This window comes from Puma concolor, chromosome D1, assembly GCF_028749965.1.
Source record: "Puma concolor isolate L17-30 chromosome D1, mPumCon1.1.hap2, whole genome shotgun sequence".
Classification (NCBI taxonomy): domain Eukaryota; kingdom Metazoa; phylum Chordata; class Mammalia; order Carnivora; family Felidae; genus Puma; species Puma concolor.
In genome coordinates this window covers 25,619,045-26,193,634 of record NC_141676.1, presented here as the reverse complement: position 1 = coordinate 26,193,634, position 574,590 = coordinate 25,619,045, and the positions used below count along the sequence as shown (strand labels likewise).

The 574,590-nt window shown below is 47.1% G+C and overlaps 4 protein-coding genes, 3 long non-coding RNA genes and 1 other non-coding gene across 23 annotated transcripts; 4 read left to right on the top strand and 4 right to left on the bottom strand.

Annotated features, from left to right (window-relative positions):
- Positions 1 to 2,174: 2,174 nt before the first annotated feature.
- On the bottom strand, positions 2,175 to 11,339 carry LOC147576551 (uncharacterized). 3 transcript variants are annotated; one of them, XR_015240894.1, is made up of 5 exons: positions 11,194 to 11,339; positions 10,725 to 10,827; positions 9,213 to 9,285; positions 4,365 to 4,649; positions 2,175 to 2,440 (listed from the first exon to the last, which is right to left on the bottom strand). It is a non-coding gene; the product is annotated as an uncharacterized LOC147576551 (long non-coding RNA). The 3 variants fall into 3 exon arrangements; XR_015240895.1 differs by having other exon boundaries at positions 4,365 to 4,600; XR_015240896.1 differs by lacking the exon at positions 4,365 to 4,649 and having other exon boundaries at positions 11,194 to 11,338.
- Positions 11,340 to 60,632: 49,293 nt separating this feature from the next.
- LOC147576550 (uncharacterized) lies at positions 60,633 to 66,627 on the bottom strand. The gene is made up of 4 exons (XR_015240893.1): positions 66,374 to 66,627; positions 65,879 to 66,039; positions 64,606 to 64,706; positions 60,633 to 62,822 (listed from the first exon to the last, which is right to left on the bottom strand). It is a non-coding gene; the product is annotated as an uncharacterized LOC147576550 (long non-coding RNA).
- Positions 66,628 to 89,652: 23,025 nt separating this feature from the next.
- LDLRAD3 (low density lipoprotein receptor class A domain containing 3) lies at positions 89,653 to 331,690 on the top strand. 4 transcript variants are annotated; one of them, XM_086677672.1, is made up of 6 exons: positions 89,653 to 89,768; positions 161,304 to 161,450; positions 201,348 to 201,473; positions 217,264 to 217,398; positions 326,607 to 326,952; positions 328,623 to 331,690. In XM_086677672.1, the coding sequence occupies exons 1-6, from the start codon at positions 89,723 to 89,725 to the stop codon at positions 328,858 to 328,860; spliced, it is 1,038 nt and encodes a 345-aa protein (XP_086533798.1). In that variant the 5' UTR covers positions 89,653 to 89,722; the 3' UTR covers positions 328,861 to 331,690. The 4 variants fall into 4 exon arrangements, with proteins under 4 accessions (XP_086533798.1, XP_086533801.1, XP_086533799.1 ...); XM_086677673.1 differs by lacking the exon at positions 89,653 to 89,768 and adding an exon at positions 136,541 to 136,649; XM_086677675.1 differs by lacking the exon at positions 161,304 to 161,450 and having other exon boundaries at positions 89,708 to 89,768.
- TRNAR-CCG (transfer RNA arginine (anticodon CCG)) lies at positions 124,797 to 124,882 on the top strand. Its single transcript has one exon. It is a non-coding gene; the product is annotated as a tRNA-Arg (tRNA).
- A 33,111-nt stretch (positions 331,691 to 364,801) lies between the features above and the next one.
- COMMD9 (COMM domain containing 9) lies at positions 364,802 to 378,443 on the bottom strand. The gene is made up of 6 exons (XM_025928319.2): positions 378,358 to 378,443; positions 370,886 to 371,011; positions 369,029 to 369,168; positions 367,632 to 367,666; positions 366,664 to 366,767; positions 364,802 to 365,601 (listed from the first exon to the last, which is right to left on the bottom strand). Exons 1-6 carry the CDS (start codon positions 378,406 to 378,408, stop codon positions 365,461 to 365,463), a joined length of 597 nt encoding a protein of 198 aa, XP_025784104.1. The 5' UTR covers positions 378,409 to 378,443; the 3' UTR covers positions 364,802 to 365,460.
- A 4,265-nt stretch (positions 378,444 to 382,708) lies between these two features.
- On the top strand, positions 382,709 to 442,462 carry LOC147576548 (uncharacterized). Of its 5 annotated transcripts, none has more exons than XR_015240890.1 (4): positions 382,709 to 382,814; positions 383,305 to 383,460; positions 435,324 to 435,553; positions 438,985 to 441,627. It is a non-coding gene; the product is annotated as an uncharacterized LOC147576548 (long non-coding RNA). The 5 variants fall into 5 exon arrangements; XR_015240891.1 differs by lacking the exon at positions 382,709 to 382,814 and adding an exon at positions 442,290 to 442,462 and having other exon boundaries at positions 383,190 to 383,460; positions 438,985 to 439,154; XR_015240892.1 differs by lacking the exon at positions 382,709 to 382,814 and having other exon boundaries at positions 383,190 to 383,460; positions 438,985 to 439,154; positions 440,601 to 441,627.
- Positions 442,463 to 461,655: 19,193 nt separating this feature from the next.
- PRR5L (proline rich 5 like) lies at positions 461,656 to 536,416 on the top strand. 7 transcript variants are annotated; one of them, XM_086677667.1, is made up of 10 exons: positions 461,656 to 461,875; positions 477,373 to 477,477; positions 482,179 to 482,471; positions 483,873 to 483,953; positions 498,975 to 499,023; positions 511,802 to 511,859; positions 516,731 to 516,822; positions 520,025 to 520,162; positions 525,026 to 525,152; positions 533,623 to 536,416. In XM_086677667.1, exons 3-10 carry the CDS (start codon positions 482,308 to 482,310, stop codon positions 534,015 to 534,017), a joined length of 1,104 nt encoding a protein of 367 aa, XP_086533793.1. In that variant the 5' UTR covers positions 461,656 to 461,875; positions 477,373 to 477,477; positions 482,179 to 482,307; the 3' UTR covers positions 534,018 to 536,416. The 7 variants fall into 7 exon arrangements, with proteins under 7 accessions (XP_086533793.1, XP_086533791.1, XP_086533790.1 ...); XM_086677665.1 differs by having other exon boundaries at positions 477,373 to 477,500; XM_086677668.1 differs by lacking the exon at positions 461,656 to 461,875 and adding an exon at positions 467,459 to 470,474 and having other exon boundaries at positions 477,373 to 477,500.
- A 13,544-nt stretch (positions 536,417 to 549,960) lies between these two features.
- Positions 549,961 to 573,851, bottom strand: TRAF6 (TNF receptor associated factor 6). Its single transcript, XM_025928534.2, has 7 exons — positions 573,647 to 573,851; positions 569,814 to 570,131; positions 565,594 to 565,744; positions 562,107 to 562,265; positions 560,612 to 560,683; positions 558,536 to 558,613; positions 549,961 to 557,046 (listed from the first exon to the last, which is right to left on the bottom strand). Exons 2-7 carry the CDS (start codon positions 570,107 to 570,109, stop codon positions 556,177 to 556,179), a joined length of 1,626 nt encoding a protein of 541 aa, XP_025784319.1. The 5' UTR covers positions 570,110 to 570,131; positions 573,647 to 573,851; the 3' UTR covers positions 549,961 to 556,176.
- Between the last annotated feature and the right edge of the window lie 739 nt (positions 573,852 to 574,590).

The window sequence follows — 574,590 nt, the reverse complement described above, 5'->3', positions numbered from 1 at the left end:
TTGACCAGGACACTAAGGTCCACAGATATGAAGTATTGACTGAAGTAAAAGGGGGCAGGATTTGAACCTAGGTCAGGTTGATTCTAAACCCTGCGATCTTCCCAATAGGGACCAAAGAGGATAAACCTTGCACGTTCAACCCATTTCACCCCACATTGATTTTCCCAAGCCTCTGGACTTTGAACTTCCCTGCCAGTTAGAGTCTCATTAATCCAACCATCTTTATTGATTGTCTCCTAGGTGCCAGGAGCTGTGCTTTGCCCAGTGGCTTCCAGCGAATGATGAGTGAACAATGATCATGATATAATTTAAGTGGAGAGAAAGCAACTCCTACGGGGTGTCAGAGCTCTTTCTCAAATTGAGTTACTTTTTTTGCTATTGAATAAATTGTAATTTGAAAAGCTGGTAAAGTGCCTTCTTTTGGTGAGCCAAGCCAATCAATATGTGCCATTTAAAATTCTCCTTTCTGTGTCTCTCCTTTTCAGACGGACTGGAGAAAATGGAAGCATTTGAGACCTGAGATGACTGGGCTGAATTTCTTAATGGCGTGATTTTTTCTTTTTTTTTTTTTTTTGGAAGTGATTTGTGTCTGAAGAATAGGCTGTCCAGGGCAAGCTAAGTGGATGGCTTTCCTGGAGAGAGGGGGAGACAGGACTTGCTCGTGCCTGAGCGCTGCTTATGGGGGGGAGGGGGCACAGCCCCTGCAAGAATCTGCTTGGAGACCCATCCCATACAGCCATCATAGGTATTGATCAACCACAAAAGCAGATTTCTAGAATAGTAGGTACATATATAGGACATACATATCCACATGCAAAACTTGGACTCTCTCTCTGGCTCCAAAATCTTAAAGGGTGTTATTTCTAACCTGGTGGGAATATGAGTGACTTTTTTTCCCCCTTCCTGCTCCTCTGGAATGCCACATTTTCCCTCGGTAGACTTGTGTCACTTACAGTCAGTAGGTGTCATTCACTCTGTCTCCACATTCCCTCCACCTTCTCTGTCCCCTGTCGTTCCCTTCTCAAGGTGACAACGTAAAATAAAAACAAAAATAAAAAAGTCTCTCTCTCGCATCTCCTTTCCCCCTAACAGGGGTGAGAAAGCCTCTCTCTGTGGCCTATCCCCTTCCTTCCCGCACTTCGGCCCCCTTCACAGCCTTCCTAAGAATGCTGGGGGGTCCGGAGCATGAAAGGAATGTCCCCTATCTTCACCCTGTGCCTGCCAATCAGATTCCCCTAAGATGTTTCCCTTGGGAAGGAACTGCCCGCGGGCCCAAGGAGGACACAATGGCAGGAACCCGATGGCACCTGATAATAAGGCCCAAATTCCTGTTCCTGAACTCCAGAGGAACAGGGGGCCTGAGTCAGGCAGCCAGGACCAGGGACCCAGAGGCTGACCTTTGAAGCACAGAGATGCGGGGACTCGCCAGTTTCTTCATTTGTCAAATGGAGAGAATCATGCCTTCCTTCTTCCCCACAGGTGCGTCATGAGGCTCACGTGACATAAGGGCCGCGGAGGTGTTCCAAAAGGTCGCAAGTGCTACAGGGTAATTCACCGTCCCCATTTCTCTCCGGTCTGTCTTCCGCCGCGCCTGCCCTAACCTGGGCCTTCACCGTCCGGCCCTGTGACTGCGCTCTGGTCTCCAGTCTGCACGCCGTCCACGCCTCAGTCCCAGCTGTGCCCTGACATCCTTCCAAAACCCACCCCAGCTAAGTGCATCCCGCTACGACACCTCCCACCAGGGAAGCCGGTCAGGAGGATGGGCTGCCTTCCCGAAATCACAAAACAGCAAAAGGGAGATTATGCAGCTGGGCCTCATTTAGACGCGCGCCTTGGGGCAGAGCGTTTTCTCCAGCCGCTGGCAGAAGAGAAGGAGGCCACAGGCAGCGAGGAGGCAGAACCTCGGCCCACAGCCACAGGAACCGCATGCAGCCAGCAATCTGACGGAGCTTGGACGCTGATTTGTCCCCAGAGCCTCCGGAGGAGAGCCCTGCCTGGCCCAAACCGTGAGTTGGGCCTTGCGAGGCCCTGAACAGAAACCCCAGTTGACCCTACTTGAATCCCCGACCCACGGCGCTGTAATAAATGGGTATCATTTCAATCTGCTAAATGTTTAGTAATTCGGTATGCAAGGTCTCGGGTGAGGCTGCTTTAACAAAATACCACAGCATGGGTGGCTTAAACAACAGGAATTTATTTCCCATGGTTTTGGAAGGTGGGGAGTCCAAGATCAGGGTGCCAGCATGGTCACGTCCTGGTGATGACCGCCCCCCCCTCCTGGTTTACAGATGGCCACCTTCTTGCTGTGACCTCACGTGGTGGAGAGAGAGATCGTCTCTCTGGCATCTCTTTTTATGGGGCGCTGGTCCCATTAGTGAGGGCTCCCAAAGGCCTCATCACCAAATGCCATCACACACGGGACTGGGTTTCAACCTACGAGCTGTGGATACACAGATACAAACATTCAGTCTGTTACGTGCAGCAATAGAAAATTAATACATTTGCTCTGTCAAGGCCTTAAGGGTTCTTCTCCAATCTCCATGTCACACATGAGCTCTGAGTGATTGTGGGGTTTGAATCTGGACCCAATCAACTTGCTGCCGAGTTACGTGGCATTCAGTTCCTCCTCCATTTCCTCGTCTGTGTACTTAGGATAATTACAGAACTTCCTCATGAGGTTTTTGGGAAGATTAAGTGAGTTAACCCAGCAGAGTACTTATTACAATATCCAACAAAAAGGAAATGCTGCATACGTTATTTTTTTCCTTTGTACTGTGATTACATTCTTTGCAGACATTCCCTTTAAGTCAAATGGGTTTATTTATTAACCTGGGGAAAATACACTTTTCTTGGCTTTCACCATATCTCCTTCTCTTACTCTACCCCTCAATACCCATCCTTCCAGGTCTTTCTCTGATTCCTCCCTCCTCCATGAAGCCTACCCTGACCGTTCCAGCTCATGGTAGTCCGTCCTCTATACTAACTTCTAGAGTACCAGAGGCTAGTGCAAATCCTTAGACTGTCTCTTACCTAATCACTTTAAATGATTTTTTTACTATAATAGAAAAATGTCTGTCTGTTGGAGATAAGAGGGGAAATCTACAAAAGTTCAAGGCAAGAAGTAAGTCACCTGCTGCCATGGTTAATAATATTTCCTTCCCGTCTTCCTGTTTTTGTTGATTGTGTATATATAAACACATATGTATACAGTTACCTTTGTGAGAATAAATCTCTGCCCCAGCCCACCCAGGGCATCCATCTGCCGGGGGAGAGATTAGGATTTGTTCACAGAAGGAATTCAGAGAGGAAAAATACAATATGGCATTCAACTTTAATCATGCAAAATAGGATCATGCTGGAAACCAGGGCATTTAAGAGCTGTTTTAGCCAAGGTTCCTGCATTAGTCTCATATGGCTGATATAACAAATTACCACACATTGAGGGGCTTAAAACAACACAGATTTATTCTCCGACAGTTCCAGATGTCAGAAGTGTGAAATGAGTCTTATGGGGCACAAAGTGGTGTTAGGGTCCCTTCTGGAGACTCCAGGGGAGGCCGATCCTTTCTTCTACTAGCTTCTAGACTAGCCCGCATTCCTTGGCTCATGGCTACATCTCTCTAATCTCTGCTTCCAACCTGACATCACCTTCTCCTGACTTTGACCCTCCTGCCTCCCTCTCTTAGGGATCCCTGTGATCACATTGGGCTCACCTGGATAATCCAGGATGATTTCCCCATCTTAACACGTTTAACTTAATCGTATTTGCAAATCCATTTTACTATATAAGGTAACACAGTCATAGGTTCCGGGGATTAGAACATAGACCTCTTTTGGGGCCACTATTTCTGTTTACCACTTTATCCTAGAGAATGGAGCCTGCAGCAGGGATTAGATGCTGCCAGTCTTATTGTGCTGCATAAACCTAGGGCAGTAAGAGTGAGGAAAAAGGGGAGGAAAGGAGAAGATTGCAAAGCAATGCAAGGCGGTGATTACTGAGCCGACCGTGTCTCAGGATGAGCTGAGAAAAGCAGGTTGTCAACAAGAGAATTGTTCAGCCACGTGGAAGTCTCCAGGCACGTTATATGGAGAAACTGTCTCTGGGAGCAGTCCGTTCAGAAGAGGGATGAGGCAGAATGTATCTGCCAGTTTCCTTCCCTTCCCTTATTTCCCATCGATCAAAGTCTGCCCCATGTGGCGTTAATCTCAGCACATTTCTGAGTGGCATCATTTGGGTCCCTTTGAGAATTATTTGGAAAGCCAGATCCTATACCCTTTGCTGTGATGCTGTATCTGAGTCTGGAAGTGATGGGAGGAACCAGAGACACCAGTTATGCGTTTTATCACTCTCAGGAGGAACTTACAGGGAGGCATGATGACCAAGAGAGAGCAATCAGCTTGGGGCCCAAGTTGCAGGTGAAGCCAGCAGACTCTGATAAAGCAGGTGAAGTCAGGAGGGTCTGAGGAAGTACCGAAGGCGTATCCAGCACATTCCAGCCCTGAAATCCCCTCAGGTCCGTCATCCGTTCCCGTTACATACTCTTCCATAATATATGAGGCGTGGAGTTGTTTTCTGAGAACCAGATGCCCTCATTCCTCCCTGAGAGGGCAGGTAAAAATGTAGCCACAGAATGCCTTTATGGTCAAGCCTAAATTTCCAGCAAAACCAGAAAGCGAGATTAAGAGAACAAGTGACATTCTCCACTGTGCTTGTCCCAAGGCCATAGTGACACCCCTCACCTCCACCCGCTCTCACACTCCGCCGGAGCCTCTCCTCGCCTACGCTTCTGGAGCTTGGTATGCCACATCTGGTTAAATGGGAGAAGATGATTGGAGATCAGAATTTATGATCTTCTCTCCAGGGAGCCTTCCCTGGTGTGGCAGCTCCAATCTGGAAATTGGCTCTGTGATGTGTCAGAAAATAAGTTAGGACATCCCTTGCGCGTCACTGTGTAGGGTGAGGCGGCAAGAGGTACGGGGCCTTCGCATCAGGTGCTGCCTTTTCAGTTCAATTGTTAACAACAGTTTCAATCATGCTTCCCTGTTGCTTAACGGCACAGGACCCAAACAGCTCTGCAACCACGAATTATCAGCGGGTACGCAGGGGCCCCCGTGAGGAGCCGTGGGTGTTTCGGGGGGAGCCTAAGGCTGGGCAGCTGAGAAGGGAGCAGTTATTAAAATAAAATTAATTTAGCCATAGGTACCATTTACTGAGCACCTGTGTGCCAGGAGCCATACGAGGCCTTCCTCCCAAATAATTGATAGGAAAAACCGCATCGAAGTAACCACAGGATCTAAGAGAAAAATTGCCTGCACTCCAGTCACCTAATTAAATCAATATTTTTATTTTTGCCCCCACACATATATAGTGCTTCTTTTTCATTACCACGTCATAGACACCACTTAGGATATTAATTTCCACAATTTCGCTTTAATTTTGATCATAAATAATATTTCTACTACTATTTATTTCTATTACTAGAAATAAATATTTCTATTTCTACGGTTTATCTCTTTCTCCTGACTTTCTCCCCCCGCCCCTGACATTGTAACCAGGATTAACGGCCTGAAAATATCTCCTACATCTTTCTCCGTGTTCTTTTAGAATAGCCATAGTGAGGGGCGCCTGGGTGGCTCAGTCGGTTAAGTGTCCGACTTTGGCTCAGGCCATGATCTCGCAGTTCGTGAGTTCGAGCTCCACGTTGGGCTCTGTGCTGACAGCTCAGAACCTGCTTCCGATTCTGTGTCTCCCTCTTCTCTCTGCCCCTCCCCCCAGCTCAAACATAAATAAACATTACAAAAATAGTAAAGTGAAATAGCCACAGTGATAATAACAGCAAAGATCCACCGCATGCTTATTACCAGGGAGGTACTGTTTTTACCGTGTTTTGCTGTGCACCTGCTGCAGCTCCTATGACCCTCCCTGTCGCTGTATGACGGAAGCCCCAGTGTCCTCCTCCGTTAACACATGAAGAAACCGAGGCCCAACATATGCAAAATATTCAAAACTATGAACACACACATAGACATAAACCAAGGAAGTCTTCTTGCTTATTGAAAGAAGATCCAGAGAAAAAGTGGAGCATACGGTGTCTCACTGCAGTGGCTTATCAAAGACCGTATATCACTGTCGCCTCTCCAGGTCAATAGATCCAGCTCTAACTCATTTTTTAGGAGCAACACAATGCCACATTGTATGAATGTACCATCATTTATTGGCCCTATTGATAGGCACTTATGTCGTTTCCTTTTTTTTTTTTTTTTGGCCACTACAAACAGTGCAGCCATAAATAACCCAGAATATAAATCCTTATGGACTAGTGTTTTTATTTCTCTAGGATAGAGTCTATGGACATTAGTGCCAGATCTGGACTCCTCCATATGAAATGACAGGCACAGCCATGAGCTGACCCAAAGCATCAGACTCTCGAAATAGCGTGATCTCCACCGAGGTCAGGGAGAGCAGATATACCATTTATGCGGCCAAAGGGATAATAGCCAAAGAGGACACACAGCCCAGGAGGCCCTGAGCTGGCCCAAGAGGGGGCCAGTCAGGGCCCAGGCTCCCCATGTGCCCCAGGCAAGTCACAACTTCCTGAGCATGCGCACAGAGCTCGAGCAGTCATCCTGTCCTGAGTACCAGGCCTCCACCTGCTAGTCACAAAGGGCTCATTCCAAAGAAAGAAAGGAGAAAAAAAACAGCGAAACCATTCCTCTCTCCCTTCTGCTTCCCTGGGAGTCCTGGTTGTGTGCGGGGGGGGGGGGGGGGGGGGGGGGGGGGGGGGCGCGGCCAGATACTACTTACTGACTTAACAGTTGTGTCACTGGGTGGGGGTAACATCGTGGTGGGGGAAAAATGGAATAAAAGATAAGAGACAAATGATAGGTGACAAATAGCGATTGGAGTGAGAGAATAGATGCTCTTGACCTGCCTAGGGGCAGGGAAGAACATTTAAATACAATTTACAATAGTCTGATATTTAGAAAAACAGATGTTTATATTCAAGTCAGAAAGCATCAAGTAACAATAAAATTTTAGAAACTGAGTAGTCACTTAAAGGATTCTTTTTCTTACATGACAAAAAGCCCAGAGGTAGGCAGCTGCTGGGTCAACAGCTTGACACATCAAGTCCATTGTCATAGTGCGGTTTCTGGGTCAAAGGGAAGACGCATTAGTAATTTTGCTAAATGTTCCCAGATTCTCCTATATAGGGATCCTACCATTTAAAATAGAAACTATATCATAGATGAAAGATAAATATTCCTAACAGATAAAGAGCTTCTAAACATTGAGAACAAAAGCACCAGAACCCTGCAGAAAAATGGGCAGAGTGTATTAATGGTTTGTGGGGGGAAGAGATGTGCATGACCCCTAAATACACGGGAAGAGGCTCAACTTGCTCAGAATATGAAAAATGCAAGTTAAAACTATACGAGATATCATTTCCTTCCTATCAGATTGGCAAAAACCCAAGGCCTGACACTATGTTCCACTAATAAAACTCCCAGAAACAGGTTCTCGTACGTTGCTGAAATACAAAAGGATACAACCCCTTGGAGGAGAATTTGGACCATCTAGAGAAGTTACACATTCGCCTACCTTTTAACATAGCAATTCCACTTTTGGGATCTAGCTCAAAAAATACACTGGAAAAAATATAAAACGAGATAGCACAAGGATATCCACTGCCAATAATTGTGATAGTGTAAGAATGGAAACAACCCAGATGTCCATGAATACCTACGGTGCATTCATACAACTGAATGGTATAAAACTGTAAAAATAAATAAGAAGGATCTCTATATACTTCTGTGAAATCGTTTCCAGGATATATTGTTAAGAAAGGCAAGTTATAGAACGGTATTTATGGTATGCTATCTTTCGTGTAGGAAAGGAGGTATATGAATATAGAAACATATTTGCTTATCTTATCCATAGGTAATAATGGAAGGATAAACCAAAAACCAGTAAGAATGGGGACCTATAAGGAGAGAGAAGGAACCGGATAGGAGGGCAGGGATGGCACCTAGACTTAACTGCACAGAATTTGTTGTGTAATTTTGACTTTGGAACTGTGTAAATGTTTTAATTTGAAAGTAAAATTAAGTAGGAGCGCCTGGGTGGCTCAGTCGGTTAAGCGTCTGACTCCTGATCTCAGCTCAGGCCATGATCTTACAGTTGGTAACATGGAGCCCCATGTTGGGCTCTGCTTGGGATTCTCTCTCTCCCTCTCTCTCTCTCTCTCGAAAGAAATAACTACTGTTTTAGAAATGTTTTAATGTTTATTTTTATGTTTGAGAGTGCTCGAGTGTGGGAGGGGCAGAGAGAGGGGGACATAGGATCTGAAGCGGGCTCTGTGCTGACAGCAGCGAGCCCGATGTGGGCTGGAACCCACGAACCACGAGATCATGACCTGAGCCGAAGTCGGATGCTTAACCGACCGAGCCACCCAGGCGCCCCCTAGATTAGATTATTTCTATGGTGATAAACAACCCCTAGTCTTGGTGGCTTTTCAATCATAAAAGTTTCTTTTCCCCTCACACTACATGTTTATCGTATGTTAGCTATAGCTCCGATCTGTGTCCTCTTTCCTCCGTGACCCAAGTCAGGCGGTAGCATCTGTGGAATATTTGCCACTCATTGAGGCGGAAGGAAAAGATACTCGGGCTCTTCAAACCTCCTCCTGGAAGTGACCATCACTCTTCTTACATCTGATTTTATTGGCCAAAGAAAGTCACATACTCTGAGTTCAAAAAATCAGGGATGTGTATTCCTCTGTCAGCAAGAAGCACTGAAGAGATTGGGACCACGTGTAACTGAAGATTAATATGGTCTGACACGGGGAGCGGGGTGATTAGTATTTTTATTTTGAAACTACCACATTCACCCTGTAGCTTCAGCAAATAAGCATGTTCCTTAATGTCACTACAAACCAAGATTTTCAGCACAACAGACTCAGGTATAAACCCAAGTAAGACCCTGTAATCTTCCATTTTAATTAGAAATACCAATATGAACTCCTAATTTACTTCTAAAAGAGAGAGAAATATCCTCGCTGCCCAAAGAAAAGTTTTTGAGGCAATGACAACATTGGACCAATGAATACATCTAATGCTTCAATTGTGCTCTAAGTACCCATTTCCTTTTGAAAGAAACCAGGGTATGCCTGACCTAGTCTATGTGCACCCCAGACCTGCTGCATCCGGCTTACCCCCATCGCTCCAGGCCTCCGTCATTCACCTTGCTTCCTGACCAGAGCTCGCCTGTGTCGCCTCCTGCTGCTTCTGTGATTGCAAAGACATGGTCACTGGCTTTGCTACCGTGGCCACCAGAGTGAGGAGAACCCTTTGCAGCCCTGGCTGGGACAGGGACAATGATGCATGTACACATTGCCTGAGTTGGACCCGTAGAAGTTACGGCTTCCCTGTCAGCTGTTTGGAGGGGCCGGTTAGCACCACCCTGACGTCTCAGGGTATAGCAACACTTTGCACAAATACCAAGCGAAAATATGCGGTAAGAAGGAAACACTAGATACGTTGTTCGCCCTTCTTTTTCCTGGTGGGTTGATCAGAATCACAGCAGTTTCTCGCGCTATCCGGTGACACCAAGTGGTTTTGGCTTTTGCAAGGCTCAGGCCGGCTCGGTAATTACCCTCCGTGATTACTCTCCCTCCTTGCCTGCTGCTCTCCCTCTCTTGCTTTCCTGGGACTGCGCACCCCAATGAATTGTTAGAGCGTGAGTGTTTGTACCACATTCCATTTTCTAGCAAAATTAGGCTAAGGCAGTTGTTACCAGAAGCGACCCTTAAGAAGCAGACTCTCAGGAGGGGATTTTGTGCTGGCGTGTCCCCCCCAACTGGATGTAATAAGTCACCCATTGCTATTGGTTAGTGAAGCCCTGATGAGTGATATTGCAATTACTAAAGCTGTCACCTGAGGTTAATTGTGATCAGGTGAGGTTTTCAATTATCAGGTGGCTGCTGAACTTAATTAATAAGGGGTGATAATAATTATAAAGGCTGGCACGAGAAACTGCTTTTGAGGGCATCGGAAACTTTAAAAAAGAAACGAAAAATTCTGGATGGTTCATCGCCACCTTATGGTGCACTGCGGAAGCCAGAGGGCCTATATGGCAACCTTAAAGTTTTCATCTTCTACCGCCCAAGGGCAGACTATGCATAAACGTCAGATCCAGGGTCTGATTATAAAGGCTCAGAATTGTACAGGCCGCACAAAGTATGCTAAGTGTGCAGCCATGATAAATTTCCTGTGTTAAAGCCAGAGCCAGATAGAAAAAGAATGGGGTTCAGGACCAGACACCGGGGGCTCGGGGTGGGGAACCCTGGTTGGATGAGCTTGAGAGTCTTCAGTCTCAACATTGCTCAGAATTACCCTGGCTGGGGCGCCTGGGTGGCGCAGTCTGTTAAGCGTCCGACTTCAGCCAGGTCACGATCTCGCGGTTCGTGAGTTCGAGCCCCGCGTCAGGCTCTGGGCTGATGGCTCGGAGCCTGGAGCCTGTTTCCGATTCTGTGTCTCCCTCTCTCTCTGCCCCTCCCCCGTTCATGCTCTGTCTCTCTCTGTCCCAAAAATAAATAAAAAATGTTGAAAATAAATAAATAAATAAATAAAAAAGAATTACCCTGGCTGGAAAAAGTAGCCCATCCCCTTTATCAGAGGAGAACAGACTCCCCTTTTCTGTATACCGGAATAACCCACGACCTTACCTGCAGCAAGTGCCTCACAGAATGAAGCTCGGTCTTCTTAAGATCCTCTTCTACTCAACTTGTTGTTCATAGGCTGATAACCAGGGTCAGATCTCCACACAGCCTGAATGAGGAAGTATAATCCCCACCCCAGGAGAAAATTACCTACACCCAGAATCAATTCCACGAACTGGCTGAGTTGTACCAGCAGGGATCAGGAAACCTACGTGCAGGTGGATCTTTGGGATATTAGATATGCAGAAGAGGCAGAATACAGGACTAACGATATGAAGTCACACACCTGTCACTCGGGACCCAAAGTTTTGACAAGGGTATTTGGAGCCAGTCTAGTTACCTAGAAACTTGGCTCCTTGATACTTGGACATGGGAATGACCTACAGTAAATGAGGTAATGATGTCGGAACTGCTTTGGCAGAATATTAAAGGAGACAAAAGATTCAGGAAAACACTGATGGTAGAATGGATTTACCACGTAAGACCTGAAAACCTATCACCTGACTCTACTTCTGGAGGACACAGACAATTGTTCGCTCAGTAGAGCAATAGAGATCTCCCTTGTGAGAGGTCCACCGGCATCTTTGAAGGCCAGTTGACAATGGAAGATGTTACCGTGGAACTAGGCTTTCTAATTCCAGTAGGAACAGGGGGATTCTGGAATGGCAAAAGCCACGTGGCAGCACTTAACATCAGAGGCAAGAGGCATTATTACTATAATTGACAGGAAGGCCAGAGTGGCATTCAGCGTGCCTTGACCTACAGGGCATTGGCTAACAGATCATGGTGTTCCTAGTGGTGAGGCAGATGAACCAGAGTGTTTCTCAAGCTTTTATAATGAGAAAGTACGGAGCACTGGAAAGCAGAAGGCTAATTTCAGCAGCCACAATGGAAAATACCTGTCCCTGACTCAGTCCCCACCAGTCACGTCCACAAACCCTTAAGCCATAGGAGGGGGGATTGGATCCCCCTGAAGAAGGATCCTGTGATGCCGTTTCAAGTATACATAGTAGATCGTTCTCCAGTCTTTCCCCCAAAGAGACCTGTTGTAACTGTGCACTGGGAGGAAAGTCTAAGGACCCAACCCCTTGTTTATTTCTCTGGTTCCCAATGAAAACAGACCACAATGCATACATGAAATGCACATCCTTAGCAGATTCTTTGTATCGGTTCCCTGGCTGATAGGGTAAAAGTCCTTTTGATAGGAAGGGCCATGTGGAAACTATCCTTTATCCTGGCCAACATAGTAAATCCGAAGCAATACAGCATTTTGAGAGGGATTACAGATCAGTGTTACCCTTGAAGAAAGAAAGGATACAGGGATAGCGGTTGCCATCACATCTCTGTCCAATGAACATTTCCAGCCTCTGCAAAAGCCAGATGCGTCTTGGAGAAGGGGGGTGGGTTCCTGTAAACAGCATCACGTGGTAGCCCCAACTGCCACACAGCTGCTCTGTCACTTGTGGTATCTCTGACACTCGATATGGGGCTGCTGCTATGGCAAATTCTTTCTTTCTTTATCCCTAACAATACAGAGGTCCAAAACAGTTCTTTACACGGGAAGGAAAGCCACAGACCTTCTTTATCGTTGCTCTGTTGAGAGACGTGTTGGTTTAAAAGCAGTAGGTGCCGTGGGAGTCCGGGCCACCTGTTCATGTCGTGTCCTTGTGTCGTCTGGGTTTGGTTGGGCCAAATCGTGAATGTATCCTTTTTATTGTACAGTGGATGACTGCTGGGTGTACCCACCCGGCCTATGACTCCTTGGACCTGATGAAACTCAGATCATAATGCACATCTGGGGTCATACCGTCAATTCTGTGTCCCATGGTCAGGCACTTCATCTCTGGGAGAGCCCAGAATCAACGCTAGGCCTTCTGCAGAACTCCAGGGGTCTTGGCTGCCATCTCTCTTCCGGAAGCGTGTTAGAAACCTCACAGCGTCAGTATTGGCCACAGATACCTCTAGTACTCTAGGATCTGCTCCGTCACGCAGCCTAAGGGGCGGAGAAGCTTGCCTGCCCCTGTTGGGAGCCCTCTTTTGCCCCGAGCACCACTTGAAACTGGCATCCCTTCGAGTTACTCAATAGGATGTGGACCTGGCTCTTGCAGCATTAATACAGTGTTGACTCTAGCCGCGAATGGACTGCTCGCATGTTACAGCCCCGCTTCGAGATGGTCCCCGGAAATAGTGGTAGAGGAGATTCTCCCAGCACGCAGAAGCTACCAGCAGTATTTTGGCTTACTGTGTGGAAGTATTGACTCCTTGTCAGTAACAAATGTCTCAGCTCATCGTTCTGAGGCCTGGAAGGAAAAAGACTCCAGTCCATATGCCACCTCCAGTGTCCCAACCCTGAAAAGTGTCCCTGAGCCAGCCTGTTAGCTGACATTTCACCAGGACCTTCCCCCATTTTTTTTTTTTTTACCAGGTTGATTGTCTCTTGGTGTTGAGGTACATGGAAAGACAATCTATCTTTGGTTTGAGCCCAATGTGTTCATACATGCTTGATAGTAAAATGTACTCTTTGGTTCTGTGGTCATGCAGTGTCATGTTCCCTGATGATAGATCAGGCATTTTGTCAGCCCTTAGATGGTGGGGGATGGTGGTGGAGACACCGAATAAGATCAGGAACCAGGAAATCTGGGGAAGAGGTGCGTGAATGGGCTTACGAGAGTGGGCACAAAATATCTACTTGGCGTCCACAGCCTCCCTGCTTGGCCTCTGCGGGGTTGACAGAATGGGCCATGAACTAGGTAGCCATGGCTGCAGGGGTGGAGAGGAGACTAGGCATGGGCCCCCAAACACAGAGTCCTTCCTTGTCATTGTATCTGCTTTCATTTTGAATGTCTAACATGCCAGCAGCCGGGACTGATTCTGAGACCTCAATATGGTCCCATTCGTGGGGGAAACTAGCCAACCTCCTCGTGGCAAGTAGCTGATATCAGACTTCTCCTTTGGAATGAGAAAGTCATTCTTGCTCACCAGAATAGCCACCTACTCTTCCCACAGTGCCTCCACCGGCACCACCATCTGAGAGATGACGAGATGCTCAATTTATTGACATGATATCGTACGTTACATTGTCACAGACCAGGGAGCACACTTAACTACAACGCAGATATGACACAGTGGGCTCAAAATCACAAGATACGCTAGTTTTCCACGTACTTCATCACCCAGAGAAAACCAGCCCCATAAGGAATGATGGTAAGACCTGGAGAAGCCACAGATAAAGGGCCAGCTCACTGACGCCTTGTGGGATGGCAACATTGGACACAGTGCTTAGTCTGAACCAGAGCCAATATCTAGTGCTAAAATACATGGGTCCAGAAGCCAAGTGGTGAACGTAGCCTTGACCTTCTCACCCTCACTCCCAGTAGACATGCAGAATTCTAGCTTCAGAGGCACCTGTGTGACTCAGTCGGTTACGCATCTGTTTTGATTTCAGCTCAGGTCATGATCTCATAGTTCGTGAGATCAAGCCCCCCGTGTCGGGCTCTGTGCTGACAGCGTGGAGCCTGCTCGGGATTCTCCCTACCCCTCCTCTGCCCTCAAAATAAATAAATATTTCAAAATATTTTAGCTTCAGCAGAGGTCTGGGAACCTAGACAGGGATGCTTTCACCAGGAATATAATAAGGAACTGGGCTGGAAGTGATAGAACGAAACTAGGGGGTAGAGGAATGACGTGGTGAGATATGTTTTGGCCATCACACTAGCTGTGGGTGGGGGTTGGGAACCGTGTCTTGCTTTGCTAAGCCTCTTCAGGTCTTCTTAGGAGATGGCAACTGAGAATTGCCTTCAAACATGGGACTTGTACTTCCCCTCTCAGGACAGGAGCGAGGGCAATTCATTCCTCACGAGATCGGAACATTGTCACAAGGTGTAAGCCTATTTGAGAGGCAGGAGGGGTGGACGTTAACAGGCCTGGTTAATGTACCGGGGCCCATCTCCTTGACCCACCTATACCAACGGGCCTTGCACACTTATCTTGCTTCCTGGCCGACACGGCCCTAACAACATTCCCACAGTTGTCTCGGTTGTAAAGCTGTGTCCACAGCCAGTGCTCCCAGCATGCACTGAGAAGTCCCCATGCAGAGCAGCGGTGGCCAGGAGAGACCGCATGAACTACACGCTGACCGGCCTGGATGCGCAGAGACTCTGGCTTCCCCTATGCCTGTGAAAGGAGCCGGGAAACATAGCTCAGGGACGCAGAGAGGGTCACGGCATGTGACACAGCAAATGAGAAAAATACAGAAGATGAGCTGCCTCCCTCCTTCCCCCCACCAACAGGCTGTTCTGAGATGCCATGGCGTCACACCTCCTGTCTCAAGGGGTGTTACCCCACCAAGCAATTGGCTGTGTTTACTGTGAAGCTATGGCTGCCCGGACGTGCCCTCCCTGCCAACATCTCCCCCACGGCCTCAGGTCGCTTTGCTCACCGTCCTTGTTTGCCTGCAACCACGTTCTTCCTGCCTAAGTGTGAGAATGGATGTTCTCACCTCTGCCTCTGTTTTCCGGTGAACCTGGACCAAGACAGAGGGCTCCTTGGAAAAAAATGATTCGTTGCCAGTCCGGGAAAAGAAATGCACGTGATGCGCCTGGGGTATCCTGTGATGCTAGAAAGCCACGAAATTACCAAATACTAATGTTCTCGTGTCAAAAGGACACAGGAGCTCAAATTGTGGAACGGGCTTCCACTGGCCAAAGATGGGACAATTTAGGTATCAAAAGAGATATTGACTACAATGGATTTAAACACACCGAATATTTTTTTTAAACCATGAGTTTTTAACGATCAAAAGGAAAATCATTGGTAGCAAACTCACCAACTCTGTTCTGATAGTTGATCAAGAAAAAGAATTATGGGGCGCCTGGGTGGCGCAGTCGGTTAAGCGTCCGACTTCAGCCAGGTCACGATCTCGCGGTCCGTGAGTTCGAGCCCCGCATCAGGCTCTGGGCTGATGGCTCAGAGCCTGGAGCCTGTTTCCGATTCTGTGTCTCCCTCTCTCTCTGCCCCTCCCCCGTTCATGCTCTGTCTCTCTCTGTCCCAAAAATAAATAAACGTTGAAAAAAAAAAATTAAAAAAAAAAAAAAAAAGAATTATGTATCTATTCTTTTTTTTGTAAAAAGTATACTTCAGGGGCATTAAATGGTTGACGAGGGAAAGTTCTTCTTTAGAGGAGAATTCTACCAAATAAATGCAGAAGGAATGATAGATGTAGAGAACCACCCGTTAAATCTATGCATCAGCTTGACCAGGCCGTGGGGTGGCCAGACACTTGACTTACATGCGATTTCTGGATGTGTCCCCACGAGGGTGTTTCTGGATGAGATTAACATGTGAATCAGCAGAGTAAAGCAGATTGCTCTCCCCTGTGTGTGTGGGGGGGGGGGAGGGGGCGCTTATCCAACCCACTCTGGGCCTGAAGAGAAAAAACAGAGAAAGGGAGAATTTGCTACTGCTTCTGCCTGACTACGGAGCCGACGCACAGGTTTCCTCCTGCCCTCGGACTGGTATTTACACCATTGCCTCCTGTGGTTCTCAGCCCTTTGGATTCAGATTGAATTATGACTCTGGCTCTCCTGGGTCCCCAGCTTGCAGATTATGGGACCTCTCAGCTTCCGTAACCACGTGAGCCAGTTCCTTGTAAAAAATCCCTATCTCCTGTTGGTTCTATTTCTTTCTTTTTCTTTTTTTCTTAATGTTTATTTATTTTTGAGAGAGAAAGAAAGAAAGAGCATGAGCGGGGGGAGGGGACAAGGGAGGGAGGGAGACAGAGAATCCAAAGCAGGCTCTCAGTAGAGAGCCCACCCAATGCAGGGCTCGAACTCATAAACCATGAGATATGACCTGAGCCAAAGTAGGACACTCAAGGGACTGAGCCACGCAGGCGCCCCCTGTTGGTTCTGTTTCTCTGCAGAACCCTGACTAATTCTTCACCATTTTGCAAGCCCAAGTGAAATAATAGATTTGGCAATGAGTTTCAAGAAACACTGACATAACTAGATAAAAGTTGATAGGGGACTTGATAGCAGAGAGATCGGACCGACGTGCCTGAAGCCAATGACCACTGTCAACACTGCAGAAAGTGGGAGAAGCACGTGTTCCCTTCTTGTAACATCATGCAGTGGAAGGCACCGCCCATGAATATTGAGCCTGAACCGAATTCAACCTCGCCACCTAGCTAGCAGCTGACAGGAAGTTCAGGGGATGTGGGAACAGGTTAAACAACAACACAATGATGGGTCAGGCAAACCCAGAATGTGACAACATTCTACAGCAGGACAAATGACCCAAGTTTTCCAACAAATAAGTGTGTTGTATGAACTTTGGCTCCTAGTTAGAACATACCAACTGTTAAAAGATGCTTTTGAGACGATGGGGAAATGTGAGCAGAGACCCAAAGGGGTGCTGTTGTTAAGGGATTTTTGAAAAATTTTATTGGGTAGCATAAAGCATCGTCACGCTTTTAAAAAATGTGTTTAGGGGCGCCTGGGTGGCGCAGTCGGTTAAGCGTCCGACTTCAGCCAGGTCACGATCTCGCGGTTCGTGAGTTCGAGCCCCGCGTCGGGCTCTGGGCTGATGGCTCGGAGCCTGGAGCCTGTTTCCGATTCTGTGTCTCCCTCTCTCTCTGCCCCTCCCCCGTTCATGCTCTGTCTCTCTCTGTCCCAAAAAATAAAATAAAAAACGTTGAAAAAAAAATTAAAAAAAAAATGTGTTTATTATAGGTGTATATCGAACTATTCTTGGGTGAAATGGTATATAATTCCTGGGATTTATATTCCTGGGATTTTCCTAGGCTGCTTCCTTCCCTCACTCCCTCTTGACCTTCCTGTGGTTCCAAAGGGAGCTCTGTTCTGTAGCAGTGGTATCAGTTTGCTATAAAGAAAAGGAAAGGGGAGTTAAGAGGCTGACTGGCTGCCATAACAAATGGCCGGGGACTAAGGGGCTCAAACAGCAGAAATGTATTTTCCACGGTCCTGGCAGCCGGAAGTCCGAGACCCAGATGCCGGTGGGGTTGGTTTTTTTCTGAGGCTGCCTTCTTGGCTTCTCCTTCTGTTTCATGTGGCTTTCCTTCTGTACATCCGTGTCTGTATTTCCTCTTCTTATAAGGATACCAGGCATATCGGGTTAGGGCATACCCTAATGACCTCTTTCTAACTTACTTATGTCTGGAAAGACCCTGTCTTCAAATGCTGTCAGTGTCTGTGGTGGTGGGCTCTAGGACTCCAACATATGACAATTTCAGGGGACACGATGCAGCCCGTGAGACCAGTGGTCAGCAAGCTTTTTCTGGAATGAGCCAAATAGTAAATATTTTAGGCTTTGTGGGCAGTCCAGTCTCTGTCACCACTATTCAACTCCACCATCGTAGCATAAGGCTGCTGTAGACAATATGTAAATGAATGAGCATGGCTTGTTCCATTAAAACTTCATTTTTTAAAAACAGGCACCAGGCCCGATTTGGCCTAAAGGCCATGGTCCACTGACCCCTACATCTGATGATAGTTCCTGCTGGCCAGCCCCTTTTGGATGTGTGCGTTTCTCCACGGTCCCTGCCAATCTGCGGGTCTCACACTCTCCCTCTTGGGTTCCATGAACCCTCACTACACTTTCCTTAGTCTCTTTATCCCATTCCCTTGAATGCCTTTTGAGCATGTCATGTTTTGAGTCAGGACACTCACTAAAACAGTGTACGTTCGAAATTTCCCACAGAAGAATCACCATGAAAGAAGGGGACAGATTTGGAAGGTAACGTTGGTATGACTTCGTTCTTGGCTCCGTAGAGCACCGAGACCAGGGGCTAATGGGAGAACCTGACAGGCGCTCCACAGTAAGCAGCAAGATGACGCTCATCTGGGGAGCGAGCACGCGTAGGTTAGGACCAAGCCAAAAGATGGGCCAGGTTGTGTAGTCGGCCAGCCATAGGCCGCATTGGCCGCCACCCGGGGCCAGGTGTGGCCAGTCACCCAGCAAGCCCAGTGCAAGGAGCCGCCTAGACCAGCCAGGATCCAGAGGCCACCACCTCTCCGAGGTGCCATGCAGGTGGACACAGTCGTCTCTTTGTGCGAGCAGGAAGACAGCACCAGAGACTGAGAGGTGTTTTGCTTGCTTGCTTGTTTGTTTTACTTAAAAAGGGCAGCCATCACTTCTAAACACTTACATCGAACTAAGCGTACAGATTGGACTAGGAAAAATTGCATCCAGCAGCTGGAGCCCGGGAGGAAAATCAGAGCAGCTACAGACAAATAAAGAAACATTTCTCTGTACCGCCCACGAGACAGGTGGGCAATGTGGGAGCCGGCTGCACTGGATTAGGCCTGCCAGCTCTGGCGCTAGCCGGAAAAGTCTGACATAGGCTCATGGATGTTCCGGATGCAGAGGGCTTCTTGGGTGAAGCCCTGAGAACCACAGGAGCTAAGCACAGCCTTGAAGGATATGCAGATGGTTCTGTCTCCATTCTCACCCCGGACCCGTCAGAGGGCCCGAGAAGAACGTTATCACATTGCCCTCGCTCCCTGCCGGCCACCAGAGGCCCCAGGAAATGAAGCCAGCAAGCTGTCAGCCGGCCTCATAACTCCTTCCTTTTCTCTTTGAACCTCACTCTCCTTGTGTTGCTGAGGAAATGGCACATATTTCCCCTGTCTTCGGTGCTAACTGGCAGGACAGCTGTTTGACCCCATTCACCGGCCACCTGAGGCCACGGAGAGGAAATGAGCAGGGTGAGCTCATCGGAAGAGGAAGCAAACCCGGGGTGAGGGGCAGAGCCAGGGGCACAGGGGCGGGGAGAAAGCCATTTATTGAGATGAGCTTGTGGGCCCCTCCCCAGGATAGGGATCCCAGTCCTGAATACGGGCATAGATGTGTGTCAGAAATACTTTCATCCAGAACAGGCTGGCAGTGACCGTGCTGATCTGGCAGGGCAGTCAGGGGGGCTTAGTTCAGGATGCGCCACAGACTACCATAGCCTGTGCGGGTGGCTTATAAACAATGGAAATTTCTTTCTCAGTGTCCTAGAGGCCAGGGGCTGAGACCGGGGTGCCGGCAGCATTGGGTTCCGGGGAGAACCCTGTTCGGGGTCGCGGACTGCTGTTTTCTCGTTGGGTTTTCATGTGGCAGAGAGGGGGAGAGCTCTCCGGGGCCTCTTCTAGTGGGGCCCTCCTCTCATTCATGAAGGCTCCCCCCAAACCCCACCTCCTAATACCATCCCACTGGGGGGTAGGACTGCAACCCATAAATACTGGAGGGACACAAATGTTCACTCCGTAACAGGGAGATACAAAAGAGATTGTTAAAAGTAAGTAATACTGCTTCCCTCATTCACTTAACCTGCATTTACTGAGTGCCTGATAGGAGCAGGTTGGTGTTTTAGGCACAGGGATAGAGTGATGAATAAGACAGCAGGGTGAGCAGGAGGGGATAAAGGAATACATAAGTACCTGTATATGTGTACGTGTGTGCATGAAGTCCATATATACTGTGTGTGTGTGTGTGTGTGTGTGTGTGTGTGCGCGCGCAGTACCCATGTAACAGGTAGGGATAAGTGTTTTCAAGTAAAAATAAAAACAAAGCAGGGTGGGGCGCCTGGCTAGCTCAGCTGGTGGAGCGTCTGACTCTTGATCTCAGGGTCGCGAGTTCGAGCCCCGCCTCGAGTGTAGAGATGACTTTAAAAAGTAATAATAAAATCTTTCAACAACAAGAACAACAAAGCAGGGTGAGGGGAGAGAGAACATCAGGAGGTCACTGGCTCTGTTCTGCTGTAGCAGCGGTGGGCACATTTTTCTGTAAAGGACTGAATATTCTAGGCTTTGTGGGCCATTTGATCTCTGTCACCACTACTCAGTCCTGACGATCCCACCCCTCAGGGCTGTGGGGAAATTACTTAACCCCTGCATGCCTTTGTTTCCATGTTACAAAATGGGACTCAAAAGCATCCCTACTTCAGGCGGACGTTGAGAGTATTGTATAAAATATCTGTAGAGTGCGTGGCACAAAATAAGCACTACAGCCTGCTGCTTTCATTAGGATCACCACTCCCCTTCAAGTCTGCAGGTGGTTAGGGCTACCGGGTCACTCGTCCTGCCCTCACACTGGGTCCCAGCTATACAGACCTCTCTCTGCCTTGGTATCAGAAGAGGCCCGACCCCAGACCGCCAGCCTGGTCTGAAGCAGCCCCTTGGAGGAGAAGGCAGGTCCCAATACAGACAGTAGTTTAACTCCTGTTCTTTATTCCTTCCCAGAAATCCTGTTCCTTTGATAGAAAGGAAGACTGAGGGTCAAGGATGACCAGAAACACTCTCCATGACCCTATTCTGTTTCAATGGACCATGATACCCCATAGTCTGGGAAGGGTTCCAGTTGACAAAGTAGCAGACCAAATGGTCTAGAAATGGAAGAGAAGGGATCTCTTCTCCTTTGCCCCCCCTTCCCCAGCCAGCATTCATTCAGTGAGGTGCCCAGGACCTCCAGGACTGCCCCCTCCCGAAGCTTCTGTGTAGATCCTTCTCTCTGGCTCCATCGTCCCCCATGGACACCCGCCACTCTGTGTTCCGTGTCCTTGTGGGCTCCCAATCTAATACATTTGAATTAACAAATGAGAAAAGCTGATTTGATGGTGGGAAGAACTCTCAGGGAACATTTACATTTTAGCAAAGTTTTCATTCCTTGAGGGTAGACTCATCACGGTGGTGTGGCAGGCACCTGGGCGGCCCCTTTGAAGATATTTCCTTTTGCTTGGGGAAGGAGTTAGGGACGCTTTGTCCTATTTTGACAGGTGAGGAAACGGGTTCAAAGAGTGTGTACATCTTATAATGCCCTCCTATTTAGATCATGCCAGGGTACGTGCCGCAAATCAGGAATATGAACACCATCACATGTATCAGGCATTTAGCACAATATATATTGGTTGTCTGCCCCTCCCCCCTTCCAATCCCCTAGGCTTAAGCGGGAGGTGGTGTCCAGGGGAAGTAAGGAAGGACAATTGAAGCAGGGCATTGAGGAGGAGGACTGCAGTTGAATGCGGAGGAGAAAACTGAAAAGAAGGTTATTTGCACAGATATATTGCACGTTCGCCCGATCGCAATTTAGAATTTGCCAAACTTAACCCATTTTCAATAAGTCCACTTACGGACGTCTGGAAACCCCACTGAGAAATCTATTTCTGATCTCTTTTTGAAGATTTATTTAATTCCCAGAGAGCGTGGCCCAGTGGCAAGATACCTCCAAGAAAAGGGAGGGGAACCTAATTCTCTATTTGGTTTAATTTTGTTCTGGAACACTTGTGAAGGCTCAAATCCAAGGGGAGAAAAAAAAATACCCTCCTACTTCAAGCAGCACAGCAAGGGCATAAAGAGAGAGCAAAAATTCCTCTGTGAAAAGGGGCAGGTGCAAGCTTGCCCTTATTCGCACCACTTTACAAATGCATAATTTGCTTCGACTTGGAGGGAAATAGGACTGCCAGGGGCAGGTGGAGAAGATGGAAGAGAATGAATGTTGCAGACCTATAAATGTTTGAGGAGTTACTTTAACAGGAAGAGGGATGGATGGATGGATGGATGGATGGATGGATGGATGGATGGATGAATAGGTGTGTGGATAGGTAAGTAGGTGAATACATGAGGGTGTGTGTGTGTATGTGTGTGTGTGGGGGGGGATATGGATGAATGAGTAGATAGGTAGGTACATAGATGGGTAGACAGATGGGTGGATGGATATATACGTGGATGGATGAGTGGATGGGAAGAAATGAAGAGAGAGATGGATGGACAGACGGATGGATAGATGGATGGTTGGAAGATTAATTGAATGCATGGGTAGATGGGTGATAAATGGGAGAAAAGGGGAACTAGCTGCCTAGCTAAACACTGCTCATACTTGAGTTTTGTTTGGCCTGCATGGCGTTTTGAAAACATTTGAATTCGTTGTTCTCATTTAATTTTTTTTTCAACATTTATTTATTTTTTGGGGGACAGACAGAGACAGAGCATGAACGGGGGAGGGGCAGAGAGAGAGGGAGACACAGAATCGGAAACAGGCTCCAGGCTCCGAGCCATCAGCCCAGAGCCCGATGCGGGGCTCGAACTCACGGACCGCGAGGATCGTGACCCGGCTGAAGTTGGACGCTTAACCGACTGCGCCACCCAGGCGCCCCTCGTTGTTCTCATTTAAAGCGCAGAGGATTTTACCTAAAATTCTGGATTTCTGCCTTCTCCCGAAAAATTGGAATCTCTGGCAAAACCAGGCACGCATTCCCTCGTGGCGACAATAGACTGAGACCAGGTAATAAGTGCCAGCTTTGGACGGGGTACGCGTGCTTCGGTCCTCCAGAGTCCCCACCACTCCACACGAGCTCGGACACCTGCCAACTTGTGCACATTAACTACCTGCCCAGCAGGCATTTGTCAATTCACAAAAGGTCAATTCCATAGATACAGGCCTTTAGGTAAGTAGGCGCGTAATAAGTCTATTATTCAGTGCCTCTGCCCTCAGGCCCTGATAAGAGACTCTCCATGTCCCTGCTCATTACTTCCACTGTCATCATCAGTCTTAGAGGGTGCAGGTGGACGTTAGTGTCTGGGCTCCTCAAGACCTGGGTCCTTGCCCCTCTGCACACCTTTTCGTGCAGCAGCCCCCTCTTGCACGGAGCTTGCTGTTCCTGCTTTCAGTTACCCGCAGCCAGCCATGGCGAGGAAATAGAAGACCCTCCTTCTGCCGTGTCGTCAGAAGGTCAGTAGTGGCTTGACGTGACGTCACAGTGCCTGCGTCCTTCCCCTCATTTCCTTTCATCATGCGGGTGTCTTCTCATCCCGCATCACCGGAAGAAACGGGGAGTGCGTCGCAGTCAGGTATTTAGAGAGAGAGAGGGGCCATTCCATGGCACCTTTGTTGCAGCGCATTTTAGACAGAGAGAGACAGAGCATGAATGGGGGAGGGGCAGAGAGAGAGGGAGACACAGAATCGGAAGCAGGCTCCAGGCTCCGAGCCATCAGCCCAGAGCCCGACGTAGGGCTCGAACCCACGGACTGCGAGATCCTGACCTGAGCTGAAGTCGGACGCTTAACCGACCGAGCCACCCAGGTGCCCCTGCAGCGCATTTTAGAATTGTTGCACTTTATTATCGTTGTCGTGAATCTCTTACTGTGCCTAATTTACAAATTGAACGTTATCATAGGTGTCCGTGCATAGGGTATAAAGGGTTCGGTACTATCTGCTGGGGGTCTGGGAGCACATCCCCCGTGGATAAGGGGAACGAGTGTTTAGAGATCTGACATCTTAGCACATTTAATGCACATCAGGATCCCAGTTCCCACATACCTATTCAACTCTATACTTACTGCAAACTGGAATATCTAGGCTGGCTTTCCCCTTAGGCAGGGCATGAACCGACAGCCCTTTGCCTTTGCTTGTGCAATTTCCTCCGTCAGGAATGGACTCCCCCCGCCCCCACACCCCCACACCCTTGGTCTGCCTGGTGCCTCTCAGCCTTTAAACCTCAGCCCGGCTATGGCTTCCTTCTCTGACCATCGTCTCCAGAAGAACGAGATGCTCCCTTCTCTCCACCCCCATCACTTGGACCATTGTACAGACACAGCCCCATGTGACAGTCTCTCCCGGCCACCACACCACCTTGCCTGGACCCTCAGGGCTGAACACAGTTCCTGGCGGGTGATGGGTGTCCATACCCACTTGTTGAATGAGTTATTTATTGGCTGTGCTGTCGTCACCTGGTCGTTGAAATGTTTTGCTGTGGCGGCCGCTCAGATTGTGCGCCGTAGGGAGCACCGCTAACCGTTTCAAGTAGGCATGGGGCCCCCTTGATTGTGCGGTGCGCAGCAGGTGGACCTACCCACGGCACGTCTTGGCAGATAAACCCCAAGAACAGAGTTAGCCCCCTCAAGGCCAATCAGGATAGACTCCATCTTATTGATTAGATAGGTTACTTTGGACAAGTTAGCTAACCTCTCTCTATGCCTCCGTCGTGCCATTCGTAAGAGAGGGCTAGAGTCCCTTCTTGCTGGTGGTGCAAGAATTATACTCGACCGTGTTTGACATCAATCACCACCACCACTGCTACTTAGCAGTTCGGAATTGCTTCAGTCCTAGACCCCAAAGATGTATTTGGCCCATGTCCTACAGCCCCTGGAGATCTGGAAAGGATTGGCCTGGATTCCCCCTCTCCTGCTTCAACATCTCATGGAAGTTTCCAGCCCACCTTAGGATTTCTCAGACTCCTGGGGTGGACGAGTCGTATTCTCAAGACCGTTGCCTCTGCTTATGCCCACTCTGGTCTGCATCACTTTGAATCTGATGTTAAACTCCTTCTCTGACCTAAGCACACATAGGAGAGCACACATAGGAGAGTCCCCCCCACCCCCACCCCCCCGCCACCGACTCCCCACATCTTGGTGAGCTGGAGGGGAGAAATGGAAGAGAGTTTTAACCACAGACTTGCAAAGAATTTCAAATTCAGCCTTATGCTTCCTGGTGCTGGAAAGTTCCCCAGCCAGCATACCACTGAGGACCTGTCTCTATTACTCTTCCTGACACATTTGCATGGTCTCCAGCTGCACGCTTTCTCACGGGCACCTGTTCACCCGCTCCTTTCTATTTGGGGGTATTTTTTTTAAGATTTTATTTTTAAGCACTCTCTATACCCAACATGAGGTTTGAACCCACAACCCCGAGATCAAGCGTTGCACCCTCCACGGACTGAGTCAGCCAGGTGCCCGTCACCTGCTCCTTTCTGAAACAAAGGGACAGTTACTCTCCTGACCTCGCCCAGAGCCATTTAGCTTTGTCCTCTGTCACCTTGGCTCTTTCCAGCACCCATTCTCCTGGGGGTATTGCCTTCCACTCAAATACAATTCACTCCCCAAGAGGAGTTCTGGGGCCAGCTTCGAAGGCACTTGAAGACTCACCTCTGTTACACTTGAGCAAGACAGCTTCCCGGGTCCTCTGCCAATGCATTTGCACAAAACCTATACTCAGAAGGGCCAGGCTTGGGGTTTCGTGGTATTCAGTCTCTGCCTTGAAATTCTTCATGATTTTATGTTTGAATTTGTGTTTTATAGTTAAAGACTCACGGGTCTTCCTTTCAGTGAGGCTTGGAGCCTCAGCTCATGGTCCCCCCTCCTTCTTCCTTCTTGCCCTCACAGGACAGGCTTGCTCCATGCCCCAGGCACCCTAGGCCTGCCAAGGCTGCCCCTCCCATTGTTGCCTCGTGACCAATGCCACCTTTGTCTTGGGGTGGTGACCAGGTTTTAAACAGGAGGTCCACATTTACATTAATTCATTCATTGAAGATATGAAAGAACTTGGCACAAAGATGTTCCATAAAAGTACTTGTCTTATTTTTCCGGGTCATAGACCTTTCTGGAATGCAGCCCCATGTGTGGACCTCTCCAGGCTTCTTGGCTTCCACTTCTCCCATTTCTGAGTGGCTCCTCCATTTCACCCTGGACCTTGATAACATGGTCCTTCCTCCCAATTAAATTTGGGTATTGTCTCCTATCATTGGGGTGTCGCCTAGTCCAGAGGCCCTCACGTGAGTCAAAGGCACATGTGTTATTCTCCATTATTCTCCCACAAATATATTCAGTACAGAGCTCTGTTTTCTTCCTCAGAGTCCCGCTCATCCTCTGTCTTTCGCCCCCAGGCCTTAGCTGCTGATAACGTCTGAGCTCTTTTCAACTCTGATTCCAAGGGCGAAGCTTGCCAAACTATTCTCCCTGCCCCAGCCCACCCTGCCTGCCTTCTTACTCCCCCTAAAGCTGATTCCGTGTCCCTCCCATCCTCAATTCAGTCGCTCTTTCTAGAAGTGGGCCCCACAGTGAGTGGTCGGCACTAATAAGGTTGTCCAGGGGCCTCAGGGACCTCCACTTTACAACCCTTTGCACAAGATGCTGCTTTATTTGATCCCTGAGCCTATGTTCTTGGAAGCGAATTCTCCCAGTGAGGGAATCTGACTCCTCCCCCTTGTCCTTGCTGGGCCCAAGACCACCTTATAGATTCATGAGCAGTGTACGGACTTAGGCAAAGACAGCCGATCCCCCTACCACCAAGGAGATAGGATTCACAGGGTGCCCCTGGGGGAGCTTGGGGGAAGGAATCCCCAGAGAAGAGGCCGGGGTGTAGCGGGTATTCTGAAACTGTGGCTTTCCAGGGCCACCAGCCGTCCAAAAAATGGGATTCCTTAATATTTAATATTTATTGATTAATGGGTGGAAAAATACTCAGTTGATTGCCTATAACTAACTCATACAGAGTCTCAAAAATTAAATAAAAGGGAAGTAGACATGAGAGGCCAAAAGCAATTTCCTCCAAAAATTCAATTTGTTTTGCTCTCTGTGTCTGATTTCCTTTGGGCTGCCCCTGATTTCCTTAAGACCTCCCAAACCCCCAGACTCGCCTCGTGTCTGGAGCCGAGGCAAGACGTGGGCCATTTCTCCAGCTCAGGTCCTGCCAGGAGCAGTGAGGCTGGCTTGGCCGTGAGGTCTTCCCGGGACACATTTCCCACCGTCAGGGTGTGAAAGACGATCGGCCATGAGATTAATTCCTCATAAAATATCACTTAGGCCAGAGCAGGTTAGCTAAATATGTGGTGTTAAGACTTACACAGAGCTTCTCTTCTGGCTCTAATAGAGACGAAAAAGGTGGGGCTACGGGGGTGTAATTGTTCAGAGACCTGCGGGGCTGCCCCTAGGCTGGCCGCCAAGTTAGTTGAGGTCAGCATCGTTGCAGCGAGAGCATAGAGGTTTCCCGTATCCTATCAGGCTTCCCCCGCTCCCATTAATACTGCAGGTGCCTCGGCTCAGATAGACATCAGTGGAAATCTAGAGATTGCCTCCCTCCTGCCCCAGGGACAAAACCCAGCCCCTAGTCCCTGTGCACGCTAGTGAGAGATGCCAGGAATGTGGAGTGCAGGGACATATGGGGAATGGTAAAAATGCTCTGTCACAGGTACAGCAGTGATAGAACCAGCGTAGCTAGAGCAGGGGCCACATGGGGGAAAATAGTGAACATCGTGCTTCTTTCGGTGAGGAAATAGAAATCCGTGTACTATCGAGCCTGGGTGGCTCAGTCGGTCAAGCGTCTGATGTCGGCTCAGGTCATGATCTCACGGTTTGTGAGTTCGAGCCCCGCCGTCTCTCAAAAATAAGTAAACATTAAAAAAAAATTGAAACTCTGTGTAGAGCAGCACCTGCTGAGAATGGCTGGTGTAGTTGTACAGCCCCCAGCCTCTCCACCCCACCCCATCCTGCCCTCCCTGCCGTGGTTAAAATAGTGTTCTGGTAATAGCACTGATTTCAGAATCAGACAATTTGGGAATTGGAATGTCACCTCCAACACCTGCTAACTGTGAGAATGTCAGCAAATTATTTAGCTTCTCTGAACCACGGTTTCATCATCTGTGAAATGATCTGAACAGTAACTCCCTTATTGATTGTTGGGAGAATTTAAGGCAGAGCCACCATGTATTGCTGCTCAGGTTGTGCACTGCACAAATCCCAGGGGCCACCGTTGATACAGGCTACAAAGTCAATGACGGCCCTTGGATTGTGCAGGGCCCAAAGGTAGTAATACAAGCATGAAATAATGTGTCAAAAGCGCCTCCCACAAGCCTGGCACCTAGTAAGTGCTGAATAAATGGTGGCCAAAACACAGGTCGATTGGTTATACCTTTAATTAATTCACAGAAGGACGCCCACATAGCCTTTGGCTGAAATAACAGTTTCAGAGTAGGAAGTTGTAGCTATGGTAATGTATGAGGCAACTTTAGTGGTGACGGGGATATGATGTCCTCAGGGAATCTGTTCTCACTGTTCTTTCGAGCCCAGAGTTCAAGAAGTTGGTCATGGCTCTCTGCTTACTGAACATTTTCTTGGTGAGCAATCCAATATCATGCAGTGCCAGGATGCGTGTGCTCTTGGAATCTTTTGGTCTTAATGAGGTGAGGTTTGATGTAAGTGGAGTGTAATTGCCCTTACCCATTAAAATAATGTGCTTTTTTTTCTTAAATTAAAACATAATGCACAATGTCCAGTTAAACAGGATGACCTTTAAAAAGGAGCCGCTTTTGAAAGATCTCTAACCTCAGCTCTCCTAATCCAGAACCACCCCTTCCCCACCCTGGCAGAGAAGGGGGATTTAGTTTCTGGTGAGGTCAACCTGTACACATGAGCACAGCCAAGGGTGGAGGAAGATCCCTATTAAAACACAGGGTTTGCTGGGGCACCTGGGTGGCTCAGTTGGTTAAGCGGCCGACTTCAGCTCAGGTCATGATCTCGAGGTCCGTGAGTTCGAGCCCCGCGTCGGGCTCTGTGCTGACGGCTCAGAGCCTGGAGCCTGTTTCGGATTCTGTGTCTCCCTCTCTCTCTGACCCTCCCCCATTCATGCTCTGTCTCAATAAATGTTTTAAAAAAATTAAAAAAAAAAAAAAACAAAGAAACAAAACAGGGTTTGCATTCTGAAGGGTTGTGCCCTCCAACATGCCGCCCCTACCGGGGTCCCATAAAGCTGACTGCCAGACCTAACCCACCCCCATCTAGGCAGGAGCTGTGAGGGTTCCAATCAGCCGAGAAGAGTGGCTTCAGTACATGAGCAGCTAGGAGTCCCCATTGAGACAGCCAGGTCCTACCCAGTCTGCTTGCATGTAATAAAGCCCAGCAGCTGGCCAGTCACACTGACAAGCAGAGAGGTTCCAATCAGCAGTTCAGAGCCACTCTCCTCGATGTCCATCAGACAGTAAGGGACATATTTCAACAAGGAAGACAGACACAAACAGCAATCGAAAAGAAACGAAGGAAGGAAGGGAGAAAGAAAGAGAACCAGGGAGAAGGAAGAAGGAAGAAAGGAAAATTAACTGAGACAATTCAAAGTAGGAAGCAAAATAACACCCCCCCCAATTTAAACCAGTAGCCATGATAAGAGAAGATATTGCGACTATAAAACAAGAATGAGAGCTTGTAAAAAGAGAAGAACACCTAGAAATTAAAAATGTGAGGGTAGAAAGAAAAATACAGTGAGCAGATGAGAAGATACAGTTGACACAGAAGGTACAGAAACTCAGACATAAGAACAGAGCTGGGAAATGGGAGAAAATGATGCCATCTGCCTGGAGATCCAAAGTCCAGACAACTAAGAGGGAAAATGGAGGTAGGGAAACATCAAGGAAATAATAGAAGAACATTTTCTAGAACTGAAGGAAGATTGAAGGAGCCTTTGAACAGCCTAGCGTAACGAAGGGCTTCTCACATCAAAGTCTGTCATTCCCCGACTTCAGATCACCAGACGTAAAGATCACAAAAGCCGTCAGGGAGAAATAGTGAGAAATCCGAATGCCACTTAACTAGACGACTACAGAACGGTGCTTTGAAAATTCAGGAGGAAAATGATTTTCAACTTGAATTCTATAGCCCACCGCAGTGTCAGTCAGGAGTGAGTGTACAATAGGGACATTTTCAGAAATTCAGAGTCTTAACATGTTTACCTCCTGTGTACCTTCTTAAAGAAGTTCCTGAAGGATGTGCTCCATCAAAATGAGGGAGTAAATTGAGGGGGGGGGGGGAAAGGATGAAATCAACAGGTCATCCAACTAGGACAAGGGGGAAGGAGTTTTCCAGAGGATGGAAAAGGGGAGACCAGGAAAACAGCTGTACAAGAAAGAAACCAATCCAGAGTAGAGAAGAAAAAGAAAAGCATCCAGTCTGACTGTCTCCAGGGGTAAAAAAAAAAACAAAACAAAAGACAGTGCTAGAGTACCTTGCATATTTGACTGCGTAGAGGGACATTCTCTAGTTTATAGAAGATTTCACCGGAAATTTGAAGAACCCTAAACAATTTTAAAAAAAGCAATTAAGTACAAGAAAAATAAGACATTGTACAATTGCCTCATATAAAGCTAATAAAATTTTCTCTTCATAACACCTCTTAAAAATTACACCACATCTCACGCAAGTGTTTCCTTTCATTTTATTTTTGCTGTTGGCATAACATGTTTTCTCTCACCCAGAAGCACACTAAATATACATGCTATAAGAAATGATGGTTTGACAGTGTAATCTCAGGCCAGGACACATTTGCCAATTGATTCAAGTTTCCAGTCAGAGATTAGTGTACTGGAAAAATGTGATATACTCGCCACGTTTGGGTGAGCCCCAAATGTTCTCTCATACAAGGAACACCAAACCAGAAAGACCTCGTACAACATGGCTTCTATGTGGTTCAAAGCACTCTCATATTTAGCCTTTATTTAACCCCCAAAGCATCTACCGTACTCCAGCTTTAAATGCAGCCTCAGTGAGAGAGAGTCATGAGCCCAAAATGGTTGGTAACGAAAATGGTACAGCGCAAACATACCTTCTAGAGAATGCCGCTCTCCTTCAACTGCCAAGCACTCAAGTCTGCTCTACCTCATTCAGCCCCAAAAAATAAGCCTTTGTTGCATCACCTTATACATGTGAAGGGCTTTTGTTTACCTTCACTGTACTGTGTATTATTTATGTAAACTTGCTTTTGCTATTCAGCGATATATTTTTCTCTCTGTGAAAATTGTTTGGGCATCTTGGTTGGGTTAAGATATAAAATGTCTTCGCCATTAAAATCAACGCAACGATTTTTTTTTTTTTCATTTGACAGCTTTTCACTTAGTGGCAGGTCAAATAAAGTCTTTAAAAGGTATTTAGGGGGCTCCTGGCTGGGTCAGTGGGTGGAGCATGTGACTCTTGATCTCGGGGTTGTGGGTTCCAGCCCCACATATTGGGTGTAGAGATCACTTAAAAATCCTTAAAAAAAATAAAAGGTGTTTAGGAAAGGAGAGGTAAATACACGACTTGGCTTGACAGTGGACAATATTTACACAATCCGAATCATGCAAACAACAATATGAATTCAATAAAAGATGTGATTTAAGCTGTGTAGGGTGTATGCAAGGAGAATTGTATGTGAGGGTGTCGTAGCGAGGGTGAACCTTCATCTTCCTTATTAGGAAATCAACAGATGATATATAAACCTGAAAAATCAAGAATGGCCGTATAAACAGGTTATTTAGAAAAATGGAAGTAAATGCCAGAGGAAGCACGTTAAGGGGTTAAAAGTGGCTGCATCTGGAAGTGTAGACTAGAGTGAAGAGGCAGCAGCATTGTTTATTATAAGCTCCATGAGACTGACTTTTGAAAGTAGGTAATAACTGTGATAAATATTAAAATTATGTTTAAAAACTTCATGTTCATTGGAAAAGGCTTAGAAAATACAAAAAATGGAAAGAGAATAAAGTAAAAGCCATTCATATCCTATTAACCCAGAGGCCCACAGGTGAAACACTGGCATGTTAGTTTTGAGTCTTTCCATCGTACGCACATCTATGCACGTGTTTTAAAAAGTGTGAGATTGGGGGCGCCTGGGTGGCTCAGTCGGTTGAGTGGCCGACTTCGGCTCAGGTCATGATCTCGCGGTCCGTGAGTTCGAGCCCCGCGTCGGGCTCTGTGCTGACAGCTCAGAGCCTGGAGCCTGTTTCGGATTCTGTGTCTCCCTCTCTCTGACCCTCCCCCGTTCATGCTCTGTCTCTCTCTGTCTCAGAAATAAACATTAAAAAAAAAAGTGTGAGATCGTATTGTTAATATTATTTGCAGTGCGCATTTTTCCTCTAACTGTGGGGAATTTTTCCATATCAATATTCAGCCACTGCATCATATTGAATGGCTGAATATCCCCCATCGTATTGGATAATGCTATAATTTATTTAATTCAGCCCAACATATTAACCGTTAATTATTCAATCAGCCGATTCTTCCAGCAAACAAATGCAGCTTTAAGTTCTTTTGGAAAGACGACAGGAAAGAATTTTCTCTACTCTGGTTCAGTTGTTGACGTCGAACGTTTTGCATTACCAGCAAAAGAGGGAGATATTTCGCTTGCTCTGAGATTTTCCCCTGACAATCCACACTGTTTTGCTTTTCAATTCTCTCTCCCATTAAAAGTGTAAATGGAATGCATGTGTGGAAGATGGCTGTTCTTGCCTGCCAGGGTCACTTTTTCAACTTCCAGGTAACAGCACCTCTATTTTCCTTGCTGGAAGGCCTCTTCCCACCTCCCACAATGTTCAGCCTGTGTGCTTTGGGTGAAACTGACCCCACCTTCGGGTCCAGAGGTAATTTCAGCCTTGTTCATCTTTCCAGCCTTGGCGAATGGTTCAGGAATGGACGTTTACACGGAATTGAGTCAACCCCAGAACTTTTATTGGAAACCTTAGGGCAGAGGACTTCTCTTTCTTCTCACTGGGATGGCTGAGCTGATACAAGTTTAAGTCTCGGGTGTCTGAAGGCCATTTGCCATTACGAAGGGAGAGCCTGCCTGGGGATAAAGCTAAAGAGGAGGAAAGATGAGCCAAGAGATGGAAAAAGCTGGATTCCGGATAACATCTTTTGAACACCTGGTTCCAGCTATGCCTGATGGTCTTGTGAAACAGGTATATGAATGAACACATTTCTCTTCTTAATTTCTTTTGGGTGGGAATAGCATATACTCCAACTCAAATAATTCAAACCGTACAGAAAACTAGAAAGTGAAAATTAAAAATTTCTCTCCTTAAGCCCTCCCCCCCAGTTCTCAGTCCAAAACCCCCAGAGGCAGCTAGTTGCTGACTGCTGCTTCCAGAATGAGTCTATGCATTTACAAACCGACTAATGTTCATAAATATGTAAACGGGGTCACGCGATCTACATTATCCTGCCGTTTGCATCCCCTGCTTTACCATGAGGTGAAGATTCCCTCTTCTTACCACATGTAGACATTTTGTTCATGTTTCCTAAGCCCTATGTGGACACTTCCTGTTCTAACCAGCCCTGTACTGCTGGCCCATTTACACTCACCCAGTTTTCTACCATTAAAAATCAGCTGTGATGAGCATCCTTCTTATAGGATTACCTGAGGCAAACCCAGAAAGCTGAAGAAGCTAACACTTCTGGCTCCTCACCACCCAGGCCCCTCCCAGGTTTGGTTTAGTGAGATGTGTGTAAGTAGTTGCTAGCTGCACAGTGTAAACGCAGGTCCCGGAAACACTCCTACTATTCTACTAGGCACTATGCCAATTAGCAATGTCAAGATACAAAGGTTCAGGGACACAGGTCATAACTCAGTAAAAATGTGTCTGAGGACAACAGGACAGAGTTGTGGGGAGGGGAAGAGAAATGGTCTGAAATGTACATAGCCAGGAGCTAGTCCGCAGAAGGTTCCTCCAATCATCAGAGGTATGAGAAGGGCTTCATGTCACACAAAATCAGAAACATACTTGATAATGCAGTGTATGTATACAACTATACATGAACCATGGGCTTTTTTTCTTCTTCAATGAGAATCATGAAGAATAGAATTGATCAGAATTTCTGTCTTTGTAGGGCTCCGATGTGTAGAAGTACCACAAACTGTGAGTATGTCTGTGAGTAGCGGCATGTTTTATGCATCAAAGCTATCAATAATAAAAAACAAATTTCGATTTACCATGCTACAGGAAGGATTGAGCTGCGTTCCTATTCTAAAATATTTCAAAACTGTCATCATATGAATAAGAAGTGATCAAAGGGTATGCAGCCAAACGAAACGTAGGGGAAAAAAGCATGAAAAGGGTGTGCCAGGCAGGAGATTAATAAAAATATTATGTTAACTTTTCTGAATTTTGCGAGGCTCATGGTACTTGTCAGCTTTTAATAATTTGTTATTTTTGTAATTTCCTTTCTCATGGTAAATACATATTCCCTTTTGTGCCTGACTTGTATTTATAATTTTTTAAAGAGGCTCTCTAAAACTGCATGAGCTTCAGGCTCTGAAACACTGGGATCCGCACCTGCACGGTGGCAGAACATACAGGGTCTGGAGCCAGACGGCCCAGCATCGCATCTCAGCTGGGCCATTGCCATGGACTGAATGTTTCTGGCCCCCAGATTTCTATGGTGAAACCTAATCTCCAATGTGTTAGTATTTGGAGGTGGGGCCTTTCAGAGGTCCTTAGGTCATGAGGATGGCGTTCTCATGGATAAGATCAGTGACCTTATAAAAGATACGCAGGAGAGCTCCCCCTTGCCCCTTTCGCCGTGTGAGGACACAGTGAGAAGACGGCCATCTATACACCAGGAAAAGTGCCCTATTCAGTAATCGACTACTGACGCTGGCACCTTGGTGTTGGACTTCCCACTTCCAGAACGGTGAGAGAGAAAATTTTGTTGTTAGTAAGCCATCCTGTCCGTGGTATACTGGGATAGCAGCCCAAACAGAGTAAGATAGCTAGCTCTCTACCACCTCTGTGACACTGAGCATGTTACTTTGCATTCCTGTGCCTCAGTTTCCTCATCTGTGAAATGGGGACAACAGACGGTCGTGAGGATAAAAAGAATTAATACATGTATAGAATCTAGAAATCAGTAATAATAACAACTATGTTTATTTCTCATGCCAGCCATCTCAGCAAGGGAGGTTCCCGGAAGTAGAAGCATAAGGTATTCCTTTTAGTGAAGAAGGCCTCACTGCCCTCTGAAAGCTCCGCCCGTTTACCCTCCCACTGTGTACCCGGTGACATATACCAGAACGGCGGAGTCAGGAAGCCCGTGGAACCAGGGTGAACCAAATGTTGGACTAATGAATGTGATAGCCCCACCAGTGATCGGGGGGTGACCGTGGGAGCATGCTGTTTTCTTGCACATGCTTTTCTGAGATGCTGTGGGAATGAGAGCACACCATGGGAAGAAGCCCTTTTATTCCTATTAATTCCGGACTAGTCCAGTTACCCCTGAATCTGTCCAAATCAAGTTGTTTGGTGGCTGCTGAGAACGGTGGCCGCTGCTCTTAACGCTATGAGCGGTTCGCATAGACCAAGTACTTTGCCTTCATTGAGCTCAGTGGCCCTGCAGGTGAGGCACAGGGGGTGAGGGTGGGGGTTATTCTTCGTTGGAAGAAATTGTGCCTCAAAGAGGTACGGGACTTACGGCAAGTAACCCCAGCAGATAAGTATCAGGGACAGAAGGAAGAATTCAAGTCTTTTGGAAACCTAATGCACTTCCCACCATACCTCAATGACTCTCAAAACTCCTTACACTGAAACCAAATACACTCCAGGGACATCTGGGTGGCTCAGTGGGTTGAGTGCCTGACTCTTGATCTAGGCTTAGGTCATGATCTCATGGTTTAAGAGTTTGAGTTCGCGTTGGGCTCTGTGCTGACAGTGCAGAGCCTGCTTGAGATTCTCTCTCTCTGCCCCTCCCCTGCTCACACATTTTCTCTCTCTCTCTCTCTCTCTCTCTCTCTCTCTCTCTCTCTCTCTCAAAATAAATAAACTTCAAAATGAAGTACACTCTTTCAAATGAAATATATTCACAATGAAATAAGCCCTTTTCTCCAAGTTGTGAGGAACAGGCATTAAAGCTATCTTATGTACTCAGAGTGTACTTCTTAGGAAAAATAAATTAATTGCAGCCTCTTGATTCAAATCAAACCCACTCTGCTTTAAACTTTCAGTTATGGTAAGATATAGCTGTAGAGAATGTGCTTTCCATCCTAATTTGAGACCTCAGATGGAAGCTCTTTCCGTACTTCTATCTTTAAAATCCTGCCTCCCCCACCCCCAGTCTTGTTATCTTCTCTCTGACTTACCAAACAAATCTAGTCCAAAAATTAAAACTGATTAAATGCCTGAGGGAAGAAAGTGAGGAGCTCAAAATTGGGAGAGTCTGTTCCCACATGTTCAGACTAATTTAACTTTCTCACATGACAAATTAGAAGGGAAAAGAAAAATTTGCATAGAAGGACAATTAAGACTAAACTAAAGGTGTCATTTGTTCCAAATTAGGACAGGATTCCATAATTTATTTTTACGTGGATGGAGTAAGTTTCTGGCAAGCAGGAACTAATGGGTGGGTGCTTTTGTTCTCCTGTGTCACCCAGCAACTGGGAGCTTAATCACAAAGTTGAGTATCAGCCCACAATGAGCTGTGCCTCGGGCCTCTTTGCCAAGCCAGGCTAACTACCACGTGCACATCCAGCTCCGTGCTGTGTAGCCAATGGGAAATATGAAAATGCCCAGGGCCTCTGAAAGTGGATTCAAGTCCAACAATAGATCAGATAGATAGATAGATGATAGATAGGTGACAGATGATAGATAGATAATAGATGATAGATAAATAGATAATAGATGATAGATGAATAGATGATAGATAGATGATAGATAGGTAGATAATAGATGATATAGATACAGATACAGATATTAATGAATCAGTGAGAGGCTCCTCAGCAGGGAGATTTATTTGCAGGTGCAACATAGTGGCTCCTAAACCACCTTCTTGCTTGCCAACCTTGGTAATTTCCAGTAACGATCTCCTTCCTCAGCGCTCTAAGAATAATCAAAAGGCCTGCTCTGCATGTATAATTATGGGGTAAATTTTTAACCTGCAGGACTTGGTAGGCAGTAGCCACTTGCTCTTCCAGCTGCCACTGGAAGTTTCTTTCCCCCCGGCAAAGAAAAGACGCGTACGTGTAGAGATTCCCAGCTGCTGACACTCTTAAATCATCCAGATATCTGGTTCTCAAAATGAGCTTTATGTGAGCTCAGAGGTCCAATGACCCTACATAAGAGCTGGCAAGCTCCCTCCCCACTTTCTGGTGGACTAGACAGGGACGCACTTCCTGGTGGACTAGAAGACACGAGGGACACGGACAGGGGCCTAAAGCTGCTGAGCAGGTTGTAGCATCAGCTACAATTATTGTTTAATAATAACTAATAGAAATCGACTCTGGTTATTTTAACTAAAATGAAATGCTGGCATCTCTGGAAAGGATTTAGGATAGCATACAGAATCCTAGGAAAAGCTAAACTTAAGAACTTCCCCAAGAGTAGGAAGCCCAGTAGCTCTGACAGTCTGGGGAGCAGGAGCTAATAAATGTTCAGTCACATCAAAGAATTGCCTTTGAGAAAATCTGGCCAGATTATTTTACTATCAGTTTGTGCCACCTGATTCAAATTGGTAGGTGAGAATATCTGATTAGCTCAACCTTGACCCAGGTAGGGGACATAAGCCTGCATACAATGGCAAGGGAGTTATTCCGGCTCCTATTATTTTTAAAAGGCCAAAGAGATGTGGGAAGGCAAAAGCAACAGATATTCGTTGTGCTTTAGTTTCTGTCTGTAGCCCAAAGAAAAGTGTGTGTCATCCCATGTGCAGTTGGGCGTTCCCAAAGTTTTGAGGCCCAACACATGACACACCCCGTACTCTATTTCCAGGAACACAAGAACATCAAGAACACGATCACCTAAACTGTCAAAGGAGAGAAGGGGTCTGGTGTCTGGACAAGTGAACAGCCCATCACAGCGTAGTAGTGAGAGCCATGGTAGGGAAGTGCAGGGAGCACATGGCAGGGCACCTGGCCTGACCTTGACTCAGGGAGGGTCAAGGAGGAGTCAAGGGCGGGTGAGAAGTTGGCAATCTACACAGAAAGAATGGGATGTCTGAAGGCAGAAGAGGAGCATGGGATACCTTGGAGGGGTGCTGAAAATGGTTCAGTTGATCAGGATCATGGGGGTTCGGAGTAGATTGAGGTATTGGCCCCAGTTCTTCGCCACTCTCTGCAGGCTCTATCTCGCCATGGACAGAGGGAAGAGTACTTCTCTCTACATCAGCTTTGACATAGTCATGAAATCCGGTAGACGTGTCAGTGTGCTGATCTTAAGAGGCATCTTATGAGCCTAGGTCTTGGGCACTGGGTATTCCATTGGCCAGCATAAGCTTCTGCCACTGCCATGAGAACATGCCCAGGTTCTCTGCAGGTCCAAGAAGGATGAAAGATATATGGAGCAGAAGCTTCAGGCCAATCCACATAACTGTATCTAGAGGTAGAGCCACTTAACTAATCACACTTTAGATCACCCAACCCCCAGCTGCCATAGTCTGAAGCAGAATGACCCCAGCTGACCTTCAGATCCAAGAGAATAAATGATTGCTGCTTTAAGGCACTGAATTTGAGGGTGGCTTGTTAGCAGCAATGCTGGGACAAGGGTTGAGGGATAAAGGGCTGAATAATGAAGAAACCTTCTGAGAAAAGACTGGAGAGGTAAGCAGAGACCTAATTGCGAAGGGCTCTGTAAGCCTCTGAACTTGACCTCTATATTAAGGGCAATGGAATCTATTGAAATGTTTTAAGTAGGGAAGTGACACAACCAGATTTTTTTTTAATTTTTTTTTTAACATTTATTTATTATTGAGAGGCAGAGAGAGACAGAGCATGAGCAGGCGAGGGGCTGAGAGACGGGGAGACACAGAATCCGAAGCAGGCTCTGAGCTGTCAGCACAGAGCCCAACGCGGGGCTCGAACTCACAAACCGCAAGATCATGACCTGGGCCGAAGTCGGATGCTTAACCACCAACAGAGTCACCCAGGCGCGCCCAGATTTTCTTTTTAAAACGCTCGCTCACTCTGAAAATTTGTAAGATGGGCAGGGTTGGGTCGGGGGGAGGGCACTGGGGGAAGCCAGGAGAGATTTCCTAGAGTTCTCAAACTAACAGTTTTCCAAAGTGTCCCATTTTACACACTTTCCAGGAATGTACGAGAGTTCCACGTGTTCCACAATTCGCCCACACTTGATATTGTCAAACTTTTAAACTCAAGTCATTCTGGTGCCTGGGTGCTATTATCTCATTATGATTTTAATTACTTTTTCTTGATAATCAGTGAGGTTGAGACCTTTTTGATGTGCTTATGGGCTTTTGCTGTATCTTTGTTTGAGAAGTGGCTGTTTAAGTCTTTTGGCCGTTAATTACACTTGATCCACTTATTAATGAGTTGTGGGTGTTCTTTCTTTATGCTGTTTATATACACTGTTGTTGGATTGTTTAAGCAAATCCTTTCTTCCAGTGTATGGCTTGCCTGTTAACTTTTTAAATGATATCTCTAAAGAGGAAAAGTTTTCATTTTTATAAGATCCTATTTATTAAATTTTTCTTTTGGTTCTAGTGTTTTCTCTTTTCTAAGAAATCTTTGCCTATCTCAAATTAGGAATGATACATATATTTCTTCTGTTTATTTTTTTACTATTTTTTTTTAATTTGAGAGAGAGAGAGAGAGTGAGAGTGGGGGAGAGGGGCAGAAAGGGTGGGGGGGGAATCTTAAGCATGCTCCACACTCAGTGGAGTTTGATGTGGGGCTTGATCCCACGACCCTGGCTGGGATCATGACCTGAGCCAAAATCAAGAGTTGGTCGCTCAACCAACTGAGCCACCCAGGTGCCCCTATATTTCTTCTGTTTCTTTAAGAAGCTTTATAGTTTTAGCTTTTAATTTTAGGTCTCTGACTGACAGTGGACTGATTTTTGGGTCTGATGTAAGGTGGGATCAAGATTCATTTTCCCCCCATATGGATACCCAGTTAGTCTGGCACCTAAAAAAAAAAGACTCCTTTCCCCATTAAATTGCCTTAAATTTGGTATAAAAAAATTTAATTGACTATATATATGTGGATCTCCTTCTGGACTCTATAATCTGTTCTACTAATTTATCAGTTCTTACACCAACACAACATTGTCCTAATTACTGTAGTTTTACGGTAAGGTTTGAAATAAGGCAATATAAGTCATTCCAGTATGTATTTTTTCAAAATTACTTGACTGTTCTAGAACCTTTGCATTTCCATATAAATCTTAGAATTGGCTTGTCAATTTATACCAAAAAAAAAAAAAAAAAGACTGCTGGGATGGTTATTATGATATTTCTATGGATTAGTTGGGGAGAACAGTGTTGAGTCTTCCCATCCTTGAACATGAAGTATCTATTTACTTAGATCTTAAATATTTTCAGAGTGTTTGGTGCTTGTCAATAGAGAGTTCTTAGATCCCTTTCATTAACTTTGTTTCTAAGTGTTTCGTCTTTCGGATGCTATCGTGATACTGAATTTTTTGGTTTATTTTCCACCTGTCTGTTGCTCTTTTATATAAATGCCATTGATTTTTATATATTGACCCAGTATCTTGCAATCTTTCCAATGTTAAATCTTATGTAACTGGGATAAACTCTACTTGGTAATGGTGTATTATATTCTTTTGAAATATTCAATCTCTTTAATATTTGTTAAGAAATGTTGCAAATAGACACAGGAGGCATGTTGGTCTGTAATTCTTTGCTTGTGATGTTCTTGTAATGTCCTTAATGTCCATAATTCCTTATTAGAGTTATGCAGGATGCATAAAATGAGTTGGAAGTGTTTCCTCCTCCACTCTTTGCTGAAAAAGTTTGTGTAATATTTTACACAATAAGGAGATATTATTTACTCCTTAAGTGTGTGATAGGATTTGCCAGTAATGTCACATAGGCCTAGAGTTTCCTGTGACAACACTTTTAGTTACAAATTATATTCATCTACCAGATATAGAGTTATTTGTATCTTATACTTCTTATTTTGTGACTTCTGTAATTTGTGTCTTTCAAAGAATTTGTCAATTTTACATAAACTTTCTAATTTAGTGACATGAGGTTGTTAGGTATAGTCTTGACCTTTAACAACTGTAGAATCTGTAGTGCTGTCTCATCTTTCACTCCAAATACTGGTAATATGTGTGTTCTCTCTTTTTGTTTTCATGAGTCTAGCTAGAGATCCATCCTTTTTATTACTCTTTGCAAAGAAAACTTCTGGTTTTGTTGATTTTCTCTATTGTTTGTCTACTTTTTATTTCACTGGTTTGCATTCTATTATTTCCTTATATTTACTGTAATATTTGATCTTTCTAGTTTCTTAAGATGAAGGCTTATATAATTGATTCTAACGCTTCTTTTTTCCTGATATATGCATTTAGACTTTAAATTTTACTCTAAGTACTTTATTAACTGAATCTCACAAATTTGATACCTTGCAGTTTTATCATTAGGTCAAAATATTTTCTCATTTTTCTTGTGATATCTTCTTTTATTCCTGGGTTATTATGAATTATTTAAAAGTATATGGTTTACTTTCAAGAGATTTAGATTTGCCAGAGATCTTTTTGCTCTTGATTTTTTATTTTAAATCTGTTATTGTCAAGAATATACTATTTATGATTATAATCATTTGAAAATTTTTGAGATATATTTTATGGCCCAGCTTATGGTCTATTTGGTGAATATTCTATGTACATTTGGAAACAACACATAGTCTGCAATTGTTTAATAGTGTTCAATACAACACCAATTAGGTTAAGTTTGATAATCCTCTGTACCTTTTCTAATTTTTTTGTTTATACATTCTATCAATTCTTTTTTTATATTTTTTATTTTTAAGTTAATCCGTGCACCCAAAGTGGGGCTTGAACTCACAACCCCAAGATCAAGAGTCAAATGCTGTACCTACTGAGCCAGCCAGGCTCCCCTACATTCTATCAATTCTTGAGAGAGGAGAGTCAACTTCTCCAACTGTTGTTATGGATATCTCTATTTATCCTTTAAATTCTATCAGTTTTGCATTTGTGTATTTTGAAGCTTGCTATTAGATGAATACACATTCAGGAATTATCTGTCTTCTTAGTGAATCGATTCTCTTGTCATTATGTAATGTCCCTTTTTATCCCTGGTAATTACCCTTGAGTTTGTCTGATGTTAATACACCCTGTGTGTACTAAAACACTCCCGTGTTTTTACAACCAATTATTATATGATTATCTTTCTCTACTCTTTTACTTTTAACTTGTATGTGTCTTCATGTTTAAAGTGTGTCTCTTATAAATATCATATAATTGGGTCTCTTTTTTAAAAATTTATTTTTTCAGAAAGAGACAGAGAGAAGGGGAGGGGCAGAGAGGGGGATCTGAAGCAGGCTCTGTGCTGGCAGCAGCAAGCCTGATGCGGGGCTTGAACTCATGAACCATGAGATCATGACCTGAGCTGAAGTCAGATGCTTAATTGACTGAACCACCCAGGTGCCCCCGGGTCTCATTTTCTTTAATCCAGTCTTTTTGTTAGACTGTCTAGTGTATTTATATATAATGTAATTAGTGATTTGGTTGGGTTGAATTCCACCATCTTGCTATTTGTTTCCTCTTTGTCACATTTATGCCCTTTCTTATGTCCCTCTTTTCCTTCCTTCTTTTGGACTAAGTAAATGATTTCTAGCATTCCGTTCTATCTTCTCTATTTGCTTTTTAGCTATGCCCCTTTCTTTTAATTTTTAGTGCTTGCTCTGGGAACTGAAATAAGCTTACTTTAGTTATCACAGTCTACCTTGAATTTATTTTATTTTTTTAGATTTTATTTTTAAGGAATCCCTACCCCCACTATGGGGCTCAAATTTATAACCCTGAGATCAAGAGTCACATGCTCTACCGACTGACCCAGCCAGGCACCCCAACCTTGAATTGATTTTATAGTCCTTCACATATAATGTAACAGCCTTACCTAATATATTTTCATTTACCCCTTCTCATCTTTTGTGCTATTGCTGTCATTCATCTTGCTTGCGCATAGATTATACGGCTCACGATACTTGGCTACTGTATTTGGTTTAAGCAATCAAATGTCTTTTAAAGAAACTAAAAAATAAGAATATCTTTTATATTTATACCCCATATGTCTTCTATTTCTATTTTTTTTAATGTTTATATTTGAGAGAGAGAGAGAGGTAGAGAGAGAGAGAGAAAAAGAGACAGAATCTGAAGCAGGCTCCAGGCTCTGAGCTATCAGCATAGAGCCCAATGTGGGGCTCGAACTCATGAATGGCAAGATCATGACCTGAGCCAAAGTCGGACGCTTAACCAACCGAGCCACCCAGGCGCCCCTCTATTTCTATTTCTATACTACTCTTCATATAAATCTGATATCATATGCAATCACTTTCTTTCTGCGCGGAGAACATCCTTTAATGTTTCTTATGCATGCATACTGGTGATTATTCCAACTTTGGCTTATCTGAAAATGCCTTTATTTTACCTTGGTTTTTATTAAGGCTCTTGGTGGATGCAGAATTCGAGGTTGACTGTGGATCACATCTTCTTGCTACTTTGTCTAATATTTTTTTTGAATGTTGGACATTATGAATGCTATAATGTTGAGTCTGGATTATGTTGTTTTCTTTTTGAAGAATGTTGAGTATTGAGTGCTGAGTATTTATTTGTGGCCCAGTTTGATCCTATAGAGGCTTTTTTAAAGCTTTGCTATGGTGGGTCAAGAATCGTCTGTGTGCCAGGGCTGGAGTAGTCCTGTTCTTTGGATTGGCCTTTCTGGGGTCTCAACTGAATGTCCAAAGTGTTCAATAATATAGCTATATCGTGTGTTAGAAGCTCTGTCTTCCGTCACTGTGTAATCCCAAGAATCTCCATCCAGCTCACAGTCTCTTTAGCTATTCTCTGCCTAGCCCTTCAGGGTCTCACCTTGCACATGTATAGCTTTGTATTTAGCCAAAGATTGAACGAGACCTGAATGCAGATTTCTGAGGCAACTTCTCTGTTCAGTTCTCTCTTCTTTGATAACTTACCCCATAAATTATAGCCACCTCAGCATCTTGAACTCTGTTGACTCCACACAGTGAGACTACTGCTGCCTTTTGGGATCTATTTTCTTGTGCTGCCATTTGGAAAGTGTGCCCTGGCAGAAAGCTAGGCACACTGGTGTTTCCTCGTATGTTTCCTTTGCTCGAGGTTCACTTTTTTGTAAATATTTACAAGCACTGAGCAGAGCTCTTGGCACATATTAGGTGCTTAGTAAGATGTTTTTAAGGAGGAAGGCATGATTAATTTGGCTCACGTAAGTCCTATTTCTGGAAATACCCACAAGGCTATTCAAATAGCCTATCCAGAGAGTTGATCTCCACCTCCTCTACTCACTCCCAGTTCCCCGCCCCCAGGAGTAATCAACTTTGTCTTTAGAAGCTGCCAAGCAGTGTTTTGGACATTTGTGTTACTCAGTTTGTAAAGCTTTGTAAGTTACTCAGTTTGTAAAGCTTGTAAAGTCAGAGAATCATGAGAATTACATTCATCCACAGTTATGATACACACTGTTCTCTGGGAGATCTGATACACTTTTTCCAAATCAGTTAAGTGCTCCCTGCAAGAATTATTGACGGGGAGAGGAGGCTGTGAACAACCTGGCATAAATCATCATTCAGAATGTATCCTTGAGGCCCTACATATGGTTTCTCTTGTTACCAAGAAAAGAGCATCTGAAGTTGTTCAAAGAGAGATTCTGAAGGGAGGAGGAAGCCAGCTCCTGTGGGTCTCCTGGGAGGGGAAGACCAGGTTGAGGAGACCCCTGGGCAAAGGAAATCCTCAGTGAATGCCTACCCGCTCCTTTTATTCACCTCAAACACCCAGCTCTGCTTTATCTTCCCAGGGTCCATTTTCTGGATCAGTGAACCAAGTGAAAGATAGGCCATTTTCTTTTGTTTCCATCTTGACTGGGAATATCAGGTCTCCAAAGGAAGGATTATTTCAAGACTACTTTGGGAAATTATATTTGGATATTTCACACTCTGCCATCATTTACCATTCTGCCCCCACCAGTGTGTCCGCAATCAAAGCCCTTCTGCCTTCTAGAAAGATGTGTCATTTGGTTTTGTGGCCTAATGACCCCATTCTGGCCTTAGAGACCATGAATCAGTGGCTTGAGTTTGGAATTCCGATAGTTTGGCCACTGTAATTCAGATTTCCAACTTCGATTTCCTGTTCACCTACAAGCACGACTTTCCTCCACACCCGCATTTTGGCTCAAAAGCACAAGACAAACAAGGGATTGAAAAGACTTCATGTGTGAGAGTTTTAATTTTCCTCTGAGGGAAAAAAACACAACAAGTTATGATTTTCCTCCAAGCAAACAAACTGTTTTCCATATGTTTCCAAGAGAAAACTGCTTTTCTGTTATTCTGCACGTTCCACAGATAATTCCAGTGGGGGGAGCTTAGGAAGCAGCACATTTTCTCATGTTGCAGGGAAAAATGCGTTTTCCAACTCACAGTCTCTAAGCTCTGGTAATTGGGTCTGAAGCACCCACTCCTCCTCTGCTTCTGAAAGGGAGCCAGAGAACAAAGAGAAGCAGGCTTCGGAAGCTCCGAGGGCCACTGGATGGGATCCCGACAAGGCTTGGCCTCATGGGCCTGTGACAACTGGGATCCCACACTCCTGTCCCTGCCCACAGCGTAGTTGGGGGTGGGGGGCTGTGCACGCTGCAGAAAGGTGGTGCAGAAGTAACTTCTGCAATGTCACCATTGCAGAAGTCTGGACTCTGACTCCTGGGGCATCTGTAGCCCCCAGTCTCAAAACTTGGAAGTGGGGCCTGGGGTGGCCCTTCACATCCTTGCTAGAACATCAAAGACTTTGGGACGCGCCCGTGTCCTTCCCCAACTCCACTACCTTCAATAGCTCCCTCATTTAGGATATGGTCTGCACTCCTCAGATTTTCTCATGGGTAAGTTCCCAATAACCTAGTTCTGCTGTTTCTTTATTCTCCCCTCTCATTACTCGCTCTGTAATTCTCTCTCCACGAGCCCTGCCTGTTTCTGGCCTCCACCATACGGAAGTGTTTGCGAGCCCCTTGAACGTACTGGGCTTTTTCTGCATCGGGTGTCGTTCCTGGGAACAGGAATGATACACACGTGTGTCCTGTCGACAATTCTTATTCAAACTTCAAATCTCAGCACAGGATTGCCTCCTCCAGGGAGCCTTCCTTCAAGGCCGCGCAGGTGTCCGCCCTACTTGCTGCCGTAGTTCACTGCGCTTGCCACATCACAGTGAGTCACTGCCAAGTATTTACGGAGCACCCTATATGGCAGCCGTGTGCTAGGCACTGAGGTACCCTAGAAAGACAACGGCAATCAGCAATGACAATAACCAAAGAAGTGAGGAAGTACTATTTGCGATAGTACAGGGAAAGAAGAGAGTGTAGAAATGGAAAACAAGGAGGAGAGTGAAGACAACCTTATCCTATTTTATTTATTCTTTTGTTTTCCGAGCTTTTATTTAAATTCCAGTTAGCTGGCATACAGTATCATAGTAATCCCAGGTGGAGTATCCTATTTTATTCTGACTTCCTCTCTACCTCTCTGTCTCTCCATTGGACAGTAGGTTTTTTGAGAACAGAGATTTGTATTAATCACTTCATTTTTAACGCCCAGTACAGGACACAGCATAGAGAAGGCACTTGATAAGAATTTGTGGTATGAAATATAAGCATTTTCTGTTCCGTGTCTGGACATATTTTTAACTCTGTGGGAAATTAAACATGTCGAACATTATTCCAGGAAAGGTAAACTGGGCCATTAAAGGGACAAAGAACAAAGACACTGGCTCATATGGGAATCAAGATCCCTTCCTACTCTGCCATGCACCTATCATTATTGGCATGATGGTAGAGTGGTTTTCATTACGTCTTTATTTAAAAAAATCTCTTTTTAAAAAAAAGGGCGCGCTTGGGTGGCTCGGTTGGTTGAGCATCTGACTCTTGATTTGAGTTCAGGTTATGATCTCACAGTTTGTGAGTTCAAGCCCCATGCTTACGGTGTGGAGCCTGCTTGGGTTTCTCTTTATTTTTCTCTCTCTCTCTCCCTCTCTCTCCACCCCTCTCCTGTTTGCTCTCCCTCTCCCTCTCTCTCCCAAAATAAATAAATAAAAAATATCTTTAATTTTACATCCTTAAATTCTTTGACAACGTTCCCTCAAAAGAGAAAGGCTGATTCCCCTTACCCTGAGTGTAGGCTGGTCTTAGTGACTAGCTTCTAACAGATTGGATATTGCAGGAATGATGATGTGTTCATTCTGAGGCTAGGCCACGAGAGAGAAAGATCCTGCTGCTTCCATTTCTCTCTCTCTTGCCCCCTGCTCTGTGGGAAGCTAGCCGCCATGTTTTAAGAACCCCACAGTGGCCAATATAGAGAGACCCACATGGTGAGAAACTAAGGCCCCCTGCCAACAGCCAAATGAGTGACTGTCTTGGGAATAGGTCCATCAGTCCCAGTCAGGCCTTCAGATTAATACAGCTCTGACCACAACCTTGGCTACAACCTTATGAGACACCCTCAGCCACAAGCACTTAACTACGATGCTCCCAGATTCCTGACCCCCAGAAACCTCAATGTTTGCTTTTAACCACTAAGTTTTGGGATGATTTATTAGGCTGTAGAGGATAATTAATATAATTTGTCTGCACTCTTGAATTTACATAGAAAGGAGAGGGAGTTGGCTGGGCCTCCTGTGCAGGGGAAGGCTCTTCAATTCCAGAGAGGAAAGGAAGATTTGTCTACAAAAGCAGAAGGGTAGTTACTTTCTTGTCCTGAGGGAGACTGGACCTACCTTGGGATTGTGGGTTTCCAGCCTTCTCCATCGCATTTCCTCATGCCCCTAATGAGATGGGGACACAATGTAGGCGTGTAATTTATCATGCTTGTCTCTTGAAAACGTTCTATGTGCTCAGCACTATTCTAATGAGTTTTGCATTTATTCATTCATTTAAGCCTCACAACAACCCTATGAAGTATTATTATTGTCCCTGCTTTACAAATGCGGAAACTGAGGCACTGAGCTGTGAACTAACTTGCCAAGCAGGTTTTTTTTTTTTTAATGTTTATTTATTTTTGAGTGAGAGAGACACAGAGCACGAGCAGGGGAGGGGCAGAGAGAGAGAGGGAGACACAGAATGTGAAGCAGGCTCCAGGCTCCGAGCTGTCAGCACAGAGCCTGATGCGGGCCTCAAACCCACGAACTGTGAGATCATGACCTGAGCTGAAGTCAGACGCCTAACCGACTGAGCCACCCAGGCGCCCTGCCAAGCAGGTTTGTAATGTTGGAGGAAAGGTCCTAATATAAATGAAGGCCTATCATGTGACCAGCATTTTGACAAGCACTTTGATATTGTTTCATTTAATCCACAAAACAAAATCTATAAGGAATAGATCAAAGCCCTGTTTTTTAAAAATGTCTTTAATATTTATTTTATTTTTGAGAGAGAGAGAGCACAAGCAGGGGAGAGGCAGAGAGAGAGGGACACATAGAATCCAAAGCGGGTTCCAGGCTCTGAGCTGTCAGCACAGAGCCTGACGTGGGGCTTGAACCCGTGAACCACGTGATCGTGACCTGAGCTGAAGTCAGACGCTTAACCGCTTAACCGACTGAGCCCCTCAGGCGTTCCCAAAGCCCTGTTTTCAAATGACAACAAAAGTGAGGCCCAGGGAGGTTGCATGACTTGCCACACAGGAAGTGGCAGGCATGGGTTCAAAGTCTGGGTCCCGCTGCCTCCAAAGCCCCCTTTTCCTCAGCACCCACCTGCCTCCCTGTTCCCATCACACTCCCCGTACTCTCATCTTCAGATGTGTGTTTGGCAAATCCAGAAAAATCATCCAGGTGCTGGCCAGCTGCCTAAATGGGGAATGAAGCGACAGCCCCGAATTCACACCTCCCCAGTCACCTCCAGGCAGCTGTTATCTGCACCCAAATCTGTGCCAGTACACTTTACCACAAGCCTGGGGTAAGAGACGAGTGGACAAAGCAGGCAGGGAGGAAGCACGATAAATGGGATGCAATGAAACCCAGCATTTGTCTTTGAGGCGGGAGTGCAATAAATCCAGAGGCACCTGCACTGTGACATTCCTGAGGCTGAAGCCACCACGGGGCTTGGCTCTCCTTCTTGGGATGCGGCAGGAATTGAGAGGCGATGGAGGGAAAGCTCTCTCCTGACTGTCAGAGAGGCCAGCTTCAGGACAAATAGTGAAATGTGTACTGTGTGCCTACCTCCTGCCTGTCTCTGTCTGTAGAGTGGAAAACCTGCTTCTCTGTACCCAGCAAGCACTTACTCAGCCATGTTGGCTCCCTCCCCTCCCCTCTCTCTCCCTTACTCCAGGCTTCTTCCCCAGGGTTTGAGATATCCTTCCGAATTAACAGAGAAGCCAAGATGGCTTCCTCATGAGCTAGAAACTATTAGCATTTCCTGGCATTTCTCTCGGGAAATGATTTGGGACTTTCTCTTGATACTTGGGATGATGGAGTTTTGCCAGGATACGGGGAAAGAAGAGAGATGTGTGGTTCAACCATCAAGGGCTTAAGGATAACCTTGACGACAAGTTAGAAATACAGATCCCAGTTTCACACGAGCAATTCTGATTCACTGGGCGCTGCTGTGAATCTACATGTACGCCATCTGCTTGGCCGTGTTTAGAGAAGCTGAAAGAAAATCATCATCTAGAATGGACCCATCAGCCCTGGATGAACAAAAGATCCAGCTGTCAAGAACAGTTCGATTCATAATCATCACTCTTGGAAAAATTATTAAGACCCTGGTTACCTCTAACCAAGAGAACGTAAAATTTTGTATTCCATCGGGAAGGTGACTAAGTTCTAAACAGAGAGCTGAAGACAGAACTTCCGACAAAATCAAAAGGTCAATTGCCTTTTTATCCTTATGGAGACTGGGCCTTTCTTTGAGGTCCTTCAGTCCTTTCCAGGAGCTACTTTGGTCCATTTTTTGTTTGTGTCTGTGGTGGGCAGAATTTTGGTGCCCACGACCCTTGGTCCTAGCATCACACCCACGAATGTGTTAGGTTACATGGGCAAAGGGACATTGTAGTTGTACTGAAGTTGCTGATCCGTTGACTTTAACATAGGAAAATGATCCTGGATTATCTAGGTGGACCCAATGTAATCACATGAGCCCTTCAAAGTGGAAAAGGATGGCAGAAGGTAAAGTCAGAGAGATTTGAAGAGCAAGAAGGATTTTGCATGCTATTTCTCACTTGAAGATGGAGGGGCTATGTGAGAATGAATCCCAGTGGCCTTATGGAGCTGAGAGAGACATCTGCCTCTGACAGTCAGCCAAGAGGGATCTCAGTCCCACAACCTCAAAGATTGGATTCTCTCAACACCCTGAGTGGGTTTGGAAGTAGAAGCTTCCCTAGAGACTTCAGATAAGAGCCCAGCTAGCTGACACCTTGACTTCAACCTTGAGGTTCACGGCTCAGAGCCCAGAAGAGCCTGTGTGGACTCTTGACCTATAGAATCGGGAGACAGTAAGTAAGCACTGTTTTTTACATACAGCACTCAGGGGGTGCTGAGTGTTTGTCACACAGCACTAGGAAAATAATAGTGTCCCAGTGCTTTTATTTTGTGAATGGTTTGGTCTGGAAGTTTTGGTTGGATTTGGTTTTTGGTGTTCTAGCTCCTGAGTTCACTGCCGAATGGCTGCTCACGTACAAGCCCCCTGCCTCACTTTGAAGACCACATCAGATTCCACTTCCCATAGGAATCTTTCCCCAACAGAGCCACCCTTTGGCATCAGCAGTGATGGTCTTTGCTGAAAAGGTCCTTAATTTATTGCTGAGAGAAAGGCAGAAGTGGAGTGGGGGCGATAAAGGGTGGAATGTGTGTATGAGGGGGATGGATGTTTAGGAGCCCAATGGAAAGATAGGTTCATTCATTCATCCATTCATTCATTCCAGAAATAGTGGTTGAGCATCTATTCTGTGTCCGGTAGTCTTCCAGGAACTAGATGTAGCAGTGATACACCAGGTCACTCTCTGAACACTCTATGTTCTAGAGGAGGGAGGCAGATAATACACAAGTCAACAACTAAGTAAAGAAAATACCCCAGACAGTAATAAGTCCTATGGGTAGAAAACCTCCAATAACATGTGGCTTCCAGAGGAAGTCACTTTGGAGAGAGCACCCTGTTAAAATCCTCTTGGAGGATGTAATCGTTGAACTGAGACCTGAATGATGAAAAGGGAATTGTGTCCTAGCACGAGGACACAACTGCAAAGCCCGGGGGCCGGAAGGAACTTGACATGTTTATGGAGAAAAGGTGTGGTGAACAAGTGGTAGGGGGTGGGAAGTGGGGAGCATAACTGAGGCCAGACTGGTAGGTAGAGGCCAAATCAAGTAGGGCTTTGTAGACCACAGCTAGGAGTTTGGGTTTGATTATCTGTACACTGGGCAGTCACTGAGTATGGAATATTAAAGCGACTGCTTCCAGCCTAGTCTCCCTGCATCCGGTCCCTCCTTCCTAATCTCTCCCCTGTTCTGCTGCACCAGAGGGACCCTTGCAGAGAGCAGGCCTGGCCATGTCACTCTAATTCTACCAACCGTCGCTGACTCCCATAGCCCACAGGGTGAAGTCTGGACTGGATTGGGCAGACCCTCGTGATAAGGCCCCTTCCTAATTCCCCGGGTCGTCTCCAGGCCTCCCTCATCTCAGCTCCCGGGTCAGACCACACGAAACTGTACTCCTGTCCCTGAGAACACCCTACTTTTCTCTCCTTGATGTGTCACCGTCAAGCAAGGGTCACAACAGGAAGAAGATGGCACCCTGCCAGGAAGTTCATTCTAGGGACCATGGGCAGAGGCGAGGGCTAAGTTAGGGGAACCCATCACCCGGTGACTAACAAGAACAGGGAGCTATCCTTAGTCACTGCAAATGTCCCGAGAGGCAGGAGGCAGGAGTGGTGTTAGCAGATATGGGCAACAGTTGGAGCCTGCAAGCGGGAGCATCTGACAGGAGCTGTGGCCCAGGGAAGATGCAGCTGAAGTCAGAACATGTAGGCTTGGAGGGAGCCGGGGAGGGAGAGAAGACAGTCCAGTCGCTCTAATCTCACAGCCCCCTGCCAGGACCGCCCATTGGCTATAAAACAGAAAGCCGGAGGGCAAGGCTGCTTGGTGATGCGGTAATGGCAGCCAGCCTCACGGGCCACAGAGGAGAGAAAGCAGGGGTCAGATGGGGGAGCCCACAGGCTGACTCCTCTCACTACCTGGAATGTCTTCCCCTGCTTTTTTACCTGGTAAGGTGTATCTTCGTAAATACCTTCCCAAACCTACCTAGGCAGAAGGGAATAAATGAAGTATTCTCCTAAAGTCCTTGCATTGTCCAGAAGGTAGCAAATAATAGAGCAAAAAAGAGAAATGTTTTCATGAAACTATTGAAAGGGTCCTTTGTTTTAAAGAAAACAATAGTTCTGTGCAAGACACTTCTCTGCATGGGTGAAGAAAGTCATGTGGGATAGCCCTTTTAAACATAGCTCTGATGTAAAATCCAAGACTCCTACGTGCTCAAACTGTATCAGTGGCCCACACAAATACCAGCAGCAAGCAGACAGAAAATTAGAGAAGTCACTACCATACACATCTGGATAACCAAAAACAAACAACCAAAAAAAAAAGCTTCTAAGAAATCAAATTGGAGAAGTGAAAATACATGTTTTACATGATAATCAAATGGCCATGCCCGTGGTGATTTGGGGAATCTGCCTTCTCAGAGTGAAAGCCACGGGTTACTCTGGGAGGCAACAAGAAAGAAGGAAAAAGATACACTGCATAATGAAAGGGCATCACACTGAATAGAAGGTAATTCTCTTGGACATGAAATGCAATCAAGTCAAGACCCATATTTTATCTCTGCTGGAGGCAGTTTTATTTGTTAGTAAAGTACGGGGATAATCAACCATTGTTCTCCCTGCCAAGACTGTCAAAACAAATACAAGCTTCTTTGCTCAGTGCTAAAAATGTCTGAGCCTTTGGAGAACAGCTGGGCAGAAAGCAATCTTGCTCAATTTCAGCACATTTTTTCCCAAGTATTAGGCTGTCCGAACGCAACCCACATCAAAGCTTCGCAGACACCCACTGCAGGGACAGACCTGTCATGAGAACACGGCCTATCAAACTGGAGAAAGCAGAAAGCACAATGAAACCACTTTAAACTTCTCCAACACCCTGTCTGAAGGAGCAGACCCTGAAGCATAAAGAGCCTACTCTAAACAAATAATTCCTCTGAGTTCGTTTTTATAAATACACAAAAATAATGTCGGTCTGTTTGCAAAACGTTGTGTCTCGAGAAGGCTCTGGGAGCATTAGAAATGATTTATGATTTCTTGGCTATCATATCGATGTTGCCTAAGGGACATCTTCTCCTAAGCATCTGCAGAATTATTCTCCAAGGTATGAAGTCAGCTTTATATGAAAGTGTGTCTTTTTTGTAGCTCTGTGATTTGTATTAATGAGGAGGTGCATCAGGGTGTTTGGGGATGCAAGTAACAAAAACTCAACTGGCTTAAACAATAAGAATATTTCTTTCATCAAGTAACAAGAATCTAGGATGCAATGTATAACATGGTGATTACAGTTAAGAATACCATATTTCATATCTGAAAGTTGTTAAGAGAGCAGATCTTAAAAGTTCTCATTACAAGAAAAAAGATTGGTAGCTATAGTGACATGTTAACTAGATGAATTTTGCAATGCGTACAAATATTGAATCATTATGTCTTTATAATGTTTTATGCCAATTGTACTTCAAAATTTAAATACATACAGGTATGCATGCATAAATCTATACATAAAACAAGAATCCCAGAGGCAAAACAGTTTCAGGTGGATTAACCCAGTGGCTCAAATGGGTCATGAAAGACCCAAGTTCTTTCCATTTTACTCCTCTTCCATCCTCCTGCTGGGTCCCCTCATAGTCATAAGATGGCTGCCATAGTTCCAGGCATCACACCTAGATACTAAAGTGTTAGAAGAATAGGGTGTGTTCCTGTAAGTTTCTTTTTATCAGCGAGAATAGGGTGTTTGCAGAAGGCCTCTCAGCAGATTCCCCATCATGTTTTATTGGTCACAATTGTGTCATAAGCCTCTGTCTAACAATCACTAGAAAGATAAATGGGATCCCAACGCAACCGTTAGACCAACTTACTTCTAAACACAGGGATAGGGTCACCTTTCCATGACATGACCATTCTGAGGGAAGAGTAGACACCCAAGTAATTGCAGGATCCTGCCAGCTAAGAACAAAGGGGAACAGCTTATTAGGTAGGCCACCATCTGTGTCCTCTACAATTGGGACACAGAGCAAAATAAGTTTGGCTTAACTGAATTTTTGCTTAACCAAGGGATATGCAGAAAACTTCTTAGATGGTGACCTTGGCTATTAAAAATTATTCTGGGGGAGCCTGAGTGGCTCGGTTGGTTGAGTGTCTGACTCTTGATTTCGGCTCAGGTCATGATCCCAGGGTTGTGGGATGGAGCCCCGTGTGCTGAGCTCCACACTGGACATGTCGATTCTCTCTCTCTCTCTCCCTCTGCCCCTCTGTCCCGCTCACACTCTCTCCCTCTCTCTCTCCAAAAAAAAGAAAACAATTCTGCAATGTTTTATTCACTCTTTTCCCTACTGCATAAGGCGGAACACTGTGATGTGTCTATGCCTAATGGCATTCCTCTCCTCCCACTCTTGACAACTGCTCCTTTATCCCCATCCGGGATGGTGGGAATAAGCTTTGACATCATGTCTGTACAATGGGCTCCTGCCTCCCTGGTCACAGATGATTGGAACTGAGGCATGCGGTGGACCTTAGCTGGACCAGTCAGCTTCTCTCCCCTGGGAATTTCAAATGGGGACACTATCCCGTTGCATCGGTATCTTCATGTGATCGGGCCTGTAATACGAACCCCCCAGCACCGTCAGGCAGCTGTTTTACGCCATTTGAGATGTGAAGAAAAAGCTGAAGGTTGGGAAGGTAAAAATGAAATAGATACACAGAGAGAAGTGGACACAAGCTTTGGCTCCATGAGACACCTTAAAACCCTCCCCCCCCGACACCCACACATACACCCCCATCTAAATCCAGATCTCAGCTAGTTCCGAAGAAGAGTCCTAACCAGTACGTGAGAACACGGTGTCCCTTTGCAGGGATGACTAAGGGTTCCGCAGCATTTGGGGACCTTCATTAAGAACTTCCTGTTCTCATTAGAAAGCTCTGTGTAGAAAACAGAAGACAATGAGTTATACCTGTCATAAATCCGTCCCAGAACTTGCTACAAAAGTTGGCTTTGTTTCACTTAAGTCCTCCCTGTTGGTTCAGTTTCTAAAGCTTTAATTCTTTTCCCTAAAAAGTATTTAAACAAAACACTCAACAGTGAAAACAAGACATCCTCTTGAGGGCTGTGTGCTGTGTCGTGTGGTGAGAGGGGCTGGGAATTGGAGTGCTATGTACCGAATTCCAGCCATTTCCCTTTCATGTATTGTTTAATCCTCACCACATACTCTGCAGCGATCACGATCGAACCATTTCACCAGTGAGGAAGCTGAGTCTCAGAGAAGCACACTGATTTTGTTAGGGTTCCCATGGCTAGAAAGCCATGGAGGAAGATTTGAAACCCAGGTCGAAGGAGAACCAAAGCTAATGATGTTTCCACTATTCCATGTTTTATATATTTAAAAAAAATTTGGGGGGGGTGTGCCTGGGTGGCTCAGTCAGTTGAGTGACTGACTTCGGCTCAGGTCATGATCTCATGGTTCATGAGTTCAAACCCCGCGTCGGGCTCTGTGCTGACAGCTCAGGACCTGGAGCCTGCTTCAGATTCTGTGTCTCCCTCTCTCTCTGTCCCTCTCTCTCTCAAAAATAAACAAATATTAGAAAAAAAAATTTTTTTAATTTTTGTAATGTTTATTTTTGAGAGAGAGAGAGAGAGCGCTATCGAGCAGGGGAAGGGCAGAAAGAGAGGGAGAGAGAAGATCCCAAGCAGGCTCCAAGCTGTCAGCACAGAGCTGGATGCAGGCTCATGAACTCATATGCTTAACCAACTGAGCCACCCACGAGCCCCATGTTTTACACAATTTTAAAAAGTACCTTGATTGGAGGCCCTGTTGGGTAGATTCGAGCCAAGAGACTTTTGACTCTGTTAGTATTTGCACAATATAGGATATTCTGTATATTCAGGGAAAGAGACGGGGATGTGGGAACAAACCTCCTAAGCACCAGATCGTTGAAGGATACTTTCGCATTTTCTTTTTTTTAATGTTTATTTAGTTTTGAAAGAGAGACCATGACTGGGGGAGATGCAGAGAGAGAGACTGGGGGACAGAGGATCCGAGGCAGGCTTTGTGCTGACAGCACAGAGCCCGGCATGGGGCTCAAACTCACAAAACCGTGAGATCAGAACCTGAGCCGAAGCCGGACACGCAACCGACTGAGCCACCCAGGTGCCCCTACTTTTGCATTTTCTTTTTTTAAATTTTTTTTTCAACGTTTATTTGTTTATTTTTTGGGGGGACAGAGAGAGACAGAGCATGAACGGGGGAGGGGCAGAGAGAGAGGGAGACACAGAATCGGAAACAGGCTCCAGCCTCTGAGCCATCAGCCCAGAGCCTGACGTGGGGCTCGAACTCCCGGACCGCGAGATCGTGACCTGGCTGAAGTCGGACGCTTAACCGACTGAGCCACCCAGGTGCCCCTACTTTTGCATTTTCTAAATTAAGCGTTGCTACGTCTGGCAGGAACAGAAAATAGCCATTTTTAACACCTTATGGATCAAGGTGGAAAACCCAAAAGCCAAAGGAGATGGGCAGTGGGTACAAGATCCTTAGCCGGGCCTAGGAACACTTTGCAGGCCTCTGGTTCCTACTGTCTCAGTAGGTGTACATTCTCAAGCTGTTGAATTTTCTTGACTAATTAAAGCCGATTGGAGTTTCGGAGTTTTGGCTTTGTGTTAGTTTTCGCCCATCTTTCACATACCAGACTCACGTACTGCCTGCTGCTGCCAGTTAGCAATAATGTTGGAGCCGAGTCAGTCCTGGCTGTTGCCAGCCTGTACCGGCACCTGTCAGAATGAGATTAGGTAGATTCAGGCAAAACCATCTACTTTTCCTCGCAAGACTATCGGCCAAATGTTTCAGTCCAACTTTCCCAACTCCCCCAAACTGACACAGACACATAAAGCTGCCCGTCTGGAATGTGTTGCAGATCGGAACCAAAATTTTACCTTCCCCTGCTGCTGTTCTGTAGGCTAGTTAACACTTTTCTACCTACTGAGTGTTTTGTTTTATCTAGACTTCAAAAGCAAAGCAGGGGACTTGTTTTTCTTAATTACACAGAAACGTCACATGCTTATTTTAACGCGTTCCGATGTTACAAACACAGAATGTAGAAGGGGGAAATTTGGATTGGAGCTTTTAACACCGTCGGTAGCCCTTCCTGTAAACCTTGCCAATGTCAAGAACATCTTAAGGAATGTCAACCACAGGAAAACGCCAATCTGTCAAAATGCCCAGGGAATGGAGATTCCAGGTCGTCTCAGAGTTAACCAGAAAATCCTTTTCACATCAACCCTTGAAAATCTTACTGAAAAGTATGAGTCGAGTTTCCTGCCTTAAGAAGCACAGTTTACTCCCAATGCAATTAAATTCTTCTGTGATAGTTGTGGGTCAGGCTGGACCTTGGGCTAAACATTCTGGACCCCAACTCCCATTGTCTAGAAAACAAAACAGGAGATTGGGTAGAATTTGTACTTGACCCTAGGACATGTTTTTGAAGTTCCTTAAGTAAGCTTTTCTTCCATGTATTTTATTCCTTTTCCCTTGTGTAGAAAAAAAAAAAACATTGGCCGCCCTGAGAGGTTTGCCTGTATAAAGTCCAGTCAAATCAAGATTTTACTGTATTTAAATTTTCTCATCTAATGAAAGATGCAACTGGGGCCTCAGCCCTCAGGAGTGGGGGACATCCTTCTCTCCCTGGCCGCAGGCCAGCCGCAGGTGGACTTGGAGGAGAAGGGGGCCCCTCCCTAGCACACCACCTTCCCCCCGCCTCCTCCCCCAGGTAGAGGACAGAGGGCAGAGACCTTACGTTTGGCCATTTCTTCCCAATCATTTGTCACTGTCCAGACCATGGTTCCTCAGCCTTGGTACGACTGACATTTTGGGGGCCAATACTTTGTTGGAGGGGCTGCCCTGAGCGCCGGAAGAGGGTCAGGAGCGTTTCTGGCCTTTACTCACTGGATGCCAATGGCATTCTCCCAGCACCGCCCCCCTCCCCCCCATCCAGCTGTGACAACCAACACTGTCTCCAGTCATTGCCAGATATTCCCTAAGGGACCAAATTGCCCCCAGTTGAGAACTACTGGTCTAGACGAAGGCACGAGTATTCTTTCTCCCCGCCTCCACCGCCTCTCGTCAAGATTATGAGATTTTTTTGACCTTGGCAAGCAATTTCATAACATATTTCCTGTGCTCTTTCATGGAAGAACAAAAATAATTCTCTGATGAAAGTAATATTTTGACTTGAATTGTGTGAGGCAGGCCTTGGTAAAATACAACTGCAGGTTCCGCATTGTTTTTGGAAGACGGTAGATTTGTTTTCTGCATCAAGCCTGATTTTGATTCTAAATACTGAATTTTAATACTTTCCTAAATTTCCCTTGTGGCTGTTGCCATTATGGACATCCAGTCACTGCCACAGCCACAGCCTCTTGTGTTGTGCCGTCACCCTCGATTTCGTGTGTGCATCTGTCTCACAAATAATTTTACCACTGTTACTGCTTCCTAACGCTTAATAGATTTTTCATCCATTGGTTTTTCAAATCCATTATTCTCTCTCTCCAGTGGATTGGATCATGTTTACATTTTATGTTCTTGAAGAGTTTTTAGTAAATTTCAAAAATCTGCTGAACGGGTGAAATTCAGGGGTTTAGTTGTGTATTCCTGATTTTAAGCCTACAGAGAATTACTTTCACTATAGAATGAGGTCGAAGTTAAATTTTTTTGAATAAGCAGATTTTCCGATTAAGAGAGTTATCCCATGCATGTTGATTATCATTTTTCAAACAATATGTGTATGGGTTCTCTCTCTCTCTCTCTCTCTCACACACACACACACACACACACACACACACACATACACAGAATTTTCCAGGTTCATCAGACTTCTTTTTTTTTTTTCCTTTTTCAACGTTTTTATTTATTTTTGGGACAGAGAGAGACAGAGCATGAACGGGGGAGGGGCAGAGAGAGAGGGAGACACAGAATCGGAAACAGGCTCCAGGCTCCGAGCCATCAGCCCAGAGCCTGATGCGGGGCTCGAACTCCCGGACCGCGAGATCGTGACCTGGCTGAAGTCAGACGCTTAACCGACTGCGCCACCCAGGCGCCCCAAGACTTCTTAAGTGTTATTCTTACTTAGATTATAAAAAATAGAGTACAAAGATATAGGTACTCTCTGACTATATAAAAAATTTGCATGTATAACAGGACAAAGCCTAGGATATTAAATTTAAATAGTTGTATTGGTTACTGCTGACTTTTTTCTTACCCCAAATTTTTTATAAATTATTGTTTATATAAATTTAAAATAGCACATATTTTTCTGACCTTTTCAAGTGGCATATTCACTAAAAGTACAGAAAAAGTGAAATGATAAAAATTTACTCATTATATCACCACTGACAGATCCTCACTATTAACATTTAGAAAATGTTTTTTCATTCCCAACAACGGTGCAAGAGGGTTCCCCTTTTTCCACATCCTTGCCAACACCTGTTGTTTCTTGTGTTGTTAATTTTAGCCACTCTGACATACACCCCCACGTTTATAGCAGCATTACTAACAATATCCAAACTATGGAGAGAGCCCAAATGTCCATTGACTATTGAAATGATAAAGAAGATGTGGCATATGTATATATATATATATATATATATATATATATATATATATGGCCTTTACTCACTGGATGCCACACACACACACACACACACACACACACACACACACACACACACACTGGAATATTACTCAGCCATCAAAAAGAACAAAATCTTGCCATTTGCAACAACATGGATGGAGTTAGTATGATGCCAAGCAAAATAAGTCAGTGAGAGAAAGACAAATATCCTATGATTTCACTCATATGTGGAATTTAAGAAACAAAAACATATGACCATATGGGAGGGAGAAAAAGAGAGACAAACCAGGTAACAGACTCTTAAGTACAGAGAAGAAACTGAGGGTTGAAGGAGGGAGGTGGGTGGGGGGTGGGCAAGATGGGTGATGGGTATAAAGGAGGACACTTGTGATAAGCCCTCAGTGTTGTATGTAAGTGATGAATCACTGAATTCTACTCCTGAGACCAACATTTCACCGTATGTTACCTAACTAGAATATTAAATAAAAACTTCAAAAGAAAAAAGTGTCATATGCTTAAAAAATAATAAAGTGATTATTGATAAATAAAAAGAAAAAAAAATTCCAGTCCTTTTTTTCCTTTTGCAAAATTTAGATCACCCTCCACAGACAGCTCTTTACCTGCCTTCTTTTTTATCACAGTAAGCGCGGATATAAATATAACTGGTGTGTTCAAACTGCCCCCCCGTTGTGGGACTTCAGGTGATTTGCAGCTCTTCATTATTCTATGGTTAATGCCGCAGTGAAAATCTCTACACACAAATCTTTGCATGCATGTCTGAGCTGCACTTTCAACTTGAAAAGACAAATACGGGGTCAAGGGGTATAAATGTTTTAAGATTCCATACATACTGCCAGATTACCTCCAGAAGGCTGTGCCCATTTTCAGTCTTTTTATTGGCAATTCTCTTGAAGGGCTGCCATCTTGTTCCGCCAGCCTCCAGGTCTGTGAAGGCATTTCCCATGGGGTATTCTTTAGATATGTCAGTGTAATAAGATCCATCTCAGGATATCTGTCAACAGCCTCCCTTGGCCCATCTCAAACCATCTGTCAATGGCAACTCTAATATATTTTGGGAAGATGCTATGCAGTTGCCAAAAACAAATTTGCAATTGAATCAGGTTTTCCAATCGGCTGAGTTGCAGCGTTGAACTGTGTTCATGACATGTGACAATCTTAGTATAATATCCAGAGACTCCATGTAGGGACATGTCCTTGTAAATTTAAGAGCAGCTGCACGAGGGAGAATGTGGATTACCTTTCACTTGAATTCCGTAGAGCTCTCACCATCCCAACCATGTTGTAAACTTGGCAGCAAGAATCGACTGCCCAGCTTTAGCTCCGGGCGAGACTGGGGAGAAAAATGCCACTTTGATGCAGGGCTGCGTTACTTAGAGAGTGCTGCTGTCTGACTATCACACATGCAATTGGTAGCTTGTAGTGGGTAAATATTCCATGCCACCAAAGGATCTCTGACCAAGACAAATAAGTGTGATAACTTCTGTGCTCCCAAGAAATGGTAAGGATCGACTTCCCGACGCTGTATAAAAATGTTCTGTACATTGGAAGGCACTGTCCACATACGGTTTTATTCCAGTTGTCATTGTATTGTTATGAGCTCTGACCTGACTCTGAGATCTGGATATTAAAAACATCTAGGAACTATCTATTTTATTTTGGATGCACAACATTGTAAGTGCCAGTAGTTGCCTGGTGTCACCCCCCTCCAGCCCCTCCCTGGCTCCTCGACCTCTAGAATCATGGAGCCCAAATTAGACTTTAGCTTTCAAGGGGTTGGTGTATATGTTAAGCATTCAAATGGCTAGAGTTGTCTCTGTGCTCAAATGGATGAAATAGTCACGGGTTCTCTTTTTTCTGTTACCACTGGCTAACTGAGTCACTTTCTGAAGTGTCACAGACAGCACAAAGTCCCCGGATATCCAGGCTGTTCCTTAGCTCACTGGGCCGTATGGTCCCCTTGGCATCTAGTGTGAATGAAACAAACCACCAAAGCCAGAACCAATAGAAACCACGAGCAACATATAACAAACAGAGCCCAGAGCCCATCACCTTGCCAATGAGGCGGACTGGAAAGGCAGGCCTGACCTGAAAGGCTTCTCACTATAAATAGCTTTAATAAGAATAGGTTGTATCTAGCCACCCTCAGACAATCTCAAAGCATCTTCAGTGCTTCTCCTGTATGTGTCCTGTTGGAGACAACAATGGCCTGAATTCTTTTTGTCATCATAAGGCAGCCGAAACTCAACCAGATGGCATTCTCCTGGAATGGAGACCACAATGTGGCCTATGTCATCTGCGTGTGTTCTATTGGTCTATTCCCATCCTGAATGTTTGGAGAGAATTTAGGGACTAGAAGACCTAAGATATATTAGGCCTCTTTACCTATGTTTTTTCCTGTAGTTGTCCCCAGAGTTCTACAAACGAGGACTTTTTATCTCTTTCACAGAAGAGGAACCTGAGGCTCAGAGAGGTTAAGCATCTCACCCAAGGTTACACAGGAAGGAAATGGCAAAGCCAGGATACCGAATCACCAACTGCCTGACTTCAATGTCTTTCTTCTCTCCATTGCAGCATAGTGGAGTCTTGGGTGGGGAGATTCCTTCTGGATTGGCTTCTGAAAGGATCTTGTGCCTACAGATCCAGTCTTCTGTCTATCTCTGCCTCAGAGTTGCTGTTGAGCTGTTGGGGGAAGTGAATGGACACAAGATGTATCACAGAGAGATCTAATTGGAATGAGAACTCAAGAGATTTTATCACTTCAGTGAAGAATTGCTATTTTAAGATGGGATATATTGCTTATAAATCTGTGGAAGTTTTTTGTGTTAATTTTTCTGTCCAAATGAACCCATACTATCCTATATCAAAATAAATAATTTGCATATCATTTTCTGGGTTTTTGTTTAGTCTTAGGAGACTTGACCATTTATGTTACACGTAGAACTTGGAATTGCCTTTCATTTTTCTTCCATCCTGAATCAGTGTGGAATTCAGGGTCAGTGTAGACAACTCAAGAATGTATGATTATGGCAGGAACAGACTGCCCAGCCCAGATCCCATTTCCCCATCCTCTCTACCTCTAGCTGGACCCATGGGACTAGATATCGCCAAGAGACTGTGAGGTCACGGCCAGTCCAAGGTAGTTAAGCAGCATGCGTGCTCCTTCAAACTCCCTCTCTCCTCTTCCACCTGGATGCAGAGAACTTTGAGGCTCTTTGATGCAGACAACTAGGGCACTGATTCTCAAACTTGAATATGCATCAGAATCAATTGGAAGGCTATTAAAGCACAGATTGCTGGGTCTCACCCTGGCGTTCTTATTCCACAAATCTGGTTGAGATCTGAGAATCTGCAAGTTGTGTAAGTTCCCAAATGCTGTTGCTGCTGGTCTGAGGACCACACATTGAAACAATGGCCCTCTGGCAACGCCCTAGTGAAATACTGATTGCACTTTGTACTCCTCTGGGGGAATCTTAAACTTACTGGTGCCCAAGCTGCTGCTCAAAGCAGTGAAATAGGAATCTCCGGGGGTGGGGCCCACCTATCAGCATTGTCAAAGCTCTTCGGGTAACGACAAAGTGCACTTAAAGTTGAAAACCATAACCTTGAAGTGGTTAGCCTTCAAGGAAAGCCTTAAGACTGAAGGAACTTTGGGGCGACTGGATGGCTCAGTCAAGCGTCTGACTCTTGATTTCGGCTCAGGTCATGATCTTATAGTTTGTAGGATGGAGCCCCTGTGCTGGGCTCTGCACTGACGGCTCCGAGCCTGCTTGGGATTCTCTCTCTCTGTCTCTCTCTGCCCTTCCCCCCCCCCTCAAAAAACCACAAATGTTAAAAAATAAAAAAATTTTAAAAGTACACTTGTGTGAGGCTGTTGGAATTCTAGAGATGATTTGTTATCATAGCCAGCATTATTCTAATATGATAACGGTAACTATTAAGAACAAGCTTTCAAAAATTCTCTTTTTACCTCCTGCTTTGTTCTGCTCTGAGGGAGTATGGGTCAGATTAGTTCCAAGACATGTATTGGCTCACATTCTCCAAAGGTGGACATTTCCACAGAAATAAGGTTATAGCACATGTAATAGAGGAATAGTTTTTTTTCTTTGCCTTCCTTGTGGCCAGAATGGCAGGGCAACCCTAGATGCCCCTCTCCCCACCCCTTCACTTCCTCTTTCCTTGGACACGTTCATCTTCTCATCAGAAGCATGTTCAGAGCTCTTGGCTTGGCCAAGGTTGGACCCAAGATGGAGTGTCTTACGCTGATTGCATGTCTGCAAACCTAAACATAACTAGGTTTTCAGGCTTAGCTCTCCCAGAAAAGGAAAGGTCTAGGTCAATGGACTGGTTATATCTGAGAATTGGAACTGAACAATAAAGAGAAAGAACATGAGGCCCAACCTTACTTACTTGAATTTCCATTAAGGTTTTGGATCAAAGCTCTCTCTAAAAATAATTTACTTACTGCTCCCCTGGGGCACTGTGGAGAGCCGGGGTCGGAAGGCCAAGGTGGGATTCAGGTGATTCTGGGTCCCCTGCCAAATGTCTTCATACGCCATCTCTTAGCTAAAAAGATGGTGTAATTGAGATGACAGAAGCATTTAAAAGGCATGGTGACTAAAAAAAGACATGCTAGAGTTTTATTGAGGATTTCAACCCATGTCTGTTCACTTTAAGGGAAGCCCACCAATAACCTGATGAATAAACTGGACAGATTTCCGCCCCCTCCCCCAAAAATAACAGTTTTAGATGGAAGGAAATAGGAAGGCTAATGGCTCTAAAAGCATATTTTGCAGATTTTGCTTTCTCATGATAAATGTAAAGGGACAAATACCCTCAGCCGAGGACTGCTTTCCTGGCTGAAGCAGCTCTTATTCTCGGAGCTTCCTTCAACTATCCCTACAGGGAAACAGGCAACTCTTTCAGTTGCAAGACACAAAATGCAACCCGCGAGAGTGCAAGCCCGAAGGAAATGGTATTGAATCACGTAGCCAAGTGTCCGGAAACAGGACTTGCTCAGACATAGGCTGATTCAGGGGCTCAGGTACTGTTCTCAAGAGTCAGCGTCTCTCCCTCTTCCTGACTTGATCATATTCAAAGACCACAGCTCCCCGATTATCTATAATGGTTACCAGGTCTCCAACTTCACACCTCATTCAAGTTCAGCAAGAATTGAGCGAGAATCTCCTTCCTAGAATTCCCACCGAAAGTCTTACTGCCTCTCTAAATGGCTCTAATTAAGTCACATGGTTATCAGTGAACCAATCATTGGCGGCCAAGAGAATGCAATGCAGTGATTGGCTGATCCTAAATCACATGCTCTGCTCCTGAGCCAACGGCCTAAGCCTTCTAAAATCACATGACTGAGAAGGGGCGTGGAGCTGTGAAAAGAAGCGGGAAGGCGTTCTGGGCAGCCAAAGCGTGGTAGTACCCCTACGTTCCAGAGTCAGCCTCTGAAAATTCTTCAACTGGTTTCCCTCGCCAGAGGCGGTTCAGCAGGCACCTCTGATTTCCCACATAGATTTTCCAGCAAGTGGCTATAAAGGGGAAAGACGGAAGCAAGCATAAACCTGTAAAGGGACCGCAGCTCAGGGGCAAAGGTCTTCTGAGAAGGGAAGAAAGCAACCACGGGAATGGGGGCTGTGTTACCCCGCCCGGTCATTGTCATTTCCCCAGGCAGAGCAGCCTGCCAATTCCGGAACTCAGGAACTGAATACCCAGTGCTGGGGAAAACTCACTTTCGGATGGAGACGCATGAGGCAGAAGCTTCCTCTCCTGTTTGCCCCGGGCCGCTTCCGTCCGTCCGCTGTCCTGACGCACACATAGATCCTTTTATGATGCTCCATGGAAACCAGAGATGGAATGAATCAAAAGTGGTCAGAGGAATGATTGTTCTCCCCTGTAAAATAACCGAACCCTTGTTAATTTGTTGCCAGTCTCAGTTTCTCCCAGAAAGATCCCCATTGGATGGTGGCTGTAAACAGGAAACTTGAAACCCTCAGTCATCCTTTGTATTAGTTAGTGTTCGTGGACAGCTGCAGGGGATCACCGTCCCAGAGCTCGGGCCGGGGTTGAATCCTCGTCGGGAGAAGAGCAGTATGTATTTTAGACGGGACACCCAGAGGAGAAACTGCATCTCCAGCAGGAAAGCCGAGGCGCAGAGATGAGGAAAAAAAGCATTTTTTAAGTAGAGGACAGATTTGAGAGGATGGTAAAATAACTCTTGGTTTTACCTGATGTACAATCAGCACGCCCTCACACTGTGGCCGGAGGAGAAGATAAAAATCCCTTAATTTCCTGTCGTCCAGCTGAAGACAGACTCCTGCTCCTGAGGAAATGGAGCTTTGGGGCGATGGAGGTAAATTGCAAGGCAGAGTATGCTTCAGAGCTACTCCCGGCGGTGGTTCCTGCCGGTGCCCAAGGGAACCCTTATTACAAAGACGCTCCCTGTGAAGGTGAAGAGCTGGGACTCTGGTGCCAGACTGTCTGGGCTGGAGTCCCAGCTCTGGCACTCAACAGCTGTGCGACTGCGCAGAAGTCACTGAACCTTTCTCTGCGTCAGCTTCCTCATCTATAGCACCGGAGTAATGATAACACCCACCTCGATGGGTTGTTAGGAACATCAAGTAAGTTACCAAATGCAAAGCGCTTCCACGTGTAAGCTGTAATTATCATTACTAACTACAGAGTTAAACAGAGCAACACAATAGAACATATTGCATTACCTTATATTTTCTGTGTTTATTTGTCCAGGGGTGCAGGGTAGCCTCCATGTGGCCACTGAGGCTGAACCCAACACCAGGGGTCAAATCTGTATTTCCTTAGGGGTCTGGCACCTGCGCACCAGGTGAGGTGCCTGGAGACGTCGCCCTCCTTCTCTATGCCTGGATCTCTATGCCTCTTCCTAGGATGATTAGCAACTGAATTGTCTCTGACACTCTACCCACAGGGATATGGTCTCAACCTTTACCCTCCAGAAAGTCTTCACGGCTAAACGCTGTGGTCAAATATCCCTATAGTTCTCCAGATCTGGTACTTTTCCGTGTAGATCTCCAAATCTGGGTTATTTGGGGTCCTTTAGAATGTAAACTCTGTGAGGTTGTGGAGCATGTGTCCGTGGGTCACTGTCTCCCTGTCTAGAACCAGGTGGGGCACTGGATTTGTTTGGCTATTTATTTATCTGTTTATTTATTTATTTGAATAATGGATCAGTGGATGAAGTCAGCCTCAGCTTTCACTGCACGTGGAACATCAGCCTCACGGTCCAGGTTGGATTTTGCCCAGTTCCATTTTCTCAACAGTGACTGGTGTGAGGTACTCAGACCTGCTGGTGCTTTCTGAATGCTTTTTTGGTTTGCACTCTGTTGCTCCTGGTGGCTAGCTACCCCTCACCCCCTCACATGCTCAGAAAAACAAATTAAAGTGGAGTCTAAATCCACTCCAGAGAAAAACAAAAATAGTTTTCTTCAAATTAAAAAAAAAAAAAATCAAGCAGTCTTGTCTATGAAACAGGCGCTTTACCAAAGGAGATATTTCTCATCGGAAGAACCGCATGGATTACTGAACTTGTCCAATGAAAACCTAGGTGTTGTCTTCCAGATTGATTCTGGGGCCTCTGCACCTTTGATTGCCTTGAGCTGTTTACAGTTTTGTAAGTTGTAGCTTACCCATAGCAATACGAAGACTTCTTTTCTGTTGACGTGTATGAGTTTACTTTTGCTGTTTAACAAACTACCACAAGTTAAACAGCTTCCTGTAAGATTCATGTTTCATCTTGGGTTTTCTGTGGGTCAGGAGTCCAGGCACAGTTTAGCTGGGGCTTCTACCCAGGGTTTCTGCAGACTGACATCAAGGTGTTGGCCTGGTCTTATCTGTGGTTCAGGTTTCTTGTCCAAGATCACTGGTGGTTGGCAGAATTCATCGTGCAGTTAGGGAAGCCTGCTTTCTTGCTGGCTGTCACTTCCCAGGTTCTCGAGGCCCCTTGCCATTCCCTACCTTGTGGCCTTCTCCACAACTCGCGGTTTGCTTCTCAAAGGCCAGCAGAATCTCTCATACTTCAACTCTCCTCCTTCAAGAAGGGTCCAGTAGTCTCTACGAGTTCGATTAATTAGGTCAGCCTCACTCAGGGATAATCTGTTTTTTTGATTAATTCAAAGTCTCAAAGATCTAATTACATCTGCAAAATCCCTTCACCCTTGTTACCTGCTGTAACCTAATCAGGGGGAGAAATCCATCAAAGCCACAGTCCCGCCCATCCTCACGGGGAGGGGATTGTACAGGATATGTGCACCAGGGAGCAGGAGTCTCAGGATTCTGCCTACCACAACACGCAATTGAATTTTGAAAACTGTCCCTACCACCCTCCCTCCAGCCAGTTTTGCATCTACTAAGCACATTTGTATCAGCCTGTGTAAGTACCTGCTTTTTGAAACCTCCTTTCAACCTGTTTTATCATCTTACTGGTACCTGAATGAATGAATGAATGAATGAAGTGAAATCTTTGACGTGTTCATTTTATATCGCTATGAATTATGATTTTGCCTTTAAAATTATTATTCTTTAACATCACTTTAATATCAATGGTTATTTCTAATTTCCCTTAAAAGCAATTCATGCATTGCTTACTTTTACATGCATAATTAACGGGGCTTTTTCCCTTTTCCGGAAATTACCCCAAAGAAGTATTCAAATTGTGCCTCTTGAGACCTAATACTATTTGCTGCTTTGAAAGGATGATGTTTCTAGCTTTTTCTGATCTCATTTTAAGTGGCTTAAATTTTAAGTGGCCAGGGCCCCCAGTAACACCAATACCATTGCCTTGGCATTAAAGAGGGACGGGTAACAGCCCTACTTCACAACAGCTAGATTAACTTCCTATTACAAACAAAAAATATCGAAGGACCCTGCTGATATTGTCTCCTGGAATCTTGGGATTTTGCTACTGGGATGGGCAGAGGGTTTCTCCGTTCGATGTTCAAAATAATGTATTTTTCCCCATTACTAGCAATACTTTTGTGGGGGGAAGAGCCAGTGAAATTAGATATCACCTACATGTGCTTAGCATTGTGACTGATGCATAGCAGGTGTTCGGTAAATGGTAGCCTTCTGCTTCCTTTTTTTAAAAAAAATTTTAAATGTTTTTATTTATTTTTGAAGGCATGCGAGAGAGAACATGAGTGGGGGAGGAGCAGAGAGAGGGAGACACAGAATTCGAAGCAGGCTCCAGGCTCTAGGCTGTCAGCACAGAGCCTGATGTGGGGCTTGAACCCACAAACTGTGAGATCATGACCTGAGCCAAAGTCGGTGGCTCAACTGACTGAGCCACCCAGGCGCCCCTGCTTCCTTCTAACATACCGTGAAAGTTAAAGAGAGGAGAGACAGGAGTGGCTCCCAGGTTCCCCGCCTATACCCTGGCATCAAACCCCTTGAAGGCAGGGCAAGCCTTCCACAAGTATGACTTGTAGCCTGGTCGTGCTTGTTTTCCTAAGCAAAGCAAAATCTTGCTTCTGCCAGAGAAGCGAACGAAAGCTTAATACCAGCTAAATGATACGTAATAGTGGTATCATTATCCTGTCTTCTCCCAGTCTGCTAAGTTTGTAGCACGTAAACACTTATTGGATGAACAAAGTCAAACTCCGTGAACTGTTGTAAAGTGGAAGGAATGATTCTGATTAGTCTGGCAGAGTCCAAGGCCACAGGAATTGTATTCTGCTTCCCCTTCTCCAGTCCAGAGCCAGGCTGACCCTGTGGACAATCATTACAAAACGTTTTCCTGTCTAAGTTTGAAAGGCAGCCATCCAGCCTGTACGACCATTCCCCTCCCCTCCCCCCGCCCCGCCCACCCCCATGCTGCCTCCCTCTGTCTTCCAAAGCAAAGCAAAGGCTCTACTGTCATAGCTCTTGCCTCCAAAGCCATTCACAAATATTCAGCGTGTTCCAGCAAGGTGTGTCCCGAAGAGACAGAAAACCCACATGACCGCCTCTATCCATTTTTCATGAGTGCATGGTAAGGTTGAACCAACAAGCTAGTTCAGAAAAAGCATTAAAGATGGGGCTTTAAGATGGGGGAGGAGGTGTAGTTTGCAATGTTAAACTTGAAAAGGCATTTAAGTGTGAGCAATGCAGATCTTTGAAATTGCTTCTGAATCTACTGTTACAGGTTACATTGTCAGCTAGCTGTATTGATTATTTTTATGTAATTTATTTGTTAAAATTTCTGCTAATGGACGCTTCTGAATCATCTTCTGCATTTAATGTACCTAGTACCCATTGATCAGGCCACTGGCTTATTGGTTATCTACTTGGCTGCCAAGCGATTCTCTCTGATTGCTTTTCTCATTACACATTTTCATTCCAGGAGCAGACTTCTATTGTGTCCCATTACGCTAATGGAAATTATTGATATGGAAATTACCAGGCACTGAGCTTAAAAGTTTGGATACACAACCACATTGCATTTCTTCAAGTTGTAGAACTGTTCTTGTATAATTAGCGGTAAATATTGACGTGTTAGTGAAATTAGTTAATAAATTTCATTCAAAGCAAAAGAATAAGAAATATGGCTAGAAAGGAAACACCCAGTATTTTGCATAGCTGTGTATACTTTGGTAAAAATAAATGTAGTGAGTTTGGCTTTGTGTTTGACACCCTGTGTTAAAAATTCTTTAGCATCCCTAGTTAAATACCAGAGTGTTTTAGATGACAGTTGCTGTAAACATACCCATGTTACAGATGGAAAAGTAAGCCCGGGGTAGCTAATATCTGCCTTACGTTCCCCAGTATGGTAGCCACTAGCCACATGTAGCTGTTGAACACTTGAAATGTAGCCAGTCTGAACTGAGATATACTGTAATTATAAAATGTACACCAAATTTTGGAGACTTAGTATGAAAAAAAGTAAAATATGTCATTAATATTTTGTTGATTACATATTGAAATGATAGTATTTTGTAGTTGGCAATTATAAAGTATATCATTTAAATTAATTTTATTTCTTTTTCTTCCTTTTTTTTTTTAAGTGTGGCTACTAGAAAAATTTTAATTACATCTGTGGTTCACATTATATTTCCATTGGACAGCATTGGTCTCGCCCAGGTCCTAAGTGGGTAGCATCTAGCAGGGTGCGGTCTAGTATGTTGGCAAATAGCCACGCGAGACAATGACATCCAAATGTAAATTACTTGAAATTAAGTATAATTTAAAATTCAGTTTCTCGGTTGTACCAGTCACATGTCAAATGCTATTGCCAAGTGTGGCTAGTGGGACAACACAGGTAGAAACGACTTAAATCACCCCAGAAAGTCCTATTAGAAATGCTGGTGTAGCACATCCCTAAGCAAGCACTGCCTCTTTGCTAAGCCATTGTCCATTGAGACTGTGATGATGTGCAGTGAGAATAAATGTGTCGTATGAAAGATAAAACTGTGCAAATAGTGATAGCATGTGGTTGGCGGTAAGGATTAGTAAATAAGGTATTCATCCTTGGAAATGGTAACCTTTAAGTGCTGCTCAGGATGTAGCTTCAGACATGATTTTTACCCATTGGGGTGATCACCTACATTTGATGGACAGAAAAGATGTCAATCAAGTAGAAAACACTGGAAACGCTCAGGATGCTTTGATAAGTTTTAGCGCACAAGAACTTCCATGGCAGCTCTAAGCCTGTCTTTGTTAGGGGTCTGGTATCTGATGTCCAAAGAAGTTAGACCGCTAGCGTCTGTGGCCTAGCAACCAGACAGCACCAGTGTTTGCTCCCCTGGGCCTGCTGCCCCGAGGTGAAGAGGGTAATGAGAACTGTGTGTTTCGGGGTTCATGGGCTGCAGAATGGGGAAGTCACAGACTTCCCTTAAGGGGAAATGTCTATGAAGTAAAGAGTTAAAATTATTGTTCTTTTTAAAAATTTTTTTCTTAATGTTTATTTATTTTTGAGACACAGAGAGACAGAGAGAGAGAGAGAGCATGAGCAGGGGAAGGGCAGAGAGAGATGGAGACACAGAATCTGAAGCAGGATCCAGGCTCCGAGCTGTCAGCACAGAGCCTGACACAGGGCTTGAACTGACAAACCACGAGATCATGACATGAGCCAAAGTCAGACCGACTGAGCCACCCAGGCGCCCAAAGAATAAAATTATTCCTAAACCAACACCCTTGGAATCACAAGCCAGATTTAATTTCTTCAGTCTCTCTTTGCTTTTGGCCATGACCTCTTTTCCCTAGAGCCATAGAAGGCCCAGGTGTAGCCAGAAAAATATGGAAGAGGGAGTATAGAAGTAATCGAATGAGAGATTTTCTTTGGCACATACTCTTTTCCACGATGGTGAGGAATATGCATCTAAACACGTTTATTTCATTGTATGTAGGATGAAACTCGTCTGTAGTTTTGTCGCCTTTCTTCCGTTTGTCCAGAAGTGAAGATAATCAGGCGAACTAGCCCTTAGGAGTACTTGTGTGTCATTATTGTCCCTGGTTTTCAGAGGAGGAAACTGAGTCTCTGAGTGGTTAGTTCCAAGGTCACTACCTGGTCAGTAGCTAAACCGGGATTTAAGTCCAGGTCTCCCCTGAAGCCAGACTCTTTGCTTTACATGCAAATGCCTGTCTGGGCACCTGAGGCAGAGCACAGTGGCATTCCCTGCCACCAGCATTAGTGTGGGTATAAATGAGTTAATACTGTATATTGCTTCTGAGGTGTAGGATTTAGCCTGTGAGAGTCTCCATGGCCTGGAGTACAGAGGCTAAGAATCTTTGTCACTGATAAATGATCTGCAGGCTCTTAATCCTGATTCCACATTACTCATTTGTAAAGCTGCTGGCATATTTGCACTGAGCAGATTGCTCTCTCTGCCAGGCTTAGCTTCACATGGCAGTTTGGGATTTTTTTTTTTTCTTAAAGATTTTATAAAGCTGAGTATAAAATGGGAATGTTTTCATAAACGCTTAAGCATCTTTAGTGAAGCTAATTTATAGAATGTAAATGTTCCTCTCCGGCAATTTAAACCCAAATTCCTCAGCAGTGGGAGGTTGGGGCCGAGAAACAGGAAACTGCTCTGTTTCATTGTTCATGCTCAACAATAAAAAATTAAATGGCCTAAAAAGTGCAAGCCAGAGAGATTTTTTTTTTTAGACATTCCTCTGAATCTGAGCACTGGCGATGAACACAAAAATTGGGTGCTTCTCTTTCTTCCCGTGGGGCCTAGAAGCCGCGCCTTGTACCTCTGGGTGACTCAGCCACATGTCACCGTGCTAGGCACATACCCAGCGCCATCTTGAATGAAGTCACCTTTGCCAGCAGCTTACCTCACAGCCCTTCCCTTGGGAGCACACCTTGGGAGTGGTGTGACCGGGTGGCCGAGAGCCTGGATCGTACAATGGCAAGAGGCTTTCTGTGCAATCTGCTCGAGAGCTTAGCACTCAGCCAAAGTCTGCAGCGAGGCTTCCCTGGTAAGATTTTTTGGAGATACTTTCTGCTTCTGTTTTATATCCCCATTTTGGTTTTAATGTCTGTTTTTGTTTCCAAATTATGAGATGGCATGAAGTCTGCCTTCTCTCTTCTTATATGGAACCAGGCGCTATATAAATAAGTAGATATTTAATACATCCAAAGGGGAAGTGTTTTTTTTTTGTTTTGTTTTGTTTTTTGTTTTTTTGTTTTTACTTCTTATCTGTGGCTTTACGGCTTCAGTCTCCTCTTTTGTCTTTTACCCCCCCAACCCAAACCACATGAAACATGCTAAATTCTCCCTGAGTGTGATGACTTTTTTTTGTTTAATTGTGCACAGCTGGCACCACCCTAGCCATCAGATAAAGACATTTGTGGACCCTGTATAACAGCAGAACTAACACAAAAATGAACATTTAATAAGTGCTTTTGCTGTTTCAAGTCCCTTATAATAGATATTTCATCTCATTTCACTCTTACAACAATCCCGAGACAAACATCATCATTCCTATTTTGCAGATGGGAAAACCAAGGCTCAGAAAGATTCTGTAACTTGTCCAAGGCCACGTGTGGAAATGCCACGGCTGGGGGGGGCACCCTGGCCTGGGTCGTGTGGAACTCACGTGCCTTGCTGAGCGGCAGCTGTGCTCAGGTTGACCTCCAGGCTCACAGAGACAAGAAGACAAGGTAAATTCAGGTACGTCACATTACGTGACATAGCCATGTATCTGAGAATCATTGTATTAATCCAGAATACGATAGACTCCGCTGCAGCAGCAGATCCCAAAGCATCAATGTCTTAGCATAGTAAACATTCCTTTCTTGCTCATGCAAAACCCACTGCGGAAGCCCAAGCTGGATGGAGACACGGCGTGTGTGTAGATGCTTTTTGGGAGTCCAGCTGAGTCCAGCCTCTGAGTCATCCCATCCCAGGCACCAGGCATGTGAGGGAAGAAGCCTCTAGATGATTCCTGCTCTTAGCATTGCAGGTCACCTCCAGCTAGTCATGTCTTCCTGGGTAAGGCCCCAGGCACCAGGTAGCAAGACAGGTGCTGTGTCCTGTATGAAGTTCTGGCCTCAGAATGTATGAGCCTTTTAAAGCGTTTGTTTCGAGGACCGCTGTTTATGCAGCGATGGATAAACCTCACCGTACAGGCTGGGTTTGCACGTGCTGGAGACTGTACCTCTGGTTCACTCAGCGGATATTTGCTGAGCATATTTTAGGAGCCACACTATAGGAGACACTATTCTGGGCACACATCAGTGAACAACACAGATAACGAATCCTGTCCTCATAGGGCGTATATTTGACAGGGAGAATAGTTGCTGTCTTTTCAAAAAAAAAATTATATATAGTATATATATATATATATATGTTTAAGTATGTTTCTCTAGGTATAAAAGTAATATTCGCTTATTGTATAAAATTTGAGAAATATAAAAAATGTTTAGAGATGCAAAAAAAATGCCATAGGAAATAATAATCATCATGCAGAATTACTGCACACTCTCTATTATCTTACTCTTTCTCCAAACTGGAGTCACAGTATATAGTCAGTTTTATATCCTACTCCCCCCCCCCCCCCCCCCGTTTAGACAGTACCGCGCCCCCCCCCCCCCCCCCCCCCGTTTAGACAGTACCGCGAACTGTCATGGTCCATTCAGGCTGCTATAACAAAACACCTGAGAATGGTAACTTCAACAGAACAGAAACAACAGAAATTTATTTCTCAAAGCTCTGGAGGCTGGCAAATCCAAGATCAGTTTGCCTGAAGACTCAGGATCTGGTGAACACCCAGTCCCTGATTCATAGATGGCAACTCTTTGCTGTGTCCTCACACGGTGGAAGGGGTGAGGGAGCCCTCTCGGGTTTCACTTATAAGGGCAAGAATCCCTTCCATGAGGACTCTGCCCTCATGACCCGACCACCTCCCATAGCCCCCACCTCCTAATACCATCACCTTGGGGGTAGGATTTCCACATATGGATTTGGGTGGGGGGATATAAACATTGAGCCCAGAGCACCAACTTTGCTCCATTTCACCAAAATATGATTTTTAACCATATTTTACAAGCCGCGTATATTTCTAGCCAGTAGCAAATACCAATTATTTAACTATTCTGCAACTATTCTACATTTTAGTTGATTTCAATTTTTCACTGTGTTAAGCAATGGCTTGAAAAACAACCCTGAACGTGAATCTTCGGCAGCATCTTTGATTAGTTGCTTAGAAGGTAATCAAAGAAGTGGGATTACTGGTTCAAAGGGTATGTGAATGTTCAGCTTCTTAATAAATATTGCCAGGTTGCTTTCCAGAAGGTTAGCACCAATTTACATTCTCACCTGTATTTTATGGGATGCCGCTTTCATACCTGCCCCAGTACTCAGTGTTAGAGTGTTTCTAATCTTTGCCAATTTGTTACATTTAAGAATGGTATTTCATTTTGGGACTGGTTCACTGCCCAGGTTGTGCACTAATATGGGCTTTGCCTAAACCTGAGTTTTAATCCCAGCTCTGGCGCCTTGTAACAAGATAGGTACCCCTTGTAAGACTCGGTTTTCTTTCTGTCAAATGGTGCTATTTATTCTGACTCTTTGGGACACTGGGTGGATTAAATATGTTCAGGTTTATAAAGTGTTTAACACCGTGCCTGTCGCAGAACAGCTAAATGGTAGCTATTAGTATGGGTGTGACAATTCAGCAATTACCAACACGTGAAGAGTTCCGGCCTTTTTTCCTTTCTCCAAGCCTTGGAGAGGATTCTGATTTTGCTTTATTGTATTTCTCTCCCTTCCTTCTCTTCTGAAGAGCGGGGCTGCCATTCTTTTGGGTTTTTGTGAATTAGAGTCGGGAAGAATGAGCGAGGAGAACGACAAAGACACACTGGCCAGGGACAGACCATTCAAACCCCAGTGGCTAACAACACATGGGGCTGCCATTGACTACAAGCAGACTGACAGTGGCTGGGCTCAGCTGGGTAGTTCTGCTTCAGGCTGTGGGCTCCCTGGGCATGGTTCCAGGGTTTATGCTTGATCTGGGGCCCATATTGAACGAGCAGAAAATACCCAGGACGATGCTGTCATGGTAGATCACTGGAGCAAAGGGGGTCAAACCAACACCCACAAGCACACTTAAGGCCCCTGTTCCTTTTGCATCTGCTAACATTCCATTGGCTAAAGCAAGTTATATGGCCAGTTGGCCATCAGTGGGGGTGGGAAGTCTCCTTGTCCCTCAGTGGGGGAGGGAAGGGAGTGAATAGGTGTTGAATGAATGATCCTAATTAATGTTTATGGAAAATTTCAGGAAGAGGGTGCTAGGTAGTGTGCAGTGTATAAAACGGGGAGGAAAGAAACGAGATTATGAGACACGTTGGGTATATGTGAGACGTTACAAATCAGAATCTTTTTAATTTCTGGAAGCCTCTGGTTAAAAACTTGTTAATTAGTTTTGTCTGTTTGGCCTGGGCTTCACCAAATGATACTTCCCTTTGGGACTGACCTTAGGTGTGATGGCTTTCATAGCGTCACATAACAGGAAACAATTAACCATCTTTTCTACCGCTGCAACCTGCAAGCTTCTTTCTCTTTGGGTATTGTAGAACTTTCAAGCATTTCCTACTTCTTTTTCTTCCAATAGTAGAAAAATATGGGTAGTGGCTTCCTAATCGTGGCTTACCAAGTCCCCACGAGAAATGGGTCACACGTCCCATCGCCATCTCGTTTAAAGGAGGACAGACAGCATGCTTGAGAACCCTTGTTGGACAGGAGGGCCCAGGGGCAGAGAATGAGAGCAGCCTGCTGCGTCTCAGGCATGACTCAGAAGCTCCAAATTCACTTACAGAACCTTCCAGTGAAATCAAATTGAGAGTGAGCGCAGGGCGTGACCCGGAGGAGATAAAGCAGGAAGAGATCTAATGAGAGGAACCATGTCATTTCAGTGGTCTTTATCATCTGTGCAGAAAGCTTCCCCTCAGCTCCCTGGAGATCATTTACCTGGAACCTGACAGGAGCCTAATATCTCTGATCTCCAGGTTTGCTTAGCTCTGCAGATGGCTGGCACATCACGTATAAAACATTACCCCGTATTCCTGCTGGTATGAGGGGCTTGTTCATAAATTCATCCCCAATTGTAATTCTCATTCGCTTTATGGGTAGACCAGCTGAATATGGACATAACAGCTCTGCTTAGGTCTCTAAATGTCATCTGTCTTTAATGTTATCCAACACATTCTTGTTTTGTTCCTTTCATAGAAAGCAGTACTCTTGACCTCTTAAAAAAAATCCAAGCCAAGAAGAATCATAGACTGTGTCAAGAATTGCACTAAACGGGTCCACAGCCTCCCTAGAGCTGTGGTGTGAATCATCAGTGGCCTCGAAACCCATTAGGATTTCATTGGAATAATGGGCAATATGTACACCTTTATATACACAGTACATTTGAGTGTTTGGGGGAAGGGACTGGTCTGTAATTCTGTGTCAAGTCATTAGGAGACATTTTTTTCAGAGTTTTTAAAGTCTACAGCCAGATTGGCTATCTTTCTCTATTTCCATACGAAGAAGGGAGTGTATAAACATAAAATCTTCTCTACTATTGTTTCTCCCTCACTCCCACCCCACCTGCAAAGGGTTGCTCTTTTTTTTCTTTTCTGGAGTCTCATTATAAGCAATTTTTTCCTATGGTTAAAAGCTTAGACTCAGAAGTTGGATAACACAGGTTTGAATTTCAGCCATTTCTGCGACATTTAATAAGATACTTTACCTTTCCATGTCTGTTTCTTCTTCTGAAAATAATAGGACCTGCCTATTGAATGTAAGGTACCTGGTATATGGAAAGCCTCTTCACGTGGCCCACATGGGATTTGGGCTGTGGCCACAGGGGCAGATATCCCCCCGCCCCAACCCTGGCCGGGTCCCACCTCAAACATCCACTGAGTGCCTCAGCTTTTCTACCTCAGGGTCTTTTCCAAAGTGGGGCAACTTGGAAATGCAGAGATTTAATTCTCAAACAACGGGAGACAGGAATCTGTGGGTAAATGTCTCATTCCCCGATTCAGAGGGATAATTTGAGGTGTGGTCTATGCGGATCCCAGAGGGTCACAGTCAGGATGAGCCTCAGTTGCCCACATTTACCAGCTCAAGAAATGCACCTTTTCATTGACTTCTCTCTAGCTGTTGCCATTACATTCCCTCCCTCACTTCTGCTTCCTGGGATCACTTCCCAGTAAACTTTCTGCACCCAAGTCCTTGTCTCAAGCTCTGCTCTGGGGAATCCCAACTCATAAAACTCCTAATAAATATTTGCTGTTATTATTCTCATGGAAAAACTTTTCTAGTCCCAGGGAGACTAATGTTGGAACCAAAATTCAAGATGCATGTTGAGACTTTCTTTCTCATTTGTTATGTTACTTAAATGGAAAAATATTCAAATTGATAAACATTGCCTCATTTTGTACATGTTTGGTAAATCCTGTAAAATCAGACCATCCCCCCAATACTGGAAACTCATGGAAACTATGCTTCTCTTCCTTTCCTGGCACTTCTCACTCTTGCTTTGGGGAGGAGTTGGGCAGCTGGGGTGATGTGGGAGGCACTCAGGGGACTCGGTGCTATTTGCCAACTAGTCCAGAGGTGTTTTGTTCTGACAGATGGCTGTCTGTACTGATGTGTGCTACCTGAATGTCAGTCCTGGTCGTCAAGATTGGCATTAAGTTCTCTAAACTCTTTTACCCGATTCCCTTTTGATCCCAACTACTGGCATTGGCAGGGCAAGTGAGGATGAAGATTCTAGCCAGTGACCATAGAACATCTTTCCCCCTCAGTGCAAAGCCAACTGGCCCATACCAGTATCAACTTTGACTTCATTGGCACCATGCTGTGACATTTGAGCCAACTGGCCTACGTGGACAGCTTCTAGCTTTACCACCTTCTGATCTTTCCCCCTTGGAAATTTTCATCGCAATTACTCTGGAGTTTTGCTGTGATCAGGCTTACAATTATATGGCAGGGAGCTGGACATTGTGGGGTGGGGTGGCACACCTCTTAGGATGGACTAGCTTGGGCAAATGTCCTCCTTGCAATGCTCTTTTAAATTCAATCCCTCCCTGGCTCGGCCACAAAGGCACAAGCACTGCCAAGGTGACTTTATTATGTGTATCCTGGAGTATATTCCCTTTTGAGTATGTGGCTCCATTTCCTGGAATTATTATTTCTGGTAAGATTGGGGTTGATTTCTGGCTACCTAGTATTTTTCCAGCTGAAACATTTTATTCTTCACTTTGCCATTTCATGAAGCTTTGTGAAAACACCCATTTTCCTCTTGGAAGGTCGTTTTCGAGGCTGTTACTGATTTCCAGCGTCTCTTCTCCCAGGCCATGGTGAGATACAGAACCAGAGACAAGTTGCAGCTCTGATGCTTATTGACTGTAGGACTTTGGGCTTAAAACTGGATGTTTGTGAGCTTTTGTTTCCTTAACTGAAAAGTGGGAATAAAGATGGGACAGAAGTGATCGTGCAAATCGAAGTATGAAACAATCTAAGATATTCTCCTTTTTATGTTTATTTATTTTGAGAGAGAGAGAGAGAGAGAGAGAGAGAGAATCCCAAGCAGGCTCTGCGTTGTCAATGCAGAGCACAATGGGGGCTCAGTCTCACCAACCATGAGATCATGACCTGAGCCTAAACCAAGACTTGGATGCTTAACTGACTGAGTCACTCAGGTCCCCTAAGGTATTCTTTTATTTGGCAAATATGAAAGGAACTCTCACCATGTCAGCCCTGGTTCTCACCTTAGGAAGCTATGGTTTAGTGGGGGAGAGAACCCATAGGCGATCTTAATGGGCAATTATGATCAAACTCATAAATCCTACAGACAGAGATAAATGCAGGGTGTTACTAGAGCACATGGGAAGGAAGCTTAACTCAGTCTTGAGGGCTCATGGAGGGCTTCTTGGAAAAAAACAGAAAGATTAGGAGTTATTAATAGTAATATTTAGTTCTAATTAGTAGGGTGCTTACTAAAAGCTGAATAGTATGCTAAGTGCTACTTCATTTAGATATCATAATTGTGCCTACTTAACCTCCATTTTATAGTTGAAGAAACCAGCTCAGAAAAGTTAAAGAAATTGCTCAAGGACACAGAGCTAAGTGGCATGGTCAGACTTTGAACTCAAGTTTGATTCCAGAACCCTTGTTTTTATTTTAATTCAAGAACCCTTGCTTTTAACAAAACAGATTATGCAAATCTGTTCCTGCCATGTCCCTGCTTAAAATTGACCATTTGTGACTTCTTAATGCTCACAGGATAATGACTAAACTCCTTACAATAACCAAAAGTCTCCTGCCTACTCATCTGGTCTCACCTTTCACCCTTCTCTCTGCCCCTGGCCCCCATGACCTTCAGCCTCAGCAGCAGCTCATTAAGAATATACTTAGCTAAGTCTGAACTTGTCTTGTGGGCAATGGAGGCCACGGAGGTTTCCAGGAGATTGAGAAGGAGCAAGACAAGATCTGAAAAGTTTAGTTAGGAGAGAGTTGAAGCCACCCAGGCAGAGACACGTGGGGGTCTCAGGTAAGGAAGGGGCAGGAGGGAAGGAGAAGGGGTGAATTGCATTCAATAGACATTCAGTAGGTAGAATATACAAATCATGGTAACTGATCATGTTGGGGAGTGAAGGAATGCAAGGGGTCCATGTTGATTTCTGGCTTGAACAATGGGGTAGAAAGTACTAGCTACATTGAAGGAGGTATGGTTACTGCCTGACAGAAGCCAACAAAACCTGCAATTCTACTGTGTTTTCATTATACGTATGCTGAAGGGTTCTGGAAATTGTAAAAAATGTCCCTTCCTGGTCCTTTTTGTTCTCTCCCTTCCACACTGGGTGTGAGAATTCACTGAAGAATGCAAAAAAAAAAAAAAAAAAAAAAAAAAAGAGAAACCCCAAAAAACCATTTTCTCTGCACAACCGCCCCCCCCCCCCCCGCCCCAAACCAAGTTGAACTACAAACCCACACAGCAGCAGCCCCCGATCAGGCAGTCAAACAGCTCTCAGAATTAAGCTTTTAAACATTAAAGTCAATCAAGCCCAAAGAATCTAGCGTGAAATGAAGAGGTGTTTCAAAGAAGTAGGCTGAGGTACTCTGAGAAAAACAACTTAAATTATTAAAACAGAGTTTTCACAGTGTGGGAAAATGTTCCAATAATGTCCGATTAAAAATGTAAATCTATTTACCTTCCAGATGGTTTTTTTTTTTTTGTGAGTACTCTAATTAAAATCTACTGCTTACCTGTTTGTGAAAAAAAGTCAGTTACCTGGGGAAGGTAATCAAACCTAGGCATGCTGGAATCATTTTCTTGGCATTTGTCACTGAGTGAATATCTCCTGTGACTTTTGCCTTGTTAGTTAATTACTTTATAAATTTCCCTACTGAAAATGGAAATCTTATTCGGTGTGGGGTTCTTTTCAGAATTCAAGTGTCAAATGTTCATGTTATTTCAAAAGATGGTTTTTCTCTTCTCTATTCATTTCTTCCCCTCCCTTCTTGGCCCTGTGGTACATTTGTCCTACTGATATTATGGCATTATGACATTATGATATTAAAATCGCTTTTATATCAATTAAGTTGGATGTCTAGAATATAAGGTCAACAGGCTCTGGAGGCAAAATCATTCAGTTGGAGAAACAGGAAAGAAAAAAGTTCTTCCTAAGTGAGTGATCTTCAAGTGGATTTATATTCAACTGTGGCACAAGGAACAGTGGTAGATCATGTGTTTATTTACCAAATAAACTAGTGTCTACATCAGCGCTGTTCAAAAGAAGTATGTTGTGAGCCTCAAATGCAAGCCACATATGAAATTAACATTTTTCCAGCAACCACATTAAGAAAGCATAAAGAGGGGCACCTGGATGGTTCAGTCAGTTAAGCCTACGACTTCAGCTCAGGTCATGAACTCATGGTTCGTGAGTTCGAGCCCTGAATCGGGCTCTGTGCTGACAGCTCAGAGCCTGGAGCCTGCGTTGGATTCTGTGTCTCCCCCTCTCTCTGCCCCTCCCCTGCTCATGCTCTGTCTCTCTTTCTCTCTCAAAAATAAACGTTAAAAAGATTAAAAAAAAAAAAACAGAAAGAAACCAGTGGAGTTAGTTAACTTTAATATTATTTTATTTGCTTCTATATATCTAAATATTATATTTCAGCATATCGTCAACATAAATCTTACTGAGATCATTGGCATTCTTTTTTGTACTGTCTTTGAAATCTAGTTTGCGTTTTGTACCTGGGGAGATCATAATTCAGAATAGCCTCATTCAAGTTGGCAATGCAGCTACACATAGCCAAATGTAGCTGATGGCTACCACACTGGACACTGTAAATGTATATAATTCTATGAGAATTTTTCCCCTCAAATTAATATGCCAAGAGTAGGCTTACGCTTTTTTAAAGTTTTTTTATTTTGAGAGAGAGAGAGAGAGAGAGAGAGAGAGAGCGCGCGCGCAGGGGAGGGGCAGAGAGGAAGGGAGAGAGAATCCTAAGCAGACTTCTCGCTGTGAGCATGATAGGCTTACATGTTTAATGAGTCCACTTTTTCTCCCTTTCCCACTGAGAAAGAAAAAAAAAAATGTTGCCTGCTAGGAAAACTGGCAAAATGGCTCTGATGATAAATTGAAGGTTAAATTTGTTTTCCTATAATTGTTTCTTGGTTCCAGGACTGGTCACAAGTGAAAAATCACCCTTTTAAGGGTGTAGACAACTTCATTCAAAGGGCAGTAAAACTGAGGCATTAAAATAACAAGCTGCATGTTTTTTTTTTTTTTTTTAAATGAGGGGTAAAAATTTCATCCTTTTTTCAGATGGTGCAACATTTTCATTAGGAAATGTCAATAGATGTCTCTTCTGTAAGCTAGGGACTATATTAAACATGAATTACAAGAATTCTGTTGGTTCCCAGCAGGATTTTTCTGTAGATTAGCCTGGTAACTTAAAAAAAAAAAAAAGTATGTACATTTGGCAGCTCGGGGATGATTTAATTTCTAGCTGGGAGACCTCTCCTGCTCAGCATTGTTTTGAGGGGTGGTGGTGGGAACTACAATAATTAGATGCATCCAGAAAAGTTTTCCAGGAGCTGAATTGTATTACATAAGAAATCAAGTTCTATTGGATGTGCTGAGCGCCTTAACCTAGTGAGCGCAGTATCTTTCAAGCTGCAAACACATTCTGGGTTTTATGAATTGGGGATTTTTTGTTTTAGAAGGCAGTAAGGTTTGGTGTGGTGTTGTAGAAATTCTTTGGAACCAAAAGGATCTGACTTTGAACCTCAGTTTTCCCTGGGTTATTTTGAGCCACTCTCTTAAATTCTCTGGGACTCAGATTCCCTATCTGTGAAAAGAGGATTACAATCTCTAACTCCTTAGGGCGCCAGGGTGGCTCAGTCAGTTGAGTGCCTGACTTGGGCCCAGGTCATGATCTCGCGGTTTGTGAGTTCGAGCCCTGTGTCGAGCCCTGTGCTGACAGCTCAGAGATTCTGTGTCTCCCTCTCTCTCTCTGCCCCTCCCCTCCTCACACTCTGTCTCTCTCTCCCTCTCAAAGATCAATAAACGTTAAAAGAAATTAAAAAATCTTACTCAGAGATTATTGTGAAGATAAATGTGATCATAAATGTACAATGTCTGAAGCAGACACTTGATCAGTGATGATTCTCTCACACTGCCTTCCTCAGAGGACCAGGTAAGATTCAATGATGTCAGGTGTTCACTGACTCAGTGTTTATGGTGGTCAAGCTGTCAGCCAGAGCTGGGGTCTAATCTGAAGGCTGGACTAGGGCAAGATCCGTTTCTATGCGCACTTATATGATTGTTGGCAGGATTTAGTTGTTTGTCGACTGTTAGATTCAGGGCCTTAGTTCCTCACTGGCTGTTGCCTGGACATTTTTACAGTTCCTTGCTGCTTGAGCCTTTCGATAAAGCAGTTCAGAAAATGGCAGCTGGCAAGCAAGAGAGAGAGACAGAGAGACAGAAGGTGGGGTGGAGGATAGGACGCCAAGTGTTCTTGTAACCTAATTTTGGAAGTAACATCCCATACATGTGGCAGTGTTCTGTTTGTTAGAATTGAGTCACCAGTCCAGCAGCACCCAAAGGAGGGGATGACACAGAGTGTGAATATGAGGAAGTGGCATCACTGGGGGCCATCTGGGAGGTTGTCTGCCACGAATTCCTAAAGCTTTAACCTTCACGTTTCCTGGTATTACTTCCCCCTCACATGTAGGTCCTAAGTCAGAAGAGATGAAGAAATCAGAGCCCTGAGTCAGGAGCTCTGGTAAGTGCGTCCCATAACCCTTGTGACACCAGACGTTATGCTGTGCGCTCATTGGTCGGTTTGATGTGTGTCCAACTCCCCACGTAGACTATGGACTCCATAAGGACTCCATGGTTTTGCCCACTGCGGGAATCCAGAGCTTAGAGCAGTGTTTGGCACAGAGATGATTCTCAGCAAACGTTTGTCAGATAACTAAGGGAATGTGTGGGGGTCCTTTCGCTTTATGCAACAATTCTAGGAGGTTGGGTGCAACTATTATGCCCATTTCACAGGAAACTGAGGCTCAGATAAAGTGACTTTCTCAGCCTCCTGGTAGGACTAGGAGCTCAAGTGTATCGAGCCACCTCAAGCCTATTCCCTCGTCACTTGACTCTGTGGCCTTCTCCTGATTATATGTCCGGCGTAGTGTGTGTGTGTGTGTGTGTGTGTGTGTGTGTGTGTGTGTGTGTGTGGTGTTTTTCAGGAAGGAAATAGTGGCTTTTTTCCACCAGATAGTCTCTCAATAGGCAGTTTCCACCACCCACTACAGTCTGAAGTGGAACAAGCCTTCTTCCTTGGCTGTATCCTCAAGTGAATTTCTGTGTTCTTCACATACAAGAGAGAGGAATGGAAATCACACGAAACAAAGGAACACTGCAGACCAGGGGATATGGAGCCCCTGAGAAACCATGAGCCACAGAGGTGACTCTGGAAGTAAAGCTTCTCATGCTACTTCTCTGCTGCTTACTCCTTGTTTGCAGTAAACTTTTTGTTTGTTTTTTAATTTTTTTAATGTTTATTTATTTTTGAGAGAGAGACAGAGCGTGAGCAGGGAAGGGACAGAGAGAGAGGGAGACACAGAATCCAAAGCAGGATCCAGGCTCTGAGCTGTCAGCACAGAGCCTGACGCAGGGCTCGAACTCATAAGCTGTGAGATCATGACCTGAGCCGAAGTCGGCCGCCCAACCGACTGATCCGCCCAGGTGCCCCTGCAGTAAACTTCTTGTAAATAAAGTTTTTCCTTAGTCCTTTTAGTTCTTCCTCTTCAACCCTCTTGATGGTTTCAACTGTTCTTCAAGTTTGAAAGAGTCTTCTTGAAATTTGACAGGCCCGAATCTTAGATGCTTTGGAAGAAAGGTAGTGATGATGACAATAATAGAAAAACCAACTATGATAACAACCAAACTTATGTTTATTGAATGCTTAGCTATGTACTAAGCAACATTCTAAGGGTTTCCCATGTATTACTTCATTTAAAGCATCCTTTAGAACCATGAAGTCAATCCTACACGTTACCTATTATTACACAGTGAATTACTCTGAAAGTTAGTAGCTCAAAACAGCAATACACATTTATGATCTCTGATGACTTCTGCAGATCAGGAATTTGGGAGTGGCTGGGTAGCTCCAGCTCAGGATTTCTCATGAAGACTGCTTTCATCTGAAGGCTTGACTGGGGCTCAAGGTTCCACTTCCAAGATGGTTCAGTCCAATGACTGGCAAGTTGGCAGGAAGCTCAGACCATCCCCATGTGGCCCTATCCACAGGGCTGCTTAAGTGTGGTGGCTGGTTTCCCCCAGAGCATGGGATCTAAGACACAAGGAAGAAACTGCTATGACCCAAGTGACCCAGCCTTGGAGGTTCCCCAGCGACCCCTCTACAGTATCCATTGGTCATAAAGGCCATTCTGTGGGGGAGGAGACTGTACAAGTGCATGGATACCAGAAGGCAAGGATCTTTGAGAGCCATCTTGGAGACTGGCCGCCACACCAGCTACCTTGTAATGTGAACCACAACCACAACCGCAGCTACCTTTTCTTAAGCAATTACTATATGCAAGGTACCATGCCAAAGAATTTACATATACTGTCTCATTTCATCTTGAAGGCAGCCCTAAGTTCCAAGTGTTCATATGATGCCTGTTTTACCCACAAGGAAATGGAGACTCAGAGAGGTCAATAACCTGCCCAAGGTCATAGAGCTAGTGTGAACAAGTGGGAGGAGCATGGGAGCACATCCCAAACACCTGAGCTCAAGCCCAGCAGTGCTGTTTCACCTGTAATGTTCTGGGAGCTGCTATGAGGAGTGATACAAAAATGTAGGGAGCGGTGGAGATTATACCGATGACCACAGAGGGACCAAGTCCCTTCACTTCTTTGTCAGCAATGGGAACCCATGTCAGAAGCACAAATACAAGGACAGAGTGTATCACTTGGCAAATAAGAGACAAATGCAATCTGGTTTTGATTTTTATTAAACCAAGCATAAGAAAAAGACTTGCAACTGCTTCTCTGAGACCTGAACAATTGACATTAGAACCTATCGTGTTTTCCGGAAACAGAATGCCCTGTGTTTTTGATGGGATTTTAAGAACTGGGAAAGGGGAGAATAATGAAGTGTAAAGAATGGTTTCACAGCCTGTCCCAACAGACATGGTGAGGAGGTTGGGAGTGATTCAGTATAAAAACAATTGAACTTCAAGAGGGCTTTACATTTCTTCAAATCATTTCAAAGACATTAGTACACTTAAAAGAAGTGTGTGTGTGTGTGTGAGAGAGAGAGAGAGAGAGACAGAGAGAGAGAGAGAGACAGAGATGTGGAGAGTAAGCAATGTATACTAAATCATTCCCAAAGTTCATGGGCCCAAAGGGACCTAAGGAAACAAGATCGTTAGCAGTGGGTCAGGTCCACTGCCCTTCTATATTCCTAAGGTTTGGAGGAAAACGAACAGCTGGAGGAGAAATTACTTACCTTCTTGGGTATCATTTAAAAATTTTTTTGTTATGTTTTTATTTGTTTTTGAGACACAGAGAGACAGAGCATTAGCAGGGGAGGGGCAGAGGGAGAGAAAGACACAGAATCCAAAGCAGGCTCCAGGCTCTGAGCTGTCAGCACAGAGCCTGACGCGGGGCTCGAACTCACAGATCGTGAGATCGTGACCTGAGCTGAAGTTGGACACTTAACTGAGCCACCCAGGAGCCCCTTCTTGGGTATCATTATCAAAAGCTAGGGACTTCCCGGAAAAAATGCACATGCCACCTCTACCTTTTTTGCATGCAATTTTAGGGGCTTTAAAACTCCCTGAAGCCCATGGGATAGTCTCTCTAGTGTTCACAGATCCCAGGATGTACTCCTTGAATGCTAAATTTTTTGGATAATTTATTTATATTTTCCACACTAGACACACTACTTTGTAGTGTGGAACTTGTTAAACTTTCCTATATCACATCACATTTTCTCATTACTTTGAACTGTCATTGGTGTTTTAAAATTTTGACCTGATCCCCTTGAGCTGTCACGTTTCTAGACTAGAGCTAACAATGAAAAAGTCACTGAACCTCAGCATCCGCGAGCTTGCCTCCAGTGCACCCCCAAAGTGATGCTGGCATCCCTGCTATAACCTCCCTGGCTAGTTGTCCCAGCACCCACACCTTCTGGACTCCTCCAAACAGGTACAACTTATACACAGTGCAATTCGCCCGTCTTCGGTGTGCCTTTTAGGGATGCAGTTGCATATGTGTTGACAAATGTATGATATTCTCTTGTGCCCCTTGCACCCATCTCCTTCCCATAGCCCCAGACCCTGGTCACTACTGATCTGCTTTTGGTCCCTATAGCTTAGCTTCCCTCCTCCTCCCGGGTCTTATAAATGGAATCATACAGAATGTGCCCTTTGGGGCTGGATTCTTTCTCTTAGCATGCGTTTGATATTCACTCATGTTTCATTACATGATATAATATAATTTGCTTATCCATTCACCAGTTGATGGACGTATAAATTATTTCCAGTTTGGGGCAATTGTTTGTACTCGTTTTTTTATTTTTTGGGGGGCGAGTGGTGAACTTGTTGGGGGAAGAGGTACTACTCTGTATCTTGATTATGGAGAGGCAGGACTACTCTGCATGTTGATCGTGTAACACAACTTTACATATTTGGGGAGGATCAGGAGGTGGAGGGTGGGGCGCAAAAGTGCCACAGCATTCTTCCACCATCTAAAACCCTTTGGCAATTTTCACCAGCGCCTCTCGGAGCTCCAACTGCATTTGAGCAGCTGTTCATTTTGCATCTGGGCGTAGGCCTTTACATTTTTTTTTTCTTTTCCGCAAATGGGGGCCCCAGTGTTCCACTGGGCATAGGTAGACAAGATCCAGATGAAATAACTCTTAAAGGTGTTAGCTTCCCTACTCCACTTGTGGTTCTCAGGTGTCAGTCTAGGAACGACCTGGACGCTTGTTAGAAAAGCAGAATCTCCGGCCCCACCTCAGACCCACCGAGTCAGAATCGGCATTGTAACAAGAATCCCGAGTGTCCAATGCATATTACAGTTTGAGAAGCACTGGTCGCGGTATTCTGCTCTTGCTACTAAAAATAAAATGCATATTTTCTCAGAATATTTGGTCCTTTCTTCCAAACTTTTTCTGTCTCTCCCTGGAGTGAACTAATTTTATAGTTAAGTCAAGAACTCCAGCTTGGGTCTGGAAGGCGGTGAGCGCCGCATCTTCGAGGATGGAGGAGCTAAGGGAGGAGGAAAAAGAGGGGGCAGAGAACAGAGCCCGGGCTGTTGGAAGAGCCTCGAAGCCCAGGCGGGAGGCGGCGAGGCCAAGGGGGCCGGACGCTCCGCAGCCCCGTCGGCGGCCCCTGCAGCCGGGCACGCGGGACAGGGCGCGGACGGCGCGCGCGGCGAGGCGCTGGCAAAACTTGGCTGAGCGCGGCCGGCGGCCGGGCCGGGGCGGGCGGGGCGCGCGGGGCGCGCGGGCGGAGGGACAGCGGGGGGCGGGGCCGGCGCGGCGAGGGGCGGGGTCAGCGCCGCGGCCGCGGGGGCAGCGACGGCGCCGGGCAGCGGGAGCGGCGGCCGCGCCATGTGGCTGCTGGGGCCGCTGTGCCTGCTGCTGAGCAGCGCCGCGGGTGAGTCGGAGGGCGTCGGGAGAACTTCCTGCGGGGCGGGGGTGCGGCGGCCTGGCTGCGATCGCGCGCCCTCCCCGCGGCCCGGCTGCGTCTCCCGGGCGAGTGTGCACGGAGGGCGGCCCCCGGCGCCGGGCTGGCCGGGACCCGGGCGAGGGGCCGCGGCGGGGTGCGCGCAGTCCTATTGTGTGGGCGTGCGGGCCGGCCGGTGCGGAGGGCTGTGCGCGCGGGCGGGGCTTTGTGTGCAGCCCGGCTGGAGAGCCCGGCTGCTGCCCCGATTGGGCGTAGCTCCAGTGCGTGTGTGTGTTGTGTGTCTTGGGGAAGGGAGGAGGGGAGGGGAGGGAACTCTTCCCTGATCCCATCTTCCCAGGCTCCCGGTGCTGGGCGCTGTGCGAGCCTCCCCAGGGCCTCTTCCCGCATCCCTCGCGTGCACCCTTGTGCCTCAGTTTCCCCCCTGGACGTCTGGAGGGTAGCATGGTGGCTTCTTTCCACTCCTTCCGGAGACTGTGTTTGGTTTGGGTAAAGAGAGATGATGCAGGGCCAGACCTGGGAATTATTAATCTTTCCCACTTATCCTGGGAGCAGAACGTTTGTCATCTGACCACCCCGAGTTGTTCCTCAGCGAGCGCCCAGACTGGCGAAGTGCCCGTTGAGAGTGCACCCGAGCTTCATCTGGAGGCCCTTTGGACCAGGCATCACCGCAGCGGGTGCATCCTGAGGTTCTGGGAAGCAGCAAGCCTCTTTCCCTTCCTGACAGCGTGCTGTCCCCTGGAACTTTTCTGCTGATGTGGTCACGCTCAGAATTCCAGCCCAGGAGCCCTTCCTCCTCTGCCCCGGCCCGCTGGCCACAGCTGTCAGCTGCCCCTCCTCAGCTTGGCCCGCCCCCTGACGTTTATTCCTGGGCAGCTGATGCCCAGAAAGTGGGTGACAGGGCCCAGTGAACTTTCTTCAGCAGAAGCATGCTTGCCTGACATTTGTGCTATCCACTTATCTAATGTATGCCTGATTTCCCCAGATGCTTCTAGCTGTTTGCTGTGGAGGTGTCTGTGGTGGTTCATGTGTTGGGAAGTTGAGGCTGACATCACTCTGAGCTCCCCCACTCCCCATGTGTGTTTGGAAAGAGAAATCCCCCTCCTTCCTTGAAGTCCCTGGTCCTGGTCCTCCTCAGAATCCACTGGGCAGCCTTTCCCACCTCTCAGACCTGTGACATCATCCCCACCCCTGGAGACCCGTTTTGGTGTCTGTGGATTTGCCGTGCCTTCCAGTGATGGTGGAATGGTGGTAGGTGCCATGGGGTTTTAACTCAGTCTGGGGGACAATGCCCTGTTTCTCCTGAACTGTCAGGCCAGTCCAGCGAAAGAGTCCCAAGGGGGCATTGGCAGCTATAGGTAGGTGTGAGTGAGCCTGTGTGGGGGCTGTTAGAACAGGGAGCTTTCCAGGGCCTCTAAATTCATGCTCTCCATTTGCATAGCGGAGATGTGTCCCATGGTAACATCCAAGTAGGACAGTCAGGAAGCTGGCTCTTGTAGGTGTCCTCAGATTTGCTTGTGGCTCAGTGGACACTTTTTGCAATTCCCAGTTGGTACTTGGTTGCTTTGGTTGAGTCTCCATGTCTGTAAAAATAGCTGTGAAGTTAATTTTGTCCTTCTCTGGTCAATGCTGGTTATTTAATACGTGTATATGTATAAAATAGCGTTACAATAAACAGTCACAGTGGGGAGGGAGAGATTAGGGGTCACAGAACCTCCTGACTGTCCATGGTGGTGGTTTTCCATTCTCTGTGATCATTGCATCAGTGTGGCTTTGAATCACCTTTACAGTTGTTGCTTTAGAAACTTCTAGGCAGGTTGGGTTGTGTGTGCATTTTTCGTGTTACATTAAGCATCATCCTTTTAGCATGGATTCCGCGTTGACCCAGTGTGTTACCAGAAACAGGGCTGGTCATTTTTCTTGATGCCACCGGGTGCCCCTGGCCTTCCAGCCTCTTAGAGAAGCCCATGTGTGGTTCAGTTTGGGGTTCATAGTGGGACCAGAGACTCCACCCCTCTATCTCATATCCAGCTTCTTGGTCCTCTTCTGGGAAGTTGGAAAAACAAGAGAGATTATAAAAGCCAGTACTTTGGATTTCTGTCTCCCCTTGGAGAGTCTGTGAAGAAAACTGGGGTCATAGTTAGTTGAACTCTACTCTGAGTTTCTTTGTAGGGCTGGGAGGCCACTGACATCTCAAGAGCAATCCGGAGGTCTTTGTTGCTCAGGAACCCCAGACACCTCCATGTGTTTTCTTTTTCTTCCTTTGTTATGTTGTTTGTGTCAGTGAAGTGAAGCATTGATTTTTTAGCTGTTGTTGTGTTTTAATGTATCCTGTGAGAAAGACTCAGCCCATCCAATGTCCAGTTTCTTTTCCCGTGGTGGGCTTGCTGGGTTTTAAGTGCACAGATGATGAGCCGTGTCTGATGGTGGCCGTGTCCTGCAGGTGTTCAATCCCACCTCCCCTTGGGCGGACCTTTGCTTCCATTCCCTGACATTCTCCTTCTGTCAGTGAACACGCTTGATTTCCCCCCCATGTGTACTCCCAGGAGTGTGAGTACTGATCTTTTCTCCTGGAAAGATCTACTTAATGGTGTGAGCTGGTAGGTTTCATTATTATTTTTACCTAGTTGAGTAACATCGCAGCCCAGCCCTGGTAGATGAGACTGGGCACTGTGTACCGAAGTACAAATAAACACACCTTGTTGCTGTTCCTCTTCAAAGAGATGGGACAAAGGTTCCCTGCTGGGGTCTGAGGTGTTTTTATTTGATAGCCCACTTAGGCCTTTGACCTTGATATGGGTGGGGGAGGAACAGCCGAGTGAATAGGAAAGGGCAGGATGGTCAATTCTGGGCCTCCAAGACTGGTGTAGACACCTTTTTACCAAAGTCTCCAGGGTAACTTGAAAGTGGGCTTGTATCTCACCTTCATGAAGCATTTTAGAAGAAGCTGGGAGTAGGAGAGTTTGTAGTCAAATAATCTCATAGTAAAGACTTGACCTTGCCTGTTTGCACGGGCCCAGGGAGAAAGGGGACCCAGTATTGATGGCAGGCACATATATGTGTGAGATATTTTGCTTGCCACTTTAAATGCACGATCTTGTTGAATTTTTTCAATGGTACTGTGTGGCAGGAAGTCATTTTATGGTTCACGAGAACTCATTCATACCCAGGATGCCGGAGTGAGGACTGACGCTTGGATTCTAACTCTGGCTTCTTGTTTGCAGGAATCATGCACACAGCTTCCACGCCTTTACTCCCACTTGCTTTTGTGAATTTAACAGTCAGTGAGATTGTTTCCATAAACACCCCTCCTCCCTAAATCTGTTCACTTTGTGGTCACTGCTCTGAACTTACCAGTTGGTGTTCATGGGAAATACAGAAAATAAATCTCAATCCTTGAGGAAAGATGGAACTTTTCAAAATAGCATGGGTCTGTTTTGCTGTGTTCATGGTGGGGAGGCTTGGTGGAAAGATACCATGGGCCATGGTTGGATTTCTTGACCTGAATTGTAATTACTTGGCAGGGGGGGTGGAGAGTGAGGAGGGTTGGGTTGTTTTTGTTCATTGAGATCTATATGTATACATTCCCCCTTTTTTTATATGTTTATTGTATTTTACAATCAAAAAATAAAAGATGCTATATGCCATTGGCTGATGGAACTATTTTTAACTGTAAGATAGCCCCTGGGGACAAGTTTTATTCTTTGGATCCTCCGGGATCTGTTTTGTTTGTGGAGTTTTCTTGTTCTCTTTTCCTCTTTCTTTCTCTCTTTAGAGTATTTTGGAAATGGTCGGGCCATCCTAAGTGTGCTGGTTTTTCTGCCAGTGCCTATACCTGACCTCCAAGGAGATTTTTAAGATGGTTGTGTGTGTGTGTGTAAGTAAAAGAGCTGTTCTTTCTTTGTAATTGTTGTAAAAGAATCTGCTCTCTCGGATGCTGAGGAGTACCTTTAAAAATGTTTGCTGGGAAAGCAGCCAGGTACTTTGAAGATGCGGCATTTGCTTGTCACATCATCTGCTTGATTTTTTTTTTAGTCAAAAAAAAAGTTTATTTATTTATTTATTTTGAGAGAGTGCTTGCATGCGTGGGGGAGGGGCAGAGAGAGAGGGAGAGAGAACCCCAAGCAGACCCCATGCTACTAGTGCAGAGCCCTACTTGGGGCTCGATCTCATGAACCATGAGAGCATGACCTGAACTGAAATCAAGAGTCGGAGGCTTAACCGACTGAGCTCCCCAGGTGCCCCTGCTTGCTGTTTGATGTTGCTTACCAGAAGAAGTGGACTTTTGTGACTGGGTAGCTGCTCCGTCCTAGGGATGGCAAATGTTTCTTTCAGGTAGGATTGTTAGAGTTTCTGGACATGATTGCAGGGATGGGGTTGGTCTAGTGCAGGATTTCGCAGCCTCAGCTCTGTCGACTTTTGGGCTGCATAGTTCTTTGTTGTGGGGACTGTCCTGCCATTCTAGAACATTTATTAGCATCGCTGGTTCTAGCCAGTAGCGGCTCCTTCCTCCTGGCCTCCCACACTTGTGACAATCAAAGATGTCTCCAGATGATGCCAAAAGCCCTCTGGGGGCAGAATGCACCTTCCCCCCCCCCCCCCCCCCGGTTGGGAACCCCTAGGGTGAGCAAGCCCCCTTGCCATACACCTTGAGCGTTGTTACTGCTCATCCAAAATATCTTCTAGATGCGGTGGTTTGGGATGGCATCCTCCTTCCAAGGGGTCTTTTAGTCATCTGGTTTCTGCTTTCTGTTTCCACAGCCCCAGAAGTTCAATGTGAAAGTACAGTTGTAATTAGAACCGCCCAGCACTGACCCTTTCTCTCTCTCACTTCCCTTTGTACCACAGCGAAAACTTTCGGGAGTTTTACATTGCAGATTCAGTTCTCCTGGGAGAGACTCCTGAGGAGGGTGACAGCTGACGCCAGAAGCCTCTAGGCTCCCTGAATGTGAAACTGGGGAGGTTCACCCTGCCTAGAAGTCCGCCTTGGGAGTTGTGTGTTGAAATCTTAACCCTGGAAGTCCCCCCTTCCTCTGCTCTACAGAGCAGTTACTGTTCTTCTCAGCTTCCCTCCCCTCCCTGTGATTCCTGCTTCCTTCCCATCAAAGGGCTTTACAACTTGGGTCGGTTGTGCAGGTGGCGGGGAAAACCATCTGTACTAGTGGCAAGATGGTTTTGGGGGAATTTTCATCTCGGACTTTGTTCTCTGAGGTCTTTTTAGAGTTTATGTGTCACTTTATAACACTCGGATTCCTTTAAGACACTTCGCCTTCCAGCTGTCATTTCCCTTTGTTCAGTGTCCAGCTTTCCTCAAGTGTTTTCCTTCCTCCTCTCCTCAGACCAGCAGTGTGCATTGTCTGCGGTCTTTTGTGCAGGAAAAAAGGAGGCTCCACGAAGAGGGATGCTGGGCTTGAAGGGAGAAGCGTGTGTTATCTTAGGTCAGGCTCCTGTGCCTCCGGTCACGTCCTCTTCAGAGAGGCTTTTCCAGGGAGGAGCTCTTGCTTTCCAAGCATGCAAATGTGTGTTCCCTTTTGTCTTTGGATCAATTAGAAAATTCTTCTCAAAGTTTTACATGGCTCTTCATCAGTGTGGCACCAGCTCTGCCCTGTCCATGCTTTGCTCGAAGGGCTTGAAGCTGCGTAAACGTGTTCATTGTCCTTGAAGAACCGGATGATCCAGTGTTGGCAGTGGGGTTGTTTCCCTTCTGTCCTTATCTGGGAAGGCACTTGTCTGCAGGCACTATCGCAAAGGCGTTCTGGATGTGAGGTGTACCGACGCGCACCTGGCCTTGATGGGAACAGAGCTGCGTGGACGTCACAGGGCCTCAGCACAGGTGGATATCTTGCCTTTGGGGATATGAAACGGATGAGTCCTTCTTGAACAGGTTTCAGAGGCGGTGGCCCCATTCTGACTTGCTTTCTTTTGGTTTCCAGTTAGAATGTTGGGTCATGCGTGTGGGTGTTCTAAAACTCTTGTGGCTCTTGGCTTCAGGGATTTGAAGAAGACGTTTCTTCTGTGGCTTGTGGGCAACAACCTTCTTTATCGTTCAACAGATATGTCATATTTCTTGTGTCTTTCGTGGTATCTAGGTGCATAATAATGGCTGTCCCTCCTTGAAGGTTTTCTCTATGTGGTAGGGTGCCATGGCTGTATATACATTATTTTGTTGTAATCTTCTTGAATTAAAGCCATGACAAAAATAATACACCAGATACCTGCTTATTATAAAGATTCAAACAAAATAGGATCCTTACAATAAAACATTAAAATCCTTCTTCGTCTTTCATTTACATTATCTCTCCTTTTCCTAAATTACTATGAACTGATATATATCATTTTAGTCCTTATATGGATTTACACACACACACACACACACACACACAATTTAATGAGCTCATATGTCTCTGTATTCGTAATTTTTCGACTTGTTGTTTTCACTTAAATATGCATTTTTTACATACATACTTAAATATGTATTCTGTCACTTTTACTTTGAGCTATGTGAATTAGTTATGTCTGCCCCCACCCCCACTCCCGTTTGGAAACGTCATTTATTCCAAAGCATTTGGCATTTCCTCTTAACCTTAATGTGCACTACAGTAAGGCTTCAGCTCTTTGTGTGTGTGTTCCTCTATTAAGTACTTTAAAGTTACAGAATTGCTTTGCAAAAATGATGGAATTGCAGTCATCTTTCCAATGACAGATATTTGCTTCCCTATCACCACATTTTCACTGTTTCCTCACTTTTTTGTGTACACACTGATTTTTCATTGAATTTGTTTTAAGTTTATTTTGAGAGAGCGAGAGCGAGCGGAGGAGGGGCAGAGAGAGAGAGAGAGAGAGAGGGAAAGAGAGAATCCCAAGCAGGCTTTGGGGCTCCATCTCACAGTGAGCCAAAGTCACGAGTTAGACCCTTAACCAGTTGAGCCACCCAGGTGCCCCTAATTTTTCATTTCAACATTGGATCTCAGTACAGTCTTTAAAAGACATTCTGAATACCAACCTCTTCAGTACTGTCAGTGCCCAGAACTGGACAGAGGTGAGGACACCATGAATGGCTGTGACCAAGTTTGCCCAGGTACCACCAGTGACCAGTAAATCACTGCTTCTGTTTGTCCTGTGCTATCACAAGATGCTGTTGGCTGTTGAGCACATCTTGATTTCAGACATATTTCAATATTAAAGATAAATTGGGTACATCCTGATTTCAGATGTATTACAAAAACAAAGATATGCATTGTCTTAACCATCTTTCGGTTCTTACACATCTACCCGTTCTTTTAAAAACATCTTCTGGTATGTGTGTATACCATAATTCATTTTTTTATTAAAAAAATTTTTTTAATGTTTATTTTTGAGAGCCAGAGAGAGAGAGAGAGAGAGAGAGAGGGAGACAGACAGAGCGAGAGTGAGGGAGGAGCAGGGAGAGAGGGAGACACAGAATTTGAAGCAGGCTCCAGGCTCTGAGCTGTCAGCACAGAGCCTGATGTGGGGCTCAAACTCACAAACTGTGAGATCATGACCTGAGCCAAAGTCGGACTTAGCTGACTGAGCCACCCAGGTGCCCCAAATCTTATTTCATTTTCAAGCAGTTTATTCAGGTAGGTGGTATGCTTTGCCATTTTATAGATGAGGAAACTAGAAGGCTAAGTAATGTTCCCAAGCCCACAGCCAATAAAAGGTGGTTTCAGAATTGTCATATAGGACTGTACAACTTGAACCTGTGCGCTTAACCGCTGGACCACTGGCTTTACTGCTCTGGCATTGAGTAGTCACTCAACTCAAGTTCATGTATGCTGAAAGAAGCAGGTGTACTCCCTAGCTTCTGCTAGACAATTCCATCATTGGGTAGTGATGTCAATATTGATTCCAGTTTATCATGTTGGATAGAATGATGTTAGCCATTAGAGTCAGGGGGCGTCCTAAATTGATTTTGTTCGAGTGGCTTGGTTTTGGCAGATTTAAACTGATGTTCTGCCATTCCTCCCTGTGGAGAACTTGTCATTTTATGTATTTAAATTGGCCTTTGTGGAGGCTTGTTTTATTAAAAGAAAAAATAACAACAAACAAGTTATTTCAACACCAGGAGACTTGCCTTTGAATGTATTAATGATGGAGAATTTTTTTCTCCCTGTTGCTGGAAATATTTTATTGGAATGCCAACCTAAAGCAATTTCTTTTTGGTCAGTACTTCCCTTAAATACTGCTGGGTTGCCAAATAGAAAGGCTCACTGTTTATAAAGTCCAGAAATAGGTTTTTTAAGACAGAAGTACAGTGCTGATTATAATATCTCATATAAAAAGAAAAACTGAAGTTTTATTCTTACTTTCTGACCCTGAGCTGAAGCTTGTATGGTTCACGTATGGGAGAACTTTTTCTGAACACTAGTCGTTGATATTATTCATTGTGAAAGGTGAAATGTTAATATACTGCACCAGAAATAAGGTAGAAATAATTTGCCCCATTTCGTTGCCCCAAACCACAAGGTTTGCTCTTGTGGGCAGTGGGTCGTACCTTGTGAGAAAGTAAGGCCACAGGTCTGTCACATGTTAATAACTCTAGGCAGACCAGAGTGAGCTGAGCCTCAGGATTCCAGAGTCTCTCTCCCATGTCCTCTCCTTTTCATGAGTCATTGTGATATCAGGAGACTGTTAATTGGGTGGATTGGCTGGTGCTCAGATCCAACTGTGATTTTTGACAGACAAATAGCACAGTGTGAAGACAAGGTTGTCTCTGGCCTGGAGAGAGGCCACAGAGAGGGAGGGCAGCCATTTAGCTTACTCTGGAACAGGCCTTTGGGAACTGGGTGCTGGAGGAACATGGAATTTATGAATAACTTGATTGAGAAGACTTGCAAACCCAAGGAGCCAGTGTTCCACGTGGGACACTCATGTGTCTGTTGGCATACAGAAATGAAAGCATAAAGGGTGTTTAATTTTACTGCATTAAAAATCCCTTCTCGTTATTATAAGGCCCAGTGAGGTTAGCTTCGGGGATATCAGAAGTGTGTCGTCTTTGATGGCAGCCCTGGAACATTTTCCTTCAGTCCTAGCCTTGAATCAGAGCAGTGTTCTCCGGGAGTCGTTAAACTAATTGGACATGGCTGAAAAATGAGTCCCAGTCACTCTTGTAGCTCCATGGTCAGTTAAAAAAAGCCTCTCAATTGGTTTGGAAAGTTCTAAATATAACTTGTTTTTTATTTTAAAAATAAAACGGGGGACTTGGGGGCGATGGAAGGGTGATTAGCAATGTAGGGTGTTTCATCAGAAAAAAATCCAATGCCATAAAAAAAGTGTCAATGCTGAGAGAAACCAGAACAGAACGGAATAAAGGGTTTTGAAAACAGATTTCATAAAAACATCAGCATAAGCTTGATGAAAAAGTGTGATAGTAGCAAGTGAGGCCAGCTGGCAGGTCCTGGGGAAGCAGGCCTGGAAAGTGTGGGTGCTAATTACTGTAGAAGAGATGAAGTTAAAGAGATGGCCTGTCAGGAATATTCTGTATCAATGAAAGATAGAGCTAGCCTTGTAAGCGTCATATATAGAGAAACTGTACATCCTTGGATCTATGCAGTGATGCAGGGAGGCAGAGACTTAGCACGCCCCAAATTCCTTCATGTTGCCCAAGTAGATGGTAAGGACAATACAAGAAAAACTAACAGATGTCGAAAATATAATAGGGACGCTCAACGTTTGAGTTATAAACACACCAGAGGAGTTGGAGATGCTCAGACATTGGAATAGATATTCTGGGAAAGGAACACTGTTCAGCCTCAAGGGGAGAGTATCAGGATCTTTTCCAAGTACAGTAAAACCTTGGATCGCAAATAATTTGTTTTGCAAGTGTTCCACAAGATGGGCAAAGGTTTCTAATAAATTTTAACTTGATAAATAAGCAATGTCTTGCAATATGAGTAGCACATGATGCCGAATGTCACATGATTGCAACTGAGCCAATGGTCCTGTCTTTCTCTCACTGTGGAATTGTGGGTGATTGTCTCCCATGCTTGGATGCTTGGTCTCACATCGTGTTGTTTGGCAGAAATCAGTGATTTTTCAGAACATTGGAAGGTGCCCACAACTGGCACGGGTGTATTTTTTGTCACTTCAAAGCACCTGTGGACAGTCCTTTGCTTTTCCATACAAGAGTAAGCTTAGGAATGCTTTGCTTCATTCTAGGTCAGGCTGCCTGCAGATATAGACCCTTTTCTCTGCTTCCTTATTGCCAGTTAATTACATACAGTATATGACAAGAGTTTGTCAATACTGTCCTGTAGTCAACATCCATGTGAGTGCCTACAATGGCCCCCGTGAAGAAGGGTAAAAAGAAAGGCAGTAAGAAAGAGACAATCACAGTGGAAGTTAAGGAAATCATGGAGGAGTACGAACGAGGTATGCAAGTGGCTGAAATTGCAAGATTTTATAAAAAGTTTACATCTGCATCTCGTCTGCGGAGGAGGAGGAGAAAACTGGAGGAATCCCTCACTTCAAATGAGATTAGGGATATGTGTAAAATGTGGGAAACTGCAAAATTTTGTAAATATTTTGGGTAATTTGGGTATAAAACCACCACTCGAATAAGGCTGTAGAAGTGCAAGAGATGAATCTGTTTAATGACAATGCAGTGTTGCAGTTCCATGAAATCCTCAAAAGGAGGCAAAAGCGAGTGTCATTAGAAAGGTTCCTTGTTAAAGTTGCAGGGAAAGAAAAAGATTCCATTGAGCCAATAGATAGCAGTGATTCCGTCAGCGATAGTGAAAGTTGTTCTACACAATAACCCTCCTTTCTCTTGTCTCCCTCACACCAGCCCCAAATGTTTTCAAAGGTAAGTGCAGGTTAACTTATTTATATTTATTTATTTTTCTTTATATTTTGTGTTGTCTTCATTGTTTTATATTACATTACAGGATTGTCATTATCTTATATGAATGTTTTTGGGTTGTGGAGCAAATCATCTGAGTTTCCATTATTGCTTATGGGGAAGTTTGCTTTGATATACAAGTGCTTTGGATTACAAGCATGGTTCTGGAACGCATTATGTTCTCCAACCAAGTTTTAATTGACAAAATGTGACTCAGCAACAACCCTGAACAGAAAAAAGGGCTCTTCCTTTCTTGTGTGATTAAAGTTCCATGAGGCAGGATGGCATCAGGCAGGTTCTTTGAAGGCAGCCTTAATTGCCGTGATAGTCTAGCTCCTGAGTCAGTGCTTGGCATAATGTCAGTCACACAATACAGTACCCTGTAGGTTTCCTAGAAGGAATGGAGGTGACACTAAGGACGTGTGGTTTTGAGAAAGAGAGGCAATTGAAGGAAGTATGAAATTTCCCTGGTCAAGCTGGTTTTGCCCTTGGGTGGCACATTGTTTCCCTTCCAGATTTTGGAACAGTCTTACTCATTTTCAAAGACCTAGAAAGGTCTTTACCAGAGATACCTGTGATTTAAAAAAGACAAAGAAGAAGAGGTCTTTGCGAGGGAACCGATGATCACCATATTAAAATCAGGGGATAAATTAGTCCCTTGTGAGGCTGGCATGTGGTACGTAAAAAGGGTGTAGGACAGGTCAGTGAAAACTGCTTCACATCTTAATTCCATTTGAAGGGAGTTAATAGGGAGAAGTTACCAAGAGGAAAAAGGGAAAACAGTTCTGTTTTGTGAAATATCACTGTTAAACATGTTAGCTAGTAAGAAATTGAAGGTTGTCTTCTGGTCTCATTTCAAAGCAAATAAGAATTTGCTGCCTAAACCACATAAATGATTCCAGGAAGGAAGTGCATTAGTAAGCATAATCTTAGAAATGGAGGGTGATAGAAACACACCAGTTATAAGAGTAGATGTAAGAAAAAAAGCTGTCACTAACTCTTAACTGAAAAAAAAAATCACCCATCTATTCATTACAGGAGACATAGTAAAAACCAAGAGATATAAACAGAATGAAAAGTTAGGGAAATAAAATTCATTGTGCAAGGGCTACTTTTATGGCATCAGATAAGTAAGTTCATAGCATTAAGCATTAAGAGAGATAAACAGGGTTACTGCAGATAGCTAAAGGTTCATTAAACAATGAATATCTGGTTATCCCATATAAAAAGACATGAAGAATTAGGAACATAATTAAAGGGTGCTTTAATTCATAATTGTTGAAGGTAAAGGGTGCTTTAATTCATAATTGTTGAAGGTCCTTCAAGTATAAAATTCGTTAGTGCTTGCCAAATTTTGGAAGGTTAAATACATGATTTTAATGTTGCAAAGGAAATGTCCGTGGGAATAGGGGAATGCAGGTGGCAGACGGGCTGGTGTCGGGGTCTGCAATGGGGTGTGGAGGGTGGGCCCGACGTGTTCTTCTGGATATTCCCAACAGCCTTTCCTCCACACACCTGCTCCCTGGACTCGTGCACGTGTTTGCTAATGGAAGCTTTGGGGATAAAAAAATCCTCCCGCTAATGAGATGAGAAAGTTGATTCAGCTTTCAGTTGGGCTGAGCAAGTCTGACACCGATGGCTGCCCAGGGCTGGTGTCTGTGCATGAGAGTTTCCAAGGGCGGCGTAGGGCCGGCCATATGGATGGCAGAGAAGATTTTTGAGAAAGTCATTGGGAAGGAAAGTCTATTTTTGATTTTATAGATTAGTAAGCATTGATAGTATCTGAATTATGAGCAGACATTTTCCTGGTTGAGTATAGTGGATTTTCTCCTTTAAGATTATAGTGTAAGGATTATTGTGTGGTGCTTTGCTCTTCAAGGTGTGATCTATAGGCCCACAACATCAGCATCACTGAACCAGAGTCTGCAATTTAACCAGATCCTTGGGTGATGTATGCACACATTGAAGTTTGAGAGGTGCTGATGTAGTGGCCGGGGATACAGGCTTTTGAGGAAGTCAGCCTGGGTTCGCATCCCGCTCATTCCCTTGACCTTGGCCAAGTTTCTTAAACATTTACCAATCCACTGTGTCTTCATCTGTAAATAGGAGTAATGATGGTTGAAACCATTATTGCCATGTTGAAATAGTTTAAATGAGATACTGCACATAAAGCGGTTCTTTTTTTTTTTTTAAGTTGTATTTATTTATTTAGAGGGAGAGAAAGCACAGGCAGGGGAGGAGCAGAGAGAAGACGAGACAGAATCCTAAGCAGGCTCAGCACCATCAGTGCAGTGCCTGACACGGGGCTCCAAGTCATGAACTGTGAGATCATGACCCGAGCTGAGATCAAGAGTTGGACACTTAACTGACTGCAGCACCCAGGTGCCCCTAAAGCATTTAGTTTTTAAAATTGCCTACTAAATGTTACCTATTTTAATAATTACTCAGGTTTATTGTAAAAGTTTGGAGAGGGATTTAGAAAAACACAAGTTACAGTGCTACAAACTAAAGATTGTTAACACATTGGTTTATTTTATTTTACGTATTTTTGATCATGCTGGGAATAAATTTTGGTATACTGCTCTTTTGTCTTGTGAGTATAGTATAAGCATTCTCCCTTGTTAAACTAATCTGGGGGAACAGATGGTCTGACATCACCGAGTGGCTGGGTGTATTCTTTGAAGTTGGCTATAAAAACCACCTAACCCGACCAAGTCAGTGGCAAGCTTATACATAGGGGATGATATTACCTGACCCATCTCATTTGATGTGGTGGTCATGAGGCTCCCATGAGGATCACGTATTCACAAACAGCTAGTGCGGCGTCTGACTCTCGATTTCAGCTCAGGTCGTGATCTCATGGTTTGTGAGATTGAGCCCCACGTTGGGCTCTGTGCTGACAGCACAGAGCCTGCGTAGGATTCTCCCTTTCTCTCTGTTCCTTCCCTGCTTGCGTGTGCACATGTGCACACATGCTCTCTGTCTCTCTCAAAACAAATAAGTATTAAAAAGAACAGCTAATAATAGGTATGATGCTGTTTGTATCTATGTTATTATAAGTGGATGGTGTTAACATGTAGGAAAAACCTAGAACCATAATTACCTACTGACTCCACAATTCTACTGTTAGGACTTTATCCTGATAGTGTGGGATGTGTACAAACTTTCAGCTAGGATCATGTGTGTGGCAGCATTGTTTTTAATGGTGAAACGCTGGAAGCAAACAAAAGACTCATGAGAAAGTGAGCTGTTACATCAAATGCTAAAATACTAGGCAGACTGAGAAGGATGCTGTAGGCCTGTACTTTCAGTAAGCTGTCCCGTAGCCACATGTGGCTACTTCAGTGTAAACGGGTTAAGATGAAATACAATCGCTCAGAAATTAAATTCTTCCTTCACTCCACGCAGATTTCAAGGGCTCAATAGCCTCAGGTGGCTGGTGGCTACCTTCTTCCACAGCTCAGATGCATAACATTTCCATCATCTCAGGAAGTTCTTTTGGATAGCACCACTCTGGAAGAATAATTCTTACATGGAAAGGAAAATTTTATGAGACAGAATGATTCAAATTTATATATATAGAGTGTGTGTGTGTGTGTGTGTGTGTGTGTGTGTGTGTGTGAGAGAGAGAGAGAGAGAGAGAGAGAGAGAGAGAGAGAGAGATAAATTGTCCCGTGGTGTTTGGGGAACAACATGGCATTTCCTGATTTTTCTAAGTTCATCAAATCTGGCCCTAATGGTCCCCACTCACCAAAAGCTCGAGATTCGGTACAAGTGGGTTGGTGAGACCTCTTCCTGTAGCTTCTCTCAGGACCCTCGGTGTCTGACCTGATCATTGCTGTTGCTGTTGCTTTTTCTTCCAAAACTTGTTGCCGAGCATTGGCCCTTCTTGTCTGCCCAACACTTCAGTCCCTCCCTTCCCATGAATTAACTCCCCTTACATTTCACAGCAATGGTTTACAAGAGCTGCGAGAGAGGAAACCACTATGCTCCCTTCCCCATTCAGATTGGTAGGATAGTGTTACCTATTAGAGGGAAAAAGGCTGAAATCATTCTACGTTAAACGGAAGACAGTAATAACAACACAACTCCTCTTGAGTCATTTGAAAATGTGTGCTCTGGGGCGCCTGGGTGGCACAGTCGGTTAAGCGTCCGACTTCAGCCAGGTCACGATCTCGCGGTCCGTGAGTTCGAGCCCCGCGTCGGGCTCTGGGCTGATGGCTCGGAGCCTGGAGCCTGTTTCCGATTCTGTGTCTCCCTCTCTCTCTGCCCCTCCCCCGTTCATGCTCTGTCTCTCTCTGTCCCAAAAATAAATAAAAACGTTGAAAAAAAAAATTTAAAAAAAAAAAAAGATGAAAATGTGTGCTCTGCTTTTAATCTGGTTTGCAGATCCTAGCAGGGACTGTGCAGGAGGGCTGTACAGAGGTGGACCCTCCCTCCCCTGTCCCTTCCAGCAGTCTCTGTACCCAGGCACCCAGGCCTCGGTGGGAGTACTCCCTTCACCTTGCCGGTGGGGTCAGCTGAGACAAATAACCCTTGCTTTGACTTTCTTGGAGGTGCTGTTGGTGCCTGAGGGATCCCTGTCTCCTGTTGCGTTTTTAGAAACGGTTCTGGCCCGCTTGCCTGAGAAAGGACGGTGTTGCGCGGCTCACTCCTCCCCCCACAGCTAAATGCAGCCGTTATGTGTGGAGTGTGTGCCCTTGTTTACTGTCTGGTCCTACCGTTGATTTAGACTGTGTCTGTGTTTGTACAGTTTCTCAAAGAAAGTTTCCTCTTCACCCTTCAGGACCTTGCCAGTGAATCTCCTTGTCTCGAAAGCTGTCCTCCCATATTCAACTCCCAACCACAGAATTAAGCTGCCTTTTTAAAAATTTGGTATATGGATATGCTGCAAAATGATCACTAAGTAAGTTCACTTAACATCCATCACTTGGCAGAGTTGCAGATTTTCTTTTCTTGTGATGAGAAGTTTTAAGATCTGTCCTCTGAGCACCGTGTTATTAGCTGGAGTCACTGTGCTATACGTTACATCCCCAGGACTTAACTGCTGTTATAACTGGAAGTTTGTACCTTTTGACCTCTGTCACCCGTTTCTCCACCCCCACCCCCTGCCTCTGGCAGCCACCAATCTGTTCTGTTTCTCTATGAGTTCGGGTTTTGGGGTTTTTTGTCTGTTTGTTTGTTTTTATTTTGTTTTATGATTCCATATATACGTGAGATCATACAGTATTTGTCTTTGTCTGACTTATTTCACTTTCCATAATTGCCTCACGGTCCATCCGTGCCGCCACAAGTGCCAGGATTTCCTTCTCTTTTAAAGGCTGAGTAATATTTCATAATCTCACTTTTTTTTAAGTTTATTTATTTATTTTTTGGGGGGGGAGCAGAGAGAGAGAGGGAGAGAGAGAATCCCAAGCAGGCTCCACACTGTTGGCGTGGAGTCTGACACGGGGCTCGAGCTCATGACCTGAGATCATGACCTGAGCCCAAACCAAGAGTAAGATGCTTAACCGACTGAGCCACCCAGGCGCCCCTTATACATGTTTTAAAGTGTACATCAATGCTATCATACTGAGCATATTTTTCAGTTTACTTTTTCATTTATTCTTATAATATTGAGGTCGATCCATGTTGCCATGTATAGGTGTATTTTTTTAGGTAAACTCTACGCCCAGTGTGGGGCTCTAACTCACGACCCCAAGTTCAAGGGTCGCACACTCTACTGACTGAGCCAGCCAGGTGCCCCAATATAGATGTGGTTTTTAAACTGCTGTAAGATACTCCATTGTATGAATATACTGCACTTTGTTTATTCATCCCTTAAGGAGACCTTTAGGTTGTTACCGCACCTGTTTCCCCACGTCTTCCAATATTTAGAATTAAGAGTTCTTAGTTTCCCAAGAGCACAAAGCAGTAACTTGCCTTGGTTTTAGTGTCTTTTCCCCTGAAAAGTAGGGAGGGGAGTGTGGTAGGCTGTGGCCAGTCTTTAGCCCGCCCCACCCCCTCCTCTACCCCCATTTGGATGTAGATAGAGAAGCCTGAGGGCATTTGGCACGGTGCAGGTAATGGGTGGTTGTTCCACAACCACCAGAGTTCAGGACCGGAACTCCAGGTTTAGGGCTGGCTGATAAGGTCTAGTTCTGCCCGGGAGTAGAATGTTTCCTTTTCACATGGATTCTGGGTGCTTCTGTGTCACAGCATCTAGAAGGAAGCTTTACTCTGTGAGGGCTGCTGAGATCACTGAACTAAGTTTGTGAGCAAACCAGCAAAGCTGTGGGACCACTTTCTGGGCGCCACTTCTGATGGAGGTATAGGGTTCAAGAAGGCAGGCTCTTTAACCAAAACGATCTGGGTTCAGATACTGGCTGTTGGCCTTAGGCTGATTATAGAGACTCTCTATGCTTCAGTGAGCTCTTTAACCTATAAAAGGGAGATGAGAATAATGCCAGCCTCATAGCACTCTTGGGAAGAGTGGACAAGGTCATGCATGCAAGGTGCCTCTTAGCCCAGCACCTGGTACTTCATCAGCACTCACCTGCTTACCAGTCCATGCTCTGAGACTGGGTTTGAGGGCTGGGGGTGTCGTTTATGCCAGGATCCCGTGTTGGCACTGATGTGGGTGCTGTCAGTGAACATTTGTTGAATGAATATATGAGTTTCTACCTACGTATGTGCTTCAGTTTGTTTGTACAGCAGGTTATGTCAAGGCTTTTGAATTTTATACTAAGAGCCATGAGAATATTTTTAACCAGTGGCTACTATGATCCTGTTTGGTCTTAAAACAGAGATGAGGACTGTTGGTCATTCTGACATTTTCAGTCTTAAAATTTCATGAACCCGAAGTCGGGTTTTTCTGACTCATTTTCACACTGACTTTTAAAAATGTATTTTTCCCATCTCCCCCCCATTCCTGGTCCTTCTGAACTACATTCGTAGTTTTCTTTCTGTTGGTGGCTCTGAAATATACAAGTGTTTGAAGTTTGAACTTGAGCTAGCCGACAAGTTCCAGGGGGTATTCCCCTGCATAACCTGGGATATATTGAAGGTTCGGCGCTGAGTTCAATTCTAGAGGCAGAGTCCGGAGAATTCCGAATATGTTAGAGTTCTGCTTCAGGTTCACAGGGCTCACTCCGTCCGTTGTCTTGCTGCAGACGACTTTCTTCCATAGTAAATTTTGCATCGAAGGGGGTGTGTGTACCCTGCAGAGCCAGCCTGCAGAGTAAGTGACTGATGGTAAATTTCCCTATGTTGTTTCTGCTCTGACTTCGGGGAATTGCAACCTCCCAGCTTGCTTCTGGGAGGTTCATTGAGTTGCTTGGGTTCTTCGGAGCACTTCCTTTTACATGAGTTCCTAAGGTGAACAGAAGAGCCTCAGAGATTTTGAACGAGAAACGTCCTTTCTTTAAGCACATTTAAAGGGGCTTCGAGGAACTCCTGCCTGTTCCCTTTCCTATTGAAATAATTTTCATTTCTTTGAGAAATGGAGGGTGAGGACAGAATGGGAAGCAATGGGAATCTCTGTGGACTTGAGTTATTTGCACACATACGGTACCATAAAAAGGCCATTGAGTGGATTTAGAAACCTGGTGGGGGTGTGGGAGATGGGGGAAAAAAAAACCAGAGTAAAGGCTGCCTTTGTAAAATAAATAAATAACACTGCCACTTGGAGAAGGTGAGTCAGATGAAGGTAGGAAAATAATGTGGTAAAGGTTAAACCCAAAGAGGACAAGCAAAACAACCCAGAAGTCAGAAGTACAAAGTTGTAAATGTTAATGGGAGAGCAAAGTAGTCATGCACTGACTGAGTGGGCCAGGCCTTAAGGACGTTGGATTTAAATCTCACTGGATTTGAATTTTAATTACCATTCACATGCATTGCCTGAGAGTTGGGGATGGACATGTGTGTATACACACAGCCTTGTGTGTGTGTGTGTGTGTGTGTGTGTGTGTGTGCATGTGTACACATATAACCATTGCTAGCTTTGGTCTTAGGAGAAATTTCACATGGGACATAGGAGGTCTTCATCCTGTATCTGCTTATCTGTTTTAAAATGATAGACTGGGGGGGCGCCTGGGTGGCTCAGTCGGTTAAGCGTCCGACTTCGGCTCAGGTCATGATCTCGCAGTCCGTGAGTTCGAGCCCCGCGTCCGTCTCTGTGCTGACAGCTCGGAGCCTGGAGCCTGTTTCAGATTCTGTGTCTCCCTCTCTCTCTGACCCTCCCCCATTCATGCTCTGTCTCTCTCTGTCTCAAAAATAAATAAACATTTAAAAAAAAAAAAGATAAAATGATAGATTGGGGACTATGTCACAGGGGCTTCTTAGAACAATTATTTATCGTTCACTTACTTGTAGGACACTGTAGCAAGTCCTGCTGGACATCCAGAGTTTCCCCCTGACTTTGAGGAAAGAACGCAGGAACAGAGGGAGAATGTGCAGATTCTATCTAGGTCTGAGTAAAGCATCGGGTCTTAGTGTGAAGAGCTGTACGGTCACAAGAGTGGCATGGACCAGACGCGGTAGAATTCAGAGGATGTCCACACTTACTCCTCCTGCGATGGATAAGCAAGGATCGTGAAGGAGGTCCTGACACGGGCTTGGAGGAACGGGTGGAAGATAGGCTGGAGTGCCAGGCTGGCATGGGCAGAGTCCCAGAGGTGGGAAAGTATGAAGAATAATTGGGGAGCCCCAAAGACGACAGTTTTGCTGGAGTCTCCAGGAGTGGTGGGGGCAAAAGCTAGAAAGAGGGCATGCTGTACTACGAATACTCCTCCTTACCGTGTTCCCAGTTACTGGCACCTCCTGTGTCCTAGTTATTGGCACTTCCTGTGTCCCAGGCACTGTGGAAAGTGCCTTACTCCAACCCCCTGTGAGATAGGTACCGTTGCCATCGCTTACTTGACCTGGTAGGAGACTGATGCTCAGAGAAGCAAGCAACTTGCTAGGATGTGGGCAAAGAATAGGCTGCGGGCCCTGGGCTTTCCCGGCTTCTGTGGGTGGGGTGGTGATGAGGGCCGCACAGGCCAGCGAGAGCTTGGGCTTGCGTGACGGAGGTTAGGAGGCCGTGGCCTAGATTGAGGCTGTGTAGCACACGGGGGTTGGCTACTATGCAGGCTCCACTATATCTGAGTGCAACGAACACTGCCTCGCTCACACCGCCAGATGCAAGCTGCAGGGAAGGGGCCTGGATTTGGATACCTTCGATTGAGCCGTTTCCCTGCAATGGTGAGAGCAGACGCTGGCTTTGTAAGTGAGGGTCAAGCCATTGAGCTGGGGACGAAGTGTAGGCCACCAGGCATCAGGCGATTCCCAGACTTGGATTTCTGGATCGGTAAAATTATGAAAAATAAACCCAAAATGGGTGGGCTCCTGATGTTGGGTCACCTACTTGTATTTGATCGCGTGAGAACAACGTAAAAAAAAAACAAAAACAAAACCCGCCCTTTATTATATCGCTGTTTTATATAAGAAGTCACGTTTTACTGAAAAAAATGTAGGAGTTTCTCATCCTCAGAGTAAAGATGGTCCTTTACATGGAACAGATTACTTGTAAGGAGAGTTCACGGCCGTTGCTCCTAAAGTGCAGTGAACATCTTGCAGTGTCTGGGTGTTTTCACACACACATTTGGGACCCGCTGGGAGAGGCTGTTGCGTCCCCAGAGGTGATTTCCTTTGGGGAAGGGGAGGGAAGCTGCATGGCACGTCTTGGGGGGAGGGGGAGCATGCAGGTGCCTAGTGTTTAGGCCTGTGTGTATTTAGGATTTCGAGAAGAGTGTTCCAGGGCAGGGAGCCCTGACTGTGTCCACAGGAGCTGCGGAGGGATCTCGTGAGCACAGGAGCAGGGAGGAAAGCCAGAGAGAGGAGGGAGGGAAGAAGGGCAGTGGAGGGGGCAGACTGACCACCATTTAGCACCTGGCAGGAATGCGTGCAGAGCGGCCCTTCACTTAATCCTTGTAAGAAGTCTTTGGGTCAGAGGCGCTACTGCTCCCATTTGCCAGATGGGGAAAGGGGAGCCACGTGAGTGTTTGGTGTACCCGAGTCACCTCAGAGCTAGGTCGCAGAGTTGAGGTTCCCGTGGAGCCTGACACCTCTTTTTATTTCTCTGCACGGGTCCCTCACTCTGGGGTGACATCGGCATGCTGTCTGGGAGCCCTTTCAATGACTCCTGTAATTTATTCGGGGTAACCGTTGTGATGTGTCGAGGCACTTCTGATTCCCTTGGGGACTTGTGTGGTTGGCTGTCTTGTGACTTGGTGATCGTTTCAGCTGGTTATACCCCTTCAAGTGCAGCCTCATCATTTGGCACCTGGCAGACGGTATCTGCAGATCCACAGATTGCCGTTGTCATTACCAAGAATCCTTTCCTAAGTGTGTCCAGTGTGTGCACTGATCCATGGCTAAGCTTCACCAGTTTGTGTGCGGATCTGGGTCCTAGAATCCGTGTGTCCTGCGTGGAGGTGGCAGCTGGGGTTCCGGGGCGCTTGTTTCTCCCTCTTACAAAACTGAAGCTCCCAGAGAGGAAGGGGGATCCCCAAGCGGGCAGGATTCGAACCCTGGCCCCCGCCCTCTCGGTCTGGGCTCTTCTCACCTCACTTCTGCGGAGGCCTCTCTCTCACACTGGTGTGAACTCTCATAGAGGGCTTCCCAGAAAGCTCATAATAGAATCTTTGAACAGCTGTCCAAGGATGGTTTCAAGCATGGTTTACCTAGAATTTCAGATATTTTCCTCTTTTAATGGAAGCTCTGTCTGGCTAGTTGGTTCACGGGGGCCAGCTTCGCCCAGGCCACTTGCTTCCCAATTTGCAAGCATCCTCCGTGGACAAAATCCACCCTACGGGAGCTTACGCCTTAATGAGTCTAGTCAAAGTCAGTCTCATAGTGTGGGCAGTAGCTTTGATCGTCCCGATAGGTGTTTTGGTTTCTGCCGAGGAGGGAGTGGGGAAAGGGCTTTGCCCAGGATCGATGCGTCGCTTCGCTGGGCGCACCATCTGGCCTGGCTCTCCGGGGAAGGCCCCAGCGTGTGCTGCTCAGGATTCAGCCTCAGCCCGAGGCTTTATCTCCCCTACAGCCCCGGGGGCTTCCAGGGCTTTGTTTCTGGAATGTGTTGCTCAGTTGGAAGGCAGCCAGATGTTGGGACCAGAAGTGCACACCTTTAGGAGAGCCCTTTCTGCTTTTAGAGCAGCCTGTGGGGCTCCTTCCTGGCAGACCAGCTCCTCTAGGAGGAGGCGCGTGGGGCCCACGTGTGGGTATGGGGTTTCCTCAGACAGACCCACTGATAAAACATCTACATCGGTGACTTGGTACCCAGCCCTGGTTTGTTTGCTTTAAAAGGCTCAACAACACATCAGCCGTAAGGATGCCGGCTTGTTAGCTTTTGGTTTCTTGCTTGCGGTTTTTGTTTTTATGAGGAGCGGGGAAGCCAGGCCTGATGTTCTGGGTAGGAGCCTGCTGTGTGGGAGAGAGCTCCTCCCTTGTGTGTCTCACAGTGATGAGGCTCCCGCCCGTGGAGCGTTTTCTGTGTGCCCCGGCCGTGTTCTTGGTGCTTTGTGTCGCCGTCGTTTTCATCTTCTTACCATCTCCTAGGGGGGTTGAATGGCATCCATGCACAAAAACATATGTTCCAGTCCAGTTGCGAGTGTGACCATATTTGGAAACGGGGTCCTTGCAAAATGCAGTTTGTTAAGATGAGGTCATACTGGATTAGGGTGGGTCCTGATTCCGGTGACTTTAAGAGGAGGGGACACACAGACACGCAGAGGAAGATGGCCCTGTGAAGACACAGCCGGGAATTGGAGTGATGTAGGTACAAAGCAAGGAATGCCAAGGGGGGCTGGCCACCACCAGGGCCTAGGGGAGAGATGAGGAAGCATTCTTCCCGAGAGCCTTCAGAGTGAGCCTAGCCTTGCCAACACCTTGACTTTGAACTTCCAGCCTCCAGAACTGTGAGACAGAATAGATTTCCGTTGTTTTTCACCACCCAGTTTGTGACAATCTGTGAAGCAGATCGTGAAGCGGTAGGAATTACCTAGGAGGGTAATAACCCCATTTTGCAGATGAACAAACCAAGGCTCCGAGGGGTTAAGTGTCCTGCGTCAGGTCACTCAGCGTCTGTGTGGAGACAGACAGACGGGGGGATGGCATGACAGTGCTGCCGGTCTACACCTTCAAGGTGGTGACTTTGTGCTCTCAGCTCTTTAGGACATCTGTACTTCTTCAACTGGACAACAAAGACTGGGAGTCTGTAGCAGGGAGGTGTGGGGGGCACCATCAAAGTGTCTTAAAGGAGGAAAGACACAGGACCAGAGGAAGCACAGTGGCTTAAGCCTGTCTTTTAACCGTCTGTTTTAAATTGGTACAAAAATGGAAGAAAATACAGTGAAAAAGTAGTTCCCTCTCTTACCCCTGCTGCCTTGCTACCTGGGTTACTAGTTACAGTTATACTAGTTCCCAGCCCAGAGGAAACCGGTCCTCAGATGCTCGTGTGTTCTTCTGGACGAGCTGTTTAATACATAGTACGAATGTATGCATACATCTGTGTATCTATAGTACATAGATATGACGTCTGTAGATACCTTTATATAATTGTGTATATGTATAGTATTCTGTATATATAACATAAATTTAGAATCTTTATTTTATTAAACAATTTTTTTTAATGTTTATTCTTGAGAGAGAGAGAGAGAGAGCATGAGCAGGGGAGGGGCAGAGAGAGAGACACAGAATCTAAAGCAGGCTCTGAGCTGTCAGCATAGAGCCCGACACGGGGCTTGAACTCACCAGCCGTGAGCTCATGACCTGAGCCAAAGTTGGACGCTTGTTTGATCGAGCCACCCAGGAGCCCCAATTTAAAATCTTTATATTGTTTATGCTTTCCAACAACTTTGCATGAATTTTTTGATTTGAGTTTTAATATTCTGAAAAAGAAACACAACCATATGGTGTGATACTCATAAGGTACAAAAGAGCACACAGTGAAAAGGCGTCCTCTGATCTAGTCCCCAGCCACCCCTCGTCTCTTCTGTGGAGGCACCTGTTTTTTGGTTATTGTTGTTTATTTACTAAATATATTTCAGAGCTCGCTCTCAGAACAGAAAGAGCCGCCTCATTTATTTTTATGGTTTATAGTATTCGTGGCATTCTGTTACCTGGATGGACCATAAATTATTTAGCCCATCTGCTATTGGTAGATAGGATGACTTCCATCTCTGCTGTGACGGTGTTATGTTAAATAGCCTTACCCATAGGTTATTTTAAATATCTAGAGAAGTGAAATTGTTGAGTTGAAGAGTTAAGCGCATTTGATATTTTGATGGTTATGCTTAATTGTCCTCCAGAAAGTCTGTTCCAATCCCCCCTCCCCCCTCTGTAAACGAGGGTGCTGGTCTCCCCACTGCTTTCCCGCCCACTGTGTTACCAGCATTCTATCACAGTTAGTGTCTTATTTTATTTCTCTTACAATGAGTGAGCATCTTTTCAAAATGATCTTTTCTTGTTGATGTGGAGGAGCTACTTTGATTTCTTATTATTTGTAGGAGCCATTTTGAAGGAAAGCAGCCCTTTGTGATACAAGTGGCAGATAGATTTTCTCACTTTAGTTAGATTTATCGATCCTTTCTAGATGAAGAAATTCTTCTGGGTTTTCGTGTCACGTGTAGGCCCTCTGTGCTCCAGAATTATGTATTTAAAAGCTCCTGTTTTCTTCTTTTGTTTTATTTTTTCATATTTAAATCCTTCACCCATCTGGAAGTTATTTTGGTGTTATGTGTGAGTCAGGGATTCAACTTTATTTTTTTTCCAGGTGGCTATCAATGCATTCCATTCATTTATTGAATAACCCCTTCTTGCCCCTGACTTGATTTGCATTAGTTTTTTATTGCTGCATAACAATGTCACTGCAAACTTAGTGTTTTAACATAGCACGTATTTATTGGTTCATCTGTGGTTCAGGAGACAGGGTGCAGCATAGCCAGGCTCTCTGCAAGGCTGCAGTCAAGGTGTCAGCTGGGGCTGCGGTCTCCTCTGAGGCTCGACTGGGGAAGGATCCATTTCCAAACTCACGTGGTCGTTAGCATTCATTTCCTTGAAGGTGGCAGGAGGAAGGCCTCATTTTCTTGCTGGCTGTCAGCTGGAGGTGGGTCTCAGTTACTTGTTCTGTCCCAACATAGCCTTTTGGTTCATCAAGTCAGCAAGAGAAAGAGGAGCCCTGTAGTCTTCTCTAACATAATCGCATACATCCTGTCACCTTTGCCTTCTTCCGTTGATTAGAAGCAAGTCACATTCAGGGGGAGGTGATCACACAAGGGCTTGACACCAGGGGCAGGGGGAGACTGTGTAGGCACCTTCTTGAGAGCGTGTCTGACCTCCTACCTTCGTTTTACTTTAAATTTCTATGCATATTTGAACCCATTTCTGAAACCCCACCAGCTTTCGAGGAGTGGTAGAGGAAGAGAAAGCTGCATAGAGATGGGGAGGAGGTGCCCATCTTTTCCAACTCCCTACCTGGAGCCTAAGTCACCCTGGCCAGTTGTGGACCGTGTCTCTCTGAGACGTTTGGCGGCTGGCTTCATCCCATGGCTGAACTTGATACGAAGGCTGCCTGCTGCCTTCACGTCCGCACTCTGTGTCTCCAGGCTGAGATAACCTATCGCCGGCCTGGGAGCACGTTTACAGCTTCACTTCCATGCCCTTGAGCTGGAATTCTGTGTTTTATTAGAGATTATGTTCATATTGGTGAATACTGCCTTTTAGCCGCACCACTGCCTCTAGATGAAATCAAGTGTGTTGTTGCAACCCGAAAGTGTTATCCCAGTAGAATGCAGAAATAGGATAAGTTGTGGGGGGATGAGAGATGTTGATGGATTGGTACCAGTCCTCTTCCCTGGGGAGCACGAGCATGCAGAACAGGCCTCTGGAAGAAGGATGGGAATCCTGGCAGCTGTGTTCTGTTCATACTTCCTTAAGCCTTTGGTCAATTTTATTACCTGTAGTTTCTGTCTCCACCCCCCCCCCCCATCCCAGTATCCCATTTCCTTTCACAAAAGTTGTTATGGACCGATTGGTCTGCTGCGAGTAGAGGATTTAAATAGTCATTAAAAGACAATGGGGAGGGCACCCGGGTGGCTCAGTTGGTTGAGCATCCCACTCTTGATTTCAGCTCAGGTTGTAATCTCATGATCCCGAGACCGAGCCCAGCATCAGGCTCTGCGCTGACAGCACAAAGAGCCTGCTTGGGATTCTCTCTCTCTCTCTCTCTCTCTCTCTCTCTCTCTCTCTCTCTTTCTACCTCCCCCACTCAAAATACATAAATAAACATTTTTTTTTAAGTGTAAAAAAAAAAGATGATGGGTATAGCCACAGCAAGCAATATATGCAGTGGCGTGCCAGTGTGGTGTAATCTTGGGCACTGAGTTGCGCAGGGTGGACAGGTATGAGGATGCGGTCATTCATGGTGGCGGGGGGAGGGATTGGAACCTGGCCGTGGGCCGGGGCAGAGGGGGCTGGCCTGGAGGAAGAGGGGGTAATGAGGGATATTTTTTTTTTCTTTAAGTGGAAGGATGTGACACTAAAAAAGAATTTTAGTGTTGTTTGGGCATGCTGATGGGGTAAAAACTTCTTAGAACAAGTAAGGGATTGAGTGGCCAGGCTCAGGAGAATGGCTGTTTAGAATATGCCTTGGTAGGGCTGGAGAGTCTGGTGATGCAGAGTGGGGACCATTTTGCTATCGGGTAGGAGGAGTCAGAGGGCTTTCATTTCCCGGAGTATAGGGTGCTGGCGGGGGACCTGAGCCCAGGCCCTGAAGGAGAAATAGGCTGGTCCCAGAGTTGCGGGCCATGAGGGCTGACTGAAGTAATGTTGGCAATAAACCTGCCAGGTGGTTCTCTAACCTTGTTGCCAGTGAATTGTAATCATGGTAGAAGTTGAACTTGGAAGTGTATGCAGTTGGATCCTCTTGTCCCTTCACAATCGAGAAAAGGATTATTATAGGGATTAATTCGGTGGATCCAACTCTTTCAGAAGTGTGGATGGTCAGTGTTCTAGTAGGAAAAGGAAGGTTGGTGGAGATGACCCAGGACTTCTAGGTGGTGGGGCTAGAAGATTTCTCCCTCACAGCAGGTGATGCGAGCTGGAGGGTGGGGTGGGGAGCCTCTGTAGGGGGAGTGTCTACAATAGAGAGGGGTGGGGGCCTTCGGGGAATGGATGAGTATGTTTACAGGAAACAGACATAGATACCACCAAGAGGGAAGATGTTGATATGTCTGTGTACACTCTTTTCCCTTTTCCTGGGCCAGTGGGTGAATTTTATTTCATTCATTATCAAACTTACTATGTTCCAGGCATTGTGTTAGGCACTTGGGGATACTGAGTTGAATAATGCCCAGTCTCTTCTCTCCAGGAGCTCAGTGTAGTGGGGGTGCAAAAGACACTTTGAAGGATCTGAGACAATGTTGGAACAAATGGAACTTCTCCCGGAAGAGTCTGTGTGAGTTGAATTCTGTTGTGTGGCAGGGTGGACAGTGACTTCAGTGGTCTGTGTGTGTGTATGTGTGTGTGTATGTGCATATGCATGCCTGTGTGTGTGTGTGTGTGTGTGTGTGTGTGTGTGTGTGTGTGTGTATGTTTAGTTGTATTGCTTTGGCTTTTTATTCCTCTTGGAGTCTTGGAAATATGTGTGCTTAAATGTATTTATAAACGTGTTTTGTTTGGGTGCTCTCAGTCTACTGCAACTCAAGCCAAATTTAGTAACTTGATTTATAGCATGAAAATTCCATTACTGAGGCATGCGCTTAGCCCACTGAGTGGCTTGCAGAGCTTTCTGGAGGTAGGTGATTCAGAGGGGCTTGGTGGCTCCAAGTCCTCAGGGGCCCAGGCTCCCTTTCTTACACATTCCTCTGCTAGCTCCTCCATGGCCCAGAGCGACTGCTTGAGTACCAGCCACGTCATCTGAATTCCAGCCTGCAGGAAGGAGGAAGGCCCTAAGTGGAATGAGCTCCTTCTTGCAGCACCTGGGTGGCTCAGTTGGTTAAGTGTCCGGCTCTTGGTTTCAGCTCAGGTCATGATCTCACGGGTTTGTGAGTTCGAGCTCCATGTCGGGCTCTGTGCTGACAGGGTGGAGCCCGCTTGGGATTCTCTCTCCCTCCCTCTCTCTGTCCCTCCCCTGCTTGTGCGTGCTCCCTTAAAATGAATAAATAAACTTAAAAAAAAAAGAATGAGCTTCTTCTTCTCAAAGGCCCTTCCTGTAAGTCACATACAGGACTTCTGTCTATATCCCATGGGCCAGCGTGTAGTCACATAGCCACCTTCTGCTACAAACGAGAGTAAGCACTGTGCTGAGGTCACATTGGGAGCCTTCTTAGTGATTATGGGAGGAGAAAACACATCACGGGGTATATATGGGAGTTCATCACGAAGGGAAAGAGACCAAGGACTGGAGTTTTACTTCTGAAAACTTGTTTTAGGACAAGAAAGGGTACAGGGGTAGATGGCTTCACTGGGCTAGTACGTTACAGGAAACATGCCTCATCCTCCCAAGCAGCTCTGAAAGAAGAATCACAGGTATCCTGGAGAGGCCAGGTAGGGAGAGCTCCTACGTGACCCCTTAGGGTGCATGTTTCGGGAAAACCAGCAGTGGTATCAAGCCAGGAGCCCCGCCCGTCCCTCCGCGTCCACAGTGGCCACTCTGTGCTGTGGATGCCAGTTTGCAGGGCTGCAGCCTCTCATGTGGGCAGCTCCATGGAACGTGTTCCAGAGCGAGGTCTGTTTCTTGATTCGTGATGGCTGACTACCCCAGATGCGCCAGGGTGATGCAGGGGATGCTGGCCCCTTTAAAAAAGCTAGGCGCTCATTTACATTTTTGGGAGGAAGGGAAATGGCCGTGAGGCACGTCCCCCAGTCCATCAAAGGCAAAGATCCAAACTGTAGCCCTCTGTGAACTGGATCCTGCCTGTCCCCAGCCTCATCGTCCCTGGAGGTTTGCATACCTGCAGTGCAGAGCTCCTCCACCCAGCCCTTGTCCAGGGCCGGGGCGGTCCAAGGCAGAGCAGCCTCATCCTTTGTGTCTGTAACAGTCACGTGATGTGTGGCCCGGACTGATGCCCGTTGAACATTTTCTTGCTTCCGTCGGCTCTTCTTGGCGAACTAAGCTCCTTGGTTCAGTTGGGGCTGCTTCTCACACATCTTTGGGTCCCCAGCACTGCTGTGCTTGGCACCTGTGGCCGGACCCAGTGCCCTAGACTTGAGGGTCCCTCTGCGTGTCAGTCCTGGCAGGGTTTGCCATGTTTTCACAGCCTCATGGTCTTCACCTACGCGGAAGGTACCTGGAGCGAATTACTAAGCGGGCAAAGACTGTAAAAGGGTAAATTGATCACTTGCTGAGCCCGCGAGAGTCAGCTCATCGAAACATTTAAATTTTAAACACCCACACTCAGAACTATTTCTCTAGCCGTCCAAGTGCCTCGGGTTAGGGAGAGAGAGGAGTTCTTTTAGTTTAGATGCTGCTTTTGCGTCAAGCGGTTTAGTATTGAAGCACTTTTTCTTTATCCATTCGTCCGTTGATGGACACTGAGGTTGCCCCCGTGTCTCAGCCATTGTGAACAAAGCTGCAGTGAACACGGGGGTGCAGATATCTTTTTAAGTTACACGAGCGTTGGAATGGTGAGTCTCCAAGCTTCTGGTCCATTTGTTTTAGGCAGTTGTTGTTCTTTTGCCTCTTCTGACGGCCCTGGGATAAGCAAAGTTATGTTGAGTTGGGTTAGCTCAGGTTTTTCCTAGGTGCCGTGCATGAAAGAGAATTTATAAGCTATACTGGGCCTTGTAGCTCTTGCAGAGAAATAGGGAGTTGATGTGATACCTGGGACGAGGTTCTTGAGTCAGCGGCTCTCCCCTGGGGAGGGATCTCCTGGTCTCTTGATTCCAGCCTGTCTTGCATCAGTTTTGCTGGGTCTGTCCTTGTCTTCTTCCTTCTTATTTTATTTTTTTAAATGTTTATTTATTTTCGAGAGAGAGAGTGAGCGAGCGTGAGTGAGGGGGGGAGGGGTAGAGAGAGCGGGAGAGCATCCGAAGCAGGCTCTGAGCTGACAGCAGAGAGCCCCGCTGCAGGGCTCGAACTCACAAACCATGAGATCATGACTTGAGCTGAAGTCAGATGCTTAACAGACTGAGCCCTCCGGGCGCCCCTCTTGTCCCTTCTTGTTAGCTAGCTGTATATTGATGTGGAGCTTTATCAAGACTGTTACGGAAAGGTCCTATATCGTGGGGGACGACCCGATCAGGTGGAGGCCTGCGCTGGCTGTGAAAGAATTCACCCGAGGCAGAACAAAGGGGTTAGAAGTTTATTGAATACACTCACTGCACAGGAACAGCAGGCAGGACAGCAAAGGAGAGACTGTCTTCCAGGAGACAGTGGTGGGGGGCTGTAGTTACGGGGGAAGGTGAGGAGGTATGGGAACATATGGAATTTTCCTTTTTTCCGTGTTGCATCTGGGTGTAAGTAGCCCATTGGTCAGCAAGGGCTTATGGATATTTTGAGGTGGGTCACCTGATGGGCCTGTTTGTATTCAGCCCAGGGGTCACTGGGGGCCCTTCTACCTTACCCTGGTTTCCACTGTTCAATTAGTTGAGCATATCCCTTCTCTAGGAGTGGCTATGCTGGCTTTAAATACTGTTGTCTTTAAAATAACAAGGTGATCGAGATTTTTTTTTTTTTTTTTTAATACGGAGCCTCTTAATTGAGCCTTAATTTCCACGGAAGTATTTTTTTTTTTTAATTTTTTTTTCAACGTTTATTTATTTTTGGGACAGAGAGAGACAGAGCATGAACGGGGGAGGGGCAGAGAGAGAGAGAGACACAGAATCGGAAACAGGCTCCAGGCTCTGAGCCATCAGCCCAGAGCCTGACGCGGGGCTCGAACTCACGGACCGCGAGATCGTGACCTGGCTGAAGTCGGACACTTAACCGACTGCGCCACCCAGGCGCCCCTCCACGGAAGTATTTTTATAAGATTTATAACCGTGTTTAGTTGCTTTGTAATGGTTGCTATGTCAGTTTGCATAATGCTGATTATCTAGGCAGTCCAAAGTCATTTATGGCTATGTCTTCATTACCAGGTAGTAGATATTCTCCCCATTCCGTTGCTGGGGAAATTGAGGCTTCTTATAGAGAAATATTGGACCCATAGAAAGTCAAACCGCAGAGGGAATTACCACCAGGGCTCCCTGGCATTTGTCTTACCTTTTCGCCATTGACTTTATCTGGATGGGCAAGGTCGTGCTGGGAACTAATCTACTGGTGATTAGTTGGTTTGAGTTACTCCTTTTAGAAATGGGATCACTGTTTCTCTTTACGTATATGACATGGAAATTCTCATTCACCTAGCTCCCCCACCGTGAAGGTTAATGAAAAAATGTGAGGTTTGTTAAGCAGTTTGGGAGAATGACAGCATGAGGAATGTTATGTTTTTAATGGTAAACTTGGGCCCTTCCACTGGGCCTCACGGAGGCGGTTTCCAGCTTCCCAAGTGTGGATGACACAGGGCTGATAAATCCCAGTCTACTTCCGTTCTGTCTAACCCAGCCAAGGACTTCTTGCCGAATATTCTCCCACAAACCAGATGTTTTGACATAGCTTGTTACCAAACTGCAATTATTAAATAATAATCTGTATTGTTAAATCATTAATGAAAGACTTTATATCTGTGAGAGATTCCTTCGGAAGGATGTAGTTATTGTTACCACACTAATGTGTTTGAACAGAGACATTTGATGTGCCGAGCGCTGGGCATTTAGGCAAGTGGACGCGTTTGGTTGGCCCCTTTGAACTAGCCCTGGGAATCTTTGATGTTCTCAACCACCGGGGACCTCAGTTTGGAAGCTGTTGATGGAGACCCTGGGGCCACTGCTGACCCCAGGGGAGTCCATTATCATTCAGGTTCTGGTTTTCATATTGGTTGGGAAATTTCATATAAAAAAAAAATCTAGAAAATCATTCTCTTGGGGTTCTCATCGTCTACTTAGAGCTATGACTGGTTCTTTCCCCCAAGGTCAGAGTCATGAGGTCACATGGTGGGGAAATACAGGCATCAACGGGAAGGTGGAGTCAAAGGGGGGGAGAGTGACAGCTCTGGAAGCAGAGTGATTTGGGACCAGACCCAGGCTGTTTCTCAGCAGTGTCACTTTAACCTCTCTGATCTCAAGTTTCTTCACCTGCAAAATGGAGGCAATAACCACCTCAGTGGATTATTGTGAGGACTAAATGTGGTAACATTTATAAAAAAGGGCTGTCCTGGGCTAGTACCCAGTAGGCTCTCAATATTATTAAGAACAGAAAGTTACTCATGAAGACCTAAGATTCTTTGGCTGGTGCACCTCCTGTTGAAAGATTGGGTTTTTATATCCTCGTATTTTTCTAAGAGTGCATCTCTCTCATGTTCTTTTAGATAGTCCTAATACTGTGACCTTCACCCCGCCCCCCCCCATCCCTTGGGGAGGGGAGTCTGTTCCTGCCCTTTCCTAGAAGCCTGCAGCTTGCTAAAACCACTGTTGTCACAGACAGCCCCCTGGCAAGATGGCCTTGGAAATCCCTGAGTGCGGGGCGTCCCCCACCGAGTTGGCATTGCCCTAGCTTCACCCGTGAGCAGGACTCAGCAGTAGCCCTGCTACCCAGGCTGGGATCATGGTGTGTGTGGGGGGGGGGTATTCAAGGCACGTGTTGGTTGCATGTCAGAAAATCTGCATTTTCTACTCTTGGTTCTTCCATCGGAAGCTGAAGAAAGGTCCTTTTTTACTTGGCTTCTTGGCTTGTGAGTTGGAGCTCTTTGGTCCTGCCTTCGTCGGTTTTATTTCCTCAGCTGTTCTGGGTTGCAGTAACTAGTCCCATGTTTGGGGCCTCTTTTGTAAACTCTTTTAAGACCAGGACCATAACTACCCTACGTTGGACATATTGGGTTAAATAAAATGTATTATACCTGTTCCTTTTTACTTTCTGGCTACTAGAAACATTTAAATTACATATGTGGTTTGTATTGTGTTTCTTTTTTTTCAAGTTTATTTATTTATTTTGAGAGAGAGAGACAGAGTGAGCAAGCTAGCAGGGGAGGAGCAGAGAGAGAGAGAGAGAGAGAGAGAATCCCAAGCAGGCTCCGCACTGTCAGCACAGAGCCTGATGCAAGGCTCGAACTCACAAACCATGAGATCATGACCTGAGCTGAGATCAAGAATTGCACACTTAACTGACTGAGCTCCCCAGGCGCCCCTGCATTGTGTTTCTATTAGTGCTGGTTACAGCCCTCTCTCTCTGTCCATTTAGTAAACTGCATGGACCCGCCTGGGTTACATGGCTGGGTTGAGGGTTTGGGGTAGAGGTGGGCATGGGGTGCTCTGAGTGGCTAGCGTAGACCCCTGTAGTGAGGTGTAGTGAGTTAACGGTGGTCCCCCCAAAGATTCGTCTACCCCGAACCTGTGAATGTGACTTTATTTGGAGAAAGGGTCTTTGCAGTTGTAATGAAGTTGAGGATCTTGAGAGGATACCATGCTAGATTATCTGGGTGGGCCCTAAGTCTAATGACATTGTCCTTATAAGAGGAGGAGACATAGAGAAGGTCGTGTGAAGACAGGCAGAGGTTGGAGGAACGCCAGGGATTGCCAACAGCCCCCAGAAGCTAGGAAAGAGGCAGGGATGGATTCTCCTGGAGAGTCTCCAGGAGAGGCTTCCAGAAGGAAGCACCCTATCAACACCTCGATTTTGCACTCCTGTCCTCCAGGATTGTGAGGGAATGACTTCTGTTGATGTGAGCCGCCCAGCTTGTGGTCATCTGTCTCAGAGACCCTGAGAAGCTCACCCATGAGGAGGTGGCACCCCACTGTGTCTGATGGAGGCAGGGGAGGAGTTCCCTGAAGGGACCGGAAGAAACCAGCGCAAAAATGGGCTGGGCTGTTAAGCTGTCGCTGTCACAGACCCCTGCCCCAACCTATAGAATTTATTCTGGATATTAAAAGTGATGGCATATACAAAGTGCCTGCCTTAGTTTCCACAACGAAGGAAGTTTTCGTTATTACGGTGGAAGGTGCTATGCCACTCTCCTCAACCTTGACGGTGAGATGGTGGGTGATTGTACCAGTGATGCTACTTAGTGGTCTGGAGACCCTTCACGTCTAGGCATTTTGTGTGTGCCTTGTGAGGCCATCTGCCAGGTTTTTGGGTTATTTCCCCTATTTATTTTGTTGCATGGGGAAGAAGAGGAGAAGTTTGCTGATTCTGAGGGTTTTTTCCTGCTTGGTGAGAAATCTGCTGTCTTTTTGGTGCTCGCTAAATACTTGAATTGGATCACTCCATTTTGGGGCAAATGGTGTTATTCTCTAGTTTACCTAGAGATTTTGGGCTCCCACCAAAAAGTTTTAGAAAAGGCACTCTCATATTACTAATTGCAGAATAAACATTTCCAGCCCCATGTGCAGCAGACTTATTTGGCCAGTATTTATGCTGGTGGGGAAGAGAAAGAATATTTGTTGACTGTCTACAGTACCTCCGGCAGTTTTGTGCAATCATTTTAGTTAATTTCTCATGCTAGGCCTGCAAGGTAAGCGTTATTGCCCGATTGATAGATATACTCTCCGGGGGGAAGTGACCTGTCCAGGGACACGTGGTAAGTGGGAAAACTGAGAGTCCCAATCGAGCCAGTCTTGCCTTTTCTCTGAGAAAATGGTGACATGGTAGCGAAATGCATAGAACAGGTCATCTCGGCTGGTTCGGTTAGGTGGGCTTTGTTGGGGTGGGTTGTGGGTGGCGAGAAAGTCTGTGCCCTCCCTTGGAATCCTCACACTCTGGGAGACTCGGAGGCACCTCTGCATAGCTCATTTTGAAAATCATTGTTCCTTACTTGATGACTCCCTCATTCACCCTGTGTCTCTGATTCTGCGGGTCGTCCATTGTGTTTGTCCCTTCAGTTATTAACCTTTAGCATTTTGAGGTTTTCATTTTAGATGAGTCAGGCCATGTAGCGGGCCCCATGGGAGAGCATGTTTCTGCAGATTCTGTAAGTTGGCCTGCTGAGGTGGTGGAACTTTCTGGAGAATGGGGTGGTAATGCTAAAAGTCACTGGGGCCTTTTAGGGGCACCTGGGTGGCTCACTTGCTTAAGAGTCTCTTGGGGCGCCTGGGTGGCTCAGTCGGTTGGAGCATCTGACTCCGGCTCGGGTCGTGATCTCACGGTTCGTGGGTTCGAGCCCCGCGTCGGGCTCTGTGCTGACAGCTCAGAGCCTGGAGCCTCCTTCGGATTCTGTGTCTCCCTCTCTCTCTGCTCCTCCCCCACTCATGCTCTGTCTCTCTCTCAAAAAATAAACATTTAAGAAGAAAAAAAAGAGTCTCTTTTGGCTCAGGTCATGATTTCACAGTTGGTGAGATCAAGCCCCGAGTCAGGCTCTGTGCTGAAAGCTGTGGTGCCTGCTTGGGATTCTCTCTCTGCCCCTCCCCTGCTTGTGCGTGCACTCTCTCTCTCTCTCTCTCTCTCAAAGTAAATAAATTTTAAAAAGTCAGTGGGGCCTTTTAGCGCTTGGGCCCCAGTCAGGCTCTGGGTCTTGGAATTTAACCAGCTACTTTATAGTGGTATATGCTCACGCAGAGATGTATGTTAGAGAATGTGTTAGTCACGGTAGGACAGCTCTTTGCTGCAGTACGGTTTCCCCAGTAGTCCATTGGTTTAACACATAAAAGCCTGTGCTTCACTTACACAAAGACTCTGGCAGGAATCTACTCCTCATGGCGACTTTGTCCCGGGGTTTGCAGGACTTGTCAGGTGCTGGTTCTTCTGTTCTTTACCCTGAAAGTGATAGGAGTCAGTTTTGTCCACATTCTGTTGTCCCACACCAGTCATGTGGGCTGCCTGGCCTGGGAAGTGGGGGCAGTGGGGTGGTACAGACGGGCCTGGTGGTATAGACGATATAGACGGGGGTGAGTACCACTCTGTGCCACAGAGCGCACAGAGCATGCCTGTTGGTGATGGGTTCACTAACTCCGAGTAAGTGCTCAGGCCCATTTGCTTGAGAAAAAAATGAAGAGTCGGGGCTGTATTTCTGTGACTCTTTTACTGGCTCTCTTCCTCACACCTTCTCAGCACTCAGCAAACGTTGGCTGAGTTGAATGAATGAGACATTTAAAATCTGGGTCCGATGGGCAGTGCTTCTTCCCTTAGACGGAGGTTCAGGGTCCACGCTGATCCAGGATGGCCTCTTCTTCACCTGGTTACATCTGCAAAAGAACCTCTTTACAAATAGGTCCCATTCATAGTTACTGGAGGTCAGAACTTGAACATAGCTTTGTGGGGCAGGGACACACGATTCTACCCTTTACAGTAGTGTAGGTAAAGGATTAACACAATATGCACACATAGTAGGCCCTCATTAAATAATAGTTTCCATTTACTCTTCTCAAGACAGTGCTTGGGAAAACCCATATAGACCTTTGAGGTTTATAGTATCAATAAAACGAGAGCATTTTCTGTTGTTTTTGATAACGCATAGCTCTTATTTGCAATATGATGTTCTTCTAGGGCATGTATACGAGATGCCGTGCATCTCAATTACAGAATACGTTTGGCATTTGGATTTTGAGTGACTTTAGCCCAGTGCTGTCGGTTTCCTTCGGGCACTTTTGTCTTGCTTAACGATGCAAAACAGAAAATGCACACCAATGGTTCCCCAAAATGAGGACTCTCGTTATTGCTTCTTTTTTTTACCTCTGGGGCCCCAAACTGCAGAAGCTTATTTACTGCAAGGCAATGAGGGCTCTAAATCTCCCGCCTCCATATATTACATTCTGTATTACACTCAAACTTGGTGAAATTAATTGTGGCCAAGGCAAGGGAGACAGGAAAAACCTATAATGGTTTATCATATTTTGCAGGCTTTGTGAGGGCCATAAATTTAAGGCATATAGGAATTGTATTTATTCTTTAGATTTCACAAATTTGTCATGTTCCCTTTCTCTGAGGATGACAAGTTCTTTAAGACAATGGAGTCTCTGGTTTTGAAATAGAAAGAGGGGAACGATGGAGATGTTCTCGGTGTCCCAGATGACCACAGAGTCCTTGCTCTCAAGCTTCTTGAGTTTCATGCCTGTTAATAGTTAAATTATTAATGCAGGTTTGCTAGTGGAGGGAGTTGCTTTTGACCATCGCCTCTCCTCTAGTATCAGCTCTTTTATAGCTGCAGTTGTAGGAGTCAGATTTCATATGGAGCAGTTTATAAATTGAATAGCGCGTGTGTGTGTGCGTGTGTGTGTGTGTGTGTGTGTATTGGAAAGAGCCTGTAGTGGCCTCTCACTGTGTCTTGTGAGTGCCCTTGTGTCTGAAACCTTGCGATGTAGAAATTTACATCTTGGAATTCGATCCAACTTGGAGCTGGCTCAAACAAGGAAATTGACCTAATACTGAATTCTGCTGATAGTTCAGCAGCTTCTGTCAGCAAGGAAATGGCCCCTCTCCCAATCTGTTTGGACAGTGAAGTTGCATATTCCTAGGGTTGAAATTCTCTGAAATGATAGGTTGTTGAAGATTTGCCCCCAGAATCTCTGGTGGCCGCATCAATAAGAATGCAGCTTTGATTTGATGATCTTTATTTTCTTTCCTGAAGCAAAAGTCCATAGAATTGATTTAAAAAAAAAATCTTAGAATGATGTAGTTATCCCTCAGTAACTCTCTAGGCCCCTGGCATCAAACTTTTTTGATAGTAACCCAAAGAAACACATTTATGTGTGTACACAGACATTTGGACACAGATGGTTCATTGCTGTGTTATTCATGACAGCCCCAAAGTGGTAATTACACTGCTGTCATCCGTGGATGGATGGGTAAATGAATGTATTATACTCATGCCATGGAATATTATACAGCCATAAAAAGGAATGAAGTAATGATACATGTTGTATCATGACCGGATCTTGAGATCATTATACTAAGCGAAAGAAGCGAGACACAAAACACCACATGGCGTATGATTCTGTTTATATGAAGTGTCCAGAATAGGTAAATCCTTGGAGACAGAAAGTAGTTTGGTGGTAGCCCAGGCTTGAGAAGAAATGGAGAGTGAATGCTAATGGGCATGTGGATTCCTTTTGGGGTGATGAAATGTCCCCAAACCAATGTGGTTATGGTTGTGTAACTCTGAATTTACTAAAAGCCATTAAGTTGCATACTTTTAAGGTAAAAGTATGGGTAAATTGTATGGTATGTGAATTATATGTCAGTCATGCTGTTAAAAATCACATATATAGGGGCGCCTGGGTGGCTCAGTCACTTAAGTGTCTGACTTCAGCTCAGGTCATGATCTTGTGCTTTGCAGGTTCAAGTCGCATGTCAGACTTTCTGTTGTCAGCACAGAGCCAGCATCAGATCCTCTCCCCCCACCCTTCCCCTCCCCTGCTGCATCTCTCTCTCTCTCTCTCTCTCTCTCTCTCTCTCAAAAATAAACATTTTTTAAAAAAGTCACATTTACATTGCAATGTAGATCATCTATATGAAGCTCAATCAAAACCTACTCTTCTGTGTCTATTACACTCTGATCGACTCCAATCTCTTCCATTCAATTTCTTTAAAAAGTTGCTGGCTGTTTCCCACCAAATTAATTTTCCATAACCTGTACATTGATAGATTCCTCTCCATTTTACAGATGAAAAAACCGAGTCCCAGGGCTTAAGACGTGGGTGCTGGGGTACCCAGTGTATTAATGACCAAGCTGAGACTATAAGCTGAGCCTTCTGACACCCGGGCCCTCTGTGCCAGCCCAGAGGTTGGGTGTTCTTTTTTCAAAGATTAAGCAGAATTTGGGGTTAAAAAAAGGTACTGGCAATGAATAGCCTCGTTGTCAACACCTTCACGTGGAGTCTGGAGTGGTTAGGAAAGCTCAGGACGCGGAGAGGACTGATTGCATGGTTTTGCCTTGGGCACAGTATTCAGTGCGCCTACACCCCGTGGCCACAGCTTATGCGGGGGGGGGGGGGGCATCTGTTTAGGTTTCAAGCGAAGATTCTATTTTCTGAGCGTTGTAGGGTAAACACTTGAGAAGTTTCTGGCTGTTATTTAGACTCCCTGGCTTCTAGCCCTTCCGCTGCAAGTAGAATTCAAGGTAGGGATTGATAGAAAGTTGAGAAAGTACACACAAGGAATTAGGAGAAAGGGGAGCTGGTGTGTCCCTACAGCTCTTGAATCAGCCGTTTGGTGCCAGTGAATGGTCAGTGAACACAGCACAGCCTTGGCCAGAGATGCAAAGACGAGAGAATTTTCTCCGGGGAAAGGATGGGGAGGGAGGGGGAGGGCAGAGGTACCGAGAAGGGCCCGGTCACTGTAGGCGCGAACTCCATTCTCTACAGGGTTCATTTCTGAGTCTCTAGGAGCTGATTCAGACCTGCTGTCCCCTCCTGTGGCCCTTGAGAGGCCATTTCGTGGCCAGGGCTATTTTTTTTTTTTTTTTTAATAAGTTTTGCTCGACATTTGGACAGAACGCCGTACCTCCTTGGTTAATTATTTGTGTAAATACTTGCTCTTTCGTCACGGGACCGTCTCCTGGGTTAAAAAGACTCACGTGGAAATAAAGGTTTTCTTTAAATTTTTTTTAAAGTGTATTCATTTCTCACAGAGTGCGAGCGGGGGAGGGGCAGAGAGCGAGGGAGACACAGAATCCGAAGCAGGTTCCAGGCTCTGAGCTGTCAGCACAGAGCCTGACCCAGGGCTTGAACTCGCGAACCGTGAGACCATGACCTGAACTGAGGTTGGATTCTTAACCGACTGAGCCACCCAGGCACCCCAAACATCTTATTTTCATCCTCCCCTTATGAATGACATGCTGGTCAAAGGGTCCACCTCAGGAATAGAAAATCCTGTCTGCGGTGAGGGGTCCGAGCTGGAGGTGGGAGGTGGGTGGAGGGGTGGCCCGTTCTTCCACAGGGTTGGCCTCCAGCAGGGCTGTGGTTGCCCCCCTTGGTGCCTAGAAGGGAAATTCCGCCATTGGCTGGGTTTCCTGACTGCGGCCAGAGCCCCCTGTGCGTGTGGCAGTGTGGGTGGAGCTCTGGTTGACCAAGAACCTATGTCTGTCCTTGCCCGATTGAGAAAGCCAGGGGCCAGGAGCGTGACAAAGAGAATCAGAGCAGCAGATGTAAATAATACATAACAAAATAGTAATGATTAACCTTTTTTGGTGTAAAGCCTCTTTCAAACCGTGCCACCTCCTCAGCGGGAGAGGCTAAGATGCTCCCAGCTCTGGCTGGCCCGCCTCCAGGCCCGGCCCCTCCACGTGCTCCTGTGTAGCCTTGGGAATGTGGTGTCACCTCTTCCAAACCTCAGTTTCCTCATCTAGCACGCTGGGACAGTCATATGCTTGCCTGGAGGGATGACAGCCGACTGGCATAAGGTGAAACATGACAGCGCATAGCCTACAGAATGGCCCCTATTCCGTGCTCCAGAATGATGGCTATTTTAATGAGTAGGCAGCACCTTTCCTTATTCCCATTCAACAGATTGGGATGCTGAGGCACAAGTAGGTTGTACGGCTGGCTCGAGGTAGTTGGGGCCTGTCCGACCTTAGACCTCTTTTTTTTTTTAACCCATGTTGTCCTTGTGAGTCATCTGATGAATGGCTGTAGGTGTTGAGCTTAGGGAAGACACCAGGGCGGTGGGCGAGGGTCTGTGCTGCTTATTCAGATTTCTGGTCTGCCCAGAGGGAGTTGACTCTCCCAGGTGACCTCAAGGATGTGCACTGCAGTAGGGCCATCACACAGCCCGTAGGAGTGGACCTGTGTCCTTCCCTTCCCTCTTCCTCTGTTCCGGGCATTGCTGAGGCTGAGGTGTTTTCCACTGCCCTTTTGAACTGAGGGACTCAGCTGACTTCTGGTTGTGCAAATTCCTTTGTCTTCCAGTTTCAGTATGCGTGTGCCTTCTGTTCGTTTTGTCTGTCGGAGATTGTAATCTGTCGTGGCAGATAAAGGCCCTTTCCTTCCCTCCCTCCCTCTTCTTTGATGCTGGCACATTCCTCGCGGCTAATAAGTATTGGATGCTCCCAAGAAACAGAATAAACACATTTAATACTGGATTGATTCTCTGAGGCCTTCCCGCCCCGTCTCCTCTGGGCCGGAGCATACTCACTCTTTGTCAGGCTTGCGCGCTCAACTGTGCGAGGCTTAGAGCCTGTTGGGCAAGATGATTAAAAACAAAACAAAACCAAAAAAAACCCATCCTGGAATGAACCTCTGGAGACGATTATCCTGGGTTCCCTTGGAAGATATCCTGTGTGGTTCCAGGGTGGTGGAAGACGGGAGTCTCGGGTGCGTGGTTTGTTTGCTAAGGCTGCCGCGCTCTGAGTGGGGCCTCGGTCTCGTGGCTCGAGGAATCCCGCGGCCTCTGGGTGTAGTAGTAAAAGCAGTTTAAAGCAGGCTCATTACTGGACCAGTTATTGCTTTTGTTCAGAATGGCCCATCTAAGTCAGGCCCTATTAAATACAGCAATTTAACTGACACTTAGCGTCTTTAAGGAGATAAATTATCCTTTGGCCTGGTCACCTCCACTTTGAAATCTGATCATTTGGTACAGGCCCTGGGAGAGTAGTTCAGGCGGATGCGTTTGCTCACGGAAGCCACATTTCAGTCATTTGTTCAGGACACATTTACTGAGGACCTACTCTGTACCTGATACCCCTGTAAAGCCTGGCTATGTGACGTGGGTCCTGCTTTTAAGGTGCTCACGGCTTTTGTTCGGGCATGAAACATGGAGTGAGCACCTACTGTGTGCAGAGCCCCATGCCTGGCGTTGTGCAGGAGACTGAATAACGGCGGCAGGTGCGTACCGGTGGGGCCCTTACCTTTTGTGCTGAGGGCTGCCGTGGAGTCAGTTAACTGGGCACAGCCTGGAACCGAGTGTGCATTGTGAGAGAGGTGCAGCAAGTGCCGTGAGGGTGGAGGAAGGAGCCGGTCGTTCTGTGGGCTGGAGAGAGGAAAGCTTTATGGCAGAGGTGACATCTGTTGATCTTTGAAAGAGGGCCTCTCTGATGAGAGGAGCTTAAAGCAGGGCTCCTTCTCTAGGTCGTAGACTGGAGCCAGCAGCCTCCCCAGACTGAGGCTGCGCCTTTGCCCATCTCTCTTGACAACTGCATGGACGCTTCTGGGTGTTCTCGTTTGCGTGCCTCTTTGCACGCCTGCCGTGTTCTCACCCTCCCCACCCCTGCCTCCAGGCTTCAGTGCACACCATCCCAGCCCCGTCTCCCTCAGTCTCTTCCCGCTCAGCTCCCGTGTCTCGCTGACCCGCTTGTGCCCTAATCCTAAAAACCCTAAGGGAGGAATTTGGGCCGCCTGTCCATGTTTTCTGGCCACGCCCTGCATGCCGCTGGCGCCTGGCAATCCCATCTTGGATTCAGGCTTGCCTGGCTCAGGCAGCAGTAGTCAGGGTCAGGCACAAATGACTATGGTGACCGGCTCATCATGCGTCCTGGGCACGGCAACATCCAAGAAAGGTGGGTTATGTGTCCTTTGGGTCCAGCATTGTCGCCCGAGAGAAGATCTCTGCAAGTGCCTGTGGAGATGAGTGTGAGATTGTTCACTGCAGCTCTGTTGGCAGTAGTGAAACATTGGAGAAAGTCTTGTTGACCATTTATGGAGACTGAGTAAATAAATGGCGGTGCCATCACAAACTGGAGTGCTATCCAGCGACTACAATGAATAGACCAGATCTTCACATGCTGATACGGATAAATCTCTAAAGAAATTTCGAGTGGAAAAGAGGAAAGATCTATATGGTATGTGCCACTTGAGTTTATTTTAAAACTAGAAAAACTGTATGTCTGTCTACCCAAGTAGTATCTATATATCTGTATATAGTGAGTGTATGTACGTGCAAAATTATATATGCACATGCATCTATAAGTTATATATGGGTGTATATATACATATATAACATACATATGAAACGTGCACATACAATTGAGTTATGCATGTGTTGTAAAAGTAGTAAACAGAAGATACACCCCGGGATTGTAGTTACCTCTGGGATGACGGGGTGGGAGGGCCTCTCAGCCATGCATGTCACTAGTGTTTTATTCCTTAAGAAAGATGAAATATGGCAGAGTATTAGCATTTGTGAATTTGGTGCTCTGGGTACATGAGTCTACTATGTTAAAATCCCTATTCATATGTTTGAAATATTTCATATCATTAAACAGTTATGTTTACAGAACAGGCGATTGATTATGTGGGATGTCTGGGACGTAGCTTGTGAGGAGGAATGTTCTGGATGAAACACGTAGAAAGGTAGGTGGAACCTCGGTCATGCAGGCTCCGAGGCTTGCAGCCAGTGAGGTTCTGGATGTAGGAGTTGGGGAGACTTGACGTGCAGACAGTGACGTGATCGGTCTTCAGCGTGAAGAGTCGCCGTGGGGGAAAGAGCCCGGGGGCCCAGAGTTCGGATATGAAGTGGTCCAGGCAGAGTGGGTCAAGGCCAGACACAGGAAGGAAGGGGAGGATGAATCTGAGAGTCCTGAGGTGAAGCAGCAGGACCTGGTGAAGTCAGGATGTGATGACCACATTCTAGTGGAGCCCTGGCCACTCCAAGGGAGGATTGGCCGTGGAAGCGGTACAACTAGTTTAACCCGACCCCGGGGCTGAGGGTTGTAGCAGGTACTTCCTGTCAGCGGTACTTCCTGGCAGGAAAAGTGCAAGGAAAAGCAGGTGCTGGAAGAGAGCTTGGAGGAAACAATGGCTCTGAGGAGAAGGCGGCTGTCTCCCAGAGTCTGACTGGTCAGGAATGGAGTCTATAACGTTTTGTGATTTGAGCGTCATGTGGACATGTGCTCAAAATGGAAAGTACCTACTGTATCTCCCAAGTCACACCCTTGATGTCACTCACTACAGAAATGTCCTGTGGAGGAATTCTTTAAATAATAGGCTCCGTTTCTGCATTACTGTGCACTGTCTTTATCAAAAAAAAAAAAAAAAAATCTTTTAATTGAATTATTAGGTGGAAATGGTCTCTGGGGAGTCAAAGTGCCACCTGCTTTGTATGACATTTGGGTTCTGTAATGGTCTCTGTCCCCATGAAAATTGTGAAAAATATCTCAGTGGGACTTCCAAAAAAAGAAAAAAAAAGAAATAAGATTGTGGAAAATAACTTTTATTGCTATCGTTCCTGTTATTTCTTGTTGAAAATTCAGTTAACTAGAACGAAGAAAATAAAAATCATCAGTGAATCCTACTGTTCAGAAAGAAACTGGCATATCCTTCTTTACGTGTGTGTGTGCGTATGTAGTTTTTATACTTTCTGTTTCCATCTTAAATGTGCTGAAGATTTTTCTATTTATTAAAACATTTCTATTTTATTTTTTATATTTTTAACATTTATTTACTTAGAGAGAGAGAGAAAAGAGAGTGCACATGTGTGAGTGGGGGCGGGGCAGAGAGGGGGAGAGAGAATCCCACGCAGGCTCCACACTGTCAGCTCAGAGCCCGATGCAGGGCTTGATCTCACGAATGGCAAGATCATGACCTGAGCCGAAATCAAGAGTCGGATGGACGCTTAACCAACTGAGCCACCCAGGCGCCCCAAAACATTTCTATTTTAGTGTATCCTCAGTCTTCTCTACCCCAACTCTATCGTTCAGAATAATTCTTATCAGCTTCATTTCTGTGGTCTGTATTAGGAAAACAGTAGGCTTCTTCGTTATTTGCCTCCCAACTCAGGATGGTTATTCTAGCAAGAATTGATTGTTTGGAACCCCACGGTGCCCCTCTTGACTGGGCTGCCTTTCCTTGAGGGAGAATGCTTCCACAGCCCTGCCCCCAGTACTTCTAAGCCTGTTGTAATGGCTGCATTGAATTCCGTCCAATAGATGTTCCGTAATTTATTGCTCTAATTTTGGGCATTTGTGTTGTTTCCAAGTTTGTGTTTATTTTAAACATCGTCGTGGATAGCATATTTGTAGCTATTATTTGTGCACGTCTAGTCATTTCGGTAGATTAAAAACAATTCCCAGAATTTCCACATCCATTTGTGCCCCTCAGCATTGAATGGGCACAAGTAGACACAGGTGCCTTAGACCAGGTCCTACGGGCAGGGTCCCAGAGCTTCCTGCCTTGTGCGTATGTTGTCACTGTCTTCCTGTGTCATCCTTATTCATGCCGTTAACAACGAGAGTCATAGCTGGTACCGTGTTATTCTGTTAGTGCTACTGCCCGGACCAGAGAGGAGCACGTGAGGTCGTTTCACTGAGCTCCATGGATGCCCTCAGTTAGCATCATCTGCTGCTGCCCCCTCACCCCCTTTTTTAAACCTCTTGGCTCTTTGTCTTAGCACCCACCCTGGGTCACAGTGGGTCTTCCCAATCCAGACTGGGGAGGGACCCCCAGAATGCCACCTAGCTGTAGGATGGCTAAGTCTCACCTCACAGAAAGGGCCCCAGGCGTCCAGAACTGTGGCTCTAGATAAATGGCTTTCAAATGATTTTTATCTTTGCCTTTTTAGGTGGGTCAAGGGCCCCTGTGGTACACCAACCCCACTGCTTCCCACTTTTTATAGAAAAGAATTAGAGAGGGACCGCCTAAGCGATAAGGTAGTATTTATACACCCGAATCTCACGGTCATCCTACAAGTTTATTAAGGTAAGGGCAGCCATTGTGCATACGAGTGTGTCAGCTTTACTCATTAGGCTTCTGGTAGAAAGTAATCTTGCACGTGTTATTAGGTTACCATACACATTTTTGTTAGGTAAAGCCATACACATTTCCAATTACGACAAAGAATGTGCAATTTCCTGGAGTCAGGATTGAGGTCATAACCTTGAGTGCTCAGGAATTCCAGGTTTAATTAATCCACCAAATGATGATTACTAAGAGGAAATGTCCTATCAATATTAACCGCGACAAGACGGCGGTCTGGCTGTGACACGTCACTCTTGTCAAGCCCTTAAATCTTAACTTATCTGGTGGGTCCAGGCAGTGTCTCTCATTGGGGTGAGTGCGTCCTCTCTGGAAGCCAGCCACGCCGACTTCGGTCCCGCCTTCTCCGTAAGTGCACACTGCATGCGAATCTTATGGAACTTACTGGGTTGCTTTTCCCCAGCACTACCTGTGTTTTCTGAGCCTTGCTTCCCTGCTCCAGTGAAATCCCTTCAGTGAGGAGACCCATGAGCTTTTTCCAAGCAAGGTGGTGTCAGAGAGATTTCATTTTACAGTAAAAAGAGTCCTTCTTTGTCAGGCTTCTTGGAAGGAATGGGCTGTTTTCAGCACCTTTGCCTTTCTTCTGAGAAGTCACACTCCAGGGAGGGAGCCATTATCTTAGTTCAGCTCAGATCACATTGCCTTCCTTTGGACTGGAGAGCGGAGGATCCTTGATTGTAGCCCCGTGGCATTGTAGCCATCGAGAAAGAGCTCATTCTAATAAAGCAGAAGGAGAAGTGCATGCCAACAAACTTGAACAAAAACCAGCCCCCCGTGTCTACTATAGCTGTGACTTGAGAACGGCCAGCTCACTCCTCCTCCCGCTGGAAGTGTGGGCTCAGGGACCTTGTGGGCAGGCAGTACCATTTGATGTTCTTCCTCTGGCTCCAGCAGTTTGGTCCTTTTTCTCCCTGAATCACGTAGGCTGCATAGTTATCAGATTTATGGTGAATTCTCAGATGAGGATCTTAGGTTAGAGGGAAAAGTCTTCAATTTAGGAGCTATGTAGAGGGGTTAAATTTTTGGCGCTGCTACTTATGAGCTGGATGATCTTGACTTTTCCCGGCCTTGGTTTCTCATGGGTGCAGTCGAGGGAAGGGGACACCCCCCAGAGTTGTTCTGAGAATTAAGTGGAACAGCCTCCGTGAAGACCGCGAGCTCTGTGGCCAGGACGTGGGAGGCACTGAATGACTGGGTGGTGTTTTCTCCTTCTCCCCAGAGTCCCGATGAGCATCTGCGGTGGCTGTTGGGTTGAAGAGCATGAGTTGGAGGGTCACACAGTCCTGGTTCCACTACTCTCTGATTATGTCACCTTGGGCAAGGTATTTAACTTTCCAAGCCTCTGTAAAGGAAAGCCAACTTTCCCTCGTCTGTAAGTTGGCAGTAGTTCCTTCCTGCCCCGTGTGGCTGGGATCAGTGAAAATGCAGGTTTTGTGTACTCTGTTCAGTGCCCGGCACATAGGCAGTGCTCTGTTACACGGGGTGAAATCCGATGGGCTCACGCCCGCGGATCCAGACCTCACTTCTGGCTGTATCGGCCCTGTGGCACCTGATGCCTGTTCTCCTTGCAGGAAAAGCAGCCCTTGTGTTGCAAGCAGAACGAAGCCGCTGCTCTTAAATCACCACGCTGCTCAGTTTTCAGCCCTATGGGCCCCCTATTTGTGTCTTGTTTCGGGTCAGTCCATCTTCAGCTCCACACAGTGGGCTTCAGTCACTCCCTCTCAATCTGCAGGGAGAAAGTTAACAATTCCGATTCCAAGAGCTTTGGAAAAGTCTCACCTCCCCGGCAGGCATTACTTATTTATGCTTTAATCTTCGTAGATTGCTCGGAGTTGCTCTCAAGCTGTCCCGAAAGCCCCCAGTAAGCGGAAGTAGTGCATGCACCCAGAGTAATTAATGCACTTTCTACTAGAGACGGAACGTGTAATTTGCAGGAATGTGTGTCAAGACCCACCCTGCTAAATTTATACCCTGTAATTTGCAACGTTAGCTGGCACCAAATCGGCAGATTGGTGAGTCTAGCCTACCTGCTTTGCAATTATATCTGCTGGCTGGTGTTGCAGGATTGAGTAACTGGAGATCTCAATCATTTAAGTAAATTAGAACCGGCTCCTGGGACCCATCTGAGATCACCCTCAGGTACAGGAGGCTGGTTAATGATGTTTTCCTTTGTACCAGCTTGAGAGGCTCTGATGAGGGCGAGGAAGGGAAGAGTCTAAGACAAGTCTTCGGGCTTCTGTGGGTGTGGGCGGACCATAGGCCGTGGGAAGGCCTCTTCTCAGGAGCCCCCCCCCCCCCGCAACCCCCCACCCCTGCCACGCCACGGGCCTCTGGAAAAGAAAAACACAAAACTAATACAACAGAAATGGTTTTATGGTCTGTTTTATGAGCTGTATCAGCCCTAATAATCGGCTCTGGGGAGATTCTTGTTAGTTCTTAAAACTGGAAGTCACTTTGCAGCCTCTGCAGACCAGTGATTTTTGTAAAACCCTCATAAATTTTCTTTTTTGGGAAGACTTGCAGGAGAATCTTCTAGGCTGACGTGCAGGCTTCTTGTTCTGTGGGGTGCTAGGAGGAGGGCGTGAGCCGGCTGGGTTTTCCCGTGGTTATGTTTTTGTGGCCGGATGAAAGAGTCCGGCAGAAGACAAAATGAATTGTAGGCACTCAGCCCTGGTATAAAGCCCAGATCCTCAATTACTTCATGTGACCTTGGGCAGATATTTAACCTCCCTGAGCAGCCTTTCCGCATTTGTGGAATGGAGCTAATGATTCCTTTGATTAAAGCTGTTACAAATATTAGATGTTTGTAAAGGCATCTGGCACATGGAGAACACTCAATAAATGGTAATTATCATCAGTGCCATTTATATTTGGGGAGGGCATATCATTTATCAGTTGTAAAGAACGCTTGGCTACATAGGCAAGGCGGACTTGGTAGACAAATTGGGTGGAATCTTTATTCTTTCAAAAAGCCATTTGTGGATACACCCTGAGGTCTGAAAATGTGGGTTGACGCTATTTGGTGCTGTCGATGGGAGTGGGCTTGTTGCTAAAGAAAAGCCTCCCTCATCCCGATTCCAAGGCTCATCTCTGAAGAGCGTGGGATTCCCGTTCGACCTTGGGACCTCCTCAGGGCTTGAAAAGTATAAGGAGGAATGTAGAAGCTGGAGAGAGAGAGATTCTTTCCCCCAGGAGCTGGTTGAGCTCAGGAACGGGAACTTTGCACGCTCTTACTGCGAGATTGGGTTTGCACATACACGGACAATTCTGTGGGTCCCCCCACCCGGTGGGGTGAGAAATGTGGGGCGAATATGTTCCGTGTGTGCACACGCATGCATGTGGCGCTCGTGTCTGGTGGGCGTGCACGTGTGTGCCCGGGTCTGCTCCTAAACATTTATGGGCTGGTGGGCTGCAGCTGGGAAAGGCCCGGGTTTAACTGGCTCAATATTAATAAACATGTTCCAGAGCATTGAAGCCTTTGCTTCGTCTTTATAAGAAATGAATCCCTTCTCACTCATTGCGCTTCCGCGGGAGACCGTGCTGGGCGCAGAAGTACTACTTTATTTTCCTTGTAGGCTTTCCAGCTCGGACTTCTGTGTCCACCGAGGCCTTGTTTTTAAAAACATGTTTTTACAGCAGAACTACAACTATGGAGATGACAGCGGTTTCTTACCACTTTGATTATGAAAGTACTGGATGTGGTGATTTTATTTCTGTTAATCGACCATTCTCTCACCGGTCCATTTCTCTCCTCATGGGGCTGTGCCAGATACCTCCTTCCGTTGTATTTGTTTCTGCCTTCTCCAGAAGTCTGAGATCGACGCCTAAGCACACACCTCCGCTTTCCTCCTCCTTCCTGGTGCCCAGTGAAACGGATCTTGCACCGTTCTAACGCCTGTGCTTTTCCCACATGCCTTTCCACCTTTTTCTTCCTGGAACTTCCCTGGAGAGCTCATTTCTGTGTCTTGGCATCACATCCCAGGATCCACATCCCCTTTCTGCTCTGAGACCGACCTTTTAATTCAAATCAAATGTTTCCAGACTACAGTTTAAGTCCCCCGGCTTGGGAACAGTCCTGCTCAGCAAGCCCTATGATGAATTCTTTTTGCGGGATTTGGTGTGGACTTTCGTGGTCACTTGGCTGAAATGAAGGCTAAGAGAAAAGTGCAGGCAGTTTTCACTCACCTACCTGAAAAATCAGTTTCCATTAGAACAGAGATGGATTCTGCCCCCTGCCAAAGGGTTCTGTGAAAAGGGGTTAAGGTGGATTGGAGGATGAAATGGAGCTCTTTGGAAAGAACGGATCTCCCGCCCCCATTATAACACCTGAGTGTATCCTTATGAGCCGGTTCGGTGCCTGCTCAAATGCAAATGGATTTGTTCCGTTATTGGTTTGCTTACGGAACGTAGCAGAAATGTAATCCACGCAGAAAATGCTATGAGTCACTCCATCTCCTGCACACGCTTCTTTTATTATTATTATTGCGGAAAGGAGCACATCAAAAGGCAGGTCTAGGGAAACACAGTTTCGAGAAGCTTATTTGATTTGTCTTAAGAAGCAGTTATTTCCCTGAAATTAGCAACCAGTACGAGGAATTTTCCAGCTCTGCCCACCTAGCCGCCTGTTACTGTCTGAGTCTCCTCCTTGCTTTTTTTTTGCCCCCCTTTTCTGCGTTTGTTGCCTTTGAGGTTTTGCAGACATGAAGGACACTGGTCAGAATTGTGTCCAGGGTGCACCGAACATTCCACCAGCATAGGAGTTTGAAGCATGTCTTGTACTTGGGTGTGTTTGTGTCCGGGTTATCCAAATGCTCAAATTTGAAGCCCAGTGTAACGTCCGTTATTGCTTATTACATTTTGGGATTGCCTGCCCCATGCGCCAGTGGTGCAGGCTGAGGAAATGCAAACAAAGTGCACCATTAGCCTGAGCAAAACATATAACTAGGACAGCAGATCGGCTGCCAAAACTACCATCTGCTGTTTTCTAAAGCCAAAGATTGATGACTTGGGCTGTCTCCTCCTTCAGCAAATAGTCAAAGAGACTCGATGTATTTATTTATTTAACTTTGACCAGCCTTTCGTGGTATTTCTTGTTAGAAGGTGGACTGTATATTGGAGTTAGCAGAGTAAGGCCCAACTCTTTGATTCGCAGCTGGATGCCTACAAATTTCCAGTAGCTTCCCAGCTGCATTTTCTTACTACTCCCCTAGCCCGGTGTCTGTTTAGGTAGAGCCACCAGGTTAACCTACACGAAGTATTTATTACTCGGTCCATGTCACTCCTCTGCTCAAGAACTGTTGCTCTTCGAGCGCCTCGCTGGCTCATCAGTAGAGCATGAGGCTTGTGATCTTGGGGTGGTGAGTTCCAGCCCCACCTTGGATAGAGAGATTACTCAATGATAGTTCAAAACAAAAACCAAAAAACTGTTGCTGCTGGTTTCTCATTGTTGGCAAAGTGAAGTCTACACTCCACAGCCTGGCTTTTAAAGCTTTTCTCAGCCTTCTGTCCCTTGTTCTCTTCGTTAATGTTTTCCTGCCTCTGCTTAGCTTAACATTTTTTTTTAACATTTATTTATTTTTGAGACAGAGAGAGACAGAGCATGAACAGGGGACGGTCAGAGAGAGAGGGAGACACAGAATCTGAAGCAGGCTCCAGGCTCTGAGCTGTCAGCACAGAGCCCTATGCGGGGCTCGAACCCACGAACTGTGAGATCATGACCTGAGCTAAGTCGGATGCTTAACCAACTGAGCCACCCAGATGCTCCTGCTTAGCTTAACATTTTATCTAGAATGCAAGTCTTCATCTTACTCACCCTGCAAAGCCAGCCTGATTGAAAACTGTGCTGTGAAGCATTCCAAGATACTTCCCTGAAAGAAATTTTTCCCTCCTTAGTGATTCCTATATCCCATTTTGTACTCCTTTTTGATGGCATTTATGACCTCAGGTTTTATAATTATAGCCATGTAGGTGCATATTCCTCTCTTCTGGTCAAACTGTAGGCTTTGAAAGTGCTCAGATCTTGTATTTGTCATAATCTGAACAACATCAGGTGCTCAGTTCTTTCTGGGTCATTGAATGCCTGTGTTAATTGAATGAATGCTTACCACAAAACAGAGCACGTGGAAGTAATGGGTCGATTTAAATATAAGGATCTTGTTTCGTGGACCCAGTGCAGTGGCACACTGTCATTGTCAAAGAGAACGTTAGCTCAAGTGGTTTGGCAGTGGGAACGCAGCAGTTGCCCAGTTTCGGATTGGATGGTTCTCCCACACTTAGGGTACGTAATTGTTAGGATTTGTGCGTCAGAAGTCCCGCTATTCCAATAACACTGGATTTGTGACTTTGAAAGGTGGTCCGTTTGTGCTGTCTTGGGAACACAACGGTGGTGGAGGGAGGAGTGTTTTGGGAAGCCAGATGGACCTTGATCTGCATCCCAGTGCTCACTGACTGTTTTGTCATCTTGAACCTCGGTTTTTCCATCTGTAAAATGGGCATAAAATCTAGTCAGTAGGGATGCAGTGTGGATTGAATAACATGCATGAAACACCAGCACAGGCAGGCTCCAACACATAGTGGGTATGACGTAATGTAGGGATTATTTCTAAGAGAAGGGTGGCCTGTCACTAGCACTTGTTAGTGAGTGATCATGGTCTGCTTATCTGTGGTTGAAGACAGTGGAGAGAGTCAGAGCCATTTTTAACTTGAAATGTCTGAAATTGCTTTTTTTGTTGCTACTGTCCTTAAAGGTGGTTTCTTCCTGTTGATTTTAATCAGCACATTTAGATTTCCTCCCATCTATATTCTAAGTAATTGGAGGTTAGGAATTCTGAGTACTCTGTCTCTATCAAAGATGTGAATGTCTGGGAATTTTTGAAACTGGAAAAAACTGGACGGAAAAGGTAGGAACAAACAAACTGTGGTGCTTGGGAAGCAGAGAATGGAAATTCATGGAACGTTTGAAATCCTGTTTCTCCCTTATAAATTCTGAAGTTACTTGTTAATTCTGAACCATAAAAAGATCTGCTGTGTATAAATTGGCTTGCCCATCGTTGATTATATTTGGTATATGTAGGGCTAGAAATGCTGTTCTTGTTTATTTGTATGGAATTTTGAGAAATAACTTGTCTTGTTCCTGGGCTTTCTTGTCTCTTGTTCTTTAAGAAGTACCGAGGATAGGGGGCCATGGGTGGCTCATTCGGTTAAGCACCTGACTCTTGGTTTCAGCTCAGGTCATGATCTCGCGGTTTGTGGGTTTGAGCCCCAGGTCTGGCTCTACACTGGCAGTGCAGAGCCTGCTTGGGATTCTCTCTCTCCCTCTCTCTCTGCCCCTCCACTGCTTGGTCACTCCTTTCTCTCTCAAAGTAAATAAATAAACTTAAAAAAAAAAAAGTGGGGGCGCCTGGGTGGCGCAGTCGGTTAAGCGTCCGACTTCAGCCAGGTCACGATCTCGCGGTCCGTGAGTTTGAGCCCCGCGTCGGGCTCTGGGCTGATGGCTCGGAGCCTGGAGCCTGTTTCCGATTCTGTGTCTCCCTCTTTCTCTGCCCCTCCCCCGTTCATGCTCTGTCTCTCTCTGTCCCAAAAATAAATAAACGTTGAAAAAAAAATTTAAAAAAAAAAAAAAAAGTGAGGACAGCGCCCGATGCACAGGAGTCTGGTTAAAGCAGACGTTTTCCTGAAAGTATGTGCTTGCTAGCAGGGCCCCTCAGCCTCTTGGCAGCTTGCTTATGACGGGGACTTTGAAGGATGGGCGTCTTCTCCTTTGGATGGTGTTTTACGGAGTCGATTCCCTTCTCTCCTCCTCACAGGTGCTTGTAACCCCCAAGGGAGTGTGTTCGAGGCTTTCCCTTCTGTTGAGGAGTTGGGGTGGTGGTTCCTGCCTCTCACTGACCAGCTTTGCTGACACCCCTGAGGCTGGACGGTCCATGGCCCAGCTCCTCGTGTTTATGTGCTGTGTGCTACGATCTAGAAGGCACCAGAAGACAGTTGATCAAGTCCGGCTTTGCTAGCACCCTCCCTTTCCCCTGCCTTAATAAAGAAACCTTTTTTTTTTTTTTTTTAAGTCTTCAGTTGGTTCTTTCTTTTTCAGGCTTTCCTGTGTGATTTTTGGATCTGTGGTTGCTGCTCTCAACTGTGGGTCTGTGATTCTTGGGCCCGGTGAGCGCAGCCTGAGGTGTCCCTTGCCCACCTGACCACCCGCCTCGTTCCCAGGCTGAGCTTTGAGCCGGTCTTTCTGTGTTTACACAAGTTTGGGATTTTTCCTGGGATGCGGGAGGTGTCGGGAGATTGAGTTGCTCCTGGCCAAAGTTTGAACAGAAGCTGTTTGATCTGAGAGAGAGAGACAGACAGACAGACAGAGGGGTGGTGGACAGAAACGTAATGTATCTGTGTGGGGAACACAATGTAGGGTATTAACCAAGCTGGCCTTGAATGAAAATGCGGTAGCAGCATCACATAAAATGAGGGTCCCAGTCATGCCAGACAAGTCCAAGTTGCTGGAAGGATGCAATATGCAGGCATATGGGCTGGTACCCCAGTAGTGTCTTCAAATCAGAGACTGCCCTTGGCTGGGGTGGTGGTCCTTGCCCGCTCCTTGCTTCCCTGCTATGCTCTCCAGAGGTGATAGTCACCTTGCTGGTGAGCGACAACCAGCTGTACTTTGCTTGAGCTGAGGCTTTTCTCCCTGAACATCTGGGCAGTGGTGGTGACTTGGCAGGTGTGTTTTTGAAAGCATGATTGTAGCAAGGGAGGGAGGGTTGGAGGGAGGGAGGGAGGGAGGGAGATTGATAAAGAGAGAGAGAGAGAGGGAGAAAGCCAGGCTCAGACTTCTCACTTGGCCTCAGGTAGAGACCAGCATTCAGTTGCCTAATTTGTGGGTTCGTTGAATGTAAATCATTCTGGATCCCTTTTCTCTCCCTCTAGTTTTCTGTAATCCTTTTCGTCAAAAGACAAAACAAAAGAGGGGGGACCCCCAAACTGACCACCTGGAGAAGTTCATTGAGACCCCAAGTATCGCTGATAATCCACGAATAACCCAGGGGGTTTTGGGGAGTGAGGGCAGAGGTAACTGGAGATAGTATTGACTTACAGGAGGAGAGCCACACCCTGCTTCAGACTCTTTTTGGATTGAGAGCTGGAGCAGCCGGGCAGACTTTCTGGATGCTTCCTGGAGGCTCGTTCTTCAAGTGGGGTTAGTAGACAGGACCACAGAGCCTTGTGCCAGGCCTGAGAAGTTTGCATGCTTGGGGTTTATCCGGGTGGGGCTGCTGCCATTTTGGGCATTGGAGGAAAGGAGTGGGACTGTTTTGATAGAAGGAGAAAATGAGCAAATCAATTAAAAATAAATGCTGGACATTCCATGCCCCACTGCTCACACCGCCAGTCCCCTGCCCGTCACCACATCGTGGCACTGGGGACTATTGGACTTGGCGTGACTTTGACCAGTACATTTGTCAGTGGCTGCGGCTGCAGGAAAGAAAGGAGGGAGTCAACCCGTAATGGACAGAGGCAGTCAGTGCCTGTGAGCTAGCTTCCCACTAGAAAGGTTTTCTTTTATTATTTAAGTAACCTTTTTATCGAAATTTAACATGCGTACTGAAAAGTGCACAGATGTTAAGTGGGGAGCTCTGTGAATTTGCATAAAGTAATCACACGGGGAGTCAGTGCTCTCAGGTCAAGAAATAGAGCATCGCCAACACCCCCAGGACCCCCACCGCATCGCTGCCTGGTCCTCCCACACCTCTTCTTGACTTCCAACATCATAGATTACTTTCGCCCGGTTTTGCGCCGGCAAGACTAAGAGCGTCTGGCTCCTTTCTGCTCACTGTTAAAAACATCTAATTTCCGTCCCCTTTCCAAGGAGGCGGGTTGTGGGACGACCCTCCACCCACTTGGGTTGGGAGGACAACTCCAGATCCTTGGCGAACAGACATCCCGCCAGCCTTGGGCTCCTGGGTCTGGCTCTCCTGCTGCAGGCGCCCTTGGATGAGCTCTTCTGTCTTCTAGCAGAAAGTGTGGCCTCAAGCCACCTGGAAGGTCCAGTAGCGGGAAGCGGGAGTCCCGAGCGAGCTATAATTGTGGGCTCACATTGAGCACAAGCTCGCCTTGGAGAGACACGCTGCATTCCTCACAGACGACAGATTAATTTGTATCCCTTGAATCCGAGTCAGAGCTCGGAGGACTGGCATGCAGGCCAGCGACCGACCTACCATGGGCCCCTGGTGTGGGGCGAGGGGCCAGGCGGGAGGAAAGGGCAACGTGTGGCTGGGGGAAGGTGGCTCAGCAGTTCTCCTGCGGGGTGGGTTTGTGTTGGAAAACCGAATCAAAGGGAATAAAGCCCTCGGGTAATTTCCCGGAGTAACTCATTAAGAAAGCCATCCGCAGGTTTCTCCAAATGATTCCCTATTCTTTCGTTCATTCGTTCATTCGTTCATTCATTTATTTTAGTTTGGGCCAATGTTTGGGGCTTTTAGTTTCATAATTATGTAAAAGGGCTCTCACCCAACTTGCTTCTCTGAAGTTTCAAGGAATGCTTTGTCTCTTTTGTATGTTATAAATTGGTAAATGGGATGACCTTTTTCTTTTGGGTTTGCTTCTTAAGGTTAAAGGAGCTAGTGTGTGTGTGTGTGTGTGTGTGTGTGTGTGTGTGTGTGTGTGTGTGTGTGTCTGTGTGTCTGTGTGTGTCTGTGTGTGTCTGTGTGTGTGTGTCTGACTTAATAACTAACAATGCACTGCAGTCCCTCCCCCATATCATCTTGGTTACTCTTGTAAGTTCTTCAGGCACATTTACCATGGTGATATATTTTTTTAAATGTTTTATTTACTTTTGAGAGAGAGAGCGTGAGCAGGGGAGGAGCAGAGAGAGGAGGGACCGAGGATCCGAAGTGGCCTCTGCACTGATAGCAGTGAGCCCGATGTGGGGCTCAAACTCATGAACCTTGAGATCATGACCTGAGCCAAAGTCGGATGCTCGACTGAGTGAGCCACCCAGGTGCCCCTGCCATGGTGTTATTTTAAGGAATTCGTTTCAAAGAAAAGATGCCAATAAGAATATGCCCATGTTTTTAAAAAATTTTTTAAATTTTTTTAAATGTTTATTTATTTTTGAGAGAGAGAGAGCGCGAGCGAGCATGAGCGGGGGAGGGGCAGAGAGGGAGAGAGGGAGACACAGAATCCGAAGCAGGCTTCAGGCGCTGAGCTGTCAGCACAGAGCCCGACATGGGGCTCGAACCCATGACCTGAGCCGAAGTCAGATGCTTAACCGACTGAACCGCCCAGGTGCCCCAGAATATGCCCATATATTTTTTTTTTAACAGACCTTTCAGTTTCTTCCCTTGGAGTGTATGTTCTAGGACCTTGTAGATGTGAATGTAAATACAGGTGCCTATATATTATCACATATATCTCTAGAGATAAACAAGAAAGGCTTATGTTACACATACCGTTTTGTAATTTACTACCCCCCTGACTCTGTGGTAGGTGTTCTTCCTATGTGCTGCAGTGTTCTAGCATGGATATGCCATATCACGTTTACCCATCTCCCTCTTGGGTGACATTTAAGTTCTTTTGAGTTTTAAGCTCTACAAGTAAGTATGTGGGGGGGGGGGCGCCTTTTGTGTTTCTCTATGCGTTTGTATATTCCTAAGGATGGGTTCCTAGAAACGGAATCTAGAGGTACACTCCATAAATAGTGCTGGCTACTGCCAGTTGGCCTCAGGAGGGTGTTTACATTCTCACCAGTAGTATGACAGTGCCACTGTCCTCACATCTATGCCAGCTCTCAGCATTATCCACGTTTTAGCTTTTGCTGATCAGATTGCTTTAAAAAATTGGCATATCTACTAGTATTTCTTTACCTGCCCTTGAGGCTGTGTGCTCTCCGTTCGTCTGTTAGCCATCTTATGTTTTGTGACACGCTTGGTCATTTACTGTATCCATTTTTCTTTGCAGTTTTCCCCCCGAGTTTTGAGTTCTTTGCAGTCGGGGACACAGAGGATCGCTTTAAAAGATTTTAGGGAAAAAAATCATCTTGATTGGCATTCCTGGCTATCAAGGTCCACAGAAGATCAGTAGTCGGTCTTCAAATTGGCACTGGTTAAAGGCTTGGGTTTTCTATTTTGTTTTTATTTAATTAGGTGAAATTTTCCCTCCTGGCTGGAAAGTCCCTGCCGTCTGTAAATGCATTATCATTTGTGCAGCACGGGTGAATCGTGATGTGCAGGGAAAAGTGAGCAGTGCCAGGCGGGGGTTGGCGCCTGTTGGAGCTGATTATCGCAGACATTCAGTGGGAAGCTGGGTCCCTTGCCTCATTTCTCTTAAAAAACCGTGGTCTCTCATGTCTTTAGCATAAAGGCACATGATCCATAAAAGAAGGGACAGGGAGAGTCTCTCAAGCCGTGTTGGCAGTTCTGGTTCATGACGCTTCTTTATTCTGCCGGCATTTCCTAGACCAGTGTTGCTTCTTAAACTCTTGGCAGGTTCACGTTGGAGCCAGTATTCTTCTCTTCACGTCCAGAGCCTGCGGACCGTTGCCACCTTCCGCGTGGGTAAACAAACTGGACTTTGTTCAAAGGATGTCAGGGCAGTTACTGGGGACCCGGGTCTCAGTGCTCCCATGGCCCTTGATGACAATGGGAGACCGTTGATCAAGCCCCTGTAGGCCCCTTCATTCCACCAGGCCACCCTCACTGCCTCCACCAGCAGATGGCTTCTTTCTTTGCCTGTTCTGGAGCAGAGTCCCAGCCCAAAATGCCACCGTCTTTGGTACAGCTGTCACTACTCCCTGGATACGGAAAGAAACAAACAAAGGCCATGTGTAGGGTGCTGGTGGTTTGGGCTTTGCCCTGGGGAGAGGGGAAGTCAGCCTCCCTGTGGATGGAGGCCTGAAGGCTTAAGTGAGGCCGCCTCCAAGCCAGGATGGGGCAGAAACAGAGGGCTGACTCTTAGGGGTGTTTTCGGCTACTTCTGCACCTGAATCTGGTTGGTTCTGCTCCCCCTCCCCACTTAACACGTGTCCATCCTTGATCTCTTGAGAGACTGGGTCATCACAGAATATTGGATCTGTCTCCTGGGCAGCTGTGCCAGATCTTGCGGGCAGCTCGCATCCCATACAGAGTCCGGGTGCCCAAGAGCTCTGGAGGCAAGCTCTAACCTGCTGACGTTATGGTGGAGAGTTGGGCTACCTTTGAATTTTTATGTTCATCCATGAAGAATGATTGATTAAGCTCAAGCTAATCCAGGTGTTAAGATTGCTTTGTAGAAAATCCCAAGGTTCATAGACCTCTCAGGAAAGAGAATAATAATATGAATAAAAAATATTTTTGGTTCCTCTCCTCCTCCCATTTTTCAAATAAATGACTTCAGATCAAATTATTATCTGAGCATGAAGAAACATGTTTTTGTTACATAAATCTTAAGCTGCATACAAATGTGGACTGTCCCCACGGCTGAGGAATAATCCTGACTTGCAGGAGTTATCCAGAAAAATATTGGTGGAATGATTTTCATAGTATTTTCGCACAAAGAAGCAACCATCCGTATTTCCATCCACCTGTGCTATTTATTCCTTCTTCCCTTCTTCCCTCCCTTCCTCCATCTATGCATCACAACAGACATTCTGTTTTTGGCTCCGTTTAGGACGTTAGGACACATGCCCTCCTCTGAGGTAAAAGCTGCTCATGGTGGGGAAGACAGAACGGGAGCCGTGGAGCACTCTGCGAAGTGAAGAGACAGAGGTTGGCATAGGTTATGTTGAGAGGTCTGATGGGGAGCTTGTAAAGTAACCTGGGGGGCTAGGACAGAACTATAGGAGAGATGGGCTGGCCAGGACATGCAGGCCTTTGATTTCTTCCCAGTGTCTCCGCACTGAGCGGTCCCCGTTAGCATGGCACCGTCGTAGCCTCAACCGGGAGGGAGACTAGTCTGCTGTGGGGCAGACTGGATGTATTGGAAATAATTTCTTTTTTTTCTTTTAATTTTTTTAATATTTATTTTTGAGAGAGAGATACAGCATGAGCAGGGGAGGGGCAGAGAGAGAGGGAGACACAGAATCCAAAGCAGGCTCCAGGCTCCGAGCTGTCAGCACAGAGCCCGACGCGGGGCTCGAACTCACAGACCGTGAGATCCTGACCTGAGCCGAAGTCGGTCGCTCAACCGACTGAGCCACCCAGGCGCCCCATAGAACGGCATGTCTTGTGTAGAGTGGCATATTTTGTGCCTACATTACATCTAGTCTTTATATAATAGTAATTCTTCAGTAGTGAATAAGGATGCCCTTAACAGTGAACTCTGGCTAGTCGTATGGCCTTCATCTGCATGCTGTCTTATATGTGTGACAGTCCTGGAAGCTTCCACTGGCTTCTTCATCCTTTTAGGTTTTCCAGTGTGAGGGAAGCAGGACAAGAGCTTTGAGGTTTTCAGCTCTGTCACTGTGCAACTCTGGGACCAGATGGACAGAATAGCCCTTTAGTTCCCCAGGGAGCTTGTCAAGGTTGTCTTTGGTCCATCTCCATTTTATAGATGAGGAAACTGAGGCACAGAGGTTTAAGCCATTCCCGGAGCTGGGAACAAGTGGCATTAGAATTCAGAGTTTGTGGGCTCCCGGGCCGACCTGAGCGAGGCAAGCTCTATAATCCTTCCTTAATCTTTAATCGATTTCTTTTCTGGACCGTCATACGCTCCGCAATCTGGAGAACCCAAACAGGTTAGTCTTCACGGTGTGGGCCCTTTGATTTGCCAAATCCGACAAGTCTCTTGCAAAGGTAAATTGCTCTCTCCGAAAGCCGAGCTCATTCAGACGTGCATACTGAAGCGGGGACGCCAGCAGTAAATACTGCTTAACTCTGGCACTTGCTAGATGTACAAACATCATTTGCTCAAGAAGTCAGCTAATTCCTCATGATGGAGGGCCTGTCTTCGTGCTCCATAGGGAGGGAGGGTGCCCGCGTGAGCAGATTGTAGAAGCTGGATGGACCGGTTTAATGGATTAAGCTACTTAAGAAAATTTAAGAAGACGCACCAGTTAATATGTATTCCGCCCTTGCTTGGTTGGTAACAGGCTGGTGTTTTTGATTTCCCTAGCAGGGTTCCTCCCTGATTGGAAGTGATAAGCCAGACAGCCGTTCATTTGCTGAAGTGTGATGGGAGATTGTGGTTAATGGAGTGAACCGGAGAGGCCCTTGCGTCCCTAGAGAGCAGGAGGCAGGTCAGATTCCTGGCCCCCTGGAGATGACTTTCTCCGGGAAGGTGGGACCAGCGGGTGTCGAGCGAAGGCAGGAACAGTGTCATCCCGGGTCTGAGAACCTGGGATTCTCTGGCTAGCTTCCGTGCTGCCTTTTTGACCGCCTGGTAGATCTCTGGGTCCTAAGTCTCCCTGTATTGAACAAGGAGGAACTACCTTCAGTATCTGGCTTGTAGGGATGTTTTCAGTCCTATAGTGGAGGAGCTCTGTGTAAATCCCAGGTATTATTTTTAAATGCTGAAGAATGTATCTAGGACAGGCAGATGGTGAGTGTTTGCCTCCATGGGGACTGGGTGTGTGTCCTCAGAAGTAGGAATAGTAAGTTGAGAGCTAAAAAGGAACCTGGATGTCATCTGTAACTGCCTTATTCTACACACGGGGAAACTGAGGCTCATGGACACAGAGCAGCTCCCTCCAATCCTGATGAGCCCCACGTACCTTTCTCTTTTCATCTGTGTCCTAACCACGCTGTTCTGAGGGGTTGGTTCATGTTTATGATTTTGCTGCTGCTAAGGAGTCCTAGGGATGATCCAAGAAAGGCTACTTCTTTCTTTTTTTTATTTGTTTAGAGAGAACACGAGGGGAAAGGGGCAGAGAGAGAGAGAGAGAGAGGACAGAGAATCCCAAGCAGGATCCATACTGCAGAACCCGATGTGGGCCTCGAACTCACAAGCCGCAAGATCATGATCTTAGTCGAAATCAAGAGTCGGATGCTTAACCAACTGAGCTCCCTAGATGCCCCGAAGGGCTACTTATTTCTTTAGGAATTACCTAACCGAGACTGTTGTGTGTTAGAAGATACAAAGCCAGAGTCACATTGTGAGCTCCGTAACTATGTTCTCAGAACCCAGTGTCTGTCCCCAGAGTCTACATTTTTGCACCTGGGTGACATGTACTCTTAGCCAGCCAGCCCCGCTTGTCCAGGCTGCGCCCTTTCTAGGGAGGCAGGTAGAGAAAAGGGACAGTACCAGCTCTGTGAGGAGAGTCCGGGAGAATGTATGGAGGGCAGGAAGGAGGAACATACCAGTACTATTTCTTGAGCCCCACGTATCTGCCAAGTACTCTTAACTATATTTACTTTATCTCTTTATCTGTGTATAGGTATTATATCTCTATCCCTCAGCAACCCTGCCCAGAAGGTGGACTTACCCCAGGTTTGTGAGTGGACAATTTTAGCTCAGAGACGGTAACTCAGTTGTCTGAAGTCACACAGCTATAGAGAAGCAGGCATTTGGCAGTTGTGATTGGGTGTGCCAGATCATCGCTGGGCCCCTTTACTTGGCCTCCTTGAGGAGGGGTGAGGGGGCAGATGGTATGGGCTATTCTGAGATGGACAGATTACTGCGGCTTTGCCCACCCTGACGTCTCAGGGAGTTCGTATTTAAAAAAATATCTGCCCTTCTGGCTAGGCCTTGCTATTTTTGTTTTCGGAATGTCACGGCTTAATGAGTTGGGTGGGTAAATCTATCTTATGAGACGTGTTTATTTTTTCCTCCACAATTTGCTTCTACTCTGCAACTGTTGCTGCCTTTCAGAAAATGAAAAGAGCTCATAATAGGACCAAATTTCCCAGATGGATGTCCTTGCATTTGCTCTTTTTTTTTTCCCCAGCGTGAATAACTTGCCCCCTTTTATCTCTCATCCTTTTATAGTTGATGGGGTTTTTGAAGCTAGGATATCAGTGGTAAATGGTTCCATATGTCTTTCAGAGATTTTCTCAAATATTAGCATATTTTTTTGTTCTTTATAATAAATTTTATTAATGAAACATTTTTTAAGGGATGGGGAAGAGGACCAAGAATAACACGAAGGAAGCCTGTGTGCCTTCCACCCGGCTCCCTTGAATTCTGATATTTGGTCATGCTTGCTTCAGATTGTTTCAAAGAAAGAAATCTTATGTTTGCAGTTCATTGTGTCCCCTCTGATCCCATTTGCCAGAGGGTGACCACGCTCCTGAATTTGCTATTTTTCTTTTCCTGTACAATGAAAAAAGAAATACTTTTGCATTTGTATCTACCCGTGAAAGTCTTCTCGTCTTCAGGCTTGACTTCAGTGATATTCTGCAACCTGCTCTTTCTTCACTGAGCATTGGGTTTCTCAGAATTGACCCGTGTGGATCCATGCCACCTCAGCTGATTAAGTTGAAGCCTTGGGTGCTGTTCCATCGTGTGGATGCAACCCTATTTTTCATCCATCCTGCTTTTGATGAACATTGAGTTTGTCTTGCAATTTTCTATGCTAGTGGTACCAGCTGGGAACGTGCTCTTGCTGTTGTCTCTTGTGCGTTTCTCCCCGTGCCTGGGGTGTGCACCAGAAGACGGTCAAAGGCAGGTCAAAGGGTAGGAGCATCTGCGGGGTCACTAGGAGCTCCCAGGTCGTTGCTCCGAGTTCCTCCATCACGTGTAGCGTGCGTTCCTGTTGCATCACATCATCTCGCTACTTGAGAGTGTCAGACTCCACCTTTTTGCAAGTCTGATGGGTGCGAAGGAGAACTTTCTTGTTTCGTGAATTATGTTTTGATTACAAGTGAGACTGAGGACATCTGAAGTGGCTATTTGATACTTCTCGTCAGTGAAAGCACCTGTTCGTACGCTCTGTCCAGTTTTCTGTGGGATGGCTTGTGTTTTCTCCTACAGTCTTGTAGGAAAATCCTGGGTAGTGAGCTCTGTGGGTCCTAAATGTGGCAGATACAGCCTTTCAGTTAGTGGCTTACCTTTTAGGTTTGTTTGTGGTATCTTTTGATGAGCAGGAGTTTTACACTTTAGTGTGGTTGTATTTCTCAATCTTTATGGTCTATGCTTTTTTTTTTTTTTTTTTTTTGAGTCTTATTTCGGAAAGCCTTCCTTACCCTGAGCTCGTAAAGATAGCTTTTCGGCCTAATGGAAGCTTATTTTGTTTTTCTGGCCTTATTCCTTGGTTTGGTTTGGGATTTTCCATATGTGCCCTGCCTGGGTGTCTCTGTGTGGAGTGTAATACAGGCTGCAGAACGGTTCCCAGTGACCGTAGGGATTATTGCAGCCATCTCTGGGCAGATAGGGTTGAGCTGAACTTGGGGTCAGAGCAAACTCCTTCTTCTTGACCCTGTGGCTGTTTCTGAGACGTGCTTAAGTGCAGGGTTGATCGGCCCTCTCTTAAGCCTGGCTTACCTGCGGGCCTGATAAAAATTGGTCATAAAGCCATCCCCTTTTTTGTCCTTAGTTTAGCTGCACTGCCTGATTCGCACTTCCTGCTGCTGCTGATTGAAGCTGAAAGGACAGAAGGGGCATGTGGGGGACAGCTCCTGCCCCGGTTCTCCCCTGGGCCTGACACCCTGGGCCTGGTGTGCAGCCGGCCCTTGGCAAGGGCTCTGGTGTGTGCACAAGTTCATCTGGTGGTTCTTCACTTCTGTTCTTTTCCTCCTGGGTGCTCAGAAGTGTTCTACAGACCCGATGTCATTTATCCATTGCATTTTGCACGGAAATCTGAATGGGTTCCAATAGGGTTTGGGTAAAGCCATAAAACTTGAGAATATCCCAGCTGGAAGGGTCCTGATGCATCATCCCTCTTTCAGTCAGTAAGCACCTCCTGAGTGTCTGCTGGGTGTCTGGAACCTTGCTAGTTGCTGAACTCATGGGGAGCAGGACAGCCAAGGTCTGCGCCCTCATGGTTTTGGGGAGCAGCCATTGAACCACAGGGATCATTTCAGATCCTGAAAGTGGTGGGGATGTGTGATAGAGAGGAAGTGTCTTTGGGTGATGCCCCCTAAGGTCATTTTGTTATTTTGAATAGACCTGCCATCTTCTAGCTTAGGAGTCCATAAACTGTGCCGCATGGGCCAGAGCCAGCCCACTGAAGTCACCTAGCTAAGAAGGGTTTTAACATTTTTAAATGGTGAAAAAAATTAAACATTTGCGATAGATTTTGATGATAGGGAACACTAACCTTGAACCTTATCAAGTGCAGTGTTACCTGCCCCCTTTCCCACCACCACCTCCCCCCCCCGCCCCGTAATTCTATTCTTCTCATTAGTAGACCTGTATTATGAAAAATTGTTCTCAATAATGATCATGTGTTGAATTTTACCAATGCATATTTTGTGGAACATTTTTTCTCTCCTTTTATAGAAGTACCTGTCTTTAAAAACATTTTTTTAAATGTTTATTTATTTTTGAGAGAGATATAGAGCAGAAGCAGGGGAGGGACAGGGAGAGAGGAAGACCCAGAATCTGAAACAGGCTCCAGGCTCTGGGCTGTCAGCACAGAGCCCAACACGGAGCTCGAACCCATGAACCATGAGATTATGACCTGAGCCGAAGTCTGACGTTTAACCTACTGAGCCACCCAGTTGCCCCAGTACCTTTCTATCTTTAATTTGGCTTCCTGTCTTGCACAGCCTAAAATATTTACTACCTGGTCCCAAAAGTTGCTAGCTGTGTGACTTTGGGCAGGTTGCTTCTTGAGTCTCTGTTTTCCTCAACTGCAAAATGGGCATGGCTGCCTAGTGCATGGGACTGTTGTGAAGGACAAGAACTGATATGTTAAAGTCCTGTCATGTGTTGAGAGCTGCAGCAGATGTTAGATCATCCCTAGGGGAAGATCAATAATAATCAATTCCTTAAGGGCTGTTAAAGGGAGGGTGGTGAGGGAGGGGGAGCAGGGTGGGGCTCCGTGCTCACCCCTGAGGGTCAGCATCATGAGGAACAGCCCCCTCCAGCATTGCCATCCAGCCCCCTGAGCTGTGGACCGCGGACCTTGCAAGGGCTGCATCCCGAAGGCTCTGCAAATCCCCACGACGTTAACGCACTTCCTACATAATTTTCCACATGAAATGCGATGAAGCATAACTAAAAAATGTAAGTAACAGCTTCAGGCCCTTAATGAGGCTATAAATACAGGGCAGAAATAATTTCGAAAGCCATTTCCTGGTGAAGAGCTGTCCCTTTCCTAGACCTCTTCACTTTCACTTTGCTTGGCCCATCAATACTAGCCATTGGCTTTCTTTGCCAACTCATTTTAGGGAGGAAACAGAGCATTGATCATCTTGTAGCGGTTGCCGTTTTGCATTTCATGGCAAAAGCAAACAAGAAACCTGCGTGGAGCACAGAGGCTGCACGGACAGCGAGGCTCACTCCCTGCTTAGGAGACTTGCTCCATCCGTCAGCTGTTCCTGCAGCAACACTCTCTTCCTTCAGTGTCAGTGTGAGGAGGATACCCTGTACGTGTAAACATGGAGTCTGTGTAAACATGGAGTCTGTGAATGCCAAGGCTCAGCAGTCCTGGGCTCAACCTGTGAGGCCTTTTATGCCTTCTCACCCATTTCCCTGGGCTGTATCTTCCTTGAACGGATGGGTAAACAGGGTTTGGGGCCCCTGGAATGTTCTCCCAGGGAGGAGCTGTGTGCAGAGTCTAGACAGAAGTAGAGACCTGGCTGTGCATAGGTACTTGAAACCAGAGGCACAGCCTCCCTCCGGGCTCACACATCCCCCGGTGACCGCTCCCTTTTGATGGCAGCCAGAACGTTCCCCAAAGCGGAGCTCAGCAGGAAGCAGTTTGGTGAGAACTGAATGGATCGGGGTTGTGCTTGGGACAGATGTCTCTGGTTCCGTCTGACACTGATGCCACCACGCAGAGCAGTCTGGGGTCCGAGGGACTTTTAGGGACTTTCCAGGGATGTTCGCAAACGAGTCCTTGCAGACCAGCCCACTTGGTGCTGTACATGTGCCTGTGCATGGAACGTGTGTGTCGAAGAAGCGAATTCAAAGGGAAAACAGACGGTGGCTTCCAGCGGCCTCGTAGCGTTATGTTTGTTGGCACCAGGCAGTGGGAGGAGGTGTGTTAATTCTCCAGGGAGGGTTTTAGGGTAGCTCTGAGCGCTGAAAAACAGAACGCCAGGCTGTCGGCACGTACGTGGGCATGTCTTGCTTTGTTGTTCCTTGAGCCTGCACATGGGATTGTCGGGAGGCGAGGGATGAAAACAGAGGCGACTGGACAGAAACTGGGAAGGAGGGCCTGTCGATAGTTTGCAGATGTCGGTTCTGCATCGCGTCATGACAAGGAGTGTCCTGGCGGAGAGCGGCAGAGGGAGAGAGGAGCATGTGGGGGCCTCTGGCGGGGAGAATGGGTTTCCCATTTCTCAGCTGGAAAAGTCAACATCACTCACTGCGCGCGTTCCAGAAGGACAGTTTGGGAGGACGCGGCAGCTGTCTGTGTTTCTGCTGTTGCTCCGGGTGTGGCTCCCTCATCCGGGATAAATTCGTGGATGCCAGAACTTTTGGGAGAAGCTGCTGCTCGCTGTTTGCCTTTGCCTGTTGGGGGAGGACTTGGAATTTTTTTTTTTTTCTTGGTGCAGATGGTATAGTTATTTTAAGTAAGTGATGTGCTGCAGTGAACATGGGCAACTCTTTTCATTTTTCAGCTTAATGAAAAAAAGAAAAGGGGGAAGGAAAAACCCCAGCTAGCCAACTGCGTGCTAATGCTTGTCTTTTTTGGATTCTAAATGTGTCCCAAGGCACTGAGATGGGATAAATATTTCAGCCACTAGAAAGTCCTGCTGTCGGGCTGAAAAGATTTCTTACCTCTTTTAAAGCAGACGGGGTAGTAATTTACGTGCACAAATCCAGACGCCCCCACGTCCCTTATTTTCAACTATGTATGTATAGATCCCACGGCCTTTCATGGGGATGAAGCAGGGAGGGGATGGAACTTTGCGAGGAAGAGTATGCAGGGTGGGAATAAACCATAAGCGAGTGCTTGGCTGTCCTCTTAGAGCAGCCATGCACGTCTGTTGGGCCCTTAATCACCTCTTCGAAGACCCTGGCTCCCAATACACACTATGAGGTACTGAGGGATAAGGCTTCAACGTATTAAATTTTGGGGCGGTGAATGGGGGGCACAATTCAACCTGTCTCACCAGGTGAAAGGTGGGTGGAAGAATCAGTGTCCGCAAGTAGCAATGTATGGGGGCCTCCGTGCAGGGAGGACGTTCATATTCCAGGAAACGAGGTTGCAAAGGTAGGCAGGGGCTGATCATGACAGGCCTTATAAACCGTGGCACGAGTCTTAGATTTACTCATAAGGGCACTGAGAAGCCATCAGTAGCATTTTAAAATCTCACTGCTGCGAGGGGACAGAACCTGGGGGGCATGGGAAAAGCAGGTTGGAGGGTTGGTTTTCCCAGACTTCCTCAAGGATGTCTCAGCCTTGGCACTATAGACGTTTTGGGCTGGATACTTCCGTGTGGTGAGGGGCGGCATTCCCAGCCTTGATTCTCTAGAGGCCGCCACCAAAAATGTCTCCCGGACATCGCCATGTGTGCCCCAGGTGGGCACAATTGTCCCCTGTTGGGAACCACTGGTTTAAAATAATTTTTTTTAATGTTTATTTATTTTTGAGACAGAAAGGAGAGAGAGAGAGAGAGAGAGAGAGAGAGAGAGAGAGAGAGAGAGTAGGGGCAGAAAGAGAGAGGGAGACCCAGAATCCAAAGCAGGCTCCAGGCTCCAAGCTATCAGCACAGAGCCCAACGTGGGGCTTGAACCCATGAACCGTGAGATCCTGACCTGAACCAGAGTCAGATGTTTAACTGACTAAGCCATCCAGGCGCCCCAAGAACCATTGGTTTAGATGGGATCGTTCCAGTTTAATAAAAGCGCACTGAATGGGTTTCAGGAAGATTTTTGAAGACAAAGCCTGCAGGATTTAACTTCTCTTTGCCTTGGTTTCTCCTCACGCTTTTGAGGTTGGTGATCTTGTCCCTTCCCTGAAGCACAAGGCTCCGTGCCGTCTGCGTTTATAATGGAGTTGCTCAGGAGCTCACAAAGAGCGTTCCTCTGTGTTAGCCTTTGCTGGGCCCGGGGGTCTGGTCCTGCCGGTGAAGCACCTCAAGCCTGTGCTGGCAGGGCCACCTGTGTATGACGGATGTGGTACTTGGTCTTTGTGCCGTGCCCTTTCACTTGTCAGAGCCTTGCACGCCCAGCCTGTCGACTGACTGTCAGAGCAAGCGCTCTGGAATCCAATCTGGCCCATTTTCTGGCTCTGGAAATCTGTTTATCCGAACAGGATTTCACAGTTGCAGTGACTTTTCTAGGGGGCTTGCCTTCGAGGAGGCAGCTCTACAGAGGCATATGTGAGTGATTTCCAAACAAAACAGTGACAGTTGCCTTCTGGAGCCCGGAGGAATTCGCTAGGAGCTTGCTGGTGAAGCCCAGAGCAGTTGTAAGGAAACAGCTGGAATGGGTGGGCGGTCCGGGTTGTGCCTTCCGTGGCTGGCTGGGATCCAGCACCTGACTGCCCTTCTGGGCTTCTCTCCTGTGATTCCCCTTGTCCTGTGACTGCGCTCACCCAGAGGTGTTGAATCGGTTTCATGCTTTTCTCTGGGTTGCTGGAGGCTTTCTGGAGTCCGGTCTTGAGAGGGATTCTTTTACTGAGTGTGGGCTCAGTGGACAGGGCACCATGTCTGGTAACGGCTGACCCAGGGGTGGGATAGGGCCGTGAGGGTTTTTTATTCTATACCCTTCAGTGCCCTGGGCTGAGCCTTCCTGTGCTCTTCAGGCCTGAAGGGCCTTATGTTCTATCTCTCTGTGTATTAGCATCCGCTGTAAATGCCACTTCTTCCCTGGAACCTTCTGTAGCGTGTTAAAACTTGACTTTATCTTAAGAACGTTGGGGACCCATTCAGTGGCTTTTTAAAGTGAGAAAGAGTCACGATCGATTTGCCCTTTAGAAAGATCCTGCTGGCCACAGAGACGTGGAGGGGAGGCGAGGAGGCCAGGCTGGGAGACTGGGAGCAAGGTTGGTGCGAGGTGGCGATCCCTTGGGCTGGAGTCAGGCCTGTGGCATTGAGACTGGTGTGCAGGGCTCAGCTGTTGGCCCTCCAAAGGGGATGATGGAGCGAGGAGGGGTCAAGAGAGATGTTCGGGATACTAGTGTGGGGAGTAAGGCAGGGCGAGGCTCTTCACTGTAGCTGTTGTTATGGAATTCTTCAGCGACCTACAAAAGTTTCCAGGAGGGAGATGTGCACGCATGTTACTCAGCGCGGCGGGGTGGATGGTCCGCGAGGAAAATCCACGGCCGATGTGGTGCTGCCTGCCTAGGGCTGCGTCCTTTCCAATTTCTTGTTGCCTGTTTGTTCCACTTGTAAAATACTTTTAGTGCCATCTCAGTAGTGCTGGAGCTGCCACAGCAGAGTAAGGGCTCATTTCTGCTGGGAAAAGTCAGGGAACAGTTCAGACGGAGAGTTACATACACGTTGTATGCAAAAGGGTGCGCAGGGGTTTCCTAGGACACTCACGGGTCGAAGGGCGTTCCAGGTAAAAATAAGAAGCTACGTAAAGGCTAGCAGCATGAAAAAGAGGTCGCGTCCGGGATCTGGAGTGAGATGCTTCTCTTTGGCAAAGCTTGTGAAAGAGGGTCCTTGGCCCTGCTGTCTTCCTCTTGCTCCCAGGCAGGTCTGGACACCCCTCTTTCTCTGCACGTGGCAGTAAGACCACTGGCATAGCCTCATGCCTTCCTGGGCTGCAAGGAGGAGCCCCACCTTTCATCTCTGCATCCTTAGGACCTACACAAGTGTCTGGTCACAGATGTTCAATGAATGGCTTATTGAAGATTCAGAGAGGACCCCTGGAGGGCCTGGTTTTTTTCTCTCCTTTTCCCCTAAAACAACGTTACTTCCAGATGGCTCCTTATCCCCTGGCTGCTGAACACACCGGCTCAGACTGATGAGATTCATTAGATTCTGGCTCCCTTGAAAATCTGTCCCCAGGGTCCATTGGTGGATGAATTCAGCAGCCCCGTCCCCATGAAGAGCCTTTGCTCTTCCCTGTTTGCTGTCCAGCCTAAGACTTGGCCTTTTCTCATCAGGGCCTCAGCATTTGGTGACTGCGCTCGGTGCCCTGGAATCTAAACCCTGGGGCTTCGTTCTAAACCTCCAGGAGTTCTTGGCAAATAGTTCAGTGACCATGGTGCCCTGAGTTCAAGTTTCAGTTTGGCCTTTCCTCCCCATATGACCGTAGGTGGGTTTGTGGGCTAAAGTGAGATGGTCTCCCAGTGTTCCTGCTGACAGGCCCAGGTTCAAATATCTGGTGATTGTAGGGCCACGGGGTCTGAGGCCCGGAAGGAGCCCATGATTCCTGCAGTTGGAGGGATTGGGAGTCCAGAGCTCACTCCTGTCCTGGAACTTTCATTTTTAGCCACAGCTGATGGCCTGGAAAGAATTTGGGTTTTACAACCAACCTTTTTTTTTTTTTTTTTTTTTTAAATTTTTCTTTTTCTTTAAAAATTTTTTTTTTTTTTTTTTAGAAAGAGAGCAGGGGAGAGGGGCAGTGGGAGAGGGAGAGAGAGAATCTCAAGCAGGCTCCGTGCTCAGTGCAGAGCCTGATGCTGGGCTCTATCCCATGACCCTGGGATCATGACCTGAGCAGAGATCAAGGGTTGGACGCTCAACCAAACTGAGCCACCTAGGTGCCCCACAACCAAGCTTTTTGACAGAGAAAGGAGAAAGTCAGTGAACATCAGTTGTGTGCCAAGCACTTGCTACAGGCTTTCCCTGTATTTTTCCATTTAGTTCTCTTAGAATCTCTAGGGTGGGGGTTGGGTGGATTATCGGTCCATTTTGCAGATGAGGAAACTGAAGCCCAGGGAAGTGACTTTGCCTACTGGAAGTCTCCCATATGTGAGCCGTGTCGAACAAGAGCCCCGTCGGTTGTGGGGGCTCGCGTCCCTTCTGCCTCCGCCTGTCTCATGTCCCCGTCCCCTCTCTCTTCTGCAGAGAGCCAGCTGCTCCCTGGAAACAACTTCACCAATGAGTGCAACATTCCAGGCAACTTCATGTGCAGCAACGGGCGGTGCATCCCCGGCGCTTGGCAGTGTGATGGGCTGCCCGACTGCTTCGACAAGAGTGATGAGAAGGAGTGCCGTGAGTGGCCTGGCCTCTTGCTGGGGTGGGGGTGGGGGAGATCCTGGGGCAGAGGGGAGGAGGGCCTGATCCGGCTCAGACCCTGCACACCCCACGTGCTGCAAGCTGGTGCGTTTGTTTGGGCCTCCAGCCAGCTGCCCTGCCCTCTCTACTCCGCAGCTGTGCCTGGGAGCAGCGAGGTCTGTGCAGAGACAGGAGTCTTGGTGGGGACAGAGTCACAGTCTCAGGAGAACAGAGGTCCCTTCCAGCAGGCTCTACTAAACCCCACCCTGAGGCACTGCTTTTTGCATTCCATGTGAGGACTCCGAGACTCCCAGAGGTTACATGGCTGCGGTGTCCCCCCAGCTAGCAAGCAGCAGATCTGGATTTGAATTCAGGGCTGCCTGCCTGACCCCAAGGCCCCGGCTGGTAATCATCTTTCCCATCTCGTACATGGTGGAATGTTCTTAGTGACTAAATACGGTGTAGCGTCATGCCAAGTATACGGCCCAGGGCTGGTGGTGACTAGACGGCAGTTTGCTCTTGCCGGCCCTTCTCTCTGCTAATATGGCGTGGGCAAATGGGGGTGGTTCTTTCTTACCCTCCCCCCCACCTTCTCCTTCTTCGGCCTCTTTCCTATTTTGTGCCCTCGAAATCTGCAGACGCGAGTCAAGGGCGTCTGGGGTGCTGGACGATCATGCTCCCCGCCCCGTGGAGTGCGTTTCTCTTCCACACCAGAGTGTGGCACCGCAGAGTGAGGTTGGCCGTGGCACCCTGGCAGGCAGGAAGCACACCTGAGGAGTGCTGGGCCTAAGGGTGTTCTAATGGGTCACTGCCTTGGGACCACACAGCTGGCTGGACACGGGTTCTTGGCTTGTCTGTGGGCTTCGGGCACCAGGCCACAGGGCCTCACTGACAGGAGAACTGTGTGTTCTGGCTCCGAATCTTCCAGAAAGGGCTCTGGAAGCCAGCCGAGGAAATGGCTGAGAGATGATAATTTGAACTTTGCCGTGGCTCTTACTGGGATTTGACGCACGGGAAGAAGAACTGGGTTTGGAGCCCAGTCTGGAGCCAGCGCGCCCCCACCTTCATGATGCTCTCCCTCAGACAGGCTGCTCACTCAGAGATTGGCCCCTTGTCTGTCCCAGGGCTCCAGGATCCCCCACCTGCCTGCTCCCACTCCCCAGGGAAGGTTTGGGAGGGGGTGGGTTAGGAATATGTTGTGTTTATTCCGCGTGTGGGGGGAATATTCATTTTGCTTGTTGCAGGTGACTGTTTTTGTAAATGGACCAGCATACGTAAGGCGTTTTCATTTTTCAGAGTTTTAAACACAGTATTAATAATGTCTATTTCAGCTTTCTCTGTTTCTTGGTCTTTAAAATTGCTAGAAACGTAACGTTTGTAATTTGAGTTACATATGTGATTGTATGGGTGAACTCTACAGTCTGTCCAGTTTTGGGGTGCCTGGGTGGCTCAGTCGGTTAAGCATCTGACTTCAGCTCAGGTCATGATCTCACAGTTCATCGGTTCGAGCCCTGCATTGGGCTCTGTGCTGATAGCTCAGAGCCTGGAACCTGCTTTTGATTCTGTCTCCCTTTCTCTCTGCCCCTCCCCAACTTGTGCTCTGTCTGTCTGTCTCTCTCTCAGAAATAAATAAACATTAAAAAAAAAGAATTTAGAATCTGTCCAGTTTTGAGCATTATTAAAACTACACAAATATGTGGAATGACCATTTTTAGAATATGGTGTGTATTTGAACTCTGGTTAACACAGATTGTCTTTAGCTGAGCTGGGACTATTCAGCACAGGGTCCGTTTATGAAAGAATACACGGTTTGGAGTTGAGACTTAAGTTTTATTTCCAGCTTTGTCAATAGAAGCTGTGTAATGTTAGGAGATTCTGTGTCTTGTGTCAGTCCAGTTCCATGATTTCAGAATTCATGCACAAACTGGAAAAGGTGATGGAAAGAGAATTAAAAAAAAAAAAAAAAAAATGCCCAGCAGCTGCCTGGCGCTATTTAGTTTGGTTTGGAACAGGCTTGTCTTGGCTGTTCTCATTTTTGTCTCCTCATTTCCTACCCTTAACCCCCAAGCGTAGTAAGGACTTGATTGGCATTTACTTAGTGTTTTGATCAAAACATAATTTTAGGGGCGCCTGGGTGGCTCAGTCAGTTAAGCATCTGAATCTTGATTTTGGCTCAGGTCATGATCTCGGGGTTGGTGAGACTGAGTCCCCCATCAGGCTCTGCACCGATAGTGTGGAGCCTGCTTGGGATTCTCTCTCCCCATCTCTGTGCCCCGTTTCCACTTGTGTGCACTCTCTCTCTCTCAAAATAAATATTAAAAAAAAAAAAACCCCAAAAGCCCCACAATTAAAAAAAAAAGTGTATGCACAAACACACCCATTAAAGAATCTCTCCTCGGTTGACCTTCTTTTTTTTCCTTTTTGTCTTTAAGTTATAAAAACAGAGCATTAAAAAGCTTAGGTAATAGAGGGAAGGAAAAGAGGTCGCTTTTCTAAAACAAATTCTACTTGCCTTTTGAATCTCTTACGTATTCCTTCCCAGTCTAGGACCTGATGGTCTGAGCACTGGGGAAAGACTGTGCAAATCCCTCGGCCCAGATCACGTGCTCCGTGATCTTAGAGAAGGTACCAGGATATTCTAGACGTTAGCCACTGGGAGGATTGAATGAGAAGTCCCTAACCTCATGGTGCCTCAGTTTCCTCCTCTCCAAAATGAAAAGAATAAGGCTTCTAGCAAGCATTGTTGTGAAGCTTAAATGCACCTTAAGCACACAGCACAGTGCCTGGGTGTAGTAAGTGGCTTGTAAACATTAGCTACTATTGGTCAGTCTACACAAACTGTTTTATACAGACGTCGTCATGGCGATGGGTGATTGAGTAACCCATTTGTTTCTACTTCATATGAGAGGCCCTTTGCCACGTGACCATATTTAGCCTTCACGGTTGTTGTTTTGTGAGGTTGCTCACTGGTGCATCAAGTTGGTGCCGTGTAACCTCGCCACTCCTCTCTGGTGGGGTGGTCACACGTTTGGGGTCAGTTAAGGAACTTATCCATACCCGGAGGACAGTGTGCACAATGATTTCAGCTGGAGCCAGCTGCGGTCGGCCAGGCCGAGGTCTTCAACTGCACCGTCTTTCCAAGGGCACCTGGAGAGTGGCTCCCGTAGAATTCGTGCCACTTCGTGTCCTTTCTTTGTTTCTTTGGAACAACGTGGTACTTCCTGGGAGGAGAGTGAAGGTGCCTGATTTCCTCACCTCGGAGAGCTGATTGCCTCAAGTATCCTGTGAAATAGCTTTGCCATTTACAAGGTTGTACACTTAAAAAAAGAGAGTTCTTGCCCCTTCCAGAGGGTGAGAGAAGAGTCCAGAGAGCTGTGTCGAGGTGGGATATGATGCAGTGAGAGGCTATTCTGTACCCACGGCAGAGGAGAGATTTTTCGTAAGACAGGAAGAAACTTTTTTTTATTGTAAACATAATAAAAATCACATGCTGTAAACCTTAGAACGGGGAGGAGAAAAACAATGGCATTGCACCTGAAGTCTCAACTCTAGCAGAACCACTGTTAGCTTCTTAGAAGTTTTTATTCAAGGTTTTTCCCAGTTGTAATCACTGTGGGAATACAATTTTAGATTTTGATCTTTCGAGGTAACATTTAACCTTTTTAACATTTTAATGTATTTTTTTTTTCATATTTCTCTAGGAGTTTTAATGCCTAGAAAAACAGTCCACTGACTTGGTATAATATAGTTTGTTTACTCCTTATTTGGCATTTGCTTCCAGTTTTTCATTGTTAGAAATAGTGTTCACTGTTGTGAACATGAGGGTGGATATGACTTTCTCCCTGTTTTGAGAGATTTTCTTAGGCTGAGTTCTCAGAAATGAAATTACTAGGTCAAGGGACAGGAAGCCTTTTTTGGTTCTTGAAACAGATGCCCACTTGTTTTGCTAAAGGTGGCACCAGTGTGCTCTCTCACTGGCAATGTGGGAGAATTCTGGTTTTATTTTAGTCTTGGCAGCATTGAGGAATATCTTTAAAAATATTTTTTCTGGCTAATAGAAAAGTTATATATTTTTATTTTTATTTTTTTTATTATCTAAAGAGGTTGAGTGTTTTCCCAACCCCTATTCACTAGTCTTGTTTCTGACTTGGTGAAATGTCTATTAATGGACCAGAATAAATTTCCACCCGGGTTGAGTCATTAAATTTTCCACCTTGTGAATCTGGAGAACCTCCTCCTTAGAATTTTGAGAGAAGAGGCTCCTTTTGGGATAGTTTGAGTGAATTTCTGCTTTTGGTTGGCAAAATGACCCAAATGATCATTTTATCCAAATAATTTTTGGTGGGGGGGGGGGATAGATAGTAAAAGGAATAGAGATATTTTAGAAAAACGTATAAGCCCCGTGAAAGCACACATTATTTGGGAGCTTTCTCTAGGTTGCACTATCCCCGGCACTTTGTACTTATTAACCCATTTGATTGTTAGGAGCCTTATGAGGAGAGGACCGTTGTCATTTTCAGATGACGAAACTGAGCCGCAGAGAGATTATGTAGAGCTCGCCTGTTGTCCCAGAGAATAAGTACCCTTCACCTTCCCCATCAGAGACCACCTGTCTGTCTCTCCCTGGATCTGTGTTATTCTGCTCAATCAGATTCTCCTGTATGTTATCACTACTAACCTGCTCTTTTTTTTCTTTTTGAAAAAATGTTTATTGTAGAGAGAGAGCAGAGGAGGGGCAGAGAGAGAGGGAGACAGAGAATCCCAAGCATGGAGCCCTCTGTGGACATCTCTGTGCTGTCCACAGCATGGAGCCCAACGCTGGGCTTGAACTCAGGAACTTTGAGATCATGACCTGAGTTGAAATCAAGGGTTGGACACTAAATGACTGAGCCACCCAGGCGCCCCTCTACAAACGTGCTTTTTTAAAAAGAGTTAGAAATGTCAATAATGTTCTTCTATGGAAATGATTTCTAAAATGGCCATTAGCGCTATGAGTCTCTGAAAGGAGAGACTGTACTGTAATTACTGCCACAAGCTGTAATAAAGCAGCAGTTCAAATATCTAGAACTCACACATGACCTGGAATCACGAGCCTTAAGATCTCCTTCCAACTTGGTGTTGGATTTTAGCTGCCATTTATCTGTGTCCTGACCAAATGGGGGAGAGATCTTGGAAGTCTGAGTTCTGTGTCACAAAGTGGTTTTCTTCTTTGATAAATGAAATCGATCGATATCTTTGATGAGGCATGTACAGATTTTCAAATCTCAGGCCCTTTGTGCGTGCGTGTGTGTGTGTGTGTGTGCGCGCGCGCATGCACGTGTGCGCACATGGAGTGGAGAGGAGATGGGGATAAATTCAAGGATCTTGTCAAATGATAAGATTTCTGTGACTCTCCCAAGTCCAGAGACAGAAAAGGACAAAAATGGAACCTGAATTTTATTTGCTTGTACTGTTTCCAACCATTTCTTGAGCACGACTGGTCATTGCTCCTGTGCGATGGCAGAAATCCATGAGAGGGTTGAAAGGGCGAGTTTGGAGAAAGGATCACCAAGAAACATAAAAGGGGAGGAAAGGGGAGGGTTGAGGGTGGGGACAGAAACTCTTCCTTTCCTTTTGATCGTCTTTCTCATCTTCTGCCTCTGGGTGGCGCCACATGTAATGTTTTCTTGTAAGCCTGATGCTACAGGGCCAGCAGAGAGAGCGCACAAAACTGGAGTCTGAGGTATTGTCCTTATCAAACTTCAGCAGTAGTTCAGCTATTCCACCAGGGCCCTCCTACCTGGCTCATGTGCAGAATTCCCCAGAAAGTCGGGAAGTGGAAATTTGGATGCAGAGGTACGGACAGGGGGAAGATGGCCGTTTGAAGCCAAGGAGAGAGGCCTGGAAAAGACCCGTGCTCACCACCCTCAGAAGGAGCCAACCTGCCGATACTTTGGTTTGGGACTTTCGGCCTACTGGACGGTGAGATGATACATTTCTGTCGCGGAGGCCACCAATGTGGTGGAGGCCACAGCTCTAGCAGACTCATCCAGACATCCACCCAGCTCTCCTTTGTTTTCTAAAATTATTACGTGGTGAGTGACAGCCACCCTGCCTACTGTGTAACAGGGTGACATTCACAGGCATCCCACTTCTGCTTCTTTTCTTTAATAATTGGAAAGCAAGAATGTTACTCTTCTAGGTTGAATCGCATCCCCCCCAAAAGATATGTTGAACTTCTGAGCCCCGGTGCCTCAGAATGTGACCTTATTTGGAATTGGGGTGATTGAGGTTGGATTAGTTAAGATGAGGTCGTACTGAAGTAGGGTGTCTTTATAAGAAGACAGCGTGAAGAAAGGAGGGAAGAGGGCCTGGTGACAGCAGAGGCAGAATGATGCAGCCGCGAGCCAAGGAGTGTCAGGCATTGCCAGCCGCCACCGGAAGCTGAAGAGTCTCAGGGAAAGGGTCCACGCAGAGTCTCAGAGGGAGCATGGCCCTGCTGACATTTTGATTGTAGGCTTCCGGAAATGTGAGAGAAGAAATTTCCCTTGCTCAAAGGCGCTCAGTTTACATTGCTTTGTTGTGGCAGCCCCGGGAATCTATCCACTTACTTCCCAGGGACGGTTAAAGCCATCTGGGCTTCAGTGGGCCTTTCATCACACCCCTCCCCTGCCCCCTGCCCCCTGCCCCCTGCCATGCCGCCGGGCCTCTCTCTGGGAGTCATGCCCTGCGTTCCTGCTCATGTGATTGAGATGTCCTTCTCCAGAGCTGAGACCTGGCAAGCCATGGTTAAGGGCTGAATTTCAAAAGCTTTCTGAAGAAGTTGAACTTCACAAAGCAAAACTGGAACTTGCAAGAGTCTAGAGAATATCACTGTGCTTTATCGCTACATCCTTTAAGCCCTTCGGAGAAAAACTCGCTTGCCTCCATGGCATTCACTGTGCAGAAGAAATCCAAGACCCATGGGTGTTAATGTTGCCTCTTTTCTGACTTAGGCTTTTTGTTTGTTCCTGTATTCGTCTTTAAACGTCTTGGGTGATTCCAGGCATGCCCCCTGCTTCGCTTACTGTGTTTTATCTCAAATGTGAGACCATAAATCCTGTAGTTAGGAAGAGGGGCCTTGGGCCAGCCTCCATTTATGACCTCGGGCTCTGGGCACCATTTTACCTTACTCTGTCCCTATTTCCTCATCTGTAAGAGGGGGATAATAATGTTACCTACTCCAGGGGTGATATTGAAATTACTAGGTCAAGGGTGCTATGTCCAGGCCATAGGCCAGTTAGGAATGAGCTGACCTTAAACAGTAGGCACTGTTTGCTGGTACACAGAGGGTGAAGGTCAGCTCCGCTGACCACAGGACATTGTTGTCTTAAATGAGCCGATGTGTATGAGGCTTAGAACTGGGGGCCTGGCACGTGTTAGGCATTCAGTAAATGCCAGCTGACATTTTCCCTCGATAAGCAGTAATGACATTACGCCGAAACCCAAGTCTGCTGCGACATTGCTGGCCCGTGCAGTGCGGACACGACTGGTCCAGCCCGCCTCTTGCCTACCTCCCCTGGACCCTCACGTTCCCTTCTCCTCCCCCCCTTCTCTTCCTGCTCTCACTTACAGAACCAAAGCCGTAGCAACACCTTCTTTGGTTGGGTCAACATCTTCTCTTCAGTTTAGAGAGTCTTGAGCCAGGAGCTCTTAGGAAATTCTCTTCGGCTTCGAGCTCCGGCCACACGCCAGAGCCAGTGCACAAGGGAAGGAAACAAATATTTGAGGGTCTGAGATGAGCCTGGCAGGGAGGGAAGTTTGGAAGTGGCTCTCCTGCATGCGGCTGGGCCCCACTGGCTAATGGCCCTGCGGTTGGTCTCCGCCTGCAGAGCGGCCGCGTCAGCTTGCTTCCGGCTCTGCCACGGCCCCGCACAATTAAGCACGTAAGTGGATTTTGACGATGGCATTTTGCTTCATTGCTTGAACTGTCTTCTTCAGTCCCCACGGCCGCTACCCCGGGGTGGGAACCCACACGGCGCCCTGCGGTGGCCTCCAAGGTTTTCGGCCTAGAATTCGTAGAAATGACAGTCTTCCCCGCCCTCTTTCTGCCCCCAGATTTGCGCCTTGTGCCCTGCACCCATAGTGAGGAGAGACTTGCGGCCCTGGTGTTGAGACCTCGGCCTAAATTCCCAGGTAGTCCCCTGACGGCTGGATACAGACACTTCTGGCTTGTCAGGTTCTACTCGACCTAACACGAGTTTGACCTTGTGTTAACTCTTCTAAAAGGGCCCCGTAGCTGTTGGAAGATGCCGGTAATTTTACACTGCGAAGGGAGATACAGAGTGCTCTGAGTGTATCAGTTAGCTAGGCCTGCTATGATAAGATACCACAGACTGGATGACATTAAACCACAGAAGTGCATTCTCTCATGGTTCTGGAAGCTAGATGTCCAAAGTCAAGGTGACGACACGGCCATTCTGTCTCTGAAGCCTCTACGGGAGGGTCCTTCCTTGCTTCCTTGCTGGCATTCCTGGGCTTCCTCGGCTCGTGGCTGGAACACTCCAGTGTCTGCCTCCACCTTCATGCGGCCCTTTCCCTGTGCATCTCTCTCTGTGTACGGATTTCCCTCTTCCTAAAAGGACGCCCATCGTTGGATTAGGGGCCACCTTAATCCATTATGACCTCACCTTAACTAGGTTACGTATGCCAAGACCTTGTTTCCAAATAAGGTTCCATTCACAGGTTCCAGAACACAACCTGCCCCACTGGGTCCGTTCAGAGGAGGAAGCATGGGCGGTGACCAGCAGCTGCCACGGCCCTCTGGAGGTCCGCGGGCCGTGTGTGTTCTCACTGTATCCACTCGGGGGATTTTGTTGTCGTTTGTTTTACCCCTGCCTTTAGAGCATGATGGTCGTGGAACAAGAGCAGGTGTGTCAGTAGATCAGGAGTGGTTTGAAAGCCCGGGGAGAGTGTATTGTATGAGAAAATGAAGCATTTTTTAAAAACTCAGCTCTTTTTAAAGAGTTTTTTAAAAATTCACCTGGCATCTTGATTTGGCCATTTCCATGATGAAAAGGTACTCAGAGTGCTGGTGAGTGTGTAGGCAGCCTGTGACAGTTCTTTGCCTTGAAGGGCCTCAGGGGTGGCTCTATTACTGCATCGGGCCGATAGCTCTCCGCCTTCCAGCCCACCTAGAGGAAGCTGGGAGGCCCCCCGGCCATGTTGGGCTGTAGTCAGGTCCCCTCTGTCCTGCTCAAGGACACTAAAAGCACCAATTAGTTGCCACTGTGTCTAAATTGGGAACCTGCACGTAAAAGTCAGGATTATCAGGTATTCTAGAAAAATCAGAGTTAGCGTTAGGTTGCTTTCTGCACTCAGGGTACCTTGCTTCCACTCTGCGTCTGTCATGCATTTCACCATCCTGTTCGTGCGAAGGCCTCCGGTATTTGTTTCGTTCTGAGACACACATCTTTTCATGTTTTCAGAACTCTCAAGCGGACACGCCTCTGATAATGGATGGGGTAGGAAAACGTGGTGTCCTCGTTTAATTGGCCAGGTTTTTTCCTTTCTTAGTTGTACATAAAAGAGTGGCGTGCCTTGCAATCCACGTGTGTTGGATTCAGTGAAACAGAATTTTCTCCGATTGTTAGCATGGGATGTTTCAACCAAAAGTACAGACATTTCCAAACAGGTAGAGTGTTCCACGTGTACATTTTCCTTAGGGTGCTTGAGGGCAGGGTGCACGTGCAGAATTTCCGGGGTTGGGGGGCGGGGAGGGTGGCTCTGGAATCACACTACCTGGCTTGGGTCCCGGCTGTGTCGCAGGTGAGCTTGGGGACGTGGGTGAGATACTTAGCCTCAGTTTCCTTAAATCCCATGGAATTGTTACGAGGATTAAATGAGCTAAAACCTTGACAACCATTTACATAGCTGCTGGCACATAGTAAGCACTGAATAAACGTTAGCTGTATCCTTACTGGCTGTGTGGAGGCACATTTCTGGTTTATTGATTTATTTTTTTAATGTTGGCTTATTTATTTATTTTGAGAGAGAGAGAGTGGGGGAAGAGCAGAGAGAGAGAGAGAGAGAGAGAGAGAGAGAGAGGATCTAAGCAAGCTCCACACTGCCAGCCAAAGCCCACTGTGGGGCTCAAGCTCATGAACCTTGAGATCATGACCTGAGCCTAGGTCAAAGACACGTAACCGACTGAGCCACCCAGGCTCACGCATATCTGGTTTAGAACCCAGATCTGCCACTGGTTAGCCCCTTCCTTTCTTGGAGCCCCAGTTTCTTCATCTGTGAAATGGGAACAGGTTGAAAAGAGGTGTGTGAAGATCACATGTGCAGGCGCTGACGTCTGGTGCATAGTAGGCGCTTGGAAAGAACACACTCTCCCGTCTTCTGCCTTCCCCAGCTCTACATGACTCCCTAAAAGGGAGAGTCTTCAGGGTTGCCAGAGAGTTTTCGATCCAGGCTTCCTTGGGCTCCTGTAGTCCTCAGACATGGCCTGGAAGATGCTGTAGATTGTGCTTTCTGGCAGGTTGTCTAAGCTAAGGAAGGTGGACCCTTCTACTTCAGAAGTACTGTGAATGTTCACATCGGCTGCACGCCAGTCAAAATGAACATCTTCCCTTCTCTGAACCATTTTCAGAAGCCAGAACCCAGGGACCCCATGATACTTCTTTTGAGGGGGGTACTGTGGGGCTGCCTAGGATGGGAAAGCCTCATGCCAAATACAGTGCTCTTGAGCCCCTATTGATCCCCCGGAAGGTGAGAAGGCTCAGACTCTCTACCAAGGTCCTGGTGCCCCTTCCCTGTGAGTTGGGACAGGAAACCTCAGACTCTGGTTGGGGGAAAGGTTGAGGTAAGGTGTTCCAGAGCCTAGAGAAAAACTGGGAGAATTTGTCCAATTTGGTCTCTTCTTGGAGGAGAGCAGCTCTTTGATTTCTTTTTTTTTTTTTTTTAAGTTTATTTATTGAGAGAGAGAGAGCGAGTTGGGGAGGGGCAAAGAGAGAAGGGGACAGAGGATCCAAAGCAGGCTCTGTGCTGACAGCAGAGAGCCCAGTGTGGTGCTCGAACTCATGAGCTGTGAGATCGTGACCTGAGCCGAAGTCAGACGCTTAACCGACTGAGCCACCCAGGCGCCCCCCTTTCATTTCTGAATCACCAATACCCCTAGCTCTTAGAAAGATTTATCTTATTATTTCGTTCTAGCTCCCCTCACACATCCCTGCTGGGGCCATTCTAGTCCTATCTGGTGGTGATAGACTCATGCGGCATCTACCAGGAACCCCATCAAGCCCCCTCTGGTTTCCTCCATCCTTCCCAGGTGATGCCAGCTGTTGTTGGGGACCTACCACCACTTTCTCGGGAACTACCAATTTAAATGCCAATACTGTCACCAGCTGAGAAGTTAGTGGCATAGTCATCTTAAAGTCATCTTTTAAATCAACTCTTGTGCAAATATCAGCCTCACTCCATCTTGCCAGTCCTCCCCGCCACTTCCAGAGAACTCTGTTATTATCGGCACTGCGTGCTGCCTTTTCCCTGCAAGGGGAGAATCCTAATGAAGTAGCCCGAGCTGGGGGAGTCTACGTGGTCTTGTGTCGCTAGAGTGAGTGTGGTGAGGTCTCCCAGGCCTTTGTCATGCAGACACGCTCTTATAGCCAGGACTTGGCTGTGACTGCATGATGCAGTCAGTGGTAACAGGCTCTGTAATTGCTAATAAAATTTAAATGGCTGCAAAATCACAGAACATCAAAAAAAATTTTTTTTTTTTCCTGGCACGTCTAGACAAATTTTGCTGATCCAAGTTAGGCTGTGGCTGTGCAGTCTTTTTATTTTTATTTTTTTAATGCAGACTTGTGCTTTCATCTGTGACACGGCTAGTTTGCAGTTGCCTAATGGCTTTTTAAAAAATTCAGGGACAGATGAGAAAGTAATAATTAAAAGACGAGGATGTGGTGCATTCGTATCATTCAGACACGCGACCAGAGATATTCTTTTGCTTGTAACGCTTGAGAAGAATAGTTTCTGATGGTTTAGAGTGGGAGAAGATGGGGGGGGGGGGGGAGCGGGGAGAGAGGCTTTGAGGTCAAGAGCTAACTGTGTCCCCCTCTTAAGCGGTTTCAGGAGCTTTTGGCTTTTGACATTGTTAACATCACGTCCTTTGCTAAGATGCCTGCAAAGGGAGTCCCATAAAATGTAAGAATGAAGGAGTGACTTAGGTCTAGAAGGTTTGCTGGCGTCCGTGGATGAAGAGAAGGGACCGACATCACTTGCATGCGTGTATGTCATGTTCTGCCACCTGGAAGAACATCAGGTTCGTTCCAAATGAGAACATAGTCTCTGAGTCTTTTGGAAAGGCATCGGTTTGCAGGTGCCCGAGTTGTTTATTTCTGTCATCAGTGCCCTTCGTTGTGGGGCGGGGGGGGGCGGTGGTGAGGGTGTGGAGGCAGGTAGGTAATCCGTGTCTCCGATTCTTGATAGGATGGAAATATGCAGGGCCCCAAAGACCATCTTGGCTCCTGTTGTCTCTTGTCGGGTGTACAGGATCATTCCCTGCTCGCATTCTTTTGGAATCTGGCAACAAGCTGGTGATTTTGACTCACCTCCCGAGCTAAGAGGAGGTGCTTCAGGGAGGGCAGCCGCGCTACCTGGTGATTTTGTGGTTATCACCCAGCGTGGTGTATTTTTTTTTCTCTTGGCCACTTTGGGCATTTTGGCCGAGAGGGGGCGCTGTGGCAGGAGCCTGCTGGAGCCCTCACCCTTGCCGTGCTGCGTGTCCCTGGGCCGTTTCCTGTTGTGCCCCCGGCACAGCCTGCCTATTGATGTCCTCCCACCTCCCAGATGCTCACGGCTCCCAGTGGCCAGGCCGCAGGCGGGCAGCTGGTGGGCAGTGGAGTGAAGCTCCGTTGCCTGATGGGGAGCAGATGCGCTGATGCAGAACGTGGCGGGTCTCAGCCACTTGCTGTCTGACATTCAAAGCCAAACCAGGATTGTTCCCGGCTCCCCGGGACGGAGGAAGCTGGCCGGCCTGATGCCTGGAAGGGGCGAGGGAGACTGCGTCACCTGCCGCCCCCAGTTGGGGTGGGTTTCTGGGGCACAGCGGCGACGGTGCCTGATGCCGTGACCCAAGGCCTGGCCATTACGCCCAGTCCCTTCCCCGTTCCTGCCGTCACTCAGGACCTCCTCTGAGTTTGTCCTGAGCTGGAAATGCAGGTGAGGCCCCCCACTCTTTCCCCAGTTAGCCTTTTCGCGGCGTGCTGGGATATTGGCCCTCGTGGTGACTTGGGGAAGAACCTGTCTGGCCGCCCTGACTTTGGGGACAGGCTGTGGCGTAGCAGTTACAACTATATTATTTAGGTCTGCTGAGACACAGGCACCAGGATGGGATCGGGCACTCAGGAGCTTCACTGGGGGTGGGAGGGGGAGTAGGCAGGGAGAGCCCTGCCGGAGGTTTGGCACCGGAGGAAGGAGAGAGGGCAGGGGGAGGAAGAGGAGGGCAGGAGGAGCCTCACACTGCTGGCTCGGCCCACGGAAGGTTCTGCCAGGCCCATGGGATGTCCTAGAGCCGCAGGCACCTATTGGAGGAGTCCCGGCTCTTTCAGGGATGGGCCTGTCTTAGCACACCTGCCATGCCTGGTCAGGGGCTAAGAGCAGCTCATGGGAGGTGTGGCTTTAGCCCAGATGTGGTAGTGGGTCCAGAGGTCCTCTGCTGGGACTATCAGTCATGCTTCCTGTTCTCAGAGATCTGGGGGGTACATTTTCTTCATTGTCACAGCCACTGCTGAGCCAGGTTATACATTCGTGAATTCTCTTAACGGACATTTACAGAGCACTTTCTCTGCACTTGACCCTTGTTGGCACTGGGGGAGAACAACACATGAGGAAATCCCTGTGCTGTGAGAGCCCTCAGTCAGGTGAGAAGATGAATCCACGAACAGGCAGTGGCAGTGGTATGTGATCCATGCAGGGCAGGGCCACGTCCCGGGTGCTCTCGGATCCCACAGAAGGGACACTAATCTCCCCTGGGGCATCCAGGGCATGTTCTGGGAGAAGGCCACTGTCTAAGCTGAGGCTGGAAGAGCGAAGGTGAGCGAATGACCCAGTAAGAGGTTGAAGAACTCCAACGGAAAGAGGAAACCTACACACAGCCCCTGAGGGTAAGAGAGAGGGTGGTGTCTATTTCGGCATGCCTGTAGTAATTCCTGTGGCTCGTGGGGAGGAGGAGAGATTTTTCGGGGGGTGTTTACAAAAGTACGTGATGGGGAACCAGTCATATGGGGCCTTGTAAACCAACAAAAGACGTTAACTGTGTGCCTTGTGGTCAAGAGGCCGATGAGTGGGTCAGATCCTGCCCTACCACTTCCCAGCTGTGCAGCCCTGGGCAAGTCACCTAACCTCTCTGTACGTCTTTGCCATGTCTGTCGAATGGGATCACAATAGTCGTGTTCCATCGGGTTGTGAAAATTAAGCGGCTTTCTGTCAAGCTCCTAGAACAGTACCTGTCATGCAGTAAACATTCAATAAATGTCTGTTTCAGTTCTCATCATTATCCTATACTTTAAATCGTCCTGTTCAAAAATCATGGTCAGACAGGCTTAAATGCTTGCCTGCTGGCATCTGACAGTCGCCAGACTTCTCAAAATGACACGACTGGTACATTTTCTGAATGAATAAAAGAGTGCCGTGGTGTTGTCTCGATGGCTCAGGATGCAGCTGCTCCGGATAATATTGACAGAATCAAAAAATGAAAAACCCAAACCTCAACCACTAAGTTTCCTTGACTTTTCTCCTGAACAACAACTGAATGAACCTCGAAGCTGTCGCCACCTGGGGCTCTTGGGCTCTGAGGGACAGTCCCCAACCAGTGTTTCCAGAAGCGGGCTCGGTGGGTCACCTGACTCATCTGTTAATGTAGATTTGGGGGCAACTCAAAACCTGCTGAAGCAGAGTGTCCGAGAAGGAGACCCGAGGTTCTGCGTCTCAACCGGCAGCCCAGGTGAGACTTGCTCCCACCGCGCTATGAGACTCACTTGTCCTATGGTTAGACTAACAGTCTCCGTGAAGGAGGAAGTTAGCGCAAAGCTTTTACGTTGTCAGCCCCTTTTCATATCAGGGAAGGAAGGATACCCAAGAGAGCATCCCTTCTGAGAAGCCCGGGCAGGTAGGAAGCATCTCAGCTAGTGTGTGGGCCTCCAAAGCAAAACATTCTGAACACAGGGCACTAACTGATGCGATGGCCACGTGCTGAGGGTTAGCATTTTGCTTTAAGGTGCATTCATGCATACTGTCTCCTAAAGAAAGCCAACGGATCGCGAGTGCTGTCCCTGCACTGCCCACGGAAGAAAATGACTTTATCTCCGCCGGAAGTGAAATTGTCAGCAAGAGGTGCCTGGCCTTTGTAAATCTCAGCAAGTAACTCCCAACAAGATTAAATCCCCGTTAACAGTGGGTATCTCTGGGAAGTGGGATAACGGGCTACTGTTCCTTCCTGATAACTTCTTACAAGTTTTGCACGGGAGGCAGTGTGTGGAGTGCTTCAGAGTGCATAAGCCTGGCACGAGCCTGTCTGGGTGTGTCCTGCTTCCTCTGCACACTGGGCAAGTTACTGACTCTCTCTGTGCCTCACTTTCCTCATCTGTAACATGGGGAACAAATAGAAGGGATAATCAGATGCCTCACTGAGTTTAAATACATTTATAGCTGTGCAGTGTTTAGGCAATGCTTAACAATTACTAAGCTCTTGAGAAGAATTATTATTATTATTATTTTAAGGTTTTTTAATGTTTATTTATTTGAGAGAGAGAGAATGAGAGAGTGTGAGTGCACGTGAGCAGGGGAGCGGCGGGGAGAGAGGGAGAGAGAGAATCCCTGAGCAGGCTCCGCACTCTGTGCAGAGCCCTACACAGGGCTTGATCTCACGGCCACGAGATCATGACCTGAGCTGAAATCAAGAGTCAGATGCTTAACTGACTGAGCCACCCAGGCGCCCCTGTTTTTTTATTTTGGAGACAGAGTGTGTGAGAGGGGCAGAGAGACAGAGAGACAGAGAGGAGAGAGAGAGAGAGAGAGAGAGAGAGAGAGAGAGAGAGAGAGAGAGAGAATCCTAAGAAGGCTCTTCCGTCAGCGTGGAGCCTAATGTGGGGCTTGATCCCGTGACCCTGGGATCATGACCTGGGCTAAAATCAAAAGTCAGATGCTCAACCGACTGAGCCACCCAGGCGCCCCTCAGCTGTTATTAATAATAATAACATCACCATCTTTATGTACATGCATCAGGTAGCTGTAGGGTGATTGGAAATGAGGCATAAAGAGTAAGACTGCCTCAACTGTAGGAGCTAATGTAGGAGCTAATGTGTGAAAGGTCTAGACTATCTGCTGTAAAGACCAGAAGGAATTGATAGGGAGCCAGCTGTAGTCTGGTTTGGGGCCTGGCTTTTCATGTCTGTTGCGAGGGGTGAGAGTCCTGTTAGCGTTTCACACTTTGCTTCTTGGAGTGCCACGGTTTAGTGCCACAGTGACAGGCAGGAGGGCCGAAGAGCCTGGGGGGCTTTGGACTTGGGCTCTTCTGTCTGAAAGGGAAGCAGCTACAGTTTTCTCTTTTAATACCTGGTGGGTTTGCATAAGATTTTGTTTTTCCCACAGAGGGTCCTGCAGTAAACAGACAAAAAGAGTTGAATCCCACTGGGCCAGCTCCCTAACAAGCCCCTGTTCCCCCTTTGCTCTCTTCTTGGCACCTGCAGCTGCAAAGACGGCCCCACGACTGTCCTTTTCCAGGACAGAGCTCGCTTCCAACTACCACAGCACGGGAGCCTCGGGAATTTGTTCTGTGTGATGGGCCCCAATCTGCTTTTTGGAAGTCTTTAATGGTCACATTGGGGTGCCTTAGGTACTAACGAGTTCCCTGTTTTTAGAACCGTTCAGGCTTCGGGTGATATCAAGTTCTAGCTTCCCTAATTGCTGGCTGCGTGACTGGGTAATGAATATGAGGCTATAAGCACAGTGTTTCCATACTGTGAATGGTGGGTGTCGGTGACCTGACTGCTCTAATAATCACAATCGACTGGCGAGCGTCTGCTTGGGATCCTCTTTTTGCCACCCGGGAGTCTCTTTTTAAAGACCCGTTTTAACGCAGCCACCCTGGTACTAGCCGTCAGCCATCCTCACAGACGAGGCCATGGACATGATTGCTAGAGCATCCATCACGTCCCACTCTTTCCTTTGCGCTGCAGGGCGTATTTCCAAAGAAACATGAACCGTGGATTGTGTAATCACGCTCTGATGCAAACCAAATCTTGGCAAGTGTGAACGACTATGAAAACAATACATATGTGAAACACACTTCCCCTGTGCTTCTATTTAACGTTCTGGTTCCCATGCCAGGTTTCCCCCTGTGTTCTGCATTTCAGAAATATTTTGTTTTTCATTCCAGACCGTAGGAGTACAAAGGCAGATTTGTTTCATCACTTAATTTGCTAATTCTGCCAGGCTCTTTCTCCCACTGATCAGCAGTCCTCCTTAGAGTCTTATATGTGAGGCTGGCCTTTAGGAAAATTACATAGGAGTGGTTTCATATTTACCCTGTGCGTGACTGCAGAGGACATGAGTAAAATCAAAACAAAACAAACAACTGAGGAAACAAAACAGTGCCCCTATGGGGGAATTTTAGGATAGGCTGGTATGCCACAGCTGAGCAGGGTAGGGGTGCAGACTCTATTTTTGTTCTTGACTCTGCATGAAACTTAGGGCATGTGATTTTACTTTATTGAGCTCTCTTTTCCTTCCAAGTAGGAACCTGCTCGCTGACATCCCAGAGATAGGGTTATTTTACAGGATTGACATCACCCAGTTCTTTGACTTCCCTGCTGATGGGAGTACAGAACTAGAAAACCTTAGCAGAGACTGCTGCTCAAAAAGAAGGAAGATGGATGGATGGATGGATGGATGGATGGATGGATGGATGGATGGATTAGTGGATGGATTGATGGGTAGATTGATGGATAGATGAATTGATGGATGGCTCAGTGGATGAAATGATAGATGGGTGGGCGAGTGGATGGATAGATGGATGGATGGATGGATCAGTGGGTGAATTGATGGATGGATGGATGGATGAAGACAGAAACTTCTTATTCTATAACCGCATCCCTGCCCAGAAGCCTTCCTGACCTTCCTTTTCATTATACCCACCTTGTCCCTGCTTCCATAGCCCTCCTCTACCTTTGGCTTGTAAACAAGCAGATGCAGTAAGGAGTGGTAGGTAAAATCTTCCAGGTAATATTAGAAGCTTCAGGACAACCAGGAAAAGCCCCACATAATTCTTGTTCACTGTCATCCCCACACCAAACAGTGTCAGCTTCTGGCACTTAGAAGATGCTCAGTACACATTTGTTGAATGAACAAATGAAAGCATCCAATGAGAGAACGGTGACTGTTCGCAAGGACTTTTGGGAGCAAATCTTGGCTTTCCTTCTTGTATCCCTCTAGTACTACTGCTCTTGTGAGAGCTGGTTTTCTATTCATGGGGAGCCAGATGGGATTGCTAAGTAGGAATAGGATTCCTCCCACCTGTAACACACACACACACACACACACACACACACACACACACAGTTTCTCCCTCAGGACTTCTAAAGGGGTCATCTGACTGATTTGCTTTAACAGCCTGACCTCCTGTCCTCCTTCTCTGCCTCACCTATCCTAATTCCTCCTTGTTAATCATTCTTCTGAGGGTAAATATTCCTCCCGGCTCTTTCCTTTTCCTTTGGGCCCCAAGGGGTGTGACCTCTGGGAGAGCCTTGCCTTTCTCTTTCTAAGCCTTTGCCTAGATACCTATTATTATCAGCTCAGTCATTGCATCCTGATATTTTGCTTGGATTTAAAGACGAGAGGCAGGGGCTAATGAAGGGCTTTTGTGTTCAGGAACACAGGGCACCCAGCAGCTTCAGCAGCTTCTCCATTTAATTCCAGGCTTGTAGGGACACTCACTATGCTTAGCACAGCCCTGGAGAGGGTGGCAGGGAGCACATTCAGGCCTCCCCTGCTCAGCACTTCCTACACAGCCTTGGTACCTGTGCTCAGAGGGGGAGCCAAAACACCGGAAGGACATAGTCTGCAGTCTTCCTGGCCAGCACAGCATACTCTGGTTCAGAGAACTAACTATTGCCATGGGTATGCACTCTGCCTTTTCTGGGCCTTAGTTCTCTCATCTATAAGGGGACTTGATCTTCTCCAACCCCCGTTACAACTACAGATGCCTGTGATTTAAAATAGAATGTCCTTCCCTCTGTGAAAATACAGAATGGTTTTCTGGCACGTGGGCATACACACGTAGGAATGGATTTAGGTTCTTGAGGCTTATGCAGAATGCTGGCGACCCTCAGTGAGCAAGTTAGTGAACAGGCTCTGGGTCAGACTATAAAACTTTTACCTGCAGACCAGGCACTATACCCAGTGCTCTGCATGGATGATCTCCTTTAGTCATCACAACTGTCCCATGAGGTAAGTCCTACCAGTACTCCCATTTTACTGATGAATTGCGGTTTGGAGAAGTTAGGTCATTGGCTGAAGCAGTTTGGGAGTCACGAGTCACGTTAGGAAAGCAGACATGCAGGCTTGAGGGAGCGGCTTGACCTCTCTGCTCTGCTGCCCCCTGCAGGTAAGTGTGTGCCATGGCGGATCTGTACCAAAAGGTTTCTAGGGCTCAGATGCAGCTTTCCTGCCTCCCTTGTAAAGGGAGTGCATGTTAAATGTCCTGCCTGTCCCATTCCCATGCAAGTAAGGATTGCATTTGAAATGTCTGAAGTCATGCCTGACTTTGCTCCTCTGCCCAGAGGGCCCAGCAGGGGCCTGAAGCGTTAAAACCTGTATGAGGGTTCATTTCAGTGATGCTTTGCTATCTTTCATAAAAATTGGCAGCAGGAAAATCTCAGGGCAATCTGCACTAAAGATGTCTGGCAGGAGGGCACCTGAGTACCTCTCCCCTCTACCCCAGGACCCTCCTTCCATTCTAGTCTAGAACTTTGCAAACACTGTGTATATCATAAAGGCATGGGATCTTGGTAAACTACAGATTTTAATTGAGTGAGTCAGGGGCGTGGCTCCCAGGGGGTTACCGATGCTGCAGATCTGAGGTCTACACTTTGAGCAGAGAAGGTCTAGAGGCCATGGTTTCCAGGCTGCATCAGAATGCCCCGGAGGCCTCAGTAAACAACTTCCCAGGACCTTCCTGGGAATCTCAGTCACCAGAGTAAGGAGGGGACCCTGGAGCTGAAGTGTTTCTGGGAGCACACTATAAGAAACACTGCCCAGTCCAGTGGCTCCTAAGCCACTGTGGTTGTCCGAGTCCTCCGCAGATTGAGGTCATCCTGGGAAAGAATGGCTCATGGGCCTAGAGTGGGGCCAGAATTCTCTGCGTGCTGTTTCCCCAGGTGAGTCTGACCTGCATTCCAGTTTGGGAACTCACCTCTTTATCGTCAGTCTTTCCCTGGCCCCAAATTCTTCCTCAGGCCAGAGTCCTACAGGCCCCTGCCCTGTCCTTGTCCTTTGTTGTGCCTAGTTTGTGACACAGCCCTCTGTAGTATGGCTTTCACATGCACCACAGTCATGAATTTGCTCTGGGGAGGATCACAGGAAACTCCTGGTTGTCAGATCCAGTGTCGAGATCCGACCTTACCTGGCCCCCAAGCTGTGTTGGACACTGCGGACCACATCCTTCACTTCCATCTTTTGTTCACTGGGATTCCATCCCCTATTTCCAGGCTGCCCTTCTCTCTGGCAGGGAGGCCCTCTTGGTCTGCTTCCTGCATCATTATTTACCAGAAATAGATTCCTTCCTTCTCGTCTAATACTCCGCCCACTCCCCACCTTGGAGATCTCCTCCCCTCCCATAAACTGGTGATGCCCAAATATTTATTTCCTGAATCATCTTCCTAAACCACAGACCAAATCATATTACTACTACCTTGCTTAAAGCAGGAGGCAGAGGACTCTGAAGCCAGCCAGCCTGGGCTCGGATCCTGGCCCTGCCACTTGGCAGCTGGGAAGTCTTGACCGAGTCATTGAACTTCCTGAGGCTGCCGTTTTCTCATGTGGAGAAGGGGATGAGGCACCTCGTCTATGTAGAGTTCCCTGCACTGGAGTTGGTATAATGTGAGCACTCAGTAGATAACCCACTTCGAGGTTTGTTTGTTTTTTAAATCTTTAAATGTGAGGAATATGGATAACAGTAGACTTCCAGGGGCTCCCAGGTCCCCCATGGAGTAAAGGGGGCTCCGAAGTCCCACAGAGACCTCCTGGCTGGCTCTGCCTGTCTCACTGGCTGCAGCTCCTGCCCCACCTTGCGTGCCTCCCTAGCCATTCAGGCTCATTCCTCTGGGCCTTTGCACATGCCCTTTTTCCCTCTGGGCTTCTGTCCTCCAGCACAGCCTTCAGCCTCCATGGTGCCTCCCCTGCCTCCCCCAGGAGTAAAGGGCCATGTTCTCCTTTGTGCTTCTGCTTAGTCTCACGGGTTCTTCTAACCCATGTGTCCTGTACCAACTTCACTTGCTTGTATGTCTATGTCCCTGTTAGACTGTAAGCTCTTTAAGTCTGTAAGCCAGGCCTCCCTGGGATGAGGTATGGCTGACTCTGTGGACTGTTTTTTGTCTTGTTTTGTTTTGTTTTTAATGTTTATTTTTGAGAGAGACCAAGTGTGAGCAGGGGAAGGGAAGAAGGAGAGGGAGATAGAATCTGAAGCAGGCTTCAGGCTCTGGGCTATTAGCACAGCCCGATGCAGGGCTCATTCAGGAACCACGAAGATCAGGACCTGAACCGAAGTCGGATGCTCAACTGACTGAGCCACCCAGATGCCCCTCTGTGGACCATTTGAATGAATGAATGAGTGACATTGAAGATCAGGAGCAAGTTCAGTGGCAGACAAAGCAAGCAAGCTGAATGTTTGAGGTGATCTTACCTTGTTATGGACAAAAACATGGGAATCATCCTTGAGGCCTCTCTTTTGCTGACTGCCCTTTCTCTCTGATCCCGCCTATTAGCAAAAGCCAGTCAGCTCTGCCTCTAAAGCAGTAGTTCTCAGCCAGGGGTGATTTGGGTTCCCAGGGTTAGTTATTGGGCCATGTCTGGAGACATTCTTGGTTGTCAGAACTGGGGATGCTGCTGGCATCTAGTGGTGGAAGCCAGGGATGCTGTGAAACATCCTGCCGTGCGTGGGACAGTCCCCCACGCCAAGGACTTTTCCAGCCCCAAATGTCAACAGTGTTGCAGTTGAGACACCCTGATCTAGAAGGTTCTGAGTCAAGTCTGTGCACAGCTCTCTGTCTTCACTACTCCCACACACCTCCAGGCACTGTTGTCCCCTCCTGGAATGACTTCCTGCTTCATTTGCTTCATCTCACTCTCCCAAGGGCAGCCCAAGATCTTTTAGAAAAGTAAATAAAATCACTCCCCTGTAACACTTCCCATCACTTTCACTTGGAATCAAACCCAGACTCCTTGCCTGAGGAATCCCTCCTGGACCTGGCTCCTGCTTTCCCTGCCTCGCCCCGGGGGCAGCCTGCTCCAGCCTTGCCTGGCTGCCCCTCCTGTTCCCGGGCCTTTCCAGTCTTTGTCACTGGTGTGTTTTTGTGATGGGCTCTCTGCCTGGGCTGCTCTCCCCTCTCATCCCTGCTTGGCTGGCTGCTGCTTGTCATTTAGTTCTCATCGTAACTGCTTTGGCCTCTGAAATTCCCTTCCTGATTATCCATACCAACCACGCACCCACGATCACATCTTCCATCTCCGTGGAGCACTTAGCACTGTCCGATTTTGTCTGTGTGTTTGTTGGAGCTCCATGAGGGCAAGACCTCCCCTGCCTGGGATAGGGCTGTGTCCTCTACTGCCGAGAACAGTGCTGGCATGTGATCAGTTACGAATAAAGTGTGGTGGGAGTAGGGGTGCTATTAATAGCTTACATTGGTGCAGTAGAGCCTAAGAAGTGCTCAAAATGATTTACATTTAATGCCCACAATTGCTGTATGAGATTGGGTACTATGATGGTTATCTCCACTTTACAGATGAGGAAACTGAGGCACCGAAAGTTAAAAATTGTATCACTAGATAGGGACAGAGCTGGGATTTGAGCATAAGCAGTCTGACTGCAGAATCTTTATATATATTATATATATATATATATATATATATATATAATATATATAAACATATATAAATTATTATTTGTATATATATATTATACATTATGTATTATAATATTTATATATTATATATTTATATATTATATATAATTATATATTATATATTATTTATATATATTTATATATTATTATATATATAAATTTATATGTATTATATATAACATATATATATTATATATATATTTATATATATATATAAAATTTATTGCCAAGGTAAGTAACATACAGTGTATGCAGCGTCCTCTTGGCTTCAGGGCTAGATTCCCATGATTCATCGCTCACATACAACGCCCAGTGCTCATCCCAAGTGCCCTCCTCAATGCCCATCATGACAGCAGAATCTTAATCATTCCATCAGTCAGCCACACTGTTGAGGACATGAATGTGGAATACAAATGGCGGCACATTCACACCCATCCTTCACCGAATGCTTAGATATTAGGCAGCCTTTTCAGAACTGGGATTTTGTCTGCTCTGGGTTCAAATTTTGTGACTGCCTCAACATTTTGTGATGTATTCACTTACATCTGGGTTATGAGGAGAGAGTACCAAAAATATCTTTTCTCTTAAATGGTTAGGTCTTAGTGTTGGTACGCTTTACTCTGACTCCTTATCATGTTTCCTTTGTTGCTTTGGCCACTAGGAAACTCACAGCCCTGATGATAGTAATCCTGTAATACTGTATGGAGTGCATCTTGTCTACTACCTTCTTTTCTTTTGCTTTTGCCTATAACATCCTGTTTTCCTTGTTTTTTTACCGATTTTTTTTCCTATGGCAACTCAAACGATTTATGAGTTGAGATGGAGCAAAGATAAATATATATGGAAAGTGTGTCCCTGGAAACATTAATCTCTCTGATTGTCAGCATTCTCTATGCAGTGTTAGTAACCAATGTTCTCAGTTTTTTTGTGGAATGTAAATTGGATAAAGTCCACCAAAGTGGCTCAGGACACACAGCAAGAATTTAGTAAGTGTTAATTACTTTATCTTTTTTCCCTCATTTATGGTGAGGAGGAGGCGCTCTCAAACTACCACCTGGTCTAGTGGAGGTGTTGGAAGGCCTGGGTGGTTTAATATGTCTTAATGAGCCATTCCTATCCACTGCTAACTGGTGAGCTCCATTACAGAGACCCATAGCAAATGACAGCCTGTCATCTTGTCCTGTCTTTGGCGCTATTTCCATGACAGTAAATTGGTTTTTGAGCAGCAGAAAGATATTAGGTGTAGTAGATGGAAAAGACTCCGCCCCTGTGCATTGAACTTGTACATGAAGTGTAGCCTGACATACAGAAAGCATTTACTGGAAAGAAAATGAGTCAGACTCACAGAAACTTTTTATTACTATGGCAACAGGGTACTTGGCCAGTCCCTCTTTGGCTGGAGCATAATATACTGGTGAGGAATGTCAGCTGTTATGTTTCAGTTGCTTATTAGCTCGTAAAATGTCCTAGTTTACATACTAATTGTTGCCGGAGAAAATAGTCCTATTTTAAGATGACCCAGTCACCCATTTCCTGGTACTAAGCCACTTTGGGGCTTAACAAAAAATAATAATTACAGTAATAAAAGCTCTTAGCCTTTCTGATACCAGGCATCTTCTGTCTTCTCATTTAATCCTTACCTACTTTGTAAGGTTGATTTCATCATCCCATTTTACAGATGAGAGAGTAAAAGCCCAGGGCAGGTAGGTAATTTGCCCAAGGTCTCAGTTCTGGGAAGGCGTGGGATCGGGATTTGAATCCAAGTTCCATTTGATTCCTAACCCTTTGTTTGTTTGTTTTTTAACCATTAGTAGAGAGTTAGGTCTTTCTTTAAGTCAGAAAAGGCTGAAGTTCAAGAGTATTGACCTTTTCCTGGTGTAGCGTTCTTCACTCTTGAAATGTTGACATTTTGGGGCCAGATAATTCTTTATTTGATGGAGGGGAGCTCCCTGTGCATTATGAGACTTTTGGCAGCATCCCTGGTCTACCCACTGGATGCCAGTAGCACGCACTCCTCCCCTCCTGCCACCAATGTTTTTTAAAAGATTTTATTTTTAAGTAATCTTCACATCCAGCATGGGGCTCAAACTCACAGCGCCGAGATTAGGAGTTGCATTCTGTACCTACTGAACCAGCCAGATGCCCCATCCTCCCCCCTCCAGTATTGCCAAATGTTCCCTGGGGAGCAAACCAGAAGAACGAGGGAGGAATTCAGGCAATTTCCTTCCTGGAAAAGAGCAACTCTTTCATTTCTGATGTCACCAACCCTCCTGGATCTCAGAAATTCTTAGAAAGTTTTGTTTCCTTATTTAGTTATATTCAGGGAGTTGTGCAATTCTTGCTGCTACCTAATTTTAGAACACCTTTATCACCCCCAAAAGAAACCCCCTTCTTCTCCCTTCCTCCCTCCCCCAATCCCTGGGAGCCACTAATCTATTTTTGTTTTTTTGTCTCTATGGATTTCTGTATTAGATGTGGCCTTTATGCGTAGCCCTTTCACTTAGCATGATGTTTTCAGGTTTCATCTGTTTTGGATCATGCATCAGTACTTCATCTTTTTATTGAACAAATAACATTCCATTATATGGAATGAATAACTTCATTATTTTGCATGTGGGTATCCAGTTGTCCCAGCTGTTTGTTGAAAAGACTGTCTTTTCCCTTAATGAATTTTCTTGACACCTTGTCAAAAATCCATTGACTGAAAGTGATGGGTTGTTTCTAGACTCTCAATTTTATTCTGTTGATCCATAAGCATTTAACTCTGTAGATCAATTTGGAGAGTATTGGTATCTTACCAATACTTAGTCTTCTAATCCATGAACATGGGATGTCTTTTCTGTTTATTTAGTTCTTAAATTTCTTTGAACAGTATTTTGTAGGTTTCAGTGTACAGGTCACAAGACCTCTGGTTAAATGTATTCCTAAGTATTTTATTTGTTTTATTTGTCTCAATGCTATTATAAATGAAATTGTTTTATTAATTTCATGTTAGGATATTTGATTGCTGGTATATAGAAGTTCAATTTATTTTGATATTTTCATCTTGTGTTCTACACCCTTGCTGAAGTTGTTTGTTAGTTCTAAGAGTTGTTTGTGGATTTGAGATTTAAAAAAATACACTTACAGCTATACATTTCATTCTCAATACTGCTTTAGCTGCATCTCATGAATTTTGGCATGTTGTTTTTGTTTTCATTCATCCCGAATTGTTTTTCTAATTTTGTATTTTCTTCTTCGACTCATTGGTAACTTGTTGGTAATTTCTTCATAGTTGTGTTTATTCTGGTATTGGTAATATTGACACTTTTCCACATAGTTGTGAATTTCCCAGATTTCCTTCTGTTATTGATGTCTAATTTTATTTCATTGTGACTGGAGAACATACATTGTATTATTTCTTTTAAATGTATTGATGTTTTTTTAAATATTTATTTTTGAGAGAAAGAGAGAGAGAGAGAGAGAGAGAGACAGCATGTGAGTAGGGAAGGGGCAGAGAGAGACAGAGACAGAATCTGAAGCAGGCTTCAGGCTCTGAGCTCTTAGCATGGAGTCTGGTGCGGGGCTTGAACCACAAACTGTGAGATCATGACCTGAGCTGACATCAGATGCTTAACTGACTGAGCCCCCCAGGAGCCCCATATATTGAGGTTATTTTATGGGCTAATATTTGGAATACCCTGGAGAATGTTCCATTACTGCCTGAGAAGAATGTGTGTCCTACTGCTTTGCTTGTGATTTCGATGGATGTCTGTTAGATGTGGTTGGTTTACTGTGTTGTTCCTTTCTGCTCATCTGTTTTCTTGCTGATCTTCAGCCTAATTATTCTACCCATTATTGAAAGCAGGCATTGAAGTCTCCAGCTCTTACTGTTTAAATATTTCTTTCTCCCTTGTCAGTCCCATGTATTTTGGGACTCCGTTTTTAAGTGTATGTATTATGTCTTCCTGATGGATTGACCATTTCTTTGTCTCTAGGAACATATTTTTATCACCACTTCTATTTTGTTTGACGTTAGTATAGTCACTCTAGCTCCATTGACTTGGGATTGCTTTGCTTTGTTTTGTTTCGTTTTTTTTAAAGCTTCCTGAGTTATTGTGATGTGCATTCAAGATTGAGTCACAGCTCTTATTGGATAAGTTAGAAGCTGAGGGTCGGTGTTTTGTTTTTAAAGCCAGCCCATAGCTACTGAGAGATGCTCTCCATGGGATTATGTGATTCCTGTGACTGGTGTTGAAGGCATCATAGAAACCTCCAGATCCCTTGGTGGAAACCGTTCCTGGAGCCAGATTTGTGGTGCGTTAAGCCATTGTTTTCAGGCTACCTTGTGACAGACTGAATGTCCTCCTGCTCGGCTTTTCAGAGCCGCCTCCCCTGTCTCACTCTGTTGGCAGCAGCCAGCAAAGGATTATGCCTCATGTCTGTGAAGGCACGTCCTGCTGTCCTGTGGATCTGACGACAGTGTAATCCTCCTTCATAGGCCTTTCTCTGGCTCTTTTGGCCAGCGTTGCACCGTTAAGGAGGCAGCGTCTGAGTCCCAGGGTCCTTCTGTCCCTGTGGATGTGTGGGGAGGGGCGGGTAAGGGGGGCTGTCAGAGACACTTCTAGGAGGCTGATCAGAAATGAGCTTCCTTTTCACAAGGCTGAAGGTAAAGAACTTGCACAGAAATGAAGGTGTTTTTTTGGAAGAAAAACCTCATCGTTTGCCGAGGTCCCAAAGGGTGGAAGCAGGTAGAGGCCCTGAAGAGTAAAACCTGCCTCTTTGGGCAAAGGTGATGTCCCTCATGCCCAGCAAGATGGAAGGTGATCTACAATGGATTCTCCTTTGTTTCTGTTCAAGCCTTTAAACTTCGATTCTCGCATCATCCCCCTTTCCCCCCACATTTTTTTTTCTTTATCACTCACCCCCTCCCCCATTTCTTAGGAGTTGGCCCTTGGATATCACCTTTCCTTGGATGATGCCTTTATCAAAGTATCCTTTATAAACTGGAAACTAGTCAGTTCTAGCATGTCTGTTCCCACATCTGGTTTTCATCCCGGGGACTCTGATCCACTGTCAGGAAGTTTTTTCTCCAAGCGGTGAAAAGCCTCTGGAAGCTAACTTATCTGACCCACGTTTATTTATTATCTTTTTCGAGCTTATCCTCTCAAACTTTGTCTATAGAAAAATCAGATGGGAATGTCTTGGTTTCCTACTTACGGGTTCTCTGGAATTTTCATTCCAATATATATACATACACACATACCTTCATACACATATGTTTGTGCATTACAAGTAGCTAAAATTAATAACCTGGAAAAAAAACCCCTTAGGTTATAAGATAATGTCTTAATCCCAAACTTGCTAACTTTTTCCCTTTCGTTCTTAAAAATATTTTAAAGGGCAGGGCACCTGGGTGGCCCAGTTGGTTAAGCGTCTGACTTCGGCTCTGGGCATGATCTCATGGTTTGTGAGTTCGAGCCCCTCGTCGGGCTCTGTGCTGACAGCTTGGAGCCTAGAGTCCACTTCGGATTCTGTGTCTTCCACTCTGTCTCTGCCCCTCCCCTGCTCATGTGCGCGCGCATGCTCTCTCTCTCTCTCTCTCTCTCTCTCACTCAAAAATAAGTGAACATTAAAAAAAATTTTCTTAAATATTTTAAAGGGCAAGGACAGGCACTTAGAATCCCCTTATTGTTTATAGTGCCCTTTTTCCTGAAAGCCCCCAAAATATTATAGACTTGGCTGTTCAGTTCCCTCAGGGCTTTTTGGGAGTAAGGAGGATATTTACGTGCTTACCAGAGCCTCATAATATTCTTGTGAGTCCGTAAAAATTTTCTTCATAAAACCCAAATCTGACAAGTCACTTGCCTGGCTGGCTCGCGGGGTGGGTAGGTGTCTAGGCGCTTCCTGCCTCTACCACAGATCATCTCCTGCCACATCCATGTTCCACACGCCCTACACTCTCCCAGGTTCTGTACGGATGGGCTCAGCCCTGCCACCACTCAGCTTTTATTCATGTCACTCATTTTTCCTGGAAGCCCTTCCCTCTCCACTTCCACTAACGCATCCCTACTCATCTCCTAGACGACTGACATGGCCGTCGTTTGTGCTGTGTTCCCTGGGGCAGAATGGGACAGGAAGTGCTTGAAAATAATAGTCATAACTAATAACAGTAATAATAGCTAATGCTGTAATTATACTGTATGATACTCTAACACTGTATAGGATACTGTTGTGGTGTAATGTTAAATAATAATGGCTAAGGTGTAATATATGTAACAATAGCTAAGACCGTATCAACTGTCATAGCTAATACCGTGTTCCAGAAAAAGACGAAGCAACTATTGTGTTGTGTCCTTTAATCCCTGCGGCAACCCAACGAGGTAGATGCTGTTAATGTTGCCATTTCCTGATGAGGAAATGGAGGCACAGAGAGGTGAAATAAGTTGCCATAAATCATGTGTCCAGTAACTGGTGGAACCAGTGTTTGGACCCTGGCAGGCTGACCTCTAACCCTACTGTTGAAAGACGAATGTTTATACAGCTTATGTAGCACTTACCACATCTCATGGCGACGATCTGTTTATTGTCCTTTGTTTTCTTCTTTTTCTTCTCCTCCTCCTCCTCCTCCTCCTCCTTCTCCCCCTTCTTCTCCAGGTGCTCCTTAGCTAGAGGCACCTTGCTCCCAGAAGTTATATTTGAATGTTTGATTCTTTTTGCAACCCCACTTGGTCCAACGTGTGGCATAGAGAGTCTGAGAATTAACGTTAATGCAAAGAATAACTGAAAGAGGAAGGCGTTAGTCTAAACATAACATCGGTTTCCACCTCATTTTTCTCCGGGCCATCCATATATAGGAAGAACAGTTTGTAGACCCGTGGACCATGTTAGGGAGGAGAAGACATGATCAGATCCCTACTAGATGTCAAGTATTACAGTGTTTTTTCTACATGCAAAATCTCATGTTATTTTCCAGCAGCTGATGAGGTCTGTTCTATCTGTACGCCCCTTTTACAGATGAGGACGTTGAAGCCAGTGGAGGTTAAGTGACTTGTCCTTGGTCTCTGGGATTATGTGGCAGAATTGGGGATAGAAGCCCAGAAGCTTCTGAACCCTAATCCCTTCTGACCTCTTAGCCCCAAAGCTTCATAACCTCCTGTATTCTCTTGAAAGAGGTGATTCGAAAGAATTTTCTGACAGTCTTCTGTTGAAGCTGTTGCAGCTAGATGCCTTCTTTCTGTATTTGTGTTCCAGTGAGCATGTGGTCTTTTGCATTGAACTACTGTAACAGGCAGAACGCCTTTTGTTGTTGTTTTTGTTGTTGCTTGTTTTGGTTTGGTTTTGCTCAGGTAATAGTGGATGTGCAGACTTGAATTCCAGGCATGGATTTGGCTTTCTAGGAAGTGTGTCCTCTGCATCAGGACCACCATGAAGCACCTGTTTGTTCCCCTCTCCCAGACTTCTTAGAGAACCCAGGCATGTTGTTTTTAAAAAAGCCTGTTATTTTTTATAAGGCTCTTTTTGCTTTCTTGCTTCCAAGCATGAAGTCATGTTTGACTTTTCAGAGGAACCACAGTTTGACATTTTACAAAGCGAACCAGGGGACTGAATATAGTAGCAATTTCGGGTCCATTACTTTTTGCAAAATTTTTAGCCAGTGATGGCTGCACGTGGGCGTTCACTCTGGGTGGGGGGGGGGCGGTGTGCATGTTGATTCAAATTATATGAATTTTATAATCTGACTTTTTTTCTGATTCGTACTTTGGTGTAGATAATGCTTACGTTTTTAGCGTGAGCTGAATTGCAGCTGGCTCATGGCACATTTCTTATGAGAAATAGGGTTTTAATTCTCTTTTGTTTTAATTTTTTAATGTTTATTTTTGAGAGAGAGAGAGAGAGAGTAAGAGCAAGGGAGGGGCATAGAGAGAGAGGAAGACACAGAATCCAAAGCAGGCTCCAGGTTCCGAGCTGTCAGCCCAGAGCCCGATGCGGGGCTCGAACTCACGAACTGGTGAGATCATGACCTGAGCCGAAATCAGACATCCAACCAACTGAGCCACCCAGGTGCCCCATGGGTTTTAATTCTTTTTAGTTAAAACATACTGGGTACTTTTTCCTGACCTGAGAAGGAATCTTGTATTGACCCCCTTTCAGTTCTCCCAGTACCACATTGTTTCTGCCTCTTGGCCTTTGCACATGCTGTTCCTCCTTCCTGGAACAGTCCCACCAGCACTGAAATTTTATCTGTGGCAGAGCTGTCTCCAGTGTATCTTCACTCTTTGCAGGTATGACACAGAGTTTGTGAATTAATGTTAGTGTGAGTGAATAAGTGTGTAAGGCCTAAGACTGTCTACACATTGCATTCATTTCTACCTCAGCTATGTGCGAAGTGGCTTTGCTGAGGCCTGCTTTCTTCTGAGCAGCCTTTTCTGACGTCAACCTCTGCCTCTCTTTGAGATTGGGTGACCTCTAGCTCCCCCATCAGGGCACTCATGGCACTGCATGCAGAAGCTCACTTCCTTGTCTGTGTCCTTCCTCCGCTCCCAGTTAGGGAGTACTGTTGGATCACCACGGAACTGACCCAGTGCCTGACGGATAGCAGGATGCTCAGGAATATTTTATTTGCTAAGAGGGAGCAGCAAACATGTTTTTGCCTCTTTATCCCTATTTTGTATTATGCACAGGTAGCGTAAATCCTTAAAAAGTAGACAGAACTTCAGGGGTTTTAAAGCTCTAAAACGGCCTTTTTGCCGGGACAGCAACCATTGGAATATGAGCCCACAGCTTTTACGTGTAAAGCAGAGTTATTTTGTGTCTTGCACATGAACATGGAGGAAGAGAGAGCCTGTTGAAATGGAGAAAGATCATAAAGAGGCCCATGGTTTTCTTGTGGGTGCTCTTTGCATGATAACTACGCTATCTGGGATGCAGGTGCTAGATTTGACCAGGGTGGTGGCCGGACTAGGCCCACAGTGGCCCCATAGCCAGAATTCCTGCAGTGGCTGCTGGTCTGTGCAGTGGCAACCAGCAGGAAGAAAGGACTGAGGAGGTCATTTATTCTCGGGGCATAGGACACAGGTAGAGTCTGTCCAGTAGGGTGTTTGCATGAGAGTGTCCATTGGAATCCTCTGTGCTTACTACAAATGCAGACCTCCTAGGAGAGAGGCCCCGGAATCGGCATCTTCACCAGCACCCCTCTCCAGGGATCCCTCTGCGGGGGGATCACTGACCCCCTTCTTTGTTAAACACTGCCTTATGGGACATGACGTTCTGGAGAAATGTGAATTTCTGGAGAAATGGGATATGACTGGCAAGGAGGACCGTCTTTGGAGTGAGAACCTACCCTTTGTCGGGCCCTTAGAGGGGACAGTGCAGCCTAGGAAAGTTAGCACAAGGAGCATCTCCTGAAAGGAGGGACACTTTGCATTAGCCCGTGATTCGCGTAACCCAGGGAAACCAATTCCAGCAAAGATTGATGGTCTGCACCCGGTGCAAATTTAAAAGATAAAAAGAAGAGTCATGGTTTCCTTGACTGGATAGGAATGTCCCCTTCTCTGCAAAGTAATGAAATACACAGATGTTAAAATGAGGAGAGACAGAGATAAATGGAGAATAATGGAGCACCGGCAGCTGTGAAGGGCCCGCTTAACATAAACACAGAGGAACCGTGGGGTGTTCGCAGCCTGTGTGCTTCGAGGAATAGCATTGCCAGCCGGGGAGAATCAGCCTATCCTGGGCTGGAGGCTTTTCCTGTAGCCATCTGTGGCCAGAAGACAGTACCAGGAGGCCGTCGATGATCAAAAGGATGCCCAAATGTGAAATATGCATATCCTTTGACCTACTGCTTATACCTTGAGGAGATATTGTACAAGTGGGGAAAATAGTATATGCGTCTGTATGTGCGTTGTTTATTGAAAACACCCCAAATATCCATCAGCAATGGGACTTATGGGTACAGAGATGCAGTAAAATTACCTTTAGCCATTAAAAGTGATTGTGTGCACCTATAGTTATCAACATGAAAATGTCAATATATTAGTAAGTGACAAAAGCAAGTTTAGAATAACGTAGTATTTTATGGATGCATTTAAACAAAACTGCATGCTCAGATTTCTATGTATTCATTTAGTAATTATTGAGTAACCTGTGTGCTAGGCACTTTTCTGGGCATTGGAGATACAACAGTGAACAAAACAGTGGGCCTTGGAAGTGAAGTGCCTGGGACCCACAGCATTGACGTCATCTGGGAGCATTAGGAATGCAGAATCCTAGGCTCCACTTGAGACCTGCTGCATTTTAATAAGGTCCTAAGGCTACCATTTGCACACAATAGTTTCTGAGACCTTGCTTTTTGGAGCGCTGTTTACCAAAACGGCCACTGTGGCTTTTCCTGGGCGACAGCAGTTTGGGGCAGTTTTTACATTTACCATGTACATTTCTCTGTAGTTTGTATTTTTCACGGTGAGCTGTGTCATGAGGATGGTAATTTTCCGGAAGAGCTTAAGGCTCCTGCTTCTGGTTCTTTGGGCTTTCACGGGCACACACTGGCAGGATCCCGGAGCAAGAATTGGAGGCAGGCAGGGGCAGTGAAGGTAGCAGCTGTTGCTTATTTGGCCCCCTGCAGACATGTTGGAAGAGAGACCCCAGATATTCGTGTTTATAGCTGGGGCTGTTGCCACAGCCTGAGAGATGCCGCAGGTCCGATGAGCCGATTTCCTGGCTGTTGTGGCTGAACAGAGAGGCTGTGTCATTGCAGCTCCTGTCTGACTCTTCTGTGGGATCACTACCCAGGGAGGGTCTGGGCCAGGAGCTGTAGACAGCAGGCCCACACTGCAGCACTGGCATCCTCCAGGACCAGCGGGTAGCCCTGAGCCCTTTCTGGACAGATGGGAGCCCCGGCCTGAAGCCTGATGCAGAGCATTTCTCTCCAAGGCGTGGAAAGTTCTGGCCATGTGGAACTTTCAGTCTCATAGGAGCTCTCCTGAATGTGATCCCTGATGTGGGGTTTGGCAGGGTGTGGGTGTGAAGCACCCTGCCTGAAGCACATCATAGTTGAAAGAGGCTAGACTCAGGGACTGAGAACTGGATTCTAGGCCAGTCAGATCCTAAATAGCTGTGTGACTTTGGGCGCGTCTCCAATCGCCTATCCTCAGGCCTCCGTTTTCTCCCCTGTTGAAAGGGAGAATTCGTTACTGAGCAAGCTGTGTGAACCACCTGCCGTGCTCCAGATGTTGTGCATAGAAAGGTCAGGTCTTGGGGCGCCTGGGTGGCGCAGTCGGTTAAGCGTCCGACTTCAGCCAGGTCACGATCTCGCGGTCCGTGAGTTCGAGCCCCGCGTCAGGCTCTGGGCTGATGGCTCAGAGCCTGGAGCCTGTTTCCGATGCTGTGTCTCCCTGTCTCTCTGCCCCTTCCCCGTTCATGCTCTCTCTCTGTCCCCCAAAAAATAAATAAACGTTGAAAAAAATTAAAAAAAAGAAAGGTCAGGTCTTTGCTGTGAGGGCCGCACAGCCTGACCACACCAAATGTCTCCTGGTTCCCCTCTAGTTCTGACGTAATCCCCCAATACTGGTCTGTCCTGCATTTGGGAGGCGAAAGTTTTTGCTTAAGACCGTAGTGAGTAGGGATTATTGCGGGTTTGTTTATGTCCTTGCTGGTAAACTTAACAAGTTGGCAACCATTTCAGTCTTTTGCCCATGCCTATCTCCCTTAAAAAAAAAAAATTACTTTTTTAGGTTTTATTTTCCTGACCTGTGAAAATCAGAACTGTGACAACCTGGCTGTAAGGAGGGAGGGAGGGGACACAGATCAGGAAATTAACCAGCCCCCAGGAGAGCCCCAGTTTCTTGTCCTTCTGCTGGTGAAAGCTGCCACCTTGCAAAGTTCATGGGGCAGGTACTCAAAAAATCGTGAATTCAGGTATTCGGTGGCGTGGAGTCCCCCTGTCCCCCTTTGTCAGAGCGATTTGAGACACAGTCAGGCTTCCATCTTCTGCCCGGGGCTGCTGAGTTTCATGCTGAAATCTCCCTGTCGTGGAAATGGGGGCTGGGGGAGGACAATGCAGACTTGGTCCAGCAGCCCCCCCCAGCCCGCCAAGTGGGTTGTGCAAGCAGGGAGCAGCCGACAGCTGCTGTCAGCGGCTGGCTTCTCTCTGAGGCTCAGCCAGGCGCTTGGCCGGCCGCCTGTGATCCGCCTCACCAGTTGCCTTAGCAGGCGCCCGATGGCGCAGACGTAAATCATAACAGGACGGGCTCCCTCTGACAGAGACCGCGACTGAGCATCGCTGACAAGGCAGCAGGTCTCATTACTAATCCTTGAAAAGGGTTCAGGGGCAGGGCCAAAGAGCTGGTTAATTGAACGATAGCTAATTCATTTATAATTATTCATATTCTTTTTCTTTGTCTCATAAAGTCTGGTCCTTTGGAGCTGGACTGGGGCTTAGAAATATCTGAAGAGGCAGAAGAGCAGACGAGTCAAGAGGAAGGTTTGAGCCTTGACTCTGCTTATTAGCAGTGGCAAGCTCCCTCACTTCCGGACCTCAGTTTTCCTATCTGTGAAATGGGTTTCTGTGAGGAGTAAATGAGGGGAGATTGGTAAAACGTAGAGCATCCTGCTTAGCCCGTGGTAAACATTCAGCCAGTTGGGGGTCATTACCCAATCCCAGTCTCTCTTTTACAGGCCTGTTTGTGTAGTTGGCAAGCATTTATCACCCGGTGTCGGTGCTGCGTAGTGTAGCTCTGTCAAAGTGGTGAATGAAAGTATTTGAACGACCATGTGTTCATCATTCGCACAGCACAGCACAGAGCCGCCGACGTCCTTTCCTAGGAGGGAAAAGAAAGAGAAGCAGAGTGAGGGCTAGAGAGACTGAGGGTGGGAGTCAGAGTTTCTGGGTAGACGGTAGAGTGGTTCAAGACACCTAAATGAATGGAGGGCCACACGACCCTGGGAGAAAGGCAGTGCAGGTAGCAGGAGAGGCAGGGTCCCCCCCCTGGGGTGGGACTGAGCGCGGCAGCTCCCGCTGGAGCGAGGAGGCCCGTGTAGCCGGGCAGGGAGAGTGGGTGCATGTGAATTACAGATGTCTCCAGAGCTGCCTGATGCTGTGATAGGGGCTTTAGGCTTTTTTAAGATGCTGGGAGGGCAGTGATGTTGCGAATGGAGGTTTACAAGGAAGCATCTCTCAGATGTCAAACCCTATAAACAGCCTTTCTTCCTCTGATCCCTCAAAGGGTGACTAGAGGAAGGCCAGCTGAGACTCTTAATGTGAGCATCCATTGCTGGGTCTTGCCTGGAACGGTTGTTACTGGGGTGTTTGCTAAATGGTGACTTTTTGCTTCCTACATCCTCCAGTGTAATAGTTGGAAATCTTCTATAAGGAAAAACTTCCCTTCTTCCCCATTTACTTATTTATCCAATGATGTACGATACTGGTACGGACTCACAGATATTTATTGTGTTCTCTGGATTACAGTCCGGTACTGTCATCGTTTTGTTGCTCAAAGTGTTGTAGCTTTGGCCATTGGGCAGCTCCTTCGGGGTGACCCCTGTGTCCTTCTGACATGTGCCCATCATGTTTTGAGTGCTTCTTGACTTTCTGACAACACAAGACCCTCCACGTTCATCTTGAATTTCCTGCTGGAATCAAATGCTTCTCCAAGGATCCCTGGTTCCCTTTATTGGATAATGGTATTTAGAAATCAGGATCTGGTGCGGGCGTGCTCATTTGTGTATAACTTCTAGTCTTTCTTGGCCGACGGAACTAGGAAATAAATGTATGTATACTAACTCATGCACACACACAGATCATGATTTCTCTTTCTCTCTCTTGTCTGTGTGTCTATCTCTCTCTCTCTCTGTCTGTCTTTACAAACCTTGAGTTCATACTGATGCCTCCTCCTCTAGTCCAAAGACTCGGGGATCATTTAGCCTTTCCACTTTCTTATTTTTAACTTCTTCCTCGGACAGTGAGAAACCTCGCTGTTATTATCTGCAGTATATTTACTCATTTGTTCAATCCGAGTACACACAAAGGTAGTTTCAGAACGGCTAATCCATACCCCGGCGACAAATTAGAGTGCCGTATTTGTGTACAATTCTCTTTTTCTTTAGCCTCGTAGAATGCAGTCCAAGTAACAGTTTCCCGAGTTAGGTGGGTTCTGCTCTTCCCCACACCCTTCAGGTTGGTGGGCTTACTCACCTACAGTCCAGATGCGTTCACTTTGCCGTTTCTGTTCCATTTTGAGCCTCTCCACGCATGCACATGTGGATGATTTTAATTGTTTACCCTTTGGCTATGTGAAGTATTAGGGTTCTTTTTAAGTGTTTATTTATTTATTTTTGAAAGAGAGAGCAGGGGAGGGGCAGAGAGAGAGGCAGACAGAGAATCCCAAGCAGGTTCCATGCTGTCAGCACAGAGCCCAGTGCTGGGTCTGATCTCACGAGCCGTGAGATCATGACCTGAGCCAAAATCAAGAGTCAGACACTTAACCAACTGAGCCACCCAGGCACCTGAGATAGGGTTCTAAGAGTCAGAGCTGTACAGACTCCAAGAAATGTGACCCTTCTCGTTTTGGCTGCCTCATTCCAACCCTTTCCCACCCACCCCTCGTGGGTAAGCAGTCTCTCCAGTTTCTGCTGTGTCCTTCCCGTGTCTTGTATGCACAGATGAACCATTCCAGATACATTTTCTTATGTCCCTTTCTTTTGCTGTAGAGATTTTAAAATACTGTAGATAACTCTTTTGCAGTCTGCTTTCTCCCCCACTTAACAGTGTATCCTGGAGATCATTTCATACCAGTTCATAGAGATCTTCCATAATGAGCTTTTTTACCTTTGGCAATCAGAATAAAATTAGCAGCCCAAGTAGTTTTAAAATTCTATAAGTAAAGATGGTGAATAGCGTAAGCATTACCATTAATTGAGCACCTACTATACCATGGTCTGTGCTAAGCATTTTACATAGATTATCTCATCGAGTCCTTCCTAGAGCCCTGTGAGGTAGATGTTACCTCCAACTTACTGGTGAGGCAGCTGAGGCTCAGTAATATGAAGAAACTTGCCCCAGTTCACAAGACAGTAGAGCCACTATTCGAACCCAGGACGCTGTCTCCCAAGTTTGTGCTTTTGAAGAGCACACCAGCACCATTGCAGAAGTTCCTAGTTGAAACAAAGCGATGTGGGTTTTTAAAACCTAGGCACGTCCCAGGCCTTAAAACCCTGTTGATTGTGGATCGTGCCGCCAAAGTTGGCATGTTACTGATGGCAGGAACGGGAAGGTAATTTACTGGCTGTTTGTTCCCAAGAAATGGCCCTTCCTTCCTGAAGACCCTAGCTCCTGCCTGTAAGGCAGGAGATGGGAGGGATGCTAGTCGGAGCCAGCTACCTGGGATGTGGCAATAGATTCGATCTTACACCTCGTAATCGCAAGCCAGAGCAGCCGGCACCATTAACGGGAAAGTACATTACCCCACAGGGCTGTTTGGTTAGCAGGCCACTCCATCAAGCGTGAGTTACAGCAGCTTCCGTTAAAACTGTTTGTACAGCAGGAGTGGAAGAAGAATTTCTCTGAGCAGGAGTCTGGCCTCTGTTGTGAGAAGTGACAGACTGGCAGAGAGGTAACACGGTTGAGTTGGTTGAGAGCTTGGCTTCTGGAATCTGAGTGCCGGGGTGCTCACCGCAGGGTCAGATTTTCTAGCTGTGTGGCCTTGAGTCGGTCACTTCACCACCCAAAGCACGCCTCCGAAATGGGGATAAGAACCATCCCCATCTTTGTCTGCGGTCCCCGAGATCGCCCCCGGGCTCAGTGATTTGCTAGGAGGATTCAGTGAGCTCAGCGTATAGTCGTATGATTTATTATGGTGGAAGGATACCTAGCAAAACTAGCAAAGGGAAGAAGCACGTGGAGTGAAGTCCAGGGGAATCCAAGTTCAGACCTCCAGTCCTCTCCCTGTGGAGTCACACAGGGTGCACTTAGCTCCCCAGCAACCAATTGTGACAACACGTGTGTAATGTTTTCCACTGGGGGAGCTCATTACAGACTCAGTGCCTGGGGATTTTTCTAGGGGCTGGTTTCGCAGGCACCATCTGCCCAGCGTGCACCAAAATCCCAGACTCCCAGAAGAAAAGCAGGTGTTCGGCATAAACTGCACTGTCTGCATCAATAGTTCAGGCACAGTGAGCCGTTCTTACCGGAGAGAATGGTGGGAACCCTCCCGAAACCCCAGTTCGCAGACACCAGCCGAGCAAGGGCAGCCTTGCAAGCCAGCAAGCCTTACTCAAGGGTAGCCGTCTTAGGCCAGTGGCATTAATTCTCTTCTGCACACCGTGCCGTTGGGTGCTGGCCAGGGGGGATTAAATGACATCATCCGTGTGTAGCCCTGGCCACGCTGTCTAGTATGGGAAGCATTTAATCAGTGTAGACAATTACTCTGACAGGAAATGAATTTTGAATGCTTCCTTAGCACCTTAAGAGCAGGCTCAGTCTATCACCCCATCTGCTTACCCATTCATTGCTTTGTTCAGCACGTGCTGATTGAACCCTGCTGGTGTAGGGGCCGTGTAAACACAGCAGGATTGGCCTCCGCCTTACGCAAGGATGGTGCGTGTGGGCCGCCGATCTGGCTGGGCACCGGAGGTGGGTGGTGGTGGTAAGAAACCTTTGGGGACTTCAAGGTACACGGGGAAGGACCCCTTTGCACACTCAGAGTTGGTGGGATGGGCGTGCGGTGGCCAGAAATCTTCACCTCCTGATGACCTGCTGTTTGTCTTGTGTTTCCTCCTGTAGCCAAGGCCAAGTCGAAATGCGGCCCAACGTTCTTCCCTTGTGCCAGCGGCATCCACTGCATCATTGGCCGCTTCCAGTGCAATGGCTTCGAGGACTGTCCCGACGGCAGTGATGAGGAGAACTGTAGTAAGTGCCGGGAGGGCCCATGTCGCCGTGCCTTGTTCCTTCTCGTGGGCCGGGGCCTCCATCAGGGCCACTCTTCTCCGTGCTCCTCACTCCCATAGGCCCAGGTGCCTTCTGCCGTCCCCCACATCCTGTTCCTTACCGCTTCTTTCTTGCGCAAACGCGTGAATGCTCAGCTGCCATTTATTGGGGTCTCTACTAAACACTTGGGTCTCGGACATACTTCAGTACAATAGCTCTGCAGGTGCAGGCGTGTGATCCTCATTAACAACGGAGGAATCCGAAGCATAGGGACATCCGTGAACTCGTCTAGCATCTTACAGGTCATAAATGGCAGAGCTGATTCCCTGCTCCTTCAGATCCTCAGCTGACTTACTCTTGCACTCAGCACCCCGTGTTCATGTGCCTGCTCTCCTTCCTAGTTTGAGTTATTTTTAAAAAGGTGTATATGTATATGTCATAAGAATATATTTTTGAGGGGCGCCTGGGTGGCTCAGTCAGTTAGGCATCTGACTTCGGCTCAGGTTATGATCTTGCAGTTTATGGGTTCAAACCCTGCAGTGGGATCTGTGCTGATAGCTCAGAGCCTGGAGCCTGCTTCGGATTCTGTGTCTCCCTCTCTCTCTCCCTGCGTCTCCCCTGCTCATGCTCTGTCTCTCTGTTTCTCTCTCTGTCTCTCAAAAATAAATGTTAAAAAAATTAAAAGAATATATATATACACACATACATATATATACATATATGTATATGTATGTTGCTATGTATATGTATATATATGTATGTGTATGTATATACCAAATACTGTAGAAAGCTAAAGTTCTCCTTGTCTTGTGACTGCCTTGATTCCTTTTCCTTGCTGTATGACATTCCAAGGTATCACCACCCAGACAGACACACACCCCTTCTCGTGCTCTCTGCCCCACCTTGCCTCTTAGCAGTCCTGGTGTTGAACTTCATACTCCATGGCCTGGACGCACGCATTCCCTTCCTGGCCAGAGTCTCTGTGTCCAGAACCATTTCACGTAGCAGCTTCAGTGACCTTCAGGCATCTCTTCCCCACCTTTCATACTGTGCCGGCTCTCCCAGCAAGTAGCTTTGGAACTTGCAAAATACAGAAAATATAAAGTGGAAAATGAGATTTGCCCAGAATGACACTTAATATGTGGGCTTTCTTGTGCCAGTCCTTCCTCCCTCTCTCTTCCTCCCTCTCTCTTTTTGCCCCTCTCTTTCTCCTTCCCTCTTTCTCTCTCTGTATGTCAATGTATGTGTGTATATGTACACATATATGTTATTCATGAGGATTGTCGTTGCTATGAATGTAATTGTTATATATGTTACGAATTTATTTCAAAACACGGGTTTTAATGACTTCAGTGATTGTTTTGGGAAACTGACTTCCCTTTACCCTGTTGGTTCTGTTTTAAGCCCTGGAAGAGGGGGTGACCATTCATGCCTTCCCAGGGCCTAGTCATTGACACCCCCTCCCAGTGAGGACGCAGGAAGTATAGAATTCTCCCGTGTGCCTTCTCCTGTTGCCTTTTTTCATCTTCTGGATCTCAAATGGCAAAAATGTGACATAGCGGCTAGATTGTTGAATGATTAGTCAAGTAGCAGAAACCCACCGTAGCAGGGGGATACAGGTCATTAACAGGGTAGCAGCCTGATTGAGTGAAATGACTCTGGAGCTGGAAAGTCTGGCTCCAGGTTTCTGATCCGCCCTCATTAGGCATGGGTTGGCTGTGCTACGTAATGTTGCACGGTGGTTTCCTCATCTCACGAAAGGGGAGTGCTAAGAGCCTGCTTCCTGGGTTGTTGTGACAATTAGACCAGGTCGTATCTGAAAAGTGCTTAGTGTGGTGGCTGGCAAGGAGTAATTGATTTTGAAAACCCATAGTGACTTAAAACTATGAGCTGTTAAGAGGAAGACCGTATTTACTAGCATTTCACCTTTGGCTTAGGACATCCAAGGACATACTTGTTGTATTTTCATTGAGTTCTTTAGAGTTTCAACTTGATCTCAGCTTCTGCCTACTGTCCATGGGGAATTTACGTGCATGTATATATATGTCTGTATTTATGTATATAATTTATTTATATACGCCCATGTATACATACGAGAGAATAATTGAATGGCAATAAAAAGCAAGTGTGATACGTTCTAGTACGTACATTCTAAATGACTGTGCCATTCTGCATACTCCCTGCCATATTAAAGACCTTGTATGATTTAAATGTTTGGATATTGGTCTTTAATTGTCTAAATGAGTTAATTCTATCCATTCCAAATTAGATCATTGGGGATTAAGCCAGCATTTTCCTCTGGCATATCTACCATCTAAAAATAATGGTTCTAATTCACTGTTTTTATAACTAGTAAATAAAAGAAGAGAATCAAGCATTTAGCCTCCTTTTTCTAGATGCATTGTACTTCTCAGTAATTAAATAGCCAACATAGGAAAGGTTTTTGTTTTTTTTAATGAACTATAATGGGAAAAAAAATTAGAGTGTCTGTTTTGTAACCCTGATGAAGACGTGCACCTTCAATGGTTCCTGCAACCATGAAATAAAAAATTGATGGGGAGCTTTATAAGGCATGGATCAAGCTAAAAACCCTTGAAACCAGCTGTCAGTCTTTTCGCAGACAGACCTGAATCGATACTGTGCCACCTCAAGTAGAACGTAGAAACCCTGTCACTCTGTATATCTCTTTATGTTCTGGTCGTCGGTACAGCAACAGAACATCCGAAACCCTAAAAGGCCGTGTTTTAATTTTTGCTTTAGACTTTCAGATGCATTTTAAAGAACTTCAGAGGGAATGAGCAATCTGTTATTAAATTTACCCAGAGATTTGCCATTTTGGTTGTTCTTTCTTCATTCCTGATGTTCCTGGTCTCCTCTGGTACCGTTTCCCTTCTGTCTGAAGCACTTCCTTCAGCAATTCTTTTAAAGCAGGTCTGCTGGCAACACATTCTCTTAGTTTTCCTGCATCTGACCATGTCTCGATTTCACCTTCACTCCTGAAGGATATTTTTACTGCATATAGAATTCTGGGTTGACAGCTCTGTTTTTAAGCACTTTAAAAATGTCGTGCCACTTCCTCTGGCTTCTGTGGATTCCGATGAGAAATTTGCAGCCGTTCAAATTGTTTCCCCGTAGAAAATGCATCATTTTTCTGGCTGCTTTGAAGATTTTTTTTTTCTCCCAGCCTAGCTTCAGCAGCTAGATTATAGTGTGTGTGTGTGTGTGTGTGTGTGTGTGTGTGTGTGTGTGGCTATGTGGATTTCTTTGAGTATATTCTGCATAGGGTTCTGTTTGAATGTGCAAGCCTTTGTCTTTTGCTATACTCAGTACATTTTCAGGTATTCTTTCTTCAAATCATTTTCAAGTACTGTACCTTCTCCTTATGGGATTCTGATAACAACTTTGGATCTTTTGTGATCATCCCACAGGTCCCTGAGGCTCTGTTCAGTTTCTAGTCAACCTTTTTCCTTTCATTGTTCAGGTTAGATCATGTCTGTTAGTCTTTTGTCAAGTTTACTTTCTCTTCTGTCATCTCTAGTCTGAGCCCACATGGTGTGTTTGTTTCTTCGTCACTGTATTTTTCAGTTCTAAAGTTTCTTTTTGGTTCTTCTTTATACCTTCTGGGTTCTTTGCTGAGACTTTCTATTTTCTATTTGTTTCAAGAGTGTATGTGATTGCTTGTTAGAGTCTTTCTGTAAGAGCTGCTCTGAAGCCTTTGTCACATAATTCCAACATCTGTCTTATCTTGGCGTCGATGTCTGTTGATTATCTTTTCCCATGAGAATTGAGATTTTCCTGATTGTTTTCACAAGGTAAGTTAATTTTGGATTATATTCTAGATATTTTGTTGGTTATGTACGACCTTCTGGGTTTTGTGTCAGTCCTGCAGAGAATGCTTATATTTTTGTTTTAGTAAGCAAATGACCCTGTTGGGTCAGGCCACAGATTCCTAACAGCCCCTCTGTGGGCTGCCGTTGTCATAGTTTTCAAACTGTTTTTGCACTGCTGTTTGGATGTGTGGTGCATGGGCACCTCCTGTGTGGTCTGTCTGAGACGTGGGCAGTAGTCGGTGAGTTTGGTTCTCAAAGTCTTGGGTGTGCTGATTAGGACCAGATCCATGCTTGTGCAGACTGGGGACAGCCTAGAAGTTCATAAATAACTTTATAGGGTTGCTTTTCCAAGTTCCTCCCTGCCCACCACTGTCTTTCCGATACTTTGTAGTTTTCCTGGGACTGTGCCGGGGGAATGAGGGAATAGTAAATTCACCACTATTTCAGTGATAGATTGAATTTTGTTCTTCTTCCCCAGTTGATCTACTCCAGTTTACTTTCCAGAATCTAAAAATAGCTGTACCATGTATTTGGCTAGGTTTTTATTGCAGCTGCACGCAGTGGCAGAGACAGGGCGGGTGTGATTACCGCATCTGACCTGGAATTGGAACCTCCCGCAAATCAGTCTTAGGATCACAAGGAAAGAGACAACCAGATGTTATTTGCCTTCTGATATGACCCAACAGGAACACACATCATCACTGTGAGGCGTTTCTGCCAAAACTTCCAACCTGAGCCTGATTGATTGAGCCTGTGAATCTGCCATAGTCAATTTGTGCTGTAGTAACAGAAGGCCATGGACTGGGTGACTTAAACTTATTTCTCATAGTCCTGGAAGTCCAAGATCCAGGCTACCATCGTGGCTGGGTTCTTGGTGTGGGCCCTCCTCTTATTGATGTCCTCACTTGGCCTTCCCTGGTGAGGAAGGCAGAAGAGAAAGTAAACTTTCTTCTTTCACACATAGAGAAATCCCTTGGCCCCTCATCTCATAACGGCCCTGATCCCATCCTGAGAGTGCCACCTTCATGACCTCATCTTACCCTAATCTCCTACCAAAGGCTCCACTCCAAGACCATCCCGTTTATTAGGGGTTAGGGTTTTAACATGTGAACTCTGGGAGACACAACATGATGTCTGTAACACTAACCATTTGTTTACAGGAAATTCAGGGACAGGGGAACATGTTAGCGACTCCATGGGGAGACATGCTGCCAGATCCAGAATATGGGAGATTCTTCAGGACTCCATTGCATCCATTAATAAATTCTAAGAAAAATTAGAAGAAGAGGGAATCTACAGACTGAAGGGGAGAATGAGTGACAAATCAGTCAAATGCAACATACAGATCTCATTTCAGTCCTGACTCCAACAAGCCAACTGTAAAAAAAAAAAAAAAAAAAAAAGTAGGGGCACCTAGGTGACTCAGTCAGTTAAGCCCCTGGCTCTTGATTTTGGCTCAGGTCATGATCTCACGGTTCGTGAGATCAAGCCCCGCATTGGGCTCAGCTCTGACAGCGTGGAGCCTGCTTGAGATTCTCTCTCTCCCTCTCTCTGTCCCTCCCCTGCTTGCTCTCTGTTGGTGTCTCTCAAATTAAATGAATAAACATTTGAAAAAAAAATAACCCCCAAAATTGAGGTAACTGGGAAAATGAATTGTGGTTGTATATTTAATGATGTTAAGGCAATCCTGTTAGTTTTTTAAAGTGTGAGAATGAAAACAAAAAATGAAGTGTGAGAATGATAATCTGTTTATTATTTTAAAAAATACTTATATATGAAGATGTATCTATATGTATACATATATAATATCTAATAGCATATTAAATATAGTAAAAATAAGTATAATAATAATTAGAAATATATAAAGATGAAATCTCATGAGGGGTAGTGGATGTGGGTAGGGTTGAAATGAAACTGTCAGTGAGTTGATAATTTTTAAAGCCAGATGATTGGAACATGGGGATTCATTATGCCAGTCTCTACATTTGTACATTGGTTTCATTGGATTATGTCTTGACTTTGCATCGATAACTAAAGAATCATAAATTTTTTTAATGTTTATTTAGTTTTGAGAGAGAGAGAAACAGAGCACAAGTGGGGGAGGGGCAGAGAAAGAAGGAGACACAGAATCCAAAGCAGGCTCCAGGCTCTGAGCTGTCAGCACAGAGCCCAACACGGGGCTCAAACTCACGAATCTTGAGATCACGACCTGAGCCAAAGTGAGACGCTTAACCGACTGAGCCACCCAGGCACCCCTGGAGAATTGTAATTTTAAAGAACTTTGTTTTTACAGATGTGTTTTCCCACTTTTTGCATTCATTCGACTCAGGAGTGAGGATAAGCAAGAAACAGGATTTCCTCTTAGAGACTCGCAATGCTGAGATTTTACTCTCTTGCCTTTTGTCCTTTCTCCTTTGGCTGTGTTCAGACCTCTCCTTCTTCCCTGTGCTCAGACATTCTTGGCTGGAGCTCGGCTGGCCACATGGCCCTGACCTGGGTCCCATTCAGTGAAGACAGAGACTCCTGCCCAGAACCGAGATGGCAGAGTTGCCTGGGTGACCACATGGAACACTGATTCACGCTAAGGACCTTATGCTATTGGTTTCACTGTACTTGTGCCCAGAAACACCACCAGGTCCCAGACTGTGTTTCTTCCACTGCTGACAAGTTCTTGCCTGTCCCCCCAAGCAGCCAAATGGTTTCGCCAGTGTCTCTGTGGTTTTTGTTCACAGAGCCCCTTGGTGCTGGCATGTTCCCAAAGCTCTGGTCACGTCAGCCAGATTCGAGTCTATATTTCTTCTTCACTCCTCCGCCAGTGGCAGTGGCCTCAAGGAGTTGGGCCCGCATCAGATGGGCAGCAGGAGGACCCTTTCGCCCATTGCTCCAAAGCCCCCTCATCAAGGTTTCCTTAAAGACTCCTTCCTGTGTGACCTGCTTCCTTACGGAACCATCCCTGGTTTGCCAGGGCTGGGCCGGGTCATTCTCCTGTGTGTTCACATACCGTCCTGGGCCTCCTCCGAACAAACGCCACCTAAAAAGAGAGACCTGCCTTGAGCACCCTATTAAAACATAACCCCCTTCCTCGCCAGTCTTCCATTCTGTTTCCTTCTCTGTTTCACTCTTCTCAATGCCACCTTGTGTTCATGTTCTGTCTTCCCTGCTTGTGACCTCCTGAGATGGTATATTGGTAGGTTCACAGCTGTGTCCCCAGTGCCAGGCATGCAGTCGGGCTCGGCCTTAGCACGAGTAAACATATGTGGAACGAATCACACTTGTCATGCTTTATCTTCATTGCCTATTGCCTTTCCTGTCTCCCCACTAGAATGTCAGCTCTGGAAGAACACAAACTGGGATTTCTTTTATCCCCTGTGCCTAGTGGAGTGCTTTATTTGAAGGAAGTAGTCAGTCATAAATGTCTGTTGACAAATGGGCCAAGCAACTAACTAATCAAACAAAGGGTTAAAGAAGGAAGACAGGCAGTCAGGATATATTCCTAACATATGGATGTCTTGAACCTTTTCTGCAGTCTCAGATGTATACCCGGAGGGCATATTTAGGCCACACATTGTTCATTAGCCCCCAGCTCCTGCCTTCTTTTAGATTCTCTTCTTTCCACAATTTCTATGCCAGACCTGTGCATGATGCCGCAAAGGATATAGACCTGGGTCACATACAGGACCCTGGCATTGTTGAGATCGTACTCGAGCAAGGGAGACAGTAATGCTCACATCCAGATGATTAGAACATGGGGTTGGCAGTTGGGAGTGCTGTGGGAAGCTGTGATGGGAAGGTTATTTCTCTCTGGGCTCATCAGTGGGAGCTGTTGAAGGACGCGGACCTAGGAGAATGAATACCATTAAAAAGTTAGCACTACAGTTTCAGGCTTAGAACCCAGGCAGAGGCTGGGAGGCATGCAAACTACAGGACATAGAAGCCACTTGGTTGACAGTTGCTGAACACTTACATGCATGTGGCACATTTCTATGTGCTTTAATGTGTCTAATCTCATTTTAGGTTGGTAATATTACTCCCTTTTTATAGACAAGGAGACAGGTACAGAGAAGTTGAATAGCTTGCCCAAGGTCACCCAGTAAGTGGTACAGTCAGCATCTCAACCCACACAGGATAAATCCAGGATCCAAACTCTTAACCACTATATTGGTAGGTGTAGTTATGTGTAATGTGCATAATGTTAATTATAACAAGCATCTATTGAATGCCTCTGCGGGCCACATGCTAGTCTCAGTTATTTGCATGTATTATCTCAATTATAACAAAATCTTATTATATAGGCACAATTTGCTTTGTAAGTAGGTTCCAGCCAAACGTGAGGCTTGAACTCACAACCTTGATACGAAGACCTGAGCTGAGATCAAGAGTCAGACACTTAACCGACCAAGCCTCCCAGGTGCCCCAATAATGGCAGTATTTTTATCCCCCATTTTACAGATGAGGAAAATGAGGCTGAGAGAAGTCAGCTGATTTTCCCAGCATGATGTACTAGTGAGTGGGAAAGCTGAAATATGAACCCGGGTGGACTTCACACTCAGTTCTAACCATAACAGCAAAGTGTATGCTTGGCCTGGTAGGCTGGGGCAGATCAAGAAAAGTTAAGAGTTGGGGGTTGTATTTTATACCCAGTCAGGAGCAGTGGGTATTGAGCCAAGTGCATGCAAGGTGCGGAGAGGGAGAAGGTCAGACGTGGCTGGAGCCTGAGGAACTGGGACATGGTGGTCCTTTAATAGGAGTGGAATCACAGGAAGGGGGCGGGGGGAGGTCGTCCATTTCAGACACGCAGAATTTGAGGAGAGGGGATGTTCAGGCAGAAGTGTCCACAGGGCGTCAGGAATGAGGTTTAGTGCAGGAGGAAAGGTCTGGGGAGCCATCCATGCAAAGGCAGTGGTCGGGGCAGTGAAATTGGGTGTTAGGAGCTAGGCACATCCGGGAAGGGTTTCTAGGGAGGAGGAGACAAACTACCTCAGCAAATTCTGCCGCTGGCACCTGGTGGACTCTAGAGGGGTTTTGGAAATTCAAATCCCCTGAGTCCTTAGAGACTGAAAAAGAGGCACGTGGAATTAAGGACTCTTGGCCTCCTGCCTCTGGCCCCACATAATGACCTCTTGCCCTCCTGCAGACTCGGAAGAGGTTCTAGCTGCAGAACATGGCTGTACATGGGCCCCAGTGGCTTGGTGGGCCCCAGTGGCTTGGTGGGCAGAGGACTGCGGGAGAGGCCTTGCAGAGCAGACTTGGAGAGGAAGGCAGGAACTCGCAGCTGGCCGCACACGGGCTGCCTCTTTGAAGGTCGGCGGCAAGCGTTTTCCAGGCCACAAAAAGGGTAGTGCTTGTTAATGGGACAGATGATTTGCACAGAGGCTTGGGGCCAGGCGCCCTGCATCCTGGAACAGAGGAAGTCCCAGGGCAGTTCCATCTCCCCCAGCTGCCTGGTTTCCAGAGAAATGGGGCTGGAAAGACAAGATTTCCCTGGGGGCCATGAGGTTGGGATGCCTGGTGAAGAGGGGAAGAGAAACCGCCACAGGATGGGAAACAGATGGGAAGTGAGGGCGCTGGTGATGAGGGGTTTCTCATTGACGTGCTTTATGAAGAACCCTTTGAGGTAGAAGAGGGGCTGACTTCACAGACTTTAAATGGATTAAAGGCGACATTTCCTACATCCTGCTAGAGACGGATTGCTTCATTTCCTGTCTCGAAGCCGGTCAGTTGCTTTTGGGCAACCGCAGTGGGCCTCGGGTCCTTCTCCTTCAGATGTGGTTGAAGTAAACGCTGCCAGTTTAATTAACCACTGAGCTTAACCTTAACTCATTCCTCTGTCTCTCTCTCTCTGTCTCTCTCTCTCTCTCTCTCTGGCAGGGAAAGACAAGTTCTCTTTCCTGACTATTGTGGGCTGGGAAACATCCTGAGATCCCTGTTTGTTGTGCTGATAATAATAACTGAGGAGTTTTTGAGTCTGCTGTTGAGTTTTTGAAATCGACTCTCCAGACCATTTTTTCCATCCTTGCTGAGATAGTGTTCCTCTTTCTAGTTACCTAAGTAAAGTAATACATTTTCTGGTGACTGGTAAACCTGACCAAGGACAAAGAAAACATACATTTGGAGCACATTAAATATTGCTAGAAAATACTGAGACGTAACATCCTAAAGAACAGAGTATTTCCCGCTCGGCTGATGAGCTGTGCATTGAGCAGTTACTGTTTCAGGGTCCCTCGGAAGGCTCTACGGGACCACAGGGACCCGTAAGACTCTTTCCTGCCCACCCAGAGCCTGCAGGGCTGGTCCACCGCAGTCCCATGTACACTCACCCCGAGCTTTGGCTGAGCCTGGTAGGTAGCTGCGGAGGCCCTGGAAGAGATACCGTGAAACTCGAGCTGTCTGGGGTCTTAGGGGAGATTTGCTCCTCTGGTTAAGTGAGTCTGACTAATAACTGAACATCTTTATACTTTTGAGGACCCTGGTTGCAGGGATCTCTCTGAGATGCGTTGCATCCTGGCATAATCGGTGTTTACCTTCGTTGGTGACAGTGCAGGGCCATTCTTAGAAACGTTAATTTTTAGACCAGGCTATAATATAGGGTTGCCTTTGGCTCCTTTTGGAACTTTCTGGTCTCTTTTGAAACTATCTTAGGCTGCTCTGCTTTTGGAATTCTTAAGGCAGCTTTTTATAGCTTTTCTGTCTCCTGCCATCGACGTCTGCTTTTATTTCTTGCTGGCAGTTTGTCTGTAGAGCGGCAGTCAGCAGCCCCTCTCCCTTCTCATTCGCTGTGCCTTTGGGAATGGGAACCCAGACCTTGTTGGAATTCACATAAATGGAGAATCCATAGACCCTGAGGGAGGTGAAGGCTTGAGGGCCCTTTTGCGAGGAAGCTCCTGGCATTTGAAGGACACGGACATCGCAGCGTGTGTCTTGATGGTTCAAAGGCTTTTTTCTCTGGCTTGCCGCTGGCTTAGGGGAATGTTCCGTGGGCTTCCTCTGCCTCTGTTTCTCTGCCCTGAGATTGGGTGGTGGGGAGGATACGCTGTTTTCTGAGGAGCCGCCGATGAGGAGGTACCCCAGGTATGGCTTTTTGCCAGCACGTACCTGTGTCTTCTGAGCAGCTGGGCACCTAAGCGCGAAAGATACTAAAACAGGTGTTTGTGGGCCAGAGAGAATTTCGTGACGGAAGAGTGAAGGAAAAGGACAGCGAATGATCCCTGGGACATTTCTGCCAGAGTAGACCCTTAACATGTTTTCGTGAAATCTTTCAAACATACTGAAAAGGAAAATTGAGATTAAATGAACACCTGTGTCCCCAACGCCGTGTTTTAAAAATCCCATTATCTATTGTTGTTACCATATTATTATAACTATGTTAACTGTAGTTAATAATAATCTGTCATATTATTAATCCTATAATGGTATAACTAGGTTAACTATAGTTAATAATACAGTAGTTAATACTATACTATACTATAGTATAGTTAATACTATACAGTGTACTTGGAAGCTGCTGAGAGAGATCTTTTTTTTTTTAATTTTTTTTTTAATCTTTATTTTTGAGAGAGAGACAGAGTGTGAGCAGGGGAGGAGCTGAGGGGAGGGAGAATCAGAAGCAGGTTCCAGGCCCTGAGCTGTCAGCATAGAGCCGGATGCGGGGCCCGAACTCACGAACCGTGAGATCATGACCTGAGCCGAAGTCGGACGCTTAACCGACTGAGCCACCCGGGCGCCCCAAGTAGATCTTAAAAGTTCTCATCGCAAGAAAAAAAAATTCATAACTGTGTATGGCAATGTATGTTAACTAGACTTATTGTGGTGGTCATTTCACAACGCATGCAAATATCAAATCATTATTTTGTATACCTGAAACTAGCATAATATTGTATGTCAGTTATGTCTCACTTAAAAAAATCCTATTATTTCTGTTTTGACTTATTTGCTTCAGGTTTTTAAAATAAAAGGTTACCAGGCATCATTAGAAGTTTGCAGTATATACTTGTTCCTGGATTCTGTCCTTCTCCCTTCTCTCCAGAGGCATCTACTGTCCTGAACTTACTTTTCTCCCTCACTGTCATATGTGTGAAATTTATCCATCTTGACTCTGGTTCTTTGATTTCTTTCTTTCTTTCTTTGTTTCTTTCTTTTTTTTTTTTTTTTTTTTTTTTTTTGTTGTTGTTGTTGTTGTTGATTGATTTTTTTACTACTCTTCATCAGGGGTTGGCAAACTATGGCCCCTAGGCCAAATATGCTCTACCACCTGTTTGTTTTTTATTTTTTAATTTTATTTATCTTTTGAGAGAGAGAGCTCACGAGGGAGCAGGGAGGAGCAGAGAGAGAGAGGCAGAGAGAGAGACTCCCAAGCAGGCTCCATGCTGTCAGCACAGAGCCCGATGTGAGGCTCAAACCGGTGAACCATGAGATCATGACCTGAGCCGAAATCAAGGGTCGGATGCTCAACCGACTGAGCTACCCAGGCACCCCGTCCCACCTGTTTTTATAGATAAAATTTTATTGGAACACAGCCATGCCCTTTTGTGTATGAATTTTCCATGGCTGCTTTGCATTACAATGGCAAAGTTGAGGTTCTAGCAGACACAAAGGCAGAATGGTTAGCAAAGCCTTCAATATTTGTTAACTGGCCCTTTACAGAAAACGTTAGCCTCCTCCTGCTGCGGAATTCTCTTATAACACTGTAGCACGTTGTACCTGTTTTCCCATGGGTGAGCATTTGGGTCATTTCTAATTTTCTTATTTTACACGCAGTGCTTCCGTAAACATTTTTGTTTTGTTCAGGATTCTCCTGGAGTGTGCAGTAAGCAAAATCACTGGGCTGTGGGGCATGTGCACCTTTTTACGGGCTGTGACTAAATTGGTCTCCAAGGTGGATCCACCAATTTGCGCTCCCAATGGTGGTCCCTGAGACTTTCTCTCCCTCCACATCCTTGCCAACAACCTGATATTTTAAGACCATAAGTTTGGCAAGTGTGCTGTGGTTAAGGCGGAGCTTTATTACCGATGACAGTCAACGTTTTTTCAAGTCGTTATTGACCATTTGCCATTCCTCTTGTGGGAACTGCCCGGTCGTTTCGCCCATTTTCATACTGAGTTGTTCGTCTTCTTCCTTTTGGGTTGTGAGACATCTGCCTGACATCTGCCTGTGTGAGCCTGACTGATAGTCCTTTTGGCTGCATGGGTTAAACCCAGTCTGTGACTTGGTTGTCAGTCTGGATTCTTTCTCAGAGCTGTGTCTTAAGGGATAGTCAGTCTTTGTTCATCTTGAAGATACGTGTGATCTGTATATACGCCTAACACGCACGTGTATGTAATGTGTCTGTGCGCATACATGTGCACACACGCACGTACAGATAGATGCCTTCTTTGCCATGGGAAAGTTTGCAGGGTTGCAGGGGTGTAAAGCTGACGGAAAGTGAGTGGATGCCGGCACCATCAGCAAGGTTGACTCAGCACAGACTCCCCTACCAGAGCCTTCACGTACGTGTGCAGAGCCCCATCTTGGAGTGATTACAGCGCCTTCCCGAGGCTGTCTGTCGGAGCGAGCTGATTGCTGCTGACGCCTCGGCTGCGGGCACATGACCCGCGAGGTCCCAGGGAGGCTGAAGGCCACCACGGAGGGCTGCCGAAGGGTTTGGAAGGCTGCCTTCGACAGAAACCGAACGTGATTTGTGGTTTGGGCTTCCCCATTTTGGTTTTGGCTGAAATCAGACCTTGGTTTCACTCTGATCAAGTTGAACAGCTCTGTGGCCCACAGCGATTTAAATAATTAAAACTTAATATTTTCAGGCCAGACTGCTTTTATTTGACTTTACACTGGTCCATTATCTTTAAAACTGAGAGCCCTGGCTTCTTCCTCCCCTCTACCTCCTCTGACCTTTCAAGTCAAGCTTTCTGAGTTAAATAGTTAAAGATACTGGGGAAAAACAAAACAGAACAAAACAAAACAAAACAACCCTCTTCAGTCCTTCGGGTTTATGAAGCCCTGTGAAGTCTTCAGCCCTTGCAGCCTTGATCTGTGTATATCTTAACAATAGCTCAGTGAAGCGTGTGGGAAAGATGTATTACCAATGCCATCTTGCAGGGGCACCTGGGTGGCCCAGTCGGTTAAGCGTCCGACTTTGGCTCAGGTCACGATCTCGCGGTTCGTGGGTTCGAGCCCAGCATCAGGCTCTGTGCTGACAGCTCAGAGCCTGGAGCCTGCTTTGGATTCTGTGTGCGTGTCTCTCTCTCCCTCCCCCTCCCCACTCATGCTCTGTCTCTCTCCCAAAAAATGAATAAACATTAAAAAAATTAAAAACAAAATGCCATCCCACAATTGAGGACCGCTGAAGGGCAGCACGGCTAACTTGCCCCTGACCCCATAGCAATCCCTGTGCTGGCCCCAGCGCCCCAACCTGGTGCTCTTCCCATCACGTGTGATGCAATTGTGGGCTTGGTTTAGTACCCCACATCTAGTATGACCCCTCCTCATCGTCACCAGCGTTGCCCGTGCAGGGAGGGCCTCACTCTCTGGACCGAGACAGACATTACTAAGGGAGTGTGTCTAATGTTCCCTGAGCGTTATGCTACGAGTCAGACTTTGCACCGCACGTTTTCTCACATGCCATCTCATTGGATGCGCGAATTAATGCCGTAAGCAGGGCCGGCTTCAGGTCCTGTCTCCTGCACAGGTAGCCAGGGCCCAGACTCCACTTGGAAGGGCACCATGCTTGCTTTTATCCCCTGCACTGCCTTCTTGAATTTTTAACTAATTTCTGAACAGTTGACCCCGAGTTTTCATTTTTTAATATTTTTGTTTTTTGTATTTTTTGAGCCAGAGAGCGAGAGGGAGGGGCAGAGGGAGAGGGAGGGACAGAATCCCAAATTGATGTGGGGCTCGATCTCACGGCTGTGAGATCATGACCTGAACTGAAATCAAGAGTCAGACATTTAACCGACTGAGCCCGACCCCACATTTTCAGTTTGCACTGGGCCCCACAAATTATGTAGCCAGTCCTGTCTGTAGATAAAGAAACCGAGACTCCAAGAGGTGAAGTAATTTGCGCAGGATTACACGGCTAATAACTGGCAGAGCTAGGATTGGACGGATTTCTACTTTGCTACTTCATTTGTTGAAAATAGCAATGAGCCTTGTTTGAATCGCACTGCAGGGAACAGGGAAACAGGTAAATTGCATTGTACAAATACTGATTTTCTGTGGAGAATTGCTTGTGCGTTGAGTAGTTTTGTGTAGACCTCACGCTGGCTAGTTAGTACCACTCTTTTCCTTGAGGGGAGGGACAATACCTGTCATTTCTTTTGAGGTTCTGAAAGTGCCTAGACCAGGGAGCCTCACAGCGGTGCTGCTCAGGCTGATCGAGAAGGTTAATGGGCTTCTTGGATTGTAACGAAATTGAGACCTCTGAGTTTACCTTGGTAAGCCATAAAGATACATGAGGGATTAAGAGGCTTGTCCATAGTCACAGAACCAGAAGAATCCAGCCCAGCTCTTGGACCAGATCATGCCATCACTCCCTGGGTGGCAGGTGTTCAGGGATCCCCAACTCATCTCCTCCTGGCTTTGCTTATCTGTGTGTCTTATGGTACCAACCATTTCACTCTGACTTTCCCAGGAGATTCGGGTTTTGCCCCAGGCCCCTCAGAGGCAGCGGGCCAGCCTAGAGGTTAACCATGTGGAGTGAGTCATTGCCTCCTGGCCATGTTGGTACGTTATAGGGTACCGCCTGGTGACTTGGGAGAAGGAGCTATTAGAACAGGGCAGGGTAAGTGTTGTCCTGTCTTCCTCATTGGCTGGCCAGTTTCCCAGGATGGTCATTGAGTCCGCCATCTTGGAAGATGAGCTCACTGCTTCCTGAGCAGGACACACTCCTGGTTTAGGGGCTTCTCCAAGGGACTCGCTGGCCTCCCTGATGATCTGCTGTGTTCTCCCTTCACAGCCGCCAACCCTCTGCTTTGCTCCACCGCCCGCTACCACTGCAAGAATGGCCTCTGCATTGACAAGAGCTTCATTTGCGATGGGCAAAATAACTGTCAAGACAACAGCGACGAGGAAAGCTGTGAAAGCTCTCAAGGTAGGAAGCCTCCTAAGCTTTAAAAAACAATTGCGTCGCCATATACCACAGTTAACACTGAACAGAAAGAAACAACACCCATACCCCCTCCAAATACAACAGCCATGTTAGTTTTTACACTTTGCCTTGTGGCCCTTGTACATATGCTTTTAACCCTAATGCACCTACCATTTTGTATTTTGTGTTTCTCCTGTTTGGAGTATCACATATACATTTTCTCTCCAAAACTGTAATTTGCCCCAGCTGCCTTGCATATGGTCAGGGTGCTCTACTGTGGTTTTCTACGTTGTTGCATGAGTTGGGGCCACCTGGATTGTTTTTTTTCCCATTGCATTACTTCTTTAGGCTAAATTCTGCAGAGCACAGTCCGTGGCTTACACCTCAATATGCAGCTGTTTGAAACAATACTTCCTTTTCTTTACATGGTTGCTAACATTGTCTGCACATGTCAGTTTTATCTTCATATCCCAGGCATTCGCTGCTGTTCTATTTTTTCCATTTTTGCTAATTTAGGAGTCCTAGAATGATAGCTCCCCAAATGCTTTAATTTGCATTTCTCTGATTATGAGCAAAGTCAACATTTTCCCCCGTGTGTTTGTTTACTACTTTGCTCCCGCTTGTGTGAATTGCCTGCTCCTATCAGGGTTTTTTCGCTCTCGGAGCTGTTTTATAGAATCTGAAGAGATACAGTTGGGGGGATGGAAAGATGAGCTTTTAAGGGAGCCCAGAAGGACACAGCGGGGTCATATCCTCTGTTAAAACTGACCAGGTTCTTTTCTTTACTCATTGACTCTTTTCTTCAGTGATTAAAAGAATATATAAAGATTTTAAAATGTACATCCAAATTAAGGCATCCTAAGAAGTATGTATTTCTAATGTTATAAACTGGTGCAAATCTGTATGCAATCGTTACTTTTTTCACTTAATGTCAAGTTGCTGTGATTCACCTACATTGTTGCTTATCGGTAGACTTCATTTGTTGTGACTGTTACTCAGTATTCTGCTGTGTGTACCACAGTTTATAGATTTAATAAAATTATAAACTGGAAAGGCAAGAGAAAGGTGGCTAACTGATTGGCTCATATGTTGGGAGGCAAGATGGATGGAGTAAGCTCTGTGAAGTTACAGATAGGCCAGTTTCAAAGTCCTAGCTTTTATTTTGGTTGATGTTTATTATTATTAGGTGCAGGCCATTATTTAAAATGGATGAGTGAATGAATGAATGAATGAATGGGTCAGGCATAGCCCACTGGTGAGGGTAGGTCACACATCAAGGATTATAACCAATCCAAATCTGTGTACCTGAGGGTCCATAGACAAGAAAAGACAAAATATGTATCAACATAGATTTTGCCAAAATTGGTGCAGAGAACAGCTCTGGGAGGTGAGTCTTAGGTAGCATTAGCCTCTGGTTGTCCTCATCCAGAAAATTTCCCTCCTTGAGTTTTTTCTTCACCAGTGGTTCTCAAAGTATAATCCTCAGACCAGCAGCATCAGCATCGTGTGGGAACTCTGTGGAAACACAGAGCTCGGGCTGTGCCCCAACCAGCAGAATCAACCCGGGAAGTGGGCCCAGCAGTCTGTGTTTTAACAAGCCCTCCAAGTGATTCCAACACATGTTAAATCTGAGAACCACTGTTTTATACCAACTTTAGAGACGTTTCTAATCTTGCCATTTCCCTGGGAATTTCTAAACTGCTGATTGGATGGCAAGGTGTTTCTAGCCTTTACACAAAGTCAGATGTTTATAAACCAAAACTTACCAGTGTAACTCCTATGGCCTCTGCCATCGGCAGCAATAGATACCACATAGGGGAATAGCGGTCACAAAGTGAAGGTATTAGCATAGATAGGAGGGATGGAAGAACATTTTCTGCAAATACTGTTTCTTATGTAGTTCGTTATGTGTTTATGTATCCTAGACTCACCTGTGGTGCCATGAGATGTTCAGCAAAACGACCCCTATCTCAAAAATTTGGAAATTAGGGAATTTGTCCTGGTGGGTTTGGGCAGCATCCCCCTACCCTCCACGTGCTTATCCCTGCATTTTGCTGTAGCAGATTCTTGCTCGCCCTTAAGAACTGTCTCTGTGATGGCTGGGCGAAGTTTGTATTTCTAAATCCAGCTCCTTTCTCTCTCTCTGCCTTGTACTCTCATTGTTATAAACAGAGGTGGAGGGCGAGTCAGTGGTGAGACCCTTGCACACGAAGCCCAGCTCTTGGCAGATATGAAACTTGAAGCAGCATTCGTTAGTCTCTCGGCTTTGTGCCCCCCTTACCCAAACAACACCCCTGTAGAATGTAAGCTCTGTTTGCATGTGCTCCCCGAAAACATGTCCCATCCGGGCACGGGTGACAGCTGTCAGGTGCCGTTTGGCATGACAGCCTCCGAGCCCGGGTGCTTTGCATTGTGGAAAGGCACTTCTGCCAGTTACCAAAGAACAGGAAGAAGAAAAGTGTGCCTTTTTTGCCCCTCAAATGTCACCGATCCTACCTAGCTGCACAGCGCCCTTGCACATAGTGGATTCAATAAATTGTGTATGCTAGAAAAGATGTCTTTGTCGGGTGTTATGTTATGAAGCTGCGTTTAATTTGTCCCTTCTGTGCTATGACAGCGTATATATATTTAGGTTATGTGAGTTCAAGTGTACACAGTCTATTAAAATAATAAGTATCGCTACTGGTATTTAAATAGAGTGGGTGGTTCTGTCATTCCCTCAATGGGAGTGCACCCTGTAGTGACAGAGGACAAGAATCTGGACCTGCTGGCCCCTTGGCCGGTGTGCAGTTCTGTATTCCCACTATGATGTGAGCGTCTTTCCACTCCGGGTGTGATTCTAGTATCAGAGGGTGTGCTTGTCTCTATCGAGTGGCTTCTAAATGCGAACTGGCTACTAATTCCAGTGCGTGAACAAAGGAACACCAGTGTTCTGGGGCTGGGGGAAAACCTGACTCAGACTGGGCTTTTGAGAGACCGTGCTTCATGCAGTGTCTTCCTGAAGAATGTCAGAGGCATCTTGACTTGACAAAATATGGTCTTACACGGCGCGGGATTTGACCCATTGTCCTCTGAATAATGTGAACATTTATCGAGTCTTACCAAGCGCCAGATACTGTGCTAAGCACCTTCTGCACGCGAGCTCATTTAGTCAGAATACATCCTCTCTGCTCCGGCGGGGCTTCCAGACCTTGAAAAATGTGTCTTCGCTCTCACTCGGTGTGGGAAAGAAAATTATATTTTATAATGTTTATTTTGATGGAGTGGAGAGGACTGGCCCTAAGACAGGAAATACGGTGCTTGAAATACTTTTCTTCCGACTTGATGAGGGTATGAAAAAAGTCGTGTCTCCACTTGAGAGACACCAGCTGTGTGTGCCTCTCCTCCCTGTCTTGCTCATCCCGATTTAGTTCCCTCCTCTATCCTTGGCCTTTGAAACCAACAACAAACTGTCAGAAATTGGAAGTGGGAGGGGACCGCGAAAGCGCAAACATGACCGTGTACCTTTCTATTCCACCGGCGGTGGTGGGGGGGTGGGGTATTAGCCAAAGAACTCGGCGGTGGAGTCGATTTTTAATTGGGGATTTACTGATTGGAAACGTAGCCTGTATATCAGATCGTTCCAAAAGCATAGCTTTGGAGCAGGCTCGCATATGGCTTTTCTGTTTCTTAGGAACCCGTCTGAGAGTCCACAGTACTGCCGTGCACGTGTTGGGTGTGGCCAGCACTCAGGTAGCCTTAGATATGTTGGATTCAATCCTAATTGAGCGGATAGATTCTTTTCAACTTTGGATAAATGACTGACTGTGGCGGGCATCCTACAGTGATCCCTACCCCCTGGGGTTCACGCCCTGGTAGAGTGCGGTCCTTTGAATGCGATCTGGACCTTGTGACTTGCATGGTTTCTTTCCTTTTTTTTTTTTAATTGTGTCAAAATCCTCGTAACATAAAATGTAGCACCTTAACATTTGTAAGTGTATAGTCCAAAGGTGTTGTGTATTCGCACTGTTGTGCAACCAAACTCCAGAACTTTACTATCTTGTAAAACTGAGACACTGTACCCACAGACAACTCCCTGTTCTCCGCTCCAGCCCCTGACAACTGCCATTCAACTTTTTGTGTCCCTGCAGTTGACTACTCTAGATAACTCCTATGAGCGGAAGCATACAGTATTTGTCATTTTGTGACCGGTTTAGTTTTCCTAGCAAAATGTCCGTAAGAGTCATGCTATCGCGTGTGTCAGAATTTGCTTCCTTTTAATTAAGGCTGGATAATACTCCATTGTATGTCTGTACCACCTTTTGTTTATACATTCACCTGTTGATGGACATTTGAGTTCCTTCCACGTTTTGGCTGTTGAGAAGAATGGCCGTTGGGAACATGGCTGTAGAAAGTGTGATTCAATTTTAGTGAAGAGAGTAGCAGCACAGTTGATCGAATGTCACTTCCAAGATTAGATTAGAAAAGATTTTGGCGTTTTGCGTACTCTCTCCTGCTGACGCCTGTGGAAGCTGGTTGCCATCTTTGGGCTGCCTCACAGATGGGCTCATGTGGCAAGGAACTAGGTAGGGCTCTGATCAGAGGCCAGGGAGGAGCTGAGGCCTGTCAGCGGCCACCTGAATGAGCTTGGAAGTGGATCTTCCGCTAGCCCAGCCATGACCTGTCTGTGGCCTGGCGCACACCTTGATTGTGACCTTTTAAGAGGTCTTGGGCCAGGGGCGCCTGGGTGGCGCAGTCGGTTGAGCGTCCGACCACAGCCAGGTCACGATGTCGCGGTCCGGGAGTTCGAGCCCCGCGTCAGACTCTGGGCTGATGGCTCAGAGCCTGGAGCCTGTTTCCGATTCTGTGTCTCCCTCTCTCTCTGCCCCTCCCCCGTTCATGCTGTCTCTCTCTGTCCCAAAAATAAATAAACGTTGAAAAAAAAAAAAATTTAAGAGGTCTTGGGCCAGAGCTAAGCCACTCCTGGATTTTTTGACCCATGGAAACTGTCAGACAATAAATGTTTGGTTCCTTAAAATAAATTTTGGAGTAATTTATTGTACAATAATAAATAACTGATAAAATGAATACTTCCCAAGCGGGTCCCAGTTCTGATTGCTCTCATTGCAGAGAGCTTATGAAGACGTAGGTGTTGTTGAGCGGGTCAGACCTTTGAAGGGAGATCAGGCACACAGGAGATAGATATATACACGGATAAGCGTTGCTTTGCGCAGTAAGCGTCAGGCACCGGTTTTAGCATTGTGCCTTTATTTTCCCATCCAGTCTCACAAAATCCCTGTGAGAGCAGCTCCTCTCCCAGACACATGATCTCCATTTCTAGATGAAGAGCTCGAGAAACACACAGGTTGTTCCGTGGCTGTGCCACGTTCACATAGCAAGTAAATGGTGACGCCAGGATGGGACGTGGATCGTCCAGCATACAGACTAACGTTGTTCGTGGTTCTTCATCGTCCCCTGACACTGCCTCCCGGTTATCACTCACCTGGGACCAGGTACCCCAGGTGATCAGTCCATGGCCGCCCTTGGCCCTCCTGTGAGCTCACGGGCAAGGTTGCGTGTGAAGGCTGGCATACCTTCCCTGTTTCCACACTCAGGTTTTCCTTTCAGTATGAAAGACTAATGATGCCTGTCCACCTTCCTGCTTGATGAGAAATGCTGGAGAGTTAAGCTCTTCTAAAAAAGCCACCAGTGCCAAGATAGCTAATTGAGTATTTTGGCAGTTGGGTTGCAGTTTCTTTATCTTGCCTGCTGTATCCTGGTGATAACGCTCAAGGAGAATTTGGAAAGCTGGTCGTGAGGTTTGGCACCTCCCCAGAAGCTAACAGTGACAGCTTTGTCCTGTTTCTTCCGTAGAAGTGTGTGTTAGTGTGTGTGTGTGAGAGAGAGAGAGCGAGAAGGAGGGAGGGAAAAAGAGAGGGGGAGAGAGCAAGCAGTCCTTACTGGTGTTTTTTGTCAGTGGGAAGGTAATGGGGTACCTCCATGTGCCAGGCCTTGAGCCGCATACAGGGGATACAGTAATGGCCTTGGCCTCTCTTGAATTATGTCCTCCCCCCACCTAAAATTCATATATTGAAGTCCTAAACCCCAGGGCCTCAGGATGAGACCTTATTTGGAAATAGGGTCATTGCAGATGCGATTAGTTAAGATGAGGTCATACTGGAATCAGGTGGGCCTCTAATCTAATCTGACTGGTGTCCTTACAACATAAAGGGCAAACTTGCGTGAGTGTGTGTGTGTGTGTGTGTGCGTGCGCGCGCACACACACACACACACACACACACACGGAGAACTCCATGTGAACATGAAAGCAGAAACGGGCTAATACATTTATGAGCCAAGGAACTCCAGACATAGCCAGCAAACCCACCAGATGTTAGGGGAGAGGCACAGCACAGATTCTCCCTCAGGCCCTCAGAGGGAGCCGACCCTGCCAACATCCAGCCTCCAGAACTGTGAGGCAGTAGATTTCTGTTGTTTAAGCCATGTAGTGGGTGGCACGTTGTGAACAGCGGTCCTAGCAAACTAATACAGCCCCCAGGACGCCACCCTCAGGCAGGGCACAGCCGTGTGCCCAGTGCCACAGCGAGGGGATGGGAGCTGCCGGAGGGTGGCCAGAGCACGAAAGCAGGGTGAGAGCAGGGCCCGGGGAGAGGTGAAAGCATGCGGGGCACCGAGGGGACCGTGGGGGCTGAGCATGAACCCATGGGGAGAGCCGCTGCTCTGCCTGCTCTGGGGGTCGTAGAGCCGTGCTTGGTTAATAGGACATCTCCCCGCTTGTATCTCGAGACGCTCCCCTCCCGTTCGTGGCGTACAGGCCTCATTAACCGTGTCTCCACAGCAGTCCTGGCCCTGGAGTCAGTGAGTCAGCACCCCTCCAGGGGTCTTACTGAGACCATCAACACCCGTTTCCAGGCACCTCCCGATGACTGTGCTTGTGGCTTTCATCTGCCGAGCCTAATGCCACAGCCAGTCTAAACCCACCAGTGACCGGCTCCGGGCGGGAGCCGGAACCGGGGCTTCCAGTGAGGAAATATATAGCTGCAGGAAGGAGGAACTAGGGACAGGGACTGCGTCTTACCCCACCCTCTCAAATAAACACCTCAGAGAAAACCCTGTAGCCGCGGGAATCCGACACAATATAACCGAGTGATCCAACAGCCAAAGAGCGTTTCTAGAGAAACCCAGAAGGCACGAGATTGGAAGAGTGCTAGTTTTTATTATCACTTTTCAAATATCAGTGGAAAAGAGCCTTATACGTTTAAAAGCAAAAAAGAGCCTTCTAGGTTTAGGGGATCCAACCAAAAATGTCGCCAGCTCGAACTTGGTGGAGAGTCAGGATTTCCCACAAAACCGTTGGCCACCAAGTGGTGTCAAGGGCTGCGTCAGAGGGACCCTCAGAAAGACTTGTCCCTACGAAAGAACTCATTTGGCTTTGCTTAGAATAAAGCTGCTGGAGGTACTATTAACGGCAGGATTGCAGAAGCCTTTTTTCCACTTTTAATTTGAGAGTTTGAGAGCCCAGCGGGGCGAGGAAAGGCAGAAATGCCGAAGAAACAGGAGGATGGGCAATGCTGCCTTTCTGTACCTGTGGAGTTTTCTTCCTAATAGTCGAGTGCGTCATGAAAGCTTCCTTTCCTTCAACCACTGCAGCGGGGGCTTGAGGATTTCTGAAATGTCCCTCGTTGAGAAGCAAGTCAGAGTGACTCTCCTCCCGAGACGGTGATTGCTTCCTGATCCCGCAGCCACCGTGGTAATCTTCAGAGCTGTTTCTTTAGGCCCTCCCATTGCTTACACACGTCTCCCTCCTCTTGGCTCTCCTGGCTTCTGCCTCCATCTGTCCATCTGTCCCTCCCTCGCCCTGGCATGCGGCGCATCCAGCCTGGACACCTGAGGCTGTGGACAGAAGTTTCGGGGCAAAGGGACTGCATGTGGGGCTTCCTGCCTGTCTGCAAGTCTGCGTTGCAAGTTTTCTGAGCTGCTGCTTGATCATGCTGGGGCCATTTATCTGTCCCGTCTGTGGACAGCTCCCCCCGCCCCCCGCCCCCCGCCCAGCACCCTGTTATTTTCCTGACTATTCCCAACACTCATTCACACACACACCGTTTGCAGAGCGCCCCCTGTTGCCTGGCCCCACTCAGGTCCTGGAAGAAACACACAGCTAGATCCGATTAAAACTGCTCACGGTCTACAAGGGAGAAGCAGCGTGCCCTGCAGATAATTACCCAGAAGTGTGATAAATGCCGTCGCAGACAAACGAGTAGCACGCTGTGGTGACACGAGGGGCATGACTGAGACAGCGGGCGAGGACAATTTCCCTAGGGGAGTATGGATAGATACTCTTGAAGGATAAGTAAAAATGGAGCCGGAAACGAGCGCGAGGCCGGGCATCCTGCCGGAGCGGGTAGGGCAGGAGGAAAGTGCGCATGTGTGTGCGTGTGGGGTGGGGGTGCATGGTGGGCTGAAACTGTCAGGGTGGGTTGGCGCCAGCCGGTGGAGACCCACTCCCTACATGCCTCACTTGGAAGGTGCAGCCAGAGGAAGAAAACCAGGAGAAATGAGATGCTCAACCTCTGTAAGGGAAGTCACCGGAGGGGCTGATTCCGACTGCACACAGCCAGCATTGTGATTCTCCGTGGCTCCTGGTTGGCTCTGCTGACCCACCGGCAGGAAAAGCCTAACCGAGATTTGGGGATACTGTAAACGAGGTTGTGGAATAATCGATTCTGTGAATTCTCTTTGGGAAGGGCCGATGACCGTGGGCTGGGTGTTCCCCGTCTCCCACCCTTGACTACTAGCTTGCACTTCCTTCCTGGGTTATGCAGTCCTGTAATTATCTTTCCCTTGTTAGCCCCAGTTTGGCTACCTGAGAACTCTTGGCCTGTGAAAAGTGGAAATGGGCTCTGATGTTACAGATATCTTGTCACGTTCCCCAGAGGCTCCCGGACCTCTTTCTCATTTCCTCCCTGTTGCTCTCTGAAGACTGCAGCCTATCAGTCTTTGGTTCTGGAATGCCCCAAAATGACATGTGGCCACGTTCTCCCTCCGTGAGTTCTTTTCCTGGAAATCGTGTCCCTTCTGTAATCACGTGAGCTGCTCAAATTTGCACCGGTAGTCAGCTTTTCTTGAAGGTCTTTGGCAGAGCACTTTGCTGTGAGGAGTCAAGATAATTCCTAGGAGCTTAATTTTCAGTTGAGAGAAAGACCAGGAATGCACAATCACCCCTTTGGCCAGCACTACCAACTTGAAAAATGTTGCGTTAATCCTTGCATTTAAAAGTATACACTAACGTGCTGTATGTTCTGGATACCAACGTACATCAGCTATGTTCTGTCAGCTGCCCCGTCCTCAGCTCCTTCCTGACTGCGTGCTCCACTTAAGACCTTTGGAAGGACGAGCCCTCTGTGCTCTGAGACTGTTCCCAACCACCTGAGCCACTGTGGACCCAATGAGGCACGGACACCTGACCCGAGGCCAGTCCGTTCATGGGCTGGCTGACAGCAGATCAGAATGTCTCCCTCAAACTCAGACGCTCAGGGCGGAGTCAGCCTTAAGAGGCTGAGCAAATGTTTTGCTTTATCCCCCATCGCTCCCGGTTCTCAGCCCTGGTCCCCAGCCCTGGTCCGCGTGAGGCCCAAGGCCTCCATCTTTTAGTGAGTATCCCAGAGTAAACCTTCCCTTCCACGTGAGCTGACTCGACTGGACCACACGTGATGATAAGCGGCAGCCATTCACGGACTCATGGGAAGAGGTCGTTTCGTACTCAGACAAGTAGGAGGGAGTAGGAAGACGGGAGAGGCGGGGCAAAGAGGGAAAAGTACAAATCCTTCGGGGACCTTTAGGATCCGTGCTGAGTGTTTCTTCTCTGATTTTTTCCACCGTGATGTTCTTAGTTTGGAAGACTTGAGGTGGCCCAGGGACTCCATATTAGTCAGGAGATGGGCTGATACAGTGGCTAAAATAAAGTGGAAGTGATACTTTAAGTAAGTGCCTTAAATAAGACAAGGTCTCTCACATGCGACACCCCAGAGATGAGCAGTCCGGGCTGACTGGGAGCCCTGCCCTCTTTGGGGCTCCCGAGGCTGCTCCAGTGGCCACCATTTCCCAGACATCAGAAAGAAGAAAAGAAGGAAAAAACCAGGACAGGCCACTTCCTCTTTAAGGAGGTGACCCGAAAGCTGCACAATGTCAGCTTTCTTCATAAGCCAGTGACCTGAACTTAGTCACATGACCACCCGAGCTGCAAGAGAGTCTGAGGCATGTATTCTTTTATTTTTTAATTTTTTAAATTTTTTTTATTTATTATATGTTTATTTATTTATTTTTGAGAGAGAGAGAGAGAGAGCATAAATGGGGGAGGGACAGAGAGAGAGACACAGAATGTGAAGCAGGCTCCAGTCTCCGAGCTGTCAGTACAGAGCCTGATGCGGGGCTCGAACCCACGTACTGTGAGATCATAACCTGAGCTGAAATCGGATGCTTCACTGACTGAGCCCCCCAGGTGCCCTGCATGTATTCTTTATCATTGTGGGCACGCCTGTGCCCAACTGAATCTCAGGAGTATATGTTCTGAGAGGCAGAAAAAGAGAGAATGGGGAATAATTAGCCTGTCTCTGCCCCAGGCTCTTGTAAACTGAGCCAATAGACTGAGGTTGCTTTATGCCAATAGCGTGCCCTGTCGGGTTTTGGTACTGGCCACCACTCGACCACAGACTTCTCTGAGTGGCATTAATCACACCGCCTGAGAGAGGACATTCAGTGGGCGCTTCGCTTCCTGGGGCTCTCGGATGCAGCGGGACAGAGTATTCCTGCACTGGCCTCCCTCATTCCCAGATGCCTAATTGGAGAGGCACTTTACATATTTGCTCTTCTTTCATGGACTCATTTATTATAAATGTATTGTGACCCTTTGAGAGCCAAGCTTTTACCTTAATCTTGGAGTTTGATCAAGGTGGTAGTTATTCTTCAGATGACAGGAACCTGACTTTTCACTTGCTTTTTCTGCAGAAGTCTCAGATCTGGCTCACTTTGCATCTGAAGGAAATCTCCAAGGACCGATGCTTTGTCCTCGCTAGCTGATTGGTTAGGCAGCCTTTCCCTTGTGGCTCAGAACCTTCTATTTATTTTCTTTCTAACTGTCTTGGTCTACCAGTGCCTGCCGGTTTCTCCCTTCTGGAAATATGCCGCGTGTTAGGGAAGTGACCGTATGGTGCCCATGTCCCCACAGTACACATCCCTGTGCTTTTCACAGCCAATTACTTCTCCCTGTCTTTCTCCCGACCTCAGTGTGGCAGTGTGGCAGTTTTACTTTTTTTAATGTTTATTTATTTTGAAAGAGAGAGAGAGAGTGCGTGTGTGAACAGAGGAGGGGCAGAGAGAGGGAGAGAATCCCAAGCAGGCTCTGCACTGTCAGCGCAGAGCCCGACGCGGGGTTCAAACTCACGAAACTGTGAGATCGTGACCTGAGCTGAAACCAAGAGTCAGAGGCTTAACCGACTGAGCCACCTAGGGCGCCCATCAGTGCGGCAGTTTTAAAGTGTGTCCACAAATTCTTTGGCATTCTTCTCATCAAGAACTAGAGCCCGTGTCCCTTGCCCTGGAAACTTTTGTGACTATTTGACTAGTAGGGTAGAAGTGATGTTCTGTGATTTCCGCAGCTGGGAAGTAGAAGGCTATGTGGCTTCCTCCTTGCTTTCTGGAATAGTTTTATGGAAGGCTTCACCTACCGTATAAACGGTCCAGCTGCCCTCAGGCTGCCATACTGTGAGGAAGCCCAAACCAGTCTACAGGGCTAGACCATGGAGAGAGTGTCTGGGCAGCCCCCAGCGGCTTCTGCCGCTCTGATCACGGTTATACGTGAGACCCCGAGGGAGAACTACTGCTCCTGTCCTGAATTCCTAAACCACAGAAACTGAGAGATAATACAGTGTCATCGTGGTAAGTCATTAAACTTAGGGCCGACTTGTTATGCAGCAGTAGCTCCCTGGAACCCCGTGCCATCAGAGAGCATCTCCCTGAGCCATAATCTGCTCCCCGAGGTGGAGAAGCTGATGGGCCCAAATGCTTCGCTGGGCGCCTCATTTCCCAAGAGAGCCCTCACGTGGTCCTTGTGTTCCTGGGTGCCTTCAGACATGGTGTTGCACACGCAGGCCAGAAAGGCTGCCGGCTGCCAGACTCTGCTGTGTCATGTCTGCGTCACACGAAGCTATTCCTGGTCACCCCACGGACACACCCCCCCGAGTGTGATCACACTTCACTTGTGATCCTTGGAGGCCGTGTAGGATGCTTCTCACAGAGGCTGAGCCCAAATCCCTGCCCACAGAGACCTGGAGGAGCTTTAGTTTCCCTGGCCAGCCCTGTGCTAGGCACGGAGGAGACAGAGGAGAACATTTCGATGGGAGAAAGTTAAAAAACAACAACAGCAACAATCCATGAGGCTTTGGTTATGAATGTTAGGAGCAAGCTGAATTTCAAGACCTTTCTGTCCCCTTAGCGACCGTATCAGACATAGTCATAGTACAACACATCAAGATCTCAGACTTTGCGTGAGGTCAGACAGCAGCTCTACCGGCTAGGAGCTCGGTGGCTTTGGGCAACTCATTTAACCACTCTGAGCTTCTTCAACACCAAGATGACAAGGCCGGCCTCCAGGATCGCTGGAAGGAAAAGTGAGAGAAGGCTGCCGAGCACTTAGGCCAGAGCAGGTACTCCTGAGTATGGATTCCATTCCCCATGGGTCAGCGCTTCCTCTGTATAACCAACAACCACCGCAGCTACCTGCCCGAGCCTTTTCCTCTTTGGAGGAACACTAAATGTAAAAGAATCAGGTGAGCCCTCCAGGGTACTCTGTCTCTGCCAGCTAACAAGGTTTTTTCTCCTTCCTGCCTACCAGCAGGGAGCCAGGCCACAGGCTTGGTTCCATCTGGCACCTTGCTTCCTGGCCTGACAAAAGTGGAAATAGCAGTGGAACATTCCGGAGTATGAGCGTTCAGAGATAGGCGGGAGGCGGAGCGGACCTTCTACCAGCTCGGCAGGGATGAGAAATGCTCAGGAGGGACCCATGTTGTCTAAAGAGTCTCTGTAATAACTTGTCTGGTTACGTCCTTGGAGAGACGATCTTCTTGGTAAATAACAGAGGTGAATCTCACATCGGCCTTTGTTCGCTCGGCAAATATTACAAAATGTTAGGTACCTAGAATGCATCACTGAGTCAGAAAGGCCCCTGCGTTATGTGGTTCTCTCCATTTCTATGGACCAGCACCAGTCTAAAAGCTGCGTGTAAATCTCGATTCGTTTGGAGGGAATTACTTCGATTATTCGCGAGGAGGAACTGAGATTTGCCTTCTGTTTCCAAGAGTAATCTTTTAGAGCAGAAATGGTGAGGTAGAATCTGGAAGAAAAGGGAGAAAAATGTCTCTGGAGTCACTGATCATCCATTCCAGACAATCACACTCTGAGACATTTAGAAAAGACACCTCAGACTAATTTATGGTGTGTTTTCTATTAGAATTGCAAAATTCGCACAGAGGGTGTTAAAAGTGTGGCTTCACATCCTATTTAATACACACTCTATTTAAAACTGGGATATGAACTGAAACATGGAATGAAAGCTAGAAGGCTATACTAATTTGCTGGTTTCTGAACCTAAGCATGGTTCTGCTTCTGTCTTTTTTGGTTTCCATCATTGTTCCTTATTATTTTTCATTAAAAGCACGTTGTGTACACTTTGAAAGATCAGGGGCCCCGAGTTTGTTCTTGGCCCTCTCTTTTCCCAGTGTATCCTCGACCAAAGGATTTTTGTATATATTCTCCACACAAGTCTTTTGTCAGTCCTGTGCTTTGCATGTATTTTCTCCCATCCTGTGGATTGTCTTTTGCACCTTCTTAATAGCCTCTTCTATCGCGTAAAAGTTTTTAATTTTGGCGAAGTCTAATTCGTGTCTTTTCTTTTGTTGTTGTCACATTTGGTTTCATATTTAGTAAATCGTTGCCTAATCCAAGGTGCCAAAGATTTACTTCTACTTTTTTCCCTAAGAGATGTATGATCCTGGCTCTTACATTTAGGTCTCTGATGGATCTTGAGTCCATTTTTATGTGCGGTGTGAGGGAGGGGTCTAATATTCGTTTGCATGTGAACATTCAGCTGTCCCAGCCCCTTTTGTTGAAAAGAATGTTCTTCTTTCATTGAAATTGTCTCTGTACCCTTGTCTGCTTTGTTTTTAATAAATACACTACCCTAGACTCCCTCAGCTATATTTCTAGCCTGGGGACAAATTCACAAGTAGCATACAACTGTCCCTGCCTTCTAGGGATTTATATTCAGAAAGAAGACAAAGCTGTGTGATGATACGGCAAATATTTTTTTCTAAGTGGTCAGATCCTTCCTCATTGGATGACTTGGTAATTGCACATTCTTCTCCTTCATAAAGGCAGTGCCGTCTCCTTCACCAGAATAGCATTTTTTACTCCACAGGTAATGATAGTTGTACTGAGCAGAAACTGTCACATGAGCGTTTGCTGTGTGTCAGGCACTTCTCTGAACACTCTGTATGCGTCATCCACTTAAACCTTGAGAACCCCATGGGGCAATAACTGTTATCCACATTTTGTCAATGAAGAAAATGAGGCCCAGAGAGGTTAGTTAGTTTGCTGTGGGTCGGTTAGCTCATAGGTGAAGGATCAGATTTGAATCCACCAGCCCAGCTCCAGACCCCAGTGCACGCTCTGGCCATTTCAGCAGTGAGGCCAAAGTGCCTCTCTCATTCACTGCCCCATCCCCATTGCCCAGCACTCAGTTGGCACTCAGTAACCACTTGTTGAATACACAGTGGGATGAAATGAATAAACGACTTGAGGAACAATCCGGACAGAAGAGCAGTGGCCAAGGGAAGGGAGGATTGATTTGTGGGAGCAGATCAGAGGAGTGACATCCATAGAGTTGGCCTCAGTGAGAATGATGCCCAAGCCAGTGGCGCCCCGAGGGAGAAGAATCGGCTCGCTTTGGGAGTAGGGAAGGGGGAGCGATAGGCAATGCAGTGGAGAGCCACGGAGTTGCAGCCAGTGCAACGATCTGCGTAGGAAAAGTATAGAAATGCTATCGAGTAAGCACATACACCCAGGCATCCAACACCGCCGTGTAAAGGGTGCAGGCCAGGGAGCCCGTGCCCTGGGGCTGCACGGCAGACCAGCAAGGCCTCGCCTGGGATCAGCGGGACGTCGATGGCTCTGAGGAGGTGGTGTGGCATGCCTGTCACTTTATTGTCGTTCTGGGAAAAAATTGCTTGTGAAATTCAGGAGACGTGGTGTCCCCCAGAAGTGTTCTGGCAGGGAGAGCGGGTTCTTGGGAAAGGGGAAAGCTTGATGCAGTGTCGCCGGTAAGTCAGGCGAGGAATTTTGAGCCCCTTTGCTTCTCTCACAGTCTGTGAGCCGAAAAATTGCCTCCAGCTCGCAGGGCGGAGGCCGTGCCGGCATGAGAGCGCAGAAAACCACGAATGAGACTGGCTTCCTTGAGAAGACAGTATCTGCCCCTGCCAACCTGTGAAGAGAGAGCAACAATCACCAGTCTTAGAGTAAACGCCCACGGTGTGCCGGGCACCGGGCCCTCACATTTTACACCTTACTGGAATCTACTGAAGAAGTTTCTCCTGCTATTATGGAATATCTCCTGCTATTCCTTCTCATTTTTCAAGGAAGGAAAATGAGGTTAAGGGCGATTGTGGGACTTGTATAAGGTCCTTGTGATGGTTGAAGGTGTGTGTCCCTTCGGCCCGGCTAAGGGTCTGGGTGTGTCTGTGCAGGCTGTTTCTGGAAGACATTAGCATTTGGCTTAGTAGAGTGAGTAAAGCAGATAGCCCTTCCCAGTGCTGGTGGGTCTCATCCAACTTATTGAGGACAAAAAGGCAGAGGGAGGGCAAATTCATTCTCTCTGGTTAAGCCAGGACGTCCTTCAGACTTTAGGACATTGGTGCTCCCAGTCCTTGGACCTTTGGACTCAGACAAGGACTTCCTCCACCGGCTCCCTGATTCTCAGACATTTAGGTTTGGACTCGAATTATACCACCAACTTCCCTGGGCCTCCAGCCTGCAGAGGACAGATCATGGGACTTTTCAGCCTCCATAATCATCTGAGCCAATTCTTCATAGTAAATATCTGTCTATCCATCTATGTATCTATGTATCTATCTATCTCGTCTCCTTTTGGTTCTGTTCCTCTAGAGAACCCTGGCTGTACAATCATCCAGTAAATGGCAGAGCCAGGATTTGAACCCACACTCTTGTGACCTACCTAAAAGCCAAAGTTCTTAACTGCTACAGTCTAAAGACACAGTCCCTGCCCCCCAGGATCTTGCCATTTGGTTTGGGTGACCAAGTTAACAAATAGAAAACAACAAGTCAGGGTGTGCGGTGTGCCCAAGGGAACAAGTGAGGGTATCTGGATGAAGCGCTTGGAGATGCTGTCCAAGATAGAGCTGTGGTCCAGAAAATGGTGGCTCAGCGTTTGGGAGAGAATAGAGAGGGCTTGCTCTATGCATTTAAGAGTTAAGAACTGATGAAGTAGCCTCTCCAAGACTCTGTTTTCTCCTTTGTAAAATGAGGACATGACCCATCTCCCCATTTATTTGACTGTCCTGTGAAACAACGTTGTCAAGAACTTAGCGGAGGGCTTGGCATGTAAGAAGCATTCAGGAGATAGTGGCTGCTGGTATTCATTGCTGCTGTATTATTACTGCCGTCATTATTGCTATACAAGCACTGTCTTAGGTGCTTGACCACCCAGGGGAGAGGAGTAAGACCCAGCCCCAGCCCTGGAGGAGCTTAGAGGCTAGGGAAGGAGGTAAGCAAGTGAGCAGATCATTCCCACATTGCCTGTTTCTTTTTCTGTGCACTCCCCGCTCCCAGATTGTAAGTACTCAAGGCGACACTGTCAGACGAGTAACCGTCCGTATCTTAAAATGTAATGTGATATGCACAACATGAGAGTCCTGCCTGGCCTGCTGTTTGGGTGGGCGTGGCTGATGTAGGCCAGGCTCACCTCCTCCCTGCAAGCTGGGTTCAGGTTTGCTCTACCTGTTTCTCTTCCTTCTGGGAGAAATGGGCCCCCCAGGGCATGTTTTTCTCATGGAAAAGTCCATGCCCAGCTGCACAAGCACATTTCGAGCCTCTGCTCATGGCATAATCTGTGGCCCCATTGGCCAGAATAAATCACATGACCAAGCGCAAGGTCAGTGGGGCGGGGTTTATACTGTGCCTCTAGAGAGCAAAACTGCAGGGTTACAGGGCCAAGGGCATGGGCGTGGGAAAAGGCGAAGAATGGGGAGCAGCAGCGTGTTTCACACTGAAGTTTGGAGTGGGGGTAGGTTCTGGCCACAAATGTCTGTCCTTGACCCGTCAGATGTCTTGAATTCCAGGATATTTGCCCGGCTGTGGCAAGGCACCTCCCTCCCCACCTTGACACTCTGTGCCAACCATCCGAACTCCTAAAGCCCTGTAGCGGTCATAGAGCCGAACTCTGGCTCCAGCCAGCACTGCCTTTTATTGAGTCTGCCTCTGACTCATTATTTACACAGACTGTAAAATAAAGCTTAACTCAAAATTACTGTAAGTCAGTGCCTCCGAGTGAAGCCGGCAGCTGGACCTTCACAGTTGAAAGCAGACTAAATAAAGGGGGGAGGGAATTAAAAAAAAAAAAAAAAAAAAGCTGCAAATAAAATGTCAGGGAATGCTTAATTATATAAAGGTTATGCGCCTGCCTGCATAATTGTCTAAAGGGGCTGATGGCAACAGCTGGCAGAAGAATCTGGGCTTCGGTTCTATATATGTGTTTTTCTGGTGCCTGTCACCAGAATGGCTACGAGCAGTATTGATCTCAAATTAATTTTGCCTCATTTCTTCTCTTTCTTGGCTCTACCCTCACTACTCCTTCCCCCGATAACATAGGAAACTTATTGGGTGCGTGGCAGAAATTTGGGGTTTGAGGAGCAGAGTCCGCCAGCAGGACGCAGACAAGCTCTTATGTGCCAAGCACTAGCCTACGTGTTTTTTTGCATGTATAACCAACTCTTCTGATACTCACAACAACCCTGTAAAGTAGGTGTTGTTATAATTCCTGTCTTACAGAGGGCACCTAGTGGTGCCCGGAGGGGGTTACTAGACTGAAAGAGTGCCACAGTTTGGGGACGCTTGGTGAGATACTTAACCACGGCCCCGCTGACCGGAATCTGCAGGGTGGTATTTTGGGAGTTGTCACCTTACCCGGGGTGAAATCCAAACTCTTTACCAAGATTACAGTGCTTGAACGTTCCAGCTCCCAAGTGGTCTCCAATCACATCTTCTGTCCGCTGGTCCGAGCCACACGGGTCTCTTTTCCCTTCCTTAGACATGCCACGCTCCTGTCTATCCAAGGGCCTTTGCAGGTGCTACTTCCTCTGCCTAGAACTCTGTGCCTGTGGGGACCACGGCTTCCCTGGCCACCCTCTCTAAGCAGGCTGTCCTCCCTTGGCTCTTTATATTCTTGATCACAGCATCCTGTGCCTTTATTTGGCACAGTTCTTAGACTTGTTTACCAGTCGTTGCGGGTCTCCCTTCTGGTCTGCACTCTCTGTGCAAGCAGGGCCCAGACTCGGGAACACAGAGGCAGTAGAGTGCTTCCTGGGTTCAAATCCCGGCTCCGCCATCTGCCTTAGACTGTGTGACCTTAGGCCAGTGACTATATCTTTCTGTTCTCTGTTTTTCCACTTGTAAATAGGGATGATTAATAGAGTTGTTACGGTTGATGAGTTAACTAATCTGTAAAAATGCTTATAGGCCAGTGCCTGGTACCTAGTGAGTACTCAGTAAATGTCAACTGCTAGAATTATCACCGTTATTCATTTATTATTATTAGCAGCACATAGTAGTCCATGTAAATTCTGTAAATCCTTTTGGTGGCATTGGGCAGCTGATTTTGTTGGTGGAGAACGGTCCTTTCGTGCTCACCCAGTGGGCAAAATGGTTCCAGGCCATGAGGAAAGTGAGGCTGGTGGTCCTGTTCCATCCCCTCCGACAGCCCCATCAATACAATGTTATGCGCATTCACTCCCCATGGGAGGCATCTGATGGAAGAAGGCTTATGCTAGGACCCAACTTGGGAGAAAGGAGGCCATTTGGATGCTGAGGATCAGGTTAGACCATGTGCGGTGATCTGTGCACGCCGTGACCCTTCTCACCTTTCACTTACACAGTCTCTTTTGGAGGGTCCAGCCCCGTTTTTCATTCTCGTCCTTGCCTTCTGCCTCTAAGGCTTCGGCAGCCCCCCCGGCATGCGTTAGCACCCTCCCCTGCCCTCCATTCCTTTCTTCTTCCCTCTGCTGCCTGCTCCTTCCACCCACCTCTGCTAGTTTCTCAGTCACACGGCATCTCCCTTCTTCGGTGCCTGTGCCTGCCGAGAGCGGGGTTTCCTTTCTCCCAGTGTAATTGCTTATCCTACCAAAATGCTCAGATCTCTTACTAAAGAGAGTAAGTTATCCCAGGGAGCCTGGTTCTCAGAGTGGTCAGGAAGAGGAAACTGGTCCCCAGAGGAAGCCAGCTGGCTATCTGCTGTGGCTTCGGGGCAAGGGGGTCCAGTGCCCAGGTCATCCACTGGGGCTGTCAGCCTTGTTTGGGTTTTCCAGTGGAAGCTCATTAACAGATCCAATAACAGGGTGCTGGGTGGTCTGAGCTGCCCTGGGGTTTTTGTACCCAGTGCTCCTGCTGTTATGTGCATGTCTGTGATTTTAATTTCCTTTTTAATTTCTGTTGAAAGGAAGAAAGAGCTCTATGGAATTATAATCTACAAAGGACCTATGTTGTAAGACCAGTGGGTGTCTTAAATGGCTAAGTAATTTACGTAACCACCCAGCATGAGACCCACTGCAGAGTGATGGCTCCTGCGAGCTGGATTCTGTAAACAAAACTGTGCAGGACCAGCCTGAAGGAGAAGTCACGAAATGTGAGCGGGTGGTCCTCTCTGGTGGTGGATCACTGGGGACTTTTATGTCTGGCTGTAGATACTTTTCATTCTTTCACCCTGAGCACATTGCTTTTGTGTTTTGAAAGAAAGATGTACGTTCAAAAATAAATAACACCGATGCCCCTGAACACTTGATCTTGTGAACTGAATATAGAAAGACTGGGAAAATGACTGTCAGAAGCTAAATATACAGGTTTTAAAGGCTATCTTTGTTTTATTATTTATTTATGTTAAGGAAATAGTAATATAATAAAGCCGCAGGTCTGCACTGGAGGTGGGATTGGTTGAACAGGGCTTTGAAAGAACATTGCTTATGAATAGTTTATTGTGAGAGGTAAAATCAGAAACTAAAATTGTACTCAAGAGGAACAGGTTTTTACCCTTACATTTTTAAATGCATATAGCAGGTGCTGTTTAACCCTGGGCTGGTTCCTTAAACTCTCTGTGTCTTAGTGGTTATTCTTAGAATGAAATTAATTAACGTTTGCCAAACTTTTAGAACAGGACTGGGACATAGCAATGACTTAATAAAATGTTTGCTGCTGCTGTTTTATTCTTGTGATATTTTGGCTTTTGGCTACATTCTGAGCCTCCATATTAGAAGTAGCAGGAGTGAAGTTACAATAGTGAATTAGGGAACACGGGTAGAGTTCTGAGCCATGGTGCTCAGTTCTGTATTTAGATCATCCCATTTGCTCCTCACATCTACTCTGTGCCATTTATTCTGTTATTATCTTCATGTTATAGATCAGGATGCGGGGGCTCAGAGAGGTTAAGCCACCTGCCCAAGATCACACAGCTTGTAAGACTGTGACCCTGGCTCCAAAGCTCATGCTGTGAGTCACTATTTTCCATCACCTTGTCTTGTATTTTGTGCCCAGGATACACACTTGTCTTTGCTTTCCCTGGCATTCCTCCCATGGGTCAGAGTTCCTCCAGTCGAGGTGCTTTAATGCTCTCCCAAAGGGATGTGCCAGGAATTTCTCAATCTCTGCCCCCAAGGCAGAAATCAAGCCACCTCTTGGTGAATATATTCGAGAGGCAGGAACCACCCACATCGACTGATCTGATGGATCAGGCAGTGGGAGATTCATAACTCAAATGCTACCTATTGATGGCAGAGGGCTTTCAGAAGTGTAAAGCAATTATATGACTTGCAATTAAACTTATAATGGGAATTGAAAGGTAAATCATTAATTTCCTGTTTGTAGTACAGTGTCCAGGCAAACAGTTCATCAGCATCTGTAAAAGTACCCACCCCGTCAGGGCCCAGTAAGAGGGGCTCCTCTGCTTCCTGTTAGCTGAGGGATGTCAGTCCATCTCACACATTTAACCACGAATTAGTCCGCCTAGCTCTGTGCTGGGTACTTCAAGTAAAGATTACTCAGCTGTCGAGTGCATGGATGCTCCTTTGGGGCCCTTGGATAGAGATGCCAGAGGGCTCTAATGAAAGGCCATGGAAGCCTGTGGGCCACAGAAATTGGACTTTATCCCAAAGGCAAGGAGAATCCAAAGGGCAGAGGTCCAGTCAGATTTGCTCTTAGTAAAACCACTCTGTTTGCAGAGCAGAGCAATGAAGGGCAGAGGCCAAGATTAATACAGAGAGACCTGGCTGGGAGACCACCCTTATTATCCAACAGGAGGCTGGTGGTGATCTGCCCCATGGAGGGAGGGAAGAGGGCAGACTCAAGATATGTTAGCAAAATCGAAGTAACAGATCCCAGTTCTAGTTTTGATGTTTGGGAGGGACTTAGTGGGTCTTCCCACATATGAATGCCTGGGTCAACACGTGAGAAGGGAGAGAGGTTAATTTAGAAGAGTTATTGCAGGGGTGCCTGGCTGACTCAGATGCTTAAACATCCGACTCTTGATTTCAGCTCAGGTCATGATCTCAGTTGTGGGATTGAGCCCCACATCAGATTCTGATAGCCTGGAGCCTTCCTGGGATTCTCTTTCTCTCCCTCTCTCTGTCCCTCCCTGACTCGTGTGTGTATGTGTATGTGTGTGTGTGTGTGTGGGGGGGGGTCTCACTCTCTCTTTCCCTTTCAAAATAAATAAATAAATAAATAAATAAATAAATAAATAAATAAAATAAACAAACATTAAAAGAAAGAAGAGGTATGGCACTAGTTCTCTGCATACTTCCCAGCAGAATGAGAATAGCCTCTCTGTAGTTTCATATTATGTATATTTATATTTGTTATTTTTGTTGTTGACTGTTGTATCCCCAGCCCCAGAACAGTGCCTGGAACACAGGAGGTATTCAGTAAATGTTTATTGAATGGACAATAGCAGTAAAGGCTAACTTTTATCCGCTGAGATTTTATGCTCATAGTACACTACACTGTGGGAAGACAGGCGATTTCAAACATGATAATTCATGTAAGAGACTGTATACAGCACGGTGAACAAGCTGGACTTCTGTGAGGAAAGGGCGTTAAGCTGTGGCCTCTGAAGGGTGAATAGGAGTTTGAGGAGAGGAAAGAGCTTTCTAGGCGGAGAGCACAGCACGCGTGAGAGCATAAGGTGAAGAGAGTGTGGTACATACGTGAAGAGGTCTGTGGAGACACCTATCTTGAAAGGCCAACCAGGGATGGGTGGGGTTGGGTCTTAAAAATAGTATTAAGACCCTGGCCTTGATTCCCAGAGCAGCGGGAGGCCAGGAGACGGTTTGAAGGGCAGTTTGGAAGGCACAGCTGGGGAAGTCCTGCCTTTCCCAGGTGAAGCCAAAACGCCTTGCAGGGCTGTGGCACACGGGCGCCAGTTTGATCCTCTAAGCCATGGACACCCTTGAGCCCAGACTGTGATGCATCCAAGGGTCCCTCTTAGGTCCCTCCTGCTGTCCTGTCGTTCCCAGTGTCTCAGCCCCCGGTGGAGTGCCCCCTTGGCACCAGCTGCTCTGCTAGGTCCTTTGCACAGAGTACCCCTGTGCTCCTCCGGTGAGGATTATTGTCATTATCCTCACTTTGCCAAGTGGAAGCCAAGGTGCAGAGACTTGCCCAGGTTCAGTCTTCTAGAAGGCGCCAGAGCTGAGTCCATGTCCAGTGCTCATGCCCTCCTTCCCCTCCGTGCCCTGCCTCTCCCACTCTCGGGGTTCTGGGGCCCTCACACCGCCCCGCTGGTGGCCCCCAGTCCTGGCCTCTGTCAGGGTCCCTGACTGCCTCTGGGACCCACACTGAGCCTCTCGGGTCTCAGCTCACCGACGGCAGAGAACCGGAGGGGCAGCTCTTCCCGCTTGAGCAGTGGCACTTAGGAGGCTCTGTGAGGCCCTCCCAGCTTCCGGCTGCACCTGCCCCACCACTACAGGCAATCCCGTTTCAGCCTGGCTCTCTTGCCTCCAGACATGAGCAAATTGCAAATAATGAGACTGGAAGCAGCAGCAGCCAGGTTGGAGAGCTAGTCTGAGGCTCAGAACCTTTTTCTGTGTGAGACAACCCCCTTTAGAACCTTCTCAAAGATGGGGAAGTTGGTATTTGCAAAAGGTGAGGTTTTCATGACGTACCGAGCTGCGAGCTGCCTGGCAGTGCCCTCTGGAGCCACAGAGCCAGCCAGTTTGTGAAATACCTACCTTTTGCATTGCTTTGCTGCTGGAGGGCATTGTATGAAAGCAAGAGAGGATATCTGACTGCATTTTTGTGCTTATTTAGTGAATGAAAATGCGGCCCCAATTATTGGGGAGAGTTTGCCTTTCCCCCCTCCGTTCTTCTTTTTAATTGTGGTAAAGTATACAAAACATAAAATTTGCTATCTTAACCATTTGTAGCTGCACAGTTCAGTAGTGCTAAATATATTCACATTGTTGTGACGATTTGCCTTTTGAAATCCAGAAAAGAAAGCCTGAGTTTATTTTGTGTGGAGAGGTCAAAACAAGCTTATGCTATTAGTTCCTTGGCCATCCACGACTACTACTAACATTTGACTAGTTACCAACGTTTGGGTCGTTTCTTCTAATTTGCGTAGTCTGTCCCGCGTCTTGCCTCCCTGAACCCATCTGGGGATGGGTGAGGGGTCCAGGGAGGCCAAGGTGTGGGGTAGCTTTCTTTTGAGCATGTTCTAGCGCCATCTAGTGTCTGTGGGATCTTGTGCCAGCAGGGCTAAGGCTGCTGGATTCCCCTGCTTCTGGTGGTGGCTCTCTAAACCCAAATGGCTTTAAAAGAGCACCGAGGAGATGTCTGTCTTTTTAGATCCGCCAGTATTTTTTTCCGGCTCTGATCTCTTGGAAACCAGCAGCAGAAATCTGTTTCATTAATAGTCAGAACAATTTGTCCCTTTGAAGCTCAGACAGGGTGAGATTAATATGAACCTGATATTAGGCTATTAAGCATCAATTTCATGAACCTATTTATAAAAGAGAGCTTCAGACAGAAAATAAAGAAGGCTGCTCAGAGGGGCCCATTTGCCAAGTCTACTTGCTCATTGGAAAATGTGACCCCATCACCAGTTTTTGTGCGAGAGAAGAGAAAAAAGAAAAAGTGTGTGTGTGTGTGTGTGTGTGTGTGTGTGTGTGTGTGTGTGCGCACGGACATATCACATGCTTTGACAATGTGTGGTTATTCTAATAGTAGTCATAAGAGGCATACTGCGCTGTAGCTAAACCTATATAATTCTGTGTGTCCAACACTCTTCTAAGTGCTTTACATTTTAAATTATTTAATTCTCACTACAGCCCCAAAGGAGTAGCATTATATGAAACTGAGGCACAATATGGTTAAGTAATTTGGCAAAGGTCACAAAATCACAGTGTGTTGTGATAAAGGCATTTCAAAGGGCTTAGAAGCATGTGGGGTTTAGGTATGTTTTAGTTAGGGTTCCAGGTGATGGCACGTTTCCCTTGCTGTCCTTTGTTCCTCAGCTAGCTTCTGGCAGTGGCCATTGTCTCTCATATCTATGCGTCCCTTCTAGTCTGGACCCCCACCCCCACCCCCACCCCCGCCCCATGCCTGGAGACGGCCCAGGCAGTGCTGCTTGTGGGAAGAAGATAGTGGAAGCTTGCCTGGGGTTTCTGGCTCGTTTTAGGGAGTTCCAAAGCAGAAAGCCATGAGAAGCTGTATGTGGAGGAAGGGGTGCCAGTTTGGAGTCAGCAGGTCTGAGGCCTGTCCCCGGCTCTGTCACTTACCTACAACGTGACTGTGGACAAGTGGTTTCCCCTCCTACCCTTCAGTTCCTCCATGTGGGGCAAAATAAAATGAGTTTTATAGTGTGTTGTTGTTTTTGAGAGGATAAAAGCACCTGTCCAGTGTCTGCCACTTATGTGCTCATTAAATCCTGCTGTTTTTTACTCCCCAAAACCCACAACCTAATTAAAAAACAGGCAGAGGACCTGAATAGACATTTCCAAAGAAGACATCCAGATGGCCAACAGGTACATGAAAAGATGCTCAACATCACTCATCAGCAGGGAAATACAAATGAAAACCACAATGAGATGACACCTCACCCCAGTCGGAATGGCTGGTGTCAAAAAGACAAGAGATAACAAGTTGGCAAGGAGGTGGAGAAAGGGAAACCCTTGGGCACTGTTTGTGGGAATGTAACTTGGTGCGGCCACTGCGGAAAGGAGTGTGGAGGTTCCTCAAAAAGTTGAAACTAGAGGGGCGCCTGGGTGGCGCAGTCGGTTAAGCGTCCGACTTCAGCCAGGTCACGATCTCGCGCTCCGTGAGTTCGAGCCCCGCGTCAGGCTCTGGGCTGATGGCTCAGAGCCTGGAGCCTGTTTCCGATTCTGTGTCTCCCTCTCTCTCTGCCCCTCCCCTGTTCATGCTCTGTCTCTCTCTATCCCAAAAATAAATAAACGTTGAAAAAAAAGTTGAAACTAGAAATGCAGTATGATTGAGGGGTGCATGGGTGGCTCAGGCCATTCAGCGTCCGACTCTTGATTTCTCCCCAGGTCATGATCTCACAGTTGTGGATCAAACCCCGTGTCAGTCTTAAGCTTAAGATTCTCTCTCTCTCTCTCTCTCTCTCTCTCTCTCTCTCTCTCTCCCCCACCACCTCTCTCTATCCCTCTGCCCCTCCCCTGCTCACACATAGGTGTATGTGGCGGGGGTGTGTGTGGGTGCTCTCTCAAAAAAATATACAATATGATTCAGTAATTCTGCTACCGGATATTTACTCGAAGACGAAAACATTGATTTGAAAAGAAACATGCACCCCTGTGTTTATAGCAGCATAATTTACAACAGCCAAGATACGGGAACAACCTGAGTGTCCATTGATAGATGAATGGATAGGATAAAGAGGATCTGGTATAAATACAATGGAATATTACTCCGCCATAAAAAAGAATAAGATTTTGCTCTTTGCGACAACATGGATGAGTCAGTCAGAGGAGGATAAATACCCTATGATTTCACTTCTGTGTGAAACTGAGAAAACCACAACAAATGAATAAACAAAAAATAGAAACAGACTCATAAATACAGAGAACGAGCTGGTGGTTGCCAGAAGGGAGGGGGGTGGCCAGGGGGATTAAGGACAGCAAACTTGGTGGAGGGAAACCTGAGGGAAGTCAGATTAAGGGTTATTTGAGAGAGAAAAGGCCAGAGAGGAGGTGGTGGAGGATGAAGACATACAAAGTGGATTAAGACGTACAGACTTCCAGTTGTAAAATAAATAAGTCACGGAGGTGGAAAGGACAGCGCAGGAAATAGTCAATGATAACATAATACCGTATGGTGATAGATGGTAACCCCACTTACCTCGATGAACACTATATAATATACAGACTTGCTGAGTCACTATATTGTACCCCTGAAACTGATAGAACATTGTATGTCAACTATACTTCTCTGATGAAATAAACAAAAATTTACCATTGTTTACTTTTGATCTGGAAGGTGAAACTTATGTTAGCTCTCCAAACATGCAGTTCTGGTCTCTGCTCCCGCGACGTATGTGTGCCCTGTCGCTCGAGAGGGCTGAGTGCATTTTCTGCACTGGAGGACAGGATGGTCTGGCTCCGAGCAGACATTGGTTCTTGAATGTCTGTTCTAGTTGGGAGCACTGAAAGCTGAGAAAGTTGGGTTTATCACCTCTTCTCTTTCTGATTTCCATATACATATATGCACACACACACGTATATATATATATATACGTGTGTGTGTGCATACACGTACACACACATGTGCATTCACATCCACCTGGGTAAGTTTGGACAAAGTACAACAGGAGTGGCAATAAAACCAGAAAGACAGCAGACATTTGGATGGATGGTGAGACACCAGACATTGGGGAACAAATTGTGTTTGTCTGCCCATTGCGTCCTACGATGCAAAATCATACTATCTAGCATCCTACAGAAACCATAAGGAGGGAAATCCTGAGAAATTTCCTGTGTGCCGGGGATAATAAATGGAAGCGCATTACATAGCCCTCATTACCGCAATGTAACTTGTGTGGAGTGTCATTGCTGGTCTCGTTAATATGCAGGATGTGTTGAGGGTGAACTAACAGTATTAATAAGCACTCTCTTAGGTTCCTAAAAAAATTGGGTTCTCCTAATCCTGTTTTCCCGTCGGATATCAGGCTACCCGATTTTCACCCATGGGGTCTGTTGTATTGGCATGTCCCAAGGAAGTGCTTTCTGAATCCAGCGGGATGGAGCTCCAAGAGGGGATTTTATGTGTTCTCCTCGTGGCAGTGTGGGAGATGAGATCTGTTTGTCCTGAGAGCCCATGTGGGCCCCCTTCTCGGATGTGGGAGGAGGCCGCAGTGTCGTTGTTCAAGTGCAAGCCCGGCTTTCCGTTGAACAGTAGGAATTGCAGTGGGGTAGCAGCGACACAGGGCATCTGCTGCTGCCCCTCGTGGAAAAGTGGGATCACCCCTCCATTCGCTCAGAGGCTCGCTCGGTGACAGTTGGAGCCTCCCATCTGCCTGGAAAATCTGTCATCTGGCCCGAGCGGGAAGGAGAGCTTGGAGTAGGCAAGGTGGTGGTGGGCACTGGGGAGGACAGCTGGTGCCTGGCACCAGGAGGGTGCCATGCAGGGCGAAACACTAATTAGGTTTTGTGGTTCCCACTGCTCTGGTCCCTCCTCTCTCTCCTTGCCTCTCTCTCCTCTCCTGGTTGCTTGTACTCCCCGCCCACCCCCCCCACCCCCCGGGCCCTACACTCAGCATCCAATTCCTTTGATTTTCCCTGTTTCCCCCTTTCCCTCTCTCTCTTCCTCCCTGTTGTAGATGCAGCAGAATAACAGTGAGGCTTGGTGGACAGTTGGGTTGCCCGAGGCTCCCGCCTTCCTTTGCCTCAGCCCCGAGATGGAGCCTCTCCACTTGTCTATAGAAATCACTTAAACACAGGCTTAATAAAGCACAAGGTTCTGCTGCATCATGTAACCAGCTCACTCGGGTCAAAGCCAGAAGTCCAGGGAAGTGTCTGGGGAAAGTTGTGCCTGTGCCTTCCAGTTCTGTGCCATCTGATTCATGAGACACACGTGGCCAGCTTTTGTTCTTTCGCGGGTGGAGTCTGGGAAGGTTGCCACTTCTGGCCTTTAAGGCTTGGGGTGGTGACAGTTGTGACTGTCCAGTCCTCTTTTCCCTTTCTCTTTTTTTTTTTAAGTGAATTTATTTTGACAGAGAGAGAGTACATGTGCATTGGGGGAGGAGCAGAGAGAGATGGAGAGAGAGAGAGAATCAGAGAGAGAGAGAGAGAGAATCCCAAGCAGGCTTCACTCTGCCAGCACAGAGTCTGAAGTGGGGCAGGCAGGACTTGATCTCATGAACTGAACCATGAAATCAGTGACCTGAGCTGTAGTCAAGAGTCAGATGCTTACCCGACTGAGCCACCCAGGTGTCCCAACACCTTCTGAGCCTTTTTATTAACCTGAGTGTCTAACATAACTTTTATGCTTTCTGCCACCCACTCCCCAGAGAAGATCTGTGATTTAAGAACTATGGTAAAAAAGGGGCGCCTGGGTGGCTCAGTGAGTTAAGCATCTGACTCTTGATATCGGCTCAGGTCATGATCTCACAGCTCGTGAGTTCGAGCTCCACATCAGGCTGTGTGCTGTCAGCACAGAACCTGCTTGGGATTCTGTTTCCCTCTCATGCAGGCATGGGCATGTTCTCTCTTTCTCTCTCTCTCAAAATAAATAAATAAACATTAAAAAAAAGAAGTATGGTTAAAAAAATTAAACCACTTTCTCTGTTTTGGGACTGTTTTGAGCTTTGGATGCACTTGAGTTCATTTGGCGTCCCTAAGTGGGGTGCAGAGGTGGGGGCAGATTCTGGCATTCCCCAGAAGCGCTTGACCGTAGAATTATTTCTTTTTGTTACATCTTGTGGATGGACACTGCCGAAAGTCTGACTCCCAAAGGCTTTGTAATATCATCCCTTCCGGGTCAGATGCTCCTTCGCTGTAGCCCAGTTCATCATCTGTGCCCATGAACCCGTGCACGTTGAGTCCTGTGCTCATGACAGTTTGCCTCTAGGTGTGAGCTACAGCAAGCCAGCTGACCATTCGTGAGATCCAACCGAGGCATGACACCCTGAATGCCTCCCCCGCACCAGGTATTTCGCTTGCACTGTCTTACCTAGACTTCACAACGAACCTTCGATAGGCCTCATTATCCCTGTTTCACGGACGCGCCCACCGGTGAGGGGAATCTCAGTTACCCATGGCCCCGCGGCTAACAAGCGGCAGAGCCCGCATTCAGCATAACCACTGGGAAGAGTCCACGGAGCAGGATTAAGCCATACTGAGCCTCGGTTGTCACTGGTGTGTGACCAGGGAACACAGCTCTGTGCTGGGATTATTCTCAGGCCGTTCGTGGGCCTGAGCTGAGGCCTCCTCTTGCCGCTTTAGCCAGGCACTTCCACCCCTTGGCTACCAGAACACTTTGAAAATACAGGACTCGGTTCACCTACCTGCTCGTTCCTTATTTATCCACCCAGCCCGTGCTGACATAGCCGTGGGGGTTCATTTTACCCACAGTTTCTCCTGCCAGAGTTAACAGATGCTCTGTGATGTGGGGGGAAGGACTCTGAACGCACGGCACCCATCCCAGCAGCCCCAGTGGAAACTGTAATCCCACCAAGTTCGTCGTCTGCAGTCAGCCCGGATCACTTAAATTGGTTTCCGAGAGGGCTTAAGGTTTATGAGAACAGTTTGGCAGAGCTAAGCTGGTATTAATAAGTGCCTTGTGCCCACGGACAACACTGTAGATCAATACAATATATGCTTCAAATTCAGATGATGAATGAGTACCATTATGACCTAATTAGCAAGACTCATATTTTGAATGGATAAATAATCATTCCACCACATAATCCTAGACCACTTCTTGAAAGATGCTATTAATGCTGTTCTTTCCCGCTGCACAGATGAAGGCTAGGGGAGCAGAGTAACCGTTTACATGTTTATTTGCGCCAGTGATGAGCAACTGTTCTGTCTGCATGTGCAGACTTCTCTAGCTCAGCTGGGCTCATCGTTTTTTAAGGTTAGAGAATATTAACATGCTCATGCTAAAAAAAGCCAGACCGTGTCTTGAGGGTGCAATTTACTGGGCCGTATGTAACTTGGGGGGCCGCCCCCTCCCCCTTTAATCTGTTGTATTTGTGCAGCATCAGCCTGAGTACCTGACTGAAGATCATGGCATTGGCTCCCAGACGGGCAGGGACCCCAGCTGGCTGCCCACTGCTAGAGGACCAGCGCCCTGTGGGCTCAAGCATGGGCTCTGGAACCACGGAGACCCGGGTTCAAATCCTCGCTCTTCCTGTTCTTAATCTTTCTGAAAAGCAAGTGAGTGAGGATGTTAGTAGTACCTACTTCCTTGGGTGCCAGGGAGGATGGGGGAGATGATGTGTCTAGTACTTAGTGCTTAGCCTGGTGCCTGACACGTGGCACAGGACTAGATGGATGTTAGTCTTCATTGATAGTTCTTTCTAGACCTCGGTTTCATCTTCTGTACAGTGAAGTGATCAGACCACATGATGGGTTCCTAAAATGGGGTTCACAGACTCCCAGGGTTCCATAAACCTATTGATGGGGGTGGTCCACATGGCATTTGTAGTCTGAATAAGAAACGCCTGATTTTTTTTTTTTTTTTTTTTTGCTCTTGACTGGGTTCGTTTAGCCTCAGAGCAACACCTGTTATCTCATGCTGATGAGAACCTTGGATTGGCATTACATTTGCTCATGGTTAATAAAAAAAAAAAAAAGGGAATCGGATGAATTAGTACTTAATAACTGCATTGTGATGATAGATGTTGCAGCCAGACTGCCCTCTTACATCTTAACTTGAAAAATGCCTGTGGCTCAGAAGATGGCAGCTGTCAGGACATGTGATCCTTGGGGGTAGGGGTGGTTGGGCAGTACAGACAGCTCATGATGGTGGAAGGTTTGGAACCCTTGGTCTGGGTGGTGGTTTCCGTTGAGCCTTCTCTGATTCGGTGGGTCCAGCCTGTCTGGAGAGCACAGCTTTGTGAGCCAGCACGGAGTCCAGGCAGCTGCCCTTTGACCTTAGCTTATTACTCTTAATAGAAACCATGACCATTTTTACCTTTTGCACACCCCGCCTGCCCCCTCCTTTCCCACCCATGATCCCCCAGCTTGTGGCCTTGGCTTGAGCCAAATAAGTGTCCTGACAACCTCAAGAAAATGCTGCAGTCACATGTTCTCCCTGCCCTAGAATGTCCTTCTCTGTCCCGTGCACTCACAGGGGGTTTCTCAACCTCAGGACTCCTGACGTGTGGGGTGGCTAATTCCTCGTTGTGGATGAATGTCCTCTGTGCTGTCGGATGGCTAGCAGCATCCCTGACCTGTCAGACGCCATTAGCACCCCTATCCTCAAGTTGTGACGGCCAGAAATGTCTCTAAGACATTGGCAAGTGTCCCTGAGGCACCAGATGCACCTTAACATTTTACCTTCTCCATGAAGACTTCATTTCCAACCAACAGAATTCACTGGTTAATTCTAGATGATCTCACCTTTAGTGTTTGCCTTCATTTTGTGTCCCCATCCAGGATCTGGTCCGCATCTTAACTTCTATCTCCACAGACCTGATTCTTGTTTGATACATTGATATTTGGTTACCATGAATTGAGTGCCTGACATTTTCCAATCACTTCTTGCATATTTTCTTCTGTTTCTTTTTTTTTTTTTATTTTTTTTTTAACATTCATGTTTTTTGAGAGACAGGGAGAGACAGAGCATGAGCAGGGGAGGGGTAGAGAGAGAAGGAGACACAGAATCTAAAGCAGGCTCCAGGCTCTGAGCTGTCAGCACAGAGCCTGATGCGGGGCTCGAACTCACTGACCGCGAGATCATGACCTGAGCCGAAGTCGGACGCTTAACCGACTGAGCCACTCAGGAACCCCTATTTCTTACAACAACTAACATTTTTACTGGGAAGATGTCTGAGGCTCAGAGATGGTAGGTAGCTTACCTGTAGCCACACAGCTGATGACTGGAAGGCTGTTCCATTTCCACAAAAACACAGCCTCACTAGTTCAGGGAGGGCAGCAGGAAGGCAGCTGAGATCTCCGCCTGTCTGGGGGTTGAGAGATTCTCTTAAAATGGTCTCTAGGAGATGAGAGTGAAAGGAGGCTGGGAGTGCCCTTTGTGAATGGATGTGGGAATAACTAGTGCAGAAAAAACAGGTGCCGACCTCTTTTGGTCCGGGAAGCCTTAGCAGCAGGAAGCCAGATAGAGTGACAGCATGCTCTCTGATTGTAGAGTTGGGCACTGAGTGGCTGTTGGTGCTGCAGCTCTGAAGACTGCAGGAGTGGGGTCGGCCTGATGTCCTTGGAAATGCCCTGGGAAATGACATATCTCTTGTTGGACTAAAGCTCCATGCCAGGGAAAAGTAAATATGCCCTCTGGCAGCTGTGAAAAGAAGAGTCAGTAATGATGAGCAAGACAAGAGGGGTGATTTGTTTTGCCTTGGAAAGCACTGTGTCTTTTACCTTTAAATGTGACTTACTTGTTCATAGCAAATGCCATTCGCAGGAGAGGAAGTTCAAGGAACCGTGAGCCTAGGAGAAGGTGCTCACCCATTTCCGAAGACAGGGCAAAGCGGATCAGAACGCAAGGGCCCTTTGTCACGCTAGAGAAGATCTTGCCATATTTCTGAAAGGAAGAGATTAGGGATTTTCTTGTCATCATTGTTTCTAATGCCCAAAAAAATTCCAAACAACGCAAACGTGCATCAGTAGAGGATTAGACAGACCATATGATGGAATGCCGTGCAACCGTTGAGTTTTAAAAAAGAGGAAGATGTGGATCAATAGATAACACGGTAATAATACAGTCTGTGTGTGCTTTGAAAAACACATGGAGGGGCGTCTGGGTGGCCAGTTGGTTGAGCGTCCAACCTCGGCTCAGGTCGCGATCTCATGGTTCATGAGTTCAGGCCCCTCACTGGGTTCCCTGCTGTCAGCGCAGAGCCCACTTTGGACCCTCTGTCCCCCTCTCTTTCTGCCCCTCCCCCACTCACACTCTCTCAAAAATAAGTAAAAACACTGAAGAAAACCACACATGCAGGGGCACCTGGGTGTCTCAGTCAGTTGAGCATCCAACTCTTGATTTCAGCTCAGGTCATGATCCCAGGGTCATGGGATCGAGCCCCACGTCGGGTTCTGCACAGAACGTGAAGCCTGCTTAAGATTCTCATTCTCTCTCTCTCTTTCTCTCTCTCTCCCTCTGATTCTCTCTCCCTCTAAAAGAAAAAAGAAGAAAGAAACATACAAAGTAGGCTATTATGTTGACTATAGATATAAATATGCATATGAAAGTATTTAAAAATGGACTTACGGTTGTGAAACAGACTCAAGAAATTGATTACCTAGAGTCAGCAGGCTGAGGGATGGGCAGATAGTGCAATTGAGTGGGGCTGGGTCAGGAGACCTTGGCTGTATCTGAAAGATATTTTTTTAATTAATGGAAAGTGACAAATCCTAGCTAATTTTAATTCTGGGTACTGTTGGATATAAATACACACACAAATACCTGCATCTATTTTTCCTATGTATTTTTTAAAGTCTCCACCCTAAAAGGAGATATGCATGTTACCAGCCCTGCCTCTCGTGAGGATGTGATGCTGTTAATAGATGTGAAAATGGTCTGTCAACTAGGGTGCGAGGCCAAAGTAAGGTAGTGTTTATTTAATAAGAATAATCACCTATTGGGCTTTCCTTTGGTCCTTGGCTAAGTAGCTTTTGGAGGCCTGGGAGGATTTGCAGTGATTCACACTCTCCATACCTTGAAGTTCATGTTCGTTTGTTTTGTAAAAACTCCCCAGAGCACACAGCAAAGATGAAAGTAAAGAGAAAGCGGGGGTTGGATTTTTATGTGCCTCTTGGAAGGCTGGGGAGGATGTGGGAGAGTGGACGCTTCCCTCCCAGAAAACGGAGACAGCTGTCCTGAGGTCCTGGGGTTTTCTCTCTCCGGCAGTCACCGTCTCTGGAACAGATCTGATAGACTGAGTGCATGCTTGCTCCGTTACAGTGTCTCTAATGCCCAGAGTTCAAGGGAAAGGAGAGTTTGATGGGGTGGGAGGTAAGGAGTCAGTCAATAAAGGGAGACAGGAGGTGGGGGAGAAAGGGATGTTCGCTATCCAATATAGATGAAGGGCAAGGTGTTCAAATAGTGGTTTCTATGACAACACGAGCCCGAACCGGGTGTCCCCAGTCGGAGGAGAAGAGCGTGGTCTGTACAGAGCTCCTTCCGTTACCTGGAAAGGTAGCCACCTGGGGCAGCCGGAGCCATGGGCAGTTGGCGGGACTGGGCACACAACTGGGCAGAAGGCAGGCTCAGACTCAAAACACAGGCTCATCTGCATTTCTGAAGGCAATAATAAATTCTCATTTAAGCTGCAATATTGATTTGCTCTGTGAAATTGCAGTATCAGTGATTTTTTTTTTTTTTTTTTTTTTTAAGCCATACGATTGGGACCTTGCCTTGAATCTCAGCTAGGATGTGCAGGAGCTAATTTGCTCCATTTTCTGACAAAAAAATAAATCTCTGTTGCTCGTTCCCACCCCTCCTCCTTCCCTCAGTCTGTGGGGAGGCCATCCCACAGTGTTCGGAGGTCCCGACCAGACGCTTACCCACACTCAGCAGCCCCCCTGGCCTCCTGTCAGAGCCCCTCTGAGCGCAGTAACACCCTGGGCCTCTCTCTGGTGTTTGTCCTCAGATGAAAGGGTAGACTGCAGTCTAGACCTCATTCACACATCCCCACCGGATTCGTTAAGTGAGCCACAGAAGGGCGAGACACAAGAAAATCCATCTGTCTGTCTGTGCCCGCTCTAATTCTGCTGTCTGTAATTGTAATCACGTTCAGTTTAATAGCTACTACGGAAATCTTGAGGTGGAAATCTTAATGCTACTACTTGTAATGTGGCTCACTTGAAATGTGGCTCATCCTTAACTCTGAATGCTGGTTCCACAGCCTTTAGTCAAAGCCGATGGGGATTCGTTTACTTGCCGGTGGTGCCTTTAGAACCCGCTGGCAGGTTCTGCGCCCTTAGCAATACACCTTGAGTCCCATGTGTAAATGTCTCCAAGAGGCTGAGCAGGTGGGCAGGAGTGTTCCCGCCAGGGGGGACCCATGCACACACCCCATGAAAGGCAAGCCCCAACTCAGTTCCAGCCCGACACCGTCATGTCTATGACTCTTATCTATTGCTGCCATCTTCCAGTTTATCCAAAGGACTCGGGTTAAGAATTTCCGTGCAAAGGCCCTTGCTTTTTAAAGGCTGGGAATGGAAATTCAAAGTCTTTTTAACACATGGTGCAGTCACAGCAAAACCCGGCCTCCAGACTCATGTAACTGCAGAGGGGAAGATGCCAAATGACACCAGGGGGGATTTAAATACCATTGAAAAAGGAGCCAAATTTGTGACACTCAAAAAGTATTTATGAAGCCCCTCCTGTGTGGTGGGCACTATGCTAAGTGCTTGACATTGCACATCCTTACCCAGCAGTGAGGTGAGTAGGATTAGTTTCACTTACAGATGAGGAAACGGAGTCTCAACTTGGGGAAGCCGTCTGCTTGGAAGCAGGGGTGATTGAAACCAGTATCCGAACCCAGTTCTCTTCTAAAGCCTGTACCCCGGCCACCACACCCTGTCTTCCCTTGCTTTCCCTGTCTGAAAGTCACAAAGCATCCCCTGGCCCGAAAGAGAAATCATAGGTTTTGTCTGTTTATTTGTTTAAGTAGGCTGTATGCCCAGTGTAGGGCTTGAACTCAGGACCCTGAGATCAAGAGTCGTAGGCTTTACGGACTCAGCCAGCCAGCCGCTCCCTGGGCCTGAGAGAAAACCAAGCCTGGGGCACCCCCGCCCCACCCCATTGGTGGCCTGTGGCTCTAAATGAGAAACCACAAGAGGCTGGCACATATGGCGAACGTGGCCTCGACCACTTCACCTTCCCACTGGGCTTGGCGAACCTTCGACAGAAGATGGATTCGCCAGAAACCTTGGCTGTTACTGTTAGCCCAGAAATCGCCTCATGGGGCAGGAGAATCCTGTGTCTGGGAATTCTGCATTCTGCTGCTTCCTGTTCGAGTCCGGAGGGAATGCCACCAGAAAAAAGAGAAATGGCCATAAAGACCGTGTCTGTGTTGCAGCCTCTGTAAGAGTCTTGGTTAGCCTGGGCTGCCATAACACAATACCCCGGGTTGCGTGGCTTAGCAAATTGGTACTGATATTGTCACAGTTCTCGAGGTTAGACATCCAGGATCGCGGTCGGGCTTCTTCTAAGGCCTCTCTCCTTGGCTTACGGATGGCCACCTTCTCTCTGTGTCCTCGCGTGGTCTTTCCTCTGTGCGTGCACGTGTCTGATGTCTCTCTTTTCCTGTGTGTCCAGATTTCCTCTTTTTATAAGGACACCAGTCAGAGTGATCAGGACCCGCCTCAAGGCTTCATTTTCACTTAATCACCAGATCACTTAAATCTCCAAATACAGCTACGTTCCGAGGTGCTGGGGGTTAGAACTTCACCGTGTGAATTTGATCGACGTGGAGGCGTGGGGACACGGTTCAGTCCAGAGCAACTTAGTAAATGGCCAAGTGGACTGGAGCAGGTGAGAGAAGCTCCAAGAGACCCAAATTTGCATTCACACTCAGCCACCAGCTCGATTTTTTTCTTTTATTATGTTTTTAATGTGTGTTTATTTATTTGTTTGTTTATTTATTTATTTGTTTGTTTGTTTGGAGAGAGAGATAGAGAGCGAGCAGGGGAGGGGCAGAGAGAGAGGGACACAATCCCAAGTAGACTCCACACTGTCAGTGCAGAGCCTGACACGGGGCTCAAAGTCAGGAACTGTGAGATCATGACCTGAGCCGAAATCAAGAGTCAGACGCGTAACCCGCTGAGCCACCCAGGCGCCCCAAACCGGCTCAGTGTCTTGATTGCCCCCTAGCCCTGGCTGCTCATTTGTATGATGTTTCCGGTGCACTTAACCTTCCGGAATTAATCTGAAGACCCAAATGGCTGGTGAGTAAGAACCATCATGTGGTATCGGGGTTGTGCTGTTAGCTAATCATCAGCGGTCAGATGGCAAATTGCGTGTGCATTTTTCAAAACTTTTTCTCTCTTGAGGAAAGTAATAACACACACCCATTGTCCAGTTCTTCTCCATAACTAAAACCATCCTGTAAATAGTTATATAAATTATTTCTGCTTGTCCTGCTGTGTCGGTTTCCTACAGCTGCCATAAATGACCACAAACTTGGTAGTTTAAAACAACAGAACTTTATTCTTTGACAGTTCTGGAGGCCAGAAGTCCAAAGTCAAAATATCAGGAGGATTTCCTGGTATCAGTTTCCTTCCAGGGCTGCCGAGGTGGCTCAGGTGGTTAAGCATCCAACTCTTGATTTGGGCTCAGGTCATGAGCTCACAGTTTGAGAATTCAAGCCCCACATCAGGCTCTGGGCCGTCAGTGCAGAGCCTGCTTGGGATTCTGTCTCTTGCGCTTGCTCTCTCTCTCTCTCTCTCTCTCTCTGCCCCTCCCCTGCTCTCCTGCGCGCGCGCTCTCTCTCTCTCTCTCTCTCTCTCTCTCTCTCTCTCAAAATAAATAAACTTAAAAAAAAAACAAGGATTGGTTCCTTCCAGAGGCTGTGAGGGAGAATTTATCGCACCTGTCTCCTACCTTCTGGTGGTTTCCAGCCATCCTCGGCATTGCTTGGCTTGTAGACGCATCACTCTTGGCTTCTGCCTTCATCTGACCTTCATCTTCCCATGCGTCTCTGTGCCTCACATCTCCTCTTACTCTTGGGGAAACCCCAGTCATGGCGATCAGCCCACCGTAAATCCAGAATGATCTCACCTTTCAATCCTTCACTCACTTGCACCTGCAGAGACCCTATTTCCAGATAAGGTTACATTCACAGTTACCAGGGGTTAGGACTTGGCCATCTCTTCGAGGGGGATGCAGTTCAACCCACTGTCCATAGGATCGCCTGTGGTTTCTCAGGTCATTAAAAATCCCTGACACTATAAATGTTCCAAATACCCCATCATGTGGCTGTGGTGTAGTTTATTTAGCGCTGCCGGGTCCTGCATGCCAGGCTCCTGTGAGTCCCACCTCGCACAGCACCGCAAAGAAAACCCTGCTTCCCCTGTGCCCTGTGGTGTTGCAAGGGTGAAGCTGCCAGCCTGAGCCCGTAGTGCCTGTTCCTTTACTTCATTCCCTTTTTTTCCCCATGAATTTTTCATTACTCTTTTTCTATTCTGTGAGTGGTGCAGGCTGGTTTTTAGGGATTCCAGAAAACACAGAAGAGCAAAAAGAAAAGCATAAATCGGTGGGCCAGTGATGATGTGTTTAGTCCTGCACCCCTGTGTGGTTTGTGTTTGGGCTCCTCCTCTGTCATTTCGGGGGTTTACCGGCGGGCAGGGTGTGTCCTTGGATGCTCGGCCCACCATCCTGATGCACCGGGCTGTATTTCCTCTCTGAATTTCTGTGGTGACTCTGGAGGCATCGCTGTTCGTTTAGTGGCAGATCCTGCTTTTCCGTTCCTTAGCTGGGACGTTGCTACCTTTATTAATTTTTCCCTCGCTGCCTACCTCTGGGAAACGCTCCTGACAGTTCTGTTTACCAGTGGGGTCAGAGGGAGGGCTTGAGTCTGACAGCAGCGATGACAAGAAGCGTATAGATGCAAAGGGTTCGGAGGTCTAAGTGGAGGTCTGAGTGACGGCCAAGAAGAGGAAGGCGACAGGGCCATCTGAGGGTTTTCTGATCTCTTGGACTCTGGGTCTTGGTGACCCCTGGGCACATGTAGCCGTGGGAGAGCCGCTCTGGGACCGTGTCTCCCAGCAAGGCTTGGAACCTTATCTTCCACGTTTTGAGGGGCACGGAGGATGTCTCCTGCCACCCACACATCACCAGCCCTGTGAAGAAGGTGTCCCCCTGGCTCAAGTAGGCAGAAAGTGTGGGTCACGAATCGAAATAACATTTTATCTTGAAGCTGTTCGGGGGAGGTGATCTAGAAGGGCCGGCTGGGGAGGCTGAAGTCCACGAAGTGAACCCTCACTCATCCCTTTGTCTAGCCATCCTTTCAGCTGGCATCATTGACGCCTTCTGTCGGTGCCAACCCACGCTGTGCTGGGCTTGCAAAGAGAAGGAAGATCTGGGCCCTCAAGAAACTAAGGGCCTAAAAGGAGGAACACACCAAGGCCAACTGATGAGTTCTGTTGACAACCAACCTGGCAAATAAGGGCAGTATTTAACCTCGTTTGGGGGGCCAGGGAAGGTGGGCTGTCTGCAGGCTTCTTGGCAGGGAGCAGGCATTCAGGACCGTGTGGAGAGAAGAAAGAGCGTCAAGGGACTGTGTGTGGAAATAAGGAGATGAAATGTCAAATTAAATCTGTAAGAGAATGGAAAGAGGCTGGAGAAGCAAATGTAAAAACTATCCTGGGCAAAATTAAGCTGGCAGAAAGCAAGAGGAAAACAGGGAGGAAGGTATCAGCATGTGGTGAGTAGAAAAGGACACAATTACCCCATTTTGGAAGGACCTAAAAAGACAGTGATTCGAGAGACACCGTCTTGGGCTGAGTCGCCGACCTTACGTAGCAATATCCGCGGGCTGGTAAGAGATGAGGATGAGAGGGAGTTTGAGTCTGACCCCTGCTCCTGTTTACTTCTTGTTAAAGATGTCAGAGCCGTGTGTCTGCTTCTGTGCTGGCACTCAGGGGTCCATGCCTCGAGGCACTACACTGTCCTGCCTCGTCCGTCTAGGACAATAATTGGGAAGAAAGCCGTCGCCTGGGACTCAGCACGCGCTGGGGTGAGGGCACGCGCACAGCCTGAGCTTTCGTAGGACCAGGCGCCGTCCTGGCTGAGAACAGGGGATCTGATGGGGGCTCTGCACCTGTCTCCCCACGACCCCCACGTTGCTAAGTGAGAAGGTAAAGAAAACCCTGCTTCATTTTTACAGTGTCGCTTTTCTGTACATAAGGCCTGCGGCAGGGATGGGTGATGGAGTTGGGGAGCGCAGTAGGGGAGGTGGAAAAAGTAGGGGATCCTTTTCCATTTCCAGAAACACCTTCAGGCAGGTGTCATTTACCTGGAAGCTGGGTGTGGTGTCACATTCTCCAGGGAGGAAGAGCTATGGCACGTGGCCGCATCTGTCTTAGTCACCACCAGGACTGAGTTACCAGGACTGAGAACGTTATTTGTTGAATGAAGGAGGCATGAATGGTGCTTTTGAAAATCCCTGTTGGAGCTGAATGCCTGTGACTCCTGCCTTCGCAGAGGCTCCCTGGGCCTCGTTCGCCCTGCCTCCAGTCCATTTTCCTCAAGCCCAGTCCTAATTATCTTGCTTTCTCTGCCAACTGCATAAAGCCGAGCTTCTCACTCAATAGCAAAGGTTCGCCAGATCTGTTCTGTTCACCGTTGCCTATGGATACTCCTTGGTTTCCCACGTTTTGCTCACACTTTTCCCTCTTCCTGGAATGCCCTCCCAGGCTCAGCCAGGCAAAAGATTTCCAGTTGTTCAAATTCTAATTCAAATGGCTCCTTTCAGTGAACCGTAATGACATCTGGGAATGACTCCTGAATTCCATCATGGCTCAGATAAATTAGAACACGTTGAGGGTTCTGACTCCCACAGCAGCACCACTGACTGAGCACTTCTTACATGCACATGGCCAGGGCTCCCACACTGCACAACTTCAGGAGCCACCGTTCACTTCGAATACGGGACAGAGGCGCTGCTGGTCACAATGCCAAGCCCTGTACATAGATCATTTCAGCCTCCGTTTTACTGACTCCTACGTAGCCAGTAAATGATGGGGCTGGGCAGTAATTAACTCGGGTCTGTTTCCAAAGCCTGTGTTCTTTCCATCATATTCTATTACCCTTCTAATAGATGCTAAACCCTGTGAGGTCAAAGTCCCACGTTGAATTCCTTTGTAATCTTCCCTCTCCTCCTTTGAGCTCAGTAAACGTTCATTGGCCAAAACTGTTCATCTTGTTGAGTGCCAGTTACACAGTAGTAGGGACTCTGGCATTATTAGCATGGGTCCAAATGAATAGGTTAGGCTTTAAAATCGGTAAGTAGAGTTGAAAGAAGCGAAATACACAGTTCCTCTCCTGCAAAGCCCAGGCACCAAGTCTGTTCTCTTATCTCTTGGTAGCATTACAAGGAACGTCAGGGTCGCAGACTAAGGGACTAGGGGTGCTGAGAGCTTCTTGGACTTGACCCCAGCACCTGCAGCCGGGTGACTCTGAGAAGCTGACCCCAGAGTGACCGATGTGCACAGTGCCCTCTGTGGACACCACCTCTCTTCCCAAATCAGCCCATTGCTGAGCCAGGTATAGACTGGCACAACCAAGGACTGGGACTTTCCAGACATGTCCTAAGAGAACTGAAACCACCTCAGAGGCTCGCTGGGCCCATCCTCCTTGCACGGGACCAGTGTGGTTTATGCCGGACACCTGCCTTCCTTCTGGGAGTCTGGAACTGTGGCACGTGCAAGGCAGAGGGTGCCTGTGCCACCAGCCCCAAAAACCCTGGGCAGTGAGTCTCTAATAAGCTCCCCTGCTCGACAGTCATCCCCGTGTGTTGTTACAGCTCACTGCTGGGGGAATTAAGGCCATCCTGTGCACCTCCACTGGAGAGGACTCTTGAAAGCTCGCATCTGGTCTCCCCTGGACTTTGCCCCATGGGCCTTTTCCCGCTGCTAATGTTGCTTTCTATCCTGTATTGAATTGTAGAGTACATATAAGCTGAGTACAGCTTATATGCTGAGCCCTGCAAATCCTCCCAGTTAACTGTCACACCTGGGGGTGGTCTTGGGGACCTCGAACTCAGGAGGAAAGGAGTTCGAAATCCAGGGCACAGTCAGACAGTCTTTTTTCTTAAGGGAAGCAGGAATGATTAGGGCCTGTGAATGAAGACTTTGGAGTCCTGCTCACCTGGTTCCAGTCCTGACTCTGCCATTTGCTGTGTGTTTGGTGCAAGTCATTTCTCTGAGCCTCCGGGTCCCCAACAACGGGGATATTAATACTTGAGGTTTCAATGAGATGCCAGGCCTAGAGGAGAAGATGCTTGAATGGTGTGAGCTCTGTGAGTGCAAGAACTCTGTGTTGTCGATGCTGTGTCCCCTCTTCAGAGAGCAGGGCCTCCCAGCAAGTAGACGACCCATAGTAAATGTACTGAATTTATCATCCAAGAGTAAATAAATGCCACCGTCCATTGCTGTGGGAAGCACGTGGGTCCAGGAGGAACCAGAGGTTATTGTCAACTGAGGTGTGTAAATTCCATGTAAGTTTCCGTGTGATTACCCGCTGGCCTCTGATTGCCCTGGGAGAGAACCTTCAATCGAATGCCTTGGGGGGCATTTCCACTTCACCCAGACCTCCAGCCCTGTCTGTGGGCTTGTCCAATCAGACTTACCAGCGAGCCTCCTTCTCCCCAGAAGGGCACAGAGGCTTCCCTCTGGATTACCTTGGTTTATCTCTTTCTGGGTCAGTCTGTGAAGTTGTAAATGTAGACCCAGTTACCAAGTACATGATCTAATTAGCCAGTTTTCTCCTTTTGAATGGCTAAGTGGAACATCTCCTCACAATCCCAGTGACCCATTTCCCAAATGTTCCCGTATGCTATTTTTTTTCCCTCTGCTTCTTGAACAAAGGAGAAGGGAGGATAACACCATTTGCATATTTATTTGCTTCAGTGGTGGGTAGCCACTTACCCTCCCTGCCTTGGGGAGTTCCTCTGGCTTGCTTTCTTGTTAATGTTTCTTTTACAGGATAAATAATGTGGAAGTGTCTTTGGAAGATCAACAAGAGGCTGGCCAGCCAAGGGAAGCTGGAATTTACCGCCTCCCCAGCAGCCCAAGGACACAGTTCCTCTTGATTTAAAAATAAATAAATAAATAAATAAAATTAATGTTTATTTATGTTTGAGAGAGGAGTGTGGGGAGGGGCAGAGAGAACAGGAGACACAGAATCCGAAGCAGGCTCCAGGGTCTGAGCTGTCAGCACAGAGTCCTTCACGGGTCTTGAACCCACGAACCGCAAAATCATGACCTGGCTGAAGTTGGATGCTAACCGACTGAGCCACCCAGGTGCCCCAGTTCCTCTTGAATTTTTAAACATTAGTTGGAGTTGTACCTTCAGCAGATGAGCAAGAGGGCAGTCAGAGGAGCGAGGGGAGGGGGAACTCAGACTAAGGGCCAGTAACTCCCAGTTCTGGTTTCTTCTTCACCACTCAGTTGTCCCTGAGACTGGCCATTCCTCTTCTGTAAGTGATGAGTTGATCCAGAATGTTCCCTTATATTTCTGGCATTCTTCCAGAGTGTCAGTCATCGTGATGAGGTTTTAGGGTAATGATGGGGTTTGTGGGGTTTGGAGCTGAAGGCCAAGAAAGAATTCTTGAAGACATCTTTGATGCAAAAAAGTGATTTTATTAAAGCACGGGACAGGACCCATGGGCAGGAAGAGCTGTGCTGGGCTTGCGAGAGTGGCTCCTTATATACTATGAACTTGGGGGAGGTGAAGTCAAAAGGGAAGTTTCCAAAGTGATTTTCATATGCTAAAGACTCACAGATTACTGAAGGCCTAGCTGTTGTCAAGCTAAGGTTGTTTTCCCCTCTAGCAAAGCATTAACTTTAAGACAGTAGGGAGTTTCTGGAGACATGTTACACTCTGTATTTGCCTCAAGTATTTCGATGGGCTGCAGGTTATAAGGAAATGTAATTACCTGCCATTTTCTTCTTGCCTTTGTTCCCCACATCACTATGAAGGGGTGATGTTGGGGCACCAGGAAACTGAGTCTACAAATTTCTGGAGATTAGGTTATTGATACGATCGCCTTTTTCTTGTAACTTACTAAGATATCTGAAAACTGATGGAGACTGTACCAGTTTAACCATTTGTTTTCTGCCCTTTCCTTTGTCCTTGGGCAGCCAGGAGTGCCTGAGGAATGTCACACATATCCCACCTGCTTTGGGGGTGGGGGGGAGGGCGGCAATGGTGAGTGCTATCTTGTGCTGGGCCCTCAGCTTGCCCCACGCTCCCTCATCAGTCACACAGAGTCCCAGTTTTGGTTTCTGAGAATATCACACCCACTGGAAGTCACACTTTATTTTTTTTTATTTATTAAAACAATGTTTGTTTTTGTTTTTGTTTTTGTTTTTGTTTTTTTATTTTAAAATTTTTTTTTTTCAACGTTTATTTATTTTTGGGACAGAGAGAGACAGAGCATGAACGGGGGAGGAGCAGAGAGAGAGGGAGACACAGAATCGGAAACAGGCTCCAGGCTCTGAGCCATCAGCCCAGAGCCTGACGCGGGGCTCAAACTCACGGACCGCGAGATCGTGACCTGGCTGAAGTCGGACGCTTAACCGACTGCGCCACCAGGCGCCCCTAAAACAATGTTTTTTAATGTTTATATATTTTTGAGAGAGGGAGAGAGACAGAGAATGAGCAGGGGATGGGCAGAGAGAGGAGACACTGAATCCGAAGCAGGCTCCAGGCTCTGAGCTGTCAGCACAGAGCCCGACACGGGGCTCGAACCCATGAACTTTGAGATCATGACCTGAGACAAGATCTGACGCTTAACCAACTGAACCACCCAGGCGGCCCTGGAAGTCACACTTTAAACACCAGGTGGAATGAAATGTGTTTCATGTGTGCCTCCAGGGTGAGGCAGAGTGCATAAATGATGCCTCCCCTTTAGTGTGCAAGAGGGGACACAGCCAAGGGGCTCTCAGGCCTCACAGATTCCTTCTGTGCCCAAGTGGCATCCCTAAGGCACTGTCTTTATGGTCCTAAATCTACAGCAGTCTACCCATGGTCACCTGGATTGGGGGGATGCTCCCCTACTCTTAGAAGTCCTGTGAGAGATTTGGAGAGATCTGCTAAAAAGAAATCTAACATTGTCTGGCCATGCATCCTGAACTGAACTGACCAAAGAACCCGTTATTTTCCTGCCTTTTCACCCCCCACTCCCCACCCGTGCAAACCCATTCCAGAAGCCGTGGCTGCGGTCAGACAGGTAACCCGGTCGCAAATCTGCTGCATGTCTCGCTGTCCATCCTGATTGTCCGGGGACCTATGTCAGGGCATTAAAGATTCAATGTTTGAGGGGCACCTGGCTGCCTCAGTCAAAAGAGTGAGTGCCTCTCAATCTCAGAGTCATGGGTTTGAGCCCCATATTGGGTGTAGGGATTACTAAAAATCAATGAATAAATAAACTTTAAGGGGCGCCTGGGTGGCTCAGTCTGTCGAGCGTCCAACTCTTGATTTCGGCTCAAGGTTCATGGAATCGAGCCCCACGTTGGGCTGTGCAGTGACAGTTCAGAGCCTGCTTGGGATTCTCTATCTCCCTCTTTTTCCACCCCTACCCCACTCACGCTCTTTCTCTCAAAATAAATAAACATTTACAAAATAAATCAGAGATAAACTTTAAAAAGACTAAATGTTTGTGTCCCCGTGCCCGCACCCCATATGCATATGTTGGAACTACAATCCCAATGCGATTATGTGAGGAGCTGGGGCCTTTAGGAGGTGATTGGGGTGATTGGGTCGTGAGGGTAGAGCCCTCATGAATGGGATTAGTGCCCGGGTAAGAACAGGCCAGAGAGCTAGCTCTTTCTCTTTTCTGCCGTATCAAGGGTATAGGAGAATCCAGCAGTCTGCAACCCAGAAGAGGGTTCTCACCAGAACCCAGACATGCGGGCACCCCTCATCCATCTAAGACTTCCAGCCCCCAGAACCAACTTAGAAACAAATTTCTGTTGCTTATAAGCCACCTGGTCTACGGTGCTTTGTTACAGCAGCCGAACTAAGTCGCAGGGGGACATCTGGGTCCATCTGATGGCAACCTCATTTGGAACAGAATGCTCCATGATGAACACACGGGTCTCCAGCTGGCCCCAGGCAGCCGCCCCGCAGTGCTCCCACCACAGGTGCCTGTCCTGGGTGCCCGGCCTGTCCTCAGGCTCAGATCGTCGTCTGTTTGCTTCTTTCTCTCCCTTCTTTTCTCTTCCTCCAGCCTGCCCCTCCTTCTCATTCCCCATTCTTCATCCTCTGTCTCCCCCTGAGTTTGACCTCTGCTGGGAAGTGGATGGCCTTTGACCTGAGACCCACAACTCTTCCACATCCGAGGTGGTTTATTTGCCACTCTTTGGTTTCCCATTGATCAGGAATGAGCTGGTGGCTGACAGGCTCCTCAGAGTAGATTGTGCCTGTCTAGGAAATCTGCTGATCTAGAAAGATTTTGAGATGTTGTTAACAACCCACAGAGCGTGCTGTCAGGTGCTTGCTTTTTTGCAGGCTGCTCTTGGCACTGGCTGCATGTGATTCAGCCACTCAGCTGTGTCCTTTTGGTGACATTCATTATTTATTCAGGGTGTTGGAAGCTATGCCTCAATATGTCATTAAGAATTCTAAATGATTTGAGTTTCATCCTCTTTTGTTGAAAGAACTGTAATGAAAAACTCTGTTTTGAGACACACCCCCCCCCACCCCCCACCCCCGGTTAAGTAGTAGCTGTGTTGACTTAGGCCTCTGCTCCTCGGTGCATTTTTGCTGCCTGCTTCCTCCCCAGTCTGGCTCCGAGGTTTGGAACTGGTCAGACTGGTGTCAGTTCCTCACTTTGTGACCTTGGACAACTGCTCAACGTTTGTGATCCTGGGTTTCTTCCTCTGCAAGATGGGCCTGCTAACACCTACCTCGTAGATGGGTGGTAAGGATTAAATGAGAGAAGAAGAAGAGAATGCAGAGCACTTAGCACAGCCCAAGAGCAGAACTCTATCTGGATGGGTAGAACTTGAACTTCTTAGGTGATTCACAGGGGCCTGCAAATTAAACAGATGAAAGGCCAGATTAGCCGGAGGATAATGTGATTGATGGTAATATTCTTAATTTCATGTGCATGGAGACTTCGTGGAAAAGAACTGAAAATCCTTAAGAAGTGATGAGGCCCGGGTTTATGTTCGTTTTCACAAAGGGTGATAAATTGTGGAGAAGTGACCAGATAAAAGAAAAGGGTGTGGGCCTCTCTGGGTGGTAAATTGTGGGAAGGTGAGAATATGGGGAAGCCTATGGTAGATAAGGGTTATTTGTAAAATGTGTTTTCACAGACTCATCTCTGGGCCGTCTCTGACTCTGGTGGTTAAAGGTCGTTCTCTGCTTGGTGTAAGAGCGGAGGACATGTCACGGGAAATTATGTCACTTTTACAGGGGAAATTTGTGCTCTGCTTTTAGGCAGTTGGGGGCAGGCAGAGAGCTCTTCCTGTGTCAGTTTCTCAGTTACCTTCCGCTCAAAATCATCCTTCTGCCAAAGCGGCGTATTTTGGGGTGGCATACTCTCATCGCCTTCATATCCAACACTTCAGGAGAAGGAAGGGGCCTCTTGTTCACTCCTGTGTCGGCAGGGGTAGCTGGCTTGTTAGTAGATGGTCAGGAAAATGTTTGCAATGGAAAATAGAGGAATGGGACATGGCTGTTGTGAGAATCCTCTGTGGGAGGCTCGCCTGTACCCTCGGAGGCCCTGGGCCTGTCTTCTCCCAGCTTCAAGGTGCTGCCACAGCAGCCCAGAGGTCACCTGGAGGGTTCTGTGAGAAATAGCTTTGAGCTGGAGGACTGCATTCCCAGATAAGTGGTCCACCCCCCTCTAAAGCCATTTTCAGTGGTTGCACATTAGAATCACCCAAGGAGCTGTTGTTACAATCTCGATGCCAGGGCCACCCCCCAGAGATGGACTCCGCTGGTCTGGGATGGGGCCTTGTGATTCCAGTGCACAGCCAGGGTCAAAAAGCCAAGGCTTTTCATTGAGAAGAACTGAGTGGAGATGATAGAACTGTATCGAATGCTGAGCACTTGCAGGGATTAAAAAAAAAAAAAAAAAATCCAGTAGTTTCTCATCTTGGTTTGGGCTTCCAGATTGAATCAGAAGCCGTTAATTATCTCTAGGGGGTGATACCGTCCCCAACTTCAAGAGCAGTTGGTAGTACCTTGTCGCTGCAAACTCAGAGTGCAGGTTTGATCTGTTCATACAGCCGGCTCTGCCCAGAGGGACCCTGGATAGGGCCAGGTGCTTTGGCAGAACACGAACCAGGTGGTCCTGGGCCACTGGGATGACACCCCCCACCATTTGTCATCGTTAGCATGAGCTGAAGGACCTTGGGTCTTCCCACGGCGGTTCTACCTCATTGCGGTGCGCAGCAACTTTCTGAAGACCTACCATCTCTAAATAAACACAGATTGGGTTTGGTTTGCTTACCCACACAGAGCTTTCTCTTGGGTGGAGGTTAAGTGAGGAACACAGTCTCAGCTCTGATGTGGCATTATTTGGAAACAATGACTTACTCATCAGCCACCTCCCTCCTACCTCCTGCCACCCACAGGACCGGTGGAATGACAAAGGAGGAAGGTCAGTGTTCATCATCTTCAGCACGATAAAGTTTCAAACGTTTTTAGCTTTTGATTTGTAATGTTTTCAGAAAGCAACATAAATCACACTGGTAATTTTTTTTTTTTTTTTACCGCGTTAAAAAAAAGAGAGAGAGAAGGCTGAATCCATTTGGGAGAGCCTGTGTGTCAGTCACAGCCTCTTTGGATCTGGTTGAAAAGCTGCAAATATTTTTCTCCACACAAAGTACATTCGGGTTTTGTTGATGATGTCGTTGTTAATACAGATCTCCTCAGGGGCTCTGAGTGACTCTGGGGGGAGGATAGGAATAGAGCAAGGGCTGCAATTTTCAGCCTGGAATAGAAGCAGCAATTTGAAGCAATTTAAAAAATTCTGTTAAGAGCAATCTGATGGTCTCCTGCTGGAAAGAGAGGGCCTTGTTCAGGATACTCTGGCTAGTGCTGCAAGGAGCTGATGGGGTCTCCAGATTTCGCACAGTTCCCTACACCCCCAGAGCTGTCCGGGAGAACCCCCACCCCTGACTCCTGCCCCTCACGCCTTTAACAGGAGCATTAATAATTTCCTGCTTAATGGAGGATATATTAGAAAAACAAGAAATGAGTTGTCCAGATAAAGCGAGACCTCTGGGGGATTCCAGACAAACTTGGTTTCGTTGGAAAAAGAAAAAATTAGGGCCAGTGACTGAAGAGTTTCCCACATTGCAGCTGTGATGTGTAGTGCTTTTGTTGATTTCTTAAATTTCCTTTTATTTACCTATCGTTTTTTAAAATCCCAGGTGAACCATGAGTCCTTGGGCAAGAGAACAGATGAACGTTGGTCAGATCCCGGAGTTATTGTCCAGAAACTGCCCATGAGGTAGAATCGCCCCTGTCGAGTGGGGGTCACGATGGGGGGGGGAGCCCTGGCTGGGAAGCAGGGTGTCGATCTTTGGAGGAAGTAGAGCGTCTCTATTTTAGTCATTCCTGAGGCAGGCAATGTCTGATGCACAAGGAAATGTCTTCATCTCTTTGGGCCTCACTTCTTGAGCCCGGGTTATAGGGAATCTGGATTTCCTATACTGATTTCCCTGTGCTGGGGGCAGAAGACAGGGCTTAGTAGATATGGGACAGTAGCTTTCAAGTTATATTGACTGCAACCCACAATAAGAAATCATTTTTTTTTAATTTTTTTTTAACGTTTATTTATTTTGAGACAGAGACAGAGCATGAACAGGGGAGGGGCAGAGAGAGAGGGAGACACAGAATCTGAAACACGCTCCAGGCTCTGAGCTGTCGGCACAGAGCCCGACGCGGGGCTCGAACTCACGGACCGCGAGATCACGACCTGAGCCGAAGTCGGACGCTTAACCGACTGAGCCACCCGGGCGCCCCAATAAGAAATCATTTTTACATCGCAGTCAAGTACACAGTAGGGATGCGTTCTCTAGGCAGTGCCCTGATACGTTTAATGTAGTCTGTCTCTTTTCATTTTACGCTGGCGCTGACCCACTGTGTTAGTTTCTCTACTTCATTTTTGGTCCAGGCCTGATGTGTAAAAGCCACTGCAGCAGGGTACTCTGTGAGGACTCGTTCAGCACGTGAGTTCCTAGAGCTGCCTCAGCTAGAACATTTCCAGGGATGTTACTGTCCGGGGTTCATGTGTGTTCCATTGAGTGTTACAGAACAAGCCCCCTGCTGTTCCTCAGACATGGCAGGACTCTTCTCACCCCAGGATCTTTGCACTTGCTCGCTCTTCCGATTGGAACGTGCTTCTTCCAGACCTCCGAGGATCCATCTTCAATTCTTTATCAGGTGTCCCCTTCTGGATGAGTCACCCGCCTGACTGCCCTGTTTGTAATTACAACACACCTCCCTCCCGCTCTCGTGCTCACCCTTCATTACACTGTCCACCCTCTGGGGTTTTTTTGGGTTGTTGCTCGGTTCTTTCCGACAAGCAACATACTCTATAATTTATTATACTTACCGTCTGCCCCGCTCTGCTAACCTGTGAGTCGGGCGAGGGCAGGAATTTTTGTTGTGTTGATGCATTTACCCCCAAACAGCTGGAGGAGTGCCCGTCCGGTGACGGATGCCCACTCAAGATTTTGTTGAATGAACAAAGGAGCTTGTAAAAGTCGCAGCCCCTTACTGTGACTTTCTTGAATTGAGGCCATTAAGGAAAGGCTGAGCCCCCACTTGGATTATAATGGAAAGGAGGAAGAAGGGTGGGAGAGACAAGGGACAGGGCCGTGCGAGGAAGTGAAAAGGCCCAGCGTGAAGGGGAGGTCAGGGACCCAGCCTCAAGGTGACAAGGTCCTGTGACCTCTTCCCACAAGAAGAACCCATCCTCAGTCGTCGGGGGCCAGGCTGTGGTAGGGGGCCAACCACCTCCCTCTCCCTCTGGCCGGGGCCCCGAGCCTGCCTTCTCTGAGTGCCCAGCATCTCAGCAGCAGCCGCCACGGGGCTTTCACTGGGACCCCCTTGAAAATGCTCGGTCCCACGCTGCTGCATGTTGCTCGTGGTTGATAAGACCGTTGCGGGAGAATTTATAATTCCGCCGCTTTCGTGGCTGTGACTGAGGCAGATAAGCAGCGGCCTGACAAAAATAAAAGCATCCCTCCCCCCCACCCTTCCCTTTTCTTGCCTGAGACACAAAGAGTAAACCGGAGTCTGTGTGGTGAATGAACATTCAGGTGAAGTGAAATGATAACATTCCAACTTGCCGCTTCGTGGGAAATGGTGCGAGCCGCCCCGTCTTTGTTCCCAGGCCCCTCCGTGCCGCGTGCAGGCCAGCCACGGCAGCCTTTGCCCACCGAAACCCGGAGGAAAATTGCACTCACGGCAAGCCAGCGTGGCTTTCCAGCCGGGGGAGATAAGGCTGTCGGGGGAGCGTACTTCCGTGAAGCAAAGCTAGTTGGGCCAAATCCTCCTTGAGATATTTAATTATAAGATACACGAATGCATATCCCAGCAGTTCTTTCTTCCTCTTAACCTTTATTTAGCCCTGCAGCAAACAAATAAGACAAAACAAAACAAAACACTGCCCCTGGGAGTTTATCCTTCTTCTCATCAGAGGCCAGTTTTTGAAATGTCTGTATCTCATTGTTCAAGCCAGGAATTCTGTTGTCAGAGGAGATGATCTTTGAATAAAGTAATGGTGTCTGATTCCCTTTATAGCCCCGGTTAACCCTTTTATAGTAGTTTTCGGTTTCTTTTTCTTTTCTTTTTTTTTAAGTTTATTTATTTTTGAGAGAGAGAGAGAATCCCAAGCAGGATCCTCACTGTCAGCACAGATCCCGACGCGGGGCTCAAACCCATAAACCAGGAGATCGTGACCTGAGCTGAGATCCAAAGGCAGAGGCTTAACCCACCGAGCCACCCAGGCGCCCCCGTAGTTTACACTTTTTTTTTTTTTTTAATTTTTTTTTTTCAACGTTTTTTATTTATTTTTGGGACAGAGAGAGACAGAGCATGAATGGGGGAGGGGCAGAGAGAGAGGGAGACACAGAATCGGAAACAGGCTCCAGGCTCCGAGCCATCAGCCCAGAGCCTGACGCGGGGCTCGAATTCACGGACCGCGAGATCGTGACCTGGCTGAAGTCGGACGCTTAACCGACTGCGCCACCCAGGCGCCCCAGCCGTAGTTTTCACTTTAAGGGAGTGTTTTCACAGCAAAGAAACCAAGGCTGAAAATGCACTTGTAACCTGCCCAGAGCTGCACAGTGAATCGGCGGGAACCTGATGGATACCCTCGCTGAGTTCCGGTCTCCCCATCTCTACCCAGCCAGCGTTTCCTGCCTCTGATATCTCTGTCCACTGGGCAAGAGGACAGACACCCTCGGGTGTCTGGCACTTCATGTGAAGTGCCCTTTGTACACTATTAGTCAGCTGACTTCTCCCAGGAATCCCGTGAAGCAGGTTTTATTACCCCCACTTTCTCATTCACGACACGGAAATTCAGAGTGTTTCTGTTGCACCTGGAAATCAAGCTGAGGCCCCAGCGTCCCTGCAGGCTGGGTGAGACCGAAACTTTGACAAAGGGCAGAGAGGCCATCAATATGTAGATGTACTTACAAATAGAAACACAAGCAAAAACAAAAACAAGAAAACCAAACCACTCACACAAAAACCTCAGCTCCTTGTGGAGTGGGGATGGATGGATGGATGGAATCCAGCAATTCTCAGACGCCAAGGCCGTTTTCATGCCAGGAATAATAGCAAGCCCCTCTTGCTGAAGGGCTAGAACAGACGCATTTGTAGACATACACATCGTGGCTTCCGACCAGGGAAGTTTGATCCTGCCAATAAAATTGGTCACCGTGGCAACACATCTCCTGACTTGTAAGATGACTGAGAACAAGAGAAAGTTCTTGGAAGGCGGAAGCCCGTGCCTTAATCAGTTTCGTACGCCCCGCCGTACTTAATGCTTCCTGGGTGCTTACTGAATGTTGAAATGAACGAAACACGGAAATCAGTTAACATGAGGCTCTCTGAGAATGAATTAACATCTGTCAAGAGTTGTGAAGTTCACAGACTTAAAAATATCCAAAAATAATCACCTCCAGAGAGATCTCTGAAAAACAGCAGTGAAAAGAGCTCAGCGAAAACCATAAATCATTCCATTACCGTCTCATACGTGTTTAAGTAAGCGCTTTTGGAAACAAGATCAGTGTATAAGCTGCATTTAGCTTTGGTGTGCTAAGCAAATTTGAACCGAATATAAATTCCTGGTGTGGTATTTTTAAGTCATTGTAGGGGGTGGGGGGTGTGTGCTGGGAAGGAGGAATTGGAGGAGCATCAAAGCTATTTTTGAAAGTTTAATCTACATTTTTAGGAAGATGCATTTTGAAAAATTGGAATATCTATCACCTCCCACAGGCAGGATTCTTCATCAGGGGAGAAGGGACAGGAGGGCATATCCGATCTTCCTTGGATCTTTCCAGATCGCATTATTAAAATGGCTTTTCTTGCTATGCACCACGTGTGAGGAGAAACCCTTCCTTGGAGTCCCTCCCTGCCCTTCGCCTCCTTATTTACAGCCTGTGGTAGGCTTGTTGAGTGTGAAGGGAGAACCCAGACAGAATGTTAATGCAGAGAAACAACACGTGAGCCCTGGGCTGTGGGTGCACACGATGGAGGGGAGGCCCAGTCAGCTGTGCTTCTGCTCCTTGCATTAGCTTTGACTTGCTAGACATTGCGTGCAGGATGAGTTGGAGCCTTAGCCATGAGCCCCTCAGCCAACAGCCAAGCGACAGCCTTTGAACCCACAGCTCCCACTTGAGACTACTTAATTAGCCAGGGTCCTGAGCTTGGCTAAGGGGGGCGTGGGGGCAGTGAATGCTTGATTTGCAATGGCAGCCCACAATTTAGTATGGAGCCTCCACGTTGAAAGAAAAGCGTTGGCTAACATTACAGCTTCCCCCCAGCCCCTTCTCATGACAGTCTTCTTTCCTGGACTATTTCAAATGAGAGGGATAGAATGGGGTTGTCTTTAGAACTGGATCCCCTCCAGGGGACTCAGCAGTTGTGATGTTCAGCAGGACAAATGTGGACTCAAAGCCAAACGGCATCTTCCTCCCCAGGTAGTTAAAACAAAGATCTGTCCACCACCTTGCCTGCGTGTGTCTGCACAGGCATCTGGTATCAGAGTAAGCTGGGGGCTAAGGCTGGGGGCAGAAAAGGCAGTGCGGATAGATGCATTAGGCAGGAAGCCAGGGTGAATCAGGAAAAGGTCTGGAATTACGGAAGGATGAAGATAAGCAGTTTTGGTTGGTTTCCAACACAGGCAGTTGCCTGCTTTAATGTCTGGATAAGAACTTGCTTGTAATTGGTAGATGGATTGCTTAGATGTAAATGGAGCCTGAAAAGAATCTATTTCCTTCCAGCAATTAAACATTCCCCCCCCGTGATTTCTCCACTGTAGTTATTCAGCAGACCCTCGCTCCTTAATGCACAGCACAGAAAGGTATCATAGTTTGAATTAGTTTATGGGCTCCACGTTAAAGAAGTTCTAGCCTTACTTGTCACAAGATTTGGTACAGTGACCAGTGTGCACAAGTGTAGTTTGGACAATGCTGGTGTGAGACACCCACCAGCCAAACAGGGGGGTCCCTTTAAGTATTCCTTGTCTCAACAAGATTGTAAAGGCAGGAAGCCATTATTTCCTGACCCTTGTGCCCACCCCATCACTGCCACACATATTCAGTCACCATGTAAGGATTTAGAACAGTTTTCTAGAGAGGGGTGTGTGGGGAGGGTGATTCTCTGGAGTCCTAGTAAGTATTTTTTACCTTAAAGAAAAAGAAAAGCTGTGTGTTTGATACATGGATTGACACGACCGTGTGTATAATTAATAAATCAATGTCTCTATTGGTGGCACATGTTAAAAACGTTATTAATAAAAGTGTTTGAAGTCCACTGGTTCAGAGCGCCAGATGAAGCACCTAGATTTTGCTCCCTTTGTCACTGTGTCATTAGTGCTGCTGAATGGCTTCCCTTTCCCCTGCTTTCACCACGTCCTGGCAGACGAGGTGAGGAAAATGAAGGCCTAGAACTTCTAATGAGAGAGAGGAGGTCGGTGGCGAGAGTGAATTAAGACACCCGGCGGTAGGGAGCCTTGTCCTGCCCTGCCCCCCCCCCCCCCTTAGTGACCTCTGGGTTTCAGAGAAGCTGGCGGTGTGACTGAGTCCTGTGGGTCTCAGCCGTGTGCTCGCTGCCCCCACACTTCTCCTTCGACTCCCGGCCACTGAACATGTGCAGGTGCTTTGTGGGAAGCACACGGGCGTTGGGTTTGCCCGCCCCCAGAGCCCGCATCTCTGCCCCGCTTTGCCCTGCTGCTGCCACCGCTGCCGTGTAACCTATTTAGGTCACCCGAGTGTCGCTTTATTTAAAATTGAACAACGCTCAAAGCCACTTAGAAAGTACATCGATAACCTCATCACTCAAACAAAATGGTGCCCCTACCCCCGTGCCCTGCCCATGGCCGTCGATCGCGTCTCGTTCCCAGAAAAACAGATGGCTTGCTTTAAAAAATCTCGCTTGGGCAGGTTCAAAAAGCTAGAGATGATGGCTTTCGAGTGCACAGATTTGCAGAGAAAGGGGGATGCTGTGATTGGGGCTGATGTCTGGCAGGAGAAGTGTCCAATCCAATCCACGCTTGTCCATCCGTGCGTGTCTGTTCTGAGGCACCGCACAGCGATCTCCTTCCAGTGAAGGAACGTCAGCTAATGGAGTGTCTGTGACAGCTGTTTGACTCATCCTGGAGTCTCGTAGTTGAAAGCTGACAGCTCTGACTCTTCCTTTAACTTCTTAAGTGCAGTCTTCTGGACAGATAGAGATGCTTTGCAAGCAGGCAGCTGACCAAATTCTTCTGTGTTCCAGATCTGGAGGTTAGATGCGAAAATGTGGTATTTACAAATTTGTTTCACCTCGAATTAGCCATGATTCGATTGTTACTGTTTGTCGAAGGAGACATCTTTCAAAGGCTTACTTATACAACTGACATGCTTTACAAAAGCCTAGTAAAATCCCATGTTTCCATTATAAAAGGACAAAAACTTACTTTAGGACATTTGGTAAACAACAGACGGAAACATTCACACATATATCCCTCAACATTGATAATCATTATTAGCAGCTGGTGTATTTCAATTTGAATATTTCCATATTCTGTCATTTTCTCTTCTGTGCATGTGTAATGGGAGTTTTGCATTCTTATGCAATGATATTATTTATTCAGTTTGGCATCTTACTTTTTCCTCACTTGTATTAATAAATATTTTCATATATTGCTATAAACTCTTAATAAGCATTGTTTTTTGTTTTTTGTTTTTTGTTTTTTTTTGAGAGAGAGAGAGAGAGAGCGCACAAGCTGGGGAGGGGCAGAGAGAGAGGGGGGGACACAGAGTCCAAAGCAGGCCCAGAGCCCGATGCAGGGCTCGAACTCATGAACCGTGAGATCATGACCTGAGCTGAAGTTGGACACCTAACTGACTGAGCCACCCAGGCGCCCCAAGCTTTGTTTCATCTTTTAGATTACTTCCTTAGGATAGATTTCCATAGGATTCATACCAGTTATGAACACTTAGGGCTCATTGTGCTTTAATTACTAAGTTGTTTTCCAAATGGATTGTATCTTTTTACACCCCCACAAGCAATTGAATAGAACCTTTTACCACATCCTTGCCAACATAGAGTGTTATCATTTTTAAGTGACTTCTACATTGCCAGTCAAGAAATGATATCTAATTGTCTGTAATGCTGCAGCTCCCTTTTAAGTGTTGATTGAGGCTTTATTTAGGAAGACCCTGCTGTATTTTGCATAGTTCATGGAAATTCTAGGAAATTGCATAGTTCATGGAAATTCTAGGAAATTGCATAGTTCATGGAAATTCTAGGAAAGTGCTGTTGAAAAAGGAAATCATTTATTTTTATTCTACTTTTTGATAGCTCTCATCACCACCCCCACCCCTTTTAAGTCATCTTACCTGAGGAAATATATAACCAAACTACAAGGGCAGGGAATTAATACTCCAAAGATTCTGGTGATTGAAAGGGCCACCCAGTTCTCAGGCGATAAACAACCTTACCTGGAATTTAATTTTTCTGACTTCAACTCTTTAGTAAGTAACCATTGAGTGCCTACTGTTTACAATCCTTCCTTCCTTCCTTCCTTCCTTCCTTCCTTCCTTCCTTCCTTCCTTCCTCCCCTCCCTCCCTCCCTTACTCTCTCCCTTCCTCCTTCCTTCCCTCCTTCCCTGCTCCCTTCCTTCCCTCCTTTTCTCCCTCCCTCCTCCCCTCCTCCCTCCCTCCTCCCCTCCTCCCTCCCTCCTCCCCTCCTCCCCTCCCTTCTCCATCCTGTGACAGTTTAGGTGAATGTCTGACAGAGGGAAATTAACTGGCTAATCCCTGTGCAGCAGCCCTTGGTTCCTGCTTCTCTTCGTGCTGAACATGATTTATAGTTGTTTGGCAGGAGGTCAAAATCTGATTCCTCAGAGTGGGGGTAGAGGGGGAAATATTTGATTTCTTTGACACAGTTCATTAAAAATTCATACATATGGATCTGAAAATGAAACATTTCTCCATGTCAACATGAGTTACAGTGGGAGCCTAGAGCAAGACTTCAGTGTTTGAGCGCAACACTGTCCTCAAGTAATCACACCGACCTAGCGGTGCCTCTAAGAAGGAAGGGGGAGAGGTGACCTGGGCTTGGGTGGTGGAAATGAGATTTTTTCCTCTCCTTTGCCGAAGGGCTTTCCTTGTAAATAGGGGCCAGCTTATTAGAAAAACCTCTCTATCCTAAAGAGCCCAGTTTATTCATTTATTCTTTTGTCCTCTCGTGTGACAAATATTATCTAGTCTCAGCTGTTGGTAAGGTGCATATTAATGAGACGTGACCTATTTTGAAACTCCCTGCTATTTCTAGTTTCTTTCTTAGTTCCTCTTCCCTGACCCTTTTACTTTAGAGTCGTCTGACTCTTGTACTGTCTAGACTCCAAGCCTTTTATTGTAGGTACCATAATGGTTGCAAGTGTGGTCTAGTCCAGGGCTTCTCAAACTGCTGTGCACACACATCACCTGGAGATCCATTAAAATGAAGGTTCTGATTCACTAGGTTCAGGATGGGGGCTGGAAAGACTGCATTTCTACCAGGCTCCGAGGAGACACTGTAGCCACTCATCCAAGCAACCACACTTGGAACAGCGAGGCTCTCGTCTACATATCTACACTGGGTTTGAGTGTGTTACCCCCAAGTTCATGTCCACCCATGAATGTGACCTTTTCTGGAAACAGTCTTTGCAGATGTAATCAAGTTAAGATGAGTGTCTTATCATTCTCCAGAAACACAGAATCAGTATCTTTCTGTCTGTCTGTCCTCTCTCCCCAAAGATAGACAGATTGATTAACTTATTTGAAAGAATCATGGGACTGTGGGAGCTAGCAAGTCCAAAATATGTGTGACAGCGCAGCAGGCTGGAGAGCCAGGAAATAGTTGATATTGCAGTCTTAAGTCTGAAGCCACCTTCTTCCTGGGAGAACATCTGTCTTTTTTCTCAGGACCTTCAACTGATTGCACAAGGCCCATCCACATTATAGAGTGACCTGCTTTACTCAGAGTCTACTGATTTAAATGTTAACCACATCTAAAGAAATAAATACCTTTATAGCAGCATCTAGACTGATGTTTGATGCTAGGTACCATAGCTTAGCCAAGTTGACACATAAAATTAGCCATCACAATGAGGTCTTATCAGATTAGGGTGGGCCCTAAATCCAACATGACTGGCATCCCTGTAAGAAAGAAATTTGGACGTAGACATACAGGACCGTGAGAAGACAGTGACAGAGATTGGAATGATATATCTACGAGTCAAGGTATGCCAAGGATTGCCAACAACCACCAAAGCTGGGAAGAGGCAAGAAAGGTTTCACTAGAGCCTTTGTTTATGTTATTTTAAGCCACACACTCGCTGGTACTTTGTTAGACCAGCCCTTGAAAACTAATAATCCTAAGTAATAGGCCAGTGACAAGCCTAAGAATATCATCACTTGCCTTTTCTGACAATATGCTGCATTGAAAGATAGACCCGGAGTCTGGAAAGGGCACAGACTGCAATATTTCATCATAGAAGAGAAGCCCAGAGCTTCTGTGCCTGAGAATGAACTGGTCAGGGCTCCCCTCTTTTCTCCCTTCTTGAGAGTTGGTCTGAAAATGCTCATCTGTCTCCTCCTCTTCTTTCTCTTCTCTCTGCCCTTAGGTTGCAGGGCAGTCTGGTAACGGACGAGGAGGAGTTAAATTTGCTTTTCATTGAACAAACTATACTAATTAAAATGTACCCCCACCGGGATTGCCATTTGCCATAAGTAATGCATATCTCATTAACATTTGCTTTAAAAACCAACAGGATCATAAAGTTAAGATTGCTTTAGCCTAAATGCTGTCCAAATTTAATATGCATGATATAACCTCCTGGCATAGTAATAAGCTTGAGCAGGCAATTCTTGGTGCCTCACTGATGCTTGTTTCGAACAGGAGGAGAATCAATACCGGGTGAGGGTTTGACTACCAACATGAGCTATCAAGAACCCAAGAAATAATTAAGCTTATAATCTTACCAAAGTAACATTGTTGTAGGCAAATGGATAGATGATTTTATTCTGGATGGGTTCCTTTTTTTTTTTTTTTCTCCCCTGCCTCGGGCACATTTGTTGGCATTTTCAGAAGGAGATAGAATCAGATTTTTTTTTTCCTAGGGAGTGTTTAAGTAAATGTCAGTTGTGATCAATAGGGTAACCTGCACAAGGAAAGCAAAGCTGTAAATGTCACTCATTTCACTTTTCAGCAACAATTGTGTGTGTGTGTGCGTGCGCGTGCACACACATGCACTGAAGCCTGAAACCAGTGAATCCAACTTTAGCCAGGGGTATCAATCAAAATCAGTGGCAAAGAAACAAAATTACTCTTCTTAAGAGTGACAGCATGGAGGAACCAAACTCCTAGGTAATGTGATTTCTCAACTACCTAATTCAGCAAATCAAGGTGGGTCTTAGGACTGCCTCAAGGGGGACTTCAGACCGAACACAACCCACGTCATTCTTCGAGCGTGAAAGTGATGCTTCTCAGTGTGTTGACAGTTGGGTTGAAGTGTAGCTGTAAAGAATGGCACATAATGAGTAACTCTGTGTTCACGTGGTGAGATTCACTCTGCCTTTTGACTCCCCGAGAAGAGCCTTCTGTTTACTGACTTGTGCCCGTGCAGACTCTGGTTAACCAGCATTAGCTAGACCCTTCCTGTACTGGGTGACACACATCCTTCTTATTGATCTCCTACTAGTTGGTGGTCCATCTACCAGTTTTAAACCATCCTCTTTCTCATCTTCCAGCCCCGTCTTGCAGAATCTCATGCTTCCCACCTTACAGAGAAGCTAGAGGCCACCTGGGATGAGTTTCTTCAACTTCCTTTCCACCTTGGGCTCGGGTTTTCCTACTTCCCCTACCCCTCCACTGTTGAGGATCCTCTCGTAGAAAGCCGGCACCTTCCTTTGCCCTCCATGGTTCATCTGCCAACTGGTCTTCCCATCCCCTCGTTCTCCCTCAGACCAGTCCATCCTACACCCAGTGTCAGATTTATCTTTCCCAATCTCCCTTCCAGTGTTAATTCCCCCACTCAGTCCCCTTCCAGAGACCACCCCCTGTGCCTTTTAGATGGAGTAAGCTCCTCAGCCTGACATTCAGAGCTTTGACTCCAGTGGACTTCTACATACTCTTTCCCTGCCCCTCAGCAAAACTGGATTGTCATTCCCCAAACAGATCTTGTCATTTCCCACCTTCTACTGCCCAGTGCCGTTTCCCTCCGTGTGGCCACCCCAGTGCTTAGATCAGGGAAGACATCGCGAAGGTTGGTTTCCCTCCCAAAATGCCACCTCCAGTTCTGTGGTCGCCAGTGGCTCTTGCCTGACTCAGTACAGTATCACTTTCCTCACTCACAGCATTATTTGAGGTCCCTTCCATCATAAGCCACACTCTTCTGCACCTGGGATTCATCTTCTTCTTTGCCTCTTTCTGCTGCTTGTGGCCAGGTGGACCTGAGTTGCCAAGGACACAACGTGCATGCTGCTTTTCTTAGAGCATCTTTTAATTGGTGCCATCTCTTGAACATAGATTGTTGAGTGTCTGCTCTGTGCCAAACTTTGGTCTAGACACTGGACATACAGCGGTGAACCAAATGAGTAAAAATCCCTGTCCTCAAGGAGCTGGCACTCCAGAAAGACTAGAAACATGATAAATAAGGGAGCCGTGTGAGGCTGCAGCAGAGTGAGGGCAGAGCCCGGAAGGAGCCCAGAGTGGAGAGGAGTCTGGGAACCAGACGGCGAATACAGTAGGAGTGTGGCAGGGACTTCGGCTTCTACTCCTGGTCAGATGGAGCCCGTGGAGAGTCTTGAGGAGACGAGTCAGTCACGTGGCAAGGTCTGGCTCCTGTTTTCACAGGATCTCCCTGGCTGCAGTGTGCAGGATAGACTCTATGGAGTGTTGGTGGGGGCAGGGAAGCAGCTGGGTGGGAGAGCTATTGCAGTGATCCAGGCACGGGAGGGTGGCCCCAGGACCAGTGGCCGTGACAGTGGAGGTGGTGAGAAGCGGTTGGAGAAAACCACACTTTTGAAGTGGGTGAGTTGGAATTGCTTATGGATTTGATGTGGAGTATGGGAAGAGTTGAGGATGATGCCGGCGGGTTTGGCCTGAGGAAGTGGCAGGACGGAGTGACCAGTAACAGAAATGGGGGGTGGGGGGTGGGGAGTGCATTGCAAGAAGGACAGATCAGGATCTCATCTGGGGGCCTAGCACCTCTTCAGGCTGAGTGTGGGTGGCCTCAGGTGGCTGATCTCTGGGACAGATTGGAAACTCTCCACCCCACACATGGCTGATCATCAACTTTTTTTTCTTCAGTGCTTACTTATTTTTGAGAGAGAGAGACAGAGTGTGAGCAGGGGAGGGGCAGAGAGAGAGGAAGACACAGAATCCAAAGCAGGCTCCAGGCTCTGAGCTGTCAGCACAGAGCCCAATGCGGGGGCTCAAACTCACGGACCGTGCGAGATCATGACCTGAGCCGAAGTCGGATGCTTAACCGACTGAGCCACCCAGGTGGCCCTGAAAAATCAACTTTAAAAAAAAAAAAAAAAAAAAAAAAAAAAATTTTTTTTTTTTAATGTTTATTTATTTTTGAGACAGAGAGAGACAGAGCATGAACGGGGGAGGGGCAGAGAGAGAGGGAGACACAGAATCGGAAACAGGCTCCAGGCTCTGAGCCATCAGCCCAGAGCCTGACGCGGGGCTCGAACTCACGGACTGCGAGATCGTGACCTGGCTGAAGTCGGACGCTTAACCGACTGCGCCACCCAGGCGCCCCAAAAAAAATCAACTTTTTAAGAATACAAGACTTGGGTGAAAAATTAAGTCTTCCTTGCTACCTTTGCTGCCCTGGGATAATTATTGTTCCGTTTGCCTTTTTTTTTTTTTGCGGATAATGTGTTTCTATAAGTTTCTAAGCCTGGCCCTGAACCAGTGAAGTGCTTGATAAGCATCTCCTCACAATAATCCTCTTCTCAAATCTTTGAAATGTAGATACCTTTATTCACATTGTACAGATGAGGAAATAGAATCAAGGAGAGTAATTTACTCCAGGCCGGTGAAGGCCCCGGGTTCATGGTAGCTCTTCAGACACCGAAGCCTCAGCTCTTGACCGCTGTCCTCGGAGCAGGAACCCCAGGCTTTCATGAAGGAGCCTCCTGAACTTTCTCTGGCATCTCCTGCTGTGGGGTCGGATGCGAGCGACTTGGTGTAGACCCTATCTAAATTAAATTAAAGTGGTCTAATTAAACGTGGCTTCTCTCAATAGACTGCCATATTTCTAATTAACAGCTTCTCTCCTGAGAAGGCAGCCCAACATTGTTTTGAAAAGTTGCTCAATTATTAATGGTTTGATAACACTTTGAAAATGTGAAGTGTCATTAAATTGTTAATAAGAGGGCCCTGAGGGGGGACGGGAGTCAGTTTTGCCTGCCTCCCTCTCCCTCCCTCCCTCTCTCTCTCTCTCTCTCTCTCTCTCACACACACACACACACACACACACACACACACACACACCTTTAGCTCGCAGCTGACTCAAAGCATTACAACGAAAAGGTCAGAACAACTGATCTTAGCTGCTAGAAAACCTCTTATCCTGTCTCCCTAACTTTGGCTCTGACCCTTTGACCTGACCTGCAGACAGCGGAGATGAGGGGCTTATCTAGACAGGAGCAGTGCAAATGACTGGGAACAAATCGTTTCGGGGAGGCAAACCAAGGAGGATAAATCGATCAGCTCTAAACAGGAGATGGCTTGCATTCCGCCTGCTTGGATGTGATCCCTGCACGGAATTGTGTCCCGGGCTTGAAGTTGTTGCTTGTGATCCGGTCCCTTCCAGATAGAATAAATGAGGTTTGAAACTACAGAACCCTGATCACCAAGAGGTATGCAAGTCTGCAGGTTTGGGAGCTGGAAGACACCAAAAAGAAAAAAAAAGAGATTTTTGAAAGAGACTTAGGAAAACGTAGGCAAGAAGTGTAATGGCTGTGAATGATCTTGAGAACTCAGTCCCCCAGGTTCAAATGTTTGGCATCATCTCAACATTTTTTTTGCCCTATCCACTTTCACCCCATCCTGCCTGCCCTCCTTTAAGAAGACAGGAGTGGCTTCTCATCGTGGCAACATCTACTGCTTATTAGTACATTTGCACTCCTGGGAGAGTTGGTGTGCTTAGCTTTAGAAGTTCTACGAGCCCCTCATCCACTCCTTCTGAAGTGGGGGATGGTAGAAAGTTGCCAGTCCCCTTGAGTTCCCCGTTGAAGCTTTTGCAGACCCCTGACAATGCGGGACACCATTCTGTAGGGAAGAACATGATGACAAGTCACAAAGGCTTTCCTCCTTCATCTGTCACCTCCTGCATCTTTGGGAAAGCGTTCCTGGAGTTACAGGGGCCACGGGTCTCAGTCTGATAATGCAGGCTTTTGGTTCTCATTACACACGCGGAGAGCCCGACGTCAAGAATTAAGCAAAGGAGCCAGGCTGCAACAGTGGCACCAGGAAATTGCTGTCTTTGAGAAAGCAGAAGGAATTTGGAGAGACAACAAGAGAAGTCTGTAAGGTTGGGGTTACAATTCAAGAAATGGACTCATCACTTATTAATAATGGCTTCCAAGTTTTTGAGCACTTACCAGTGCACCAGGCACGGTGCTGGGGACTTCATGCCTGTTGCTAGGAACGTAGATGGTGGGGTGCTCACGTGACAGGTGGAGAAGGCGAGACACAGGTGAAGTGAGTGAACTAGCCCCAGACACACAGTGGTAGTTAGCTAGCTTTTGAGAGGTTCTTTTCGTAGGCTGGAGTGAGTGAAAGGCCAGCAGCGTGGACTTTTATTAAATACCAGTTTAAGCCTAGGTAGTATTTTATACCTACTCAAAGCAAATCTAATCTTAGCTGCTAGAAACAATTTTTTTTAATGTCGTTTGATTTGGGAATACAGATGACCCTTGAACAATGCAGGAGTTAAAGGGTGCTGAACCCCTGTGCAGTCGAAAATCTGTATATAACTTTTGGGGTACCTGGGTGGCTCAGTCAGTTAAGCGTTGGACTTTGGCTCAGGTCATGATCTCGCAGTTTGTGAGTTCGAGCCCCGCGTCGGGCTCTGTGCTGACAGCCCGGAGCCTGGAGCCTGCTTCGTATTCTGTGTGTCCCTCTCTCTGTGCCCCTCCCCCATTCATGCTGTGTCTGTCTCTCAAAAATGAATAAACGTTTTTTTAAAAAGTTTAAAAAAAAGAAAGAAAATCTGTGTATAACTTTTGACTCCCCCCAAACTTAACTACTACTAGCCTGTTATTGACCAGAAGCTTTACCAGTAACAAATAACACATATTTTGCATGTTATATGTATCATATACTGTATTCATAACAATAAAGCAAACTAGTGAAAAGGTAATGTTACTAGGAAAATCAAATGGAAGAGAAGATACATTTACAGTACTGTATTTTTTAAAAATCCATGGGTGAATGGATACATGCATTTCAAACCCATGCCATCCAAAGGTCCACTGCATAGAAATACTGGGTTTCAAAACATGTTTTGAATCTGCTGTCTAAACCCCAATTAAATTACAGTACATTGACCATAATACAAGAAGGTATATTACACATTCTACCCAACTATTGTGGGTGAGAAGGGTATATATAGTCAGTGAGAGCTGAACAACTTAATATAGTTTCAACAGAAGAAAAAAAATTAACTTCTGAAGTCTGCCACCCAGAAGTTTCTATCCCACTTCTTAAAGTACAGGTGCTTCCATTCCTGTTAACATTGCATATTCCTGGGCCCCAGTGTAGTCCTGAAGAAGTGACATGGTGGGATTAGGGCCCCAGAATCAATATCTCAACAAGTTCCAAAGGGGATTCTTCTGCACATAATATTTTGAATTTCCTTTAGACCGCCTCTCTTCATGTCTCTTAGCTTCCTATTTGTATTTCCCATCTTTTTGTGCGGCTCTCTGCAGCATTCTGAGTAATTCCTCTTTCCGTTCATGAATTCTCTTTTCATCTGTTTCTAATCTACTGTTAAACTGGTCCATTGAGTTTCAATTTTAGTTACAGTATTACTCACTTGTAGATATTTCTGTGTGGTTCTTTTTCTAATTTCTTTGGTCATTTACTATTCACTGCAGATGGATGTATTCAACCCTTTATTCCTTTACAAATAGCAAGCAAAATGTTTATGGTTTGGTGTGATCGTTGTAATATTTGAGGTCTTTGTGTGTCTCTGTCTAATGTCACTTGTTCCTACTGGTTTACTCATGTTACGTTGGTTCCTCAGGTGCTTGGTATTTGGGGCTGTATATTGCTCATTGTCTTTGGAAAATTGTTTGTGGGGATTGATTAAGGTCTATGATAAAAATGCCTATTTCAGAGAGATTCAGCTTGGCTTTTGCGAGGTGCCTGGTGTATTACCAGTACAATTTCACTTCAACCCAAATTAATGAGGTTCCCTAAACCATCTAAGTAATGCAGACCCAAGGTATACAGTCCAGGAGAGGGCTACTCATAGTGATAAATTCCTCCACATCTCACTTGTTGCACCTGTTGCAATGATAACCCTCCCTGCAGTCACCTGCTGGGCAAGGAGGAAGAGAAGGCTTACCTCTGGTTTCATGCAGAGCTCTTTGGAGTCCTGTTGTAAAGCAGGGGTCCTTTCGACTCCCATTTTGGGCAGGTCCTGGATCTCAACTTCAGTCTTTGGCAAAACCAAAACCCAAGTTGGTGCAGACCACCGTTGCTCTTAGGAGACCAGCTGTCTCTGTTTTCCAGATGTTTACTCTTTACTTTTTGTCACCTCTTCAATGGTTTTAAGATGTTTTTTAACAAATACTTTGCTCCAGCCTCGTAAGTTACTTTTTTTTCCGGGGGGGGAGGTTGGTGTGAAGAGATAGCCCCCCACCATATTGCCAGGGCTTGAAGTCTCTGTGCTGGAGTTTGACAAACCTCTGTCCACTCCAGTTCACAGTAATAGAGAAGGGAACAGAAGCTGTACTTCTGGACTGTTGTTGGGTAGAACACTGTACTTGTCTTTGCCCAAATCTCTCACTTTTGTTCTCCCTAAGGTACCTGTGGGTATCAAATGAGATGGCTCCCGTCTCAAAGTGCCAGTTACGTTAAGGCAATAAAAAGGTCCGACGGTGCTTGTAGAAGGAGGCGAAGGGGATGCCATAGAGGTTGGGAATCCTTAGATGCTGGGAATTCAGGGAGTAGGAGCCACAGCTGTTCAGATGAGCCGGGGCTAATCTTCCCTCTCACAGTCACTGGGTGTCTTCAGCCAGCCGACGCGATTTGATGAATGCAGTGGCACAAGGTGGCTTGTGTCCACCACGGAGACGGATAAATGCAAGTAGGAGAGAGTGCTCCAGCTTCTGTCAATGAAAACTGTGGAGATGGTCTGCGCTGGGGCTCTGTCACTCTCGTCTTCGTTATTCCCTCAAATGGATTAATTGGCCTCTTGAGGTGAGATTGCCCCTGGTTCTGAAGGATGCTTCTCTTTGCCACATTATTGCTTGCCCTTCACTCTGCTCCTGAAAGTCACTCTTGAAAACGCATGTTCCTCTCCACCTGTGAAGCCTGATTTATCAGCCAGCTCCTCAGAGAAGAAACAACAAGACAAAAACCTCTGGCTGTAAAACACTGTTATGCATTATGCTCTGTTGGTTTTGTGTCTAGACAGAGCTAAGAGACCCCTTTGTGGCCCTAGCTATACCTAGAGTAGACTGTGTATTTACTGTGTTTTAGAAGAAAGATAGACTAGACAGCTTTATATTAGACAGAGGCCAAGGAGTTTGGCAAAGCAAGCTGTAGCCCGGGGGGTGCCTGGGTGGCTCGGTCAGCTAAGCTTCCCACTTTGGCTCAGGTCAGGATCTCATGGGTCATGAATTTGAGCCCCACGTCGGGCTCTGTGCTGACGCCTCAGAGCCTGGAGACTGCCTCCGATTCGATTCTGTGTTTACCTCTCTCTCTGCCCCTCCCCACTTGCACTCTCTCTCTCTCCCTCTCTGTCTGTCTCTCAAAAATAAAAATATAAACACTAAAAAAAGAAAAAATGTAAAGAGAGCTGTAGCCAGGAAGTCAGGAGATGACATGTTCAACTCTGGTTCTGACCATCCTTCCCCGGTAAGAGAAAGCACAGCTTCCTGGGGTTCCAGTCCTGACACTTAACTACTTCTGTGACCTTGGGCAAGTTACTCGTATCTCTGCCTGAGTTCATCATCTATAAAATGGAGATAATGATGGTACCTATCTCATGGTGTTGTTGCAAAGATAAATCATGTAAATTGCTTAGACTAGAATGTTTGGCTATAGCATGCACTCAATAAATGGGAGCTATCGTGATTATTATGCTAGCCCAGAGCAACTATATGCAGATACTGTCAACGCCTATAAAACAGTCCCCCGTTCCAATGAGTCACGGGAGCTAAGAGCTCCCATTTTGGAAAAGGAAACTGACAGTGGTAGCTGGCTTATTGGGACAGAGCTGGTCCACATCCAAGGATCTTTTCTACACAGTACCTCTGCCAGAATGACTGCATGTGTGGTCTAGGGTTATCACGGTCATTGCCAAGAGACATGTGAGTTACTGAGCCAGGAGACACCCTTATTAGGAGGATCTAGAATCAGGGAGTCTTTGGGACATGCAGATAGAAGGCTAGAGAGCACCACCGGGCAGGTGCCACTCGGAATTAGTGAGGTGGGGGGGGGGGGCGTGTAGGAGTCCCACACCGAGCAGCGGCTGCTGACCCGTCGCAGGCTCTTAGGGTTGAGACAGCCAAGCCATTCCTGTGTTTGGTCTGGCTGGTGAGCTCAGTCCCCCACAGAGCCACCCAGCCACATATAACTAGGGGATTATGTTAAAAGCAAACTCCCCTATGGGTTGCCTGGGTATATGCATTTTTTCAAGGTCATTGAGCTGTAGACTCAAGATGTGTGCATTTCACCGTACGGAAATTACAGGGTGGTTGTGTTTTTTTTTATGAGATTTTCTTCCCCATAAGTTGGTAGTGGAGCTTGCATAGATGCACAGGTTGTCGTCGTGGCCTGAGGAGGGTCCTTTTGTGGCCACCAGCCGTGGGGAGGTACACCTGTTGTACGTCTCCTGCAGAAGTGTGTGACCTGCCCCCGACCCCTGCCTACCCTGGCCCCTTTCTTTTTTCTTCTTTTTTTAATGTTTATTTATTTATTTTGAGAGAGAGAGAGTGTGTGTGCACAAGGGAGGACAGAGAGAGAGGGAGAAAGAGAGGGAGAGAGAAAACACCTGAAGCAGGCTCAGCACCGAGCCCGACACTGGACCGATCTCACAAACTGTGAGAGCAGGACTTGAGCCAAAATCCAGAGTCGGACGCTTAACCAGCCGAGCCACACGGGAGCCCCTCTCTGACTTCTTACTGCCTTTACGTTTCTTCTCAGAAAAGTAGTCTTGGTTGTCTTGGTTACTCTTTTAATTTATATTTAATCTCTTTTATGATCAGAAAAAAATACGTCCATGCTATGAAAAAAAATTAAGTGCTCAGAAGTGTGTAAAGTAGAAAGTGCACGTCTTTCCCCACCTCTAATCCTGTTTCCCCGAAGTGACTGTCATGAGTGGTTTGGTGAGAACACAGCCAGGCCCTGTGTAGGTGTGCATGTGTCTGTAGAATACAAATATTTAGACATGTAGGTAAACACATATCCATACAGAAGGTCTTGTTCCGTTGCAAAGATAGAATCATTTGCATGGTTCTGCATCTTGCTTTTATCGCTTAATAGATGGTGGGTATCTTTTCGTGTCGGCACATACAAGCTGCCTCCTCACTCTTTTTCAGTGGCTATAATATGTCTATTGCTTGGATATATTTAACCACTCTTTCTTCTCCATCCCTAACCTAACGAAAGATGGCTATATAGTCAGCTGAGAGGGGCGCCTGGGTGGCTCAGTCGGTTGAGCGTCCGACTTTGGCTCAGGTCATGATCTCGCGGTTTGTGGGTTCAGGCCCCTCATCGGGCTCTGTGCTGACAGCTCAGAGCCTGGAGCCTGCTTCGGATTCTGTGTCTCCCTCTCTGTGCTCCTGCCCCACTTGTGTGTGCTCTCTCACTCTCAAAAATGAATAAACATTAAAAAAAAAAAAGTACTTCTAGTCAGCTGAGAGGCGGACGCATTGTGGAATGGGCCCCCAAAGACCACTCCCGTCTCACCCATCCTGTTGGGTTAACACTCTCATGGATTCTGGAACGTGTTTCGGGTACTGTGGAGTCTGGCTGGCTTGGGCAATTGATGGAACAGTGCTGGTGGAGTGAGAAACCCTCTCCTGTGTCCTATGTCTGTGTGACTGGGGGGACGTTCTTTTGAACATCTCAAGGGTGATGTGTAAGATTACTGGAAACAAGCCTCTGAGATGACGTTAGATTGAATTTCAGGAGAGGAGAGTGACACTTTAAGTAACAGCAAAACCATGTGCTTCTTTAGTACTTTATGCTTTTTGAAGTGCCTTCATACTCGTGATCCTCTTTGATCCCACTCAGAGCCCTGACGGTGCATAGGGTTGGGGTTGTTAGCCTGAGCCCACAGGTGAGACCAAGGCTAACAAGGAGTCCGAATCAGAGCTAGGATTAATCCCTCCTTTCTGACCCCTGGCCCAGCGCTCTTTCCCCACTGAAAGGAGTACCAGGCCAGGAGGAGATTGTTCTCTACAACACAGACCCCCGGGATCCTGTTAGCAGAAATTACCTGAGAACCCAGATGCCTTAGATATTTGGGGTTCAGGAGAGTATTTACAGGTAGGTAGTATTGCCTACCTTCAAGACTTCTGATTTAAAATGGCAGCCTGGGGGTGCCTGGGTGGCTCAGCCAGTTGAGCATCTGACTTCAGCTCAGGTCATAATCACACGGTTCATGGGTTGGAGCCCCATGTCAGGCTTTGCACTGGCAGGGTGGAGCCTGCTTTGGATTCTCTATCTCCCTCTCTCTCTCTGCCCCACCCCCTCCCCGCCTCAAAAATAAACATTAAAAAAAATGGCCACCTGGACACACACATTTACCTCTGCTTCCTTCTGAAAATCTATTCCTATGATATTTTATTTTATTATTTTATCCTATTTTATTCTATTTTATTCTATTTTATTTTATTTTATTTTATTTTATTTTATTTTATTTTATTTTTTAAATGTTTATTTTTGAGAGAGAGAGTTAGTGGGGAGGGGCAGAGAGAGAGCAGCACAGAAGGTCCAAAGCAGGCTCTGTACCAACAGCAGACAGCCCAGAGTGGGGCTCGACCTCATGAACCACGAGATCATGACCTGAGCTAAAGTCGGATGCTCAGCTGACTGAGCCCCCATGTGCCCCCCCACTCAATTTTAAATGGTAAACCCACAAAGACAAAAAAAGAGAAGAAGAACCAGCAACGGCATAAAAATGTGGAAGCCGGGGAGTGGATGCATGAACAGTAGCTGACTTAGTGGGCTCAGAAAATGGAATCTGCCCTGGCGTGCGGGAGAACCAAGAAGCAACCAGATTCACTTCCGGAAGGCCTGGGGATTGGCAGCATGAGATACCCCCAGCAGCAGGGGTGACAGTGGGGCCAAAACCAGGAAGATTGGTTGGCGTTTCGTCAGGAAGCTGTCAGGCATGCAGATCCCCTCCCTGAGTGACTCTGGTGAGGACAAAGCTCAGGGTCTCTGGAATACAGGTTTCAAGCACAGCTGAGGCTGGGGGTCCTTTCTGACGATGGATTTAGTGCAAGTTGCCATAGTGATTGTTGAAACCACTCATCTTTTTCTTCAGGCCATTTCCCAGAATAGTCAGCCAGTTCCTTCCAGTCAAGAGTTTAGAAGAGTCTTCTGCGGGGGAATCTCACCCTTTTGAGGGATTGGAGATCCCCAGCGAGATGACCCAACAGAATCATTTTATGGTGAAGCCTTGCAGTCAACAAACCTCAGCCATGAGCTTTTTAGTACCCGGTGCTGAAAAAGGGAGCGGGCAGCGAAGAACCACCTACCACCTGGGGGAGAGCCTTGACTATGAAAGACACAACACACACACACTCACACACATACCCTCGCGTGCACAAACACGTGCACTTGCACATGTAGGTACAGAGAGCAGAGAAGAGAGGAAAAGAAAAGAGATACACCTTAGAGGAAACAGCCTGTATGAAGAGAACTTTAAAAGAAAAAAAACAACAACAACAAAACCTGGGGCGCCTGGGTGGCTCAGTTGAGCCAACTTCAGCTCAGGTCATGATCTCACAGTTCATGGGTTCGAGCCCCGTGTCGGGCTCTGTGCTGACAGTGCAGAGCCTGGAGCCTGCTTCAGATTCTGTGTCTTCCTCTCTCTCTGACCCTCCCCCGCTCACACTCTGTCCCTTTCTCTCCCTCTCAAAAATAAATACATGTTAATAAAAATTTTTTTTTAAAAAAACCTAAAAGATAACTGAAGATCTTATATTCTTGAAATAAAAACAGGATGCCCTCTCTGCCTTTTTAAAGGAGCCAACAGGAGGGGCACCTGGCTGGCTCAGTCAGTGGAGCATGCGACTCTTGATCTCAGGGGTCATGAGTTCAAGCCCCATGCTGGGGAAAAAGATTGCTTAAGCAAACAAACAAATAAGCAAACTTGAAAAAAATAAAAATAAGTAAATAAAGGAGCCAATAGGAAAGAATGCAGAAATTTATTTATTTATTTATTTATTTATTTATTTATTTATGTATATATAATTTATTGTCAAATTGGCTTCCATACAACACACAGTGCTCATCCCAACAGGTGCCCTCCTCAATGCCCATCACCCACTTTCCCCTCTCCCCATCCCTCCCCATCAACCCTCAGTTTGTTCTCTGCATTCAAGAGTCTCTTATGATTTGCCTCCCTCCCTGTCTGTAACTTTTTTTTTCCCCGTTTCCTTCCCCCATGGTCTTCTGTTAAGTTTCTCAAGATCCACATATAAGTGAAAATATACGGTAAGTGTCTCTCTGCCTGACTTATTTCACTTAGCATAATACCCTCCAGTTCCATCCATGTTGCTGCAAATGGCAGGATTTCATTCTCATTGCCAAGTAGTATTCCATTGTATATATAAACCACGTCTTTATCCATTCATATGTTGATGGACATTTAGACTCCTTCCATAATTTGGTTGTTGTTGCAAGTGCTGCTATAAACATTGGGGTACAAGTGCCCCTGTGCATCAGCACTCCTGTATCCCTTGGGTAAACTCCTAGCAGTGCTATCGCTGGGTCATAGGGTAGATCTGTTTTTAATTTTTTGAGGAACCTCCAAAAGCGGCTGCACCAGTTTGCATTCCCACGAACAGTGCAAGAGGGTTCCCGTTTCTCCACATCCTCACCAGCATCTATAGTTTCCTGATTTGTTCATTTTAGCCACTCTGGCTGGTGTGAGGTGATATCTCAGTGTGGCTTTGATTTGTATGTCCCTGATGATGAGTGACATTGAGCATCGTTTCATGTGTCTGTTGGCCATCTGGATGTCTTCTTTAGAAAAGTGTCTATCATGTTTTCTGCCCATTTCTTCACTGGATTATTTGTTTTTCAGGTGTGGAGTTTGGTGAGTTCTTTATAGATTTTGGATACTAGCCCTTTATCCGATATGTCATTTGCAAATGTCTTCTCATTCCGTTGGTTGCCTTTTAGTTTTGTTGATTGTCTCCTTTGCAGTGCAGAAGCTTTTTATCTTGATGAGGTCCTAATAGTTCATTTTTGCTTTTAATTCCCTTGCCTTTGGAGATGTGTTGAATAAGAAATTGCTGCAGCTGAGGTCAAAGAGGTTGTTGCCTGCTTTCTCCTCTAGGGTTTTGATGGTTTCCTGTCTCACATTCAGGTCTTCATTCACTTTGAATTTATTTTTATGAATGGTGTAAGGAAGTGGTCTAGTTTCATTCTTCTCCATGTTGCTGTCCAGTTCTCCCAGCACCATTTGTTAAAGAGACTTTTTTCCATTGGATACTCCTTCCTGCTTTGTCAAAGATTAGTTGGCCATACTTTTGTGGGTCCAATTCTGGGTTCTCTATTCCATTGCATTGGTCTATGTGTCTGTTTTTCTGCCAGTACCACACCGTCTTGATGATTATAGCTTTGTAGTAGAGGTTAAAGTCTGGGATTGTGATGTCTCCCGCTTTGGTTTTCTTCTTCAATATTTCTTTGGCTATTCGGGGTCTTTTGTGGTTCCATACAAATTTTAGGATTATTTGTTCTACCTTTGCGAAGAAAGGAATGCAGAAATTTAAAATAACAAAAACATTTTCACACGAATTGAAGGATATATCCAAGAAAGTATAAAAACACAAAGAGATACAAGGTGAGATTGAAAAGTTAAGAAAAACCAAGGACATGGTTAGATTTACACCCAGATAATAGGAATTGCAGAGGGAAGAGAAGGAAAAGAAACACTGAAGGAAATCCCCTCCTCACCAAGGATAGAGTTTTCAGACAGGAAAGGGTCCACCTTTCAGATTTGTGAATGAAGTTAAACCACACCAGATAGAATACCTAACGGATTTGAATGTAGAGGAGATTTACAAAGCTGGGGATGCCGTTGAGTTTGGATTAGTGAGAAATACATAAAATACTACGGAGGGGAGAAGTTGTATTAACTCCAGAGAAAACAAACATTTGCCCAGAAGGAAAGTGTTTAAACTGAAACAGACTATACCAGTGTGTCAGTGAATAACATTTTCGTGATCATGATCACGGGAACACTGATCATCTGAAATTACTATCTAACTTGGCAGACACAGTGGGCATGCGTGTGGCCGAGCCGAGGTGGTTGATGGACCCCGACTAAATCCTCGTCCTCCCAAGTGTAAAGTCAGCAGCTAGTTCCCAAACCTGAAAAATCAAGAGGCAGTCCTGTCGGCATGTTCTGTAGAGATAGGGAGGTGGGCGAGAAAAAGGTGAGAAAAAGACCGAACCAAAAATGGGAAGCAACCATTGCTTCTGGGACAGGAGGGTCAAAGAATGTGGGTTTCTGTTGTTACACCTCACACCACTAACTGACTCTAAATTGTGGGCAGTGTTCCTGTGATAAAAATAAAAACGTAATTTGAAAAATGCACTGGGAGGAACAATTGATCCGTAACCACGCCTGTGCTTAAAAGAGGGCTGGTGGGTTGCCTGGGCATCCAACTTGGGCTCAGGTCGTGATCACATGGTTCGTGAGTTCGAGCCCCGCATCAGGCTGTGTGCTGACAGCTCAGAGCCTGGAGCCTGTTTCAGATTCTGTGTCTCCCTCTCTCTCTGCCCCTCCTCTCTCTCTCTGTCTGTCTCTCTCTCTGTCTCTCAAAAAATAAATAAACATTGAAAACAAAATTTATAAGAGTGCTGTTATGTGGCTCTCTGGCCTCAGCACAGATGGCCCAGACCCGAACATCACTTCATCCCTTGTCTCCCAGCCTAGGTCCACCTTAGTGATGGAAGCCAGGACCTGACTTTTCTCTGTGCAGGATAACTGTGGGATATGTGGTTTGCTGAAAAATCCAATTCTGAGCATGTTGGTCTACCACAAACCAGAAGAGGTGGCCGAGGTGCCTTCGAAGTGGGTTTGGGTCACACACAAAGCAGCACAAGCCCCATTTGTGCAGTAACTTAGAATTCTGCCCTGGTGTTCAGAGCAAAACCACGTGGCACTGATCTGGGGAGTAGGGTAAGGATTTACTCCCTTCTCCCAGGCTCCTAGACGAGCCTGGATCAGGTATATCGATTATGGCACATTCCTGACAAGCTCCAGATGCAGAATGGGTTATCTGTTCATCCCCTAGCATGTCTTTGGGTGAAGAGCAGAGGCTTTCTCCTAGGCGGGTAACCCAGCCAGCCCAGGGTCACAGAGGCCAAACCCTCTCATTAGCATCATGGTTCAAAGCTTAAGCTTTGGGACCAACCCAAACTAGATTCAAATCTTGACCTTGCTGCTAATCAGCTGGGTGTGGCTCAGAATTACTTCACTTCTCTGAACCTCTGTTTTCTCCTCTGTAAAATGGGGATAACAGTAGTGGCTTCAGCTCAGGTCATGATCAGGTCAGGTTGTGGGTTCAAGCCCCGGGTCAGACTCTGTGCTGACAGCTCGGAGCCTGGAGCCTGCTTTGGATTCTGTGTCTTCCCCTCTCTCTGCCCCTGCCCCCACTCATGCTCCCTCTCTCTCTCTCAAAAATGAATAAACATTTAAAAAATAAAAAAAACAACAACAATCATACCTACGGTATAGAATGAAATAGCACCTAAGTTGTGTTCTTAGAGCAGTACCTATCACGTACTAGCCATTAACTCAGTAATATATTACCTATGTCATATTGAGGAAGTCTCTGAATCTCTCAGTTTCCTCGTTTGTAAGATGTGGGAACACTGCATCTCCCCAGATTGTTGTGAACCGTCTGTGAGCTAATGTGTACAAATCGTTACCCTAAGACACTGGCAACTGGTAAGAGCTCAGTTCATGAAGGTAATTGTTCCTTCCTTTGTTTCCATACCACCGGCCTCTGTCCTCATTCAGGCCCACCTTCCTCCTGCGTGGCCACCAGAATAGCCCATCTGGCCACTGGCAGTCTCTCTCCGGGTCTCTGCTGTCACTCATCCTCCATACAGTTGCCAGAACAATTTTTCAGAAATAACTGGCTTCGTCACTTCCTGCCCCCACTGAAGAAGAGCCCACTGTGGTTATAAAATCAAAACACCCCAGCCTGTTATTTAAAGCCTCCCACGGCTGCCTCCTTCCCAGCTCTCCTGCTCTTCCTCTTTTCTGTCTGGGCACTCACCTTGTTCCTCACGCACTCTTGGGTCTACCGCCCCTGCGGGCTGTGCACCATCACGTGCCCCCCTTAGTTTCCGTCTGAAGAACATGACCTATTGTAGGAGTTGATTGAAACTCACTTCCATCAGGAAGCCTTCTGTGGCCACGTCTTGTTGCCTTGGCTTGTCTTGGCTGTAACCGGCACTGGTCTCGTGCAGTCTGGGTTCAAATCTCAGTTGTGCTGCTCACCAGCCGAGAGACCTGGGGAGCAGGATTTTACGTTTCCGGGTCTTCACGTGCAAAATGAAAATTTGTAAACTGGGAATAGTGTCATTATTCCCAGTTTCCAAATGAAGACATCGAGAGGTGAAGTAAGGCAGGAGGTCATTATGAAATAGCCACGGCAGGGGCACTTGGGTGACTCAGTCAGTTAAGCTCCCGACTTCAGCTCAGGTCGTGATCTCACGGTTCGTGAGTTCGCGCCCCACATCGGGCTCTCTGCTGTCTGCACAGAGCCTGCTTCAGATCCTCGGTCCCCTCTCTCTCTACCCCTCCCCTACTCAGGCACTCGCTCTCTTTCTCTCTCTCTCTCTCTCAAAAATAAGTAAACATTTAAAACAAGAAGAAGAAAAGAAATAGTTACGTCAGTTCCTTAGTAACACATCTGGCATGTAGTTGCTTATGTATGCATTTTCTTGCCTCCATCGTTTCGTATGTGCATGTTTTGTTGCTTCGATACGACACCATCTCCTTAGGTGCAGGGCCTGGATATTCTGTTCGTGCAGCTTGCCCCTCTGTATCAGTAAGTGCGTGCTAGCTATGGTCTGTAACATGTAGGTCCGAGTCTCAGCAGTTTAAAACAATGGAAGTTTATTTCTTGCTCATTCTGCATGTCCATGATGGATTGGTAGGGCAAGCCCTTCTCATTCTAGACCTCTCACCTTTCATTGGCCAAAGCAAGTCCCAAGGGCAAGTCTGATGTTTAAGGGGACGGGGAGGTCTAATCCTCCTCTGTATCTTGAAGGAGAGAAATTTAGGAGCATCGGTCAGTGACCTAAGGACTGCCATATTGGCCAGAAGTCTGCCTCTGGCTTCGCATGGGGAGATGCCTGTTTGAGAGCCTCCTGTCACTGCTGGGTAGACAGTTCTCTGTCAGGCACTTGGAGTCTGAGATACAGCCCCATTCTGCAGTGGTTCCACCCCGATCCCCAACCTTTGCCAGAAAAGAAGAACAAATCCAGTTGTCTAAAGACTCAGCCATTCCTCCCAGCAGTGAGGACACACAAAGAAGAAAGTTGTATCTCATCTGAAATTATGACCAATATTCAGAGACCCCAGTTCTCCAAAGTTCTGTCATCCTTGACTCTTTGATTCATTTGTGCATTTACTCAGCAAATACTGTAACTATCGAGACCTGCTGTAGAGCAGGCACTGTTGTGTTTACAGCAATGTGGTGACAACCATGACAGATATGTCCCTGCCTACTCAGGTCTGACAGTTGGCCAGAGCAGGCAGGCAAATACCGTGCCTGAGAATGGACTCTGGAAACAGCCCACCTCCCTGGGCTCGCATCCCTTACTAGCAACGTTGGGCAAGCTCCTACAACTCTCTGTACCTCAGTCTTATACAGTGGGAATGACAGCCATACGTATAGGATTATCATAAAGAGGAACTGAGGTAGAGAACTCGTAGAAAACATTTCATTAAGATGTGCGCATACGGAAAGCCCTTGGCAGACATTCGCCATGCCTCTTGTCATTGTAGTAGTATCCTTGTAACAGTAGCATTTAGGATCAGTGATGGGAATGGCAAGATGTTGCACCAGTAAGGAAAGTTTTGCATTTTCCTGCAAGAACCATTGTTACTAATGGTTGTTTGCATCACACGTTAGTCGCTGGAAGCTTGTTTCTCATGGGCCTGAAGCACCTGGTAAAGACCACCATTGCAGTCACACCTCACCCCCGCTTATAACTTTATGCCGGGCCCAACTAATCCCCTTGGGATTCACCATTTATGTGGCTCCAGCAGATCCGCTGTTGTTGGCCTCTGAAGTCTCCCCATCTAATCCCTTTTGAACATTCAAGTGGCTTTTCACTGTTAAGGTTCAGAGTATGGAAAGAACAGCTGAATATAAATGGAACATTTTTTAAAAGGGAGGAAATGGCTAATCATTCTGAAAGCCAGACTAAAGGGCTGAGAAACATCCCCGTGATACACCAGACAAGTGCCTGGGTGTGCTTCCTTATAGCCGGATCTTGGTCACTGTTCCTAGGGATATATGCATGCTAAGTCCCTCAGGGGCTCAGCCACCCAGGATACTTGACAAGGCAATGACATATGGAGGGTTTGGCAGCAAGGACAGGGGAGCCAGAGAAACAGCACTAATTCCCCCCATATGCATAAAGTACAGACACTTCCGGATCTACATCAACTCAAGTTCAGGATCATCGCGTAAAGAAAGGGAAGTCACCCTTGCCACTGCTACCGTCAGAATCGAGGACCTGAATCAAGGACATACCTGTGCTACAGTCCTAGTCGTCTATCCCAACCTTTTGCCAAAATATCCATCCCCCCAGAAAAGAAAAGGAAAAAGTCTACCCCGTCCAAAAAGCTGGCCTAATTAAATCCTGACAGATTGCTGCTCTATTTCACAGCTGCCTGGTAGCTGCATCGGTTTCTCTGGCAGGAGCAGGATACATCTGGCTTCACTGAGTTATTTAATATTATCGGCATGAGCCAAAGAATGGCAGAAATGGCGGAAAGTGTGTTCTTATCTTACTCTAAGGCACGAGGGAGTTGGACAAAGGATCTTTTTCTCCTCTTGGCTTTCCAGTGATCAGAAGAGGAGGGAGTGGAGCGTACTTTGGCATTCCATCGGTGGGACAAGTCGTCGGTATGCGGTGATTCCTGTAGGCTTGGAAATGGTGTGGCAGTTCGACCGTATCAAATGTTTAATGAAGTGAGGCCCCCGTCTCATCGGTATTCGGTGTGGCACTGACGTTAACGCACGCTAATCCTGAAACAATACGCCATAAAGGAGACGCTTTCTTTCTCGGGTTGAAATGAACGGAGCAGCCTGAATTCTTCCAGTTTTATCTCCTGCTTTATAACCTGGAATGGTGCCAACGTGTTGGGTTTTACCCTGGGGAGTTCACATCATGTGAAAAACTTAAATCGGGTCTGTCTGCCAGTACACGCGGTCCTAATCCGTTAACTATTTCTGGCTAACAATGCACATGGGGCCCGTTAGCTACACAGACAGCCATGTTCTGCTAAGACCATGCAAATGTAACCACTTCTGCCTGCTTCTCGGGGGGAGGAATCAATAATTCCCCATGCCTACGTGGTTTTACCCAAATCCCTCATGCGACGCACCAGGCACTTGGCATGTATTAACCTTAGCGGTAATACTGCACGGCTCGTTCTCTGGGGTTGGGTTTTCTTACTGGGGGCCTGGAAAAGTTTTAAATGAAGGATTGTCTTTCCCTTTGATGAGCCACTTATGAGGAACCAGAACCTTTGACTTTATCAAGTTATGGGAACTTGAGTCGGCTATAGAATGTGCAAAGAAAAAGGCATTGAGCCCTGTCTGTCCCTCGTCCGTTCTGGATTCAGGGAAGTTAAAACGTTGGGGCTCGTTTTAATGAATGAACCTCGTGTGGAACATTTTTCTTCAGAGTCACACACTGCGGTCTGAAAAAGAAAATTTCTTTGCAGAAAACTCTGGTTTTTCATAACTACCTCTTTCATTCTGCTGGTTCATTCCCAAGGGAGTGATTTATTTCTGTTCATCCAAGAAAGGAGATAACATTTTGAGATTTCTAAAAAGCCATGTGTGATCCATCTTTCATTGACATCTCTCTATCGGGGACCCCCCCGTGTGCTGAGTTAAGTGCTGGATAAAAGAACAGGGCAGTGTAGTTGTTAGGAGCATGGACACGGGAGCCAGTGGCCAGGGTACAAATCCTGGCTTCAATCCTGAATCGCTGTGTGAGGTTGTGCTGAGCACACAGCCTTGCTGTGTTGTGGTTTCCCCTTTGGCAAATGGGGCTATCAACCATGCTTTCCTTATTTTATTTGTTTGTTTGTTTGTTTTAAAGTTTATTTTGAGAGAGAGAGAGAGAGAGAGAGAGTGCTCGCGAGAGAACAGGGGAAGGGCAGAGAGAGAGGGAGAGAGGGTGAATGCCCAACATGGGGCTTGATCTCATGACCTGAGCCGTGATCAAGAGTCAGACACTTAAATGACTGAGCCACCCAGGCGCCCCATACTTTCCTTATTTTAAAGTCCTTAGAATAGTGCCTGGCCCTTAGTAAGTACTGTGTAAGTGCACCACCACCTTCACTGCTACTCTTGTTGATAGTATTATTAGTATTATTAATTATCATTACTGTTACTAGATGCTGAGAACAAAACAATAAAAGCCACCGTGGTCCCTGACTTTACAGAGCACAGAGTTTCCTGGGGGAGGCAGACACGATATACAAGATCGTAACAAAACTCTTAACAGAGTAGTATGTGCTATGCTGAGGGAGAGGTAACCCCTTCCCGTTGAACAAAAATGAGGAGCCTCGTCCTAGTCAGGAAGGTCGTCAGAGGCTTCCCTGAGGAGGAGACGATTGCCCTGAGGTCAAAGGAAGGCGAAGCATTAATTCATTACAAAATACAGTAAAACAGGGGCACCTGGGTGGCTTGGTCGGTTAAGCGTCTGACTTTGGCTCAGGTCATGATCTCACGGTCCGTGAGTTCGAGCCCCGCGTCGGGCTCTGTGCTGATAGCTCAGAGCCTGGTGCCTGTTTCAGATTCTGTGTCTCCCTCTCTCTCTGCCCCTCCCCTGTTCATGTTCTGTCTCTCTCTGTCTCAAAAATAAATAAACATTAAAAAAAATACAGTAAAACCTTGGTTTGTGAGCATAATTCATTCGAGAAACATGTTTGTAATCCAAAGCCCTTGTATATCAAAGCGAATTTCAAGAACCATCGGCTCAGTTGTGATCATGTGACATTCAGTGTCACATACTACTCGTATTGCAAGACATCGCTCGTTTATCAAGTTAAAATTTATTGAAAAGATTTTCTCGTCTTGTGGAACACTCGCAGGACAAGTTACTTGCGATCCAAGGTTTGACTGTCATTCAGAAAATGAAAAAAACCACTGATAATCTATCCATCCAGTGGTAACCACTGTTAACGTTTTACTGTGTAGCCTTCCATATCTTTTTTTGAATGAATAAAAATACACCCACGCACGCACGTTTCCTCACCCACAAAAGTGGCATCCTGCTCTTAAAAAATGTTCTATTTCCCTAAAGGGCTTTTACCAAGCGGTATACCGTGGACCCCTTTCTATGGCAGCCATCAGGACTGACTTCCTGATTGCCCAGAGCTGCTCTGGACCTTCCGGCTCAGTTACCTACCGGCTGACCTCTCTGCCCCATCCCTCCCCTGCCTTCCCACGAGGCCGGATGGTTCTGCTCCAGAGCCAGCCCCTCCTCACACCCACCTGACCGCTGTTGTCACACACCCAGTGCCTGGGCTTCTGTCTACAAGGCTACTTCTCAGCACCTGCTGAAAGCCTCCAGACTCCATGTAGCATATTCTGATGTGCAGACCGCAGCCAGAAACTTTGTGGCCATATCTGAAAATATAACTTGGGTTTGCAGCCAGCAGTTAAAGGCTTATCTGGAAAGGGAGCCTCTGTTTAACCAACATGTTTAACATGCACGTGCTCATCACCTTCTTTTTTAAAGTACCTCTTATATTTTGGGATCCTGAATTGTGAAGAGTTCCTGTTGAGGACTTTGCTCCTAAGGTCACAAGAGACCCCCAAACCGTATTAGTCTCTTGGAGGATGAATTGTTTGTCTTGAAATTTTTGAAGGCTCGGGTCACCATGAGTCACCTTTCAAGGAGATACTTTTATGGAATCAAAAAAAAAAAAAAAAGGAAAAATCATCAGTGGCCTTGTGCTCTGTGAATTGATTTTCCACCTCTTTCTCCTCCCCATCTACTCAGTGACAGGTTGATTCATTCTTCTCCCCTGGGGTACAGTTGAAGACGTGTCGGCGCTCCGGGTTGAGACCCTGTTAGCATACATGCATACAACCTGCCTCATCCCAGTTGGGGCAACGGCAGCCGCCTGCATGTCCCAGCCTTTCAGCTGTACCCCATCCAGCTTCCTTTGTGCCCCAAAGACTTGTTTCAACTTGGTTTTCACTTCTCTTTTCCTTTATACTCTCCTGGCTTCACCCTGAGTCAGTCCGAAATGTACAAGGTGGGTACCCAAGGTCATTCAGTAAAACTGTGGAACAGTGTCTTACAGTCTGTTCAGGCTGCCATAGCTAAATACCACAGACTGAGTGGCTTTAAACAACAAATTTATTTCTCATAGTTCCAGAGGCTTTAAAGTCCAAGGGCAACCTATAGACCGGTGTGGTTCCTCTGGTCCCTGGCCTGTAGATGGCCACCTTCTTGTGTCCTCACATGGAAGGGAGAGAGACAGCAAGCTCTCTGGGGTCCCCCTTCTTTTTTAAAATTTTTTTAAATGTTTATTTTTGAGAGAGAGAGAGAGAGAGAGAGAGAGAGAGAGAGAGAGAGAGAGAGAGCTCGAGCAGGGGCGGGACAGAGAGAAAAGGAGACACAGAATCCGAAGCAGGCTCCAGGCTCCGAGCTGTCAGCACAGAGCCCCATGCAGGACTCAAACCCTCGAACCGCGAGATCATGACCTGAGTCGGTCGGACGCTTAACTGACTGAGCCACCCAGGCGCCCTTCTGGTGTCCCCTTCTTAAAAGGGTACTGATCCTATGAGAAAAGTCCCACCCTCGTGACCTCATCTAATGCTAATGGCCTTCCAAAAGCCCGACCTCAAACGGCATCACATGTGGGTTAGGGCTTCAACGTGTGAATGTGGGCAGGAGTCACATATTCAGGCCATAACCAGCAGGTCTCAGGACGTGGGGTTGAGAAAAGCATGTTACCAAGAGGTGTGGCTGGTCGAAGATAAAATCTGAACCGTCGGGATGGTGGGGCATCGAGAGGAGGTTGGGGAGGTAACACGGCACGGTGGGAAGAGTGGCATCGCACAGCAGCCTTGCCACTTACTGGCTGCGTGAACTCGAGAGACACGGTCCGCCGGATCTTGCCTGCCGTGTCTGTAAAAGTGGGGCTGGGATGCTCATTCCTGGGCCTGCAGTGAGTTCTTGATGTATGCGTTTACGAGTCCTGGCGGTGTTCTCAATTCAGTCGGTCGGGAAAGCACGATGGGTTGATGGATCGGTTGGTTATCCGTGATGTGTCAGGCACTGTGTTAAGTGTGGCAGTTAAATGAAACTCATGTGTATGCCTAAGGCCAAGTGCAAGACAGAGGGGACACTCAGTAAACATTTCCTTCCAGGTCCCACGCAGAACGGATCACAGGAAGGGGGTTAACGGGGATGACGCAGTCAAGGAGCTAGTGAGAGCCCAGGGCAGTGACAGAATGGGGAGTAAGAAATGTTTTGTTTTGTTAAGCATGACAGTGAAGTGCTCTGGAGGCCAGAGGGCAGTTGGGTCCTGAAAATGGCAATCGGTGGGTACATTTGACCCATTGACATTTGAGGGTAGAAGTGAGTGGGGTAATAATGGAAGCCACACGCTGTCCTTTGAGGCTGAAGCATGGAACGTAGGCCTATGGCCAGAAGATAGCTGGACCATTGGCAAGCCTCCCCAACCGTCACAAGTCTTGTCTTTGTTGCTAGAAGGTAGAAAAAAAAAAGAGGTATGACTGCAGGGACATTTGTGGGATTGGCCTCTTACAGCTTGGCACTTACAACCTTGCATTCGCGTTAGGAGCGATCATGTCACATTTTTAATGCACGCGAGTCTGAGTGACCAGGTTTGCCATAAAGGCTGGTGATGGGGGTTTTGTTGTGTGGTTGTAGGGTTGTGTTTTGGTTTGGTTTGTGGGGGTTTTTTTGTATCTTTTAAATTAATTTTCGATTAAGTTTTGAAAGAACAAAGTATAAAATTAACTAACTTGCAATTAATTTCAACAGTAATTATGCAAAAATTCTAGGCATGTGAAAGATGGGGAGCATGGAATAATTAGTCGTGGATTTTTTTCACTACCATAATTACCGTGATGAATATGGATGAGGCCGTTTGGGAAAGGAACGCACAGCAAGCGATTGTATTTAATTAAACTTTTAGCTGGCTTAGCTCAGGGAGCCTGCATTGTGCTTTAGTCTCCCCAACTATTAGCAAAGCCTCCCCAAACCAATAGCCCCCAGACACATAAAGGAGAGAGTCACAGGTGGCATTTTTTCTCAACTCTTAATTTTGTAGACTTCTAGCTTTCATGGATGGTTGGCATGCCATGCACTGTTGTCCAGGGTGTGGCCTGAACAGTACCTTGAATTATGGCAAGTGAGCATAGCCACTCTGTTTTAGTTCGGGCTGTGTCAAAGACCCTTTGTTGGGCATTCCTTGGCAGTGCAGGATACAGGAGTTGGGTTCGGACAGCATCTCCTGGACTGAGCTGTCACTGCAGGTCACTCAGTGTGCTGAGCACTTGACATGAAAGGTTCTCTCTCAGCCGTGTAGCCACTGAGATCTGAGACTTCAGAAACTTTTCCAGGGTCACTGGCCTAAGTGTCAGGGTGAGATTTGAACCCTGCTCTTTCTGACCCCAAGACCTGTGCTGTTTGCCACTCATTCACTCTCCTGTTTGTCCAAGCTGGAAAAAAGAAAGAAATCCTTTTAGGCCACAGTGGAATTTATTCAATGTCCTTGTTTTTCTGAAGTTGCCCTCCCACTACAGATGGACATGCCAGGGGTATCTAAGCCAATAAAGCGAGGCCCGGCAAGAAGCCATGAAGAAGAATATCGCAGAGGGGGTGAAGAGGGGCATGCCTCCAGTGGCAACAGCAAATGTTTACTGAGCTCTCTGTTTGTCAGCCACTATGCTACCTACTGTATAATGGCCAAGTCCCGTCTTCACGAACAGCCCATGAATTATCCCCATTCTACAGATGAGGAAAACTGAGTCTCGGGAGTCTAAGTAACCTGCCAAGATTGCAAAGCTAATGAGTGGTAGAGCGGGATTCAAGTACAGGTCCGGCAATCTCCAGAGGCTACAGCGTATACTGAACCTCAGGGCATCATCTTCACAATCCCATTCCACGTCCAAGGGCAGCCACTCCCCGGGCAGGAAACACGGCCCTAAAAAGGCCGTCTTCAGTCTCGCCTGCAAGTGGTGAGAGCCAGATCCTGAGTGTTGGCCATCTTGGGAGATTTCCCCTGGTTGCAACAGAGGTGATATTTGGATGCTTGTAGAGAACTTTCTAGAATCTCCAGAGCAAAGAGAGAAGCGTAGATTGTGTCTAACTATAATCATTACAGGGTCTTGTTTTTATTTAACACAGAGTATGTTCTCTGAGCTTCCCGTTTCCAAATACACAACCACGAAAAGGCCTCTCAGCCTTTTCCCCTCTTGGCGAGCTCATGCTGTCGTAGTCAGTGACCACTTTTGATTTTTGAAGTACTCCGTTTCTTTGAGGTCAGTGGTTCCTATCTGGAATGGCGTGTGATTTCTGCAGGCAGTTACAGCTCACCGGAAGGGCCAGGATGGGTCCCAGTGAATTCTGGTTCCATGGCCCTCTTCCAATTCTCATTAAGTTCGATGGCTTTAGTAAGAAAAAAAAAAATCCCATCACACACGCACATACCAGACTGCCATTAGTAGACCGGGAAGAACCTTTTGCCAAGTGAAGCAATTTCCTCATTCTGTAATTAAAGCAATTTGGGGCTGAATGTATTTATGGGCAGACTCGCCGAAGTGAGACAGAAACGTTTTACAGTGTGCGTGCCAGAGGAGAATCGGGAGGCCACAGGCATGACACCCCGGATACCTCTCCATCGTAAAAGCAGCATGACAGGTGGGTCGGGTCTGAGCCAAGTCCTCACACTGTGTCAGGCACAGCATAAGGAGGTGAGAAACTGAGGCACAGAGAGAGCAAGCAGTTTGCCCAGAGCTGGAGAGCGAGCCAGCCAGCCAGTGGGGGCCCAGGCCCAGTCCTCTGCCTCCTGCGTCTCTCCGGGATATACAGTGGGGTTGAGCTCGTGGGGCTTGTGCCCTTCTGCAGGCATTCGGGGACTCTCCTGTTGTCACTGGAGTTTCTTTGCTAATGGTTTCTGTTCTCCTCTGGTTCTTACATTTACAAAGTTTTCCCAAAGTCACATTATACCCTTAGACATTCCTGTCTCCTGCCAGCAGCCTGTTTGGGTCATTTTGTCACACTCGCTTTGCAGAAGTCTGCAGGCTCAGACCACCGGCCCTTGTGCCTCGCCAACCCCATCTTCCCCCGGGCTCCCAGCTCCTTCTCGTTCTTGACTGAGAGGAGGCCAGAACTCTCTGGAACGGAGATGGATATATTCCAAGCTCAGCTGGGGCTCAAGATCAATGTTCAGTATCCCATTCAATTTGGATTTGCTGTACTCTTAGTTCTAACAAGACCCGTGCGAGTTTAGGATAAGTTAAGGTGACAAAGCTGTGGTCCCTTCTTGCTGTCTGCGGGCTGGGGCATTTTCCTGAGATTTGCACCATCAGCAGGGCTCACCCCACGGTTGACCGTCATCAGTGTGAAAGGCGGAAGGAGGCCCACAGCTCATCTCTGCATTGAGTGAAAGCCCAAGGTCCTTTTCCTCCAGCATCTCTGTTCCTCCTCTCTGCTTCTTGAGAAGTGACTTTTTTTTTTAAGTTTGTTTATTTATTTTGAGAGAGAGAGCATGCAGGGGAGGGGCAGCGACAGAGGGAGAGAGAATCCCAAGCAGGCTCCACACCGTCAACAGAGCCCGATGCAGGGCTTGAACTCACAAACTGTGAGATCATGAAATCAAGAGTCAGACCCTTAACCAACTGAGCCACCCAGGCGCCCCTTGGGACGTGACTTTCAAGGAGCAGGATGGATGCAGGCTCACAGGGCCAGCACTGTAGGGTTTTTTGACCCCCAGTGTCGTTCACATTGCAGGGCTGTTCATGCATCATCTCTTTTTTTTTTTCATTTTTTTTTAATGTTTTGATGTATATTTGAGACAGAGACAGACAGAGCTTGGGTGGGGGAGGGGCAGAGAGAGGGAGACACAGGATCCAGAGCAGGCTCCAGGCTTCAAGCTGTCAGCACAGAGCCCGATGCGGGGCTCGAACCCAAGAACGGTGGGATCATGACCTGAGCCAAAGTTGGATGCTTAACTGACCGAGCCACCCAGGCGCCCCTCATGCATCATCCTATATCCACAAAGGGAACCAGTCGTGGCAGAAGTACCACAAGTGACAGCATCTTCAGCTGAAGACTCATGGTTAGTGGATCTTCTGAACCAAAGGAAGCAAGATCTGCACCATCTCTTATCACTCAAAGTCTGTGCAGAGCGAGAAAGGGTTAAGATAAGCCTGTTTATCTGCCATCAGACAAGATGCTCCAGAAAAGCACCAACCTCAGTCTGTACCATGGAGACCACAAGGGGAGTCTGTAATCATGACTGATTAGGAGTTTTCCTCCTCTGGAGCCCACAAAAAAAATACAATTAGCCCAGTCTTCCTTTCTCTCCCTCATTTGTGTGTTCAGTTAGTGCAATTAGACACAGATACTATTGCGAGAGAGCTATGCTGGGTGATGTGGGGCGGGGGGGGGGGAGGGGGTGCAGCAAACTCTCAGAAATGATGTGTCGAATATTAATTGACAGGAATTCTGTTGGTTCTTTTCCCTGGAAGCTTCTGCCCTGAGTCTCCGGTAGAGGTTTGAGGTTGGTATTAACACGAGTGTCTCCTTGTTGCTCTGGGTGAAGGCATCACCAGAAGGGACACGTGATACCTAAGAACGACAGAATTAAGCCAGAGGCCCTCAACTTTTGGCCAGGGATTATCTCTTGTTTCCTCTAAACTTGTAAATTGTAACATTGGGGAGGAAAACCATGGGGAGTCCAGAGAACCAAATCCTTATGAGAAAAGAGAACATGCATTTATGAACTACTGAGGGGTGATAATAATGCTTATAATGGCTAATACAGTGTGTGGTAAGCATTGTGACGATAAGCAGATTCTAAACCTATAATTTAAGGCTTATTATTACTTACTGGTTCTACAGATACTATAAAGTACCCGATATACGTGTGTAAGCCTGGACTACTTAGTGCTTAGAAGCAAGAGGAAACAGGTTATAAACATGACTGAAATGGGAATCCAACCCTCAAGAAATTTAGGGTTTTCTTGGTAGGAAACTGGCTGTATCAGTAACTCTAATTTTTTTTAAGTTTATTTATTTATTTTGAGAGAGACAGAGACAGCGTGAGGGGGGAGGGGGCAGAAAGAGAGGGAGACGGAGAATCTCCCTCAGGTCAGTGCGGAGCCTGATGCGAGGCTCGAGCTCGTGAAACCGTGAGATCATGACCTGAGCCAAAACCAAGAGTTGGACGCTTAACCGACTGAGCCCCCCCCAGGTGCCCCTGTATCAGTAACGCTTACAGCAAGAGACGGAATAAGTGCCATGAGGTAGATCAGGCGAGGGGCCGTGAGAGGTGGTAGGAGAGAGAAGTTATTTCTAGTTGGAGGGCTGAAGAGTGGGGGAGAGAGAAGTCAGGGACACAGTGGCCCTCTGAGTCTCGAAGGCTGGCGAGGATGTGGACAGGAGGTCACGCTGGGCAGGACGTAGTAGACCAAGGGAGCGACAGTCCTAGGAAGGAAGGATGCCGGACACGATTGACCTGGAGAGCCCCGTAACTAATGGGACTGCTCTTCACTTTCAGCTCTGCTGAGACCTGAGTTGACTTTACCTTTTGTACACAAATAGCTCCTGCTCGCTGCCCACTCAGAGCTCACGCCGGCGCTTGGGATCACACAGGAGCTTGAACGCCAGGAACAGAGAATCAGAAGCTGCCATCTTGGGGGTTGCCCACCACACAGGGTGAGAAGGGAAGGAGCAGCAGGACCTATGGTCAGAGAGGGCCTCAGAGTCCTTTGTGAAGACTTAGAGGGTTTTTAAAAAATATATATTTATTTTTGAGAGAGAACGAGAGCTAGCGGGGGAGGGGCAGAGAGCGAGGGAGACAGGGGAACTGTAAGGGGTTCTGCGCTGAGAGCACGACGTGGGGCTTGAACTCGTGAGCTGCGAGATCGTGACCTGAGCCTAAGTCGGATGCTTAACTGACTGAGCCACCCGGGCACCTCAAGACTTGCAGGTGTTACTTTAACAATTGCTGAACTGCGAAATGACCCGTCCACAAGGGCTTTTTGTTGTTGTGAAAGGTTATACGAGGAAGAGCTTGGAAGTAGACCCTAGGTGCCCATCGTGGATTCTGGCACATCTCTGCAAGTAGCTCAGCACGCAGCTCTTTAGTGGCGAGTGGATTCCAGTTCTGAGGCTGGGAGCTGCGAGGGTCTGAAGTACTTTCTGCCAGAAGGCAGACAAGTAGTCCCTCAAACAAACAAAAAGGTCGTCAGGGTGTGTTGAAAAGTTTGCAGGAGCTGAGCCAGCCTGAAAAAGCTCCCTATGGCCAAAAGTTGGAGCAACCTGAGTAACGAATTAAATAACAATAGTATTGAATTACAGCTTGGCCAGTAAGATGAATATTTATGAGTCTATCTGATGTAAATAAATAACTGGATAAATAAATGGGAGGCAGGGACACATCTTCGTTAGAGAAAAATTCCAGTTGATGAATGTATAAGGTACGAGGGAAATTGAAAATCACCATTAGAACAGCACAGTAATAATTGGTGCAGGCAAGATCCCCGATGAATGCTAAAATTAGTGGGTAAAAGTCTAAGCAGAAACAGGGTACTTCCATGGTTTCAAAGGATCTCCTCCAAGATATGTATTAACTACAAAGGGGAAAAATAGTAACTTGACAGTGAAGGACCTGGGCACATGCCAGCTTCAGTTAACCACATGGTTACGGTTAACATTGTCAGTAGATGAACATCAGGCATCCTCTGGGAGGGCGCACCAAGGAGGCACGTCACCTCTGGGCTGGTCTCCTCAGTCGTGAAACTACATCGGGAAAACCTGCACAGACGGACAGTCGTCTCCAGAATAATGGCTCCGTTTCTTCAAAAGCGTCAAGGACAGGAAAGACGGAGAAGCTGTCACAGCTTCGAAGAGACAGACGTTCTGTAGGATCCTGGGTTGGGTGGTAGGACAGAAGAAGGACGTGAGTGGAGAACTGGAAAAGTCTGAATAAATCCTAGGATGTAATTAATATAATCATTCTAAAGTCACCTCTTTGTTTTGACAGTCATTCTGTGGTCGGGTAAGGTGTTAACGTTGGGAATGGCTGGGTGTAGGGTATATAGGAACTCTCTCCACTATTTTTTGTAATTCCCTTGTAAATCCAAACCTACCTCAAAATAAAAAGTTAAAAAAATAAAGAGCCTGGCACATAGTAAGTGCTGTATGGGCATTTATTAAATAGGCAAAATGGTACTTGGTTTTAAAAAATTGATGTATTGCTGTGGTTCATTAAGTGAAAAAAAATTTTAACTAAAAAGAATAGATATTTAAAATGTGTAGTGAAAGTAATAGATATTTGTGAACAGGTGCCCGGACTAGTTCTGGAAGCCCACACAAAAAGAAAATGGTACCGTGTGCCTGAGCAGCTCAGTCAGTTGAGCATCCGACTTCAGCTCAGGTCTTGATCTCACGTTTCGTGAGTTCGAGCCCCGCATCGGGTTCTCTACTCTCAGCGCAGAGTCTGCTTCAGGTCCTCTACTCCCCTCTCTCTGCCCCACCCCTGCTCTCACTCGCTCACTCAAAAATAAATAAAACATTTTAAAAAATCTTAAAAAAAAAAAAAAAAAAGAAAGAAAGTGGGTACCAGTGGCTGCCCTTAGGGAGGAGAAGCTGGTGGCTGGAAGACAGATATGGGAAACAGCTTTACTTCTCTCTTCAAATCCTTTCTTACCTTTGGAGTTCTGAACCAGGCAGCTGTTACCTATTCAAAAAATAAATTTAAGAAAAATCTAAGCAGCCATGGGATTTCTGGCGTTCGCCGGGCTCCCTGTCCATTCTCCAGTGACTCCAGCCCTGTCGCCGTGACCCAGAATCGCCTGGCACCCTGGCTGTCCCCCCGGTGGATGCTCAGTAAACAGTTAATGAATAAGCAGGTGGCTCTGCTGTTGGCCTGTCGGGGGATCGGTCTTTGTCTCACATCAGTCCATTTGGGTCCTCACTTCTCTTCCTAAGGAGGCCAGCTCGGTCCTCTGTCAGTGACAGAGGCTTTGATGCCTTCACTTTCTTGTTTTAACGCAGCCCCATTAGTATTTAAAACTGCTTGCCTGAGTTCTCTGGCCTGTCTTCGGTGTCTGGAAAGCTTTTGACAGGGATACATGGATTCTGCAAAAGCCCCGGGGATACTCGGTGATTGTTTCTTCTCTAAAGAGTCAAGGAGGTAACTTTGAGTCCTCCACTGCCTGAAACCCTGTAGTTACTCATCTATGATGGAACAGCCAGGTTCATCGACCCGGTGCCCAGGAGGGCCTCTGCTATTAGAATGGATCCTCGAGCACCTTGTCTTGGAGAACATTAAAACCTCCACCAGGCCCTCATTTCAGGAAACATCCGTGAGAGACAGCCCCGGCACCTCTCAAAAGACAGGATTGCAGAGTCAGACAGGATTGGCCAGCCACACAGGGAGGTGGTGGCAGCAGAGAGCAAGCACGTTTTTAACTGTTCCCGTATTTCATATCCTACATTGACACCAAGTGTGTCATTTCCTTTGGGAACATCTTCTACTGTTCCTGCTTCTGCAGGCAACAAAAAGCAGGAGCCAGCGGAGGCATAGCGGGGAGGGGGTGTTTGATTTCCTCCTTGACTTCCTGATTTCTCTGTTGACTTTCTGCGTGGTTCTATCACTTTATCACGATTGCCGCATTTTGTATATTAGAGTAACTTCCCAAAGACTGTACGCTGGATGAAAGCAGCTGGTATACCTCTCAGCTCATTGCTCATTACGTGTTGGTCTGCTCCAGAAATCAAAATGAGACCCGGGTATCTTGGGCTCCGTGTGCCCTAGAGCCTAGAACTATGCAACTACTATCTGCTGTAGTCTAGCAGATGTAGACTGTACATAAAAGGACAGCCATGGCTGTGTTCCAGGAAAATCTTATTTATTAAAAACAGGCAGCAGCCCGGACTTCACTGATCCCCAAGCTAGAGCGTGGGGTGCCAGGAGGCAAACGGCTCAAGTCAGGTTGTACAAGAGTCAAGGGCCAGACCAGAGAGGCCTCTGGAGGCCACTGTTAGGAAGTTGGAGTTGGAGTCCAATAGCTGCCTTCTTATTTACTTCCTAAAAAGCTTTCTGAAGGCAATGTGGAAAATGGAGAGGAGCAAAACTGGACATTGGGAGGCCAGCTAGGAAGTTCAAGTGGGAATCCATGCAACAGATCGTGGTAACTTCCCAGAATTCGGGAACAGCATTAGCAAACCTGCTCCTGGACTGGAGTTGGTCATGAATGGAAAAGGAAAGGCAGGAACCAGGGCTGGCATTGGCACTTCCAGCTCACGGGTGACCAGGATGGCATTTTGGGGTCGTAATGGATATTTGATGATGACAGTTGTTTTCTCAGCTCCCACTAAAGAGATTTTCTTTGCACTGACAATGGCATGCCTGAGGTAGATTCTTCCTCTCCCTGGTTTTTAAGGTTGGCCTGTCCCTGCGATACTGTTTATGTTTGATTACTCGACACTCAAACTCATCAAAGCATCACTGCTGCCCGTATCCCGCTTGAGTTAGCAGTATTCTGCTCTGGCCGCTGACACCGCAGGCTCAACAGACCATTGTATCATAGCTCACTGAGCCTTAATACGGGACCAGGAACTAACTGACCATCGAGTTCAAAGAATGTCGGCGAAGCATTTAATTTTGCAGCTCCCACCAAACACTCCAGGTAAAGAGATACAGTACACAGTAGAAATAGTAATTCTGTGCAGCCCTCCTTATTCAGCGATTCCAGGAGGCCCATGTATCCATTTTAAGCAAGCCAGTTACTTGCAGGAGCCCCCATGCTGTCAGATCGGGGAGCCTCGGTCACCTGAAACCCCTCTGTGCACAGGAGAGAGGGTGTCCTGGAGCTCTCCCATCTGACGGTTAGAAAGATTGGAACGTTGATCCCAATTCTTGAGCTCGTCACCACGCCTCACACCCCTCCCCTGCTGGCTCCCATGGGCTTTTGCTTTCCATGGTCTGCAGCAGAGCAGGGGCTGGAAAACTCTTACCCCCTTCCTTCCACTGCCCTGCACTCTTCTGTTGACATGTTTTTCTTAAGTCATTACACAATTGAGCAGAGTTCTAAAAAGGCCACCCGGGGGCCCTCGCTCCAATTACCCTCATCACTGAGTTTTGGTAGCAATCGTGAGTTCCTATTAAAAAATGCCTTTTTCTGCCTTAAACAGCCAATTAAGTTCCTTATTCTCCAGCCAGTTCTGTAACTGCCCTGTGCCTGTTTCTAAGCAGAGGCCATTCACCACCTAACTCCCCAGGTTATCACGGACACCCTTCCTCATCAGAGGCGGAGAGCAAGCTCGGAGGGCGTGCACTGTTCTTAGGCAGGCTCCGAAGGGCTCGAGGATCATGGGCGGTTTCCTCCATGCCAAGACGCCCCCTTGCCAGGAGCAGCAACAAGCCGGCGGTCTCAGTAGCATCTGCTGAAAATGCAGAGTCTTTCAGGAGGCTTCCCTGCCCCCTCTGCCCAAGAGCAGGTGGAAGGGGTAAGACCCCCTTTCGGTGGGGAAGACCGAAAACCCTTCGGTCTCTTGGAATAAGGACAACCGAGAATTCCCAGGGAGATGTCTGCTTCCTTCTGCCTTCAGTTTTACAACTTTCTCATGTCTTTCTCCTCTCCCCTCTGTCTCATTTTGCATTGAATCTTCTGGTGCTTGTCTCCTGGTTCTGGATGGTCCTAGGGTCCTAGCTTTTTTAAACATTTTTTTTAAACATTAAAAAAAAAAAAAAAAAACAGAACTGTGACCCACAGCCTCCAGCAATCAGCCCAGGACACCAACCCATTAACTGCAATAACCAGCCAGGAAGTCAAACCAAGCTCCATCCCGGCGGATGGGTCCCCTAATTTCCCTCGGGCTCAGGCCAGGACGGCTCCTGTTGTGGTCGATCTGACATGGAATAGGCTGGCAGCGTGGATTTTCCCATCCACCCCTCTTCCAGTTAATTTTAGAAACTTGAGTTACCATGGTAATGGTTCAGTGGGGTTTTTCGTGGTTCTCTTTTGATTCAGTCATTTGCTGGCCTGCCCTTTAAATTAAACTTTTTCAATCTGCAGCTAAATTGGGACACGAGATATGCTTGGAATAGGGACCCATGAAGGTGCTGCAGCCCCACGGGATTTTTTTTTTTTTAAACAAGCAAGTCAGGGTGGGTAGAGGATGCCTTTGGCGTGCAGTGGCCAAGACAGCTCCTGGAAGCTTCCATGCTGGAGAGAACGGGCCTCAGGCAGTCAAGGTAATCATGGGGTGCTGGAGAGAAGTGCGTCCCAGGGCTTCTCCATGCACTGAGCTCCCCCAGGGTAGGTCTCTGCTGCTTTGATCGTGTAATCCCCAGCACTGAGCACATGGCCTGACCCGCAGTCTGGGCTTCGTCAGCGGATAAACGCATGTGCGCCCAGCCAGACTTCCCTCCTCATCTCTTCCTTTCACCCTTGACGAGAGCGTGGAGTTCTAATGACCAGACCACCAGGGAGTGTCGCTTCCCTTCCATCCTTGGAAGGCCACAGCCTCTGCATCCCTACCATCCCACTGCCCTCCCTGCCTTCCGCTGGGTAGCATTCCCCTTCTCCACCGGTCAGCACCCACGAGCCCCTTTTTAACTGGGTTGGAGGGGACCAGACTGCACAGATGCTAGAAGGTCACAGAAGCGAGCTCACAGTGGTTCACTTGGTTCAGACTTCTTCAGACTTCTTTAGTGTTCATATCAACTGTGTGCTGTGTACAGGTTTCCAATCCCAGTTTTATACAGGCTCATAAAGGTGCAGGACATTGTCCGAGGTCTGTCATGTGGTCTAGGGCAGAACCAGAAGTCTCAGCCAGTCACTCCAACTCCCAAACACGGACTAACCACCATGCACGCTGCCCCTTTGCAGGGGTACGGCTGTCCCCCTTCACACGACCACTTACTTCCCTGTGTCAGTGGACAGGTGCATATTAATAGTAGCGACTGTCTATGCAGACCGTACTGTGCATGTCAGGACTTCACCTGGGTCAGCGCTGAACCCCGCGGTGCTGGGGCGTTTATCGGCCCTACTTTACAAGTGAGGGAACCGAGCATGAGGCTTGCCCAGAGTGTCACAGAGACTCAAGCCTAGGTGGGATGTGGGCCAGACTCAGGGATGAGGGTTGCACAGTTGGTGAAAGGCTAAATATACGGACCTACAGTGGCTAGACCATGTGTAAAAGCAGAACTCTGAGGGGCACCGGGGTGGCTCAGTCCGTTAAGCATCCGACTTTGGCTCGGGTCATGATCTTGCGGTTCTTGAGTTTGAGCCTGGCATCGGGCTCTGTGCTGTTTTGGATCCTCTGTCCACCCCCATCCCGCCCTTCCCCTGTACTCACTCTCTCTCTCCCTCTCTCTCAAAAATAAACATTAAAAAGAAAGAAAGAAAAAAAGCAGAACTGTGACCCACAGCCTCCAGCAACCAGCCCAGGACACCAACTCATTAACTGCAATAACCAGCCAGGAAGTCCAACAATAACCCTGGTGACAATGGGCCCCAAACCTCCAACACTTAACTGACAACCGACAGCTCCCCTACGCTTTGTCCCGGTTTCCAGCTTGGGGCCAACCAGCGTAAGCCAGATATGCAGCCCTCACCAATCTCACGGGATCAGGATGCCCCGTCTCTAGCTCCCCACACCAGCCGCCCCCACAGGGCACACCTCAAGCCTGCCCTTCCTCCCACTCTGCTGCCCGCCTTTGAGTCTCTGCCCAATTGCAAGCCATCGCGGCTGACTCCCTTGCTACAGCAAACTCTGAATGAATAGCCTTCGCTTTTCTCCTTTGCTTGGGCTTCCTTGATTTCCACACCAAGGGGGAGCGGGCACGGGCGCCAGCTCCGAAGGAAGGCGCTTGCCCGAGTGGGGTCGTGAGCACAGGTGTCCAGTGCTCCCACTGAGCCAGAGGGGCCGCGGGCCGTTCCCGTACCACCTCAGCCACCTCGCCGCCAGCCTGATGTCACACGCAGCATAGGGCGAGATGTCATGAGCGGGCCCGGCAGAGGGAAGGACCCAGGTCATCCCAACAGAGGGGACAGCTTTCTTCATGAAAGCGGTGGCATTTGAGCGAAGGCCAGGAGCAAGGTAGAATTTGCTAGGCTGCGATGGGGAAAGGGGGTGAGGTTGCAGCAGAGAAGCTGGGGTCCCTGCTCTCGGTGCTCTTGCCACACCCCCTGCGGCCCATCCTCCCGCTTCTCCTCGCCGCACACACGGTCCCCCTTCCCCAGGCTGCGTCAGCAGGGCCTTCCTACCCTCTGGCTTCCGGTGGCTGTGGCCAGTGGGAAGCACTAGCAGAAGCTAGAGGGGGTAGAAAGAGAAAAATTCAGCATATCTGTCCCCCCAGCTTCCTGTCGGCTCTCCTAGGTCCTAGGAGCCACCCATGCCTGAGGCTGGGAGAGCCTTCTGCTGTCCCGTCATTAAACTCTTCCAGCCTCCCTTTTTATTTTTTATTTATTTTTAATTTTTTTTTTTTTTTTTTTTTTTTTTTTTTTTACCATTTATTCATTTTTGAGAGACAGAGACACAGCAAGAGCAGGGGCAGAAAGAGAGGGAGACACAGAATCCGAAGCAGGCTCCAGGCTCTGCTCTGTCAGCATGGAGTCCGAAGGGGGGCTCGAACTCACGAACTGTGAGATCAGGACCTGAGCCGAAGTCGGACGCTTAACCGACCCAGCCACCCGGGCGCCCCCACCCCCACCCCCACCGCCCCAGTTTCCCTTTTTAAACCAGGAGGCTGTGGGACCCACTTGGACAGGCAGTAGGCACAGGCAGGAAAGCTGTGGGTGTGTCTGAAGAAGTGAGCACCCTGTTCGAGGCTGGGCCAGCCAGCACCTAGGAGGGCAGGTAGGGATGCAAGCAGTGAGAGGAGAGGGGAACCCACTCTCCCAGTGCGGAGCCGGGACTTTGCCCTCGGGACGTCGGAAGTTCAGGCAGGGTTGTGAGCAGGGGAGCAGAGCCCGCTCAGGTCTGCAGGTCTGCACAGGCTAGGCCTGGCCTGACTGGGTCTGGGCTCCGTCTCGGCCACTTCGGAGAGAAACCCACATGATCTGTCTCCACACTCCCAGCCCTGAGAGGTGGTGGGTCTGTAGATGACTCCGGGAGAGGGTTAAGTGGCCCCCATCTAATTTGTGGAAAGGAAGGTTCTAGAAGAACGGGACAGTGCTTTCGTACTCAACACCTGCACAGTTCTCTACCATCCTGAGCTCTGCCAGCTGCCCGTCAAATAGCAATACGACTATTTCAGCTGCAGGCGTGGTTCCACATTCCCTGAGCAGATCAGCTCAAGAGACCTGAGTGGGACCTGTCCTCATACCTCGTGAGTCTCTGGATGGTGGCCAGGCAGACGAGGGCTCAAGTCCCAGCTCTATCGCTTCCTGGCTGTGTGACCCGGGGCTGACGACCTGACTTCTCTGAGACTTAACTTTTCTCACCTGTGAGGTTACCGAGCTCACAGCCATGGAGCACTTGGCATGTGAGGCGCTTAGTCTCACGTGAAAGGTCGCAGGTGTTACTGGCAGGACAACGCCCTGAGACAGACACCTACAGAGCCCCAGAGTTAGAGACCCTCTGCCCACTTCCAGCAACATATTTTCACGGAGCACCATCTAGGGCACTGGGGATTCAGCAGTGACTAAGCAGAATACAGCTCTGCCCACCCACAGTTACATTTGAGTAGGAAAGAGATAATTCCATACACAATATAGCGGACGGTGACACGTGGTGACAAGTGCTGTGAAGACAGATAAGGCCAGGGGAGGGGCTGGATGGAGAAGCTTAGCGGTGGCTCGGAAAGTCCTCCCACTAACACTGACCTAGGAGCAGAGACTTGGGTGGGATACGGTGTGAGAGATGCAGATGCCCAGGGAGCGGCATACAGAGCAGAGGGCATAGCAAGGGCAAAGGCCCTGGGGCAGGTGCGTGCTTGGTGTGTTCTGAAACCACAGAAAGGAGGCCACTGAGTCTGTAGCATAGAAGCTGGGAAGGGGCAAGAGTGGAGGCCATGGGGAAGATTCGGACTTTGTACTGAGTATGTGGGAAGCTGCTGGAAGGTATTGAGCAGAGGATTCACATGAACAAAGGCATTTAGCTTCTAGAAGGACCGCTGTGCAGCTAAGGGGGAAAAGGCTAGAGGGTAAGTGGGGGTGGGGCAGGGATGCCTGTGGCTGGGACAGGGGTGGCCGTGGTGGAAGGTGTGAGACTAGGACCAGGACGAGGACCTGCCAGGGGCTGCTCTGTGCTTGTGAGGATCAGCTGTGTCTTGTGCTCCCCTTTGAGGAGTCCTTGTCCTGCCGGCTGGGACGCTGGGATGGGAGCATCAGCCCCCCAGTGTATGCAAAACAGGTCTCCCTTCCCCCTGGGGTGTGGGGGCCCAAGTGGTTAGGATTTTCGGAAATCTCCGGAAGTGGTGAACTCGTTCATGGTCAATAAAGCTCCTTCTTGGGAGCCCCTCTTGTAATGCTTCCGTTAGCAGCCATTTCCCCTAAATTATTCAGAAAGTTGTCTGCATTCAGAAGCTCCAAGGGCGCACACTCAGCAGTTCCCTGGGTGATAAGGCCTCACGGGCAGGCGTAGCACCAGCGAGCTGATTTTGCGTGCAGACCCGGAGAGCAGACCCGGGGCGGCCCTGGGCCTTGTGCGCATTTGAATACGATCAGCTCCGGCAGACTTGTCTCCCTAGGTGTCAAGATGCCGGGGCGTCATATACCCCTCCCGACGGAAGCTCGCATTTCACGCTCAGCAGCAGCTGCACAGTCGAGGCTCCTGGTGCTTGGCCGGTGTCAGTCAGTGATTGTGCTGCTGGGCCCCAACCAGCTGCGGCCTGGAGGTGGCGGCCACTGCTGCAGGAAGAGGGACCGGGGGCGGGGGGGGGGGGGGCCTAGGCGTTTGCTTCTCAGCTTCCACCTGTTAAGTTGGCAGCTGCAGCCACAGAACTTACCCCCGCCCGGCAACAGGGCCAGGGATGCCCCTATCTGATTTGTGAAGAGACAACTTCCAGAATGTTGGGAATGTGCTGTTTTGGAATATAATGAGTGTTCTGTCCATCCCAGGTAGCACCGAGGCTGATGAAGTGGTCACAGCCTCTTGTGGAGCATCGCGGTGAACGTTTGCCTAATAAGAAAGCCTCCGAGAAGTCCTGTACTATAACGACCAATAATAACTAGGGTTTGCTGAGTACTTACTGTGTGCCAGATACTGTTTTAAACTTTTTAAATGTATTTTCTCTTTGTGTCCCTAGTCAACCCTACGAGGTGGATTCTACTATGACCCTGTTTCACAGATGAGGGTTTTGAGGTGCAGAGAGGAGAAGTAACTTGACCTAGGTCGCACAGCTCAGAAGTGACAGAGCTGAGAATTGAATCTAAACACTTGGGTTCCAGAGCCTACGCTCTGAACAGCTACCAAGAGACTAGTTTGATTTGTTCGATCCAGTTTTCCTCACACCTGTTTGACCAAGGTCCCCGTTTTCACGGACTGTCTCTCGCCATCTCACTTACTCTGGAAGACTCTCTAGAATATGTTGACCAGAGTGTAGGATGCAGCCTCCATGGGAGCTCTTGGAGAAGGAAGACAACCCCACTGCTGGAGCACTGTGGTGGGGTGGCAAACGGGCAGGCGAAATGTGATGGATTTGGGCCTCAGACTCCTGAGTGCAAATGCTAGTTGTGCCAGCTGTTTGCTGTGTGACCGTCAGTACGTTACTTAACCCCTCTGGGCTTCAGTTTTCCCCTCTTGAAGATTGGCAAGACCAGGCTTCACTCAGCTTCAGAGTTCCCCTCGTCTTCTTATTCACTGTTTGAGTCTCTCTGTAAATGAGGAGATTGTGAATGATCGTGTTCCAACGTTAGTTTCCAGATAGGAAAAGGTACTCGGGGAGTACGTACTTCTTTACAAGATTGCGTGGCCCTGAGGAGGACTCCCAGGAGAGAGCCTGGCCCTGGGCCACCAGGACTGCCTCTTGAGAGCGTGTGAAAAATGAAAACGAGTCATGGGTGAAGAGCAGGGGTTCCGGACCCAGACGCCTGGGCTCTTCCCGGTTTCTCTGCTGGGAAGCCGTAATGGTAGTCGTGAATGAGAACTGAAGCTTTGGACCAGTGGGCACGTTCCTTGACATCCCTGTGTTCCCATTTCCTCATCTATAAAATGGCCTGCTTTATAGGATGGCATATTTGTTTCCTGTGTTCACCGTAACAGACCCCCACAGACTGGATGGCTTAAAACAACAGAAATGCGTTCTCTCGCTGTTCTGGAGGCCAGGGGCCTGGGGTTGGTTAAAGGATTGGCAGTGTTGGCTCTTTGTGGAGGCTCTGAGGGGAGTCTGTCCACGCCTCTCTCCTGGCTTCTGGTGGCTGCTGCAATTCCAGTCTGTCCTCGGCTGGGGCAACAGTGACTTCAGTCTCTGCCTCCATCTTTCCATGGCCTTCTCCCTTGTCTTGTTTTGTGTCGTCTCCTTTTCTCTGCTTATAAGGACACTCATCGTGGGATTGAGAGCCCTTCTAATTCGGGATGATCTCATCTTGGGAGCTTTACCTTAATTATATCTACAGAGACCCTTATAGGGTCTCTAACTTACTCAACTCTGTGTTGGGCACCAACTGTAGCATGGGGGACAGAAGCAAGCCTAGGCCCACCCTCGCGGCTCTCACGGTCTGCTCCGTCTACCTGAATGTTGTTGTTGCATCTTTGGTAATAGAAAAAAAAAAAAAAAAGGCAGCCTAAATGTACATCTCATCAGCAGAGTGTTAAGTAAGTTGTGATGCGTGTATATAGTGGGATACTTCACAGCTACTCTTTAACAAAGGTGTGGGTGGGTGAGGAGAGATGCCCACATGCAGAAATATCTGGACAGCAGGAACGAAAGTGTGTGTGGGCATCCACAGAGAAATTCTGAAGGATTTACACTGTGGGTCAAGAAACTAACAGCCAGGGGCGCCTGGGTGGCTCAGTGGGTTGAGCGACCGACTTCGGCTCAGGTCATGATCTCGGGGTCCGTGGGTTCGAGCCCCACGTCGGGCTCTGTGCCTGGAGCCTGCTTCAGATTCTGGGCCTCCCTCTCTCTCTGCCCCTGCCCCACTCATGCGCTGTCTCTCCCTGTCTCAGAAATAAATAAACATTAAAAAAAAAAAAAAAAGGAAAGAAAGAAAAAGAAACTAACAGCCAGTGAGCGAAGTCCGAGCTGCTGCCTGTTTATGTAAATAAAATGTGATTGGGACACAACCGTCCTCATTCACCAGTGTATCCTCAGCCGCTTTTGTGCTACACCAGTAGAGTAGTTGTGACTGAAACTATATGACCCACAAAGCATGAAATACTACTGTCCAGCCCTTGACAGAAAAAGTTTGCCAAGCCCTGGTTTACACCAAACTCTTCAACTGTTTTGTCCTAGTAGGTTTGGGGGGTGGGGTGTGTGTGTGTGAACATTTCTATTTTGCTTTTAATTTTAATGGATTTTTATAATCAGAAATAAAGCTCAGTTTAGAAGAAAAAAAAAAAGCATAAGGGACGCACCCTACCTGATTTTGAGACTAACTATAAAGCTCCAGTTATCAACATACTTAGTGGCATAAAGATTGGTATATGGTTCAGTCAAACAGAATAGAGAATCTAGAAGGAGACCTAGGCTTGTATGGTCAATTGATTTGCAACAAAGGTGCCAAGGTAATTCAGTCGGAAAGGGTAGGCTTTCAACAAATGGTTCTGGAACAATTGAATATCCAGAGGGAGGGGAGGAAAGAACATTGAACCATAAACAAAAATTAAGTTGCAGTGGATCAGAGATGTAAATGTGGGAGCTAAAGCTGTAAAATTTCTTCCCAGGCAAAGATTTCTTGGAGAGCACACAAAAAGCAGGAAACATAAGAGAAATAATTAATACAGTAGACTTCATAAGACAAATTTTAAATACTTTCTCTTCAAAAAGGCACTGTAAAGGAAGAGACAAGCCACAGACGGGGGAGAAAATATTTGCAAAACACATTTCTGGAAAAGGGATTGTATCCCAAAACGGACAAAGGATTCTTACTCCTCACCAAGTAGCCAAACGACCAAATTTTAAAATGGGCAAGAGATGTAAATAGACACTTCAGCAAAGAAGATCTGCATGTGGTGAATCAGCACGGGAACAGAGGCTCAGTGGCGTCATTAGTCCCCGGGAAATGCAACCTAAAACCTCCGTGAGCTATAACTACACGCCTATCGGAATGGCTACAATTCAAGACTAGCCACATTAAGTCCTGGTGAGGATGTAGAGTGGCTGGGGGAAGGGAAAATGCTGCAGCCGCCCCGAGGAAACAGTGTGAGAGTTTCTTCTAAGAAGCCTACACTCCCCGTGGGACCCAGCAGCCTTACCCCTCAGGTATAAACCCAAGAAATACGAAAATATTTGTCAGCACAAAGACCTGCATTCCAGAAACCGGAAACCACCCAGTTCCCCCTCTCAACACAAATTGTGATCCCTGCGTACAACAGAATGCTACTTGCATTTAAAAAAATTTTTTAATGGGTATTTATTTTTGAGAGAAAATCTCAGACACAATCTGAAGCAGGCTCCAGGCTCTGAGCTGTCAGCACAGAGCCCGACGCGGGGCTCCATCTCAGGAACGGCGAGATCATGACCTGAGCTGAAGTCGGACGTTTAACTGACTGAGCCACCCAGGCACCCCAACTCCGCATTTTCAAAGAGGGAAGTACTAATACCCAGGAATATGGATGAATCTCAGAAGCATCATGCCAAGTGAAAGGAGCCAGATGCAGCGGGCTATGTACTGTATAATTCCAGTTACATGACTTTCTGGAAAAAGCGAATCTCTTTGGACAGAACACAGATGAGTGTTTTCCAAGGGCGGTGAATTGACAACAGAGGAGCACAGAGAACTGGAGGGATGGAAAGGTTCTGTATCTTGTTTGTGGTCGTGGTTATGCAGCTGTTTCACTTTGTTCAACTCTAACTGCACGTTTTGAAAGGGTGCATCTGAGTGTGTGTAAATTATATATACTTCGATCAACCTGACTTTTTAAAATATATAATCTGGAGGAAAGTATACTTTAAAAATAATTTTTTTTTATAAAAGGCACACAGGAGTTGATTTTTCAGGGGAGTGATAAGGAGTCGGCTTGAACAGGGCAGTGAACATTCCAACAGGGACTCTGGACTCTGGGGGTCAGGCTTGGATGCCATTCTCAGGGTGTGGTGAGCCAGTCAGGGGTCTCAAGTGAGGGAACAATGGTGAGGCATGAACCCCGAGGGGTCCGTACGTTACAGGGAGAGAAGGAAGGGAAACCAAGACGTACAGTCAGCGTAGGCAGTGACAAAGTTGGTTGACGGTAGGCATGGTTTTAGAACGGATAATACAATACTAAGAGAAAGAAAGGGGTGAACAAATCTCTCTCACCTCTGCCCTCCATGCTGGGAGCTCCCAGCGTTACCAATTCTGTGTGTCCTAGAAACGTTCCACACAGTCTTGCTCCTGGGTGGCTCAGTCGGTTGAACGTCCGACTTCGGCTCAGGTCATGATCTCATGGTTCTTGAGTTCGAGCCCCACATCAGGCTCTGTACTGACAGCTCAGAGCCTGCAGCCTGCTTCGGATTCTGTGTCTCCCTTCTCTCTCGGCCCCTTCTCCGCTCATTCTCTGTCTCTGTCTCTGTCTCTCTCTCAAGAATGAAAATTAAAAAAAAAAAAAATGTCCCATGCATTTTTTTTAAATGTGTATTTATTTTAGAGACAGAGTGTGAGCAGGGGAGGGGCAGAAAGAGAGGGAGACACAGAATCCGAAGCAGGCTCCAGGCTCTGAGCTGTCGGCACAGAGTCCGACGAGGGGCTCGAACCCACGAACTGCGAGATCGTGACCTGAGCCGAAGTCGGCCCCTTAACCGACTGAGCCACCCAGGAGCCCCTCCATGCATTCTTCATTGAACTTTGCTTCTTTTCCCGTATCAAGATATCTTTCAGATGGTTCCATATCAGTGTATGTAGAGCTGCCCTGATCTTTTCGAGAGGTGTGGTATTGTATGGATATCACAGCTAATGGTTCATTTAGCCCGGCCACAATTGATAGACATTTAGATCATTTCCGATATGTGTGCTATTACAAATGATGCATCCATGAACACTCACATTAAAAAGTCATTTCTCATCTGTGTGAGTGTATCTGTCAGATAGACCCTAGAGAGCGGAATGGTTGCACCAAAGAAGATGTACGTTTTTATTTTGCTGTGTATTGCGAGCCCTGTCTCCACCTGGGCTGCACCAGTTCACCCTCCCATCAACCGTGCATGGATAATTACACCTGTTTTCCCCAGACCTGGCCAGCAAAACGTGAAATCAAACTTTGCGTTGGCCCGTGTGCTAGGTGAGAAATTGCGTCTCCTGGGAAATCTGATTTGCGTCTGGAGGAAGGAATAGTTTAGAAGCAAAGAGACCACCCAGTCACGAGCGCCGGCTGCTTTCGTGCCTCCCTCAGGCCAGACAGCGCCTCTCCGTGAATTAGAAAGGGGCCCTCCTCCTCCGGACACCTGAGTGCCCTCTGCCGGAAGACTGTGGTGATAACCGTACAAATCTGAGATGACTCTGCGGCGGAGACACCCCCTGGCGCTGGGGACAACACAGCCTGCTCTACCCCAGGCATGACGGGAGCTGCTGGCGGTTTTGAGAGCACCGTGGTCTCCGGGTAGTAACCAGATTGCCTGCAATTAATGTAGTGGAAACAGCGGATACAGGACAGGAATTCCAGCTGACAGCGGAGCAGAGGGCATTGGCTTGAGGGACAGCCAGAATAAATGGAAACTTCATTATCCATGGATTATGCACTTAGAACTCAGGTCCCAGGCAACTCTGATATTAGTAATTTGGCCAGCGGGCTCATTAAGCTCTTGAGAAAAGTGAATCTAGTTAATGAATTAATACAAGATGACATTTTACACACCGAGCAGAAACGAGACCGGGCACCACTGAGTTATGTAACATCGTAATTTCTCGAGTGAACGTGATTGCTGCTTCTCGCCTGCCAAAGTGGGCAGATCTGGAGAGAGCCTGCTTTCGGAGACACAAATGAGCCTGCTAAGATCTGCAGTCGATTCCCATTCATTTTAAAGCGCTCCCTCTTGTGTTCTTAAAACTTCAAGTCACGCAAGGTAGTGTTTTAAAATCTCTGGACCCGTTTGCTTTCCTGAGGAAAATCCACCTGCTTTCGTGTTTTAGGAGACATATCGCCCTAAAAAGGAGCTCATTCAATTCTTACCCTCTCTTCCATTCTTACTGCCCCCCCCACACACCACCCCCCTGCCAGAGCGAGGCTTCTCCAGCCTCTGCCTCTGGTCCAGAGAAGTTGGTGAGGAGAATGGAAAGAATGTGAACACTCGGAGTTAGCATTATCCAGTTGGGGATGATGACAAGTTCTGGGGGTGGATGGTGGTGAGAGTTGCACAGCTATGTGAATGTACTTGGTGCCAGTGAACGATGCCCTTGAAAAGGGTGAGAATGGCAAATTTTATAAGTTACATGCATATTTTACACAATAAAAAAGCAAGCAGAACTGGCATTAACCGAGGGCAAACACTTGCCAGGCACTTCACCTATTATTGTATTTTACCTTCCCAGTAATCCAAGGATTCGGCTAGTCTTTTTCCCACCACTGCCACTGCCGCCATTTTAAACATGGAGGCAGCTGGGGCTCATGAAAGTGCAGTCAGTTGCTTCAGCAGCAGCCAGAAGTGATGTCCCCAGAGGGGCACCTGGGTGGCCCAGTCGGTTAAGCGTCCGACTTCGGCTCAGGTCATCATCTCGCAGTTCGTGAGTTCGAGCCCCACGTCGGGCTCTGTGCTGACGGCTCAGAGCCTGGAGCCTGCTTCGGATTCTGTGTCTCCCTCTCTGTCTCTGCCCCTCCCCTGCTCAGGTTCTGTCTCTCTGTCACTCTCAAAAGTAAATAAACATTAGGAAAAAAAATGTTAGAAGTGATGGCCCCAGGATTCAGCCCCTCAGCTCTGTGCTTGACATCACAGAATGAAGAAGATATTTTCTTTCAAGCCTGAATTCTGAAACATACACACATAGAAGCCCCCACCCGGCTTTTAGTTATCTAAACTGAGAGCAGACAGTACTCCAGCAGCACCCCAGATGGTCACAGCTAATAGACTCGAGAAAAATCCCAAACTGCCTCCTTCCCTCAACTGTCTGCAGCACACTTCTGTGTGTTGTCTAACATCTTACTTGCATCTTTCTGTATAGTTAATCATTGAAACAGCGACCTACAGGAACATCGTAGCTTTTCGTTCATGTTTGAATGTGGCCAGAAAGAAATGAACATCAAGCCTGGAGCTTGAGGGGGAAAATCTTCATGTGTCTCAGATTAGGATTGTTTGGGGGACTCGAGACGTTTCTATCAGGAAAGGAGAGAAGGTAGTGTGTTCCCCAGCACATGGTTGTTTTTGTTTTTTGTTTTTTGTTTTTTTAATGTTCGTTTTTGAGAGAGAGAGGGAGACACAGAATCCGAAGCAGGCTCCAGGCTCCGAGCCGTCAGCACAGAGCCCGACGCGGGGCTCGAACCCACAAACTGCAAGGTCATGACCTGAGCCGAAGTCGGACGCTTAACCGACTGAGCCCTCCCACCCAGCGTGTGGTTTTTTGATGGAGAAGTATCTGGGTTCTAGGCCTGGACTCTTCTACTTGCATCGTGTGTGAACTTAGACAAGTTAAATCACCTCTGAGCCACTCTGCCGTCTGGAAAAAAGGAATCATAAAATACTGACAGCACCTGCCTTACCAGGGTGTGTGAATACGTGGTTTTTTTTCCGCTGAGCTGAAGGCATTTATTGAGTGCCTGCTCCGTGCCCGGCACCATCCCGCACACTGGGGATGCTGTGATGAACAGGACGGGCGTACATCTGGTGACGAGGGATTGGGAATGCTTGGCCCAGCTCCAGGACACAGGGCCCGGGCCACTGGGGTTGCTGCTCCTGCTGCTACTTTACGTCTACGTTTTGGCGCCTGTGGACCCACCAAAACCTCACTGCTTCAGAGGTTGGACACGCACAGGGGGTGGTCACCAGATTTGCTCACTTGGGCTGTATTTAGACTATTCTTCCAGCTGGGCCACAACAGTGGTAGTCGTGGTTCTTCTGCAGAGATGAGGAGTCCCCAGCTTGAGACACCACTCTGGTTTCCTAGGGTCAGCCCGGACCTTGTCTTGTTGCCACATGTGTTCTGCTGACCGGAAAGCCCCTCACCTGAGTGTGTGAAGCATGGCTTGTTATACACTTGGAAAGGCGGGGTGGGCCACCTGCCAGGGGTAGGACATGTACCAGACCGTTGCTTGCAGACTCCGAGGAAGTGCTTGCAGATTGCCTAGCGAGTCTGGTTAGGGGGCCGCAGGACGGAGCTTTAGGGGCAGGGCTCTGATGTCAGATCACTGGGCTCAGATCACACACCGCTGTTTTTTCCTAACCCTGTGACCCTCATTAGGGGACCCAAACCCTCTGAGCTTCCCTTTCCTCATCTGAAAAAGAAGGCGGTTACAGCATCTAATTCATGGACTTGCTGTGAGGCAAGTAGATGGAATAAAGCATGTGTCTGTATGTCTCGAACACGCACCCCCGTAGCACAATGTGTCAGCTGTTCTGAGTGCTCGATCATTATTCACACATTCCATGCTCCCGATTGCCCAGGGGATTGGTCACTCTTACTATCCCCATTTTACAGACGAGGAAATTACAGCACAGAGAGGTTGGCCACTTTCCAAGGGGCACATAGACAGTGAGTTCATTCATTTGTTGAATGAACGAACGAATGAGTTCCAAAGGGCACAGAGGCTGGGACTTGAACCTAGTCTGGCTCCAGGGTGCATGATGTCGGCCTGTGCCGTGCTGGCTCTCTATCTTGAAAGCTCCAGATAGGGCCTGGTGTAAAATAATCACTCTGCAGACAGAGGGAGCCCCAGCCAAACCGACCCCTGTTCCTCGTAGACGTGATACTTCGAATTCCCAGGGGATTTCCAGCCCCGGGCAACCATTCATCTGTTTTCTGTCTCTATAAATTTGCCATTCCTGGACATTTCCTATAAATGGAATGATACGGCATGTGTGCGTCTGGCTTCTTTCATCTGGCATAATGGTTTCGAGGTTCACCCGTGGTGTCACATGCATCAGTCCTTTTTATGGCCAAACAGTATCCCGTCGTGTGGGCATCCCGCATTTTGTTTATCCATTCACCAGTCACTGAACACGATGGGGCGGTTTCCACGTTCCGGCTGTTGCGAATCGTGTTGCTCTGAATGTTTGCGTGCGCTTCCTGGGACTGACTCCGAGGCAGAAGGTGAGCCAGGTTGGTAACCTCCCTCCTCTTTTCTCCCCTCTGGGGTTTCGCAGAACCAGGCAGTGGGCAGGTGTTTGTGACCTCAGAGAACCAGCTCGTGTACTACCCCAGCATCACCTACGCCATCATCGGCAGCTCTGTCATCTTCGTGCTGGTGGTGGCCCTGCTGGCCCTGGTCCTGCACCACCAGCGGAAGAGGAACAACCTCATGACGCTTCCGGTGCACCGGCTGCAGCATCCCGTGCTGCTCTCCCGCCTGGTGGTCCTGGACCACCCCCACCACTGCAACGTCACCTACAACGTCAACAACGGCATCCAGTACGTGGCCAGCCAGGCCGAGCAGAACGCGTCGGAAGTGGGCTCCCCGCCCTCCTACTCAGAGGCCCTGCTGGACCAAAGGTGCGTGCTGGGTGGCAGAGCCTGGGGGAGGGAGGTCAGCGTGGGGAACGCGGGACAGGCGCACACACCTGGGTTCCGGGTGCCTGCCACGAGCCCGCGCTCAGCAGCAGACGCGACAGCAGTGTCTGGCCTTTACCGGGTCCTGGCAAGACAGTATCATCTCATTTACTCCTCTCTGCAAGCCACTGGGGGAGATTCATTATTTGCCTTAGTTTTACAGACAAGCACACGGAGGCTCTGGGATGTTAAGTTACTTGTCCGAGGACATAGACCTAGGATCCTGGCCAACTCAGCCACACCGATACATGTTCAGACCATGGGGCCTCACCCCCTACTCCAGAACAGCGCCAGTGGCCATATTAGAGGTGGTTCATACTGTTGAACCAATGAACGAACGGATGAATGAATGAATGAATGAATGAGTTCCTTGCTTGCCTTCATTTATAAAATGAAAGGAGTAGAATAGAGCACTCTCAAGCTTTTTAAAACAACAGGACCCTCATTTCAAATGGAGTTGGACTAGAAAGCCAACAGAGAAAGTCAAAAAGCAGAATTCTGTATGGAAGCAGGTGGTAGGCCTCCCCACCCTCCCCTCCCTTCTTGGGTGACCTCCAGGGTGTCCCCAAGAACCCATTTGGGAAGTTCACTTTGGCTCTCAGAGTCAAAGAAAGAAGAGTGCTCTCTTCCTCTGAGCCCAGGACTTACCCGGTGCGGCGAGAGGCCTTTTGAAGCTCTTGTGCCCGGGCTGACTGGGCTCCTCTCCCCGCTCCAGTGGCAGCTCTCGTATATTTTAAACTTTGTTTCTCCTTCTCATAAAAGATAACCGTCACTTGAGCGGGTTGTGCTTAAGGACGTCGTTGCAAATAAGCGTCCGAGCCCAGGACCTCACTCACCACTCATAACCTCTTTATTTGGACCCTCCAATGCAGAGTAAAGTTTAAATTGCAGAATCTGGAGTCGGAACACCTGGGTTTCAATCCCAGAACTGCTGCTTACTAGTTATTTGTGGTCCTCTGCAAGTCACTTAATGCCCCCTTGCCTCAGTTTCCTCCCCAGTACAATGGCCTGCCCTTAATGCGCTTGTGAGCACTAAATAAGGTAATGAAGGTAAGGCAGGGGGGCATGGTGTCTGACTCCCAGTGAGCACTGCAAAATAGACTCTTCCCTTAAGTTATCGCCCTGCAAGCTAGGTGTCATTATTACCCCTTCTGCAGAGCACCGAGCCATTGAGAAGATACCCTCTCACCCAAGTCCACATTGCCAGTTCTCGACTTTCAGTAAGAACCCCAAATTCTGTGGACCGTCAGAGGTTCAGTCCTGGACCGCAGGGCCCCTCACTGGTGGAGCCAAGTGTCCCCGCCAGGCCGCCCAGGACAAGGCAAGGGGACGCTTGGCATCCTCGACCCGGGGCCACCCAGAGGATATGGCTTGGACACCTGCCCATGCAGCACGAGCCAGCCAGAGCACACTGACCTTTGTCCGTTCCCTTGGTCTTGTTGCAGACCAAGGGTCCTCCCAGAACCCAGAGAGCCGCCCCACCTGGGGGACACATCAGCATCCCACAGACCAGGGCGGAAGGTGGGGCGACCGCCTTGCCTTGGCTCCTGACACGTCGTCCTCCCTCCCCTGTCCCCTGCCTCTCCCGCCCCATCCTGCCTTCTTCTTTGCAGACCCGCGTGGTACGACCTTCCTCCGCCACCCTACTCCTCCGACACTGAGTCTCTGAACCAAGCGGACCTGCCCCCTTACCGCTCCCGCTCCGGGAGTGCCGACAGCGCCAGCTCCCAGGCGGCCAGCAGCCTCCTGAGCGCGGCAGACAGTGGCCACGGCCCGGGGCAGCCCGGCCCCCCGGAGAGCGCCGCAGGGCCCAGGGACTCCGCGCCCAGCCAGGGCACCGCAGAAGTATAAATCTGGCGCTTCCAAAGTCCATGTGGGTTAATCTGCTCTGACTTGGTTACCATCCTAACAACTCAGCTCATGGGGAGCTCCTCAGGGTGCCTCGAGGAGGGATTTCGGGTGTCAGCGGTCTCTCCGTCCCCTTCCTACCCTCTCCCCCCGCTTCCTACCCTCTCCCCCCACCCCACCCCAGATTTCAGGGATGTTCTTTAGAAGGAGACCTGGTGTTTTTCTGGCCTCTCGGGCGACACGATGTGTTGTGCCATCTTTTCTGGGAGGTCACTCGTCCTGCGGGGCCCAGGAGCGTGAGCTCACTTGCCACGTCATTGTGTCATTGTTGGAATGTTGCGGACAAGGCAACGTAAGTTAGCAGGCGGCCGGATAAAGCGGCATTTGAGGAGTCCTGGGGAACGCAGCGCTCCTGTGCCGTGTTGGATGTCCAGAAGGGTGGGAGACACCAGCCCGAGTTCCCCGTGGCTGCTACCATATGGCTCCGTGGGAGGTTTGGGTCGGATGATCCTCCAGGAGGCCGTCGTGGATGGCTGCCCTGGGAAGAATCCAGGTGAGCACCAAAGCCTGCCTCACACTCTCCTGCGCGCCGCCCTAGGTTCGGCCGAGGCCGTGGCCAGAGGAGACAGCCATGAGTTACACCCTTCCGCAATCACCAGTGGCCTTTTGGTTCTCCGAGTGACTCTGAACCATTTACTTGATAGATTCAGGCTTTAAAACCTTCCCCAAGAATCCTCGTGTTGAGGGTTTTTCTCTGCAATGTGTCATCAGCCTCATCCCGGAACGGGCAGGGGGCCTCTGCCGTGAGTTCGTCCGAGTTCCCAGCTCTTCAAATGCAAGCTGCCGAGAGCCTGGGCCTGCTGAGGGCCACAGCCCTTCTCTGGCTTCTGGACCGTCCCCTTCCTGGCTGTGACCTTCCCGGAGCCAAGGGCTGAGGACCCCAACTTGAATTGGCCAAAAATCTGATCTGGTCCTCCGTCCCTGTAAACCACGCCCATCTGTGCCCATCCATGCAACTTTCAACACTAGCTTCCGACGTCACCTTAACACCCAGAAGTCCTCTTACCTGTGCGTTTGGACTTGAGGACACTGTGGTTGATGACACACGTGAGAATGTTCAGGACCTCCCACCAGAGCTCCTGGGTCCCTGTGTTGCACACACTCCCCTTCCCAAGGCCCAGATACCAGCGTCCTGACTTAGGATTAGGGCTAGGGTTAGAGTCAGGGTCAGGCTTCTTCTGACTTGCCATAGTTTCTCCTCTAAAAGACGTGGACGGTAGATAATTTGGAGTCAAGATTTGCCATTCGGACTTTTTTTGTTGTTTTTTAATCTCTTAGAAATGCATTTGAAACAGTGTGTTTGTTTTTTCCCTTCTAGTTAAGGGATTATTTATATGTGTATAGGAAAGCTGTCTCTTTGTTTTCTTTTGTTTTTCCTTTAGTGAGGTCCAAAGAAAGATACAAAAAGGAGATCACACCTTTGTCCCGCTGAGCCCTGACACCGGGTCACTGCAGACTGACCTGTGTGCCTGGCGTTCGTGCATTGTTGCACTTTGAGTTGTTATTTATCAAGTTCTTGAAGGTTGCAGAAGGAGGGATGTCTTTCTCCCTCAGTTCAGAGTCTCTGTGTTTCTGCTAGTGTTTCTCTTTCTCTGTGCCCAGCTACCTGCAGGGCCCGCTCCCTGGAGATACAGTGGGTAGAAATGTAGGCGTTATTTGGCAAGAAACCACCCTGATGGGGCACAAAACTGGAACCAGGCGGAACCACTCCAGGCAGCGCTCACCCATTCAGGACTTCTTCCCGCAGCGGAAGAAATTTTCGGTAACCTCTTTGATGCTAATTTAAATGGAGCCTGCAGGAGTGGGGGACGAAGTAGCATTTAGTGATCCTATTCTGTGGACTTTTTTGGGTTTTTTTTTTTTTTTAACCATATCCAAAATATGTTACAGGAAAGCTAGCGACTTGGTGATTTCTTTCTTTCTAAGTTAAAGAAAAGGAGACTAGTCGTTTCTGTCTTTCATTTTTTAAATAACACTTGAGTTATTTTCCATGTACTCTGATACAGAAAGAACTTAATGATGGTATCCAGAGTGTGGTAGGAACTCTGGCTGAACATTTCATCTCCTGTGAGTCAGAATGGCTTTATTTCTTCTCCCTTTGATGGGCCCATGCTCCTTCCTGGTATTTTGGAAGTTGTTTAGAAGAAAGGATTCTAATTTTAATTAATTGTGCAGTGAATTAATCTCACTCGCTTTTCTGCTTCCAGGCATCTTAGGAAAAACAAATGGTCTTAGTAGATAAGAAAACCTATTAATGTTGTTGTTTTTTTAAATAAACACAGGGACATTTTTATTATAGATTTGATTTTTTTTAATGAATCTTTTTAAAAATATATAAATAGGGCACCAAAGCTACAGGGGTTTTTCCTGTTTTTCCCCCTACTCAAAATGGCAAATAAGTGGCCAGCAATATTTTTTAACTCATTTCCATCCAGAATATTTTTTTATACATTGCCTAAATCTACACCAACCAGGAAACCGTCTCTGTGCTTTTTTCTCAGATGAGAGCAGCGAATTCTTTTTATTTTAGCATTAAAATTAGCGGCACTGTAATTGATAGCTTACCCCCTGATTCAGCCCCTACTCTGAAACTGACATCTTTTTCAAACATGCAACAAAGTGGTTGATAAATAGTGTGTGATGTTCAGAGTTGATGCAAACTGGAAAGTTTGTGTGTGGTTGCTTTTTGTGTTTTGGTTAAGTTTTGGTTTGGGTTTTTGTTTTTGTTTCTTAATTTTTATACTTTTAAATAAACTTGCAGTTTCATTCTTTCTGTTGGTGTGAATGGTTCTTAATCCACGTTTCTCCTCCATGGCAATATAACAAGTGTATGGTCACTTCTTTTGGCTTCCGCAGTGAATTTATGCCATAATGAAATGAGAAAAAAGGAAGAGTATAGTGATGGGACCTCAAAATGTGATGTGGTTTATGGATTCCATAGCCCGTGTGGCTAAGGTGCAGAAGTGAAGTCATGGACACCAGTTAGTATCATCGGCCCATCAGGAGATGGGCATTAATTGCCATTACTGTGGTGCTGTTTGAGGGAAAAGGTCAAGTGACTGGGACAGCTGTTACAGAGTCTGACCGCATATTCAAGGGCACACCACAGTTCTTGCACAGGTAGGCTGGTTGTTAGTTTTGAACCCCAAATGGCTCAGACTGGCCCTACTAGTGATGGTAACATCTTCGTGCTCTTTTAAAAAATTTTTTTCTTAACATTTATTTATCTTTGAGAGAGAGAGAGAGAGAGAGAGGGAGACAGAGTGCAAGTGGAGGAGGGACAGAGAGAGAGGGAGACACAGGACCCAAAGCAGGCTTCAGGCTCTGAGCTGTCAGCACAGAGCCCAACGCAGGGCTCAAACCCACAAGCTGCTGAAGTCAAGATGCTTATCTGACTGAGCCACCCAGGCGCCCCATCTTTGTGCTTATCTAAGTCTCATTGTGGAACCCTGCGTTGATTGATTCTGCAGGGACAGTTTCCATGAGAAGTCAGGATGTCCAGGAGATCACCACCACCCAGGAACAGGAGTAACCCTGGCCTTGGCCATGATTGAAATCCACATGGATTTCTAAACACAGAATGTACAGAACCAAGCTTCAGATCACATATTGGCCCCCCCAGGTGTCTCAAAAAGAAGACTAGGCTATCAGACAGTGATATCCCAAATATACGCCAGGCCATATCCTGCCCCACGTGATCTAGAGTAGACCTTCCAAGCAGTATGCTCCAAAGATTTGTCAAGTTATTAACTCCTTCATCTCTCAGAGTACCATTGCTTATGGGTGCCAGGATGAAGAAATGATCGAGAAGCACTAAAATCTAGAGCAAAGATCAGGAAACTTGTGTGTGGAGGGCCAGATCACTAAATATTTCTGGCTCTGCATCCATATGGTCTTTGTAGGAATGACAAGAGCAGCCATAGACAACAAATAAGCAAATGGACATGGCTGTGTTCTAGGAAAACGATTTATGAAAATAGGTGGCTGGCTGGCTTTGGTCCATGGGCTGGAGTTTCCCAACCCCTGATATAAAAGAACATTCCCACACTGAGCTCATGGGTCCAAAGCACTGTAGAAAAGAAACAGTATGTTCGTGGCCTGGAATGTTAGAATCCCCCAAATGGAACCAATCTTTAAAAAACTTAAAAAGAGGAGAACTTATGAAGCAGACAATTCAAGGACCTGTGAAATTAATGTTAATTGGCCCTGTAGGCTCTTTTCCAGTGAATAAGAAAATACGGGATTAAGGTGAGTACAGGCTTTCCCAATGAGGTCGGGGTGAATGCAGGGGTCCTGGTCAAAAAACGACTCTCGCTAGGGATTCTCTAACATGATCAGCTGACACAACTGTCTGTCTTTTAGAGAAAAGTCCATGAGAACAAGAAGTATTGTCCGTATTCGCTACTTAGCTTGCCGCCCTGAGGCAGGGCAGTAGATTCAAAGGGAAAACTACAAAATAGAAGGGGCTTCAGATGACTTCAGTGGAGGTGTGGTAAGTGCATCCCGTGAGACCTTAGGAAGAACGTCAATGAGAAAATATGCTGAGTTGGGTAAGATCATGGGTTCACCTCCAGTAACCCCCAAGTGATAGAAATCCAATTCAGAGCAAGCTTAATTTTGTTACGTTTTAGAAGATACATTAGTTAATGTAACTAAGTCCAAGGGTGTGGAACTGTTGGTTTCAGGCAGGGCTGGATCTGGTAACTCAACAGCTGTAATTAAGAATCAGTTTCTCCCTCTCAACTTCTGAACCCTGCCTTGCCCAGAATTGGCAGGCATCATGGCTTTACGTGAAAATTAGGGTCCCAGATGATCCAAGTTCGAAATCTCAGAAGAGATACTGTTTCTCCTAGAGTCTATAGAAATTCCCTTAAGTGGAGTTATGATTGGTCATCTTTGGTTGGTTGTATGGCCACTAACGTGGGTGGAAATCAGTCTCTTGATTTATAGCCCTGCCAGAATTACATGAAACAGGAAAGGGATGATTCCCATACAGAAGGGGCTGGTAGTAAACAAAATACCAATATGTCTACTGTGAGCCTCGCTGACCCAATTTCTAGTACACATAAGAAAATGTCTGTAACTACAAGCTTCAGGCAACATAGGAGCAGAGGTGGGTTTACAGTGAAAATTTCAGAACACAGCAGCCTTTCTCTAAACGTAGGAGGCAAGGGCAGCATCAAGCTACAGGTATATTGGGCTTGGGTTAGGTGTGCTTTCTATGAGATGTTCTTCTGGAGTGGGTCACACGGATACAGCCATGTAGGAGGGATTCTTCCCTAAAGAAGCCTGAGCGGTCTCATGGGCTCCAGAACTGTCCCCAGACCACTGGAAGTACAGAAATGGTGCAATTACCCTACCCAAGACTCCGCAACTTGCACAGGATTTTTAAGTTGATGGGCCAGAGATAACATCCCCATTTTCCACCCTTGTTACGCTCCACAAAGACTCGGACTCCACTACACGTGCTGTTAACTGGGCTTTCCAGATTAATCCTTTTATGTGCCTCCCTAAGAGCGAGGATGCATCACATCTGGAGAACCACAGCTTGGGCATTCTGGGACAGCTGGTGTTGCCAGAGCTGAGGGGCTGGATTCCCGTCACAGTGGGGGCTTGAAGGGATGGCCGTGGGAGACTGGGATACAATATCGGGGGAAGCTTGTTTATTTTATCATGACTGATGCTTCACTTGGGCTGGGTTTGGGTCTGTGGGCTGCGCAAGGGTGATTCATGCTAAATTCCAGTACCAGGCAGTTACTGGGCTTTCAAGTTCATCCTGATAAATCATCCCAGCGAGCAAGCAGAGGAAAAGGCACATGAAGAAATCCTATGGACTTTTCACTAAAATGGAGCACACGTGAGCAGCATTTATGGGCCAGGCGTGGAAGTAATCACACCCCCCAGCTCACACCCCATTGCCCAGAGTTTGCTGGTCAGTCACATGACCACACCTACCCGTGGGGAGGCTGGGAAGGTAGATTGACTATGTGTCCTGGGAGAACCGGAAGTGGAATTTGGTGCCAAAGGTCACCAAAGGTACGTCTGTACACTTCCTTCTTCCCATAAAATACACTCACCCCTTCCCCAAAGAAGAAACCCAACCAGATTCTGAATCTAATCAGATTCAGTGTCCAGGATTAGTGAGAATTTCCGTTAGATCCAAATGTGGCTCCCCTGTTAGGACAGTTTCTCAACCCCACGTATCTTTTGTCATCTGACTTCTTAGACTGCCTCCCTTCAGCCTAAGGGTCAAAGTGCTTGAATAACTTTTTTTTAATGTTTGTTTATTTATTTTGAGAGAGAGACAGCGTGAGTGGAGGAGGGACAGAGAGAGACACAGAATCCGCAGCAGGCTCCAGGCTCCGAGCTGTCAGCACAGAGCCCGACGCGGGGCTTGAACTCATGAACCGCGAGATCATGACCTGAGCCTGAAGTTGGACGCTTAACCGACCAGGCCACCCAGGTGCCCCTCAAAATGCTTGAATAACTTTCTTTCTTTTTTTTTTTTAATTTGTTAATGTTTTTATTTATTTTTGAGACAGACACAGAGCATGAGCAGGGCAGGGGCAGAGAGAGAGGGAGGCACAGAATCCGAAGCAGGCTCCATCAAAATGCTTGAATAACTTTCAAGTCACTTGGAATAAAAATAAAAACTGTGCTTTGCGGGCACCTTCAGCGGCCATTACCTACGTAACCTCATTTTCCACTATTCTCCGCTCTCTCACTCTGTTCCAGCTGCCTCGGCCCCTTTGCTGGCTCTTGAGCCCACCAGCCACACTCCCAGCTCAAGCCCTTTGCTCTTACGGTTCCCACTACCCGAAACACCCACCTCCAGATACGTGGCATACTGTTCCTCGTCAGTGTGACCTCATCCACTCAGATTCTTAGTCTTGCCGTCTTGGGAACGTCAGCTGTGGCATTTTGAGACCCTTGGAAGAAAAATACCAAAGCTCTCTCCCGACCAAAATCTAGTTACCACCCAGTTGAGAGATTCCTAGGCCAAAGCAGTACTTGGGAACCTGGGAAGGAGAATCGGGGAGTGTGTTTGAGAATTGTGGTATAGAAATGTAATTTGGGCCAATGCTAATGTGCCCCAAGGGCCAAGAGGTGAGCCCATTTAAGAAAAACCTTGAAATGAGAAATAACGCACGGGACCGTGCAGAGGACTGTGCAGAACAGGACCTAGGGATTGAGATAGTATGTGAACGCATGGCCACAGGGGGCCTGCCCTTTCAGTGACCCCTGCATGATGTGTGACTCCTTTGCCAAGGAACTTGAACCAGACCTTCAGCTTGGAGTGTGTTCCAGTGTATCAGTCTGTGAATCAGCTAAAGGGCACGCAGATGTGCCTGGAAACTTCCTAGGACCACCATTTCCTGTTTGAAAATGAGGGCATCCTCAGTTCAGAGATGAGGAATTGACATCGAGCTCAAACAGGGAAAGGAGTTATAGAGATATTATAGAACGAAAAGAAGGAGATGGCTTCCTTCTAAGTGGAAAATAAACTACTTAAATAACTCATCCCTCCAGTTGGAATCAGTTGCCAGGAAATGACTGAATGTGAGTGTTTTGACCCCACTTGCTGACTCGGCTTAAATCTAATAAGTGGCTCGTTCATGAAGATGATGTTTGTGTTTGCCCGATGCATATCAGCTGGGATCAGTCAGAGCCACCACAAGCATTATAGGAATAAGGGATTGAATATGGAAATTAGTGGTTTCACTGATGTGGGAAGAGCTGGCCGAACGGTGGCCTGGAAGGACCTCAGACATTTACTAACGACCCCAGCCTCATCCAAGGACAGGTGCAGAAACCAGATCTTGCAAGGCAGGCCAAGAAGCCTCACATGAACTCCAAAATGGTCCTGTAACGAGTGAGCTCACAGAAGGACTGTAAAGCCGTGTGTCTGGTCACCCCAAGCCCCCAAGGATGATGATTCCTCTGTACTTCTGCCTTTCACACCTCACATGATCTCCTATCGTCCCCACATTTGCCCTGGAACCCGTTCAGGGAAGGGGATTCTGGGAAACATTCCCAGCCTTAGGTCAGAATGAAATCAACAAGCACTCAGCCCACCGGGGGGACCAGGATGTCAGGCCATGCATCGAGTTCCAGAACAGAGCCTCCGGCCCCCCGGTGAAATTTCTTATTATGTAGCAAATTGGTCCAATGAGTGCTGGACCTTAAGTTCTTTGTAATATATGAGGGAAGGGAATTTCACTTTTGCCCCTTAATTTTCTAGGTATATCCAATCATTGGAGTCTGTAGTTTTGAACACTGGCATGTAATTCCATCGAATTTTGGTATAATTTCTGGTAAGCTGTTTGGACAATTAGTGTTGGGAAATAGAAAAGGCTTTGCTTTGGAGTTACTGTTACTAACGATCTGTTTTGACCCTGAACAGAACTTCCTCCTGCCCACCGTGGGTACCAAGGAGACTCAAAACGGGACAGTTGTGAGTACTGGGTGAGCAGCTTCCTGCAGGTGGGAGGAAGGTGCAATGCCTTCTCCCCTCAGGGCAATGGCTGATAGATTGACCACAGGTTTGGCTGTGAAGTCAGATGAGTTGAGCAAAACAAAAACAAACAAGTTGGAAAGGGGCTTCTGGCCCCTCCCCGCCATGGTTTTCCTCTCTCCTGCTCACTAACACCTTCTCACTGAAGCAAACTTACTAGGTAAGAGTCAGTCAGGTAAAAATATCAATTGGGCCATGTCAGCCAGGGGGCAGATTCCCCAAAGTGGGAACAAGAATTCAGAGGTTCCAGAAGGAAAAGTCAGCCTTGAAAAGGGAATGAGGGGCGCCTGGGTGGCGCAGTCGGTTAAGCGTCCGACTTCAGCCAGGTCACGATCTCGCGGTCCGTGAGTTCGAGCCCCGCGTCGGGCTCTGGGCTGATGGCTCAGAGCCTGGAGCCTGTTTCCGATTCTGTCTCCCTCTCTCTCTGCCCCTCCCCCGTTCATGCTCTGTCTCTCTCTGTCCCAAAAATAAATAAAAACGTTGAAAAAAAATTTTTAAAAAAATAAAAAAAAGAAAAGGGAATGAACACCTACTCTCTCCCACCTTTCCTCTCCCCTCCTCCTCGTCCGTCTCTCTCCCTCCTTCTCTCTCCTTCCGGCCGTCTCTCCCACCCTCTGTCTTACTGAGTTTTGATGACAGGCCTCCTCATGCTCCTTGGAGCAAGGAGGGTGGCTACGAGCCCTCAGAGCTTAACCTGCAGTCCCAGTCCACCCCCCGAAGGTCTGAAGGTTTAAATTTCCAAAATAGAATGTAACAGGGGGCTCTCGTTTGCCTTTTAGTTAATAGCCATGTTTCACTGTATCCCCCCTTTACGGGGGAGCCTACACTTTGAAAAACTACCAGGCAGCTTGCATTTACTGTCAAAACTTCTATCCTGCTTTTATCTGGGGTCCTTGCCTCTGCGCTCAACCCTGAGTTTGCAAACCACAAGTCCGAGAGCAGTATTCAACCCATACGTATATTTTAATCGACCTATAGGCTATTTTTTGTTTGTTTGTTTGTTTGTTTGTTTGCTTGTTTGAGTCTGTTGCCCGTGATTAAGGTTCAGGCACTTGCACACAAATATCTGGAAGTGTGGCTTCTTTGAAAGAACCATAAGCTATGATAGCACTGGGCTCTCTTCCCACATGTCGAACCCGCCAGAGCCGAGGAGCGGCGGCCCCGATCACGCGGTCCCCACTTCTCATTAGTGTCTCCCATCCAACCCACTTCACTTGTTTAATCGCTTGCCTGGCCCGTGTCCTACTTGTTAGATCCTGGAGGGAGCGGGGCTGAGGAGCCGGCATCCAAATTTCTACCAGCAGTTTCTTTCTGGAAAGAGCAAGTGCCGGAGATTCAGACAATTGCCAGCTTTGCCACTAATTAGTCTTGTCACTTTCTGGGCCTCTGTTTTCCCTTCTGGAAAATGAAAGCCTAAGTTCTTACAAGGGACATTTGCCAAGCCCAGCACCTCTTCTTGTGTGGGTGGTAAAATATACATCACGTAATTTACCACTGTAACCGTTTCTAAACGCACACTCCGGTGGCATTGTGTTCACATTGTTGTGAGGCCGTCACCACCGTCCGTCTCCAGAAAATCTCCGTTACCTCAAACTGAAACTCTGTATTCATTAAACTATAAGGACCCCTTCCCCGTTTTACCTTCTTCTCTATGAATTTGACTATGTTAGGGACCTCATATATGTGGAATTGTACAGTATTTATCTTGCTGTGTCTAGTTTATTTCAGTCAATATAATGTCCTGAAGTGAAGGTTTACCCGTGTGGCAGCACGTGGCAGGATTTCCGACTTTTTAAAAAATACTGATTTATTTTTAAAAAAAATTTTTTTTTTAACGTTTACTTATTTTTTTGGGACAGAGAGAGACAGAGCATGAACGGGGGAGGGGCAGAGAGAGAGGGAGACACAGAATCAGAAACAGGCTCCAGGCTCCGAGCCGTTAGCCCAGAGCCCGACGCGGGGCTCGAACTCACTGACCGCGAGATCGTGACCTGGCTGAAGTCGGACGCTTAACCGACTGCGCCACCCAGGTGCCCCTAAAAAATACTGATTTATTGGGGCGCCTGGGTGGCTCAGTCGGTTGAGCGTCCGACTTCGGCTCAGGTCACGATCTCGCGGTCAGTGAGTTCGAGCCCCGCGTCGGGCTCTGGGCTAACGGCTCGGAGCCTGGAGCCTGCTTCCGATTCTGTGTCTCCCTCTCTCTCGGCCCCTCCCCCGTTCATGCTCTGTCTCTCTCTGTCTCAAAAATAAATAAATGTTAAAAAAAAAAAATACTGATTTATTTATTGGGAAGCGCAAGTGGGGGAGGGGCAGAGAGAGAGGAGGACGAAGGATCCAAAGCAGGCTCCGTGCTGACGGCACCGGCATTATCGTTGGGGTGTTGTTCCCCTCCACAGCCCCAACCCTGATTTCGGTTCCTCCCCAAAACTCTCTAAGCCACGTACTCCGTGAATTCCTTTTCTCTTTAAACCAGCAAATGTATTATTTGCAGCTGCAATGGCAGGGAAGGAGCACTGGGTTTAGAGTCCACGGACCCGACCAGGTCAAATTTCAGCCCAGCTCCCACCCCTCAGCATGACTTGCCACAAGTCAACTTAACCAAAGCTCAGTTTCTTGTCTACAAAATGGCTGTAATCGTCTGTACTTCCTCAAGCAGCAGTGGGAAACCATGCCATCTTGCGAATGAAATCCCTCGTGAAGGGCAATAGTAACTTTAAATGGGAAGTCTTATCAATGGGACTTCAGTGGGCATCCAAGCTGCCCTTGCTTTTAAATGCTGGAGATTAGGGAAGCCGCATTAAGCAGGCAACTTCAGGGCAAAGTCCTGAATGCATTTGCACCCGGGAGTCTGAATCAATCCGCTTAAGTGCCCTTTTGGAAACTGATTTAACAAGTTGGTAAAGGCAGGGAGAGGAGAGATTTTTATTAGGCAGCACCTGATGATCCAAATGACCAAATGCAGAGCAATAGTGCCGATGAGCATGATCATGAGCGTGGTCATGATGATAGTAACATTTATGGGTCAGCAGTTTTGTGCCAGGCACTTTTGCTGTCGTTTGCATTGGCTCATATAGTCCTCTGAGTCAGGGGTTGGCATGCTGTAACCCACAGGCCATGTCTGGCCCACCATTTGTTGTGTAAATAGTTTTATTGGGACACAGCTACGCCCATTCATTTGCCGTTTGTACGGCAGAGTGGAGTAGCTGCAACAGAGTTCATCTGGCCCCCAGAGCCTTACGATATTTGCCATCTGGCTCTTCAGGGAAAGACGTGAGGATCCTTGCTCTAAATGAAGACCGAGAGATGGATATTATTATTCCGCCCACTTTCCAGGTTGGGAAACTGAGGGCCAGAGACATAAAGAGCTTGTTCTAAACCCCTAGACCTAGTAAGTCCTCAATTTCAGGTTTGAGTTCGAAGGCCAGGCTGCAACCATTAAGTTTTAAACTTCCAGTCACTTTATGGCAGTGATGTCTCCTTCCCATTCCCCATTCTGTCTTGGGGAAACTGGTGCATGACAGTCCCTGCCCGCCTCCTTCAAATAATGGCATCAGGCCTGGATTGAAATGTCCACTTTCTGCCTCCAGGCTGTCAATCAGAACTAGATGCTCCTTCCCCAGGGATCGCTCGCTGCATTACTGCTTTCAGAACCAATCCATTCCCCGAAGGCACTGTTCTGCTAAATGGTAGGAAGTCTGTGTTAGTCCGGGGGCTGAATCCAAGAACCGGGAGAAACCCAGCTTTGCCAGGCAAGGCTGGCTTTGTGGCAAGTCTTCCTTCCAGAACGCACGTGGGCCAGGTTTCAGCGCACGCCACTTTGGTGTCCCTGCAGCACACCCTGCACGTTAGGGAACCGTGAGCCCCAGAGTCTGTTTTGGCATCTTGCTCTCATTCCCGCCTGAGTGAGAGGGATCAGTCTCTGGCCACGAACTGTTGATGGCCACGACCATGTGCTGCCCTGGAGGGGGGCTCTCCGGCCTGGGCGCCCGGCCGCTGCCGGTCAGCCCAGAACTGAACAAGGACGGAGCCAGTGTGCAGCCGTGCACGGGGCTGAGCAGTCGCTGGCTGGTACCTACTCATTTCGGTGGCTTCCTCACCTCTGTGCTTTCCCGTCGACTTTGTCATGTCCGCTCTGGTGTCTTTGTGACTCATGAAACGTTTCAGGGGAGACAGGTGATAGGCAGCCGTGGTGGAAACCCTGGCAGCCGACTCTGCCTGGAAGGGGTGGGCCCATCCGTATGAAGCCCGCGAGAGTGGGCTTCCGGCTGCGCTCTGCTCAGGAGCCTCTTGCAGGCAAACGGACGCTGATGGGATGATTCAGTTTTCCAAATGAGATTCCCCCGGCCCTCGCCAGGGCTCAGGATTGGCTCATTTGTCAACGAGCCAGAGGGTGTGCCAGAGAGACACTTTGTCATGCACAACAATTCCCAAAAACAGACGAGCCCCATGCGGGTGCTGGCCTCCACGTGCCCAGGGCGATTTCCACGTGCGAGACCCTCCTCTGTGCCTCAGCAACCCCGTCTGTAAAATGGGAAGGCAGCTGGCCACCGGGGAGAATCCTCATTCCAGGGAGCCTGGGGCCCAGGAGACACGCATGGGCTGTGGCAGCACGGGCAGCAGGAAACTTCTGCCTCCAAAAGGGAGGGCGGGGCCTTCTGCAGAGTCTCTCAATGGGCCTTACATCTTGAATAAATTGCATGTTGGAACTTAATTTGGAATCCCTGCTGTTTCCTTGATGAACGCAAACCACACGGCAATTAGGGTGATGAAGCAGGCCGCTGCCCCTCCTGACAGGATCATCTGTCTGAGCAAGGAGGGAGGGGACGGCGGTTAGCAGGTCGCTGGCGGACCTGTGCCAGGTGAGTTCTGTGCATCTCCTCCCCAACCCCGCCGCCCCGAGAGAAAGGTCCCCGGGACCAGGGTTGTCTGCTCTCACGCAGCTCCAGGGACAGGGTAGAAGGAGGAGCTCGGGGGGACGTTCTTGGTTTGCACCCCGCGGCTCACGACCGCACTGTGGCCCCTGCTAACACTGGAACAGTGGACTCTGCTCCTAACCCAAGTCTCAGACTCTCCCCTCCTCAGCCATCCCGGTGCGGCAGGAAAGGAACACGTAGCCAGCACTTGCGATGTTCCAGGCCCTGGGCTGAGTGCTCCGAAGGCGTGATCTCGTTTAATCCGCTCGGCAACTACCTGAGATAGGCTCTCTCATCATCTTCATGTCACAGATGAGAGTCCCGTGAGGCAGAAAGATTAAATATTGCACACAGCTCACAAGCGATGGTGGGAGGTAGGAGTTGAACCTGATGGTCTCGGTCCAAGTTCACTTCCCACCCATGCATTCCCAAGGCTTCGGTCTCCCAGAGACTGGCCTGGTGTCTCCCTGATCATTTGTGCCTCCTGGATCCCTCCCTGCACCCCCTAGTGGCCCATTGAAAGAGGAATCTGCTCTCTCCCCACCCCCTTCACTGGTTCTTCCCCACAGGAGGAGGACTGCCTTACCTCATGGGTGAGTTCAGGAGACCCGGCCATCCAGCAGGTGCAGGGAGCATGCCCTGCCTTCCCCATCTTCAGGTGGAAAGCAGACTGTGCAAGGGTCAGTTCTAGAAGCCTGAGCCAGCGTTTGCTCCCCTGCTCCAGCTCCTTCAGCTTGGACTAGATGGAATATTTTGCCGAGGGATAGCAGGTCGAAGCGGTAGAAAGTCTCGTTTTGGCCTCAGGTCCGGGCTGCACACTCTCAAAGCTGATTTTTGAGCCCCCTGTGCTCGGTTCTTTGTACCGATACAATACAGGCCAGAATTCAGGAAGGGAAGAGAGGGAGCGTCACCCTAAACCTAACCCCCACCTCACAGGCACCAGAGCTAAATACCCAGCTCCTAGGCTGGGGGTGCTACGGTACAGGAGCCTAGCCCAGAAACTGTCCCATGGGACCTAAGTAAAGCATATTAATCTGCTGAGTTCCCAGCATGCTCTGCTCCCTGATACTTCAAGCCCAAACCGTCAGAGGGAGGTGCAAGAAGACGCAGGGAGCTCCCAGAGCTGGAAGCAGGGGGAGAACAGAAGAGATTCCACTGGAAAGGCCACATGTAGGCAATGGGTCCAGAGCAGTAGAACAAGTCGGTGGACCCCAGTTCAAATCCTGCCTCAACACCTAGCTTGCCATGTGGCCTTTTGGAATTTAACTACCAGCTGGGTAAAGTAAGAATGCCAAATAAGTAGCTCTCGTGGCATTAGGATTCTGTGAGTCTAGTGTGACTAATGGACATATGAGAGCCCAAAGCAATGGGTCAAGGGATCCTGAATGCTCTGGATCCAGAAACAAATGGCAAGCGTATCTTGGGGCTCGCATTCAATCATTCCTTCCACAAACACACAGTAGAGGCCTGCAGTGTGCTGTCAGTGCCAGGAGGTATGTGACGTCATGGAGCAAGAAAACTCCTGTTCCCATGGGACCACGGTTGAAGGGAGGAGACGGACAGGACACTGCATAGCCCGCCAGGCGTAGTCCAGGACGGGGAGCGCCACAAGAGCGTAAAAGTGCATGGCTGGCTACGTGCAAATGCCAACCCTCTTGATTTTGCGGTGGTGATGAGGGTGGAGGCTTGACTCAGACCAAAATACCTACCACTTGCTCAAACAAGACGGATGTTTATTTCTCCCTGTGTGACAGTCCAAACATAAGGCATCCGGGGCTGTTAACGAAGACTCCACGATTTCAGGGACTAGATGTTTTCTGTCTCGTGGCTCTGCCATCCCTGTGTGTTGCCCTCATCCACGTGGCTGAAGGCAATTTGCCACCATATCCACTTCCCGGCCCACGGGGGGCAGGAAGAGGAGGAAAGAAGGGTATGACCCAGAGGACACATCACTTCTGTTCACATTCTCTTGAGCAGAGCTTACTTGTAGGGACATACCCAGCTGTGAAAGAGTTTGGGGAGGGTCGTCTTCCTCTGGGCAGCCATGTGAAGAACGCAGCTAAAGGTCTGGGATTCTACTACTATGTAGGGGAGAATGAAAAATGGAGAACAAGACATGGCTGCCATACTTGCTTTCCCTTCTTTTAAACCATGACCGAAACCACATGGAGGTGGCTTAGCCCAGCACGGGGTCATAGTCCCAGAAGACAGACTCCACACCCTCAGAGCCTGTAGACCGATTGGAAACCAGAGAACCTAGGACTGTCTTCGGTGCCTTTGTAGAAATAGGGAAGTCGGGAAATTAGCCACTCTGGGGATTTCAAACAAAGGGCAGTTAGCACAGGGAACTGGTTGTATGGGTGACGGTAGAGCTGAGAAGCCAAACAACCCAGAGATTAGCAACTACTAGGAAGTCATTTCACTCCCAGGCTAGAAACGAACAAGGGAGGGGCCCAATATCAGGAACCAACTGGCAGGAGACAAAGTCATGGTGGATGATGCCCAGTGGGACCTGGAACCACAGAAGGAAGGACTCTCCATCAAGAACTGGACCCAAGAGGAGTTGCAGCCACAGCTGGAGACGCCCCCTGGGGCAGAATGAAAAAGGGAACCATGGCTTTTCCCCTTTTCCCACCTGTCCGTGCTGCCCACTGGCCAAAATTAGCTGGAAGACATTTGCAAGGAGGTTCTTGAAAATGTAATTCTGCGCAGCATGGGGGGGAACAAGGGAAGAGGGGTGGATAGATTGGAGCATGAACATGTTTACACAGACTAGCACAGGGCCAGAAACACCCGAGGGACAGGCCTTAGAGTGCGTTATTGGAACATCGTATTTTCTCCAGGCTAGAACTAATGAATATAGCAAAGTGGGTTTTGATTTCTATGGAATAAAATAGAAGCTGAAGTCCTGATTTCAGAAAGGGATACAGTGAAAGCAGAGGCTGATGGGCTTAGTGGCTTATCTCACAGATCTGGAGATCAGAGTCTTAGTCTTACTGAAGTGGTCTTAACCAGGCTAAAGTCAAGGTGTTGAGAGGACCGCATTTCTGCTCGTGGCTCCAGAGGACAGTCTCTTCCTGGCCTTTTCTAGCTTCTAGAGGTTGCTGCATTGTTCGTCTCACGGCTGCATTGCTCTGACCTCTGCTTCCATTGTCTTTGGAAAAGCTCATGCCCTCTCTGTCCCTCCCTGGTGAAACCAGCGGCCTGACAGGCCAGGGTTGGACAGGGGGAGCTCCCTAGAGACCCATAGCGTGGATGGGATGATTGACGAAGGTGGTGGTCATGATAAAAATAGCTATGTGAGGTGAGTTCTGTTATTATTCCCAATTTTACAGAGGAGGGGACCGGGACTTAGTAAATATGGCCTGTCTCAAAGTGATACCACTACTAAGAGCCTGTTTGGTCACAACGCCTTCCCACCTCCTGGAAGTCACTCTCCAAGACCAGAACATCAAAGAGCAATATACCTCCAAGGACTACAAAAGCCAGAGGAGGAATGTTCTGAGACCATTGATCCAAGTGATGCCTCCCGTGTCTAAAATCTGCTGCCTGTCCAGTCTCAGTGCAGTTAGAATGAGCTCAGGAGAATCGACAGGCACACCACACATTTAACTTTGTCTCATAGTTCATTGATCGCCCCCAATTCAAAAGCATTTATCATTATTAGATCCAGCCCCGCCCCTGTGGTAATGGATTTTTTTCAAATAATGCAAATAGAAAACTACATCTTCCCTGTGGCTTCAACAGGTCAAAATCTGGAGGTCAGGGCCATTCATTCATTTAACAAATATTTATTGCGCACCCACTGTGTATCAGGTACAGTTCTAGCTGCTGGAAATCCAGTACGAATAAAAAAAAAGAAAAGAAAAGAAATCCTTGCTCTCATGATCTGTAGATTTATGGGAGAGAAGATGTCACGATTCTAAAGGAAAACAGGACCTGCTCAGTAAATGGTTGTGAACGTTAGTGACCTTTAAGAGATGCTCCGAGAAGACTGGAGAAGCGGGTTGTAGAGAAAGAGCCTCTGTTGGCCAGCACAAGCCCAAGTTCAAGTGGGCCATGCTGGTTTCCTCAATCTAGTGCAGTGGTTAGACATCCACACATCCGGATCCGAGTCCTGTCTTTCCTACGTACCCACGTACCCACTTTGAAAGCTTGGGTCCGTTACTTCACTCCGAATCTCATTTTCCTCACGTGTGAAACAGGGATAATAATAGTGTCCCCACCAAACGGTTGTTGTAATGCAGGACACCTGACCCCATAGGAACCGCTCAGCCACAGTGGTTGCCATTGTGGCATCTTTTTTTTTTTTTTTTTTAATGTTTATTTATGTTGGAGAGAGAGTGCGAGCAGGGGAGGGGCAGAGAGAGGGAGACACAGAATCCGAAGCAGGCTCCAGGCTCCGAGCCGTCAGCACAGAGCCTGATGCCAGGCTTGAACTCGTGAACTGCGAGATCATGACCTGAGCCGAAGTCGGACGCTCAACCGACTGAGCCAGCCAGGCGCCCCTGGCATCACTTAACACACATCAGAAGCAACATGAGAAACTCCCCCGGCTGGACTGGGACTCAGACACGCTGGCATTTTGCGGCTGCCCACGCGCCGCCTTCGTGAGCCCTCCGGATGCGCTGTGCGCTGTGCCTGCCCGGCTCTCTTGTTAACCAAATACACGGCTGGCCCGGGAGCTGCCTGCCTGGAGCTGCCTTTCCCGCGGAGTCTGCTTCCATCTGGATAGCACAGGGAGCACAGAGAAGGGGCCACTTGCCAAGGCAGGAACAGCTGGGGTGGAGGCCGGGAGAGTCCTGGGCTGCAATCTGTTCGCCGCACGGTCGTTCGAGATGCATGGCTTTTGGCCGGGAACAAAATAGCTTCTCAGGATACAGCCAGCCACTCTCTGCCCTCTCTCCTCCTTGGCACGCAGGGAGCGTGGAGCACGGGCCCAGTTTTGGCCAGTGAGCGGATCTGATGGCTGGGTTGTCCAGTTGGAGGAGAACTCAGAGTGCAGAGGCCCCAACAGGTCACAGGAGGGCATTTCCACTTGCGGTGACGGTTTCCTCCTGGTGCTTCTGACACCAGATGCTGGAAGACAGACTGTGAACAGGAGGTGAGTGGGTGACGGCATTCATTCGTTCCTTTAGTAAACGGCAGGCCCTCCTCTGGGCACCAGAATTAACTGCAGAAGAGGGAAGCTGCATAAGAGCACAGCCCAGGGGTCGCAAACTTCAAAGCGGCTCAGAACCACCTGGAGAGTTCTGATTCTGTGGGTCTGAGGGCGGCCCAAGAAGTGGCGTTTCCAACACGTTCCCAGGTGCTGCTGCCCCGGTACCACACGTTCAGAACCACTGACGCCCTGGAGTCCAGCTGCCTGGGTTTGAGTGGAAACCAACTCGTCTGCTTAGCAGCTGTGAGACCTTTGACAGCTCGTCCTCTCAGGGAATCAGTTCCCTCACCTGCAGGGACATACGGGACGGTGACGACAGTGGCCACCGCACAGGGTCCATGTGAGGGGTAAACAAGTTATGCACACAAAGCACTCAGAGCGGAGCCTGCCTTGTAGGAAGCAATTAACACAGATTAGCTTTTACGATCTGTAATGTTTAAACAACACTTTACACGGAGAGCTATCGCGTGTGCTTTTTGTAAGCAAAGAGAAGGTGAGTTAGGGAAGGTCCCTATGTATTTATGCGCATACATGTTTGCATATGATTTCGAGGGGCTCACAGACCCCAGGAAGCTCATCCTCCTTAAGGCCCCTAGTGGACTAGAGGACAAGAACCCCCAGCTTTTGAATCTCACAATGTTGCATGAAGTGTGGCAGGTAATTTATGTTCTAAATTACTTCATTTGGTCCCCCAGTCACTCTGTAAGGCAGCCGTCATTCCTGTTTTACAGGCGACGTAATCGAGGCTTGGTAAATGTGCCAAGGCAGCGTTGGAGACAGAATTTGCACCCAGACCTATCACACCGTCTGTCACAGCGCCACTCTTCACTTCCTTAGAGCTATTGTATCACCAATTTCTCCACAAGAAGACATTTAGTAACGTCCAAGTGCTCGGCCCTATAGGGTAGAAATTAAAGGTTGCTCTTGACCTCCGAGGAATCTAACCGAGGAATCAAGAAGAACATATCAACATGCAAAAGAGTACGTAAAGGCTGAACAATGGACGTTCCGGAGGGTTTATGCGGTTCAGCAGATACTCGCTTACTCTTCCCATTTCCCAGTCTCCCTTACAGTTCCAGCCAGCGAATGTGGGGGGGTGGGGGGGGGCACAATATAAGTTACTTCCAGGCTTGACCCATCTAAACACGTCACATGATTGCTCCTTTTTCTCTTGTCTTGCAGCAGTGATTTCGGAAGCCACGTGTTCCAGGTGACATAGCTCAAGTTGGAAGAGGACCACCCAACCGGTGTCAGATTGAGATGGGAGGGAGAAATGGAACTCTGTGGGTTAAGCCACTGAAATTTCTGGTCACTGCTGTGTAAGCTAGTGTCCCCTAACTAGCCGAATGGGAGAGCCATAGCTGTATGCTAAAGAGTTGTGGGAATATTTGTGAGTCCTGAAATATTCGGGTGTTAAATTGGGTGAAGGTCCCGTTCTAGACCAAGTGAGCCAGGATTTAGGGAACGGTCTTAGGAGCCTTTATTTTTAATAAGGTGACACTGCAGATTGGCCAATTTGGGGAGCCTGGCCCTGTGGTCTGCTCAACATCCCCCAGTTAATTCCCCACAACAGAAGCAGCATCGGGTGACCATCCAGAAGGCAAGTTTTGGGGGGAGAAGGGCGTGCCTGGGAAAAATCCTGCCTCCACCTCCTTCTGGCTCTATCACTTTGGGCAATTAAAGTATCTACTTCAGGGGCGCCTGGGTGGCTCAGTTGGTTGAGCGACCGACTTTGGCTCAGGTTCTGATCTCACAGTTTGTGAGTTCCAGCCCCGCATCGGGCTCTGTGCTGACAGCTCGGACCCTGGAGCCTGCCTCGGATTCTGTGTCTCCCCCTCTCTCTGCCCGTTCCCTGCTCATGCTCTGTGTCTCTCGGTCTCTCAATAATAAATAGACATTAAAAATTTTTTTTTAAAAAGTATCTACTTAAGGGGCGCCTGGGTGGTGCAGTCGGTTAAGCGTCCGACTTCAGCCAGGTCACGATCTCGCGGTCCGTGAGTTCGAGCCCCGCGTCGGGCTCTGGGCTGATGGCTCGGAGCCTGGAGCCTGTTTCCGATTCTGTGTCTCCCTCTCTCTCTGCCCCTCCCCCGTTCATGCTCTGTCTCTCTCTGTCCCAAAAATAAATAAAAAACGTTGAAAAAAAAACTAAAAAAAAAAAAAAAGTATCTACTTCATAGAGTTCTTGTGACAATTAAATGAATATTAGTTATCTATTACTGCACAACAAATTACCCCAAAACTTAGTGGTATGAAGCAACCACCGTATCATCTCTCACAGTTTCCATGAGTCAGGAATTCAGGGGCGTTCCCCTGGGGATTTCCGGCTCAAGATCTCTCCTGAGGGTGCAGTCAGATGTTGGCTCACAATGCAAAATGTGGAGACTTGCATGGGGCCAGAGGATCCGTTTCCAAGATGGCAGCCCTCCTGGAGCTGCTTTCCACATAGTGATCCAGGACACCAAAGAGGAAGCTACAATTCCTTCCCATATCGTCCCTTCCATCGTATGATTTCCTGGTCACACAGGTCAGCCCTGATCCGACGTGGGAGGGGGCTAAACAAGGGTAAGAATTTCAGGAGATGAGGCTCACTGGGGGCCATGTGTAAGACTGAACAGCATGGGCATTTCAATTACTATCCAAAATGTCCCCAAAGGATGCCTGCTGTGTGAGTAGCATGCAATAAGCATTAGCTATTTTGTATTATTAACCTAGAACTTGCAGCCCCAGCTTCTCCTACCATCTTATCATTCTTCACTCATTCCTCAACAGCCCTCCGGAGTGAACCTCAACTGCATACCTGTCTGTGTGTCTGTCATGCCAGGCTAAGTGCTGAGCACTGGGCTCCCAGAGGGCAGGACTCCCATCTGGGTCCCTTGGTATCCCTGGGGACATGGAGAGATGCTGGAATCCAGGAGAGAAGAGGTTGATTAATAATGAATTCTTGGGGCGCCTGGGTGGCGCAGTCGGTTGAGTGTCCGACTTCAGCCAGGTCACGATCTCGCGGTCCGTGAGTTCGAGCCCCGCGTTGGGCTCTGGGCTGATGGCTCAGAGCCTGGAGCCTGTTTCCGATTCTGTGTCTCCCTCTCTCTCTGCTCCTCCCCCGTTCATGCTCTGTCTCTCTCTGTCCCAAAAATAAATAAACGTTGAAAAAAAAAAATAAAAAAAAAATAATGAATTCTTAAATGGGGTTATCACGTTTAACAAGGCTTCGTGTTGAGTACCTTGCTTGAGAGCCATGCGGTAGGGGGAGGGGGGGCGTGCAGTGTCTGGAATGAGACAGCCTAGGGCAAACTCCAGTTCTCATTTTTATTAGCTGTGTGACTTGGGCAAGTTACTGAATTTCCCTGGATCTCAGTTTTCTCATCTGCCACAAATGAGAATAGTAGGAGTTCCTTCTTCACACGGTTGTTGTGTGAATTCAACATCCTAAGCATTTAAAGGGTTCAGAATAGCGTCTGGCTGACAGATGCTCAAAAATATGAGCTATTTTTCTTCCTTCTCAAATCATCCAGGGATGGAGGTCAAGGACGAGACAAAGAGACAAGGAAATAAAGAGACTTGTGACCTGCTCAGACCCCTCCGTCCCTGACTCTTCAACAATTCCAAGGCAAAGCTGGTGTTCGAATGTCACTTTCGTTGCGGGACTTTCCCCCCGGACCCTCTAGCTCGGTTGAGAGGGCTGGTCACATGGGCAAGCTTGCGTGAGCGTGTGTCCCTGATGCTGTGAGCCACCAGGCCAGGGACGGGAGCATGCATCCCCCAGGCCAGGGATGGGAGCATCCACCAGGCCAGGGCTGGGCACCCTCAGGGATGCCTGGCACAGTCTTGGCTGACTTCTTCTGTGGCTGGGCATCCAGTAGTGCTGTTACCCCTCCCTCCACGTTCTCTGCCTTTGTCTCTCTTCCCTAGTTCCTTTTGTTCATTTCCGACAAGCTCAGGGTTCCCCAGCGGATCCTGCCTTCCTTTGATGGGGGAGCAGCAAGCAGACGGGGCTGGGGCTCGGGGAGGGCTGCACGGGCGGGCGGAAGGAGTGAGGCAGGCAGGTGGAGGAAATCAAAGGGCTCCACATCAAAGGAGAGAGGGGCCGATCAGCTGGAGGATTCTCTGAGACTGGATCTGCGCTCTAATTTGTGAATTTTAGGTAAGTTTCAGAAACCAAAACTAAGGGGCTGCCGGACCCCCCGCCTAATGAAGGTGTTTGTTGAAAGGCTCTAGGGATGTGACCAAGATAGAGCGTTTGGCGGAGCTCTACAGAGAAGGGAGTGCAAGTTCTAGAAGGTGGGGACACCACCGTGAACTTGACACACAAGGTCCGTACCGTCCCAGAGGACGCCCTCCACGGGGAGGAGACAGACAGCACAAGCCAGATATCTTCAGTGAGCGGCCACAAGATGAGGAAGTTGGGCTGGGCTGTCAGAGAAGCTTCTGTGAGCGGGCTGTGTTGGCCTGAGCTCTGTGAGCAGCTTGTGCGGGTCTGTGGGAGAGCATTCCAGAGAGGGATGAGCTGGTGCAAAGGGCCTTATGCGGAGGAGTTCGACGTGGTTCAGGGTGGCATGGAGGCTGGCCTGGTTGGAGCAGAGGGAGGGAAGGACAAGGGCCCCAGAGAAGGGGACAGGCTGGAGGCTGGGCCGAGTCATTGCTGGGACAAGCCCCGCGGCTGGTTTAAGTGCAGGAGTGATGGCCCCTGATGGGTTTAAAGGGATCACTTGGCTACCAGGAAAGGCATGGGCTTCAGGGGGCAGCAGCGGAAGCGGGGAGGCCCGTTAGGGGAACTCATGAGGCGTCCTAATGAGAGATGCTACCATCCCGATTTACAACGGATGGGACAGTGGAACTGAGGAAGCAGGCAGGTGGACCCGGAGACCTTGCTGGGCCCTACATGTGGCGGGCAAGGGAAAGGACGAGTCAATTAGACTTTGAGGCGTGGGACTTCAGTCCAGGGGCCTTCCCCAACACGAGCAACCTCCTGCATCCTGGGTCTCAGCAGATGGCAGGTTTGGGCAGCTGGTGGCTGGCCTTGCTGGCCAGTACCTTCTCTCATCAGAGCAAAGCTTGGAAGTGAGAAGCTTTGCGGGGATGGGACAAAAGGGTATGGGGTCAAGGGCACCCGGAGTTCTGTGCTATTGTAGCCTCTGGGTCCTGGCAGCCCCAGCCCTGCAGAGGGGTTATCCATGTGGCTTCAGCTCCTGGTCTGGATGGAGCATCGAGAAGCCTTGAAGAGTCTGTTCACCTGCAGCAAAGTCCAGAGGGGACAGGTACCTGGAGGCAGGAAGTGCGAAGGACCTGGGGATCACCCTCCTCAAAGACCTGCTTCCTGCAGGGGGAGCGGCAGGGGGGGCCACCCAAGACCACGGGAAGGTGCTATGGAGGCAGGGGTCACTGTGCTGGCGGGGAGGGCAAGGAAGGAAGGGGAAGAGGCTGCATGCCTGCCACCAAGACCACCGGAGACTTGGTTCTCCTCGGGCAACTGTCTCCAGACTGAATTCTCCCCTCCCAGATACTCACTCAGCAGTATTCGAGATGCCAGCAATATAGCCAGGAGGAAAAATGAGGAAGGAAGGAGGAAAAGGAGGGAGAGTAGGAGGAGGGTGGATAGGGCTACAGACTGAATGTTTGTTTCCCCCAAATTCCTGTGTTGAGAACGAATGCCCAAGGCGAGGGCATGAGGACGTGGGGTCTCTGGGGGTGCTCAGCTCATGAAAGCGGAGCCCCCATGAACGGGAGCGGGGCCCTCATACCAGAGACCCCAGAGGGCCCCCCCACCGCCCCTTCCACCACAGGAGGGCACCTCGAGGAGCCGGCATCTGTGAATCGGGAAGCAGACGCTCACTGGACACCGAATCGGCAGGTGTCTTGATCCTGGACGCCCAGCCTGCGGAACTGTGGGAAACAAATCTCCACGGTTGTAAGCCACCCAGTCCGCGGGTGGTGATAGCAGCCCCGAGCAGGCGGTGTCTGTTGCTACACAGTCTGTAACAGCAAAAGGCTGGTACCAACCCAGCTGTCCTTCCAGACCACAGAATTCCACGTGCCCTGAGACATGACTGTAGCAGTTCTGCTTCATACTGATAGAAAGAGGTCGTCAGGATAGATTATCGAGTGAATAAAAGCAGGGTATGCAGACTATGCATCTGTTGATTACATTTTGAACAAACTTTCTGTAAAGGACTAGACAGTAAATATTTTAGGCTTTGCAAAGACAGGCCACCTCGGTCTCATATTCTTCCTTGTTTTTTGTTTGGTTTTGTTTGGTTTTCTTATAATCCTTTAAAAATGTAAAAGCCAGGGGCGCCTGGGTGGCTCAGTCGGTTAAGCGGCCGACTTCGGCTCAGGTCATGATCTCACGGTCCGTGAGTTCGAGCCCCGCGTCAGGCTCTGTGCTGACAGCTGAGAGCCTGGAGCCTGTTTCAGATTCTGTGTCTCCCTCTCTCTCTGACCCTCCCCCATTCATGCTCTGTCTCTCTCTGTCTCAAAAATAAATAAACGTTAAAAAAAAAATTTTTTTTTTTAAATAAAAAAATGTAAAAGCCAGGGGCACCCGGGAGGCTCAGTTGGTTAAGCGTCTAACTCTTGATTTCCACTCAGTTCATGGTCTCGCATTTCACGGAATTGAGCCCTGCATCCAGTTCCGCGCTGACAGCAGGGAGCCTGCTTGGGATTCTCTCTCTCTCCCTCTCTCTCCCTGTCCCTCCCCAGCTCGTGTGCACACACAGTTACTCCCCCCCCCCCCCAAAAAAAGAAAAAAGAAACATTTTTTTTAAATGTAAAAACTCTAATTCCCTCTCAGGTTGAACAAAAACAGGCTGTGAGCTGGCCTTGGCCTTGGGAGGGAGCTGAGCTGAGGATTGCTGAGCCCCGGATGAAGGGGCAGGATGTTTGTAGGGGCAAAATCTATCTCTAGAAGGATAAGCAAGAAACTGACACCATCCATGCCCCTGGGGAAGAGACCTGGGGACTGGGTGTGGGAGGGTTTTCATCGTGTACACTTTTGTTCCTTTTGATATTTTTGATCATGTGATGTATTACCAGTTGAAAGATAAAATAAAATGAAACGAACCTTCCTCCCGGCTCCAGCCCTGCCCTCAGCGGCCTGGAATCACATACATCCCGCTTGGAGGAGACCGCCCTGTGACATGGGTCCCCCATTCCGCCACCAGGGCACACCCTGCCAGAGGCCGGCTGCGACAATTCCTAGTGCCCAGCGTGAAAGTGGAGATACTCCCCCTCGTGGCGGATGGATCGCAGCGGGTTGATCAGAAACAAATCGGTTTCGGAGTTTGCCGCGGAGAAGCTCCCGCTCCTGGGGACTGTGGTTGGTGGAAAGGCACCCCGATACCCTCACTCCGTCCCCACTTCCCAGTGTGGGCAGGGCTGAGGCCGGAAGCCGTCCCCAGAGCCGCACACCCGGGCCTGTAGGCAGTGCTTCCTAGAGGAGCTGACCCAAGCTTGGAAACGCCTTCCCCGACCCGACCCCGACCCTGACCCTGACCCTGACCCTGACCCCGACCCCGGCAGCTGCCTGCCGTGGGCTGGGCGCGTGGAGAAGCCTCAGCACAGAGCAGCTTTGCAAGGAGCCAGCAGAGATGGGTTTGATCTGGCGCATGAACGTTGAGCAGAAGAGAAGCTGGGCCACCGGGACATCTTCAACTGGGGCGGTGGGGAGGGGGTGGTCGTAGGCAGGTTGCCCCCTCCCCTGCCGTCTAGAGAGGCTTCTCCTTCAGAGGGACCACGACCTCTGGGGGCTTTCTTGTGGTCTGGCCGCACCTTGATTGTAACATGAGTGGGAAGAGGTTTTCTGGTCCCCAGAACACGTGCTTTTACTGAGGACAAACCATGTGCCGTGCCAAGCAGGGTGCTAAGCTCTGGGGCGGGAGCTAGATGGGGCTTGTTCCCTGCCTTCAGATCTGCTGGTTTCGAGAACTTGCTCTCTTGAGAATTCTGATGCAGCCCGGCCTGAGTCAGCCCTGCGGAGTCCAACCTCGGTTTCTCCCTTCCCAACCACACAGCAGCAAGGGCTGCCCGCTCTGATCGGGGCTTGCTCCCTTGGCTGCTTGGTCCAGAGTTTAATCCTTGTTATGGTTTAAAAAAAAAAAAATAGACATCACAGAATTGAAGCAGTCCCCAGGATCACGAAGATCGTTTGTCCAATGTCCCCCTTGCCTCCACCTTTTTTTTTTTTTTTTTTTTTTTTAACCTCCTTGGCCAATGCTCTTGTTGGCACCATGAAACCCATTCTGGCTTAACCCTTTCCACTTGATTGACTCCCCATTGGTTGGTAAGGAAGCCAGAAAGTCAGCTCAAGCAAGGTGGTGAAGAAGGTGTAATGGGCGCCCTGGGGAGTTCGGAATGTCTGCTGAGGACAGTGGGGGAACCAATGGCAGACTAAAGCAGGACAGTGACACGGCGGATCTGCCATTTGTTTATTACGTTTGCTTCAGATATTAATTGAGCGCATACTCTGTGCGGGCCTGTCGTGGGCCCTGGGGTATCAGGTTGAACAAGACAGACAAGCTTCTCACCCTCACGGTACATTCTAGTGGGGAGACAGACCACGACAAGTTAAATAAACAAGCATACACATACATGCATTAAATTAATAAGACTTTCTATTGGGGAGCAAGAAGGAAATAAGCAGGATTCTGGGATCGAGAATAAAAGGTAGAATCCTCTTTAGAGAAAGTAGCCCAGGAGAGTCTCTCTACGGAAGTGACTTTCTAGCTGAGCCCTAGAAGATGAGAAGGAGCCAGTCTCATGAACACTAGGGGAAAAACATTTCAGGCAGGGGTGGGGGAGCAGTGAGTGCAAAGGCCCTGCAGCAGGAAGAGATTCGGGGGCTCAGAGCTGATGGGGGGTTGGACAGGAGACCAAGAGGCAAAGGCTGACGGATGTCATCATGGGTAGAGACTACTGGGAAGCGGCTGGCCATGAACGAATTTGGTGCAGGGATGGAGAGAAAGGGGTCCGTTAGAGACGGAACCAAGGGGATGCCAGTGGATGGGATGGGGGCAAGGATGCGCGTGGGCAGCATCGTGGGGACGGAGGAGGCAGTGGTGTCTCCCACAGTTCTGGTTAGAGCTGTTATTTACTGAGATGGAGAAGCCTAGGAAGAGGGGGATCGGCTTTGGAGGGTAAGACAAGATCACAGTGAAGGCTGGATTCGGGGAGGACAGGCCTCGGGCAAGGGAGCCCAGTTCGGGGCTGAGCTGGTATTCCAGGTGAGAGACTAGGATGAGGGGGGGCGACCCGTGGGGGGCGCTGACTGTGGGGACGGTGGGAAACGTCATGTCCCTGCTCAACAAGCAAGGAGCTTTCTGCCTCTCCAAAGGCTGTGCACTCTGTCCAGCCAGAGGGAGGAGTTCTTTTTGGAGAAGGCTGAAGTGAAACCAGCATATGGAGAAGGGGGAGGCAGGTGACGTGGAAAATAGGGTCACAGGAGGGGCAAGGCAGGGGCTGCAGCAGTGTCGTGTCTCCCAAACACGGGATGCACACCACGTGCGCCAGGGAGAAGGCCGTCCTGGGAGGGAGAAGGCCAGGCAGCCATGCCCAGGATGCCGGCTGACCAAGGGGCTCAGGGGGCAAATGCAGGATGACCCTTGGCTGCCAGGTGACCTTCCTGCAAGGTTTAGGACAGAGCATTCAGAGAGGCTGTGGGTGTAACACCTTCTGGGATGTCTGCCCTCGGTGCCACCGTTACATCCCCCTGGACAAGCTCTCTTCTCCTTGACCTCGCTATCCTGTAGCACTGCCCCCTTCCAGCCTCCGAGGTTAGATAGGGACAGGGGGCTGGCCTGGCAGCCGTGGGGGAGAAGGGGTGTATCCTCTTACGGGCCAAGGGCAGCGGCTGGTGCACCCCAGAGGTGGCCAGTCAACCCTGGACTCTGTCGGGCTCTTCATTCACTCGCTCACCCGTTCATGCCTGCATCCCCCCGACAAACACTGACCGACCATCTACAGTGGCAGGCAGTGCCCCGGATGCTGGGGACAAAACGGTGAGCGCCCTCCAGCCTGTGTCCTCTAGAAAAGGCGGATGAAGAACGGGGCAGTGCTGGCTACCAGCCCCCTCACTCCTTCCTTCCCCACCCTGCCCCCTCTTCCATTCTTGGTGCTCAGATGTGTCCTGCTGTCACCCAGGACCCACTTCCTCCAGACCCTGGACCTCGTGCTGTTCATTCTGATTTAAACTCCTTTCCTTAGAGCGCCTGGTGGCTCAGTCGGTTGAGTGGCTGACTTTGGCTCGGGTCATGATCTTGGGGTTGGTGAGTTCGAGACTGGAACCTCTTTCGGATTCTGTGTGTCCCTCTCTCTCTGCCCCTCCCCCACTCATGCTGTCTCTGTCTCTCTGTCTCTCAAAATAAACATTAAAAAATTTTTAAACCCCTTTATTTAATCTTGTTTCAAGAGACCAACACAGGGGGCAGAATATAAAGAAGGCTGAATGACATTTTCCTGAGTTCGGCGTTTAGTCTGGGAGCGTGAGAAAAGCCATTTACGAGTTTTAGGCAAGGGGATGGCATTGCATTTGTGTTTAGAAAGCACCTGCCGCAAGGAGGGGGAAGATGGGAGGTCAGGAGACAGGGTGCCAGCTCTGGAGGCGGGAAAGCAGGTAGGGGCCTTTTGGAACAATCGGGATGAGAGATGACAGGGCCCCTGGCCACTCCCAGCCCTCACAGCCGACCCACTCGCTCCCAGCGGAGAACGGAGGAGCCTCCCCCCTGCGGCAGTCCCCCCCCCCCAGCTCCCCCGCACACGTGGCAGGGTCGGGTCCAGCGGAGGAAGCTGCGTGTTTGAAGTTTACCCAACATTGGTGGTGCCACATCCGCTTCCCAGACACCTTCATGTATAATTAATCCCCTCCAAGCTGTGCTGTTGGGAGAAATCACACTTAACCTCTCTTTCTTAGAGACAAGAAACTGAGACTTGGTTTCAGGTTCACCTGAATCTGAGTCCTCGCTCAGCCACCTGCCCAAGGAGTACAGCTAGAAAGTCACACGGCACACGGCCCCGTGGGCTGAGCACTGAACCTGTGGGCTTGCCTCCGATAAAAGGGTAGCATTGTACCTACCAGGTCCCCGTGGGGCGGTGGAGGGTGGGGGATCCTGGCGTCCACCAGCCTGTGGTAGAAGCCAGGAAGAGAACAGTGGGTGCTTCTGAGCCTGGCGGCTTGAATGGGCCCCCTGGTGGGTCTGTCCTGCCCCACGTTCCTTCTATCCTTTGTCACCCTAGGCCTGAGAGGGACAGTTCTGTAGGGGAAGGGGCCTGGGGGCTTCCTTGGCAGGAAGTGTCTCCCCTTGCCGGGGTTCTGGGAGAGGCCTGCAGGCTCCCCCCACCTTGCCCACTCTTGCCTGGTCTTTGTTCGAGATGTCAGGCCTGGGAGGGACGATAAGGAGAGAAACTGCACCATCTGCTGGGCATCGTGGGCAAGCTCCAGCCACGCCCAGGTGACCAGCAGGTGGAAGCTTGCCTCCCGTGGAGGCGTTTGGGGTCAGAGGAGTCTTGAGTCACCAGAGTGGGCATGACAAGGGACGAGTGACCTCTTCTATAGGAGTAACCCAGGGGACAGAACCCCACTTCGGCGCGTGGCAGGAAGCTCTCAGTGACAACAGGGGCTGCCTATGAGCTGTGCACTCAGGGGAAGGGGATACCGTGAACAATGTGTGTGTGTGTGTGTGTTGGGGGGCACACATTAAGACAATTACAACTGTCTTAATTACAATGCGATCTGGTAAGAGGAATGATGGGGAAATACAGGCAGGGTAAGCTGACTTCCTAGGCCTCTGTTAGGTGCTGCTCCTGAATCCAGATGGTGAATACGAGTTAAACCAGGGTTAAGGGGAGACATTCCAGACAGAGGACAGAGCGAGACCTGGGAGTGTGTGCTGGGGCCCGGGGCTGGCTGCTCCCTGCCTGTCCCTCCAGCAGTGGGTGAGAACTCCCCACCCTCCCTCTGCTGCCCCTTAGAAATGCTGGTCCTTGAACACAGTGGCAGGAGCTCCAAGTGCCAGTGTCTGCTCCTCGCTATCACCTCGACAGCGGATTTCGCCCTCCCCTCACCCCCACGGCTCCTATCCCTTCCTCCAAAACCGGTGTGCTTGGGAGACCGCCTGGGGCGGGCATCCCTGCGCCCACAGACCTGAAGCTGGCCAGGACTGGAAACCCGGTGCAAGATGGGAGAATGGTCCTCCTTGGGGAATTAGGGCCCTGCCACCCAAGGTCCCTCTGCAGGTGTTTGAATGAACAGATCTGGGGTAAAAGGCAGCACGACTGAGTTAGATTTAGGAGGAGCAAGTCAAGTCGGTGTTGATTCCATTGGCCGGCGTTCTAATCGATTCGATATAATTCAACCATCCCTTACTAATACAGGTCAAATCCTGTGTAGGTTTGTGGAAGAAGGTGGGACATGAGGAAGCATTTATTACTGTGTGCTGGGTAGGCGCTGTGCTAGCTACTATGGAGACCGAGGCAAGGAGACATGGTCGTCATCCTCAAGAAGCACCCCCCATGACCACCATGAGCACCATGAGCACCATGACCATAAACGCCCACAGAGCCTTTTGTTCTCTTCTCTTCCTCCATGAAACCTGCTGCCGGGAAAGCAACGGTAAGTTAGGCTACACTGAGCAGCTGAGCAGGTAAACACCCGGGCCGTCGGTTGTCTCTCACTGTCCTCTCTCTCTCTCTTACTGTAGTAACGAGCACCCCCCACTCCTTCCCGCCACATCCACCCCCAGTTTTGGCTAGACACGTGACTGCCCAGCCAGAAAAAGGATTTCTCAACCTACCCTGAAGCTAAGTATAGAGCATGTGATTATGACCAATGAAATATGAGTGGAAATATGTAGCGACTTTTGGGGTACGCCCTCCGCTCCCTCCTTCCCGGTTCCTGTGGGCTGGGATGCAAGCATGGAGTGTAGTGGTGAGCAGGCTTCACACCCAGGGCGAGGGCCAACACCTTCTGATTGGCGAAGCCACAAGATGGGGGGGACCCAGGTCTACGGAGTAGAACTGTCCCATCTCTTCAAGCCTCTCCCAGCCCGGACTTTCACATGCAAGAGAGAAACTAAATTCTTTCACCCATGGAAACTGAGCTTTTGTTGAAGCAGTCTCAAATCCACTTCCTACTACAGTGCCTCCCCCTCCCAGAAGTTGAATGAGCCAAAGGAATGCCTGGAGCAGGAGCTGTCTCAGAGTTCCTGAAATCGTAAGCAGAGGCCCTCTCCGGATCCAGTGTTTATAACAATGATCCCAGTGCCCTCTGATATCCCAAGGCATCACTCAGTTCATTTATCATCCACTTGTTGGGACAGCATCGTATTTCATTGTGTGGCATATGTCTAAGGTCATATGGCTAGCGCAACATTGATGCCAATAGCCATGAAGGTCCCATTCATCAGTCAATGGGACCACTTCATGGTTTACTGTGAATCTGTGAGGTGTGTTACCTGAGGAGTAGCTCATCTCCACTTACAGAAGAGGCATGAAAGCGTGTCAGACAAGAGCCCAGGGTTAATAGAAACTCTGATTCTCAGATTTACCTTTAAGAGCTCTTGACATTTCCTCAAATTAAGAATGGTTTTCTCTCCTTGGAGATTAGGGTCCTTTGGCACAAGCCAGGGAATACTATTAAGAAACCTTTCTTTTCCCTTTCTTAAAGTAGTTGTGTAAAGGACAATTAAGCCGCAGAAATGCGAGCACTAGAGAAAACAGGAAGTTGGACAAAAGGCGGCATCATGCAGGTCAGGGGAAGTGTAGTGGTTACTAGCATTTGGAAGTCAGCGGTTACAGGTTCAAAATAGTTCTTGTTCATGTTCAACCACTGGAAAGCCTTCAAAATGCCAAGTAGTCAATGGTTTCCAGATGAAAGCGTTTTTCAAAAATAATAAAAACTCTCTCACTTCTGATAACATCTCAGCTTACTGAGCGAAATAATGAAGGGCCTTTTACACCACACTGGACTCACTTCCTGGAAATTCATAAATACCAGGCCACAGAGCGTGACAAGTAACTACTAGACAAGATGGCCACTCGGTGTGTTTAGAGAACTGACTCGTGTGGGAAAGACCCAAATGTCTGGTCCTCATGTCAATGTCTCTGGACTGAAAAATCACCAGAGATGGAGGCAAAGAGGCCCCAGGTGGAAGTGGTAAGGCAGGGCTGGAGAGGCAGAGAGCGGCAAGCGGCCACATTAAGGGGGAGGTTCGGCTGTCTGTGGAGAATCCACGTGTTCTTTTCCCAGAATCGAAGCAGGGATGGAGACTATGGTCTTTGAGTTGAAAGACCCAGATTTGAGTTCTAACCTGGCCCTGGATGTCGCAAGCTGGTTCCTAGGTAGACGCACAACTACCCAAGGAGCAGATGTTCTGCCGACTGCAGAGGGCAATGTGAGGAGGCAGGAAGATGTCTGCGGAGATGCGTCAAGTGCCACACATTTTGCTCACTCTTCTTTTGTTTGTAAGTGCAAGTCAGTGTAGGCAAAAAATGATATCTTTTACTTCAGATGGTGGACAGTTCTCAGAGCGGATCATGAACACCCCATTTCCCTTCCTCACCGGTGTATGGAAGGACTGAAGTCCTCTGTCCTCATGGGGTTGGCTTGTCGCTTCTGGGAGGAAGCTTCAAGAGTGCGCGATCTGCCATATCCCCTCATCCTACCTCAGTGACTGTGTGGGGACAAAGTTTCCACTGTCCTTAGTGACTGTGGTGAGGAGAACACTTACTCCCTGTCCCCCCACTCTTCATCGGCTGGGTCGCAAAAATAAACTTAAAAGCCGCTGCAACCTTGGGAGTGTTTGTTACTGCTGCATAACCTCCCTGTGACTGCATTTTATCTTCCGTATTCTTGACGCTCTGGCATTTGGGGCCTTGATCCTGGAGACTCTCCCTCCCTGTGCTAATTCCTACCTCCCCGGAGAACAAGACTTTGATACAAAAATCAACCAATCCACAGCCACACCGTGAGGTCTTTTACCAAACTCTCCCACACCAAGCAACAGTCTCCCTGGCCCGAGTCACCCCAGGCCCAGGTACCGCACTAGTAGGGACCACTTCTGTAGTCCAGAGCCCGCCGGAATTGTTCAAACTAGCCAGTCCCGAGCTGACTTGATGGACCTATTCTGCCTTGCCCGTTCCTCCCCGTGAAAACCCCAATAAAGTCTCGGGCCATGCTGTCCCCTTGCGTCCCTGCCTCCTGACCATCTCCGGTCTTTCCCCAGGTGGCCCTGTGTGATGTGCCACACCTCCTGATTCTAGAGATCGCGTGCATAAACTTCGTCCTTCGTGACAATAGTTTCCAATCTTACCAATCCCGATAAAAGGAAATCCTGGGTACATTTTAACACCAGGAGAGAGCAGGAGGAGGCTGGGAGTGGAATCAGGCACACCGGCTTCTCCGGTCCTCTTCCCAGCCTCTGGGTTCTGCTTTGCTCTGGCCTGGCCTCTCCCCTTGCAGATGGGCTTTCTCTGTGTGGCAGAAGAAGGACCTTCCTGGCTTCACTACCAGCACCCAGAGGCGGGAGATGGTTTTTGCGGATTCCAGCAGAAAAAGCCAAAGAGAAAGCCTCAGGCTGGCCCAGTTCGAGTTATGTACAATCATGACACAGTCTGTGGGCCAAGCACATTGGTTAGGACTGAGCCACGCCCTGCCCACTGTGGCCTGGTGGGTGGAAAGTGCTGGACAGCCGGAGGCACAGGCGGGGTGATAGGTCTAGCACTGCCCTTTTGTGGATGGAGTCTGGACGTCCAAACCTCGCCATGTTCTAAGGAAAGGACAGTTTACGGACTGCTACTCGTTACACAAAGTACTGCTGGGAAATCAGACAAGCACTGAAGGAGGGAGCTTCCTTTGAGATCCACAGAAGCTAGGAGGTTTTTCTGAGATAGGATCAGACCAACTAGAAATACGGTATCCACAAACAATCCATCCTCCCCATCAGTGGAAAACAAACCCCGTAAGTGAGCACATGAGGTGAAGGGTAGCAAACATTCATTGAATTTTCCGGTTATTGAATGCCCTCCACATGAAATGCACCCAGATGGTTCTGTTCAGGTCAACTTGACTAAAGGAACATCCAAATGCCCAGACACCTACGCTGCTTCAAGTGATTTTGTTATGGCTTCCCATGGGAGGTCCAGAGAACAGGGATTGGGAGAACTCTGTGAGTCACAGGGACCAAAAGGGAAACAGAGGGGTTGAATTCACAAGGCTGAATTCAACCTACGATCAGGGGCTCTTAATCTGGAAACAGTGGGCTGGCTTGCAGGGTCCATGAAGCCCTGTCACTGACTGTAAAACACGGAATATTCATTTCCTACAGAAAGGATCCACAGCTTTCACAGATTATCAATGGATACAGCCGCCACGAAGTCAAGAACTGCCATTTTAAGAGAAGTTTGCTCAGCTTCCAGGAAACAGCAAAGAGGAGCTGGGGATTTTTTTTTCTTGACATTCCTAGTGTCTTAGCAGTGAGTTTTCTCATCTCTCCTTCAGTTCCAGCACTTTCCGAATGGAGCCAAAGTCACAGACCTCCACCTCCCTTGCAGAGTCCCGTGTGGTAGACAGAAAGCGAGACAGATCTGGGCCCAGGTCCTAAGGAGGCCGCTTCCCGGCAGGCGACTGGACTTCACGGAGCGGATTTCCCCACTGGTGACATGTGCCGTCCATCAGCCCTGCCACAGCAGATGAAGCGATGGCAGGAGACAGCCGTCCACCTCCCTTTCCTTTAATAATCAGCGCTAACGTGACCGAGCCTTTCTTCACGAAAGCCCTGCAGAGTGGGTACTTTAGTATCCCCGTTTAGGTGGTCTGAGACCTGGAGGTCAAACACCTCGTCACTGAGGCAGAGCTGGCTTCCGACCCCGGCAGACTGACGGGGCCCGTCGTCTCTCCCCCGGGTTCCACCTGCCCCCACCCCGTATTCACGCACTGCCCAGAAGCCGTCAAAACGGGCACTCGGCAGGCTGGGTGCCGCTGCCGTGGGGTGATGTGGATGGCGAGGCGGCAGCCTCACACAGGGGTCCCTGGGATGTGACAGGCACGTGCCAGGGATGGCTCAGCTCTAAGGGGCACATCCACGCTAGCTCTTAACGGGCAGATACTGTCAACCTCGCTTTCCTTTGCTCTGCATGACAGACAAACCGGGAACGTGGGAGGGTCCCAAGCCTGGTTTCAGGTCACGCCATGCCCATGGGCTTAGCTGGGAATCGCAAAGTTGGGATCATCTTTACGAACATGAGGCAGCACTGGCCTGAGGCAACAACTCGGGCTGAGGACAGAAGCTTCGAGGAGCATGACTAGAGTCATGAAGTTTTCAGAACTGTTATTTATTTCCAGTCATTCCCACGTCTGTAGCCTGGAACGGCGGCACGATACCAAGGAAGGGCCCTCTGGCTGTGCGAGGGAGGAGACGAGCAGCCATCTCAGACTCCCTACGCTGCAAGGAGGGCCGGCAGGGTTGAGGGGGCTCGGAAGGGCTCTGAGCGTAGGCCGGGGCGGAGCATACCGAGGTGGCCCCGCTCTGGGGACCCGGCCAGCTTCCCTGACGGAGGGGTGGAACTGCGGGTCACCGCCCTGTGTTCCAGGGCTGCCAACTCGTGAGTCACACCTGCCGCTGGGAAGGAACTCGTTAGATGAGCTCCACAACGGGGCCCGGATTTTCCAAGCAGCCACACACGCAGCTGCTGAGGCAGATGCCCCCTCACACGGCTCCGGCGGCGATTAGGTCTTCCGGCGACGGAGGCTTCTGCCTCGGAAAGAGGCGAAGATAATGAATGAGGAGAACAGCGTGGGGGCGCGGCCGCTTCCTCCCAATCCAGCGGTGCCTTCCTGGATGGCAGCCCCCTCCCCGACCCAACCGGCCGGCCTGCCGTCGGCCGCAGCTGCCGCTACAGGGACGGCCGGGAGGCGCTCCACCGCTGGCCGGCAGCTGGGACCCGGCAGTGGGGGCGACGGCTGGCTGGGGTCATTTGTTGGCCACGGCGGAAAGCTGGTCTCGGATGCGGCCCAGCCCGTCCAGCATAGTGTCCAGCGTTTCCTTACTCAGCTCCACGGTGACAGCTGAGACGGAGGGCTTGTCTCCACACAGACTAGGATCTTCCTGGATCTGCAAAGAGAACGTGGCCCAAAAGTCAGAGCCGCCCCTCTTCCCATCGCCCTGCAGGTGAGCCCTGGACCTGGGAGCCCTACCCGGCTTTCCTGAACCTCTGAGGACAGGCCCTTGGCTCAGAGCTACACAGCGTCCTAGCCCTGGAGTTGTTTAGCACATGGGATTCCCAGAGGCTCGGGAAAGTTTCCATCCATAAGGGGTGCTGAGGGAGAGTATCGGAGAAGCCGAGGCTCACTCACCCCTCGGACCCCCGACTCTGGGCCGTCGAGTGAGAAGGCGCTGGGGGGCCCACACTGCTGCTCCACGCAGAGGGAGCCAGGGTACATGGGACTCCACCGGGGTGCAGAATAAATATTACAGCTTCTAGTTAGGGTTATCTGTTTCTTTAAGAACAAAAGAAAAGTCTACTAATATCTAAAGACTTAGTTGTTAGAGGCACCCCTACTTTTTCATTTTCTTACAGGTGTGATTTTCTGGGTGTGTGGTTAAGTGAACACAGCATCACTAAACAAACCCTAAAATGGACATGCGGTTTAAAAAGATTCCCGAAAGAACTGTAAAGTGAAGGTAACATCGAGGAGGCAAGAGTGTGCGAACAAGAAAACGAAGGGCTGACAGTTGTCTAACTGCTAACAGGAGCTCCCGCTCAGCCACGTTACAAACAGCAGCGGCCAAATCCACCGGACAGGCAGTTGCCCGAGAGGCACCAAAATTATCAAGAGGGCAGTCTGATGGCACGCGCCCCCGTGGAAGCTAAACTTTCCCGTCAGTGTGTTAGGTAAACTTCAGGGATCAGCAAATGGTTTTTAAAACTTGTGCTTTGTGTCTGTCTTACCACTTTAAAATGTCTACTTTTGGTCTATGTTTTATTATGTCTGTAATATGTTAATACAGTAGTATTATGTATACTTGACAAATAAAGACTCCCTCTGGGTGCTAAATTTTTTCCTACGGGCTTACAGGTCCCAGAGCTTGGGGACTGGCATTTTCGATGGCATGCGGGGTGTCAAGTCGCTACGGCCCCTTCGTTCCTTCTCACGAGCACGGCGGCAGACGTACCTTCATCTGGAGCAGGCAGGTGGGGACGGCCATGCGGCTGATGCTGTCAGAGGAGGTTTTGATGTCCACTCTCCAGTCCAGGTCGACTAGGCGCGGCAGAGAGACTGTGAAGGAGACAGCCCGGCTCAGAGCTCACGCCCCTCGCCTTTCCAAGCCCTTACTCTGTGACAGCCAGCCCCGATGGCTGTGTCATGCTCCCGGGCCACAGAGCAAGTCTCTGAGGGAGGCAGAAGCCGGGGTTCAAGACCTCACAGGAAGTCACAGGCCTTCTTCGCTACCGCTCTGTGTTGCCTGTGCTTAGCACCGATTCACGGTGGGCGCCCGTCCAGGCTTCTGCCGGCACACACGACCCTCCAGATGTCGGCACAGAACGAGAGACAACACAAGGCAGGGAAGATGAGGTTGGGCCTGAGTCTTAGGAAATGTGTCGCTTCGACAACAGTGGAGAGAGCTCTGGTTTGAGAGGGAGAGTCGGCTTGAAGCTGGGTTCCACCACTTCTCTAACCTCTGAGCCTGTTTCCTCATCTGTAAAGTGGGGATAACCTTAGCCTAGCTCCCAGGGGTGGGGGTGGGGAGGACCAAATGAGTTAATGCTAGAGTTTGTCAACACTGTGACTGGCTAGTAAGTATAGTAATCATTTATGACATACCTCTTTTATTTCAATCTTTCAAACTAATTCAATTTCCATTACTGTTTTTTTCCTAATGGAAATATAATAGTTTTAAGTACTTCACTTTCTGCTTTGCATATTTCCTTTTTTTATATAAACAACATACCCTTATTATATGAAGTTCACAATCAGAAAAAAAACGAAAAAGTGATTACGAAAAAGAAAAGCACAACACACAGTTCACCGGGATTAGGTTAATGCACACTGAGTTCTGGTTACCAACTCCGGCCGCCTGGCAGATGTAGAGCCGGGGCCGGAAAGGAGGGTAGGGAGGAAGGTGGGTTTCTTGGTACTCACTCTGATTTGCTTGGGCTTCAGTTCGCCAAGTGGAGCTGTTTAAGAGGGAAAGATGAGGAAAAAATAATGGAAGAGGGATGAGAACCGATAACGAGAGAGGCCCGTGGACCTGGACCTCTACCCTTCCGGGGTCTTTAAGCCTGTAATCACTTCCTGACGGGAAAGGACCACAGAAATGTTTGGCGCCAAGAAGCAGTTTTCTGTCTATTTTACACAACTCAGTGATGTGAAGGCCTTAAGTGCTGTTAGTTTTCATAGCTTAGAAGGGCATCTGGGTGGCTCAGTTGGTTAAGTTTTCATAGGTAGGGAAAAAGAAAAAAAGAAAAGGCTTATGCACGGCATTCGCCCTGCACTATCGTTCTCCGAGACAAAACAGGAAGGGTCAATCTGTTCTCCTGTACTGAGCACCCGCTCCACAAAGTAATGCATCTTCTGCAGACACACCCGAGCAGACCTGTCTAGTGCTACGGCAAAGAGCGCCACAGTGAGGTGCCAACCACAGGCAAAATAAAACATGGTCACGTGTGAGGAAGTTTCTGAAAAAATAAAACCTTTGGCAATAGGCATTATCTGTTATTACAATTCTGTTCAAGCCTACTGCTAACCAGCAGCTAATTGGTTCTGCTTAAATTGTATGTATCCAAAGGATTTTCCCAGAAAATATTTAGATAATTCCCAAAAGAAACAAAAATGACTGATTAAACATATGAAAATGAGGGGTGCCTGGGTGGCTCAGTCGGTTGAGTGCCCGACTTTGGCTCAGGTCACGATCTCGCGGTTCAAGAGTTTGAGCCCCACATTGGGCTCTGTGCTGACAGCTCGGAGCCTGGAGCCTGCTTTGGATTCTGTGTCTCCCCCTCTCTCTCTGCCCCTCCCCTGCCCGCCCTCTCTCTTGCGCTGTCTCTCAAAAATAAAAAAACGTTAAAAAATAATTTAAAAAAACACATGAAAAAGACATCTGACATCACTAGTATCAAAGATACATAAACTGAAATGAGGTGCATTTGCCATCTGTAAACTGGGGGAAAACGTGAAACAAATTCCCTCCGTGCTGATGAAGGCGTGGGGACGGGGCTCTTGTGTCCTGCTGGTGGAACAGTTGGCGCAACGTTTCTAATGGCCAACTTGAGAATATAAAGCAAAGCCTCACTATGGCCTTTAACCAATAAGGAAATGATTAAGCATGTGAGCAAAACTTCCACAGTAAAAATTTTCACTGAAGTGAAAGCTGCCATTAGCCTAAACATCCAACACTAGGGAATTTCTTAACTAAATTATACACAATTTCTCCACATGAAGAATACATTTAGTCATTAAAAATGACACTGAAGATAAATATTGCCCCGAAATATGATTATAAAAGCATTACAAGGAATTCTCAAGAAACGAGCACTTACATGTGTTCCAGGATGATTTTCGTCAGCAGGTTTTTGAGGTTTTGGTGGAAATTTTCAGGAAAGAGAGCCAGGATCGCCTCGGCAGAGGACAGGTCACGGAACACAGCCAGCCTGGTGAGGCGGTGCAGAGCCTGGAGCAGCTGCGGGACAGTGTGGTGACGGGGCGGGTGGGGGTGGGTTTGTGCTCCCCGAGGGCCTGCGACTCACTGCCACAGTCACCTGAACGGTCCCATGGGTCCTGACGCCCATGGGCCTTGGCCCACCCCTACGTCCACCTGCTGATCTAGAAGACAGGTGTAACTGCCTGACCTAGGAACCTGTCAACATGCCAGAAACTTCTGCTTGGGAACAAAGGGTTAATAAGCCCTCTTTCCTTGTGCACAGAATCTGACCTTCAGTTCACTTTCCAGCCTGTTCCCTGGTAACGCGAGAGAAGTGAAAAGTTAGCTGTGTTACTAGGCGACACTGGCTCAGGTCACTGCCTGGGGTCACTGTCTCGGGACCAGGAGGTCCGCATGAACTCCCTGAGCTCGGCTTCCGGCTGCACACTGCCTGCCCCAACCTGAAGCTGGGTGTACTGAATCGTTACGAGATACTGGCTCCCGAGGGGGCTGGCCTTTCAATCCAGGGTGCCCTTGTCCCTAGGCTATCACCGAGGAGGGCAAAGAGAACAAATGGATCAGGTGGCTGTGCTAACTGCCCAGGGGTGCCTGATGCTGCCCCGCGAGGCTGCCGTGTTCCACTCTGTCCTTCCAACCAATTGGGCAGCCCAATGTGGCCTGCGGTCGTCTGGGAGCCTAACAGTGCTTAGCTGAAAGCAAGAATCCGGAGGGAACTAGGGCTCTTTTGGATGCCGCGGGAGGACCTGCAGCCTCAGAGGCACAACCGAGAGGTGAGGGGGCATTAGCCCTCCACTGATGAGGGTGCAAGTTAGTGGATCGATGCCCTCCAGGGTGGCAATTCAGGGCTGTGTTCCCCAGGGTTTCTTACAGGATCCCCTGATTGAGCGCTGTCACCCACAGCAGTAACCAGACATCAACGCAACCCTTCGCGGCTTTGCTCTCCTTCCCTGCTGGGTTTTCCCCACTCCCTCCCTCCTCCGTGCTTTCCAGACTCACTTCCCCAGGGAATTACGTGCAGCCAACTCTTCGCCTCAGGGTCTACTTTTGGGGAACCCAAACTAAGTCCAGCTCGCTTCTATAATCTGGCTTCTGCCTTTTACTGTTCTATCACTGACTTCAATGAACAGAGCTCTGGGTTAAAAATAGCAACAATAATAATAACAACAACAACAGAAGCAACAACATAGGTCTGTTTGGATGAACTCCTGTTTTAGAAACCTATCTGCCCTAAAAAGAGAAGGCTGTGAGTACTGCATGAACTCACTCTTCCTCTTGGCCACCCGCTGAGGTCAGGTGGGGGTCCAGGAGCATGTCCCCTGACTCATACTCAGGCCTTGGAGCCTCTGCCCAGTGATCCCGAAGAAGTCTGTCAAAGCTATCTGGCTGACAATCTAACAGCAGAGGCAGGTTACAGGGAAAGAAAATCACAGAAAGGCTGGCTTTGGTCCACACTGTCTAGGGAACAGGTCTAAAAAGGAAATGGCCAGGACCTCTGATTCTAGGTATAATTCTCCCATCCAGGCCTCATTTATCATAAGGAAGTGAAGGTTCAAAGACCTTCCTAAGTTCACTAGCATTAAAAAAAAAAAAAAAGAAATCTATTTTAAGTTTGTTATAATGTCAACAGACATTTCAGGGGAAATATTTCCTTAGATGTGGCAATGACTGGGACGTTAAGAAAGAGCCTAATGAGCTGAGAAGCCAGTGGCCAAAGGTCATTTCTGACCATACTTACCTGCTCTGCTTCCTCCTGGGTCACAGACAAGCTGGAACATGTCATATCCAAGAGTTTTTTTGAGCCAACAGCTGAACTGGAAAAGCTCTCTTGGCACAGCTGTCTGACAACATCTTTTGAGGAGGCCTATGAATTAAATCACAGGTGGGGGAAGAAACCAATTCAGACTCTGAACATACATGTTTTAGAGCATAATACTGTCCCAGTCATGGTGTGATACCTTTGAGACTCAAGATTTAAAGGTCCCAGGGCGCCTGGGTGGCGCAGTCGGTTAAGCGTCCGACTTCAGCCAGGTCACGATCTCGCGGTCCATGAGTTCGAGCCCCGCGTCAGGCTCTGGGCTGATGGCTCGGAGCCTGGAGCCTGTTTCCGATTCTGTGTCTCCCTCTCTCTCTGCCCCTCCCCTGTTCATGCTCTGTCTCTCTCTGTCCCAAAAATAAATAAACGTTGAAAAAAAAAATTTAAAGGTCCTTAGGACACTTCCATTTCTGGAAAGATGAAACAGATGTACTTTTCCTTAATTTTTCATTAGAAGCATAACGAAACCCATTGGGCACAATTAAAACCACATACAGAAAACAAACGCAAAATAACTCTGACAGCGGGGGTGGGGAGGCAGGGGGAGAGGGGAGGATCGGGACCTGCTGTGGACTCCATGACCAAGAAATGACATGGTGGTGAGTTTACTGGATTCTCTTTTTGTTTGTAAATCGCAGACTTTGAGCTGAAGAACAGGGCAACCCACAATGCCAACAGGTACACAAGAACAAAACCAAAAACTCCAACAAATACTTGCTCTCTCTGGCCAAAAAAGTTCAGCAAGATAGAAAACTTTTAAGTGATAACAGCTCTACTGCAGCTGAACACCAGAGAAAAAACGATAGCCCCACTCCCGCCTATGTCAGCAAAGGCTGAGTGGGGAATGCAGACTTCCACCCTCTGCTGCTGCAATGCGGTGTCCCAATGCCCCCACCGGGGTAGTGTCAGAGAAGGCCAAGTAGGGAGCTGGGACCTTCATCCACACTGAATGACAGCAAGTCCCACCACCCCATGGTATTAATAGTCACCACATGGGGCCAGAACTCCCACCCCTGCCCCATGGTCACAAGGAACCCCCACTTTTGGGTGTCAGTAGCAGCCAAGTGCAGAACCTGGAATTTTATCTCCTTCTGGTAGGGGAAATCCTTTCCCCCTACCCAAGCAGTGTCAGAGAAAGCCAGCTAAAACAGAAGATTTAAATAAGATCCAGAATCTTAGAGTATAATACCAGAATGCCCAGCTTTCAACTGAAAACCATTCATCATGCCAAGAGCCAGAAAGATCAATGCAAAAAGATAATCATTAGATTCTCCACATCAAGATAAGAGATGTTAAAATTATCTGACAAAGATTTCAAAGCAGCCATAATAAAAATGCTTCAACAAGTACTTACAAACACACTTGAAACAAATTAAAAAGCCAGAAAGTCCCAGCAAAGAGGGAAGATACAAATAAGAACAAAATGGAAATTTTAGAACTGAAAAAATACAATAACCAAAATTAAAAGTTTGGTAGATGGGCTCAGTACCAGAAAGGGACAGAGGAAAGAATCAGTAAACTGGAAGACAGAACACTCGACATTACCCAATCTGCACACAGAAAACAGACTGAAAATAATAACAGAGCCTCAGGGGTCTATGGGACTATACCATAAAAATCTAACATTATGTCACTGGAGTCTTAGAAGGGGAAGATAAAAGAGGGCAAGGCTGAAAAAGTACTTAAAGAAATAATGGCTTAAAACTTTCCAAGTAGGGGTGCCTGGGTGGCTCAGTCGGTTAAGTGTCCGACTTTGGCTCAGGTCATGATCTCACGGTTGGTGGGTTCGAGCCCCGCGTCAGGCTTTGTGCTGACAGCTCAGAGCCTGGAGCCTGCTTCGGATTCTGCGTCTCCCTCTCGCTCTGCTCCTACCCCAACTCATGCTCTGTTTCTGTCTCAAAAATAAACAAACATAAAAAAAAAAAAAATTAAAAAAAAAAAAACTTTCCAAGTTTAGCTACAGACATAACTGTATACATTCAAGAACCGAAGCAAATTCTCAAGAGGATAAATCCAAAGAAACCTATACCAAGACGTATGTCCAGCAAAACTAAAGGCAAGGAAAAAAAATCTTGAAACCAGTGAGAGAGAAACAATATCTTATCTATATGGGATAATGAGAATAATAGCAGATTTCAAATCAGAAACCATGGAAGCAGGAAGGCAGTGGCACAATATTTTTCACAATATTTACAGATATTGGAAGAAAAACGATCAACCTGGAATCCTACACCAGCAAAAAATATCCTTCAGAAAATGAAGAAGAAATCAAGACATTCTCAGATAAAGGAAAACTAAGAAAATTTGTCACAAGACAAAAGAAGTTCTCTTAACAGAAAGGAAACAATAAAAGGAACCTGAGAACATCAGGAAGAAAGAACACAACAAACAAAAATAAGGGTAAACACAATAGACTTTCCTTGTCTTGAATTTCTAAATTCTGTTTGAAGGATGAAGCAAAACTTATACCACTGTCCAATGTGGCTCTAAATGTATGCAGAGGAAATAACTTAAAGGCAATTATATTATAAACAAGGGAAGGGACTTGAAGGAAGATAGGGTCTCCACACTTCATCTCTAACTGGTAACATGAGGACACTGATAGATTGTGATTTATGTATATAAATGTAACGAGAGGAACCACTAAAAAGATTAGAAAGAGAAATTAGAAAGAGAAATATATTTTAAAATGTTATAGATAAGAGGGAATGCCAAAAATGTGTTCAAATAGCCACAGGAAAGCAGGAAAAAAGTAAAAACAAAAAAACAAAAAAACCTCAAAAAACTACAATATCAGGAGCACCTGGCTGGCTCAGTCAGAAGAGCATGCAACTCTTGATCTTGGGGATTGTGAGTTCAAGCCCCACACAGAGTGCTGAGATTACTAAAAACAAAATAAATAAACTTAAAAAAATAAATAAATAGAAATAAAAATACACATCATTTGCAACTGCTCAAAAAAAGGAAAATACTTGGTGTAAATCTAGCAAAACATGTACAGGACTTGTATGCTAAAAATTACCCAACACAGATTAAAGAAATCAAAGATCTAAATAAGTGGGGAGCTATACTATAGATTGGAAGATTCAGCACACTAAAGATGTCAATTCTCCCCTAACTGAAATACAGGTTTAACACAATTCTTATGAAAATCTCAGCAGGTTTTTAAAACTATAGACAAAATCATTCTAATATTTATATAGGAAGGCAAAGAAACTACAATAGCTAAAACAATTTTGATAAAGAATGAAGTAGGACAAATCAGCCAATCTGATTTTGAGACTTATTACATAGCCACAGTAATCAAGACCATGTGGTATCATCAGAGGAATAAACAAATAGATAAATGAAACAAAACAGAGAATTCTGAAATAAATTACACAAATTTATCCAACTGATTTTTTTTTTAAGTTTATTTTTATTTTGAGAGTGATAGAGAGAAAGCAGGGGAGGGACACAGAGAAAGGGAGACAGAATCCCAATAGGCTCTGCACTGTCAGTGCAGAACCCAACGTAGAGCTCGAACCCCTGAACAGTGAGATCATGACCTGAGCTGAAATCAAGAATTGGATGCTCAACGGACTGAACCAACCAGGTGCCCCCCAACTGACTGTTGCCAAAGTAGCAAAAGCAAGTAAATATGGGAAGGGCAGCATTTTCAACAAGTGTACCAGAACAACTGGCCATTCACAGGCAATAAATAAATAAGTAAATCTCAAACTGTCTTACACATGTTATGCAAAATTAACTCAACGTGGATTATGTACTTAAATGGAAAACGCAAAACTATAAAACTTTTAGAAAAAAGAGGAGAAACTTTGGAGACCTACGGCTTGGCAAAGAGTTCTTAGCCATGACACCAAAAGCACAGTTGGTAAAAGGGAAAATTGTTGACAAATTGTACTTCACCAAAATTAAAACTTTTGCTCTGTGAAAGCTCCTGTTATGGGCTGAATGGTGTCTCCCTAAAATTCGTATGTCAAAGTCCCAAATCCCAGTACCTCAAAATGTGATCTCATTTAGAAACAGAATTGTTGTAGATGTAATTAGTTAAGATGAAGTCATTAGTTAAGATGAAAACCCTAATCCAACAGGACCCGTGTCCTTATTTTAAAAAGGGAAATGTAGGGGCGCCTGGGTGGCGCAGTCGGTTAAGCGTCCGACTTCAGCCAGGTCACGATTTCGCGGTCCGTGAGTTCGAGCCCCGCATCAGGCTCTGGGCTGATGGCTCAGAGCCTGGAGCCTGTTTCCGATTCTGTTGTCTCCCTCTCTCTCTGCTCCTCCCCCGTTCATGCTCTGTCTCTCTCTGTCCCAAAAATAAATAAACGTTGAAAAAAAAAAAATTTTAAAAAGGGAAATGTAGACACAGAGATGCAAAAAGGGAGAACACTCTATGAAGATGAGTGCAGAGATTTACAAGCTAAGGTATATGGAATGTTGCCAGAAACTAGGAACTAGGCATGAAACAAACTGGTCCCCACAGCCCTCAGAAGTAACCAATCTGGCCAACACCTGGCCTCCAGAACTGTGAGACAATAAACTCCTGTTGTTTAACCGCGAAATCTGTGGTACTTTGTTATGGCAAACCTAGCAAGTTAATACACCCCTATGAAGAGGATGAAAAGATAGCTACAGACTAGGAGGAAATATTTGCAAACCACGTATCTGACAAAGAACCAGTATCTAAAATGCATAATCTCAAAACTCAAAAGTAAAAAAGCAAACAATGCAATTAGGATATGGGCAAAAGACAAAGAGATCTGTCACTGAAGAAGATATACAGGTGGTAAATAAGCATGTGAAAAGATGTCCAGTATCACTAATCATAAAAAATAAGCAAATTAAAACCACAACGAGGGGCGCCTGGGTGGCACAGTCGGTTAAGCGTCCGACTTCAGCCAGGTCACGATCTCGCGGTCTGCAAGTTCGAGCCCCGCGTCAGGCTCTGGGCTGATGGCTCAGAGCCTGGAGCCTGTTTCCGATTCTGTGTCTCCCTCTCTCTCTGCCCCTCCCCCGTTCATGCTCTGTCTCTCTCTGTCCCAAAAATGAATAAAAAGGTTGAAAAAAAAAAAAAAAAACGAGATGGCGCCTGGGTGGTCCAGTTGGTTAAGCAACTGACTCTTGATTTTGGCTCACGTCATGATCTTATGACCATGAGACTGAGCCACGCAATGGGCTCGGCAGGTGTGCAGCCTGCTTGGGATTCTCTCTCTCCCTCTCTCCTGCTTGTGTATGCGCACGCGTGTGCTCTCCCTCTCAAAATAAATAAAGAAACATAAAAAAACCCCACAATGAGATACAAATACACACCCATCAGAATGGCTCAAATAACATGCAGTGATGACAACGAATGCTGCCAGGATGGGGAGAAACAGGATCCCTGATCTGTTGCTGGTGAGAATGCAAAGTGGTACAACCCCTCTGGAGAACAGTTTGGCAGTTCCTTAAAGAATAAAAAAAAACAAAAAACCCCAACGAACCATGCAGCTACCAAATGGCCCAGCAACTGTATTCCTGGGCATCTATTTCAGACAAATAAAGACTTGTTTTCATATAAAAACCTGTACACCAATGTTTATAGCAGCTTTATTTGTAGTACCAAAAAATCGAAAACAATCTAAACGTTGTATCATGGAAGACTCCTCAACGATAAAAAGAAAATAACTATTGCTACAACGTGGATGAATCTCTAGAGAAAAGGGGTAAGTGAAAAAGCCAATTGCAAAATGTTATGTATTAAATGATTCCATTTATGTAACGTGCGAAATGACAAAATTATAGAAAGGAAGAATGCCAGAGGGCAAGGAGAAGGCAAGGCAGAGGGGAAGTGGATATGGCTATAAAAGGGCAACATGAAGGATCCTGTGATGATGGCAATGTTCTGTATCTTGCCTGTATCAAAGTCAATATCTTGGTTGTGATAGCATACTATAGTTTTGCAAGATGTTACTGATGGGGGAACTGGGTAAAGGGTAAATGGGATCTTTCCGTACTTCCTTTTACAACTACATGTAAATCTATAATTACCTCAAAATAAAAATTCAAAGTGATTTTTTAAAAAAGAAAATGCATAGAATAACAGGAATGAAAATGGATTAACTATTGCTACATATTGGCAAGAAAAAACAGCCAGGAACAGAAAAACCAAATGCTGTATTATTCCTTTCATGTGAAGCTCAAACATGGGCAATATTAAATTGATTTTAAAAGTAAGGACAGTGGCTACCACTGGGTTGGTGAGGGTAGCAATTATGGAACAACGGAGAGATTTGTGCAGTACTGGTAATGTTTTGTTTTTGACCAAAGTGATGGTTACATAGGTCTGATTAATCCCTGAGATGTGCACTTTTCTGTGTGTTACACATTAATGATAATTTTTTAAAGTTTATTAAAGAAAAAAAAGTCCACACAGATAAATACGTAACGGGTGGTCAGAACAGCCACAATGAGGGTTGAAAGGTCCAAGGTGGAAGCTGAGAGCCATAGGTTTCCAATCCTAGCTTTGTTACTTCATTCGTTAATTCATATAACAGCTATGTATTGAACACATGCCGTGTGCCAGGAGTTGAGGATACTTGTTGGGGATACATTTGTGAATAACATAGAGCAGATGCTTTTAGGGAAGGAAAATACAAATGAGCACTGAAGAGACTGTTAAGACAAAAGAGGGACCACTGCATGGACCAATCAATGACGATGCTGTGCCATGAACTGCTTAGTATTAACTCGGCCTTCTTCATCTGGAGTTAAAAAAAAAGAAAAAAGAAAAAAATCCCGATTGGATCTTACATTCTGTAAGAAAGGCAGAAAAGTGTCTACAAGGGACGATAAGGCCGCCCCTTCTTCCACAGGCGAAGTAGAGTTAAACAAGTAATTCCAATCCATCATTTCATTTGGTTTTAAGTAGCCTCACAATCTTTCAAATAATCCTCCGGGGAGTGTTTTGGCCCTTACGCCGGTCAAAGGAACTACAGAAAACCCACGATTCAGGAAAACAGAACGCACGCTTCGCTCAGGGGGCTGTGCGGATGCAGAGGAGAGAGATTTCCCAACTACAGAGCGAAGGAGGGCTGCGGGCTGAAATGGGGAACTCGTAGTGAGGGTCTAGCACTTACTACACCAATCCCGAAAGCCAGCCCCAGAGACTCTTAGTAGGGGGCATTTGCACAGCGCCTGCACGTCCGTTATCTGATTTGTCTCTCCACCATCCAGTCGGGGCGGCATTAATTTCGTGCTCACTTCCAAAAAAGCTCGGAAAGGCGCAACTGCGGGGTCACCCAAAGACGTAGTGGCAGGGTCGCGGCTCCAAATCCGGGTTCCTTTAGTCTTCCCTCTCCTTCCCAAGTCCCGGGGACAAAGACCCGCCTCGCGCTGTCCCCACCCCTCCAGTTTACCTTCAGCAGGCTCTGGAGCGCGGCGAAGTTCTCCACCGTCAACGCGGCCATCTTCCCCGAGTCACCTGACGGTGACACGCGGAGAAGCTCGTCACGTGGCTCCGAGGCCGCCGCAGAGCATGCCGGGGGCTGTAGTCCCTCAGGTGGTGGCGGCTGCCGCGGTGGTGGCGCTGCGGGATGGGGAGGGGCCAATAGGATGCTACCACTGGATGGCTCCGCCTGGGGACCCTAGGACAGTGGAGTTTGGAGGACGCAGGCGCGGGATGATTTTCCCTCGTGGACATTTGCCTGGCTTGGCTACTTACCAGGTCAGGGAAAATCAGTTTTCCCTGTGGGTGGGCTGGCTGCTTTGGGGGATGCACTTGCAGGTGGTATTCACACCCATGTGTAGTCCCCTCCCACACTGTACCAGGATTGGTCTGTGTGGTCAATATCAGGTGGCAGAAGTGATGGGATGTCACTTCTAAGATTATTTATAGAAGACTGTAGCTTTTGGGTACTCTTCTGTCTACTTTTTCTTGACTCTCTTGCTCTGGGGAAAGTAATCTGTCATGCTGGGAGCAGTCCTCTGGAGAGGTCCATGTGGCCAAGAACTGAAGCCTTTGGCCGGTAGCCAGCAAGAAACTACAGCCTGCCAACAACTTCATTACTGAGTTTAGAAGCAGCTTCAGTAGCCTTGGTGGAGCTCTGAGACGACAGCAGTCTTGGCCAACATTTTGACTACAACCTCATGAGAGATTCAGAACCAGAACTACCCAGCTAAGCCACTCCTGGATTTCTGGTCTTCAAGAACTGTATGATTATAAATGTTTGTTGTTTTAAACCACTAAATTTGGTAATCTGTTACATAGCAATAATAACTAACACATGGAGGCAATGAAGCATAGTGGCTTTAGAATTCCATCTAAGTCTGAATCCCAACTCTGCATGTTATTAACTGTACCTTGAGCAAATTCTGGAAATTCTGTGAGCCTCGGTTTCCACATCTCTTAAATGATGTTGATCACACCTACCTCAGAAAGCAGAGCTGACTGATAGGTGTTGCCCCATGGAGGGCATCTCGCTCCCCTTGCCCCCTTGTGGGCAGGTATGATATGAAGAGATCCCATGGGCTCCAGTAAGTAAGAGGCGGGGCTTACAACCCTGCACCATGTCATCCCGTTTTGGTAGAGCTGCGCAGACAGCCACTACCATGATAAATTTAAAGGTTTGTCTATGGTCTGGAGAGCTTCCAGAAATTCCTAAACCATAAATGTTTTCACGGGAAAGAACAGGATAGAATGTCAAGAGTTTCTTTCCATAATTTGGTCCCACTACTTGGTATTTTCCCCATTCTACATATGAGGAAACTAAGGTACAGAGAAGTTAAGTAACTTGTCCAAGGTCACACAGCTAAGTAGTGGCAGAACCCAGATTCAAACTTGAGCAGTTGGGCTCCAGAGTCTGTGCTGTTAACTCCCAAGCTGTACATGCCTCATTGTCTTCTCATAGCTGAAAAGTCATGCTTCTTCTGTCTGGATGTCTGATTACCTTTCCAAGAGGGCAAGAGCAATCTCAGGGTGTTCCTGGACAATCAGCCCAGTGGTGTGATGAGAGACGAGATGATGAGTGGAAGGGGTACCTTTGGAAAAAGACTCAGGTTCAATTCCTGGCTCCTGTGTGCTTCTGGCAAGTTATTTCATCTCTCTGAACCTCAGTTTCCTCATCTGTAAAATGCGAACAGCAATTAAAATACCCTTTGACCATTAGGGGTAACTCAAGGATGACTTACACCCCAAGGAGGGAGGAATTATTCATTCGGAGACTCCATTTTAGCCATTGGCGACTCTAAAGGGCAGAGCATTCCTGTGCTATGAGAATGGGTTGCCAGTAGTGATCACCCACCCGTTTCCCCAAGAACAAGGGATTTCCTGGGCCACAACACTCACAGTGCTAACACTGGGACAGTCCTGGGCAAACAAGGCTAGTTGGTCACCCTCGTTTGAGCCCTGAGCCTTTGAGGGAAATCAGCCTTGTAGAACGTGTCCCGTCTCCTCCAGTGGGGCTAATGTGAAGAGAGCAGTATGGATGCAGTGTTTTTTTTTTTTTTTTTTTTTTTTTTTTCAACGTTTTTTTTTTTTATTTATTTTTGGGACAGAGAGAGACAGAGCATGAACGGGGGAGGGGCAGAGAGAGAGGGAGACACAGAATCGGAAACAGGCTCCAGGCTCCGAGCCATCAGCCCAGAGCCTGACGCGGGGCTCGAACTCACGGACCGCGAGATCGTGACCTGGCTGAAGTCGGACGCTTAACCGACTGCGCCACCCAGGCGCCCCAAGATGCAGTGTTTTTTAATAGAAGGTGATTAGGGGTAAGGATCTTAGGCTGAAAGTTTTCTTTCTTTCTTTCTTTCTTTCTTTCTTTCTTTCTTTCTTTCTTTCTTTGCTAATAGCCTTATTGAGATATAAATCACATATGCAATTTACCCACCTAAAGCGTACAATTCAGAGGATTTGGGTATATTCACACGGTTGTGTAACCATCACACAATGCAAGAACATATTTACCACCTAGAAGAAAAAACACACTCTAGCTAGCATCCCGCCTTCTCTCCCCACTACACCCCAGCCCCAGGGAACCACTAATCTCCTTTCCTCTCTATCTGCCTGTTCTGGACATTTCATATAAAACGGAATCACACGTGACTGTTTTTATCAATTTCTTCCACTTAGCCTGTTTTCAAGGATCGTCCATATTGTGTAGCATGTATCAATACTTCATTCCTTCTGATTGCTGAGTAATTTCCATTGTATGGTGAGATCACGTTTTGTTTACCCATTCACCGAGTGATGGGTATTTGGCTCATTTCTGCCTTTTGGCTCTCATGAGTGATGCTGCTGCGAGCACTCTTGAGCAAGCTTTTGCATAGGTTCCTATTTTCCTTTCTCTTGGGGTGTATACCCAGGAGTGAAATTCCTGGGTCACAGAGTCACTCTGGGTTTAACTTTTTGGGGAACTGCCAGACCGTTTCCCAGAGTGGTTGCACCATTTATGTTCTCATCAGCGACATCTGAGAGTTCCAATTTCCCCACATCCTCACCGCCGCTGGTTGTTATCCGTCTGTCTGGTTATAGCCGTCCTGTGGGTGTGAGGTGGTGTGATGAGCAAGCTTGCTTCCAGTTGAAATGTGCATGGCAAGCGCATGTGTCATTGAGGCTACTGATGGTCATTTGAGGTGACTGATGGAGTTCATGGAGGTTTAAAACCCCAGTCTACCCTTGGGTCCTGCCACCAAGTCCGGGCTGCCTTCTTCATTAGAGGACTGCCTGCAGGAGGCAGATTAGGCCGAGGGGCCTGTGGCCCTTTAGGGAGAGCCCCTCATTTCCCTGGTTTCCCTTTTCCTCGCCCCCATTTCATGGACTGAGATGAGGGTGTGTGTCCATGGAGAGAAGGAGCTAAGGGGTGGCTTACCCTTTTTGGTCTTAGGCCACCTGCTCTGAGTCAAAGACTGGTTGTGAGGTGCCCCGATCAGCTCGCTGGGAGACTGCAGGCAACCTGGGGACGGAAGACCTGAAAATGACAGGTGCACACTGGCGTGGACGTGCTGTCTGTGTCCGGATCAGGCAACACAAGCTGCGTGATGGGGGGGTCCCTTCGCACTAACAGTGTCTTAGTTTATGCAGTATTTCAAAATTGGGAAACGTGACCTCAAAATCCAGATTTCTGGCTTTTCTCTAAAACTTGACTGGCCTCGCCATGCCACGTGGCCTTGCCACGTTGCAGCACTTGGCTGGAGCTGAGCCCCAGTTGCCCCCCGAAGATGGGCATGGGCTGTCTCTGCATCCCCACTGTCCCCACTGCTCCCTGTTATGTCACACTTGGCCCTCCGCACACGTTGTCACCGGCCTCACCCCTGCCCAGGAGTATTCGTTAGTGCCCAGCTTCCCTCAGCGACCTAGTGGGGTAAAGTTCGGCCACAGTCGATGGCAAGACTGGGTTTGTACTTGAGATCCTGGAGTTCCCGCTATCTGTGCCCTCACACAAGCTGCAGGTGTGGACATCTAATTTCCCATTCGCGCTTCTCAAGTGATTTGTACGGACCAAGCGCTGCTCTAAGAGCTTCGCGTGTGTAAACTCATTCAGTCCTCACAGGGACCCAAGAATAATCCCGGTTTACAAGTGAGAAAACTAAGGGTCAGAAATCAAACTCACAATCCATGGGTAATTAGCGGCAGACCAAGGATTGGAACGCAGGGGCAAATGAGGTCATCTTGTGAGCTCGCTCACGATACAGTGCCTGGTCCATTAGGGGCACTCAGCGGAGGCTGCCGCATGATGAGTCACCTGGCCTTGCCACTGCTCTCCGCTCCCCAGCTGGGCGGCCCTGGCCAGGTGCCCTTCAGCGAAGCCGGGAGGTGGAATAGATGACATATGTGTTTGGAGAGATGATATCTGATTCTCTTCGGCTCTAACTTGTGGTGAGTCTCTGACAGCTAGCGAGAGAAGAGGGGAGGGAGACGAGAGGGGCATTTGGCAATTTGTGATGCCCGGAAGACTAGCGTGTACCCAGTGGCTCACTCCCCAGGGGGTGTCCCCTGTCCTCCCACTTGAGAACGCCATGAGCTGGGAGTCCAAAGTTCCCCTCCCGGCTCTGACGAGCCTGGTGGGTATGATTAGTGAAGTCCAGAGCGCATCAGGCTGGGAGGGCACTGTGGCCTCGTTTCTCCCCCTCCGTCCCCAGGAGCAACACAGAAGTGGCTGGTAACACACGGCATTGTCCTCACACACAGGGCCTCTTTGTTTCCCCCGATACACAGAGAGGAGGCTGTAACAATGGCCTTGAATGGCACTCTGCTCTCCTTTCTCCAATGTTATACTTCGTTTTTTTTTCAGTTCTGGAATCAGCTAGACAATTATTTCCTGCGGGAGGTATCAGCTTTTCATCTTTTCCGTCTGCTTCTCTGTCAGTCCTCAGGCCCCAGCTCAGTGGGGACGGAGTGGAGAGCTAGACCCAGAGAGAGCGGGGCCCATCCAAATGTCACCTTTGCAGGAGGCTGGAAGGTGGTGGTACTTCACCTCTCCCCTGCAAGGTGGGACCAGCCCTAGAGGAAGGAGCCAGACCAGGTAAGGGGAGAGATGGGCTGAAAGCTGCTGATGGGGAGCAGGGCCTGGGGGCAATGGCTGAGGGGGATGGGTTTCTGTTTTTAAGATGCCCTGTTTGCTAGAGAGCCACTGGCTCCTGGTAAACAAACGCACAAGCAAAAGCAACTGAGGTCAAGTTAACAGTCTCCCAGTTAGGGAAACACTCAGCCTGTCTGATGCTTATTCAATGCCTCTGATGTCTTGGGGTGACAAAAAACTTTAGGGTCCATGTAGACCTATTGAAAGGACTGTTCCCTTAATGATAGCTGCCATTATTAAGCTCTTACTATATGTACTGTATTTGCATACATATTACCAAATGTATCTTACCGTATTGATAGCAGTTATAGCAAGCACTTATACAATGTGTTTTCCGTTCTTGCTTGATTCAAGCCCAGCACTCTGGTCCTAGAGTCTGTTTTTCATCACACGCTTCTTATATAATATTCTTTACACTAAATCAAGGTTATTCCAAGGTTTCACTTTGAGAGGCAGTCGTGTGTAATGATAACTCTGTGTATGGAGTCCTTTGCCCTCTGACAGGCAGCGTTCCAAGTGTTTTGCCTCTGTGTCCTCATTTATTCCACATAGTAACACTATCGGATGGGTACTTTTGTTACCTCCATTTTGTTGACGAGGCCGTTGAAGTACAGAGAAGTCAAGTAACTCTCCCAGGGTCACACAGCTGTCAAGTGGCAGAGCCTGGATTTGAACTCAGTTCTCTCTGGAGTGTTATGTGGATCTAAAGCCTGCCCAGCCCTGTGGCTGGTTTGGAGTTAGTGTCCTCCTCTGGGTCATGAGTTATAGAGAGTGGCATTTTGTCCCTGGCTCTGTAGAAAATCTGTACTTATGTCATTCGCTTGAGGAATACAGAAGATCTTAAATGGCTTGTCTATTGTGGTTAGCTTTTGCCTTGCTTGACTGCCCAGTGGAACTGCCCAATGGGGACAGGGAAGGAATTTGGAGTGATAATTGCTCAACAAATGCCATCTTCTCCTTTGCCAGAGACTGGGCTCAGTTGCCATATGTGTAGGAGGATGTATGTTAAATAAACAGGACTCACAGGGTACAGTCAGGAAGCCAACTTTATTTTGGCCTGTTCCTGCCCCTCAATTTTTCTGTGCTGTCCCCAGGATGAAAATTAGGGCAGGGCCATGCCTCTTCTGACTACCTTTCTAGTTCCCACACTGACTCAGTTCGGTAACGGATTATGTTCGGGTGCGTGGAATAACCCAGCCCTTCAAACTCTGTTCCAAGTGGAGACTCTCTTCCTCCTCCAGCTGGGGCCTGGAGCAGGGAGCAGGAGTACAAGGTGGGTTTCCTGCTTCCCACCTATGCTTCTGTCTGTCTGGCTGAGGATTCGGACCCCTGGCGGGGACAGGAGGGGAGGAGAGGAGGGGGAGGAGGAGCAGGGAGATGTTACTTGGTTAATCCTGCGGTTATCTGGATGGGCCCGGTGGCTGTTTACACCTGATTCATTACCTCTTGGCACAATTTTGTAGATACTTCCGAGAACACCCTCTGTCCTTGTCTTCGAGACTTTCTAAACTGCTGGTCCCTAAGACTCTTTCTCCTGTCCCCTAGCGCCTGAGCTATGCTTATTAGTTTGGTGGGGCAGCCAAAACAGACACCACAGACTGGGTGTCTTAAACAACAGAAAGTTCTGGGCACAGGAAGTCGGAGATCAAGCTGTCGGCAGGCTTGGTTTCTTCTGAGGCCTCTCTTGTCGGTTTGGAGATGGCCGTGTTCTTCCTGTTCTTCACGTGGTCTTCCCTTTGTGTACATGCATCCCTGGCGTCTCTCCGTGTGTGTCCAAATCTCTTCTTCTTATGAAGACACCAACCAGATTGGATTAGGGTCCACGCTAAAGGCCTCATTTTAACTCAATCACCTCTCTTAAAGCCTTGTCTCCAAATACACTTATATTCTGAGGTACCGGGAGTCTGGGGCACACAATCCAGCTACAACAGGTGTTGTCAGCTTTTGTCCCTGGAGGAGCTTGCACTCCTCCTGGTGGCCCTCTCAGAGAGGATCTATACACCCCATGAGGTCACCTGTTGCACACCTCTGGCTTATCAGAAATACCCAAAGCCGCCAGGCCCCCCCACTCCAGCTGGCCACCCCATCTCTCTTCACTTGGGGCTTCCAAAGCATGATGCCGACGCTGGACCTCAGAGACGCTCAAGCTCCAGGGATACGGTGCTTTCGAGATCGCTCTTGGGAGGTGGGAGGTGGGTGGTTGGGACTTGGAGCATACCTACTGCTCATTCCAAAATTCCTCCTCTGCGCTCCCACAGTTTTCTCCTCCAGCCCTCCTTGGCGGGCTGGGCATGGTCCAATAAGGGGGAAACTGGTTTCTTTAGTAAGTCCTGCATGACGGGCCACAGCTCCCTTGGAATGTGTCACCTAATGTGTCTTCAGCACAAAGTGAGACTAAAATAGCCTTCCCATCCTGCTACCCCTACGATATCTCATTTAATTTTCATGAAGAACCCTATGGGAAAGATAATAGTGTCCACGTCTAGCTGAAGGAGGAGACTCTGGAGCTGAGAATGGTGCAGGAACTCCCCCAGGGTAGGCTCTCAAGCCAGTGGGGGGTGGGAAGCGGAGATCCGCTTCGACCTGCTTTACTGTCCCTTCCTTAGGCCTTCACCACCAGGCTTCTTAGAGCTTTTGACTGCTGGACTTTGTTCTGTACTGGGAAGAATTTCCTTCTTAGCAGAATGTTACAAAGGTAAAAAAAAGGTAAAATCCCTGCCTGTGTTCCAGTTTGAATGCAGGGGCTGGTGCCAGGGACAGCAGCAGGCCCAGTGTGAGATGGGCTCCCTGTACCAAAGGGATCTGCTTGAACCCTCCACCCCTCCCCCAGCATGACTTGATCCGTGGAGCAATGACATAGCATTGGAATATCTTTCTCTGTGCACCAAAGCAAAATTGCATTCTGAAATCTTATTTTTTTTTATTTTGTTTTTTTAAATTTACATCCAAATTAGTTAGCATATAGTGCAACAGTGATTTCAGGAGTAGATTCCTTAATTCCCTTTACCCATTTAGCCCATCCCCCATCCCACAACCCCTCCAGTAACCCTCAGTTTGTTCTCCATATTTATGAGCCTCTTCTGTTTTGTTCCCCTCCCTGTTTTTATTCTTGCTTCCCTTCCCTTATGTTCATCTATTTTGTATCGTAAAGTCCTCATATGAGTGCAGTCATATGAGAGTCTGGGGCCCTGGGGACTGGACGGGGATATGCCAGGGCTGCAGCTGACTTAGACCAGGAAAGAAAGAGGGAACAATATATTTTTTTTTTATCTGCTCAGCAATCATTTAGCGAACACTTATTACACTTAAGGTTTTTTTGTGGGCACTCTTCCAGGAAGGCACGGGTCGTTGAATGGGCCCTGGAAAAAGTGAGGTCTGAGATTCTGTTTGGGTTCTCAGAGGAAGGTGAGGCACTGGAAGGAGAATGTTTCCAGTTGAGGGAAGGGAGGCTTGGAAAAGCATGATGTGATCGGCGACCTGCACTTGGTTTTGAATTATCAGGCATCAAGGGTAGAGGGTGCAGGAGTCAAGCCAGGGCAAAGGAGGAAGGTGGGAGCTGCCAGATTATTACTTGAGGCTGGACAGGGAGGCTGGACCCAGGTGGGGACACAGCAGGGCTTTAAGCAGAGAGGGAGACTTGAAAGGGGTTGCCTTTTAGAGAGAGGGCTCTGATGGGGGCAGGATGGGGGCACACTGGGGCATTAGAGGTGTCAAGATCTAGGGAGTTGGGCAAGGGAGGACAAAGAGCTGGACCAAAGCCCTGGCATCTGGAATGTTCCTCTGGTTTCTGAGTTGGCCCACTTGCCATTCATTACCAAGGTGTGTGTGTGTGTGTGTGTGTGTGTGTGTGTGTGTGTGAAGAGGGCAGCTGGGCTGGGATTGGAGCTGGCTGAAGATGCTTTTTAGCAGGAGGAAGTAGAGCATGGAAGTTGTTCTTTCTTTCAACAAATAGGTCCTCGGGGCCATGAGCTGAGAGCTGGGGAGAGGGAAGCAGAGGGGACACATTCCATTCCTCTCAGAGCTCACAGCCCAAGTGAAGGAACAATTCAAATGTAATGTAGCAGAAAGACTGTAAAAGGCAATTGGGGGAGGGCTGGGGAAATTTGGGTACTGGCCAAGCATTTGGCGACATCAGAGAATGATTCATTTCTAAAAGTGTGATTATGGCGTTGTATTTTAGGTGGGAGAATAGTTCTCAGCTTTCTTCCTTTTTTGGAGGTGCAAGTTGAATTGTTTAGGGGTGAAAGTTCAAGATGTCCATAATTTACTTGGAAATAAAATAAGGACACAAACAAAGAGAGAGAAAATATGGTAAAATGTTACCAGTTGTTGTGAGTGTATGAGAGTTCATGGTACTGTTATACATGATTATTTCCTTGGCTTTTGGTTTTTTCGTGTGGAAACTTTCAAAATAAAAATTTAAAAATACAAAGTAGCAAGTGTGTTGATGGGGAGTAAGGGTGCTGGGGGAACACAAAAGAGGGCCCCTAATTGGAATTGGATGGGTGAGAAAAGCTTCCCAAAGAAAATAGCATCTAAGAGTGGAGAGATGGAACGGTTGATGGACAGGGGGATAGGGAAGCACTTTGGGGAGAATGTAAGAGGCAGCATGTGTGAATGCTTGGTAGCTGGTTTTGTTAGATGAACAACAAAAAAAAGACATTCAATGTGACTGTAGAATGTGAGTCAAGGAGTTACCAAGAGGTGAGAAGGGAAGGTGTCATGAGGTGTGTGTGCATAAGTTTGGACTTTGAGCTGACATTAGCGTAAGCAGGGGGTGCATTTCAGAGAGGTGACGCGACTGTGTATTGAGCTGTTGGGTCTGGCAGCCATTGTTGGAAGCACTTCACCCGTCTTAGTTCACTTAATCCTCACTGACTTCCAGGCACCTAGAAATCAGCACCTCTATTTTACAGATTAAGACAAACTGAGGCCCAGAGCAGCTAAGTAGCTGCTGAAGGTCACAAATATGGAAGATCCAGGATGGGAACCCAGGCAGCCTGGCTCCAGAGCATGCTTTCAACCCACTAGGCCACCCCACCTCTCAGGGCCAGGCTGTTCTCTGCAGAGAAAGAGTTGGAGGAGAGCAGGACTCGAGGCAGGGAGACCACTTAGGAGGCAGTTGCGCAAGCCCAGACGAGTGGCGAAGGTGACTTGCACTGATAGAGTAACCGTGGAGATGGAGGAAATGGACAGGGCAGAGCTATTCGGGAGCGAAGTCGACAGGACTTGGTGATCAAACGGTTGTGTGCAGGGGGAGTCAAAGATGGCGTCCAGCCCACACCCCACCGAGAACCTGCCCCACTTTGGCATGACACCGGGGACCTGGTCAGAGGGTGTGGAGCTGTCCTCTTCCCAGCACACGGAGAGAGTTAGCAGATCCTTAAGATCACCTCCATCTGTGAGGGGCAGCCTACTGGCCATCCGACTCACATTTCTCTTGTCCTGGCCTCTGCTAATTTTGTCACCTGCAACTGCTGTAATCTGTAGGTCATTCCCGGACCCTAAGTTTCCTGGCACAGTTAGGCCACAGCCCCTGGTAGCTTTCCTAAGTGCCTCCTAGCCCACCCAGCACAGCGTTGGCTGCGAATGACACAGGTGGACGCCTGTGCTGTTTCACCAGGAGCCCCTGATCCTTGGGCCCCCTTCACAGGGCTCAGCCGGGACGACAAATTAAACAAATATTGAAAACCAATAAAAAGAAAAACACTTGGCCGTGTCCTTCTAATGCTTATTGATTTTTAAGATCTTCTCAGGCATGAAAACAAGATTCACCCTTGTCATCTTGCCATTGGATTCCTGTTAGTTGCAAGAGTGGCTTATCGATCAGGGTGGGGGTACCCAGCAGGGCCAGTATGGGCCTGTCCCCTGTCCAGGTCATCAACCCCAGAGACGGAGCTCAGCTGGGAGGGAATGGTACCCACTCCAAGTGAAGGGCATTATGGCCTGGGAGGGGCCTCGTGGCATCTGGAAAGCCACTGAGGCCACTTTCGGGTTCATGCCAATCTCTGGGGGCCTTGTTGTTTTCCCTTGCAAAAGGCCCCAAGAATTCAAGGTTATTTTATATGTGTACATCAAAAATGACACGACTACCGCATGAATTCATGCATAGAGAACACGGGTCTGCAGAGTAAAACATGAGCACTTCTGTAGATACTGCCCCCCATGTCTCTCTCCCGGGGAATTGCTCATTTGACAGTAAGTATTTATTTGGCCGCTGCTGTGTGTACGTCCAGTTCTAGGTGTTGGCAATACAGCAGCGCACAAAATGAAAAAATCCCTGCTCTCCCGGGAGCTTACGTTCCAGGGAACACTGTGAGGGGCTTTGGGTGCAGGCTTCCTGTCTACGTCTGTGTCTTACCTGTGCCCTGAGTTCATGTTGTGCACGTGATTCTGTGAGTGGCCTCTTCACCAACAGTGTGCCTTGCAGCCCATTCCATGTTAGCCTAAATGGACCTGCCTCATCTTTGATAGCTATTTAATGGTCTTCTGCAGGATAATCCTTTGCAGATAGGCACACGGGTTGTTCTAATATTTTTCGCCAATAGGGCTGCAGCAAACTTTCTTCTGCATATGCTGTTGTAGACGTGAGAGTCTGCACACGTACTGTGTAACCACAGGCAAGTTAATGAACCTCTCTGTGCCTCCGTTTCTTCATGTATAAACCGAAGGTAATAGTGCCTCCCTCTGTTCACTAAGGAAATGCAAACCACAGAGAGGTGCCATTTCACTCCCGCTAGGATGTCTATAATCAAAAAGACAGATAATAGCGAGTGTTGACTGGAGAAGATAGGAAGAAATTGGAACCTTTGTGTACTGCGGATGGGAATGTAAAATGGTGCAGCCACTTTGGGAAAAAGTTTGGCAGCTCCGAGAAGGTAAAGCAGACAATTACACCGTAGGACCCAAACAATTCTACTGTAATGCAGATACACACATGGCCACACAAAATGTTGCATGCAAATATTCATAGCAGCCAAAAGGTAGAAACAACCCAAATTCCCACTAACTGATGAATGGATAGACAAGATGTGATATATCTATGCATTGAATGTTATTTGGCATTAAAAAGACATGAAATGCAACATGAGCCAGTCTTGAAAGCATGCTAACTGAAGGAGGCCAGTTACAAAAGAGCACATTGTATATTTCACTGATAGGAAATGTCCAGAAGAGGCAGATGTACAGAGACAGAAAGTAGTCTGATGGTTGCCAGGGGGCTGAGGGGTTGAGGCAATGGAGAATGACTCCTAACAGGTACAGGGTTTCTTTTTGGAGTGATGAAAATGTTCTAAAATTACAATAATGGTTGCACAACTCTGTGAATAGGCTAAAAAGTATTAAACTGTACGTTTTATTTTATGTTTATTTTTGAGAGACAGAGAGAGAGAGAGAGAGAGAGAGCGCGTGCACATGAGTGGGGGAGGGGCAGAGAGAGAGAGAGAGGGAGACACAGAATCTGAAACAGGCTCCAGGCTCTGAGCGGTCAGCACGGAGCCGAGGCGGGACTCAAACTCGGGAATGGCGAGATTGTGACCTAGGCCTAAATCAGACGCTTAACCGACTGAGCCACCCAGGCATCCCTGAACAGTACATTTTAAGTGGGTAAATTGTATGGCATATGAATTGTATCTCAATAGAGCTGTTATTTAAAAATAGTGACGATAATAATACCTCCCTTGCAGGTTGTAAGGATGAACTGAGATGGCATAAGAATGCGTAGAACAGGGGCGCCTGGGTGGCGCAGTCGGTTAAGCGTCCGACTTCAGCCAGGTCACGATCTCGCGGTCCGTGAGTTCGAGCCCCGCGTCAGGCTCTGGGCTGATGGCTCGGAGCCTGGAGCCTGTTTCCGATTCTGTGTCTCCCTCTCTCTCTGCCCTTCCCCCGTTCATGCTCTGTCTCTCTCTGTCCCAAAAATAAATAAAAAAGGTTGAAAAAAAAATTAAAAAAAAAAAAAAAAGAATGCGTAGAACAGTACCTGGCATCCGGAAGCTCTAAGGGTCCGCCCTTCTGTTGTTGCTTCTGGAGAATGGGTTCCCAGAAACAGAACTGTTGAGCATTTTTTTAATTTTAATTTTTTAGTTTTCCAAGATTGCAAAGTTGCCCTCTTCAAAGCTGTCTTCACCCGTCCACTCTCAGAAGCAGTGTGCGAGTGCCCGTTTTTCTCTTTTCTTCTTCTTTTCAAAGAAGCCACCACCGGAGGCGGGGGGGGGGGGGGGTGGAAGGGCTGGAAGAATACATACCAGTTTTAACTCTGGTTTTCTTCAGGTGTTGGGATCATGTGTGGATTTTCTTTTCTTTTCCCATATTGTTTGTCTGAATTTTCTCATATTTTCAAAAACAGAACATGGAAACGGCATGATTTCCTTCTTTTCATGACTGAGTAATATTCCACTGATTTATAGCCCACATCTTCTTTATCCCCTTGTCTACAGATGGACACAAGGGTTGTTTCCACATCTTGGCTATTGTAAATAATGCTGCAATGAACATAGGGGCACGTATATTTTTTCGAACTAGTGTTTTTGTTTTCTTTGGGTAAATACCGAGTAGTGGAATTCTGAGTCATATGTTAATTCTTTTTTTAAGTTTTTGAGGAACCTCCAGACTGTTTTCCACAGTGGCTGCACCAGTTCGCAATCCCACCAATAGTGCATGAGTGTCCCCCTTTCTCCACATCCTCACCAACACTTGTTGTTTCTTGTGGTTTTTATTTTAGCCATTCTGACAGGCGTTAAGTGAGATCTCACGGTGGTTTTAATTTGGATTTACCTGATGATTTGTGATCTTTTCATGGATGGACCTAAGGGGATATATAATGCTAAGTGAAATAAATCAGTCAGAAAAAGACAAATAGCATATGATTTCACTCATGTGGAAGTTAAGAAAGAAAACAAATGAACAAGTAAATATTAAAAACAGGCAAAAAACACAGACTCTTAAATACATAGGACAAATTGGTGGTTGCCAGACGGACAGTGGATATGGGGATGTGTGAAATAAATAAAGGGTATTAAGAGTACACTTACCATGATGAGCACTGAGAAATGTACAGAAGTGTGGAATCATTATATTGTTACACCTGTAAAATATAACGCTGTGTGTTAATTATACACGAATAAATATTTGTGTTGAGTTTTTACTTTTAAGTAATCTCTACACTCAATGTGGGGCTCGAACCCACAACCCCAGGATCAAGACTTGCATGGTCTACCAACTGAGCTAGGCAGGAGCCCCCCAAAATATTTTTTATTATATATACATATATATATATATAATTTTAGAGAGACAGAGTGCGAGTGGCAAAGAGAGGCAAAAGAAGAGAGAGAGATTATCTTAAGCAGTCTCCACGCTCAGCATGGAGCCCAATGCAGGGCTCAAACCCAAGAACCATGAGATCATGGCCTGAGCCCAAATCAAGAGTTGAACGTTTAACTGGCTGAGCCACCAGGCTCCGCAAAAAATATTTTTTAATTTACAAATCCGGAACAGGTAATAATTATAAAACATTTTTAAAGTAAAAGTATGTTCTATCTCCCTTTCAGCATCAGATTTTGCCCTTTGCAGGCTTTAGTGGTTAAGATGGGAGACCTTATACTCATCCACCCTAAAAAGACACAGCTCCTTCCCATTGGGAAGGTTTTGTTGCAACAGCTAGAGGACAGTAACACAGGGAAGTATAGAAATGACAGTGATTAGCCCAGGCCTGCCCTTTCTCGGTTGCTGGTACCAAAAAAAACATACCTGTGGGTCATTTGCACCCTTACCAGACACTGGACACCAAAGTTTGCAAATACCTCATATGCCTTGTCATTGAACCCTCACGAAGATCCTATGGCATCGGGACCATTGCACAAAAAGGAGTTAGAGAAATGAAGTGATTGCCCAAATGCACTGCTAGTAAATGGTAGACATGGGGAAAGATGCCTTTAGTAGTGAGTTCAGTGAGTCACACACCTGGATCTTTTATTACCTCATTTAGAAGTAAGGATGCCTTTTTAATTTATTTGAACTTGTATAGACAGAAAAATAAATAGCTAAATAAAGGCCTAAGTTAAAACTTGTTTTTAACTAAAAAAAAAACAATTAAAAAATAATAAAAGTAAGGATGCAGTTAAGGCAACCTTCAGGGGAGGCAGGTTCAGTAGTCTGGTGATGTCCTTAGGACACCTGTCCTTTCCAACTCTCTCTCTGCCATCTTCCTGTTGTTCTCATCTTCAGGGAGAAATAGGGCAGTAGGAGGAATATCTAGACAGAGCAGGGTTCAGAGAGAGAGAGAGAGAGAGAGAGAGAGTCAGTTTCTTTTTGGGGCTTTCTTCTTAGAGTGAAGTAACTTTTTCCAGAAGCCCATCCCCACTCCTTCCAGCAAACTTTTCCCACAGGAACAATCTGTCTCATAAGCTGACCCTAGGTCACTTATCTGTCCCTGAGCCAAGCACGGCCAAAGGGAATGGAATTACCTCTTGACCAATTTGGCCTATCCCCCGGAGTTTGTGTTGGGTGGGTCATTGTTCCTTGAGGAAGGGAGGCCCTTGAGCAAAATTAGGAGTGTGTTTGGAAGGGAAAAGGGTAAGTGGATGTTGAAGAGTTCGGTGGAGGACCCAACAGTATCCAACATACGGAGAGACTTACGTTGTCGAAGTTGAGAGTGTCTATTTCTAGTTACCGCACTGCTCTGCATGGTGGCCAATGCTTCTATGGCTAGAAATTGGTTTTTTAAAGCTGAAGCTTATAAATCACCCACATCTGCCCCTTCTCTCTGCCTGAAGTTCCCATCCTCTATGATGGGAGGCTTGGAAGTTTGATTTAGGGCAGATCGCTGGGAGTGAAGTAGTGGGTTTTTTAAATATCCCAGAGGCAACTAGGTAATTTCCATCTTGGGGATCTCTAGCCGGGGACACTGTCACTTCACATTCCCATTGGGGCTCTCAGGAAAGGTCTCCTCTTGGCAGCTTCCGGGACTGACTTCATCAATAGGACCGTGTCAGTTTGTGGATTTAGAGGGTTTTGGGAAGAGGTACTTGGCCTCCCTTCATGGGAATCATATTTTTAGCTAATGTGATAGATTGGAGTATTAGTCAGCAATTTTTCATTCACTTCCCTTGCAGCTTAGGACACAGTATATTTCTTGTCCCACTGACTTTGGGCTTGGTCATTGACACGTTTTAGCCAGTGGAAGATGAATGGATGTGACTCTCGCAGAGGCTTTAAATAGCGCGTGCACTGCTCGGCTTCCCTTGTGTAATTAGCATGAGAAGAGCGCACTTTGGATAGCCACTGCCCCTTCTCTCTGGCCTCCAACGATGAGCCACATGGAGCAGACCCAAACTTGAACTGAAGCAGAGTCGCCCTAGCCAACCTGCAGACCTGTGTGCAGGAAAAATTAATGCTTGTTTTCATAAGCCACGTGCCTTTATTCCGGAGCTGTGCTGCAGCCGAGCTGACTGCTACAAAGGGTATTTCTGAATGCTGGCCGAAGGGTCTGGAGGGTGTGGCACACACGTAGGACAGGCTGTGAGAACATGTCCCATCCAAGCACCTCCTGGAATAGCATGTGTTGGATATAGCTCAGGGAGAGAATGAACTGGAGATATTTGAGTAAGCTTCTTGGAACAGCCCAAATTCTAAGAACTTTTATAAACTGTTCTCTGGCCCCTTCTCAACAAAATAACTTCATGGCCAAGAAATTGCTAAACCACGTGTTTCATCATCAGTGTTCAAATATAGTAGAATGTAGAGGAAAGAGTGCTGGACATTGTGTGGTTCTGCACCACAGTTCAGCTCATGTGTAGCCCATGACTTTGGGCAAGTCATTGAATCCCTCGCTGTCCTCACCTGCAAGCTGGGGGTGGTTATAAGGATAAAATGATCATGCACATCTATGGTTTTCAAATTGTACTTCTAGTGGGTGAATTTTTTCTAACAAAATCAATATACAAAACTAATAACTGTTTTTAAATATTTATTATCTGGCACCAAGTTTTTCATTGTCGGCAGAACCTGCTGGGTTCTCAGAGCCCTTAGGATTCCCCACAACCCAGTTTGAAAACAACTTATATAGTGAAACCACTCTACAAACGTCCATGGCGGTGGTAGTGGTGATGGTGGTGGTGATGGCATATGATTCCAGTCTCCCAAAAGGTTTCCCTGCTGTCTCTTCCTCCCAGATTTCTCCCACTGACTGTAATCTGAAAGCCAAAATGAAAGATTTGTGTGTGTGTATGTGTGTTTTGACACACTTTGAAGCTTGAAGGGATGAAAAGACTCAACCACCCTCAACAAATCAACCATAATTACAACATAGTCACTGCTGCAGTGACTCAGTGTCTATGCAATCACCTGTGGTTATCCCTTTAGTCGCATGGCTGTTTTTCAACCCCGTGTTGCTATTTGAGCAAAGTCAACCTGACCTGGAAATCTGTTGTGTCCTCTCAGAGGAACACACATTCATCCTGTGGCTCCATATAATGCTGGGCTTCTTTATTCTCACATGCTGCAAATTGTGCCCCATGTTACTCTGTACCCAAGGACATGTTCAGCTTACAAGCCTGTCTGACAGTGTAATAAGTGAAATTGGTTGTTACAAAAATAGATCTTACCCTTAGATCATAATGTGTCAGCACACCTGTCAAGGGCTTCTGTGTGTCCAGCCTGTTGCTTCAGAACCACTGCCTTAAGGATATTTCTTCTTTTAAACTCACTTCCCTGGGCCCTATCAGTCATTCACATTTTAATAAGAAATCAGTTCCTCAGATTCATTCTCAGGAGTATTAGATGAGTATGGAGTACAGTGTCCTAGTTTGGGTCCCCCAGAGGCAGAACCTGAGACAAGGATTCACATGCAAGTAGTTTACTTGCAAGGTGAAGGGAGCACTATTACAAGAGAAGGGAATTGAAGTGAGCAAGGGAAAGCAACCAGTAATGGGTTTGTTGTCATTCAAGCTACTGTGTGGGTGACTGAAGACAAATCCCACTAGAAAACCCATGGAACACACATCTTACAGTTATTCCTCCCAAAAGGAAAGGGAGCCGGGGCATTTACACACCAACTTCCTTGGTTGCTGGGTAAGAATTGCTCCCAGGGCACTAATTTCCTGACTTTTTCAGCCATATGCATGAGGAGAGTGCACCCTGGTGGCCAGAAAATGTTCTTAGGTAAAGAGATGCATCTAAATGCTAAGGCTTGCACACAAGCTTGCCGGCTACAGTCCACCCCTTGTGCCATTCAGATCTACCCCTGTCATCGTTCAAGTTCTTTCTGTTCTGTCACTGATTCTTCAAGATGATGGTCAGTCATACTTCCTTTAAAGTAAACTAAAAGGCTGAAAACAGAAAATCTGTGGGACAAATTCCCATGCTAAGGGAACTGAGGTCCTCACTGCTACAGGTGTTCCTGTGGCCACAAATCATCATCATCCACTCCTGCCCTTCTACCCTATTCTCATTCCCCTCATCCCCACTGGCACTTCTGTTGCTCAAAGTTGCTTGTACATTAAGGCAATCCAGACCTCCATCCTTGAAGGATCTGAGCCTTGGATTATTGTGTCTTTGACAAGCTGTGGTTACTGCAGTTGCCCATTCACAGTTATCACTGCACATGGAAGCACCACAGGGTGCCTCCCCTCTCTGAGTTCTGGACATACTTCTCCCTCCCTTCGCTAGGTTCCTTATAATAATTGAGATTGACAGCTTTGCTAGACAGCTTTGACTGCGTTCTTTGCACGCTGGCTTACTAGCACTTAGGTACCCCAAATGGCCAGGCATCAGCTATACTTTTGGTTTAGTGTGCCTTTTATTGTGTCCCGGGTAGAAACATTCTCTTCCCCTTGCACCAGGACCTAGCATATCCTGAAGTTGGGAGAATGAGAAGTACAAATTCTCTAAGTGGGTCACTGGGAATGCTGGTGAGAGAAGCTACTTCTACTTCAACTCCTTGGTATCCAAACCCATGTAGCCCAAGGGATTGGAGACACAGCACCATATGGTGACCAATGGTTAAAAGTATACGCTACATCTTAAAGCGCCTCGCTCCGCAAAGGGTCATCTCCCGAGTTACATCTTACCTGCATTTTTACGAAGTCATTCTAATCGTACATTAGGTGAACAGTTTCTGGGTGATGTGGTATGAAGTGGAACCAGTAGATCCCATGGTTCTTATGATACATTCTTTGCTATAAAATGAGTCTTTTGGCAAGGCAATGTCCTGCAGATCCATGACAATAAATCAGACATTCTGTGAGCTCTCAGACAGTAGAACTAGCTGAGGCACTGCAGCCAGGAAAGGCAAATCCATACCTGGAACACATGGTCAATTCCAGTACCCCTGCCCTATCAGGACCTTGATTTGAGCATTGGAGACTTGCCGGGGCTATGAATTCCACATGCTTTGCAAGTTTGCTGTTCACACAGTCAGATCCTGTGCTTGGTTTTAAGCACATCTGCTGTCTGGCTACAGGAGAGCTCTTTTTAAGAGCTTTAATGAGGGCTTTCTGGCTTTTACACCGTAACTTGAGCTGATAGCTGGATGATTTTAGCCTCTCATTCTCTTTCAGTGTTCCTGCTGCACTTAACCTCTAAGCAACCAAGCAACCCCACAGTCCTTATAATCACCACCCCTCCCTTAAAAAAAAAAAAAAAGGCTTCATACCCAATGTGGAGCCCAACACAGGGCTTGAACTCACCACCCTGAGATGGAGACCTGAGCTTAGATCGAGAGTTGGATGCTCAACCAGCTGAGCCATCCAGAGGTCTCAATAATTACGGTTGATCTCCCATATACTGCCAATCTTATTGCATTCTTCTTCCCCTGTGTCCCAACCCAATTCTAAGACTACCCACAGTCTTAGTTCTTGTGATGCTAACAGACCTCACCTGACACCAGCAGCTGGTCCTTGTTCCCATCTGTGACGCAATTTCCAGAGACACTGCTTCTTAGAAGAACTTCTGGTACCAAGAAGACCTTGAAACAAGGATTTCAGTGCCCATAGTTCACGTAGAAAATGAAGGAAGCACGAGCAGGGAGTGAGGAAGTGAGACAAGCAAGGGAAGGCCAGTAAATGTCACATTATCAAGCAAGTTACCACAATGAGCCTAATCCCTGCTGGGGGACACTGGAAAACAGGATACAATGCAATCCTTAGACTTATCCTGCCTGAGTGGCAAGGGAGCTGGGTTACTTATTTATACCAGCTTTGGTCAATTGTTGGTTGAAGGCCGCCCGGCAGTCGTGGTGGTGGGGTTAACTACTGAGCCCTTCCAGCCTACCTTGCGCATGTGCAAGATGAACTCTGGTAGCTGGAGAAAGCCCTTAAGTAAAAGGATGCAGATGCTGGGCACTGCAAACCAGACCAGCGCACCCTGAAATGTTACCACCCAAGAGAATGTGGGGAGGACACCGACAATATCAATAACAGGCTTGTGGTGAGTGGGGGGAGGGGGGTGGGGTGGGAAGACAGCTTGAGAATGTGGCGCGGCAAGGATGGTAGGACAAATCAAAGAGCACCCAGATTGTCCTCATTCTCATTTTTTAGTGCTAGTCTCATTCCAAGGGGTGGCTGCTTGCCACAGCTGTTTTTAGCAAAAGCCTTAAAGGAATAGGAGAAGAAACACATATCATTCCTTGGTGACAAATCTAGCACTGACATGGCATGTTCACAGCTGCAGGCATGCATGTCTGACTCGGATGGGGGAGGGCCGGGGAAGCGAATGTCTTAGGGGAGAGGACAATTGCTTAGCCCCTGATGGGCCCAGAGAGGCAAAGGCCTCCCTACCTGGCCTTCTCTTGAGTTGGTAGGCTAGGCTCGGTTGAATTTTATATTACCTCAATGAACCCCTAGAAATTATCGTTTTAAAAAATACCCCCTGTAGAATGCAAATTGGTGTAGCCACTCTGGAAAGCAGTGTGGAGGTTCCTCAGGAAATTAAAAATAGACCTACCCTATGACCCAGCAATAGCACTGCTAGGAATTTACCCAAGGGATACAGGAGTACTGATGCATAGGGGCACTTGTACCCCAAGGTTTATAGCAGCACTCTCAACAATAGCCAAATTATGGAAAGAGCCTAAATGTCCATCAACTGATGAATGGATAAAGAAATTGTGGTTTATATACACAATGGAGTACTACATGGCAATGAGAAAGAACGAAATATGGCCCTTTGTAGCAACGCGGATGGAACTGGAGAGTGTGATGCTAAGTGAAATAAGCCATACAGAGAAAGACAGATACCATATGTTTTCACTCTTATGTGGATCCTGAGAAACTTAACAAAAACCCATGGAGGAGGGGAAGGAAAAAAAAAAAGAGGTTGGAGTGGGAGAGAGCCAAAGCATAAGAGACTCTTAAAAATTGAGAATAAACTGAGGATTGATGGAGGGTGGGAGGGAGGGGAGGGTGGGTGATGGGTATTGAGGAGGGCACCTTTTGGGATGAGCACTGGGTGCTGTATGGAAACCAATTTGACAATAAATTTCATATATTGAAAAAAAAAAACAAACCCCTGTATAGATCACCTCATTCAAGATGTCACGTTCTCTCTGGGCTAAAGAGAAATGGAATATTTGGGGAAAGATAGACATGGCAGTTTCTCCTGGCAGAGAAAGGTCTTCTTACAGTGGGGCTTTCGCTGAGTGTGTTTTACTTCCTTGCTCTGATAGATCGCAGTGGTGCAGTGTTGGAATTTGGGGAAACCCATCAACCTCCCTCCTCACTGAGTTCTAACCAGTTTAAGTGTAGACTCACGGAGTCAAAGTACCAACTTATGAATACCAAAAGGCTGAAGACAATCTGGATGTCCATTAATAGGTGAAAGGGTAAATAAACACAGTAGAACCATAAAATGGAGTACTATGCGGCTAAAAAAGGGAACGAATATGCTCTGAGTAGTCACAGGGAAGAACTCAAAAAAATGGCAAGAAATGAGGGAGGCTAACGTAAGTGTGCAGTGTCCTATGTATACGTAAAGTTTGGAAGGAATCGCGAGAAAATCCTAGTAGGTTGGGCTTGGGGGATGGGCACGGGGCAGGTAGGGGCCTGGGTGGGAGGCAGACTTTTCGCTGAACATCATTTTGGGAAAACATGTACATTATTATCTGCATATGGCTAGAGACCTAGAAAATGACTCAGAAGGGGAGGACTTAGACGGGTGGATTAAAACAGTTGTTTTGCCCCTCCTCGTAAGTCACCTGGCTGTCTCTTGTCATGACTTTGGCAAAGGGAGAAGGAAAGAGTGGTGAGTGGGAAAATACGAGAAGGTACAAGAGAGAGAGGGAGAACGGGGGCGTACTTTTCATGAAGGTGGAGAGTTACAGTCTGCCCCTGTTGAGACCGGGCCGGGGGTGTGCTCCCCACATCTCAGTTCACTGGCTAGGCCTTACGCTGAGTAGGTGCTCAGAAATACAGCTGCGAGGGTCTGAGCTCGCCAGGACCCTGAATAATCTGTTGGCACAGAACTTTGTTGCCACCCACTTGGGAGGCAGTGCAAGGTGATGGTGAAGAGCATGGGATCCAGCGGTCAGAATAAAACTGTGTTCTCGGGGCGCCTGGGTGGCGCAGTCGGTTAAGCATCCGACTTCAGCCAGGTCACGATCTCGCAGTCCGTGAGTTCGAGCCCTGCGTGGGGCTCTGGGCTGATGGCTCAGAGCCTGGAGCCTCTTTCCGATTCTGTGTCTCCCTCTCTCTCTGCCCCTCGCCCGTTCATGCTGTCTCTCTCTGTCCCAAAAACAAATAAACGTTGAAAAAAAAAATTAAAAAAAAAAACAAAACTGTGTTCTCGGCTCTGCCACTAGGTAGATGTGTGGGCGCAAGTGTCTAATCCATCCCTACCTCGCTTGTAAAACAAGAAAAGTACGCGCCCCCACCTCCCTGTTTCGAAGACACACACAGAGTGCATGGGATGGCACCTGGCACATTATCGGTGCTCAAGAGCTTCTGGTGTTTATTTCTGCCAGTTTAGTCACTTATTTTGCAGAAAGTAGCACAGGTCCTGACTCTGCACGTAAGACTGAACAGAGTCTACACTTTCTTGCGGGGGGCAGCGCGCCCCTCCCCAACCTCGCTGGCTGATGCTTCCTTACAAGCAGCCGCTTGTCCTCTCCAGAGTCGGAGGGCCCGGTGTGGGGCTCTCCAGAAGAGCTACCTGCTGGCAGATGTGCCCTCTAGGATGCCAGAGGTGACGCCAGATGTTGACATGCAGCTGTGCTCACAGAGCACCCTATCAATGTTTATTCCCTGTATAATTGCCAAGTAAATGGCTCAATGTTATTGTGGAAATGACTCTAAAAGTTAATGGCTCCTCTAATAGGAGAACCCTCTTCCCTCCTCCCATTTCCCAACTGTACCAGGTCCTCAGTTCTCAGCCTTTTTTCTGTCTCCTGGAAAGGAGTGATGGACCGGACTACATCCTAGGTGAGAAATTTATTTGGAGCTCTGGTTGTGATGATTGGGTCTTAGTTGGGGCAAGAAGAAGGTGTTAGCTGTGCTGCTGGAGGGATCCCTCGATTAATTTTGTTATGTTTTTACCCCGCCTTATGAAAGAAGTTTTAAGCCACAGCAATGTCCAAGGTTCAAAGAGTTAAGTGTGTTTCAGGTTTTAAAAATGTTTCATACTTCGCGGCTAGTTTTGTCCTGGTCCCCATGTTCTGGTCAGAGGCAAGCTTTGCTTTGTTGTGTTGCCAAATACAGTCTCTTTTTGAAGCAGCAGGTGAGCCGATAACAGACAAGCCTGCCCCTTGGACGTGATCAGACAGAGAAAGCTGTGCTCAGAGCAGAGCAGAGCAGAGCCTGGGGACCAGACATCTGGCTTGTCGGCTTCACCTCATCCCCAGTGCCTTTCCTGTATGAAGAATCCAAACACGTCAAAATAGGGGCCCAGCAGCAGCCAAGCGCCATTGACCTTACCTACAATGCCAATGAAACGTACCTCGAGGAAGAATACTAGATAGAGTATGGACACTCTGGCCAACTCAGCAACTAGAGATTGGGGGGTAGGGCCCCGTGATTCCTGCCATTCTCCTCCGTGCACTACACTCCAGGCAGCGTGCCCAAGGTGGTTTAGTGCAGTGGTCCAGATCATGGGCTCGGAAATGGGTCTGCCTGAGTTCAAGCCCCAGCTGTGCTGCCTACTAGCAGTTGAGTGGTTTTGGCTCAATCACTTGACTCCTCTGTGCCTCAATTTCTCTTCTGTAAAATGGCAATCATAATAGCAGCTACTCCGTGAAGTTGCGGTGAGGGTAAATGACTTAACGTGGGTCAAGTGCCTGTTTCATAGTAAGTGATAGAGAAGTTTGGTCTCAAACACTCTGTGATGAGTCTTTTTCTTCTTTTCCTGTTTAGTACTTGGCACTAAAGAGTACTTAATTCAGTTGAACCGTGTGGTTGGCAAGAAGGCAGAGAAATAATCTCCCTGTAAATGACTTACGGTGGATGTCACTGGGCCCCTTGGGCTTGGGCTTTTGTGTCCACAGGAGCAGTCTCTGTTTTGGCCTTGCAATAGTCCTGATCTTGGCACCTCACTAAGTTACCCCAGAAGAACCTCCTTACACATCAGTGAGCAAGGTGGACTTTACTGACAGTATTCTGATGAGGTGAGGAGGGGCTGAGGGGAGGGATATCGCGGTGCACAGACACGCACACACTTGCGCACACACACCACCGTGAACAACTTTCACGTCTCCTTTAGGATTTCTTCCCTCTAAAGTCCCCGCTTGGCTACACTTTGGTGATTTCCGTCGGTGCCCTTTTCCCCACACCAGCCTCCAGTGTTGTTCTCCTCTCTCTGCCTCTGGGGAACTTTAAGTTCCTGACTCTTTGTAGGAAGCGGAGCTGTTTGGCCCTGCCCCAGCGTCAGCACACACCCTCTCAGATACACGATGGCCCAACATCGCCAACTTGATTCATTTGACGTATCAAGATGGCGCATCAAAGCACTTTGCACACATCCCAATGCCCAGACCCATGTTGAGCCCCCCCTGCTCTGTTGTTTACTAACTCTGTGATGGTGGGCAAGTTACTCAACTTCTCTGAGGCCCAGGTGACTCATCTGCAAAATGAAGGTAACGATGGGCCTTCAGGGGCTGTTGTGAACAAAGTGAAATCATGCCTGCAAAACACAGAACAGTGCCTGGTGGTTCATAGTCGTGCAATCTATGCTTTTGGAATAAATAATAGCCTCATCTCTCACAAAACCTAAGTGGGATTTCTCCCAGCAAAAGATGGGTATCCATAACTTTTTATGAGATGTGTATAAGGCACGATGGGACATAAAAGAATAAACACGTGGGTCTAACCAGATGACGCTCGGAAATTTTGCAGGCTACTTCATCACTCTGCACATTACTTTCCTCCACTGTAAAATGGGGATAATAATAGTACCTATTTATATGGCTGTTGGGAGCATTAAATGAGATAATGCATGTAAAAATAGAGCCTCGTCCAATTTAAAAGTTTAGAAAACTGTAGCTATTACTATTAAAAGTTTACGCCTTGAATTGAACTTCTAGGATAGGGAGATATATCTGTCTCCTTCCCTGGCATAAAATTCAAATTTGCAAAGTTCAGATGTATTCAGGAAATCCCAGTGCTATTTAACTGAATGCTTTAGTCAAGACAGAAATTGATTAATTCAAGCAGATAGCTTTGGCTTTAGAAATTTTAAATCACTACGCAATTCATAAACTTACTAATGGGTCTCTCTTGATATTTCATTTTGGAGATCTCAAATTCTTTCTGGTCTGTTAGCTTTGTAGTAGTTTCCTTTCATCGGCTACACATTAAGAATTAATTTGGGGTACGAGCTAATAGCTCAGTAGTTCTGACCGGTGTTCCCTTTGATTTTGTGTAAACTGAGCAATTGGCCATATTCCACGAGCCACTAGATGGAATATGCATGAGCAGAGTTTAGTGTTGGGATCAAATAAGGCTTGCAACAAACTTAATGTGATGTTGTAAAGGATATGCAAAATCAATATTACGCCGTGGGGTAATTAGACATAAATGCAGTTCACACAGATGACTGTGGTTACCTTGCTCCCAGACAAGTCCTTCCGGGATTAGCTACCAGAGGAAGAGGATGGGTTTGGAGCAGAAAGCAACTTTGGGACCCCTCGGAATTCTTCTGAACGCAGAGCATCCAGATGGCTGTCCTTTGGGATAGGACCTGGGTGACCAGGAAGCTTGTTGAATGGTGAATGCAACCTCATCCTCGTCCTTATAGGGGTTTGGCTGCAAGGAAAGTTTATTAGGCTAGGCCAGGGGACAGTAAACTTTTTCTGTGAAGAGCCAGATAATAAATACTGTAGGCACTGAGGGTCATATGGTCTGTGTTGCAATGATTCAACTCTGCCATTGTAGTGCAAAAGCAGCCATAGTATATTGATAAACTGACAGATCTGGTTATGTTTCAATAAAACTATTTATTTATTTATTTGTTTGTTTGTTTTTAATGTTTATTTTTTGAGAAAGAAAGAGACAGAGCATGAGTGGGGGAGGGGCACAGAGAGGGAGACACAGAATCTGAAACAGGCTCTAGGCTCTGAGCTGTCAGCACAAAGTCTGATGTGGGGCTCGATCTCATGAATGTGAGATCATGATCTGAGCCGAAGTCAGACACTTAACCCCAACTGAGTCACCCAGCTGCCCCTTAATAAAACTTTATTTAAAGAAACAGGTGACGGGCTGGATTCAGCCCATAGGCTGTGTAGTTCATGGAGTCCTGGTCTAGGCCAAGGTTCTGAATGGGAAACTGGAGAAGAGTATCAAAACCACCACTTCCTTGAGGCAGGCTAGCATCTGGGTTGATGGATGAAATAGGGGTGTGGGAAATTGGGGCTGGGGGAAACTTCAAAACCTGTTTTCTTTTCCCTTCCTTTATAGGGCTTGCCTATCCTAATGTAAGCAATTGGCTAGAAAGGTGGTGTAGAATGGGTAAGAGTGTGGGAACTTACCGGGATCAGGTTTAAACCCTGTCCTGATTTAGCTGTGTGACCTTGGTTTATTTTACCCCTCAGAGCCCATCTGTAAAACTGGGGTGATAGAACCCGTCTCATAAAGTTATGAGGATTAAACGAACTGTGTTTTGTAAAGTGCTTAGCACACACTAAATAGCCGATGTAGTATATCTGAACACCGTATTTTACGGGCAACTTAGGGAAGCTTCAAGAGTCGTTTTGCCTTTGGGGAATTTTCTTCCACCTCTCATACAGACTTTATTACTATTATTTTTTACTTTATTTATTTATTTTGAGAGGGAGAGGGAGAGAGAGCGTGAACAGGGAAGGAGGAGAGATAGAGGGAGAGAGAAAATCCCAGGCAGGCTTCCTAATGTCAGCACAGAACCCTACTCGGGGCTCCGTGTCATGAGCCATGAGATCACGACCTGAGCCAAAAATCAAGAGCAGGACGTTTAACCGACTGAGTCGCCCAGGTCCCCCTCTCATACAGACTTAAGAATACGACTCCCCAGAAGCTGGGTCTGTGTTCAGCGGTATTTAATTAGTTCCCTGATACCCCCATGGGGCGGAAATGCTGAGTCATAGGTTGCATGTGCTCAGCTTTGGTAGATATGAAATCGCTTAGTAGACGTTAAGTAGTTTTCCAAAATGGCTATGCCTCTTCACAGTTCCGTGAGCCTTGTTATAAGAGCTCCAATTGTTTATCATTCTGGTTTCTGGTGGTTTTCACTGGCGTCTTCTAAGGAAGTCATGAATTTGTGCACATGGCATCTACTTATTAGTCATATGAATATCCCATTTTTTGAAGCGCCTGTTTGAATGCCACGTTTTCTTACTGGTTTGTAGGGGTTCTTTCTATAGTCTGGATCGGAGAACTTCAGCCTTTACAGATGTTTTCTGACAGAGCCTCTGATTTTAATACAATGCTATCTATCAATCTTTGTTTTACTGTCTTAAGTTCAAGAACTTAATTAGTTGGTACTATTTAAAAAACTTTTTTTTAAATGTTTATTTATTTTGGAGAAAGAGAGAGACATTGTGTGACCAGGGAAGGGGTGGAGCGAGAGGGAAACACAGAATCCAAAGCAGGCTTCTGGCTCTGAGCTGTCAGCACAGAGCCCGACACGAGGCTCCAACTCACAAACTGTGAGATCACGACCTGAGGCAAAGTCAGTTGCTTAACCAACTGAACCACCCAGGCGCCCCTTGGTGCTATTTACACTCCATTGCTTGTAATACTTCACATAGCTGATGAATACACACCAGTTAGAACCACTGGACTAGCTAGCTAATTTCTTTTAATCCTGAGATTTGATGAATCCATGAAAGCCAACCAGTTGGTATTCATTTGGATTCATTTTCAACACACCTGAAAAGGATGGTCATGGATGCGTGGAACTCTGAATCATTGTGTACCCTGAGGGCAGGAAGTCTGCGACGGGGCAGGATTTCAGGGGTGAGGTGAAGTGCTACAGTGAAATGGAAGCTGAACGACCATGCAGTGTGGCCAGGGAGATGTCCCGGGTATCCGGAAAAGTGAAAAGGAATTAAGATGGGGTGAATCATAGGATAGAAGGGAGGGAAGGGAGATGAAAGGAAAAGACAGAGATTTGGTAGCAAATGTCAGAGACTCAAATATAACAAAAGAAGGTGCTCGTGGGAGGTTGGCCTTGAGAGGTGGTCTTCTTAAATTTTCCCATTTTTTTAATTAGAAGGTCCTAATAGTCCAAGTCATGTAGCAATGATTTCTCTTTTTCTCTTTCTCTTTTTATTTTTTCTTTATTGTCTTTTTCTTTGTTTCTTTGTTCCTTTCTTTCTTTCTTTCCTCTCTCTCTCTCCCTCCCTTCCTTCCTTTCTTATAATAGAGGCACTTCATACCCACCACTTTTTTCCCCTTCCTGATGGGAAATAAAATGGGTTATTAACTTTTGAATAGGTGCTATATAAGTTATAAAGGAAATTTAGAAGTGGGAGCCAGCAATGTGAAGAATATATATCCTATGTCAAAATTATAGAACTAGCCCAGCCTGAATCTTTCCTTTTCTTTGAGGGTTCTGTGTCAATTGTATTGGGAGGTCTATTCTATCAGAAAGAACTCTTGTTTGCAAGTGACTGAAAACCCAACTTGAAGCCTTCTGTGATAAAAGGAAAGTTTTGACTCTCGTAAATGAAAAATGTAGAGTGCATGCTGGCCTCAGTTTAGGCTTTTTCTAGCAGCTTAGATGATGTCACCAAGGATTGGGATTTTTCTCCGTTACTTGGCTCTACGTTCACTACTGCTGACTTCATCCTTTGCTTATATGCATGGCTACTCTCACTCCCTGGTAGCTTCCCACTCCCTCCTCGTAAGAGCAAAATAACTAAAGCAATTGTAACCCTCCTTCGGCACTAAACACAGAAATACGAGGAACCTCTTCTAACGTTGCCACTGAAAACCTGGGATTCATAACCTCTCATTGGCCCACAACGGGGGTCACGTGCCCGTGCCTCATCCAATCACCTGGCCAAGAGACAAAGGCAAGCTATCTTTATTAGACAAGATCCAACCTGGAGTTGGGTGTGGGCTTGGTCCCGCCCAAACTGAGAGGCGGGCAAGTGAATTCTCTAATAACAGGAAGGCCGCTGATGCCGGGGAAGTATCAAACAAGGGCCATCATACCTAGCAAGGGAACTTGGAGCGTTGGGGGAGCTTTGTAAACAAAGAGCAGCTGTGTGATTTAGGAGCCAGAAAGCAACAAAGTGCAGCTTCCTGAGCTAACTGCCGGAGTCAGGAGACCTTGCTTGCACTTTGACTCCGACGCTTAATAATTAAGTTTCTGAGTCTCCGATCCCTGATCTATCCAGTGTGAAAAGGATTCCAGTCCTCTTGTTGTTGGAGGACTAAATGAGAGAATATTTTCAGACAGGCTTTGGGCCGTATAAAAAATACATGGAGATGAATGAATGTACGGTTTTCACCATACGGGAATAAACAGATCCCAAACGCAGTGTTGCCATTGAAAGGTGTACTGCTGAAGCTAATATTCGTGCAAAGTAAAATTTTGGTTGGGCCATCAATAATAACGATCAGATCGGGGCGCCTGGGTGGCGCAGTCGGTTAAGCGTCCGGCTTCAGCCAGGTCACGATCTCGCACTCCGTGAGTTCCAGCCCCGCGTCAGGCTCTGGGCTGATGGCTCAGAGCCTGGAGCCTGTTTCCGATTCTATGTCTCCCTCTCTCTGCCCCTCCCCTGTTCATGCTCTGTCTCTCTCTGTCCCAAAAATAAATAAACGTTGAATAATAACGATCAGATCAAAGTGTTGATTGCGATACAGATACTAACCACTAGCGTCTATCAAGGGCGTCCTGTGCACCAGGCACCGTTCTAAGCATTTTTCAGATACTATTTTTCACTTCATTCTCAAATAACCTTCGGAGTTCAGCACTGTTATATCCCCATTTTACAACTTGCCCAACATCCCCAGATAGCAATGGGGATTCCGATCCGTATCCTCAGAATCTGAACTCTGAACCACTATGCTATCCACAGCTAAGGGTGGTAAAATCTACCACTCTGCAAGTCAAGTGGAGCCAAATTAACCAACACCATTCTGTGCACGAACACAGCTAGCGAATATGAAACAGCGTTAAATAGACTCAGTAGCCTGTGAAAATAAAACCTAAATAGAAGCATTTATTATGTTGGTACTTTTCCTCGTGGTGACTTGGTTCTCAAGCTTTGACCTGCGGCCGTGTGGACACAACCCAAGGCGAAAGCGTGTAATTTGTGGGGTTACAGCTCGTTGGAGTAGAAAGAGTTTGGAGTTAAAAGACTAGGAGGACAGGGACAGCTCAGTTACCAGCTAGAACCCCTTCACATATCTTATGTTCTTATTTATAGAGTGGAGATGGTATTTGCTCCAGAGAGTGGGCATGGGGCCAAAATTTTCAAATCCTTTGAAAGCTGTCAAGCACTATATGTAATACATTTGTTACTTTTCTTTAAAAAAAATTTTTTTAACATTTGTTCATTTTTGAAAGGCAGAGAGAGAGTGCAAATGGGGGAGGGGCAGAGAGAGAGGAAGAGACAGATTCTGAAGCAGGCTCCAGGCTCTGAGCTGTCAGCACAGAGCCCGACGCGGGGCTCGAACTCACGGACCATGGGATCATGACCTGAGCCGAAGTCAGCCGCTTAACCGACTGAGCCACCCAGACGCCCCATTTATTACTTTTCTTATTAAAAATGCTTCCAGAGACCACTTGAGCTATCAATGAATTATGTTCCATGGGAACAGCATTTAAAACTTACCTGTATTTCCATGGTATTGTGCTTTTCAATTTCCTTTCAGTCTGGCCCTCCTAAGTGGTCTGATTTCTTTCTATGGAGCTGTCTGAATCAGCCCCCGGTATGACATAATGGGTTCCTTTACATACTTTGGGGACTCACCGGAAGTCAGCGTAAGTTGATGCTTTATGGAGGTCCTTGAGGGATAATGGGCCTCCTGTATAAACACACAAAGCTCTAACCTCTCACGGCCCAGCTTCTGCTTAGCCCCCTTGTTATCAGAAAAAACAGCCCTGGGGGTTGGACCTACTCCGTTAAGACAGGAAAAGGTTCCAAAATCAAGCATATTCAGCAAGCACCCTATACACGAAGCTCATCAGAGGCAGTTTTGTGTGTTAGAAAAAAATCTCCTTGACAGAAGACCTGGGTCCTAGTTGTACCCGACCACCAACATGCTGTGTTGCCCCAGGCAAGGTATGAAACTTCTCTGGGCCTTAAATCTTCAAGTACAAAAAAAAAGGTGATGAAATAGGGATCTTTAAGACCCACTGGATGCCAAGTTATGATGGTTCCTTCCATATGTCAATTACCTTGCTGTTGGTCTCTAAGATTTAACACTCCCTGCCCCGTGGTTCACCTCTTTGCATACGCACTAGCTCTGGGAGCTTCTCATGTTACTGAACTTCTGTGAGCATGAATTTCCTCATCTGTTATTGGCTCTACCTTGGAAAGGGTGTGAGGATTAGAGTTATGTATGCTGCATGCATAAGGACGGTGTGTGTGTGTGTGTGTGTGTGTGTGTGTGTGTGTGTGCGTGTACTGGTTCACAGTGGGGGCTTTGGAGTTAGATTAGGAGGACTCCATCCTTGTTTAGCCTTTTTCTTACAGTCACATGGAGCAAAACCTTTGTTTTGTCATCGGTAAAATGGAGATAGTAATAGGACCCTCTTCATGGGGTTGTTGTGTAGATTAGATGAGATACTGCACACAGCATGCTTAGTACATAGTAGATAATCTGGAAAGGGTAATTGCTTATATAATTTCTTATAATGATTTTTATTCGGTGTTTAGAAATGGGTTCCTCCTAGCAAGTTCCTTTTGCTTTTTACTGTTCGTGTTATGCAATTTTTCAAAAGTAATTCTTTGAGTTTCAGTGCTGCTGCCTGCTTTGAGTTATTTCTCTAAAATTACAAAGGTAAAGGGGCACCTGGGTGGCTCAGTCAGTTAAGCGTCTGACTTCGGCTCGGGTCATGATCTCACAGCATGTGAGTTCGAGCCCCGCATCAGGCTCTGTGCTGACAGCTCGGAGCCTGGAGCCTGCTTCGGATTCTGTGTCTCCCTCTCTCTCTCTGCCCCTCCCCTGCTCACCTCTGTCTCTCTCTCTCAAAAAATAAACATTAAAAAATTTAAAAAAATAAAATTACAAAGGTAAAACACACCTGTTTTTAAAAACACATTTGATTTTCTATGAAAGTAAGATGCTTTCAGTTAAAGTAACAGATTTATATAAGAAAGAGCATTTCTTGTCCCTGTCATTGTAAAGTCCTCTCAACCTTAATACAGAACTCAAAAATGTTCTCAAAGATGATTTTCTTCCTCTCTCTACCTTCTTCCTTCTTTGGGGACCATGAAATGGTAAAACAATGTCAAGTCATGGCCATAGATGGGGGTCAATAGATCTAGGGGCTGTCTGCTTCCTCCTCCACATTTTATAGAAAGAGAAAAATCTCTCTAAGTGGCTCTTTCCAAAAAACAAGAAAGTTGTTTTCCCGTAAGCCTCTAACAAAAGTCCTTTCAAGCCTCATTTGCCCAGATTGGGTCATGAACTCATTCTTGAAAGAAATTGCGCCCATCAAGGTTGGGCATCACTAACGTGCTTAACGCAATCCAGATCCAGAGGTACCCGTGGAGCTGCCTGAATGTCTACACAGCACACCCAAGAACGAGGGAGGGGCGTGTGCCCCCAAGGAACCTGCACCGTGACCAAGTGGTAAGACCAGAACACTCACTGCAGTCCACAACCTATTTTAATCCTTTGTGTTGTTTGTAAGTCCCTGTATTAGTCTGCTAAGGCTGTCGTAACAAAATGCCACAGACTGGGTGGCTCAAACAACAGAAATTAATCTCCTCACAGTTCTGGAAGCAAAAAATATGAGATGAAGGTGTTGGCAAGTTTGGTTTCTTCTGAGGCCTCCCTCCTTGGTTTTAAGATGGCTGCCTTCTTGCTATTTCTTCTTCTGTCTCTGTGTGTTTGGCCTGAATCTCTTCTTCTCATAAGGACACCAGTCATGTTGGATTAGAGGCCATCCTGGAAACCTCATTTACCTTAATTACCTTTTAAAGGCTCTATCTCCAAATTTAGTCACATTCTGAGGTACTAGGGGTTAGGATCTCAGTAGGTGAGTTTTAGGGAACACAATTCAGCCCATAACAGTTCTCAACTTCCAAGACTACTCCTTAGAATAACTTTCTTTGTGGTCTGGTATGTATCTATACTTTATAATTGTTCTCAAAACGTTCTTTGTAATGAACCTACGCTGACATTGCCTCAGAAATTAAGGCAACCATTTTATCCATGAGAGTCTCTCAATAGTCAGGAAATCTTTCATGTGCCTGACAATTTCACTTTAGATAAGTTTTAAGGCAGGTGTAACCACTAATTTAAGTACCTATTTTTAAAAAGTATCTCAGTACCACCTCACGCTGGTCAGAGTGGCTAAAATGAACAAATCAGGAGACTATAGATGCTGGCGAGGAAGTGGAGAAACGGGAACCCTCTTGCACTGTTGGTGGGAATGCAAACTGGTGCAGCCACTCTGGAAAACAGTGAAATTTTTTAATTTCAAAAAATTAAAAATAGATCTACCCTATGACCCAGCAATAGCACTGCTAGGAATTTACCCAAGGGATACAGAAATGCTGATGCATAGGGGCACTTGTACCCCAATGTTTATAGCAGCATTTTCAACAAGAGCCAAATTATGGGAAGAGCCTAAATGTCCATCAACTGATAAATGGATAAAGAAGATGTGGTTTATATATACAATGGAATACTACTTGGCAATGAGAAAGAATGAAATCTGGCCATTTGTAGCAACGTGGAGGGAACTGGAGAGTGTTATGCTAAGTGAAATAAGTCAGGCAGAGAAAGACAGATATCATATGTTTTCACTCATATGTGGATCCTGAGAAACTTAACAGAGAGCCATGGGGGAGGGGATGGGGGGGGAAATTACCAAGAGGGAGGGAGGCAAACTATAAGAGACTCTTAAATAATGAGAACAAACTGAGGGTTGATGGGGGGTGGGGGAGAAGGGAAAGGGGGTGATGGGCATGGAGGAGGGCACCTGTTGGGCTGAGCACTGGGTGTTGTATGGAAACCAATTTGACAATAAATTATATTTAATATAAAAAAAAAGTATCTAAGTAAAATGCCCACGTGAATATACTCCACATAAGTACTCGGTGAATCTCTCAAAATGAACTGGTAATAAATATAACCCCAGAACACTGAATGATTTAACCTAATGATTTAGAGCGAACTATGGCAGGTATTATTTTCATCTGCCTATCACGCTTTGGTCATACCTTTTCTTTTGGTTTCTTTGGGGGAATTCCTTCTCTACTTCAAGTGACCTTTGGGTATTAAACTGTCAAATCATTGCCCACTACCACCACTATTCTGGCCCCATCTTGGGGTTAAACATGTGGTTGCATCCTTGGGACATGGTGATCAGTTGAGCAACTGAAAACATGGCCCGAATTGGGATTTACCAGAATGTTAGGAATTAGAGAGCAAGAATTGCCATCCTGTTGTGGGTCGAATTGTGTCTCCCTCAAAAGATATGTTGAAGTCTTAGCCCCTGTTACCTGTGAATGGGACCCTATTCAGAAAGGATCTTTGCAGATATAATTAAATTAATATGAAGTCATACTTGGGTAGGATGGGCCCTAATCCAATATGATTGGTACCCTCTAAGAAGAGCAGAAGAGACACAGAGACACATGAGGAGAATACCATGTGACGGTGGAAGCAAAGATTGGAGTGATATTACAGCCAAGAAACACCAAGGATTGCTGGAAGCAGTAGGACCTAGGAGAAAGACATGGGACATTCTCCCCTGAGCCTTCCTCTAGAGAGAGCATGTCCTTGTAGACACCTTGATTTTAGGACTGTGATCACCAGGACTGTGAAAAATGAAATTTCTTTTATTTTAAGGAATCTAGTTTGTAGTACTTTATCGCAGCAGCCCTGGGAAACTGAGACACCCCCCCCACCCCCATTCTCTTAAATAGCAAGCGGAAGCTGAGAATTCTGGGTGGCTACCATCCCCAACCTGTGGAGGAAAAGTAAGGCCAAAATAAAGAGATAAACAGAGACGAGAGATGGACCTGTAAGGAGTAAGTTTCATCTCTTGGCCTGGTTCCCACAGCCACTCTTTATTGTGCTACCTGTGACCTACCTCAGAGCTTCTCAACCAGGCAGCAAAGGCAAGAGGGTTGTAGGTATCCTGAGAGATTGGTCTCTACAGGCTCTTGAGTGGTCAAGCTGGGATGAGGTGAGCAGACTGCCTCCAACTGCAACCAGAGTCAGCCCAAGTTAGTATTACCCCATGCACTCTGCACGTGTTGTCATTTTCTATCTATACTATGACAGGAGAATGTTGGGAAGCATTAACTTACTCCATAGCCTTCCCAGGGACATGGACCAGAAAGTTCCTGTTTTTGCGGACACTAGTTTGCCCTGGTTTCCAGCACATGCACTTAAAATGGTCCCGGTTAATTTGACATCATCAGCTATAAATCTGCTTAGCATTTGGAGAATGTCTACTAAAAACTATCTGGGCTAAAATTTAATAGGCTGCGACAACCACAAAGGGTGGCAAAGATGTGGAGCACCTGAAGGTCTTGTACCGTCGTTGGTGGAGGTATAAAATGGTGCAACCACGCTGGAAAACTGTTTGGCGGTTAATTCACTCTTAGGTATACACCCAAGAGAAATGGTCATATATATCTACAAAAAGACTTGAACAGCAAAGTCCACGGAAGAATTACTCCTAGTGGTCAGTAGCAGCCCAAATGCCCCAGAAACACGATAATAAATATATAAATTACAGTATATTTAAATAATGGAATTCTGTTCGGTTAGCAGAAAAGACAGGATCCCTGGAGCACACAAGAATATAGATGAATCACATATATTGTGTTGTGTTACAAAGGCCAGACACAGAAGACTGTAGGCTGCATAATTCCATGTATGTGATGTTAAAGAAAAGCCCAAGCTTGTCAATGTTTACAGAAGTCCAAACAATGGTTACTTCTAAGGGGAAGGGAGTGGGCAATGGACTAGAAAGCTGTGTGTGGGAACCTTATGAGGTGCCAGAAATGTTCTAGATCTTGATCTGGGTAGTGGTTACGTGGGTGTGTATATTTGTAAAAAAAAAAAAAAAAAAAAAAAAAAATCATCAAGTTGGGCACTTGAAATTAGTGTGCTTTACTTCAGGTGTGTTATCACTCAAAAATTTCTAAAATATACTGAGTTTTGAGTCTATAAAACATGGTTATTTAATATTAAAAGTTTTTTTAACCTCTTCTTTTCCTAATATACCTGAAAACAAGTACATATTTCTTGTTAGAATTTTAGAAAATACAAAGAGCTTAAAGTCATTCACATTCCTACTACTTAGAAAATATCGTTGACTTTTGATATATATCTTTTCATTTTAGAAAATACAAAGAGCTTAAAGTCATTCACATTCCTACTACTTACAAAATATCGTTGACTTTTGATATGTATCTTTTCATTCTCTCTTTTTTTAAGTTTATTGAGAGAGAGAGAGAGAGAGAGTAAGAGCAAGAGTGAGAGAGAAAGAAAGAAAGAAAGAAAGAAAGAAAGAGAAAGAAAGAAAGAAAGAAAGAAAGAAAGAAAGAAAGAAAGAAAGAAAGAAAGAAAGAAAGAAAGAATCCCAAGCAGGCTCCATGCTGTCAGCACAGAGCCCAATGTGGGGCTCAAACTCATGAACTGTGAAATCATAACCTGAGCTGAAATCAAGAGTCAGTCACTCAACTGACTAAGCCACCCAAGTGCCCCATCTGTTCTCTTTTAAATCAAGGAAAAATCTGATTATAGGGTACCAATTGTTTTGTTACTTTTATCTAACCTATTAAGAAACATTTTTTTTATATCAGTAAGTATTCTCTAGCAGCAGCTTTTTTCAAGAAGGCGTAATACACCAACACATTCCTTTGCCATGATTTGTTTACCTCATTTTTAATTTTTTATTATTTTTAGTTTAACTCCTTTTTTATTGATATTCATTCTGATCGCTTTCCATGTTCTGACATTATAACCCCCTCTAGAATGCATATCCTCTTAGTGGTCTTGACATATATCGGGGATTATTTTCCTAGGATGCCTTCCCATGAGCCCATTGTTGAAGTCTGCAAAAATGCTGAGACTTTTTTTTCAGAGGTAAACATCTTTAGTACTTTTGATGTTAATTCCAAATTGCTTTCCAAAAAAATTGTATTAATTTACACCACCAGCAATGATGTGTACTGTCTTATTTTACTTATTTGAAATCTCATACTCGCAAAATTAGGAAAGTACTGTGAACCTCCACATCCCTATTGCCCAGCTTTGCTAATCACCATTTCACTGTCCTTATTTAATCTCTTGTGCTCTTCCTCACCCATCTTAATCCCAACAGACCTTCCTTTATAATCCTTCTGCTTTGGAAGTGAAGTTCCAAAACATAGGAAGCATCCCTTCTTACATGCTGTGTGACCTTGGGCAGGTTTCTTAATCTCTCTGAGTCATAGTTTCCCTTATCTGTAAAATGCAGAAAAAACACAGGATTATTATAAGAATGAAATACAAATTATCTACCCAAAGCTTTTGGTTTACTTTTTGGCTTCACATGGGATTATATGTATTTGAATCCTCCGATTTCTTGCTATTCCTGGAAATGGAGTTAAAGGATGAGATACCCACAGAAATAAATATTAATAATAGTAATTTTATAAGTATTAACAAAAATAGTACCGGTATGACTGAAAATCTTCATGAATGCCAACATCAGCATTTTTACATCCTCCTCCTTCCTCCTGTCCAAAACATTCTCTTCTGCACCAAAACAAAGGCACAACTCAACCACCAAAAACCAGAGATTTGCCCCAGTGGAAGCTGGAGCAGTTGCTGGTTCTCCTCCATATGACCTTGACATCTAGTGAGCAAAGAGAGAAGTGGTTGACAATATCCTCTGGCTTTAAATGAGCCTGGGTCTGAGACCCAGCTCCTCTGCTGTGTAACTCAAGTGATTTTCTTAACCCTCCATACCTAATCCATACCAAATTGTCTTTATTTTTCTTAAATTTATTTATTTATTTTGAGAGAGACAGCGCAATTGGGAGAGGGGAAGAGAGAGAAGGAGAGAGAGAGTTCCAAGAAGGCTCCGCACTGCCAGCGCAGAGCCTGATGTGGGGCACGAACCTGCGAAGCCGTGAGATCGTGACCTGAGCCAAAATCAAGAGTTGGACGCTTAACCAACTGAGCCACCCAGACACCCCCTCCATACCTAATTTTCTGAGCCTAAATCCATTATTTCCTAATTACCTCCTCAATCCATCCATTTTTCTCCATCCCCCCTGACTCCCCGACTTTGGTCCACCACCATGTCTTATCTACACCACAAGGAGTCTCCTGGCTTCTCTTCTTCCTTCCATTCTTGCTTTCTGTATTCCATGGTGGTAGCTTTAGCTTGGAGTGACAGAAAATCCAAAATAACATGGTTTAAATTCAATTAAGATGGCGATTGTTTTTCCCACATAGAAATTTATGTAGCCCACTGCACACCCATTAGAATATCTAAAAATTTTAAAAGTGACCTTCCCATTCACTGCTCGTGGGAATATAAAGTACTATCCCCACTTTGAAAAACTGGCTGTTTCTCACATTGCTAAACAGACATCTACCATATGATGCAGCCATTCCATGGCTAGCTATTTACCCAGAGAAGCAAATTATATGCCTGCACAAAGATTTAAACATAGATGTCCATACCAGCTCTGTGCACAATAGCCCCAAACAGTAAACAACCCAAATGTCTATCCACTGGTCAATGGATTAAACAAACCGTTACATCCATTCAATAGAATACTACTCAGCAGTAAAAAGGAAGGAATTGGATGAATCCCAAAATAATCATGCTGAATGAAAGAAGTCAGACAAAAAAGGGTACGTACTCTATGATTCCATTATATAAAGTTCTAGAAAATGAAAACTAGTCTATAGTGGCAGAAAGCAGATCGGCCAGTGGTTGTCTCATATTGGGAGTACAGGGAAGGGTGAATTGCCAAGGGGCATGGAAAAATCTTTTGGGCATAATAGAAATATTCTCAAGCTTAGTCATTACACGAATGTATACAAATGTCAGATATACCAAATTGTATGCTTCAAATGGATGGAGGAATTTTTTGTATATAAAAACTGTATGTAAGTTAGACATCGATAAATTAAAAAGTCAAAGGAGCAGTCTGAGACTGGTAAGCTCTCCACCATGTCAGGAACCTGGGATCCTTTATCTCATTACCCCTCCATGCATGGCTTCTTCCTCATGTCCAAGATGGCAGCATCCGGTTTCCCGCTGCAGGATGGAGGAAGGGACAAAGAGGAGGGCAAAGAGCACGTGCAGCTTGCCTCTTAAAAGAGGGTCTTAGAAGCTCCCCCCCCCCCCCCCCCACACACACAACTCTGCTTATATACCATTGGCCATAATTTACTCATGGACATACCTAGTTACAAAGGCGGCTGGGAAATGTAGTCTTTATCTCAGATGGTCACATGTATATAGAGGAAGGGGAAAACAGAAATAAAGGGATAGTTAGTGGACTTAGTATCTTACTCAGCTGCTTGTTTGTATCTTGTCGTCAAAATGTGCATCTGATCATAGTACCCTCTCTGCTTAAAGCTCTGCAGTGACTTTCCACTGGCCTCAGAATAAAGGGCAAACTCCTCGCACGGCCTCCCTAAACCTGATCTGGTCCCTGCCAACTTTCGACCTTACTCTCTTTGGTTGAGGAGCTCCGTCCAGTATTTACTGCCTTGAGCTCCGTCCAGTATTTACTGCCTTTAGCCCCTCTAGCACATCAGCAAGGCTTCATTCACTGTATCCCTCCGCTTGGAACACGTTACCCTCACTCTTTGCCTAGTGAACCACCGTATCCTTCAGCTCTGGTTCATCCTGACTCAGCTTAGGGCAAATTCCTCGTTTGTTTTACACCTACCTTTCCTAGATGGTGCCTCTCACGGTTTGTAATTTTATATTTGTGTGACAATATGATCCCAACCTTTCGCACACACTAGACTGTGAGCTCCTTTCTGTTCACCTCTGTATATGAGTACCTAACAAGGCTGAGTGAGCTAAATACACTTTTATCGAGTGTGTAAACGAACGAATGAATGCGCTTATATCCAGTGCTGTTGCTCGAAGTGAAGTCACTGAGGAGAAGTTTTGTAGTTTCACTGAGCCCTGATTCCCTTTGTTAGGTGTCGATTTTAAAAGGCCTAATAGTATTTTCTTCGGTCGTTTGCTCTGTACGTCCACCCTAAATGATCACTTGAGTCGCCATCGATGTGTTGAGGGGAGATCTTTCCATAAATGTCTGCTTGGGTGGCAGGGGGTATGTGTATGGGGGAGGTGATGTGAAATGAGTAAAGTTTGTGGAAATAAAAGTTACTGTACAGTTCATTACCTCCCGTCTCCTGGGATAGGGGTGGGAGTTCGGGGGGATTGGAACTGAGGGTAGGAACAGGGGTGGTGGGCGGAGGGCTTGGGGGAGGGCAGCAATACATGCTGTCATATATTTACATTGTTCCTTTAACTGGGGAGGTGAGGCTCTGTTGACCCACTTGAGGGACAAAGTATTCTCAAGTATGTGGCATTTATTTGGAATGCAGATACAGTATGGTCTGCTTCAGTGGGAGCCTTGACAGCATAATTATAGGATATTAGATATTAATAGATTCAGAAAAACAGGTTCTTTGTAGTGCAACTGCGGTCAGCCAACTGTATAATAAGCAAAAGTGAAAATCACTTTCCTCACAAATGTTTTCTGATTCAAAGTTCCCTTGATTCACAAAGTTTTCCCACAGTTAATCCAATTAGTGGATTTTCTTATAATTTTGAAGTGGAAATGCTCTGCCTTAATCTTGCATACACCCCAAAACATAGTCAAAGAATAACCAGAAGACTTGAGATACAAACAGAGGATGTGCAGGGAGCTGGGAGCTGGGGACATGGCCATGTGCTTCTTGGTGCAAACGCCAGTCTGGAAACGCCTTCCTGGGGGGGGTGCTACATGAGCCGCCTCGGACCCAGTGCGTCCCAGGCGTGTCTCGTTTTGTACCGCTGCGACCATTTTTGCCGTATCTGCCTGCCAGCCAGGCATTGCGTACTTAATAAGATGGATTCTATTTTCCAAACTTAAATTTGCTTAGAAAGGACAACTGAATTAATTGTAAACAAAATATATAATGTCAGCGCCGGCAGGTCAGGGATTTTTCTGTTTGGCTCTTTGCTGTATCCCCTCATTGGCTAATACAGTGCCCGGTAGGTTCTCAAAGGGTGTTTGTTAAATGAACAGATGTCATCTTCAACAGAAAAACACGTATTTCTCTCAGATGTGTTATCCGTGTTTGGCTATGACAACAACTAAAAATGTTCATTTGCTTCCCACGTAACACCTCTTGCAGGTCATGAGCCGTTTACTGTGTACCATACTTTTCTAAGCCACGGAGCAGTGATCACTGCAGGAGTGGCCTCGTTTCATCACTGACTTACTGTCTTACTAGCTAGGCAACTCCATTCTTAAAGGTTCTGTCCACCTCTGTGTGCCCAACGCCTGGCACAGTGTGAGGCACATAACAGGTATAATAAAGCAAACATCTGTGAATGAATGAGCGATTTCATGTGCACCTCTAGCACATAAACCGTTATCCCCATTGTCATACAGAGGAAGAAAAAATCCAGGCACTGAGGTGTTCAGTATCTGTAAAAAAATTTCTTTTCTAATGTCTATTTATTTTTAAGAGAGACAGGGTGCGAGGGGGGAGGGACAGTGAGAGAGAGAGAGAGAGAGAGAGAGAGAGAGACAGAATCCGAAACAGGCTCCAGGCTCCGAGCTGTCAGCACAGAGCCTGATAAAGGGCTTGAACCCACCGACCATGATATCATGACCTGAGCCAAAGTCAGAAGCTCAACCGACTGAGCTGCCCAGGTGCCCCCCACACGTTCAGTATCTTGGCCAAGGTTACAGAGCTGGTAACTGAAGGAGCGAGGATCTGATCTTAGGCAGCTTAACTCAGGAACTCTTCTTTTTTAAATATTATATTAGATGAATGGATATTCTCTGGTCCAGTCTGAGCCACCAACCTTGTCAATTTTAGTTAGACGAATCAAGAAGGATGTGTATTCTTAACTTTCTTAAAGTTTATTTATTTATTTTGAGAGAGAGAGCCCGAGCAGGTGAGGGGCAGAGACAGAATCTTAAGCAGTCTACACGCTGTCAACACAGAGCCGGATGCAGGCCTGGAATTCGCAAACTACGAGATCATGACCTGAGTTGAAATCAAGAATTCGACGCTCAACCGACGGAGCCACCCAGGCACCCTTATTTTTAACTTTTTTATCATCCACTTCTTAAGATGATTTTCCCTCTAAACAGTTTTCAGAACATGCTCACTTGTGATGGTTGATGATTTTGGGCATCAACTTGACTGGGCCACTGGGTCCCTGGATATTTGGGCCAACACTATTCTGTATGTGTCAGTGATGGTGTTTTTTGGATGAAATTAACATTGGAATTGGTAGACTGAGTAAAGCCGATTGCCTTCCTGAATGTGAGCAGGCCTCATCCAATCAGTCAAAGGCCTGAATAGAACAAAAAGGGCTGAGTAAGAGAGAACCTGCTCTCTCTGCCTGACTGTCTTTGAGCCAGGACATTCATCTTCTCTTACTTTGGACTCACACCGGAACCGTACCATTGGCTTCCCCAGTTTTCCAGCTTGCTGATTAGAAATACTGGGATTTCTCAATCTCTGTAACTACATAAGGCAATACATCATACATGTATAGATGATACTTACATATTCATTTTGTTACTTACCAGCTCATAAACTTCCAATTTTTGTCTGATATCCCAGGATAAAGTGTGAGGTCTTTGGCTTGTGTGTCAGCTAGAATTAGGTCTGCTGCATACTAAAATAGACCCCAAATAACAGTGGCTTAAATAGTACAGTTTATTTCTCTCTTGTGTAACCATTATGTATGAAACTGGTAGAGTCATCAGGGACCTTAGCTCCTTCCTCCCCCTTCCATCAGCTTTAGCAGTCAGTCTCATGATCTAAGACGTCTGCTAAGGCTCCAACCATTGTGTCCACACTCCAGAATTTGCACGTAGGACTTACCCTTAGGTCCCACCGGTCTTAACGACATCAGAACTTAGTCACATGGTTTCAATCCAGCTACCAGGAAGGCTGAGGAGTATCGTGCATCCTGAGCAAATTAATTAGATGTTTTATTAAAAAGGAAGAAGGAAAGAGATCTGGTAATCTCCACCTTAGCCTGGCATTGAAAGGCTTTTTCAATCAAGTATCAACCCAGTTTTCCAGATTTCCTTCACCTACTAGCTGTGCGGAACACCCTGTCCCCATCAAATTCCTTTGCTTGCTGTCTGTGAAACACACCTAGTACTTTGTCGCCCTGTCTCTGTTTACTCAGCCCTCTTGGAATGCCTCTTGCGTCATCTCCAAGCCACACCTTTGTTGCCATGAGACTTCCCCCTTTCTGCTTGAATCTGAGATGGTTTCTTTCGAAGCTGAACTCTTTCAGCAATGACTATGTATTTGAATTGTTCAGGTATCCACACTCTCCTACTTCAGACGGCTCTGCTTTTGGTGACTTGAACGGCATAAGTATTTCGTTGTTGATTTTTTACACCTTTAGGTCCTGTCTCCCGCCAGCATCCCTCATTCTAGATTCCTCGAGGACAGGAGCCCCTCACACAATGAACATTCATTGGCCTCTTACCTCACATTCAAGAATTGTGCTCAGTGTTGGGGAGTCAGTGGTGAATAAGAGATGGGGCTTCTCTGCCAAGCCCTGAGACTTCCCTGAAGTCTTATATAAAAACGTGCAAATATAGGGGCACCTGGCTGGCTCAGTCGGAGGAACATGTGACTCTTGACTTCTGGGTTGTGAGTTCAAGCCCCGCCTTGGGTGTAGAGATTACTAAAAGAATTTTAAAATCACCTGAAAAAAAATTAAAACTTGCACACGTTAAGTACTTCGCAAATTTCTGTTGTGTTGTTGAGTGATAAGAGCTGACATTTATTTAAATGATTATTGCTTATGTTCAAAAAAGTATTATTGAGTAATGATAATCACTCAATAAAAGGCACGATGCTAGCCTTTCACATGTATTCATTTCATTTCTTTATTACAACAGCTATGAGACAGACACTGTTAATTTTTACAAATAAAAATGAAGCACAGAGAGGTTACATTGCTTATTCAAAGTCACACAGCTGGGAAGGGGTGGAGCTAGGATTTAATTAAGGCTGCTTAATTCCAGAGCCCAGGCTCTTAGTCGATTCTGTTAAGAAGATAGCTATAAAGTAAGGGTTATCTCATGATTTGAAGATTTTGTGGCAATATTTTAATTTTTTTTAACGTTTATTCATTTTTTGATAGAGAGAGACAGAGCGTGAGTGGGAGAGGGGCAGACAGAGAGGGAGACACCAAATCTGAAGCAGGCTCCAGCCTCTGAGCTGTCAGCATGGAGCCCGATGTGAGGCTCGAACTCACGGACCATGAGATCATGACCTGAGCTGAAGTCAGATGCTCAACCGACTGAGCCACCCAGGCGCCCCTTGTGGCATTATTTTAAATACTCATCCACAATTTGGGTATTTACCTGTCGCCTTGTCCCAACCAGAAACTTCCCTAGGTTAGAATGCCCTTTCTCTGAGGAGGGTCCCCTAGGCTGGGAATCCTACCACTCCCCTTTGGAGTCTTAGCTGCCCACCGCAGGTCCCCTCTCTTCCCTTTTGATGATCAAATCCTACACTGTACACAATAAAAACAATTCCTCACTTTTATGTCTCATGGTCCCTAAGTTGCTTTGCTATCACCCCTTCTGCCTTGACAGGACATAAGTGAGTAGAGGCTGGAGTCTGGAAGCCTCCAGCTGGATCAGGCCCACTGACTGGTTGTGTTTTGCGCAGCCTAGTGTTTAATAATGCTTTTCACATCTGTCATCAGCATTTACAAATTAGGAGACATCATGCAAAACTGGATTTTTGGCTTATTTGGAAAAACTGCTTCCAATTTCTGGACACACGGTGTCTGCATGCCCACGGGCCTGGGCTGCCAGGTTCAATGAAGGCTGTGTCTTCTGAGCTGGCACAGTGTTCTCCTCCCTGTTCCCCGGGCACCAACAACCAGATTGACGTTTCTTTCCAGTTTGCCGCGAATAACGCTACCCACTCGAAGCGCGGGCGCATACACACTCCCCGTCAGACGCTGCATTAAGTCCTGTACTTCCCATCACCTCCGTCACCTTGGGAAGAGGGGCTGCTACGGTGCCCCCTTTGTAGATGAGGCCATTAAGGCCCACACTAACAGCAGCGGAAGGGCTGGGACTCACCCAGGCATTCCGGCTCCAGTCTTTGCCTTTAAGCCCTCCACTGCCACCCCTCCACCTAGCATGGGGATTTGTGGCCCTGCTCTGAAGGGAGAGGAAAGCAAGAGGGGACTGGTCCCTGTCCCTCGTGCAGCCTCACGCTGACACATTGGAAACACAAACCCACAGAGCCGATGTCCTATACGAATAGCAGGCAAGCAGGGGAAGGCTCTGAACAAAGTTGGGCCTGCACCGGAGGAAATCAGGGCAGCCAAAGGAAGCCAGGCGAGTACCTGGGGGGTCTTCGAGGCCATCTCCGAGCCGGGTGTGGTGGACGGCTCTCCTGATCTCCGATTCCGTCCCTCTGGGAAAATAGTTAATTGCTTCTATGAAGCCTCCGTCCAACTGTCACTTGAAACGTTAGCCCAGAAACAAGTGTAATCCATCGCAGTCCCGCCGCTCCCAGGGGGGTGGGTGCCAATGGAATCTGATGCCGGCCTGAGCAAGCATCTTGGCCTGCACGCTGGGGTCCTCTGTGGTGTCCCAGCCTGCCTGAGCCCCCCTGGGCTGCGGAGGGGGTCCTCAGGAGGGTGAATGGAGCCTGCGGCGCAGACAGGAATTACTGGCGGCAGGTTACCTGCCTGCCGGCCTCCGGAAACTCAGCCCTTTCCAAGGGCTCTGAGGCAGAGGCAGGCGGAGTGTGGCTGGTTCAACCCACCAGGGACGAGCATCTCTGCAGCTGTTCGTTGAGCATTTCTGTGTGCCAGGTGCTGTGGATGCAGAGATGGCTAAGCCTGTGGCGCAGTTAGAGTGACCGTAAGGTCCGTAGTGCTCTAGAAGGTAAAGAACACAGGCCTCGCGGGGTTCACTGGGACATGTGATCACAGCGAACAGAGCCTTGAAGACCACTCATGGCTCCGGACAACTGATGTGGGCAAGTTCACCTCTGAGCCTGTTTCTTGCTGTGTAAATGGGGACGATAACACTCCTGAGTTCTTACCTCTCTAGAATGTTGTGAAGATTGTACCGGCTAATGCGGCTGAGATGCCCCCAACCCCCCATATACACACACAAGGGAAGGGTTGGAGGCTCAGTCCTTGGGCTGTGGGGACTGAGTGGCTTTGTGAGCTGTGATGCCAGTGGGGCTTTGCAGGGCGAGGGCTAGTGCTTAACGGCCTGGAAAATCGAGGGAATTACAGAGGCTGAAGGTGGGGAAGAGAAAGAGGAGAAATAAAGAGACAACTGGAAAAGGAAAGAAATTTGGGGGTGGGGTGGGGGTGGGAGGAGAAAGAGAATGGAAAATCGTCTAAGTTACTACTGGCGGTGCGCACGGTGATTCCAAGACTGCGCGCCCCTCTTTGCCTGAGGTCTTCAGTGGAAAGACCATCGCTCGTGAATCCTCGATGAGGCACATCTTTTGGGAGGGTGCCACAGACTCAAGGTGGGCAGGCGGTGAGAGCTGAGGCCACGCCCTCAGGAAGGCCGTTGGAGTTCACGAATTCCAAGTTCTCAGCCTTGTGCGGACCACAGGGAAGGCACCACAAATGTTAGCTCCTGCCATTACTGAGATTGTTCTCATGGAAGGCCAGGCTCAGTCTACCACCCAACTTGGAAATACAAAGCTGAAAACCTGGGGGGATGGACAGGAGGAAAAAAATGGCCCCATGAGAACAAAGGGGAGTTGTGCTATAACACACCATTCCTAGAAAAGCCTAGGCGGCCGCAGAGCCAACCTCAGGAAATCCCCGACCAGGCCAGCTTCCTGCAGCTCCAAGACTGCCCCTGTCCTACCTCAGTAAGACTGCAGTGGCACTCTTACTCCCAGATGGGTTGTTTGCAGAATGAGAAGAATGTTAATTAATCCTGTTATCTGAGCTGAATGCTTTCTGGTTTAATTTCTCTGATAAAACCGCCCTGAATGGAGAGCTCTCAGAATACCAAAGGAGGCCTTTTTATGAGATTCCTGAGGTGCAGTGAGATCTGGAAGGAGTGGGGGCAGGGTGGGGAATAAACTTTCTGCCTGGGAACCTTGGGTGCAGCGTCGACTCTTTCAGTGTTCTGACTGGAGACCCTTACCATACAGCCTTACCTCCCCATTAAACATGGCCATGCTTCAGAAAGCAATGGGGGAATATGAATTCATTAAAAGAAAAGAAAGAAGAAAGAAGAAAGAAAGAAAGAAAGAAAAGAAAAAAAAAAGAAAGAAAGAAAGAGAAAAGAAAGTAAAGAAGGAAGGAAGGAAGGAAGGGAAAATGGAGCACCTTGTTCAAAATCTCTAAGGGAGTACATGTAGAAAATGCAAAATTCAGAATATGGTGTTAACTAGAATTTTTATTCCAGATTTAATAGTCAGTAAGTGTTGTGTGCTTACATGTGTCAGGGACTATCAGTATCGCTTTACAGGTGTTATGTCTGTGATTTATTCTGCATCACTTCAGCATAGACCATGTGATACTTACGTATATTATCTGAAGTGACACCCCAGGGCAGCACCCCAGAGGCAGATGCCTCTGATCAGGCATCCTTGCTCCAAGAGTGGTCAGCTCGTGTTGGGTGAGAAAAGTCTAATTCCCGAAGGGGTCATTTTAAGTGCTTCAGTTATGTTTACCTCTGAGAAACGCCAAATTTATTTATTTATTTATTTATTTATTTATTTATTTATTTTGCCAATTAACAAGCTAAGTGTCAGAAGTGGGTTTTCACGGGTGAAGTTAGCAACACGTACAATGGATGTTAGAAAGGGGCTCTCAGTTATTATCGGTGAGTGTTATTCGAGATCCCCTGCCTTTGTGTGAAAAGTATATAAGAATATAAGAATTCAAGTCTTGACCCCTACAGGATCCTCTATCTATTTGAAGAATTTTTTGGTTGCTTGAGATGGACTGTAAGAGTTCCACAATCCTGCCTCTTTCGAATACTTGAAAGCCCCTTTCAAATATTAAAAACAAGAGGGGCGCCTGGGTGGCTCAGTCGGTTAAGCGTCCGACTTCAGCTCAGGTCACGATCTCACACTCTGTGAGTTCGAGCCCCGCGTCGGGCTCCGTGCTGACAGCTCAGAGCCTGGAGCCTGCTTCCCATTCTGTGTCTCCCTCTCTCTCTGCCCCTCCCCTGCTCATGCTCTGTCTCTCTCTGTCTCAAAAATAAATAAACATTTAAAAAAAAAACCAAAAAACAAAAAACAAGACAGCCGGCCCAAAATGGAGTTTCTTATGCCAACTGCCTCCCCCATGACAGAACCAAGACTTATTATAGTTTCAGCTCTACCCAGAAATGGAATCCTAAACGAGTCAATCAGGAATCTCCTGGTCAGTACTAGTGCTCTGCCTGACAGACCCCTGAAATCTCCTAAAGGAAAGTAACCTTGCAATAACCAATCCACCTTTTTTTTTTTTTTTTTGGCCTAGTGTAATTTCTGTAGTCCTGCTTCCTTCTGCCTATAAAAGTTTCTCCATTTCATATAGCTCCTTGGAACCCTTTTCTATCTGCTAGATTAGATGCTGGCTGATTTGAGTTGATTTTGCTCAAATAAACTCTTAAAATTTTTAATAGGCCCCACTTTATCTTTTAACACATGCAAGGTGGTGGGTGGTCTGAACAGCCAAAAGGGACAACAAAGAGAGACTTCAACTGGGCACATAGCACAGGTTGCAGGAACCACGTTACTCCTGCCACTACTAAGAGGTTAGCAAGTGTGGGTGTTGTAGGGGAGGACAATATTTTCCTCTATCTTATTAGGTTTATTATCTGGGGACTGTGAATTAAACTGACAAAAGACAGATTAACAGGAAAAAAGGTTTATTTTGTATGCACAGGGGTGTGAGGACTCACAGAAAAGAATGAAAACCCCAAAAAGTGGTTAAGCGTAGGAGCTTATATACCCCCCCCTTTTTTTAAGAGAGAGAGAGAACATGGGCAGGAGAGAGGAGTAGAGGGAGGGAGGGAGAGAGAGAGAGAGAGAGAATGAGAGAGAGAGGATCTTAAGGAGGCTCCATGGATGATCGCACAACCCAGGGATCATGACCTGAGCTGAAATCAAGAGTCAGATGCTCACTCAACCAAGCCAACCAGGTGTCCCTTCACATACCATTTTTAAAAAGGGTGGTAAGCTATGGGGAGATGATAAGACAAAGGAAAGAGGGATTTGAACTTCTAGAGGTGGCTAATTGTGCAAAGGTAAACATATGGGTGGCACAAAGGGAAGACAATGATTGTTTAGGAAGGTTTGCAATGCACGTTCAAGTTTTACAATAATTCTGCGACACAGGCACCGTCATGACCTCCACTTACTGCTGAGGGAACAGGTCTACAGAGATTGAGTCACTTGGCCAAGGACACAGAATCAGATATAAATCAGGTCATTTGATTCAAAAGCCTGTGTGCTTTCCACCTTGCAAAAATTAAAATTTATGATTTTTTCTCAATTTTACAAATATCACCCGCTCACAGGAAAATTGGGAAGCATATGAATGTGAAAGATAGCCTAATTGTACCACTTATGCACGTTTAGTTGAGATTGTACAGTGCTCATAGTTTTGCGTCCTGCTTACTTAACATGTTCTAAATATTTCTTCATATCATTAACAATTAGTCATTCACGTCATTTTTAAGGCAATCACAATATCCCATCCTATGACTGTGTCACATCACCCGTTGTCAGACATGTAACTTTGTTCTGACTTTTTACACCATCAAGAGCAAGATGGCCATCTTCGGAGATAATCTCTCATTTACATTTCTTACTATGTCTTGGCGGGGGAGCAGATTCCTGGGAAGGAAATTTCTGGGTTAAAGGGCAAGAATGTTTAATGGACATTACGAGGCATTAAAATAGCGCACTTTGCCTTTGTAAATAAGGATTACTTTCTAAGACTCAGTTTAAAAATCAAGGTAAAATGGTGAGCATTTTGGCTAAGAACGACTAACTGGCCATCAGGTTTATTTAGTACTACTTTTCTAACCAGTAGGGGGCAGCACAAACAAATACCAGCGGAGAGCCTCCTTGGCCATGAATTTGACATTTGTGTGGCATTTGTCGCCAAACTTCCTTTGTTAAATTTAGGAACAACAAAGCCACCAAATTTACAAGCAAGAGCCAGAAAGGAAAATCTAGTTTACTTGAAAGATTTACAGCTTTCAGGAATGTTCCAGAAGACTGATACAGATGGCGAAGGGCTGGAGGGAAAAGGCTCTTTCTGAGACACAGGCTTGCACGGGAGGCTAGGAAAGCAGGTCAGGGTGGGAGCAGCAGTGTGAAGAATGGCTCTTGTCAGTGGAGCTGGTCAGTGGGCATTTCACGCCAGGCAAGAGGTGCCTGCAGGCTGGGAAGTGAGTTTATCTTGCCCAACAGGATAGCCAGAGGAAGAAGGAGGCACGTGACCGCCAGCCTTTGGAACAGCAGGCACAAGGTCAGTGATGCAAGGAAGGAAGAGTTAATGAATCACAGAGAAATTTGCTGTGTCAAACTGATGACAAGGGGTGGGTAAGCGTCAATAAGAAATGGAGTGCAATGTACCTGGGGCCGGGGTTGTTAACCTAGGCATTGTGTGCCATGGACAGCATCTTCAGGAATTCTGTGCATACTCTGAATTTTTGCCGAATTTATACAGAAAGACACACAGGTTTTTCCAGGGGTGGGGAGGGGATGAATCTCTAGCTTGAGGGAGTCTACAACCTCCCCCCAAAATTAGGAACAAGTGATCTGTGTGTATTCCCTCCATTTCTAGGATCAAAGGCGACTCTCTCCCCAGAGCCAAACTTCTTCTGCCCTGTTCCAAAGGGACATCTCACCATGCAAGTGGCAGAATAGCCTGCCTGGAGGGAGCGGTAGAGTCCCCCGGGCTAACACGTGGGTTGTGATGGAGGCTTAGCAGGAGGGTGGCTGCATCAGGGGACAGAGACTAATGCTCAGGGAGAAGCTCTATGGCACAGCAGAAAGCAGGGAGCGTCCAGGTGAATCTATCAGGGCATTATTTCTGTTTAGAGACATTCTCTCTCTTCTAAAAGTTCAATTCCTCCCCCCGGAGCCTGGCAGTCCCCAGGGCTGTTTACAACTGTTGCTGGAAGAGGCTTATTGGCTCACTAGGAGTTTCATGCCGGAGCCCCATGATCTCTTTGTCATATCCAGATTCTTCTGAAGGATTAAAAAAATAGGTGCTTGTTATGGCATTGTCCAAAGTGGCAGAAATCTGAGCACAATCTGAGGGTTCAACCAATGGTACTACTGCTGTGATCTGCTTTTCACCCATATTTTACTTCTGGCCAAGGTGCAGATTTTCCACACCAAGCAATTCTCTAGCTCTGTGGACACCAACGAGGTGCCCTACGCGGCAATTGAAGCCTGACACTAATTACCCAGAGTTAGTCCGGATCACACAGGGGAAGGGCCCGGTCCCAAAAGACTGCCCCCCTCACTTCAGATGCCAATCACAAGTAATGGTTGACCTACCACTTTGCCCACACTTCTGTCTGACCTGGCTACAGATTGGGGGTTCCCGGGACACACTCTTCAGGTTTGATAATTTGCTATAAGGACTCACAGAATCCAGGAAAACATGTTAATTGCAGCTACCAGTTTATTGTAAACAATATTATAAAGGCTACAAATGAACAGCCAGATGAAGTGCCTAGGGCCAGGTCTGGAGGGATCCTGAACACAGGAGTCTCTGTTCCCGTGGAGTTTGGGGTACATCGCTCTCCTGGGAGTTTGGGGTGCATGGATGTGCTTACCAGCCCAAATAGTCTCCAAGCTCCTTAATATGGGGTTTTTATGCAGGTTGCTAGACATAGGCACAATTGATAGAATCATTTGCCAGTGATTAATTCAGTCCCCAGCTTCCCTCCCCTCCGTGGAGGTGGGGTTGGGGGTGGGAACAGGGTTGAAAGTTTCAAGCTTCAAATAACATGGTTGGTTCCTCTGGCAACCAGCCCCCTCTTCCTGAAATTATCTAGGGGCCCACTAAGGGTCACCTCATCAGCATAAACTCAGGTAATGCGAGGGTGCCTCTGTGGCTGAGTCAGTTGAGCATCTGACTCTTGATTTCGGCTCCAGTCATGATCCCAGGGTTGTGGAATTTAGCCCCACATTGGTCTCCTCACTGAGCGTGAGCCTGCTTAAGATTCTCTCTCTCGGGGCGCCTGGGTGGCGCAGTCGGTTAAGCGTCCGACTTCAGCCAGGTCACGATCTCGCGGTCCGTGAGTTCGAGCCCCGCGTCAGGCTCTGGGCTGATGGCTCGGAGCCTGGAGCCTGTTTCCGATTCTGTGTCTCCCTCTCTCTCTGCCCCTCCCCCGTTCATGCTCTGTCTCTGTCTGTCCCATAAATAAATAAAAACGTTGAAGAAAAAAAAAAAATTAAAAAAAAAAAAAAAAGATTCTCTCTCTCTCTCCCCCTCTAACCCCTCCCTCAGCTCGTGCGCACTCTCTCTTTCTGAAATAAAAGAAAAAGAAAAAGACTTTGTAATGAATAATAAAAATGCTCCTCTCAGCCCATTACTCAGGAAATTCCAAGAGTTTTATTTATTTATTGAAAAAAATGTTTTAATGTTTATTCATTTTTGAGAGAAAGGGGGAGAGAGAGAGAGAGAGAGAGAGAGAGAGAGAGAGTGCTCCAGCCAGGGAGGGGCTGAAAGAGTGGGAGACACAGAAGCCAAAGCAGGCTCCAGGCTCTGAGCTGTCAGCACAGAGCCTGATGTGGGGCTCCAACTCATGAACCTTGAGATCGTGATCTGAGACGAAGTCGGACACTTAACTGACTGAGCCACCCAGGCCCTCCCCAAGGGTTTTAGAAGCTCTGTGCCAGGAACCAGGGAGGAAGACAAAATATATATTTCTTATTATATCACAAGAGCACAAAATAATGAAGTTATAGAACAAGTTTATCTGTATTATGAAATATTAGATAGCTTTTTAAAAAAATGTAAGATCTATATGCTGTGACCTATGAAATAAGTGTTCATGACATTTTCTTAAGTGAAAGGTTGGAGTGTAGTATATAAGGCAGAGAAGGCCAAACATTTTCTGTAAAGGGCCAAATAGCAAATATTTCAGGCTCTGCCATTGCAGTGCAAAAGCAGCTGTAGACAATATGTAACCAAATAGGCTTGTCTGTGTTTCAATAAAACTTTATTTATAAAAGCAGGCAGTGAGTCAGAGCAGTCACGGTTCACCATGATTTGCTGACACTTGACACAGGGTCTTTGAAAAGGGTTTTTTGAAAAGAACCCTTGTATGTTCTGTACATGTTTTGTAAAGATAGGCTCCAAACTGTTAATACTGGTCACCTTGAAGAGAAAAGTGGTGAAATGGGGAGCAGGAAAATTATTCATTTTTTCTTTATTCGGTTCTCTTTTGTTTGACTTGAAATGGAACACATGTATTGCTTTTGGAATTTCTTTTTGAGATTCCTAAAATGACATAACAAAGCATTTGGATTTTTCAACTGTACGGGAGTGCCTCTGCCCGTATCATCTTGGAATAGTTTTGATTTGATTCAAAGAGGTTTTAGTTGACCGCAAGCTCCAGACAAACTTGCAATTTCTTAAACCTAGTGCAGTTTGAAAAGGGATAATGAAAATGTGATTTTATGATAAATAAAGGAGACGGTCTCAATGTTCTTTGTACCAAGCAAGTCACATGCAGGGCTATCTTTTGAGTTTGGGATGCTGGGTTTTAAGGCAGGTATGGACAATCTAGATTATTGCTTGGAGACAGAGCCGGGAAAGGTGAAGGGTGTGGAAGTTCTGCGAAGAGGAGCACGGTTAGCCTGGAGAAGAGTGCATGGGCATGGGAGAGGCGATAACCTTCACCTAGTGGAGAGTGGAAAGGACCCGCTCACCCAAGCTCCAGCATCTGTACCTGAACCACTGTGACCCATCATCTCCTGTCAAGCAGAGGAGGGTCCAGCCACCAGGGGTACTGAGTGAGAGCAGGCTAGATGTTTCTTACGTGGCCCTTCCTGACGTACTTCGGAACACGCTGGTCTCTGCAGCACTGGGGGTCAGCCGCTATGGTGGTTCAGCACTTGAGCTCTGGGGTAGAAAGACCTGGGTTTGCAGTTGGCCTTGCCTGTGGAGGGCCCAGCCACCTTGTGGAAAGTTTCTGAACCTCTCTAAGCCTCTGATTTTCTTCTGTAAAGGAGAAAGAGTTAATAATAATAATGATAATGATAATGATAATAATAATAATAATACCTATTTCATAGGGTTACCATGAGAACCAAATGAGTCAATACACAGCATTTCCCATGATGCCTGGCACAACAAATAAGTGCTTACTAACTGTTAATAGTTTGTTGTCATGGTTATTATTGCTCGGGTTGTTACTACGACAACTGCCAGATTACTTTTAGTTTCCTCCTGAAGTTGTGTTTGACAGGCCTGCCTCCTTAAGCTTACAACTTTTTACCCCACACTCCATGGTCTTCTTTGGCAAAACCAAGCTGATTAGCACTTGGCTGCTTGGCTTTCTCTGGGTCTCAGTTTTCTCATCTAGAAAAGAGATTTCATCGTACTGTTGTGCCTCTCCGGAAAGGCAGGTGATGCATGAAAGATGCCAGGGATATGTACCCAGAGAGCACAGAGAAGGTGGCAGAACACCCAAAGCCTGGAGCTCCGCACCTCACCTTTCTGCACACCACGCTCCTGCTTTTCTGATCACGTAGGTTTCTTCCTTTACAGAACATACGGGCACTTCTGTCCATGTGCCCATCTGGGCTGGTAATGTTCTGACATACTCCTGGTGTCATTAAAGCATCATTTCCCATGTATGCGTCACAGCCGCAGCTGAAAGCAGGAGCTTGGAGAGCTGGGATCTGTCCTATGTATTCTCAAGTGATAACTATTAATAAGAGATGTATTAAAAACTAGTAATAGATGCTGAACTCAAGGAGATTGCTGTGCGTCAGATATGGGCCTAGATGCCTTCACATCGAATTAAAATGTAATAATATCACAGCACCCTGCAAGGCAGCTACCAATGTTCCCGCTTCATTGATGAAAAACGGGGTTCAGGAAAGTACTTAAGCAGCTTCAGTGATTAAGTACCATTCGAGCACATTAAGAGGCAGACTCTTTCTTTTTCTTTTAGTGCTACACAGAGGATCAGTACGCAGTAGATGCAGGGTGAACAGGAAGGAAAGTACCTTCAGTGCCCCTCTCTGATGAATCAGAGATTTTAAAAATTGTTCTTTCTTTTTTTTAATTGTTCAAGTTTATTTATTTATTTTGAGAGACAGAGAGTGAGCAAGCGAGGGGCAGAGAGAGAGAGAGAGAGAGGGATAGAGAGAATCCCAAGCAGGCTCCACACCATCAGCATGGAGCCCGATGCTGGGCTCAAACGCACGAACTGTGAGATCATGAGCTTGGCTGAAACCAAGAGTCAAACGCTTAACCGACTAAGCCACCCAGGGGCCACTAAAAATTGTTGCTTCTAAAAGCATTCGAGTTAAAGTGAACACACACACACACACACACACACACACACACACATACACACACTGTATGAGTGTGCACTTGAACCTTTCTGGCATCTGTTTCTCAAACAGGCGGAGAGCTCACCGGGAACTGAGCCAGGGGCAGTGAGGGAGGGGAAGCAGGAGGCCCCAGCAGGGCCCAGGTTTCCTGCAGGGAAATCCAGGGGCTGAGTGTCCCTGCTTCCTTCTGGCCAATTGTTCGTGGGAAGGAAGGCTAGGGCCTCCTGTTCTTTCTCCAGAATCCCATGATGCCCACTCTTAAGCAAGCAAGAAGAAGTCACCCCCTCACCCTGCCCCAGAGCTCTCCACATCTTCCCCTACTTAGGGGGCTGTGGGGATGTGGTGCAGCTTCCTTCATTTCTTCCTTGCTGGCAAGGACATGAAGCTTTAGCCTATCATTTTCTTAACAACTCATTTTCTGAACAACTCATTTTCTGAACCTTACAGCACCTAAGGCATCTTGGGGTGGCCCAGATGTAACTGGGCTCATTCTTTCCTCCAATAACCAGAAAAAAAAATACTCTGAGACCTGCCCATCCACACAGAGGACTCAGCAAAGGAGAGAGACCAGCACCATCTTGGATCGCCTGCCGCCTGCCTCCTCCCCATCACCTCTAGCCCCATCCTCACTGATGCTGGGGGCTACCTTCAGCTCTGTGCACCACTTGGCCCCGAGGGTAAGGAAGGTTCATGTAGTTCTCCCTCAGTTTTACTTCCTGTATTTTTCTGGGCTAACAGACTTACATCACAAAGCAAACACACTCATCTGAATTATTAATAAAGTCGTTACAAGCACAAATCCTCAAGTCAAATTGCCCAGGTTTGTATCCCAGTTGTGCCTCCTACCAGCTGTGTGGTTCCCTGTGTCTCATTTGTAAAAAGGAGATAATAAATAATACCAATGGGATTATTGTGGAGATTAAATGACCCGGTACTTGTAGGGGGCTCAGAACCATGCCTGGTGCATAGTTAGCACCAGATGATCAGCTATGAAATAATTGCCAGAGTGTCTAGGATGTCTCTGACTTTGACCGGGTCAGTTTCGTGTTGCTGGGGCCTCTGCCCTGCCCTGACCCTGGGGAGCGACTGGTTTTTTTTCTTCCCTTACAGGATTCCAGGGCCTGTCCAACATGTGTACATCTCGAGTTGCAAGGGGAAAACAGAGAATTCTTGTTACTTAATTATGGAGACCACTTTCCGCTTCCTTTATTTCTGCTTCCTCATTGTGGTCTGAGCTCTTTTATATTGTTCAATCTCCATATTTTTCTAAACAAAAGATCAGTCCACTCCTCCCCTCTCTCACCCCTGGGACAATAGCGAATATCCCTAAATGTGCACACAATGCAGAAACAGCCATGGCCAGTAGTTTAATAATACTTTGGGACGCCTGGGTAGCTCATTCAGTTAAGCATCCGACTCTTGATTTCAGCTCTGGTCATGATCTCGCAGTTTGTGGGATCGAGTCCCGTGTCAGGCTCTGCACTGACCTCCCTCGCCCCACCTGCTTGGAATTCTCTCTCTCCCTGTATCTCTCTGTCCCCCCCCCAAAAATAAATAAGTACACATTTGAAATAATAATAATAATAATAATAAAATACTTTTGCCTTTGTAGGGGAAGGAAACTTTTCCTCCACTCTCTCAGATTCCAAGACTCAGGACTGTGAACTAAGCTGACAAGTAACAGAAGAACAGGAGAAAAGCACACACCTTTTATTCGATGTTAATATTTTTACGTAGCATGGGGATCTTCATAGAAAAGAAATGAAAATCTCAAAGAAGCAGTGTGATTAGGGGGCTTAGTTGCCACTTTAACATTTAAGGGCAATAAATCTCCGAAAAGGGGTTAGACGAGGGAAAGGGCTTTGGGCCTCTGGGGGTGGCAACTTGTTGGACAATGACTAGGAAATAATTGGGGGAAACTGAGGCAAGATAAGGGCTGTTTATTGTGCAGGCTCGTCTCAGGGTCAGCTCTCCATCTTGGGCAATGAGAATGTTCTTTACTTCCTGGTACCAGGAGGGCATCTTTCGCAGGGGAAATTTATGCCCTGCTTTTAGGCAGAGAGGGGTACTGGAGTGTGAACGAAGAAGAGGCATTTCTGCTGACTCTGCGGAAATTTCCGTGAGGAAGGATTCTGAAGCATCCGCTGCCCTCCAGGGAGGGTGGAGAGCAAGAAGATGAGAGAGAACGTGACTTAGGTCACATATTAGGGGCTGCTGGGAATCCTGGTCAAGCTGCCGAACCTCCTGAGAATTTACCCTGGAGAAAAGGGGGTCAATTAGGAGCGGTGCCCTGTAATCCAGGCGGAGACAGTGAGGGCCTGGGTGGAGGAAGTGTGCGTCTGTGGAGAGGCGATTGCAAGAGGGTCTTAAAAGTGAACATAAACCTATAAATCTTGACGTGCGATTGGTTGTGAATCGGGGGGATAAATTTAAAAAAGAAGTTTAACTTTTGGAATTTGTCAAAACTGGAGGTATTTTAGAGCTAGAAGGGCTCCCTCACACACACACATATTTTACAGACGAAAAGTTGGATCCAACAACTTGCCTGCAGCAGTAAATCATGTTAATTCTAGGTCTCAGAGCCAGAAGTTAGATCTCTGGATCCTCTAGCTGGATCCCCAATTTCTCCTGTTCCTTCCATGCAAATAAGAGGCCAATGCCAACCCTGGGCTTCAGTAAATGGCACTCAGATAATCACTAGGGCTTGTACATCGCTGGCCCATCTCGATCACTAGGACACTAGTTTTAGGAAGACAAACACTTACATCAGGTTTCTCAGCCTCAGCATTTATTGACATTGTGGGCCAGATGGTTCTTCATTGTGGGTTGTAGGACCTTGCCATTAGATGCCATTGGCAACCTCACCCTTTCTCCCCACCCCCAGGTGTGAGAGTTAAAAATGCTTCTAGGGGTGCCTGGTGGCTCAGTTGGTTAAACTTCCCACTCTTGATTTCGGCTCAGGTCAAGATCTCACGGTTCGTGGGTTCGAGCCCCACATCAGACTCTACACTGCCAGCACAGAGCCTGCTTGGGATTTTCTGTCTCCTTCTCTCTCTGCTGCACACCAACTCCCCACCCCCCTGCTCATGCTCTCTCTCTCTCTCTCAAAAAAGAAATAAAAATAAACATTAAAAAAATGTTTCTAGGGGCGCCTGGGTGGCGCAGTCGGTTAAGCGTCCGACTTCAGCCAGGTCACCATCTCGCGGTCCGTGAGTTCGAGCCCCGCGTCGGGCTCTGGGCTGATGGCTCAGAGCCTGGAGCCTGTTTCTGATTCTGTGTCTCCCTCTCTCTCTGCCCCTCCCCCATTCATGCTCTGTCCCTCTCTGTCCCAAAAATAAATAAACGTTGAAAAAAAAATTAAAAAAAAAAAAATGTTTCTAGACGTTGTTGAATGTCCCAGGCAAGGTGGAGGTGGGGGTACAAAATTGTTCCTGGGTGACAACCAAGGTCTTATATCAGTGTGCTTACAGTGAGTTTCAACATTGCATGGGCCAAAAAACCTAAAATCTTAAAAGATGAAGCTCTTAGATCATTCATTGAGAAAGAAATGATTCCTATTTTCCAAATAACCATTAGAAAGGTGATTTGTTCATTCATTCAACAATAGGGATTGTGTATATACTGTGTGCCAGGAGCTATGGAAGTCTTTAGAGAGATGGGGGTAAATGCGATGGCTTTAAAGAGTTGACAGGCGAGAGCAGTGATGTGAAAATAAATGCTCACCTCTAGGACAGAAAGAGTCCCACAGGGAGTGGGAGAAGGGGGAGAAGCCGGGCAAGACATGGGCCGTCAGATGGGGTAGCATCTTGCTGTACACATCAACCTATAAACTGAGCCCCGGAGAGCCTGGGCTTTGAAGTCAGATGCACCTGTGTCTGAACCTCGGGTTAGTATGACTTGGGCAAATTGTTTTCTTAACCTCAGTTTCCTTATCTGTCAAATGGAGATAATAACAATACTCGGTTCATGGTTGTTTTGAAGATTTCAGTGAGATAATGCGTGTAAAGCTCTCAGCACAGAGCTCGGGACCTGGTAAGCACTCAACAATGCTAGAGAAGTTTCACTAATCATTTCGGTTATGCTATTTTATGATTATTTCGTTTTACAGAATTTTCTTAAGGAGGCTCCACACCCAATGTGGGGCTTGAACTCACGACCTTGAGATCAGGAGTCGCATATGCTACCGACTGAGCCAGCCGGGCACCCCTCTTAGTTTATACTTAAGAACAACGTTGTGCTCTAGGCAGAAAAGCACATCCGTCATCCCCAAAGAGAGGAGTAAGTCATCGGGGCAGTTATTTTAGCTTCAGCTACCTGATGGACTCTTATTTATGGCTTCTTCGTTGTACGTATGCTTGGTTTTGAGGTGTCTTACCAATAGTATTACTAAGTCCTTCATTTCCTATATGCACAAAAGCAGTGAGATTGTTGAACATGCCAATTAGGGGATGTATCTGCTCATAATGGAAATGAGAGCAAAGATTATTTTTTTAAAGTTGAAAGTGAGAAAATGCAAAATTCTCCATGTGCGTTTGAGGCAAAGCATTGGAGAGTGGGGATGACGATACATATAAAGTGCTTAGAAACAACCTTTGCACATAGTAAGCACCCAAGAAGTATCTTCCATTACCACCACCACCACCATCATCATCATCATCATCATCATCATCATCATGCGGAACAAGGAGGGAATCATATAGTATATGGAAGATTTTGAGCTGATGCACTCTGCAGTTACAGCCAGAGGCAAGGACAACTGAAAAGCAAATTGGAGAAAATCCCAAGGATGTGGCCACAGCTGAGCATCAGCCTTGGCGACCTCATGCAAATTTAGGACCCTGCTGGGGATTGGAGAACACAAGGGCTTAGCTTATGGGAAGTGGAAATTGCCATTGGGCGATGTTTGTTGCAAACCATGGAGGTCCCATGGATTTAAGGTTCATTTAAATGTGTTCCTTGGGTGATCGGGCTCTGGATCCCATAAGGTCTCTGAGACACTCAGGGACACCATCTGGGGCAGAAGGGTCATTTGCCTCAACAGATTTCCAAATTGCGAAGGAGAAGAATGTATGAGAGCAGCAAGGAGCGTGGTGGCTTTGCACGTGGATACTGCAAATGTAAACTCTTATTGGACACCTCAGACTGATAAATTTTATATCAACCACTCACCTTTGTTGAGCATGTATGATGCGCCCAGACTGTGTTCTAAGTATATTTCGTGGACCTTCACCCAAACTCTAAGAGCGAGATACTGTTGTGTTCCCATTTTACAGATGTGGAATCTGAGGCGCAACTTGCTTAAGGGATCCAGCCAGTCAATTTTGCAAGCAAGAGGTGAATCAGGCAGTCTGCCTCCAAAGCGCATGCTTTTACCTAACTGATTTACAAATGTCCTTTTAACATGACCTATTTTTAAGCATAAAAGTTTCCACATTATCATGACACCTATCACTCTTAGGGAAGCATGGCTGTTGAAGGCGAGGAGAAAGCCATTTGATTTAGAAAGAAGCACATCATTGACCCTTGAGTGGGTGGTTTCTGCAAAGCGCTGGGATGGCAGCCAGACTGTCAGGGCTTACCGGAGTCAAGGGAGGTGAGAGAAGGAAGGCCTCCATGTATATATCACTTCCGGGAGTTTGGCAGTAATAGGCGAGAAAGAACTAGAATTACAGCTACAGGGAGCAGCCGACCATGTGAAGGCTTGTTTTTTTTCTTCTCCCCAAGGTGATTGAAGACACATTGGAAAGAAGGAGAGGGTGCTGATGGAGGGGAAGAAGATAAAGATGTTGAAGAGGAAGGCAAGATGTTGCGAATAAACATCTGGGAAGGGAGAGCCCTCGGGGCTAGAGAGCAGAGGGTTTGAAGTCCGGCTGAATTTGGAAGAGATGTTTTGGGTTTTACTTGTTAGTGATCCCCTGATGAATCGTGGTTTAAATTTTCCGTTATCTGGACTCACCTTGTCCTGAAAGCCCACATTCTCCTGGTGTGGATGGTCCGTTATCTAATTTTAGGAGAAGTGGGTGTGTGTCCCACAGCTGCTACTCGATAGCTGTGTGTTCTTGGACAAATAAGTCTCTTCTTGTCTCTGAGCCTCAATTTCCCCATCTGTGGAGTGGCGGAGGCCAACTACAGGTCCTGGGTCCTTCCACCTGCAACGGGATGAACTTCCGATATGAACAGAAAAATATCCTGCCATTTTAGGGAAGAGATTAATTCCCTTATTGTGTGATTTTTGTTTGGGTGGGAGAAGCAACCACAGTCGCTTCCCTCTGCAGGAGAGCGGGTGATTTGACCAGAACTTAAAGTGGGTCTGCATTATTTATAAATGTGTGTAATGTTCGTTCAAATGGATTAATTTGTTACCAAGATTCTAAGGGCATCATTCTAAATACTATAAAAACGTATGTCCTTCACTAGCCATATACATACCTGAGCCTCAGGTATGCTCTCTCGTTGCTGGAGAGAAGTGCACTGTCATTTGAATACACAAGTCCACCCACTGGGAGTGGGATTGCCAATCTCCCTAAGAGCCTAGTTCTCAGGAAGGAGGACAAAAGGGTGTACTTTTGCTGCCAACCACCTGTTGTTAACAGCATTTAATGGGTAGAATTTCCCCCACCAGAACTATAACTCGACAGATGCATAGAGTGCCTACTGTGTGTCAGGCACCAAACAGGAAAATGGGGACCGTAGATATCAGTCTTGCTGATCAAAGCCTGTAACCACAATAAAAACACAAAACAGGAAACCATGACAAGTATCTGACTATCTGGTGTGCAGCCATTTGGAACACAAGGGGTGCAGCGCGTCAGCTAGAGGTGTGTGTGTGTGTGTGTGTGTGGTCAGTATGGAATAATAAATAGGTGGTATAATAGGGTAGAAGTGTTTGCAGCAGGCACCCAGGAGAGGCCTGCACAATTACGCCTTTATCTCGTTATGGATAGATTATTGCTCAAGAATACTTATACCTACTGATCCCGCAGCTCCGACAACACACACACACACACACACACACACACACACACACACACGCACACTCCTACCTCTACAGCACCTTGGTGTGTACTATGGCCCTAAGCCAGCCCTTTGATTCGAGATGCAGGTAGCATTCTATAGAAGCAGTTCTCACAGTGTGGTCTGGGGACCTTTGAAGTTGCCCTCAGAACCTTTGCAGTCACAAGGGGCCCCAGGCTCAGAGGGGCCCCGTGTTCAATGTAATTATTGCTCTGCTGTGGCTGTCTTGAAATTCTCACTAACTTTTGGACAAGGGACCCCCACGTTTTCAGTTGCACTGGGATTATGTAGCTGGTCTTCGTTGTTTGAGATCCTTTCATGGGGCTCATGAGCTCAAAGCTATTTTAATAATGATAATGATACATTATTTGCCTCCTTTTTTCTCATTCTTAACACAAGAACACGGTGGAATTTTCTGGCAGCTACATGACGTTGCCAGCAGCTAATTCAACAGACTGAATGCAGAAGCAGATCTGAGGACCCAGCTCTTTTCTCTGAAGCCAGGCATGAAGGAGATTGACAGAAATGAAAAACAATGCTAACTCTTCCACTACACATCGTTTGCTTTTGGAAAATATAGCCAGTTTTCATAAAAAGCTTGGTGTGCAATGGGTTTTTTAAATTGTTTTGAAACGAATTAACTAATGATGTTTTTTTTTCTCAGTTTTAGTTTTTAACACATTAAATCTCAACAGATAAAACTCACGAAAAACAAAGTTTTGGAAGATTATCAATAAATTCTAAGAGTGTGAAGGGTGAGCTCCCGGCTAGCCTGGTTGGTAGAGTGAGTGACTCTTTAATCTTGGGGTTGTGAGTTTGGTGCAGTGATTACTTAAAAATAAAATATTAAAAAAAAAGAGTATAAAGAGGTTTGGAGTTCAAAAAGTTTGAAAGCCACAGCTCTATAGATATTTACTATTTCTGTTGGAGGAAAGAAACTATTGAGGAAATGTGATCGGAAGGTATAGTTTATCTTTGTTTATACTTGTTGTATTAGTCAGGGTCCTCCAGAGAAACAGAACCAACAGGAGAGATATATCTATATATCTGTGTCTATATGTTTATATCTATATCTGTATCTGTATCTATATCTATATATCTATCTAAAAATGGAGATTTGTTATAGGAATTGGTTCATACAACTTATGGAAGCTGAGAATTCCCACGATCGGCTGTCTGCAAACTGGACACCCAGGAAAGTCGGTGGTGTAATTCATTATGAGCCCAAAGGCCTGAGAAGCAGGAAGGGCAATCATATAAAGCCCAGTCTGAGTCTGAAGTAGAAGCAGGAGAACCAGTGTCCAAGGGCATGAGAAGATCCCAGGGCAGGCAGAGAGCAAATTCACCCTTCCTTTGCCTTTTGTTAGATTCATACCCTCAACGGATTGGATGAGGCCCACTCACGTTGGTAAAGATGATCTTCTTTACTGGGTGCACCAATTCAAATGCTAATCTCTTCCAGAACACCTTCACAGACACACTCAGAAACGTTTCGCCAGCTATCTGGGCATCCCTTACCCAGTCAAGGTGATGCACAAAATTAACTGTCACACTGGTTCGTTGATGTAAGTACATCAATGTCTATTAAAAAATGAGGCAGACACAATCTGTTCCTTACCGTTGCACTTCTGCAGAATTTCCCAAAGTGTCATCCAACACAAATCACTTGCTTTACTTGTTTTTCTCTTCCATAAAAGTTTCAGGGGCTCCCGGGTGACTCAGTCGATTAAGTGTCTGACTTCGACTCAGGTCCATGATCTCATGGTTCGTGAGTTCAAGCCCTGCATTAGGCTCTGTGCTAGCCTGGAGCCTGCTTCAGATTCTGTGTCTCCCTCTCTCTCTCTCTGCCCCTCCCCTACTCGTGCTCTGTCTCTCAATAAATAAAAACATAAAAAAAATTTTTTTTTAATTAAAAAAAAAATAGTTTCAGACTGGCTGGTTCTGGGTTACATCTGGCCACTGGAGTGTTCCAAAATGGAAGAGTTGCTTCAAGAGGCAGTGAACACCTCTTCCCTCAAAGGGTCCAGGCAGAAGCCAGCTGTTCACCTCCAATGGGTTGCTACCCCTGCTTCCTATGGGTGCTGGAGAAGGTTTGGCGTGAGGCAGAGTTGACCTCTGAGGTCCCTTGCACTTCTGGCATGTTAGATGAGAAAGTCCTTTGCCTTACCAAGTTCAAACTCCCTGGTTGAAGTGATCATGAATGGGCCCATATCTTAAGAGGAAGACAGAGAGAGAGAGAGGACATTTTGTCAGCATCAAAGCAGTGGTACAGTCACTAGAGATTCCAATCTTCCTTATGAGACCGAGGTACCAGCTGTAGCCTGAAGAGAGAACTTTCTCCCAGGGACGTGTGCGAGAGAGAACGGGGTTGATGGGACAGAGTGGGAATAGGAATTGTGTGTTCACATTCTGATGACTCTGACTCACCGAGGTTGACATTTAAAAAAAATTTTTTTAATGTTTATTTAATTTTGAGAAAGACAGAGTGTGAGTGGGGGAGGGGCAGAGAGAGACAGACAGACAGACAGACAGACAGAATCTGAGGCAGGCTCCAAGCTGTCAGCACAGAGCCCGACACAGGGCTCGAACTCATAAACCATGAGATCTTGACCTGGGCCAAAGTCAGCCACTTAACCAACTGAGCCACCCAGGCACCCCGAGGTTGATATTTTTTTAAGTCACTGATATCTCTCTTCCCTGTTTGGGGCCCCCTTTCCTTCACTTTTAGCACCAAAGTCCTGACAGGCTTTTTCCCCACTTGCCTTTTGAAAATCCATCTTATAAACGAATGCTAAGGTGCTTGCCTGTTAATAGTTTAACACATTACCCTTGGAAAAGAAACAAGGAGATCCTGGAGATAATATCTCTACCCTGAGGAACAAATCTCCTTAAGCAGGAAATTTTAGATGCTGGGCAGGCTGTCCAGACATTTGGGGGAAAGAACCGCGCCTATTGCTTTCAAGGGGTAATCAATTATGTCTGTCCTCCCTTCCTCTCTGCATCCGCCTTTCCTTATTCACTCCCACTTTTCCTCTTCCATACAAGCCTCTGTTATATCTGAGGAGTAGCCTAGGTATTGGGATTCGGAGATGAATAACTTGGCGTCACTGACGACTTAACCAGTGAGTGGAGACAGGGGAGCGGATCACGCGATGCACTGAGACAAGGCTGTAAGGGAGGCTGTCCTCACTGCTAGTGCAGTTTGCCTGGGGTGCAGGGGAAGGATGATCCCTTGACCTGACTCGTGGAGAGGGGGGAAGGATGATCCCTTGACCTGGCTCGTGGAGGGGGATGTGGGTGTTTATCAGGGGGAGCAAGAGAGCAAGGGGCTCCAGGCCCAGGGAGGTGAAGTGAGGTGCCTGAGTTCACACTGGTTATGTTGCTGGACCAACACTGAACCTGGTCTGGCTCCACAGCCTGCACCCTTGACCTGTATGCGGTACTGCCTTTGCCCAAACCGCCAGCCATTCAGTGTGGCCGGCATAGGGTGAGGTGGGGGGAGAGAGTGGCCAGGAACGAGGCCACGGTCAAGGTTTCACACAGCATCCCTTTAGTCGTCCAGGGAAACAGAAAAGCACGGTAAACATTTATGGACCAGAGAAAAGTAAGGCCCAACTCTTTGAGGTGTTGTTAACTTATATTCATGTCCCGAGATGATATTCATTGAATGCCTGCCCTGCGTCTGGACAGCTATCACTCCCTCCCTCTCGAGCTCACGCCTCACATCTTCACAGTCTCCATGGCGTAGGTGGGGACAGTCCTACTGAGCTAAGCAGGATTCACCGTTGAGGGCTCATTGTCATTTCCACCGGAGCTGTATGTAGCTCTTCGTCACTTCCTTCAAAGACCTTTTGCCCCTTCTGACAAATAACCCCACGCGTCTTTTCTTTCCTCTTTTCCTTCCTCTTGCTCCCTGCGTCCAGGTTCAGAAGGAATGTGAATTGACCCCCGGGGAAGGTTTCCTGCAGTGGGGAGGGTGGCCCGGCCCCTACACCAGCCAAACAAGCAGGAGTTGACCCATCGGTGCCACGCACTCCTTGCTACAGGGTTTTGGTCCCCGTTACCTGCCTGACGCTGGCTGACAGCTACTGTCCCACAAGCAGAGGCTCAGGAGAATGGCCCACCCCTCCCGCAAGAATGCGAACAATCAGCTATGAATTTCCAGTGGGACGAACAGGAACCCATTCAGCCAGGAAATCTAAATTGAACAAGATTAAGTCACTCAAGCTCCCTGGCCCCACTTAACTTCCAGGACTGTAGATGATGCCGTGTTCCTGTTTGCGACCGTTTTCACAGCTGGTCTCCAGAGGGTATCTCACTTGTAAATGAGGTGCTCTGTCTGTGCAGGAGGCACTCTGTGGTGGGTCAGCCCAAGGACTAGGGAGCCAGACAGTCTGGGTTTGAATCCCATGTCTTTCCCTTGCTGTGTGGACAGGTTTCCCATCTCTGGAAACTATGTCTCAGTTTCCTCATCTATGAAATGGGAATCATAACAGTACCAGCCCCATGCTGTTGTTTCATGGTATTATGAGAATTAAGCGAGTTGATACTAGTGATGTGCTTAGAACTACGCAGGGCAAACACTTTTAAGGATTAAAGTAATGAAATAAATACGTTTCATTATCCAGCTACGGGTGGTACTTGCCCCTGTCTCCTTCCTTCAGGACGTCTGTCGTTCGACAGAGGGCACGGATTTAGGGAAGAGGCTACGAGCAGGGATTTAAGAATTAAACCACCTCCGTTCAGATCCTCCTTCACCTCTTAATGGTGGGTTGTCACCTAATCTCTCTGCTCCTCAGTTTCCTCGTCTGTAAAATGGGGGCTCTAATTGTACCTATTTCTCAGGAGGGGCATGGGGAACGAATTCTCTCAAGTTCTTAGTATAGTATCTGGCACAAGTAAGTACTCAATAAACTTTAGCTATTATTGTCAGGCACTCCAAAACAAGTGGCTTATAAATGCACCAGTTTCGAGCGCACAAACAACAATAATGCCAAAGCAAACGCCCCGAGAAAGTGTGGCCAGAGCCTCGAGGCAGCTCCTGGGGGCTGGCCTTGTGCGAGCCGACAACGACAACGAGCGTGGCGGCTTGGCAAGGCATGGAAGAACCCAGCCGCTCTGCATCTGAGCCCTGGCTCTCCTCCTTGCGAGAGGTGTGGCGTCGTGGGGCCGGTTACCATCTACAAACCTCAATTTGTTTCCTTCCTCCCTCCCTTCCTTCCGTTAATAAATATTTATTGAGTGTCTACTCAGCAGAGGCACAGTGCTGAGTGCTGGGTATTCCCCCAGTGCACAGGCCGCTGGTGGACCACGGGCAGAGCGTGTGCTGGCCTGGGGGCCTGCTGCTAAGTGTGTGCACAGTCAACACGCGGCTCGTGCGAATTTGCTCTCAAATACCCTTAGTTTGCCTCTTTCTCTGGTCTCATCAGCCTTTCTTATGAAGAAGGTGACTGGTTCTGACTCCTTTCTCTGGCCCAGACGAGGTGCTTAGGCAGGTCAGGAGAACGATTGTTCAAGGTTACTCGTTTTGTTTCTGTGGTGGAAAGTGAAGCAGGGATCTTTTCCCTCTGTAAATTTAGGAATACTATCAGTAGATTAGTCATCCAAGAAATTAAAAATCAGAAAGCAGAGTCTACTGAGTAGACTCAATGAAGATCTCCCCTTGATCTTATTTAGTCCTGGGCCCCTTTCAAAGCAAATCTGACTGGCATGCAATCCTTCCGTCTAGGACAAAATTTCCCCAGTTAGGTTCTGTGGAACGCCATATCCTCAAACCGTTGATAGGAAATGAAAAAGGAATGAAATTATTGAATTTCTTTCCTGCAGACAGCCTGCACTTTCTCAATACACTGATGCGTATTATGATCTCGTATGTAGTACTTCCCGAGATGATTTGGCTAAGGAGCCTTTCTCCTGCAGCAATAGCTACATCTTATAATATTGCCTTTCCTCAGAGAACAGTCTAAGAAATGCCCATCCGTGAGATCTCATGGGCCGGTCTGTGCTCCTGTCAGACCAGAACTGGCCCTTTTAATGCTAGAGAATGAACAGAGAGTTCTTTGTGAAGGGTGGCCATCCACTTGCCGCTTGGCTTGGCTTGGCTCTCTTTGACGGAAGGAGACCCTCAAGCACTGCGAGGAACCGTTGTCCTGGGGGACAGGGCATCTTTGCTCCATCCGCTTTCTGCTACTGCGGAGTTCTCCTTATTTCCTATGGCCAGCAGACAACCTCTCTGCAGTTGGTGGTTTGGATGAGAATATTTATCTTCCCCAAACAGCTATGCAACTTCCTCTCCTCCAGTTGGGAGGTCAAGTTGACCAAGAGAGGAGGGAAGCGCTTACAATGGGAAATAAAACCTTGTAGTTATTTTTACTCCTGACAAGTGTGTGACCTTGAGAAAGGACTAAACCATTCGTGTGAGCCTTGATTTCCTCATCTGTAAAATGGCAATAATAATAATAGTGCTCCTGTCATGTGTTGTCTGAGGAGCGAGATACTGCCTTCAAAGCACCTGGCACTGTATCAGCGGAACATACGTCTGCAGTTAATATTAATGTCGATTGTAATTGTTGTTAGCGTAGATTCCGCATTTGTGTTTTCCTGTGCGTGTGTGTGTGTGAGAGAGAGAGAGAGAGAAAAGAAGAAGAAGAAGAAAAAGAAGAAGAAAAAGAAGAAGGAGGGGGAGGAGGAGAAGGAGGAGGAGGTAGAAGGGGAGGGGGAGGGGGAGGAGAAGGAGAAGGGAAGAAGGAGGAGGAGGGGAAAGAGGAAGAGGAAGAAGGGAGGGAAGAGAAAAGCAGGTGCAACACTTAGGGTATAAAAGGGATCCCATCTTGCAAAGGAACATTTACATTAAAATGGAAAATGAGGGGCGCCTGGGTGGCGCAGTCGGTTAAGCGTCCGACTTCAGCCAGGTCACGATCTCGCGGTCCGTGAGTTCGAGCCCCGCGTCGGGCTCTGGGCTGATGGCTCGGAGCCTGGAGCCTGTTTCCGATTCTGTGTCTCCCTCTCTCTCTGCCCCCCCCTCCCCGTTCATGCTCTGTCTCTCTCTGTCCCAAAAATAATAAATAAACGTTAAAAAAAAATGGAAAATGAATAAATTTCCTACTAATGCTGAGTCTTTCACCTAAAGAGATCATTTATCAATGTGATCCTAGGTCGACTCCTAGAAACCAATATTACTGGTTATAGATTAACTCGTATCTTAGTTTATACATTAGTCTCTAGAGAATCTTATTAGTAGGAGTCAATCCCAAAAAGCTCACTTTGCATGGGATGTGCCTTGTGAATATACCATGGTACCCAGAACACCAAACTCATGGATAGGGTTGTGTGCTGGGTTCTGACTCTAAGGAAAGTGGCCTAGATTGCCTCAAGGGGTTTTTCATGAGGCCTCTTGACCATAGCCTAGATGAACTATCCTGGCCAGGACTCTTTCTCTTTCTCTCCCTGCCTCCTTCTTTCTCCTCTTCCCATAGCTTCCCCTCCCTCTCCTGCCCTCCCCTTGCTCACAGACAGGAATGAATAAGCCTAAACCCATTCTTGCTTAGTCCATTTGTCTTTGTATATATCCAGCGGAGACTACTGTCTTAGGGTCGTTATGTTAATGTGGTTATGCTCTTTATTTTTATTTTATCTGTTTTCGACATGGGGAGGATATGAATGTCATGTTTTAAGGTTACCATCTTGCTTCCATGTTCTTGGACCACTAGTTGAAGTCTCCCTTACATTCAAGAGCATTTTTTAATACAACGGTATGTTGTGTTGTAGTAATATAATAAACATTTGGGTGTAAAGAAAGACTAAGACATATGTGAACCAAATTGGGAGTCAAAGATAATATTAGGCTTTACCATAAAGGAATCGGGATTATTTATGTAGGGAAACAAACATTATGGACAAGAAACACACAAAGATCTTTTATGTTGAATGCAGTACTTCATTACTTTTCTTTAGCCAATGAACATATCGTACAAGAGTGTGGCAAGCACTATACACATATTTCACATAACTCTCATAAATCTCACTTAAACCTTACAAAATCCCTGAAAACCAAGTTGTGTCTGCAACTGGGATTCCAATGGATTAAGGAATTGCCCCCAAACAGTACCACTCGGTCTAAACCAAAGTAGGGGCTTCTTCCCCGAAGGAACTATTCCTTGTCTACAAGGTTGTGCCTATACTAGGATGACTGTCCTGATCCAGATATGTGTTGCAAAGGACAGCCTTACCCATGCCCTGGACTATCTCAAATGAAGGGGTCAGGGCCTTTCACAAAAACAAGTATAAGCTGGGTTTCATGGGACCTGGGGCCAAGAAGAGTCTTCTCACCAGCCCTCCCTGACCTCTCTCTATCTGTGTGTGTGTGTGTGTGTGTGTGTGTGCATATGCAACTCTTCTATTGTGAGGTCCTCATGATCTGAGGATCTACTGTGAGGTCCTCATGATCTGAGGACTCATTCATCCATTCCTTCAACAAGTGTTTGTTGAATTCTTATGTGACATGGAGATCACCGATAACCTTGACAGTGGTTTCATCAGAATGGAGAGGATGAAAGCCTGATTGGAGAGAGTCAAAGAAAGAACAAGAGAAGGAATAGTAGGGACAGTGAATATGGAAAGCTCAAGGTGTTTTGTTCTATGTAAACAAAGATGGTGGGAGTGGAGGGACGTCCCACACACCCCATGAAAAGATGAGGAATGTGGGGGACGGGGTCTGGTGCACAGTGGAGGGTTTAGCCTCAGATTCAACTCCAGCAATAGGAGGGAGGCAGAATAGGGCTGCGAATCCTGGCAAGTGGATTGGTTCGGCAGTGGCAGCATGCATGTCTTGGCTTGGGGGCTGCTAGAGCAAGTACCCCAGGCTGGGAACCTTAACAATGGACATCATTTTCTCACAGGTGTGGAGGCTGAGGTGTCCAAGATCAAGGTACTGGCAGATTTAGTTCTTGGTGGGGACCCTCTTCACGGCTTGCAGATGCCCTCTTCTTGCTGTGTGCTCACATGACCTTCCCTTGGCTGAGAGACAGAGAGAGACAAAGAGAGAGACCGAGAGAGATGAACAGTCTTGTGTTTCTTTCTCTTTTCATTCATGTATTACTTATTTATTTTAAAAATGGTTATTTATTTTGAGCGAGAGAATGTGAAAGAGATTGAGAGAGAATGAGCAGGGTATGGGCAAAGAGAGAGAGAAAGAGAGAAAATCCCAAGCAGGCTCCGCACTGAGCACAAGCCTGACTCGGGGTTCAATCTCATGACTGTGAGATCATGACTTGAGTCAAAGTTAAGAATCAGACATTTAACCGATTGAGCCACCCAGGTGCCCCTCTTTCTCTTTTTATAAGGGTGCTGAGTGCCCTATCCTCATGACCTTATCTGACCCTAATCACCTCCCAAAGGACCCAACTCCAAATGCCATCACACTGAGGACTAGGGGTTCAACATATGAATTTGGGGGATGCAAACATTCAGCCTATAGTATTCTGGAAATTTTGTTTCCATGTTCTTGCTGAAAGAAGGAAAAAAGGTTCTCAGATGTGAGTGAGGCTATGTGAGAAAATTTGGGAATGTTGGAGAGAGTGGGACAGTGACTAAAGACATCTAGTGTGAGTGCTGAGAGACATTAGAACCCAGGAGGGTGGTGAGTGTGAATTTAAAGTGAAGTCAGGCAGTGTGGTTTTGTGTGTTTTTCCAGCCACGTTCAAAGTGATGCAAGCACCAAGTAGGAAGAGAATTGGACTGAGCAACCTTGACCTAGCAAAGCAAATACAGTGAAGTGAGTCTAGGATGCATGCAAGAAAGTTAATATAATAATGGAATTTAATCTGGGTGAGGAGGGAAGTGATGGGTGATAGGCCACGAAAGGTAATAGATTTCAGGGAGTTGCAGAATCATGGGAGTCCAGGTACTGGAGGGGTGAACTGGGAAGTTAGAGAGTGGGAGAGGGTAGCAATAGGAAATGACAAAGTCAAGGCTGACCATGAGAGTGAGTGGCCATGGTAGAGTGTAGAATGAGGTCATTGGAGCAAAGGTCAAGGAACTGAGCTGCCAGGACATTCGAAAGATTTTGTCTACGAATATTGAAATCATCAGGAATTGTGACAAGAGCAGTAGCTAAGACAATGACCATGAACCAGGAGTTAAAGCATCAAGAAAAGGGGAGGAATAACCCTGGAGTCTGCAATGGCCACAACAAGGAGGGGAAGTGAGTAAACTAGTCCGATGGTTCGATGGGGATTTTTAGGAAGGGAGTGTGATCTCAAAAGCGGCTCAAGGAGCAAAGAACAGAAGCCCTCTCCTTCACAGTCCAGTGTTAGAAGGAGGGTTGGAGAGAACCTACCACCATCTGAGAGGATTTCGGGGGAGGGAAGGTCCTCAGAGGGTTCAATTAGAACAGTGATTCTCGGGGCATCTGGGTAGTTCAGTCGGTTAAGTGTCCAACGTTGGTGGAAGTCGTGATCTCATGGTTCGTGAGTTCAAGGCCTATGTAGGGCTTTCAGCTGTCAGCTGGAGCCTGCTTCATATCCTCAGTTTCCCTCTCTCCCTTCTCTCTCTGCCGCTCCCCCTCGCCCCCTCTCTTAAAAATAAATAAATATTAAAAAAAAAAAAAAAAGAACAGTGATTCTCAAAGTGTAGTTTAGGAAAGTTCAGGAACTCTAGGGAGTCTCTGAGGCCCTGTCAGGGATCCACAAGTCAAAAACTATTTTCATAGTAAGACTACAATATTATTTGCCTTTTCACTCTCATTCTCTCACAAGTGCACAGTGGAATTTTCCAGAGGCTACATGATGTGTGATAACACCACAGATTGAATGCAGAAGTGGATAGGAGAGTCCAGCTGTCTTCTATTAAGCCAGAAGTTTTAAAGAGATTTGCAGACATGTAAAACAACGACATTCTTCCCATGACTTAAAAAATAGTTATTTTTCATAGAATATTTGATGGTTTTATTAGTTATTTTAAAATCATTAAGTTAATGTGAACGTTTAGTTTCGAATCCAGTATGCACTGATAGATATAACCTGCACAAACAAAAGTTCTTTGGGTCCTCAGTGATTTCTAAGAGCCTCCTGAGACAAAAATGTTCAAGAACCACCGAGTGAGGGCGTAAAGGCTAATGGAATGTTCAGAAAAGAAGCTGAAGACCCTATGGGAGATTTTTCTGATGATGGGCCGTGGGCTCCAGAGCACATAACAGAAGGTTCTAAGGAGTGGGGAAGGGCTGGGAAACAGGTCAGAATGGAAACAGTCATGTGGTGATGACAGTCTGGAGGATTAAGGGCAACCTTGAGCCTTGAGCTCTGTTGATGGACAGAGACCGGGTGTGAAGGCCATAGGGAGGCCAGTCCTGAGTACCTACAGGCAGAGGGTAGTGATGATTTTGTGGATGCTGCCAGGAAGCCAGGAGCATGCCGAGCCAGCTCGTGCTGGGAGAGACGTGGCTCCAGGAGACCAGCCATCTTACATAGTCTTTGAATTCTTTTTTTTTTTTTTTTAATGGGGGTAGGGGGGGCGTTGACATTTCGTTTGTTTATTTTTGAGAAACAGAGTGAGGCAAAGCATGAGCAGGGGAGGGGCAGAGAGAGAAGGAGACACAGAATCTGAAGCAGGCTCCAGGCTCTGAGCAAGCAGTCAGCACAGAGCCCGATGCAGGGCTCGAACCCATGAACTGTGAGATCATGACCTGAGCCGAAGTTGGACGCTCAACCAACTGAGCCACCCAGACGCCCCTAGTCTTTGAATTCTTGAAGGGAATCTGGCTGGTGCCCCTCACCTGCTCTTGGGTCAGGTGCCCTCTCCCAAGACTGGTCACCTGTCACAAGTTGTAGGATGATCCACTACCCCATCCTGCAAAATCTGAGGTGTGCAATGGTTCCTAGAAAGGAGGGTATGGTCTGGGGAGGCATTCCCAAATGCCTATTACAATGACTAAGGGAAATGAAAAAAAAAAAAAAACAACAACACCTTTTTTTGGAGCAACACTGAGTATTTATTTGGAATGTTTCCCATTTAGTCTGGCCTGAAGGTGCAGAGGTGGATTGAGCATGTGCTGATCTTACATTGTGACACAAAAAAATTGGGGTACATGGTCTGCTATGAACTTCTTCCGTTGCCTCTGGATGCAGAAGGCCCTCTGAGAGGGGAATCGGGCAATACAATGTCAGCATCTTTGGATATGGCAGTGGTGAGTGGGGTGATGTACACAGCCAGATTCCTGCAGCAGTGGAGATAGACAGATTTGCACCAGTAGTTGGCTGGTGGAGGGGCTAGCCCAAAGAATCTTTAGGTCCAGTCTGCCATTTTGCACAACTTCAGAAGACGCTATTCACACTGTAATTCAAGCGACGGATGTCCCCTATAGTTGTGTAATGCACAAACCCTGACATGGGAACCCTCCCTGTGCGTGTCAAAATCTGACTTTGACAGTGTTCACCCAGACACCTTTTCATTATAGTCTCAACACATGAATGTATTGCATTTAACAATGTTTAAATCTTTCAAGCAGATCAGCACAACATCATAGTCACCGGAAAGATAAAACAGTTTGCAAACATGAGCATTCAGTGAAGAAAAAATAAGATTTTAAATAACGTGTTTAAATGTGCCATATTTGGAGAATGTGCTCAAAAGAGCATTTATGTCTCCTACCCTGTCCCAACAAGCTGTGAGTAGGAACATAAATCAATTTCCCTCTCCACTGGATAATTCCAATCAGCCTTCAAAATATAGTAGGGTTACTAGTTATCACCCATTTATATATTTTTTTAGTTTATTTATGTATTTTGAGGGAGAGAGAGAGCCGAGTGGGAAAGAGGAGCAGAGGAAGAGGGAGAAAGGGAATCTCAAGCAGACGCCATGCCCAGGGTGGAGGTGGGGGTGGGGGCGACACAAGGCCCAACCATGACCATGTGGGGCTCAATCTCACAATTGTGAGATCATGACCTGAGCCAAAACCAAGAGCCAAATGCTGAACCGACTGAGCCACCCAGGCGCCCCAGGGATCACCCATTTTAAAGTAATCAGACCATCAAGTCAACAGAGTATCTCTTGACCCTGCATCCCGTCCAGGTTCAGCCCCACTTCTCTGCTTCCCTTCATGGCAGAACTCTTCAAAGGAGTTGTTAGTGTTCCCTGTCTCCTTCTCTTCAACTCTATCTCCTTTCAGCCCACTCTGATGGGATTTCTTCCCACACCACTCCACTCAAAAGGACCCTTATCAAGATCACCAATGTGGCTTTGTCAAAGAAAAGTTAATTCTCTGTTCTCATTTCACCTTTTGACAGCATTGGACATACTTGACCAAGCCTTCCTTCCAGAACACTTTCTTCTTTAGGACTCTGTCTCAGACTCCCTTGGACTTTCCCGTCTCATTAACAACCCATTTCTTTTTTTTCCTCTGCTGGTTGCTCTTCTTCTATAAGACCTCTCTATAATTTCTGGCTTCTGCTTTCCGTCCACACTCACTCCCCAAGGCATTGCACATAGTCCCTTGGTTTTCAATGCTGTTTATATACACTGATGGGTCTCAAATTTACCCATCCCTCAATGCCATCTCATATATTCAAATGTCTATTTGACATCTCCGCCTGGCTCTCCCTCAGGCATTTCAAACATAACAGAGCTGCCACAGAACTAGGGATTCTCCTTCTGAATGCACTCTCCATTCTGTCTTTCCCATCTCAGTAGTGGCACCGCTATCCATCCCATTGCTCAAACAAAAAAGTCAAAGCCTCACCTGTGACATGTATCTTTCCTCATGTGGCAAATCCATCAGAAAGTTCCATCGTCTCCAATTCCATGTTTTACAAATAGAATTGTTCCAGACCGAATCCAAGCATCATCATCTCTTCTTTGGTCTACTGAGGCCACCTCCTCAAAGTGACTGCCAACCCTCACTTTTGCTCTTTTTCTAGTTCATCTGCAACCTGTTAGCCAGAGGGATCTTTCTAAAGCAGAAATCGGATCATGTTACTTCATTCCTAAAACCCTCTGATGACTTCCAACTGTGGCCAAGCTCTTACCCTGACTTACCAGGTCCTTTACGATCTGACCCAGAGCTGTTTCTTGGACCTTATTTTGTTCCCCTCTCCACCTTGTTGCCAAGCTTTAACTACAATGGTTTTCTTTTCATCCTTCTTACTTGTCAAGCTTCTTCTTGACTCAAGGTCTCCGTATTGGCCATGTCTTCTGTTTGGACCATCTCGTTGTTCCTATGGATTCTTCTTTTCATCATTTAAGTCTCAGTATCGGAGCTCTGGGCTGAAAGGCCATCCCTGCCAACCCCGGATGAAGCAGTTCTCTTCCCCACAGTCACGCCAGTGCCCCATAGCCTATTCTCCTCGTGCACAGACCAGTACTTGAAATAATCTCCCTTAGGGGCGCCTGGGTGGCGCAGTCGGTTAAGCGTCCGACTTCAGCCAGGTCACGATCTCATGGTCCGTGAGTTCGAGCCCCGCGTCGGGCTCTGGGCTGATGGCTCAGAGCCTGGAGCCTGTTTCCGATTCTGTGTCTCCCTCTCTCTCTGCCCCTCCCCCGTTCATGCTCTGTCTCTGTCTGTCCCATAAATAAATAAAAACGTTGAAAAAAAAATTTAAAAAAAAAAAAAAGAAATAATCTCCCTTAGGTGTTCATTTGCATGTTGACTGTTTGTTTTCTGCCCCTTGATGGTAGAGCCTTTGTCCTGCTCACTGTGACATCCCCAGGACTTGATACCAGTAAGTGACCCTTAGTATTTGTCAACTAACTGACTGACTTGGAACTGTGAGAAGGAATCACTGAAATCCAGATTATCCAGGGAGAATTCATGTAGGGTTGCTAAGCTCTTTTCACTTTTAAGATTTGCTCATGTAAGTCATTCTTAAAACACAGTCTCAAAATAAATACCAGCCCCTTTAGTGGAGGCCAGATACTTCCCCACACCAAAAGACAAAAAAGAGACTAAAACTAACATTCCAGAAACACCCCATGTTTGCCAAGGAAAGAATGAGGCAGACAAAAACAATTTTTTGTTTGTATCATCCGACATTCTTCAAAAAACAAACTTCGGTTTCTTCCATGTTTGTGCTGTAGAAGTTAAAAAGAGGACAGGGGCGCCTCACTGGCTCAGGTGGTTAAGCATCCAACTCTTGATTTTGGCTCAGGGCACGATCTCATGGTTTGTGAGTTCGAGCCCCATGTCGGGCTCTCTGCTGTCAGCGCAGAGCCCACTTTCCATCCTCTGTGTCCCTCTCTCTGCCCCTCCTCTGCTCGTGCTCTCTCCCTCTCTCTCAAAAATAAACATTAAAAAAAAAGAAGAAGACAGAAGGAAGCCAAGCTTTTTTTCATCTGTGTGATAAGTCTTCCTGCTGTACCAAAGGTCACTGATTTTACATCCTGGTGTTGGATCAGATGCTGAGCTTATCCCTCAATGGCTCTGCCTTCATGGATGGTGCAGTGCTGTGGATGTATACTGCGTGCTTACGCAAGTTCTGTGTCTAGATTGGTATGTATCCTGAGTAACGACATTAACTTATTTTATGACCAGAGCTCTGAGAACCTGAAAACCTGTGTGTTCTAACACTGCATGTACCTGGGGGACCTACCTGTGCTTCTTACAAACTCTGTGGCCAGGCATTAGCAAAGGATCTTGGATTTTCGGGGCCTCTGTTTTTCTACCTATGAAGAGGAGAAAACGTATGAAAAGGTATGATGTTTTTCTTCATTGGAATGCCTTTAAGACATTGTGTGAGACATTGAAGCAGTATGGAAGGAGGTCTAACCTTGAATGCCTGAAGTTGGCAGATACGTATTTTACACCCACTGTATACTATAGATCCTTGAGGCATTAAATACTCTGATTTTGTAAACTGAAGTGACTTTAATTATTATTCGGAGACAGACGCAGTTACCCTCACCGAGAGGGAGTATAGTGGAGTCAGGGAATCCCTGCCCTAGCCTATCTTTACCTTGTGTATAACTTCAGACAGGTCACCTTGCCCTTTCTGAACTTGGCCCGATTAGACTTCTGGGGGTAGAAATGAGTTATGAAGATGGGTTGAGCAGGCATTGTTGCAGAAACAAAGAAAAAGGAGAATGACGCATCTCTGGAGGAGTGGGAACCGGAGGGTGGTTTTGATCCCAAGGCAGCCCAAGGAGGCCTCTGCTTCTCCCTGGCTTGATGCCCACTTGCCTCCGTATTTATCCCATAGCTTCCTTCACCTCAGTAGTGTTCAAGCTATGCAACGTCAAGCAAGGTTTTAAAGAAAAGGTTCTCTTGCTAGGGAGAAAAATGATTTGAACCTATGCTGTTCTATTGCATCGTGTCTGCTTATCCCCAGCTCTGGCCCCTCCTAGGTGCCAGCATCCCTTCCCTCACTGCGCCGCCACGGGTGGCCGGGAAGTGGGTGAAGCAGGCTGGGGTCAGGAGAAATAGGGAGTGAGTGGTTGGGACTGTGGCAAACTGAACACCCCATATCCCGTCTACAGGGAGAAGCATTATAGCAGTAGCCCGTTGTGGCTGTACCCGCCTACGGCACAAACAGTGCCACATATTTCTGATTTCCCAAGGCAAGCTGAAAATCCATATTTTTGCACGAGGTGTTCTGATTTTTACATATCAGCAAGTAATTTAAAAAACGTTGACGCTACTGGGTTCAAAAAATATGCTACATCTAATATACATCTAGCTGGTCCACAGGTGGCCAATCTGCAGCTTCCAGAATCCAGAGTTTAGATAAAGTCATGACCTCTCAGCTTCTGTTCTGGATACTAGCTGTGTGTGTGTGTGTGTGTGTGTGTGTGTGTGTGTGTGTGTATGTGTGTGTGTATGTGTGTGTGTGTGTGTGTGTGTTCTCATTCCTGAAATGGAATCTGATTGGTCCAGTATACCATTGCAGGGCCAGAGTTTGTCACAGAGGTTTGTCACAGAGTTTGGTTGCATTTGGGTTAGGTACCTGCCCTTGATCTTAAAAGCGTTGTCTAAGGCCTGCCTTTTCAGGAGGGACCTTGACTGGGCCAACTTCCATTCTAGGGGCTGTGGCCATGGCACATGGCTGTGTACCTGATATGTCTTATAAAGACCTAGACTTTTCAATTCCATGAATGAATGTTTACATAGAATGATCTCTGTGTTGGTTTCTCCTAACAAAATCCTGTTTCTTAAGAAAAGGCAATGTTGGGGCGCCTGGGTGGCGCAGTCGGTTGAGCGTCCGACTTCAGCCAGGTCACGATCTCGCGGTCTGTGAGTTCGAGCCCCGCGTCAGGTTCTGGGCTGACAGCTCAGAGCCTGGAGCCTGTTTCCGATTCTGTGTCTCCCTCTCTCTCTGCCCCTCCCCTGTTCATGCTCTGTCTTTCTCTGTCCCAAAAATAAATAAACGTTGAAAAAAAAAAAATTAAAAAAAAAAAAAAAAAAAGAAAAGGCAATGCTGCAGGAGCATCTGGGTGGCTCAGTCTGTTGAGCATCTGACTCTTGATTTCAACTCAGGTCATGTTTCCCAGTTCATGAGTTCAAGCACCACATCGGGCTCCACACTGTCAGTGCGGATTCTGACACATGGGATTCTCTAGCTCTTGCTCTCGCTCTCAAAATAGATAAATAAACTTAAAAAAAAAATTTGTTTTTTGAAAGAAAAGGCAATGTTCCATTGGCATTTAGTTGAAGTTTTGGTAAAAATGTGGGTGGTAACAAGTGTAAGATATTGGTGGTAGGAAGCGTTATTAGAGAGAAGCTCTGACTGATTTACACCAGTGTCGGCTACTTCTCACTTTGAGAAAATTCAGATTACAAAATTAGCAACTCTTAGGTTTAGAAGAGACTTTAACCTCTTTAAACCTCCGTTCCAGTCCTTGAATACGCTTTTATGGCGTCCCCACCAAGCTGGTGTTGCCTACATTGTGGGTACTTCTCTTTACTAGGGAGTATACTTCTTCCAGAGGGAGCCTCTTTTATCCCTATCCCTGGATAGGCCTAGTGATTACATTTTTTTTTCTTATTGCACAGTGCCCAATCCATTCACGGATTCACTCATCTAATATTTACTGGGTGCACACTGTGTGCCAGGCACTGTTCTAGGATCTTGGGCAATATCAGTGAATGGAATAATTCCATGTTCTTGGAGAGCTGATGGTACGGCCTAGAAGTAGGAGGAGGTGGGAGAGAGATAAATTTTCTTAAAAAAGTAAAATCTGTAATATGTTACAAGGTTATAGATGCAGTGGAAAAAAGAAAAAGTAGAGTCTAATGAGGGGGCTTGGGAGGGAGGGCTGAGTGAGTTACAATTTCACGCGGACAGAAGAGGATGGGCCTCACTGAACAAAGACTTGAAGGAGATAAGGGAGTTAGCCATGTAGAATGAGTTCGAATGTAGAATGAGCCCAGCTAAGGGCTTCCTGTAGTCCTGTAGAAATAGCTCCTTTTTCACTTCCCTGACCTGCAGGATAATACAGTAATAATAATGGCTTAAGTTCTGTTGAATCCAGGCAGAGATTCTAAGCTCTTCCTCCATCTGAATTCATTACATTCTCATAACAACCCTGTGATCACTACTACTTTCCTCCTCATTTTCATAGGAGTAAACTGAGGCATAGCACCGCTAGGTAACTTGGCTAATATCCTGCAGCTAGTTACAAGAGGAGGTGGGATACAAACTTTGACCTTCTGGCTCTAGGCTTGGGCTCTGAAGACCTCAGCACAGCTGCCTTGAAGATGTCTCCCAAGTCACTGCCCCTCAAGCGTTTCTTTCCGAGGCACGTGCTGGAGCGTGGTCCTTTCCTTGTGTGTGCTTTCTGGGATGAGATTTCATCACCCTGGGGTTTGAGAATACTTTAATATCATTGGACAAGTGGGGCTCAGGGAGCTTCAGCAAACCCCTTCCCTTGGGCACACCCTGACCAGCAACCCATCCTCAAACATAAGTTTTTTTTAGGACACAGTGATCAAAATAAACACTTATTTTTTTTTTCTCTCAGTTTTGACATAAAAAGACACATACATCTTTTCTTCAGCAAATGTCACTGTGGTTTCAAAGCCTAAGTGTGATATTTGAGCGGGCAGCATTTTAAAAGTTATTTCCTGCTCAACCATAGGCTGAAATTATACAAGCCAGTGAGTCCTGAAAACAGCTGCCTCAAATTCTTACCACCTGCAAAAAAAAAAAAAAATTGAAAATATTTTTACATTGTTTTCAATTTTGAGATTGGTTGACTTTCTCTTGTTTCACACTCTGAGGGACCCTCCAACTCACTAAACCTTCAGCTGGAAAGACGATTTGAGAGCTTTAAAAGGGTTTTGCAAATCTAAGGGAGACTTCACTGGAATTATATTTTCATTAATACACTTAAAACAACTGTTCCTGGAATCGGCCTGGGGACTGTTCCTTGAAACAACAACAAAAGTCCCTAAACTGTGGGACTCTAGTGAACCTTAGAATCAACCCCATGGCTTTTTGGTAGAGTTTCCCAGGGTGGGGGGACGCGTCGGAGATCCCTTGGTGGAGGTTGGGGGGTGGGGAGTGTGTTGTCTTGTGGGAGCTCCCTTGACCTGTTGCATCCTCCTCCGCTTTTCAAGTTAAGAGTTGGATTTCCTGAAATTGTTGATCTGGATGAAAGTGCAGGCGCCCCCTCCCCCTTGCTCCCCTCCCCAGCAGAGTGCGAGTCGCTGCAGGGGAGGAGGAGTGGGAGGGGTTGAGGTGGGGTGAGGTGGGGTAGGGGCTGCAGGAGAAAAACTAAAGCGATGAGCACAGGACAGGAAAAGTGGGAGGAGGAGGAGGAGGAGGAGGAGGAGGAGGAGGAGAAGACGAAGCAGGGGGAGGAGGCGGCCTTGAGAGGAGAGAGGAGGGAAACGTGTCACCAGCCCGGCTCGGGGAGCTCCGCGGCCGCGGCGTTTGTGAACCCGCGCTGGGGGACCCGAGGCCAGACGGGACCCCGCGGAGGCCAGCGCTGCGCAGGGAGGGAGGAGGGAGAGCTGGGCAGAGCGCGGCGGGAGAGCCATCCAGGTCCCTCGTTGCTCTTTGGTGAGAAAACTTTCTCGGGAACACCGGAAACTTTGTCCTGGGCGCGCAGAGGGGAGCTGCGGGTGTGTGCGACTCGAGGTGACTCAGCCCCGGGACCCCCAGGGGGGGAGTGGGGAAGTCCCCGGGAGGGGCTGGCGTTGTCGGCTCAGCAACCGCTCTGGATTGAGAACGAAATCGCCGTGGACTCCGGTCACAGGCTTGCGGGGCGCGGGCAGGGGGTGCGTGGGGAGGGCGTCACATTTGGGGGCAGCCGGATGGGGACACCCGTGCGGTTAAGGATCCTCGGATCCCACGCAGCAGGCGGGCGTAGAGTACCGAACGGGCGACCCCCGAGTTGAGGCGGGGGGAAGCGGTGCCCAGCGTCTGCAGCTTAGCGCGGGTTGGGGGCGGGGGGATGCCGCCGACCGCGGGACCCAGGCTGGGCCAAGAGATCGAAAAAGAAAGTTTGCTTGCTTGCCTCTCTAGTTGTCCCTCGGCCCCAGGGTGCAAATCTAAAGAGCTGCCCCGGCTGGGGCGCGGGCGATTGGGAGCCCAGGAACAGCCCATCTTTTCCTGCGGTCCCCCTTTTGCAGAAGCAGGCGTGGGAGGGAGGACAGCCGTTTTGTCCCGCGGGCCACTGGGCTCCGCCGACTGGGGCGGGCCGGGGCGCAGCCCGCGGGACACCCGGCTGGGGCGGGCGGCTGTCGGCGTCAGCCGCACCCCGGTTCCGCGTCGGCTTTCCAGCCCGCCCTCTATTTGGCGAGGCTTTCTCCTGCGCGCCTACTGTGCGCACGCGGGCTGCCCCCTGCGCGCTGGGGGGCGCTCTGCAGCCTCGGCTCCCGGGGCCGCGACCCTCCCTCGCCGCCCTCTGCCCCTGTTCCGAGGGCGGGCGCCCCGGGTCAGATCAGGCTGTGTGCTTGCAAACTGTGCTTCAGGAATCGGTTCTGGGGTACCTCCCTGTTTGGCAACAGGGTTTTTCCCCTGTTGTAGCCAGCCCCTGCCCTGGGTCACATGCCGCCGCCTCTTCCTCCGCGGTGCCGGGAGCCCGCGTTTTGTTTGTCAGCAGTAAAGCGGTGAGTATTTATAGACGCCGCTGCAGTCCTGCGGTATGTAAGGTTTCAATTACTGCGATGCGCCCCACAAGACGGAAGGCTCACGCGCGGCCGCTCAGAGGCACGTTTACTCCGGAGACCCGCATGGAAAAAAACTCTGTGCTGGAGTCTCCGGGCATCCCTCCTGGGGCGGGGTTCTGGACCTGTTGCCCGCGTGCAAATTCAAATGGCCCACGGGGAGGACCAAAGCAGTCAAGGACGCCAATGGTCCACACTGCCTTCATAGTCTGCCCCGCTTCCCCTCAAACGGTGCTCGCGGATCAAGCCTCGAACACTGCCTTTTTTGACCTCCCTTTGGTCATCCTGACCACCGTGGGTGGGTTGCTGTCATGACATTTCGTTGGCCTACACGCTGCAGAATGTCCCAGTGCTGCTCTCTGGGGAAAGGCTGCTCTTGACACCATAAAGCAGCAAGTGGATCAGGAGGGGAAATGGAGCTTGCAGAAGCTAATTCAGCCACACATTAAATTTAGCCCCTGGTGAGTTCTCTACCGCTGAGAATGGTGACTGAGAAAGGTGTGGTGGGACCCTCCTCTCCGTGGAACCTGACTGGTAGGTTTTCTCTGGTCGCAGCGTGGAGCCCTTCTAAGCCACGAAGGGTGCTGTTGAGAGCTTTTTCTACAGGAATCTAGCAGATACAGGAAACAGTGCTTGATCAATCCACAAAATCGTCTTCAGTGTTTCCAACTGCCACCATTGATTGTCCTTTTGGGATTTTATTAATGCTTCTTCTAACATCCAGAACCACGAATAGTGTAAAAAAGAAAGGCCTTAGCAATGAGCTAGTCTAACTGGTTTATTTCTCTAGAGCCTGGTTGAGACTACCATGTTTCTCAACAAGAAGACCTCATTTCGTTCACATCCAGAAGTTCACGCATATATATTTATTTCAGTGGGTGAGATTTCAATAATGGTTATTATTTGAACATTATACAGATGTTCCCTTTATTTAAAAAAGGAGGAAGGGGACAAACACCTCTTGAGTTCTTATTATGTCTTAAACTTGGCCCTAAGAGACATTGAGGATGTTGTATAATCTGCACCAAAACAATGTTTAGGTAGGTGCTATTATATCTCCATGACTATAACAATGAGCCCACTGAGGCTTAGAGAACTTGGGTAGTTTGTTCAAAGTCACACACATGCAGGGGTGGAGCTTAGGGTGAGTTCTGGGTCTGCTACTCCAGGCTTATAGTGGCAGCCAGTATTGGAGATGACTTTCCCTCCAGTTCCTCAGCTGTTAATTAGATCATCTTATGGTCGAATAACTTGGTGGCTTTTTCTTTCTTACTTTTTCTCTGTGTCACATAATATCACAGAATGGCTCAATTGTTGAAGAAAAAAAAATCCTAATCTTACATTTAGAAAACTGTTCCACTGCTATTGACAATTTCATGCTGGGAGCCCAGACCCCAATGTCATAATCTTCAGTGTGTTCACTGACAGTATGTGTGCAACATTTAAACCGTTTATCTGTGGAAAGTTGGATTGTTAGGACTTTATGGATTTCTTCATTATTTCTCTTTTCTAATTACTTCCTGTGGTCTTTCCTTTTGTAGTGCCCTTGTACGAGATCAAGTATACTGAAATCTTTCTTGAATTTCAGATTGAATTGAATTGAACTGACTTTTTCCCTTTAATTGTTTTTGCAGAGCTAGACCGATACAGAATTGATTTGAGAAATAGAGTGTGGGCCCCTCAAAGATCCCTACTGTGTTTAATGTTTGCCATTAAAAGTTTGTTCTCTAGAACTGCCTCTCTATATGCAAATGTTAAAAGTAATGCTTGCTGAAAAGTATCATCTGGGGGCGCCTGGGTGGCGCAGTCGGTTAAGCGTCCGACTTCAGCCAGGTCACGATCTCGCGGTCCGTGAGTTCGAGCCCCGCGTCGGGCTCTGGGCTGATGGCTCGGAGCCTGGAGCCTGTTTCCGATTCTGTGTCTCCCTCTCTCTCTGCCCCTCCCCCGTTCATGCTCTGTCTCTCTCTGTCCCAAAAATAAATAAACGTTGAGAAAAAAAAATTAAAAAAAAAAAAAAATTAAAAAAAAGTATCATCTGTTAACAAGTCGGCGTGAATATCTCTATTGCTGAAGGAAGGTTGAGAACACAATATTTTGTGGATTTTATACTGGGTTAGGAATTTGGGAACAGAGAGAGTGATATCCTGATAAGCAGAAAGCAAGTTTTTACAAAGGAAGATTCCACTTTGGAACCAGAAAGGAGGTTGGGAGTGCAAATGATGCAAAGCAGTGATGAGACATCAGAGGTGAACATGAGTTAATTAACATTTTTGTCAGGGACTGGGGATCCAAGGTTTACTTTGAAACTTGTTCAGTTAAAACAAACAAGCCAACTTATGTATTGGGCAACTATTATGAGCCAAGTACAATCATGGTAATGTTATTTGAGCCTCTCAGCAACGTAAGCAGGTGAATATTCTTTTCTCTATGTTGAGATGGGAAAACGGAGGCTCAGAGAGGTTAATTACTTTCCTGATGTAACACAGCCATTAACTCAAGCCCCTTGTCCTCTGCAGCACATTTTGATACCTATCCTTGAAGGCCTTTCATGAAAAATCTAGGGTGCCAAGTACTCAAGAAAGGCCTAGCGGTTCACATGGAAGTTCCTGGATCAGAAGTGGGGGCAAGGGCAGTGTGGGAGCTCTAAAATGAGGGCTTAGGAGGTGGGTGAACAGTGGAGGAACTGAAGGGACAGTATGGATCATTCTGACAGTTGTTATTCCATGGAAGAAGGAGAGAAGCCCTGCAGATACTTTGAATATAGAGAATTGGTAACATTGGTCTGGCAAGGGATGGCTGTCACACCGTACAAGACCCGGAAATTGGCATGCCGCACGACGTACCCAGAGAGAGGACCCCCATCTCCCTCAGCATACCTTCTGTTGTGATGATGCCTGGTTAGGAGCCCCAGTTCGTAGGCAATATAATTTAGGGAGCTTGTGAGACCGGTTTCCATTTTAATTGGACTTGGCCCTTTGTGGTAATAGTCACCCAATCTCTGGCTTTAAATATTCTTTTCTTATGCTTTGCCAGTTTATGGCCTTTGTAGATCAATCCTTGGATTCCATTTAGAGGAGAGAGAGGGAGGAAAAAACCAGCAAAGGTTAGTGATTACCTAAATTGGATTAAGTTCTGTCTCGCAGCGTTTAAAGAAATGCTGCTTGCTCTCTAATTACCGTCAACTAGGAATTTAAACGGTCTATTAAATTTAAGCTGACTTTTTTTTTTTTTTAATCCAGGACAGTTCTAGTTCTAACATATTCCGGGATTTTGGAAGCTTTTTTTATATTCTTTAAGTGTGGAGAGGGCGTTCTCTTGTTCCCCACCTTTTGAAAATATTACATTTCTGTAGCAGGATAATGAATGATGTTATTATATACCTGCTTCATTGAGAAGCACACTCACAGCCAGGTTCATCCAGCTTTGTCAGCCTCTGGAAAGCAAGCCAGTGGAATGAATTCTTTGTCAGAAATTTAGGGGCGCCTGGGTGGCTCAGGTCCGACTTCGGCTCTGGTCATGATCTCACGGTTCGTGAGTTCAAGGCGCGCGTCAGGCTCTGTGCTGACAGCTTGGAGCCTGGAGCCTGCTTCAGATTCTGTCTCAATCTCTCCGCACCCCACCCCCTCAAATATAAAAAATAAAACATAAGAAGTTTCTTTTAAAATAAAAAAAAAAAAGAAATTTAGGGACACCTATGTGAAGGATGGGGTATGGCTTCCTCCTTTATCTCTGTAGTGAAAGAATAGGCCTATGATGCAAATCAGCCACCTTTACTCTGCTTGAGCTTTGAATAGAAAATATGAGTTATTCTTTGTCGGAGTGGGTGGTGGGTACGCTCTGGGGCTGAGACTAGGTAGGCATCAAGGCTGCAACCTTGAAGGGCATGACCCTGAGAGACAGGGCCTTACTTGCCTCCTCCTCTCGTGGGGCATGGTGTGCTTATGATGAACTGCACCCAGAGGGTTTCAGTGAGTGGTAGAACTCACCAAAAGATCTCTCCTTCTTTTGACCATGGCATGTGGGAAGATAGGGTCAACCCCTAAACAACCTATCGTAAGTATTTGTACGATTGATTTTGCGTATAATTGTACATTACCTAAAAGCATGGATTTACCTCTCTAGGCTTTCATTCTCGTTCCCTGTCCTCAATTTTGGGGTACAAATAGATGATTTTTCGAATGCATTCATCAGTGTTCTGGTTTCGCTTTAGCTCGTTGCCAAATGGCAGCACCATCTCCAGTTTCCCGCTTCTCTTTACCTGTTACAGAACTTTGTCCAGCTTGGCTCGTTCCTTTTGATGCACGCTGAGTTCAGTGTCTTGTTGAAGGCATCTGTGACTGCGGTTACGTTTTTAGTAAACGCTAGGATGAAGGAACCGCTTTGGGCTCCCTCGCTCAGGAACTAGAGTATATATATATATATATATATATATATATATGTCAGAGTATATATATATATATATATATATATATATATGTCAGCTTGAGCTGAGCCCGGGAGGGCACCTGAAGGAAGCATTTGTTTTTGTCTTCTTCCCAAGGACTCGGGGCCAGAGTCCAGCAAGCGCTGGGATGTGTGTGTATGTTGTTCTGAACTAAGCTGCCTCAAACCCTGTCGCAACCTGCTCGTGACCTCAGCCGCGTAAATCCTCCCTGGAAACCCATTCACTCTTGCTGTTTAATTCTAAATACTCCTTTGGAACTAGTTTACCTTAATTCCCCAGACGTCTTTGGGGGAGATCACGTCAACCGCGCCATCGTTTTGGGGAACTCTGCCCAGTGTGCCAGCTGCTGGAGGCCACCACTGTGGGGGTGTATGGCCCCTTTCGCTGTAAAGTATCTGGAGGCAAAATCAGTGGGTGAGCAAGGTGATCCCTTGTGGCGTTCTGAGAAAATGAAAAAAAAGAAAATTCTTGCCAGCGGAACAATTGATTCCTTTCAAGATACCTCGAAAGGTGTCGGTGTCAACTTTGAAGAGCAGGGAGCTGGTGAAAGAGTCCCCGCATGGGGGCTAGCTGGCATCTTGGAGACAACGCATGAGATCTGAATCCTGATCTCCATTCTGCCGGGGGCAAGCTGTACGAGTCGCTCGCTCGATTGCTCTGGGTGTCAGTTTTCCTAGCTACAAAATAATGGGATTGGCCTACTGCTGGACTGTTAAAATTTAAAAATTGGGAGACTTGACATCTAAACTCAGGTTTCCAGCTTTAAAAAAAAAGTGGGGGGGGGGGGACTGGATTCTCTAACGCGGTGGCGTTCCCTGCCTTGGCCCCACTGAGAATCAAGTTTACTGTGCTGGCTTCAGGCCTTCCTGTCTTTGTCTTTAATCGTGACCAACTTATTATTCTCTCTCTTCTTGTTTCTTTATTATTGGTAAGACTATATCTGGCTTGTCTTTGTGTTCGGGATAGTAGGTGCTCATGAAATATTTGTTGAAATGTGTGGGTTTTTTTCATTCCTGTCCTTGTCTGTCACAAATGAAAAAGGATACTCAAGCTTGGGAAGTGCTTACCTATGAAAGCTTGTGTTTCCTTCCCCAGATTTCCTTTCTAGGCTCCAGTGTCCATGTTCTTTAGAGGAAGAAAATGGAGAGCCTTATTTTTCAGTTGACCGCATATTAGCCTTGCCTTGTAAACTGGAAAAGGCGAGCTAACCTTTCCGCCTCAGTCTTGTCTCAACTGCCGTTCTTCCCTCATTGTCGTCAGCTTGCATGTATAATGTTAACTTCTGAGTGTTTACAGTGAGCCCCTGAGCCCCACAGAAGCACGTATTTTATTCTTCTTTACCCTCTATGCTTCCTCTTCTCAGATCCTGGCACACACCCAGACCTCCTAATGTTTGGTTGTTGAATGAAATTGAGTTGACCTCATGAGCTCCGTGAAGTGATCAGATCCCGAGAGCCTCTTTGGTTTTCTGAGTCTCTGTGCAGTGCTCTTTACACCTGGCTACGTGTCATGAAGAGAAATTTCCTTTCCCTTGATCCCGTTTTCTTATGAAAAAGCATTTCATCCATGGGAGGGTGAAGCTCCTTTTGAACAAACAGCACAAGTTAATCTGGAGCACGCTTCCCCACACGGAGAGCTCTTGTCTGCCGGGCAGTAGCTTTTGTCTGCTGTGTCCCCCACCAGGGTTTTAGAGGGTACGTGTCAGAAATGCGATTGCTCACGTAATGGTCAGTCTCAGCCACCGCTTGTGTCTAGACTTTTCAGTTTATCATCTGGTAGGCCCTGTGGAATCGCTCTGGATGGCATTTATGGGCCACACCCTAACAATTTGCACTCCAAGAAACTCGATGCTTAAAGTGGGGCTTAGAGATGAGTAACTAAGATGTGTTGCTCTTCCCCACAGTTTTGCTTGAGTTGTACCAGAGGAGGGGATTTTTCTGGTGATTACATAGTGGTTTGCAGGCCAGGCTGATGGTGATGATCTGATGAAATAATTACTGCTAGCTGCATCTGAATCGTCAGTGCTTTGAGTCGTGTGGGCACTAAGAAAACTTTGCTAAGCAAAGATAAGGGCTTGAGCTTACATCCTGTTTGCGCTAATATTTACCGTTGCCTAAGTTCAGATTCTCAAGACTCTGTGTCTGCATTGGTGTCCAGTGTGAGCACTGAGAAAGTGGTCTCATTCTTCCCGTGGAGCCTTTTGCATAGTCCACACTTGACCCTTGACATCTTCTTGCTTGTGGGAGTGTCTGTCCCTCAGCTGGCTTTTGTCTCCTAAGCGTTGTGAAGTTTGGTCCTTAAAACAAACGCTCTGTGCTATGCAGCAGACACCTGTCCCCTGCCGTGTCTGTAGGCTCCGCTGACCGGCACACAGACCCAGGATTCCTGGCCCACGCGGCCGAGGTCCACATTCCTGTGGACAGTGATACTTAGGTGGACTCCAGTTCAGTCATCTGGGAAGGGAATTTTTCTGGTTTCTGAAAAATAGGAAGCCTGTTCTGCCCGGTGGCCTAGAAGTCACATGTCACTCCATCATTCAGAGATGTGGTTGTGGTTGTTGTTTTAATTTATTTATTTGGAGAGAGAGAATCCCAGGCAGGCTCCGAGCAGTCAGCAAAGAGCCCAATGTGGGGCTTGATCCCACGAACCGTGAGACTATGACCTGAGCCGAAATCCAGAGTTGGAGGCTCACCTGACCGAGCCCCCCAGGGGCCCTGGAGATGTTTACCTTGTATGTGCCTGGCACTGTGCTTGCAGTGGGATACAGCAGGGAGGAAGAGAGGCAGGTCTTGGACTTTGAGGAACTTACACGCCATCGGGGCTAGTCAGTGAACAAGTAAACAAACACGATGACCTCACAAGCTGGTAAGGGCCTGAGAAACAAAGCCTCATCCTGTGAGAGACTGAGTGTTCCTCATGCCCGGGCCCGGCAAGAAGCTGTTGATGAAGGGAAGCCGTGGGTGATGGTCACCTCTTAACCTCTGCGTGTGGCAGACGTGAGTGTTGCTTAAAACAGGCGGTGTAGGAGGTCAGGCCCTGGAATCAGGTAGGATCTGACTCTTGGTCCCTCTTACGACTCTTCTGAATTTGGACAAGTTAACCCCTGTGCTTCAGTTTCTTCATCTGCGAAATGGGATGAATTAAACCTACCTTGTTACTTTCAAGTGGAGATGAACCGAGCTGCTAGATGCAGATAGGGGGTCGATACCATCCCGACCATCCTGGCCAGCCCATGATCAAAAGTAGTGTATTCCTTTTTTTTTTTTTTTTTATTTTATTTATTTATTTTGAGAGAGAAAGGAAGAAAGAGAGAGAGAGAGAGTGCACGAGCAGAGGAGGGGCAGAGAGAGAGGGAGAGAGAATCCCAAGCAGACTCCACACTTTTGGGCACAGAGCCCAATGCGGGGCTTGAACCCACAAACCGTGAGATCGTGACGTGAGCCGAAATCAAGAGTTGGGACGCTCAACCAACTGAGCCATCTGGGCTCCCCAGTAGTATATTCTTTTCAGGGAAAATTTAACAAAATAGTCACAGTAGGTGATTTGCAAAATGGTCTCAGTATTCTTGAATACCTACTTCTGACTTAGTTTCCATCTGGTGAGCTGGGGTGGGGTGTGTGGGGTTCAGATCTAGTGTCCTGGGCTGGCTTGGTGGCTTCTGTTTGCTGTGTGTTTCTTCTAGAAATATCCCAAGCCAGCAAGCTGTTGGCTTGCCCTGTTTGAAGAGTGCATATGGATATGTCTATACTACAGGAGTGCTTGTGGTTCCAAAATGGAATCAGTGATGGGGTAGGACTGAGAGAAGACAGTTGATGAGGTAAGAGGCTGGTCAACTAGATGACGTGGTAGGTGGGAGCTGAAACACCAGAGGAGGCCAGTTCTGGGTTTGTGCTGTGTCAGGGGGTCATCTGCTGCCACGTCTCTCAGAGGCTCTCAGTTCTGTAGGGCAATGAGGGTAGGGACTGAACGTAGAGCTGGTGACGCTGAGGTAATCATGGCCACTAGCTAAGCCAGACTCTTTATTTTTCTTTAATGTTCATTTTTTGAGAGAGAGAGAGCATAAGCAGAGGAGGGGCAGAGAGAGAGGGGGACAGAGGATCTGAAGCAGGCTCAGTGCTGACAGGCTGACATCAGAGAGCCTGACGTGGGGCTCAAACTCACGAACGGTGAGATCATGACCTGAGCTGAAGTCCAATGCTCAACCAACTGAGCCACCCAGGTGCCCCAGGCCAGACTCTTAATCAACTGATAAGCCAGCAGACATCGGGAAGACCACTTGTGTGCCCAAGCCCATAGTGGCTGGTTTGTGAGGGCTTATGTTACACCTGACTTAGGCCCTGGGGAAGGGGTGTGAGAAGGCTGGTTGTCATAGTTGTGATGGAGAAAATAAAGGTCCCAAACCTATATGTTAGGCCCCTAAAGTGCTAGTGGGCTTGGTGAGTTCGTTGCTAACACTTACAAGTCACATGGTTTAGCATTTTAAAAAATCTGGGTTTTTGGCATCTCTTGGAAAATTCAGATCTGGCAAAACTGAACTTGTGCCCCGAGGTGGCAAAAACCAGATTGGATTGAGTCTGCCTCCTTTAGCCTGGGCAGATCCTGCCCACTCTCTGTGATGTTCCACAAAGTATGGCAAGTATGTGGCATATCGTGCAGAAAGGAAAGAAATCAGTCTTCCTTTTGTTTGCTTTTTTCCCCAGGGTTTGTTTTTCTGGCCTGTGTGTCCCTGTATATATACAAGGAAGCTCCTGTTGTAGAATAAGTGCTAAAGAAATAAATTTGTGGGGGTGCCTGGGGGGCTCAGTCGGTTACTGATCCTTCGGATCCTCTGTCTCCCTCTCTCTCTGTCTCTCCCCTGCTTGCACACGCGTGATCTCTCTCCCTCTGTCTCTCTCAAAAATAAATAAACATTAAAAAATGGTTATGATGGTAAATTTTTAAAAAAGAAATAAACTTATGTCGAATGAATGAACGAACGAACTATAATTGATAGAGCATCGCATTTGGGATCAGAGCCAAGTTCAAATCCTCACTTCTCCCGAGCAGCTGAGGGACTTTGAACAAATCAATAACCTTTTTTTGTCTTTCTCTTGAGGGGCTGGGGGAAGGCATCACTGTTGTTTTTACTTATTTCTTTGAATAAGTCGTACGTGTTCACGTTTCAAAATTCAAAGGCACAAACAGGTTTACAGAGAAAAATCTCCCTACTGTGTCCCTGTCACCCAGCTCTTTTCCTTGGGGGAAACAGGTGTTCTCAGTTTCTGGTTTGCCCCTTCCAGAGATTCTTTATGCCGTGCAATGACATTTGTAAATGCTCTTTTTTGTCTGTTTTACCTAGATCGTAGCATACTGCACGTGCGGTTCTATGTTTAGCACACTTTCCTTTGGATTGGAGAGCACGCCAGTCGGTACACAGAGCCCTCCCCTTCTTTCCTAGAGCTGCACGGGCTTCCAGAGTGTGAGATACTCCAGTTCACCTAGTCGGTCCTCTGTGGCTGGGCATTTAGGTTATTTGCAACCTGTTGCTGTTGTAAAGGAGGCCGTAGTAAAAACCCTGCTTATGTAAGTCGCTGGATGTGCCTCGAGTAAAATTTCTGAAAGTAGAGCTGCTAGGTCAGAGGGCACAGCCTTTGTCACTGTGGCAGATCTTGTCACATTTCCATCCACAGCAGCTGCCCCAAACTGCTCTGCTTCCAGTAATGTGTGAGAGTGCCTGTCGCCCAACACCCTAGTCCTCTGTCACCTCTTGGAAACGGCGAGCGTTTTGTGAAGAACACAGAGGGTTACAAAAATATTGACACTAGCTATAATTTGGGGGTCCCCTTCACGGGCCCAGCTATGCTCTAGATTATCTCGTGGAGATGCATACCCCACTCATTTGAAGATAAGGCAACTTGGGAGTCATTTACTCGGGTCACCCAGCTAATAAACTGTAGATGCTGGATTCCAGGCCAGGCTTGTCAGATTTCAGTACCAGGATATTTTCATATGGGAAAGCTTTATGTAATTTTAGGTGCTGGAATTCTCAGCTGACACATGCATGAAGTTCCTGTGTCTCCCGGTAGTACCTCTCATGTGGCTGGTTCATTTGCTCATTCATCAAGTGTCTGAAGAATTCCTGCACTGTAATAAGCACCCAAGAACAAGATAGACATAGTCCCTGCCTTTATGGACCTCACAAAAATAAGAAATAATTCTGTAGTCATTTATTGGATGACAAGACAACAAAGGAGGTGAGGAGGGTGTTCACTGGGGTCTCCTAATCAGGAGAAAAAATCAGGGGAAAGAGAGCTCTGTGAGCAAGTGCTTATCAAGATAACTGATAAAGGGTCTGTGGGTTTGAGCCTGGAGAAGTGGATGGAAAGTATTTCACACAGAGGGCATGGTATGTGCAAAGGTCCTGGGGCAGGGAAGAACTGGTAATGTTGGAGGAAATGAAGGAAGATCAGTGAGCTGGCATGCAGAGTAGCAGGTGGTTGTTGAAGGTAGGAAGATGGGGTGTGGGGATTTATTCTAAGAGCTGTGGGGAGCCTTTGAAGGCATTGAAGTAACATGAGCACCAAGGGCCTTGGGCTGTGGGGTTCTTGTCATGGACTGTATGACCTTAGACAAGGTCAACATTGGGCACATCCATTTTCTTCTCTGTAAGGTGAGGATGGTCACAGCACACAGGGGTTTTCAAACATTTTGAGTGTTACATCCATACATACGAAATGTGCAATTCACTTAGACTCTGTACACATGGGCATGTGTGTCGTATACACGTGTCCCCAAAATGTGAGGCACGCTGATATTTTCTATCCTAGTCTGTTAAAGGTTTTGGCTAAGACCCCTACAATCCTTTTAGAAACACTGAGATAATATATGTCAAGTGCATGCTTCACAGCTGGCACTCAGTAAACTGTGCTCTCACTCATCACAGGCGTTATTATGAAGATGATGCTGGTTGCGGTTAGAGAACACATCGGTCACGTTAAGGGACAGTGTCCAAATCCTGACCGATGCTGAAGGACATTGGCTCTTCATCTCTGTGTTCAGGTCACAGGGCAAGGAGTTGCACCCGGGGCCTCCTGGCTGCAGGAACTGCTGAGGGGAACGTGGAAATTGTACCATCTGTACAGTTTCCCTGGGAACTAGCTTCTCCTTGTTTTCTGGGCGGTCACATCCGACTCCGTTTTCTTTGACTTCTTTGTTATTTACACTCAGAATGGCTTTTTCCTGGAAGCCTCAGAGTCATTATAAGCCACTCACTTCTTTATTTTAAGTTGTGCCATGGTTCTACTTCCCTTTTCAGAGTTAAGGGTTGGAGCCTGAGTGGAATTTATTTGCATTTTCCACCAAGTGTACTGCCTTCTTCTGCCCGTGGGGCTGGTTTGCGGGGCTGTGCCCCACTCCCCGTGCCCTGGCCGCTGGGAGAAGAAAGAGAGGCACCACATTTTTTTTTCTCCAAGAAACATATTCTGGATCTTGTGTGTGGCAGTTTTCAAAGAAATCCCTGTGCGGTGAGCCTGGGAGAGTAAGGCCAGTGATAACACCCAATAACCCTGTAACCACCACAGCCCTTCCCGTGTCCAGGACCCCGGCTTTCCAGATCGCTGAATGTAAGCACCCAAAGCTACACCATTTAAATCATTTTAGATGCACATTTCTCTACATGTTAACTGCATTGGCCCTTCACAGGAGAATATCCACCAAAACACCGGTTTCTTTAACTCAGAGACATTAGGCCAAGAACTTTTTGTGATGATGACGGTGGTGGCTGAGTCGTGTTCCTCCCAGTATCTTAGAATGTGACTGTATTTGGAGATGGGGCCTTCAAAGAGGTGATGAAGTTAAAATGAGCCGTCAGGTGGGCCCTAATCCAGTCTGACTGGTGTCCTTATAAAAGGACGCATGGACACACAGCAAGAGATGCGTGTCCACAGAAGAAAGGCCATGTGAGGACACAGCGAGAAAGTGGCCACCTGCAAGTCAATGAGGGGCCTCAAGAGAAACCAAAGCTGCTGACACCTTGATCTTGAGCTTCTAGCTTCTGGAACTGTGACAAAATCCATTTCTGGTGTTGACAGCATGCAGTCTGTGGTCTTTGGTTACAGTGGCCTGAGCAGACTGATACAGTGGTGGTGGTGGTGGTGATAGGAATAAACAACAGGTAGTATTTATCCAGCACTTACTGTATACCGGGACCATTTTAAGCCTTGCTTGAGTCATCTCATTCAACCCTCAGACCAAGCCTAAGTCACCTGCCCAGGTCACACCATAAGTGGTGGCACTCAGCCTGGCTCTGGCAGCTGTGCTCAGAACCTCCACTGTACCTGTGTCGTGCCCAGTAGTTCCCGGATCCCTGCCAGGCACTTCCTAAATCATCTTTCTCAACACCGCAACGCTCCAAGGTCACACTTCCTGTTCCCCTTTTTTCCGATGTAGAGACTACAGTTCAGAGTGGCCCAGGGCCACACAGTGAGTGTATTTATTTCTTGTGGCTGCAATAAGACATGACCACAACCTTGGTGGCTTAAAACAACAAAAATTTATTCTGTTGTAATTTTGGATGTCAGAAGGCCAGAATCAAGGTGTCACGGGGCCATACTGCCTCCAGAGGCACGATGGGAGAATCTACTTCTTTCTTCTAGCTGCTTCTCGTGGCTGCTGGCATTCCTTGGCTTGCAACAGCATCCCTCCAGGCTCTGCCTCTGTCTTCACATCACCTCCTCCTGTGGATCTGTGTCTCCTCTTCTGTCCCTAGTCTCCTTCTGCATCCATCTTATAAGGAGACATGTGATTATATTTATGGCCCCCCTGGATAATCCAGGATGAGCGCCATATCTCAAGATCTTTCACTTAATTACATCATTTGCCACCTAACATAATATCTACAGGTTCTGGGGACTAGGAAGTGAGTATACCTTTGGGACACCAGTGTTTCTGCCTCTCACAGTCAGTGAGCAGCAGAATGAATATTGGTGCCAGGGCTTGCCTGATTCCCAAGCCACCCATCCTTCGGAGCCACAGGCAAGAGACCTCTCAAGTCCCTTTCTGCAGTGCTATTTTTGGCTGCCGTGGCATTGGGTGTAAGAGGCAGGGTCCCTGAGACTGGCAGATATGCTCATTCTTTGCAGTAATAAAAAACTGGAGGCTACCAAAATACCCATCCATAGGGGACTGGTTAAATCAAATATGGTGTCCCCTAAATGGAATCAAGAAACCATTATAAAGTATGAAATAGATCAATCCATGGTGCTGTGGGAAGGTAGCCATGATGTGTTAAAAGGAAAGAACAAATTACCCCTTTTTTTTTTTAAATTTTTTTTCAACGTTTTTTATTTATTTTGGGGACAGAGAGAGACAGAGCATGAACGGGGGAGGGGCAGAGAGAGAGGGAGACACAGAATCGGAAACAGGCTCCAGGCTCTGAGCCATCAGCCCAGAGCCTGACGCGGGGCTCGAACTCACGGACCGCGAGATCGTGACCTGGCTGAAGCCGGACGCTTAACCGACTGCGTCACCCAGGCGCCCCCAAATTACCCCTTTTAATTGAAATATCGTGTGTACACATCTATATGGCCTTAAAAATTACATTAAAACAAAATAAAATTAAAGTTTACTTCCTCAGCCACACTAGTCACATTTTAAGTGCTCAATAGCCACGTGGCTGCCACAAGTAGCCACCGCGTTGGACAGCACAGATATAGAACATTTCTGTCATCTTAGAAAGTTCTGGGCAGAGAGCTTCTCCACATTCAGTGGCCAGAGCGAGAAGCTTTTCTCACTTTGCATGTTACAGGTATACGTGCATGTGTACCTTTGTCGTGATAAATAAGTAGGTGTGCTATTATGAGAAAAATAGGAACACATGGGGTTTCCAAGGAAACATTCTTTCTTAAGCAGGTGGTAGTGTATTATTGTTTACGATACATGCAATTGATTTTTTCTTTTTTAATTAGGCTTCTTGCCCAGCGGGCAGCCCCACACGGGGCTTGAACTCATGACCCTGAGATCAAGACCTGAGCTGAGATCACCTGAGATCCTCAACTAACTGAGCCACCCAGGTGCCCCTAAGATACATGTGTTTGTATGTGTCTATGAACTCTTTTTTACATATGTTACTTAATGAAAATATTTTAAAATGTATAGGGAAAAAAGAAGAATTTCCTGGCAGGGCAGGCTTGCGGTTGGGAGACTTTGGGTGGGATCTGGTTCCCTGACCACATAGCCTTCCAGCCATGGCCATATCACGTATCCTTAGAGTTCCGGACCTATGGAATCCCTACTCAACCTGCCTTGTAGGGTTAGGTTAAGATTTACAAGTATGGGGCTGTGTGGAAACACTCTGAGACTGAGGGATGTCCACACAGAGGTGAAGGGTCAGTAAATAAGTGAGTTACCCAAGGCCTGAGGAGGCAAGGCCTCAGTACTCTGTGACCACAATGGCAGCTTGGAGGCCTCGCATCCTCCCGAGCGGAGTATTTTCCAGATGTTGCTGAGGTCGCCAGAAGCAGGGGGGACGTGTTCTTGTATTTCAACTGCTGTCATTGCTTGGAGATTTAGAAATAACAAAGTATTTAATTTATTTCACAAGCACTTACCTAGCACTTGCTATTTGCCGTGCACCGTCCTATCTAAGTGCTTTACAAATAGGTACTCACACATTTTTTATCCTCACACATTTTTTATCCTCACACGTTTTATCCTCACACATCCCTGAGGCAGTCACTGGCTGTGACAGTACCTGGCACCACGACAGGCAGGCAGTTGATTCCTTATTCGTTCCCGTCCTTCCTTGGTCTGTATCTTAAGCAGTGAGCTTAGGCCTGGGGATAGAGACGAGTAAGCGCTGGGCCCTCTCTTTGAGGAGTTTGCAGAATGGCCCAGGTGGGGCCTGGGGAACTTTCTAGATCGGGAGTCAGGGAACCTGAGTTCTGGCCAGTGCTGGCTCTCCGACCTCAGAGACACTGGCCAAGCTCCTCTGGGCTTCACTTTTGTCGTCTGTAAACGGGGGCCCCGCCTGTCTTGTCATTTTCTGACTTGTCCTATTTGGGTCAGGACATGCCTGTGCCTGAGGGGCCAGCGTGATAGCCGGTGGATCCAGGGCGCACTGGCTTTGACCTTGAGGCCGCTCCTGTCATCCCACCAGCATTGCTGGCAGCCCCTCTTGGCAGGGCCCTGGGGGGGCCTCGTGGCTCTGTCCGGAAGCAGGAATGGTGGAAACAAAGGCGACTTCCGATGGTCTTCAGCCAGTCAGGGTCTGAGGGTGGCAGATGGTATGGGTGAGAAATGAGTCAGAGGCACCTACCTGCTTGTCGTGTGTGACTCTACACCCAGGGACAAGGTCATGGGAGCCGCGCTCGTTGTTCTTTTGCTGAAAATTATCCTCATTTAAAAGGGGACGCAGGCCAGTGGGGCTGCCCGTCTGTGTGCCTTGCTGGATACGCAGCCCGGCTTGCAGTGGGGAGCCTGGGGGCTGCTGGCTGAGCGGCAGAGGGGGATGGGAGCCGGCCCCATGGTCCTCAGTGTCGCACAGCCTCCTGGAGAAGTGGCTGTTGCAGCGGGAAGCCGGGAAGTAAACACCTGGATGATCCATTCAGCTCACCTTTCCACTTCCCTGCACGAGTGCCTCTGAGTGGGAGGCGGCTCCTTCACCTCGAGTCTAAGGTCCTCGTAAATGGAGTTAATATCCTGTAATTACGCAGATGTATTGCACTTAGCAGGCCCATTTAAAGAAGGGCAGCAAAATGGGTCCTCTTTTAATAGTATGACCTTTACCAGGCAAGTTAAATCCCAAAGCCATCCGGGGTAAGGATTCTGAAGGGGCCCCATGGTTTTATTTCTTCTTTGCCTCATTCACTGATTTGCATAGATCTTTCCAAATTCTAGTGGCTCTTGCGTAGCCATTGAGACTCTCTGAAATGGAGCAGGCCTGTTTTGACTTCTGTGGTACTTACCGATAAATTTGTCACTGTTGGTTCACCCTAAGAAGCAGGTGGAGGGGCAGATCACTCGAAAAGGAAATGGTACATGAGCCTGCTTTCGTTTAAAAAATTTTTTTCCAAGAGGTAGTCCACGCCATTCCTTTTTTGGCTCTTGGTCTTGCCAGTTCATTGCCAGCGTGCCCGCTGTCTGCAGACAGCATCTGGCACCTCCCATGCTTTCTTGATGGATCACCTGGGTGCCCGTCCCCAAGCCTCAGTCCTCTGCTGACGGGAGCAGCGTGTTTAACTGGGGGCAGCCCCTTGGTTCCTGCTTCTTCAGATGCTGTAGCTGGGATTGCAGAATGTACTCCCCTCTCCGCCTGGAGACTGACATGTATGGCTGGGATCCGTCTTTTTCTTCCAGCACTGGTTCGTGGGAAACAGCAGCATTAGCTGGTGGGAGAGGTGGCCTTGAGAATACGTCCGGGCTCAACCCTAACCCCTCGAGAAAAAAGTGACTCTAACCTTGGTGCCATTTCCTCTGTCCTTTACTCCGACCGGCTCCCAAACTCATTTTAACTCAGTGATTTAGACTTTAGGTTCACTGGAGAATCAGAGACTGAAATGAAAGGAACAGAGGCTCTGAGGAAAGCAAGCTTTGGGCTCCAGCAGAAACAGGACCACGCTCGAGGGTCTTGGGTCTGCCATTCTGCTGGGCACACATCACACCATCTCATGTCGTCTCTCATCGGTCCTGTGCAGTTGGCACTGCTAACAGCTGTGGACTCTTGGACTCAGTGTGCCCAGGTCACACAGCTGGGGAGGGGCCCCGTTAAGACCCGAACCCGGGTTCACTCCAAAGCCATCGCCATTAGCCACAAAGTCATTAAGTCCTAGGAACTGCTCAGGGGACAGTATCCTTGAACCTAGTTCTGCAAGGTAGGGTAGATTTAGATAAGCATAGGGGAAGGAAAAGGAAGGGAATTCCGGGGAAGGGAAGCAGTAAATATAGTCAGAAGGTGGGGAGAGGGAGGAAGCATAGGCTGGAACCATGCCTACCGGTTTGTAAGCTCCACAGGGCAGCCACCACGTTGTCCAGAGCCACCATTATATCCCGGATACGTAAGTGAGTGGCTGTTGCATAGGGTGTGGTCAATAAATATTGATTGCTTAAAAATCGAACTGCCCTACAATCCAGCAGTTGCACTACCAGGTAATTACACAAGAAATACAAAAACACTAAGTCAAAGGGATACATGCACCCGCATGTTGATAGCCGCATTATTCACAATAGCCAAACTATGGAAACACCCCAAGTGTCCGTCGACTGATGAATGGATAAAGCAGATATGGTGTATACATATATACAATGAACTATTATTCAGCCATAAAAAGGACAAGATCTTGCCATTTGCAATGACATGGATGGAGCTAGAGAGTATCATGCTAAGTGAAGTAAGTCAGAGAAGGACAAATACCGTATGACTTCACCTATATGGAATTTAAGAAAACAAACGAGCAAAGGAAAAAAAAGAGGGAAGCAAATCAAGAAACAGACCCTTCACTACAGAGAACAAACTGATGGTTACCAGACGGGAGGTGGGTGAAGTAGGTGTTGGGGATTAAGAGTGCACTTACTGGGGTGCCTGTGTGGCTCAGTCAGTGGATCGTCCTATTCTTGATTTCCACTCAGGTCATGATGTGAGTTCGAGCCCCACATCGGGCTCCATGCTGATGGTACAGAGCCTGCTTGGAATTCTCTCTCTGCCCCTCCCCCCTCCAAGATAAACAAATTTAAAAAAAAAAGTATACACTTCCCATGATGAGTACCGGGTGTTGTATGGAAATATTAAATCACTGTGTTGTACACCTGAATCCAATACAATGCTATAAGTTAATTAACTAGAATTAAAAGTTATTAAAAAATAAAATCAGGAAAGAAAATAAATATTGATTGTGTGTGTGAATACACAGATAGCTGTTTTCTCAATAGACCTTGAGCCTCTTGAGGGCAGGGATCACGTCTTAGAAATCTTTGGATGCTTTACAGCTCCCAGTGGTTAATAAATAATGAACACTCAGTAAATATGCTCTTACAGAATGAATGAATGAATGGCAGGTAAGGGATGGTGAGATGTGCCTGAGTGAGGAGGCATTGATACTTTGGAAAATACTGAGCAATACACATGGGCTGGCATGCCAAGGGCATATCATGGAAGGTCTTTAGTGCCAAGAGAAGGAGTTTTTGTGTTCTCCTTGAGGCACTTTTTTTTTTTTTATGCTTATTTATTTTTGAGAGAGACAGAGACAGAGTGTGAGTGGGGCAGGCGCAGAGAGAAAGGGAGACAGAATCCGGAGCAGGCTCCAGGCTCTGGGCAAGCTGTCAGCACAGAGCCTGACGCGGGGCTCAGACTCACAAACCACAAGATCATGACCTGAGCCAAAGTCGGATGCTCAACCGACTGAGCCACCCAGGCGCCCCCAGGCATTTTTGAAAAAGCCGTCTCTTTAATGCGCAATGTTGCAGGGTCTACAGAAACCCAGCCAGTGCCCGTGCTTTGGCATTTGTAGGCATTTAGAACCACATTCAAGCACAACTTAGAAATCACTTTTCTGTAGGATTGACTCAACCTGTTCCCATTGTTGCTGCCTTCCCACTTTGGGGTAACCAGACGGAGCCCCGTATAAATGCATGAGTGGGAGCGTGTAGGGTATAGATGTTATTTCAGGACACTGGAGTTGTTTTTAACATAGCGCGGCCGGAAAATCCCAGCCAACCTCGTCTAAGAAATGTTCTGCCCGACGCGGGAGTTTTCAATAAAAGCTTCCCTCTCTTTTCAGGTGTGGGCTAAGTTTGTGGTTTTAAGAAAGCCTGAGGGCCGGAAGGCAGCCCCGGAAGAAGCCCCTGCCCGTGCGTGGGCTGTTGGAACCTTGTGGTGCAGAGGAGAAGCCATCCCCTCCTCCGGACTTATGACCCGTGGCTTCGCGCCCAGTGTGCCCACTGCGTTCCACGAGATGGGCTCCTTCCGCAGGCCCCGGCCACGCTTCATGAGCTCCCCGGTGCTCAGCGATCTGCCCCGCTTCCAAGCCACGCGGCAGGCCCTGCAGCTGAGCTCCAGCTCGGCCTGGAACAGGTAACCGGGGGCCGGTAGTCCTGGGGTGGAGGGCCAGGGGACTGGCTTAGCGTCTGCTCCTCCTGAGAGCCCTGCTTCAGAAGGTCGGCATTATGTATACAGGCACGTTTTCCTGCGGAGACCGTATCCGCTGGCCTTCCTTGTTTGGGTGGAGATGAGGTGGGCCACTGGGGGCCTCCGGGCTACCAGAGTCTGTTAGCCAGCCCGGGACAGTTGGGTTGGAATTTACAGTGACAGTTCATGCTCTTTAGTCACGCCCAAGACTGTTCGAGTACCCAGGGCTGGGGCCACATAAGTCACCTATAACCTGTTTGGGAAGATAAGACGTGTATCTGTGAAAAGCTAAGTGAGGGGTATAAACCAAGGACTAGCCGTACCTGTGAGCCACAGGTGGATGGGAAAGGAGACACTGCGCTTTTATGGGTGTCTGGCTGACTTTTTGTACACCAAGCATCGAGTAGCGACTGAATCAGCACCGTGTCTTGTGTTCCTGTGGGCTACTACTTTTCAAATCTAGCAGTTACTCTTTGGATGAATTAAACGCATCACTATATTAAAGCATTCATTTCTCAGTGAATGCACACCTCTTCTGACGGGGAAGAAGAGGGGGCTGTGAAACGTTCTGCTATGGATGGATCCATGTTCTTTAAAAAAGGCTTTGGATCCTTGATAAAGACAAGATTGTAATCTGCTCCTTGCTGAAATACCGGGCTGGAGCCTCAGGGCACCTAGAGTTAAGACTTAACTGTGGCTCCTCGAGGGACTAACCCCCTCAGGAGGGGGAATGGAAGGGGCAAGAGAGGCTGGCCTCGGTGAAACTCTTCCAAAGAAAAACTGTTTAAAGGCAAGGAATTAGCATTTCATATCAGCCCCAGGCATGGAGGCTGCCTTGTGAGGACAAGGACCTTCTAGGTGAAGGAACCCAGTTGGCTCCTGCTTGTAGCAAGCGCCATTTTGTTTTTTTTTTTTTAATTTTTTTTTTAACGTTTTATTTATTTTTGAGACAGAGAGAGACAGAGCATGAACCAGGGAGGGTCAGAGAGAGGGAGGCAAGCGCCATTTTGGATTCCTCCAGGCGCAGATCCTGAGAGCAGATCCCACCACCTGCCCTCGATCAGTGCTGTTTGCCATCAGGGCCACCAGCGAGGCAAGCGAGGAGGACCTGCTGGCTTTTGAGAGAGTGGAGGGAGAGGAGCTGCTTTTGGATCCTTTTGGCCTCGGTCTTTGTTTCTCTCCAAGGACCCTGGGAAGGAAATGATGGTTTCCAGGGATGGACAGTGGGCCATTTTTGTGCCATGTGCTTCCTGGCCCTTACACCTGCCTCTAGCTCAGAGCTGCTTGTTGAGTTTGCCCCAGGCAGGCAGATCCTCTAACCAGGGGTCATTTCTGTTTACCCTGTAGTGTGCAGACTGCCGTGATCAACGTCTTCAAAGGGGGTGGCTTGCAAAGCAACGAACTCTATGCACTGAACGAAAACATCAGGTACGTGGATGGCCAGGTCACGGACTATTCTCCCCTGGTGGGATTGAGCTGGGGCAGGGGGACTGTCCCCCACGGGGAGCCCTATCTTAAGGTTTTTGTCTGCTTGGTTCTTGTTGCTTCTGTTGACTTTGATGTGGCTCATGTGGCTATTAAGTTCTGAGACCCTTACCTGTCTAGACTTCTGATCCATAGATGGTTCATCCATTTATTCATGTATATAACATCTGTAAGGGGGGCAGAGGGTTGATACACAGGCAGATATCACATACTGTGTAAAGATGTATTGTGCCCTCCTTAACCATTTGGTGCCATTGTAGGTAAGATGGCCTCGTGGTTGGAACCAGACTGCTTGCGATTTTGTCACTCTTAACACTTCTGTTAAGACCTGGCCAAGTGACTTACCCACTTGGTATAAAGTGGTTTATACCCCTCACTTAGCTTTTCACAGATAGAGGTCTGTGACTTAACACTTCTGGCCAAGTGACTTACCAACTTCTTTGTGTGCCTCAGTTTCCTCTTACATGAAACAGGGATGAGAAACGTGCCTCCTTCCATAGGATTCTTTTTTTTTTTTAATGTTTTTATTTATTTTTGAGACAGAGAGAGACAGAGCATAAGCAGGGGAGGGGCAGAAAGAGAGGGAGACACAGAATCCGAAGCAGGCTCCAGGCTCCGAGCTGTCAGCACAGAGCCTGACGCGGGGCTTGAACTCACAGACTGTGAGATCATGACCTGAGCCGAAGTCGGATGCTTAATCGACTGAGCCACCCAGGTGCCCCCATAGGATTCTTAATGAAGGTTTGAATCAAGTTATTCTATAAATGACCTGTTAGAACAGGGTTGGAGCACACTGAGAACTGATAGCTCTTATTACTGTCCATGTTGTCGCTGTCATTACTGTTACGTCTTGGAGATACAGCCCTCAACAGGACGTGGTCCTTGAGGGGTTTATTGCCTTCCAGGATCTTCCCAGTAGAATAGTGTCAGCTTTTCATAAATGTATTCACTCGTTCAACAAATATTTGAGTGCCTCCTTATTGGCCAGGCACTGGAGAGACAACTTGGAGCAGAGATAGATGTGGACCCCACTCTTCTGGCATTTATATCCAGTCAGGGAGATGATCATTAGTCAACTAATCATACAAGTAAGATGTTAAAGAGCCGCTTTGACAGCTCCTGTGATGCAGCTGATGTGATGAAAGCATGTTAGCGTGACTTGCTCTTGCCAAGGAGTGGCGATGTCCTGCCGATGCTGTCTTCTGGAGGATCAGTGGGAATTAACTAGGTGAAGAGGGTTCCGGCTGGTGGGAACTGCAGGTGCAAAGGCCCTGTGGTGGCAGTGAGCAAGAAGCCAAAAGAAGGCCAACGTGCATAGAATACCAGAGGCTGGGGGGTGGGTGGTTGGGTTTGTGTCGTGGTGAAATGAGGGCAGAGAGGCAGGCAGGGCCCAGAGCACTAGGACCTCCTGGGGACAGGAGGTTGCACATCAGCTGTTTAATGCCCTCGTGTTCTTTCCTCGCTGGTGTGTTAAGTGCAGAACATCAAGGCTAAAGCCCCAACCCTGGAGGGAGCAGAACAATAAACAAGGCCATTATCTGAGTCCTGTTTACATTTAGTTAAGTCTTATTTTAAGGGTCAGTGAGGTGTTTTAAGAGCTCATTAAAACCTTTAGGGCTCCGAAATAAACCAGGGTGTGTTGAATTTCTACCCAGGAGCTTGAATTCCACCTAATAATTACACAAATAGGGAAGAGACAATAGAGCTTGTCTAGCCCAAGGCCTCCTTTTACAGAGGAGGAAACTGAGGCCCCACAAACTTGAGTGACAGGGGCAAAGCTAGGTCAGCCAACCTCTGGGCTGTAAGAAATCTATTTTACTCCAAGAACTAAGATCCTGGCCTCTCTGTGAGGGTTCTTGAGCTCACAGTGGAAGTAAAAATAAATAAAACAGTGACTCAGGAATGTGCTAATTGTTCCGCACTTTGGAAGACTGATCCTGAAATTGTACTTAAACTCTTTGTTTGTGGGCAGCTAGGAAAAGTACCGGCCACACCGATTCCACCAGCCCTTTCAGCCCAGGGGCTGCTAACTCAGAAGCCTTCAGGTGCCAAGTGGGTGTTCTGAATGGGTGAGGTTGCCTGGGTGCACGGAGGTGAGAGGTCACCTTCTGATGAGAGGGGATTGCCCTGGCAGAACGCAGGGCCGGTGGCATGTCAACCTATCTGTCAAACAGAATTTGAGATTTTTTTTTTTTGCATGAAACTTCCTGGCTTTTAAATGTTGATTAAATAACCCAAAGTTGGGGCACCTGGGTGGCGCAGTCGGTTGAGCGTCCGACTTCAGCCAGGTCACGATCTCGCGGTCTGTGAGTTCGAGCCCCGCGTCAGGCTCTGGGCTGATGGCTTGGAGCCTGGAGCCTGTTTCCGATTCTGTGTCTCCCTCTCTCTCTGCCCCTCCCCCGTTCATGCCCTGTCTCTCTCTGTCCCAAAAATAAATAAACGTTGAAAAAAAAAAAAATTAAAAAAAAAAAAATTAAATAACCCAAAGCTCCCCCAAACATTAGTTCAGGACAAACAAAACACATCTGTGGGCTGAATGTGACCAATAGGCTACCTATTGGCAAGATGAACCACAGCGTGCATCAGGTCATTGCTGATGGGGGCTGTTCTAGCACAAAGGCCGCGTGAGGGATGGACGTTCCAGGAAAAGCTCTGGGCACCTTTCACATACATCGGCCCATTCAACTGTCCCCACAACCCTGTGAGGCAACCATTGTTCTCATAGTTTATCCATAAAATTGTGGATAAGAAAAATCAAATGACTCGTCCAAGGTCACCCAGCTGTGTAAGGGGTGGAGTCAGGATCTGAACTCCTGGCTGACTCAGGCACCTGTATTAGTTTGCTCAGGCTGCCATAACAAATACCGCAGACTGGGGGTTTAATAATAGACATTTATTTCTCACTATTCTGGAAGCTGGGAAGTCTCAGGTCAAGATGCCAGCAGGTTCGGCCCCTGGTGAGAGTCCAGTTCCTGGCCGCCGGCTCACCGCGTCCTTACAGGCCTCTCCTTCCTATTTAGCAGCCTCTCTGTGTTTCTTCTTATAAGGCCGCTAATCCCATCTTGAGGACCCCACGCTCATGACCGCATCGGAACCTGATGACCTCCCAGAGGCCCCATCTCCACATATCATCACTGGGAGGGTAGGGCTTTAGGTTCTTTGTACCATATTGTAGAGTCCGAGAGGTTTTAGGCTGGAAGGAAGGTTAACCTGGCGGTCTTGGTGTTTCCTTCTGCATTCCTTTCGCGAGGCCCCTGGGACCCCATCTTTCATCATGCGCTCTGAGAGGCATAACACCCTCCCCCAAACTCCCTTCCAGTGTTGGGTCTAGTTCCCTATGTTTGGGGCAGTTTTCAGGCTGGTGAGAAGTACATGTAGTTGGGGTTTGACACTGATTGTCCAGATATGACCTGAGTCCAGAATAAGTCAAAACTGTCAAAAACCAGAGTTTCAGTTGCCGCTATTGTGGACCTTCTATTCTCTAGGCTTCTCTAGGATAGTGATTAAAATAGAGATGGGTTTTCACATCACACTCAGAGTTATATGACTGAGAATGTGAAACACATCCTGGGCATATGTGTGACCTGGTCCCAAGTTGAGTAAAGTGAGCTGGCCTGGCACGTGTGCCCACATCTGCAAGTGCCTGCACAAAAATACATGCCACCGTCCCTTAGTTCAGCAATTAAAATGCCAAAATGGGCATGCCACTCGCTGGTTACATTCAGGTAGACATTTGGGCTTTGATTTTCCTTTTCTTTGCTCTTTTCGAAGACCTGTTCACAGAATAGGTCCATACACTCAACAGGGTTGAGGCATGACCGGTGGGGAGGGTGTATGTGAGGGTGCGGGAACAGGACAGTAGGCACATAGAGAAGAGAATGTGGAAGGAGGGGAGACTAGTGATTCTCAAGCCCACTTTGCAATCAGTTGTGAGAGGTCTTTGTCCCAGAAGATCTGTGTGGGTCCGATAGAATTTGTGAACATGTTAAGAGAGTAGCGTCCCGATTCAGAGAGACTGGGGGTCAAGACTTAGACTAGCTGTGTGACGTTGGGCAAGTTACTTCATTTTTCTTGGTCTCTGTTTTTCCTTTTATAACATGAGGATAATAATAGCGTCAACCTGATGGTGGTTTGGGGAGACTGAGATAATGCTACACACACCATTAGTCCAGGATCCAGTACATAAGAAACGTTAACCATGATTGGGGTGCCTGAGTGGTTCAGTCGATAAAGCATCTGACTTCGGCTCAGGTCATTCATGATCCTCATGGTCTGTGAGTTCAAGCCCCACATCTGGGTCTGTGCTGACAGCTCAGAACCTGGAGCCTGCTTCGGATTTTGTATCTCCCTCCCTTTCTGCCCCTCCCCTGTTCACGCTCTGTCTGTCTCTGTCTCTCAAAAATAAACATTGAAAAAAAAATGTTTTTTAATGTTAACCATTATTATTCCTACTGTTGTGAGATTTTAGTAATAATGAAGTGATGAATGATGGGTGACAGCAGAGGGGCAGTGTGATGACTCATTGCATGAATGGAATTGTGTAGAGATTTCTCTAGCAATTTGGATGCGGGGAGCTCACTTTGAATGAGAGCGGTCCGGGACAGGCCCCTCCAAGAATGTGCTGGACTTGAAATTTGGGTGAGCCGGAGTTCCAACCAGGAGCCAGCTGTTTCTCCTTTCCTCAGAGACAAGAGTGAGAGGAAATGACTCCATTCTCCATTCTACTCAAGCCAAATGGTAATCAACTTTGATGGACTGTCCAAGTCCAGAGTCAAAGCTGAAATCAGCTTCCTCAGGCCACCCTGGCCAGCCCTGGCCTTCTTTCTAATGGCGGAGTTAGTATGTGCCCAGGAAATGTGAATTCATTTACACATTAGCCGATGCAAGGGATGACCAGGAAGATAGAGGCTTTATGTAACTAGGTTTTATAATGCAGTCAGTACAAACAATTGGTCTTTCAGTTATCGAGAATGAATTCCAGTTTAAATTTTGGCAGGTAGACTTTGGGGTAGTTACGGGGAAGAACTTTGGTAAGGATGGGCAAGTTCTAAAACACATTATTAGATCAAGAATAAGATGTGGAGACCTTTTAAGAGCAAATTGATCAGGAATGTCCACACCTCAATAAAGCAGCAATTTCCCAAATACGTCCAGGCATATGGTCATTCAGTATGAAGACTGTAAGTCAGAGTTGCCTTAAAGCAGGCCTTGCATATTGTTACATCCCTAGAGGCAAGAAAATGACTGTTTAGTATAGACCTATTCTAGTGAGATCGCTGGTCATCACCGTCCACAATTCCGCCTGCCCTCAAATTCCATCTGCCCTGACTGGGGCTGGCCCTGAGTGTCCTGTTGGTTTCAGTTTTCCGTGGGGCATTGATGTGGTTTTCTGTTTGTTTGCCTTTAAAGTTTACTTATTTATTTTGAGAGAGAGCAAGCGTGAGTGAGGAGGGGCAGAGAGAGAGGGTGAGAAAGAATCCCAAGCAGGCTCCACAGTGTCCGTATAGAGCCTGACTCGGGGCTCGAGCTCATGCACCATGAGATCATGCCCTGAGCCCAAATCAAGACCGACTGAGCCACCCAGGTGCCCCCGTGTGGTTTTTAATACCCTCCCAGCTTCAATCCTGATGTGGCTGCATTTTGGCAGTGGGGACGCGTCTGGGTCTGAGGCTTGGGTTCCCTGGGTTTTCCCAGGAACCAGACTGTCCAAACCTCTCTGACACAGGAGCACCCTCCTTCCTTTTCAGCCAACTGTTCTACGGATTGTGTGTGACTACGAAGAGTTAGAGAAGTATGAGAAACCTATGATTTACATTTGCTGGTTCTTACGAGAACCTGTACAAGTAGATTCTTGAAAGTGCTTTCAGTTTTTGATTGGTGGGGGGGTGTGTGTGGAGGGAGAGGCCACTGGTGCTTTTATTCATGTAGTCAGTGGATATTGGTGGATGCTGTACCGGATACTGGGCCAGGTTTGGAGGAAGCTATTGAAGTAGGTGGTTCTAGCTCTTGGGAAGCTTCCTGCAGAGTGAGTGGGGAGCCCTGCGTAGGTCGTGACCCTACTGTGTCTTCAGTGGGGTGTTAGCGGAATCCAGAGTGCCGGGGGAGGGCACAGGATAGGCATGTAATTATTTGGGGGAAGGTGACACCTCAGTTGAAATCTGAAGGATGAGCAGGCAAGGGTGAGGTGGAAAGGGCAACTGAGGCCATGACCTCCTTGCCGTACTTCTGTCTCCATGGCCTCCCACCCTCTGCTTCTCCCCCCAGGAGGATTTTTTTTTCTCTCTCTCTGCAGAAATGAATGCTCAGAGACAAGGGTTCCGGAAACCAGAGATGAGTTATCTGCAGCTGGCCTGAGGCAGGAAACTCACATTTTCCTTCTGTCTCCAACCACACTGCTTCTGTTCTTGTTGGGAGGGAGGCTGCATGGAGGAAACCCCAGAGATTTTCAAGGAAAGAGGAGGTTCCAAGAACCGTGCTTGATCTTTGATGGCTCTGAGTCGACACGCCCTCCTTCTGAGTCATTTGGCTGCCCAAGTCCCCCCAAAGGGAACGCACCTCAGGTTTTCCCATCTCTGTGAGGGAGCCTGGTGACTGTGGCAGGACCCTCAACCCCGGGGAAGAGCTGGGAAGAGCTGGAAAAGGAGGAGACTTTGGCCGCAGCCCACAGGCTGGCAGAGTTTGAGGCGAGACTCCCTGAGGTGATGATAATAGCAGACATTTACGTAGTGTTTAGTACGTGCCAGGCTTGCTTCTGAGTGCTTTCACTGTGTCAGTTCTTCTAAAACTCGCCACACCTCTATGAGACGGGTACTGTATCCCTGTCTTGCGGATGAGGAAATAGAGGCACAGAGAAATGGGACGACTTGCCCAGAGTTGTACCGCTGGGATTTGAACCCGAGCCTCCCGTGTTCTTAAACTCCTAGTAAGTAGGCTGCAGGAGGCACACAGAGATGGCCTTGCCCAGATTTAGGCCTGACGTCCCAGGGCACAGAATCGTTACCACATCAGAGGGAAGCAGGGCGCTGTCTTCTGAGGGCCCTACTTTGGGAGGGCTTGAGGTGGAGTCTCTTTTCAGCCCAGGTGGCCCTGCCTGAGTGTGTGTTGTTTTTCTCTCTGCTCCGGTTGGTAAACACATTTGATTTTGGGGGAGGGAAGGTTAGCCAAAGGGAAGTGACAAATGGGAAGCCTCTGGGGCTGGCCCCGTGTGGTGGTTGGTCTGCACAGTGTTTAGAAATGTGGATATCTCCCCTAAAAATCCAGGCCTCTCTGGAAAGTTCACGTCGGGCAGCGCTGGATGTGCAGTCTGGCCTGGAACTGATCAGCTCCCCTCCAGGAACCAAGGCCTGGCTGCTGGCTTTAGAGAAGCCCACTACAGCCCCCCGCTACTCATGCCCACCTGCTTCCCTCACCCACCTTGCCTACCTGCCCCTGTGAGTCTGTGGGGTGCCATGGACCGACTTTCAGGTTGGCCTCGCGTTGAGTGAGGATCTGTATACATGGCCCTGGGCAAGGTTCTGAGCGTCTGTCTCATCTTGCAGATGAGGATAAATTCCTACCACAGAGGCACTGGAGAATCAGCAGCCCTGTGTGTCAACTGCCTAGCAACATGCGTGTGACATAATTAGGTCAACCTTTCCTCCATCTTTTTCACTGTCCCCAGTGCCACCCACTGGGGTGCAGGAAACTGAGATGTATGGGAGTCCTGGCATTTTACCTGAGTCATAGACACCACTTCCAGTGGCCCCGATAGAACGGACCCAAGGAGGAAATGGGGCATTTCCATGTTAGTGCTTAAAGATGCCACTTCCTTGGGGTGCCTGGATGGCTCGGTCAGTTAAGCATCTGACTTCAGCTCAGGTCACGATCTCACGGTTTGTGAGTTTGAGCCCGGCTTTGGGTGAGCTCAAGCCGCACTTCTCTCTCTCTCTGTCTCTGCCCCCTCTCTCATCTTCGGAGGATTTCGCAGTCAGGTCGGCGGGACACTGATCAGCATAGCATCAGTAACCGAGTCTGCAGGTCCCCTGCTGTTCCTGGATCCTGAGGAAGTGGATCCTGAGGGGTTGGACCCCACCAAGGGGCCAGGTTGGAGGGCCTGAGTACGTGGGGCAGCCCCTAATTGCCAAATGGCACAGAAACGTCGAACAACTCATCTGGCTGTCCTGACGCGTGCTGGTTAAACACGAGCCCCGTGGCATCTGTCTCCAAACTGCTTCGTCATCCCTTGGGATTTTGCTGCTGTGGGTCTTTCCGCACGTGCAAGGGAGATCATGGCTCATACCCGAGGTGGTTTCTCTACATCCTTCGTGCCACTCCTGCCCTGCCTGTCACCCTGTGGTCCCCACGCCCCCCAACCAGCATCCAGCTCCGGCAGGGCCTTGTTTACTTTCGAGTCCACAGAAGTGGGAAGTTGACAAGACGGTGAGGGGCGAGATGGCGAGTCTGTGTAATAACAGGAAATCTTGTCATCTGGGGTGGTGTCTCGCCCAGTCAGCCTGGGAGGGAGAAGGGGTGAGATAATACAGACCAGTGAGTGGTTCCCCATTTTTTTCCCTATTGTGGCCTTTTTGGCTTCTGACTGAACTTCATGCTCTGTTTCGCTTTGGGGCCGGGTCCACGTAAGTGTTCCTTTGCCATCACTCCTGGGGCGCGTTACTCCTGAGGCCCCACTTCCTTCTTCTGGCTCCGTGGCTGCAGCTGCCCCTAGGGGTTGTGGTGGTTAGCTCAGGATTCGGTTTCCACACGAAACCTGGCATGGAGGCCCCGTACGCGAAACAGACGAAGCATCTCATTAAGCTGAGATGTTACTTCCATCTTCGTCACAGCCACATTTCCCCCCAAGTGTGGCCCCATCCTCTGCCTTTACCCTTAAATCAGTGAGGTCTGGCCCTAGTGTCCAGCCCCCTTCATGAGTCTCACCTGGGTCTGGGAAATGCTGGCCCGGCTGTCCTTTTAAGAAGATGCTGGAGCTCCTGGGTGGCTCAGTCAGTTGAGCATCCAACTCTTTGATTTCAGCTCAGGTCATGATCCCAGGGTCATGCGATCAAGCCCCATGTCAGGCTCTGTGGTGAGTGTAGAGCCTGCTTGACATTCTCTCTCTCTCTCTCTCTCTCTCTCTCTGTCTCCCTTTCCCTTCCTCCCTCCCTTCTTCTGCCCCCTCCCTTGCTCATGCATACACTTTCTCTCTCTTTAAAAAAAAAAAGATGCCAAGAAGCAGTGAAATTGAGTCCTTGGGAGTGTGGGCTTCAGGGTCTGCAGCCCTGGGTAGCATATGCACCTGCTGAGTCTTGCGTGTGCCAGGCTTCTTCTGGGAACTAACTGGTCTAGGATGAACTCCCTTAACCTTTACGCTATCTGCGGAGTAGGGATCCTCATTACCCCTAAACTCCAGCTGGGGAGCAGATACAAAGGACTAACCTGGGACATTGACTTACAAAGGTTATTGCTGACAACAGTTTTCAGGCCCAGGAGCTGCCTCTTGGTCCTCACACTCCGTGAGGCTCCTGCCATCTCTGTCCTGTGCTTGCTGCACACCCTCCTGAGTGACCTCTGAGCATTGGTTTCCTTAAAAAGTGGAGCTGTCGGGGCGCCTGGGTGGCGCAGTCGGTTAGGCGTCCGACTTCAGCCAGGTCACGATCTCGCGGTCCGGGAGTTCGAGCCCTGCGTCGGGCTCTGGGCTGATGGCTCAGAGCCTGGAGCCTGTTTCCGATTCTGTGTCTCCCTCTCTCTCTGCCCCTCCCCCGTTCATGCTCTGTCTCTCTCTGTCCCAAAAATAAATAAACGTTGAAAAAAAAATTAAAAAAAAAAAAAAAAAAAAAAAAGTGGAGCTGTCACTACAACCGTATGGCTTTGTTTCTAGCTTACAGGAGGAAACACATGTTGTGTATGTTGTGGAAAACAGTGCCTGGCACCCAGTAAGTGCTTAGTGAAACTTCAACTGGGGGAAAAGATCATCCAGCTCCATCCTAAGAGCAGTTTATTTCTTCTTCCTTATTTATTTGCTGCAATAAGTCCCTACTTTCCTGTCTTCAGGGAAAACACCCTAGGAAAGGGTGGAAAAAGTGGAAGGGGGATGCTGGATTCTTGGCCCCCGTGCCTGAGACAGAGCACGTGTCGTAAGGATTGGAGATCAGAGATTTCCTGTCTTTTGCATCTAGGGAACCACAAACCATAGGCTCGTTAATTCTGTTGTCTTCCTCCTGCTTTGCTCTTTTTTCTCGTGCTTTACAGACTAAACTGGCAAAGTTGGTGAGGAAATTACAGGGTGAGTTGTTTTTCTGTGAATGTAGGTCCGCATACCTCTAATGCCTTGATACTTACGCTCTCCATTTTTGGAGACGTTGGTGCACCTGGTGCCTCCTGAGACCGTGGCCCTGGTGAGAAGAAATCACTGTCCGAGCCCTGCCTATCCCTTCTCCTAGCGTCTAGTCTAGCACCGTGGCTGGCACACCGCAGGTGTTCAGGAAATGGTTGTGATTCAGTGAATGAATTCATGGATCTCTCTTCTCTTATCAGTCACTCTGGAGGGAAGCGACTGCCGAGTTCCCCCTGGGGATCGTGTATCATGACAGAGGGGTGGAAAATCCCTCTTTCTCTCAGTTCAGCTAAGATCATGTTTTTCAGAAGTACTCGTTCCTTGTAAACCCAGTGCAAGCAGAATAAACACCGAGTAGAGAAACAGGTTGGAGATTTTGTGGTATGACTCAGCGGCAGTCGGCTCTCCGATGGCTGGGCCAGCTCTGGCCTTTCCTCCCCGCTTTTCTCTCTGAGTTGAATTCTCAGGCTGCCAGGCTGAGGAGGGTTTGCGTTGGCAGGTTCTCTGCTTGTGGGGTTCTCTGTTCCCTAGGACTGCCTGCTTCCTGACATCACACCCTTGCTGGGAACTCACTCCCAGAATTCCTTCTCAGCTGCATCTCGTGGTAACCTTGGGGGTGATTCTTGTTAATTACAAATTTTTAAAAATTTAAATTTAAAAATTTAAAAATTTAATTTTAAAAATTTAATAGGACTTTGTTCACAGGGTACGAAACATTTATATAGTGAGTTGTACCTTGAAGAATCTCCCTCTCCTGTACCCCAGAAACCCAGTTCTCATTCAAGCACCCACAAAGATAATTATTATAACAGCAATTTAGTGCACTTTCTCCCAGACCTTCCTTAGGCATATGTAAGGAACATCGATATGGAAAAGCAGCTGGGGATATTCAACAGTTCATAGGAGGTCCACAGACTGGGTTGATCTGTAGGAGAATATCCCCTAACTTCAGGGAATAAAGTTTGCTAAAGTGTTTTGTTGCCCCACCAAATTTCCAGCAACAACTTCTGCTTCCTCCGTGTCCTTACTTGGGGAGATGGAGAAGAGGAGACCAAACCCAGTATTTATATATAATCCTCTATGTAATTTTTTTTTAATTTTTTTTTTCAACGTTTATTTATTTTTGGGACAGAGAGAGACAGAGGGGCAGAGAGAGAGGGAGACACAGAATCGGAAACAGGCTCCAGGCTCTGAGCCATCAGCCCAGAGCCCGACGCGGGGCTCGAACTCACGGACTGCAAGATCGTGACCTGGCTGAAGTCGGACGCTTAACCGACTGCGCCACCCAGGCACCCCATAATTTTTTAAATGCATACACGCTTCATGGTTTAAAAATCAAGGTGCTATTTTAGTTCAAAGGGCCTGTTGGAAACCAAATCACATTGCTCTTGCAGAACAGCAAGTGAAGAGAGCAGATTTGACAACTGAGTTCATTGATATTCTGTAAATAAAAATATATATATTCTTCCTTTTCTCTTATCTTTTCACAAGGTAGCGTATTATACACACTATTCTGTATCCTGCATTTAAAAAATTTTTTTTACATTTATTTATTTTTGGTAGAGAGAAACAGAGCACAAGTGGGGGAGGGGCAGAGAGAGAAGGAGACACAGAATCCGAGGCAGGCTCCAGGCTCTAAGCTGTGAGCACAGAGCCCAATGTAGGGCTCGAACTCCCAAACCGCGAGATCATGACCTGAGCCAAAGTCGGAAGCTTAACCGACTGAGCCACCCAGGCGCCCCTGTATCCTGCATTTTTAAAAAATTAATTTTTGTATCGTTAGAGTTCTTCCCTCTCTCTGTCTCTAACAATTGCATAAAATTCCATTGTATGAATGAACCACAATTTTTTATGAGCACTATTGGTGCCCATTTTTATTGATTCTTGTATTTTCCTGCAGCAAAAACTCTGTACACATATGCAGTGACCTTGTGTAATGCATAGCATGCCCAGAAGTCCGACAGGTTTTGTAAGGGACAGAGCAACTTACTGACACGCCTACCCGGGATAACAGAATGTTGGCTTCAGTGATCCGATGGGGTCAGTTCTGTTCAGCTAAGTCTAACAATAATACCTAGTGGACAGGGTTTTAAACTCAGGATAGATAAAAGGACAAGTGTCTCATTCTCTTACCATACCTGGTTATAACTGGTCCATGGTGCTTTAAGTATATAAAGTGGGTTGTTGTGCACATTCCTGTGCTGGTTCCCTCTCGGTAAAGGACTGAGGATCACCCTCATCAGTCTGCGGGAAGCAGCTCTCTGTGCTCTGTGGCTTGTTCCCATCCATCACCCTCCCATCGCTCCTGGTGCGGCTGCTCGTAGCTTCAGAGTCCTTTCTTCTGTGCCTCTGTGCCTTTGTCTTGGTGGTTATGTCAGGTTCACTCCTTAGCCTCTGCTCCTTTATCAGCTGATTTCTACCCCACGCTTTGTGTTCCCTTAACGCTCTGCAGAATTCTGGCTGTGGCCATGGCTTGCTGCAGCCCTCGCCTTACCATAAGGTGCTGTATCTCCCCCTCACTGGAGGCCCCAGCCTTTCTGCATGTCCTGATAGGTAGGGGAAGATACTTCTTGGATTCCTCACTTGGGTAACATCAGGATGCACTCAGAGTACCATTGTGAAATGTCCCTGGGCAGTCATCGCCTGTTTAACCATGTCTAGCCTCCATTAACAACTGTTACATTTGCATAGGTCCCTCCTCCAACGTGCTCCAGCAGGGTTTTCCATGGTTGTTGACCTTAAAGGACTACCCTTACCCCTGACCTCTTTCTCCTTCCATTTTACCCAAAGCATCTTCATGAGCACAGAGTTTCCCAGCACAGATTCCTCAGAACGCCAACTCCATAGCGTATTATTTCGTCTCAGAGCCGTGTCAGCCCCTCAGCATTATGGGTACCTGAGATGTGTGTGGGAAACTTCGTTTGAAGTAGCCCATTATTAGGACTTGGTTTTCTAAGTCCTTTTGAGGAAGCCTGGCTTCTTCACCTATGGTTTTGAGGCTTCCCAGTGGCCATGAAGACTTCCCAGTGGCCAGGAGTCAGAAGCAGCCTCTCTGACTCTTCCTGTTTGAGAGCCCCCATCTGGGGCTGCCCGCCAGGTTTCTGTTTTCTGTCTGAGAGACACTTCTAACCTCCAAGAGCAGCGATGAGCAACCTGCCCTCAGCCTCCTGACTGATGAAGGTTCCCCTGTTTCTGTCAGACCTGCCCACCATCTGGGAGAGCTCCTGGGTTGTGTTGATGGGGCAGCCTTCCAGGAGACTGCCATTAAATTGGATCTCAAGATGCGGTATCCACACAGGCACATTGTCTGTCTTGGGAAAAAGAAGGTATTTTCCGTGTGCCACCCGTGTTTACAGCTTTCCAGGGCTCTTTCTGGTGTGAGAATTGAGATCATGGGTGTCTCTTTCTCTTTTTTGATCCCGTTGCATCGATGATCTGCACATAATGATACCTCACTGTCACTTCCTGTTTCTCCAGGACACGGAGAACATGTGGGAACACATTTTGGGGGCGGGGGAGTTGATATCCAGCGGGGGTTGTCAGAAGGCTGAGCCTTTGCTCCTTAATGACCGTGGCTGGTGGGGTGAAACAATTTGAAGTCAATGAGGAGTGTACCCTCTAGGGAGCACGTTGGATCCGGAAAGCCAGTTACTCATGTTTTTAGATTCATTGCCTTATTTGGATCAAGTTAAAGAAAGATCAGTAGGGCGGTCCCATGATTTGTCACAAGGAGATGGGGACCTGGTGCCAACACCTCTATTTTTAAAATTCTTTTTTAGCTCTAAAGACTCTTTGAAATTATCCTGCGAGTGTATTTATTAACACACTATCGATCCATACCACCGAGACCTCATCTGTCTTGGTTGTTCACTTCCGTCCACCTGGTGCTGGCCCAGTGTCTGGCACGTCAAGGGAAGCTCAATAAACTGGATAAATAAAATCTGTTTTCCCTGTTGTAGCCCCCTTTGAACGACTGCCTCAGTCACTTGGGGGGGGTGGTAAGACCATCCAAACTATGGCACCATGTTGAATGTCTCTGATGGATTTGGAGGAGAGACAGAGTGGGATTATGGGGAAAGATGTTGAATTTGCAGAAGGCCTGGGTTTGAATCTTCACTCTGCCACTGGGGGCCTCTCTGAGCCTCTGTTTCTTTACTTATACTGGAGGATAATAATTGCCCTCCTCTCACACATACTTTACAGTTCTTCAATCCTTGGCTGAAGAATGTATGAAAAATATGTTTTAAACCATAAAGTCTACAAATATGGAAGATTACAAAATTATGGTCTTTCTCTCTTTCCTTTTCTTTCTTTTTTTTTTTTTTTTTTTTTTTTTTGCTTCCCATGAAGCCAGAGTCACCTAGCTTGCTTCTACCAACTCTATTAGAATTAGAATCTCCCGCGACTGCCCTCTGGCGATGGTTGTCTTTGTAGAGTGAACTAAGGAACAGATACCCTTTTAGGACTTCCATTGCCTGAATCCCATAATAACTTTGGTGCAGAGGTATTATTAGAGCCTAGCACACTCCTTTCTTAGACCTGGCCTTGGCCCCTATGCCACTGGGGAGCACTCTATCGTTGTATGTGTCTGTGAGTTAGGCACCGGGAGCTCTACTATCATGGGCTGCTTGATGGTGTTTCTCTCTCCCCAGGAGGCTGCTGAAGAGTGAACTTGGATCATTCATTACAGACTATTTCCAGGTAAGTTGTGTGAGTCTGAGTATCTGTCATTATAGTGCACATGGATACATGCACCTAAAGGGATGGCCAATACCATACACCTGGGCATTCCTTCAACATCCAAGATTACATATGCCGAGTCCCTGATAATGCACAGGGCCAGTGTGGTCCCTGCTTTTATGGAGATTACAGTCTTGGGCAGTGGTTCTCAGGCTTCTTGGTCATCCTTACACTCTTAAAAATGATCAGTTATTTGGGTTATCTCTGTCTTCACCGTATTGGAAACTGAACCTGAGAAACTTAAAAATATTTAAGTCATTTAAATAATAAACCTATTACATGTTAGTCTAAATAGCATTTTTGTGAAAAATAACTTTTCAGAATAAAAAAAATAGAAGAGAGGCATTATTTTACGTTTGCAAATCTCTGCACCATCTGGCTTCATAGAAGATAGCCGGATGGATCCTCCTGTCTGTTTCCCATTCAGTCTGTTGTGACATTGCGCATCATGCGGTCTCTGGAAACCTGCACGGTACACTGATGGAAGATGCAAGGAAAAGGGTAAATTGTGGCTTAGTGTCATTAAGGAACTAGTTTTGACCCTGTGGTAAAAGTCTGGGGATATGGGACCTCAGACCACACTGTGGGAACTGCTCCTCTAGCAACATTCCCTCTCACCCCCCGGGGATGGCATCTAATTCCGTGTAACTGTATGTACCCTTCAGCCAAGTGACTTCTTGTCGCTAAGCCTCCTAGTCTGTTCTGTTAAAGATGATTGGATCCGGCAATCTGACACCCCTCCTGCCCAAACACTCTTGTTATGAGGCTAATGAACTCAAGGTTCCAGACTCCCTTAGAGGATGGTTTATTTTTCTTTATTCATTTTGAGAGCGAGAGTGTTGTGTGTGCATGAGCAGGGGAAGGGCAGAGAGAGAGGGAGAGAGAGAATCCCGAGGAGGCTCCGTGCTGTCAGCGCAGAGCCTGACCTGCGGCTTGAACTCATGAACTGTGAGATGCTAACCTGAGCTGAAATCAAGAGTCAGAAGCTTAACCAATTGAGCCACCCAGATGCCCCTCAGAGGATAGTTTCTAATCGACTGACACAAGTTGTTTTCCTGACTCCACCCACAGGCATGTGGGAGAGGGCATGGGGACGTTTGTTTGACAGTGAGTAATTGACTGAGTGATACTTTAGTGAAGTCAGAGTTACTACTTTTCCCCGCTCATTAGCTGAGTAGGTCTTGGGCAAGATGCCTCATTTTCCCCATCTGTAAAATGGGAACAAAAACATGACCTACCTTAGAGATCGTTGTTGGTTTACGTGAAATAACACATGCAAAGCATTCAGCGCATAGTGTGGGTGTTGGGTGGGGGACAGAGTAGGGGAGTGGTCAAGATCGTGGCCTCTAAAGCCAGACTACCTGAGTTTAGTGCCCAGCATAGCCCATTACCACCTGTGTGACCTTGAGCAAGTTGCTTTACCTCTGTGTGTTTTAGTTTTCTGTTCTATAAAACCAGGGGTGTTAGGACCTAACCTTATAAGATTGTCGTGAAGACTAAATAAAGTGTTATTTGTCAAGTGCTCAGAACAGTGACTAGCACAGAGGAAGACAGAGTAACGCGGTTATTAAACTTAACTGTATGCGTATTTGTTATTCTAAAGTGTCGTCCAACCCTTTTAATGGGAAACTAACATAAAAATACCTAACATCTTGGTTTCAGGTTGGTGGTGCTATTCTATACCCACGGAGAACATACTTTTATTTAAGACAGGTTAAAGAATTTTTAGATCTTAAAAACAATACTGACATTCTTTTTTTTTCTTCCTTACCAACATTCGGGAAGCTTAAATTTTTATGTGCACTTTTAAAGAATGACAGATGTTAGTCCTTTAACACACACACACACACACATACACACACACACACAGAGCAGAGAATGGCCACTATAAATATGGACAAAGCAAGACCCAACAGCAGCCTGGAATTCTATCGGGTCAGATGTCTCAGCTGCTTGAAAGAAAAAGCCCCTGTCCAGGGAGAGACAAACATAAAGATTAAGAAAGAGGTAATTAGTTACAAATGTGAATCATCTCAGTTGCCCTTGACTCAAAGGTCAGCCTTGTCCTCAGTCTCTTCTCTTGCTGTCTGTACTGATTGATTTTTAAATCCAACTACAGAGAAGTGGTTTTTCAATTGGTCCTGAAGAAACCTGCCAGGCCGGCAGCCTTCCTCGCTGACATTTAAAGTAGACAGAGTTTGGTGTGGTTTCAATCGGGTTTTAAATGTCAGTTGTCTTGGCACGGGGGGGGCTACCCCTAGGATGGGTGGGGAAGGGCACTTGGGTGGGGACTTGTTTATCTGGGAAGCCCTGAGGTTTGGGGGGGTCGGTTAATGCTGCTTACAAAGTATGCCAGCCACTTAACTAATAACCACATGTCATTTTCCATCGAGAGCTTAATCAGAGAAACGGCTTGGTGAATATTGAGTCTCTTTCTGAGGGTGTGGGGTGGGAACTGGTTTTCACAGTTTTGAATCTGGGATTTTCCTTAGTACTAGACCGGAGAGAAAGCTATCGTGAACGCTATTTATTTAAATGTAGGTTTTAGGGGCGCCTGGGTGGCGCAGTCGGTTAAGCGTCCGACTTCAGCCAGGTCACGATCTCGCGGTCCGTGAGTTCGAGCCCCGCGTCGGGCTCTGGGCTGATGGCTCAGAGCCTGGAGCCTGTTTCCGATTCTGTGTCTCCCTCTCTCTCTGCCCCTCCCCCGTTCATGCTCTGTCTCTCTCTGTCCCAAAAATAAATAAACGTTGAAAAAAAAAATTAAAAAAAATAAATAAATAAATGTAGGTTTTAAGTCTCCTGTAGGTGCAGAGCCCTTTAAAAAAAAAAAAAAAAAAAGGTGTTTGGCTCCCCAGTGCCTGGAAAGTACCTGGAACATAAGAGATGCCCAGTGAAGTTTCTTGGGAGAGAGGGAGAGGGAGGGGTTGTCTACCACAGATACAGGAGATGATATTAGGTGGTATGCACAATGACGTTAAGTAATACTGGTCTTCGTGGCTAGAATGTATTTTCCTTTCTTTTCCTTTCATGCTTCGGATTGTGCCCAGGGAGAGTCTCGCTTTGAGCCACTGTATCTTTGACACTCCTGCAGGACTTGGAGATCTCCCTTGTTTCAGAAAGAGAGAGCACGCCTCGAACTTAGTGTCTTCAGCTAGGAACACTGATTAGAATTTCATAAAATTTTTTTTCTTTGCCTCAAGTTGATGGTTGAGTTACATTCTGTTTATGGCAAATGATGTTGCTATAGTTTCATTTTTAAAACATATTTATGTTTTAAAAAGTGGACTGATTTAAGAAAAATAGTATGCAAAGAGTAACAGTTTAGGGGACCCTGGCGATGGCCAGATGGTGAAGGTGGTTCAAGAGAGAGTCAGGTTTGGAAAGCCCAATGCTGGGCACTGCTTGAAGGTGAGCTGGTTCCAAAGCCATGCAAGGAAGAACTGTCCATGAAGGAGGATGGAAGGGAGGAGGGAGGTCTAGGAGGGAGGGCTATAGAGACCAGCCTTCACATTCAACTAGCAGACGTGCTGTGAAGAAGGAAAAGTCTGAATGGGCTCCAGAAAGAACACGCCTCCAGCAAGGAGGAAGGAGGAAGTCCATGGACAAATAAGGAACAGAACATGAGGGTGGAGGTGAGACCCCAAAGGGAGAGGTCGATGAATGGGCTCTTTGGGCTCTGGGCTTTTCTGTGTGACATGAAGGATCGGGTGCCCCCTCCCTGCCATCTGCATTTAGCGATGAACTCACATCTCCTGGGACCCAGAGAGATCCCTTCTGGGTTGGGTTGGGTCGCATCTCTCCAACCCAGAGATCTCTACTTGCAGAACCTTCTCTGTGGCTCTGCTTTTGAAGGTGAGCATTCTCATTTTGTAGCTTCAAGGAAAGATTCACTGAAGGGTATCTTCAGTCAGGAATAATGAAAATGACCTGAGGTGAAGGCAGAGAGGAAGCAGGTGGGGAAAGAGTGCTTATCTTGTGTCTGTACACAGAGAAGACAGGCCATTTGATCCACAGAAGCATAGAGAGATTTCCATAAGAAACTGGCGGGACAAAATCTGACATTTCCAGTGTTGAATTTTCTCTTTCCCTCTGTTTTGGGCCTGGAAGGAAAGCCGGGGTTTCCCAGGGGAACCCTATCATAGAGACAGCTCTGTGGGATAACTGTTTCCTTAGAACTTTGGAAATGATGATCGGAAGTGCTCTACATTTTTCTATCACCTAATTAATGGTTAACCACGTTGGTGGTGCAGGGCATGGGGATGTGGGGGGGTGGGGGGGGGGGGAGGAGTGGCTGCAGATAGAGTATTCTGTGCTCCTGTATCTGCTGGCTGTGTTGTGTTTGTTGCAAGTTTTTACCCCAAGCCCGGAAAGTTAAATTCCCTTTGGTGAAACTAGAGTTTTGCTTGATACAGAAACTCAGTTTCTAGTCAGTAGCTCTGAACAAGATAGTACCTAGGGAAAGGGGAAATTTAGTCACCCCAGTGCCCAAAGGCCACAGATGGCCTGGTAGTGTTTGATCTAAATACTTCCATTACTGCTCATGTCTTGTGAGAGCCCCAGGAGGCCAGTCCCTCTTAGCTCATCATTATCGGGGAAGATTCATTAAGGGCTTGTGGCACATGGCAGAACCAAAGGAGGAGACCCATGGAAGTGTCAGGGTCACCGTGGAGTTCGACATTGAAGACAGAGCAGGGATGTGGATACCTCTATGCAGGTACCACACAGGGTAGTGTTAGCTGAAAACCTGAGTGGATGGTAAAGGCTTACAAACAGGCCCAGGATAAGTATACTTTGTAGGGACAAAGCTGGGTGGGACTTGTAAGAATCCACAGATTCTTCCTGGGTGGAGAGATGATAAAGATTGGGGAAAATCACTTTCATGTGATTTTTTTTTTTTTTCCAAACCCAAATTGACTAGAGGCGAAAAGTTTCAGCTCCTCTTTGGTCAGCCTGGGAGGTCTTCCCAAACACATGGGGTTCCCCAGAAGGAAAGGGGTGATTAGGTGGATGGAGGGGAGCAAGAGATGGGGCTTTGAACAAGTGGGCTGAGCTCCAGCAAAAAGACAAGGGGGGAAGATGATACCCTTAGGGGAGAAGATCGTTGCGAGGTTACATTTTGGATTTGGCCAGTACTTGGAAGAAAGCCCTTGTGGAGTCCGTAAACTTGGGAGGGGCTCAGAAACTTTGCTTGGGCACTGTGAGGGGAGGGAATGGGGTGGTGCCAGTCTGGGGGCTGCAAGAAGGAACCCTGGATGTCCCAGGCTGCACTGTGTGGGGCTTCCCGCCAGCCAGCCGCGTTCCCTGTCAGCAGTTCCGCCATGCTTAATCTCCTCGGCGATTGCCTGGAATCTGTGCAATTATTTGAATATTTTTATTGTACTTTCTCTCACGTTTTATGAGGATAAGTGGGAAAATGGGCCTTGAAATTGATAACCATAGGTCTTAATATAATTGAGATAAAGATGAAAATCCGCGGGCATGCTGCAATGGCGGATCTTTAGCCTCATTGGACTTGGGTGATTGCACATTCTATTGTTAAAGAAGGAACACGTAGGTACAAAATGCTGAAAATCTATCACCCGAAGATGAGCTCCGAAGGTGAGGTGTAATTAGGGGTTTTATAATCCTTAGCTCTGTGGGAACAGAACTCCGAACATCATGTAAGTGTCTTGTTCCACATGAATATGTGTTTTCAGGAACCCACTATGGGTGAAATTGGGTGATTTCCTATAGAGCAGGCAGGGAATGGCAGCAGCCAGGTTTAAGGCACCAGTGAAGGAAGGTTGGAAGGCAGAGGTAGATGCTAGAAATGCACATGTGTTCCGATAAGTGCAAACATTCAGCAGTTCAGTGGCCATGAGGGGTAAAGACTGAGTTGGAAGGGCTGAGAAATATTTGTTAGGCATGGAAAGCACCAGGGCAACTGTCTCTGAGGCTGCTTAAGAGCTATATGGAGGGGACGCCTGGGTGGCTCAGTCAGTTAAGCGTCTGACTTTGGTTCAGGTCATGATCTCATGGTCAGTGAGTTCGAGCCCTGTGTCAGGCTCTGTACTGACAGCCCAGAGCCTGGAGGCTGCTTCGGACTCTGTGTCTCCTCTTTCTCTCTGTCCCTCTTCCACTCACTCTCTGTCTCTGTCTCTCTCTCAAAAATAAGTAAATGTTGTTGTTGTTGTTGTTTTTTAAAAAGGGGGGTTATATGGAGGACAAAAACATCCATAGTCACGACGGCGAACATTTTCATGCATTTATGCACCAGCCACTCTTTAAAGCTGATGGTTCTCGAAGTGTGGTCCCCGGACCAGCATCTTCCGCACCACCTGAGAGCGCGTTGCCAAGGCAGATTTTCAGGCCCCCCCTTGGACTCACAGAATCAGACACTGGAGATGGGGCCCAGAACTCTGTGATTCTGATACCTAATCAAGTCTGAGAAAATGCTGGAAGCATTCTCCCTGTGCCAAGTCACTTATTCCTCCTGACAGCTGATGAGGAAGATTTTGTTATTACTGTTCTGCAGATACTATGACTGCAGCTCTCAGAAGGGAGGTTATCCAAGATCGCACAGCTGGTAAAATGTAAAGCAAGTGTCAGACTCAGGCCCTCTGGCCATGGAAGAAAAATCTTCTGGATTATACTCTAAATGTTAAAATGCCCGTAAGGCATTCCCTGAAAAACTCCACGGAAGAGAAATTTCAGTGTTTTTAAATTTTATTTATTTATTTTTGGTGTCCAGAGAAACAGGGACTGTTTTCCAGCTTCCTTTAAAATGACTTTTTTAAGATCCCGAATTCACCCTCTACCACTGAAATGGTGCTGAATGAAGGATTCACATATGTAGCAAGTTTTTCATCTTTTTCACACTCCCATCTGGGGATTTCTGTCTGGTCTCAGCACACTGACACATCCCCTCCCCGCCCCCATCCACACACCAGGACTGGTTTATTAGGAACTCTCTGGGCTTGGGGACAAGTCGTGTTTATAAGGCTTTTTGTTGCTTATCTAGGAAGGCATCCAGGTTCACAGGAAATGCAGACATCCTTAGATATGATGGCTGTACTTTCAAAGCTGCAGCGGGGAAAAAGGAGGTGGCCCATAGTTTCCATCCCTGGCTTAGTGCCAGTGCCAGGAACCTTTGTGGATCTTGATATCACTGGAAACATGCCTGGATTAGAAAAGAATTGTTGGCTAAGAAGAGTTCTCCGTAGGCAGAGTGGCATGCTTCTAGATGCCTCCGGGGTAGGAAAGAATGTCTCATTTGGGAATGGAACCCACCTAGGAGCACGTGTGAGCCTTGCTGCACAGTGAGTGTGTGTGGATAGCGGAGAGGGAGGCCCTGAGGAAGTACTTCGGGGGAGGCAGAATTTGGGAAGCTGGTAGCAGGGTTGGGCAGTGGAAATGGCCCGGCTGGATAGAGGTTTCATGGCGGAACTCCGTCCCGTCACCCGAGTTTGCTAAACCGACTGCTCCCCATATGTGTGATCCTGAAGTGGATCTCCTCTCCCTTCCCCTTTGGGCAAGGACACAAGAAACCTCCCCAATGGACAGGGCAGAAGAACAGGATGGCTAAAAGCACCAGACCTTCTTCCGGGTGGGTCTGGATTCCCATCCTTGCTGGAATGCTCACTGGCTGGGTAACTGCAGGCATGTCACTTAACCTCTCTGAGCCTCAGTTCTCTTAGTGATACGCTAGCTGAGATCATGGTACCGACTTCAAAAAGTTGATGCGGTTACTAGATGAGATGTTGTAGATGCAAAGTCCTTGGTATTTAGGGAGCGGTCAACATACGGTAGCTATTTGTATCTTTATATATATTGTTTTATTATTGCTAAAATAAACCAAGGGAATATAATGGGGGTTTGGATTCAGACCAATCTGGGTGCTAGTTCTGGTCTCACATCTGCTAGTTGCTACTCTGAGCCTCCGTTTCTTCATCTGTACAAAAGGCATAGTTTGTGGCAAAGGTACAATGAGCTAGTTAGTGCATGCAAAGGGTTTAATACAGTGCCTGACAAGAGTAAAAACCAGTGAATAACTCTACTGTCATTCTTCCTCCTTCTTCTTCTTCTTCTTCTTCTTCTTCTTCTTCTTCTTCTTCTTCTTCATCATCATTATCATCGCTAAAGCAGTGGCAGGCAGCCTTAGCATTTACAGGATTCCTGCTGTTGGAAAGTTCTTTCCTCTGGGAAGATGGGTTAGTGTCCTTCTCCCCACCCCCACCCCCCAGCCTGTGGGTTCCCTGTTTCCCTGAGTCCCTCCGGTGGGTTTGGGGAACTACCTGCTTGACAAGAGGTGCACACTGTTGACAAGCCCACCTTCTCCTCTGTCCTCCCCTGCTTCCTCCTGCCTGCCCTCCATGATCAGCTAGGATGAGCTGAATCTGTCCCACCCACTCAAGATTGGGTGGTTTTGGATGCCTTTCCCCAGACATCCTTGTTTTTTGGGGTTTTTTTTTTTTTTTTGCATTTTTCCTAGCTGAACTTCATTTTTCTGTTGGTGGCGTATTTTTTGATGTCTTAGACATGTCAGCTGTCTTTCACGTCCAGGCTCCTCTGCTGCTTGATTCAAGTGATGTGTATTCCATGTCTAAGTTCATTTATGGGGTGGAGGCAAGGCACCAAGTAACAATGGGCCTCGTTCCCAGTCCCAAGTCATTTCCTAGGTGGCTGCTATTTAATGTAAACGGTTGTTGGCTCCAAGCCATCGGGCCGGGGAGGTGGTGCGGTTGCCGCCATTGGGCAGGGAACGGGACCAGAGAAAGGTCGGGTTCTTCCCAGCCCTGGCACCACACAGCTCCATCACCACAGCCTGCAGCAAACGTGTCCTCGGCACCTTCCAGAATCATGCCTTTGTTAAGGGCCGGGAATGCGGTGAGGCGAGTTCCAGGAAGAGATGCTTAAAAGGACAGACCGTCCAAGATGGATGCCTGAGTCAAGGCTGGTTCTTTTCGTTTTCCTTTGTCCTTCTGGGGGGAAGGAGGGGGATGTCTCAGCAGCCTTAAGCCCCACAGATGTCCAGTTGGCGTATCCTGAGGTGAAGCGAGCAGCACACAGAGTGGCCGCAGCCAGGGTTGGGGAGGTCGGTCTCCCTTTCCCGTGGGCCTGCTGCTGCAGCCTGTGGTGGACAGGAGACCCCCCACGAGAGATCGGAACCTTTGCACCCTCAGTACACACATCCGGGATGGTCAAGAGGCCCTCCCTGAGTTACCAGCACTTGAGCCACAGCTCTGCCAGCCCCGGCGCGGGGAAGCCTGCCCCCGGGGCCCCTCCCCAGGTGCTGCAGGGCCTGCCCCAACCCTACCCTCCTTGCATTTGGGCCTGGGCCCCCCAGCATTTCGGGGAATAAGAGGACAGTGTGGGGCCGGAGGCAGGGTGAGGGAGACCCTGTGGGACCAGTACGCGCAGGGGTGGGGGAGTGGGGGGCGAGCAGGTGTTGAAAAATCCTCCTGGGGAGGTGGTAGGAGGCAGGACCACAAGTGAACCCAATCAGATTTCACTTACAAAACACAAGTTTGAAGATAAAAAATACGAAGAATTAAAATGGCAACTGCAGAGCATTAAACCCCAAGCAGGAAGCCCTTCAGGCCATGAGGCCCGGAGGAACATAGGACCATTTGGAGGGCAGGAGCCTATGTGACTGCAGATTCCCAGGAGAGAAGACTGTTGGCTCAGTTTGAGGCCTGGGTCAGCAATGGGATAGGAAACAGGCCAATCAGCTAAGCCGGAGATGCAGGCTGTGATCAAGGGGTTTGAGCTTGCACAGTGGGGCACAGATCCATTGAGTGCATGGCGGGAGATTCTCTGGAGAGCAGGGGCTGTGGGCTAGGCTGGGCCCAGTGATCCTTCCTCTGCGTGCACGTGACAAACAAAAGCTGGAGACCAGTTATTCATTCAGCTGTAAAATAAGAGCAAAATGTACAAATGCCTGCGGATAGAAGAATCTGCAAGATGCTTTTGAAAGGTGCTTTAGTTTCCTGGAAAAGGACGAGTCCACCGAAATAGCCTCAAAACTGCGTGTGACCAGTGGATTTTGACCACAGGGCTGGGGAGATGGCAGAATATGGCTAGAGGCTCCTTAAATCCCCTCCTGAGCCCAAGTTTCTATTGATCTTATTTTGGCCTAAGTTACAGAACTGCCATGCTGAGTATCCTGAGGATTTTAAAAGAGTTATCTTCTTTTCCATTTCTCCATAATACACAAATCATTCCTTTTCATTGAAAAAAAAATGTCTTTTTTTCTTTCCCCAAATGTCTCCTTGAAGGGGGAGAAGTAGGAGAGAGAGGGAAGAAGAACCTGAGCCATCGTTTAAAGCTTATCCCTTAAGGTACAGATGCAGAGTGATTTTTATCAAGTAAAGAAAACGTCAACAGACTTAGGGACCCTGTATCACTTTCTCCCCTCTTCTACATATTCTGTCTCTTATCTTGATTCCTTAAAAGTTCAAAATGGGCTTCAGCACCAAAACAGGCAATATATATATTCAGCCAATGTTTATTAACATCTGCTATGTTTGGGACACTGTTCTCAGAGCAGTAAGAAATGGCCTTCACCGCTAAGGACCTAGTGAGTATGATACAGGGTTTGAATTTGTTTCTTTAACTCATGACATCGCCTGGACTAGGCTTTTATCTCTCTGTTGTCAGTACTTCCTGTTCTCCCACCACTCTACCCCCACCCCTGCCATTTAAAATGTAGACGTCATAGGACAAAGTCACAAAAACTGCATTAAGAGGGAGGTGCAATCACATCCACAGGTGCATTGCAGAAACATGACATCTTGGAAGGTTGTAAAGTTGTTTTGGAAGAAGCCTGGGACATCTGTGTTGGCATCAGAGGTGGTGACAGAGACTAATGGCATCAGGAGCCCTTGCACAGAGCACCCAGGGGAAGTTCTGAGAACTTCACCTGGATGGGTGATAGGGACCCACACAGAGACTTGAGGCCCCAGCTGCTCAGAAACGTACAGGTGGAGCGACTGCCTTCTGGAAGGCACCTGCACAGTCCTTTCCTGTCCAGCCTGGCTGTCACAGAGCCTTGCTTCTGATAGTCTAAATTTGGTGCAGTGGTGTTTTCTTGCTTTCTGACCCAGAAGCTGTTGGGATTCATTTGCTTGGCTGGAAGGTGGAGAATGCAGGTGGGGTCTCACTGAAACTACCTCTCTGTTCCATCGTTCTGTGTAAAGGAATTGAATTTTGTCTCCTTTAACAGAGTTGGTTAACATCTTCTCCTAGAAGATGTCATTCTGACTTTGAGTTGGGGTTCCATCTTGACACTAAACGCTGGCCAACTACTTTTTGAAGTTAGATCATCTCTTGTGAATTTTAATAGGGCTTCTGAAATTTGGTTTATATGTGTGAGTCACAGAAATGTGACAGTTCCTTTGACAAAATATTTTAATATATTTGATGTAGGCCCATTCATTACCGACTCTCTTTAACTCCCACTCCTTTGTGAAGATAGATGGGCTAAGAGAACAGCTATTATCATCAATGCCCATTACCACTGAGTACTAAGGACATGAGTTACTGTGTGTGTGTGTGTGTGTGTGTGTGTGTGTGTGTGTGTGTGTGTGTGTAATGACTAAGTCTTATAAGAACTTTATGATGTTGCTGGTATGGTGCCATTTTACAGCTGAGGAAGTCAAGTATTAGAGAAAGTTCAAGATCACACAGCTCGAGTGTGGCTGAGCTGGGACTTGAGCCCCCATCTGATATCCAGATTCTTTCCACTCTGCTATGCACGAGGGTTTGCATCATTGTCATCGTTGCAACAGGGTTTTAAGGTTTTATAAAGGAGAATACTAAGAAATGCATTAGGTTTTCTGTAGGATACAGATCACCATGGGCCCCCTGTCCCATAAGCATAGGACTTTGATAATCTGATAATGTGAGGTGAGTGGAGACGCACCAGCGCATCCTTGCTCTTGGAGCTTCTGTGACCTGTGAAGAGGCTGCTCCACTTCTTATGGGACCAGCGCTAGCCCTTCAAGGGGGCTCTGGGTGGGGAGACTTGCTAGAAGGCAACAAAGCAGAGTGGAGAGAACATGGCTTCTGGAGCTAAGAAGACCTGGTCTGTCTCCTGTAGGCGGTCTCTTCACTGACCGTCAGTAAAGTGAGGGTCATGGCACCAACCGGCTAGGACTGTTGGGAGGGTTGCAATTAGGTGAAATGAACGATATAAACCCTCTGACATGCGCAGAACACTCAGCAGTTGCTAGGTACAATTGCACAAGGACTTAACCGTACTCTCTCTTTCCACAGCTTTCCATGCACACCCTCACTGGTGGACACATACTCACGGCTGCTTAAGGTTTTTGCATACAGTCTCTTTCATGCTTGCGTGGGAAACCCTAAATTCATCTCTTAAAAAGATATATTCTCTCTGCACAATTTCCCATTACCTCAACGCTCCCTTTTCTGAGTTTCGATGAAGGGCTTGAAGGACATCGGGTGTCCACCACAGGCCTGCCGTAGGACTCAGCCAAGCCTGTGGCATGCCTCCTCCCTGCTTGGAGGGATGGAATGGTGGTTGAGTTTGGCTCTCGTCTCCCTCGTTTGCCGTGGGATGTCTTGTTGACTTCTCCCGAAGCCTGATCTTCCAAGAGGACAGATGGCTTCTAGTACTTGGAAGCGTGACTGGCATCCAAGGGCCCAGAGCCCCGCGCCCTCGCCCACTGGACGTGGAAGAGGTTTTGTCAGTGCGTGAAGTAGCCCAACCCTTGTGTTCTTTGTTCTCTCTTGACAGAATCAGCTTCTTGCCAAAGGCCTGTTGTTTGTGGAGGAGAAGATTAAGCTGTGTGAAGGCAAGTACAAGGCAGCCCTCGTACAGTGGGCCCTGTGACTCAGCCTCTGCTGTTTGGACAGCTGAAATGCTTCTGTCCAAGAGTGGCAGGCTCCAAGTGAGTGATTCACCCTGTCTCTCGCTCCCCCCGCGAGCGGCCTCGCTTGCTCGGAGCCAGCCACTGTGGCTGTGCCAGTCAGATCTGTTTTTTGAAAAATGAGGTGGGATTGGGGTGGTCTTCTCCGAGAACCCTCGCCGAGGGTGTTTTCACGGGATGGGTGCTGGCGGTCCCCTGAGGAGGGATAAATTCTACCACGGATCCTGACATGCTGTTCTCCCTCGTCTGACCCAGGCTATTTCTAATTGGCCTTTTTCATCTTAGTTGAGGTCCTATACGACAGGAGGCCTACCTGTCTGGGGGGCATTAGGCTAAACAGGCCCCTGCTGAATGGCGTATGATTTGATAGGCAATGGAAGATTCCTGGCCTGGAAAGATTTTAGAGCCCAGCAGACAGAATAGAAAGGGACCGAATGGAGATGGGAGATGGGACCAAGGCAAGAAGTGGCCAACCCCGGGACTCTATCAAGGGCTACCTCTCAGCTGCCTCCAAGGTGGATTCTGACCTTAGCTTACCACCTACTTCTTTGGTGACTTTGGCCAAGTTTCTAGTTCCTTTGAGCCTTGGTTTTTACTGATTATTTAGTTTTGAAAATTTTTTATTGAAATTTTTTTAAGTTTATTTCGAGAGAGAGAGAGAGAGAGAGAAATAGAGAGAGAGAGAGAAAGAGAATCCCAAGCAGGCACTATGCTCAGCGCAGAGCCCAGTGCAGGGCTTGAACTCATGAACCGTGAGATCATGACCTGAGTCGAAATCAGGAGTCAGATGCTTAACTGACTGAGCCACCCAGGCGCCCCAGTTTTTTATCATTTTTTAAATGACCAAATGGGCTAGGGGTTATAAGGAGTGTACCTGGCGTAGCATCATACTTGGCATGCCGTAGGTCCACAAACTGGTTTCTTTTTTTTTTTTTTTGGTACTTTAACCTAAAGACCTCTATCTGTAGGTCAAATTTACTACCAGTCCCAGACATATCAGGCCATAGAGCATCCCTTTTTTTCACCTCCATTCCCTGGGAAAGAGATTCTTGTTCCATGAAGTGTCCCCTGGGAAGACAAAGTAGGAGACAAATGAGAAGCTGACACCGGAAAGTTCCGGTGCTTGGCCCACAGTAAGTGCTCAGCAGACCTTTGGAAGAATAGAGATTAGAAATTAACTTCCATATATGTGACAGCTGACTGAACTTGTAGCCTTGTTTTCCTTCCATATAGCTGTATTCAGGCTTTTTCAACCTTATAAACACCCACTAGCCCAGGGCCTTAGTTGTAAGTGAGTGGCTTTGACAGGGATTTTGTGCCCCTTTTGCATTTAACAGTCGGGCCAGTACACAAGTATGGAAGGTGGCTGCCTAGTAAAGGGGGGGGGAAGGGAAGCATGGTCTCTGGCCACATTATTTGTCTGTAAGTCACCTGAGGGGTTACTACATGCTCCTGCAAATGTGGGAAACCAGCTTCATAAAAAAGATACCGAGCAAAACCAGGTCTGTAAGTGTTTTCAGGGAAGAGTCGATGTCTCTTATTCCAGTGACGCTTGACACGGATACATTTGGAGTGAAGGCTCAGAAATGGTGCTGAATGGGGTAAATGAAGGTCATCTGAGGTTCTCTGCCTCTGCCCTAAAGCATGCCATGGGGCACCAGGGCGGGGGTTCTCCCCGGGTCCATGCTGGCCGTGTGGTCTGCATGTCACCTCTGCACAGTGAAAGAGGTGGAGAACCTTGAAGGGCCTTTCCTGTCTTCAGCCAGAACTTCTCCACTTTTTTATTTCATGTATTACAACCCCACGAAAGATTTTATTTGACAGAAAGGATTCCCTTGCTATAGGATCCATCCTATCACTGAACAGACCGTACTCTGTTGACCTGATTGTTTTATGGACACATTGTACATGTGTCCCTTATGGCCGCAGAAAGGACAGAGGCAGCTCTTATCCTTGTGTTGATCTTTTGTGGGCAGGATCTGCCGTGTTTCTTCCACGAATCTTTCCCAGAGCTTTCGTGGCCTTGACCGTAAGGAGTCCCTGATTCCCCTTCTATGGGCTTCCGGTGATCTAAACTCCTGTGGCACATTTAGAGGACAGTTTTTATAGGGTGGTTGTCTAGAAGCTTCTGTGCAGCCCCCTTCATCTTTGCGGGGAGCTAAGTCCTTAGGGGCTGTTTCTGGAGGTGAAGTCACCTCCCTGAAACTCTTTCTTCCCCGGGGTCACCCTGTTTTGTTAGCCTGTGTCAGTCGGCCATTCTTCTCTGAACACTTTCCAAAACCTCCATTACTCTGTGAAGTTCGAAGCCAGCAATTAGACCCGAGTTCCCAGGAGAGGTGCCTTCCTGCTGCTGGGTTGAAAGATTACCTCATGTGCTGACGAGCTCTCCATCCCGGCGGTGGAGGGGAATAAGCGGGCACCGGCACGGATCTGCAGGATTCTCCTGCCCTTCCTTCGTGTTGGGAAGGCCTCTGCTGGGCTTTGTAATGGAAGGCTTAGGATACAGGCCGTCAATAAAGCAGCTGGAATATGGCCTTTTCTCCTGTGCAGTACGTTCCCCGGGTGTTGGGCTCACCTTGGTTTTGGGTACCAGGATGGCTTAACATGTCAGATGTTCCTTTTGAGCTCCCCGACTCCTCCCTGCCACGAACTAGCATAGCCTACATTTGAAAAGATTGGTTCGTTCAGACATTGGTTGATTATCAGCCATCTACCAGGCACTTTGCTAGGTGCTGGGGACACGGTGGTGAACAAAACCATCCTAGGATTCCAGGCCCTCGTGGATTAGCTCATAACCCAGTGGTGAAGAGGGAGATTAATCAAATCATTATGAAATATAACACTGTAACTGCAGCAGGTACTAAGAATACAGTCTGGGGCACCTGGGTGACTCGGTTGGACGTCCGGCTTTGGCTCAGGTCACGATCTCGCGGTTCGTGGGTTCGAGCCCCCCATCGGGCTCAGAGCCTGGAGCCTGCTGGGATTCTGTGTCTCCCTTTCTCTCTGCCCTTCCCCTGTTCCTGCTCTGTCTCTCTCTCAAAAATAAATAAAAATTTTAAAGATTAAAAAAAAAAAAGAATACAGTTTGTAGGAGGGAGGTTTGACCCATGGGCGAGACTTTGCTATAGAAGTGATGCTGGAGCTGACACTAAAAGAATAGGCAGATGTAGGTGAGGCAGAAAGAGGGGTAAAGAATAGTCTAGGCAAAGGGACTAGCACATGCAAATGCCCTGTGGTGTACAGAGCATGGTGAGCCTGAGGGGCTGAAATAAAATCCACATACTTAGGGGAATAGAGAAGGAGGGTGAGGATGCAGAAGAAGGAAACAGACTGTCCCCTCCAGATTGCCCGTGTTGCGGATGTTTCCTTGATCTAAGACCAAAGGAAAATGTTGGAGCTAATTATTAAGTCCTGTTGTGTCCTGTCCCATGCTGGGGCTAAATGTTAACCCCCTTCACTCACCAGCCGCAGCATCTGCGAAAGCCTGTACCCTTGATACTTGTGATTCATTCACTCAGAGATTTCTAAAAAGTAATTTATTGATCTGGCAACATGCCAGGCACTAGAAATAATAATGGTGGGGCAGGACAGACAGGACCCAGACGCCCATCCCATTCTAGGAGAGGAGACAGAGAAGTCAATCAGTGATTCCAACAACGTGTAATTAGCACTTTGTGAGGCAAATTACAGGGGACTATGGATTTGCATTTTCCCCTAGCGTGTGTCTCTCCAAGCTTTCAAAAATCCATGCATCTTTGGCCCCGCTAGCTGCTGGTTCTGCCCTTGTTCTGTTCTCTCTCCCAGCCGCTGCTTTTATTGTCCATTAAATTAATAGGCGGAAGAGGCTAAATGAATCTTTCAAGATCTGTTCAGTGGAACTGGCAGTGTTTTGCCAAATGCATCTTTCAGTGTCTAATCTTGGCCGACCCAGTTTCTCGGCCTCAGATGAGCAAAGACGGTGCCCAATCAGGTCTGTTATCTAGGTCATTAAAAAGCAGCCACCGTGCAGGCTCCTCTCTGCCAGTGCCTGCCTTTCCTGCAGGTGCGGGGTTCCTGGCACGGCCTTCTGGTGGCATTGGGTGACCCATGTACACCCAGCCTGGGAGCGGTGCCTGACCAGTGGCTCAGGATCCCAGGGGTGAGCGTAAGTATAGCATCAGGAGGCGGGGCCTGAGTTCTGCAGGTGATACTCTGCCTCCCTCTCCCCGCTGGTTATTGCAAACCAGTGGGTGGAAGTGACAGTTTCCAGGCCCTTCTTTTCACCTCCTTGTCCCAACAGCTCAAATCCAGAATAAAAACCCAGTGTCGTAGTGATTAGAAAATCAAAACAATATATAATTGTGCACGTGATCGTCCCAGATAATGTTGGTCAAGGGCATGGATTCTGGAATCCCAGCTCTGCCTTCTAGCCGTGTGATGTTAGGCTAGACACCTGGCCTGTCTCTCTGAGCCTGTAAAGTGAGGGAGTAGTTTATTCTGAAATGTAGATGAGGAGTTTAGTACAGTGCCTGAGAATGTTGTTACCATTCTCACCACAGCAGCAACTGTTCTGCGATTTCCAGACTTCAGCTCCCTTTCCTGGATTGGGGGATAGAAGACATATTTGCCTCTTTTCGGTTAAGTCTTTCCACTCATTCCCACGTTTACTTGTAGCAATGCCTCCTAGATGAAATGTAGGTCATGAGTTACCTGCCCCCATGCTCCCTTTGACACGGAGCGGTCTCTAGCCTCTCCTGCAAGTAATGACAAATTCTTTTTCTTTCTTTCTCCCCTCCCATCTTCTCGCCCTCGTGTAGGTGAAAATCGCATTGAGGTTCTGGCTGAAGTGTGGGACCACTTCTTCACTGAGACTCTCCCCACCCTGCAGGCAATATTTTATCCAGTTCAGGTCAGTCTCGGAGGAACGACCTCCTGCCGGCCTCAGCACTCTGTCTCATTCCTTGGCCTTTGCCAGCTCGGGCCTCCTGGTGAACCGGGGAGAGGCAGGAAGTTGGGTGCCTGAGTCGGCTAAGGACCTCGGGGCTCTTTGAAGGGCTCTCTGGTCTGTGTTTAGCATCTGACCTCCAGCAAAGAGAGAGCGCCTACGTAACTAGCAATTTGTAGGCTCTCCTCACCCTCTTGGTTTTGAATATGCCTTGTATGTTCTCGGAGTGGTTTGTTTCTTCCAGCTTTTCAGAAGCAGAGATGGGGTAGGGAGACTGTTTTCTTTTCTGTCCCTTTCTTTCTTTGCTCCCCCCCTCCCTTTCTTTGAAGCACAATTTTAAGGCAGGGTTCCTGTTGTACCAAACTGTGGGAAAGGAATAATGTTTCTTGCCCTCTGTAAGGGATTCCCGAAGACAAGTAGCCACATGATGTAGAAGAAAGAACACTAGACTGAGAATCAGTAGTTGGTCCTGGGCAAACTCATTTCACTTCTCTGAGCATAGCTCGGTTTCATCTGCAAAACGTGGAATTTCGTGTGAGCAGTGAGTAGCATGTCTTTGGTATTATTGTGTGACCTGGGCTTCTCCTAACACTTGAGGTGATTTCCTTCCATCTTCCCGCAGAGTCTAATAGCAGGACGAGGCATTGCCACTGCAGAGTAGACGCCCCCGAAGGCAGGTGTACCAATCGATGTTCCTCTCCCAGACTCACCTCTCCATCCTGCATTAACACTGCCCCCCCCACCCCACCCCTGGGCTTAAGGCTCCTATCTCACCTGGCTTTGGGGAAGTGTGGGTGTGGGGCATAGCAGCTGAGCCATTAACAGTGGTAGGAATGACCCTGGTACCAGACCTAAGGGCCCACATGCTTTGTTTGCTCTGAATGGTATTTTATGGGAGCTTGGAATTCTTTTAAATATGTATCAATATTTAAACATTGGGAAGTTATGCCTACAGAGCTCCTTTCCGTTTCTGGCCTGCCCCTAACAATTTTTAGTAGAAGCCTCTGGCCTGCACAGCTCACTGCTCTTTTGATCCCTTCCTTTACCCTCGGGTCCATCCTTTACCCCCGTGAGGGGGTTTGCAGCATTTATGTAGACAATTCAGCCCCCGTACCATGTGATAGTCACTAGGCCAGCACTGGGTCCTAAGAAGACAGACCTAGGGGTAGGATTCCCAGATTCAGCAAATAAAATGACAGGATGCTGAGTTAGATTTCAATTTCAGATAAACAATGAATAATGCAACATTTGGGGTGTACTTCTACTAAAAAATGATTCACATTCTACTGGACATCCTCTGTTTTATTTGGCATCCTGTTGGCGGGGGTGTATAGACCCGGGTCTCTCTTTTGGGACCTGGTGGGCATGGAATTTCAAGGGGTGGGTGTATCCAGGTGGGTTTAGAATGGAAATGTGGCACCTGAGTGAGCATGGCCCTGGGACAATCGTCAGATGGCCAAGAAGGGCCCTCACATACACCCAAGCGGGAGCCCGTCTGAGGACGTTACTGTCCTGCTTCTCTCGAAGAATCAGAAGCTCCGGTGACAGGTGATGCTGCCCGTCCATCCGCTTCCCCACACACGGTTTCCCAAGTGCTGTTGCTGCCACTGCTGTTCCAGACACCCCACCGCAGGAAGCCCTGAGTTAGCGGTTCTCACTACTGGTGGTAACACACCAAGGTGTCTGTTTGTCCGGCTAGATCCTTCTCAGAGCCCCCTGCCTGGATGGGTGTCTGACACCTACTTCCTCATTGGACAGGTGTGGTTTTGAGTACCTACTGTGTTCAAGGGTGTGGAAGCTTGCCTTCATCTTCCTACCTCATAAGGGGAAAGGAACCCTGGAGGGGAAGCGAGGGCAGAGACCTAAGAGACAGGCGGTCAGTGTCGAGTGCTGGCGTGTGGGGCAAAAAGTAGCAGCTATAGCACCTTAAGGCGGTGGGGAAGGCAATCAGGGAGGGGGGTGGTTGACCCGAGCCTGGAAGGCACTGGTGGTGGTTGTGTGCATCTCTTGGTGGAGGGAGTGGGGGGATGCGGGGATGGCAACCCTAAGGAGTTAACGGGAAATGTAAAACTTCCTTAAGCCTTGGCAGACTTGTGGGATGAAAAGCTACATCCTGTTTGGCAGGTGCCTTGGTGATATCTTTGGCTCTCCCACGAGCAACCCATCTTTGGTGTGTGCTGTATATACATGTGCAAAGGAGAGTCTAGGAAAGAGGCCCTCCTTTCTCTTTTGGGAAACTTTGGCAGCTCTAAAATCAACCGGTTAATGTTTGAGATCCAGCTCTTCCCTGGATATAGTACCATAACCCTGTCCTTCAGGGTTTTCATCTGCAGGGTAGGTTTTGTAATAGTACCTGTCCGAAAGGGTGGCGACTAAACGTGTTACTTCCATCTAAAATATTTAGAGTCATGGCTTGCACATGGAGCTTGGGTAGTATCAGCTCTTAGGATTATTAGTTATGTTCATCCTCCGCCTGCACCCTGCATGGTCAAAACGAGTCCCTGTGTTTTTCCTTCTTTGCCTGTCATGCGGCAGGTGCTCACATATTAAGCAAAGTTGAGGAAGCAGCCTTGAAAGTGGGGGGCAGGGCTAGTGTTGATCTTTTCTCTCGCTTCCCCTCATCTTCCTTTCTTCCTCCTTCCTGAATGCCCCTTGCCCCCCATGACAGCATAGCCCCCATATATCTTGTACCATCTTGGGTCACTTAGGCGGATTGAGTGAGTCACACCTTCTCTTTTTTTCCTTTGATGTTTTATTTATTTTTGAGAGAGAGAGCACAAGTTGGGGAGGGGCAGAGAGAGAGGGAGACACAGAATCGGAAGCAGGCTCCGGGCTCTGAGCCGTCAGCACAGAGCCCAGCACGGGGTTCGAACCCACAAACTGTGAGATCATGACCTGAGCTGAAGTCAGACGCTTAACCGACTGAGCCACGAGGCACCTCTGAGTCACACCTTAATCTTAAATGAAGTTTTAATTCGGAAGGACGGGGGGAGGAAGGGGCCAAATCTTCGACTTTTTGGCAGTCTTCCCCCCACCCAGGTCTGCAGACACCTCATCCCGGCTCATTGTGGTGCTCTGTACACACTGGTTGTCCTGGAACCCCCGTGGTTAGTGGCATATCCAGCGGGCTCTCACCTCCCAGCCCTGCCCCCTCTCTCCTCTTCAGGGCCAGGAGCTGACCATCCGCCAGATCTCTCTGCTGGGCTTCCGCGACCTGGTCCTGCTGAAGGTGAAGCCGGGCGACTTGCTGCTGGCCCGGTCCCAGCCGCCCTCATCCATTGTCCAGATGTTGCTCGTCCTGCAGGTGGGTGAGGCCCCGGTGGAGATGTGGCCACCTGGCCAAGGGAGGAAGAGACCCTGTGGGACGGCGGAGGGACCAAACGACTTGAACGTCTTAGCTTAGCTCGTATTCTTCAGTGTAGCGGTTCCTGTGCCTTAGCGCATTTGTTCCCTTGTTGTACCTCCACTGAGCGCCTGTGAGGCCCCTGGCACCATGCTCCCTGCTGGGATCCTAGTGGGGGCCAGAGAAGCAGGTCTTGTCATTCAGGAAGCACCCTCCCCCTTCTCCTGCGTGTCAGTGATCCATAAGTCACACGCGACCACAAGAGCGTGCTGTAGCCTAGCTGAAGCCAGACCAGGAACTCCCTAGAGGGTTCCCGGACAGGTGGGCACCCTAAGAGACTACAGCCAGAAGTGAGACCACATCAGGCCCCAAAGCTGCCAGCCTTTCACCACTTACCAGTCTTGCCTTGTTTCTCTCTGCTGCTACCTCTCCTGGCCCTGCCCGGTGCCTCGTGGACTTGGTGTCTCTCCCTTTCTCCCTCCTTCTGCAGAATTGTATTCAGTACTTTGGTTTGCACCTGACCAAACGTGGCATCCCACACACAACTCCCGTGTTTCCACCAAGAGCTGACCCAGATGGTTGTCTCTTAATCCCAGTTCTGAATCAACAGTGGGAAGATGAGCTAATGCTACTGGCTGATTTCTGAATCAGATAATCCAAACGACCACCTTATGAGGCGGACAGTGTTGTTATTCCCATTTTACAGATGAAGAAATGGAAACCCGGGAAGTGTGTGTTTGTCCAAGCTCCCTCAGCAAGAGGTAGTAAGATTCAGAGATATGTACACTCAGGGGAAAGAATTGGATTTGTCTAGCTCTGGCTACACGACTCCCCTTTGCCAGTCAGCCATGACCTTGGGTCGAGTACCATAAACATGGCGTCAGGGAGCCCGATCCGATGGACAGGGGTGCATAATTCCCAAGAAACAGAGCTGCAGCCCAGGGACAGCCCCAGAAGATGGCAACTATGCCTCCACCTCTGTAACAAGTTCAGCTGCCACAGCATCAGGTCTGAGCCATTCCCCAGGGCAGCCGGTTCCATCGTTGGTCAGGCTGGTGGTGACCCCGCTGCCCTCTTGGCAGGGGTAGAACAGCAGGCTTGGGGCCCTGGTCTCCCCGTCCCCCAGCTGCTGTTGCCTTCTGGCTGTCTAAGCTAGGCCATCCTTCTGGGCATTCTCCCCCTTTCCTGAAGTCAGAGGAGCAAGAGTTGCCTAATAGGACGAGGGGGTGCTTAAATGTCTGGAAAGCCAGCTCAGGCATGTTTATGGCAGGGAAGGAGAAGGCGTGGAGGTCAGAAAGTGTGTGTGTGGGCTCATGTCTGGGATGCATAAAGCAGAGCTTGCATCCCACGGAAGAAGTCTAGAAAATGAGCCCTTTAGGGTTCGGATAGGACAATTGGGAAAGAGGAGTTGGGCTTTCCCCCTCTTATTTCCATTTATAATATTTTAGGGATGACAGGTGTTCCTTTGTTGTTGTTGCTGTTTGTTCTTTTGGAGGGAGAACTGGGGTGGGGGTCCCCACCTGCTGACAGCAGACCAAAAAGGACTGTCTCTGTACTAATGAGAAACGCCCACCACGTTCCCACATTGGACAACCCAAGAATCACATGAGAAAGCCGCCATCATCCCCCCGAAGCCCCGTAGGGGTTAGCCTGCTTGCCTGGGAGATGCTTCCTTCATCCATCCTGGCCCCCAGTCCACACCGCTGTCTGCGGGGTTCCCGGTGGGATCTTAGGAGAGCAGCCCAGTCTGTACCCTGGCCTCCGGTCCTCCCACCTCCCCAGCCTCACCTGGAAACTGTGGCCACACTGGCACCCCCTTTGTGTCTCCCTACACAGCAGAGTCTTCCAGCGTCCACGGTCCCCTTCAGGCCAAGGCAGGTCTGTATGTTTGCTCCTCCCTCTTGTTCCTTCAGCACATAGCAGGCCCGGGGAAGGGTGAACAAAACACCCATTCCGCAAGTGATGGCACAGCCAGAAAGAGCCTGAGTAGGACTGACCCCAGGTCTCTGGCCTCAAATCCCCTGACAGTGACCATCACGTAGTTGGGATTCGTCTCTTGGCGGACAGAAGTACAGTCGGAGAAACTCCATGGTCGTGACAGAGGTCTGGGAAGTTGGGCAAGGAAACAATCCCTGTTTTCCTGTTTTCACAGATGAGGTGGAGATTCAGAGTTGGCCAACCAGCTTAAGGTCTCGTCCTAATCTGTAAGATCTGGATCTGTCATCCAGTCCTCACCTCTTGCTACCTGCCCACCGAGCCATGCCCAGCTACAACTGCCTGCCCTCCAGCAGTCCCCCCAGGGTCCTGGGAGATGCTACATAAGCTTCTAAGATGGTCCGCTTTAATGCTGGGCATTTGGCGTTATTTCCCCCAAGGGTCTCGTGGGACTAGTTCTGGCCCACGTTCTTCCTCACCCTGGGAGCTATAAAGCCCAGGGCTGGGAATGTGACAGTGACGAATCGGGATCTTTGGCCAGTCCAGGTCTGTCATCTTGAATAGCAGGATGGCAGCTGCTGGGTCTGAATGCACCTTGCAGGTTGCCGTGCCCTGGGATCATTCCAACTACAGGAAATTTGGGTCCCAGTAGTTAGAATTGCTCCCTTCTCTCCCCAGACCCCCACTTTCCCCAGTGCCATGAAATCTGGGGCTGGCTTTTCCTTGCCTGACTCGTACAGAGAAAAGAGTCATTTCTCAGGCCTTCTCTCCCTTTTCCAGTGCTCTTCCAAAATGTCACTGAACAAACCTCTCCCTCCCCAAAATACGCAAGGGGCTCCGACTTCCCTGCTATGGGCTGTATGCTCCCAAGCTACCCCAGGGAGAGGCTGAACCAGCGGTCTTGACCACTAGAGAGATCTGGTTCCTCCTGGCAGGTACAGACAGGTTCTGAGATCATCCTAGAACAGTGCCTTCTGAGGGGTACCCGTGCAGTCACCCGGGGTCCCATGCCAAGCAGGGCCCTGTGCTTGGTTTAATTGTCTCCCACTGCCATCTTGAAATTCTTAATAATTTTTCAGTAACGGACTCCCACATTTTCATTTTGCACTGGGCCTTGCAAATACATAGCAGTCCGGCGGCCAGGCTGAGGGCTGTGTGCAAGCCAGGCTGTCCAGCAGCTACCCTGGGAGAAAACCATCCAGCTCCAAACCATGCACTTGTTAACCCATTTTCTTCCCACCTCTTGCCTCCTCTCCTTTCTCTGTTGCCCCTCTCTGTTTAGCGTTTATTAATCGTAGTGGGGGAAACACTTGGGTGGGGGGCGGGGGAGGAGAAGGCAGAGAAATAACAGAGAAATATCTCAGAGAAATATCCCTGAGAAATAACAAGGAGGAAAAAAATGACAAAGAAAAAAGTCTCCTCAGCTCTGAACACCAGTCGAGGTGGTTTTGGGGCTGAAACTGCTGCACGCTTGAGGCCTGGGTGGTTCCCGGGGAGCATTAACAAGGCTCCGCTCTCCCCTCTGTGGCCTTGAGGATTTCCTTCCCCAGTGAAGCAGGCCCTGTGCTTTCCCCCTTTGCTTCCATGGCTTCGGCCCACGCTGAGGGCTATTAGAGCCCGCGGGGCATGAGAAACATCCTGCCTTCTTCCCACCGTCCCCTGTCCCCTGTCCCCTGCCAGTGCTAGGGAGTCTGAGGCCCACTCGTGTTTATTCTGCATCTCCTCCCTTCCCACCCCTTCCCAGCCCCAGCCTCCATGTCTTCTGTCCCCACAGCCCACTTCCGCAACCTCCTTTGTGTTTCCTTAAGCCATTCCTTCCCTGTCACTGCCCCCAGCCATCTCTGTCTCCGTGGTGGGGGGAGCTGACAAGGGGCCAAGTCAGCCTGTGTGCAGGGGAGCCTCCACCCCACCCAGGCCTCCCCCATCTGTGGGATGGGCCCTTCCCGCTTCACCCCTCCGCCATCTTTTCCTCTAATCCCTGAAAACTCCAGCACAGTGAGGAGTTTTACTTTTTAGGTAAAGGTGATTGTAACATCAATTCCAATTTGAGAATTTGTTGGGACGTCCTCTTGGGCTGAGGGGAGCCCCCACGGAGGCTTTTCTCTCTGCCTTTCCACAGTCCCTCAACACAGAGCAAGGCTTCGAGCCCTTTCCAGCAAGATATTGGATTCCCTAGGAGTCTACTGGTCTTCTAGAGAACCTTCGTCATGTTTTGTCTCCTTTTTGGTTTTGACCGTTGTTATGTGTTTTAGTTGGTGTTTGTTCAGGCTTAGCCCTGAGGACTCCTGTCCTTTTGGGCTTTTGAACTAACTCTTCTTCATCTTGGTGCCTAACATCTGTCTGGCTCCACAGTGAGTCTCCCTTTCTTCTACTGTTCTGGATTTTTCCATATTCTGTCCCCCTTTCTTTTCTAACCTCCTTAACAAGTGGCAGTAAGATGGGTTCAGAGCCAGACAGCCGGCATTCCAGTCCCAGGTTTTTGCCACTCACCAGCTGAGTGTTCCTGGGAAAGTTACTTGAGCTCTCTGGGTGCTACTTCCTCATCTGTAGAAGGTGGACGATGAGGGAGGGTCCCTGGCTCCTTGCGCTGTTGAGAGGCCTCTGCTTTGGTCCGTGTAAAGTGCCTGCGTTGTGGCAGTGGGGTGGGATTACATGGTTGGGACCAAAGTGGGCAGTCCCACCTGCCCTGGACAGTTCTGATCCCTGTGACCCATGGCAAGTGACTCGGGCTTTAAGCCTCAGTTTCCTTCATTCCAGCCACAGCGATGCCGCCTGCTGGTGTCACCACTTTGAATGTAGTAGGAAGGCAATCAGGACTTGGTGGCTGAGTGCCAGCCGGCCCTGGCAACTTTTGACTGACCCTTGTCTCTCTTGGATGTTTATTTCCAGAGTGTTCACGAGCCCACAGGCCCAAGTGAGGGTTATTTGCAGCTGGAGGAACTGGTGAAGCAAGTGGTGTCTCCATTCCTCGGCATCAGTGAGGACCGCGGTGTCTCGGGTCCCGCGTTTATGTTGGGTAAGGGGCAAGGCTCTCGGGCTGCCGGGTGCTTTGGTGATAATGCTGCCAGCTCTGTTTTCCTGAGCCTGGATTATGTCCAAGCCCTTGGCTTCTGATGTGGGTCTGTGCAGATCTGTGCCTGGTAATCACTCGTGTGTCCTGCTGGCCTGTGTGGCCGTAAACCTCCCCGCCTGACGATGCCTCCCCAGGGACTGTGCCTCTGTGGTGTTGCTTGTCTGATCCGCATCTTTGATCAGTGGCTTTGATCTTCTCTGTGGGCCTGCAATACTTTTCCTGTATCTGATCACCAGAAACTATGCCTTATTACACGCCCCACACACTCGAGTGCAGAAACCACCCGTGATGGATTTTCCCTTGAAAGCAGCTTGAAATGTGAAGCCAACTCATTTTATGTGCGGCCAGGGACAGATGAAATTGAGCTGCTGTCACCCCCTCCTTGTCTGTAGGTACTGCCAGGGCCCACATGCCAAGGAAAGGGGCTCCTGGACTGGGGGACAAATCCTGTTGGTGGCTGTAAGGCTAGCATTAGCATCAGGCTCTGCATTTGGCACCCTGGAGAATCTCGAGGTGAAGGGGATCTGTTCCTTCTCTCTGTGAAACCACGGTCCAGATGGGGAAATAGCCGTATAACAGGCTTATCATAAGACACATTCCTGTCACTCTTCGAAATGAAAGTCCCCCAAAGGCAGGAATTTTTCTATCCCCAGTGACTTTAATGGTGGTTGGCGATAGTAGGCACTCAAAAACTACTTAGTGGATGGACGACAGGCAGTTGCACCCCAAGGCGGGGCTGACTGGCGCCCATACAGAGCTGCAGAGGTGAAAAGCGATTCCCCGAACTGGGAATCTTTTGCCTCCTCTCCTTGCTTTAATGGAATTGCAGCCGAGCGTCAAAGGAAAGGGCAGAGGAACAGCCTCCAGCCTGGCTCCTACCCCTTCCTGGGCCTCACTACTGCAAGCAAAGCAGGGCTGGCTGCCAGTCTTCCTGGCCCCTTCGTGTGTTTTCTCTGGAGACACCAGCCTAGCCACAGCCACCGCACATCTGGGGTGCTGGCCCAGCCCGCCTGCCCAGTCCTTCCCCCGCCCTCTCTTCCACCCTTGCTCACTCACTCATTCCGCCCAGGGGCTGGCAGGAGCCAGAGTAGCAATGGCGGCTGAGAGCAAACCGTCCCCTGCCTCTCTGGCCGTGAGCGGGGCGCCACGTTGCTACGCCCTCCCTGGAGCCCACCTTCTTACTTCAGCTCAGCCCACTGGCTTGCCGGCTCACCCACTTTGGGACGGGAGGATCCGGGTAGATGTCAGGACACCATCAGGTGAGCTGGGCCACGTCGGGGACTTTGCCATTGGCTGGGCCTAGAGCCAGGAACAGGGACAGATTTGGAAGTTTGCTCTGGGAGTACTTACTCCAAGAGGGGACACCTTTGGCTTCCCAGTTAGGACAATACATTCTTTTGTCAAAGTATAAAGCCAAGGTCTGAGGTTTTTTTGTTTGTTTGTTTTTTTGTTTTTTTTATACCAAGGACAATCCTTGTGTGGGGCATTGTCTCAGGAGGGACAGAAGGGGAAGAAAATGACTCTTATGGATTGTTTGATTATGATTATTTTAGCAAATGTATACTGAAACCTTACCCCTGGTACCTTAGGAGGTGCTGCAGGTATAGCCATGAGTAAAACCGACCCATCTCTGCCCTGTGGGGCACACGGTCCAGTGAGGAGGTCTCAGACAGTACAACATGACTCATGAATGAACAAGTTCTCTGAATGGGGGAAGTACATCGGCCACAGGGCCCAGGGCAGGGGCACTTCACCTGGACTGGGGGAACCAGGGGAGGCTCCCCAAAGGAAGTGATACCTGTGCTGAGTCCTGTAGGATGGATTTGAGGTAGTCTCCCTTCGCTGTTTGCTGAGCTATCCCAGGGAGAGGGAAAGATCTTTGGGAGGCCTTTGGGGTAGGGAGAGCGGTGAACGGGGCGGGGGCGGGGGGAGGGGCTGGAGCATTTGAAAGACCAAGATACCGTCAGAGTTGCAAAGTGGCTGGTGGCCAGGGAAGGCACAGGCCACAGACTACATCCTGGGCATTATGCTGGGTGGGCTGGAGGCCATACCGCAGAGTGGGCACCATTGTTCCCATTTTACAGCTGAGGGTTCAGGTCACTTGGCTGTTGGAGCTGGGATTTGAAAGCCCCAGGTTGTTTGCACTTTACCAGTTATCCTACATGCTCCAGCCTCCCCCCGCCCCCGTCAGTTTCTAGAAGGTCATTGTGATTTTACTGAGGGACAGCTGAGGAGGTGATCCTTCCCCCTCATTCCTTAGCTCCTCGGGGCTCCGGGGCCAGACATTTCACCCCGAACCTCTGGATACTAAAAAGTTGACATGGCTACAATGGATCTCTTCCCTGTTGAGGACAACCCTTTGCCAGATAAAGTGAGGATTCTCTGTGCCTCAGTCTTCCCCTCAGTAAAACATGGAGACCATGACGTTTATCCTGCCTGAAGGAGAGGAGCGTGCAGACCACCAACTGAAGTGTGAAGGCACAGGAGGGCTTTGCCGTGGTCCGCTGGGGCGGGGGCGGGGGTGGTGGTGAGGGGAGCAAAGGTGGGGCGGGGAAGGGGAAGGGGAGGGGGGGCATCCAGGGGTGAGGAGCGGTCGAGGGCAGCTGGAGCGCTCATCTCAAAAGCCACCACTTATCAAAATGCCTGTCATGTTTCAGGTGCTGACCAGGCACTTGTCCTCTTTGCACAGCCTGCTGAGGGGTGGGGGAGTGCTGTGGTTGTCTCAGTCTCAGACTCCGGAAGAGACCTCCCCAGGGCTGCGTGGAGTAGATGACCAGAGACAGAGAAGCGGTTTCTCCAGGGGGCGCCCCTCATTGCACGCGCCTGTCCAGGCACGTTTGATCCCGCGGGGATTCTGGGGAAAGCTCTCTTCCTGTCAGCCAGGCCGATGGGTGTGAGGAGCGAGCCTCACCCCCTGATATACGAGGCTTGGCAGAGAGAGGGAGAGGACTCTGAGGCTCGTGGGAGCAACTGTGTGCGCAATGTGGCTCTCCTCCAAAGCAGTCCCTTTTCCAGAGCTGTGGGGAGGTGGAGGTGAGGAGTAAAATCTTTAAACAAAAACAAAAACAAAACTGTTTTGTCCTACCTTTCTAGTTCCCGAAGTCTCCAAGCTGCTGCCCTGGCTGCCTCCCGGGACCCCCAGCAAACACTCAGAACCCTCAGCAGTGCTGTGTTTTTCTCACACAAAAGCCCTGGCCTCCCACAGATCTTCCTCCATTGTGTCTCCAGGGGAGGGCCCTTTTCCTCAAGACCCTGTAACTTCTCCTCGTGACAAGTAGGCATTCATGGGCTTTCAGGTGCCTGGGCCTGGAGAGGGACGTCCACAATGGGCTTGGCGTGCAGAGGGCACAATACCCGCATTATGGCGGCCACTCCTTCGAGCCTGGGAGATCAAAGGCCTGGGAACGGAGTCCCCCACAAAGGGCCCGAGGACCGCCTCATCCAGGCTTTGCTTCTCTGGGGTTTGAAAGGAACTGCCATTGCTGGCTCCGGTGTAGGGGGATGAATGCCAGAGCTCAGTGGGGCGCCTGGGGAGTGATGAAGGCAGAAAGGCTCCCCTTGCCCCACCCCGTGTGAAAGGCAGGAGGAGGAGGAGGAGGAGGAGGAGGAGGAGGAGGAGGAGGAGGAGGAGGTCTGGAGGTGGGTGCCTGCCCAGGTGGCAGGACACGGCTCCTCTCCCAGCTCAAAGGGTACCGTTGCAAGGGAAGGACCCATTTCAGCCCCCGAGGGGTGACCACAGCTTAATCAGCCTCTTAAAGGGAGATTTTCTTCTCTGAGTGCCAGGGCCTGACTTTCCCTGGTACAAATGAGAAGGCCGGGAAGATGATAGGCAACAGCAGTGTGGGTAGCTGTCTCAGCTCCAGCCTGGCCTGTGGTCTGACCCCACTGGGGCCGCAGCTGACGTGCTGGTCTGAGGTTGACTCTGGAGTCTGGTGGGAGCTTATCGAGGAAACGCTGTCTGCCCCGGGGGACTCGGCACAGCCCAGCGGCCCCTGTGGTCTCCACTCTGCCCACACCCAGTCTTGGGAACCAAAGCACTCCACCCAGCAGGCAGAAGGAAGAGTCCTAGGCCTCTCCCGTGAGTCATCAGCAGGGAACAGCCATAAGGAGAGAGGCAAGGCCAGAAGGAGCGGGGCCTCAGAAACCACAAGGGCTGCGCTTTGGCTGTGTGGCCTAGAGTCAGTTACTTGATGTCTCTGAGCTGCAGAGAGCCGAACACAGAGAAGGAAGATGCCAGCCTGTCTCAGGTCAGGGCCCAGGCAGAGCTGCTACCTGCTAGGATATGGTCCCCAGCTAGAGGCAGCCTGGCCCCCTTGGAATGCCTCCAGATGAGAAATTGTATGTGCCTCTCCCCGGACCGCATCCCGACCCTTGCCATGCTGCATAGTCATGCCTGATGATTTGTCAGTCTCCCCCTTAGACTGTTAGTTTGTCGAGGGCAGGGAACGTGTGGTTCCTCTTGTACCCCAGGCCCTGGCGTAGGTGTCTGCTCTGAGTGAGTGTGTGAGTGAATGTCTGGGTTCCATCCGTCAGTCACTCTGGAGCAGGCCCGTCCGAAATGACTCCTCTTCAAGACTTCTCCTCCTCTGACTCCTCTGAGAGCTCCTGCCTGTACCTCTGCCCTGTCATTCGTTGACCTTGTTCGTTTTTTTTTTATTCCAGTAGAGTTAGCATGCAGTGTTATATTAGTTTTAAGTGTACGATACAGTGATTCAACAATTCCATACTTGTTGACCTGGGTTTTTTTGTTTGTTTGTTTTATTTTTTTTTTAACGTTTATTCATTTTTTGATAGAGACAGAGTGTGAGTGGGGGAGGGGCAGAGAGAGAGGGAGACACAGAATCCGAAGCAGGCTCCAGGCTCTGGACTGACAGCACAGAGCCCGACACGGGGCTCGAACTCACGGACCGTGAGATCATGACCTGAGCTGAACTCGGACGTTTAACCGACTGAGCCACCTAGGTGCCCCCACTTGTTGATCTGGTTTTAACAGGTACTTGTGTGTAGGCTTCCCAGTGGGCATGCAGGAGCTCTGCCTTGAGGCCTGGGCTTGAATCCGGATTACACCGCTGACTGGCTGGAAAGTTATTTCACATCTTCACTTCAGGTTCCTTTTCTACAAAATGGTCAGAAGATGACCATGCCGGTGAGGCACCTCCTTTTTTGATACAGTATGCGGCACGTACTAGATGCTCATTGACCCAACCCCCCACCACATACATGCACATGTGCACACACACACACACACACACACACACACGTGCACTGGGCTTGGGCCCCTGAGGCGGGCCCCATGTCAGATTCACATTTCTCCCTCCCAGCAGCGACCACAGCGTTTTGCATGTTGCAGTTCAGAGCGTTTGGGGCAGGAGAGGGCAGATGTCATGGAGACCCCCTCCTCCATGTTGGCCACCCTCACTGTGGCTCCAGCTTGCAGCAGCAGCTAAAGTGGCCTCTCTTGTCTCTTCTGCCTGTTAACCGCCCCCCCCCCCCCCGCCCCCAGGACTTTGGGCTTCTTGGCTAACAATGTGGGAGAGAGACAGAGAACATCCAGGCACCCATCTGAAACACCCTTCCTGGCTCATTCTACTGGAGTAGGGCCCCTGGAAACGATCAAACAATCCTCATTTCCTCCAGAGATGCTGTGTGTGTCCCCCATCTATCCCCCATGCCCTCAACTTACCCTGTGTCCTGGGCCCAGCCCAGCCTTTGCTCTAGCTCTTTCCCCTTCCTGGATCTGCGTGTAGTAAATGCTCACCGAACAGTCTAGCCCGGTCTCCTGCCCAGATGGTTGAAGGTTTGGGCTACAACACAGATCTTTGCAACTGCCGGTCGTAGGTGCTTGTTTCTAATAGCAGGGGACGAATGGATGGTTTTCGAGGGCATTTTTTTAAGGATGGTTCTTTAATGGGATCCTTGCTTCTTGGTCGCTCTTTGCCACCTCATCTCTCCTTTTCATTCTTCCCCAAAGAGAAAGGCCGCTGAACTAGCCTCTCCCAGCCAGTAGCAGCCTCTTATTTGGCACCTCAGGGGACAGTGTTTGCTATTACCTGGCATCAGAGGGTGGGGGTGTGGGGGGGTCAGGCAGCAGTGGAACCCTGAGACACAATAGCACGCAGTGGGGGAAGTCTGGGCATGGCTGTTGAGAGCCTGTGAGAGTTGGGCTGAGCCTCAGTCTTCCTCATCTGAACAATGGGAATAATGAGAGTAGCCTTGGTGTTTCAAAGGGAGATTGGGACTCAGCAGTGAGAAAGTGGATGGGAACACAGTAAAATTCTACATATTACTTGGGTCTTGAGAAACAATTAGTTACCTGCCAAAGATTTCCTGTTGGGCTCAGAGCCAGCAGACTTGGTGACTCCAACCTAGGGCTTAAGATTTCATTCTCTTGTCGCTGCTTGTGCATATATGTGTATATAAGGACATGCAGAACCGTCCAGTGACAGGGGTCGCGGAGAGCTTTGCAGGGGACATGGCCCATCTCACTGTGATGCCCGTCTAGGAGCATGAGCTCCGGAAGTGACGACAGTGTGCGTCTGGGCCCTTCAGACCCACAGGAAGAGCCAAGAGTAAACTAAAGCAGAGTGGGCCGTGTGTCCCCAAGGACAGTCTCTGAGCAGCACTGTTTGCTTTCTCTTTAGGGACTAAGTCTTCCCCTCTGATCCTGCCAGTGTTCAGGAATAGCAGCCCTGTCACACTTCTCCATTGCGGCCTGCTGCATCCCCCTGCTGAGAGAGGGTGCTTTTGGGGGGGCCTTCGGGGTCTCAAGGACATGGGAGCTGTGGAAAGTCGTGATGGGAAAATGGGGTGAGTGGCTGGAAAGACGGGAGAAGTATGCCCCGGTAGAAAGAGAGAGGCTGAACAGAACCCACTTGGTCCTCAGCCCTCCATTCTCAGTCCTGTCTCTCGCTGGGGTCCTTCATCCCACTCGTCATACAGATGAAGGGCCCACGTGAGAGAAGAGATGGGCTGCCTCTCCAGGAGCGTGGGGAGGAGACCTCCCTGACACGGAGGGATGTAGGTTTGTCGTGATCCTGGCTTTCCTCACTTCTGGGCCCTCGGGCTCCAGCCCTGCATAATTCCTGCGGGGTGCATCTTCCTGGAGCACATCCCCCATCCTGCGCCATATCCCCGGGCTTGTCTGATCACCGATGGTTCCATCTGGCTTTCAGGGGCCCTCCTGCAGGACCAAGGGCCATCCGCCTGCTTGTGCACGTCCCCACTGTTTCATGCATACAGTGTTCGGCCAGGCTGGGGTCCGGTGGCGCACCTGTCTCGGCACCTTGCTCCGGCTGTTCCCACTGCTCAGGATGCTGTCACTCCTCCCTTCTGGGAGCTCTGCTACTCTGAAGACCGGCTCTGGGCTACATCCGCCCTGACACATGGATACACTTGTCCCTGCCTCTGAAGCCCATGCACTTGGCTTGTCCTTCCTTCCCTGGTGGTACTCAGCCTATTGTAGTTACGTGCATGTCGTGTGGGTGTCCGGGAAGAGCAGGGTCTGCAGGGAGGCCACCCTTAACTCCCCGCTGTACTGCGTTCTAGCGATGCGCACGTCGGTAAGTCATCACCTCTCTGATACTCCCGTTTTCTCATCTGTAAAGTGGGAGCCAATAAACCTATCATGACTTAAGCTCAGTTTTTAGGAGTCAAAAGATGAGTGCATGTCAAGGCCTAGCGTAGTTTCTAGAATGTGGGGAGAGCTCAAGCAGCAGTGGTTTGGTGATGATTCATGTCCAGCCCTCCTCTGTGTGTCTGGCTCCACGGGGCCATCCGTGGAGCCCAGCCCGTTCTTTGATGGTGCCAGAGGCTGTTGGAAGCGAGTAGGACGTGAACAGCACATAGGTCTCGGGCCAGTGGCCTGGTGGGAGGGGAGTGCTGTAGCCCTGGTCAAGATGATTTGGAGGACGTCCTATTCCCTAGCTTTAATAGCCAAGGCCCCCTTGGGTAAGCTGGACCTTAAGCTCCTGGGGCCTTTTCCACTTCATCTGTTGACACTGGGGAGGCCACTTCCTGCTCCACAGAGCTGGGCGTTTTCTTGTAGAAGCTGGTCCAGCCTGTGCCCAGGCCTTTGGAGGAGACCGGTTGAAAGGAGATTTAGGGCAAATGCAGTGAAGTTCAGGCAGCAGCTGAGAAGGAGGGGAGATCCCCTTGAAGCTAGTCTATCCCGGAAAGCCCTTTGGCGACCCCTACTACGGTGGGAATGTCAGCGGGGCAGTGTCGGGCGCACGCAGGTAAGGCTGCGAGGGAAGCAGGCAGACCTTTCCGGTTCCTCCCTTGCATCCAGCCGAACTGTGCCTGAACTGTTCCTGAAGGTGGAGCCACCACCTCCCTCTTCCCCCAAATTGATGAGTAGGCGCGGTTGGCCCTGTGTCCCTGGCAGTTACCGCCTTTGCTGGTTTTTGTCTTGCAGCGAGACGCCACTCCAGGGTCCGGCCTAAGGTGGCTGTCCTGAACTACGCCTCCCCAACGACCACCGTCAGCCGGCCGCCGAATGAGACGGCTCTGACCCCTCTGACGGAGCAAGAGGGGGAGGCCTACCTGGAGAAGTGTGGCAGCGTCCGAAGGCACACGGTGGCCAACGCCCACTCAGACATCCAGCTGCTGGCCATGACCACCATGATGCACTCAGGCTTAGGCGAGGAGCCTGGCGGTGAGGACAAGTGCCTGCTCCTGCCGCCCAGCTTCTCCCCACCCCACCGACAGTGCTCCAGTGAGCCCAACATCACCGACAGCCCTGATGAGCTGGAGGAGGTGACAGGGGGCAGCCAGGGGGACTCTGAGCTGAACTGTGCTTCCCTCGGCTGAATGCCCGCCTCTGGGACTTCCCAGCTCCGGCCTGGTCACCAACACGAGGACCGCCCCATCCCCAGGGGCTCACCAAGGGGCTCTTCCTGCGGGTGACACTGCCCGTGTCAGGCCTAGCCCAAGTGCCCTAGTGGAAATCCCGGGTGTGAACCTCTCTGTTTTTGTGACTGTGACCATCTCTTTGCAGCCACACAGACCCAACTGCCTAATGTTCCCTTTCTGCTTGCCTGACTCCAGACCCCCCCTCTCTGGGCTTTTCCCCCAGATAGTGGACTGTCCGACGCTCCCAATGATGTGGCCCAGGGCCCCTCTGGCGTTATGATAGCAGGAGGTCGGCTGAGCCACACACAAAGCCAGCAAGGATGCGTCGGCCTCTGGAGTTCCCCGTTAGGTTCTTGTGATGCGGGGCTCACAGGTGAGAACAGGTAGTGGAGGGGTGTCCTTCCCGCCTATTCTGTGGGGAGTGGAAGGAGGCAGCAGCCCGACCAAGCACGACTCTGGGAGTGTACCTTCCTTATTTTAGTTTCACAATTACTGGAAAGAGTTGCCCCCCTCACGCGGGTGAGGGCCATTCTCACCCGGATCCAGATCCTACCTGCCACCTTTGCCTTTTGGCCCAGGAGGGCTACGGGGCTGGGGAAGTCCCCTCTTTGACAAAGCCTCAGCATTTCCCTCTCAGGCCTCCCCACCAAGCTCAAGGAACTAACCTCCTGGGTGGAGTAGCTGGTGCCTTCATTCCTCTTTCATTTCAGACACTGACCATTTTCCTGTTGTGGGTGAGGGGCCAGCTGATAACCAACCAATTAGTCTGTTCCTGGATTTGACTTGAATTTTGTAAATATGCATCGTTTCAAAAGGAAGTGTTTGCAAATATTTGCACGTAGGATCTTGCACTGCTCATTTCCAGTGGGGTGTGTCCTCAAACTAGAAAATAGCCCCCCCTAGGAAAGGAGCCTGGAAGTTGTTCAGGGCGCAGGGGATCCGTGGTGGGCAGGGCTCATCAGCTGCTGAGTGCCGGAAGCCACTGGACTTGAATCCAGAACGGCCTGTGTTTGTGAGTTTCACGGTTGACAGCACTGAGGCTGGGAGCCTCACTTTGCCCCGTGAGCAGAGGGTGGCAGCAAATGGAATGTCTCAATGCTTCACCATAGAGGGAGATGGGGGAAATGTGGGCAGGACCTTTTGGAGAGATGTTCATTCCCTGTGATTAAAGAAATGCCAGAAGTGCCTGGAATTTCTAACATCTGAGCTCTCAAAATGCTCTTTGGGGCAGCAGGCTTTGGTACTGTGCTGAATCCTTAACACTGCTCCCCCAGGTCTGGGCTTTTGATCCACCTAGAACCCCTGTTCTTCTCTTTGTATCTGCCTGTTGGCCTCACTGATAACACATCCAGAAAAGCGAGGAGGATCCTCTGGACCCTTCTGGCACCTTTTAGGTGTGCTGTTGGTCTTTGGAAACTGTTTATGAAATCTCAGAGACAGGAGCCAGCTTGGCCTCCAATACAGCAGGAGGAGGCTGGGAGAGGACAAGGACAGTGTAAGCTGCCAGCAGGGGAAGAGGCCTAAGCACGTCGAAGCCTCGATGGCACATCCCTTCTGGGTGAAGACCTGGAACGTGACCAGAGTCCTGCTTTTTTGATGGCTTCTGATTTGGAAACTTTAAGAAGTTGTCTCATTTTTATCCTTCTAAGAGAGGGTGGAAGAGAAGTGTCCAAAGGAGGTCTTCTGAGAATTTCAAACAAAAAATTGTCTCTGTGTATGTGTTGGATAAAGTCCACAAATTGACTAACGTGCGTTAGCAAATAGAACGTCAGTAAGTAACAACATGATGATTTATTTAACTGATGGTGTGTGTCCTTACTGGTACACTTGGCACTTGGGACTAGTATTTATTGATCCAGGCAAGGTAATTAATCAGGCTTGGGTTTGCTTTTTAGTTTACAACGTTCAAGATCTATATGCTTTTAAATGCCTTGTCCGTATACTAAATGCCCCTGATGAGGACAGCAGTCATCGGTTAAACATGTCAGCTCTTAGGATGAGAATGGGAGTGTCAGTCCAGACCCACTGTACTTGCTTGCTGATGACTGTTAGCCAGTTTACAACTTCACCTTCGATGTACCTGCCTGATCTCGTACTGTAAATATTTCAGACTACACACACCATTTTGTTGATGCTTATGGGCATTTTAGCCATCTGAGCTACGGCAAGAGTGATGGCTGCAGTGTTTGCAACCACTTTTTTGCCCCTTTAGAAGATGAAGCTAGAATCTTCCAGTGGCTGAGTTCTAATGACAGGAAGCTAACACAACTCGGAGCTCTGAGTGAGCTCACAAACCAAAAACCTTTCATGTTGCCTGTTTCCAAAATAGATTCAATAAACGTCATTTTGTACACGTCCTCCCTGTCCCCATGCTGTGTGGCCGGACTGAATCTGCAAGCGCCACCGCCCCCAGCTCTTCATGCATCCTGTCCTCACCCTCTCTGTGCCGGCTTCCACTCCAGGATTAGGCAGCAGCCTGACCTCAGCCAGTGTCCCCTGGGTTTTGTTTGCCCTCCTCAGCTGGATCGGCAAGTCATTTCCTGGAGGGGCGGCCTGTCTGCGGAGCTTGGAAAACTCTGAACAAAGTCTGGGAAGGCAAGGCCTCTTCTGAAACCAGTTTGGGCTCTTCCCGAGCCTTTAACCTAGAGGGGGACACTTAACCGTGTCTGTTCACGGACTCTCTCGTCATATGCTCCCCTCCGATCTGTTTGGCAGAGGGAATCCATAATATTTTACTCTCTGCGTATGTTTTCCTAGGAGGGCTGGAGCAGAGCTGGACTGAGATTGAAGGCTGATTAGTAAGAGCATTCAAAGAGGTGGGACCTGAGCTGAGCATCCCGGGGGAGGGTGGGGGGTTGGGGGTGGGGGGGAGTGCATGTACATTTGTGTTGAGCCTTCAGAGGCTATGTGGTGGGAAAGAGCTGCTGTATGTTGTGCCTTGGCAGATCTCTGGTCATGTCACTGGTGCACCGTCACACTCTCTCATCTATCCACCAGGAGTTTGTGGAGCAGCCACTGTGTCATAGGCACTTGCTTTGGAGCTGGGGGTGCGGTGATGGACAGCCAGGCAAGGTGCCCGCCCTCCTGGAGACAGTCTAATGGGGGAAGGTGGGCAATCGGTTCAACACAGGCGTTTCAAATAACAAAAGACACCGGAAGAAATCAAATGCAAACCTCAGTGGCTGGGGGGTGCGATGAGAGGGCAATCCTGGGTGAGGTGGCTAGAGAAGTTCTCTCTAAAACGCCCAGCGTTATGATCTGCTTGTGTTTCCTGTCACTGCCATCACAAATGGCCGCCAATGGCAATGGCGTTGAGTGGCTGAAAACAACACACAGTTATCGCCTCACGGGACTGGAAGTCTGACATGGGTCTCACTGGGCTAAGATCCACGTGTCGGTAGGGCTGCGGCCCTGGCTGGAGGCTCTGGGGGAGAATCCGTCCCCTCGCCTTTGCCAGCTTCTGGAAGCCGCCTGCATGCCTGGGCTCATGGGCCACCTCCTGAGGTTTCCAGGCCATCGACGGTGGCCCTGGGATTCCATTGCCCACCCTCCCCGAGATGACACAGCATAACCTCCATCTCGAGATGTCATGGGCACTGTTTCCACTGCCTGCCTGCCTGTCCCAGCAGGAGAAGGGCCACCACAGAGTGTGCTGGGGACCCTACAAAGATGAGACTGTAGTGGGCGGGCAGGTGCCTTGGCCCAGACTCCCACGCCAACCATGATTCTGGAGTCTCTTGCTCCAACCTTTCTCTGATTTCTAATCTCATTTGCTTGTCAAGCCTTCATCCTCCCCCGTTGGACTCCTCCAACTGGGTACTCCCTGTATCTGTCTCCAGATTCCATCTCTCCCCATGCACGTCCCCAGCAGATTTTTCTAAAACGTAGTTAAAACTTCTCCCTGGCTTCCAATAAAATCCACACACTGGAACGTGACTTTAAAGTCCTTCCCAAGCTGGCCCTCCTCTGCCTTCCCGGCCTCCTTTGCTGCCCCCTGACTCCCTCCCTGTGAGGCGTCAGTCTCACTGGATGGTTCGTTGTCTTGGAAGGCGTCCTCCACGTGCACGCACCCCACCTTGTTCCTGCTGCCCCCACACCCCGGGCGCCCTGCCCACTGCTTCTCTGGGTAGACACTTCTGCCTCTACATGTGCAGGTGCCTCCCCAGGAAGGCAAGGATACGCGGGACTTGTGTTTGCATGCCTAGGGCTTAGCAATACAGAGAGAGTTCTAAGTCAGGTGCACTGGACAGTGAGGTGGTGGTAATTCTGACCGCCACTCCTTCCCTCCCACGTATTCGTACAGAAGCCCTTCATCCCCTTTCCTTTCTCTGTAGGCAGAGACGTTCCCCATGCCGCTCTCTAGAACCATGTTCCAGCTGAGGCTACGTGGCCCGGTGACCCGTGGACGCCGCTGGGGGCCAGGACCAGGCCCTTCCCTGCGGCCCCTCCCCTTCCTGCTCCAGCCATTGGCTGCCGGTCCCTGTGGAGCTCTCGGACCCTGTCCATCAGGCTGCTGCTTTGCTCCCGAGCCAGCTGCTTCCTTCCTCGCCTGTCCCCTTTCTGTCTGTGCTGAGAGATTCCTTCAGGGCCTGAAACGTGTGCTTATTGTTGGCGGGAGGCCATCTCTTTGAAGTTCTCCTGCCAAGAAGTGAGCGGGAGTATTCCTGGCCCGTGTGCTCAGGCAAGGACCTCCCGGCCCTAACCCAAGAAAGGCCCAACACGAGGGAGCTTCAGACTCTGCCCCGGTGTGCCAAGCACTATGCTGATCCCCACAGCAACTGTGCGCGGCAGGTATCTCCCCCATTTTGCAGATGGGAAAACCGAGGCTTGGGTTCTCCTGCCCCACGTCCAGTGGCCATCCTTCCTGTGTTCCATGAGGTGTCCTGGCTTGGTAGAGGATGAAGAGGCAGAACAGCTAAGCCAGGGGCACATTCCCTCAGCCCGCTACACAGTGGGATGGTTTCAGCGTTTCCAGAGAGCCGAGAAACAAAGCTGCCTCTCTTGCTTTTCTCCAGCCACTTCTAGAAAACCTTGTGGGGGAGGGGAGGGGGGGGGGAGGGGGATTCTGCCGTCCTGAACAGCTGATTTCCTGTGCAGGAAAGATGGCAGTGGGTTGTTTTTGTTTAAAAATTAGGAAGTTTAAATTTGGATTTAAAAGTAATATTGTAATAAGTTTAATAATTAGTATTCATTTAATAAATAATTCAGGTAATAATGTCTTCAGAGTCCATATTCAACTTAAGATACAAATTTAAAAGTCTTAGGCTTTTAAGTTTAACTCACAAATTTTATTATTCTGTTTATAAGTCTAGCAGATTTTAGCATTAATTTTGGAGGAGCCTTTGAATAATGCTTTGCTCCCATTTACAAGCCTAGCTCAGCGCTTCAAACACTTCTAAATACATTTATAAATTTAATATTTCTTTTTTAAGTACTTCACTTTTTCTGACGGCATACAAAATCTTCCCCAATCCTAAATTCTTATAGAAACTCAAAAGTTAAACTTATGACTAAGGGAAACTTTAAATGTTTTTATACTCTATTTACGCTTAGAAGACATCATTAAAAAAAAAAAAACACACAAGTCTTAATTAATTACTCAATTATACATTTTAAAGTGGAATTATAAAACTGTCCCTGAACAGGGCCTTATTCTCTTAAATATCATGTGTCTAAAATACCAAATATGCACAGATTCCTTCCTAACACAAAAGTGTTAGTGCTCTAGCTTGTTTTCTTTTAAATCTTCCTACACTTGAGTCTAAATCTTCTTGGTATGTTGGTTGTTAAGCTGTCGTCTCTCAGCTTCCATTCTTTTCTGTATTTTGGGATGCTGGGGCTGGAAATCTAAAACCACATTTCTGCTTTGTCGGCTGGGTTCCTGTTAGGCTCTGCCTGCAGGGGGCGCTGGAGGGCGTCTGGGCAGCCAGGGAAAGAGAAGACACAGACTTACCCCAGTCTCCTGCCTTTGTCAACATGGCTGGTCCAATGGCAGTGGCTAGGATCAGCCTCAAGTTTTCCTCGCTCTCAGAAGCAGCCTCAGACGTGTCCCTTCAGAGGCAGCAGCGCCAGCCGGCCTGGGCCCCTCCTCTAGCCCTTTCAACGTCGACCATCCCCACCTCCGCCTTTTGTGTCCCGGCTCCTAAGGGTGGTTGCTGCTCCCTGTACTCACCACATCTGCGATTCCCCCGTGTCTCCTCTTTGCCATCTGACTTGTCCAATACCCGATGAACAATTTTTTGTGTGTTAAATTCTCCGTTTGGATGTTGGCGTGGCTTTTGCCCCATGATAGACCCTGACTGATAAACCACTCACTAAAGAAGACACTGATCCTCTCAGTTAACCCAGGTTACTCATGACCGGAAATTTCCTTTGGGTATGCGATCCAAGCCACAGACACACACAGCGATTCTTGGTCGCCCTGACCTAAGGACACCACGACATCTTTTCAGGTAACTTTGGTGACTGTTCCTCTGCATCCTTGAGTTTACTGGTGAAGCATATTTGACTCTTGTCAGAATCCCCAAGAGATACTGGATGCTATTTCTGGTGGCTTACTCAGTGACTTCATAACCCTAAGAGAAGTGATCTAGTAGGCAATTGCCTTACCCAGTTGCCTCGTTCTTTGGTCTCCCTTCGGAAATATGACCCTCTCACCCAGCCACTCATTAAATTCGTTCTCATTTTCCATGATCTTTTGGCCTAGGTCTGGTCCTCTGAGAAGAATCCTAAACAATATAAATACGCTCCTGAATTCTTGCATGTTCTCAGGGCCGCATAACTTAACAGATGCCTAACCTTCAGTCTGAGATGAATGAAACATCTCAGATAGCTTTGTCTGGGAGCCAACTTACGAGGCCATCTCCCTCCCCGTTGACTGAACTAGGATCAAGTCAGTTGTCTGCCAACGGAAACTTCTGGTGTCCACTCTAAGGCAGTGGTGAGAAGGGCTTAATAGATGAAAGTACGGTAACACTTCTGCTTCTGGCCAGAGGGCAATGGCTTGTATCAGATTAATCTTTCTGTCAAAACAATTATAAAAGCTGGACACAATATGTAGGATAACCGTTTGAAGGAACTGGAGAGCACTGGGTGCAAGTCCACGTGGCTATGATCCCTGAGAGAAGCAAAATGCACAGTCATCCTGGTTTTTCCCAAAGGCATTTTCCCAGATCACGGGCGGGGTGGGGAGGGGAGGAGTGGGTGATAGCCGAGAACTGCAGTCTTACTGGGCTGAGATCAGAGGTGAAGGCTGCCAGAGGAGCTGGAACTCGAAGGGAGAAAGATGGAGAGGAGCAAATGAAAAATCTGCAAACGTGTTTCCCTCAAGTTATTGTCTGACTCCTAAGCTGAGCATGCAGGGAGAATTCCAGGGAACCAGCTGAGAACAGAAGCTGGGAACTAAAGAGCTGAACGGATTTCACCTGCTGCATAATGCCGAGGAGCCAGAGGCCTGAGTCCCACTGAGGGGGAGGAGCTTTGGCAAACCTCCTGGACTTTTGGTTGAGAACCCAGGAAGGAAACACGGTAGCAAATGGTAGACGTAAACACAAGTACAGCAGTAATTACATTAAATGTAAATGGGCTAAAGACTCCAATGAAAAGATGAAGATGGTCACATCAGATTAAAAAATAACAATAGGCTGCTTATAAGAGACATAACTTCAAATATTGAGACACAGAAATATTGAAAATTTAAAAGATGGAAAAACATATACCATGTAAACACTAACTAAAGAAATTTGGTGTTGTTAATTTAGAGTCATGTATATTTCTTTTTTTTTTTAAGTTTATTTATTTTGAGAGAGAAAGAGTGCATGTTCATGTGAGTGGGGGGGAGGTAGAGAACAAGAGGGAGAGAGAGAATCCCAGACTCCTCACTGCTGCCAGTGCAAGCCTGACTCCGGGCTCGATCCCATGAAATTGACCTGCGCTGAAACCAAGAGTCAGACACTGAATTGACTGAGCCACTCATGCGCCTCTAGAGTCATGCATATTTCATAAAAGGATGATTCAATAAATGATAATACATTATCGTTTATTGGTTATCAACTATATGCCAAGTACCACAAGTATTTCATTCATTGTTGTGTGTAATCATCTGAATGATTTTATGAAGTAAATTTTATCATCCCCATTAGACCAGGAAATTGAAGCTCAGAGAGACAACCATTTTCCTAAGGTCACACAGCTAGAAAATGGTAGCGAAGATTCAAACCTAGTTCTGTCTGACCTCTTGCCAATGGGCTTGAGTCACAGCTCTGCTGCCTGTGGTGTGCTTTCTCGAACCAGTTGGAGAGGGCCCCTGAGGGCGCAGGAGACCATTTCAACACAAGCGGACTGTGGGTACTGCTGGGACGCTGGACTGGAAAGCCTTCAAGAACTAAGACCCTTAGATTTTCTGTCACACACTCTCACACTTCACGAATGCACTGCTCTTCTATACACATGGTCTCCAAGCGGTACAGAGACTTTCCAATTCATGGGCTACTGCAGCCTGATTCTTTGAATTTCTCAGTCCAAAATCTCGAGAACCTTGTGTAGTTTAAGAATCATGTATCCACTCCCGATTTGATCAGCTGCCTGCTGCTCAGGAGCGCCTTCTTATCTGGTTTTAGGTTTCGAGCTTTTCAATCCTTTGGAGTTGAAGGGGAGGGTTCGGCAGTTCTTAAGAGGAGAGACTCACCTACTCCATGATGAAGTCATGCGTTTGTGGGTGGGTGGGAATCAGAGTCGAAAACCCCCAGAGAATCCTTCCCAAGACACCGCTAGCTCTGGTCTTCACCTAAAACACAAAGATGCCTGGCGGGGGGGGGGGGGGGGGGCCAGATAGCAGGATCAGGCAGAAGAGGCTGGGGGAGCCCCAAGAGAGAGTGGGGGACAGATGGGCCCATCGTTAGGGTGGGAGGGGAAGCTGGAGGCAGCCATGAAATGAAGCATTCTCTGAGGTGGGCAGTCTGGGCTGCAGCCCTCTCTGCCCTCAAGCTCCAGGGGTATTTCCCTCAGAGAGTATTGTCACCAGTTGCCACTTCCCTTACTACCTGGGCAGGCGCATCTGGAAAAGCCTACAGAGAAAACAGGCTGAAGTTTGGGGCATAATGTGCTGTGGTGATGGATAGTCAGGATGACGTAGGGGCCCCAAGTGTCTTCTAAGCTCCTGGGACTCCAAGGATAATTCTGTAGCAAGTAATTACAACATTTAGTACTTATTCAGGACCTGCTATGGCCAGGTGCTAGTGTAGTCTTTGCTCTCTATTATCTCATTTATTTTTAAATGTTTTTTTTAATGTTTATTTCTGAGACAGAGACAAAGCATGTGGGGGGGAGGGGCAGAGAGAGAGGGAGACACAGAATCCGAAGCAGGCTCCAGGCTCCTAGTTGTCAGCTTAGAGCCTGAAGCAAGGCTTGAACTCATGAACTGTGAGATCATGACCTGAGTCAAAGTTGGAAGCTCAACTGACTGAGCCACCCAGATGCCCCTCTATTATCTCATTTAAACCTTAGAACAACCCAGAAGGGTAGACACCATTATTATTCACATTCTACATATAAAGAAGCTGAAGCACAGAGAAGGTAAATAACTTGCCCCCGAGGCCAGGGAGCTAGAAACTGGCAACAGCAGAATGTGAACTCAGGTTGTCCAGCTCCAGAGGCCTTGCTTGTAACCGTGATACGCTCTTCCTCTACTCTTTGGAAAATGTAACCTAAATTACCAAGCAGAGGGCAGCGGGGTGGCTCAGTAGGCTCAGAGTGTCCGACTTCGGCTCAGGTCATGATCCCATGGTTGGTGGGTTGGAGCCCCGTGTTGGGTTCTGCACTGACAGGGAGGAGCCTCCTTGAGATTCTGTCTGTCTCCCTCTGTCCCTCCTTCTCCCCCTGCCCCTCCTCTCCTCTGCTTACAGGATCTCTCAAAAAAAAAAAAAAAAAAAAAAAAAGGTTTAAATTACCAAGGAGAATTACAGTCACTGAGAAAAGCAAGAGCTTGCCGGGCAGCCCCTTGGAACTCCTGGTTTCCCATAGGGAAGTTGTTCTACTTGAGGGAAGTTCCCTCTGTGAGGCTCCCCACCCGTGTGTGTGAGGCACATTGAGGCTAGGCCTCCAAAACCTGCCGCCTGAGAGCCAGTGAGCACATGGGAGGGGGCCGAGTCCACAGACAATCCAGACAGACCTCTGTCTCCTCTGTCACCCTCATGTCACTGCTGTCAGTCAGACCTTTGTCGATGCCCAGCAAAATGAGCTGGGTGACCCTTCACAAGTTACTTAACCTTTCTTCTCTTCTGTGAAATGCAGCTAATTATGCCTGTCTTGCAGGATTCGAGAAAAATGATATCTAGACATATGCATATGCATACACACCCATATATACACACATATGTGGGTATATATACACACATGCATATGTGTGTGCATAGGGCATAGAAAAGGTTTAGGCTGTCTCTGGGTTAGGTGAAACCATGACTATTCTTGGCAGCCATCATGTGTAATAACCAGAAACTAGAAGCAACCTACACATCTGTCGACTGATGAGCGGGTAGATAAATGAGGTGTATCCACACACTCAAGTTCTATTTGGCACTGAAAAAGGAACAAACTATGGATGCGTGCTACGTCACGGACAGCCTTCAAAAATGTGACGCTGGGTAAAAGAAGGCAGACCCAGAGCGCCACATTTGTGTGACTCCATGTATACGTAATGTGCAGAAAAGGCAAATGTTTAGAGAGAGAAGGTAGATCGGTGGTTGCCCTGGGGGTGGAGTGGGAATGGGCACGAGGGATCCTGCACAGAGATGAAAACTCCCTAAAACTGATTGATGATGCTGCTGCATCACTGGGTAAAGTTACAAAAAGCGACCTGAACTGTACCTCTGAGGTTGCGGGGGGTTCTTTTTTTTTTTTATTGTGGCAAATGTACAGAGCCTGAACTTCGCCACTCTGATAACTTTGGGATGTACACTTCGCTGGCATTAAGTACGTGCGCATCGTTGTACAGCCATCACTGACATCCACCCTCGGAACGTTTTCATCCTCCCCAACTGAAACTCTGTCCCAGTCAAGCAGAAACCCCCCTCTCAGCTCCCCACGGTCCCTTACTCTCTTTGAATCTGACTAGTCTAGACCCCTCAGGTCAGTGGAATCACACGGTATTTGTCCTTTGTGACTGCCTTCCTTTGCTTAGAATAACGTCTTCAGGGTTCATCTATGTTGTCGCACGTGTCAAATTATCCTTCCTTATTAAGGCTGAGTACTATTCCACTGTATGTATAGACCACATCTCGTTTATCCAGTCATCCAGTGATGAACACTTGTGTGTTTCCACCTTTTGACTAGTGTGAATAATACTGCTGGGAACATTGGTGTATAAATATCTTGACATGCGTGGACTTTATGATACGTAGCACATATCTCAATAAAGTTATTTTAAAATAAAACTTTGTTTTCTGTCTCTCTCTCTCAAAGATCAACAAACTATAAAAAAATTTTAAGAATTTATTGTTGTCAAAACTTAAAGAGCCAATAGATGGTAGGTGCTGTTATTATCAATAACTTAAGGAATGGTAAATTTGACCAATAAAGCAAGTTTTAAGAAAATAATGAAAAAGATACGCTCTTGGTTTTTTCAAAAAGGAAAAACACGAAAAAGTACAAAGAAAAAAATCTCGGTAATCTCACGTAGAGAAAAGCTGCTGGAAGGTTACTTTACAAAAATTACTAAATTTTAATTTTACCTGAAATTAGTAGAAGGAACTGAAATGAAATGAAATACTGCTGAACCTCAGAGGTTTACTCACAACAGAGATACATTCATTCCTAAACTAGCCCTCTAAAGGCAAAAGAAGCTATGGAAAAATATGGAGGTTGAGTTGGGACACGCGGTATTTGCATTCCGGTTCATGTTTCTTGAAGCTGAAAGTTTAATTGTTCACCCGAGGTGAACAATTGTTTTGTAAAAATCAGAGGATATTTTTCATGTTTAAGCAAATAAAGTGCCTGAATTTTTAGATTAAAAACAAAAGAACAAAGCTGAAAACCCTAGCAGGCTGTTCAGAGAGACTTCTAAGAAATTATTAGGGAATGACGAAGTCGTAAGCCAGATAACTAGAAAGAGGACCAAACAGTTTATTTACAAAACAAGAGGAAGTGATTGTGGCTGGTGTCTGAAATAAATCCAAGAAGGCTGTACGTGAATTCTGAATATCAGTTTTCTCCTCCCTCTGAATCAAGCGTTTCTTGTGTTTGAATAGATCTGCTCTAGCCTGAATTTTCTCTCTGCTCCTCTGGGAGCAGAGTCCACACATTTCATATTGTGTTGTCTTCGTTCACTGTAAAAAAGAAGTGTTTAAAACTTGGAAATAAGGCAAAAAGTTGGGCCGCAAGTCCTTTCAAAGTCCTACTGGGGAATTGTTTAACTAAGTCACCCCAGGATTATTTAATTTTCTAGCACAATATGTCTGTGTTTGACTTTGGTATTTATTGTTTGGTGATAGCCAGATACTGCGAAGTTATGGGTTAATTTGTATTTTTCTATCTGGTAGGAAAGATAGCCCCAAAGGTTACGGTTGTATTAGCCTGCAGGATATTAACTAGTTTTTTGTTTTTTTTTTTTTTTAACCTAGCAATCTTATTCTCACATTCTTTGCTTTTGAAATGCTTTCCCTGGGAGATTATATCAACTCTTTTTCCTCAAATGCTCTTGGAATCAGCTTTGCCATCTATTGGTTCTGTTGTAAATTTATGAACTGAACAAAACCTTTGACACGTGTCCATCCTATATTTGAATGAGAGCCATGATTTTACCATTTTAACAATTATACTTTGATATAGCTGACCAACCTCAGCTCATTCTCTCTCCGGCCTCCTGTGATTACTTACTCTCTTGTTTTGCTGAAGAGTCACCTGGGAGCCTATTTAGAATGCAGATTACCTTGCCCACTACTCATTCTAATTCTAGGGTTTGGCATGGGGTCTAATGATATGCATTTTCACAAGCACCCCAGGAGACTCTGAGGCCCTTGATCAGAGATCCGACCCTTTGAGAAAGCCCCCCAGTAACCTGGGTAGGGGGTGATGGCCCTAAGGCCATCTTGGTTTTCACAGTTCAGAGTGGCCAGAAAAGGCTGGGCTTAAACGTCTAGGCCTTGGGATGGACTGGAGTCCAACAGTCCATTTTCCTAAACTTCAACCTGAAGACGGTAGTCGATCTCAGACGTTCTACCCATTGGCTGTATCACAGTGAGGATGACCAGGAATCCCTATATGAAAGTTGAACCTTGACAAATTGCCAATATTCATCTCTTCTAGTGACCTTACAAAAACAGCAGGTTTGTAGGGGCCAACCTAATAACTCCTAAGGTGTTTCCAATATGAAGCTAATTTGGCAACTAAGTTGTGACTATAATAATCGGGACATGGAATTTCCAATATTTGGGGAAATTGCTTTGTAGTTTCATCAAAGTAGGAAAAAAAAAAAGACTCTCCTACCAGAAAAATGCACAAAGTACAACTTTTTGCATACAATCTCTGAGAGATTTATGGACTCAAAAGTCCATGGTCACTCCTATTTTACAACTTTCTTTCTTAAGTCTGCAGTCTTTAGGGATGGAGCTTTGCTGCCCCCTACTGCTATGTGGTTCTTAAGCTGGGTTTGCTTGACTTGTGACTCTCCCAGTGTGGAGCTTTGTAGGAGCTACAACCAGCTGTCACCTCACTCCAGCTGTCAGAGTAGTCCACTTCTAGGTACAGGAACAGGTATTCCAGACATATTTACTTACAATTCACATGTTGCAATGAATTATTACTAGGACAGGGGTGGGGGAAATTTTGTGTTTTGATGAGACGCTGCATTATCCTGTCTAGAGTACACCCTTCATTCTGACTCTAAGGAAGCTATTTTTCAGCTCTGTCCTGTAGATAACTGAGAAAACGCAAAATAATTCTTGTTTTTAGAAGTGCAAATTATATCTTGTGGGGAGAGGTTCACTTGACATCCCTCCCCAGTGGAGGAAGAAGCTAGCTTTGCGTCCATTTGGACATTCATTTAAATATTCCTGGACTGTGTCTGTTCTTTGGATTCTGCTAGTTTTAACGTACACCTGGTTCCCTCATTTAAAATTAAATAAAAAATTTAACTTGTGTTCATTTGAGATCTGTAGGAGACAGACTCTCTTTTGAGAGGGCCAGGATCATATCAGAGATTAGAAGGGCTGGCCCTTCCCTTGAAGGCTCGCTCATAGTCTGATGAAGGAGACACTTAATGGTTGCCAGTAACTCTGACATAGCAGGAAGCAATCTGCCTCTCCTCTTTTCACCCTCCCTCCAGCCCCACTGTATTCAAACAGGTAGCACCCTACTAGGTGGAGAGAGATGGAATGCATATGAATTTGGCCTCCAATCTGGGCTATTTTAAATCCTCAGATCTTGACTCAAAAGACAAGTTGCATTCTGATGAACTCATCTGGGTTCTGGGGCTACATTTAAAAAAGAACAGAAAATATCAGAACGCATCAGATGGCATAAAAGCAAGTGTTTCAAATACCTTTTGTCACGGTTTAGTCAGGGTACATATTATTTATTCATCTTACCTCTATTATTTATCTTTTATCTATCTATATATCTATATCATTTACTGTGGTTCATGAGCCAAAACAACAAAAACAAAAAGCAAGCAAAAACACACAACAAAAACCGTTGCAAAACACTGACCCTAGTCGGACCCAGAAAATCTGCTTTCTTTTTTCACAAAGGCTCCAAAAGAGTATCAGATTAGGTTTGAAATAAACTTTACTTTCAAGCCCCTAACTATTCTAAAGGGAATGACTAGTTAGCTTCAGCTTCCTTAAGCACTGCTGATGGGGCTTTGTCTGCATCTAGACACTTCGAGGACTGGACAGAGGGAAACAGAGCTGGGATTATTACCACGCCAGACCTTCCCACAAAGAGTTGGGTTTTTTTTGTTTTTTGGTTTTTTTTCTAAATCAACCTCTGCCGGTCAGGGTGGAGCGGCCAGGAGAAAGTCTGGGATAATGATGAGGATTATTTTTTAGGATTTCAAAACCATCTCAGCAAGGTTTTATTATTTAGCTGCCAGAAGTATAAATTCTGTGAAGCTCAGACTTGCTGACTCGTTTTATATTAAAATGTGCAAATCCCCACCCAGACCAAGCAAAAATTATTGCGATTATGCATCATTCCCTGAAAAGATTACAATTGTCACTTTATAAAGTAATCCTGGTTCCTGTTGGTCGCCATGCAAAAATTAATTTTAAAAATGTGACAAGTGTAACAGCACATCTACAAGAATGGACTAGAAGTGTCAAGAAGCTAACCCAAATTAGAGGTGGAATGTTTAAAAAAAAATTTTTTTATGGCTTATTCTGGGATTAATACCAGAATTTCACTTTTGGAACTTTAAAAATGAAGGCGGCATTTTGTGAAGCACGTGCATGCTTTACCAGCTTTCGTATCCCACTTGGGGAAATTGAGCCTCCTTTAGAAAAGACAAGGACTGACCCACAGGAAGCTTCTTGAAAATGCTTTTTTGGCATATGATAGAGGCAGCTATCGCTTAAAACCATGTCTGGACAGTCTGCCAGCAAGGGGGTGGCTGGGGACAGCCACAGCCTGGAATTGGTTTCATACTTTCTATTTACCTGGTTTTCTCACTGGGCCTAAGATGGTTGTAGGAAAGTTTTCTCTTTGGGCCTAGCCTTATTTTGCAAAATGCAGTTTTAAAAGCCCTAGGAAGAAAACCACAGCCTAAATGGAGCGCTAGAATGAATCCTCATTTACCATTTCCTGGAGGAGCCTTAATTGTATTTCATGTGTAAACCAGCGCCTGGGATCATTCGTCCCTCCCAATATAGTGAGTTACAGTCTCCAAAATAAAACAAAGATAAAGCAAAAATCCAAGCAGTATAGTTATTTTATTAAAACAAACACCCAGAATACCAGTTATATTTTAATATATGTATTTCACTTTAATTAAGAGTACTCCTTTGGTAAAGATGTTGGTGCTATATATAGGCTGACAATATCCACAACAGGTGGGAGCAGGTAGGCAGGTCAGTCTGGCATGTTTTCTTCTTTACAAAAAAAAATTTTTAATGTTTATTTATTTTTGAGTGCAAGCAGGGGAGGGGCAGAGAGAGAGGGAAACACAGAATCTGAAGCAGGCTCCACGCTCTGAGATGTCAGCACGGAGCCCAACACGGGTCTCAAACTCAGGAACTGCAAGATCATGACCTGAGCCAAAGTTAGATGCTTAACCGACTGAGCCACCCAGGCGCCCCCTGGCATGTTTTCTTCTAAGTTAATATTCAGTTAAGGTGCCATTCCAGAAACTCTGTTTTGGTGATACTCTTGTAACCACTACTAATACATGATCTACTGTAAAATCTCCAAGTGCCTCTGTGCGATACATGTGAATCTATATGCATAACCTTGGGCTGGAAAGAACAGGTCACACTTATCTACCAATGGAGTAGAGACCCTGCTTATCGCTCGGCCACCCCCGCCATCCTGACGGAGATCACCAGAGGCTGAGCCGGGGCAGCAGCAGGGCTTGCTGTCTGTGTTGTGCATGGTGATGGGGGTGGTCGGAGGGGGGGCAGTGGAGGGCGTGTGGCAGTGAATCTTGGTAATGCCGTTAACACACGCCCTTCCATACGTCCTGCTCAACGCTGATTTTTGGTCTTTCTGTGATTAGCCTCCCCCTGCCACCTTTGCTTCACTCCCTCTCAAAAAGCACATTATTTTGAGTCCAGGTGGATTAGCAAAACTGCTCACAAATTCCACAGCAATAGTAAATTCTGAGCAACAGCAGGCTTTTTGATAAGATACTCTGACCACGGCCCATGCTTTCATTCTCAAGTCAGCTTTCATCCCATAGCTTATCATACAGTTACACACTTAGAAGAGCCTCCCGGGCTCATAAAGCATCTTTCTGAACAGATCCAAGCATTAATAAATGTTACCCATTACTTAATAATATCCAAATTTCAAATGTTATCCTCCTCTTTACAGGTACCTAAACAGACACCGAGACAAAGAGAACAGATTTGCCCGTGGTCAGTCAGCAGTAACACCGAAGTCTCGTCACTCCTAATTTACTGGTATATATGCTAAATTACACTGCCTCCTCAGCCCTCTGGGAACATAATCCTGGAACCCTGTGTAAGCAAAATGGGCCCCAAATTACATTCTCACCAGAGAAATTAATTGGATAATTTATCAAGTGCGAAAATAACATCAGAATATTCTGCACAATTGATCGAGGACTTTCACATAAATCCATTATAAAAAGGATCCCTTCAGGCAAAATAAATAAGATTAAAATTCAGCATAATAGATTTCCAAGTTGAAGCGAGGACTACAATTCTAGCTATAGCTCACATATCACACGTTTCCTCGAAGAGTTTAAGATGACTCGGTAGAGGCTAATTATCTTAGATTTTTAAAGAGAAACCAAACTTGAGAAGTCTCATTAAAATTAACACTTTCTAAGTAAGAAAGCAAATGTTCCAAAATGTTACCCGTAGAGGCTAGGTGGTGGTTGTTCACTGTACAATTCATTCAACATTTTTGAAATGTTTCAAATGTTTGAAAATATCATGACGCGCAGAGGTAAAAAGCAAACAAACCAAAAAAACAAAAAAAGAAAAAAAACAAAAAAAACCCCGTCTATACACTTCCACCCAAAACTTACATGCGACAAATAAACTACCAGAAATCGGCCGGCGTGAACCAGAATTTTCGTTAGCTGCTCCTTACTAAAAGTCTGTGAGCATGTACTTTGTGCCAGGTGCTGTGCAGTGGCACTCACCACTTCGGTGGTGAACGGGACACTGTCCCTGTCCCTCAATGTTTACACTCTCCTGAGGACTGGAGTAAGTCATTACAGGCTTCTAAGACCAGCGGCATTTCTCTCTTGTAACACAGGAATCCGTACTTTCTCTTCCCCGTTGGCACTTTAGCTTGGACCCTGAAGTCCATGGGCAGGAGCACTGGGCGGATGCCATCGGTCAGCAGGGGCAGGGAATCTCCAGCAGGTGCTCCCTTCCAGAAACCCCGCTGGGCAGCAGCAACGCAGTGTGCTTTGCTGACCTTCCAGGAGGGCTGTTTCAGCGGCAAGCCTGGAGGGAGCAGAAGAGTCCGCCTGTCCTTCCCTCTTGTCCTCAAGGCGGGGCTAGTGTCCTGCTGAGAAAGCACTTTGAGAGAGAAAAAAAGAGCACCACATCTCCTCATTCTACAAAATGTATGCCCCATCTGGCATTATTTTTTAGTATCTTATAAATTTATAGTAACAATTTGGGGGGAGGAAAAAGCTTTAAAGCATTAAAGGCTTAGGTGACATTTAGAGAAACCAGTAGTCCTCTCCTTGCAAGTGCATGACTATAAGTGAAGGCTGGAATTGAATATTACAATCTGTAGAGATCCATCTAACCAGGTTTCATCAAATCATCTTTCTGGATACTGGGAATTTGGAAGTGTTGACCCCATTCCATAGATGGCAATGGTATCAACTGTGAAGCTAACTATAAGCTTATCATGCGAATCTGGGAAATTTAGAGAAAAATGTATTCCAAAAGAAATATACAAATGACTATTGTCCATTTTTCATTTAAGGCACTGCACTGCTTAGGCGTTGTAGAGCTAGGCATCACAAAAAACACCTAATGGTGTTTTGTATAAAATGATGAGTGTAACTTAATCGAGGCAAGCCAAAAAAATGAGGAGTTAACAAGTAAAGAACATTGCTTTAAAGTCTTAAGTTAGAAAAACTTCTCTACTAATTAAAAGTGTTTTCTGGTCACCAGAGAATTGACAGTTCCCTGGATAACTGTTCCTCTTTATGGAGACTGTAATCTAACTGGATGCATAATTCCTCACCTCTTCCTGCTTACCTCATCTAAGACTTACTGGTACAGAAACAGTAATGGAGAACATCATTTTACACCTGTCACAGAAACTGCCAGGTATCATCCAACGTCTCTATGTTAATCCAGTGTTAGAGGAACAAAACTTGCCTTTCATTCTACTTCACTTTAAAAGTTGCAATAATCCCCACAATAAAAGTTGCATCCCACTGTAGCATAGCCAGAAACCGCCATTGCTGCATGGGCTGAGGGTCGGTAAAAACTACCAAACTACCAATCGACATCCTGACTTGTTTTCCTGCAGCAAAATATATGACTTGCAACAAGTTTCATCCAACACTGGGTTGGACACCTCTGGGAAAAGAGGAAACAATTTCGCTAAGTTCAAAATGACGTCAGAAGATAAACATGTTTAAAAGGTCAATAAAATAAAAATACATGGGGCAAACACTGGGTGAGCCAATTGAGTGAAACCAGCACGTGTGAGTGGGGCGAATTTGAAAACCCACGCTTGATTCTGAGTTGAAATCTTAACACAAGTTTCTATTTAGAATGACAGTTTGACCATTACTTTTATTCTATATTCACAATGAATGGCCAGTATAAAGTAAGTGCCTGGTTTCTTACAAAATGTTTGCGGGTTAAAAAAAAAAAAAAAATTGCTTATTTGAATTAAGAGGAGACCCAGCTGATGGACACATTTGAAGTAGAATATTATGTCAGCAAAAAATAAGGTTAGGCCATTTCCTACTGGCAAAACTCTTTAGTAAAGTATTGTCAACACTCTGCTGGTTACAACTTAATTTCTTAAAACAGAATTTTATGGCTGGAGTGGACCTTAGAAACATCTAAACCAACTCATTTTACAGATGAGAAACCTGAAGCTAGAAGTTGAAATCAAGCAAAAACTGTTTTTGTTTGGATTAAGTATAGTAGGAAAAAAAATAACATAACCAAAGCAGGAAATGACTGGCCTCAGAACCTAAAGCACAGCCATGCTTTTAATAGAAATTTGACCAGGAAGCTTTTAAATAGCATTTCCTTTTTTGGTAGGGTTGAATGTTTTGTGGCAACCCCTTTTTTTCCCCCTCTGATAAAAGTTACGTTTGCAGTAGAAAATGTAAAACATATGAAGAAAGCACAAAGAAAAAAATAAGTCCTCAAAAATAGTTCAGTATATTTCCTTCAGGCTTTTTCTATGTAATGAAAGTAACTACCATTTACTTCTTAAATGGAACTCAACAGTTATTCACTGAAAAAGTCACAAGAAGGGCAGTGGTGCAGGGTTTCGAACCCAGATGGTGGTGCCCCAGCGCTTCCTGGGAGCTAGATGGAAGGCACGGCGGCTGAGGGACACAGACTTCAAGGAAGCAAACTGGGAACCGGTGATGAGCAGGTGGTACGGTTGGTAACTCTGGGGAACAGGATCCCTGCATGACCTTTGTTTTTACTCTAGAACGTGAACCCATCAGAGAGGAAGTCTAAATGTTGGGGGGGAGGGGCAGACAGACAGGTAAAGGGAAAGGCCACAATGACACTTGCTGGGTCAGCCTGGAACTGAAACCATTCTGCTCCACAGACAAGGTCTCTTGGCTTTCTCTTGAAATTAAGGCTGATCTTGAATGCTCAGATTTGGCTTCTCTAAACAAAAGTACCATCTCTCATGACCAGACATTATTAAACAATCTTGTGTAAACAGCAGAGTGTGTGGGTCCTCTCAGAGTCTTCTAAGAGCCTAGACTAGCTGTGGGACTCCCTGAGAATGAGATTTCACCATATTTATATCTATAGGCCTTAACCAACAAATGGCCTAAAAACCATCTCTATTAGGAACACTTAGCCACTTTGATACATTCCACATGACTCTCCTCAGGTATATACTGCTGGACTAAAGAACCTATTCATGCTAAGTCCTGATAGAACCACCAGGATTTCCCACCCTGGTTTGATGACCTCTCAGGTATCTCCAAGGATCTCCCAGATATTAAGAAATTCTGCCTTTAGGCAATCAGTTTTGTTCCATTTAACTAACTCCCAGAGAGTGTTCAAAAGAGCTGAAAATTTCTGGCTCAGATTGCTTCTGCCACCACCAGGAGATGCCATGTTGGTTGACTAGTTGATATATTTAAAAAAAAATTTTTTTTTAATGTTTATATTTGAGAGAGACAGAGAGACAGAGTGCAAGTGGGGGAGGGGCTGAGAGAGACAGGGAGACACAGAATCTGAAACAGGCTCCAGGCTCTGAGCCGTCAGCACAGAGCCCAACGCGGGGCCCGAACCCACGAACTGTGAGATCATGACCTGGGCTGAAGTCGGACGCCCAACCGACTGAGCCACCCAGGCACCCCATGACATATTTTGTATGTTGGTGATTATATATGTGCATCTCCTTGTCGTATAAGCCGTGAGTAGCAGAGAACATACGTAAGGCTGTGGAATTCAATCTGCAGTGAACAGGCAAAAAGGGATTTATGGCATAACACTGGGCAGTTGGTATCCATATGGTCCTCAGCATTCGAAACTCTGGAGAAGATGCTACATGTAGCCTCAAGGAAATATGCAAGCCACGTAGAATGAAACAAATAAGAATTATTCAACAGACATGTCTGCACTAAATAGGTAAGGTTATACCTGGGGTTTAAACTAGTTTCTGAATATCCTTAGTCGCACCCCGGGGGTGGGGGGAAACAGAGTAAATGAGAACTTAAACTTTCCAAGGATTAAGGTTCAAATCCTCTGAAATCTGAAGGTCAAATAAATGAGAACTCAGCTCCAGAGTAATAATTCTCGCTGGCACCAGCACGAGGCAGTAGTGATTCTCAAATTTAATATATTACATATAATATAAAAATAAGCTGAAGTTTTAAGGAACGTCCATTATTATTAAAAGGTTTGAGCTTTACTACTCCAACCCTGGGCTTTTTGACAATAAAACACACTGGAGCAAAAAAAGCCCATGAAGTGCAACAAAGAGGTATACTGACTGACAGACAGACAGACAGCTGCTGCAATATGCCACAGGCACTCCAGTCTTTGTGAAACTGTGGAACATGTAGGTTCCAAGGGAAAAACCGCTTCCGAGATCTGTAACGGGAAGAAGCGGTAAGTGACCTCAGTAATAGCATTTGCTGCTGGGTACAATGTCTTTCCACTTCTTTTTTTATTTGCGTATTATTGAGAACAAGGCAAAGAAAGACGGCTTTCTCCAGACGGCTTTTTTTTTTTTTTAAACACATGCAGGGATGCTACATCCCTGAATCAGTACTTCGTGGCTGAAAACCCTCCCTCCGGAGACTACCCATGTCAAAGCGGGTAGAGACCTCACAGCGCACTAATAAAGTATCATCCTTAATGAAGGTTCTCTGTCTCAGGGCTTCCAGATGCATAAAAGTCACATAGCCAAAACCTTTTGGGTTCCGTGGGATTGTGGGTCTCTGGAAGGCAAGCAGCTCTGGTTTGGCATCCATGATCTCTTCATGGTTTTGCCTTATAGGTGCCTCAGACTGATCAAGAATTGTAAGGCGGATTGTACCCTGGAAGGGCCAAGGGAGGTGGCTGTCATACTCTCCTTGCATTGTGTGCACAAAGAGGGATATGTAATTAGCACAGCGCTGAGCCGACGGTAACTGAAGGTGCAGGCGCATGCACAGTTTGTACCCGGGTTTGCCTGTGTAGAATCCAGGGCTATGAATGACAACAGGTTTCTCCTCTTCTTGAGATTTCAAATGCATCCCAAAGTTGCCAATCTTCCAGATGTAAATCCCATTGCACTGCTGTGCTTCTATTTCAACAACTTTGTCCTCAAGGGTTCGAATCGTTTGTTTGAGCTCACTTACGTACATGCTCTGAGTTTCCATTTTAGCAATTAGCTCTCGGATTTGATGGTCTTGTCTTACAAGGCGACCCTCTAACTGCTGAATGGTTTCTTGGAAATTCTGGACCTCTGGGTGACACCCAGTGGAAACCCGGGACGCAGAGGAAGAATCGTATGGAGGCATATCACACTGAGGTACAGGAGGTAACGCAAGGCTTAAACTCTGAACAGCCTGGGCCAACATTCTCATGTGCGACTGGGTATTCTCTTGCAGGTGGCGTGCCAAGTGATTCCTCTGCATCTAAAAATCAAGCACAAGCCTTAGGTTGGGACTAGATACTGTGAGGACTAGGAAGGGACCTAGCCAAGCCAAATAAAAGGTTTTTAAGTAATGTCATCACTTCCCTCAGTCCCCTACCATCTTCTTCAACAAATTCTTGACCTAGTGAGACGATCTTATCTTTTCATCCACTGGAAAAGTGAGGCTATGTGCCAAATACTCTCACCTTTCACTCAGATAAACCTCCCTCCCACCTACGGAAGTATCAGGATCCATACCCATTCATCTGACTCAGAGACGACGCTCTGCTTGTCCAACATTAATGCTTCACCTGGGCTCTTGCTGGCACTTGCATTTTCAACACCTCAGAGGTTTTGCTCAGTCATCCCCCTTTTCCTTTATCTTCATTCTCTCCCCCTGACCCTTCCCTCCAATTAGTCTTTCCTACTGAAAAAAAGGCACACCTCTCTATTGATCTCACGTCTCTCTTTAGCTAATACCATTTTCTCCCTCTTTCTTTTACGACCAAGAGCAGTCCGTCTGCACTGTCCCCAAGTCATTTATTTTATAAATCTACTGCAAAGTATAATCTTCCCTGTCTCCACACTCTTCTTAGGTCGTCAAGAACATCCTGTTACATGAAAAAATACTTATGGTACTTTTATTATAAAAGCAATTTGTGTATATTATAGAAAAACAAAATATAGACGACCAAGATGAAAGTTCCCTATTATCTCACCTAACTACCATTAACATTTTGATACATTTCCTTTAAGTCTTTTTCTCTACGCACACATACAGAATCCTCTCACGAAATGTAATCTCGGCATATATCATTTCCTCTTTTTCTTTTTTTTTAAGTTGATTTATTTTGAGAGAGGCAGAGAAGTGCAAGTGGGGAGGGGCAGAGGGACGGAGAGAGAGAATCCCAAGCAGGCTCCGTGCTGCTAGCACAGAGCCTGATGCTGGACTTGAACTCCCAAAACCACGAGATCGTGATCTGAAACCAAGAGTCAAGGCTTAACTGACTGAGCCACCCAGGCGGCCCTCTTCTTTTTATTCTTAAAATTACTAAATGCATGCTTATTGTAAAAAAGTCAGACAAAAAAAGTATAATGGAAAAGCAAAAACATAGTTGTACTCTCCAGAAAGAATGACTTACAATAATCATCGATCTCAAACATGACACAACTGATCATTAGTCTTGAAACTAATTTTTTGGAGAACATAACCATACCATCTCCTCCAATTTCTAATACGGTTTGTTCACGACTCCTATGACGGTCTGCTTCTCCTTCCTGTACACACTCACTCTATGATCTCAATCGCACCTTCCATCACCATCAGGCATCCCATCAATATCCTGAGTCCCAGTTTCTGTTTGGAGCTCCAAACTCATACAACAGTGCATGCCAGTCATCTCCCTGTCCACTGGTACTCTCAAATCCACTATGTAACAGAATTTTCTTCATCGGTATTCAATAATTAAAGAAGAAAAAACAAGCTTTACCTTTACATGGCAACCAAAAGTACTGAATGTGCATGGAATTGGGGCTGTAGGACAGTCCAGGTCGTAATGATTAGGCATCTGAAAATCAAAATGAAGGTTAAAAAATGGTTTTCCTTGCATATCACGTTCTAGTTTGATGAGATCACATTTGAAATAAAGATTTACATTTCATCTAAACAAAATCATGTATTGTCTATGGATGCTTTTGCATAATGCAGAGTTGAGTGGTTACAACAGAAAGCGTGTAGCCCACAAAGATTAGTATTTACTTCCAAAGTCACAGAGAAAGGAAATAGCAACATCTCATACCATCCCCCCAAATCGCTCAAAATTCCAGATAACGAGTTTGTTTCTATTGCTGGGAAACTAACGCCCTCTAGGGACACTTCAGAGAAAAAACATCTTCTGATGTCAACTACAACTGCAAACTCAAGGACTGCTGTGGTCCAGGCCATTTAATAGGGACCAGTTAACTGCATGGACCAGTTAATAGGGACCATGCACTGACACCACTGGCTGCACCCATTATTTCCCTCATGACTGTCTCATATGTCCTCTTACTTTTTTTTAACCAGGGCATGCCTTGATTACCATGGGAAGATGCAGATGTTAGAAGGTATTTTAAAGCACATTAATAACAGTTCTAAAGAAAGTCACAGCCTTTGACTTGGGGACTCTAAAACACATTCTTCAAGGTGACACCCATTATGCAAAATTATGTTCTTTGAAAGTGGTACCAAATTCCGTTTAGAAATTTAGTTTGGCTCTCCTCATAGATACTTCAATCAGAAATGACCTTTGAGACCACTTACTCCAATCCTTCATGTTGTATAGTCTAGGACAGCAGTCTACAAAGTGTTGTGTAATGAGACACATAATAAATATTTTCAGCGTGTGGGCCTTATGGTTTCTGTCCCAGGTACTCAACTCAACTTACCATTGTGGTACACTAGCCATATACAACACACAGACACATGGGCATGGCTGTGTTCCAATAAAATGTATTCACAAAAACGAGCAGTAGGCCAGACTGGCTGGTGTGTTGGTTTGCTGATTCCTGATCTAGAAGGTCAACTTTCTCATCAGAGATCAGTGGGCAGGTTAGTGGCACAGCCAAAATCAAAACCTAGGTTTTCTCTCTTAAGCTAGATTTTTTTTCCTACATTGTTTTCTTTTTACTGGGTTTAATATGTGATACATATTAAATATTAAAACAGAGAAAACAAAAACTAAGGAGGTGAGACTTCATAAGCAAAAAGAAGTTTAACACCTTCAAATTAAGGCTTTGTTGGGAAAGAAACTAAAAGACTGTTAAAAAACAAATGGAAAAGTTTAGTCAACTGACTAAACTTGGTTTGCTTGCTGCTAACTTAGTAAGGTAATCAATTATGATCTTTGGGTTTGCAGATTTCATGGGTGTGTAAATATTTAGTGACTAATATTCATATTTTGTGGGTAAACTCTCCAAATGTCAAAAGATAGTACTCAGATGGAATTTTCCTTTCTCTATTAATACAAATGTACAGCGTTCTACTATAACTACTACTTCTGATGATGCCCATTAGTGAACTATAGCACAAATGACAGAGGCGCTACCAATCCTGGAAATCTCAAAATGTCCCAACGTTTCTCAGGGCCTACAGCTACAAGTAGTGCTCTGCTACTGACCAGGTTTGCTTTCTTCTATTTCACTGTTCTCTCACTCTTTCTCTCTGTTCTCTCTGCAGACCCAAGATCCTTATTTCACAGCGTACAAATATGTATTTCTCAAAGAGTTTTCTTTCTTTACATGGAGATTTTTTTATTTTTACCTGACAAGTACCTGGGTTTGGTGGGAATTTTTAAGAAAACACATAAACATGGGTATTATGTTAATGACAGGAATTTTAAGTACTTACAGCTGAATATTTTGTTCTTTCTGAAAGTACTATATTAGTTTACATGAAAATTTTTTCAGTTTTAATACTTCTTCAACCTATATTCATTGTGCTTTACTGACTTGAATTTTTAATTGAAAACCTAACTTGTTTACTTCATCTGATGGAAATATTAACTTAGGAAAGGGAATCATTATACCTGTTCTCTGATGAGCATGGTATTGCAGTATTCACAGATGACATTTGCCAAAGGACAGTTCTGGTCATGGATCTAAATTTTATTAAAAAAAATATGTAAAAAGCATGAGAAAATTTGAAAAAGTAAGAACAGTCTATTTTTATAAAAAGTAATTCTTTCACTATAAACAAACTAAGGACCTCAGTTTGTGCAAAACAAAAATGTAAGAATGATATACAAAGGTTACTTGCCCTCCCTCTGCCAGTGGAGTAATGAGAGATCCATCTTGCCTTCCAGCTCTTTAACAGAGTAGGAGTACACATAAGAGAATCTTCTACACCACTTTTGAACCGAGGCACAGCATCTATGACTAGTTTGGACACAATTTACCAATACTAGGAGTCTCCAAAGGCCCCCTTCCAAAAATTTCAAATAGCTGCATGATGTGACTTAGGTAAAACTCTTTTCAAGAAGGGTAAAAGAAGACAAGTATTATTAGGGCAAGAGGCTTTAGTGCCCAGGTTCTCATGTGCTCCAGACGGAGAGCTCTGTGTTCCAGAATACAATAGATCTGTTCAGTCGATATGCCGAGAAATCATTAAGCTTCCAGTTTAAGTCCATTTAGTTTACTGAAGTTTAGAGAGACATCAATTTGCTCTCATTATGCCTCAAACCTTTCTACATTTTTAGCAAGTTAGCAGACTTTTTTTAGTATTTCATCAACCTAATGAATATGCTTGATCTTCTAAGAAAGTAGGAAAAATTACCAAGATGAATTTATAAGAAATAAAGTTTAAAGAAGTATCTTATTAGTTATAAAAAAAGACATAAATTAGAAGTAGGTTATTTCAGTAAAGACATAAGACAGGGATCCAGTTCTAGGATCTCAGTGCTAGCTTTGCCACTGACTACACTAACATAAAATTACTTAACCTCTCCACATCTCAGTTTCTGAATGGAAAACTGTTCTATGGTTACGGTGTGGTCAAGCACCATGAAGTTTCTTTTTAAAGATACACATTTTAATTGAAGTGTAACATGTACAGAAAAGTGAATTCATTACATGTGTACAGCTCGATGAATTATCACCAAAGGAACACACTTTGTGGAATTTATTCTCCCTAAATGTTTTAACAACCCATTCTTTTCAAAGTGAAAAGTGTGAGTCTGATAAAGTAATCATTCTACTTGTTTGTCTCTAATCCAAGACTGGTCATTAAAAAAACGTATCACATGGGAAAGTAGATTAGCAAGTCTTTCCTAGAAGCTTGTGTTACTCACAGATCTACTATAGTGGTTATGTCGTATAAACAATGTTTTCTAAGAAAGATATACAAGTATAAACCCTACACTTACTTAACTGGTTTACTGAACCTTCTTTCTTAAACATCAAGCTTCCCACAAATGATCACAGAGACCCGGATTCGGAGTAACATCTTCATCTCTTACCCTCAAATGTACATTAACATTTTTTTTTAAGAAGTAGGGAAATTAACAAATCCAAGCTGGTACGTGCCTCTTTATCTTCAAATGCCATCAATGCAGCACAGTTTACACAAGAAACCTGTCTCCTTGGACACTCCTTGAGAATGTGAATATTAAGTTGGCATTTTTGGAAGGGACGCTGGCACTGAGGACAATTCATAAGAGCAAATTCACAATGTGCTTGGTGATCCTATAATAAGAAAGAAATAATTGATTAATATTTGCCAATCTTTTGAAATTTCCTAAAATAATCTCTTCCAAAAATGTACTGTTCTCTTTTTTTAAAAAAAAATTTTTTTTTTTCAACGTTTATTTATTTTTGGGACAGAGAGAGACAGAGCATGAACGGGGGAGGGGCAGAGAGAGAGGGAGACACAGAATCAGAAACAGGCTCCAGGCTCTGAGCCATCCGCCCAGAGCCCGACGCGGGGCTCAAACTCACGGACTGCGAGATCGTGACCTGGCTAAAGTCGGACGCTTAACCGACTGCGCCACCCAGGCGCCCCTGTACTGTTCTCTTTTATAGAAATGGCTACCGAGACTGCTTTAACACACACCATATAAAGGCCTTAAAGAATTTAAAAATAACAGTTGTGAATTATTTATACAAAGAATGTGAATTCTCAAGTTCACAATTGAACCTGAACAAAAAGGATCCAATTAGGCAACTTGAACTTGAATAAAACTATCCAATTAGGGAAAGAAGTCAGATTTTCTGATGATCAATTGAATATTGTGTCAAAAGGACCATTCCTTCAAAAGGAATTAATTATGGGGGGGGGGGGCAAGTTACAAATATGTTTTAAACACTTAATCTCAAATAGAACATAAACAATATTTAATTTCTTATAAAATAACTAAGCTAAGAACTGACTTATTTAATTTAAAAGCAAATGCTTTTGGGTCACCTTCGAAGCTCAGTGGGTTAAGTGCCCATCTCTTAATCTTGGCTCAGGTTCTGATTTCAGTTTCCTGAGCCCGACACGGGGCCCGAACCCACAAACCGAGAGATCATGATCTGAGCTGAAGTCCAACGTTTAACTCACTGAGCCACCCATGTGCCCCAAGACATATTTTGGATGTTGGTGATTATATGTGCATTTCAAATATAAGTTAATATATTAATATGTGTTGGGGCACCTGGGTGGCTCAGTTGGTTGAGTGTCTGACTTCGGCTCACGTCATGATCGGTTTGTGGGTTCGAGCCCCGCGACGGGCTCTGTGCTGACTGCTCAGTCTGGAGCCTGCTTCGGATTGTCTCCTTCCTCTCTCTACCCTGCCCCTGCTCACAGTCTCTCTCTCCCTCTCTCTCTCTCAAAAATAAACATTTAAAAAAATTAAATAAAAAAATTGTTATGCTCCTCAGTTTTACTGCAGATAATGTTCACCTAAAAAACTTGTAGTAGAATACTGATTTTTCTTTTAATAAGATTATCCTAGATTTTTTTTTTTTAAGTTTATTTATTTTGAGAGAGACAGAGACAGTGCAAAGTGGAGGAGGAGCAGAGAGAGGGAGAGAGCCTGACTTGGGGCTCAAACCCATGAAACTGCGAGATCGTGACATGAACCGAAACCAAGAGTCAGATGCTTAACCAACTGAGCCACCCAAGCACCCCTGACTTTCTTATTACCACCGGGGCAAAGCCACAGGAAATGGAATAAGAAATTTATGGTTTCGGGGCACCTGGGTGGCTTAGTCAGTTGTGCGCCTGACTCTTGATTTTGGCTCAGGTCATGCTCTCATTGTTGTGGGATCAAGCCCCGCATAGGACTCTGCACTGACAGTGGTAAGCCTGCCTGGGATTCTCTCTCTCCCTCTCTCTCTCTGACCCTCCCCTGCTCATGCGTGCATGATCAGTCTCTCTCTCTCTCAAAATAAATAAACATAAAAAAAAAAAAAAAAAAGACGACTTCAAGTTGTTTTACAAAGCATCAAGACAATACAGTACTGGCACAAAAACAGACACTCAGATCAATGGAACAGAATAGAGAACCCAGAAATGGACCCACAAACGTATGGCCAACTAATCTTTGACAAAGCAGGAAAGAATATCCAATGGAATAAAGACAGCCTCTTCAGCATGTGGTGCTGGGAAAACTGGACAGCGACATGCAGAACAATGAACCTGGACCACTTTCTTACACCATACACAAAAATAGACTCAAAATGGATGAAAGACCTCAATGTAAGACAGGAAGCCATCCAAATCCTTGAAGAGAAAGCAGGCAAAAACCTCTTTGATCTTGGCTGCAGCAACTTCTTTCTCAACACGTCTCCAGAGGCAAGGGAAACAAAAGCAAAAATGAACTACTGGGACCTCATCAAAATAAAAAGCTTCTCCACAGTGAAGGAAACAATCAGCAAAACTAAAAGGCAACCGATGGAATGGGAGAAGATATTTGCAAATGACGTATCAGATAAAGGGTTAGTATCCAAAATCTATAAAGAACTTATCAAACTCAACACCCAAAAAACAAATAATCCAGTGAAGAAATGGGCAAAAGACATGAATAGACACTTCTCCAAAGACATCCAGATAGCCAACCGACACATGAAAAAATGCTCAACATCACTCATCATCAGGGAAATACAAATCAAAACCATGAGATACTGCCTCACACCTGTCAGAATGGCTAATATTAACAACTTGGGCAACAACATATGTTGGTGAGGATGTGGAGAAAGAAGATCTCTTGCACTGCTGGTGGGAATGCAAGCTGGTGCAGCCACTCTGGAAAACAGTATGGAGGTTCCTCAAAAAATTAAAAATAGAACTACCCTATGACCCAGCAACTGCATTACTAAGCACTTATCCAAGGGATACAGGTGTGCTGTTTCGAAGGGGTACATGCACCCCAATTGTTTATAGCAGCACTATCAACAATAGCCAAAGTATGGAAGAAGCCCAAATGTCCATCAATGGATGAATGGATAAAGATGATATGGTGTATATACAATGGAGTATTACTCGGCAATCAAAAAGAATGAAATCTTGCCATTTGCAACTACGTGGATGGAACTAGAGGGTATTATGCTAAGCAAAATTAGTCAGTCAAAGAAAAACAACTATCATATGACTTCACTCATATGGTGACTTTACCATACAAAACAGATGAACATAAGGGAAGGGAAGGAAAAATAATATAAAAACAGGGAGGGAGACAAAACATAAGAGACTCTTAAATAAGGAGAACAGACAGTTACTGGAGGGGCTGTGGGAGGGGGATGGGCTAAACGGGTAAGGGGCATTAAGGAATCTACTCCTGAAATCACTGTCACACTATATGCTAGCTAACTTGGACGTAAATTTTAAAAATTAACTAAATTTTAAAAAAAGGTCGTTAAAAATTTATGGTTTCTAATTATATTTATACTCAATTATGAAAGAATCGGGATAATAAGCAAAAATTTATTAACCAATCACTATATGCTAGGCACAGATGGGACACAGCAAAGTGCCTATTCTCTAGGAACTGCCTTGCATATATGCCAACTGCTAGAAAATAATTTTTAATACCTCAAGATGCCTCAGTTCCATCTTGTGCAAACAACCTTCATTTGGACATTTCACCACCAGAGAAAGAATCTCTCGTTTTGCAAAATTGTCAGGAAATAGTTGATTTTCCAGCAGTATTTCATTGTCAACTGGACATTTGTGACCTGCATCCCTAAAAGAAAACAAGTAAGATACATACATTTATTAGATTTAAACAAATGTTAACGTTAGAAAACACAAAATTTATGTTAACAACTTGAATAAATTTAAAAGAACTAAAAAAAAGAAAACACAACCCACAAACTTTCATTTGCCACATACACACTCTCCACTTACTATTTCCTATGGAAAATAACTGAATACCTTATATTGCATATCACCAAAATAAACTGTCTTTCGGTGGACAGTTCAACAATTGTTCTTCACTGAAATGAATACAACTAGCACCAATTCTGATTACCTATCAAAAACTATGGGATTTTAGATTTGGGGATAGATTTTAAGTAAAAAATGAGAAAAAATACTTGAATGAAATCTTATTTTGACTGGTATGAGCTGAAATGAGAGTTCAGGGTGGGAATTTTGGCAGTCTGGCAGGTTTGTCAGCAGCCGTACCGGGTACTAGTGAGACAGAGCTCGATGTGCTGCTCACGTGCTAACATGTCTACAATGTGTTGCTCGGTTACAAGTAAAAGTTAAACCAATTAGCAGTACCCCTAACCAGACCACATTTTTAGATTTACTCTGAACAATCCTCTGGCTCACAGGCAACAGAAGCTTTCCTTTATGTTCAAGGTACAAGTTAGAGAACCTCTAAGTCCTCATTCCCAGTGGTTTATTCGATCTTATGATGGAAAAGCCATCCCCAGGAAGCTTGGTCGTCTGTCACTCCCTTTTAACTTTTTGAGATGTCTCAACCTTTAACTGACAAAATGTGGCAGGTTGGGGAGGCTAGACAATCACTCAAAAATTTGTTGAGCAGCTCCTATGTATAAACCGATAGCACTAATTGCTTTGGCAGGTAAAAAACTGCTAAAAAATGGGGTCTGCTGTCAAATGTCTTAGAAGCAGTAAAGGTAAGAAGCATGGTCTTTATGGAGCCTGTCTCAGAATGCATACTGTTACTACATTATCAAATACTTTCTGACGAGCATAGAAATAGATGCTCACGGGGCGCCTGGGTGGCGCAGTCGGTTAAGCGTCCGACTTCAGCCAGGTCACGATCTCGCGGTCTGTGAGTTCGAGCCCCGCGTCGGGCTCTGGGCTGATGGCTCAGACCCTGGAGCCTGTTTCCGATTCTGTGTCTCCCTCTCTCTCTGCCCCTCCCCCGTTCATGCTCTGTCTCTCGCTGTCCCAAAAATAAATAAACGTTGAAAAAAAAAAAAAAAAAGAAATAGATGCTCAGGGGCGCCTGGGTGGCTCAGCTGGTTGAGAGTCTGACTTTGGCTCAGGTCATGATCTCACAGTTTGTGAATTTGAGCACCACATTGGGCTGTCTGCTACCAGCACAGAGCCTGCCTCAGATCCCCTGCCCCCTCTCTCTCCGCCCCTCCCCTGCTCCTGCGCACATGCTCTCTCTCAAATTAAATAAAAACATTAAAAAAAAAAAAAAAAAGGAAATAAATAGGTGCCCCAAACCTAAGTGATGGATGACTAAAAGAAAATAAGAACAATCTTACAGAGTAAACTGGAAACCACTGTCCACAACATTAGCAATCACTCCAAATGGAAATGGAATTGGACTGAGATGTATTTTGATTCCTTGAATGACCATAACAGATGAAAAATTTCAGAGCTGTTTCTTTAAGAATTTTAGAGTTAAAGCTAAGTGGTCATTTCTAACTTAGAGGGAGAGAGAAACAAAAAAAAGGCTCAGACTTCCTTTTGTGGGTTTTACTTCCTTTTCAGACCACTGTCCCACTACTTGCATGAATATTTTGCTATTAAAAAACTGCTAAAGATTCGTTACCTTCCTGGGATGCATGACACTTGGTAAATACTATACATTTCTACCTATAGGAAAATCAACAATCCATTTTTGTTACCTACATACAATATAGATAAGAATCATAATAAACAGCAACAGAAAATTGAGCCTTTAACATCATTCTCGTGTATATTCTAAACCAGTGGTTTCAACCAGGACAATTCTGTCCTCTATGGGACATTTGGCAATATCTGGAGACACTCTGGGTCTCAGAGCTAGGGAGGACGGAGATACCACAGCATCTATGAGCAGAGGCTGGGCATGCTGCTAAATCATCCTACAATAACTTCCCATGACAAAAGTTCTCTGGCCCAAATCAGAAAGTGAGGAGGATAAGAAAACCTGCCCTAAACAGACCTTAGCAATTCAATAATGGGTGACACATCTTTTTCAGAAAGTGATACAAGCCACATGTTCCCTTCTAACTTAAATTAAGCCAAGTCCCAAATATGGATGTAGTTATCCCAAATTCAAGTTTTATAGCAAAGTTAATTTAAAAGTTGAAAGAGAAAAACTTGAAGACTAGCGAATAGTCAGCTTAAGAATGATTTTACCAATATAACTAGATATTTACTGAAGAACATAAAATACCCCCACTTCTTCCAATATTTTTGCTCTGAATAGAACTCCTTAGTCACCTAGAAATATTCCCATCTACTTCTGAATTATAGTAAAATGTATCTATTTCTCAGGAGATGAACTTGAATCACCTGTGGAAATCCCATACACCTTCATTCGGTTAAAGCAACCATGATTTACTCATGTTTTACTGAGTACCTACTGTGTGTCAGCCATTGTTCTTGGTACTTAGAAAATATCAAGAAATAAAACAGATCTCAACCTCTGCTCTTAAGGAGCCTTCTTCCAGTTAAACCAGCAGACAACAAACAAATTGTCTGGCATTTCAGAGGATGGAAATTGCTAAGGAAAAAAGAAAAGTAGGTAAGGGACATTGGGAGTGTGGAGGAAGGTAGGCATGCTGTGATATAAATAGGGTCGCCAGGGTACCTATGAGAAGGTGAGATGTGAGCGACACTGGAGGAAGGGAAGGGTCAGCTAAGCAGTCAGCTGAAGTAAGAGGGCTCCAAGCAGAGAGAACAGTTAAAGCCAACTCCCCAGGGCAAGAGCACACTTGACATGTCCAAGAAATAGCAGAATGAATGGTGGAAGGAAGGGGAGCGTAGCAGAGAGGCAGTCAGCAAATGGACTGAGCCTATCATCCCAGATGACCTGATGCCATATTCTTAGCAGAGATGATATCATCCTACTTATTTTACCAGGTTTTATTTAGAACAGTCCGGAAGAAGGCAAGGGTAGAAGCAAGAGGCCTGTGATGGCTGATGGTGATTCAGCTGGCAATAGCAGTGGAGGCAATGAGAAGGAGTTCGATTTTAGGTGTATTATGAAGGTACAGCCATCAACTAATACTTCCTTAAAACTAGTGGTCATTTTATGGGTGCCTGAATCTCCCAGTCTGTTAAGCGTCTGACCCTGGATTTGGGCTAAGGTCGTGATCTCACCTGAGATTTGTGAGTTCGAGCCCCATGTCTGGCTCTGCACTGACAATGCAGAGCATGCTTGGGATTCTCCCTCCCTCCCTCCCTCCCTCCCGCCCCTGCTCGTGCTTGCTCTCTCTCTTTCAAATAAATAAATAGAAACTTAAAAAAATAAAAAATAAAAATACTGGTGATTTTACAGTTGTCTATAGGCACCAGGTAACACAATTTTACAGGGCTACTAAAATAACTGATCACTTAAGAGTAGCATTCCTTGTATGATTGAGACTGTCAGATTCTAGTAGCATCATCATTTAAGGTACATTTATTTTTTTTATAAGCTTTTATTTTTAAGTAATCCGTACACCCAATGTGGGGCTCAAACCCACAACCCCAAGACTGAGAGTTGCACATTCCAACTGAGCCAGCCAGGTGCCCCTAAGGTACATTTATTTTATATTATTTTCTTAGAGCATAGAGACTCACCTCCTAGTGTGCAACAGAAGTGTTTTAAGTAGAAGTAGCTGATTTACCTGTTTATTTACCTGAGGGTCAGGAGGGGACAAGACAGCAGTTACTTTTCCCACCGCAGGAGAAACTGAAATAAGAATCTAAAGATTTCTCCACTTGCTGTCCAGCGTTCTTTTCCCTAAGTAACTTGTTATGTGTAAGACTAGCCCCAGAAGGGCCTGTGTTCTAGGTGATAATGTTGTCTGTGCTTGACTCCGTTACAGGACACGGCTCTGACACTTACGTACCTTATTGATTTGATGATGCAAGCTCTGCAGAACCTGTGGCCGCACGGTGTCTGCACTGCCTCCCGGAGAGCCATCAGGCAGATGGGGCACTCATACTTGCTCTCCAGGGGCGGGTCAAACTCCACATCATACCCCTGGGTCTCTTCCATGAAAGAGTTGGAGAGGTTCCCCGTGCTGGCGGTTCCACTCACACTGTCATCTTTCGCCGCAGCGCTACAGGAGCTGGCCATGGCGGCACAGCAGTCACTCTCAGACTGGCTGGATCCGCAGCTGTTTTCACAGTTTAGCAGACTCATAGTAACGTAATTATCAACCGCTCTGTAGGAACAATGAGAAAAGAATGCACTAACATGTGCACACAGGCACACACGTATGCCATAGCCTACCTGTACACTTCACCTTTCGGTTGATATGCATTAGCTAAGTTAACGTTATTCACAGAAGACTTTCAAAGTTCTTTGAGTTTTGCTTCATGACTACGATTCTTATTTTAAAAATATTTTTTATATTTTTGAGAAAGACAGAGTGCGAGCAGGGGAGGGGCACACAGAGAGGGAGACACAGAATCCGAAGCAGGCTCCAGGCTCCGAGCTGTCAGCACAGAGCCCGACGTGGGGCTCGAACCCACAAACCATGAGATCATGACCTGAGCCAAAGCCAGACGCTCAACCAACGGAGCCACCCAAGCGCCCCATGACTATGATTTTATAATGAGCTAAGGAGTCCATGATCTAGAAGAAAGAGAGAATACGAAGTTAACAGAAGAGAAGCACCTCAACTGTAAAGCTTAGCTCTATCATAATTATCTACTTATATGTCTGTTTCCTGTCACTGAAGTCAAGAATTTCTATATCCTCAGTACTTAGCACAAGATCTTTCACATAATCGGTATTCATTAAGCATCTACTGAAGAACTGAATTATGCTACGGAAGTTCCTTCAAGTATCCTAAACCGAAGAGCATGGTGTGACCAGCAAGCACTGCAAGGAAGAGCACTAAACAAGGAGATCACCTGCCCTACTAGATGCGTGATTTGGGGCAACCTAACAATTTGGATCTTGGTTTCTTCTAGATTTAAAATTCTCCAAGTATTTCTAAATATTCAGTGTGGGGATTTCTATTACGTAGAAAAAATGGAATTAAAAATATATACGTGTATGTCCTTCTGCCTTCAGTCAGATCAAGTGACTGTGTCTCATTATCAATGACTGGAAAAACACGTGAGGTTTCATCTGCCTAAGGAAAACTATTGCTTTCACGGGTAGGTGGGAAACCTTTAAATTCTAAACCATTATAGTATTTATGAAGTATAAGCTAATGTCTAAAAGCAACTCACCGCCTATGTAACCAAGTCTCTGTTGTAGATAATTACACCTGAGGGAAACTGCTAACATATGCTATAGTTCTAGAAACTACTGTAAGCCTCTAGTCAATATGGTAGACAATTATCCCCCTGCCTGCTTCATTCTCCTATGAAAATCCTGGCTGCCACTATGCCAAACACTGGGTTAAGACAGTAATCCTGCATCTTTTTACGACTACAGATACCTTTTTCTTCTTCTCAAAAAGATCTACAAAGGAGGAGGCACTGTTCTGGCTAGAGAGACAGTGTGTGAAGTGATGAGAAGCTTAGGTACTGGAATTTAACGATCTGCGTTTCACTCTCTTCTCCATCATTTGATGTATGACCTGAACAAGTTAGGTAACATTCTATGCTTCAGTTTCCTCATCTATAAATGGGGATAATAACAGAATCCACCTCAGAATTACTACGGATTAAATGCATTATATGTGCAAGGCACTTGAACTGTGCCTGAAAGAATGAGTTATTATTATGTGCAGCTCTATACAGTAATTTTATTTAATAATTTTATTGTCCCCATTTTATCAAAGTGGAAACTATGGAGCATAAAAGGGTTAAGTAACTTGCTAGTAAGTTACAGGTAATACTTGAATTGTTTCCCAACATTCATAGGAAGCATCCACTGACCAATTCCCTAGCATTAAAAAAAATTCTAATATTTTATAACCAATTACTGTTAGGAATACACAGTCATGGCCTTCTCACTACGTAAGCTGCTTTATAACAATATCCTGGGCCTCATTCCATGTTTTGGTTTGGCTGCTCCTAGTTTGCAGAAGTATTTTGGTGTGTACAATAAACTTTTACCAGTTACTACTTCAGTGATTCACTGATTTTTACTTCTATTATTTCTGAACTTTTGACAAAGCACTGCCTTAATTAAATATTGTGGGATGCAACCACTTATTTTTACTGCAAAGTGAATAAATACTGAAAACGGCCTTGTCATAAATCATGGCTTACATCCATGGTATCTGGGTATATATTATAATCCAAAGAGTATACTGTTAAATATCTTAGGCAAGGGACAGGTGTAGTATGGTGATGCACAAAAATGTGCTCCTTTAAGATCAACAGGTGCTAAGGAGAAAGGTTCTAAGATAAAGAAATCAACATGGTAGGTCTCGAATCGGTCCATTTTAAGTCAATGGAAAATTCATTCATGGCGAAATACAGAACTCCTATGAAGTAAAATGATAATAAAGCAAAATACTGAGCAAGTACCTTTAATCTGCTACTAGCTTCAGAAACAGAACTATTCACCACCTCTTTAAAATCTATTCCTAAAATGCAAAGACTTGTTAAATGTCCTGCAATGACCAAGAAGTGCTGCAAAATAGTCCACCGTTATGTCTTAATTTTGAATATAAATTCAAGAGGGATTCCCCTTCCTAGGCACGAACGATTTTCCTTCTGGAGGCAAGGATTTGAACAACTTCTTTTGAAATCAAAGTAGCCCAAACTGCAAAGACCTCGCCCTTACACTTCTGAGCTACTGAGAATATAATGAATGAAGACTGACACCCTGCTCATGATAAGGGCAACCAGTGCCTGAATGAAACACACACACATTCCTTCCTTGAATCACAAAAAGGCCACCCCAACCTCAAAATCAGAAAAACCTCTTCTATCTTCCCCAGTAATCACAGGGGAGCGGATAATATGGCAGTGGTGAGATTCACAAGGCCAACATTCAGATTTTCTTTACAAGTTTTTCTCGTTTCTACGCCCGTGTAGCAAGACATTAGTAACAAGTTCTCCGGAGAAACACGCCAAGGCTATACATTCAAGCTGCTCATACTTTAGGTGCTTTCTGTTCACATTCAAGACAGTCCTAGCTCTTAACTGGAGTTCCCCTAAAACCAAATACTAGGAACAGCTTTATCAACCCCGCGTCTGGAACAATCGCTACCACTCCGAATGCAGGGGCGGGGGAGGAAACATTCGTGTCATCTGAACCTTTTTTTTTTTTTTTTTTCCTTTTACTTTCTGCCTGGGATGTCTATCGAGTTCAACAGGGAACCTGAAAACAGCTTTCCCATGACAGTGACAGAAAACGGTGGGAACTTAAAAGGTCCCCCCCACCCCCCTTTTTAAAAAAGCTGGTAACAACTCGGAGGGACGGGAAAATCCAGGAGGCGATGTCCTTTTCTGGGAAGGGGAATACGCGGGGTGCAGAGAGATAGGGCTAAGGAAGGGGGCGCGGGATTTCCGTCGGAGGATGGAATGACGAGGCCCCCACAAGCAGGGGGAGCAGAGGTGAGTGGAGAGGGGGCGGCGAGGGGACAGAGAGCGGCCTCCCCTACCTCTGGGGAGCGAGGGGACAAAGGGCGGCCTCCCTAACCTCGGGTAAGCAAGAGGATAGGGCGCGGCGACCCCAACCAGTGAGAAACGGGAGAGGGGGCGGCGTCGGCAACCTCTGGGAAGAGAGGCCGCGGCCACTGGGAGGAGACGTCCGAGAAAGACTCACCGCTCCCGTCCGCTGGGCCGCCGACTCCACCCGGCCGCACGACTCCGCTCCGCCAAGACTCCTCACTCCGAGCTGAGACTGGCTGCACGCTAATCTCTCCACCCGAAGGCCTCTTCGGCCGCGACCCCGGGCCGCCCGGAGCCCCAGCCCCAGCCGCGGACGCCCCTACTTCCGCCTTCTCTGCTTGCCCTGGGCAGCGAGGGGCGGGGATCGGGCGGGGGCGGGGACAGAGCGGCCGAGCCGGGGTGGGGCTCCCCCTGGCGGCGGTCCTCCACGGGCGCGCTGGCTTCGGCGCAGGTGCGGGGCAGGGCCAGCTGTGGATCTCGTGCACTCCGCCTGGGATTCCTTTGCCGCTTGGATAGGTATCCATCTGGGAATTCCTTGCACCGCAGTCCTGAACTGGTGTGTGTGTGGTGGTGGTGTGTTTTTATAGCTTCCCTATCCAAGCAGGAGAAAACCCCAAATGGGCTTAGATCACTTGACCTTCGGGAATTCTTAAATAGCTCCCCAGCTCCACCCTCCTTGCCAAGGAAGTTTCCAAGGTACTTAGAACCCTCTTTTATCGTCTGGTCCTTCTCCTTCAACCAGTCCGAGGGAGTCATGCCCATATATTAAACATTTCTCTGAAACTGCTGCCAATGACATCATCCTCTTTTCTGTCACTGTCATGAGAAAGCTATTTTGAATTCCCTGTTTAACTGGAAGCAAACGTCAAAGCAATGTAACAAGCACTTTGCAGGAGATAAACGATTTTCATCCACCTCTGCAAAGGTGGCTCGTGTTCATCTCTAAGGGGAGGCATTATAGGGTAGTGGTTGCACAGTTTTAAAATCACTTTTAAAGGACATGTGAGAGGGGGGAAAAAGACTACTAAGTTAGAGAGTGGTAAAAAGTGAAGACAGAAAGGCAGGTGAGGGCTAGATCAGGCAGGGTCTTGCAATCCA

What these genes read in the sequence shown, in the direction of transcription:
- COMMD9 (XM_025928319.2), bottom strand. Translation starts at nt 378,408, where the DNA reads ATGGCCGCGTTGACGGTGGAGAACTTCGCCGCGCTCCAGAGCCTGCTG. An exon ending in CGCTCCAGAGCCTGCTGAAG is followed by an intron (nt 371,012 to 378,357) that starts GTAAACTGGAGG and finishes TTTAATTCATAG; the next exon opens with GCCTCCTCAAAAGATGTTGT. An exon ending in TGAAGCCCAAGCAAATCAGA is followed by an intron (nt 366,768 to 367,631) that starts GTGAGTACCAAG and finishes TCTCCTTCACAG; the next exon opens with TCTCTCTGCCGCGCCTAGTC.
- PRR5L (XM_086677664.1), top strand. Translation starts at nt 482,308, where the DNA reads ATGACCCGTGGCTTCGCGCCCAGTGTGCCCACTGCGTTCCACGAGATG. An exon ending in TCCAGCTCGGCCTGGAACAG is followed by an intron (nt 482,472 to 483,872) that starts GTAACCGGGGGC and finishes TTTACCCTGTAG; the next exon opens with TGTGCAGACTGCCGTGATCA. An exon ending in AGATGTTGCTCGTCCTGCAG is followed by an intron (nt 520,163 to 525,025) that starts GTGGGTGAGGCC and finishes GTTTATTTCCAG; the next exon opens with AGTGTTCACGAGCCCACAGG.
- LDLRAD3 (XM_086677672.1), top strand. Translation starts at nt 89,723, where the DNA reads ATGTGGCTGCTGGGGCCGCTGTGCCTGCTGCTGAGCAGCGCCGCGG. An exon ending in GCTGCTGAGCAGCGCCGCGG is followed by an intron (nt 89,769 to 161,303) that starts GTGAGTCGGAGG and finishes TCTCTTCTGCAG; the next exon opens with AGAGCCAGCTGCTCCCTGGA. An exon ending in CAGTGATGAGGAGAACTGTA is followed by an intron (nt 201,474 to 217,263) that starts GTAAGTGCCGGG and finishes CTCCCTTCACAG; the next exon opens with CCGCCAACCCTCTGCTTTGC.
- TRAF6 (XM_025928534.2), bottom strand. Translation starts at nt 570,109, where the DNA reads ATGAGTCTGCTAAACTGTGAAAACAGCTGCGGATCCAGCCAGTCTGAG. An exon ending in TGGAACTGAGGCATCTTGAG is followed by an intron (nt 562,266 to 565,593) that starts GTATTAAAAATT and finishes TTCTTATTATAG; the next exon opens with GATCACCAAGCACATTGTGA. An exon ending in TGGCATTTGAAGATAAAGAG is followed by an intron (nt 560,684 to 562,106) that starts GCACGTACCAGC and finishes AATAAAATTTAG; the next exon opens with ATCCATGACCAGAACTGTCC.